Source organism: Pseudophryne corroboree, chromosome 10 (assembly GCF_028390025.1).
Source record: "Pseudophryne corroboree isolate aPseCor3 chromosome 10, aPseCor3.hap2, whole genome shotgun sequence".
Taxonomy (NCBI): Eukaryota; Metazoa; Chordata; class Amphibia; order Anura; family Myobatrachidae; genus Pseudophryne; species Pseudophryne corroboree.
The window spans coordinates 73,079,278-73,648,117 of NC_086453.1; the positions used below are offsets into that span (position 1 = coordinate 73,079,278).

General features: G+C 47.1%; 4 protein-coding genes across 5 annotated transcripts; 2 read left to right on the forward strand and 2 right to left on the reverse strand.

Moving 5' to 3' along the window:
* Positions 1-39,679: 39,679 nt before the first annotated feature.
* On the reverse strand, positions 39,680-40,882 carry LOC134965200 (interferon-inducible GTPase 5-like). The gene has a single exon (XM_063941711.1). It carries the CDS (start codon positions 40,880-40,882, stop codon positions 39,680-39,682), a length of 1,203 nt encoding a protein of 400 aa, XP_063797781.1.
* A 52,339-nt stretch (positions 40,883-93,221) lies between these two features.
* On the reverse strand, positions 93,222-360,605 carry LOC134966042 (interferon-inducible GTPase 5-like). Its single transcript, XM_063942505.1, has 3 exons — positions 360,439-360,605; positions 164,466-164,525; positions 93,222-96,143 (listed from the first exon to the last, which is right to left on the reverse strand). Exon 3 carries the CDS (start codon positions 96,125-96,127, stop codon positions 94,925-94,927), a length of 1,203 nt encoding a protein of 400 aa, XP_063798575.1. The 5' UTR covers positions 96,128-96,143; positions 164,466-164,525; positions 360,439-360,605; the 3' UTR covers positions 93,222-94,924.
* Positions 360,606-378,523: 17,918 nt separating this feature from the next.
* Positions 378,524-417,810, forward strand: LOC134966043 (heat shock cognate 71 kDa protein-like). Its single transcript, XM_063942506.1, has 9 exons — positions 378,524-378,628; positions 403,102-403,313; positions 403,466-403,671; positions 404,198-404,350; positions 404,455-405,010; positions 406,037-406,239; positions 412,779-412,977; positions 414,160-414,392; positions 415,425-417,810. Exons 2-9 carry the CDS (start codon positions 403,109-403,111, stop codon positions 415,614-415,616), a joined length of 1,947 nt encoding a protein of 648 aa, XP_063798576.1. The 5' UTR covers positions 378,524-378,628; positions 403,102-403,108; the 3' UTR covers positions 415,617-417,810.
* A 34,183-nt stretch (positions 417,811-451,993) lies between these two features.
* LOC134966044 (interferon-inducible GTPase 5-like) lies at positions 451,994-463,786 on the forward strand. 2 transcript variants are annotated; one of them, XM_063942507.1, is made up of 2 exons: positions 451,994-452,059; positions 461,329-463,786. In XM_063942507.1, the coding sequence occupies exon 2, from the start codon at positions 461,348-461,350 to the stop codon at positions 462,539-462,541; it is 1,194 nt and encodes a 397-aa protein (XP_063798577.1). In that variant the 5' UTR covers positions 451,994-452,059; positions 461,329-461,347; the 3' UTR covers positions 462,542-463,786. The 2 variants fall into 2 exon arrangements, with proteins under 2 accessions (XP_063798577.1, XP_063798578.1); XM_063942508.1 differs by lacking the exon at positions 451,994-452,059 and adding an exon at positions 452,066-452,171.
* Positions 463,787-568,840: the final 105,054 nt, after the last annotated feature.

Genomic DNA, 568,840 nt, shown 5'->3' on the forward strand with positions numbered 1-568,840 from the left:
TGTTACAATGTAGCGCCTATGCGCTCCATTATAACCAATGGTGGGAACTTTGTGGTCAGCGGTGAGGTTACTTTCGGTCAACCGCTGACCACAAAGTTCCCACCATTGGTTACAATGGAGCGCATAGGCGCTACATTGTAACACTGCCGTGTACCGCCTGTCAGACAGTACAGGAGCACACAGCCGATCAGGAGGGTGCCACAACGTGGCGCTCCCTGATTGGCTGAAGAAACCCACTTAGACATAAGTCAGAGGGGGTTTCTGGCATTCGGGGAAAGGGGTCCCATGTGAAAACATGGGGCCCCTTTCAGTTCGAGGTCAGGTGTCCGTTTTTTTATTTTGACAAGTACGTGGATTACAACTGGATTACAAGCAGAAGAGCCTTCTACCCTGGATTTTGTGAGTATAATTTTTTCAACAGGTACACCATGGATTCTACATGGAGAACAGGACCGACCCTCGTGCGAACATAAGGCAAGTATGTGTATATGGTGGTGTGGATGTATGTATTAAAGTTATACTTTCAAGGTGTGTGTCTTATGTTTTTATTGGGGTATTTTTTTAGTAGTAGTACTATAGGTACCAGCGGGCCCGGTTTTCCGCCACATGCTGGTACTTGTGGTTCTCCAAGTACCAGCTTGCGGGGGAGGCTTGCTGGGACTTGTAGTACTGCTACTAAAAACAATATTCATTTTTTTACACAATGGCTATCAGCCTCCCATCCGCAGCCCATGGATGGGGGGGACAGCCTCGGGCTTCACCCCTGGCCCTTGGGTGGCTGGAGGGGGGGGGACCCCTTGATTGAAGGGGTTCCCACTCCTCCAGGGTACCCCGGCCAGGGGTGACTAGTAGGGTATTTAATGCCATGGCCGCAGGGCGCTGTATAAAAGTGACCCCCGGCTGTGGCATTATCTGTCCAGCTAGTGGAGCCCGGTGCTGGTTTCAAAAATACGGGGGACCCCTACGCTTTTTGTCCCCCGTATTTTTGGAACCAGGACCAGGCGCAGAGCCCGGTGCTGCTTGTTTAAATATGGGGGAACCCCTGTCAATTTTTTTCCCATATTTTTGCAACCAGGACCGGCTCAAAGAGCCCGAGGCTGGTTTTGCTTAGGAGGGGGGACCCCACGCAATTTTTTTTCTAAAAATGAACACTTTCCCATCCCCTTCCCACTGATAAACATGCACGGATCTCGTGGATCCCTGCATGCCTATCCAAACACGATATAAAAAAGCTGGTCTGTTTTTTTTTTAGCACTTTTTTACGAATTGTATTTCTGCACGGCAGTGTTTGTGATTTGCACTTTTTAGTAAATTCCCGATTTCTACCAAATTGCAGGCGTATTTGACCGATGGTGTATTGATTCGTGATTTTTTCCTTGGACTTCCAAAATATTACGAATGCCCTCATCACTGCCGTGATTTTTGCTTAGTAAATTACTGAGATGACACTTTTAAGAAAAAACGGCATCTCGGTCAAAATCGGGACCTTAGTAAATATACCCCTGTCTATCTGTTATACCACACCTGATGATCATACATCAGAGGTTGAGTGTGATTAATGGCCCATACACACTGGGTGATTTTGAGATGAAAGCAGGTCACTCTTGGTGTGTTGAGCTGCTTTCAGCTTAAAACCACCCAGTGTGTATGCCCCAGCGATGAGTGATGAGCACTGATGGGCATGCGCGCTCCCGCTTCATCGCCAGCAGCCGCCATTCATCTGCTGGTATTACCAGCAGATGAACGGCGGGGTGGACGGCTTTCCATAGCATCCTGCTATGGAAAGCCGTTCCCCCCCGCTGACATCGCTGGGCAGGGGGGGAAATAGCTCAGTGTGTATGGACCTTAAGGATGTGCCTGATACAGCTACATGAATAGACCTAGAATATGTTACACATTCACTCATTAAGAGAAACAATATTATGGGAGAAGGTTACATTAGTATCCAGGAACGGTTACGGTATGTTAAGTCGACTCAACTTAGGTTGACACTCATTAGGTCGACCACTGAAGGTCGACGTTGCCCTTAGGTCGACATGTACTAGGCCGACAGGTGAAAAGGTCGACATAGGTTTTTTGACTGTTTTTGGTGTCGTTTTGTCTGTAAAGTGCCGGGGAACCCAAATTAGTGCACCGTGTCCCCTCGCATGGCGAGCGAGCTTCGGGCAAGGTGCCTCGCGACAGGTTACCATTCCAATCTTAGTCCACATGGAAAGTTAAGTATGAAAAAATCCCCAAAATTATTTAAAAAAAAACAACAAAAACTCATGTCGACCTTTTGACCTGTCGACCTAATGGTCATGTCGACCTGATGCATGTCGACCTAAGGGCAATGTCGATCTTCAGTGGTCAACCTAATAAGTGTCGACCTAAGTTGGGTCGACCTAACGTCCGTATCCCCCAGGAACAGCTGCAGACTGCAGCACATTATGTAGACTCTCATAGTAGTTTCAGAATGAAGCAATACACGGCTTAGATTGGTTTCCTGTGAGTTGATTGACTAATTGAGGAATATATTATGATGAACTAAGAGATAGTTATGGTTCTATTCATAGCTCTTTGTGGTGAGAATAAAGTTCTATGAAACAATCTAGGTGGCTACATCAATAGGACACTGTACATATAATAATAACAGAAACAGTTTAATCAACATAAATTTTTTGTATGACAATAATAAAACATTTGAGTAAAGAGAATAAAAATCAACATTCAACACATTATTTGGTCACTCATCTGATTTTGATGTGACTTATAGAATACTAGCTGTTCTACCCATTCTTCACACAAGAGTTTATGATTTTCACAGTTGTACATATAAATGAGTGTTAAAAATGTGGTAAATCTATAGAGATGTAAATCTGAAACGTCTTAATGTAAGTAAATATTAAGCCATGGTTCTTGACACTGCCCAAAGAGCACCTGTAGCAGATACGGAAAAAAGAGACAGGACCATTTTTGACATTTATTAAATTCTACCCACTGATCTGATTGTCCATTTGGATGTTATCGGTCACGCAATGCAAGCCACTCATCGGTAATGATGTCATCATGTCAACCCCCTTTTCGTCCCCTTAGGGGAGGTTTATTAAAATTCGAATTACATGGTTTTCCTATTTCCCACCTGCAGAATACCTATGTTATATTTCATCTTCCTAACACATCAGGAAGGAAGAGAGGTATACCCCTTTCACACACCGTCTGAGGTGGGTCGCACCCAGGATCCTGACACAGGAGCTCCCACCAGGGTACCCCGCCGCCACTGTCTGCAACCTGGCTTATTGTGGGGTTGGTGATGTCAGTGGTGATGCGGCGGTGCTTTGAGATCACATGATCTCCAAGCGCCACCCTGATAATGCCGATTGATTACCTTATAACCTTCACTATATACAGGTAAGAGACTCAGTACGCAATTGGCGTATGGGGTACCGTAAGGGTACGCACTTAGTGTAGCATACGCTCGGCCGTGATCGAGACGCACATGCGACACGCTCGCTCACAGCTTAATGCGTGGTGTTGAGCACGCTATAGGCGGCCGACTACCGTAATGCTACGCTACCAGCGTAGCGGACGCTCGAGACCACGAGGGGAACACGAGCGGCGCAGATGCTCACGGGATGACACTCAGTAAACCTTGAATGTAACACACAGAAAGGATACTCTTATACTGTAAACCTTGTACTGAAATACTGTAGCGATGTAACGCTGCTTAACTTTGTTAATGCTAAAGCTGCTTGAGCGATTGAGACGCTCCTATTACCCTCTGCAATGTAATAAACACACAATACCTTGCTAAGGTTCCAACACCTTTACTAACAATGTCTAGCTGATGTAAAAAGAATACAGTTAACAATTCATACACTACAGTCTTACATCAATATCTAAGCAGAATCACTACACAGAAATATACACAATAGTGAACGATCGCAAACACATATACGTAAACTAAGAATGAATGGCTAACATTACACGGGTAACAAAATGGCCACAGAGAAACATACCATACGGGGAACACTCGCAAGCGCAACCGGATCCAGCCCTCCAATTATCAGAGATAAATTTTGAAGAGAGAGAGTACTGGCCGGTCTGGGGACAGTGACCCTTATATACACAACATACAGTGTACTACAAAGGGCCCTACAATCTTATTGTTCATTGGACACACGAATGTCTCTCTGCACTGTAACAAAAGGTCATAGGTGGATTTGAACAGGTGGGCTGTGGCTATTACAAACTGCTCAGGTGGGAGGGAATCGCCGGATTCCCGCCGCATGGATAATGAACTGCAAATATGAGAAATGTCCAGAAACTACTAATGGGCATAACTATATGCAGGAGCGATTAATCTTTACCTAACCAACACCGGATTGTTGCTATTAAAATACTCTTCGGTTAGGTACCAGACACCACTGTTCAACCTTAATCAGACCCTTTGTACCACGTAAAGAGGGATTCCCAAGTCCATGAACAGGTTACATTAAACAAACTTACAGTTATCATTAAGGGGAACATTACCTATAAAACCTGCTATATGGATCTATTAAGCAACGATTGAGTCGCCCGCTAGACGCACACGAATATGCACGTGCAGGAGAGAATATGCACGTGCAGCGGGCAAGCGCATGGGGTGAATATATGGCAACGTGTAGCATGATATTTTTCTGACTTTGACAGCCCGTACACACACAGTGAATGGGAAATGGGTCGCATTAACCCGGCTCCCGTTCACACCAGAGGCGGATTTAGGGGTCAAGCCGCCCGGTATCCGTTCACATGGTCGACCATGTTATGGTCGACAGTCATTAGGTCGACCACTATTGGTCGACATGGACGCATGGTCGACACATGAAAATGGTCGACACATGAAAAGGTAGACATGATTTTTTTTTTACTTTTTTTTCTTTTGGGGAACTTTTCTATACCTTACGATCCACGTGGACTACGATTGGAACGGTAATCTGTGCGGAGCGAAGCGAAGGCACCATGCCCGAAGCATGGTGAGTGAAGCGAGCCATGCGAGGGGACGCGGTGCACTAATTGGGGTTCCCAGTCACTTTACGCAAAAAACGACACCAAAAAAGTAAAAAAATGCATGTCGACCTTTTCATGTGTCGACCATTTTCATGTGTCGATCATGTATCCATGTCGACCATGTCAATGTCGACCAATAGTGGTCGACCTAATCACTGTCGACCATAACATGGTCGATAATTCATACCGGAACCAAGCCGCCCCTAGGCACAATGATATCGGCCACTGACCATCCAACAACCCCCCGGCTTAATAACTCACCAGCTGTACCTTTGCTCGGTGCTCCCGACTCGCGTAACCGTCCGCCCTACATCCGCTGCTGCTCTGATGCGGCAGCAGGAGGGGAGAATGCCGTGCTGCGCCGCTGCTCTGATGTGGAGGGGGGGGACTGCTGTATACACATTACGCCAGGTTGAGCCCCTTATACACGTTGCGCCAGGTTGAGCCCCTTATACACGTTGCACTATGTAGCCCTTATACACGTTGCACTAGGTAGCCCCTTATACACGTTGCACTAGGTAGCCCCTTATACACGTTGCACTAGGTAGCCCCTTATACACGTTGCACTAGGTAGCCCCTTATACACGTTGCACTAGGTAGCCCCTTATACACGTTGCACTATGTAGCCCCTTATACACGTTGCACTAGGTAGCCCCTTATACACGTTGCACTAGGTAGCCCCTTATACACGTTGCACTATGTAGCCCCTTAAATACGTTGCGCCAGGTTGAGCCCCTTATACACGTTGCGCCATGTTGAGCCCCTTATACACGTTGCACTATGTAGCCCCTTATACACGTTGCACTAGGTAGCCCCTTATACACGTTGCAGGTGGGTGTGTATGTGTGTTGCATTCGTTCTGTGGACAGCTGAACACTACCAGAGGGCCGTATTTCCGTACAGAGGGGGACATAGAGCGCAGCCTGTGATCCTGATGGGCGACAAGGGCAAACACAGATTTACTGGGGGGGGGTTCCATATTGTACACATATGCACATTGCACACACATACACATTGCACATGCACATAATACTTACAGACTTTCTAGCTGTCCCCACACTCACACATACATAGTACACCTTACACACATACACATTAAACACACATATACATACACACTATACACATACATAGTACACCACACACACATACACACACACACACAGCACACATACAGTACATAACACACAATATATATTGCACACTCAAACAGATAGCATACCACACACAGATTACACATACATAGTACACCACACATACACATTGCACACAGCATATACATAGCACACCACACACATTATACACACACACACACACACACACACACACACACACACACACACACACCACACCACACACATACATTGCACACCATACATACATTGCACACAAATACAAATCATTCCACACACTCATACACAATGCACACACATATACATCCATCATGGATTGTGAGATCCAGTGGTGACAACCATTGATGGATGGGTGATGTAAATACAATGAGAAGTACTGTATGTGGTTAAGAAAACCAAGCGTAGTGAGAGGAGAGAAAAAAGTCTGCCTCAGTACATACTTTAAATTTACAACAGTGAGAAGATATACAGTATTTAAAATTGAATGTTCTGATGATAATGAAATTGTTGAATATATGGGATGCGGTTAGGTCACAACACCGATGCCGGGATCCCGAACGCTGAATAGCCCGCGAGTCGGTATGCCTTTGTTGCGGTCTAAGAGGGTTCCATCAGCCAATCAGGGAGCGCCACGTTGTGGCACCCTCCTGATTGGCTGTGTGCTCCTGTACTGTATTACAGGCAGCACCCGGCAGTGTTACAATGTAGCGCCTATGCGCTCCATTATAACCAATGGTGGGAACTTTGTGGTTAGCGGTGAGGTTACTTTCGGTCAACCGCTGTCCACAAAGTTCCCACTATTGGTTACAATGGAGCGCATAGGCGCTACATTGTAACACTGCCGGGTGCTGCCTGTCATACAGTACAGGAGCACACAGCCAATCAGGAGGGTGCCACAATGTGGCGCTCCCTGATTGGCTGATGGAACCCTCTTACACATAAGTCAGAGGGGGTTTCTGGCATTCGGGGGAAGGGGTCCCATGTGAAAACATGGGGCCCCTTTCAGTGCGAGGTCGGGGGTTCGTTTTGTTTTTTTGCAAAGTACCTGGATTACAAATGGATTAAAAGAGGAGCCATCTACACTGGATTTTGTGAGTATAATTTTTTCAACAGGTACACCATGGATTCTACATGGAGAAGAGGACCGACCCTCGTGTGAACATAGGTAAGTATGTATATATGGAGGTGTGGATGTATGCATTAAAGTTTTACTTTCAAGGTGTGTGTCTTATGTTTTTATTGGGGTATTTTTTTAGTAGTAGTACTACAGGTACCAGCGGGCCCGGTTTTCCTCCGCATGCTGGTACTTGTGGTTCTCCAAGTACCAGCTTGCGGGGGAGGCTTGCTGGGACTTGTAGTACTGCTACTAAAAACAATATTCATTTTTTGACAAAAAGGCTATCAGCCTCCCATCCGCAGCCCTTGGATGGGGGGGACAGCCTCGGGCTTCACCCCTGGTCCTTGGGTGGCTGGAGGGGGGGGACCCCTTGATTGAAGGGGTACCCACTCCTCCAGGGTACCCCGGCCAAGGGTGACTAGTTGGTTATGTAATGCCAGGGCCGCAGGGACCTAAATAAAAGTGTCCCCCGGCTGTGGCATTATGTATCTGGCTAGTGGAGCCCGGTGCTGGTTTCAGAAATACGGGGGACCCCTACGCTTTTTGTCCCCCGTATTTTTGGAACCAGGACCAGGTGCAGAGCCCGGTGCTGGTTGCTTAAATATGGGGGAACCTCTGACATTTTTTTCCCCATATTTTTTCAACCAGGACCGGCTCAAAGAGCCCGAGGCTGGTTTGGCTTAGGAGGGGGGACCCCACGCAATTTTTTATTTTATTTTAACACTGATTTTATTTTTTTTAAAGGTGCACAATGAAGCCCAGCACGGATCTCTCAGATCCGGCCGAGATTCATTGTATTAAAGTCGGCAGTGTTTTACAAGTCACTCACGTAAAACACTGCCTAAAAAAACGAATGACATCGACATCGGTAAATCCGAAAATGCAGAATACGACAGCTTAGTAAATTAGTCGTAATAAATTCAAAAAGTTGCAACTTTACACTTTTGATGTCATTCGTGATTGAACTTTGACCTCAAACGGGAAAATACGAATTTTAGTAAATATACCCCAATGAGTCTCAATACATTGAGAAGACCGGGGAGATGTGTCATGGTTTAACTGCATGCAGTATAAAGGAGGAAGTGTTTGAAGTTGGATTTCAAATCTCACAGGCAGCGAGAGTGCATCGGTGATGATCACGGTATCCAGATGATAGATGGACAGTGTCTAGTTAGACAGTCAATAGATAGACACCATATGTTAGACAGACATTAGGTCGACAGGGTCAAAAGGTCGATTGGGTTAAAAGGTCGACATGAAAAAGATAGTGCAAAATGTCGACAGGGTCAAAAGGTAGACATGAAAATGGTTGACATAAAAAAGGTAGACACAGGTTTTTGTTTTTTTTTCACATGTTAGAGTTGGTTATAAACCTTGTGGTAAGCGCAGCAAGTCATCAAGACCGAAGCGTGGCGAGAGAAGCGAGCCCTGTGAGGGGGTGCCTTTCTACAATTGGGGGTCCCAGATGACCAAACTATCTACACAAACCACAAAAATGCAAAATAATTGTTGTCTACTTTTTTTTATGTCGACCATTTTCATGTCGACCTTTTGACCCTGTCTACCTTTTGACCCTGTCGACCTTTTGTACTGTCTACATTTTTCATGTCTACCTTTTGACCCTTTCTACCTTTTGACTGTCTAACGTGTGGTGTCTATCTGCTCACTGTCTAACTAGACACTGTCTATCTGTTATACCACACCTAATGATCATAAATCAGAGGTTGAGTGTGATTAATGGCCCATACACACTGGGTGATTTTGAGATGAAAGCAGGTCACTCTTGGTGTGTTGAGCTGCTTTCAGCTGAAAACCACCCAGTGTGTATGCCCCAGCGATGAGTGATGAGCACTGATGGGCATGCGCGCTCCCGCTTCATCGCCAGCAGCCGCCATTCATCTGCTGGTATTACCAGCAGATGAACGGCGGGGTGGACGGCTTTCCATAGTATCCTGCTATGGAAAGCCGTCCCCCCCCGCTGACATCGCTGGGCAGGGGGGGAAATAGCTCAGTGTGTATGGACCTTAAGGATGTGCCTGATACAACTACATGAATAGACCTAGAATATGTTACACATTCACTCATTAAGAGATACAATATTATGGGAGAAGGTTACATTAGTATCCAGGAACGGTTACGGTACGTTGGGTTGACTCAACTTAGGTCGACACTCATTAGGTCGACCACTGAAGGTCGACATTGCCCTTAGGTCGACATGTACTGGGTCGACAGGTGAAAAGGTTGACATAAGTTTTTTGACTGTTTTTGGTGTCGTTTTGTCTGTAAAGTGCCGGGGAACCCAAATTAGTGCACCGTGTCCCCTCGCATGGCGAGCGAGCTTCGGGCAAGGTGCCTCGCAACAGGTTACCATTCCAATCTTAGTCCACATTGAAAGTTAAGTATGAAAAAATCCCCAAAATTATAAAAAAAACAAAAAACTCATGTCGACCGTTTGACATGTCGACCTAATGGTCATGTCGACCTGATGCATGTCGACCTAAGGGCAATGTCGATCTTCAGTGGTCAACCTAATAAGTGTCAACCTAAGTTGGGTCGACCTAACGTCCGTATCCCCCAGGAACAGCTGCAGACTGCAGCACATTATTTAGACTCTAATAGTAGTTTCAGAATGAAGCAATACACGGCTTAGATTGGTTTCCTGTGAGTTGATTGACTAATTGAGGAATATATTATGACGAACTAAGAGATAGTTATTGTTCTATTCATAGCTCTTAGTGGTGAGAATAAAGTTCTATGAAACAATCTAGGTGGCAACATCAATAGGACACTGTACATATAATAATAACAGAAACAGTTTAATCAACATAAATTTTTTGTATGACAATAATAAAACATTTGAGTAAAGAGAATAAAAATCAACATTCAACACATTATTTGGTCACTCATCTGATTTTGATGTGACTTATAGAATACTAGCTGTTCTACCCATTCTTCACACAAGAGTTTATGATTTTCACAGTTGTACATATAAATGACTGTTAAAAAGTTGGTAAATCTATAGAGATGTAAATCTGAAACGTCTTAATGTAAGTAAATATTAAGCCATGGTTCTTGACATTGCCCAAAGAGCACCTGTAGCAGATACGGAAAAAAGAGACAGGACCATTTTTGACATTTATTAAATTCTACCCACTGATCTGATTGTCCATTTGGATGTTATCGGTCACGCAATGCAAGCCACTCATCGGTAATGATGTCATCATGTCAACCCCTTTTCGTCCCCTTAGGGGAGGTTTATTAAAATTCTAATTACATGGTTTTCCTATTTCCCACCTGCAGAATACCTATGTTATATTTCATCTTTCTAACACATCGGGAAGGAAGAGAGTTATACCCCTTTCACACACTGCCTGAGGTGGGTCGCACCCAGGATCCTGACACAGGAGCTCCCACCAGGGTACCCCGCCGCCACTGTCTGCAACCTGGCTTATTGTGGGGTTGGTGATGTCAGTGGTGATACGGCGGTGCTTTGAGATCACATTTCCAAGCGCCGCCCGTACACACACAGTGAATGGGAAATGGGTCGCATTGACCCGGCTCCCGTTCACACCAGAGGCGGATTTAGGGGTCAAGCCGCCCGGTATCCGTTCACATGGTCGACCATGTTATGGTCGACAGTCATTAGGTCGACCACTATTTGTCGACATTGACATGGTCGACACGGACACATTGTCGGCACATGAAAATGGTTGACACATGAAAGGTCGACACATGAAAAGGTCGACATGAGTTTTTTTACTTTTTTTTCTTTTGGGGAACTTTTCCATACCTTACGATCCACGTGGACTACGATTGGAACGGTAATCTGTGCGGAGCGAAGCGAAGGCACCATGCCCGGTGCACTAATTAGGGTTCCCAGTCACTTTACGCAAAAAACGACACCAAAAAAGTAAAAAAACTCATGTCGACCTTTTCATGTGTCGACCATTTTCATGTGTCGATCATGTATCCATGTCGACCATGTCAATGTCGACCAATAGTGGTCGACCTAATCACTGTCGACCATAACATGGTCGATAATTCATACCGGAACCAAGCCGCCCCTAGGCACAATGATATCGGCCACTGACCATCCAACACCCCCCCGGCTTAATAACTCACCAGCTGTACCTTTGCTCGGTGCTCCCGACTCGCGTAACCGTCCGCCCTCCATCCGCTGCTGCTCTGATGCGGCAGCAGGAGGGGAGAATGCCGTGCTGCGCCGCTGCTCTGATGTGGAGGGGGGGGACTGCTGTATACACATTACGCCAGGTTGAGCCCCTTATACACGTTGCGCCAGGTTGAGCCCCTTATACACGTTGCACTATGTAGCCCTTATACACGTTGCACTAGGTAGCCCCTTATACACATTGCACTAGGTAGCCCCTTATACACATTGCACTAGGTAGCCCCTTATACACGTTGCACTAGGTAGCCCCTTATACACGTTGCACTAGGTAGCCCCTTATACACGTTGTACTAGGTAGCCCCCTATACACGTTGCACTAGGTAGCCCCTTATACACGTTGCACTAGGTAGCCCCTTATACACGTTGCACTAGGTAGCCCCTTATACACGTTGCACTAGGTAGCCCCTTATACACGTTGCACTAGGTAGCCCCTTATACACGTTGCACTAGGTAGCCCCTTATACACGTTGCACTAGGTAGCCCCTTATACACGTTGCACTATGTAGCCCCTTAAACACGTTGCGCCAGGTTGAGCCCCTTATACATGTTGCGCCATGTTGAGCCCCTTATACACGTTGCACTATGTAGCCCCTTATACACGTTGCACTAGGTAGCCCCTTATACACGTTGCAGGTGGGTGTGTATGTGTGTTGCATTCGTTCTGTGGACAGCTGAACACTACCAGAGGGCCGTATTTCCGTACAGAGGGGGACATAGAGCGCAGCCTGTGATCCTGATGGGCGACAAGGGCAAACACAGATTTACTGGGGGGGGTTTCCATATTGTACACATATGCACATTGCACACACATACACATTGCACATGCACATAATACTTACAGACTTTCTAGCTGTCCCCACACTCACACATACATAGTACACCATACACACATACACATTAAACACACATATACATACACACTATACACATACATAGTACACCACACACACATACACACACACAGCACACATACAGTACATAACACACAATATATATTGCACACTCAAACAGATAGCATACCACACACAGATTACACATACATAGTACACCACACATACACATTGCACACAGCATATACATAGCACACCACACACATTATACACACACACACACACACACACACACACACACACACACACACACACACACACACCACACACATACATTGCACACCATACATACATTGCACACAAATACAAATCATTCCACACACTCATACACAATGCACACACATATACATCCATCATGGATTGTGAGATCCAGTGGTGACAACCATTGATGGATGGGTGATGTAAATACAATGAGAAGTACTGTATGTGGTTAAGAAAACCAAGCGTAGTGAGAGGAGAGAAAAAAGTCTGCCTCAGTACATACTTTACATTTACAACAGTGAGAAGATATACAGTATTTAAAATTGAATGTTCTGATGATAATGAAATTGTTGAATATATGGGATGCGGTTAGGTCACAACACCGATGCCGGGATCCCGAACGCTGAATAGCCCGCGAGTCGGTATGCCTTTGTTGCGGTCTAAGAGGGTTCCATCAGCCAATCAGGGAGCGCCACGTTGTGGCACCCTCCTGATTGGCTGTGTGCTCCTGTACTGTATTACAGGCAGCACCCGGCAGTGTTACAATGTAGCGCCTATGCGCTCCATTATAACCAATGGTGGGAACTTTGTGGTTAGCGGTGAGGTTACTTTCGGTCAACCGCTGTCCACAAAGTTCCCACTATTGGTTACAATGGAGCGCATAGGCGCTACATTGTAACACTGCCGGGTGCTGCCTGTCATACAGTACAGGAGCACACAGCCAATCAGGAGGGTGCCACAATGTGGCGCTCCCTGATTGGCTGATGTTACCCTCTTACACATAAGTCAGAGGGGGTTTCTGGCATTCGGGGGAAGGGGTCCCATGTGAAAACATGGGGCCCCTTTCAGTGCGAGGTCGGGTGTTCGTTTTGTTTTTTTGCAAAGTACCTGGATTACAAATGGATTAAAAGAGGAGCCATCTACACTGGATTATGTGAGTATAATTTTTTCAACAGGTACACCGTGGATTCTACATGGAGAAGAGGACCGACCCTCGTGTGAACATAGGTAAGTATGTGTATATGGAGGTGTGGATGTATGCATTAAAGTTTTACTTTCAAGGTGTGTGTCTTATGTTTTTATTGGGGTATTTTTTTTAGTAGTAGTACTACAGGTACCAGTTGGCCCGGTTTTCCTCCGCATGCTGGTACTTGTGGTTCTCCAAGTACCAGCTTGCGGGGAGGCTTGCTGGGACTTGTAGTACTGCTACTAAAAACAATATTCATTTTTTGACAAAAAGGCTATCAGCCTCCCATCCGCAGCCCTTGGATGGGGGGACAGCCTCGGGCTTCACCCCTGGTCCTTGGGTGGCTGGAGGGGGGGGACCCCTTGATTGAAGGGGTCCCCACTCCTCCAGGGTACCCCGGCCAAGGGTGACTAGTTGGTTATGTAATGCCAGGGCCGCAGGGACCTAAATAAAAGTGTCCCCCGGCTGTGGCATTATGTATCTGGCTAGTGGAGCCCGGTGCTGGTTTCAGAAATACGGGGGACCCTTACGCTTTTTGTCCCCCGTATTTTTGGAACCAGGACCAGGCGCAGAGCCCGGTGCTGGTTGCTTAAATATGGGGGAACCTCTGACATTTTTTTCCCCATATTTTTTCAACCAGGACCGGCTCAAAGAGCCCGAGGCTGGTTTGGCTTAGGAGGGGGGACCCCACGCAAATTTTTTTTTTATTTTAACACTGATTTTATTTTTTTAAAAGGTGCACAATGAAGCCCAGCACGGATCTCTCAGATCCGGCCGAGATTCATTGTATTAAAGTCGGCAGTGTTTTACAAGTCACTCACGTAAAACACTGCCTAAAAAAACGAATGACATCGACATCGGTAAATCCGAAAATGCAGAATACGACAGCTTAGTAAATTAGTCGTAATAAATTCAAAAAGTTGCAACTTTACACTTTTGATGTCATTCGTGATTGAACTTTGACCTCAAACGGGAAAATACGAATTTTAGTAAATATACCCCAATGAGTCTCAATACATTGAGGAGACCGGGGAGATGTGTCATGGTTTAACTGCATGCAGTATAAAGTAGAGATGAGCGCCGGAAATTTTTCGGGTTTTGTGTTTTGGTTTTGGGTTCGGTTCCGCGGCCGTGTTTTGGGTTCGACCGCGTTTTGGCAAAACCTCACCGAATTTTTTTTGTCGGATTCGGGTGTGTTTTGGATTCGGGTGTTTTTTTCAAAAAACACTAAAAAACAGCTTAAATCATAGAATTTGGGGGTCATTTTGATCCCAAAGTATTATTAACCTCAAAAAACATAATTTACACTCATTTTCAGTCTATTCTGAATACCTCACACCTCACAATATTATTTTTAGTCCTAAAATTTGCACCTAGGTCGCTGGATGACTAAGCTAAGTGACCCTAGTGGCCGACACAAACACCGGGCCCATCTAGGAGTGTCACTGCAGTGTCACGCAGGATGTCCCTTCCAAAAAACCCTCCCCAAACAGCACATGACGCAAAGAAAAAAAGAGGCGCAATGAGGTAGCTGTGTGAGTAAGATAAGCGACCCTAGTGGCCGACACAAACACCGGGCCCATCTAGGAGTGTCACTGCAGTGTCACGCAGGATGTCCCTTCCAAAAAACCCTCCCCAAACAGCACATGACGCAAAGAAAAAAAGAGGCGCAATGAGGTAGCTGTGTGAGTAAGATAAGCGACCCTAGTGGCCGACACAAACACCGGGCCCATCTAGGAGTGTCACTGCAGTGTCACGCAGGATGTCCCTTCCAAAAAACCCTCCCCAAACAGCACATGACGCAAAGAAAAAAAGAGGCGCAATGAGGTAGCTGTGTGAGTAAGATAAGCGACCCTAGTGGCCGACACAAACACCGGGCCCATCTAGGAGTGTCACTGCAGTGTCACGCAGGATGTCCCTTCCAAAAAACCCTCCCCAAACAGCACATGACGCAAAGAAAAAAAGAGGCGCAATGAGGTAGCTGTGTGATTAAGATAAGCGACCCTAGTGGCCAACACAAACACCGGGCCCATCTAGGAGTGTCACTGCAGTGTCACGCAGGATGTCCCTTCCAAAAAACCCTCCCCAAACAGCCCATGACGCAAAGAAAAAAAGAGGCGCAATGAGGTAGCTGTGTGAGTAAGATAAGCGACCCTAGTGGTCGACACAAACACCGGGCCCATCTAGGAGTGTCACTGCAGTGTCACGCAGGATGTCCCTTCCAAAAAACCCTCCCCAAACAGCACATGATGCAAAGAAAAAAAGAGGCGCAATGAGGTAGCTGTGTGAGTAAGATAAGCGACCCTAGTGGCCGACACAAACACCGGGCCCATCTAGGAGTGTCACTGCAGTGTCACGCAGGATGTCCCTTCCAAAAAACCCTCCCCAAACAGCACATGACGCAAAGAAAAAAAGAGGCGCAATGAGGTAGCTGTGTGAGTAAGATCAGCGACCCTAGTGGCCGACACAAACACCGGGCCCATCTAGGAGTGGCACTGCAGTGTCACGCAGGATGTCCCTTCCAAAAAACCCTCCCCAAACAGCACATGATGCAAAGAAAAATTAAAGAAAAAAGAGGTGCAAGATGGAATTGTCCTTGGGCCCTCCCACCCACCCTTATGTTGTATAAACAGGACATGCACACTTTAACCAACCCATCATTTCAGTGACAGGGTCTGCCACACGACTGTGACTGAAATGACGGGTTGGTTTGGACCCCCACCAAAAAAGAAGCAATTAATCTCTCCTTGCACAAACTGGCTCTACAGAGGCAAGATGTCCACCTCATCATCATCCTCCGATATATCACCGTGTACATCCCCCTCCTCACAGATTATCAATTCGTCCCCACTGGAATCCACCATCTCAGCTCCCTGTGTACTTTGTGGAGGCAATTGCTGCTGGTCAATGTCTCCACGGAGGAATTGATTATAATTCATTTTAATGAACATCATCTTCTCCACATTTTCTGGATGTAACCTCGTACGCCGATTGCTGACAAGGTGAGCGGCGGCACTAAACACTCTTTCGGAGTACACACTTGTGGGAGGGCAACTTAGGTAGAATAAAGCCAGTTTGTGCAAGGGCCTCCAAATTGCCTCTTTTTCCTGCCAGTATAAGTACGGACTGTGTGACGTGCCTACTTGGATGCGGTCACTCATATAATCCTCCACCATTCTTTCAATGGTGAGAGAATCATATGCAGTGACAGTAGACGACATGTCCGTAATCGTTGTCAGGTCCTTCAGTCCGGACCAGATGTCAGCATCAGCAGTCGCTCCAGACTGCCCTGCATCACCGCCAGCGGGTGGGCTCGGAATTCTGAGCCTTTTCCTCGCACCCCCAGTTGCGGGAGAATGTGAAGGAGGAGATGTTGACAGGTCGCGTTCCGCTTGACTTGACAATTTTCTCACCAGCAGGTCTTTCAACCCCAGCAGACTTGTGTCTGCCGGAAAGAGAGATCCAAGGTAGGCTTTAAATCTAGGATCGAGCACGGTGGCCAAAATGTAGTGCTCTGATTTCAACAGATTGACCACCCGTGAATCCTTGTTAAGCGAATTAAGGGCTCCATCCACAAGTCCCACATGCCTAGCGGAATCGCTCCGTGTTAGCTCCTCCTTCAATGTCTCCAGCTTCTTCTGCAAAAGCCTGATGAGGGGAATGACCTGACTCAGGCTGGCAGTGTCTGAACTGACTTCACGTGTGGCAAGTTCAAAGGGCATCAGAACCTTGCACAACGTTGAAATCATTCTCCACTGCGCTTGAGACAGGTGCATTCCACCTCCTATATCGTGCTCAATTGTATAGGCTTGAATGGCCTTTTGCTGCTCCTCCAACCTCTGAAGCATATAGAGGGTTGAATTCCACCTCGTTACCACTTCTTGCTTCAGATGATGGCAGGGCAGGTTCAGTAGTTTTTGGTGGTGCTCCAGTCTTCTGTACGTGGTGCCTGTACGCCGAAAGTGTCCCGCAATTCTTCTGGCCACCGACAGCATCTCTTGCACGCCCCTGTCGTTTTTTAAAAAATTCTGCACCACCAAATTCAAGGTATGTGCAAAACATGGGACGTGCTGGAATTTTCCCATATTTAATGCACACACAATATTGCTGGCGTTGTCCGATGCCACAAATCCACAGGAGAGTCCAATTGGGGTAAGCCATTCCGCGATGATCTTCCTCAGTTGCCGTAAGAGGTTTTCAGCTGTGTGCGTATTCTGGAAAGCGGTGATACAAAGCGTAGCCTGCCTAGGAAAGAGTTGGCGTTTGCGAGATGCTGCTACTGGTGCCGCCGCTGCTGTTCTTGCGGCGGGAGTCCATACATCTACCCAGTGGGCTGTCACAGTCATATAGTCCTGACCCTGCCCTGCTCCACTTGTCCACATGTCCGTGGTTAAGTGGACATTGGGTACAACTGCATTTTTTAGGACACTGGTGAGTCTTTTTCTGACGTCCGTGTACATTCTCGGTATCGCCTGCCTAGAGAAGTGGAACCTAGATGGTATTTGGTAACGGGGGCACACTGCCTCAATAAATTGTCTAGTTCCCTGTGAACTAACGGCGGATACCGGACGCACGTCTAACACCAACATAGTTGTCAAGGCCTCAGTTATCCGCTTTGCAGCAGGATGACTGCTGTGATATTTCATCTTCCTCGCAAAGGACTGTTGGACAGTCAATTGCTTACTGGAAGTAGTACAAGTGGGCTTACGACTTCCCCTCTGGGATGACCATCGACTCCCAGCAGCAACAACAGCAGCGCCAGCAGCAGTAGGCGTTACACGCAAGGATGCATCGGAGGAATCCCAGGCAGGAGAGGAATCATCAGAATTGCCAGTGACATGGCCTGCAGGACTATTGGCATTCCTGGGGAAGGAGGAAATTGACACTGAGGGAGTTGGTGGGGTGGTTTGCGTGAGCTTGGTTACAAGAGGAAGGGATTTACTGGTCAGTGGACTGCTTCCGCTGTCGCCCAAAGTTTTTGAACTTGTCACTGACTTATTATGAATGCGCTGCAGGTGACGTATAAGGGAGGATGTTCCGAGGTGGTTAACGTCCTTACCCCTACTTATTACAGCTTGACAAAGGCAACACACGGCTTGACACCTGTTGTCCGCTTTTCTGTTGAAATACCTCCACACTGAAGAGCTGATTTTTTTTGTATTTTCACCAGGCATGTCAACGGCCATATTCCTCCCACGGACAACAGGTGTCTCCCCGGGTGCCTGACTTAAACAAACCACCTCACCATCAGAATCCTCCTGGTCAATTTCCTCCCCAGCGCCAGCAACACCCATATCCTCCTCATCCTGGTGTACTTCAACACTGACATCTTCAATCTGACTATCAGGAACTGGACTGCGGGTGCTCCTTCCAGCACTTGCAGGGGGCGTGCAAATGGTGGAAGGCGCATGCTCTTCACGTCCAGTGTTGGGAAGGTCAGGCATCGCAACCGACACAATTGGACTCTCCTTGTGGATTTGGGATTTCGAAGAACGCACAGTTCTTTGCGGTGCTTTTGCCAGCTTGAGTCTTTTCAGTTTTCTAGCGAGAGGCTGAGTGCTTCCATCCTCATGTGAAGCTGAACCACTAGCCATGAACATAGGCCAGGGCCTCAGCCATTCCTTGCCACTCCGTGTGGTAAATGGCATATTGGCAAGTTTACGCTTCTCCTCCGACAATTTTATTTTAGGTTTTGGAGTCCTTTTTTTACTGATATTTGGTGTTTTGGATTTGACATGCTCTGTACTATGACATTGGGCATCGGCCTTGGCAGACGACGTTGCTGGCATTTCATCGTCTCGGCCATGACTAGTGGCAGCAGCTTCAGCACTAGGTGGAAGTGGATCTTGATCTTTCCCTAATTTTGGAACCTCAACATTTTTGTTCTCCATATTTTAATAGGCACAACTAAAAGGCACCTCAGGTAAACAATGGAGATGGATGGATACTAGTATACTTATGGATGGACTGCCGAGTGCCGACACAGAGGTAGCTACAGCCGTGGACTAACGTACTGTGTCTGCTGCTAATATAGACTGGATGATTGATAATGAGATGAAATCAATATATATATGTATGTATATATAATATCACTAGTACTGCAGCCGGACAGGTAGATAATATATTTATTAGGTAATGATGACTGATGACGGACCTGCTGGACACTGTCAGCTCAGCAGCACCGCAGACTGCTACAGTAAGCTACTATACTATAGTAGTATGTACAAAGAAGAATGAAAAAAAAAAAACACGGGTAGGTGGTATACAATTATGGATGGACTGCCGAGTGCCGACACAGAGGTAGCTACAGCCGTGGACTAACGTACTGTGTCTGCTGCTAATATAGACTGGATGATTGATAATGAGATGAAATCAATATATATATGTATGTATATATAATATCACTAGTACTGCAGCCGGACAGGTAGATAATATATTTATTAGGTAATGATGACTGATGACGGACCTGCTGGACACTGTCAGCTCAGCAGCACCGCAGACTGCTACAGTAAGCTACTATACTATAGTAGTATGTACAAAGAAGAAAGAAAAAAAAAAACCACGGGTAGGTGGTATACAATTATGGATGGACTGCCGAGTGCCGACACAGAGGTAGCTACAGCCGTGGACTAACGTACTGTGTCTGCTGCTAATATAGACTGGATGATTGATAATTAGATGAAATCAATATATATATGTATGTATATATAATATCACTAGTACTGCAGCCGGACAGGTAGATAATATATTTATTAGGTAATGATGACTGATGACGGACCTGCTGGACACTGTCAGCTCAGCAGCACCGCAGACTGCTACAGTAAGCTACTATACTATAGTAGTATGTACAAAGAAGAAAGAAAAAAAAAAACCACGGGTAGGTGGTATACAATTATGGATGGACTGCTGAGTGCCGACACAGAGGTAGCTACAGCCGTGGACTAACGTACTGTGTCTGCTGCTAATATAGACTGGATGATTGATAATGAGATGAAATCAATATATATATGTATGTATATATAATATCACTAGTACTGCAGCCGGACAGGTAGATAATATATTTATTAGGTAATGATGACTGATGACGGACCTGCTGGACACTGTCAGCTCAGCAGCACCGCAGACTGCTACAGTAAGCTACTATACTCTATAGTAGTATGTACAAAGAAGAAAGAAAAGAAAAAAACCACGGGTAGGTGGTATACAATTATGGATGGACTGCTGAGTGCCGACACAGAGGTAGCTACAGCCGTGGACTAACGTACTGTGTCTGCTGCTAATATAGACTGGATGATTGATAATGAGATGAAATCAATATATATATGTATGTATATATAATATCACTAGTACTGCAGCCGGACAGGTAGATAATATATTTATTAGCTAATGATGACTGATGACGGACCTGCTGGACACTGTCAGCTCAGCAGCACCGCAGACTGCTACAGTAAGCTACTATACTATAGTAGTATGTACAAAGAAGAACGAAAAAAAAAAACCACGGGTAGGTGGTATACAATTATGGATGGACTGCTGAGTGCCGACACAGAGGTAGCTACAGCCGTGGACTAACGTACTGTGTCTGCTGCTAATATAGACTGGATGATTGATAATGAGATGAAATCAATATATATATATGTATGTATATATAATATCACTAGTACTGCAGCCGGACAGGTAGATAATATATTTATTAGGTAATGATGACTGATGACGGACCTGCTGGACACTGTCAGCTCAGCAGCACCGCAGACTGCTACAGTAAGCTACTATACTATAGTAGTATGTACAAAGAAGAAAGAAAAAAAAAAAACCACGGGTAGGTGGTATACAATTATGGATGGACTGCCGAGTGCCGACACAGAGGTAGCTACAGCCGTGGACTAACGTACTGTGTCTGCTGCTAATATAGAGTCTAGACTGGATGATAAATTATTGATAATGAGATGAAATCAATATAATATCACTAGTACTGCAGCCGGACAGGTACTATATATATTTATTATGTAATGACTGATGACGGACCTGCTGGACACTGTCAGGTCAGCACAGCACCGCAGACTGCTACAGTAAGCTACTATAGTAGTATGTATAAAGAAGAATGAAAAAAAAAAAAACCACGGGTAGGTGGTATACAATATTATATATATATATATATTATATACAATTATATATATATATATATATATATATATATATTAAACTGGTGGTGATTGATTATTAAACTGGTGGTCACTTCAGGACAGGTCACGTTGCAACTTGCAACTAGTACTCCGAGGCCTAAGCAGACAATCACAAAATATATTATTATACTGGTGGTCAGTGTGGTCACAACAATGGCAGTGTGGCACTGACTCTGGCAGCAAAAGTGTGCACTGTACGTTATATGTACTCCTGAGTCCTGCTCTCAGACTCTAACTGCTCCCCACTGTCAGTGACTCCCCCACAAGTCAGATAATACACTTACAGTCACACTATCTAATCTATAAATATCACTTCAGCAAGTAGTATAGTAGTATACAGTAGTACTCCTCCTAATAATGCTCTTCGAAAATACTGTGTCTCTCTCTTCTCTAAACGGAGAGGACGCCAGCCACGTCCTCTCCCTATGACTCTCAATGCACGTGTGAAAATGGCGGCGACGCGCGGCTCCTTATATAGAATCCGAGTCTCGCGATAGAATCCGAGCCTCGCGAGAATCCGACAGCGTGATGATGACGTTCGGGCGCGCTCGGGTTAGCCGAGCAAGGCGGGAAGATCCGAGCCTGCTCGGACCCGTGTAAAAAACCTGAAGTTCGGGCGGGTTCGGATTCAGAGGAACCGAACCCGCTCATCTCTAGTATAAAGGAGGAAGTGTTTGAAGTTGGATTTCAAATCTCACAGGCAGCGAGAGTGCATCGGTGATGATCACGGTATCCAGATGATAGATGGACAGTGTCTAGTTAGACAGTCAATAGATAGACACCATATGTTAGACAGACATTAGGTCGACAGGGTCAAAAGGTCGATTGGGTTAAAAGGTCGACATGAAAATGGTTGACATAAAAAAGGTAGACACAGGTTTTTTTTTTTCACATGTTAGAGTTGGTTATAAACCTTGTGGTGAGCGCAGCAAGTCATCAAGACCGAAGCGTGGCGAGAGAAGCGAGCCCTGTGAGGGGGTGCCTTTCTACAATTGGGGGTCCCAGATGACCAAACTATCTACACAAACCACAAAAATGCTAAATAATTGTTGTCTACTTTTTTTTATGTTGACCATTTTCATGTCGACCTTTTGACCCTGTCTACCTTTTGACCCTGTCGACCTTTTGTACTGTCTACATTTTTCATGTCTACCTTTTGACCCTTTCTACCTTTTGACTGTCTAACGTGTGGTGTCTATCTGCTCACTGTCTAACTAGACACTGTCTATCTGTTATACCACACCATAATGATCATAAATCAGAGGTTGAGTGTGATTAATGGCCCATACACACTGGGTGATTTTGAGATGAAAGCAGGTCACTCTTGGTGTGTTGAGCTGCTTTCAGCTTAAAACCACCCAGTGTGTATGCCCCAGCGATGAGTGATGAGCACTGATGGGCATGCGCGCTCCCGCTTCATCGCCAGCAGCCGCCATTCATCTGCTGGTATTACCAGCAGATGAACGGCGGGGTGGACGGCTTTCCATAGCATCCTGCTATGGAAAGCCGCCCCCCCCCGCTGACATCGCTGGGCAGGGAGGGAAATAGCTCAGTGTGTATGGACCTTAAGGATGTGCCTGATACAACTACATGAATAGACCTAGAATATGTTACACATTCACTCATTAAGAGATACAATATTATGGGAGAAGGTTACATTAGTATCCAGGAACGGTTACGGTACGTTGGGTTGACTCAACTTAGGTCGACACTCATTAGGTCGACCACTGAAGGTCGACATTGCCCTTAGGTCGACATGTACTGGGTCGACAGGTGAAAAGGTTGACATAAGTTTTTTGACTGTTTTTGGTGTCGTTTTGTCTGTAAAGTGCAGAGGAACCCAAATTAGTGCACCGTGTCCCCTCGCATGGCGAGCGAGCTTCGGGCAAGGTGCTTCGCAACAGGTTACCATTCCAATCTTAGTCCACATGGAAAGTTAAGTATGAAAAAATCCCCAAAATTATAAAAAAAAAAAAAAAACTCATGTCGACCGTTTGACCTGTCGACCTAATGGTCATGTCGACCTGATGCATGTCGACCTAAGGGCAATGTCGATCTTCAGTGGTCAACCTAATAAGTGTCAACCTAAGTTGGGTCGACCTAACGTCCGTATCCCCCAGGAACAGCTGCAGACTGCAGCACATTATTTAGACTCTAATAGTAGTTTCAGAATGAAGCAATACACGGCTTAGATTGGTTTCCTGTGAGTTGATTGACTAATTGAGGAATATATTATAACGAACTAAGAGATAGTTATTGTTCTATTCATAGCTCTTAGTGGTGAGAATAAAGTTCTATGAAACAATCTAGGTGGCAACATCAATAGGACACTGTACATATAATAATAACAGAAACAGTTTAATCAACATAAATTTTTTGTATGACAATAATAAAACATTTGAGTAAAGAGAATAAAAATCAACATTCAACACATTATTTGGTCACTCATCTGATTTTGATGTGACTTATAGAATACTAGCTGTTCTACCCATTCTTCACACAAGAGTTTATGATTTTCACAGTTGTACATATAAATGACTGTTAAAAATTTGGTAAATCTATAGAGATGTAAATCTGAAACGTCTTAATGTAAGTAAATATTAAGCCATGGTTCTTGACATTGCCCAAAGAGCACCTGTAGCAGATACGGAAAAAGAGACAGGACCATTTTTGACATTTATTAAATTCTACCCACTGATCTGATTGTCCATTTGGATGTTATCGGTCACGCAATGCTAGCCACTCATCGGTAATGATGTCATCATGTCAACCCCTTTTCGTCCCCTTAGGGGAGGTTTATTAAAATTCTAATTACATGGTTTTCCTATTTCCCACCTGCAGAATACCTATGTTATATTTCATCTTCCTAACACATCGGGAAGGAAGAGAGTTATACCCCTTTCACACACTGCCTGAGGTGGGTCGCACCCAGGATCCTGACACAGGAGCTCCCACCAGGGTACCCCGCCGCCACTGTCTGCAACCTGGCTTATTGTGGGGTTGGTGATGTCAGTGGTGATACGGCGGTGCTTTGAGATCACATGATCTCCAAGCGCCGCCCGTACACACACAGTGAATGGGAAATGGGTCGCATTGACCCGGCTCCCGTTCACACCAGAGGCGGATTTAGGGGTCAAGCCGCCCGGTATCCGTTCACATGGTCGACCATGTTATGGTCGACAGTCATTAGGTCGACCACTATTGGTCGACATTGACATGGTCGACACGGACACATGGTCGGCACATGAAAATGGTTGACACATGAAAGGTCGACACATGAAAAGGTCGACATGAGTTTTTTTACTTTTTTTTCTTTTGGGGAACTTTTCCATACCTTACGATCCACGTGGACTACGATTGGAACGGTAATCTGTGCCGAGCGAAGCGAAGGCACCATGCCCGAAGCATGGTGAGCGAAGCGAGCCATGCGAGGGGACGCGGTGCACTAATTAGGGTTCCCAGTCACTTTACGCAAAAAACGACACCAAAAAAGTAAAAAAACTCATGTCGACCTTTTCATGTGTCGACCATTTTCATGTGTCGATCATGTTTCCATGTCGACCATGTCAATGTCGACCAATAGTGGTCGACCTAATCACTGTCGACCATAACATGGTCGATAATTCATACCGGAACCAAGCCGCCCCTAGGCACAATGATATCGGCCACTGACCATCCAACACCCCCCCGGCTTAATAACTCACCAGCTGTACCTTTGCTCGGTGCTCCCGACTCGCGTAACCGTCCGCCCTCCATCCGCTGCTGCTCTGATGCGGCAGCAGGAGGGGAGAATGCCGTGCTGCGCCGCTGCTCTGATGTGGAGGGGGGGGACTGCTGTATACACATTACGCCAGGTTGAGCCCCTTATACACGTTGCGCCAGGTTGAGCCCCTTATACACGTTGCACTATGTAGCCCTTATACACGTTGCACTAGGTAGCCCCTTATACACATTGCACTAGGTAGCCCCTTATACACATTGCACTAGGTAGCCCCTTATACACGTTGCACTAGGTAGCCCCTTATACACGTTGCACTAGGTAGCCCCTTATACACGTTGCACTAGGTAGCCCCTTATACACGTTGCACTAGGTAGCCCCTTATACACGTTGCACTAGGTAGCCCCTTATACACGTTGCACTAGGTAGCCCCTTATACACGTTGCACTATGTAGCCCCTTATACACGTTGCACTAAGTAGCCCCTTATACACGTTGCACTAGGTAGCCCCTTATACACGTTGCACTATGTAGCCCCTTAAACACGTTGCGCCAGGTTGAGCCCCTTATACACGTTGCGCCATGTTGAGCCCCTTATACATGTTGCACTATGTAGCCCCTTATACACGTTGCACTAGGTAGCGCCTTATACACGTTGCAGGTGGGTGTGTATGTGTGTTGCATTCGTTCTGTGGACAGCTGAACACTACCAGAGGGCCGTATTTCCGTACAGAGGGGGACATAGAGCGCAGCCTGTGATCCTGATGGGCGACAAGGGCAAACACAGATTTACTGGGGGGGGTTTCCATATTGTACACATATGCACATTGCACACACATACACATTGCACATGCACATAATACTTACAGACTTTCTAGCTGTCCCCACACTCACACATACATAGTACACCATACACACATACACATTAAACACACATATACATACACACTATACACATACATAGTACACCACACACACATACACACACACAGCACACATACAGTACATAACACACAATATATATTGCACACTCAAACAGATAGCATACCACACACAGATTACACATACATAGTACACCACACATACACATTGCACACAGCATATACATAGCACACCACACACATTATACACACACACACACACACACACACACACACACACACACACACACCACACACATACATTGCACACCATACATACATTGCACACAAATACAAATCATTCCACACACTCATACACAATGCACACACATATACATCCATCATGGATTGTGAGATCCAGTGGTGACAACCATTGATGGATGGGTGATGTAAATACAATGAGAAGTACTGTATGTGGTTAAGAAAACCAGGCGTAGTGAGAGGAGAGAAAAAAGTCTGCCTCAGTACATACTTTAAATTTACAACAGTGAGAAGATATACAGTATTTAAAATTGAATGTTCTGATGATAATGAAATTGTTGAATATATGGGATGCGGTTAGGTCAGAACACCGATGCCGGGATCCCGAACGCTGAATAGCCCGCGAGTCGGTATGCCTTTGTTGCGGTCTAAGAGGGTTCCATCAGCCAATCAGGGAGCGCCACGTTGTGGCACCCTCCTGATTGGCTGTGTGCTCCTGTACTGTATTACAGGCAGCACCCGGCAGTGTTACAATGTAGCGCCTATGCGCTCCATTATAACCAATGGTGGGAACTTTGTGGTTAGCGGTGAGGTTACTTTCGGTCAACCGCTGTCCACAAAGTTCCCACTATTGGTTACAATGGAGCGCATAGGCGCTACATTGTAACACTGCCGGGTGCTGCCTGTCATACAGTACAGGAGCACACAGCCAATCAGGAGGGTGCCACAATGTGGCGCTCCCTGATTGGCTGATGGAACCCTCTTACACATAAGTCAGAGGGGGTTTCTGGCATTCGGGGAAGGGGTCCCATGTGAAAACATGGGGCCCCTTTCAGTGCGAGGTCGGGTGTTCGTTTTGTTTTTTTGCAAAGTACCTGGATTACAAATGGATTAAAAGAGGAGCCATCTACACTGGATTTTGTGAGTATAATTTTTTCAACAGGTACACCATGGATTCTACATGGAGAAGAGGACCGACCCTCGTGTGAACATAGGTAAGTATGTGTATATGGAGGTGTGGATGTATGCATTCAAGTTTTACTTTCAATGTGTGTGTCTTATGTTTTTATTGGGGTATTTTTTTAGTAGTAGTACTACAGGTACCAGTTGGCCCGGTTTTTCTCCGCATGCTGGTACTTGTGGTTCTCCAAGTACCAGCTTGCGGGGAGGCTTGCTGGGACTTGTAGTACTGCTACTAAAAACAATATTCATTTTTTGACAAAAAGGCTATCAGCCTCCCATCCGCAGCCCTTGGATGGGGGGGACAGCCTCGGGCTTCACCCCTGGTCCTTGGGTGGCTGGAGGGGGGGAACCCCTTGATTGAAGGGGTCCCCACTCCTCCAGGGTACCCCGGCCAAGGGTGACTAGTTGGTTATGTAATGCCAGGGCCGCAGGGACCTAAATAAAAGTGTCCCCCGGCTGTGGCATTATGTATCTGGCTAGTGGAGCCCGGTGCTGGTTTCAGAAATACGGGGGACCCCTACGCTTTTTGTCCCCCGTATTTTTGGAACCAGGACCAGGCGCAGAGCCCGGTGCTGGTTGCTTAAATATGGGGGAACCTCTGACATTTTTTTCCCCATATTTTTTCAACCAGGACCGGCTCAAAGTGCCCGAGGCTGGTTTGGCTTAGGAGGGGGGACCCCACGCAAAAATTTTTTTTATTTTAACACTGATTTTTTTTTTTTTTAAGGTGCACAATGAAGCCCAGCACGGATCTCTCAGATCCGGCCGAGATTCATTGTATTAAAGTCGGCAGTGTTTTACAAGTCACTCACGTAAAACACTGCCTAAAAAAACGAATGACATCGACATCGGTAAATCCGAAAATGCAGAATACGACAGCTTAGTAAATTAGTCGTAATAAATTCAAAAAGTTGCAACTTTACACTTTTGATGTCATTCGTGATTGAACTTTGACCTCAAACGGGAAAATACGAATTTTAGTAAATATACCCCAATGAGTCTCAATACATTGAGGAGACCGGGGAGATGTGTCATGGTTTAACTGCATGCAGTATAAAGGAGGAAGTGTTTGAAGTTGGATTTCAAATCTCACAGGCAGCGAGAGTGCATCGGTGATGATCACGGTATCCAGATGATAGATGGACAGTGTCTAGTTAGACAGTCAATAGATAGACACCATATGTTAGACAGACATTAGGTCGACAGGGTCAAAAGGTCGATTGGGTTAAAAGGTCGACATGAAAAAGATAGTGCAAAATGTCGACAGGGTCAAAAGGTAGACATGAAAATGGTTGACATAAAAAAGGTAGACACAGGTTTTTGGTTTTTTTCCACATGTTAGAGTTGGTTATAAACCTTGTGGTGAGCGCAGCAAGTCATCAAGACCGAAGCGTGGCGAGAGAAGCGAGCCCTGTGAGGGGGTGCCTTTCTACAATTGGGGGTCCCAGATGACCAAACTATCTACACAAACCACAAAAATGCAAAAAAAATGTTGTCTACGGTTTTTTATGTCGACCATTTTCATGTCGACCTTTTGACCCTGTCTACCTTTTGACCCTGTCGACCTTTTGTACTGTCTACATTTTTCATGTCTACCTTTTGACCCTGTCTACCTTTTGACTGTCTAACGTGTGGTGTCTATCTGCTCACTGTCTAACTAGACACTGTCTATCTGTTATACCACACCTAATGATCATAAATCAGAGGTTGAGTGTGATTAATGGCCCATACACACTGGGTGATTTTGAGATGAAAGCAGGTCACTCTTGGTGTGTTGAGCTGCTTTCAGCTTAAAACCACCCAGTGTGTATGCCCCAGCGATGAGTGATGAGCACTGATGGGCATGCGTGCTCCCGCTTCATCGCCAGCAGCCGCCATTCATCTGCTGGTATTACCAGCAGATGAACGGCGGGGTGGACGGCTTTCCATAGCATCCTGCTATGGAAAGCCGTTCCCCCCCGCTGACATCGCTGGGCAGGGGGGGAAATAGCTCAGTGTGTATGGACCTTAAGGATGTGCCTGATACAACTACATGAATAGACCTAGAATATGTTACACATTCACTCATTAAGAGATACAATATTATGGGAGAAGGTTACATTAGTATCCAGGAACGGTTACGGTACGTTGGGTTGACTCAACTTAGGTCGACACTCATTAGGTCGACCACTGAAGGTCGACATTGCCCTTAGGTCGACATGTACTGGGTCGACAGGTGAAAAGGTTGACATAAGTTTTTTGACTGTTTTTGGTGTCGTTTTGTCTGTAAAGTGCCGGGGAACCCAAATTAGTGCACCATGTCCCCTCGCATGGCGAGCGAGCTTCGGGCAAGGTGCCTCGCAACAGGTTACCATTCCAATCTTAGTCCACATGGAAAGTTAAGTATGAAAAAATCCCCAAAATTATAAAAAAACAAAAAACTCATGTCGACCGTTTGACCTGTCGACCTAATGGTCATGTCGACCTGATGCATGTCGACCTAAGGGCAATGTCGATCTTCAGTGGTCAACCTAATAAGTGTCAACCTAAGTTGGGTCGACCTAACGTCCGTATCCCCCAGGAATAGCTGCAGACTGCAGCACATTATTTAGACTCTAATAGTAGTTTCAGAATGAAGCAATACACGGCTTAGATTGGTTTCCTGTGAGTTGATTGACTAATTGAGGAATATATTATGACGAACTAAGAGATAGTTATTGTTCTATTCATAGCTCTTTGTGGTGAGAATAAAGTTCTATGAAACAATCTAGGTGGCAACATCAATAGGACACTGTACATATAATAATAACAGAAACAGTTTAATCAACATAAATTTTTTGTATGACAATAATAAAACATTTGAGTAAAGAGAATAAAAATCAACATTCAACACATTATTTGGTCACTCATCTGATTTTGATGTGACTTATAGAATACTAGCTGTTCTACCCATTCTTCACACAAGAGTTTATGATTTTCACAGTTGTACATATAAATGAGTGTTAAAAATGTGGTAAATCTATAGAGATGTAAATCTGAAACGTCTTAATGTAAGTAAATTTCTCTAACGTCCTAGTGGATGCTGGGGACTCCGTCAGGACCATGGGGAATAGCGGGCTCCGCAGGAGACAGGGCACATCTAAAAAGCTTTTTAGGTCACATGGTGTGTACTGGCTCCTCCCCCCATGACCCTCCTCCAAGCCTCAGTTAGGTTTTTGTGCCCGTCCGAGAAGGGTGCAAACTGGATGGCTCTCTTAAGGAGCTATTTAGTAAAGTTTTTTTTTAGGTTTCTAATCAGTGATTCCTGCTGGCGACAGGATCACTGCAACGAGGGACTTAGGGGAGAGACTGGCAACTCACCTGCGTGCAGGAGGTTTGAAGTCTTAGGCTACTGGACACTGAGCTCCAGAGGGAGTCGGAACACAGGTCAGCCTGGGGTTCGTCCCGGAGCCGCGCCGCCGATCCCCCTTACAGACGCTGAAGAAAGACGGCGGAACGGAGGTCCGGAAACAGGCGGCAGAAGACTTCACAGTCTTCAGAGAGGTAGCGCACAGCACTGCAGCTGTGCGCCATTGTTGTCACACGGCTCACTGACACGGTCACGGAGGGTGCAGGGCGCTGCTGGGGGCGCCCTGGGCAGCAATATAAATACCTATTTGGCAAATAAATACATCACATATAGCCATTAAGGCTATATGTATGTATTTTAACCCAGGCCAGTTATTAAAAAACCGGGAGGAAAAGCCCGCCGAAAAGGGGGCGGAGCTTATTCTCCTCAGCACTCAGCGCCATTTTCCTGATCAGCTCCGCTGGTGAGGAAGGCTCCCACTCTCCCCTGCACTGCACTACAGAAACAGGGTTAAAAGAGAAGGGGGGCATAAATTGGCGATATAATGATATATTAAGAGCGCATATATAGAAACAACACCTTCTAGGGTTGTTATATACATTATAGCGCTTTTGGTGTGTGCTGGCAAACTCTCCCTCTGTCTCCCCAAAGGGCTAGTTGGTCCTGTCCTCTATCAGAGCATTCCCTGTGTGTGTGCTGTATGTCGGTACGTGTGTGTCGACATGTATGAGGAAAATGTTGGTGAGGAGGCGGAGCAAATTGCCTGTAATGTTGATGTCACTCTCTAGGGAGTCGACACCGGAATGGATGGTCTACTTATGGAATTACGTGATAATGTCAACACGCTGCAAGACGGTTGACGACATGAGATGGCCGGCGGACAAATTAGTACCGGTCCAGGCGTCTCAGACACCGTCAGGGGCTTGTAAAAACGCCCATTTACCTCAGTCGGTCGACAGACACAGACATGGACACTGACCCCAGTGTCGACGGTGAAGAAACATACGTAATTTTCCTTTAGGGCCACGAGTTACATGTTAAGGGCAATGAAGGAGCTGTTACATATTTCTGATACTACAAGTACCACAAATAAGGGTATTTTGTAGGGTGTGAATAAACTACTTGTAGTTTTGCCTGAATCAGATAAATTAAATGAAGTGTGTGATGATACGTGGGGTTCCTCCGATAGAAAGTTATGGGCGGTATACCCTTTCCCGCCAGAAGTAAGGGCGAGTTGGGAAACACACCTTAGGGTGGATAAGGCGCTCACACGCTTATAAAAACATGGCGTTACCGTCTCTAGATACGGCCGCCCTCAAGAAGCCAGCTGATAGGAAGCTGAAAAATATCATGACAGTATATACACACATACTGGTGTTATACTACGACCAGCAATCGCCTCAGCCTGGATGTGCAGCGCTGAGGGGGCTTGGTCGGATTTCCTGACTGAAAATTTTGATACCCTTGACAGGGACAAGATTTTATTGACTATAGAGCATTTTAAGGATGCATTTCTATATATGCGTGATGCGCAGAGGGATATTTGCATTCTGGCATCAAGAGTAAATGTGATTTACATATCTGCCAGACGAAGACACGACAGTGGTCAGGTGAGGCAGATTCCAGACGGCATGTGGAAGTATTGCCGTATAAAGGGGCGGTCCATCGGACCTGGTGGCCATGGCAACAGCTGAAAAATCCACTTTTTGTTACCCCGAATCACATATCGGCAAAAAAGGACACAGTCTTTTCAGTCTCAGTCCTTTCGTCCCCATAGGGGCAGGCGGGCAAAGGCCAGTCATATCTGCCCAGGGGTAGAGGAAAGGGAAGAAGACTGCAGCAAGCAGCCCATTCCCAGGAACAGAAGCCCCTCACAGCTTCTGCCAAGTCCGCAGCATAACGCTGGGGCCGTACAAGCGGACTCAGGTGCGGTAGGGGGTCATCTCAAGAGTTTCAGTACGCAGGGGGCTCACTCGCAAGGGAACTCCGGGATCCTACATGTAGTATCCCAGGTGTACATTGGAAATTCGAGACATCTCCCCCTCACACAATTCACAGGCTGTATTCCCAGCAGGTGATAATCAAAGTACCCCTCTTACAACATGGAAGGGGGTAGTATCCCACACTATATTGTGGTACTGAAGCCAACCGGCTCGGTGAGATCTGAAATATTTGAACACTTACATACAAGCGTTCAAATCAAGATGGAGTCACTCAGAGCAGTGATAGCGAACCAGGAAGAAGGGGACGATATGGTGTCACTGGATATCAGGGACGCTTACCTACAGGTCCAAATTTGCCCTTCTCACCAAGGGTACTTCAGGTTCCTGGTACAGAACTGTCACTATCAGTTCAGACGCTGCCGTTTGGGTTGTCCACGGCGCCCCGGGTCTTTACCAAGGTAATGGCCGGAATGATGATTTTTCTTAAAAGGAAACATGGACGCTTTCCTGATAAGGGCAAGGTCCAGAGAACAGTTGGAGGTCGGAGTAGCACTATCTTAAGTAGTTCTACGTCAGCACGAGTGGATTCTAAATATTCCAAAATCGCAGCTTTTTCCGATGACACGTCTACTGTTCATAGGGATGATTCTGGACACAGTCCAGAAAAACGTGTTTCTCCCAGTGGAGAAAGCCAGGGAGTTCTCCGAGCTAATCGGGATCCTCCTAAAACCAGGAAAAGTGTCAGTGCATCATTACACAAGAGTCCTGGTAAAAATGGTGGCTTATTACGAAGCAATTCCATTCGGCAGATTTCCCGCAAGAACTCTTCGGTGGGATCTGCTGGACAAATGGTCCGGATCGCATCCTCAGATGCATCAGCGGATAACCCTATATCCAAGGACAAGGGTGTCTCTCCTGTGGTGATTACAGAGTGCTCATCTTCTAGAGGGCCGCAGATTTGGCATTCAGGATTGGATGCCGGTGACCACGGAGGCCAGCCTGAGAGGCTGGAGAACAGTCACACAGGGAAAAAATTTCCAGGGAAGTGTGATTAAGTCTGGAGAATTCTCTCTGCATAAATAAGCTTAGAGCAAATTTATAAGGCTCTAAACTTAGCAAGACCTCTGCTTCAAGGTCAGCCGGTATTGATCCAGTGGGATAACATCACGGCAGTCGCCCACGTAAACAGAAAGGGCGGCACAAGAAGCAGGAGGGCAGTGACAAAACTGCAAGGATTTTTCGCTAGGCGGAAAATCATGTGATAGCACTGTCAGCAGTGTTCTTTCCGGGAGTGGACGACTGGGAAGCAGACTTCCTCAGCAGGCATGACCTCCACCCGGGAGAGTGGAAACTTCATAGGGAAGTTTTTCAGCATGATTGTGGACCGTTGGCAAAGACCAAAGGTGGACATGATAGCGTCCCGCCCGAAAAACGGGACAGGTATTCCGCCAGGTCATGAGACCTTCAGGCGATAGCTGTGGATGTTCTGGTAACACCGTGGGTGTACCAGTCAGTGTATGGGTTCCCTCCTCTGTTTCTCATAACCAAGGTATTGAGAATTATAAGACATAGAGGAGTATGAACTATACTAGTGGCTCCGGATGGGCCAAGAGGGACTTGGTACCCGGAGCTTCAAGAGATGCTCACAGAGGACTAAGGGCCTGGGGAGCTAAGAAGGGACTTGCTTCAGCAAGTACCATGTCTTTTCCAAGAATTACCGCGGCTGCGTTTGACGGCATGGCGGTTGAATACCGGATTCTGAAGGGAAAAAGGCATTCCATAAGAGGTCATACCTACCTTGGTCAAAGCCAGGAAGGAGGTGACCGCACAACGTCATCACCACATGTGGTGAAAATATGTTGCGTGGGTAAGGCCAGGAAGGCTCCACGAAGGAAATTCAACTAGGTCGATTCTGCACTTCCTGAAAACAGGAGTGTTTTGAGTCTCAAATTGGGGTTCATTAAGATTTAAATTTCGGCCCTGTAGATTTTCTTCCAGAAAAAATTGACTTCAGTTCCTGAAGTCCAGATTGTAAAGGGTGTATTCCATATACAGTTCTTTTGTGCCTCTAGGGGCACCGTGAGATCTCAACATAGTGTTGGGATTCCTTAAAATCATATTGGTTTGAACCGCTCAAATCTGTGGATTTGAAATATCTCACATGGAAAGTGACCATGCTGTTGACCAATATCTCACATGGAAAGTGACCATGTTGTTAGTCCTGGCCTCGGCCAGGCGATTGTCAAAAAGAATGGGCGGTTTTGTTTTACAAAAGCCCATATTAGAATTTTCCATTTGAACAGGGCAGAACTGGGACTCGTCTCCAGTTTCTTCCTAAAGGGGTGTCAGCGTTGTCACCTGAAACAACCTATTGTGGTGCCTGCGGCTACTGGGGACTTGGAGGACTCCAAGTTACTAGACGTTGTCAGGGCCCTAAAAATATATATATATATATATATATATATATATATAGTTAGGACGGCTGGAGTCAGAAAGTCTGACTTGCTGTTTATATTGTATGCACCCAACAAGCTGGGTGCTCCTGCTTCTAAGCAGTCTATTGCACGCTAGATTTGTAGTACAATTCAGCTTGCACATTCTGTGGCAGGCCTGCCACAGCCGAAATATGTAGATGCCCATTCCACAAGGAAGGTGGCCTCATCCTGGGCGGCTGCCCGAGGAGTCTCGGCATTATAACTTTGCCGAGCAGCTACGTGGTCAGGGGAGAACACGTTTGTAAAATTTTACAAATTTGATACTCTGGCTAAAGAGGACCTGGAGTTCTCTCATTCGGTGCTGCAGAGTCATCCGCACTCTCCCGCCCGTTTGGGAGCTTTGGTATAATCCCCATGGTCCTGACGGAGTCCCCAGCATCCACTAGGACGTTAGAGAAAATAAGAATTTACTTACCGATAATTCTATTTCTCGTAGTCCGTAGTGGATGCTGGGCGCCCATCCCAAGTGCGGATTGTCTGCAATGCTTGTACATAGTTATTGTTACAAAAATCGGGTTATTACTATTGTTGTGAGCCATTTTTTCAGAGGCTACTTCGTTTTGTTATCATACTGTTAACTGGGTTCAGATCACAAGTTGTACGGTGTGATTGGTGTGGCTGGTATGAGTCTTACCCGGGATTCAAGATCCTTCCTTATTGTGTACGCTCGTCCGGGCACAGTACCTAACTGAGGCTTGGAGGAGGGTCATGGGGGGAGGAGCCAGTACACACCATGTGACCTAAAAAGCTTTTTAGATGTGCCCTGTCTCCTGCGGAGCCTGCTATTCCCCATGGTCCTGACGGAGTCCCCAGCATCCACTACGGACTACGAGAAATAGAATTATCGGTAAGTAAATTCTTATTATTAAGCCATGGTTCTTGACATTGCCCAAAGAGCACCTGTAGCAGATACGGAAAAAAGAGACAGGACCATTTTTGACATTTATTAAATTCTACCCACTGATCTGATTGTCCATTTGGATGTTATCGGTCACGCAATGCAAGCCACTCATCGGTAATGATGTCATCATGTCAACCCCCTTTTCGTCCCCTTAGGGGAGGTTTATTAAAATTCTAATTACATGGTTTTCCTATTTCCCACCTGCAGAATACCTATGTTATATTTCATCTTCCTAACACATCGGGAAGGAAGAGAGTTATACCCCTTTCACACACTGCCTGAGGTGGGTCGCACCCAGGATCCTGACACAGGAGCTCCCACCAGGGTACCCCGCCGCAACTGTCTGCAACCTGGCTTATTGTGGGGTTGGTGATGTCAGTGGTGATACGGCGGTGCTTTGAGATCACATGATCTCCAAGCGCCGCCCGTACACACACAGTGAATGGGAAATGGGTCGCATTGACCCGGCTCCCGTTCACACCAGAGGCGGATTTAGGGGTCAAGCCGCCCGGTATCCGTTCACATGGTCGACCATGTTATGGTCGACAGTCATTAGGTCGACCACTATTGGTCGACATTGACATGGTCGACACGGACACATGGTCGGCACATGAAAATGGTTGACACATGAAAGGTCGACACATGAAAAGGTCGACATGAGTTTTTTTACTTTTTTTTCTTTTGGGGAACTTTTCCATACCTTACGATCCACGTGGACTACGATTGGAATGGTAATCTGTGCCGAGCGAAGCGAAGGCACCATGCCCGAAGCATGGCGAGCGAACACGGTGCACTAATTGGGGTTCCCCAGTCACTTTACGCAAAAAACGACACCAAAAAAAGTAAAAAAACTCATGTTGACCTTTTAATGTGTCGACCTTTCATGTGTCGATCATGTGTCCATGTCGACCATGTCAATGTCGACCAATAGTGGTCGACCTAATCACTGTCGACCATAACATGGTCGACCATTCATACCGGAACCAAGCCGCCCCTAGGCACAATGATATCGGCCACTGACCATCCAACACCCCCCCGGCTTAATAACTCACCAGCTGTACCTTTGCTCGGTGCTCCCGACTCGCGTAACCGTCCGCCCTCCATCCGCTGCAGCTCTGATGCGGCAGCAGGAGGGGAGAATGCCGTGCTGCGCCGCTGCTCTGATGTGGAGGGGGGGGGCTGGTGTATACATATTACGCCAGGTTGAGCCCCTTATACACGTTGCGCCAGGTTGAGCCCCTTATACACGTTGCACTATGTAGCCCTTATACACGTTGCGCCAGGTTGAGCCCCTTATACACGTTGCACTATGTAGCCCCTTATACACGTTGCACTAGGTAGCCCCTTATACACGTTGCAGGTGGGTGTACATGTGTGTTGCATTCGTTCTGTGGACAGCTTAACACTACCAGAGGGCCGTATTTCCGTACAGAGTGGGACATAGAGCGCAGCCTGTGATCCTGATGGGCGACAGGGGCAAACACAGGATTTACTGGGGGGAGTTCCATATTGTACACATATGCACATTGCACACACATACACATTGCACATGCACATAATACAGGTTGAGTATCCCATATCCAAATATTCCGAAACACGGAATATTCCGAATTACAGACTTTTTTGAGTGAGAGTGAGATAGTGAAACCCTTGTTTTCTGATGGCTCAATGTACACAAACTTTGTTTTATACACAAAGTTATAAAAATATTGTATTAAATGACCTTTAGGCTGTGTATATAAGGTGTATATGAAACATAAATGAATTGTGTGAATGTAGACACACTTGGTTTAATGCACAAAGTTATAAAATATATTGTCTAAAATGACCTTCAGGCTGTGTGTATAAGGTGTATATGAAACATAAATGCATTCTGTGCTTAGATTTAGGTCCCATCACCATGATATCTCATTATGGTATGCAATTATTCCAAAATACGGAAAAATCCGATATCCAAAATACCCCTGGTCCCAAGCATTTTGGATAAGGGATACTCAACCTTTACAGACTTTCTAGCTGTCCCCACACTCACACATACATAGTACACCATACACACATACACATTAAACACACATATACATACACACTATACACATACATAGTACACCACACACACATACACACAGCACACATACAGTACATAACACACAATATATATTGCACACTCAAACAGATAGCATACCACACACACATTACACATACATAGTACACCACACATACACATTGCACACAGCATATACATAGCACACCACACACTTTATACACACACACACACACACACACACACACACACACACACACACACATTGCACACCACACATACCTTGCACACAAATACAAATCATTCCACACACTCATACACAATGCACACACATACATCGCGCAGTATACATACACACATTACACACACACATAGTACACCACATACATATTGCACACACAGCACACATACAAATTAAATATAGATGGCATCACTTATTAAAGATTCCCTCCCGCCAGGCCACCCCCCCCCCCCCCCTCCATCACCGACGCCACAAGACACACACCTGTCTCTGAGGAAGAGCGGCTCCAGGACAGTTTAGTCATCCGGCTGCAGGTCTCATGTCGTGATGCAATGCCTCATGGGAACTTTTTTCGAGGGGCTGCATTCTGACGCTGTGGCTCCCTCTACACTACAATCAGTCATCCTCCCTGTCAGTGTGGGGAGCAGGCAGCTACCGCGCTACTGATACAGCTGCCTGCGCTCTGCACCATCAAGCCCCCACTGTCAAAAGAAAGTATTAAAAAACCGTCGAGCTGCGCAAACGATCGGCGGGCAGGGGGGGGGGGGGCGTTTCCAGGTACTCAGAAACCCCTCCTGAGTGCGAGGATGGGCGGGAGTGCAGATTTTGGACAGTACGAGGCAGCCTCTCGCTGCTAGTCAGGCTGTAACTCAGTGTTCGCGCTGCAGAGCAGCCGCCTGCCGCACGTACAACGCGAAGGGAGGGGGGGGAATTCTGTGCCACCTTCAGCAGGTGCCGTCCGTAGGCACGTGCCTCACATGCCTAGTGGGAAATCTGGCACTGGTTCACACCGCACAGCGAGCCAGGTTGAACACGAGTTCAACCCTGCCCCCTACCAGGCTTGAAATACCCGGTTGCTCGACCGGGTATTTTCCCCCTGGCACTTTTCAGACCGCACATGATCACGGGTTATGCGCGCTCATGTGCCAATAACCCATGTTCATAGTTGGCGGTCTGAAAGGGGTATAAGCGATGAGTGAGTGAGTGAGTGAGTGCTTTCACATTTATATATATAGATCATATGATTAATCTGTGAGTGCCCCATTGAGGATTCTTCTGCTTGAATCCATATAAGATGCGTGTCAGCTGCAGTGTAGTGAATGGATTGGGGCACAAAATTACTTTGTAGTCTGTACAATTTCTATCTGACCTCACTGATTATAAATGACCTTTACAAAGAATTGTATAGGAATACTATTATCTGTAATGTATTGTATGTGTTTAAACAAAATCTTCTAAAGCTTTGGTAAGAACGTTGACTGCATCTTCTGCAATCTCGTCCAGACATTTATTCAGCATGGAGTATGTGATGCTAAATGAGAGGCCACCTGATGGCAGAATGCCAATTATTGGAACCCAACTGAGAATATACTGAGCTGTCATCTTTGCTTTCATTCCGTTTTCCTCTAGAAGATTAATGACGAACCCTGTATCTATTGTTTTATTGAAAAGCGGGGATTTAATTACAGATTTCAAATCTTTAACGTCTTTATTAAAGGTATTGGCCATTATTTGTACCCCACTCTCGGTAAGACCAAAATCTGTCAGAAATACTTTTAAAGCTAATTCCAGGATAGAGGTATCACTAACATATGGATATTGTGGGATCTGAACAACAGCAAGTACAGCTTGAACCAGTGAAAGCCGCCATATCAATTTCTTCAGAACATTCCTTTTATTTTCCAGCACCTGGAAGGACATATTGGGCAGGCAGCGTCTAAACATGTCTCTCTTGATATCTGGAAGATCATTTTCTAGAGCCCCTTGGAGCTGAGGAAAGTCATACAGGCGAGGGTTAAAGGAAGATATAAGGAATATGTACTTTTCTAGAACTCCTTTTCCTCTCAGGCTATTATTGCAGTGTTCCCGAAGTTTTTTCATTATGTTCTCTTCATTGTATGATTTTGGTCTTCTCACTTTAGATTCATTCAAATCTCTATCAATTTTTGATCGAACATAATAATAAAGTTTTTCCTTTGAATGAATGGCTTCTGCCAGAAGAACGTCATTTTCTGTAAATCGTTCATTGCCAATAAGAATAAAGGAATCATATTTTCCAAATTCAACTTTCTCCAGATATTCATTTGCCTTGAAATCAGGAGTCCCAATTCCCGGGAGATCCCAATAAATGACATTCTTATGCTGTGGGTGAGGATAAGGAGTTGGCTTCATTGTGGTCTCTGTCACTCCGGTTTCTGCAGCACCTTCATCTTCATCACCAAGACCACGTATGGCATTGATAAATGTGGACTTTCCAGATCCGGATTGTCCAGTTATAGCAATATTCAGTGGGACATTATCTGCTTTCTCCAGAGCTTCCTTTATCTGTTCAGCGGCTTCTGAAATATCAACGTCGTTTAAAGCATCTTTCATTTCTTGCATATCTTCTTCAGAAATTATTTGAGATATTTTCATCGACTCCATCTTTTATGATTTGTCTCTGTTATGTGGACATAAAATAGTTATTGATCATCTGGAACTTCTCTCATAGGGGGTCATTCCGAGTTGTTCGCTCGTTGAAGTTTTTCACAACGCAGCGATTAGGTGGAAAATGCGCATGTGCATGGTACGCAGGGTGCATGCGCTAAGTTATTTAACACAAAACTTTGTAGATTTGGTTGGTGTTCATGCGACGCTTTTCAGTTGCACTGCTGATCGGTGAATGAATGACAGGAAAGGGGCGTTTCTGGGAGGTAACTGAGCATTTTCCGGTAGTGTGCTAAAAAACGCAGGCGTGCCAGGGAAAAACGCGTCTGGAGAAACGGGGGAGTGGCTGGCCAAATGCAGGGCGTGTTTGTAACATCAAACCAGGAACTAAACGGACTGAGGTGATCGCAATCTAGGAGTAGGTCTGGAGCTACTCAGAAACTGCAAAGAATTATTTAGTAGCAGTTCTGCTAATCTTTCGTTCGCTATTCTGCTAAGCTAAGATACACTCCCAGAGGGCGGCGGCCTAGCGTGTGCAATGCTGCTAAAAGCAGCTAGCGAGCGAACAACTCAGAATGACCACCATAGTAAAGGCAACAGTTACAGTATAATATTACACATACACTTATTATACAACTGGAGCTAGCAGAGTCATAGTCTCATCCTGTCCCCTGCACCTTCATATAATTGTTTAAAATTGAGAATTAAATAAAATAAAATTGCAGTGGGCTCCCTCCCCAAATCTGTAACCATCCCCAGAGCTACACAGCAAGGATCTATTAATACCACACGATGGGCTGGTGACTATGCAGTGTTGCACAAGAAAAGCATGTCACCTCTCCAAGGGCGGTATTCTGTTAGTAGCAGTACTTTCCCGCTGCCGATAGGATTGCTAGGGGCTACCCTATTAGCCCGATGCCGGCACTTACCGGGATTCATGTTTCGGGTTCCTCGGGAGCCGCATCTCCCCAGTTACAATTGTAGCAAAGTGGATTAGTAGTTTAATATAAATAATTATGTATTGCAAATGACCCTTTTTCCATGTAATATCCTTTCCAAGTACAATATATAGAAGAAGTACTGTATATTCTGTGCAGTCCAAGAGGGCAACTGGCCATCACTCCTTTGTTATCACAGTTTAATATATTTGCCTCCCCTATTACCAGATAACAGACTTCAAGTCACATAACTGTTTTAGTCATTGGCGTATCTATGATGGGTGCAATGTGTGCAGTGCACACGAGCCCCTGGGTCCAGGGGGGCCACACTGCACCCATATTGTGACTTTCTGGAGTCCAGTGATGGGCGCTGCTGTCATGGTGAAAATCTCTGTCAAAATGGCTGCTGCCCATGCACAGTAGCAGGGCCGGTTCTCTGCCTTTTTGCGCCCTGGGTGGGTAGTATGGGCGTGGCTTCATACAGGGGGTGTGGTCAGTTAACCCCCTGTACAGTAGTAGCGCCGCTGAAATGTGCACCGCACAGTAAAGGTCATCGCGCACCGCACAGTAAAGGTCCACTCCAAGAAGGGAAACAAGACGCCACGCGTCTAGTTCCCTGACGCCCTTCACAGCGGGACGCAGCGGCAGCAGGACACAGCGGGGGGCACAGCACTGCAGTAGCGGATCTTGCCATGGTGCGGCGCCCTCCGGAAGGTGGCGCCCCGGGGAAAAGTCCTGCTTGCCCATGGCAAGATCCGCTACTGCACAGTAGCCAAATTGGTCTCTGGAACATGATGTGCGCCATGTTTCTGTAGACTTGCATATGCTCAGTAGACTCTGGCACAATGCCGGAGACTACTGCGCCGTGCAGAGGTGGGGGCCCACCTGGAGATACACACGGGCCCCCTCTTCTGTTAAAGCGCCCTTATCACCTGTAAGTCCATGGTCACTGATAATTATGAAATGCTCTACCAGGGGCAACTGGTGGATAGAGATGAGCGGGTTCGGTTCCTCGGAATCCGAACCCGCCCGAACTTCAGCTTTTTTTACACGGATCCGAGCGACTCGGATCTTCCCGCCTTGCTCGGTTAACCCGAGCGCGCCCGAACGTCATCATGACGCTGTCGGATTCTCGCGAGGCTCGGATTCTATCGCGAGACTCGGATTCTATAAAAGGAGCCGCGCGTCGCCGCCATTTTCACACGTGCATTGAGATTGATAGGGAGAGGACGTGGCTGGCGTCCTCTCCATTTAGATTAGAAGAGAGAGAGTGAGATTGAGACAGAGACACTTGATTTACTGGAGCTTAGGAGTACTAGAGAGTGCAGAGTTTACTAGTGACTGACCACTGACCAGTGACCACCAGTGCAGTTTTATTTAATATAATCCGTTCTCTGCCTGAAAAAAACGATACACAGTGACTCAGTCACATACCATATCTGTGCTCAGCCCAGTGTGCTGCATCATCTATGTATAATATCTGACTGTGCTCACACAGCTTAATTGTGGGGGAGACTGGGGAGCAGTTATAGGTTATAGCAGGAGCCAGGAGTACATATTATTAAAATTAAACAGTGCACACTTTTGCTGCAGGAGTGCCATTGCCAGTGTGACTGACCAGTGACCTGACCACACTGACCACCAGTATAGTATACTATATTGTGATTGCCTGAAAAAGTTAAACACTCGTCGTGTGACTTGTGTGGTGTTTTTTTATTCTATAAAAAACTCATTCTGCTGACAGACAGTGTCCAGCAGGTCCGTCATTATATAATATATACCTGTCCGGCTGCAGTAGTGATATATATATATATATTTTTTATATCATTATTTATCATCCAGTCGCAGCAGACACAGTACGGTAGTTCACGGCTGTAGCTACCTCTGTGTCGGCACTCGGCAGTACATCCATAATTGTATACCACCTACCCGTGGTTTTTTTTTTCTTTCTTCTTTATACATACTACATCTCATTATCATCCAGTCTATATTAGCAGCAGACACAGTACAGTACGGTAGTCCACGGCTGTAGCTACCTCTGTGTCGGCACTCGGCAGTCCATCCATAATTGTATACCACCTACCCGTGGTTTTTTTTTTCTTCTTTATACATACTACATCTCATTATCATCCAGTCTATATTAGCAGCAGACACAGTACAGTACGGTAGTCCACGGCTGTAGCTACCTCTGTGTCGGCACTCGGCAGTCCATCCATAATTGTATACCACCTACCCGTGGTTTTTTTTTCTTTCTTCTTTATACATACTACATCTCATTATCAACCAGTCTATATTAGCAGCAGACACAGTACAGTACGGTAGTCCACGGCTGTAGCTACCTCTGTGTCGGCACTCGGCAGTCCGACCATAATTGTATACCACCTACCCGTGGTTTTTTTTTCTTTCTTCTTTATACATACTACATCTCATTATCATCCAGTCTATATTAGCAGCAGACACAGTACAGTACGGTAGTCCACGGCTGTAGCTACCTCTGTGTCGGCACTCGGCAGTCCATCCATAATTGTATACCACCTACCCGTGTTTTTTTTTTTCTCTAACGTCCTAGTGGATGCTGGGGACTCCGTCAGGACCATGGGGAATAGCGGGCTCCGCAGGAGACAGGGCACATCTAAAAAGCTTTTTAGGTCACATGGTGTGTACTGGCTCCTCCCCCTATGACCCTCCTCCAAGCCTCAGTTAGGTTTTTGTGCCCGTCCGAGAAGGGTGCAAACTGGATGGCTCTCTTAAGGAGCTGTTTAGTAAAGTTTTTTTTTAGGTTTCTAATCAGTGATTCCTGCTGGCGACAGGATCACTGCAACGAGGGACTTAGGGGAGAGACTTGCAACTCACCTGCGTGCAGGAGGATTGAAGTTTTAGGCTACTGGACACTGAGCTCCAGAGGGAGTCGGAACACAGGTCAGCCTGGGGTTCGTCCCGGAGCCGCGCCGCCGATCCCCCTTACAGACGCTGAAGAAAGACGGCGGAACGGAGGTCCGGAAACAGGCGGCAGAAGACTTCACAGTCTTCAGAGAGGTAGCGCACAGCACTGCAGCTGTGCGCCATTGTTGCTACACGGCTCACTGACACGGTCACGGAGGGTGCAGGGCGCTGCTGGGGGCGCCCTGGGCAGCAATATAAATACCTATTTGGCAAATAAATACATCACATATAGCCATTAAGGCTATATGTATGTATTTAACCCAGGCCAGTTTTCCTAATAACCGGGAGAAAAGCCCGCCGTGAAAGGGGCGGAGCTTATTCTCCTCAGCACTCAGCGCCATTTTCCTGACCAGCTCCGCTGGTGAGGAAGGCTCCCACTCTCCCCTGCACTACAGAAACAGGGTTAAAGAGAAGGGGGGCATAAATTGGCGATATAATTATATATTAAGAGCCCATATATAGAAACAACACCTTCTAGGGTTGTTATATACATTATGGCGCTTTTGGTGTGTGCTGGCAAACTCTCCCTCTGTCTCCCCAAAGGGCTAGTGGGTCCTGTCCTCTATCAGAGCATTCCCTGTATGTGTGTGCTGTAGGTCGGTACGTGTGTGTCGACATGTATGAGGAAAATGTTGGTGAGGAGACGGAGAAAATTGCCTGTAATGGTGATGTCACTCTCTAGGGAGTCGACACCAGAATGGATGGCTTACTTATGGAATTACGTGATAATGTCAACACGCTGCAAGCCGGTTGACGACATGAGACAGCCGGCGGACAAATTAGTATCGGTCCAGGCGTCTCAGACACCGTCAGGGGCTTGTAAAAACGCCCATTTACCTCAGTCGGTCGACAGACATTGACACGGACACTGACCCCAGTGTCGACGGTGAAGAAACAAACGTATTTTTCCTTTAGGGCCACAAGTTACATGTTAAGGGCAATGAAGGAGGTGTTACGTATTTCTGATACCACAAGTACCACAAATAAGGGTATTTTGTAGGGTGGGAATAAACTACTTGTAGTTTTGCCTGAATCAGATAAATTAAATGAAGTGTGTGATGATACGTGGGGTTCCTCCGACAGAAAGTTATGGGCGGTATACCCTTTTTCCCGCCAGTAGTAAGGGCGAGTTGGAAAACACACCTTAGGGTGGACAAGGCGCTCACACGCATATAAAAAACATGGCGTTACCGTTTCCAGATACGGCCGCCCTCAAGGAGCCAGCTGATAGGAAGCTGAAAAATATCATAACAGTATATACACACATACTGGTGTTATACTACGACCAGCAATCGCCTCAGCCTGGATGTGCAGCGCTGAGGGGGCTTGGTCGGATTTCCTGACTGAAAATTTTGATACCCTTGACAGGGACAGGATTTTATTGTCTATAGAGCATTTTAGGGATGCATTTCTATATATGTGTGATGCGCAGAGGTATATTTGCATTCTGGCATCAAAGAGTAAATGTGATGTACATATCTGCCAGACGAAGACACGACAGTGGTCAGGTGAGGCAGATTCCAGACGGCATATGGAAGTATTGCCGTATAAAGGGGCGGTCCATTGGACCTGGTGGCCATGGCAACAGCTGAAAAATCCACCTTTTGTTACCCCGAGTCACATATTGGCAGAAAAGGACACAGTCTTTTCAGTCTCAGTCTTTTCGTCCCCATACGGGCAGGCGGGCGAAGGCCAGTCATATCTGCCCAGGGGGAGAGGAAAGGGAAGAAGACTGCAGCAAGCAGCTCATTCCCAGGAACAGAAGCTCCTCACGGCTTCTGCCAAGTCCGCAGCATAACGCTGGGGCCGTACAAGCGGACTCAGGTGCGGTAGGGGGTCATCTCAAGAGTTTCAGCAACACTTGCAAGGGAACTCCGGGATCCTACATGTAATATCCCAGGTGTACATTGGAAATTCGAGACGTCTCCCCCTCACACAATTCACAGGCTGTATTCCCAGCAGGTGATAATCAAAGTACCCTTCTTACAACAAGGAAGGGGGTAGTATTCCACACTATATTGTGGTACTGAAGCCAACCGGCTCGGTGAGATCTGAAATATTTGAACACTTACATACAAGCGTTCAAATCAAGATGGAGTCACTCGGAGCAGTGATAGCGAACCAGGAAGAAGGGGACGATATGATGTCACTGGATATCAGGGACGTTTACCTACAGGTCCAAATTTGCCCTTCTCACCAAGGGTACTTCAGGTTCCTGGTACAGAACTGTCACTGTCAGTTCAGACGCTGCCGTTTGGATGGTCCACGGCGCCCCGGGTCTTTACCAAGGTAATGGCCGGAATGATGATTTTTCTTAAAAGAAACATGGACGCTTTCCTGATAAGGGCAAGGTCCAGAGAACAGTTGGAGGTCGGAGTAGCACTATCTTAAGTAGTTCTACGACAGCACGAGTGGATTCTAAATATTCCAAAATCGCAGCTTTTTCCGACGACACGTCTACTGTTCCTAGGGAAGATTCTGGACACAGTCCAGAAAAACGTGTTTCTCCCAGTGGAGAAAACCAGGGAGTTATCCGAGCTAATCGGGATCCTCCGAAAACCAGGAAAAGTGTCAGTGCATCATTGCACAAGAGTCCTGGTAAAAATGGTGGCTTATTACGAAGCAATTCCATTCGGCAGATTTCCCGCAAGAACTCTTCAGTGGGATCTGCTGGACAAATGGTCCGGATCGCATCCTCAGATGCATCAGCGGATAACCCTATATCCAAGGAAAAGGGTGTCTCTCCTGTGGTGATTACAGAGTGCTCATCTTCTAGAGGGCCGCAGATTCGGCATTCAGGATTGGATGCCGGTGACCACGGAGGCCAGCCTGAGAGGCTGGGGAACAGTCACACAGGGAAAAAATTTCCAGGGAAGTGTGATTAAGTCTGGAGAATTCTCTCCGCATAAATAAGCTTAGAGCAAATTTATAATGCTCTAAACTTAGCTAGACCTCTGCTTCAAGGTCAGCCGGTATTGATCCAGTGGGATAACATCACGGCAGTCGCCCACGTAAACAGAAGGGCGGCACAAGAAGCAGGAGGGCAGTGAAAACTGCAAGGATTTTTCGCTAGGCGGAAAATCATGTGATAGCACTGTCAGCAGTGTTCTTTCCGGGAGTGGACGACTGGGAAGCAGACTTCCTCAGCAGGCATGACCTCCACCCGGGAGAGTGGAAACTTCATAGGGAAGTTTTTCAACATGATTGTGGACCGTTGGCAAAGACCAAAGGTGGACATGATGGCGTCCCGCCCGAACAAAAACGGGACAGGTATTCCGCCAGGTCATGAGACCTTCAGGCGATAGCTGTGGATGTTCTGGTAACACCGTGGGTGTACCAGTCTGTGTATGTGTTCCCTCCTCTGTTTCTCATAACCAGGGTATTGAGAATTATAAGACATAGAGGAGTACGAACTATACTAGTGGCTCCGGATTGGCCAAGAGGGACTTGGTACCCGGAACTTCAAGAAATGCTCACAGAGGACTAAGGGCCTGGGGAGCTAAGAAGGGACTTGATTCAGCAAGTACCATGTCTATTCCAAGACTTACCGCGGCTGCGTTTGACGGCATGGCGGTTGAATGCCGGATCCTGAGGGGAAAAGGCATTCCATAAGAGGTCATACCTACCCTGGTCAAAGCCAGGAAGGAGGTGACCGCACAACGTCATCACCACATGTGGTGAAAATATGTTGCGTGGGTGAGGCCAGGAAGGCTCCACGACGGAAATTCAACTAGGTCGATTTCTACACTTCCTGAAAACAGGAGTGTTTTGGACCTCAAATTGGGGTTCATTAACATTTAAATTTCGGCCCTGTAGATTTTCTTCCAGAAAGAATTGACTTCAGTTCCTGAAGTCCAGATTGTAAAGGATGTATTGCATATACAGCTTTTTTGTGCCCCTAGGGGCACCGTGAGATCTCAACATAGTGTTGGGATTTCTTAAAATCATATTGGTTTGAACCGCTCAAATCTGTGGATTTGAAATATCTCACATGGAAAGTGACCATGCTGTTGACAAATATCTCACATGGGAAGTGACCATGTTGTTAGCCCTGGCCTCGGCCAGGCGATTGTCAGAATGGGCGGCTTTGTCTTACAAAAGCCCATATTAAAATTTTCCATTTGAACAGGACAGAACTGGGACTCGTCTCCAGTTTCTTCATGAAGGGGTGTCAGCGTTTTCACCTGAAACAACCTATTGTGGTGCCTGCGGCTACTAGGGACTTGGAGGACTCCAAGTTACTAGACGTGGTCAGGGCCCTAAAAAAATATATATATATATATATAGTTAGGACGGCTGGAGTCAGAAAGTCTGACTTGCTGTTTATACTGTATACACCCAACAAGCTGGGTGCTCATGCTTCTAAGCAGTCTATTGCACGCTGGATTTGTAGTACAATTCAGCTTGCACATTCTGTGGCAGGCCTGCCACAGACGAAATATGTAGATGCCCATTCCACAAGGAAGGTGGGCTCATCCTGGGCGGCTGCCCGAGGAGTCTCGGCATTACAACTTTGCCGAGCAGCTACGTGGTCAGGGGAGAACACGTTTGTAAAATTTTACAAATTTTTATACTCTGGCTACGGAGGACCTGGAGTTCTCTCATTCGGTGCTGCAGAGTCATCCGCACTCTCCCGCCCGTTTGGGAGCTTTGGTATAATCCCCATGGTCCTGACGGAGTCCCCAGCATCCACTAGGACGTTAGAGAAAATAAGAATTTACTTACCGATAATTCTATTTCTCGTAGTCCGTAGTGGATGCTGGGCGCCCATCCCAAGTGCGGATTGTCTGCAATGCTGGTACATAGTTATTGTTACAAAAATCGGGTTATTACTATTGTTGTGAGCCATCTTTTCGGAGGCTACTTCGTTTTGTTATCATACTGTTAACTGGGTTCAGATCACAAGTTGTACGGTGTGATTGGTGTGGCTGGTATGAGTCTTACCCGGGATTCAAGATCCTTCCTTATTGTGTACGCTCGTCCGGGCACAGTACCTAACTGAGGCTTGGAGGAGGGTCATAGGGGGAGGAGCCAGTACACACCATGTGACCTAAAAAGCTTTTTAGATGTGCCCTGTCTCCTGCGGAGCCCGCTATTCCCCATGGTCCTGACGGAGTCCCCAGCATCCACTACGGACTACGAGAAATAGAATTATCGGTAAGTAAATTCTTATTTTTTTCTTTATACATACTACATCTCATTATCATCCAGTCTATATTAGCAGCAGACACAGTACAGTACGGTAGTCCACGGCTGTAGCTACCTCTGTGTCGGCACTCGGCAGTACATCCATAATTGTATACCACCTACCCGTGGTTTTTTTTTCTTTCTTCTTTATACATACTACATCTCATTATCATCCAGTCTATATTAGCAGCAGACACAGTACAGTACGGTAGTCCACGGCTGTAGCTACCTCTGTGTCGGCACTCGGCAGTCCGTCCATAATTGTATACCACCTACCCGTGGTTTTTTTTTCTTTCTTCTTTATACATACTACATCTCATTATCATCCAGTCTATATTAGCAGCAGACACAGTACAGTACGGTAGTCCACGGCTGTAGCTACCTCTGTGTCGGCACTCGGCAGTCCATCCATAATTGTATACCACCTACCCGTGGTTTTTTTTTTCTTCTTTATATATACTACATCTCATTATCATCCAGTCTATATTAGCAGCAGACACAGTACAGTACGGTAGTCCATGGCTGTAGCTACCTCTGTGTCGGCACTCGGCAGTCCATCCATAATTGTATACCACCTACCCGTGGTTTTTTTTTCTTTCTTCTTTATACATACTACATCTCATTATCATCCAGTCTATATTAGCAGCAGACACAGTACAGTACGGTAGTCCACGGCTGTAGCTACCTCTGTGTCGGCACTCGGCAGTCCATCCATAATTGTATACTAGTATCCATCCATCTCCATTGTTTACCTGAGGTGCCTTTTAGTTGTGCCTATTAAAATATGGAGAACAAAAATGTTGAGGTTCCAAAATTAGGGAAAGATCAAGATCCACTTCCACCTCGTGCTGAAGCTGCTGCCACTAGTCATGGCCGAGACGATGAAATGCCAGCAACGTCGTCTTCCAAGGCCGATGCCCAATGTCATAGTACAGAGCATGTCAAATCCAAAACACCAAATATCAGTAAAAAAAGGACTCCAAAACCTAAAATAAAATTGTCGGAGGAGAAGCGTAAACTTGCCAATATGCCATTTACCACACGGAGTGGCAAGGAACGGCTGAGGCCCTGGCCTATGTTCATGGCTAGTGGTTCAGCTTCACATGAGGATGGAAGCACTCAGCCTCTCGCTAGAAAAATGAAAAGACTCAAGCTGGAAAAAGCACAGCAAAGAACTGTGCGTTCTTCGAAATCCCAAATCCACAAGGAGAGTCCAATTGTGTCGGTTGCGATGCCTGACCTTCCCAACACTGGACGTGTAGAGCATGCGCCTTCCACCATTTGCACGCCCCCTGCAAGTGCTGGAAGGAGCACCCGCAGTCCAGTTCCTGATAGTCAGATTGAAGATGTCAGTGTTGAAGTACACCAGGATGAGGAGGATATGGGTGTTGCTGGCGCTGGGGAGGAAATTGACCAGGAGGATTCTGATGGTGAGGTGGTTTGTTTAAGTCAGGCACCCGGGGAGACACCTGTTGTCCGTGGGAGGAATATGGCCGTTGACATGCCTGGTGAAAATACCAAAAAAATCAGCTCTTCGGTGTGGAAGTATTTCACCAGAAATGCGGACAACATTTGTCAAGCCGTGTGTTCCCTTTGTCAAGCTGTAATAAGTAGGGGTAAGGACGTTAACCACCTCGGAACATCCTCCCTTATACGTCACCTGCAGCGCATTCATAATAAGTCAGTGACAAGTTCAAAAACTTTGGCCGACAGCGGAAGCAGTCCACTGACCAGTAAATCCCTTCCTCTTGTAACCAAGCTCACGCAAACCACCCCACCAACTCCCTCAGTGTCAATTTCCTCCTTCCCCAGGAATGCCAATAGTCCTGCAGGCCATGTCACTGGCAATTCTGATGATTCCTCTCCTGCCTGGGATTCCTCCGATGCATCCTTGCGTGTAACGCCTACTGCTGCTGGCGCTGCTGTTGTTGCTGCTGGGAGTCGATGGTCATCCCAGAGGGGAAGTCGTAAGCCCACTTGTACTACTTCCAGTAAGCAATTGACTGTTCAACAGTCCTTTGCAAGGAAGATGAAATATCACAGCAGTCATCCTGCTGCAAAGCGGATAACTGAGGCCTTGACAACTATGTTGGTGTTAGACGTGCGTCCGGTATCCGCCGTTAGTTCACAGGGAACTAGACAATTTATTGAGGCAGTGTGCCCCCGTTACCAAATACCATCTAGGTTCCACTTCTCTAGGCAGGCGATACCGAGAATGTACACGGACGTCAGAAAAAGACTCACCAGTGTCCTAAAAAATGCAGTTGTACCCAATGTCCACTTAACCACGGACATGTGGACAAGTGGAGCAGGGCAGGGTCAGGACTATATGACTGTGACAGCCCACTGGGTAGATGTATGGACTCCCGCCGCAAGAACAGCAGCGGCGGCACCAGTAGCAGCATCTCGCAAACGCCAACTCTTTCCTAGGCAGGCTACGCTTTGTATCACCGGTTTCCAGAATACGCACACAGCTGAAAACCTCTTACGGCAACTGAGGAAGATCATCGCGGAATGGCTTACCCCAATTGGACTCTCCTGTGGATTTGTGGCATCGGACAACGCCAGCAATATTGTGTGTGCATTAAATATGGGCAAATTCCAGCACGTCCCATGTTTTGCACATACCTTGAATTTGGTGGTGCAGAATTTTTTAAAAAACGACAGGGGCGTGCAAGAGATGCTGTCGGTGGCCAGAAGAATTGCGGGACACTTTCGGCGTACAGGCACCACGTACAGAAGACTGGAGCACCACCAAAAACTACTGAACCTGCCCTGCCATCATCTGAAGCAAGAAGTGGTAACGAGGTGGAATTCAACCCTCTATATGCTTCAGAGGTTGGAGGAGCAGCAAAAGGCCATTCAAGCCTATACAATTGAGCACGATATAGGAGGTGGAATGCACCTGTCTCAAGCGCAGTGGAGAATGATTTCAACGTTGTGCAAGGTTCTGATGCCCTTTGAACTTGCCACACGTGAAGTCAGTTCAGACACTGCCAGCCTGAGTCAGGTCATTCCCCTCATCAGGCTTTTGCAGAAGAAGCTGGAGACATTGAAGGAGGAGCTAACACGGAGCGATTCCGCTAGGCATGTGGGACTTGTGGATGGAGCCCTTAATTCGCTTAACAAGGATTCACGGGTGGTCAATCTGTTGAAATCAGAGCACTACATTTTGGCCACCGTGCTCGATCCTAGATTTAAAGCCTACCTTGGATCTCTCTTTCCGGCAGACACAAGTCTGCTGGGGTTGAAAGACCTGCTGGTGAGAAAATTGTCAAGTCAAGCGGAACGCGACCTGTCAACATCTCCTCCTTCACATTCTCCCGCAACTGGGGGTGCGAGGAAAAGGCTCAGAATTCCGAGCCCACCCGCTGGCGGTGATGCAGGGCAGTCTGGAGCGACTGCTGATGCTGACATCTGGTCCGGACTGAAGGACCTGACAACGATTACGGACATGTCGTCTACTGTCACTGCATATGATTCTCTCAACATTGAAAGAATGGTGGAGGATTATATGAGTGACCGCATCCAAGTAGACACGTCACACAGTCCGTACTTATACTGGCAGGAAAAAGAGGAAATTTGGAGGCCCTTGCACAAACTGGCTTTATTCTACCTAAGTTGCCCTCCCACAAGTGTGTACTCCGAAAGAGTGTTTAGTGCCGCCGCTCACCTTGTCAGCAATCGGCGTACGAGGTTACATCCAGAAAATGTGGAGAAGATGATGTTCATTAAAATGAATTATAATCAATTCCTCCGCGGAGACATTGACCAGCAGCAATTGCCTCCACAAAGTACACAGGGAGCTGAGATGGTGGATTCCAGTGGGGACGAATTGATAATCTGTGAGGAGGGGGATGTACACGGTGATATATCGGAGGATGATGATGAGGTGGACATCTTGCCTCTGTAGAGCCAGTTTGTGCAAGGAGAGATTAATTGCTTCTTTTTTGGGGGGGGTCCAAACCAACCCGTCATATCAGTCACAGTCGTGTGGCAGACCCTGTCACTGAAATGATGGGTTGGTTAAAGTGTGCATGTCCTGTTTTGTTTATACAACATAAGGGTGGGTGGGAGGGCCCAAGGACAATTCCATCTTGCACCTCTTTTTTCTTTTATTTTTCTTTGCATCATGTGCTGTTTGGGGAGGGTTTTTTGGAAGGGCCACTAGGGTCGCTTATCTTACTCACACAGTCAGCTACCTCATTGCGCCTCTTTTTTTCTTTGCATCATGTGCTGTTTGGGGAGGGTTTTTTGGAAGGGACATCCTGCGTGACACTGCAGTGCCACTCCTAGATGGGCCCGGTGTTTGTGTCGGCCTCTAGGGTCGCTTATCTTACTCACACAGTCAGCTACCTCATTGCGCCTCTTTTTTTCTTTGCGTCATGTGCTGTTTGGGGAGGGTTTTTTGGAAGGGACATCCTGCGTGACACTGCAGTGCCACTCCTAGATGGGCCCGGTGTTTGTGTCGGCCTCTAGGGTCGCTTATCTTACTCACACAGCTACCTCATTGCGCCTCTTTTTTTCTTTGCGTCATGTGCTGTTTGGGGAGGGTTTTTTGGAAGGGACATCCTGCGTGACACTGCAGTGCCACTCCTAGATGGGCTCGGTGTTTGTGTCGGCCACTAGGGCCGCTTATCTTACTCACACAGCGACCTCGGTGCAAATTTTAGGACTAAAAATAATATTGTGAGGTGTGAGGTATTCAGAATAGACTGAAAATGAGTGTAAATTATGGTTTTTGAGGTTAATAATACTTTGGGATCAAAATGACCCCCAAATTCTATGATTTAAGCTGTTTTTTAGGGTTTTTTGAAAAAAACACCCGAATCCAAAACACACCCGAATCCGACAAAAAAAATTCGGTGAGGTTTTGCCAAAACGCGGTCGAACCCAAAACACGGCCGCGGAACCGAACCCAAAACCAAAACACAAAACCCGAAAAATTTCCGGCGCTCATCTCTACGTGGTGGATCTATCACACCAGTACCGCATATTGCAGGAAGCCCACCTTTCCAAATTAACTGAAGCCCAACAGGATTTGATAGTGGGTGAGATTACAGAGAAAGAAATGTAAAATTGTACAAAGCTCCAGGTCCTAATGGAACGTTGGCTGACTATTATAAACTTCTTCATGACTGTCACGATCCATGCAGTTTCTCCTCCATGCCTGGGGTGGCGCTCTCTGCTCTGGTGCTCAGCACTCTGCTCTGTATTTGCAGCTGGGTAATTAGCTGTTACCACAGCTGTGAGCAGCACCTGAACTCACTATATAGGCCAGCCACGCAGGCTCCCAGTTGCCAGTTCATCGTGTCAAGGTTGTCTCAGTTCCTGTTCCTGGTTATGCTGGTCTCTACTGCTAAAACCATCCACAGTACTGCCAGGCTCCTACAGCTATCCTGTGTAGCTACTCTGCTACAGTGAAATCCTGTTATCCTGCTACGTTGCATAGTACAGTGGTGTCCTGTGATCCTACTACAGTGCAAACCTGTTGTCCTGGTACATTGCATACTCTAACACAGTGCTATCCTGTGATCCAGCTACAGTGCAATCCTGTTATCCTGCTATGTTGCATACTCTACCACAGTGCTATCCTGTGTTCCTGCTACAGTGCAATCCTGTTATCCTGCTACGTTGCATGCTCCACTACAGTGCTATCCTGTGATCCTGCTACAGTTCAATCCTGTTATCCTGCTATGTTGCATACTCTACCACAGTGCTATCCTGTGATCCTGCTACAGTGCAATCCTGTTATCCTGCTATGTTGCATGCTCCACTACAGTGCTATCCTGTGATCCTGCTACAGTGCAATCCCATTATCCTGCTACGTTGCATACTCTACTACAGTGCTAACCTGTGATCCTACTACAGTACAATCCTGTTATCCTACCACGCTGCATAACCTACTACAGTGCTATTCTATGAACATTCTACAGTGCTATCCTGCAATGCCGCATCTCCGCTAACATGCATCCAGCTATGGTGCTAACCTTCTACAGTGCAACCCTGCATTCTCTGCTCAAGTGCATCCAGCTACGATGCTAACCTTCTACAGTGCAACCCTGCATTCTCTACTCAAGTGCATCCTGCTACGGTGCTAACCTTCTACAGTGCAATCCTGCAACCCTGCATTCTCTGCTCAAGTGCATCCAGCTACGGTGCTAACCTTCTACAATGCAACTCTGCATTCTCTACTCAAGTGCATCCTGCTACGGTGCTAACCTTCTACAGTGCAACCCTGCATTCTCTGCTCAAGTGCATCCAGCTACGATGCTAACCTTCTACAGTGCAACCCTGCATTCTCTACTCAAGTGCATCCTGCTACGGTGCTAACCTTCTACAGTGCAATCCTGCAACCCTGCATTCTCTGCTCAAGTGCATCCTGCTACGGTGCTAACCTTCTACAGTGCAATGCTGCAACCCTGCATTCTCTGCTCAAGTGCATCCTGCTATAGTGCTAACCTTCTACAGTGCAATCCTGCAACCCTGCATTCTCTGCTCAAGTGCATCCTGCTATAGTGCTAATTCTGCTACAGAACAATCCTATTACAGTGTCTATACAGTCTACAGTGTTACAAGTGCCTTCACAGTCCACAGTGTCTCTGTGTTTCCTCAGTCCCCAGTATCACAAGTGAGTTTCCAATCCCAGCATCACAAGTGTGTTCTCTAGTATCCAATACTGCCAAGTACTTCCCAGACTCCCAGCACTGCAAATGCAATTCCAGTTCTCCCTTTCCTTTTGTGTTCTCCAATCATTCCTGGTTATTACTTATTGTTTACAGTTGTACACTGCTTTACCCTGTATAAATAAACCTGCAATTGTACCGAGAACATCAGTCCCTGTGAATATGTTCCTAAAGAGAGAATTCCAAACGGATTCTGACAATGACAACATTATCCTGACCTTGCAGGAGGTTTATTGGGCAATTTATGGTTATTTGTTATCCTTTGTTCACTGAATCCCATGCAATTTAACTGCCAGAACTGGATAAGGATCACCAACTGTTCCCTTAACACTCTGAAGTACAGATTTCCAACTATTGTAAAAATATAGAGCCTTTAGACTATGGGGGTAATTCCAAGTTGATCGCAGCAGGAAGTTTTTTAGCAGTTGGGCAAAACCATGTGCACTACAGGGGAAGCAGATATAACATGTGCAGAGAGAGAGATTTGGGTGTAGTGAGTTCAATCTGCAATCTAAATTGCAGTGTAAAAATAAAGCAGCCAGTATTTACCCTGCACAGAAACAAAATAACCCACCCAAATCTAACTCTCTCTGCAAATGTTATATCTGCCCCTTCCCCCCCCCCCCCTCCCCCCCGGAGTGCACATGGTTTTGCCCAACTGCTAAAAAATTTCCTGCTGCGATCAACTTGGAATTACCCCCAATGTTGCCTAGCTTGCTTACAGATTATCAATTAGGCTTTGAAACTGGTCTTCATTCCATAAAATGAATTGTTAAAGTGGCAGCAGTCTCGTCGGTTCAGTCTCCCGCTTCCACCAGTATGTTGCAAAGTTTGGGAACACATAAAGCACTCAATACAGTATTGCGACCTAATCTTTTAGTGCATCAGAATATGGCTTTTCATCCTGATTTCACTGGTATTCTTTGTTTCTTTTATCGAGCTAGACCGATACACCGCGTTAATAAAAAATGGTCTTAGGACAATAATGGTAAGAGGGTCAAGATAGGTCTGTCCATTATTGCTCATATTGTTTAATTTAGCTCTAGATCCTCTACTTTGTATTCTACAAGTGTGGCCAGCATTTTTAAGGTATATGAATTTGTTCTTGTGAAATCAAAATCTCTTCATTTGCAGATAACCACCTCCTCCTCCCTTACTAATCATCAGAATTCTTTGTCTTCCATTCTAGACCAAATCCATTCTTATGGCAACATGTCTAAACTAGTAGCTATAATTAACACAAAGATATCTGTGGGCATGCTTCTATGTCATGGGTGGTCAGTTTCCCCCATGGGCTCATGCAGTTCCACTCCAATGGACTTCTTCATACCTACCTTACCTTGGTATTCGCCTTCCTAAAATCCTGGCAGACATATATCACTTATGCAATCAGACACATGACTGCCAAGCTTAGGAGTTTGACCAAGGCTGCCATCTGGGGGAGTTGCCGGGAACCAGACAGAGAGAGGTCCCATCTCAGCAGCTGCAGACGAGGGTATAACTGTATAGAAATGTCCTCAGCAAAATGGCCACCACAATGATGAGAAAAATTAACTGACAATATGGCCTAACAAATATATAGGAATTAAAGGAAGAATCACATGTAACAGTCACAGATAAGGCAAAATGAAGTCTGCAGGACCACAGCAGACCAACTAGCAAACTGAGAAACTCTGGCTGACATCGGTGAGGCAGGGTTAGATGATATATATATCTGTGAGAGGTTTGTGGCTGGGGTACATGTGTGTGAGAGGTAGGCGGATGGGGCAGGGCTGGAGTATATGTGTTTGAGAGGGAGGTGGTTGGGGCATGTGTGCGCCTTGAGTCCTGTTGGAGAAAAAGTGCTATATAAAATTATTAATATTACATGTGTGTGTGAGTGTGTGTGTGTGTGTGTGTGTGTGTGTGTGTGTGTGTGTGTGAGGTTAAGCTGCCATGAGGGCATTTAAGGATCATACTAAGGTGGCTGAGGCAGGGCTAGGGTATAATATAATTTATATGATAAACTGACAAGTTATAATAACACCCGCCCCCACAGCTCAAAGTTTTGAAAAAAAAGCAAACTGATTTAAACACTAACTGATGCCCCAACCCTGCTGTAGCTTCACCCACATTATCCACAGCTTTGATTCCCCAGGGGAAGGGGTGGGGGGGTGGGGGGCTGCCTACTTTGCCAGTCTCAGGCCCCACAAATTCTGATGGCAGTCCTGAGTGAGACCATCTTACTCTCTCTTATCTTGACTACAGTAACCCTTTATATCACACAGCCTCCACTCCACTTTACCTCTCCGATTTCACTCAACTACACCATGACCGTCTTTTCTTCAACCACCTCCCTCACTCAGTGTCTACATAGTCCTTTACTCTACCCCCTGTTCCAACAAGTATCCTCACCTCTTGTATTCTCCAACTCCTCTTCCACCTCTCTCCCCTACTCTGTCTCCCTTCCACCCTCTGCTTCCCTCCCCCACCTCTCCTGTTCCTCCATTTTTAATCACTTCTCTCCAACCATGGCCCCACTACCCCATCACTAAGCCTGAACAGTATTAATTCAATACCCTTCTCTATTCCCAGTACTCCACCCCCATCATCTCTTTGCCACTTTCAACTCCCTACTCTGCCCCCTCCTTGTCTCCTCTCCTCACTCTCTGCCCTTGACTATGTCCACCACTTCACATCTAAAATTGAGTCCATACATCAAGACATTACCCAGCTTACCCCTTCCCATCTATTTTGCCAACTCCAACTTCTCTCTCCAGTATCTGGAGACAAAGTTATGGCCCCTATCTCCTCCCCTCCTTCCATCTCCCCATTCAACCCTATCCCCTCCCACTGCGTGCACCCATCTTGCCTTACTCTTCAATGTCTCTACCTCTCACCATGCACTGTCCCCTCTGCAATTGTGCATGCCCTTGCCCCATTTAAAAAAATCCACCCTTGATCCTGATTCTTTCTGTTGCTACCGCCCCATTTCCCTCCTCCCCTTTGCCTCCAAACTCCTTGAGCGTATTGTCTATAACTAGCTCACCACCCTTCTTTCCTCCCATTCACTACTGCACCCTATTCAATCTGGCTTTCATCCTCTCCCACTCCACAGAAACTGCATTCACTAAAGTACCCAATGACCTCCTTGCTGCCAAATTGAAAGGTTGCTATTCTCTTCTCATTTTCCCCAACCTCTCTGCTGCTTTTGACACTGCAGACCACCCTCTCCTCCTGCAAATTCTTCACTTCTTTGGTCTGCGTGACTTTTATCTGACCTTTCCCCCTCACTATCTCCAGCTGTCTCTATGATTTTTCCTCCTGGGTATCCCAGTGTTTTCTTAAACTTAACATGTCTAAGACTTTGCTGATCATCGTCCTTCACATCCCACAATTCCTTTATCTGTTGATGACACCACCATCTCCTCTAGCCCACAAGTCTTGGGGTTATCCTTGACTCCTGCCTCTTCTTCAAACCGCACATACAGTACCTCTCACAATGTTGCTATTTTCAACAAAAAAAATATATATCCAGGATCAGACACTTTCTCACCCTGGAGGCAACTAATACCCACATCCACTAACTCCTCATCTCCAGACTACTGTAACATCCTGGTATCTAGCTTCCCGGACTTCCACCTGTCTCTGCTAAAAATCTATCCCCAATGCTGCTGCCTGATTCATCTTCCACTTCAAATGCATTACCTTTGCCTCCCTTTTCCTACAAGCCCTACACTGGCTCCCCTTCCCCTTTAGAACTTAATTCAAATGTCTTACACTCACTTCCAAACCCTCACCCATTCCTCTCCCATTTATATCGCTGACCTAATCTCCCGTCACACTCCGGCATGCCCACTTTGCCTCATTCATGATCACTGACTCTCTTCCCAAGTGGTTACTACCTCCTACTCTCACCATTAAGACTTTGCCCTTGTTGTTCCCTACCTCTGGAACTTTCTTCGTCTCCCTATCAGATTCTCTGGGCTAAATTTACTAAGATTTGTGTTTGGTCCGAGTTTGCCTGAGATTTAACAGGCTGATGATCGATCTGACGCGGGAGAATTTTGCATAGTCAAAAATGGAAATTTACTATGATACGTTTTTTCTGGAATCATGTTTTTTAGTGACATATGAAATCATGTCTGTCAATCATGTTTTAGTCAAACACGCACATAAATTGCAGATTTGAGTTAGGTCCGTGTTTGCAAAATGTGGGAGACCACAGAAACACCTTACGATCATTTTTTAATTGGTAGAAAGTGCTGCATGTGCACGTGACATGCCAGAGCCTTATAAATATATCCTAAACCATCCAGACCTCTTGAGTTTAGTTAGAGGAGAGAAGAGTGCAGGTGAGTTGGTGTGTTGGTTGGAGTTTCTATTTTTGATTTCTGAGTGTTTATATTTGAGCGTAAGTAGTCTTGTGAACTTTGCTGTCTTGTTTCATAATAGTCTGTCTTATTTTTCAATCATTGTATTTTTTTTGTCTCTGGCCAGTGGTTCTGTGTGTGTATATCTGTGCTGTTAGTGTAGTGGTAGTGGAGGAGTGTATTTGTCTGTCTTTATTTTTCTGTGTTGTTAGTTGGAATTTAGGAGGATGTCAGGGACAGAGGTTAGACAGATGGAAAGTGAGGTGGAGGCGGTGTCAGACCAGGATACTCAGGTCAGTGATGGGGAAAGTGATGATCAACCGACGCAGTGCCCCAAGACAAGGATTGGCCACAATGTTAACTTTATGTTTGTGGAGAATGTGGCCCTGGTGCAGGAAGTGATGAAGCACCACCGTCATCTGTTTGGTCACGAAGCTGCCTGCATCTTTATAAAGTGCAAGAATGCTATCTGGCAGAAAGTGGTGGCAGTCATAAATTCAGATATACTTGTCCGCAGCAAAAGAAACCTGCAAGAAGTGCCTGTCAGACACCAAGCACTGGGTGAAGAGCAAGATTGCCAAGGAGGCAAAGGTGGCCTGGCAGAGAGTTTCTGGATCCCCATACCAGGTAGACTCATTGGAATACAAGGAACCACTGAAGAATCCTCATCCCTCCGGAGGTGATTCAGTGTGCTCATGTCGGCTACCCAGTTGGACCTGAGGAGTCTGTTACTTCAAAATTATTTTAATAAAAGTGGTGCAATATGGAATTGTCCTTGGGCCCTCCCACCCAGACATATGTTGCATGTAAAAATGGCATGCACAGTTTAACAAACCAAGCACTTCAGCAACAGGGACTTCCTTTTTTGTAGCTGAAGTGTCTGGTTTGTTTGACCCCACACAAAACAATTGTTTGAAAGGACTACCTCTGATCATTAATGAGGAGGTTGATGATGAGGGTATTGTCAGTGGAGATTGCATATGCTGGTCTAAACTGCTTGTAGCTGATACTGGACTGCTTGTTCTTATTTTAGAAATTATAATTTTAGAAAAGCCAAAATAAATGAGATCTGATGCTGGGAGGATGGGGTTTTGCCTCATTTTTGGATCTGGCCTGCTGGGAAATACCAAATACTCAGAAACCGGAAGTTCAGGTGGGATCGAGTTCCAAGGAAAAGTAACCGCATACAGTACCTCTAGTTTTTAGTAAAGTCTGGCCAGCTGAGATTTTAGCAATACTCTTACATTCTTCTACTTTGGATAGTAACTATTTAAAATAGTTGTGCAAGAACACACAATTACAGTATGTGTCTAATGGATGTTAAGAGCTTGTACACCTCAATACCGCATGAACAAGGAATAAGGGCTATGGAGTTGTTTCTGATGACCAGGGTGGATAAAATAGGATTTTGGGGTGCATATTAGTACCATGGGGTATAGACAGGTCCATCAGAAGTCATTGGCACTTTAAGAGTTTAATAGTGTGGGCTGGCTTCTCCTTCTATGCCCCTCCTACCAGACTCAGTCTAGAAACTGTGCCCAAGGAGACGACACACTTCGAGAGAAGGAAATACACAGATAGTGGCGAGATTCATACCAGCTCACACAACAAGGCAAATCCGGCAATAGGCCAGAAAACTCAGCAACAGCTGAAACAGTAAAGAACGCAGAACTTACCTAGGAACCAGGCAGTACTGAACTAAATAAGTACTGCAGAATAAAGAAGCACTGGGCAGGCGCCCAGCATCCTATACGGACTATGAGAAAAGGATTTACCGATAGGTATATAAAATCCTATTTTCTCTTACATCCTAGAGGATGCTGGGGTCCATATTTGTACCATGGGGATGTACCAAAGCACCCAGAATGGGCGGCAGAGCGCGCAGGCTCCTGCAGAACTGTTTGACCAAACTTGAGGTCATCAGAGGCCAAAGTATCGAACTTGTAAAACTTAGCAAACATGGTCGACCCAGACCAAGTAGCCGCTCGGCAAAGTTGCAAAGCCGAGACACCCCCCGGGCATCCGCCCAGGAAGAACCCACTTTACGAGTAGAGTGTGCCTTAACAGATTTTGGACACGGCAATCCTGCCGTAGAATATGCATGCTGGATGGTGAACCTGATCCAACGAGAAATCATCTGCTTAGAAGCAGGACACCCAATCTTCTTGGGATCATACAGGACAAACAGAGAGTCCGATTTTCTGTTAAGAGCAGTCCTCTTCACATAGATCTTCAAAGCCCTCACCACATCCAAGACCTTTGAAGCAATTGAGGAGACAGTAGCCACTGGCACCACAATCGGTTGATTGATATGAAAAGCCGACACAACCTTTGGAAGGAACCTGAGTTCTGTCCTATCTTCATGGAAGACCAAATAGGGACTTTTCCAGGACAAAGCCTTCAATTCCGACACACGTCGCGCAGAAGCTAAGGCCAACAAAGTGATAGCCTTCCATGTGAGAAACTTGACCTCAACCTCCTATAGAGGCTCAAACCAATCCGATTGCAGGAAATGCAACACCACGTCCAAATCCCAGGGTGCCTTCAGCACCACAAAGGGAGGCTGGATGTGCAGCACCCCTTTCAAAAAGGTCTGAACCTCAGGGAGGGCAGCCTGTGGTTTCTGGAAGAAAATAGATAAAGCCAAAATCTGGACCTTGAGGGATCCCAATCTCAGGCCCATATCCACACCTGCTTGCAGGAATAGGAGAAAACATCCCAGTTGAACCTCCACCACAGGAAACTTCTTGGACTCACACCAAGACACATATTTTTTCCAAATGCGATGGTAATGTATAGACGTTACCCCCTTCCTAGCCTGTATCAGGGTAGGAATAACAGCACTCGCGAACCGCCCCTGTATAAAGAGATCATTCCGAAGGGGCAGAGGCCTTGGATCATCCAGCAGTAGATCCAGCAGATCCGCGTACCAAGCCCTCCTTGGCCAGTCTGGAGCAATGAGGATTGCCAGAACCTTTGTTCTTCTTACAAGCTGTAGAACTCTTGGAATGATAGGAAGTGGAGGGAACACATACACTGACGGGAACACCCATGGTGTCACCAGTGCGTCCACTGCCACTGCTTGTGGGTCTCTCGACCTGAAACAGTACCTCCGCAGCTTCTTGTTGAGGCGGGAGGCCATCATGTCTATGTGATGAACCCCCCACCAACCGGTTACCTCCTCGAACACCTCCGGGTGGAGGCACCACTCTCCTGGATGGAGATCGTGTCTGCTGAGGAAGTCTGCTTCCCAGCTGTCCACTCCCGGAATGAAGATTGCCAACACCACCACTGCATATCTTTCTGCCCAGAGGGGGATTCTTGTCATCTCTGACATTGCAGCCCTACTCTTCGTTCCGCCTTGTCGGTTTATGTGGGCCATTGTGGTCACGTTGTCCGACTGCAACTAAACAGCCCGATCCTCAGAAGGTGTGCTGCTTGAAGAAGGCCGTTGTACATGGCTCTTAGCTCCAGGATGTTTATTGGAAGAAGGGATTCCTGACTTGACCACCCTCCTTGGAAGGTTTCCCCTTGAGTGACTGCTCCCCAACCTCTGAGACTTGCATCTGTGGTTAGAAGGATCCTGTCCTGGACCCCGAACCTTCAGCCCTCCAGAAGGTGAGGCAGTTGCAGCCACTAGAGGAGTGAAATCCTTGCTTTTGGCGACAGATGTATCCTCTGGTGCATGTGTAGATGAGATCCCGACCACTGGTCCAGGAGATCCAGTTGAAAGGACCAAGCATGAAACCTTCCATACTGCAGAGCCTCGTAGGAGGCAACCATCTTCCCCAGAAGGCGGATGCACTGATGAACCGATACCCGGGTAGGCTTCAAGACATCCCGGACCATTGTTTGTTTCACCGACGCTTTCTCCACCGGGAGAAACACCCTCTGCACCTCTGTGTCGAGGATTATCACCAGGAAAGACAACCTCCTTGTCACTTCCAGGCTGAGCGGCCCACCATCATGCTGCAGATTTTGAGGCACCAGAAGCAGGCTTCTGGTCCTGGGAACCTGCAGGTGCAGGTTTCTTGGATTTGGCTCGACCACCTCTAAAAAAGGTGTGAGTGGGTTTGTTCTTTCCAGTCCTAGTGGGCCGAAAGGACTGTGACTTGTTGGGAGTAAACGGTTTCTTCGTAGCCGGTGCAGCTGAGGGAAGAAAAGGAGACTTACCCGCGGTAGCCATGGAAATCCACGCATCCAGCGCCTCCCCTAAAAGAGCCTGACCTGTATAGGGTAGGTTCTCCACACTTTTCCTGGATTCTGCGTCCGCAGTCCACTGGAGCAGCAAGAGAACCCTGCAATCCGAGACAGACATGGCAGAGATCCCCGCAGCCATGGAACCCAGATCCTTCATAGATTCTACCAGGAACCCTGAAGAATCCTGTATGTTACGTAAAAACAGATCAACGTCACCTTTATCCATCGTAGTTAAGTCCTCCTGCAGCGTGATTGACCACTTCGCTATTGCTTTTCAAATCCATGCACAGGCAATAGTGGGCCGCAAGATCGCCCCCATAGACGTGTAAATGGATTTGAGCGTAGCATCAACCTTGCGATCCGCCGAGTCTTTCAAAGCGGTGGATCCCGGGACAGGTAAGACCACCTGCTTTGACAGTCTGGAGACAGATGCGTCAACTATTGGCGGGCTCTCCCATTTTTTTCTATCTTCCTCTGGGAAGGGTAAAGCAACCAGAACCCTTTAAGGGATCTGGAATTTTTTCTCCGGGTTTTCCCAGGATTTTTCAAATAAAACATTTAATTCCTTAGATGCAGGGAAAGTGAGCGGGGCTTTCTTACTATCCGTGAAAAAAGCCTCCTCAACTTGTTCAGGGGTTGTGTCAGCAATTTTCAACACATCCCGCATGGTCTCAATCATCAACTGCACCCCCTTGGCAAGTGATGCTGTCCCCCTCGACACATCCCCACCACCTTCTGCAGTGTCAGAATCGGTATCCGTGTCATCCTGCATAATGTGGGCAAGATCACATTTATGAGACTGTACCGCAGGGGACCCCGAGGGAACAGGACCGGGCCATACAGCCATGGGGGACTGTAATACCTGAGTGTCAGTTTCAGTCCTAGCAACCCTTTCAGAAATTTTAGAAACAGTCCTCCTAAGAGAGGCTAACCACTCCGATTCCCTAGCCAGGATCTGCGCTACAATAGTGCAATCCTGATTGCATGGGATGGGATCTTCCTGAGAAGATATATCCTCTGCAGCATATGAGACAGAGTCTCTAGACATGTTTACTTGTACACCCCACATACACACAGGGTACAGGGCAGACAGAGTTTCCCCCCCCAAGAATGGCAGAGAGACACAGAGATTGGAGCCAACCCACACATAGCGCTATATAGGTATAGGGAAAACCTTTAACCCGCACTGTGTCCCTTTAATAGGTGACACTGTCTGTATACAGCCTCCCCTCCCTTCTACAACCCCCTGGTACCAAAGAGATAGCTGGAGTTGCTCTGGAGAGACTGTCTTCCACTGGCAGCATGTCTGCAGGCAGGAAAATGGCGCTGAACGCTGCTTCTTCTGAAGATTTAATGCTGGCTTTGATCCTGAGACCCCAACAGGCTTCTGAACCAGTGTAGGGTGTAGCGCTGGCTCAGGGCGCCCCTCACAGCGCCGCACCATGTACAGCTGAGCCATCCCTGGAGCTCAGTGAATACTGCGGTCCTACCCTGTTGCCACCATCTTCACACTGACCCCCCACTTGCCAGGGGAGTCGGTGTCTCACTCGCCACCGATTCTTCAGCTCTGCAAGGGGGTGGCGGCATGCTGCTGGGGCGAGTGTTCCCCTGCGGCGGGGAGCAATCTGTCCCCTCTGGAGCTCAGTGTCCAGTTAGCGGAGACAGTGGCTCAGACCCCACAGGGCGGACACTGCTCCCCCACTCAGTCCCTTGATGCAGGGAGGCTGTTGCCAGCAGCCTCCCTGTAAAATAAAAACTCTAAAATAAACTTTTACCAGCTCTGTAGAGCTCCCCTAGCTGTGACCGCCTCCTCCGGGACATTTTCTAAACTGAGTCTGGTAGGAGGGGCATAGAGCGAGGAGCCAGCCCACACTATTAAACTCTTAAAGTGCCAATGGCTCCTGGTGGACCCGTCTATACCCCATGGTACTAATATGGACCCCAGCATCCTCTGTCTAGGACGTAAAAGAAACTGGAGATGGATAAAGACATTTCTTTCTTTATTGCGTCTGGTATTAATCCGCAATTATTTCCTATTCGATGGAACAGTGGCCCTCATTCCGAGTTGATCGTTCGCAAGGCGATTTTAGCAGAGTTGCTCACGCTAAGCCGCCGCCTACTGGGAGTGAATCTTAGCATCTTAAAATTGCGAATGATGTATTCGCAATATTGCGATTACAAACTACTTAGCAGTTTCAGAGTAGCTCCACACTTACTCGGCATCTGCGATCAGTTCAGTGCTTGTCGTTCCTGGTTTGACGTCACAAACACACCCAGCGTTCGCCCAGACACTCCTCCGTTTCCCCGGCCACTCCTGCGTTTTTTCCGGAAACGGTAGCGTTTTTTCCCGCACGCCCATAAAACGGCCTGTTTCCGCCCAGTAACACCCATTTCCTGTCAATCACACTACGATCGCCGGAGCGATGAAAAAGCAGTGAGTAAAAATACTATCTCCATTGTAAAATTACTTGGCGCAGTCGCAGTGCGAATATTGCGCATGCGTACTAAGCGGAATTTCACTGCGATGCGATGAAAAATACCGAGCGAACGACTCGGAATGAGGGCCAATATACAAGCAGGAGACCGGATTTGTCATGGGATCGGCCGTGGCACCAATATCTATATGTTCCGACAGGAACAATGCATGTTCTTTTAAGAAGCATATAGGAAAGATATTTTGCTGTTTACCAGATTTATAGACTACCTGTATTTATGCTGTGAAATGGGGGAGCAGAACTATTTGAAAATATGATGGATGTGATTAACCAACTACCATCACCAATCAAATTTACTTTTAAATGGAGCAAAGGAAGCATTGACTTCGTGGACATAAAGATTCACCTTCAAGATAGACAAATTACAACTTCAGTGTTCAGTAAAGACACTGACTGTAACATACTATTATTGTCTAGCAGCCATCATACTCCCCTTCTAAAACGAGGATTGCCGTACTCACAGATGCTACGAGTGGTATGCATTTGCAGTAATAAAAGTGAGTTGTCAAGTGAATTGGATAAAGTGGTAAACAGGTTCCATCAAAGGGGACACAATCTTAGAGCCCTGCGAGATTCCTAAATTAGAGTGAAGGCACTAGTTCGTGAAAAACTACTACAACCAAAAGAAAAAGAGAAGAACTCTAAGGTACTCACATGGACCACGACATACGATACGTCCAGTGCTGTAATCCCAAGGGCTAGTAGAGCACTATAGCCCATAATTGCTTCAGACAAAGACCTGCCCACATTTCAGGGCGTTAGATCTATGACCTGCTATAGACGGGGATGGAATCTAAGAGACTACCTAGTCCACTCAGATATAACTGGCTTCGACTTGGAACAAGGAAACACAATTACAAAGAAACCTGGATGTTATAGATGCCCCAAGTGCACAACCTGTAATTATTTAATCACTGGAAGTACCTTTAAACATCCTCATACAAATAAAATGCTCAACATACGACCTGTCCTATCGTGTGAGTCCAAATTTGTGGTTTATGCGATAATATGCCTGTGTGGACTATATTATATAGGCATGACCACGAGAAAATTTAAAGAACGAATGGCCCTCCACCGCTTGGCCATTAATGGCAGTGCACTTTAGGGACAAAGGACACAAATTTTCATCCATTAAATATACTATAATTGACCATGTTCCTGTCACGAATAGAGGGGGTGATTGTCAAAAAACTTTATTAAAATTGGAAGCCTCATGGATATATAGGCTAGATGCAGTGGCTACTAGTGGCTTAAACGAGAGAATAACCTGGAATTCCTTTTCGTAGATCCTTATAGAATCCTTTCAAAATTATTTTCTTTAAGATTCAAGAGATAGAGCGCTTAAGAGAATACTGGCTACACAGTATAAACTGACGCTTGGATTTTGCATTGTGGACTAATGTAACTATGTGTATATGTATCTATATTGCTAATATGCAAAAGCGAAATAATTGAAAATACATTGTTACACATTTATTGTATCCATTCCAGTATCCAGTATAATGTATGTGCAGTTCTAGAAAGCAAACACAGTATGTGTGTGTAGCAAGGGCCATGTACTCGTGCGGTCACCGGCCCTGCTACTAGCATGCGCGTCCCTCCTCACCTGGGACGGCCCGGCGCCGTCCCATGGGGCCGGAGGTAGCGCTGGCTTCGGGCGGCGCTGGGTACCTGGCCTGGTCCGGTCTCCACCTGCCCAGCTGAATGCAGAGTTCGGCAGCGGGCGTGGGGGCGGCGGTGCATATCCACCACCGCCCCACGCTGGTGATGGCGGCGGGCCTGCATCCTCCGGGACTCAGGCCCCGCCAATCACAGCGCAACTTTTTGAATTTGGCGCCAGCCGCGAGCCAATCATGGCTCGTGAACTGGCAGCCAATCAGGAGTGGCGTGGCGAGCCAATCCCGGCTCGCCGCGTCATGGCCCCGCCCCCTGGCACTGGCTTGTATTAGCCAGCGCCGGGCGCGAGAGTTCAGTTCGTCGGCCGGGAGGGAGCAGAGAAGAGCTCCTGAAGACTGCAGCAGGAAGACGGCGCCGGAAGTCCTGGAGGGCGGCGGCAGTTGTGAAAGAGCTGTTACACGCCACCGCCCGCCGGGTGAAGTACAAAGGGAGCCCTGGGCCAGCGGTGTGCAACTCAAAAGAGCTTGCACGGGCCACCGCTGCCCAGGCAAAGCCTCCAGGAAGCCTGGAGGTGGTGGGACCCATCCCGCCTCTGGCGAAGACAACGCGGTGGGTGCAGCCGGACCAGGCTTGGTCCAGCCGTGGCCCTTAGGACAAGTAAGTTCAGGTGGTGCCCCTCCCCCCACCCCTAGACCACCAGGGATTCGGGCACTAGGCCCTAGGGGCATGGCAGGCACTAGGCCTGAGGCGCGTTAGGCGGGCACAAGGCCCGGGGGGATCAAAAGGGCATTAGGCCCACCAGCCTGAGGCACCGTAGGCGGGCACTAGGCCCGTGGGGCAAAAACAGGCACTAGGCCTGAGCAGCAGAGGGCATTAGGCCCCCATTATCCCCCCACAGTTAGGCAGGCCCTCGGCCTGAGCAGCAAAGGGCGTTAGGCCCCCATTATCCCCCGGATAGACAGACATAGGCAGGGAGCATCCAGGGCAAGGAGGCCCAACGCTATGGTGTGTACAGTAAGTTGGCGCTAGACCGCAGGTTGCTGAAGTCGGCGCTAGGCCGCAGGTTGCTGAAGTCGGCGCTAGGCCGCAGGTGGCTGAAGTTGGCGCTAGGCCGCAGGTGGCTGAAGTTGGCGCTACGCCGCAGGTGGCTGAAGTCGGCACTACGCCGCAGGTCGCTGAAGTCGGTGCTAGGCCGCAGGTCGCTGAAGTCTGCGCTACGCCGCAGGTGTGGTAAGTCGTCGCTAGGCCATGGTATCTCTTGATCCGGCGCTAGGCCGCAGGGTGTTTAAGTCGGCGCTACGCCGCAGGTTGCTTAAGTCGGCGATAGGCCGCGGTTCGCATAAGTAGGCGCTACGCCGTATGTGTGATGAGTTCTCAGTGTTCCCCACAGCCAGGCCCCCATGAAAGGTAGGCTGTCGGAAGTACGCGTTGGTGAGTACCACAAGGTTATAACAGTATTACGGTGTCGTGCTATAACCTCTGTAGAAGTGTCTCTCTATCATAAAGCGTAAGCAGCACCACGTCCAGTGGGCTGTGTTGTGTGTTCTTTTACAGGAGCAAAGAAGAAGGGCCAGTCCTCTGGCGGAACCCGAGGATATAGCTGGTGAGCATAAAGGTGTTTCGTGTGTGTTTGTAGTGTATGTTGCCCCCTTTCCCCCACCTCCCCTTTGGGCGTTTTCGTTCAGGGTCGCCCCTGGTGCTTCGCACCACTACGGGGGCAACCGGTCTGAGGCCACAAGTGCCAATGATGACCCTTCACTGAGCCCAGGGTAGGCCACCCCTGCGTAGTGTGTCCCCCATTCTTTTCAGGTCACCCCAGGAAGTTCTTCTCCGTGTCTGGACGTGTGCCAGTATCGTCTGAGCTACCTCGACAGACTGAAGGTGGAGGACGGGAGGCCTGAGATACGTAGGCCTGGTAAGTGAGCGCTCTGTACCCTTTCCCCAGGGCCCCACCCCCGTGCCTCTTACATGTGTGTATATATCTCCTTCAGTATATATTAGCCCAAGTCTGTGACTCTGTGCTTGGCCGTAACGCTGGGTGGAGTCACAGATGTGGGCTGATCTACTCTATGCAGATCACTAACAGCAGCCACATACCATGCACCTTGGTGTAGAGGCTTCCAATCGTCCCCCCGGTCCCGCGCCGAAGATGTGAGGGCGGGAGGCGACTCTCTGACGCCGAGGGCCTCTCACCCCCGTCTGCCCCAGTGATTAGAGAGGCAACCCTGCACAGCACTCCTATTGCCGGCACAGCCCTTCGTCTGCTCCTCCAGATACAGCGGGTCCCCGGCTGCCTGGGGGGGGGGGGAGATGTGCCTGGCAGGGGGGAGGGGATGTGCCTGGCAGGGAGGGAGGGGAAGTGCCTGGCTGGGGGGGGGGGGAAGATGTGCCTGGCTGGGGGGGGGGGGAGATGTAAAACAAACAAAAATAGCAGCGCTACAATAAACAGAATGATTAGGACTAAAGTGAAACAATCCAAATTGGTTATGAACATATGGAGATGAATGGACTGAGAATGGATGGGTACCAAATTGTTTACTGGCATAAAAAATACATAAAACACTGATATAGGGAAAGAAAATTAAAAACAATAACCAAGATCACCAAGGGGCTACTGAGGTGGGTGTCCGTTCCTTATTTAGTGTGGACTTCAGATGAAAAAAAATGAACTGTAGAACTGGTAGCACAGTCCTGTTGGTGATAGTTACCACACTGATTACCGCTGGAGGAGAAAGGAAACCTTTGGATAGCGTCCCTTTTTTCTGGGTGGAATCTCTGGGATCCTAGGTCCTCACCAGATTGCGGAGTCCTCAATGCTGAGTTGAAAAAGTGGTATCACCGGTTGCATATGTTGTTTGCTTGATCATCTGTAAATTGTCGTCAAAGTCCACTAAAGGTCCGGATGTGGTCCCTGTAGCTCCAATATAAGGGTGATCTGGAATAAAACTGACGCGTGTCGCTGCAGACCTGCAGCTTTTTCAAAGGGGGAAAGATGTGCCTGGCTGGGGGGAGGGAGATGTGCCTGGCGGGGGGGGGGGGGGGGACATGGGCCTGGCTGGGGGGAGATGTGCCTAGCTGGGGGGACGATGACATGTGCCTGGTTGGGGGGGCATGTGCCTGGCTGGGGTGGATATGTGCCTGGCGGGGGGGGCATATGTGGCAGAGTGCCTCACGCGAGAGCAGGACACCCCACACTGGTGTGCTCCCTGGCTGGCCGCGACACAGTTACCCTGACACTGCTCCCAGGTAGGCTGGGGCCCTGCTGCTGCTGATGGACAACCAACCACAGCGCCTCCTGACCCCCTACCCCACCTGTGGCACCCCCGCACGCGCCCATCCACCACCTGCAGCCCCTTCCACCATCCACTGCACCACCACCCCTCCCCCACATGCCACGCCTCCAGACCCTATACACAATCCACGGACCCCACTCCTTTGACCCTCCCTCAACCACAGACCCTCCCAACCACAGCCCCCATACTCCCCCCCTCCACCCACAGCCCATCCCCTACCCGCAGCACCTCCTCACCCCATACCACACCTGCAGCACCCCCGCACCCGCCAATTCACCACCCGCAGTGCCTTCGTACCCTTCCATCATCCGCCGCACCTGTCACTCCACCACACGCCACTCTCCCACACGCGGAGCATCCAGACCCTCTACACCACGCGGGGCCCCCACTCTGCTGCCGCTCCCTCATCCACAGAACCTCCCAACCGCACACCCCCTCCCCCATCCGCCAGATCCTCACACCTGCCCCTCCCCTACTCGCCGCACCTGCCCATCCACCACTTGTAGCGCACCTTTGGACCCTTCCACCATCCGCCGCACCACCACCCGTCCCTCACATGCGGCCCCTCCAGACACCCTACACCAGCCACGGCCCCCACTCCCCTGCCCCTCCCTCAACCACAGACCCTCCCAACCACAGCCCCCCCATCCACCCCCTCCTCCACCCGCAGCCTCTACAGACACCCACCCCCATCCGTCATCAACCCCCGCAACCGCCCCTCCCTTACCCGCAGCACATCCTGACCCCCTGCCCCACCCGCTGCCCCACTGCACCCGCCCATCAACCATCCGCACCACCTCGGACCCCCTCCCCCATCTGCCGCACCCCCGCACCTGCCCCTCCCCCACACACATCTCTTCCGAACCCCCTACCCCACCCGCAGAGCACTCGCCCCTACCCCACCTGCACGGCCCCACTCGCACGGCCCCACTGCACCCGCTCCTCCACTATCCGCTGCTCCTCCCGACCCCATCTGCCACACCCCCCCACCTGCCCTCCCCCACGCGCATCGCTTCCGGACCCCTTACCCCACCAGCAGCGCACTCGCCCCTTCCCCACCTGCAGCGCCTCCGGAACGCCCTCACCCATCCCCCAGATCGCCGTGCCTGCCCCTCCCCTAGCCGCAGCACCCGCCGCCCTCCCCCTCCCATACCGTCTCTGGATCCCACTCCCCTGCACATCCCCATCCGCTTTCCCCCCCACACCCGCTGCATTCTGTACAGTGTGCCCTGCAGGCGCTGTTCACAGCGTTGCAAGGGCCTACGCCCCTTCACTACGCCCTTTCATCGTGCAATATTTAACCACTCACAAAACTAGGAATGCAGGTAATACTTCATATAATATATATATTGAACGGCGTACAGGGGTTAAGGGGGCGTAGCCCCTTACAATGGTGTGAAGAGTGCCCGTAGGGCGCTATGAAGCACCTAGTATATATATATATGTGTGTATATATATATATATATATATATATATATGCATAATCTTTGCAGATTTGAATTTAGTAATATATTTAACAATGCTCATTTATAATAAGGGTACTTGTATTGCAGAAATGTTGTTTTTAATTATGTACTGTATGTCACATTGTTTTCATTTTCACATAGATGCAGTGTATCCGGAAAGTATTCACAGCGCTTCACTTTTTCCACATTTTGTTATGTTACAGCCTTATTCCAAACTGGAATAAATCCATTTATTCCCTCAAAGTTCTACACACAATACCCCATAATGACAAGGTCAAAAACGTTTTCTTGTGATTTTTGCAAATTTCTTAAAAATAAAAAACTAAGAAATCACTTGTACATAAGTATTCACAGCCTTTGCCATGAAGCTCAAAATTGAGCTCAGGTACATTCTGTTTCCACTGATCATCCTTGAAATGTTCCTACAGCTTAATTGAAGTCCACCTGTGGTAAGTTCAGGTTATTGGACATGCTTTGGAAAGGGACACATCTGTCTATACAAGGTCCCACACTTGACAGTGCATGTCTGAGCACAAACCAAGCATGAAGTCAAAGGAATTATCTGTAGAGTTCCGAGACAGGATTGTCTTGAGGCACAAATCTTGGGAAGGGTACAGAAAAATATCTGCTACTTTAAAGGGCCCAATGAGCACAGTGGTCTCCATCATCTGTAAATGGAAGAAGTTCGGAAACACCAGGACTCTTCCTAGAGCTGGCTGGCTGTCTAAACTGAGCGATCGGGGGAGAAGGGCCCTAGTCAAGGAGGTGAGCAAGAACCCGATGGTCACTCTGTCAGATCTACAGCATTCCACTGTGGTTAGAGGAGAACCTTTCAAAAGGACAACCATCTCTGCAGCAATCCACCAATCAGGCCTGTATGGTAGAGTGGCCAGACGGAAGCCACTACTTAGTAAAAAGCACATGGCAGCCTGTCTGGAGTTTGCCAAGATACACCTAAAGGACTATCAGACCATGAGAAACCAAATTCTCTGGTCTGATGAGACAAAGATTGAACTCTTTGGAGTGAATGCCAGGCATCATGTTTGGAGGAAATCAGGCACCACTTATCACTAGGTCAATACCATCCCTACAGTGAAGCATGGTGGTGGCAGCATCATGTTGTGGGGTTGTATTTTAGGGGTGGTCTTCAGTATGCTGACTGACGGGATCCCGGCGCACAGTATACCGGCGCTGGAACCCCGACAGCCGGCATACTGACACTTATTCTCCCTTGTGGGGGTCCACGACACCCCTGCAAGGGGCTCATTTGCGCTCGCCACACCGCCGGTAAGCTGGCGGTCGGGCTCCCGGTGCCGGTATGCTGGTCGCCGGGAGCCCGACCGCCGGCATACCATACTGAACCCGTATTTTAGTGACAGGAACTGGGAGACTAGTCAGGATAGAGGGAAAAATGAATGCAGCAATGTACAGAGACATCCCGGATGAAAACCTGCTCCAGTGCGCTCTTGACCTCAGACTGGGGTAATGGTTCATCTTTCAGCAGGACAATGACTCTAAGCACACAGCCGAGATATCAAAGGAGTGGCTTCAGGACAACTCTGTGAATGTCCTTGAGTGGCCCAGCCAGAGCCCGGACTTGAATCCGATTGAACATCTCTGGAAAGATCTGAAAATGGCTGTGCACCGACACTTCCCATCCAACCCGATGGAGCTTGAGAGGTGCTGCAAAGAGGAATGGGCCAAACTGCTTAAAGATAGGTGTGCCAAGCTTGTGGCATCATATTCAAAAAGACTTGAAGCTGTAATTGCTGCCAAAGGTGCATCAATAAAGTTTTGAGCAAAGGCTGTGAATCCTTATTTACATGTGATTTCTTAATTTTTTATTTTTAATAAATTAGCAAAAATCTCAAAAACACTTTTTTCATGTTGTCATTATGGGGTATTGTGTGTAGCATTTTGGAGGGAAAAAAATAATTTATTGCATTTTGGAATAAGGCTGTAACATAACAAAATGTGGAAAATGTGAAGCGCTGTGAATACTTTCCGGATGCACTGTATAAAGCAAGCTGATGTGCTTCCCGGCTGAACACACTGACCTGGAGTGTGCATAAGTGTTGGCATGACAACCGCCGGTTATGCAAGGGGAGAACGTCATCAGGCGGCGACGCCCTAACTCGGTAGCTGAAACCGATCTCTGTTGTGGAAAGCGGGAGGAGACCAGTGGGTACCGGTGGGGATATAAGGTAAGAATTCACTAATACTCTTGCTGTCCTATTCTGAAGACAGTGCCTGTGAGCAGGCTTGGACTGGCCCACAGGGGTACAGGGGAAACCACCAGTGGGCCCCACTTCCTGGGGGGCCCACCTCCTCCTCTAAGGATCAGGTTCTAGACTGTGCATATATTTGTTACCTTATACTGGACTATGGTATATTTTCTGCAGTACATTGCTGTTATTAGTCTATTATTAATCTGGTACATTATCATGCATGCAGCAGCAGTATTTACTGTATATATTTATGAAGGGGCCCAAAAGTTGCACTCTCTAATTGTTAGTCAAACCAGTGAGGTGGCAGGCCACACCCCCTCTGCAGACTGGCCACACCCCTAACCTGGGCCCCTACCACTGCATTTCCCCAGTGGGCCCTACATGCCCCAGTCCGACACTGCCTGTGAGGTTCCAAAACATCAAATAAATATCTTTGCTATAAGTCCTGCAATGCCTTGCCGTGTAGACGCAACTTACACATGACAATGATCTTATCGTGGTAAGGGCACACAGGCCATTGATCATTAGCAGGGAGTGCCGAGCCATAAGGACAAGCGTATGTATGTATATTAAATAAATATATATATATATATATATTAGTGATGAGCAGGTTCGGTTTCCGAGAAACCGAACCCCCCCGAACTTCACTCTTTTTACACGGGTCCGAACCATACTCGGATATTCCCGTATGGCTCGGTTAACCCGAGCACGCCCGAACATCATCATCCCGCTGTCGAATTCTCGCGAGATTCGGATTCTATATAAGCAGCCGCGCGTCGCTGCCATTTTCACATGTGCATTGAGATTGATAGGGAGAGGACGTGGCTGGCGTCCTCTCCGTTTATATACGAGACAGTTGATCTGATTGCTTTGCTTGTTTATTTTACTATTGTGGGGAGGATTGGGGAGCAACTGTTAGGAGGAGTACAGTGCACAGTTTTGCTGATAGTGACCACCAGTTTTTATCCGTTCTCTGCCTGAAAAAAACGCTCCATACCATATCTGTGCTCAGTGTGCTGCATGATATATCTGTGCTGAGTGCTCCCACTGCTTAATTGTGGGGACTGGGGAGCAGCTATAGCAGGAGTACAGTGCAGAGTTTTGCTGACAGTGACCACCAGTATACATTTGTCTGCCTGAAAAACACTCCTGTGGCTTTTTTTTTTATACTAGTAGTTTAGCAGTTTGCTGACAGTGTCCACCAGGTCCATTATACTGTATATAGCAGTACAGTAGGCCACTGCTGTACCTACCTCTGTGTTGTCACTCGTCATCCATAAAGTATACTATCCATCCATCTACATTGTATACCTGTGGTGGCTTTTTTTTTATACTAGTAGTTTAGCAGTCTGCTGACAGTGTCCACCAGGTCCATTATACTGTATATAGCAGTACAGTATGCCACTGCTGTACCTACCCCTGTGTCGTCACTCGTCATCCATAAAGTATACTATCCATCCATCTACATTGTATACTTGTGGTGGCTTTTTTTTATACTAGTAGTTTAGCAGTCTGCTGACAGTGTCCACCAGGTCCATTATACTGTATATAGCTGTATGGTAGGCCACTGCTGTACCTACCTCTGTGTCGTCACTCGTCATCCATAAAGTATACTATCCATCCATCTACATTGTATACTTGTGGTGGCTTTTTTTTTATACTAGTAGTTTAGCAGTCTGCTGACAGTGTGCACCAGGTCCATTATACTGTATATAGCAGTACGGTAGGCCACTGCTGTACCTACCTCTGTGTCGTCACTCGTCATCCATTAAGTATACTATCCATCCATCTACATTGTATACCTGTGGTGCCTTTTAGTTGTGCGCATTAAAATATGGAGAACAAAAATGTGGAGGTTAAAAAAATAGGGAAAGATCAAGATCCACTTCCACCTCGTGCTGAAGCTGCTGCCACTAGTCATGGCCGAGACGATGAAATGCCATCAACGTCGTCTGCCAAGGCCGATGCCCAATGTCATAGTACAGAGCATGTAAAATCCAAAACACAAAAGATCAGTAAAATGACCCAAAAATCAAAATTAAAAGCGTCTGAGGAGAAGCGTAAACTTGCCAATATGCCATCTACGACACGGAGTGGCAAGGAACTGCTGAGGCCCTGGCCTATGTTCATGGCTAGTGGTTCAGCTTCACATGAGGATGGAAGCACTCATCCTCTCGCTAGAAAAAAGAAAAGACTTAAGCTGGCAAAAGCACAGCAAAGAACTGTGCTTTCTTCGAAATCACAAATCGCCAAGGAGAGTCCAATTGTGTCGGTTGCGATGCCTGACCTTCCCAACACTGGACGGGAAGAGCTTGCGCCTTCCACCATTTGCACGCCCCCTGCAAGTGCTGGAAGGAGCACCCGCAGTCCAGTTCCTGATAGTCAAATTGAAGATGTCAGTGTTGAAGTACACCAGGATGAGGATATGGGTGTTGCTGGCGCTGGGGAGGAAATTGACAAGGAGGATTCTGATGGTGAGGTGGTTTGTTTAAGTCAGGCACCCGGGGAGACACCTGTTGTCCGTGGGAGGAATATGGCCATTGACATGCCTGGTCAAAATACAAAAAAAATCAGCTCTTCGGTGTGGAATTATTTAAACACAAATGAGGGGAAGTCGGAAGACCACTTGTAGTACTTCCAGTAAGCAATTGACTGTCCAACAGTCCTTTGTGAGGAAGATGAAATATCACAGCAGTCATCCTGCTGCAAAGCGGATAACTGAGGCCTTGGCAGCCTGGGCGGTGAGAAGCGTGGTTCCGGTATCCATCGTTAATTCAGAGCCAACTATAGACTTGATTGAGGTACTGTGTCCCCGGTACCAAATACCAAATAGGTTCCATTTCTCTAGGCAGGCGATACCGAAAATGTACACAGACCTCAGAAAAAAACTCACCAGTGTCCTAAAAAATGCAGTTGTACCCAATGTCCACTTAACCACGGACATGTGGACAAGTGGAGCAGGGCAGACTCAGGACTACATGACTGTGACAGCCCACTGGGTAGATGTATTGCCTCCCGCTGCAAGAACAGCAGCGGCGGCACCAGTAGCAGCATCTCGCAAACGCCAACTCGTTCCTAGGCAGGCTACGATTTGTATCACCGATTTCCAGAATACGCACACAGCTGAAAACCTCTTACGGCAACTGAGGAAGATCATCGCAGAATGGCTTACCCCAATTGACTCTCCTGGGGATTTGTGACATCGGACAACGCCAGCAATATTGTGCGTGCATTACATCTGGGCAAATTCCTGCACGTCCCATGTTTTGCACATACGTTGAATTTGGTGGTGCAGAATTATTTAAAAAACGACAGGGGCGTGCAAGAGATGCTGTCGGTGGCCCGAAGAATTGCGGGCCACTTTCGACGTTCAGACACCGCGCACAGAAGACTGGAGCACCACCAAAAATACCTGAACCTGCCCTGCCATCATCTGAAGCAAGAGGTGGTAACGAGGTGGAATTCAACCCTCTATATGCTTCAGAGGATGGAGGAGCAGCAAAAGGCCATTCAAGCCTATACATCTGCCCACGATGTAGGCAAAGGAGGTTGAATGCACCTGTCTCAAGCGCAGTGGAGAATGATTTCAACGTTGTGCAAGGTTCTGCAACCCTTTGAACTTGCCACACATGAAGTCAGTTCAGACACTGCCAGCCTGAGTCAGGTCATTCCCCTCATCAGGCTTTTGAAGAAGAAGCTGGAGACATTGAAGGAGGAGCTAAAACAGAGCGATTCCGCTAGGCATGTGGGACTTGTGGATGGAGCCCTTAATTCGCTTGACCAGGATTTACGGGTGGTCAATCTGTTGAAATCAGAGCACTACATTTCCGGCAGACACAAGTCTGCAGGGGTTCAAAGACCTGCTGGTGAGAAAATTGTCAAGTCAAGCGGAACGTGACCCGTCAACAGCTCCTCCTTCACATTCTACCGCAACTGGGGGTGCGAGGAAAAGGCTAAGAATTCCGAGCCCACCCGCTGGCGGTGATGCAGGGCAGTCTGGAGCGAGTGCTGACATCTGGTCCGGACTGAAGGACCTGCCAACGATTACTGACATGTCGTCTACTGTCACTGCATATGATTCTGTCACCATTGAAAGAATGGTGGAGGATTATATGAGTGACCGCATCCAAGTAGGCACGTATACTGGCAGGAAAAAGAGGCAATTTGGAGGCCCTTGCAGAAACTGGCTTTATTCTACCTAAGTTGCCCTCCCTCCAGTGTGTACTCCGAAAGAGTGTTTAGTGCAGCCGCTCACCTTGTCAGCAATCGGCGTACGAGGTTACTTCCAGAAAATGTGGAGTAGATGATGTTCATTAAAATGAATTATAATCAATTCCTCCGTGGAGACATTCACCAGCAGCAATTGCCTCCACAAAGTACACGGGGACCTGAGATGGTGGATTCCAGTGGGGACGAATTAATAATCTGTGAGGAGGGGGATGTACAGTACACAGTGAAAGGGGTGATGAATCGGACAATGAGGAGGAGGTGGACATCTTGCCTCTGTAGAGCCAGTTTGTGCAAGGAGAGATTGATTGCTTCTTTTTTGGTGGGGGCCCAAACCAACCAGTCATTTCTGTTACAGTCGTGTGGCAGACCCTGTCAGTAAAATGATGGGTTCGTTAAAGTGTGCATGTCCTGTTTATACACTGCTCAAAAAAATAAAGGGAACACTAAAATAACACATCCTAGATCTGAATGAATGAAATATTCTTATGAAATACTTTGTTCTTTACATAGTTGAATGTGCTGACAACAAAATCACACAAAAATTATCAATGGAAATCAAATGTGTTAACCCATGGAGGTCTGGATTTGGAGTCACCCTCAAAATTAAAGTGGAAAAACACACTACAGGCTGATCCAACTTTGATGTAATTAAAACAAGTCAAAATTAGGCTGAGTAGTGTGTGTGGCCTCCACGTGCCTGTATGACCTCCCTACAATCCACACAAGTGGCTCAGGTAGTGCAGCTCATCCAGGATGGCACATCAATGCGAGCTGTGGCAAGAAGGTGTGCTGTGTCTGTCAGCGTAGCGTCCAGAGCATGGAGGCGCTACCATGAGACAGGCCAATACATCAGGAGATGTGGAGGAGGCCGTAGGAGGGCAACAACCCAGCATCAGGACCGCTACCTCCGCCTTTGTGCAAGGAGGAACAGGAGGAGTACTACCAGAGCCCTGCAGAATGACCTCCAGCAAGCCACAAATGTGCATGTGTCTACTCAAATGATCAGAAACAGACTCCATGAGGGTGGTATGAGAGCCTGACACCCACAGGTGGGGGTTGTGCTTACAGCCCAACACCGTGCAGGACGTTTGGCATTTGCCTGAGAACACCAAGTGTTAGGCGCCGGGATCCGCTTGTTTGCGCGACCCGGCGCCTAGCAACTAGGGACGCCATGCACGTACAGCCGCCGGCTCCCTAGCAACGCTAGACGCCGGGCGCGCTGAAGCCGCACGGACCCTAGCAACGGGGACGCCACTGGCGGACCGCGTTCCCCGTTGCTGGGTTTTAGGATTTAATGCGTTCACCTGTTCTCTGGCCGTGCAGCAAGGCAGCTGCACGGCATTTAGTCCAACAGCCTCTAAACAGCTGATTGGAGGACTCCCTGTTAAGTACACTCCCAGGGCTTCTCACAGATGCCGGTAATAGCTTCCTGCATGCTGCCTTTGTTTGCTGAGAGTCTGTTCCAGTCCTGCTGTATCCGGTCATTCCAGTCCTCTGAAGTCCTGTACTCGGGAGTTATCATCTCGTCCCTGGAGTCCTGACTGATCACCGTTTAACATCCAGTGGTGTTCGTGAGTCGCGGCTCTGCCGTGTGTAGCGGCTCGGCCGCTTTACCCTTTATATTTTGTGTTTGGAGCATTTGCGGAGGGTTCCGCTTCCACAGGTCCACTCTGGTATTCGGCGGTGCCGGGTAGGAGTATTGGACAAGTGGATTTTGGTTGTCCTTTTCCCTGGCGGTTTCTCCGCACATACTTTAGGTTTTTAGTTAGCTCATTGCCCCTGGCCTGTTTGTTTAGTTAGAGGGCCTCTTGTTATCATCCTGTCTCGGATTTCCCTTTGTCTCTCACTAAGACCGGGGGGCATCGGAGTTGGGCAGACATAATCCGCCCTTCAAACGCGGCTGCCAAGGGCTCAAGAAACCATAGTCTCACAAGGGATTTCTGACAGCACGGGTGAGACAACAGAGTTAGGGCGCCAGGGGCTATTGTTCTTTCCTGCTCCCTTCCCCAGCATTCCGTTCCAGTGCTCCGGTCCTTGCCATAAGATCTCCTCTGACCAGGAGTGCTGGAATCATAACATTATTACCGGCCATACCAAAAATTCAAATTAAACAGGGTTTAATTTTTTCATTTTTCATTCAGTTTTGTTAAGGTTTGTTGGCCTCATGAATCCGATTGGTTTAGGGCCGAATCCTGGCCAGCTCATAGTCAATCATATTCAAGAACTTACTCAGATGGTTCAGGATCTTTCTCTTCGGGTGAAGTCGCAGGAAGATCTTTTGCGAGCCTCCCCAAGGGTAGTCCCTGAACCAAAGATGCATTTGCCTGATCGTTTTTCTGGTGATAGAAAACAATTTTTTAATTTTAAAGAATCCTGTAAACTTTATTTTCAGTTAAGACCAACTGCCTCTGGTACTGAATCTCAGCGGGTTGGGATTATTATTTATTTGCTCCATGGGGATCCTCAGACCTGGGCATTTGGTTTAAAGGCAGAGGATCCTGGGTTGTTGTCAGTAGACGCTTTTTTTAAGTCTTTAGGGCTTTTGTATGATGACCCAGATAGAGAGGCGTCTGCTGAAAGTCAGGTGTGCGCTCTCAAACAAGGTAGAAGTCCTGCAGAGGTTTATTGTACTGAATTTCGCCGTTGGTCGAACGACTGTGGCTGGAATGACCCAGTCCTGCGCAGTCAGTTTTGCCTCTGCTTATCAGAGTCTATAAAAGACAGTCTCCTCCAGAACCCCGCTCCTGAGACACTCGATAAACTCATGGAGCTTTCTATTAAGATTGATCGTCGTCTCAGAGAGCGGAGGGCTGAAAGAGGAGCACCTGTAAGATCAAGTCCGTGTTTATATTCCATTCCTGAAGACGTAGAGGAGCCCATGCAGATGGGTCTCTCTCGGCTGTCTCCTGAGGAAAGAGCCAGAAGGCAAAATTCTGGTCTTTGTCTGTACTGTGGGGGTAAGGGACATTTTGCTCGTAACTGTCCGAACAAGTCGGGAAACGCGTTGACCAGGTGAATTGTGAGGGGGTTCACCTAGGTCTGCAGCTTATCTCCTCGAATAACTCCCTTTTAGTCCCAGTTAAGGTTTCCTTTGGCAGCCTTAGTTCTTTGGTGTCGGCTTTTGTCGACAGTGGAGCTGCAGGAAACTTTATGGATTTAACTTGGGCTAAGGCCTTAGGCATTCCTCAGTTACCTTTGGGTAGGTGTGTCACCATGCATGGCTTAGATGGGAGTCCACTGTCCAATGGGGTTATTTCTCTCCATACACCCCCTGTATTACTTACAGTAGGAGCTCTACATTCTGAAAAAAACGAGTTCTATCTTACTCACTGCCCAGCAGTTCCAGTTGTTCTGGGTCACCCTTGGCTGGCCTTTCATAATCCCACCATTGATTGGCGGTCAGGGGAGATTTCACAATGGGGTACTTTTTGTGCTAAGGAATGTATTACGTTTCCAGTCAGAGTAGCAGCTATCATTCCAGAACTCATTCCTGTGGAATACCAGGAGTTTGCTGATGTCTTTTCCAAAGGAAATGCGGACATTCTGCCTCCCCATCGGCCTTATGATTGTGCTATTGAGCTAATTCCTGTTGCCACTTTGCCAAAGGGAAGACTATATGCATTATCCGGGCCAGAAACTGCGGCTATGAATGATTATGTTAAGGAGAGCCTAGAGAAAGGATTTATTAGACCATCAAAATCTCTTTTAAGTGCAGGCTTCTTCTTTGTGGAGAAAAAGGGTGGCTCGCTTAGACCTTGCATTGACTTTAGAGCCCTGAATAAGATCTCAGTTAAAAACACTTATCCTTTGCCGTTGATTTCTGTACTCTTTGATCAGTTACGCTCGGCTGTGATTTTTTTCTAAAATTGACCTTAGAGGAGCGTACAACCTCATCCGAATTAAATCTGGAGATGAGTGGAAGACGGCCTTCAGTACTCAGTCGGGTCACTACGAGTACCTGGTGATGCCGTTCGGCTTGTCTAATGCTCCAGCAGTTTTTCAAGACCTCATTAACGTTGTGCTCCGTGACTTCCTAGGGAAATTCGTGGTCGTTTACTTAGACGACATCCTGATTTATTCTGAATCAATGGAACAACATGTTACCTAGGTGCGTATGGTTCTTCAAAAGTTACGTGAGAATCATTTATATGCCAAGCTGGAGAAGTGTGAGTTTCATGTCACGGAAGTATCTTTTTTAGGGTACATTATTTCCCCTCGGGGATTTTCCATGGAACCAAAGAAGCTTAGCTCCTTAGTTGGGCGCAACCCACCAATTTAAAAGCAATTCAGCGCTTTTTAGGGTTTGCGAATTACTATAGGAGGTTCATCCATTCTTTTTCTGAACTGGTTGCTCCCATTGTAGCTCTGACAAAGAAAGGAGCGGATCCTACCAATTGGTCGCGTGAAGCTGAGTTGTCCTTCCGGGCCTTGAAACAAGCCTTTGTCTCGGCTCCAGTCCTCAGACATCCCAATCCGGAATTGCCCTTTGTTGTGGAGGTTGATGCCTCGGAGGTTGGAGTGGGGGCTATCCTTTCTCAAAAGGATCCGGAGTCTCTGGAGTTACATCCTTGTGCCTTTATGTCCAGGAAATTCTCCTCCGCTGAATCCAACTATGACGTTGGTAATCGGGAGTTACTGGCAGTAAAGTGGGCTTTCGAGGAGTGGAGGCATTGGCTGGAGGGAGCAAAACATACTATTTCAGTATTGACTGACCATAAAAACCTGCAATACATCGAATCGGCCCAGCGGCTTAATGCCCGGCAGGCACGTTGGGCTTTATTTTTTACTCGTTTCAAATTTATAATCACTTTCAGGCCTGGTTCCAAGAATACTAAGGCTGATGCCCTGTCACGCAGCTTTCTTCCGGTTCACAATAACTGTCCTGTTACTCCCATACTTCCTTCTTCGGTCATCTGGGCAGGCCTCACACAAGATTTATTTACCTAGTTAAAACAGCTTCAGCACCAAGCTCCTGGAAATACTCCTGCTGGTCATCTTTACGTCCCTGAGTTTTTGAGAGCTACTGTTTTAACGGAATTCCATGATAACAAAGTTTCCGGGCATCCGGGAATCTCTAAGACTTTGGAGTTAGTCTCTCGCTCAGTATGGTGGCCTGGTCTTTCTAAAGACGTTAAGGAGTTTGTTTATTCATGTCAGGTTTGTGCACAGCATAAGGTTCCCCGTTCCTTGCCTATCGGGCAACTTATGCCCTTAAATGTTCCTCTCAGGCCATGGTCTCATATTTCCATGGATTTTGTGGTTGACCTTCCCCTTTCAGCCGGATTCCGAGTCATATGGGTGGTAGTGGACCGTTTTAGCAAGATGGCTCATTTTTTTGCACTTCCCCGATTGCCTTCTGCCCAAGGGTTGGCAGTTTTGTTTCTCCGCCATGTTTTCAGACTTCATGGGTTGCCTACTGATATTGTTTCTGATCTGGGTCCACAATTCATAGCACAATTCTGGAAATGTTTTTGTGCCTCATTAAAGATGAAATTTTCGTTAACATCCGGTTACCACCCACAATCCAACGGGCAAACCGAGCGAGTTAACCAATCATTGAAACAGTATTTGCGCTTGTATTCAGCCAAACTCCAGAATGATTCGTCCGAGTTTCTTCCGTTGGCGGAGTTTGCTTACAATAATTCTTGTCATTCCTCCACTAAAGAGTCTCCATTCTCTTCAGTTTTTGGTTTTCACCCCAGAGCTAATTCTTTTTTTCATCATTCCTCAGTCTCCTCGCTAACCTTAACCTCCCATCTCAGAGCCATTTGGAAAAAAGTGCACCTTGCTCTCAGAAAAGTGGCCTTTCGAGAGAAGAAATTTTCTGACAGGCTCCGACGTCCTTGCACTTTTAAGGTGGGAGATAGGGTATGGTTGTCGACTCGTAACATCAGGCTTCAACAATCCTCGGCTAGATTGGGACCCAAATTTATTGGGCCATTTCTTATTATTAAAAGAGTCAACCCAGTTGCCTTTCGGTTACGTTTACCAAGATCTCTCAGGATTGGAAATTCGTTTCATTGTTCCCTGTTGAAACAATATGTTTCTTCCAGTAGATTTCCTCGGAGGATCTCTCAGGGTAGATCTCCGGTGGATGTACAGGGACAACAGGAGTTCTTGGTGGAGAAGGTTCTCGATTCCAAATTGTCCCGGGGACGGCTTTATTTTCTGGTTCACTGGAGAGGCTATGGTCCGGAGGAAAGGTCTTGGGTCCTGGATAAGGATCTTCATGCCCCGAGGCTCAAGAGGGCATTGTTTCGGGAATTTCCTCGGAAACCTGGCTTTAGGGGTTCCTTGACCCCTCCTGAAGGGGGGGTACTGTTAGGCGCCGGGGTCTGCTTGTTCGCGCAACCCGGCGCCTAGCAACTAGGGAGGCCGTGCACGTACAGCCGCCGGCTCCCTAGCAATGCTAGACGCCGGGCGCGCTGAAGCCGCACGGACCCTAGCAACGGGGACGCCACTGGCGGACCGCGTTCCCCGTTGCTGGGTTTTAGGATTTAATGCGTTCACCTGTTCTCTGGCCGTGCAGCAAGGCAGCTGCACGGCATTTAGTCCAATCAGCCTCTAAACAGCTGATTGAAGGACTCCCTGTTAAGTACACTCCCAGGGCTTCTCACAGACGCCGGTAATAGCTTCCTGCATGCTGCCTTTGTTTGCTGAGAGTCTGTTCCTGTCCTGCTGTATCCGGTCATTCTAGTCCTCTGAAGTCCTGTACTCGGGAGTTATCATCTTGTCCCTGGAGTCCTGACTGATCACCGTTTAACATCCAGTGGTGTTCGTGAGTCGCGGCTCTACCATGTGTAGCGGCTCGGCCGCTTTACCCTTTATATTTTGTGTTTGGAGCATTTGCGGAGTGTTCCACTTCCACAGGTCCACTCTGGTATTCGGCGGTGCCGGGTAGGAGTATTGGACAAGTGGATTTTGGTTGTCCATTTCCCTGGCAATTTCTCCGCACATACTTTAGGTTTTTAGTTAGCTCGTAGCCCCTAGCCTGTTTGTTTAGTTAGAGGGCCTCTTGTTATCATCCTGTCTCGGATTTCCCTTTGTCTCTCACTAAGACCGGGGGGCATCGGAGTTGGGCAGACATAATCCGCCCTTCAAACGCGGCTGCCAAGGGCTCAAGAAACCATAGTCTCGCAAGGGATTTCTGACAGCACGGGTGAGACAACAGAGTTAGGGCGCCAGGGGCTATTGTTCTTTCCTGCTCCCTTCCCCAGCATTCCGTTCCAGTGCTCCGGTCCTTGCCATAAGATCTCCTCTGACCAGGAGTGCTGGAATCATAACACCAAGATTGGCAAATTCGCCACTGGCGCCCTGTGCTCTTAACAGATGAAAGCAAGTTCTCACTGAGCACATGTGACAGACGTGACAGAGTCTGGAGACGCCAAGGAGAACGTTCTGCTGCCTGCAACATCCTCCAGCATGACCGGTTTGGCAGTGGGTCAGTAATGGTGTGGGGTGGCGTTTCTTTGGGGGGCTGCACAGCCCTCCATGTGCTCGCCAGAGGTAGCCTGACTGCCATTAGGTACCGAGATGAGATCCTCAGACCCCTTGTGAGACCATATGCTGGTGCGGTTGGCCCTGGGTTGGCCCTGGGTTCCTCCTAATGCAAGACACTGCTAGACCTCATGTGGCTGGAGTGTGTCAGCAGTTCCTGCAAGACGAAGGCATTGATGCTATGGACTGGCCCACCCGTTCCCCAGACCTGAATCCAATTGAGCACATCTCGGACATCATGTCTTGCTCCATCCACCAATGCCACGTTGCACCACAGACTGTCCAGGAGTTGGCAGATGCTTTAGTCCAGGTCTGGGAGGAGATCCCTCAGGAGACCATCCGTCACCTCATCAGGAGCATACCCAGGCATTGTAGGGAGGTCATACAGGCACGAGGAGGCCACAGACACTACTGAGCCTCATTTTGACTTGTTTTAAGCACATTACATCAAAGTTGGATCAGCCTGTAGTGTGCTTTTCCACTTTAGTTTTGAGGGTGACTCCAAATCCAGACCTCCATGGGTTAATACATTTGATTTCCATTGATAATTTCTGTGTGATTTTGTTGTCAGCACATTCAACTATGTAAAGAACAAAGTATTTAATAAGAATATTTCATTCATTCATTGCATTCAAGGCAATTACAGTACAATATATGAGTACAATATATGAGCGTCCGAGTCCCCTACGGCATAAACCAACACTAATGGGAAGGAAGTGCCAACCTTTTTTTTTAATGTGTTCCGGTGACATTCACTTTAATATTTTTTTTTTTTCTCTCTAATACATCCAATGGAAAGATGCACACAAGTTTCACATAAATCAGAGTAGATCTGCAGGAGCGATTATTTACGCTAAATGCAACTACACAGCGGCAATGAGTAGAAATGAGTGTATTCTGACTGAGCAAAACAGTACTGTAGATCTTCAGCGTTTGTGTATTTCACATGACGAGAAATCCCTCCCTGTCTACTGCATGACCTGTGCAGGCTCCCAGGGGGGAAGGGCGATGGGCTAGCGGGAGGTGGTGGAAAATACTGTGCTTTACAAATGCGAGCGTCCGAGTCCCCTAAGGCACAAACCAACACCAATGGGGAGGGGGCCGGGCTCTGTTTGCTGTACTTTTACACATGACATTGTGAATCTCTCATGAGGCGTCATGGGCTAGCGATGAAGGCTCCCACCTCCCACGCTGGGGGTCCAGGGTTTGAGTCCTGATGTGCCTTTCTTTTTTTTTGTAATAATATACTGTATTATTTTATTTTCATTGTAAGACAGTCAATGGAAGTGTGCACACAAGTTTCATATAAATCAGAGTACATCTGCAGGAGCGATTCTTTACGCTAAATGCAACTACACAGCGGTAATGAGTAGAAATGAGTGTATTCTGACTGAGCAAAACAGTACTGTAGATCTTCAGCGTTTGTGTATTTCACATGACGTGAAATCCCTCCCTGACAGTGTGCTATGCGATCGAGTCCGGTGTACCGTTATGTACATAGACCTCGCTTATCCCTATCGCCCCTGTGTATTTTAGCGAGGGGATTGTGACGCTCCTTCAGCATTGCCCCGTAGTCTTCAAGACTTCTGCTATCTCTCACTCCATCTCCGAACGCTGCCTGCCACGTGGTGGGGGTTCAGGGGCGACGGCCATTTTGACAGTGTGCTATGCGATCGAGTATCGTAATGTGCATAGACCTCGCTTTTCCCTATCGCCCCTATGTATTTTAGCGAGGGGTTTGTGACGCTCCTTCAGCATTGCTCCGTAGCCTTTGACGCCCCTGTGTGTTGGTGAGGGGATTGTGACGCACCTTCAGCACTGCCCCGTTGTCTGCAAAATCTATGTCGCCACTCGCTCCATGGCTGGAGCAAGGACTCCATGGGGCAAGGAGTCACAGGCGGTAGCCATTTCGATTGAGTCTGCCCTGCTACAGAATTGTATGTGTACCGTATGGTGCATAGAACCTTAACAGCAGCTTTGCCCTGGTTTATGTGAATTAAAAAAATTAAAAAGTGTCTGGAAAAAACTAACATGCGTTCGTACTGTACAGTACTTTAGGAATCGAACACGGGACTCTGAGTATAGGAAGCGGAACACTTCACCACTTCGCCGCAGACAGATGAATAAATCCATTAGTTTTGATTAAGCCATAATGGCTACGGGATTAGGATGCTAACATACTGTACAATATTCCTAATATCATTAGGCAATAATGAACTTCTAACACGTCCATTTGCGTCAGTGTACACTACTGGTTTTATGTTGCTTTGTCTGCGGGATTCAGCGTAACGGGATGCACTAGTAAAGTAGTCCTTACTATACAGTATACAGTATTTCAGTATTGTATTTTACGGGAGCCCACACGCATGCGCAGTGGTGATTGTAAAAAACGACATCTGGTGGATGATCGCAGGTATTACATGTAAAAGGTAACGCCAAACGTCTGTCTCCGTGCGATTAGATAGCCTCTCTGTGACTAGGCGCGCCTCCCTACGCCCCAGTACGCTGTGTATGTTCGATCGGGACAAACGCCTCAGCCACTCAAGATAAAGGTGGCTACATCCGTATATACACAAACAATTATAGAAAACCACAGCACTCACCACCCCAGAAGCGGGGTGCAGCGTCCGCACTCGCCACTCATAGGGTGAGGTGCATGCAGCCCATGGCCACCTACCCAAATACATACAAACAGGAAATTCAGCACTCACCATAGCAAGCTCACTTGTCCTCACAACATCAATAAATAAATGATGGGGGTTTAGTTAGTGAATTGGCCAATGCACAGAAGGTGGGGTACCTTGGCGAGCGGTTTGCAGGCTTCCGTGCATTGGCCAATTCACTAACTAAACCCCCATCATTTACTTATTGATGTTGTGAGAACAAGTGAGCTTGCTATGATGAGTGCTGAACTTTCTGTTTGTATGTATTTCGGTAGGTGGCCATGGGCTGCATGCACCCCACCCTATGAGTGGTGAGTGCGGACGCTGCACCCCGCTTCTGGGGTGGCGAGTGCTGTGGTTTTCTATATTTGTTTGTATATTGTGGGGTTAATCTTTGGTTAACTCTTATTAACTGTGACCACAGGCCTTTTCATGCACCCCTGTGTAATCTCATTTGTTCTAAACCTGTGTCAGCTGCTCCTTAGTAATTTATCAGCCAGTGTCAGGTGACTAGTGTACCTTTAAAAGCCATAAGATATGTGGCAGGTATACCTTAAACCTAGTGGGCATATTTGCAGTTATATTATGTGTGATACAGTTGCCAGGTTTTAATTTTTGAGACTCTGTGATAGTGTAGGACCTGCAAGAAGGTGGGGTACCTTGGCGAGCGGTATGCAGGCTTCCGTGCATTGGCCAATTCACTAACTAAACCTCCATCATTTATTTATTGATGTTGTGAGGACAAGTGAGCTTGCTATGCTGAGTGCTGAATTTCCTGTTTGTATATATATATATATATATATATATATAAATACATCTGTATTCCCAGCGAGCGGGATGCCGGCTGTCACTGTCCCGACCTCAGCATCCTGGCCGTAAGAAAGCTTGCAGCGGGACGAGCCCTAAGAGTCCCATTGCGGGCTTGCTGCGCTCACCACAGGACCTATTCCCACTCTATGGGTGTCGTGGACACCAACAAGTGAGAATAGCCCCTGTGTGAGCCGGTATTCCGGCTGTCGGCTGTCGGGATTCTGGCATCAGTATCCTGACCGACGGGATCAATAGATTGACTCCCATGTACATATATATACCTAGATAAATAATCTTAGCATGCTTTTAGCACATTTTCATAATAAGAATTATTATGGAGGTCATTTGGAAATAATTATGTGTTCTAGCTCATGTATAATATATAATTATTAATATACCATTCAAAAAGTACAGACTTTTTTTTTTATATCTACAATAATAAACATGTTCTTGGGCTTTTCCTGCTTGCGGTCTCTTCTTCTTCTCTGTTGTGGATGGCAATATAATCTACAGAAGAAAGGACACAATTACCATCTTCAGCCTAACTACAGTGTTCCCCATATGTAGTATATATATATATATATATATATATACACACACACACACACATAGTATATAAAGAAATTCCCTTTTGGCCGCGCTAACATCAGGTCTCAGCTGCACCTTTCAGGTATCCCCCTGCTAGTAGAGTTCAAATAGACAGCGAATAAGAATAGATACCGCGGAGGCGCTAATATATTGTTATGACAGTATCATTTATTGGTAGTATACCTTTTGCAAAATATTACACAATATAATAAAATAATCAGGAAACTAATATCACATTAGATACCCGAAAATATATTCCTAGTATAAAAACAGTGGTACTAAAATTATTTTTTTAAAACATGGGCCCTCATTCCGAGTCGTTCGCTCGGTATTTTTCATCGCATCGCAATGAAAATCCGCTTAGTACGCATGCGCAATGTTCGCACTGCGACTGCGCCAAGTTATTTTGCTAAGAAGATAGTATTTTTACTCACGGCTTTTTCTTCGCACCGGCGATCATAGTGTGATTGACAGGAAATGGGTGTTACTGGGCGGAAACACAGCGTTTTATGGGCGTGTACTTGAAAACGCTACCGTTTCCGGAAAAAACGCAGGAGTGGCCGGAGAAACGGGGGAGTGTCTGGGCGAACGCTGGGAGTGTTTATGACGTCAAACCAGGAACGACAAGCACTGAACTGATCGCAGATGCCGAGTAAGTCTGAAGCTACTCTGAAACTGCTAAGTAGTTTGTAATCGCAATATTGCGAATATTTCGGTCGCAAGTTTAAGATGCTAAGATACACTCCCAGTAGGCGGCGGCTTAGCGTGAGCAACTCTGCTAAATTCGCCTTGCGACCGATCAACTCGGAATGACCCCCATGATACAGACAATAAATGTTAGTTTACATATATAGTAACATTTTAACCTGTCCAATTTCAAAAGGATGCGATGTCAGGCTGTCACATCACCCTTACGGGTGTGAGCTCTTTAGTTGAACTTCGCTTTTGAAGGTACAGGTAATTACACAATTGATCTGAGAATAACCCTAAGCATTTCGTCTTCACGGGACTTCATCAGGGGTATGGTTCAAAGTGATCAGTTAGATACACTCAACGAGGATTTGTTATCTCAGAAAAGGTTGAATCCACAAGTGTGCTTTAATAACCAGTTTGATCTTCCTGGGATAATAACCATATAAAAAGTTCCAACTGGTGTTAACCAGACCGACTTAATCACTGTGTTGTGTATTTCTCCCTCTGTTCAGCATATGGCGTGACTGAGCCACTGCGAGAAGTGTAGCACATCATCTAGTTCTTTCAATTTTACAGTAAGAGCAAAGCACATTTTGGTTAGAAGAGCAATGTAAAGAAAAAGTATGGCTGCTGATAATACAAGTATAATATAGCAATCTGTAATAATTAGTATTTAAAACACATACCGACAGAAGGTGCAGGTACTGACAGGCACTTACGTATTGATGGTACAGCTGTAGATATAAACAGAGACATAACTAGACAAAAAGGAGGTCCATAGTAAAATGTACATGACCCCACTCCTCTGCTGCTCACCTCCTGATCCCCATGGACAGCTTCTCCTTTGGACACATGAAGGTTTAATTGAACCTAAAAGTAATTAAACCCAGTGGAGTCACCATGGGTAGGGCAGCCGTGCAGTCCAAAATTCATATAGGGGAGCCACACCAACTGCCAGTCCATCCCGACGTTGAAGTTGGGGAACATTTGGGAGGGCAGGTTGGTGTGGCTTCCCTGTTTGAATTTTGAAATGTGCTGCTGCCCCACCTCTGAAGTCATCACTGATTAAACCCCATTGACCCATTAAGGGACATGGCCATGTTTTTTTTTTTTTACCACCTAGAGGTTAGGAAGGATTGTGAAGATTAGCTTCAGTGTGGTGTGATCATTTGTTGTCAGTGAGTGGTGATTGGTGTTCTAGTGAGGAGTGTGTTCATTCTTGTCCGCTTATCCTAGTTTAGAACTTCCTGACGAACCTTTGTCCTGAGGCTGGTTGGATAGTATTTTTTGCTTTCTTAGTGGGTGGTTTCCAGGTTTATCATTAATATTATTTTCGTGTTTAGTGGTATGAATGGCTGATTTGGTGTCTAGTTTAGTCATGGTAAATGCATGCCGTCTACTAGTTTAGTGGTTGCTGATGGCCCCTTATGTACTTAGCTACACCACTCATCCATCTGAGTCCACCATAAGTCATGTCTAAGGGAGGGTGGTTAACGAGCAAATGTTTTCTTGTTTGTCACCGATTGTCTATCACACGTTCTTTATTTGCCACCATACTCCCTTTACTCCTCCTTTCGCTTTAACTTTTACTGTCTCTGTCTATTTATAATTATTTGGTGATTTCTATGCTAATGTTAGAAAATAAATTCAGCATCATGGACATGTTCTACAGTGTGTCACAGGTCATGAGCAATATGCTCCTGAAGGCACATCTACTGTCCCAGCGGGCTCCTTATCTCCTCACTGACTGATGCAAAGAGGTGGCGTGGCTGTGGTCCACTGATGTCACAGCATGGCCATACCTCCTCCCAGTATCAGTAAGGAGAAACGTAGATGGCCACGTGAGCAGATGTGGCCACAGTGCAGCAGCAGTGGGGATCAGGAGGTAAGCAAGAGACTAGCAGCATGACTCGGAGCCCGGGGAGGGCTAGACCCGGGAGGCAGCGCAGGCCCCATAGTTGCTGCACACCCAACACCTACCGCAGCTACGCCTCTGGGTATATACATGTAAGATGCATGTCAGCTACAGCACAGTGAACATAATTACTTTATAATATGTAAGATTTAATATCTGTCCTCAATGATTATAAATGTCCTTTATGAAGAAATATATGGCTACTGTATATGTGGTATCTATAATGCACTGTATACTTTTAAACAAAATCCTCTAAAGCTTTGGTAAGAACTCTGACTGCATCATCTCCAATCTCTTCCAGAAAGTTATTCAGCATCCAGTACGTGGTTCCAAAAGATATGGCTCCTGCAGCCAGACTGCCAACCACTGGCACCAAACTGAGAAAATACTCAACTACCATCCCTGCTGCCACTATACTTGATGTTAGAAGTTTGATGACTAACTCCTTGTCAATTGTTTTATTGAACAGTGAGGATTTAATTACAGATTTCAAATCATTAACATCCTTATTAAAGGTCTTGGCCATTTGTTTTAGGCCACTCTTAGTAAGACCAAAATCTATCAGAAATGCATTTAAAGCTCCTATCAGGATAGTGACATCACAAGCAATTGAAAGACCTGGAGCTGGAAAAACGGCAACTCCTGCTGAAACCAGTGAAAGCTGCCATATCCGTTGTTTAAGAGCTTTCCTTTTCTTTTCCAGAACTTGGAAGGAGATACTGGGCAGGCAACGTAAAAACATGTCTCTCTTGATATCTGGAAGATCATTTTCTAGAGCCTCCATGAGCTTAGGAAAGTCATACAGGTGAGGTTTAAAGGAAGAGATAAGGAATATGCGCTTTTCTTGAACTCCTTTTCCTCTCAGGCCATTACTGCAGTCTTCCTGAAGTTTTTTCATTATGTCCTGTTCATTGTATGATTTTGATCTTCTCTCTTTTGATTCATTCAAATCTCTATCAATTTTTGAACGAGCAAAATAATAAAGTTTTTTCTGGGAATGAATGGCTTCTGCTAGAAGAACGTGATTTTCTATAAATCGCTCACAGGCAATTATGATAAAGGCGTCATATTTCCCAAATTCAACTTTCTCTAGATATTTATTTGCCTTGAAATCAGGAGTCCCAATTCCCGGGAGATCCCAATAAATGACATTCTTATGCTGTGGGTGAGGATAAGAAGTTGGCTTTATTGTGGTCTCTGTCACTCCGGTTTCTGCAGCACCTTCATCTTCATCACCAAGACCACGCATGGCATTGATAAATGTGGACTTTCCAGATCCTGATTGTCCAGTTATGGCAATATTCAGTTGGACGTTATCTGCTTTCTCCAGAGCTTCCTTTAACTGTGCAGCAGCTTCTGTAATATCATCGTCCTTTAAATAATCTTTCATTCTCTGCATATCTTCTTTAGGAATTATTTTAGATATTTTTTCTGACTCCATCTTTGAAGATAATTCTCTGTAATTTGGTCATAAAATATTGTTTGATCAACTTAAATGTCTTTCATAGTTACAGTAATTATTACAAATACACTTATAAAAATGGAGCTAGCAGAGTTATAGTCTGATCCTGTTCCATGCATCATGCATAAAAATAATAAGAAAATCATACAAAAGTTCAGTGCACTCCTTCTCCAAATTTGTAACCATCCCTGATGCTAGACAGCATGGGCCTGTTACTACTACAACAGGGAGATATGTAACCACAGTTCATTTTGAAGATATTTAGATCTAGTACTGGAACTGGTATAATGGATGCACAGTATATAATATAAGGATTTAAGGGACAGATAAAAATAATAAGTGATAACTCACTAAAGGAAGTGATGTAATTCCTTTGGGGAATAAACAGCTCAGGAAAACAGTGATTCATTTTCACTTGGACTACGGACCACACTAGATGGATGTTGAACACTATCAGTGATAAGTAAGTATTCTACAGTACACACTACAAGCACTTTGTTCAATTGAATGCATTTTCTTCACTGTACTTATTAATCAATAAAAAAAGGCACCTTCAAACATCTTAAAAGAATTTGATCTAGAGATTGGATGGTGTGTCTGGAATAATTTCTTTTAAGTAAGTGCTCACACTTATTATAATTCTGTATATTGTTTTTAATACACCAGCTGGGGCAAAAATAAACTTAATTATTAATATCATTCAGATTAAGGAGTCCCTTTGAGCCAGGATTGATCTGTTAAGATTTGCACGTTTTGAGGAATAGAGAAACCTCAATTAGTCACTTTTAAATAAGTACTAAACGCTATTGTTTATATAAGTACACTATGTAAGGAAGTATCTAACTTCCCATCAACCCACCAGTTTGACAACTAACAAATGAATAACACATTAATTAATCTATGTTATTTAGATATAAGAGTCCCAGTGACCCTAGATTGGTTCTTCAGATTATATATTTTTGAAGAAAAAGTTCTAACAATTACCTACTGTATAGTAAGTATCTAACACTAGTATTCATAAAAGTAGTCCAAATAAACACCATGTGTAGCTTTAAACACCAAAATAATAATACTGCATCAGTATCTTTAAGAGCTCAATAAATAAATATTTAAATATCTTGTTGTTCCTTATATTTTATCTTTATTCTTGTGTCCAATGTCACATATATGATTTTGTTTTTCAGGTGCTACCCTAATGTTTTAAGTTTGAGACCAATAATTAAATGAAGAAAGAAAAAACGGCGAAACAATTTTCTGGAGGCACTCTGGAACCAATTAATTTTTGAAATTTCTTATTTTTAATGGTATGCATTAAAATAATTTCAAACAAGAGTGGTGAAATATTAAAATATAGTGTGATAGAAAAAATGAATGTGAAATAAAGACTACTAATGTGAAATAAAGACTACTTAAGATGTCTGGTCAATGTTTCACTGTGAACTTTCTTTTTATATCCTTTTGTGGGCTAAATTGCCTATAGAATCTGTGTATGCTTTCGTCACAATTGTAACACCCTACATACTGTATGTAACCTCTCAAGTTATAATATATAATAAATGTCTATTATCTTGACAGTTTATTTGATATAATGTTGTTTATTATTGTACAACAACAGTATATTATTACCACAGCATCTTACCCTTTTATTCTCAACCAATTATCTATTATTCTGACATTATGTTTTCAGTGTAACGTTTATTTCACAACTGTGAAGCAGACATAATCATTGTTTCTTTTCTGATGGTAATTCTAGTGGGGAGAATCAGTTACAAGTTCCCACATCTGGGATTTATGTTCCCCTTTTTTTGGCTTCAATATCTTTTCAATACTGTATAGGGTGCATGTAGCAATGCCAATGAAATAGTGTATTTGTTTGTCAAATTTGTGGGGATTCACTGCTTCGTATATAGCTTTCTGCTTTTTTATATAGGGAATTACGTTTTATTTCTCCCTCACTCGTAACTACCAGATACTCTCATTGACATCTAGGGAGTGTTTCCCATTTTAGATGTTCAATTATGCTTTGATAATTATAGGGGTTGGTGTTTTTTTATTTTTTATTATTGATGACCTTTAGCTTTGAACTCACACTTATCTTCCACTATATTTTATACACTATGAACAAAAACACTACCGTTATTCGTGTAAAATTTCTTACAGTATATTGTGTAGTTCATATATTTATTAAGTCATTGCTGTCAGTGCAAGTCTCTAAACAATTGTCAGCGGCACACGCTACCCCGCAGTACAAACACACAGGGAAGCTATTGTGGATGCCTCAACGGCATTCAGCGGTACAGACTGCCCCGCCGTGTGCGCCCTGCCGCCAACCGCATTAAGGGCCAATTTCAGATCTGATCGCAGCAGCAAATTTGTTAGCTAATGGGCAAAATTATGGTGGTCATTCCGAGTTGTTCGCTCGTTGCCGATTTTCGCTATGGAGCGATTAAGGCAAAAATGTGCATGCGCATGGTTCGCAGTGCGCATGCGGTTAGTATTTTAACACAAAACTTAGTAGATTTACTCACGCCCAAACGAAGATTTTTCATCGTTGAAGTGATCGGAGTGTGATTGACAGGAAGTGGATGTTTCTGGGCGGAAACTGGACGTTTTCTGGGAGTGTGCGGAAAAACGCAGGTGTGTCAGGCAAAAATGCGGGAGTGTCTGGAGAAATGGGGGAGTGGCTGGCCGAACGCTGGGCGTGTGTGTGACGTCAAACCAGGAACGAAACGGCCTGAGCTGATCGCTATTTGTGAGTAGGTCTGGAGCTACTCAGAAACTGCTAAGAATTTTCTTTTCGCTATTCTGAGAATCTTTTGTTCGCTATTCTGCTAAGCTAAGATACACTCCCAGAGGGCGGCGGCTTAGCATGTGCAATGCTGCTAAAAGCAGCTAACGAGCGAACAACTCGGAATGAGGGCCTATGTGCACTGCAGGGGAGGCAGATATAACATGCGCAGAGAGAGATAGATGTGGGTGGGTTATAATGTTTCTGTGCAGGGTAAATACTGGCTGCTTTATTTTTACACTGCCCACCCAAATCTAACTCTCTCTCTGCACGTTACATCTGCCCCCCTTCCCCTGCAGAGCACATGGTTTTGCCCATTAGCTAACAAATTTGCTGCTGCAATCATATCTGAATTAGGCCCTAAGTTTATTCAGCGGGCATGGAGGCTGATGCAGCGTCTCCTGGGCTCTCCGTAATAGTGGCTTCTGTGGCAGTAGCCGCCGGCACCGGAGGTGACAGGGAGCAGCGCTCACAATTACAGAGTGCTATATTGCCGTGTAGTGTGCATATATCAATTAGTCGCACACAGATAGCTTCACAGTTTTTAAACAGTGCACAGCCCACAACACAGCCCACAACACTGCCCACAATCGTTTCACCGAAGGCTTCCTCAGGGCTCTCAACTATGTGTGGCTCTGTCAATTTAACATCAAATATTAACCAACCAATTAATATCTTCTACTGATTATGAGAAATCTGGTTACATAAAATATGAGTAAGTATCTCTACATTGGTAAATATATATCTAATGAATCCCTTCTACACTAGCCCAGAGTCTTTCAATAGACCACCATTAATCGACAACTGTACATATTGATCAACAGTTAATCATACGAGCTATATGTGAAAAATATTATCTTGCAGCAACATCGATCTATCATGATTGAACCATTAGAATATTTATTATGACATTGATCTACTGCAATTGTTATACAATGGTACTGTATTTATCAGATTGTGTTTTTTTGTATTCTGCAACATAATTCCTATAGATAGCAATCTTCCGCTAATTATGGTAATGATCTGGTAAAGAAATTGTTGTCTTGTTCTATCTATCTTATAATAAAGTACAAGAGTTACCAAATAAAAAAGATAAGAGTGCTAACTCAAATTAGCACATTATGGAAAACCCATATTATAACATAGTAACATAGTATCTGAGGTTGAAATAAGACAATTGTCCATAGAGTTCAACCTATTAGTGGTCTCCTATGCATGATGATTTGTCTAAAAATTTTGACTGATGATGATGTCAGCCGTTGCATTTTATCCCTTTTTATAGTAACTCTAGTGCGTGACTATGCACCATAACCCTGGATATCCTTATCCATTAGGAAGTTATCTAACCCATTCTTAAAGGTGTTGACAGAGTCCGCCATTACAACTCCCTCAGGCAGGGAATTCCAAACACGTATTGTCCTTACCGTGAAAAAGCCTTTACAACGTATTGTGCGGAATCGCCTCTCCTCTAACCTGAGCGAGTGTCCACGAGTCCTATGTGTTGATCTGGCCAAAAACAGGTCCCGCGCAAGCTCTGTATATTGTCCCCTCATATATTTGTAGATTTTGATCATATCCCCTCTTAGTCTCCTCTTTTCCAATGTAGACATGCCTAGACTTTCAAGCCTTTCCTTGTATTCCATCGTCTCCATGCCCTTAATTAGTTTGGTCGCCCTCCTCTGAACCTTTTCTAGCTCCAGGATATCCTTTTTGTAGTACGGTGCCCAGAATTGTACACAGTATTCAAGGTGTGGTCTCACTAGTGAATTATATAACGGGAGTATAACATCCTCGTCCCTTGCATCATTTCCCCATTTTATGCATGCTAGTATCTTATTAGTCTTCTTTGCTGCCATCCTACTTTGGGAACTGCTGCTTAGTTTGTTATCTATGAGAACACCTAAGTCTTTTTTCAGTACAGTATCCCCTAATGTTACCCCATTCAGTTTGTAGGTGTTATTTTTGTTCTTGCTACCACAGTGCATTACCTTACACTTGTCTGTGTTGAAGCTCATTCTCCATTTGGCTGCCCATGCTTCTAATTTAACTAAGTCGTTCTGAAGAGACTCAGCATCCTCCTCCGTATTTATAACCTTACACAATTTGGTATCATCTGCAAAAGTTGACACCATGCTCTCTAGACCTTCTGTTAGGTCGTTAATGAAAATGTTGAAAAATAGCGGTCCTAATACCGAGCCTTGTGGCACACCACTTAACACTTCAGTCCAATTTGAAAGAGATCCATTATATATATATATATATATATATATATATATATATACATATATATATATATATATATATATACATACATATATACATACATACACACACACACACACACACACACACAATTTTCTCCGGCGGCACTGAAATGAACACAGTAGTCGGCTGGATGTGACCGTTTCAATGTTTTATCTTAAGCATTTTCGTCAGGGTGCAGAACAAGTGAGTAACAAACAGTGTACTTACATAAATGCCCACGGATCGTCCATGCCGCCGCTCGCCGCCGGACCCAGCGCTGAGAGATGATGTCAACGGATTGCGCCGTGCGGGGGCACGGAGGAGGCTTGTAACCTAGGAGACCAATAGAAACAAAATAAAATACCGATAAGGCAATCCAAACAGCAGAAATAGTTGCAACTATTGCAGTCATTACCGGTGAACTAAGTGGATAGTTTAAACAAATAATGTTGCACTTGCATCGCTATAGCAGTACACACTGCGAAATAAGCTGTTATAAACGGCTAACCTCCGCGAGTATCACTAGATAAATAAATCATTACAAGATGTAATAGTTGTATAATAGGCAGAGGTATCCATCCAGGACAGCTAATGGTGGAATAAAAAGGAAAAGTTAGAGAGGACCCTAATAACTACTATCCGTGAGTGACAAAGCAAGATACATATTTCAATGAATGGGGCTGTAATGTAACATATACATAACATGGCAATACATTTAAGTATTGCTCTGTAAGGTAAAATGTCCATGACTAAATGAGTAGAACATTACTGTAAGGAATATATTAAAAAGAAAGAAAAAAAAAAAAAAAGATTTTCAGGAACATCACAGAAAGCAAGTAAGTCCCGAGTGTTCATTCAGGCCCCTCAGGGCCAATGTTTTGAGGTGGTGAATCCACCTGCTCTCTGCTTTATGTAAAAACAAGGGACAGTTCCCCCACGAGATGGCATAGGTATATGTTTAATAATGCAATAGCGCAAAGTAGCTAGGCTATGTCTAGCCTCCATAAAGTGACGCGCCACTGGCTGATCGCTGTTTTCCGGAGATATAGCATTTCTAATTGACCAACGGTGAGCTGCCATGCGTTCCTTGAACGCACACTCGGTTTATCCGACGTAGTGTCGTCCACATGGTCAGCTGATAAGATATACTACGAATTTGGTGGTACATGTCACTCTTTGGTATATTTTTAACTTTTTACCAGTGTAGGGGTGATGGAAAGAGTCACCTGGAATCATGTAACTACAGGTGGCACAACCAATGCATCTGTAACATCTTGGACGAGCAGTGCTAAGAAGCATATTACTTTGTTTGACTTTGGTGAAATCTGATATGTCAGTCTTCAAAAGTTAGTCCCTTAGAGTCCGACTTCTGTGGTAAGCTGTCATAATTTTTTTGTCTTGTAAAGACTTCAAGGCAGGGTCAGTTGACACAATGGGCCAGTGTGATGTGATGATTTTATTTCTGGCCGAGCTTAATGGAGAAAAATAATTAACCCAAAGTAGCTGTCATCAGGTATAGATTTATTCTTATTTTGAAATCTTCCTGTTAGATCTCGAGGCTGTTGAAGAACTTTGTTTTTTACTGTAGTAAGATGTCTGTGATCATATCCTCTGGATACGAATTTCTCAACCATATTAGATAAAGGCATTTCAAAAGTTAAAGGGTCGCTGGTGATTCTGCGTACACGCAACATTTAGGAAGATGGTAAGCCCTTTTTAAGTGCTACTGGGTGTTGACTGGAGGGAAGCAGTAGATTGTTTCTGAAAGTTGGCTTAACATAAATTGATGTAACAAACATATTGTCCTGAATTCTTATTAAAACATCCCAAAAATGCACAGAAGTAGGACTAACATTACAAATAAATTTCACAGGAGATGATGTGTTATTATGCTCCAATATGAGATTGTGAAATTAATTTGCAGAGTCAGACCATACCAGTAACAAATCATCTATATATCTTGTATATAGTACGATTTTATTGCTATTAACAGGATTTGAAAAGAAGACTTGTTTTTCCATTGAAAACATGAAGCAGTTTGCAAACGATAGGGCCACAGAGAACCCCATCGCACAACCCTGGAGTTGTAGATCGAACTTATTGTTAAACAAAAAAGAATGACGTTTAAGTGTCAACTGTAAAAAAAAACAGAAAAAAAATCTATATTGGGGCCCACATAGAGAGGATTTTGTGTAATAAACTTGCGTACAGTTGCTAATCCTGCATCATGGGGTATACATGTGTACAATGATGTTACATCAACTGTACGCATCAAGGTGCCAGTTGGGATATTGGTAATGTTGGCCAGTTTCAACAATAATGAGCTTGTATCTTTAAGGTAGCTAGGTCCCCCCACCTACAACGCATCCATGAAAACATTCAACCGCTTGGTGGATAGGGATACAAGGGAGGCTGATACCCAGCTGAAGAAGATGCATTCCAAATTCTCTAAACATGAATGGACAGTTTTGAAAGCACTGAGTAAGGATACCACCATCACCATACGTCCTGCAGATAAGGGCGGCGGTATAGATGTCCAGGACCTGATTGACTACATTGCCGAAATTAATCATCAAGTGAGTGATGGTTCTACCTACAAGCCATTGGACAGTGATCCTACTGCTGAGTACAAAGCAGAACTTGATATGTTATTACAAGCAGCGGTTAGAGATAAAACAATCTTCCAGGAGGTTATGGATGCCATGGTGGTGTCATATCTGATTATACCACTCATGTATACCCTTCCAAAAATTCATAAGAATAGCTCCAATCCCCCAGGTAGACCAATCCTCCCCGCTCATGGATCATTATATCAAACAGTTTCCATCTATCTGGACAGTCTGTTACATCCTTGTGTACAAGCGCAGCCTAGCTACCTTAAAGGTACAAGGTCATAATTGTTGAAACTGGCCAACATTACCAATATCCCAACTGGCACCTTGATGTGTACAGTTGATGTAACATCATTGTACACATGTATACCCCATGATGCAGGATTAGCAACTGTATGCAAGCATATTACACAAAATCCTCTCTATGTGGGCCCCGATATAGATTTTTTTTTCTGGTTCTTTTTCAGTTGACACTTAAACGTAATTATTTTTTTTGTTTAACAATAAGTTCTATATACAACTCCAGGGTTGTGCGATGCGGTCCTCTGTGTCCCCATCGTTTGCAAACTGCTTCATGTTTTCTGTGGAAAAACAAATCTTCTTTTCAAATACTGTTAATAGCAATAAAATCGTACTACAAGATATATAGATGATTTGTTACTGGTATGGTCTGACTCTGCAGATTAATTTCAGAATCTCATATTGGAACATAATAACACATCATCTCCTGTGAAATTTACTTGTAATGTTAGTCCTACTTCTGTCCATTTTTTTGGATGTTTTGATGAGAATTCTGGACAATATGTTTGTTACATCAATTTATGTTAAGCCAACTGACAGAAACAATCTACTGCTTGCCTCAAGTCACTACCCAGTAGCCCTTAAAAAGGGCTTACCATCTTCCTAAATGTTGCGTGTACGCAGAATCACCAGCGACCCTAACTCTTGAAATGCCTTTATTTAATATGGTTGAGAAATTCGCATCCAGTAAAAAACAAAGTACTTCAACAGCCTCGAGATCTAACAGGAGGATTTAAAAAGAAGAATAAATCTATACCTGATGACAGCTACTTTGGGTTACTTCTTTTTCTCCATTAAGCTCGGCCAGAAATAAAATCATCAAATCACACTGGCCCATTGTGTCAGCTGACCCTGCCTTGAAGTCTTTACAAGACAAAAAAATAATGACAGCTTACCACAGAGGACGGACTCTAAGGGACTATCTTGTCAAGACTGACATATCAGATTTCACCAAAGTCAAACAAAGTAATATGTTTCTTAGCACTGCTCGTCCAGGATGTTACAGATGCATTGGTTGTGACACCTGTAGTCACATGATTCCAGGTGACTCTTTCCATCACCCCTACTACACTGGTAAAAAATTCAAAATATACCAAAGAGTGACATGTACAACCAAATTCATAGTTTATCTTATCAGCTGCCCATGTGGACGACATTACATCAGAAAAACAGAGTGTAGGTTCCAGGAACGCATGGCAGCTCACCGTTGGTCGATAAGAAATGCTATATCTTCGGGAAATAGCGATCAGCCAGTGGCGCGTCACTTTATGGAGGCTAGACATAGCCTAGCTACTTTGTGCTATCGCATTATTGAACATATACCTATGCCATCTCGTGGGGGGAACCGTCCCTTGCTTTTAGTTAAAGCAGAGAGCAGGTGGATTCACCGCCTCAAAACATTGGCCCTGAATGAACACTCGGGACTTACTTGCTTTCTGTGATGTTCCTGAAAATCTTTTTTTTTTCTTTCTTCTTAATATATTCCTACAGTAATGTTCTACTCATTTAGTCATGGACATTTTACCTTACAGTGCAATACTTGAATGTATTGCCATGTTATGTATATGTTAAATTACAGCCCCATTCATTGAAATATGTATCTTTTTATGTCACTCACGGATAGTAGTTATTATTTGGTTCCTCTCTAACTTTTCCTTTTTATTCCACCATTGGCTGTTCTGGATGGACCCCTCTGCCTATTATACAACTATTATATCTTGTAATAATTTAATTATCTAGTGATACTGGCGGAGGTTAGCCGTTTATAACAGCTTATTGCGCAGTGTGTACTGCTATAGCGATGCAAGTGCAACATTATTTGTTTTAACTATCCATTTAGTTCACCCGTAATGACTGCAATAGTTGCAACTATTTCTACTGTTTGGATTGCCTTATCAGTACTTTATTATTTTGCTTCTGTTGGTCCCCTAGGTTACAAGCCTCCTCCGTGCCGCCGCACGGCACAGTCCGGTGACATCATCTTTCAGCGCTGGGTCCGTCGGGAGCGGCGGCATGGATGATCCGAGGGCATTTATGTAAGTACACTGTTTGTTACTCACTTGTTCTGCACCCTGACAAAAATGCTTACGATAAAGCATTGAAACGTTGGTCACATCCAGCCGACTACTGTGTTCATTTCAGTGCCGCCGGAGAAAATTGTATGTATACTGCAAGTTGCTTGTGGTATGCGGAGGGCACCTGGCTTAAACCCTGCTTACACCTGCTTTTCTTAATTTCAGGAGTGCCGCCTTATCCATTTTGTTATATATATATATATATATATATATATATATATATATATATGTATGTACACACACACACACACACACACACACACACACACACAATGTCAATATACTCGGCACTCTCTTACCAATATGTGCACAGGATGCCCGGTGCCTTCCAAAGCCGTGTAAGCATAAGGGAGAGAGGGTGGCCTGCTGTGTCCCTGCTAAACCAACCCCAATATCTCCTCTACTGAAATCATACTCGGAGACAAGATCTTGGATTTAATCATTGGCCACAGTTTTATTAAACATTACCTTATTTACATTTTACATTTTGCAGGGTAGGGACAGAGGCCCTCATTCCGAGTTGATCGGTCGCAAGGCGAATTTAGCAGAGTTACACACGCTAAGCCGCCGCCTACTGGGAGTGAATCTTAGCATCTTAAAATTGCGACCGATGTATTCGCAATATTGCGATCACAAACTACTTAGCAGTTTTAGAGTAGCTCCAGACTTACTCTGCCTGTGCGATCAGTTCAGTGCTTGTCGTTCCTGGTTTGACGTCACAAACACACCCAGCGTTCACCCAGACACTCCTCCGTTTCTCCGGCCACTCCTGCGTTTTTTCCGGAAACTGTAGCGTTTTCAGCCACACGCCCATAAAACGCCGTGTTTCCGCCCAGTAACACCCATTTCCTGTCAATCACATTACGATCGCCGGAGCGATGAAAAAGCCGTGAGTAAAAATACTTTCTTCATAGCAAAGATACTTGGCGCAGTCGCAGTGCGAATATTGCGCATGCGCACTAAGCGGAATTTCACTGCGATGCGATGAAAAATACCGAGCGAACGACTCGGAATGAGGGCCAGAGAACGGTGGGCAAGGCACAAAACCCTAAAAATGCCTCACTAACCCCCCGCTATGGAGCCATGCTCCTCCATGATTTATGACGGGGCGTGCCACATACCTACGCCGTAGGCCCTCATCAACGTCCCCGCTATGGAGCCAGCCCCAACAGATCACTCTGGCCTGGTGCGCAGCCGACGGCCCGCCGCCGACAGCTGGAGCCTGGGGTGCGGCACCTCGCCGACGGTGAATCTGCAACCTCAGCTGGCTCCCCTGCTCCACCTGCCTTGCGCACCGCTTCTTCCCGCCTGCCCTGCTACATATATCTCCGTACCAACTGTGACAAAAGACAAAATTCATAGACATTACACAACCTCTTTCCAACCCAGTTACCCAAACCGATTGTATCTTTACAAACCTTGTTACCCTACAAAATTCTTGACCACCAATGCATCCATAAACGTCCCATTTTTTTCTCAGTGTTTTTTATTTCTTTTATTTTTTTTTATTTTTTTTTATTTTGTATTTTTTTTTTTTTTAAAACACAAAATGCTGACAGGCGTAAAGTAGAAATTATACATTCACAAAAGGGGTGGGTGGGTGGGCAGGATCTGTTTGCAGCTCTAGCCTGGAATGCAGCCTCCCCCCTCTGCCTCAGCCTTTTAACCCCCTCATGGCTCTTTCCTCCCCCTGCTAGCCTACTGGCAGCCCTGCTCTCCTAGGTGTGACAGGGAGGACGGGTATACCTGCCCCCGTCCCTCCCTTTCCCCCATTTGGCCCGCGGCCGCGTGTGCCCCCCCTCTCCCCTATATCGCTACAGCGCCATTTTGGCACCTATGCTCCCTTAAGGGAGAGAGGGTGGCCTGCTGTGTCCCTGCTAAACCAACCCCAATATCTCCTCTACTGAAATCATACTCGGAGACAAGATCTGGGATTTAATCATTGGCCACAGTTTTATTAAACATTACCTTATTTACATTTTACATTTTGCAGGGTAGGGTCAGAGAACGGTGGGCAAGGCACAAACCCTATCAATGCCTATCATTGATTTATGACGGGGCGTGCCACATACCTACGCCGTAGGCCCTCAGCAACGCCCCCGCTATGGAGCCGGCCCCCACAGATCACTCTGGCCTGGTGCACAGCCGACGGCCCGCCGCCGACAGCTGGAGCCTGGCGTGCGGCACCTCGCCGACGGTGTATCTGCAACCTCAGCTGGCTCCCCTGCTCCACCTGCCTTGTGCACCGCTTCTTCCCGCCACTGAGGTTCTCGGGCCTGCCCAGGTACCAAAACCCCCCCACCCTGCAATTCGCCCTTCCCTAGACTTCCCCTGCCTTTTGCAATGCATCGTTGAACAAGTCACTGCTAACCTCCGACAGATGCCTCCGTCAGCCCCGAACGTGCCCTTGACCTTCTGACTGGGGACCTTTCCTCCCAGTGCCCTCACGCACTTACTGCCACATTGACCGTCTTCCTGATCCTCCCTATGGCTGCCCCCTTTCGCACGCCGCGTCAGGTCAGCCTGGAGATGATGCTAGACCACACGATGCTGGCTGCTTGCCACTGCCCCTTTGCCCATGCTAGGTCAATACCAATCCCAATCCTTCTTAACATATCAAGGGACTTCGTGTCCCCCACATCATTACCTCCCGAATGAATGACTGTTTGTGTTGGGCCGCTACTCTTGCACAGTGCCCCCCTCTGACCAGGTACCACCCACCTTGCCGGCTGGCACCTTTCACCTCTATTCCATCAGCGATCAAGAAGCTGCTGGTCCTCCTGGCATGCAGCCTAGCGCTTCCCACTACTTGGCACCGCAGCACTCCCCCCTGCGTGAGTCCCATTTCCTTCACCCAGGAAGGGGGGGGGGAAGCACACACCCCGACTGCCCCAGCCCCAAACCTGCCATTTCAAGTATTTGCTTCACACTAAACTTGATGTTGCTGCGCCGGCGCCCTGCCGCCCTGCTGCCAGCCCCCTCCTCGCTTGCTGGCACGTGGCTCCCTTGTTCCTCTGTCTGGCTTGGACATACAAACTGGCCAGCCTGTGGGCCCTTATGCCCCTTGCCCGCCTGTTGGCGGCCACCATCATGCCACCTTTCTCCTGGCCAGCTTCTTGGCCAGACAAACTGCTTTGGCCCCTGCTGGGCACTCCCTGATTCCTGCATCTCTGCCAGCCGCCTGTGCTTCACCTGTCACAAAACTGCCAAACCTGACCAGGTGCCCTGGCTGTTTCTGAACATGCCTTGCACTGTTCCTGACCATGCTGCCGCAGCTTATCTCCCTGCCCACGCCCGGGCCTAACTCACGAAAAATAGCTAGAAGAGGCAAACCGTTCTATCCTCCTAACATCTGATGCTAACATCAATGGTTGCCCCCTATTGGATCCTGCTGCATTTCCATTAACTTCTGCTAACAACACCAGTAGCACGCTAAATGCAAACCTCAATGGTTACGAACCTTCGGGAACCAGCTGCCTCTCTGCATCTCCGCTGCCGGCAGCCCGTGGGCCAACGCTTCAAAGCAGTTAGTTAGGAAAAACCTTCCTAACATCCTATTGTATGCCAACATCGATGCTTTGAACCCTCGGCTGCTAAAACTGTCTTGGGCCCTCAGTTTCTCTGGTGCGATAGGCACGCTGAATACCTCCAGCATGACCTGTAGTTCGCGCAGCAATTGGCTGTGCTACAGCTTGTGGCCCTGCCCCCAGGAGATCATCTAGGTGGTGTGCTGTGGCTCTTGACCCTGTGCGCCCCTGCCGGCACCACTGCAGGGAAGAGTTGCATGCTCCGCAGACAGCACCCGAAATGGCACAGCCCATCGGCAATACATTTTCCCCTGAAAAATTCTCCACCGCAGCTTTGTCCCATGAGACTGAAACTCTCCTGATGCAAAGGGATGCAGCCTAAAAGGCTGACTCTACGTCCAGCTTTGCCCTTAGGGCTCCCCATGTCAGGATCCATAACGTGATCGGATCCTGAAATATGATATTGTGTATATACTGTCTGACATGTAGTATCACATACCCTCCAACATTTTACACAGAAAAATCGGTACAAACCCGAAAAAGGGGCGTGGCCGCGGGTAAAGGGGGCGTGGCCACGACCCTTTTCCTATACATTCAATGGAAGTTAGGAGAGCCAAAAATCGGTACAGACCATGAAAAAAAAGGTACTGTACCTATTAAAAAGGTACAGTTGGAGGGTATGGTATCATGTTATTCCCTATTTTATAAATTACATTTCTTAAACTGCAGTGTAATTAACATAGAGGACAGTTGTAATTCCCCTTTGCTGGATTGTAAAAGAACAGGATGTTTATTTTTCACCACAGGGGGGGGGGGGGGACTGTAATGTGGGACAGCTCAGAAAGCCTGATACCTGGCTTCCAGACTCTGCCTCTTCCCAGGGGTCATCACACCTCACAAAAGGAGTATCTGATAAGGCTGCTTCCTGAATGACAGCCATAAATTGCTGTAGGATGGACAGGAAACCCAATCTCTGAGCTTCAAACACAAATGCTTTTGACTTTTTGAGTGTGTATAACTGGACAAACAGGCTCAACACACTGTGTCTTCAATTCCTCCTGCCTTTGAAAAAGGGTTAAAACCCCCACCAGTAAGGGGGGTTTCTTTCGAGTGGCTAACAGGGCTTAAGACTGACCTGCTCACCCTCCCTTGTGCTCGGACCGTCCTAATGGCCACCTCAACTGGCTGGTACTGCCCTGAGCATAGTTCCTTGCCTAATGCGTCGGTCACCAACGCCCCTTTGGGGTAGGACAGGTGCTGTATGTGCCTGACCTCCCTCCCCAAAGGTGAAATTATCCATCCTGGCAATGGCGGGGCTGCGAATGGCCCCACTGTCCTGCCTAACGCTAGTTCCTTAGCAATTTTCTCGCGTACCACCCCCAGCTGCCTCCTTATGGACCTTATGTCCCTGGAGCTACTGTTGGCGTGCCTCTCTGGTTATAGGTACCCTAAAACCATCCTTGAAGCCCCCCCGCAGAGAATTGGCTTCCTTTAAACCTGGGATACCTGGGCAGCCATGCCAGGCCCATGTCCAACTCAACAGGACTATTCACTTTTCCTAGGCCCAGCTGGTGTGGGCCCCTTTTGCGGGAGACTACCCCTCTCTCTGTTGCACTCCTTGACGGAGTGGTTCACGCTACAGAACGTGCATGCGTGCTTGTAGTTGCACTGGGTGCGGATGCACGCATAATGCAGAAAACCCAGCGTCTAATTTCTTGCTTTGCATGCCCTGCCCTGGATTTTTTGTGGCGCTGCGCCCCATTTAGCTACGGCCGCCGCCTGCGCTTTGAGCCAGATGTCTAAGTCTCTAGTGCCAAAGTCAATGGACTTTATGCCCCACGGCCTTTGCGCTGACAACCTCGTCATATTTTCACCACACCTTTCCCCTGTGTTCCTTGTAACAGGATACATGAAATTGGTGTATTTTAACATGCTCATGGCTGCCTCTGGGTAAAAACAGTGTCCCTCAGAGGAAAACCAGGCAAACACAGGTAGAACATACAAACTCCACACAGATATAGCTCTGGCAGTATTGCTAACATTCTGTACATTCCGCACATTTCCTGGAGTGAACGTATATCTATAAAAGCCCATTTTTCAATCTCCTTTCTAGTCAGCGCCGGCTACTGATCCGAAAGCGCATACCAGGCCTGCGGTTCATTGCACAAAGGCTGTCGCCTTATCATGCTGTACCAATCCCGTTTTTCCCCGGTTGCGTCCGCCCCGGGGATGCTGACACTGTACCTCCTGCGCGCTTCCTGGCATAACACACATTTTATGCAAACTGTTATTACTTAACCCCCCTGCTGCGTTGCACAACTCGCTGCATATAGTCTGCACATTCTGACAACTATTGGGGGTCATACAAACATTATGCAAATCATTATTGTCGACATTGTTCTTACCGATCCCGAGCGCCGCGTCATCGATCGTTTGTCCCTCCGGGTACTGCGTGTCCTGCGCCGACCCTGGCGCAAGGAGAAGACCCCGCCGCTGTCCCTCTGGGTGCTGCATGTCCTGTGCCGACCCTGGCGCAAGGAGATGACCCCGCCGCTGTCCCTTTGGGTGCTGCGTATCCTGCGCCGACCTTGGCGCAAAGAGATGACCTCGACACATGGGTGTGCTCCGTGTGAACCGTTGGAAGTGGTGGCGCAACACCGAACAAAGCGTAGCCCATGCTCTCGCCTCCTTGCCTCTGATCCCTGCTGCTCGGATGCCTCTCGCGATGCTCTCTCCGCGGCGTGCTAAACTGCTGCTCGCGATTAGGGTAGCTCCGTTGCGGTGTTGAGTCTGCGCTAATGAAAGCCCTTGCTCCCTGCTCCCGTTGCCTCATGCTCCCCAAACAAGATCTCTGCGGGCTGCGATGACGCCTGCCTGTGCCGCTGTATTCTTCCTGATGAACTCGTTCCCTGGCGCGGTAAGGTTATTCCAGTCGACCTGCTCGGCTCCCATTCGACCTTGAGTAATGGCGGCGGCTTCTTGTGGGTGAAAGGTAATGAGGTGGTTGATGACGGTGACCGTGATCCCTCGCCGCATGTCGTCTGCGTTGACTCTCTACCTCACTGCGATGGCTGCCGACACGTGCCGACGCTTCTGCTGTGCTGTTGGTCCAACACCCCTGTGGACTACGATGCTGCCTCCACGATACTCGGTCCGCTGCTCCCGCTCCTGATGCCGATACCGCTGCTCCTGCCTCTCCGCAGCTTGTTGTAGAGGGGATCGTGATTTGCGCTGCTCCACTGCGGTGTCCTGTTCAGCGTGATGAAAACTGCCAATGCGTGCTGCCGCTCCCGTTGCGCTGTGCTGTTGGTCCAACACCTCCTTGGACTACGATGCTGTCCGCTGCCTCCACAATGTTCGGACCGCTGCTCCTGATGCTGTTATCACTGCTCCTGCCTCTCCACATGCCTGAAACAGCTGCACCATCGATACCCAGCGTTGCCTGCTGTAAGCCCTTGTCGGTCAAAAGTGACGTCCGCTGCTTGCCGCTGGCGATGCTCTCCCATGGGACTGTGACCGATGCCGTCTGCACTGAGAGAAGGGCCTGCATGGTTACGCTGCTCCCGATGTACCTGGCTCCTCTATCCCAGCTTCTGGACCATCTGATTCTGTGACCGCGGGCAAGCCTTCATATCTGGCCGCTAAATCGACCACACCGTGCTGCTGCTCCGTGCTGTTGGGTGCCACTGCCTCCTTGCCACTGTAAATTTCCCCTTCCTCTTCTTTGTTCCAGCCGGGGTCTGGCCACCAGGGTCAACTCCCTCTGCCTGAAATCCACTCTGCTACTGCGGTTGCAGCCTCTTCTCCCTGTGGAAATCTTCGTTCGGTAGGACTTCCTCCCCCACCTCCTCCTGGACACTCTGTGGGATAATTTGCTTTCTGCTGGATCTCCCTGGCTCTTTGCACCCGTGAGACTGGGCTACTGTCGCTGCGAGGGAATGCTGCATCTTTCTGCTGGATCTCCATGCTTGCGTGCTCCTGCTGCAGCTGGAACCCCTTGCACAACCTGTAGTACGAGATCTGCTCTGCCTGCTGAGACTACAGGCTACACATGGCTCTGGGCCTGCTCTTTGTTCTCCAGAGACTGGGCTACTGGATGCTGCTATCTGTTTGCAGCTCTAGCCTGGAATGCAGCCTCCCCCCTCTGCCTCAGCCTTTTAACCCCCTCATGGCTCTTTCCTTCTACGTCTAAAAGTGCTATTGCCTACCAGCTCCCTTTAGGAGTGAAGACGAGAGCACAAAGAGAAAGTCCCATCGAAAAAGAACCCAACGCGGCAAACAGTGCCATAGGGAAAGGAGGAAAGTTCACAACTAAAGAACTAGAGATGTGCACCGGACATTTTTCGGGTTTTGTGTTTTGGTTTTGGATTCGGTTCCGCGGCCGTGTTTTGGATTCGGACGCGTATTGGCAAAACCTCCCTGAAATTTTTTTGTCGGATTCGGGTGTGTTTTGGATTCGGGTGTTTTTTTCAAAAAACTCTAAAAAACAGCTTAAATCATAGAATTTGGGGGTCATTTTGATCCCATAGTATTATTAACCTCAATAACCATAATTTCCACTCATTTCCAGTCTATTCTGAACACCTCACACCTCACAATATTATTTTTAGTCCTAAAATTTGCACCGAGGTCGCTGGATGGCTAAACTAAGCGACACAAGTGGCTGACACAAACACCTGGCCCATCTAGGAGTGGCACTGCAGTGTCAGACAGGATGGCACTTCAAAAAAATAGTCCCCAAACAGCACATGATGCAAAGAAAAAAAGAGGCGCACCAAGGTCGCTGTGTGACTAAGTTAAGCAACACAAGTGGTCGACACAAACACCTGGCCCATCTAGGAGTGGCACTGCAGTGTCAGACAGGATGGCACTTCAAAAAAATTGTCCCCAAACATCACATGATGCAAAGAAAAATGAAAGAAAAAAGAGGTGCAAGATGGAATTGTCCTTGGGCCCTCCCACCCACCCTTATGTTGTATAAACAGGACATGCACACTTTAATGAACCCATCATTTCAGCGACAGGGTCTGCCACACGACTGTGACTGAAATGACTGGTTTGTTTGGGCCCCACCAAAAAAGAAGCAATCAATCTCTACTTGCATGAACTGGCTCTACAGAGGCAAGATGTCCACCTCATCATCATCCTCCAATTCCTCACCCCTTTCACTGTGTACATCCCCCTCCTCACAGATTATTAATTCGTCCTCACTGGAATCCACCATCTCAGATCCCTGTGTACTCTCTGGAGGCAATTGCTGGTGAATGTCTCCACGGAGGAATTGATTATAATTAATTTTGATGAACATCATCTACTCCACATTTTCTGGAAGTAACCTCATACGCCGATTGCGGCTGCACTAAACAATCTTTCGGAGTACACACTGGAGGGAGGGCAACTTAGGTAGAATAAAGCCAGTTTGTGCAAGGGCCTCCAAATTGCCTCTTTTTCCTGCCAGTATACGTACGGACTGTGTGACGTGCCTACTTGGATGCGGTCACTCATATAATCCTCCACCATTCTTTCAATGGTGACAGAATCATATGCAGTGACAGTAGACGACACGTCAGTAATCGTTGGCAGGTCCTTCAGTCCGGACCAGATGTCAGCACTCACTCCAGACTGCCCTGCATCACCGCCAGCGGGTGGGCTCGGAATTCTTAGCCTTTTCCTCGCACCCCCAATTGCGGGAGAATGTGAAGGAGGAGATGTTGACGGGTCACGTTCCGCTTGACTTGACAATTTTCTCACCAGCAGGTCTTTGAACCTCTGCAGACTTGTGTCTGCCAGAAAGAGAGATACAACGTAGGTTTTAAATCTAGGATCGAGCACGGTGGCCAAAATGTAGTGCTCTGATTTCAACAGATTGACCACCCGTGAATCCTGGTTAAGCGAATTAAGGGCTCCACCCACAAGTCCCACATGCCTAGCGGAATCGCTCTGTTTTAGCTCCTCCTTCAATGTCTCCAGCTTCTTCTGCAAAAGCCTGATGAGGGGAATGACCTGACTCAGGCTGGCAGTGTCTGAACTGACTTCACGTGTGGCAAGTTCAAAGGGTTGCAGAAACTTGCACAACGTTGAAATCATTCTCCACTGCACTTGAGTCAGGTGCATTCCCCCTCCTTTGCCTATATCGTGTGCAGATGTATAGGCTTGAATGGCCTTTTGCTGCTCCTCCATCCTCTGAAGCATATAGAGGGTTGAATTCCACCTCGTTACCACCTCTTGCTTCAGATGATGGCAGGGCAGGTTCAGGATTGTTTAGTGGTGCTGCAGTCTTCTGTACGCGGTGGCTGAATGCCGAAAGTGGCCCGCAATTCTTTGGGCCACCGACAGCATCTCTTGCACGCCCCTGTCGTTTTTTAAATAATTCTCCACCACCAAATTCAATGTATGTGCAAAACATGGGACGTGCTGGAATTTGCCCAGATGTAATGCACGCACAATATTGCTGGCGTTGTCCGATGTCACAAATCCCCAGGAGAGTCCAATTGGGGTAAACCATTCTGCGATGATCTTTCTCAGTTTCCGTAAGAGGTTGTCAGCTGTGTGCCTCTTCTGGAAAGCGGTGATACAAAGCGTAGCCTGCCTAGGAACGAGTTGGCATTTGCGAGATGCTGCTACTGGTGCCGCCGCTGCTGTACTTGCTGCGGGAGGCCATACATTTACCCAGTGGGCTGTCAAAGTCATATAGTCCTGAGTCTGCCCTGCTCCACTTGTCCACATGTCCGTGGTTAAGTGGACATTGGGTACAGCTGCATTTTTTAGGACACTGGTGAGTCTTTTTCTGAGGTCTGTGTTCATTTTCGGTATCGCCTGCCTAGAGAAATGGAACCTAGATGGTATTTGGTACCGGGGACACAGTACCTCAATCAAGTCTCTAGTTGCCTCTGAATTAAGGGTGGAGACCGGAACCACGTTTCTCACCGCCCAGGCTCCCAAGGCCTGAGTTATCTGCTTTGCAGCAGGATGACTTCTGTGATATTTCATCAGTCAATTGCTTACTGGAAGTAGTACAAGTGGTCTTCCGACTTCCCCTCTGGGATGACGATCGACTCCCAGCAGCTACAGCAGCAGCGCCAGCAGCAGTAGGCGTTACACTCAAGGATGCATCGGAGGAATCCCAGGCAGGAGAGGACTCGTCAGACTTGACAGTGACATGGCCTGCAGGACTATTGGCTTTCCTGGGTAAGGAGGAAATTGACACTGAGGGAGTTGGTGGTGTGGTTTGCAGGAGCTTGGTTACAAGAGGAAGGGATTTAGTGGTCAGTGGACTGCTTCCGCTGTCACCCAAAGTTTTTGAACTTGTCACTGACTTATGATGAATGCGCTGCAGGTGACGTATAAGGGAGGATGTTCCGAGGTGGTTAACGTCCTTACCCTTACTTATTACAGCTTGACAAAGGCAACACACGGCTTGACACCTGTTGTCCGCATTTGTGTTGAAATAATTCCACACCGAAGAGCTGATTTTTTTGGTATTTTGATCAGGCATGTCAACGGCCATATTCGTCCCACGGACAACAGGTGTCTCCCCGGGTGCCTGACTTAAACAAACCACCTCACCATCAGAATCCTCTTTGTCAATTTCCTCCCCAGCACCAGCAACACATATATCCTCATCCTGGTGTACTTCAACACTGACATCTTCAATTTGACTATCAGGAACTGGACTGCGGGTGCTCCTTCCAGCACTTGCAGGGGGCGTGCAAATGGTGGAAGGCGCAAGCTCTTCACGTCCAGTGTTGGGAAGGTCAGGCATTGCAACCGACACAATTGGACTCTCCTCGGGGATTTGTGATTTCGAAGAATGCACAGTTCTTTGCTGTGCTTTTGCCAGCTTAAGTCTTTTCTATTTTCTAGCGAGAGGATGAGTGATTCCATCCTCATTTGAAGCTGAACCACTAGCCATGAACTCCGTGTCGTAAATGGCATATTGGCAAGTTTACGCTTCTCCTCAGATGCTTTTAATTTTGATTTTTGGGTCATTTTACTGAACTTTTGTGTTTTGGATTTTACATGCTCTCTACTATGACATTGGGCATCAGCCTTGGCTGACGACGTTGATGGCATTTCATCGTCTCGGCCATGACTAGTGGCAGCAGCTTCAGCACGAGGTGGAAGTGGATCTTGATCTTTCCCTATTTTTTTAACCTCCACATTTTTGTTCTCCATATTTTAATGAGTGGAATTATATGCCAGTATCAATAGCTATGGCCTACTACTATATATATACTGCGCACAACTAAAATGCACCACAGGTATACAATGTAGATGGATGGATAGTATACTTAATGGATGACGAGTGACGACACAGAGGTAGGTACAGCAGTGGCCTACCGTACTGCTATATACAGTATAATGGACCTGGTGGACACTGTCAGCAAACTGCTAAACTAGTCTAAAAAAAAGGCACCACAGGTATACAATGTAGATGGATGGATAGTATACTTAATGGATGACGAGTGACAACACAGAGGTAGGTACAGCAGTGGCCTACCGTACTGCTATATATAGTATACTGGACCTGGTGGACACTGTCAGCAAACTGCTAAACTAGTCTAAAAAAAAGGCACCGCAGGTATACAATGTAGATGGATGGATAGTATACTTAATGGATGACGAGTGACGACACAGAGGTAGGTACAGCAGTGGCCTACCGTACTGCTATATACAGTATAATGGACCTGGTGGACACTGTCAGCAAACTGCTAAACTAGTCTAAAAAAAAAGGCACCACAGGTATACAATGTAGATGGATGGATAGTATACTTAATGGATGACGAGTGACGACACAAAGGTAGGTACAGCAGTGGCCTAACGTACTGCTATATATAGTATACTGGACCTGGTGGACACTGTCAGCAAACTGCTAAACTAGTCTAAAAAAAAGGCACCACAGGTATACAATGTAGATGGATGGATAGTATACTTAATGGATGACGAGTGACGACACAGAGGTAGGTACAGCAGTGGCCTACCGTACTGCTATATACAGTATAATGGACCTGGTGGACACTGTCAGCAAACTGCTAAACTAGTCTAAAAAAAGGCACCACAGGTATACAATGTAGATGGATGGATAGTATACTTAATGGATGACGAGTGACAACACAGAGGTAGGTACAGCAGTGGCCTACCGTACTGCTATATATAGTATACTGGACCTGGTGGACACTGTCAGCAAACTGCTAAACTAGTCTAAAAAAAAGGCACCACAGGTATACAATGTAGATGGATGGATAGTATACTTAATGGATTATGAGTGACGACACAGAGGTAGGTACAGCAGTGGCCTACGGTACTGCTATATATAGTATACTGGACCTGGTGGACACTGTCAGCAAACTGCTAAACTAGTCTAAAAAAAAGGCACCGCAGGTATACAATGTAGATGGATGGATAGTATACTTAATGGATGACGAGTGACGACACAGAGGTAGGTATAGCAGTGGCCTACCGTACTGCTATATGTAGTATACTGGACCTGGTGGACACTGTCAGCAAACTGCTAAACTAGTCTAAAAAAAAAGGCACCACAGGTATACAATGTAGATGGATGGATAGTATACTTAATGGATGACGAGTGACGACACAGAGGTAGGTACAGCAGTGGCCTACCGTACGGCTATATACAGTATAATGGACCTGGTGGACACTGTCAGCAAACTGCTAAACTAGTCTAAAAAAGGCACCACAGGTATACAATGTAGATGGATGGATAGTATACTTAATGGATGACGAGTGACGACACAGAGGTAGGTACTGCAGTGCACTCTGCACTGTACTCCTCCTATATAATATTAATTATACTGGTGGTCCCCAGTCCCCACAATAAAGCAGCACACTGAGCACAGATATGGAGTGTTTTTCAGGCAGACAAACGTATACTGGTGGTCACTGTCAGCAAAACTCTGCACTGTACTCCTGCTATAGCTGCTCCCCAGTCCCCACAATTAAGCAGTGTGAGCACTCAGCACAGATATATCATGCAGCACACTGAGCACAGATATGGTATGGAGCGTTTTTTTCAGGCAGAGAACGGATAAAAACTGGTGGTCACTTATCAGCAAAACTGCACTGTACTCCTCCTAACAGCTGTTCCCTAATCCTCCCCACAATTATAGTAATAAACAAGCAATCAAATCAATTGTCTTCTACTAGTAGTATATAAACGGAGAGGACGCCAGCCACGTCCTCTCCCTATCATCTCCAATGCACGTGTGAAAATGCCGGCGACGCGCATCTGCTTATATAGAATCCGAATCTCGCGAGAATCCGACAGCGGGATGATGACGTTCGGGCGCGCTCGGGTTAACCGAGCCATACGGGAGAATCCGAGTATGGCTCGGACCCGTGTAAAAAGGGTAAAGTTCGGGGGGGTTCGGTTTCTCGGAAACTGAACCCGCTCATCACTAGTACTTAGTCAGGAGACTCAGTCCGCCCCGTGTAGAAGCCGTGCTTCTCCGTACCCTCTTGCCGCCATAATGGCCGGCAACCCGCTAACTGGGACGCCAACTTAGTACTCACCACTCTTCTGTCTTTTGGCTCTGTTAGGGGTGGCGGTGTGCTGCGGGAATGTACGCTCGCTTTGGTGGGGCTTGCGAATTGTTCCCTTAGGAGTTAGCGTCCTGTCAGTGGGGAACGGGACCATTAACCCTTAGTGAGGTTGGGCTGTCCCCCCCCCCCTAAGTCACACGAAGCAGGCAGGCTAGTGCCATCCAGTCCTGCCTGAAAATAACAAACTTTAAAAATAAAAGTAGAAGACTCTTGAGGAGCTTCCAGAGATCTGACCAGCTCCTCTGGGCACATATTCTAAACTGAGTCTGGTAGGAGGGGCACAAAGGGAGGACCCAGCACACACAATCAAACTTCTGTAGTGCCCATGGCTCCATCTATACCCCATGGTACTAAATGGATTCCCAGTATCCCCTAGGACGTAAGAGAAATAATGATTTAGGAGAAGGACTAGAAAGCACAGTGTAAATGTTTGCAGACGATACTATAATATGTAGGGTAATCAAGTCAGATGTGGATGTGGTGTCTCTTCAGAGCAATTTATTTAAACTGGAAGTTTGGGCAATGCAGTGCCGTAACTAGGCATTTTAGCGCTGTGTGCAAGAAACGGCATTGGTGCCCCCCCATGCAAGACAGGGGTAGTGCGCGCCGTGGGCGCGTGAAAAATATATAGGAGTGTGGCTTAATGGGGAAGGGGCGTGGCCACAAAATAATACCAATTCATACTACGGTGCACAGTAGTCTCCATTATTCAAATTATGCTGCACAGTAGCGCCACTACACCAGGTAGAGCCCCTTTTGCACATTACAGCAGACAGTACCACTTTTTACACATTACGGCAGACAGCGTCCCCCTTTTTACACATTATGGCAGACAGCGTCCCCCTTTTTACACATTACGGCAGACAGCGTACCCTTTTTACACATTGCGGCAGTCAGAATAGATAGAGAAATAGAGAGAGAGAGAGATACTTACAATCTCTCCCCGCTGGCAGTCAGGCTCCTCGTGCTGGCAGATGATCAGATCCCTCAGTGCAGGCAGCGGAGAAGGAGGAGGAGGGAGGAGGATACTGGGGTCCACATTAGTACCATGGGGATGTACCAAAGCTCCAAACCGGGTGGGAGAGTGCAGAGGTTCCTGCAGAACTGATTGACCAAATTGAAGGTCCTCAGTGGCCAAAGTATTGAACTTTTAGAACTTAGCAAACGTGTTCGAACCCGACCAAGTAGCTGCTCGGCAGAGCTGTAAAGCCGAGACACCCCGGGCAGCCGCCCAGGAAAAACCCACTGACCTAGTAGAGTGGGCCTGTACAGATCTTGGAATCGGCAAACCTGCCATAGAGTAAGCATGCTGGATAGTAAGCCTGATCCAGCGAGCAATAGACTGCTTTGAAGCAGGACACCCAATTTTATTGGGATCATAGAGAACAAACATCGAGTCCGATTTTCTGTGACGAGCTGTCCGCTTCACATAAATCTTCAAAGCCCTCACAACATCTAGGGAATTTGAGGTAGAGGAGGTGTCGGTAACCACCGGAACCACAACAGGTTAGTTTATATGAAACGCAGACACCACCTTTGGAAGAAATTGCTGACGAGTTCAGAGTTCAGCTCAATCCTCATGAAAAATCAAATAGGGGCTCTTGTTAGACAATGCTCCCAGTTCCAACACCCGCCTGGCTGAAGCCACGGCCATCAGTGTAACGGTCTTCCACGTAAGAAACTTCACGTCCACCTCTTGTAAGGGCTCAAACCATTCTGATTGGAGGAACTGCAACACCACGTTGAGATCCCAAGGTGCCGTGGGAGACAAAAACGGCGGTTGGATGTGCAGAACACCATTCAAGAACATCTGAACCTCAGGGAGGGAAGCCAATTGTTTTTGGAAGTAAATGGACAATGCTGAAATCAGGACTTTTATGGAGCCCAGGCATAGGCCCACACCTGACTGCAGAAAAAGCAGAAATTGTCCCAGTTGAAATTCCACCTTAAGAAATTTTCTGTTCCTATACCAAGAGATTTATTTCTTCCAAATACGGTGGTAATGCTTAGATGTTACCCCTTTTCTGGCTTGGATCAAAGAAGGAATAACCTTATCCAGGATTTCTTTCTGGGCTAGAATTTGATGCTCAACTTCCATGCCGTCAAACATAGCCACAGTAAATCTTTGTAGGAGATCCTCTCAAAGAGGTAGAGGCCAAGCCCTTCTTGGCCAGTCCGGAGCAATGAGAATTGCTTGAACCCTTTCCCTTTTTGTTCTTTTGAGAATCCTTGGGATCAATGGCAGTGGCGGAAACACATACACCATCTGGTAGATCCATGGGGATGCCAGAGCATCCACGGCCACTGTCTGTGGCCGTGGATTGTTCCCTTGAACTGGAACAATACCGCTGTAGCTTCTTGTTTAAACAAGAGGCCATCATGTCGATTTTTGGAATGCCCCACTGACGTTTCAAGCACCCGATCACCTCTGGGTGGAGGCCTCACTCTCCTGGGTGGAGGTTGTGTCTGCTGAGGAAGTCTGCTTCTCAGTTGTCTACTCCCAGAATGAAGATTGCCGACAACACCACAGCGTGCCTTTCTGCCCAGAGGAGAATCCTTGTCACCTCTGACATTGCTGCTCTGCTATTCGTTCCGCCTTGTCAGTTTATGTACGTTACCGCCGTCACATTGTCTGACTGAACTTGAATGGTTTGATCTTGAAGAAGATGTTATGCCTGTTTCTAAGCCCCATAGTTTGAAGCTCCACCAATATCACGTGGATAGATCCTTAGTATGTTTCAATATTTCCAATTCCCGAAAGCCGGGAAATTGGGAAGTGACATGGACTAACCAAACCCTGGCATTTTCTCACAGAGCTGACAGGACACCCATAGACACTGAACTTATACGCCAATTAGCCAACAGTGGAAGGTATTCCTGTTATAGATACACTCTAGGAAGTAAGACCATGTGAGTTGGAGAAGTATCACCAGGATACTGTGCGCATATCATACAGCCTGATACGTGTACTGAACAGATGAGAGAAAAAGGGATAGGATTTTTCAATTGGAAGGTTTGCACTATGGTAATGTCATATTCGGTCCCATATGTTCTCCCCGATGATGCTTATTTCATATGCGGGAGAAAGGCGTATAAGTGGCTTGCCCCAAACTCAGAGGGATTGTGTTACATTGGAAGAGTGTTGCCAGAGGTTATGACCATAACTCATGATAAAATGAAAGACGTTCACCGCAATGCTCAAGCTCCTTATACTCATACACACTACGAACACATCGTTAAGAGACACCTTATAAAGAGGACAGAGCATCCGGCCTCTGATTTGATCCATGAATCCACAGGGATTCAATTCCTACTCGCGATAGACATCACCCGCACCGCCAGTGGAATTATAAATTATAGGTATATTCATGCGCTAGCGAACCTGATAGATAATATCACCGAGATGTATGATGACACTTTCAGGTATACAGGAAGGGAATTGCAAGCTTATAAAACAGAACTGATACAGCACAGGATGGTCCTCAATTATATCACAGCGGTGACAGGCAGGTACTGTGTCACTTTGACAACTCAGTATGGTGTGAAGTGCTGTACGTATAATACTAACAGCACTGATGACCCAACCGAGGTCATAGATCAAAATATGGACGATATCTTGCAGTTGAAGTGGGAGTTCCGAAGAAGACACAACCTTACCCTTTCTGCTGTGGGTAATGAGATGACTGGCTGGGTCTCATGGCTGAACCCACGCAATTGGTTCCCAGGTTTAGGAGAGTGGGCTCAGAATGTTATCATGAGCATAGGAAAGTTCCTCCTGTGTATTCTGGGAATCATCGTAATCATTGGTTTGATATTTAGGTGTGTTCAAATTCTAACGTGGCGCAAGCACAGTACCAAAGTGATGAGTTTGAGGAGCGGGGGCATTGTTACAACAACTGATTTAATTTATGACCCATCAATAGAGACAATGTTGTGATAAGATATGATTCCACAATCCGTTTCTTTCACCCGTTTCTCCTTTGTTTTCCCTCAGCAAAAATACATCCATCCAGAAAAGACCTTTGATGAACACTTAAAACAAAGATATACCCATCGGGAAAAGACTTTAATGGACACTCTAAAAACTTTAATGGACACTCTAAAGATTTTTTTTTTTTATGGACACTCTAAAGACTTCAATGGACACTCACAGCAAATACACACCCACACGGACAAGACTTCAATCAACACCAAAGAACAATTGCACAAATGATTATGTGAATGTATTTGTGATACATGTCTTATCTTCATCTCTACAATCTTCAGGTAGTGTCACACATAGTCGAAAGGTAATATACACATATACTAGCATTCACATATGTTCCCCCTCCCTGTATCATCAACTAAATGTGCACCCCATTCGTTGTAAACAGAAGCCGAAAAGAGCCCAGTAGAGTTTGTTAGCCTATTTACAGACCCTTAATACGGGATAAGAAGGATTTAATGTATACTTCGCAATACCTCGAAGCTTATTTAGAACATATACGGCACAATGATACATGCCCCTCAGACATGGACTCATACATACATGCTTTTTACTATCCCACTAGGTCATCCATTTCCCACGTATATCTCTCCCCTTTCCATCCGATTATCTGTAGATAATTTGTATTGTATTGTATATTTTTCTGTTTTCCGTAGATAGTGGCAGTTATGGTTGACATGCCAAAGGGTGGACTGTGAAAGTCAAAAAATATCGTAATGCATATACTATGTACTAACACCAGGCGCATGGCCACTGTGCGCGCGCGCCCATTCTGCCGTGCGTGCACATACTCGCAATTTGCGTATGATCGCTCCCGCGTTCCTGCGCGTGGTGTGCGTATTTATGGCGGGGTTTGGGAGCGCATAGAGGGTTATTAGAACATTGCATATCTAACCCAAATACTGTACTTTATAGATATAGCTCTCTTGCATTACATCAGCAAGTTAGAACAGTTTAAATGATTCCATTGCGAGGGTATTCATCTTTACATGATAGGATGGGACAAACTAAGGTTAGAAGGTGATGTCTAGTATCCAGCTGTAGGGTATTTCAAGAGTAATATTCCGGTGTTGGTTAGAGAAAAATAAAATTTTCCTGCGTATAGTTATGTGCAGAAGTAGAATATAGATATAAATTGTATTTAAAATATATTATGAATGTGGAGGGAACGAGAATGGAACCCTGTCACACATAAATTAAATCTCCCACAGACTGAGATACAATGGCCTTATTTACACTAAGCTTTGAGATTCTATGAAGAGGGCCTACCCCTTTGTTTACTAAGATGGCCAGGTTTCTCTTCAGAATAATGAGTGCTGAGTTGTCATTGTCTCACCTGAAAGTTAGGGACAAACAAGGGTGAACAATGCCCAGGAGCCGAGAATACCAGATTTATGTTTAATGTGATGGGTTTAACTTATCATGGGGCGGGAACTTCTTGAACTAACCACTTCTTGAACTAACCAATGGTCCCCGGTGCAGGACATGTCCCACCCCCTAACCAATGGAAGAAGAGCACACAGTGTCTATTGTATTATGTATTGATCTACTGACTAAAGAGGGAGCTGCAGGCCAGGTCACTATCAAAGACTCTGAACGCTATGTGTATGACCAGCGGAGGACCGGATCTGGGTTGCGCTTGCGAACAATTCTCACATATGTACATTCTCTGTAGCCACTATTTTGTTTAGATTTCTTGTTAGCCTGTAGTGTATCAATTGTACGGTTTCTTTTCTTTTGTCTAATCAATCCGCAGTGGTCTTAGAACCCTGTGGTTTTACCCCATATCGGTGTTGTGTCCTCATTTCTCTGCTAGGGGTTAAAGGGTTATTATATTCACAAACTGCATAAGGCTTTAACGTGTATTTGGTAAAGTGTACGCACTGTGAGTACTTTGTACCGACAGCGCTGCACAAGGTTTAAAGTGTATTATCATTGCAGTACTTTGCTGCATAAGGTTTAAAGCATAAACGTAGCATTGTACTGTATCACTAATAAGGTTTAAAGTCTATCATCTGACTGTGTGCATGCGGTGTATACTTTGTACTACCGTCGCGGCGTCCTGTACGCCAAGTCCGTAAGCTATAGGACTCTGTACGCAAATAGCGTACACAGTACGTAGCGTGCGTATTCAATCTAGTGGCCGCAGCGGCTCCATAGTAGAAGTGTATTAGAAGGTATAGCTTTATGTTTAAAGATAATAATTAACATTATCACTGTAGAAGGGCATTGTATATGGCCCTTAGTTTCAGAATGTTGATCGGAAGAATGGCTTCCTGACTTGACCATTTTCTTGAAACTGTTCCCCCTGGGTGACTGCCCCCCAACCTCTGAGGCTTGCGCCTGTGACTAGCAGAATCCAATTTTGAATCCTGAACCTTCGGCCCTCGGTCAGGTGAGAAGTCTGAAGCCACCATAGAAGAGAAATCCTGGCTCTTGGCGACAGACGTATTCTCTGGTGCATGTGGAGATGTGATCTGGACCATTTGTCCAACAGATCCAGCTGGAAGCACCTTGCGTGAAACCTTCCATACTGTAAGGCCTCATAGGCGGATACCATCTTCCCCAGAAGGCGAATGCAGAGATGCACCGATATCTGGGTTGGCTTCAAGACATCCCGCACCATCGACTGGATTACCAATGCCTATTCCAATGGAAGGAATACCAGTATCATCCCCAGGATAACTCTGTATCCCCTCCGTGTTGGTTCCAGGTGAGATTTTGGTAGGTTCAGAATCCACCCGTGATGCCGGAGTAGTCGAGTTGAGAGTGCAATGTTGTCCAACAACCTCTCCCTGGATGGTACCTTGATCAGCAGGTCGTCCAGGTATGGAATTATGTTCACCCCTGTTTGCGGAGGAGAAACATCATCTCTGCCATTACCTTGGTGAACAGCCTAGGTGCCGTGGAAAGGCCAAATGGCAGTGCCTGGAACTGGTAGTGAGAGTCCTGTAATGCAAACTTCAGATAAGCCTGATGGGGCGGCCAGATCAGAATATGAAGGTACGCATCCTTGATATCCAGATACACCACGAATAACCCTTCCTCCAGACCTGAGATCACCGCTCTCAGACTCCATCTTGAATTTGAACACCCGTAAATATGAGTTCAATGACTTGAGGTTTAAAATGGGTCTCACCGAACCATCCGGCTTCGATACCACAAACAGGTTGGAATAACAACCTTTTTTCTGCAGCTGAGGTGGAACTGGAACAATGACCTGAGTCTGTACCAGTTTTTGGATTGCATCCTGTACAATTATACTTGCCTCTTGAGAAGCTGGTAAGCCTGATTTGAAGAATCTGTGAGGTGGGAGTTCCTAAAACTCTAGTCTGTAACACTGGGTGATAAGCTGTATGACCCAGGATCCTGGCATGATGTCGCACAGATGTGACTGAAATCTCTTAATTGGGCTCCCACCTGCCTGTCTTCCAGGCAGTGCGGTCCACCATCATGCTGAAGGCTTAGAGGAAGCAGAACCTGAGTGCTGTTCCTGTGAACCTGCAGTTGCTGGTTTCTTGGGTTCACCTCTACAACCTTTGAAGGTTGTAGAAGAACCTTTGGTCTTATTTTTAAATTTTGCCATCCGAAAGGACTGCAGAGCAGGAGCCGAGTAGGTCTTCCTAGGTGGAGGAGCTGCGGAAGGAAGGTATGTAGACTTACCCGCCATAGCCTTGGATATCCACGTATCCAGTTCATCTCCAAACAGGGCCTCACCTATGAATGGTAGGCTTTCCACACCTTTTCTGGAATCTGCAACCACAGTGCACTGATGTAGCCATAAGCCCCTGCATGCTGACACTGCCATGGCCATGGTGCATGCATTTAGCAAGCCTATCTCTTTTATAGCCTCAACCATAAAACTTGCAGAGTCATGTATATAGTGTAAGAGTAAAAGAGTAAAAGAATCTCCCCCTTGGGTAAGGAATTTAAACCCTCCAGTAGGTTACCAGACCATTTTGCAATGGCTCTTGTGATCCAAGCACAAGCTATAGTAGGTCTCTGGGCTACTCCCGCAGCTGTGTACATAGATTTGAGAATGGTCTCAATCTTGCGGTCAGCCGCATCTTTTATGGAGGACAGTCAAGACTATCTTGCGTGATAATCTAGATACCGATGCATCAACAATCGGTGGGTTTTCCCATTTTTTCCTATCATCCTGAGGATAAGGGAAGGATGTAGTTAACCTTTTAGGGATCCAAAACTTCTTGGCAGGATTAACCCAATTTAATTCCTGAGATGCAGGGAAAGTAGCAGAGGATTTCTTTTTCACATTAAAACAGAATTCCTCATCCTCTCCTGTCACTGTGTCATCTTTGAAGTGCAGGACCTCCCTTACAGCTTCTATCAGGGCCTGTATTCCTTGAGACAGGGCTGCATCCCTCACATCTAAGTCCACCTCACCATCCTCTGGGTCTGACACATCATCATCAGTGTCAGCCTGCAATATTTGGGCCAGTGTACGTTTTTGTGGACAAATGGCAGGGGTATGAGATGCTGGCATGGGACGTGAATCTCTATTCATCAGGTCATCTATAGACTGTCTTAACTGTTGCGTCTCTTTCTCAGTATGGGACAATTTATTAGAAATATCGGGAATCATCCCTTTTAGAGAATCCAACCATGCTGGTTCGGATCCACTAGTCAGAGAATGTGTACTACCCTGAGTACATTGTAGTGACCCCCCTGGAGAAGAAAAACACTCTGCAGTGCATGAAACACACTCCTTGCCTGCCATTGTAATGTGAAAGTATACACACACACACACACACACACACACACGAGAAAAGTTAAGCCCAGTTAACCCAAACAGAGCCCTTTTAGGGGGACACAGTGTATGATGGAGCCAGCCACACAACGCCCTTCTAGCTAAAGCTGAGCTTAGCCAGGTCACAGATTAAATACCCTTAATAGGGTACTAGTATTCTTAAACTGCTCCCCCCCTGCTATGACCCCCTGGTACAACTGAGGAAATCTGGAGTCCTTGTGGAGGAGCTGTGTCTCTGTCAGTCTGTTCAGCGAGAGCTGCAGAGGGAAAATGGCACTGGTGAGCCGCTGGATCCGCTCAAAGTTAAACCCCGCCCCCGTAATGGCGTGCGGTCTTCCCATTTTTTTAATACGGGCTGAGGTGCCAGTGTGGGTATTTAGTTGTGGCTTTAGCGCGCCCTCACAGCGGAACATGTATGTCTCTAAAGCCTGGAGCTGCAGCCTGCCTGTCAGCGCTGCACTCCTACCCTCATGCCGCCATTACCGGCGGCGACCCGCTAACTGGGACGCCGGCCATCTACCCACCACTCTTCTTACTTCTGGCTCTGCTAGGAGTGGCAGCGTTCTGCGGGACTGTACGGTCGCCGTGGTGGGACTTGCGAATAGGTCCCTCAGGAGCTAAGTCCTGTCAGCGGGGAACGGAACCATTAACCCTAAAGGAGGTTGGGCTATCTTTCCCCCCTACGTCCCATGAAGCAGTCAGTCTGGTGCTAACCAGACCTGTCTGAAAACAACAAACAGAAAATAAATACAGAAAACTCTTCAGGAGCTCCCTAAGTGTGACTGGCTCCTCCGGGCACATTTTCTAAAGTAAGTCTGGTAGGAAGGGCATAGAGGGAGGAGCCAGTGCACACTATTAATTTCTTAAAGTGCCCAAGGCTCCTAGTGGACCCGTCTATACCCCATGGAACTAATGTGGACCCCAGTATCCTCTAGGACGTAAGGAAAATAAATCAATAAACATTCTGCCTGGCACTTATATGTTGGCAGTCAGCAGCTTGTGTCTCTTTATGGTGACCTTCCTCCCCCATATTTTCCCCCAGTACACACATATGACAGATCCCCCTCCCAGTACACAAATGACTGACCCCCCCAGTACACATGACTGACCCCCCAGTACACACATATGACAGCCCCCCAGTACACACATGACTGATCCCCTCCAGTACACACGACTGATCCCCTCCAGTACACACATATGACAGCACTCCAGTACACACATGACTGACCCCCTCCAGTACACTCATGACTGACTCCCTCCAGTACACTCATGACTGACTCCCTCCAGTAAACATATATGACAACCCTCCACCAGTACACATATATGACAGACCCTCAGTACACACATGACAACCCCCAGTACATAAATGACTGACCCCTCCAGTACATACATATGACAGCCCCCAGTACACACATGACTGACCCCCCAGTACACACGACAGCCCCCAGTACACACATGACTGACCCCCTCCAGTACACACGACAGCCCCAGTACACACATGACTAACTCCCTCCAGTACACACATGACTGATCCCCTCCAATACACTCATGACTGACCCCCCATATATGACAACCCTCCCTCAGTATACATATGACAGACCCTCAGTACACACATGACAGACCCCCAGTACACACATGACTGATCCCCTCCAGTACACACGACTGACCCCCTCCAGTACACACGACTGACCCCCTCCAGTACACTCATGACTGACTCCCCAGTACATATATATGACAACCCTACCCCAGTACACATATATGACAGACCCTCAATACACACATGACAGCCCTCCAGTACACACGACAGCCCCCCAGTACACAAATGACTGACTCCAGTAAAACAAATGACTGACCCCCAGTCCACACATATGACAGCCCCCCAGTACACACATGACTGACCCCCCCCAGTACACACATATGACAGCCCCCCAGTACACACATGACTGATCCCCTCCAGTACACATATGACAGACCCCCAGTACACACGACTGACCCTCTCCAGTACACTCATGACTGACTCCCCAGTACATATATATGACAACCCTACCCCAGTACACATATATGACAGACCCTCAGTACACACGACTGAATCCCTCCAGTACACACATATGTCAGCCCCCAGTACACACATGACTGACCTCCCAGTACAAACATATGACAGCCCCCAGTACACACGACTGACCTCCACCCAGTACACACATATGAAAGCCCCCAGTACACACATGACTGACCATCTCCAGTACACATGACAGCCCTCCCCAGTACACATATATGACAGACCCTCAATACACACATATGAAAGCCCCCCAGTACACACATGACTGACCCCCCCAGTACACATATGACAACCCTCCCCCAATACACATATATGACAGCCCCCCAGTACACACATGACAGACCCCCCAGTACACATGAGACAGCTCTCCCCCATATTTCCCCCAAGTACACACATATGACAACCCCCTTCCCAGTACTCACATTTGACAGACCCCCTCCTCCCCAGTACACACAACTGACCCCCAGTACACACATATGACAACCCCCCCTCTCCCAGTACACACATATGACTGCCCCCTCCCCCAGTACACACATATGACTGCCCTTCTCAAGTAGACACATATTACAACCCCCCTACCATGGTACCTGGCTTGCCTTCTTCAGTTCTTCCTGCTGAAAGAGCAGCCAGCCAGGGCAGTCAAGTGGAATAAAAGGAGGCAGCTGTCAGGTCCGGGTTTTTTTGTGAATCCGTTAACCCGGGACCAACCACAGGTGTAGGTGCTGGGGTATGAAGAAAGCAGGGAGGATGAAGAAAGTTCCGTTTCATATATTTATTGAAATTAACAATTCCAGTAAAGAGTTAAATGACAAGTTGTTAATCATCATATTATGCTGAAGTATTGCAGTAATGGCAGAAATAATATGCAGGATAAAACTCAAAGACAAATAAAAGAAATGTTCATGGAAACGTATGCAAAACAAGCTGATGAATAAATGTTGAATTGTCCAAATATAAACAAGCTTTGATGCTGAACTGCAGAATGTGTTTAACTGGTTAATGCAGACATGAAGAAATAACTGTAAGGATTTGCAATGAAGTTTTGAGAGTTAACTGAGAAGCTGTGAAGAATTATCCTTGTTATGGTAACATAGAAAATAAAAGTACTGAATTGGGTTACTTGCGGGTTCCAGAGATCACTGTGAAAACTGTAGCAGATGACAAGGTGATGAACGGGTTAAATGCAGAGTAGAACAAACGAACAGCTGAGGGTAATGGAATCCTCCAAACTTTGTATGGTCGAAAGCAGACAGACAAGGTAACCTCATGCAGGACTCTGGGAATCCAACTATTTCCAGTAGGTGTGCAATTAACTGACAGCACAGCGGAGAGCCGGTGGATCTTTAGCAGTGAAGGCTGCAGACGGACCTCTGGGAACGTAGGCGATATCTGGACCACGGGAATCACACAGGAATGCACGGAGAGAGCTCAGAGCTAGTGCACAGCGTTGATACAACAAAGCACTGGCCCAGAGTAACATAATCCCAGCCTACTTAAAGGCAGCACACGCACGGTATTGGCTTACACCTGCCCACAGGTGTTTTCACAAGTGCTCTGTATTACCTATTTGGTCTCCAACATGGCCACCTCCTATACAGCAGACACACCGCAGTGCCTTAGGCCATTTGGTCCCCGCACTCCCAGTTCCCAGACTCTGCATTACCTGTGCCACTGATCACGCCGCGTCCCCACACGGGCGCACAGCACCGCGAGCAACCGCACTGGCAACGGATGAACCCCAGAACCTACAGAGGTGAGAGACCGGTTCGTGACAGTACCCCCTCTTCTAAGGGTGGTCTCCGAACACCTTCGAACCTTATCAGGATTTTTGGAGAAGTATTTTTGTACCAGTCTTGGAGCATGAACATCTTCAGAGAAAACCCAGGATCTCTCCTCCGGACCGTAACCCTTCCAGTTGACCAGAAACTGTAAACGTCCATATTGGGAACGTGAGTCCACAATCTCTTTAACTTCAAATTCCTCATTCTGCAAAGAGTGAACTTTAGGAGATTTGGACTGGGTAGTACGGAACTTATTGAGAATCAAAGGCTTCAGTAAAGATGTATGAAAGGCGTTAGGAATTCTCAAAGACGGTGGCAACTTGACTTTGTATGACACAGGGTTGAGTACTTTTACAATGGTAAATGGACCAATAAACTTGGGAGCAAATTTCTTAGAAGGAACTTTGAACCTGAGATTGCGCATAGAAATCCAAACTTGGTCTCCCACCTTGTAATTCGGTACAGCCTTACGTTTTCTATCTGCAAAAGATTTATAACGAGCGGAAGTTTTGACCAACGACTTACGCACACAACTCCAGATTCTAGATAGACGTTGAAGCTCTTGATCTGCTGCTGGAACCTCTAGGGCTGGCAATGGATGGAACTCTGGCACACGAGGATGAAAGCCGAAGTTAATATAAAAGGGCGTAGATTCTGAAGACGAATGGAAGAGATTATTATGAGCAAATTCTGCCAATGGAAGGTAGTCAACCCAGTTATCCTGTGAGGACGATATATATTGCCGGAGAAATGTTTCAAGGTCTTGGTTTACTCTCTCAGTTTGTCCATATGTCTGAGGATGATATACAGAAGAAAAATTCAACTTGACATTTAAAGATGAACAAAGCGACCTCCAAAACTTGGCCACAAACTGTGTTCCCCGATCAGAGATGATCTCTCGAGGAAGGCCATGCAACTCGAATATTTCAGAGATGAATAATCTGGCTAATAAAGGGGCTGATGGTAACCCAGTTAATGGAATGAAATGTGCCATTTTCGAAAATCGATCCACTATCACCCAAATGGTATTTTGCCCTTTTGATGGAGGTAGATCGGTCACGAAATCCATTGAGATATGAGTCCATGGTTGTTTGGGTATGGATAATGGATGTAATAAACCTGGTGGAGAACTTCTTGGACTCTTATGTTGGGCACATTTAGGACATGCTGCTATAAACTCTTGGACATCGGCTTTGAGACGTGGCCACCAATAAGACTGTTGAATAAATTTGAGAGTCTTTAGAACCCCAGGGTGACCCATGAAGGAGGAGGAGTGAGCCCAGGTAAGCAGCCGTTTTCGGAGATTTGTGGCGACAAAGGTCTTGCCAGGTGGAGGAACTGGAGAGGTTCGAGTCATTAAAAAGGACGTAGGATTTACAATGGCTTGATTCGTGGTAGCATCATTTGATTCAGAAGAAGCAAAGGACCGAGAAAGGGCATTTGCCTTTTTGTTCTGAGACCCTGGACGATAGGTGAGCTTGAAATTAAATCGTGTGAAGAAAAGCGCCCATCGAGCTTGTCGTGGATTCAAGCACTGAGCTGACTGCAGATATAGAAGATTCTTATGATCAGTATATACTGTAATGCGATGTTGTGCTCCTTCTAGAAGGTATCTCCACTCCTCAAATGCCAACTTGATGGCAAGTAATTCTTGCTCACGATTGCATAATTACACTCGGCCGGGTGGAACTTACGGGAGAAATATCTGCAGGGATGGACTTTTTTATCTTCAAAGACTTGTGACAACACAGCTCCTACTGCTTCTGTAGATGCATCCACCTCTAGTAGAAAGGGACGATTCAAATCAGGCTGTCGAAGAATGGGGGCTGACACAAAGGCTTGCTTTAAATCAGAGAAGGCTTTGATTGCTTCAGAAGACCAGTTCGTAGGATTTGCTCCCTTGCGAGTTAGGGCTGTGATGGGAGCAGCTAACGTAAAATAATTCCTAACGAATCTCCTATAGAAATTAGCAAAGCCATGAAATCGCTGAATCCCCTTGAGAGTTGTAGGAGTGGACCAATCTCGGATAGCTTGTACCTTACTGGGATCCATACATAGCTCTGATCCAGAAATGATGTAACCAAGGAACGGTATGGAAGATACTTCAAAAGTGCACTTCTCTAACTTACAATAAAGTTGATTTTTTCCTCAGACGTGTCAGTACCTCTTTAACTTGGTGACAGTGAGACTTTAGATCCTTAGAGAATATTAGGATATCATCCAGGTACACTACTAGACACTTGTAGAGAAGATCATGAAAAAGTTCATTCACATAGCTTTGAAAAACTGCAGGTGCATTACAAAGACCAAAAGGCATTACAAGGTATTCGTAATGCCCATCCCGGGTATTAAAAGCAGTCTTCCACTCGTCCCCTGCCCGGATGCGGATTAAATTGTAGGCCCCTCGGAGATCCAGTTTTGTAAACACAGTAGCTCCCTTTACCCGGTCAAATAATTCTGGAATTAAGGGTAATGGATACTTGTTTTTCACAGTGATCTCATTGAGTCCACGGTAATCTATGCATGGTCGTAACCCTTCTTAATGAAAAAGAATCCGTCTCCTGCAGGTGAAGAAGATGGTCTGATAAATCCTTTGGTTAGATTTTCCTGTATATAATCAGACATAGCTTGCGTCTCTGGGATGGATAGCGGATAAATTCGTCCCCTAGGAGGGGTTTTGCCCGGAACCAGGACAATTGGGCAGTCCCATTCGCGATGAGGAGGTAGAGAGTCTGCTGCTTGTTTACTGAAAACATCCGCAAAGGATTGATACACCAGAGGTAGGTCGGGAAGGCTAATTGACCGGAGAGGTACAATTGAGGCTAAACAGTCCTTGGTACAAGATTTACCCCATGAAAGGACTTCCATGGTTTGCCAATTAAGTTGAGGATTATGTTTCTGCAGCCAAGGTAAACCAAGTATCACATCTTGAGAGGCTTTGGGAATCACATAAAAGGAGAGGTATTCGGAATGGAGCACACCAACTTTCATCTTGAGACATACGGTTCGATGAGTAATTATACCATCTGGAATTCGACTTCCATCCACTGCTGTAACAGCAACTGCTGCTTCCAGAGGCATGGTTTGAACTTTGGACCGTAAGACAAAGGCTGAGGAGATGAAGTTCTCGGCTAAACCTTGACGTAGACGGAGAATCTCCAAAGATGCTGAGGTGGTCCTGCCTGGTTCGTCAAAGATTCTCCGGAAGGATGATACGAACTCTTTGTAATTAGAGAGGATAGGATCACCTCTCTCCCATAATGGTGATGCCCACTCCAGAGCCTGATCGGAGAGGAGGGCAATAATATATGCAACCTTAGAACGAGCTGATGGGAAACTGGCGACAACAGTTCGAACTGGATCTCGCATTGATTCAGGAATCCTCTGCAAAGTTTTGGAGTTCCGTCAAACTTACTCGGAGAGGGTAACTGCAAGCGGGACGTAGGCAGCGTCACAGGAGAAGCTGTAGTGGTAACTGGGACAACCGGAGTTGGAATCTGAACTTGAGACGTTTTAATAGCCGTGTGAAGAGTCTCTAAACGGTCTGCCATAGTTTGCATAAACTGCACTATTTGTGTCTGTATAGACTCCTGGTTTTCCAGACGGGAAAGGATATCTGACGTAGCACCGCCTCCTGAGAATTGGTCACTTGACGGATCCATGTGGCCAGTGCTTACTGTCAGGTCCGGGTGTTTTTGTGAATCCATTAACCCGGGACCAGCCACAGGAGCCACAGCACATACAGTCAGGGAGGAGCAGGCAGAGGAGGGAGCAGTCATTGTGAAGCATAAGAAGCACGTGTGGTGCCCTGGCTGCCGCCGACTCCGAGACCTCTGCTGTATTGTACGGTGGCACTGTTGTCAGCTGACTAGCTGCACCGCTGGTGATTTCCTTTCAATGAGCTTCTGCTCATGCCATGCGCAGAAGCTCTGAACACTGCCCGAACGGAGCTTAGCTCCTATCGCTGGCAGCTACCGTTCCTGTATGTATCGGCCAGCAGGGAGGGACGGGGGTCCAGCCCGCTCGCGTCCAACCTGGCACAGCCCGGCCAAGCAGGAACTGGTCCAGCATCTCGACGGACCAATCCGTCCCCGTCTGCTTCTCCCATCAACTAATTTTTGATCTGTCTCTCTGTAATATGGGGGTGATTCAGATCTGATCGTAGATGTGCTAAATCTATGATCAGTTACTCAGACATGGGGGGACACACCCAGCACAAGGCTAGTCCGCCCCTCATGTTTGACCCTGCCCCCCCACATGTGTGCAAAATCATTGCACGGTGGCAATACTTTTTCACCCGCCGAGTAGCTCCCTGCAGCCACTGCGGCCTGTCCCCGCATCGGTCCAGATGCGCCTGCATTGTCCGGACCATGCCCCACCAACGGCATTCTAATGCCATTGGCATGCCCTCTCCCACCCAGCGACCGCATATGCCTGTCAATCAGGCAGAGGTGATCTCATCTCACTGGGCCTCCCAGGGTGCATGTGCACACTCTCCAAAGGGTTTTAGACTGCGATTGCTGCAGCGATCCAGTCTGAATTAGGCCCTATGTCTCTCTGTAATATCTTTCTATCCATGCTCTCTGTATGTTATGTACTTCATTGTCCTTGAACTGTATTATGTCCATTCTATATGTTAAGCACCTTGAGTGTAATACTTCAATGCTAATACTGTAGTCTAAAGTAACCCCTAATACAACTCTAAATCCTAATAACCGCACCCTAAAAGGGCGGATTAGATGGGTCAAATGGTTAGTAGCTGCCATCAGATTGTATCTATGTAGCAGAAACCACTAAACCATACTTGCCTACCTGACCCTCTCCATGAGGGAGACAATGCTCTGTGCCTGGACTTTCCTGGTAATGTATGATTGCCATCACCTGTGGTGAAACGCCTTTCTTATCAATTAACTAGCTCACCACAGGTGATGGCAATCATACATTACCAGGAAAGTCCAGGAACAGAGCATTTTCTCCCTCATGGAGAGGGTCAGGTAGGCAAGTATGCACTAAACAAACCCTAATACCCTTTCCTTAATACTCTAATGGCTAAACATACCTCCCAACATGACCCTCTCCAGGAGGGACAGAATGCTCTGTTCCTGGACTTCCCTCCTAATTTATGATTGCCATCACCTGTGCTGAAACACCTTTCTTATCCACTAACCTGTTCAACACAGGTGCAGACTGTGAGGATACGGATTCTCTGATCACTCAGGTAAACAGTTTAGTAAAGTGGCAAATGCCCTTTATTGTAAATATACACACACAGTACACTAAAACAGTAACTATTACATGCCAGGATGCTGTCTCACTTACTAGGTCCCCACAATAGTATAGGATTACAGATGTATGCGGGAATATCTATATAGCAGAACGAACAAGTCTGCACTCCTAGGAAAAGCTTGTCATCCAGTGTCCCCAATGCGTCCAGATACAATCCTCACTCAGCACACTGGCAGCCTCGTCCTCAGTGCACATCCAGTAGCCTTTTGAAACGAGAGGATAACAACAATGCTTCTAGGCCTCAGCACACTGGAAGCGCTATCCTACCAGTAGCTTTCAGAAGCAATCCACCTCATTCCTCTCAGGTCAGGAACTCCACACTCTCTGTTCCAATAGCCCCTGTTTGTTATCCTCAAACCTTTGTCGGTCCTACCATAAGGCGACCCCTTCTGACTCTGTATTGGGTGGGTTACATTAAAGGGGCTGACTACAGAACACTTTCACATGTCCAGGCATGTCCTCTAGGCCACAATAGATGTTAACTAAATTAACCTTACTTAATTAATCTGATTGTGTAGCCTGCAATCCATTGTGTGGGGAAGAATGAGGGGGGTGTATGGACTGACATCTGAGACTGGCTGTATCTCCAACATCAAGCACACAGGTTATCATACCTCCCAACATGACCCTCTCCAGGAGGGACACAATGCTCTGCTTCTGGACTTTTTTCTTAATTTCTGATTGTCTGCACCTGTGTTGAACAGGTTAATGGATTAGAAAGGTGTTTCAGCACAGGTGATGGCAATCATAAAGTAAGAGGGAAGTCCAGGAGCAGAGCATTCTGTCCCTCTTGGAGAGGGTCATGTTGGGAGGTATGAGGTAACCCAGCAAGTGCACAGGTGTATTAATTACTCACAGACACATTTTAAAAGGTCCACAGGTGGAGCTAATTATTTCACTTGTGATTCTGTAAGGAGACCTGCAAAACATGCACTGTATGCGCCCCTGAGGACCGAGTTTGAGAACCACAGTGTAGGGGTTAGAGCATGGGTCTTCAACCTGCGACCCTCCAGCTGCTGTGGAACTACACATCCCAGCATGCCCTGCCTCAGTTTTAGCATACCTTAATAGCAAAACTGTGGCAGGGCATGCTGGGATGTATAGTTTCACAGCAGCTGGAGGGCCACAGGATGAAGACCCATGGGTTAGAGCAGTGGTTCTCAAACTCGGTCCTCAGGACCCCACACAGTGCATGTTTTGCAGGTAACCCAGCAAGTGCACAGGTGTATTCATTACTCACTGACACATTTTAAAAGGTCCACAGGTGGAGCTAATTATTTCACTTGCAATTCTGTGAGGAGACCTGCAAAACATGCACTGTGTGGGGTCCTGAGGACTGAGTTTGAGAACCTGTGGGTTAGAGCATACCTCCCAACATGACCCTCTCAAGGAGGGACACAATGCTCTGCTTCTTGTCTTTTCTCTTAATGTATGATTGTCTGTGTAACGGACGCAGCCCTAGCTGGCTCATGAGGAGTACTTTTTGCCAGCCTGTTTCTGGATTCAGTGCGTAAGTGTAAAGAGACAGGACAGAACTGTGTTATCACCTATACAGCATGCTGCCTGGATTCCCAATAGAACTGTATAAATGGACATCACATATTATTGTGAAACATTATCCCTCTGTTATATGTGTTTGTGGTTATCAGGGAATAATATCTCTAGCTCGATGTTTTGTACAGAATGCATATGAAGATTATATATATATATATATATATATATATATATATATATATATATTATAAGGGCACGGTCGTGCCCTTATATTAAGGCTGCATCGAACAAACGGAATTCTCCCATAGGGAACTTCTGAGATGGGGGCATGATGTTTGAGGGGCTACACCTCAAAACTGATTGGACATACCGAGCTGAAATTTGGCATGGACGCGTAGAATCGTCACCCGCTGCTGCATGCCAAATTTCAGGGCAAAATAATAAAAAATGAGGCATTGGGAGTAAGCTAAAGTTCCAACTGTCAGTTTTTTTCTGCCACTCCCTCTGTGGCTTTTTGACACCGTTTTCCTATAGAGTGAATAAGGATTTTTTTGGGAAGGCATAACTCAGGATAGAGGACAAATTAAGACTTGGGGTTTGTTTTATTAGACAGAGTATGTCCCAGTGTAGTGCCTTTTGGGGTTGTGGTTTTTCAGAAAGTTATAGTTTTTTTTTAATTAAGTAAAATATGCCCCATTTTAAAGATAGGGCTTTTCAATTTGTTGCGCCTGCGCAGTGGCCACCAGCAGGGGGTGAACATAGATGAGCTTGTCATTGGCATAATGGCTCTAGTAGTCTCACGCGCTGTGTACTGGCAGTTGTGCACAAGGAGAGCGCGGGAAGCAGTGTCTCGTGCATGACGAGGACAGCTGCAGGCGGCGGGAGGACGAGAAGGAGGGAGCGTCTACAAGATCCAGAGGAGATCGCGGGACGTGAGCGACGGAGGGAGCCTTACTGGGGGAGGAGAACGACGGAGCAGTCACACAGTCACACAGAGAGAACCGGAGGAAGCCGGGTCCCCTTCAGGAGTGTCAGCGGGAGGAAGCCGGGTCCATTTACCTCAGCGGGAGCGTCGGCAGGATGTAAGCTATAATTTCTTATTTCTCTATCGTCCTAAGTGGATGCTGGGGTTCCTGAAAGGACCATGGGGAATAGCGGCTCCGCAGGAGACAGGGCACAAAAGTAAAGCTTTTACAGGTCAGGTGGTGTGTACTGGCTCCTCCCCCTATGACCCTCCTCCAGACTCCAGTTAGATTTTTGTGCCCGGCCGAGAAGGGTGCAATTCTAGGTGGCTCTCATAAAGAGCTGCTTAGAGATTAGCTTAGGTTTTTTATTTTACAGTGATTCCTGCTGGCAACAGGATCACTGCAACGAGGGACAGAGGGGAGAAGAAGTGAACTCACCTGCGTGCAGGATGGATTGGCTTCTTGGCTACTGGACATGAAGCTCCAGAGGGACGATCACAGGTACAGCCTGGATGGTCACCGGAGCCACGCCGCCGGCCCCCTCACAGATGCTGAAGCAAGAAGAGGTCCAGAATCGGCGGCTGAAGACTCCTGCAGTCTTCTTAAGGTAGCGCACAGCACTGCAGCTGTGCGCCATTTTCCTCTCAGCACACTTCACACGGCAGTCACTGAGGGTGCAGGGCGCTGGGGGGGGGGGCGCCCTGGGAGGCAAATGAAAACCTTTAAAAAGGCTAAAAATACCTCACATATAGTCCCAGAGGCTATATGGAGATATTTACCCCTGCCTAAATGTACTAAATAGCGGGAGACGAGCCCGCCGAAAAAGGGGCGGGGCCTATCTCCTCAGCACACGGCGCCATTTTCTGTCACAGCTCCGCTGGTCAGGAAGGCTCCCAGGTCTCTCCCCTGCACTGCACTACAGAAACAGGGTATAACAGAGAGGGGGGGCAAAATAAATGGCAATATATTAATATAAAAGCAGCTATAAGGGAGCACTTAATCATAAGGCTATCCCTGTCATATATAGCGCTTTTTGGTGTGTGCTGGCAGACTCTCCCTCTGTCTCCCCAAAGGGCTAGTGGGTCCTGTCTTCGTATAGAGCATTCCCTGTGTGTCTGCTGTGTGTCGGTACGTATGTGTCGACATGTATGAGGACGTTATTGGTGTGGAGGCGGAGCAATTGCCAAATATGAGGATGTCACCTCCTAGGGGGTCGACACCAGAATGGATGCCTTTATTTGTGGAATTACGGGATAGCGTCAACTCGCTTAAGCAGTCGTTTGCCGACATGAGGCGGCCGGACACTCAATTAGTGCCTGTCCAGGCGCCTCAAACACCGTCAGGGGCTGTAAAACGCCCCTTGCCTCAGTCGGTCGACACAGACCCAGACACAGGCACTGATTCCGGTGGTGAAGGTGACGAATCAACCGTATTTTCCAGTAGGGCCACACGTTATATGATTTTGGCAATAAAGGAGATGTTACATTTAGCTGATACTACAGGTACCACTAAACAGGGTATTATGTGGGGTGTGAAAAAACTACCAGTAGTTTTTACCGAATCAGAAGAATTAAATGACGTGTGTGATGAAGCGTGGGGTGCCCCGATAAAAAAACTGCTAATTTCAAAGAAGTTATTGGCTTTATACCCTTTCCCGCCAGAGGTTAGGGAGCGCTGGGAAACACCTCCTAGGGTGGACAAAGCGCTAACACGCTTATCAAAACAAGTGGCGTTACCCTCTCCTGAGACGGCCGCACTTAAAGATCCATCAGATAGGAGGATGGAAAATATCCAAAAAGGTATATACACACATGCAGGTGTTATACTACGACCAGCTATTGCGACTGCCTGGATGTGCAGTGCTGGGGTAGTTTGGTCAGAGTCCCTGATCGAAAATATTGATACCCTGGACAGGGACAAATATTTACTGTCGTTAGAACAAATAAAGGATGCATTTCTTTATATGCGTGATGCACAGAGAGATATCTGCACACTGGCATCACGGATGAGTGCTATGTCCATTTCGGCCAGAAGAGCTTTATGGACACGACAGTGGACAGGCGATGCGTAGAGGAGTTATTTGGGGTCGGTCTATCGGATTTGGTGGCCACGGCTACGGCCGGGAAATCCACCTTTCTACCTCAAGTCGCTCCCCAACAGAAAAAGGCACCGACCTTTCAACCGCAGCCCTTTCGTTCCTTTAAAAATAAGAGAGCAAAGGGCTATTCATATCTGCCACGAGGCAGAGGACGAGGGAAGAGACAGCAACAGGCAGCTCCTTCCCAGGAACAGAAGCCCTCCCCGGCTTCTACAAAAGCCTCAGCATGACGCTGGGGCTTCGCAAGCGGACTCGGGGGCGGTAGGCGGTCGTCTCAAGAATTACAGCGCGCAGTGGGCTCACTCGCAGGTAAATCCCTGGATCCTGCAGATAATATCTCAGGGGTACAGGTTGAAATTAGAGACAGAGCCACCTCGCCGTTTCCTGAAGTCTGCTTTACCAACGTCCCCCTCAGAAAGGGAGACGGTTTTGGAAGCCATTCACAAGCTGTATTCTCAGCAGGTGATAGTCAAGGTACCTCTTCTACAACAAGGGAAGGGGTATTATTCCACTCTTTTTGTGGTACCGAAGCCGGATGGCTCGGTAAGGCCTATTCTAAATCTGAAGTCCTTGAACCTGTACATAAAGAAGTTCAAGTTCAAGATGGAGTCACTCAGAGCAGTGATAGCGAACCTGGAAGAAGGGGACTTTATGGTATCCTTGGACATCAAGGATGCGTATCTCCACGTTCCAATTACCCCTCACACCAGGGGTACCTCAGGTTCGTTGTACAAAACTGTCACTATCCGTTTCAGACGCTGCCGTTTGGTTTGTCCACGGCACCTCGGGTCTTTACAAAGGTAATGGCCGAGATAATATTTCTTCTTCGAAGAAAAGGCGTATTAATTATCCCATACTTGGACGATCTCCTAATAAGGGCAAGGTCCAGAGAACAGCTAGAGATGGGTTTAGCACTATCTCAAGAGGTGCTAAAGCAGCACGGATGGATTCTGAATATTCCAAAATCCCAATTAATGCCGACAACTCGTCTGCTGTTCCTGGGGATGATTCTGGACACAGTTCAGAAAAAGGTTTTTCTTCCCGAAGAAAAAGCCAAGGAGTTATCTGACCTGGTCAGGAACCTCCTAAAACCAGGAAAGGTGTCTGTACATCAATGCACAAGAGTCCTGGGAAAAAATGGTAGCTTCTTACGAAGCAATCCCTTTCGGCAGATTCCATGCAAAGGGATCTGTTGGACAAATGGTCAGGGTCGCATCTTCAGATGCACCTGCGGATAACCCTGTCGCCGAGGACAAGGGTATCCCTTCTGTGGTGGTTGCAGGAGGCTCATCTATTGGAGGGCCGCAGATTCGGCATGCAGGATTGGATCCTGGTGACCACGGATGCCAGCCTGAGAGGCTGGGGAGCAGTCACACAGGGAAGAAATTTCCAGGGAGTGTGGTCGAGCCTGAAAAAGTCTCTTCACATAAGCATTCTGGAACTAAGAGCAATCTACAATGCTCTAAGCCAGGCGGAACCTCTGCTTCAAGGAAGACCGGTGTTGATCCAGTCGGACAACATCACGGCAGTCGCCCATGTAAACAGACAGGGCGGCACAAGAAGCAGGAGTGCAATGGCAGAAGCTGCCAGGATCCTTCGCTGGGCGGAGAATCACGTGATAGCACTGTCAGCAGTATTCATCCCGGGCGTGGACAACTGGGAAGCAGACTTCCTCAGCAGACACGACCTTCACCCGGGAGAGTGGGGACTTCATCCAGAAGTTTTCCACATGCTATTAAACCGTTGGGTAAAACCAATGGTGGACATGATGGCGTCTCGCCTCAACAAAACACTGGACAGGTATTGCGCCAGGTCAAGAGATCCGCAGGCAATAGCTGTGGACGCGCTGGTAACACCTTGGGTGTACCAGTCGGTATATGTGTTCCTCCTCTGCCTCTCATACCAAAGGTATTGAGGATTATACGGCAAAGAGGAGTAAGACTAGTGGCTCCGGATTGGCCAAGAAGGACTTGGTACCCGGAACTTCAAGAGATGGTCACGGACGATCCGTGGCCTCTACTTCTGAGAAGGGACCTGCTTCAGCAGGGTCCTTGTCTTTTTCAAGACTTACCGCGGCTGCGTTTGACGGCATGGCGTTTGAATGCCAGATCCTAAAAGGAAAAGGCATTCCAGAAGAAGTCATTCCTACCTTGATAAAGGCAAGGAAGGAAGTCACCGCGAAGCATTATCGCCGTATTTGGCAAAAATATGTTGCGTGGTGCGAGCAGCGGAGTGCTCCGATGGCGGAATTTCAACTGGGTCGTTTTCCTACATTTCCTGCAATCAGGATTGTCTATGGGTCTCAAATTGGGATCTATTAAGGTTCAAATTTCGGCCCTATCAATATTCTTCCAAAAAGAATTGGCCTCAGTCCCTGAGGTCCAGATTTTTATCAAAGGAGTACTGCATATACAGCCTCCTGTGGTGCCTAAGGTGGCACCGTGGGATCTAAATGTAGTTTTAGATTTCCTCAAATCCAATTGGTTTGAACCACTAAAGAATGTGGATTTGAAATATCTCACATGGAAAGTGACTATGTTACTGGCCCTGGCTTCGGCCGGGAGAGTATCTGAACTGGCGGCTTTGTTTTATAAAAGCCCTTATTTAATTTTCCATTCGACATAGGGCAGAGCTGCGGACGCGTCCGCATTTTCTCCCTAAGGTGGTATCAGCGTTTCACCTGAACCAGCCTATTGTAGTGCCTGCGGCTACAGACGACTTGAAGGACTCCAAGTTGTTGGACGTTGTCAGAGCCTTAAAAATATACATTTAAAGGACGGCTGGAGTCAGAAAATCTGACTCGCTGTTTATACTGTATGCACCCAACAAGTTGGGTGCACCTGCTTCTAAGCAGTCGATTGCTCGTTGGATTTGTAACAAAATTCAACTTGTACATTCTGTTGCAGGCCTGCCACAGCCTAAATCTGTTAAGGCCCATTCCGCAAGGAAGGTGGGCTCATCTTGGGCGGCTGCCCGAGGGGTCTCGGCATTACAACTCTGCCGAGCAGCTACGTGGTCAGGGGAGAACACGTTTGTAAATTTTTACAAAATTGATACCCAGGCTGAGGAGGACCTGGAGTTCTCTCATTCGGTGCTGCAGAGTCATCCGCACTCTCCCGCCCGTTTGGGAGCTTTGGTATAATCCCCATGGTCCTTTCAGGAACCCCAGCATCCACTTAGGACGATAGAGAAAATAAGAATTTACTTACCGATAATTCTATTTCTCGGAGTCCGTAGTGGATGCTGGGCGCCCATCCCAAGTGCGGATTATCTGCAATACTTGTACATAGTTATTGTTAACTAATTCGGGTTATTGTTTAGGAAGCCATCTTTCAGAGGCTCCTCTGTTATCATACTGTTAACTGGGTTTAGATCACAAGTTGTACGGTGTGATTGGTGTGGCTGGTATGAGTCTTACCCGGGATTCAAGATCCTTCCTTATTGTGTACGCTCGTCCGGGCACAGTACCTAACTGGAGTCTGGAGGAGGGTCATAGGGGGAGGAGCCAGTACACACCACCTGACCTGTAAAAGCTTTACTTTTGTGCCCTGTCTCCTGCGGAGCCGCTATTCCCCATGGTCCTTTCAGGAACCCCAGCATCCACTACGGACTCCGAGAAATAGAATTATCGGTAAGTAAATTCTTATTTTTTCTACTACTTCTCCCTCCCGCCCGCCCGCACTGCTGTGTCCGTCGCCCGCCCGCCCGCACTGCTGTGTCCGTCGCCCGCCCGCACTGCTGTGTCCGTCGCCCGCCCGCACTGCTGTGTCCGTCGCCCGCCCGCACTGCTGTGTCTGTCCCGCGCCCTGTTGTGTCCGTCCTGCGCCCGTCCGCCCGCACTGTTGTGTCCGTCCTGCGCCCGTCCGCCCGCACTGTTGTGTCCGTCCTGCGCCCGTCCGCCCGCATTGTTGTGTCCGTCCTGCGCCCGCCCGCCCTGTTGAGTCCGCCCTGTTGAGTCCGTCCTGCGCCCGCCCGCCCTGTTGAGTCCGTCCTGCGCCCGCCGCCCTCCCTGCTGTGTCCCGCCGCCCGCCCTCCCTGCTGTGTCCCCCCTGCTGTGTCCCCCCTGCTGTGTCCCCCCCTCCCTCCCGCCCTCCCTGCTGTGTCCCCCCCTACCCCCCGCCCTCCCTGCTGTGTCCCCCCCTCCCCCCCGCCCTCCCTGCTGTGTCCCCCCCTCCCCCCGCCCTCCCTGCTGTGTCCCTCCCGCCCTCCCTGCTGTGTCCGTCCCCCCCGCCCTCCCTGCTGTGTCCGTCCATCCCCCCCCGCCCTCCCTGCTGTGTCCGTCCATCCCCCCCCGCCCTCCCTGCTGTGTCCGTCCATCCCCCCCCCGCCCTCCCTGCTGTGTCCGTCCATCCCCCCCGCCCTCCCTGCTGTGTCCGTCCATCCCCCCCGCCCTCCATGCTGTGTCCGTCCATCCCCCCCGCCCTCCCTGCTGTGTCCGTCCATCCCCCCCGCCCTCCCTGCTGTGTCCGTCCATCCCCCCCCGCCCTCCCTGCTGTGTCCGTCCATCCCCCCCGCCCTCCCTGCTGTGTCCGTCCATCCCCCCCCGCCCTCCCTGCTGTGTCCGTCCATCCCCCCCCGCCCTCCCTGCTGTGTCCGTCCATCCCCCCCCGCCCACCCTGCTGTGTCCGTCCACCCCCCCCGCCCTCCCTGCTGTGTCCGTCCATCCCCCCCCGCCCTCCCTGCTGTGTCCGTCCATCCCCCCCGCCCTCCCTGCTGTGTCCGTCCATCCCCCCTGCTGTGTCCGTCCATCCCCCGCCCTCCCTGCTGTGTCCGTCCATCCCCCCCGCCCTCCCTGCTGTGTCCGTCCATCCCCCCCTGCTGTGTCCGTCCATCCGCCCTCCCTCCCTGCTGTGTCCGTCCATACCCCCCCCGCCCTCCCTCCCTCCCTGCTGTGTCTGTCCATCCTCCCTGCCGTGTGTCCGTCCATCCACCCCCGCCCTCCCTGCCGTGTGTCCGTCCATCCCCTCCCCGCCGTGTGTCCGTCCATCCCCTCCCCGCCGTGTGTCCGTCCATCCCTCCCCGCCGTGTGTCCATCCATCCTCCCCGCCGTGTGTCCATCCATCCCCCCTCGCCCTCCCCGCCGTGTGTCCGTCCATCCCCCCCGCCCTGTGTCCATCCACCCCTCCCCGCCGTGTGTCCGTCCATCCCCCCGCCCTCCCCGCCGTGTGTCCGTCCATCCCTCCCCGCCGTCCCCAGACGCAGCACCTGACACTCACACGGACCTGACACACACGCACACACAGACGCGCAGCGCCTGACGCACACAGACGCGCAGCGCCTGACGCACACAGACGCGCAGCGCCTGACGCACACAGACGCGCAGCGCCTGACGCACACAGACGCGCAGCGCTTGACGAACACAGACGCGCAGCACCTGCAGCACCTGACATACTCACACGCAGCACCTGACACACACGCAGACACACAGCACCTGATGCAGACACGCATCACCTGACACACACACACACACACACACACACACACACATGCAGCACCTGACACACACGCAGCACCTGACACACACAGACACGCAGCACTTGACACGCAGCACCTGACACATACGCAGCACCTGACACACACACACAGCACCTGACATTCAGACATGCAGCGCCTGAATCACACACGCAGACATGCAGCGCTTGACACACACACGCAGACATGCAGCACCTGACAGACACACCCACACACACAGACATGCAGCACCTCACACACACACACACACACACACACACACACACACAAATATGCAGCACTTGACACACACACACACACAGGCAGCACCTGACACACACACATACAGGCAGCACCTGACACACACACACAGACGTAGCACCTGACACTCACACGGACCTGACACACGCACACACTCACACGCAGCACCTGACACACACACACACGCAGCACCTGACACACAGGCACGCAGCACCTGACACACACACACACAGACGCGCAGCACCTGACACACAGACACGCAGCACCTGACACACACACACAGACACACAGCACCTGACACACAGACACGCAGCACCTGACACACAGACACGCAGCACCTGACACACACAGACGCGCAGCGTCTGACACACACACACACAGATGCGCAGCGCCTGACAGACACACGCACTCGCACGCAGCGCCTGACAGACACGCGCACACGCACTCACACGCAGCGCCTGATAGACACGCGCACTCACACGCAGCGCCTGACAGACACGCGCACTCACACGCAGCGCCTGACAGACACACACACTCACACGCAGCGCCTGACACGCACACACACTCACACGCAGCGCCTGACACCCATCCCCCCCCGCCCTCCCTGCTGTGTCCGTCCATCCCCCCCCCCGCCCTCCCTGCTGTGTCCATCCATCCCCCCCCGCCCTCCCTGCTGTGTCCGTCCATCCCCCCCGCCCTCCCTGCTGTGTCCGTCCATCCCCCCCCGCCCTCCCTGCTGTGTCCGTCCATCCCCCCCCGCCCTCCCTGCTGTGTCCGTCCATCCCCCCCCCGCCCTCCCTGCTGTGTCCGTCCATCCCCCCCGCCCTCCCTGCTGTGTCCGTCCATCCCCCCCTGCTGTGTCCGTCCATCCCCCGCCCTCCCTGCTGTGTCCGTCCATCCGCCCTCCCTCCCTCCCTACTGTGTCCGTCCATCCCCCCCCGCCCTCCCTCCCTGCTGTGTCTGTCCATCCTCCCTGCCGTGTGTCCGTCCATCCCCCCCCGCCCTCCCTGCTGTGTGTCCGTCCATCCCCTCCCTGCCGTGTGTCCGTCCATCCCCTCCCTGCCGTGTGTCCGTCCATCCCCTCCCTGCCGTGTGTCCGTCCATCCCCTCCCCGCCGTGTGTCCGTCCATCCCTCCCCGCCGTGTGTCCATCCATCCCCCCCGCCCTCCCCGCCGTGTGTCCATCCATCCCCCCTCGCCCTCCCCGCCGTGTGTCCGTCCATCCCCCCCGCCCTGTGTCCATCCACCCCTCCCCGCCGTGTGTCCGTCCATACCCCCCGCCCTCCCTGCCGTGTGTCCGTCCATCCCTCCCCGCCGTCCCCAGACGCAGCACCTGACACTCACACGGACCTGACACACACGCACACACAGACGCGCAGCGCCTGACGCACACAGACGCGCAGCGCCTGACGCACACAGACGCGCAGCGCCTGACGCACACAGACGCGCAGCGCCTGACGCACACAGACGCGCAGCGCCTGACGCACACAGACGCGCAGCACCTGCAGCACCTGACATACTCACACGCAGCACCAGACACACACGCAGACACACAGCACCTGACGCAGACACGCAGCACCTGACACACACACACACACACACACATGCAGCACCTGACACACACACGCAGCACCTGACACACACAGACACGCAGCACTTGACACGCAGCACCTGACACATACGCAGCACCTGACACACACACACACACACACACACAGCACCTGACATTCATACATGCAGCGCCTGAAACACACACGCAGACATGCAGCGCTTGACACACACACGCAGACATGCAGCACCTGATAGACACACCCACACACACCTACACACACAGACATGCAGCACCTCACACACACACACACAAATATGCAGCACTTGACACACACACACACACACACACACAGGCAGCACCTGACACACACACACAGACGTAGCACCTGACACTCACACGGACCTGACACACGCACACACTCACACGCAGCACCTGACACACACACGCAGCACCTGACACACAGGCACGCAGCACCTGACACACACACACAGACGCGCAGCGCCTGACACACACAGACACGCAGCACCTCACACACACACACAGACACACAGCACCTGACACACACACACACAGACACGCAGCACCTGACACACAGACACGCAGCACCTGACACACACAGACGCGCAGCGTCTGACACACACACACAGATGCGCAGCGCCTGACAGACACAGACACGCAGCGCCTGACAGACACGCAGCGCGTGACAGACACACAGCGCCTGACAGACACACGCACTCGCACGCAGCGCCTGACAGACACGTGCACACGCACTCACACGCAGCGCCTGACAGACACGCGCACTCACACGCAGCGCCTGACAGACACACACACTCACACGCAGCGCCTGACACGCACACACACTCACACGCAGCGCCTGACACCCATCCCCCCCGCCCTCCCTGCTGTGTCCGTCCATCCCCCCCCCGCCCTCCCTGCTGTGTCCGTCCATCCCCCCCCCGCCCTCCCTGCTGTGTCCGTCCATCCCCCCCGCCCTCCCTGCTGTTTCCGTCCATCCCTCCCTGCTGTGTCCGTCCATCCCCCCCTGCTGTGTCCGTCCATCCCCCGCCCTCCCTGCTGTGTCCGTCCATGCGCCCTCCCTCCCTCCCTGCTGTGTCCGTCCATCCCCCCCCCGCCCTCCCTCCCTGCTGTGTCTGTCCATCCTCCCTGCCGTGTGTCCGTCCATCCCCCCCCCGCCCTCCCTGCCATGTGTCCGTCCATCCCCTCCCCGCCGTGTGTCCGTCCATCCCTCCCCGCCGTGTGTCCATCCATCCCCCCCGCCCTCCCAGCTGTGTGTCCATCCATCCCCCCTCGCCCTCCCCACCGTGTGTTCGTCCATCCCCCCCGCCCTGTGTCTGTTCACCCCTCCCCGCCGTGTGTCCGTCCATCCCCCCCGCCCTCCCCGCCGTGTGTCCGTCCATCCCTCCCCGCCGTCCCCAGACGCAGCACCTGACACTCACACGGACCTGACACACACGCACACACAGACGCGCAGCGCCTGACGCACACTGACGCACACGCACACGCAGCGCCTTACGCACACGCAGCACCTGACGCACACACTCACACGCACCTGACGCACACACTCACACGCACCTGACGCACACTCACACGCACCTGACGAACACTCACACGCACCTGACGCACACTCACACGCACCTGACAACCACACGCAGCACCTGACACACACACTGACACGCACCTGACACACACACACACACGCAGCACCTGACACACACACACACGCAGCACCTGACACACACACACGCAGCACCTGACACACACACACGCAGCACCTGACACACACACACACGCAGCACCTGACACACACACACACGCAGCACCTGACACACACACGCAGCACCTGACACACACACTCACGCACCTGACACATGCACTCACATGCAGCACCTGACATACTCACACGCAGCACCTGACACACACGCAGACACACAGCACCTGACGCAGACACGCAGCACCTGACACACACACACATACACCCACACATGAAGCACCTGACACACACACGCAGCACCTGACACACACAGACACGCAGCACCTGACACGCAGACACGCAGCACCTGACACACACACACATACGCAGCACCTGACACACACACACACACACACACACAGCACCTGACATTCAGACATGCAGCGCCTGAAACACACGCAGACATGCAGCGCTTGACACACACACGCAGACATGCAGCACCTGACAGACACACCCACACACACCCACACACACAGACATGCAGCACCTGACACACACACACACACACACACACACACACACACACAAATATGCAGCACTTGACACACAAACACACACACACACACAGGCAGCACCTGACACACACACACACACAGGCAGCACCTGACACACACACACAGACGTAGCACCTGACACTCACACGGACCTGACACACGCACACACTCACACGCAGCACCTGACACACACACACACACGCAGCACCTGACACACAGGCACGCAGCACCTGACACACACACACAGACGCGCAGCGCCTGACACACACACACAGACACGCAGCGCCTGACACACACACACAGACACGCAGCACCTGACACACACACACACAGACACACAGCACCTGACACACACACACACAGACACGCAGCACCTGACACACAGACACGCAGCACCTGACACACACAGACGCGCAGCGTCTGACACACACACACAGATGCGCAGCGCCTGACAGACACAGACACGCAGCGCCTGACAGACACGCAGCGCGTGACAGACACACAGCGCCTGACAGACACACGCACTCAGCGCCTGACAGACACGCGCACACGCACTCACACGCAGCGCTTGACAGACACGCGCACTCACACGCAGCGCCTGACAGACACGCGCACTCACACGCAGCGCCTGACAGACACACACACTCACACGCAGCGCCTGACACGCACACACACTCACACGCAGCGCCTGACACGCACACACACTCACACGCAGCGCCTGACACGCACACACACTCACACGCAGCGCCTGACACGCACATACTAGTGATGAGTGGGTTCGGTTCGTCGGAATCCGGACCCCCCCGAACTTCACCCCTTTTACACGAGGCAGGTTCGAACCTTCCCGCCTTGCTCGGCTAACCCAAGCGCGCCCAAACGTCATCATCCCGCTGTCGGATTCTCACGAGATTCGGATGTCTGCATTCGTGGAAAGGGGTCCCATGTGTAAACATGGGACCCCTTTCAGTCCGTCTGGTCCGGGTGTTCGGTTTGTTGTTTTGTCAAGTACGTGGATTTAATCTGGAACCTGGATCAGGTGAGTATAATTATCTTTTATTTTCAGTTACCCGTGGATTCTACTTGGAGAAGAGGACCGACTGCTTCGTGTCAACATAGGTAAGTATGTGTGTGTCGGCAGGTGTGAAATAAAGTTATACTTTCACGGTGTCTGTGTCCTGTTTTTATTTGGGTATTTTTTTTCCAGTAGAACTACAGGTACCAGCGGGCCCGTTTTTCTCCCGCATGCTGGTACTTGTGGTTCTCAAAGTACCAGCTTGCGGGGGAGGCTTGCTGGGACTTGTAGTACTACTGGAAAAAACAATATTCTTTCAATTTTCTCAAGGCTATCAGCCTCCCATCCGCAGCCCTTGGATGGGGGGGACAGCCTCGGGCTTCACCCTTGGCCCTTGGGTGGCTGGGGGGGGGACCCCTTGATTGAAGGGGTCCCCACTCCCCCAGGGTACCCCGGCCAGGGGTGACTAGTTGGATATTTAATGCCACGGCCGCAGGGCACTGTATAAAAGTGACCCCCAGCTGTGGCATTATCTGTCCAGCTAGTGGAGCCCGATGCTGGTGTAAAAAATACGGGGGTCCCCAACTCTATTTGTCCCCCGTATTTTTTGCACCAGCACCAGGCGCAGAGCCCGGTGCTGGTTTTAAAAATACGGGGGATCCCCTGTCCGTTTTCCCCCCGGATTTTTAGAACCAGGACCGGCTCGAAGAGCCCGAGGCTGGTTATGCTTTGGAGGGGGGACCCCACGCAATTTTTTTTTCCGGGTTTTTTACATTCCATTTAAAAAAATAATAATAATCTTTTAAAAAATATATAAATAATACTTGTGCCTCCAAAAAAGACAAACCAAGTACCTAATCCCTTCTAATATAGATATGCTATTACCAAAAAAACAACAACTTTTATTTATTAGATTCCGCCTGCAAAGTGTGACGGATTGAAAATGACGAATTTACTGTTTAAAAGCACTGTTGTCGAATTTACAAACTTCAATTGAATATACTTTTGTCGAATTGCTGCATTTGTACCATTGCAGAAAAGTTGAATTTGTCAAATGACGAATTTTAAAAAATGTCGAATTTTGAAAGCCTGTAAGAATAGGCCCCGCCCCCTTCTTCACATCAGCCGTCCCCTTCTACCCCTGTACCTTGCTCTCTCCTGTCTGTGTTCTCTCCCGTCTGTAGGACTAGGCCTCGCCCCCTTCTTACCCTCCAGTGACTGCTCTCTCCTGACAAGTGGACCAGGCCTGCCCCCTACACGCTGCTGGTGTCTTCATTGTTACTTGGTCTGGAGCTCCGTTGGGGAGAGAACTCACGTGAGCTCATTAAGAATGAGGAACTGGGATGTGCACCTGACACACACGCACACACGCAGCACCTGACACACACGCACACACGCAGCACCTGACACACACGCAGCACCTGACACACACGCAGACACACAGCACCTGACACACACACACACACGCAGCACCTGACACACACACACGCAGCACCTGACACACACACACACACGCATCACCTGACACACAGACACGCAGCACCTGACACACACACACACGCAGACATGCAGCGCCTGACACACACATGCAGCACCTGACAGACACACGCACACACAAAGACACGCAGCACCTGACACACACACGCAGCATTTGACACACACACGCAGACACGCAGCACCTGACACACGCAGACATGCAGCACCTGACACACATGCAGCACCTGAAAGACACACACACACAGACATGCAGCACCTGACACACCCACACACACAGACATGCAGCACCTGACACACCCACACACATACAGACATGCAGCACCTGACACACACACACACAGGCAGCACCTGACACATATATACATGTGGCATTTAACGCACGCACGCACAGCACCTGACACACAATCATATACACACGCAGCACCTGCTACTCACACATATATACACATGCAGCACCTGCCACTCCCACATACATGAACAGCACCTAACACACACATACACGCGCAGCACCTGACAGTCGCACACATGCAGATGCGACACCTGACACAAACACATACACTCTCAACACCTGACACCCACGTGGCAGCTGACGCATACAAATGAAGCCCCTGAGATACACACATATACACGTGCAGCACCTGAGACACACACACACACACACACACACACACACGTATGTACACACGCGGCTCCAGGCACACACATACGTACGTACACGCGCGGCACCTGACACACACACACACACACGTACATACACGTGTGGCACCTGACACACACACAGGTATGCACACGCGTGGCTCCTGACACACATACACACATGTACGTACACGCGCGGCTCCTGACACACACACACACACACATACACATATATGTACGTACACGCGCGGCTCCTGACACCCACACACATGTACATGCGCGGCTCCTGGCACACACACACACACACACACACACGTACACGTGCGGCACCTGACACATACACGCGTGTACGTACACACATGCACAGCACCTGACATACACATGTAGGTACGCGCCACCTGACACACACACACACACGTACACGCACGACACCTGACACACACGTACGTACACGCACAGCACCTGACACACACGTACGTGCACGCACGGCACCTGACGCAAACGTACATACTAGTGATGAGTGGGTTCGGTTCGTCGGAATCCGAACCCCCCGAACTTCACCCATTTTACAGGGGTCCGAGGCAGGTTCGAACCTTCCCGCCTCGCTCGGCTAACCCGAGCGCGCCCGAACGTTGTCATCCCGCTGTCGGATTCTCGCGAGATTCGGATGTCTGCATTCGTGGACATGGGACCCCTTTCAGTCCGTCTGGTCCGTGTGTTCGGTTTGTTGTTTTGCCAAGTACGTGGATTTAATCTGGAACCTGGATCAGGTGAGTATAATTATCTTTTATTTTCAGTTACCCGTGGATTCTACTTGGAGAAGAGGACCGACTGCTTCGTGTCAACATAGGTAAGTATGTGTGTGTCGGCAGGTGTGAAATAAAGTTATACTTTCACGGTGTCTGTGTCCTGTTTTTATTTGGGTATTTTTTTCCCAGTAGAACTACAGGTACCAGCGGGCCCGTTTTTCTCCAGCATGCTGGTACTTGTGGTTCTCAAAGTACCAGCTTGCGGGGGAGGCTTGCTGGGACTTGAAGTACTACTGGAAAAAACAATATTCTTTCAATTTTCTCAAGGCTATCAGCCTCCCATCCGCAGCCCTTTTATGGGGGGGACAGCCTCGGGCTTCACCCCTGGCCCTTGGGTGGCTGGGGGGGGGGGACCCCTTGATTGAAGGGGTCCCCACTCCCCCAGGGTACCCCGGCCAGGGGTGACTAGTTGGATATTTAATGCCACGGCCGCAGGGCACTGTATAAAAGTGACCCCCGGCTGTGGCATTATCTGTCCAGCTAGTGGAGCCCGATGCTGGTGTAAAAAATAAGGAGGACCCCTACTCTTTTTGTCCCCCGTATTTTTTGCACCAGGCGCAGAGCCTGGTGCTGGTTTTAAAAATACGTGGGATCCCCTGTCCGTTTTCCCCCCGGATTTTTAGAACCAGGACCGGCTCGAAGAGCCCGAGGCTGGTTATGCTTTAAGGGGGGACCCCATGCAATTTTTTTTACGGGTTTTTCACATTCCATTTAAAAAATATATAAATAATACTTGTGCCTCCAAAAAAGACAAACCAAGTACCTAATCCCTTCTAATATAAATAGATATGATATTACCAAAAAAGAAAACTGCAAAAAAAACATGTTTTTACATTTTTTTATTAGATTCCGCCAGCAAAGTGTGGCGGATTGAAAATGACGAATTTACTGTTTAAAAGCACTGTTGTCGAATTTACAAACTTCAATTGAATATACTTTTGTCGAATTGCCGCATTTGTACCATTGCAGAAAAGTTGAATTTGTCAAATGTCGAATTTTTAAAAAAATCGAATTTTGAAAGCCTGTAAGAATAGGCCCCGCCCCCTTCTTCACATCAGCCGTCCCCTTGTACCCCTGTACCTTGCTCTCTCGTGTCTGTGCTCTCTCCCGTCTGTAGGACTAGGCCCCGCCCCCTTCTTACCCTCCAGTGACTGCTCTCTCTTGACAAGTGGACCAGGCCTGCCCCCTACACGCTGCTGGTGTCTTCATTGTTACTTGGTCTGGAGCTCCGTTGGGAAGAGAACTCACGTGAGCTCATTAAGAATGTGGAACTGGGATGTTTTAATTTTATTGTGAGTAGTGTAGTGTGGTGATGTAGTATGTTGTATGGGGGGTATAGTGTAATTATGAAGTGCAGCATATGGGAGGGCTATGGCATAGTGATGTAGTGTGGCATATGGGGGGTGGTAGCGCATAGGCGTGCGTACAGGGGGTGCCTGGTGCGCACAGGCACTCCCTAATGTCCAGCACCGCTGCACGCCACGCTTGCTGTAGCACAGTGATCACTGAGTGTGTGATCGGTGGAGCCTAGCCTGCAGCTCATTTCCGTACCTCCCACCACCGATGCGCCCGCCCCCCCTCTGCCTGCTGCTAATACTATGCTGAGTGCATTAGTTGGCGGCCTCACTGGGGGGACTGGCGTCACCTTGCAATGTGACTTGGTGATGTCCGCCCATGCTCTCCTCCCGCCCACCTGTGTTTTCCTCCCGCTGCGGTCTCTCAGTCCTAGTGTGCCGCGGCCGCCACACCACTGGGGACTGGGAGCCGCCGGCAGACACATTCTGCTGAGACTTACTTGTCAGTGCGGGTTCCGGACGGCAGGCGGCGGGTGGGAGGGCAGACGGGGAGCAGGTGTCACAAGGAGTGTGTGGGTAACTAATTCACAATACTTCCGCTCAACGTGGCACTGCTGGTCCTTCATCTCCCATGTCTCTTCACCAGGTGGCGGGCGGCCCGGAAATTAAGTGATGTGTTGTGCAGCAGTCAGTGTGAAGTGACTGTGAGTAACACTGGTGGTGCTGATGATGCTGCTGCAGAATCGGGAAGCAATTAATTCATAAATATAATGTACTCTATCAATGTATTATACATACATAAACATGGACATACGTGTATTTGTGTATACATGTATATACATGAGTGTGTGTGTGTGTGTGTGTGTGTGTGTGTGTGTGTGTGTATATATATATATATATATATGACTTGGGGTTTGTTTTATTAGATTGAGCATGTCCCAGTGAAGTGCCTTTTGGGGTTGTGGTTTTTCAGAAAGTTACAGGTTTTTTTTAATTAAGAGAAATATGTCCCATTAGATATCGGGCATTTCAATTTGTTGCGCCTGCACAGTGGCCGCCAGCAGGGGGTGTATTAGAGTGCCTTCACTTGAGAGCCGCAATATGGCCGCCTTCTCCCCGGTTATTCTGTAAATAGGAAAATAACCTCACAGGTTCACATAGGGCAGAGTTGCCACCGCTAGTGCAGGGCTGTAACGTACAGTACTAAGGAAAAGCCATATACTAAAGCGGCACGGTGACCCCTCTCAGAGACACCAGGGCGCAGCACACTGTACGGGGTACACTTGGTACACACACCTGTTAGCTCAGGGCAGCACTATAGGACCCTTCTGTAATGCTGTGCTGGAGGCGTGTAGTGATCAGGGCACTGGGAGACTGGCTGGCTGGTCTCCGTCTCTGCTGCCTATAGAACTTCCACCTCTGTTATATATCAGGGCTGCTCTCCTGTGTGTTCTCTTCCTCTCCTACTTCACACTGGAACTAGCCGCCCAGAGAACGAGAGGGCAGCGGCTGACATCAGAGAGGGTGCAGCAATCTGTGTGGGCAGAGCCCCTCACAGCAAGGTGTCCTTTTGCTGTGCCCCATGTAATCACTGTGATCCATACAGACTCTCACCCTGGTAAGCTCTCTATTTATTATTTATTTTTGTACACTGCAGCATGCTCGAGGGAAGGGAGCAGGTACCCCCCCACCCCCACCCCACCGCCACTACTCCTCCGCCAGCATCACTGCCGAGCCGGTCAGTGTTCCGGTGGCAATGAGCAGTGGGCAGCCACCAGCAACAACAGCCAGGAAGCTGTTACTCCCGGCAGCAGTAGCGTCAAGCTGCAATTCAGCCAGCGGCACGATGATCCGGGAGACAGTGGCAGCACAGGGAAGCAGTACCCCTTCCAATCGCAGCACCAACCTGGAGACTGAGGCAGCAACCCACCCCCAGCAGCAGCACCACCCTGATGATAGGTAAGATGCATTTTGGTGTCACAAGAAGGTGGCCGGAGTAGTGGCTGGCTGTGGTCACACCCCGGGCAAAAGTGATAGTGATTTCAGTGTTCCCTTGCGCGGGGATTGGATGTGTAGATGTATGGAGGCTATGTTTGTATAGATGTGAGCGGCAGTGTGCGGATGTATGAGAGCGGCAATGTACGGCTGTAAGAGTGCGATGGTGTGCGGCTGTAAGAGTGCGATGGTGTGCGGCTGTAAGAGTGCGATGGTGTGCGGCTGTAAGAGTGCAATGGTGTGCGGCTGTAAGAGTGCAATGGTGTGCGGCTGTAAGAGTGCGGCAGTGTGCGGCTGTAAGAGTGCGGCAGTGTGCGGATGTATGAGAGCGGGGTTGTACGGATGTATGAGAGCTGCAGTGTATGGATGTATGAGAGCAGCAGTGTACAGTTGTGTGAGAGCGGCAGTGTGCGGATGTATGAGAGCGGCAGTGTATGGATGGCAGCATCATGGGGAGGGATGTCAGAATGCTGTTATAGGGTTCCTAATACAAAATGGAATCCGTATAGTGTGCGGGGCTGCACCATGGCACCACGTTGGGCTTGATGGGCAGGTAGTGCGGCAAGCACACCCAAATTGGCGTCTGACGTCGCCCGCAGTCCACACTGTTGTGAGGAGTCAGAGTTAATTTTGACTGTGTAGTGTACTCACAGAGGACCTACCGCCCGTCCCCTCCTCGCATCTGAGCAGCAGGTCAGTCTCTTATTTTCTTTTTAATCAGGAGAGGCCGAGTGAACTCTGAGCAGGGGGGCAGAGCTACATGGGACCCAGAGGGGCTGCTGTGCTGTCAGAGAGGAAGAGAGAGATGAAGCTACTGCAGATCCCCAGCTGATTGTGAGGTGCCGGGTTGAAGGGTGATGTGATCACCCTTCTCCCTCACTGCAGCTGGGGACCGCATCTAGGCTTCCTCCATCGAGTGCATGCGGCGCAGCAGTGGGCGGCTTGTAATGAGTTTGTCTGACTCATTATACTGCTGCCTGTTGTGGACACCTCCGTCCGTACGGACTGGTGTACATGCCCAGCACAGAGGTGACAGTGTTGGTAGAAGTGCTGCCCAGCTCTGACCCTGCAGGCCTCCCTGATCTGGCTGCGGCCGCTGCTGCTGTGGCCTGAAATCCCTGCCGGTCCCCTCCATAGACTTCCGCCTGGCCAGCGCTGAGGTACTAGGGGTAGCCCAGCTGCGGGAAGGGTATGTCTCTGGCTTTCTCTCCGGCAGGGGAAGGTGACAGCGGCGGAGGAAGTGCTGCCCACCTCAGACACTACAGGCCTCCCCGATCCAGCTGCGGCCACAGCTGATGCTGCCAGAACCCCCTGCTGGTCTCCTTTGTTGACTGCCGCATGGCCAGTGCTGAAGTACTGGGGGTAAGCCAGCTACGGGAAGAGTGTCTCTGCCTCTGGCTCTCTCTCTCTGGCAGGGGAAGGAAGGGCTGATTCTCTGGCACAACAGGAAGGGCTGGGCTGCAGGAACACAGCACTGGAAGAAACAGGAGGCCGAACTCATGACCAAAAAGTGAGCAGTGCAGTGATCAGCCCCCTAGTCTTTCCCTCTCTCTGGGTGCAGAGCTGTATTCTACAGAGAGAGCTGGGATGGGAAGAAGGGGAACGGCACTTGACATACACATACACGCGCAACACCTGACACACACATACAGGTGCGGCACCTGACACACACACACGTAGCATCAAACACAATAAAATAAACATGCAGCACCTGACCCACACATACACGCGCAACACCTTACACACACACATATACACGTGCGGCACCTGACACACACACGTAGCATCAGACACAATTAAATAAACATGCAGCACCTGACACATGCATATACACGCAGCACCTGACACATACATATACACGCACACCATCAGACACACACATACACATGCAGCACCTTACTCACACACACATAGACACGTGTAGTACCTGACGCACACACATGTACACGCGCAGCACCTGACGCACACTCATGTACACACACAGCACCTGACGCACACTCATGTACACGCGCAGCACCTAATGCACACATGTACACACGCAGCACCCGACGCACACTCATGTACATGCGCAGCACCTAATGCACACTCATGTACACGCGCAGCACCTGATGCACACATGTACACGCGCAGCACCTGACACAGACATACGTATTCATGCACAGCACCAGACCTACCCTTGTACACACGCGGAGCACCTGATACTCACACACATATACACCCGCAACACCTGACACACATACACGTGCGGCAGCTGACGCATACACACGCACCATCAGACACACTCGTATATACACGCAGCACCTGACACACATACACACACACACACACAGGAGCTGATACACAGGCAGCACCTGACACACACACACACACACACACATATACACGCGCAGCACCTGACACCACGCACTCACACGTACAAGCAATGCATTTCACGCCTACCTCCAGCCTCAGTCACAGGCTGCTGCCGCCTACCCCCCTCCCTGCATCAGCTGCAAAGGCAGCAAAATATTTTGACCAAAGTCTAAAGGCCCATACACATTAAACGATGTCGCTCTGTGAGCGACATCATCTAATGTTTCCCCCGGCCGGCCGGCGGCCAACTACACGCTGAGCGATATGACCGCTCATATCGCTCAGTGACGTCACGCCCCCGCCAGCCCTGCATGATGGTCGTGGACGACAGTCCACATCCTTCATGCATGACCTACCGACAGCGACAATTGTTGCCGACCCGCGGGGCCGCGCATCGTTCGTCGCTGGCGGCATACACACTTAACGATAAAACGAGCGACATCGCTCAAGGAGGGGGAAAATGAGCGACGTTGCTCATTAAATCGTTAAGTGTGTATGGACCTTAAACAATTCGGTTTGGTTAATAAAATAATTTTGCACAGAACAGTGATGTTATACGAACATTTTCATTAAACATTTAAAAAATCAAATGTTTATTCTTACAGTGAAATTTTACATTTCTGAATAAAAAGAATAAATTTAAAAAAAGCGATGAAATTCCATAGACAAAAAACCTTACGGTTTCACATGTCCCATTAAGGCTTCTTAGACATGATCGAAATTTCAGAAACCTGTTGTAACTCTTCCACTCAAACTCCAAAAAGCAATGAAATTCCGATCATTAAGGCTGACGCCTTAATGGACGTGTTCCTTGCGCAATACAGATATGGTATGCCATCACAGCCTGTGGGTAAGTGCAGATTCAGCACTCTCACAGAGTGAGATTGCTGTCACTCACACAATGGTGGAGCTGCTAATTCACAAATTTGTGTGCTCATTGGAATACACACATGCAGTCTATGCAACTGAAGGTCTGAGCGGAAGACAAAGCTGCTCAGATGAGGTAAGAGTGTTGTTGATTGGAGGGAGGAGAGCGGTGTGGATGGGGGAACAGAAGTGTGTGGATAGAGTTGAACACTAAGCAGCACTGATGGGGGGGACAAAGAAACACAGGGGGTAATTCAGACCGCAGCAGCAGCAATCGCAGTCTGAATTAGTTTGTGAGGTGCGCACGTGCAATGGCCGCACTGCGCGTGCGTACCCCAGGAGCCCAGTGAGATGCTATCAGCATCTCACTGGCTGCGATCACCCTGCCTGATTGATAGGCAGAGGTGGTTGCGGGGAAGGAGGGGGGCGTGCAAACAGCGTTAGCATGCCATTGGCAGGGCATGGTCTGCACAACGGAGGCGTTTCCGGACCACTGGGGGGTGGGCTGTAGCGGTTATCCCCCTGCCAAGAGCACATGATCCACGAAATTTACCTTCAGGATGTCAGCTACATGAATGGGGTAAGAGTGGTGTGGATAGGGGGTAGATTAAGCAGCAAGTATGGGAAGGGAGACAGAGCGGTGCAGATGGGTTGAAAACACTGGCATGGATGGGTATAAAACTGGTGCAGATGGGAGAGAAGACAGTGTGCCATGTACTGAAGGAGGCAGAGTGACGTTGAAGAAGGAAACACTGAGCAGCACAGAGAGAAGGAAACGGTGGTACAGACAAGGCACAGGTGGGGAAAGACAGATGGTGCAGATAAGTTAGTACAGACTAGCACAGATGGGAGAACACAGCAGTAGGGATTGGGGAAGACAGGGCAGCATGGGGGTGTATAGGGGAAGTAAGTGTAGATGCATAGACCGTAGATAGGGTATTATAGTTTTAGCAATTAACCAAGATGTTTGAGGGAGCTAAATGTGTATACTATGTGAGATGGATGTATGGAGTCAGAAGGATGTTGTAACAAGGTGGGATGGTTTGTGGTGACCGAATGGGATGGTTGTGGGCACTGTGTGGGATGGGAGCACCACAAAACTGCTCAGACCTTCAGTTGCATAGACTGCATGTGTGTATTCCAATGAGCACACAAATCTGTGAATTAGCAGCTCCACCATTGTGTGAGTGACAGCAATCTCACTCTGTGAGAGTGCTGAATCTGCACTTACCCACAGGCTGTGATGGCATACCATATCTGTATTGCGCAAGGAACACGTCCATTAAGGCGTCAGCCTTAATGATCGGAATTTCATTGCTTTTTGGAGTTTGAGTGGAAGAGTTACAACAGGTTTCTGAAATTTCGATCATGTCTAAGAAGCCTTAATGGGACATGTGAAACCGTAAGGTTTTTTGTCTATGGAATATATATATATATATATATATATATATATATGTATTGGTTATTGTGTTATAGTTTGTAAAATAATGTCGTCCCCCCCATGTGACTGCTCTGATAACCCATACCTCCCAACATGACCCTCTCCAGGAGGGACACAATGCTCTGCTTCTGGACTTTTCTTTAATGTGTGATTGCCGGCATCTGTTTTGAACAGGTGAATGGATAAGAAAGGTGTTTCCTCACAGGTGATGGCAATCATACATTAAGAGGGAAGTCCAGGAGCAGAGCATTCTGTCCCTCCTGGAGAGAGTCATGTTGGAACTCGGGAGGTATGGCTATCAGGAGGTTTTACCACTTATTATTACATTTTTTCAGAATAACTTTACCTTTCAGGATTTTACCGTCCAGCTGTCTTCATGTGTCTGTGTCTTTTTGAAGGTTTCTTTCTTTTATAAAGGAAGAAATAAGTTTGGTTTCACTCAAAGAGAAAGGACAATGTTTTCAGTTAATGATTATAAATACATAATTGCTATCACTGCATGTCACCTGCATTAACCAGCTCCTGGCTGGCTGCATGTTCCTGCATTAACCCTGTGTTGATATCCTGCATTCAACCTGGTTAATACACCAATGCCTTTCTAAGCTATTTATCATGTGGAATGACCTCGATCACACACTGCTGACACCTATCAACATAGGTTCTGCCTAGATATGTGCACTGGACACTTTTTCTATTTTTCTCTGTTTCGGTTTTGGATCTGGATCTCCCTTCGTGTTTTGGATCTGGATTTTTTTGAAAGGACAAACAAACACAAAAACAGCTAACATCACAGAATTTGGGGGTGGGGGGGTTGTTCCTACAGTATTATTAACCTCAATTACATTTATTTCCACTCATTTCCAGTCTATTCTGAACACCTCACACCTCATAATGGCATTCATTCCGAATTGATCGTAGCTGTGCTAAATTTAGCACAGCTATGATCATCTTCCTTGACATGCTGGGAGATGCTTTTGTACTTGTTGAGTAACTCCCAGCCAGCGCAGCTCCTGCAGCTGGCTGGGAGTTACTTGTCGCTGCCCAGGTCACAGCGGCTGCATGTGACCTCACGCAGCGGCTGCGGCCCGACCCCCGCGCCCCAAAAATGGCAGCCAAATGCCACCATGCTGCCCAGCGACAGCCTCTACCTGTTAATCAGCCAGAGGCAATCGCTAGGCAACGACGGCCGTCTGGCCTGTGCCTGTGAGCGATCAGGTCAGAATGACCCCCAATATTGTTTTTAGGCCAAAAGGTTGCACCGAGGTAGCTGCATGACTTAGCTAAGTGACACAAGTGGGCAGCAGTGCCGTAACTAGACATTTTAGCGCTGTGTGCAAGAAACCGCATCGTGCCCCCCCCCCCCTATTTAAAAAGTCCCCTTTTTACACATTACGCAGGTAGAGCACCTTACATCCCTCTCCCTACTCTCTTAGGCGGTAGTGTACTGTAGGGTAGTGTAGAGTACTGAAGTGTAGTGTAGTATAGTGTAGATTAGTGTAGTGTGTAGGCACATTCTGCCTTCCCTCCAGGTGATACTTGTTGAGGGGGTTAAACAGAAAGAGACCTTCGGCTATTCATAATATGCAGCTTATGCTGCTGCCCTTGGCTGCGAGACATTGGTATCCGTGTGAGAAAAGCCAGCGCTGAGGTGACCTGTTGAAAGAAAGAGCCACGCTGCGAGTTACTGCAGCGCTGACAGGCTCCAGTAACTTGCGTCTCCCCAGTGTTTACCTGACGAGGCGGATCCAGCGGGGAAGCGGCAGCCGCGGCGGAGAAGGTCCGTGATGATAGGTGCATCCCACCCTTAGAGGAGGTCCCGGGCAGTACTTGGAGTGCAGTGACAGGCCTCCCCCTGTGCCTGTTCGGAGTGGAGACCAGGAGCTTGCGGCTGCGGGCACCAGGCAAGCGGGCGGAGCGTAAGTCAGTTGGACGGGAATATGCGGCCACTTGGAGTCGAGGTGTATGTAGAAGGTGCAGCCACAGGGCAAATGCACTGTGGACAATGCACCTTCTGCACACACCTAGTTACGGCACTGGTACACACATACCCCCCAGTGCCAGGTACACATATACCCCCAGTGCCAGTTACACATATGTACTCAGTGCCAGGTACACATGTGATGCCCCCCTGGTTATTTGCCCTCTAAACAGCCCCATATACCCCTGCCCTAAGATGGGGGAAAAGCTGAACAGAGGGACTGTTGGTGTCTGCTAATTGCAGCTTATCCTGCTGCCCTAGGCTGCAAGAAATTGGTACAGGTTGAGTATCCCTTGTCCAAAATGCTTGGGACCAGAGGTATTTTGGATAACTGATTTTTCCGTTATTTGGAATAATTAGATACCAAAATGAGATATCATGGTGATGGGACCTAAATCTAAGCACAGAATGCATTTATGTTTCATATACACCTTATACACACAGCCTGAAGGTAATTTTCGCCAATATTTTTTATAACTTTGTGCATTAAACAAAGTGTGTGTACATACACACAATTCATTTATGTTAAATATACACCTTGTATACACAGCCTGAAGGTCATTTAATACAATATTATTAATAACTTTGTGTATTAAACAAAGTTTGTGTACATTGAGCCATCAAAAAACAAAGATTTCACTATCTCACTCTCACTCAAAAAAGTCTGTATTTCGGAATATTCCGTATTTTGGAATATATGGATATGGGATACTCAACCTGTAGCAGTGTGAGCACAGCATACACGTGGGGATGATCTAGGACACTCTCCCACGCGCCCACTTTACAACTGCTCGTGGCCCCGGCGGGAAGCATCTGGGGACCCAAGACTGAGCTGATATATAGAGGGGCTGCTGAGGACCGTTAGAGCACTGAGGAGATGACTGGCGGGACAGAGTTGCGCCCTGTGTGGCCGCACCGTCAGGCTGGGGAGTATAGCTAGCCGCAGTACTGACCTGTTCCAGACTAGACCTAGCAGCGGCTGGGAATCCAAACCATGGAAGCAACATCCTGCCGAGGTGATGGTGGTGACAGGTGGAGCTGCTCCGAGGGGCGGACCTGAGGCGGGACCTAGCAAGCAGTTAACCGGCCTCCTCCCGGGTGACTGGATCAGAGGCGGAGAGTGGGAGGTGTATTGGCCAGTGAGATTCACCCATTTTACCACTTATGGCAAGTGGGAGGAGCAGGGAGGGAGCAATCGCAGCCAGCCAATGTGAAGGAGTGGGACAGCTGCAGCGGCGCTGCCACCAATTACCTAGCGCTGCTGCGGCTCCCAAGTCCCCCTCCCTCCTCCTCCTCCTCCCCTGCCCCCGGAGCTGCTCCTCTCCGGTGGCAACACACAAACACACGCGTGGCTTGTAATGAGTCAGTTTGACTCATTACAATGCTGCTGACTTTACACTGAGGATGCGGGCAGTTGCGCCCTCAGGGTAACTGCGCTGTGTGCCAGGCACCGCCGGCACACACGTAGTTACGGCCCTGGTGGGCAGCACTAACACGTGGCCCATCTAGGAGTGGCACTGCAGTGTTAGACAGGATGGCAGTTTTCAAAACTAGGCCCCAAAGAGCACATAATGCAAAGAAAAAAAAGAGGTGCAAGATGGAATTGTCCTTGGGCCCTCCCACCCACCCTTATGTTGTATAAACAGGACATGCACAGTTTAACAAACCAATAATTTCAGCAACAGGGTCAGCCACACGACTGAAATTGCTGAATGGCCTATTGTGCCACCAGGTGGGTAACCAGTGCTGTGGGGGAGTGACTAGTGCTGTGGGGGTGTGACTTGTGATGTGGGGTGTGACCTGTGCTATGTTGGTGTGACTAGTGATGTGGGGTGTGTGACCTGTGCTGTGGTGGTGTGACTAGTGATGTGGGTGTGTGACCTGTGCTGTAGGGGTATGACTAGTGATGTGGGGGTGATACCTGTGCTCTGGTGGTGTGACTAGTGATGTGGGGGTGTGACCTGTGCTGTAGGGGTATGACTAGTGATGTGGGGGTATGACCTGTGCTGTGGTGGTGTGACTAGTGATGTGGGGGTGTGACCTGTGCTGTTGGGGTATGACTAGTGAGGTGGGGGTGTGACCTGTGCTGTGTGGGTGTGACCTGTGCTGTGTGGGTGTGACTAGTGATTGGGGGTATGACCTGTGCTGTGGGACAGCATCCAGGGGTGTAAAAGTCATTCCAGTGGCAAGTTAGAATTTGGAGCTCATGTGGTCCACTATGTCTGTATGTGCTCCTCTATGTCCATATGTGTCTATGTCTGTATGTGCTCCTCTATGTCCATATGTGTCTATGTCTGTATGTGCTCCTCTATGTCTGAATGTGCCCCACTGTTTGTACATGCCTATATCCGTATGTGCTCCTGTATGTCTGTATGTGCTCCTGTATGTCCGTGTGCCTGTAGTATGCCTATACATGCTCCGTGATGTCTTTATGTGCCTATGTCTGAATGTGCTCCTGTATGTCCGTATGTGCTTCACTATGTCCGTATGTGCCCATGTCTATATGTGCCCCTCTATTGGTTGGGTATGGGATCCCAACAGTGAGGATGCCAGCAGTCAGAATACTGACACTGCTTGGTAAGTAAACTAACCCTACACTTTACATTCTCCCTAACCCTCTACTCATGCAGTCTAGCCCTAACCGTCCCCTTCCACAGCCTAATTGTAACCTCTCCCTCCCACAGCCTAACACTAACCTTCACCCTAGTGCCTAACCCTAATCTCCCCTCCTGCAGCCTAACCCTAACCCTCCTGCCATACTTATATTAGTGAAAGGGGAGAGAGAGAGAAGGGGGAGAGAGAAGGGGAAACAGTGAGAGCGAGAAGGGGGGAGACAAAGAGAGAGCAGGGAGGTAGACAAAGAGAGAGAGAGGGGGAGAAGTGGGAGAGAGAGAAAGGGGAGAAAGTGGGGTGATGAGGGGAAGAGAGAGGAGGGAAAAATAGAAGAGAGAAGGGTAGACACACAGAGAAGTAGGTAGACACAGATAGAGAGAAGTGGAAGACACAGAGAGGGAAGGGTCTAGACACAGACAGAGAGAAAAGGGAAACAGAGAGAGAAGAGAGAAAGAAGGGGGAGACAGAGAGAGAAGGGAGAGAAGAAAGAGATAAGTGGGAGACACAGAGAGAGAGAAGGGGGAGACACAGAGAGAGAGAAGGGAGACACACAGAGAGAGAGAAGGATGAGACACAGAGGTGAGAGAGTAGGGGGAGAAGTGGGAGAGAAGGGGAAAAGAAGGGTGATGAAAAAGGGGGAGAGAGAGAGAGGGGAGATACACAAAGGAGAAGGGGGATACAGAGAGAGAGAGAAGGGGGAGGAACACAGAGAGAACAGGAGAAGGTGGGAGGCAGAGAGAGAGAAGAAGGAGACAAACAGAGAGAAGGGGAGAGACAGAGTGAAAGAAGGGAGAGACAGAGAGAGAGAAGGGGAGACAGAGAGAGGGGGTGGACACAGGGAGAGAAGGGAAGGGAGAGAAGGGGAGAGAGAGTGAAATGGGGAGACATGGAGAGAGAATGGGGATAAAGAAAGAGAGAAGGGGCAGACAGACAGAGAGAAGGAATGAGACACACAGAGAGAGAAGGGGGAGACACAGAGAAAAAAAAAGGGGAAACGCACAGAAAGAGAAGGGGGGTACACAGAGGAGGGAGAGAGAGGGAGAAGTGGGAGAGAGAGGGGGAGAAGTGGGAGAGAGAAGGGGATACAGAGAGAGAGAGAGAAGGGGGAGACACACAGAGAGAGAAGGGGGAGACAGAGAGAGAAGGGGAGAAGGTGGGAGACACAGAGAGAAGGTGGGAGACACAGAGAGAGGGAGAAGGGGGAGACAGAGAGAGAGGGGGGAGAGAATGGGTGAACAGAGAAGGGGGGAGACAGAGAGAGTTAAGTGGGGTGACACGGAGAGAGAAGGGGGATACAGAGAAAGAGAGAGCAAGAAGGGGGAGACAGAGAGAGAGAAGGGGATACACAGAGAGTGAAAGAGATGGGGAGAGAGAGGGAGACACAGAGGAAAGAGAGAGAGAAGGGGGAAACAGAGAGACAGAGAGAGAGTGAAGTGGGGAAGCACAGAGAGAAAGAGAAGGGGTGAGACACAGAAAGAAGGGGGGAGAGAGAGAGAGAGAGCGTGAAGTGGGGATGCACAGAGAGAAGGGGGAGAGAGAGACAGAGAGAGAGTGAAGTGGGGATGCACAAAAGGAAGAGGGAGACCAAGAGAGAGACAGAGAGAGAGTGAAGTGGGGATGCGCAGAGAGAAAGAGAATGGGTGAGACACAGAGAGAAGGGGGGAGTCACAGAGAGAAGGGGGAGACAGAGAGAGAGTGAAGTGGGGATGCAAAGAGAGAAAGAGAAGGGGTGAGACACAGAGAAGGGGGGAAACAGAGAGAGAGACAGAGATAGTGAAGTGGGGATGCACAAAGAGAAGGGGGGAGACAGAGAGAGCATACCTCCCAACTGTCCCAATTTTCGCGGGACAGTCCCGTTTTTTGGGGACTGTCCCACCCGCGGGCCGCAGTGCCGCGTTAGGGGGGCAGTTGGGAGGCTTTGTCTCTCGCTGCCCTGCTTAGCAGAGCAGCGTTGAATAGACGCTGTGCGCATGCGCACAGCGTCTATTCACTGGTGTCAAAGGAAGAGAGGGCATGCCAGCGGCTCACAGAGCGCTGGGCATGCCCCCTCAGTGCTGAAAATGGGGCGTGGCTCACGATCGCGGGTCCTCCCACGAAGTAACGCCCCCTTTTCTTAGGTCACGCCCTTTTCGCTGCTCATGTGTCCCTCTTCAGTTAAAAACGAAAAGTTGGGAGGTATGGAGAAAGTGAAGTGGGGATGCACAGAGCGAAGGGGAGAGAGCGACAGAGAGAGTGAAGTGGGGTTGCACAAAGAGAAAGAGAAGGGATGAGACACAGAGAGAAGGGCGAGACAGAGAGAGAGTGAAGTGGGGATGCACAGAGAGAAGGGGGGAGACAGAGAGAGAGAGAGAGGGAGTGAAGTGGGGATGTACAGAGAGAAAGAGAAGGGGTGAGACACAGAGAGAGAAGGGAGAGAAGAAAGAGATAAGTGGGAGACACAGAGAGAGAAGGGGGAGACACAGAGAGGGAAGGGTCTAGACACAGACAGAGAGAAAAGGGAAACACAGAGAGAGAAGAGAGAAAGAAGGGGGAGACAGAGAGAGAGAAGGGAGAGAAGAAAGAGATAAGTGGGAGACACAGAGAGAGAGAAGGGGGAGACACAGAGAAAGAAAAGGGAGACACACAGAGAGAGAGAAGGATGAGACACAGAGGTGAGAGAGTAGGGGGAGAAGTGGGAGAGAAGGGGAAAAGAAGGGTGATGAAAAAGGGGGAGAGAGAGAGAGAGGGGAGATACACAAAGGAGAAGGGGGATACAGAGAGAGAGAGAAGGGGGAGGAACACAGAGAGAACAGGAGAAGGTGGGAGGCAGAGAGAGAGAGAGAAGAAGGAGACAAACAGAGAGAAGGGGAGAGACAGAGTGAAAGAAGGGAGAGACAGAGAGAGATGGGGAGACAGAGAGAGGGGGTGGACACAGGGAGAGAAGGGAAGGGAGAGAAGGGGAGAGAGAGTGAAATGGGGAGACATGGAGAGAGAAGGGGGATACAGAAAGAGAGAAGGGGCAGACAGAGAGAGAGAAGGAATGAGACACACAGAGAGAGAAGGGGGAGACACAGAGAGAAAAAAAGGGGAAACGCACAGAGAGAGAAGGGGAGACAGAGAGAAGGGGGATACACAGAGGAGGGAGAGAGAGGGAGAAGTGGGAGAGAGAGAGGGGGAGAAGTGGGAGAGAGAAGGGGATACAGAGAGAGGGAAGGGGGAGACACACAGAGAGAGAAGGGGGAGACAGAGAGAGAAGGGGAGAAGGTGGGAGACACATAGAGAGAAGGTGGGAGACACAGAGAGAGGGAGAAGGGGGAGACAGAGAGAGAGAGGGGGGAGAGAATGGGTGAGACAGAGAAGGGGGGAGACAGAGAGAGTTAAGTGGGGTGACACGGAGAGAGAAGGGGGATACAGAGAAAGAGAGAGCAAGAAGGGGGAGACAGAGAGAGAGAAGGGGATACACAGAGAGTGAAAGAGATGGGGAGAGAGAGAGGGAGACACAGAGGAAAGAGAGAGAGAAGGGGGAAACAGAGAGAGACAGAGAGAGAGTGAAGTGGGGAAGCACAGAGAGAAAGAGAAGGGGTGAGACACAGAAAGAAGGGGGGTGACAGAGAGAGAGAGAGCGTGAAGTGGGGATGCACAGAGAGAAGGGGGGAGAGAGAGACAGAGAGAGAGTGAAGTGAAGATGCACAAAAGGAAGAGAGGAGACCAAGAGAGAGACAGAGAGAGAGTGAAGTGGGGATGCAAAGAGAGAAAGAGAAGAGGCGAGACACAGAGAGAAGGTGGGAAACAGAGAGAGAGACAGAGAGATAGTGAAGTGGGGATGCACAAAGAGAAGGGGGGAGACAGAGAGAGCATACCTCCCAACTGTCCCAATTTTCGCGGGACAGTCCCGTTTTTTGGGGACTGTCCCGCTGTCCCTCCCGCGGGCCGCAGTGCCGCGTTAGGGGGGCAGTTGGAAGGCTTTGTCTCTCGCTGCCCTGCTTAGCAGAGCAGCGTTGAATAGATGCTGTGCGCATGCGCACAGCGTCGATTCACTGGTGTCAAAGGAAGAGAGGGCATGCCAGCGGCTCACAGAGCACTGGGCATGCCCCCTCAGTGCTGAAAATGGGGCGTGGCTCACGATCGCGGGTCCTCCCACGAAGTAACGCCCCCTTTTCTTAGGTCACGCCCTTTTCGCTGCTCATGTGTCCCTCTTCAGTTAAAAACGAAAAGTTGGGAGGTATGGAGAGAGTGAAGTGGGGATGCACAGAGCGAAGGGGAGAGAGCGACAGAGAGAGAGTGAAGTGGGGATGCACAGAGAGAAAGAGAAGGGATGAGACACAGAGAGAAGGGCGAGACAGAGAGAGAGTGAAGTGGGGATGCACAGAGAGAAGGGGGGAGACAGAGAGAGAGAGAGAGGGAGTGAAGTGGGGATGCACAGAGAGAAAGAGAAGGGGTGAGACACAGAGAGAGAAGGGAGAGAAGAAAGAGATAAGTGGGAGACACAGAGAGAGAAGGGGGAGACACACAGAGAGAGAAGGGGGAGACACAGAGAAAGAATAGGGAGACACACAGAGAGAGAGAAGGATGAGACACAGAGGTGAGAGAGTAGGGGGAGAAGTGGGAGAGAAGGGGAAAAGAAGGGTGATGAAAAAGGGGGAGAGAGAGAGAGGGGAGATACACAAAGGAGAAGGGGGATACAGAGAGAGAGAGAAGGGGGAGGAACACAGAGAGAACAGGAGAAGGTGGGAGGCAGAGAGAGAGAGAGAAGAAGGAGACAAACAGAGAGAAGGGGAGTGACAGAGTGAAAGAAGGGAGAGACAGAGAGAGAGAAGGGGAGACAGAGAGAGGGGGTGGACTCAGGGAGAGAAGGGAAGGGAGAGAAGGGGAGAGAGTGTGAAATGGGGAGACATGGAGAGAGAAGGGGGATACAGAAAGAGAGAAGGGGCAGACAGACAGAGAGAAGGAATGAGACACACAGAGAGAGAAGGGGGAGACACAGAGAGAAAAAAAGGGGAAACGCACAGAGAGAGAAGGGGAGACAGAGAGAAGGGGGATACACAGAGGAGAGAGAGAGGGGGAGAAGTGGGAGAGAGAAGGGGATACAGAGAGAGAGAGAGAAGGGGGTGACACACAGAGAGAGAAGGGGGAGACAGAGAGAGAAGGGGAGAAGGTGGGAGACACATAGAGAGAAGGTGGGAGACACAGAGAGAGGGAGAAGGGGGAGACAGAGAGAGAGGGGGAAGAGAATGGGTGAGACAGAGAAGGGGGGAGACAGAGAGAGTTAAGTGGGGTGACACGGAGAGAGAAGGGGGATACAGAGAAAGAGAGAGCAAGAAGGGGGAGACAGAGAGAGAGAAGGGGATACACAGAGAGTGAAAGAGATGGGGAGAGAGAGAGGGAGACACAGAGGAAAGAGAGAGAGAAGGGGGAAACAGAGAGAGACAGAGAGAGAGTGAAGTGGGGAAGCACAGACAGAAAGAGAAGGGGTGAGACACAGAAAGAAGGGGGGAGACAGAGAGAGAGAGAGAGAGAGAGAGAGAGCGTGAAGTGGGGATGCACAGAGAGAAGGGGGGAGAGAGAGACAGAGAGAGAGTGAAGTGGGGATGCACAAAAGGAAGAGGGGAGACCAAGAGAGAGACAGAGAGAGAGTGAAGTGGGGATGCACAGAGAGAAAGAGAATGGGTGAGACACAGAGAGAAGGGGGAGTCACAGAGAGAAGGGGGAGACAAAGCGAGAGACAGAGAGAGAGTGAAGTGGGGATGCAAAGAGAGAAAGAGAAGGGGTGAGACACAGAGAGAAGGGGGGAAACAGAGAGAGAGACAGAGAGATAGTGAAGTGGGGATGCACAAAGAGAAGGGGGGAGACAGAGAGAGCATACCTCCCAACTGTCCCAATTTTCGTGGGACAGTCCCGTTTTTTGGGGACTGTCCCACTGTCCCTCCCGCGGGCCGCAGTGCGGCGTTAGGGGGGCAGTTGGGAGGCTTTGTCTCTCGCTGCCCTGCTTAGCAGAGCAGCGTTGAATAGACGCTGTGCGCATGCGCACAGCGTCTATTCACTGGTGTCAAAGGAAGAGAGGGCATGCCAGCGGCTCACAGAGCACTGGGCATGCCCCCTCAGTGCTGAAAATGGGGCGTGGCTCATGATCGCGGGTCCTCCCACGAAGTAACGCCCCCTTTTCTTAGGTCACGCCCTTTTCGCTGCTCATGTGTCCCTCTTCAGTTAAAAACGAAAAGTTGGGAGGTATGGAGAGAGTGAAGTGGAGATGCACAGAGCGAAGGGGAGAGAGCGACAGAGAGAGAGTGAAGTGGGGTTGCACAAAGAGAAAGAGAAGGGATGAGACACAGAGAGAAGGGCGAGACAGAGAGAGAGTGAAGTGGGGATGCACAGAGAGAAGGGGGGAGACAGAGAGAGAGAGAGAGAGAGAGAGAGAGAGAGAGAGAGAGAGAGGGAGTGAAGTGGGGATGCACAGAGAGAAAGAGAAGGGGTGAGACACAGAGAGAAGGGGAGACAGAGAGAGAGAGAGGGAGTGAAGTGGGGATGCACAGAGAGAAAGAGAAGGGATGAGACACAGAGAGAAGGGCGAGACAGAGAGAGAGTGAAGTGGGGATGCACAGAGAGAAGGGGGGAGACAGAGAGAGAGCAGAAAGACAGAGAGAGAGAGAGAGAAGTGGGGATGCACAGAGAGAAAGAGAAGGGGGGAGACAGAGAGAGAGAAGGGGTACAGAGAGTGGGGAGGAGACACAGAGAGAGAAGGGTGGTAGAGAAAGAATGGGTTGAGACAGGTATCTCCTACCCGCCCTTACAGATGCACTTTGGCATAGTGTGACCAGGCATCCACTAACCCCCTCCTCTCCCCGTACAGGCGGCACTATTTACCTCCTAGCAGTGGATCACAGTCTTTAGTGCAGGGAGCAGCGGATCCACGTCTTTAGAGCCGGCAGCAGCGGTTTCCCTTTATTAGCGCCTGCAGTAGCGGGTCCCCATGGCAACAGCACATGGCAGCGTCCGAGAGGAGGAGAGGGAGGAAACATGAGTGGAGGAGAGCTGCCTCGGCCCGCGGCCAGCCTCTTAGCACTGTATCCGCGCACAGAGGCGCAGGCAGGGAGTGTATTCAACTGCGCTGCACTATTGGAGTACATACATGTGAGCACTAAGTGGGGTGGACAGGGTGAGGGAGGGAGTGGGCGGTACTTCAGACGGCCACTGAATATGGTGATAGAATTTGTTTTTTTCTTGTCACCAATGTCTACCAGTACTGTCTGGGCCTATTTTCATGGGGTGCCTGGAGCTGCAGGACTGTCTGACATGCCTACTTGGATGCTGTCACCAATTTAATCCTCCACCAATCTCTCAACGGTGACAGCATCATATGTAGTGAAAGTAGACATGTCAGTAATTGCTGGCAGCTCCTTCAGTATGGACCAGATGTCAACATTTGCTCCTGACTGCCCTGCATCACCGCCAGCGGGTCGGCTAGGAAATTTTATTATTTTCCTTGCAGCACCTGTTGCGGGAGAAAATGAAGGAGGAGCTGTTGACGTGTCACGTTCCGCTTGAGCTGACGATTTTCTCACCAGCAGGTCTTTGCACGTCTGCAGACTTGTGTTCGCTGGAAACAGAGATACATCGTAGGCTTTAAACCTAGGATCGAGCACAGTGGCCAAAATGTAGTGATCTGATTTCAACAGATTGACCACCTTGAATCCTGGCAAAGCGAATGAAGGGCACTACCCACAAGTCCCACATACTGTACTTAGCGGTATTGCTCCATTTTAGGTCCTCCTTCAATTTCTCCAGCTACTTGTGCAAAAGCCTGATGAGGGGAATGACCTGACTCAAGCTGGCAGTATCTGAACAAGTCGCTGAATGTCAAAAGTGGTTCGCAATTTTTTGGGCCACCGACAGCATCTCCTGCACGTCCCTGTCATTTAAGAAAAATTCTGCACTGCCAAATTAATTGTGTGAGCAAAACATGGGACGTGCTGGAATTTGCCCAGATGTAATGATCGCACAATATTGGTGGCATTGTCAGATTTCACAAATCCCCAGGAGAGTCTAAGTGGGGTAAGCCATTGTGCGATGATGTCCCTAAGTTTCTCTAAGAGGTTGTCAGCAGTGTTCCTCTTAGAGAAATCCGTGATACACAGCATAGCCTGCCCAGGAACGAGCTGTCATTTGTGAGATGCTGCTGCTGCTGTTATTGCTGTGGAAGGAAATACATCTACCCAGTGGGCTGTCACAGTCATGTAGTCCTTAGTTTGCCCTGCTCTACTTGTCCATATGTCCATGGTTAAGTGGACAGTGGGTACAATCGCATTTTTGAGGACACTTTTATTAATGTCCCTGTACAGTCCGGGAATCGCTTTCCTAGTGAAGTGGAATCTAGATCGGATTTGATACCGGGGACACAGTATGTCCATCAACTGTCTAAATCCCACTGCTCTAATGGCGGATACCAACATAGCTGTCAAGGCCTCGGTTATCCATTTTGCAACAGGGTGACTGCTGTCATATTTCATTTTCCTCGTAAATGACTATTGGATGGACAGTCAATAGGTTAGTTAAAGTAGTACATGTTCCTTCCTACTTCCTCTCTGGGATGATGATCAACTCCCAGCAGCAACAACAGCAGCAGCAGCAGTAGGCATACCACTCAAGGATCCTCCAGAGGAATCCCGGATAGGAGAGGACTCATCAGTCATGCCAGTGACATGGCCTGCAGGACTACTTCCAATCCTATCTGACGAGGAAATTGAAGATGAGGGAGTTGTTGGTGTGGATTTCAGGAGCTTTGATACAACAGGAAAAAGGGATTTAGGTGTCACTGGACTGCTTACTCTCTTACCCAAAGTTTTTGAACTTGACAATGACTTTTGATGAATGTGCTGCAGGTGATGTATAAGGGAGAATGAACCTAGGTGGTTAACGTCCTTAACCCTAATTATTACGGATTGACAAAGGCAACACATGGGTTGACACTTGTTGTCCGGATTTGTGGAGAAATAATTCCACACCGAAGAGGTTGATTTTTTGGTATTTTGAGTAGGCATGACAATGGGCTCCACTGGTGCCTTATTCAAATAAATCACATCCCCATCAAAATCCTCATCGTCAACTTCCTACTCAGCTCCAGTTACGCCAATATCCTCCTCATCCTGGTGTACTTCTATAGTGACATCCTCAATCTCAATATCAGCAACTGGACTGGTAGTGCTCCTTCCAGCACTTGCAGAGGGTGTGCAAATGGTGTTTGGAGCCTCCTCTTCCCATACAGTCTTGGGAAGGTCAGGCCTAGACATCGCAACCGCGGACACACTTGGGGGTATATTTACTAAGCTCCCGATTTTGACCGATTTGTTGTTTTTTCTTCAAAGTGTCATCTCGGTAATTAGCTAAACTGAAATCACGGCAGTGTTGAGGTAATTTGTATTTTTTTGGAAGTCAAATAAAAAAATACGAATGAATACACCATCGGTCAAACTCGGCTGTTTAGGTATACAACTCGGTAATTTACTATGCATTCGTATTTGAAATCTCTACCGTGAAAGTGCATTTGCGGCCGTGAAAAAAAACGAATCATAAAAAAAGGCTGTGAAAAAATAGACCTGCTTTTGAGAAGCGTGTTTACATGTGTTCCCATTTCTACATTAATCACACCTGCATTTTTGGCCCTTTAAAAGGGACACAAGCACATTTTTCAAATCTCTCACTCTGAAATGGCTGCTGCCGTGTGTAGTACTGATTTTTTGTTTGCTGTGAGATACCTGAGACTGCTCCATGAGGATACAATAAACCAAGGCCAGTAAACTGAGCATGGTCAGCAGGTTGTCCAGGTGGCGCGGAGGCTGTGCAGGCCTCGTGTTTTTAGGGGGCGTTTAAACTTAAACGCATTGGCCGATGACAAGGTTATACAGATGTTCCGGCTAAATAGAAACAACATTTTCCATCTGTATGACCTTGTCAAACTGGACCTAGACCCTGAGACAGCACGCTCTCGCTCTGTCTCAGTCCTGCACAAACTCCTGGCTGTGTTGCACTTTATGGCTACTGGCAGCTTTCAGGCTGTGACTGGTGATGTAATTGGTATCTCACAGCCCACCTTTTCTAAATTTTTAAATCAGGTGAGTTAAAACACACATACTCCTCTATGTCTAAGTGGTGCTTCAGTTATGTAATATAACACTGTATTGTATTTATTACAGGTCATGACACTCACCTTATATTTTGTAATGTTCACTCAGGTTTTGGATGCTTTGGATACCCACATAGATGCCTCTATCTGCTTCCCTACCCAGAAGTCGCAGTGGCATGCAGTCAGGGTAGCTTTCTATGAGCTTGCTGGCATGCCCAATGTGCTGGGTGCCATAGATTGCACACACATTGAGCTGAGACCAACTAGGGGCAGGCAATACATTTATACCAATAGACATCTGGGCCACTCCACTAATGTCCAGATGATTTGTGATGCAAATCTAAAAATTATGAGTGTTGTTGCGGGTTACCCTGGCAGCTGCCATGACTCCTTCATCCTCAGTCAGTCATCCCTCTTTGATAAATTTGAGGCCGGACAAATGCCTGATGGATGGCTGCTGGGTATGTTCCAAGTTTGTTGTGTGTATGTGTGTTAACCTCAACATCGTCATTATGTAATTTTTGGGTTAGACTAAACCACATGTCCTAATGTTGGCTATATCTGTCTTTCAGGTGATGAGGGATATGGCTGCTTATCTTGGCTTCTTACTCCATTGTCCCAACCTGATTCCCCTGCTGAACACAATTACAATAATGCAGTTAAGTCCACGCGGAATGCGATAGAAAGATGTTTTGGGGTGCTGAAATCTAGGTTTCGGTGTCTGGATAAGTCTGCAGGGCTTTTGTTGTATAGTCCCTCAAAGGTGACTAGGATTGTGTTCTGCTGCTGTTTTCTTCATAACATGTGTTTGTGCCAACATCTGCCACATGTTGAGGAGGAGGAGGCTGATGTTGGTGATAAATAAAACAGTCAGCAAGTAGAGGAGTTAGAAACATCTGGCGACAGTGTGAGTACAGATGTAGGGAGGCAGGTAAGGCAAGAACTGATTCTGTGTCATTTTACCGGTAAGTCTTAATTGTTCAGAATCAACATTTGCATAACCTAAAATATATGTGGTTATGAATTGTGTTTGTGATGTGTTATTGTTTGATATTAGTCATGTTGTTTACAGTTAGTCAATAACATTTTCGTCTTACACTGTCTTTCAATAACAAATTAAACATTACACATATTGTGTTTGAGTAATTTATTACCTTAAACACTTGAATTTGGTTTGTCACAATTCGATAATCTTTAAATATATCTGTAAATAGTGTATATTTTGATGCAGGCTTGATCATTTCCTAGGTGTTTTTTTGCTGGGTGCAGAGGATTGTGATGGCACATTGGGCCGGGTTCTGCTGGATCATCTAACTGGGGAGGTAACTGGGGTCTGGCTAGGTGTGGTTGTCCCAGACCTTGAGCTTTGTTGCTGGGATGCCAACACATTTATGTTTTGGCTCAGGTTGTTGAGGCTTGCTGTGAGTTGGGTGGTTGCGGCAGTGTTGTTGGCGATGATTCGGGATAGGCTCTCTGTAATTAATTGATTTATTTTGGATAATTTGAATGAGGGCTTGTTGCTGGCGGTGTTGTTCATCCATTATTCTCTGAAAACTTGATATCATTTGGCTGTTGTCGGCTCTCATCTGCTCCTTGGTAGTGGCCACTCTGCCAAGTTGCACAATCAGTCTGCCTGAGTTTCTACTAGAGATGAGCGGATTCGGTTTTACTCGGTTTTACTCGGTTCTCAAAACCGAATCTTATTGGCTATCCAAAACACGTGACATCCGTGAGCCAATTAGATGCCGTTTTGAGAACCGAGTAAAACCGAGTAAAACCGAACCCGCTCATCTCTAGTTTCTACTGAGTCTAGGTAGATGATGTGGCAGACTGGCAAGATATTGGCTGTGTGTGTTGAGACAGGCGTAGTTTTGTGCCTGTTGTGTGGCCCAACTGGACCAAAACTCTGGTTCCATTTGTGGCTGGGGTGGTGTTGGGCTCAATTGGGGGGTGGGGGTTGTTTGGGGTGGTTGAGTTATGTCAGCCGGCGTGGTTGGCTGGTTAGTATCAATCGCTTGCAGGTGGAGTGTGAACATTTGCTGCAAGTCAGTTTCCTGCTGGGTATCCTGGGGCATGATGTCTGGATCTGTATGGGTTTGAGGACAGCCACAATTTAGTTACTGTTGTGCTTCTGGTTGGTTTCAGCTTTACGTCAACATGCATTACTTCTTATTATGCATGTTGTAAATTATAGAGTGTGGGCTAAACTTTAAAAAATTATTGTACATTATTTTATAAACATGTGGCTTCTTAGGTACCCTACTCATTTCATCAATTATTTAGGTAAATGTTGGACTATGAGCCATACTTAATGTTCTAACACTTAGAAATATAACAAATTTAAAAACCACCATTTGCATATTCTGTTTGAAGCTTCCTTTTAGCAAACAAACGCAATACATTAAATGTGTTGAACAATACACTCATACATTGTTAAAGGCTGTCAGTCTTGCCCAGGAAACTTTTTTAAATATATTTGAAAGAAATTATTAACAATATCTGGGGGTAAATTTCCTAAGGTGGTAGATTTTTTGAACTGGTGATGTTGGCCATGGCAACCAATCTGATTCTACCTACCAGTTATGTTGCTGCTTCTACCAAATAATAGATGTAATCAGATTGTTTGGTATGGCCAACATCACCAGTTCTAAAATTATACCACCGTAGTTGTTTTTCACCATGGTTGGCAGGAGTGGACACACCTATTTTGCGCATATTGGGGGTAATTCCAAGTTGATCGCAGCAGAAATTTAGTTAGCAATTGGGCAAAACCATGTGCACTGCAGGGGAGGCAGATATAACATGTGCAGAGAGAGTTAGATTTGGGTGGGGTGTGTTCAATCTGCAATCTAATTTGCATTGTAAAAATAAAGCAGCCAGTATTTACCCTGCACAGAAATAAAATAACCCACCCAAATCTAACTCTCTCTGCACATGTTACATCTGCCTCCCCTGCAGTGCACATGTTTTTTCCCAATTGCTAACTAAATTCCTGCTGCGATCAACTTGGAATTACCCCCATTGTTAATTTGAGATGTGAACAATGAAATAATGCTAACCATGGGGTCAAATTACTAAAATGGAAGTTAGATTGAAGATGGGATGTTGGCCATAGCAACCAATCACATTGCAAGGATTATATTCAAGAAGGTGCTGTATTAATGTAACGTAGAATAAGATTGGTTGCTATGGTCAACATCACATCTTTAAAAAAAACAAACATTTAATAACGTTACCCCCATGTGTTTGGTGGTGGGGATTAATACAAGGATGAGTGTGCTTTTTTGTTTATGTTTTGTTGTTGTGCAAAAACACTGTGTAATGTTTTAATTTTGTAATTTTATGTTTACTCACCAGACAGCTGAGGGGATTGTGGTTCCTCGCTTTGTGGACTGACCAAAATGGCTTCTGGTGGCTGAGCCAACACAGTGGAGATGCGCCGTTGTGGTGGTGAAGATGCGGGTGTAGTTACGGCCTCAAGACGGCATCTCTTACTACCCATCTTCTGGAGACTGCCAGACCCCTGCGAATGTCGTCTTTGTGGAGTGCGGTGTGATGATGAAGTTCCTATGGGACAATATAAACATTATAATTATTTTTTTCGATGTGGTATATTCATGAAGAAGTGAAAAGTGTGGAGAAGTGAGCCAGTGGAGAATTTGTCCATGGCAACTAATCAGCATTAACGTTACATAGATAATTTGCATACTTTAAATTTATACGGAGCCACTGATTGGTTGCCATGGCCAACTTCGCCACTGACTCACTGGTCCACTCTTTTCACTGCTTCATGAATAGACACCTACGGCCCTCATTCCGAGTTGTTCGCTCGCTAGCTGCTTTTAGCAGCATTGCACACGCTAAGCCGCCGCCCTCTGGGAGTGTATGTTAGCTTAGCAGAATTGCGAACGAAAGATTAGCAGAATTGCGAATAGAAATTTCTTAGCAGTTTCTGAGTAGCTCCACACTGCGATCAGTTCAGTCATTTTCGTTCCTGGTTTGACATCACAAACACATCCAGCGGTCGCCCAGACACTCCCCCGTTTCTCCAGCCACTCCCGCATTTTCCCAAAAACGCCAGCGTTTTTCCGCACACACCCATAAAACGTCCAGTTTCCGCCCAGAAACACCCACTTCCTGTCAATCACACTCCGATCACCAGAACGTTGAAAAATCTTTGTTAGGCCGTGAGTAAAATAACAAACTTTTGTGCTAATTTACTTGGCGCAGGCGCACTGCGAACATTGCGCATGCGCAGTTTGCGACTAATCGCTCCGTTGTGAAAAAATCTGAAGAGCGAACAACTCGGAATGACCCCCTATGTGTTTACAGAATATGCGTACCCACAACATTCTTACCTGCATCGCCAGCATCCGCATGTCTTGCCAGTGTGATTTGTGTCCTGGCTGTGCTGGCTTGCTTTCGTACAGTTGAAATATGAATTTACAGCTTCTTATCATTATATTGTGAAAACATATTTACTCCTAAACATTATTGTGATGTGGACATATGAAGAACATTGAGAAAATTAAACTAAACTTGGATTATGCTTTTCTGACTCACTTCATTGGGTGTGTATACTTTAATCATAATCCAGTTACAACAAACAAACCATATCCTAAGGCAGCCATGTGCAAACTGCGGCCCTCCAGCTGTTGTGAAACTACAGATCCCAGCATGCCCTGACACAGTTTTGTTGTCAGAGAATGCTAAAGCTGTGTCAGGGCATGCTGGGATGTGTAGTTTCACAACAGCTGGAGGGCCGCAGTTTGGACATGCCTGCCCTAAGATGCAGAAATAACAATATTATACAACTACCAAACCTACCGTGGATCTTTAACACAGCAAGAATATTAGTCTGTTATAAACATACAAATGTGAAAGACAAATAACTGACAACAACCAAATATATTATTTACATTAAAAATGCAAATAAAATATTGTGCACCATCTTGCACAAAAATGCCTAACCACAACAACATACATTATCCATAAAAACATTTACAAACAAGGAATCAACATTCATAACAACACCAGTCACACTTAATTTAAAGTGAAAACCCAAGATAAATATAAATATATATATATATATATATATATATATATATATATCTATATATCTATCTATCTATCTATCTATATATATATATATATATATATATATATATATAAAAAAAACAAAAAAATGTTTTTAAAAAAATTTGAGGCTGCAAAAGGGACCGGACAACTGCTAACTTCACAAGACAAAGGGAAATAACACAACTAATTATGCTCAAAAATACATCACCAACACATTGTAAAAATTAAGAGACTTACAAACAGAATCAGCTACAATATATTTCAGACAACTAAGGACAAAGCACATATGTTAAAAAATAAAAAATATTGTACCACAAACTCACCATCCTGCCTTGGACGATCCGAATCCCTGACATGAGCCGCACCAACCACTTCTTGCGGAATAAGGGACCGCACAGGCTCCTCCCAATCGCGATATGACGCTCTGAAGGGATGGCAACCCCCTGTTTGCCTGGCAGACTTTGCCTCCTTGACCATCTTTGCCTTGACACGGCGCTTGATATCGTAGAAACGCTTACGACGCGTGTCCTCGGTCCTCCTCACCACACCCTCACTATTAACTGCCGCTACTACCTTCCCCCACAGAACACTCTTCCTGCGTGAAGGTACCTCGGCAGCATCATGGCCAAACAACTGATGATGATGTTTTATCAGCTCCTGCACCAATGCCACATTCTCTGCATAGCTGAACTTAACATTGCGCCCAGTCTTTGTAGTGGTGCGTGGCTGCGGAGCCACAGCACCCTCACTGTCACTATCACTCGAGGCCGCAGCAGCAACCTCCCGCTCCTCCTCACTAACCTCCTCCACCTCACTCACCTCCTCCCTATCACTCACCTCCTCCACCTCACTCACCTCCTCCAACTCACTCACCTCCTTCACCTCACTCACCTTCTCCCTCTCACTCACCTCTGACTGGGACATATTCAGGACAAACAACAAATAACAATTATAAAAATAAAACACAGAACACACTTCTCCACTACCACTACACATCACACACCAAACACACACACACACACACACACACACACACACACACACACACACACACACACTCACAAACAATGCCAATAGACTGACTTTTTTTTTTTTACAAAGACAAAAAAGTAAACAGACTTTTAAATAACTACACAAGTATGACAAGACTACTTACACACACAGTACAGCACTCAGCAATCGCAAAAAAACACCTCCAGTCCAAACCACAAAATACTCCAAACTACTCACCAACACCAAACACCACTTCCTCTCACCTCTCCACTAGCTAAACCCACGAGGTTTGGATGGTTTGGGGCGGTTTTATAGTAATGAGCACAGACACTCCATGAGGAAACAAACCAATCACGGACGAGTGCCAAATTCGAAAGTCAGAAGAAAAACGCGGCCGGGAACGGAAAAACACTGCCGTAACATTCAAATGACGCATTCGTTAAAAAACAAACAAACACGGCCGCAAAAACACAAAATCGGCCGCATTCTACCTAGAGATGAGCGCCTGAAATTTTTCGGGTTTTGTGTTTTGGTTTTGGGTTCGGTTCCGCGGCCGTGTTTTGGGTTCGAACGCGTTTTGGCAAAACCTCACCGAATTTTTTTTGTCGGATTCGGGTGTGTTTTGGATTCGGGTGTTTTTTTCAAAAAACACTAAAAAACAGCTTAAATCATAGAATTTGGGGGTCATTTTGATCCCAAAGTATTATTAACCTCAAAAACCATAATTTACACTCATTTTCAGTCTATTCTGAATACCTCACACCTCACAATATTATTTTTAGTCCTAAAATTTGCACCGAGGTCGCTGTGTGAGTAAGATAAGCGACCCTAGTGGCCGACACAAACACCGGGCCCATCTAGGAGTGGCACTGCAGTGTCACGCAGGATGTCCCTTCCAAAAAACCCTCCCCAATCAGCACATGATGCAAAGAAAAAGAAAAGAAAAAAGAGGTGCAAGATGGAATTGTCCTTGGGCCCTCCCACCCACCCTTATGTTGTATAAACAAAACAGGACATGCACACTTTAACCAACCCATCATTTCAGTGACAGGGTCTGCCACACGACTGTGACTGATATGACGGGTTGGTTTGGACCCCCCCCAAAAAAGAAGCAATTAATCTCTCCTTGCACAAACTGGCTCTACAGAGGCAAGATGTCCACCTCATCTTCACCCTCCGATATATCACCGTGTACATCCCCCTCCTCACAGATTATCAATTCGTCCCCACTGGAATCCACCATCTCAGCTCCCTGTGTACTTTGTGGAGGCAATTGCTGCTGGTCAATGTCTCCGCGGAGGAATTGATTATAATTCATTTTAATGAACATCATCTTCTCCACATTTTCTGGATGTAACCTCGTACGCCGATTGCTGACAAGGTGAGCGGCGGCACTAAACACTCTTTCGGAGTACACACTTGTGGGAGGGCAACTTAGGTAGAATAAAGCCAGTTTGTGCAAGGGCCTCCAAATTGCCTCTTTTTCCTGCCAGTATAAGTACGGACTGTGTGACGTGCCTACTTGGATGCGGTCACTCATATAATCCTCCACCATTCTATCAATGTTGAGAGAATCATATGCAGTGACAGTAGACGACATGTCCGTAATCGTTGTCAGGTCCTTCAGTCCGGACCAGATGTCAGCATCAGCAGTCGCTCCAGACTGCCCTGCATCACCGCCAGCGGGTGGGCTCGGAATTCTGAGCCTTTTCCTCGCACCCCCAGTTGCGGGAGAATGTGAAGGAGGAGATGTTGACAGGTTGCGTTCCGCTTGACTTGACAATTTTGTCACCAGCAGGTCTTTCAACCCCAGCAGACCTGTGTCTGCCGGAAAGAGAGATCCAAGGAAGGCTTTAAATCTAGGATCGAGCACGGTGGCCAAAATGTAGTGCTCTGATTTCAACAGATTGACCACCCGTGAATCCTTGTTAAGCGAATTAAGGGCTGCATCCACAAGTCCCACATGCCTAGCGGAATCGCTCCCTTTTAGCTCCTTCTTCAATGCCTCCAGCTTCTTCTGCAAAAGCCTGATGAGGGGAATGACCTGACTCAGGCTGGCAGTGTCTGAACTGACTTCACGTGTGGCAAGTTCAAAGGGCATCAGAACCTTGCACAACGTTGAAATCATTCTCCACTGCACTTGAGACAGGTGCATTCCACCTACTATATCGTGCTCAATTGTATAGGCTTGAATGGCCTTTTGCTGCTCCTCCAACCTCTGAAGCATATAGAGGGTTGAATTCCACCTCGTTACCACTTCTTGCTTCAGATGATGGCAGGGCAGGTTCAGTAGTTTTTGGTGGTGCTCCAGTCTTCTGTACGTGGTGCCTGTACGCCGAAAGTGTCCCGCAATTTTTCTGGCCACCGACAGCATCTCTTGCACGCCCCTGTCGTTTTTTAAAAAATTCTGCACCACCAAATTCAAGGTATGTGCAAAACATGGGACGTGCTGGAATTTGCCCATATTTAATGCACACACAATATTGCTGGCGTTGTCCGATGCCACAAATCCACAGGAGAGTCCAATTGGGGTAAGCCATTCCGCGATGATCTTCCTCAGTTGCCGTAAGAGGTTTTCAGCTGTGTGCGTATTCTGGAAAGCGGTGATACAAAGCGTAGCCTGCCTAGGAAAGAGTTGGCGTTTGCGAGATGCTGCTACTGGTGCCGCCGCTGCTGTTCTTGCGGCGGGAGTCCATACATCTACCCAGTGGGCTGTCACAGTCATATAGTCCTGACCCTGCCCTGCTCCACTTGTCCACATGTCCGTGGTTAAGTGGACATTGGGTACAACTGCATTTTTTAGGACACTGGTGAGTCTTTTTCTGACGTCCGTGTACATTCTCGGTATCGCCTGCCTAGAGAAGTGGAACCTAGATGGTATTTGGTAACGGGGGCACACTGCCTCAATAAATTGTCTAGTTCCCTGTGAACTAACGGCGGATACCGGACGCACGTCTAACACCAACATAGTTGTCAAGGACTCAGTTATCCGCTTTGCAGTAGGATGACTGCTGTGATATTTCATCTTCCTCGCAAAGGACTGTTGAACAGTCAATTGCTTACTGGAAGTAGTACAAGTGGGCTTACGACTTCCCCTCTGGGATGACCATCGACTCCCAGCGGCAACAACAGCAGCGCCAGCAGCAGTAGGCGTTACACGCAAGGATGCATCGGAGGAATCCCAGGCAGGAGAGGACTCGTCAGAATTGCCAGTGACATGGCCTGCAGGACTATTGGCATTCCTGGGGAAGGAGGAAATTGACACTGAGGGAGTTGGTGGGGTGGTTTGCGTGAGCTTGGTTACAAGAGGAAGGGATTTACTGGTCAGTGGACTGCTTCCGCTGTCACCCAAAGTTTTTGAACTTGTCACTGACTTATTATGAATGCGCTGCAGGTGACGTATAAGGGAGGATGTTCCGAGGTGGTTAACGTCCTTACCCCTACTTATTACAGCTTGACAAAGGGAACACACGGCTTGACACCTGTTGTCCGCATTTCTGGTGAAATACCTCCACACCGAAGAGCTGATTTTTTTGGTATTTTCACCTGGCATGTCAACGGCCATATTCCTCCCACGGACAACAGGTGTCTCCCCGGGTGCCTGACTTAAACAAACCACCTCACCATCAGAATCCTCCTGGTCAATTTCCTCCCCAGCGCCAGCAACACCCATATCCTCCTCATCCTGGTGTACTTCAACACTGACATCTTCAATCTGACTATCAGGAACTGGACTGCGGGTGCTCCTTCCAGCACTTGCAGGGGGCGTGCAAATGGTGGAAGGCGCATGCTCTTCACGTCCAGTGTTGGGAAGGTCAGGCATCGCAACCGACACAATTGGACTCTCCTTGTGGATTTGGGATTTCGAAGAATGCACAGTTCTTTGCTGTGCTGCTTTTGCCAGCTTGAGTCTTTTCATTTTTCTAGCGAGAGGCTGAGTGCTTCCATCCTCATGTGAAGCTGAACCACTAGCCATGAACATAGGCCAGGGCCTCAGCCGTTCCTTGCCACTCCGTGTGGTAAATGGCATATTGGCAAGTTTACGCTTCTCCTCCGACAATTTTATTTTAGGTTTTGGAGTCCTTTTTTTACTGATATTTGGTGTTTTGGATTTGACATGCTCTGTACTATGACATTGGGCATCGGCCTTGGCAGACGACGTTGCTGGCATTTCATCGTCTCGGCCATGACTAGTGGCAGCAGCTTCAGCACGAGGTGGAAGTGGATCTTGATCTTTCCCTAATTTTGGAACCTCAACATTTTTGTTCTCCATATTTTAATAGGCACAACTAAAAGGCACCTCAGGTAAACAATGGAGATGGATGGATTGGATACTAGTATACAATTATGGACGGGCTGCCGAGTGCCGACACAGAGGTAGCCACAGCCGTGAACTACCGCACTGTACTGTGTCTGCTGCTAATATATAGACTGGTTGATAAAGAGATAGTATACTCGTAACTAGTATGTATGTATAAAGAAAGAAAAAAAAACCACGGTTAGGTGGTATATACAATTATGGACGGGCTGCCGAGTGCCGACACAGAGGTAGCCACAGCCGTGAACTACCGCACTGTACTGTGTCTGCTGCTAATATATAGACTGGTTGATAAAGAGATAGTATACTCGTAACTAGTATGTATGTATAAAGAAAGAAAAAAAAACCACGGTTAGGTGGTATATACAATTATGGACGGGCTGCCGAGTGCCGACACAGAGGTAGCCACAGCCGTGAACTACCGCACTGTACTGTGTCTGCTGCTAATATATAGACTGGTTGATAAAGAGATAGTATACTCGTAACTAGTATGTATGTATAAAGAAAGAAAAAAAAAACACGGTTAGGTGGTATATACAATTATGGACGGGCTGCCGAGTGCCGACACAGAGGTAGCCACAGCCGTGAACTACCGCACTGTACTGTGTCTGCTGCTAATATATAGACTGGTTGATAAAGAGATAGTATACTCGTAACTAGTATGTATGTATAAAGAAAGGAAAAAAAACCACGGTTAGGTGGTATATACAATTATGGACGGGCTGCCGAGTGCCGACACAGAGGTAGCCACAGCCGTGAACTACCGCACTGTACTGTGTCTGCTGCTAATATATAGACTGGTTGATAAAGAGATAGTATACTCGTAACTAGTATGTATGTATAAAGAAAGAAAAAAAAACCACGGTTAGGTGGTATATACAATTATGGACGGGCTGCCGAGTGCCGACACAGAGGTAGCCACAGCCGTGAACTACCGCACTGTACTGTGTCTGCTGCTAATATATAGACTGGTTGATAAAGAGATAGTATACTCGTAACTAGTATGTATGTATAAAGAAAGAAAAAAAAACCACGGTTAGGTGGTATATACAATTATGGACGGGCTGCCGAGTGCCGACACAGAGGTAGCCACAGCCGTGAACTACCGCACTGTACTGTGTCTGCTGCTAATATAGACTGGTTGATAAAGAGATAGTATACTACTAATATTATATATACTGGTGGTCAGGTCACTGGTCACTAGTCACACTGGCAGTGGCACTCCTGCAGCAAAAGTGTGCACTGTTTAATTTTAATATAATATTATGTACTCCTGGCTCCTGCTATAACCTATAACTGGCACTGCAGTAGTGCTCCCCAGTCTCCCCCACAATTATAAGCTGTGTGAGCTGAGCAGTCAGACAGATATATAATATATATAGATGATGCAGCACACTGGCCTGAGCCTGAGCAGTGCACACAGATATGGTATGTGACTGACTGAGTCACTGTGTGTATCGCTTTTTTCAGGCAGAGAACGGATATATTAAATAAACTGCACTGTGTGTCTGGTGGTCACTCACTATATAATATATTATGTACTCCTGGCTCCTGCTATAACCTATAACTGGCACTGCAGTAGTGCTCCCCAGTCTCCCCCACAATTATAAGCTGTGTGAGCTGAGCAGTCAGACAGATATATATAATATTATATATAGATAATAGATGATGCAGCACACTGGCCTGAGCCTGAGCAGTGCACACAGATATGGTATGTGACTGAGTCACTGTGTGCTGTGTATCGCTTTTTTCAGGCAGAGAACGGATTATAAATAAAACTGGTGGTCACTGGTCACTATCAGCAAAACTCTGCACTGTACTGAGTACTCCTAATGCTCCCCAAAATTAGTAAATCAAGTGTCTCTCTAATCTATTCTAAACGGAGAGGACGCCAGCCACGTCCTCTCCCTATCAATCTCAATGCACGTGTGAAAATGGCGGCGACGCGCGGCTCCTTATATAGAATCCGAGTCTCGCGATAGAATCCGAGCCTCGCGAGAATCCGACAGCGTCATGATGACGTTCGGTGCGCGCTCGGGTTAACCGAGCAAGGCGGGAAGATCCGAGTCGCTCGGACCCGTGAAAAAAAACATGAAGTTCTGGCGGGTTCGGATTCAGAGAAACCGAACCCGCTCATCTCTAATTCTACCTTTAAAAAACACGAATGACATCGACATTGAAAACTGGAAATAATCAAAATACGACAGCTTAGTAAATGAGGCGTAAAAAAAACAAAAAGTTGCACATTCACACATTCGATGCCATTCATGTTTAATTACCCTAAAAATCGACCCTAATACGAATTTTAGTAAATATTAGAGATGAGCGGGTTCGGTTTCTCTGAATCCGAACCCGCCCGAACTTCATGTTTTTTTTCACGGGTCCGAGCGACTCGGATCTTCCCGCCTTGCTCGGTTAACCCGAGCGCGCCCGAACGTCATCATGACGCTGTCGGATTCTCGCGAGGCTCGGATTCTATCGCGAGACTCAGATTCTATATAAGGAGCCGCGCGTCGCCGCCATTTTCACACGTGCATTGAGATTGATAGGGAGAGGACGTGGCTGGCGTCCTCTCCATTTAGATTAGGGTTGAGAGAGAGAGAGAGAGATTGACCTGAGGCTGTGATACTGTAGAAGAGAGTGCAGAGTTTAGTGAATGACGACCACAGTGACCACCAGACAGTGCAGTTGTTTGTTTTATTTAATATATCCGTTCTCTGCCTGAAAAAAACGATACACACAGTGACTCAGTCACATACCATATCTGTGTGCACTGCTCAGCCCAGTGTGCTGCATCAATGTATATATATATCTGACTGTGCTCAGCTCACACAGCTTATAATTGTGGGGGAGACTGGGGAGCACTGCAGTGCCAGTTATAGGTTATAGCAGGAGCCAGGAGTACATAATATTATATTAAAATTAAACAGTGCACACTTTTGCTGCAGGAGTGCCACTGCCAGTGTGACTAGTGACCAGTGACCTGACCACCAGTATATATAATATTAGTAGTATACTATCTCTTTATCAACCAGTCTATATTAGCAGCAGACACAGTACAGTGCGGTAGTTCACGGCTGTGGCTACCTCTGTGTCGGCACTCGGCAGCCCGTCCATAATTGTATATACCACCTAACCGTGGTTTTTTTTTCTTTCTTTATAGTCATACTAGTTACGAGTATACTATCTCTTTATCAACCAGTCTATATTAGCAGCAGACACAGTACAGTGCGGTAGTTCACGGCTGTGGCTACCTCTGTGTCGGCACTCGGCAGCCCGTCCATAATTGTATATACCACCTAACCGTGGTTTTTTTTTCTTTCTTTATACATACATACTAGTTACGAGTATACTATCTCTTTATCAACCAGTCTATATATTAGCAGCAGACACAGTACAGTGCGGTAGTTCACGGCTGTGGCTACCTCTGTGTCGGCACTCGGCAGCCCGTCCATAATTGTATATACCACCTAACCGTGGTTTTTTTTTCTTTCTTTATAGTCATACTAGTTACGAGTATACTATCTCTTTATCAACCAGTCTATATTAGCAGCAGACACAGTACAGTGCGGTAGTTCACGGCTGTGGCTACCTCTGTGTCGGCACTCGGCAGCCCGTCCATAATTGTATATACCACCTAACCGTGGTTTTTTTTTCTTTCTTTATACATACATACTAGTTACGAGTATACTATCTCTTTATCAACCAGTCTATATTAGCAGCAGACACAGTACAGTGCGGTAGTTCACGGCTGTGGCTACCTCTGTGTCGGCACTCGGCAGCCCGTCCATAATTGTATATACCACCTAACCGTGGTTTTTTTTTCTTTCTTTATACATACATACTAGTTACGAGTATACTATCTCTTTATCAACCAGTCTATATATTAGCAGCAGACACAGTACAGTGCGGTAGTTCACGGCTGTGGCTACCTCTGTGTCGGCACTCGGCAGCCCGTCCATAATTGTATATACCACCTAACCGTGGTTTTTTTTTCTTTCTTTATAGTCATACTAGTTACGAGTATACTATCTCTTTATCAACCAGTCTATATTAGCAGCAGACACAGTACAGTGCGGTAGTTCACGGCTGTGGCTACCTCTGTGTCGGCACTCGGCAGCCCGTCCATAATTGTATATACCACCTAACCGTGGTTTTTTTTTCTTTCTTTATACATACATACTAGTTACGAGTATACTATCTCTTTATCAACCAGTCTATATATTAGCAGCAGACACAGTACAGTGCGGTAGTTCACGGCTGTGGCTACCTCTGTGTCGGCACTCGGCAGCCCGTCCATAATTGTATATACCACCTAACCGTGGTTTTTTTTTCTTTCTTTATAGTCATACTAGTTACGAGTATACTATCTCTTTATCAACCAGTCTATATTAGCAGCAGACACAGTACAGTGCGGTAGTTCACGGCTGTGGCTACCTCTGTGTCGGCACTCGGCAGCCCGTCCATAATTGTATATACCACCTAACCGTGGTTTTTTTTTTCTTTCTTTATACATACATACTAGTTACGAGTATACTATCTCTTTATCAACCAGTCTATATATTAGCAGCAGACACAGTACAGTGCGGTAGTTCACGGCTGTGGCTACCTCTGTGTCGGCACTCGGCAGCCCGTCCATAATTGTATATACCACCTAACCGTGGTTTTTTTTTCTTTCTTTATACATACATACTAGTTACGAGTATACTATCTCTTTATCAACCAGTCTATATATTAGCAGCAGACACAGTACAGTGCGGTAGTTCACGGCTGTGGCTACCTCTGTGTCGGCACTCGGCAGCCCGTCCATAATTGTATACTAGTATCCAATCCATCCATCTCCATTGTTTACCTGAGGTGCCTTTTAGTTGTGCCTATTAAAATATGGAGAACAAAAATGTTGAGGTTCCAAAATTAGGGAAAGATCAAGATCCACTTCCACCTCGTGCTGAAGCTGCTGCCACTAGTCATGGCCGAGACGATGAAATGCCAGCAACGTCGTCTGCCAAGGCCGATGCCCAATGTCATAGTACAGAGCATGTCAAATCCAAAACACCAAATATCAGTAAAAAAAGGACTCCAAAACCTAAAATAAAATTGTCGGAGGAGAAGCGTAAACTTGCCAATATGCCATTTACCACACGGAGTGGCAAGGAACGGCTGAGGCCCTGGCCTATGTTCATGGCTAGTGGTTCAGCTTCACATGAGGATGGAAGCACTCAGCCTCTCGCTAGAAAAATGAAAAGACTAAAGCTGGCAAAAGCAGTAGCACCGCAAAGAACTGTGCGTTCTTCGAAATCCCAAATCCACAAGGAGAGTCCGACTCCAATTGTGTCGGTTGCGATGCCTGACCTTCCCAACACTGGACGTGAAGAGCATGCGCCTTCCACCATTTGCACGCCCCCTGCAAGTGATGGAAGGAGCACCCGCAGTCCAGTTCCTGATAGTCAGATTGAAGATGTCAGTGTTGAAGTACACCAGGATGAGGAGGATATGGGTGTTGCTGGCGCTGGGGAGGAAATTGACCAGGAGGATTCTGATGGTGAGGTGGTTTGTTTAAGTCAGGCACCCGGGGAGACACCTGTTGTCCGTGGTAGGAATATGGCCGTTGACATGCCTGGTGAAAATACCCAAAAAATCAGCTCTTCGGTGTGGAAGTATTTCACAAGAAATGCGGACAACAGGTGTCAAGCCGTGTGTTCCCTTTGTCAAGCTGTAATAAGTAGGGGTAAGGACGTTAACCACCTCGGAACATCCTCCCTTATACGTCACCTGCAGCGCATTCATAATAAGTCAGTGACAAGTTCAAAAACTTAGGCCGACAGCGGAAGCAGTCCACTGACCAGTAAATCCTTCCTCTTGTAACCAAGCTCACGCAAACCACCCCACCAACTCCCTCAGTGTCAATTTCCTCCTTCCCCAGGAATGCCAATAGTCCTGCAGGCCATGTCACTGGCAATTCTGACGAGTCCTCTTCCTGTCTGGGATTCCTCCGATGCATCCTTGCGTGTAACGCCTACTGCTGCTGGCGCTGCTGTTGTTGCTGCTGGGAGTCGATGGTCATCCCAGAGGGGAAGTCCGTAAGACCACTTTTACTACTTCCACCAAGCAATTGACTGTCCAACAGTCCTTTGCGAGGAAGATGAAATATCACAGCAGTCATCCTACTGCAAAGCGGATAACTGAGGCCTTGACATCCTGGGTGGTGAGAAACGTGGTTCCGGTATCCATCATTACTGCAGAGCCAACTAGAGACTTGTTGGAGGTACTGTGTCCCCGGTACCAAATACCATCTAGGTTCCATTTCTCTACGCAGGCGATACCGAAAATGTACACAGACCTCAGAAAAAGAGTCACCAGTGTCCTAAAAAATGCAGCTGTACCCAATGTCCACTTAACCACGGACATGTGGACAAGTGGAGCAGGGGCAGGTCAGGACTATATGACTGTGACAGCCCACTGGGTAGATGTATGGACTCCCCGCCGCAAGAACAGCAGCGGCGGCACCAGTAGCAGCATCTCGCAAACGCCAACTCTTTCCTAGGCAGGCTACGCTTTGTATCACCGGTTTCCAGAATACGCACAAAGCTGAAAACCTCTTACGGCAACTGAGGAAGATCATCGCGGAATGGCTTACCCCAATTGGACTCTCCTGTGGATTTGTGGCATCGGACAACGCCAGCAATATTGTGTGTGCATTAAATATGGGCAAATTCCAGCACGTCCCATGTTTTGCACATACCTTGAATTTGGTGGTGCAGCATTTTTTAAAAAACGACAGGGGCGTGCAAGAGATGCTGTCGGTGGCCAGAAGAATTGCGGGACACTTTCGGCGTACAGGCACCACGTACAGAAGACTGGAGCACCACCAAAAACTACTGAACCTGCCCTGCCATCATCTGAAGCAAGAAGTGGTAACGAGGTGGAATTCAACCCTCTATATGCTTCAGAGGTTGGAGGAGCAGCAAAAGGCCATTCAAGCCTATACAATTGAGCACGATATAGTAGGTGGAATGCACCTGTCTCAGGCGCAGTGGAGAATGATTTCAACGTTGTGCAAGGTTCTGATGCCCTTTGAACTTGCCACACGTGAAGTCAGTTCAGACACTGCCAGCCTGAGTCAGGTCATTCCCTCATCAGGCTTTTGCAGAAGAAGCTGGAGACATTGAAGGAGGAGCTAACACGGAGCGATTCGCTAGGCATGTGGGACTTGTGGATGGAGCCCTTAATTCGCTTAACAAGGATTCACGGGTGGTCAATCTGTTGAAATCAGAGCACTACATTTTGGCCACCGTGCTCGATCCTAGATTTAAAGCCTACCTTGGATCTCTCTTTCCGGCAGACACAAGTCTGCTGGGGTTGAAAGACCTGCTGGTGACAAAATTGTCAAGTCAAGCGGAACGCGACCTGTCAACATCTCCTCCTTCACATTCTCCCGCAACTGGGGGTGCGAGGAAAAGGCTCAGAATTCCGAGCCCACCCGCTGGCGGTGATGCAGGGCAGTCTGGAGCGACTGCTGATGCTGACATCTGGTCCGGACTGAAGGACCTGACAACGATTACGGACATGTCGTCTACTGTCACTGCATATGATTCTCTCAACATTGATAGAATGGTGGAGGATTATATGAGTGACCGCATCCAAGTAGGCACGTCACACAGTCCGTACTTATACTGGCAGGAAAAAGAGGCAATTTGGAGGCCCTTGCACAAACTGGCTTTATTCTACCTAAGTTGCCCTCCCACAAGTGTGTACTCCGAAAGAGTGTTTAGTGCCGCCGCTCACCTTGTCAGCAATCGGCGTACGAGGTTACATCCAGAAAATGTGGAGAAGATGATGTTCATTAAAATGAATTATAATCAATTCCTCCGCGGAGACATTGACCAGCAGCAATTGCCTCCACAAAGTACACAGGGAGCTGAGATGGTGGATTCCAGTGGGGACGAATTGATAATCTGTGAGGAGGGGGATGTACACGGTGATATATCGGAGGGTGATGATGAGGTGGACATCTTGCCTCTGTAGAGCCAGTTTGTGCAAGGAGAGATTAATTGCTTCTTTTTTGGGGGGGGTCCAAACCAACCCGTCATATCAGTCACAGTCGTGTGGCAGACCCTGTCACTGAAATGATGGGTTGGTTAAAGTGTGCATGTCCTGTTTTGTTTATACAACATAAGGGTGGGTGGGAGGGCCCAAGGACAATTCCATCTTGCACCTCTTTTTTCTTTTCTTTTTCTTTGCATCATGTGCTGATTGGGGAGGGTTTTTTGGAAGGGACATCCTGCGTGACACTGCAGTGCCACTCCTAAATGGGCCCGGTGTTTGTGTCGGCCACTAGGGTCGCTAATCTTACTCACACAGTCAGCTACCTCATTGCGCCTCTTTTTTTCTTTGCGTCATGTGCTGTTTGGGGAGGGTTTTTTGGAAGGGACATCCTGCGTGACACTGCAGTGCCACTCCTAGATGGGCCCGGTGTTTGTGTCGGCCACTAGGGTCGCTAATCTTACTCACACAGCTACCTCATTGCGCCTCTTTTTTTCTTTGCGTCATGTGCTGTTTGGGGAGGGTTTTTTGGAAGGGACATCCTGCGTGACACTGCAGTGCCACTCCTAGATGGGCCCGGTGTTTGTGTCGGCCACTAGGGTCGCTAATCTTACTCACACAGCTACCTCATTGCGCCTCTTTTTTTCTTTGCGTCATGTGCTGTTTGGGGAGGTTTTTTTGGAAGGGCCATCCTGCGTGACACTGCAGTGCCACTCCGAAATGGGCCCGGTGTTTGTGTCGGCCACTAGGGTCGCTAATCTTACTCACACAGCTACCTCATTGCGCCTCTTTTTTTCTTTGCGTCATGTGCTGTTTGGGGAGGGTTTTTTGGAAGGGACATCCTGCGTGACACTGCAGTGCCACTCCTAGATGGGCCCGGTGTTTGTGTCGGCCACTAGGGTCGCTTATCTTACTCACACAGCGACCTCGGTGCAAATTTTAGGACTAAAAATAATATTGTGAGGTGTGAGGTATTCAGAATAGACTGAAAATGAGTGTAAATTATGGTTTTTGAGGTTAATAATACTTTGGGATCAAAATGACCCCCAAATTCTATGATTTAAGCTGTTTTTTAGTGTTTTTTGAAAAAAACACCCGAATCCAAAACACACCCGAATCCGACAAAAAAAATTCGGTGAGGTTTTGCCAAAACGCGTTCGAACCCAAAACACGGCCGCGGAACCGAACCCAAAACCAAAACACAAAACCCGAAAAATTTCAGGCGCTCATCTCTAGTAAATATACCTCCTGGACTCTCCTTGAGGATTTGTGATATCTCTGAGTCTGAACACACAGTTGTTTTTTCCTCTGCGTTAACAAGCTTTATTTTTTACATTTTTCGAGAGGGAGGAGGACTTCCATCTTCAAGCTGAACCACCAGTCATGAACATAGGCCAAGGCCTTAGCCTTTCCTTGCCACTTCGTGTCATGAATAGCATATTGCCAATTTTACATTTCTCATCAGATAATTTTTTTTTGGGTTATTAATAATAATTTTTGCTTCTTGGATTTTACATGCCCTCTGTGACATTGGGCATCGGCCTTAGCAGACGATGTTGATGGAATTGCATTGTCAATGTCATGACTGGTGGCAGCAGCTTCAGTACTAGTACAAGGAAGTGGTTCCTGATCTTTCACTATTTTTTCCTCCAATTTTTTGTTCTCCATTTCACAGGACAGTGCCCCTTTATTTTTACACACAGAGCAGAGCCACAGTGCCCCTATATAGTTACAGCACACAGGACAGTGCCACAGTGTTCCTTTATTTTTACACCAACCGGCAGGGCCACAGCATTCCTTTATTTTTACACCACCCGGCAGGGCCACAGCGTTCCTTTATTTTTACAGCACCCGACAGGGCCACAGTGTTCCTTTATTTTTCAAGCACCCGACAGGGCCACAGTGTTCCTTTATTTTTACAGCATTCAGGACAGGGCCACAGCGTTCCTTTATTTTTACAGCACCCGACAGGTCCACAGCATTCCTTTATTTTTACAGCACCCCTGTATTTTGACAGCATACAGGACAGGGCCCCAGCATTACTTTATTTTTACAGCACCCTACAGGGCCACAGCGATCATTTATTATTACAGCACCTGACAGGGGCATAGCGTTCCTTTATTTTTACAGCACCCCTGTATTTTTACAGCATTCAGGAAAGGGCCACAGCGTTCCTTTATATTTACAGCACCCGACAGGGTCACAGCGTTCCTTTATTTTTACAGCAACCGACAGGGCCATAGCGTTCCTTTATTTTTACGGCACCCGACAGGGCCACAGTGTTTCTTTATTTTACAGCACCCCTGTATTTTTACAGCATACAGGACAGGGTCACGGCATTCCTTTATTTTTACAGCACCCAAATGGGCCACAGCGTTCCTTTATTTTTACAGCACCCCTGTTTTTTTACATCACACAGGACAGTGCCCCTTTATTTTTACAGCACACAGAACAGCACTCTTCTACAGCAAAGGACAGCAACATCGCTGTACAGAACCCCAAACAGCACAGGACACCCCAGTATAGCACCCCTGTACAGCACCCAAAGCAGCATAGGACACCCCAGTATAGCACCCCTGTACAGCACCCCAAACAGCACAGGACACCACAAGACTGCACCCCTATACAGAACAGGACAACAACACCCCTGTGCAGCTCCCCAAACAGCACAGAATACTACAGGACCACACCCATGTATGCACCCCAGGACAGCACACAGGACACCAACAGCGAGACAGAGGTCTACATGTGGTGCAGTTATTATTGGTAACAAATTTATGCATCCATATACAGGAAAGGAATATGTTATCAGGGTTCCCCTAACATGCTCTTCCAGATTTGTGGTGTACCTCCTGTCTTGCCCATGTGGTTTACACTATGTTGGCAAGACAAAGAGGCAATTTAAAGAGAGGATTGCCCAACATAGAACAGCCATCAGAGCGGCTCTCATCTCGAGTACCAGCGACCAGGCTGTTGCACGGCATTTTGCACAGGCTCGGCACAGCATGGCTATGTTCCGGTACAGAATGATTGCACAGGTACCTAAAACATTGAGAGGAGGCGATAGAGCCAAGAAGCTTTTGCAACTGGAGGCTAGGTGGATTTTTACCTTTGATACAGTCAGTCCTAAGGGTTTAAATTAATCACTTAGCCTGGCATCCTTTCAATGATGGTTTCTTTTGTTGCTACGCAGTTATGATTGATTTTTATACGATGTTCATGTTTTGTTATTTAGAGTGGGCATTCTATATATATCTGTGGAGCAAGATGGTGTACGGGTTGCTAAATGTACTAGTGAGATTGTAGTATTGTAAATTATGTTTACCTATACTTTTTATGTTTGGTGTTGTTATACACAGCAATGCTTTTAGATTATTTCTATTGCTTTTATCTTTGATACTGCACCATATCGTGTTCCATTGCTGATGATTAATGTATTCTAGTGATGTGCACCGGAAATTTTTCGGGATTTGTGTTTTGGTTTTGGGTTCGGTTCCGCGGCCGTGTTTTGGATTCGGACGCGTATTGGCAAAACCTCACCGAAAATTTTTTGTCGGATTCGGGTGTGTTTTGGATTCGGCTGTTTTTTTCAAAAAACCCTAAAAAAACAGCTTAAATCATAGAATTTGGGGGTCATTTTGATCCCAAAGTATTATTAACCTCAATAACCATAATTTCCACTCATTTTCAGTCTATTCTGAACACCTCACAATATTATTTTTAGTCCTAAAATTTGCACCGAGGTAGCTGTGTGACTACGCTAAGCGACCCAAGTGGCCGACACAAACACCTGCCCCATCTAGGAGTGGCACTGCAGTGTCAGACAGGATGGCACTTGAAAAAAATACTCCCCAAACAGCACATGACGCAAAGAAAAAAAGAGGCGCAATGAGGTAGCTGTGTGACTAAGATAAGCGACCCAAGTGGCCAACACAAACACCTGGCCCATCTAGGAGTGGCACTGCAGTGTCACGCAGGATGGCCCTTCAAAAAAATACTCCCCAAACAGCACATGACGCAAAGAAAAAAAGAGGCACAATGAGGTAGCTGTGTGACTAAGATAAGCGACCCAAGTGGCCGACACAAACACCTGGCCCATCTAGGAGTGGCACTGCAGTGTCACGCAGGATGGCCCTTCAAAAAAATACTACCCAAACAGCACATAACGCAAAGAAAAAAAGAGGCGCAATGAGGTAGCTGTGTGACTAAGATAAGCGACCCAAGTGGCCGACACAAACACCTGGCCCATCTAGGAGTGGCACTGCAGTGTCACGCAGGATGGCCCTTCAAAAAAATACTACCCAAACAGCACATGACGCAAAGAAAAAAAGAGGCGCAATGAGGTAGCTGTGTGACTAAGATAAGCGACCCAAGTGGCCGACACAAACACCTGGCCCATCTAGGAGTGGCACTGCAGTGTCACGCAGGATGGCCCTTCAAAAAAATACTCCCCAAACAGCACATGACGCAAAGAAAAAAAGAGGCGCAATGAGGTAGCTGTGTGACTAAGATAAGCGACCCAAGTGGCCGACACAAACACCTGGCCCATCTAGGAGTGGCACTGCAGTGTCACGCAGGATGGCCCTTCAAAAAAATACTACCCAAACAGCACATGACGCAAAGAAAAAAAGAGGCGCAATGAGGTAGCTGTGTGACTAAGATAAGCGACCCAAGTGGCCGACACAAACACCTGGCCCATCTAGGAGTGGCACTGCAGTGTCACGCAGGATGGCCCTTCAAAAAAATACTCCCCAAACAGCACATGACGCAAAGAAAAAAAGAGGCGCAATGAGGTAGCTGTGTGACTAAGATAAGCGACCCAAAAGGCCGACACAAACACCTGGCCCATCTAGGAGTGGCACTGCAGTGTCACGCAGGATGGCCCTTCAAAAAAATACTCCCCAAACAGCCCATGACGCAAAGAAAAAAAGAGGCACAATGAGGTAGCTGTGTGACTAAGATAAGCGACCCAAGTGGCCGACACAAACACCTGGCCCATCTAGGAGTGGCACTGCAGTGTCACGCAGGATGGCTCTTCAAAAAAATACTCCCCAAACAGCACATGACGCAAAGAAAAATGAAAGAAAAAAGAGGTGCAAGATGGAATTGTCCTTGGGCCCTCCCACCCACCCTTATGTTGTGTAAACAGGACATGCGCACTTTAACAAAGCCATCATTTCAGCGACAGGGTCTGCCACACGACTGTGACTGAAATGACTGGTTTGTTTGGGCCCCCACCAAAAAAGAAGCAATCAATCTCTCCTTGCACAAACTGGCTCTACAGAGGCAAGATGTCCACCTCATCATCATCGTCCGATTCATCACCCCTTTCACTGTGTACATCCCCCTCCTCACAGATTATTAATTCGTCCCCACTGGAATCCACCATCTCAGATCCCCGTGTACTTTCTGGAGGCAATTGCTGCTGGTGAATGTCTCCACGGAGGAATTGATTATAATTCATTTTAATGAACATCATCTTCTCCACATTTTCTGGAAGTAACCTCGTACGCCGATTGCTGACAAGGTGAGCGGCAGCACTAAACACTCTTTCGGAGTACACACTGGAGGGAGGGCAACTTAGGTAGAATAAAGCCAGTTTCTGCAAGGGCCTCCAAATTGCCTCTTTTTCCTGCCAGTATACGTACGGACTGTCTGACGTGCCTACTTGGATGCGGTCACTCATATAATCCTCCACCATTCTTTCAATGGTGACAGAATCATATGCAGTGACAGTAGACGACATGTCAGTAATCGTTGGCAGGTCCTTCAGTCCGGACCAGATGTCAGAACTCGCTCCAGACTGCCCTGCATCACCGCCAGCGGGTGGGCTCGGAATTCTTAGCCTTTTCCTCGCACCCCCAGTTGCGGGAGAATGTGAAGGAGGAGATGTTGACGGGTCACGTTCCGCTTGACTTGACAATTTTCTCACCAGCAGGTCTTTGAACCTCTGCAGACTTGTGTATGCCAGAAAGAGATATACAACGTAGGTTTTAAATCTAGTATCGAGCACGGTGGCCAAAATGTAGTGCTCTGATTTCAAATTGACCACCCATGAATCCTGGTTAAGCGAATGAAGGGCTCCATCCACACGTCCCACATGCCTAGCGGAATCGCTCTGTTTTAGCTCCTCCTTCAATGTCTCCAGCTTCTTCTGCAAAAGCCTGATGAGGGGAATGACCTGACTCAGGCTGGCAGTGTCTGAACTGACTTCACGTGTGGCAAGTTCAAAAGGTTGCAGAACCTTGCACAACGTTGAAATCATTCTCCACTGCGCTTGAGACAGGTGCATTCCACCTCCTTTGCCTATATCGTGGCCAGATGTATAGGCTTGAATGGCCTTTTGCTGCTCCTCCATCCTCTGAAGCATATAGAGGGTTGAATTCCACCTCGTTACCACCTCTTGCTTCAGATGATGGCAGGGCAGGTTCAGGTGTTTTTGGTGGTGCTCCAGTCTTCTGTACGCGCTGCCTGTATGCCGAAAGTGGCCCGCAATTCTTCTGGCCACCGACAGCATCTCTTGCACGCCCCTGTCGTTTTTTAAATAATTCTGCACCACCAAATTCAAGGTATGTGCAAAACATGGGACGTGCTGGAATTTGCCCAGATGTAATGCACGCACAATATTGCTGGCGTTGTCCGATGCCACAAATCCCCAGGAGAGTCCAATTGGGGTAAGCCATTCTGCGATGATCTTCCTCAGTTGCCGTGAGAGGTTTTCAGCTGTGTGCGTATTCTGGGAAGCGGTGATACAAAGCGTAGCCTGCCTAGGAACGAGTTGGCGTTTGCGAGATGCTGCTACTGGTGCCGCCGCTGCTGTTCTTGCAGCGGGAGGCAATACATCTACCCAGTGGGCTGTCACAGTCATGTAGTCCTGAGTCTGCCCTGCTCCACTTGTCCACATGTCCGTGGTTAAGTGGACATTGGGTACAACTGCATTTTTTAGGACACTGGTGACTCTTTTTCTGAGGTCTGTGCACATTTTCGGTATCTCCTGCCTAGAGAAATGGAACCTAGATGGTATTTGGTACCGGGGACACAGTACCTCAATCAAGTCTATAGTTGGCTCTGAAGTAACGATGTTTCTCACCGCCCAGGCTGCCAAGGCCTCAGTTATCCGCTTTGCAGCAGGATGACTGCTGTGATATTTCATCTTCCTCGCAAAGGACTGTTGGACAGTCAATTGCTTACTGGAAGTAGTACAAGTGGTCTTCCGACTTCCCCTCTGGGATGCCGATCGACTCCCAGCAGCAACAGCAGCAGCGCCAGCAGCAGTAGGCGTTACACTCAAGGATGCATCGGAGGAATACCAGGCAGGAGAGGACTCGTCAGACTTGCCAGTGACATGGCCTGCAGGACTATTGGCTTTCCTGGGTAAGGAGGAAATTGACACTGAGGGAGTTGGTGGTGTGGTTTGTGGGAGCTTGGTTACAAGAGAAAGGGATTTACTGGTCAGTAGACTGCTTCCTCTGTCGCCCAAAGTTTTTGAACTTGTCACTGACTTATGATGAATGCGCTGCAGGTGACGTATAAGGGAAGATGTTCCGAGGTGGTTAACGTCCTTACCCCTACTTATTACAGCTTGACAAAGGCAACACATGGCTTGACACCTGTTGTCCGCATTTGTGTTGAAATAATTCCACACCGAAGAGCTGATTTTTTTTGTATTTTGACCAGGCATGTCAATGGCCATATTCCTCCCACGGACAACAGGTGTCTCCCCGGGTGCCTGACTTAAACAAACCACCTCACCATCAGAATCCTCCTTGTCAATTTCCTCCCCAGCGCCAGCAACACCCATATCCTCATCCTGGTGTACTTCAACACTGACATCTTCAATTTGACTATCAGGAACTGGACTGCGGGTGCTCCTTCCTGCACTTGCAGGGGGCGTGCAAATGGTGGAAGGCGCAAGCTCTTCCCGTCCAGTGTTAGGAAGGTCAGGCATCGCAACCGACACAATTGGACTCTCCTTGGGGATTTGTGATTTCGAAGAACGCACAGTTCTTTGCTGTGCTATTGCCAGCTTAAGTCTTTTCTTTTTTCTAGCGAGAGGATGAGTACTTCCATCCTCATGTGAAGCTGAATCACTAGCCATGAACATAGGCCAGGGCCTCAGCCATTCCTTGCCACTCCGTGTCGTAAATGACATATTGGCAAGTTTACGCTTCTCCTCTGACGCTTTTAATTTTTGGGTCATTTTACTGATCTTTTGTGTTTTGGATTTTACATGCTCTGTACTATGACATTGGACATCGGCCTTGGCAGATGACATTGATGGCATTTCATCGACTCGGCCATGACTAGTGGCAGCAGCTTCAGCACGAGGTGGAAGTGGATCTTGATCTTTCCCTATTTTTTTAACCTCCACATTTTTGTTCTCCATATTTTAATGCGCACAACTAAAAGGCACCACAGGTATACAATGTAGATGGATGGATAGTATACTTATGGACGACGAGTGACGACACAGAGGTAGGTACAGCAGTGGCCTACTGTACTGCTATATACAGTATAATGGACCTGGTGGACACTGTCAGCAGACTGTGTTTATAGTATAAAAAAAAGACACCACAGGTATACAATGTAGATGGATGGATACTATAGTATACTTATGGACGACGAGTGACGACACAGAGGTAGGTACAGCAGTGGCCTACCGTACTGCTATATACAGTATAATGGACCTGGTGGACACTGTCAGCAGACTGCGTTTATAGTATAAAAAAAAAGACACCACAGGTATACAATGTAGATGGATGGATATTATAGTATACTTATGGACGACAAGTGACGACACAGAGGTAGGTACAGCAGTGGCCTACCGTACTGCTATATACAGTATAATGGACCTGGTGGACACTGTCAGCAGACTGCGTTTATAGTATAAAAAAAAAAGACACCACAGGTATACAATGTAGATGGATGGATACTATAGTATACTTATGGATGACGAGTGACGACACAGAGGTAGGTACAGCAGTGGCCTACCGTACTGCTATATACAGTATAATGGACCTGGTGGACACTGTCAGCAGACTGCGTTTATAGTATAAAAAAAAAGACACCACAGGTATACAATGTAGATGGATGGATACTATAGTATACTTATGGACGACGAGTGACGACACAGAGGTAGGTACAGCAGTGGCCTACCGTACTGCTATATACAGTATAATGGACCTGGTGGACACTGTCAGCAGACTGCGTTTATAGTATTAAAAAAAAGACACCACAGGTATACAATGTAGATGGATGGATACTATAGTATACTTATGGACGACGAGTGACGACACAGAGGTAGGTACAGCAGTGGCCTACCGTACTGCTATATACAGTATAATGGACCTGGTGGACACTGTCAGCAGACTGCGTTTATAGTATAAAAAAAAAGACACCACAGGTATACAATGTAGATGGATGGATACTATAGTATACTTATGGATGACGAGTGACGACACAGAGGTAGGTACAACAGTGGCCTACCGTACTGCTATATACAGTATAATGGACCTGGTGGACACTGTCAGCATACTGCGTTTATAGTATAAAAAAAAAAGACACCACAGGTATACAATGTAGATGGATGGATACTATAGTATACTTATGGACGACGAGTGACGACACAGAGGTAGGTACAGCAGTGGCCTATCGTACTGCTCTATACAGTATAATGGACCTGGTGGACACTGTCAGCAGACTGCGTTTATAGTATAAAAAAAAAAGACACCACAGGTATACAATGTAGATGGATGGATACTATAGTATACTTATGGACGACGAGTGACAACACAGAGGTAGGTACAGCAGTGGCCTACCATACTGCTATATACAGTATAATGGACCTGGTGGACACTGTCAGCAGACTGCGTTTATAGTATAAAAAAAAAGACACCACAGGTATACAATGTAGATGGATGGATACTATAGTATACTTATGGACGACGAGTGACGACACAGAGGTAGGTACAGCAGTGGCCTACCGTACTGCTATATACAGTATAATGGACCTGGTGGACACTGTCAGCAGACTGCGTTTATAGTATAAAAAAAAAAAGACACCACAGGTATACAATGTAGATGGATGGATACTATAGTATACTTATGGACGACGAGTGACGACACAGAGGTAGGTACAGCAGTGGCCTACCGTACTGCTATATACAGTATAATGGACCTGGTGGACACTGTCAGCAGACTGCGTTTATAGTATAAAAAAAAAGACACCACAGGTATACAATGTAGATGGATGGATACTATAGTATATTTATGGACGACGAGTGACGACACAGAGGTAGGTACAGCAGTGGCCTACCGTACTGCTATATTCAGTATAATGGACCTGGTGGACACTGTTAGCAGACTGCGTTTATAGTATAAAAAAAAAAGACACCACAGGTATACAATGCAGATGGATGGATACTATAGTATACTTATGGACGACGAGTGACGACACAGAGGTAGGTACAGCAGTGGCCTACCGTACTGCTATATACATTATAATGGACCTGGTGGACACTGTCAGCAGACTGCGTTTATAGTTATATAGTATTAAAAAAAAAAAGACACCACAGGTATACAATGTAGATGGATGGATAGTATACTTATGGACGACGAGTGACGACACAGAGGTAGGTACAGCAGTGGCCTACCATACTGCTATATACAGTATAATGGACCTGGTGGACACTGTCAGCAGACTGCTAAACTAGTTTAAAAAAAAGCCACCACAGGAGTGTTTTTCAGGCAGACAAACGTATACTAGTGGTCACTGTCAGCAAAACTGTGCACTGTACTCCTGCTATAACTGCTACCCAGTCCCCACAATTAGGCAGTGTGAGCACTCAGCACAGATATATATCATGCAGCACACTGAGCACAGATATGGTATGGAGCGTTTTTTTCAGGCAGAGAACGGATAAAAAACTAGCAAAACTCTGCACTGTACTCCTCCTAACAGCTGCTCCCCAATCCTCCCCACAATAAGCTAAGCAATCAGATCAACTTTGTAGTATTAATAACTATATAAACGGAGAGGACGCCAGCCACGTCCTCTCCCTATCAATCTCAATGCACGTGTGAAAATGGCGGCGACGCGCGGCTGCTTATATAGAATCCGAATCTCGCAAGAATCCGACAGCGGGATGATGATGTTCGGGCGCGCTCGGGTTAACCGAGCCATACGGGAGAATCCGAGTATGGCTCGGACCCGTGTAAAAAGGCTGAAGTTCGGGGGGGTGCGGTTTCTCGGAAACCGAACCCGCTCATCACTAATGTATTCATGCTTTGTTTACATGCACGTGTCAGGAATGCTTCCTGACACCGTATTCTTTCACTTGTTGTATTGGTTACTAAGGTAACAGATTGTGCCTTCCCCTAGTTCAGGGATGGGGAACCTTCGGCCCTCTAGCTGTTGTTGAACTACACATCCCAGTATGCCCTGCAACAGTTTTAGCATTGCCAAATAGCAAAACTGTAGCAAGGTATGCTGGTATATGTAGATCAACAACAGCTGGAGTGCCGAAGGTTCCCCATCCCTGCCCTAGTTCCTCATCCGACGCTGGTCTCGCAGCAACGTCACTTCCGGTGACGTCATGGACCAAAAGCCGGAAGTAAGCTACGATGTCCCGGGAGGGCGGCGGCTGTGGAACAGGAATGGAGGCTCCTGTAAGTATAAATGTTTGTTTCTCGCACTGCACTTGTTATCCTGATGATGGGTTGCTATTCCCCGAAACGTTGACTTTTGACCACTAAAGTTTTTGTCACTTGTTAAAAGCCTTGGAGTGCGCCTCTTTCTTTCTACGAATGTGTGTGTATCTATATATATATATATATATATATATATATATATATATATACATACACACACACACAAACAGAAAACCCTGCACTCTCCTAAGCAGCTTCATTAACCTTAATGCCTTAATATACATCTGAATAAACAATGGGGTTTTGGTTTATGAATTGTACAATGCATGTAAGCTTGCGGCCCACTCCACGGGACCCCATTTCACCACAAGTCCTACTCTATCACATAAACTTTCACATAGCTTTTATAGAAATCTGGCAACTGCTGTCTCATAGGGGAAAATGTGCTTATCTGGTTTAAAGCTTACCTGCCACACTTATGGCTTTTAAAAGTTAAGACAGTCACCAACACAAATAACAACTACACACATATATATATATATATATATATATATATATATATATATATGTACAGCAGCAGCCGGCACTCCTCAAAAGGAACAACTTGCTCAGGTGCCAGAACAGTAAATGTGTAGAAGTTCAATGCAGGAACGGCACTCAGAGACAACAGCAGGTCAAAAGCGTGTATTGGCAGTCTACGATCGTTTCGGAGCACAGAGCTCCGTCGTCAGAACAAATAGCCACAGTGTAACACTATTTGTCCTGACGACGGAGCTCTGACGACGGAGCTCTGTGCTCCGAAACGATCGTAGACTGCCAATACACGCTTTTGACCTGCTGTTGTCTCTGAGTGCCGTTCCTGCATTGAACTTCTATATATATATATATATATCTATATGGCATCATAGGCGGATCTAGGGGGGGCACTCGGGCCAGTGCCCTCCCGTCATTTCTGACTTATTTTTTTCAAAGGGAGAACAGCAGCAGCACTACTGCTATTTCTGTCAGTTAGATTTGATAAAAGAGCCGGCAGGTACTAGGACCCGCCGCGACTCTAAAAGCAAGTCTGTGTGGTAAACAATGGGGAGGCTGGAGCTGCAGCTCCAGCCTCCCGCTGCTTACACCGCAACCTACCTCCCCCACTGCCAGACGGCCAGAGTCCAGCCCAGGCGCGGGGTTCAAATGCCAGCATTGAGTAAGACTGTTACTTATGAAGGCGCAGAAGGCTTCATTAGCCCTCATTGCACCGCACGGTATCCCAGCGCTTCCTCCTCCACTTCCTTTACCACCATGCTATGTGCAGTCAAACTCAGCCTTAGCTTTGAGAAGGCATCCCGTGTGATTGTAACAGGGCTGTCCTGCAGATGTCTTATGCTGCTTGTTGGAGATCCAGCTGGCTGCTTCTGCTAATCAAAGATGGGCAGTTCGTGTCCTGCAGTCTGAGGCTCAGTGCAGTGCCCAAAACAAGGTATGCTGCGTCTGGGCTAATGTTAACTAGCATATTTTTGTGTGGAGGTGTAGTGTGTGAATATGTGTTTACATGTTTTTCTAAACAATAACCTCCTAACTGACATAATTTATTTGTTTGTAAATAATAAGATTAATAATCGTAAGTTTGATGTGTGTTTTTTGTAAGGTAACCAATTTCTGTTTGCCAATATGCTGTCCCTTTATAGCATTAAAAAACACAACAACCGCTAAACTGTAAACATTTTTATTTTATTTTGGAACCTAATTTTTTTTTTTTTAACAAATAAAAAATATTTTTAAAATTAAAGAATTGTTCCAGGCGGTCAACATCCGCCAGCATGGCCTGCAAATTGGACTTTAGCCTTGCAAGGATGCCAAGCAGGCTTGTGGGATCTCCAACTGCACCATCTGAAATGAAGAGCAAAAATAAAATTAAAAAACTAACTCACATTACCTATTACACAAGCAAGCCACAAAGCACACTTTAATGGCAAACTGACTACATCATGGATGTTTGAATGTTAAAACAGTAGCATACCAACACACAAGCATGCTCAGCAATGTTTGTTATTGTAAAATTAAAATTTTAAAAAGTGTCCCACACCATGATGTACATTTACTAAGATGGGAGTTCTATTTAAGATGGGACGTTGCCCATAGCAACCAATCAGATCCCACATATCTTCTAGAAGGTGCTAAATAAATGTTGAATCTGATTGGTTGATATGGGCAACATCCCATCTTGATTAAAACTCCCATCTTAGTAAATGTAACCCCATGCTGGGATTCATTCACATCTGGAGTGAAGCAGACTTGTCTTTTTTAGTGTTTGAACTGCATCATCACACTGCATATCAACATCTTCAGAAGGTCAACATATCCTAGCATGCCCACACTCCCTGAAAGCCTGCCTTACTACATAAGGTCAAACAGGTTGTTTTTATTAAAATAATTCATTTTTTGAGTGTAACTTTCACAACACAAATCATTGTATCCCTAGCCAGGCTAACAAATAGACTCCTGTGACTTTAATGTGCAATTATTGCATTAACCAGGCACTATTCTAAAATTTGAACCACACAAAAAATTCCACTCAGGTCTAAATTTTTGCCATATAATGATTCACATACAAACCATGCTGTGCATGCAAACCTGACCACATAAGCATTGAACCTTGTCAAAAGATTGGTCACCGTACAACAATGCAATTATTTTAATGTGTCTTTCAATACTATTTAACAATTTCTAAAAATGTGTTTGAACTTACTTTCCTCTGCCACTTCACCAAGTTGGTCCGGGGCCTCTGTTGCCCATTCAGATGGGGGCGAAGGGGTTTGGCTGGGGGATGGCAACTGGATGGGGGTGGTTGGCTGCATGGGGGATGGTGGCTGGATGGTGGAAGGAGTCAGGATGGGGGAAGGAGGGTACATTTGGGAAAGAGGATGGAAGTGGGAGTTGGTGACAGAGGGTGTTTCAGAAAGATAGGGTGAGGGTGGTGGAGAGATGGTTTGGTACACAGAGGGGGGCAGAGAGGGCAATTGGGAATAGGAGGGGGATTGGTTCGGAGAGGGGGAGAAGGCTGGAGAGGGGGAGTGGGCTGGAGAGGGGGAGTGGGCTGAAGAGGGGGATTGGTCCAGAGAGGGGGAGAAGGCTGGAGAGGGGGAGTGGGCTGAAGAGGCGGATTGGGCCGGAGAGGGGGAGAAGGCTGGAGAGGGAGAGTGGGCGGGAGAGGGGGAGTGGGCTGAAGAGGGGGGTTGGGCTGGAGAGGGGGAGAAGGCTGGAGAGGTGGAGTGGGCTGTAGAGGGGGATTGGGCCAGAGAGGGGGAGGTGGCCAGAGAGGGGGAGTGGTCTGGAGAGGGGGAGGTGGCCAGAGAGGGGGAGTAGGCTGAAGAGGGGGACGTTGCCGGAGAGGGGGAGTGGGCCGGAGAGGGGGAGTGTGCTGGAGAATGGTGTGGCCCTCTTCTGCCAGCCACTGCTCGCCATTGGCTTGCCCTAGAATGACATATGTCATAATTAGTTGATTAGGTTGTATTGTTTTCAAAACATAATGTTTAACAAACATTGTTAGTGAGCATGTTAAATAGACATATAAAGTGATTAGGTGCAGCCGCTAGCATGTGTACCAACTCAGTACACCGACATCAGTTTTACAAGCACTTTGCTATACAGTCAGTACTGCTTCCCATAATCACACACACTGTTATGTTTGCTTTACAATAGTACATAGACAGTCTGCTAATTTACACACTATATAACTTATTAGTGAAAATATGCAGTCTTTACATTAAAAGATTCTGCTAACAGTCTCTGTGTTATTTAAAGTAATATGAAACTTACTGCGTCTTCGTCTATTTCGTAATTGTTGGCGTATCTCCGCCAACAGGTCCGGCGTGCACCTGTGGAGGTCGCTCCAGCGCCTCTCAAGCTGGATGATGCTCCTCCTGCTCCGTGCGCGGGTTCGCAATAAGCAGCGGACCTCCGCGTAGGCATCGCGCTTTACCCTATTTGGGATAGAGGGCCCTACGCGGCCTACGCGGCGGCCCATTACCGCAACCAGCAGGCGCAGCTCTTGCCGGGTAAAGGCAGCTGCAGGCATGGTGCCAATGGCGTTTTCCATACATGGGCATATATTTATAGTGTATGCTGCCATTTCATTGGTTGACAATTGATGGTGTCATCTATAATAAACTTTATTGATATGTGTGCATTAATGTGACATACAGTGGGTACAGTTCGCATTAGCGGTAATTCGCACCAGCGGAAGGGAAAAAACACAATCACACTCACACACACATACACACACACACTTATTGAAAACTAATTGTTTCAATCTGTGTACTCACCACATTTTGCAATAACAATCAGCTGCACAAAGTCACCAAGTTTTCAACATTTAGGATCATATGTTGTATAATTTGTAATGTAAACAGATGCACAAGGTAAAACAAAACAAAAAAAAAAAGTTATTAACACAATTATACAAAAACCAATTAATTAGACATTTATAAAATTTAAAATACATTGTAAACAACAAGATTAAATCAAAATACATGATAAGGAGAATATTTCTGATTTTGCACAGAAACAAAGAATAATATAGACTCACACACACAAAAACATACACTATGAACTTTAGCAAGCTACCAAAATGACATCAGAACAAAATTACAATAAAACTACAGAGACTTTTGGAAAATAATAATAAATAAGGTAAAAAACAAAATACCTGAAATAATCACGGACAATTCGTGCCCTTATTTCATTCCCACACTGGGACACACTCCCCCCACCGATTGTCCGGCCAACCCCTGACTCCTCATCAGGCAATTCCTCCGTTTGAGGAAGCTCTACGCGACTCCTTACAGCGATGTTATGTAGGATCGCGCACAGGACCACAATTTTACTTACCATCTCCGGCAAATACATTATGTCGCCACCAGTGCGGTGGAGCACACGAAAGCGCCCTTTAAGGACACCAATCGTGCGCTCCACCAGCTGTCTAGTGGCAGTAAGCGCGGAGTTAAATTCCGTCTGTGGTACTGGCCTAGGTTTACTGTAAGGAGTCATGAGCCAGGGGGTGCAAGAATATCCACGGTCTCCTGTTTGATAAGATGGGGTAAAAAAGTAAAATTGTAAATAACAAAAAAAATAATAATCACCCAATAACCACATTTCTTGGCCTTCCATCGATCTTAATCTCTGCCATATCCCTGATTGTCTAATGACATGTGCATCATGGGAGTTCCCCGGGAACTTAGCATTCAGGGACAGGATCTGGAGGGATGGCCCACAAACAACCATTACATTCAGAGAATGAAACAGTTTCCTGTTTCTAGAAATTTCTTCATTATGTCTTGGTGCTACAATAGTTACATGTGTGCCATCCACAACCCCAATAATGTGTGGGAAGCGACTACCACCTTCCTGAAATTTGCGCTTCACCACATCCAGGGCACCAACATCCAAAGGCATTGATATAAATTGCTTGACTCTTTTGATGAAAGCCTGGCTGACATGCCGCAGGACCTTACTGAACTTGCCCTGCGACATGCCAACCAGATCTCCCACCACATGCTGATACGACCCAGTGGTAACACAGCAAGGAATTGTGTCAATGCTGGTATTGCTGTAGGATACCTAATGGATTGTTCTAGATCACTCTCTATTATGGAGAGAGTGTCTAGGATTAGATGAGGTGGCAGTCTGTATCTGCGCAACACAACATCATCAGGCATCCCAAAAAGAAGGACACGGGTACGGAAAATTGGTGGCCTAGCACGCCTCTGTTGCCTTGGATGATGAGGAGCCGGTTGGGGTTGGAGGGCTTGTGCTGGTTGGGGTGGGAGTGGTTCCGTGGGTTGGGGTGGGAGTGCTTCCGCTGCCACATGAATAGACATCATCAACTTAAAAAGAAGGTAAGAATCATGATAATTTTTTTTTTTTTTTTAAAGACACACATTGTCATCCATATTCAAACTAAAAGTGTATGGGTGTTAACTTACTGCTTGTGCGTACTCCATTTCTTCTATATTTAAATAGGGTCTGAAAACACATAATTGGATTAAAAATAAAAAAAATCTAATTAGCTAATTAGCACCAACATAGGTTAACATCACAAATCAAAAATATTTAGAGATATCAACCCTACCCATTTAATTAATGCAACAATATATAGTTTTCAAAATAAGTATGACTCATTTTAATAAAAATAACAACAAAAAAATAAAAAAACACAGAAAACACATATTCAAAATAAAAACGGGGGTCCTTTATTAGCAAATACTGCAAAAATCAGCCCTACTTTGTCAAAAGTAAATGCTTTGTAAACAAACAAATAAGACACCTACAAGAGAGAAAAGGACTATAAGAAATCAGAAACACACTTGCAACAAACACACAGCAGGACACACAGAGATAGGCAATTTACCTGCTCAATAAATGAAGCTTTAAATGTAGCTGAAAAAAACCTTAAAAAAAAGGCCCACTTGGCCTGAAAAAAAATTGTGCGGCCAAACACCACTAATGACACACCTACAAGAGAGAGAAATGGACTATAAGAAATAAAGTATCCACTCTCAACAATAGAACGGACACACTGTAAATTACAGCTCACAAAAATATTACATAGTACATAAGAATACATTTATATGGCAAAAAATTATCTACCAAAATAGTAATACCCTGTTTAAAACACTACAAACGACCATTGCACACCCATACATACTTGGTTTGTTAATAGCCTAATTTAGCAATACAAACAAAAGTAAACTCGCATATAATAAGCACTACGCAACACAACATTAAAACATTTGCTAGTAAACAAATGCACATTTGTCTGCAATATACTGAAACAAAAACTCACTATGCAAAGTTTGACCAAACACGACCTCCTTCTCTGAAAATCCACAAACCTCCATCTGCCATCATACACCCACTCACACAGGCTGCAATCCAGACTCTTAAATAGGCTGTACAATTACTTGAAGAATTAGCATAATTGACACCAGTGTGAATTACCGCACTGGACACGCAGCTATAAATAGCTACACACCTGTGCGAACACACATGCCACCAGCAACATGGCTACTCGTGAGCAGTTGGCAGCAGAGATGGACCACGTGCAGCAGCAGATGTCTGCTTTGACACATAGGCGCGTTGAGGAGGCAGATGATGGAATCCGCAAGTGCGGATTCTGAAGTAGCGGGACCCAGTACTAGAGACATTCCATCTTCTGATACCCAGCAGTTAGGAGTGGATACCCTGCCAGACATACATACTGGGGGAACTGATGGAGATTCTGCAATAGCCTCACAAACACAAACTACACAAGCAGCTAGTGAAGAGAAAGATGGTGAGGAGGAACAGGATGAAAACTCACAGGCTACTTCTAAGGAAAAAAAAGGCAGCCCTCCTTCACTAAGAGGGAGTTGCGTGTTTTTGTCACACAGGCCATGGCAAAAATACATTGAGGACCAAAAAACATGGGTGCTGCAACCAAAGATAGAATCTGGAGGGACATCACTGATTCTGTTAATGAAGTCGGCTCAATAGTCCGAACATCACAGGAAGTTCGAAGACGGTAAGTGTATATTGCCAGTCCATTTTCTGTGCCAAGTATTCTTAAAAAGTTAGTTAGATGTGATGTTGCCTATAGCAACCAAATGCATAACATGTGTACTATATATTAAAGTAGGTATTCATAATTTTTCTCTACCTTGCCCCTATTTTTCCCCACATATGTAGTTGGGCCGACTTCAAATCCCGCCTGAAGGGCAAGAGGTCTGCAGAGTGGAATGCCTCGAGGGCAACTGGGGGAGGTCCAGCTGCCACTGTGGAGTACACAGAACTTGAGGAGATGGAGTGTGTCAGTTATGAGGAGGGGGTAGGGGTGTCTGATATGGACACGGACCTGCCTGAAATACTGATGGCACATGACTTGCCAGGTAAGTTTACACACATATTCCTAAACAACTAATTAAGTGGTTCCAAAAGTCTCATGTTTAATTGTAAAACTCTTTTTCCACTCATTCTTCTATTTCCTTTGAACATAACACAGCACAGGTGGGTGAGCAGCTAGAGTCAGAGGAGGGTTATGTGGCTGAGGCTGAGGTGGAGGGACCTAGTGTCTCTGGTACTGTGGGACCACAAATCCCACCCATCCAGATTCCAACTGGGCCCCCCCACCCAAACCTCTGCTATCCCGGCCATCCTGTCTGAAATCGTAAGGTATGGAGAGAGCCTCAATGCTTTTCAAGACAGGATGATCTGGGAGGTTAGCCAGATACCTGTCCGGCTCACTGAGCACAGAACCAGTGTGGAGCAAGGTGTAGCTCAACTCTGCCAAGGTCTGGCAGAGATCAGGCAGGGCCAAGAGCAAGTCGCCTCCTCCTTCAAAGACGTAGCAAAATCCATCTTGCAAGGGCTCCAGGACATCGCTGTCTCCCTTGCCCACAGTGGCAGAGAGCCAGCCACATCTGCTCCCTCCCCTCCCTCTGCCCAGGAAGAACATCCCACTGGGCAGGGCCCTCGAAGGTCGCTTCGCAGACCGAGCCATGAAGAACTTCATCAGGCGGGAATAAAGAAGAGAAAGTGATGTCTCTCCAGATGGGCAGCACCCATGTTTTTCATGTTGCCTCAATGTATTTTTTGTGTTGGCTTGTGTGGCCAGAATGGCAAACTCCCTCAAAGTGAAAGGATCTATTTCTGTTTCTGTATATTGTAGCCTGTGAGTTCTTTTCCTGTACACCAGAGCCAACTTCCTCTTCCTAGCGTGCTGTGTATTGTTGTGTTTGTGTGTTGGTTCCAGAATCTAACTCAGTTCCCCTAAAAATTATGTCTGGCTGGGTGTTCACAACATATATATTTTTTTCATTAAAAATCATATTTTGTCAGAAGATGGTGTTTCCCTAGTACTGGGTTCTGCTATGTGATTTGTGTCAGTGGCATCTGCTTGCTGCTATGTCCATCTTTGTCTGTGATGCTCACCTGTAGCCATGTTGTTTTGCCCAATGAATATATTTATTGAGTAAAAAAATATTGAATTCAATTTTGTTTGTGTACTTTATTAAAGTTAATGCATTATGTAAAACTTAGCCCAGTAAAGTTTAGCATGGCATATAGACATTTGTGGAACAAGGGAACAATCCGAATATTCATACAAACATTGCATCTTACAAAATGCAACAGGTATGCCTTGCACAACACTTTACTGGCCATATAAAAATAGTATTTACAAATAGGTTCTTGGGTTACTAGGGGCAACATGACATCATATTAAACATTGAAAGATATTCGCACCAAAGTTAAACATTTATAAAAAAACAAAAAAAAACAAAAAAAGTGTAGGCTGCATTATGTTGCTCATGATATTTGTTATGTACAAAGGAATATTTTTATGTTTAGATTTTGCTGATGTAGTTTTTAAGTTTGGTTATTTCCACTTGTTTGCATTTGGTAGTATTTATGACAAAATTAAAACATGCATTTAACATCAATGTTTAGTTAATAACTAAAACAAATCATGCCTTATTTGGCAGCGTGTCAGATTTATAGGTGCTTGCAATAAACATGTAATGTGTCCACACAATTGCTGTTTGCAGTATTTCAGAAGAGCAGTGTTTGGAAAGTAATTGGACAACAGATGAATGGAATTTCTAATTAACTGCTAATTATTGCAGACACACTTGTAACAGTACTTCGCAAATGCAGAGTAACTGCAGACCTACTCCTATGCTGCGTCAAGATAGCGAACATTTGTTGTGTTCATTTTACCATCGGGAACGCATTTCTGCTCAAAACACGCCTACTGCTGGTTTCATACTCCCACACTAGCCGCCCACTTTCACGCCCATTTCGTTAGATAGCGAAGCCAAGCCTCTGTCACGCCTTCGTCACTCCCTGTTTTCGGTGGTGTAGTACGAGGAAAAATTCTGTTAGTAATTTTGCACAAGCGTCGTATCGCTGCCTTAGCGCACGCGCAGTTCAGCAGTCGCGCATGCGCAGTTTGTGGATTTCCGCCGTATGCGATGAACTGCTGCGAACAACTCGGAATGAGGGCCATGGTTTTGCCCATCTGCTAACAAAGTTGCTACTGCGATCAGGACTGAATCAGGCCCAATGTTAGATATGGTGATTCTGTTGAATATTTAAAATTAAGTTTTCTTTACAATTTCATAATTAACAACACTAGTTCTTCTCATAGGAGACACACCTGTGATACTACATTGTAGAGACTGTTGTCCCTGTATTTATACTCTGAGTCTGATGAACTCCTACTTTAGATATACCCACATTGAGATAGACTCAATGCACCATATTTTTCTAACATGGTTATCTTGTGTAAAAGTTTTATCTACTATACTAAAAAGTACATTCTTTAATTTACGATTGGTCTATTTATGACTCAATGCACCTTTGTCCCTGTAAGTACAGGTTGAGTATCACATATCCAAATATTCCGAAATACGGAATATTCCGAAATACGGACTTTTTTGAGTGAGTCTGAGATAGTGAAACCTTTGTTTTTTGATGGCTCAATGTACACAAACTCTGTTTAATACTCAAAGTTTTTAAAAATATTGTATTAAATGACCTTCAGGCTGTGTTTAGAAGGTGTATATGAAACATAAATGAATTGTGTGAATGTACACACACTTTGTTTAATGCACAAAGTTATAAAAAATATTGGCTAAAATTACATTCAGGCTGTGTGTGTATAAGGTGGTATATGTAACATAAATGCATTCTGTGCTTAGATTTAGGTCCCATCACCATGATATCTCATTATGGTAAGCAATTATTCCAAAATACGGAAAAATCCGATATCCAAAATTCCTCTGGTCCCAAGCATTTTGGATAAGGGATACTTAACCTGTATCATCTCTTATCTGTACTATTCACATACATAAAGTAACGTCAGTACATACCATAAAACTCACACTGGGACACAGAGCCAGAATAAAATCCCATCTTTCCCTAGGCCAGATATCAGTCCAGGGGCCCCTTCCTATGGTGGCGGCCAAGACCGGCAATAGAACTCTTGAGGCCCGGTACACACTTCCCCCCCCCACCCCCCCAGGTATAGACCAGTTAGCTTAGACCCTCGGGCACCTGCCTGTACCCCCTTGTTGGTAACCATAACTCCAAAAAGGATCTGTTACTGCAAAGGGTCTACAGTAAAGTGATAGCTTTTACTATCTCTTTACTTCTGGGTTTTCACCTGCCTATATCTCTTTGTTAAAAAAAATAATGACAGGAAGGGGTGGAGCATAGAGTTTATCACATCCTAGTTATATTTGTATAATACAAAGAACATCCCTGTGACCAATATTTAATACAAAGAACATCCTGTTGTCCACCATACACTATAGAGAGCATCCTAGTGACTGTTATACAATACAGAGATCATCCTAGTGACTGTCATGTAATACAGAGAACATGCCATTGAGCGCCATTCAATACAAACAGCGGGGGTAATTCCAAGTTGATCGCAGCAGGAAATTTTTTAGCAGTTGGGCAAAACCATGTGCACTGCAGGGGGGGCAGATATAACATGTGCAGAGAGAGATAGATTTGGGTGTGATGAGTTCAATCTGCAATCTAAATTGCAGTGTAAAAATAAAGCAGCCAGTATTTACCCTGCACAGAAACAAAATAACCCACCCAAATCTAACTCTCTCTGCACATGTTATATCTGCCCCCCCTGCAGTGCACATGGTTTTGCCTAACTGCTAAAGAATTTCCTGCTGCGATCAACTTGGAATTACTTCCAGCATTCTAGGGACCAACATCCTACAGGATGTTATGTCAAAGAATGATAATTGTTGATCATCTAAGCTTGTCCAGCATCACCCCAACTGCAGAATTTGAGAGAATGTTTTTTTGAGAACAAACGTAATAGACAAATGTAAGCGTTTATCAGTAATGACTCGAGTAACTTCATTAAATAAATACAGCTGTACTATTACGCTGCTTCTCTTAAATGTTCACCAGAGGTATAATAGTCACCTTACCACATGCTACAAATAGTATTGATCAAATATGAAAGTGTCAGTCTTTCCCCACACCTCCACTGCTCTCAAATCTATGCTTACAGTATGAGTCTCTATCCCAGCCCACCGTCAAACTGACAGCATTGCAGAGCCATATCCATCAAGTGTGCCCCAACATAGAGTTTTTCTTTTTTCTTTGTACACTAACATTGCAGAGCCATTAGTTTTTTGTATGTGAGCCTGAATGGTGCAGGGACCTAGTCACATCTGAAAGACTTATGGTGCCCCTACACTTGTGAGATTATCGGTACTAGCCTTCGATTTCGACCACATCTGTGAGAGAAATTGGGGGATTATATGCACATTTAAGGTACCTTTCGACGCGATGCGCAGGCACGCCGGTCGAATCTCGCGTCTCAAGATATTATGTGCTACACTTAATATTTATCGAATCAGGGCGTGATCGCATACTGTTTTTTACCACTTTCAATTTATCACACCGCGATGTGCGATATGTGAAGAAATGAGAGGACTTCCTGGACACTCCTCTTCCCCTCACTGCGCACATGACTGGAGAGGAGGCTGCAAGCACGCTGCTGAGCTCCGCACAAACACCGCACAAGGTAGGCAGGCTATACCACTTGAGGACAAGGAAAAAACACAGGCTAGAATGCAGTGTGAGCTGAGGACTGAGATAGAGGGCACAGGCTAAGTGTCCAGGAGAAATGCAGTCTGGGGACGGTGGAACAAGCATGGTACTCCACAGTCCCTGGCATTATGGAGAGAAGAGCAGCGTGTGGGTGTTGCTATGAAGAGAGGGAGAGCCCATATTTGCAGTATAACAGGAGAGCCAGCAGCTTCAGTGAGAGATGGAGAGTGCAGTGTGAAAGCCACAGTATGCAGAGTACAGTGGAAGGAACCAGGAACAAAGGGGATCCCCACCTTCAGGGGTACCCAAGAAGCAGGACGGGTGGTGTGATTCTTCGGGAGAGGACTATCTGGGTGAGTGGTAGGAAACCACGTTTGGCGGAAGGCCCCCAGTAACTTGTCCATGAGATATCCCGTTTAGATAGAGCCCCTAGCGAATAGGGGAGAGCACAATGAAACGAATCTCAGTTTGCGGACGCCGCACTGCTAAATCCCAGAGACTGCGCTGGAATGTACTGTACTGTAATGCTGTCCCATCATTGTTTATGCTGTTATCGCCAGTGAAGCGAATGGAAGGAAATGCTAACCTGATGTAACCCATATGAATATTGTTCGGGAGAGGAGAACAAGGAGTTGAATGTTATTGTCATAATAACCCTGTCTGAACTGTGAATAAATAAGATTTTACTTACCGATAAATCTATTTCTCATAGTCCGTAGTGGATGCTGGGGACTCCGTCAGGACCATGGGGAATAGCGGCTCCGCAGGAGACAGGGCACAAAAGCAAGCTTTTAGGATCACATGGTGTGTACTGGCTCCTCCCCCTATGACCCTCCTCCAAGCCTCAGTTAGGTACTGTGCCCGGACGAGCGTACACAATAAGGAAGGATCTTGAATCCCGGGTAAGACTCATACCAGCCACACCAATCACACCGTACAACTTGTGATTTGAACCCAGTTAACAGTATGATAACAATGAAGTAGCCTCTAAAAAAGATGGCTCACAACAATAATAACCCGATTTTTTGTAACAATAACTATGTACAAGTAATGCAGACAATCCGCACTTGGGATGGGCGCCCAGCATCCACTACGGACTATGAGAAATAGATTTATCGGTAAGTAAAATCTTATTTTCTCTAACGTCCTAGTGGATGCTGGGGACTCCGTCAGGACCATGGGGATTATACCAAAGCTCCCAAACGGGCGGGAGAGTGCGGATGACTCTGCAGCACCGAATGAGAGAACTCCAGGTCCTCCTCAGCCAGGGTATCAAATTTGTAGAATTTTGCAAACGTGTTTGCCCCTGACCAAGTAGCTGCTCGGCAAAGTTGTAAAGCCGAGACCCCTCGGGCAGCCGCCCAAGATGAGCCCACCTTCCTTGTGGAATGGGCATTTACAGATTTTGGCTGTGGCAGGCCTGCCACAGAATGTGCAAGCTGAATTGTACTACAAATCCAACGAGCAATAGTCTGCTTAGAAGCAGGAGCACCCAGCTTTTTTGGGTGCCTACAATATAAACAGCAAGTCAGACTTTCTGACTCCAGCCGTCCTGGAATTATATATATATATATATATATATATATATATATATATTTTAGGGCCCTGACAACGTCTAGCAACTTGGAGTCCTCCAAGTCCCTAGTAGCCGCAGGCACCACAATAGGTTGTTTCAGGTGAAACGCTGACACCACCTTAGGAAGAAACTGGGGACGAGTCCGCAGTTCTGCCCTGTCCGAATGGAAAATCAAATATGGGCTTTTGTAAGACAAAGCCGCCAATTTTGACAATCGCCTGGCCGAGGCCAGGGCCAACAGCATGGTCACTTTCCATGTGAGATATTTCAAATCCACAGATTTGAGTGGTTCAAACCAATATGATTTGAGGAATCCCAACACTACGTTGAGATCCCACGGTGCCACTGGAGGCACACAAGGGCTGTATATGCAATACTCCCTTGACAACCGTCTGGACTTCAGGAACTGAAGCCAATTCTTTCTGGAAGAAAATCTATAGGGCCGAAACTTGAACCTTAATGGTCCCCAATTTGAGGCTCATAGACACTCCTGTTTGCAGGAAGTGCAGAAATCGACCTAGTTGAAATTTTTTCGTGGGGCCTTCCTGGCCTCACCCACGCAACATATTTTTTCCACATGTGGTGATAACGTTGTGCGGTCACCTCCTTCCTGGCTTTGACCAGGGTAGGTATGACCTCTTCCGGAATGCCTTTTCCCTTAGGATCCGGCGTTCAAACCGCCATGCCGTCAAACGCAGTCGCGGTAAGTCTTGGAACAGACAAGGTCCCTGCTGGAGCAGGTCCTTTCTTAAAGGCCGATGCCACAGTTCCTCTTGGAACAGACATGGTACTTGCTGAAAGCAAATCCCTTCTTAGCTCCCGAGGCCATTAGTCCTCTGTGAGCATCTCTTGAAGTTCCGGTTACCAAGTCCCTCTTGGCCAATCCGGAGCCACGAGTATAGTTCTTACTCCTCTATGTCTTATAATTCTCAATACCTTGGTTATGAGAAGCAGAGGAGGGAACACATACACCGACTGTTACACCCACGGTGTTACTAGGACGTCCACAGCTATCGCCTGAAGGTCTCGTGACCTGGCGCAATACCTGTCCCATTTTTTGTTCGGGCGGGACGCCATCATGTCCACCTTTGGTCTTTCCCAACGGTTCACAATCATGCGGAAAACTTCCCGATGAAGTTCCCACTCTCCCGGGTGGAGGTCGTGCCTGCTGAGGAAGTCTGCTTCCCAGTCGTCCACTCCCGGAATGAACACTGCTGACAGTGCTATCACATGATTTTCCGCCTAGCGAAAAATCCTTGCAGTTTTGCCACTGCCCTCCTGCTTCTTGTGCCGCCCTTTCTGTTTACGTGGGCGACTGCCGTGATGTTATCCCACTGGATCAATACCGGCTGACCTTGAAGCAGAGGTCTTGCTAAGCTTAGAGCATTATAAATTTGCTCTTAGCTCCAGTATATTTATGTGGAGAGAATTCTCCAGACTTGATCACACTCCTTGTGTGACTGCTCCCCAGCCTCTCAGGCTGGCCTCCGTGGTCACCAGCATCCAATCCTGAATGCCGAATCTGCGGCCCTCTAGAAGATGAGCACTCTGTAATCACCACAGGAGAGACACCCTTGTCCTTGGATATAGGGTTATCCGCTGATGCATCTGAAGATGCGATCCGGACCATTTGTCCAGCAGATCCCACTGAAGAGTTCTTGCGTGAAATCTGCCGAATGGAAGCGCTTCGTAATAAGCCACCATTTTTACCAGGACTCTTGTGCAATGATGCACTGACACTTTTCCTGGTTTTAGGAGGATCCCGATTAGCTCGGATAACTCCCTGGCTTTCTCCTCTGGGAGAAACACCTTTTCCTGGACTGTGTCCAGAATCATCCCTAGGACCAGCAGACGTGTCGTCGGAACAACTGCGGTTTTGGAATATTTAGAATCCACCCGTGCTGTCGTAGAACTACTTGAGATAGTGCTACTCTGACCTCCAACTGTTCTCTGGACCTTGTTCTTATCAGGAGGTCGTCCATTTTCTTTGAAGACGAATCCTCCTTTCGGTCATTACCTTGGTAAGGACCCGGGGTGCCTTGGACAATCCAACGGCATCGTCTTGAAACTGATAGTGACAGTTCTGTACCACGAACCTGAGGTACCCTTGGTGAGAAAAGGCAAATTTTGGGACATGGAGGTAAGCATCCCCGATGTCCCGGGGCACCATATAGTCCCCTTGTTCTTTGCTATCACTGCTCTGAGTGACTCCATCTGGATTTGAACCCTTGCAAGTGTTCAAATTTTTCAGATTTAGAATAGGTCTCACCTAGCCTTCAGTACCACCATATAGTGTGGAGTAATACCCCTTTCCTTGTTGTCGGAGGGGTAATTTTATTATCACCTGCTGGGAATACAGCTTGTGAATTGTTTTCAATACTGCCTCCCTGTCGGAGGGAGACATTGGTACAGCAGACTACAGGAACCTGCGAGGGGGGAAACCTCTCGACATTCCAGGCTGTACCCCTTGGATACTACTTGTAGGATCCAGGGGTCCTGTACGGTCCCAGCGTCATGCTGAGAACTTGGTAGAAGCGGTGGAGGGCTTCTGTTCCTGGGAATGGGCTGCCTGCTGCAGTCTTCTTCCCTTTCCTCTATCCCTGGGCAGATATGACTCTTATAGGGACGAAAGGACTGAGGCTGAAAAGACGGTGTCTTTTTCTGCAGAGATGTGACTTAGGGTAAAAAACGGTGGATTTTCCAGCAGTTGCCCTGGCCACCAGGTCCCATGGACCGACCCCAAATAACTCCTCCCCTTTATACGGCAATACATCTTTGTGCCGTTTGGAATCTGCATCACCTGACCACTGTCGTGTCCATAAACATCTTCTTGCAGATATGGACATCGCATTTACTCTTGATGCCAGAGTGCAAATATCCCTCTGCGCATCTCGCATATATAGAAATGCATCCTTTAAATGCTCTATAGTCAATAAAATACTGTCCCTGTCAAAGGTATCAATATTTTTAGTCAGGGAATCCGACCAAGCCACCTCAGCTCTGCACATCCAGGCTGAGGCGATCGCTGGTCGCAGTATAACACCAGCATGTGTGTGTATACTTTTTAGGATATTTTTCAGCCTCCTATCAGCTGGCTCCTTAAGTACGGCCCTATCCGTAGATGGTACCGCCACTTGTTCTGATAAGCGTGTGAGCGCCTTATCCACCCTGAGGGGTGTTTCCCACTGCGCCTTAACTTCTGGCGGGAAAGGGTATACCGCCAATAATTTTCTATCGGGGGAAACCCACGCATCATCACACACTTCATTTAATTTATCTGATTCAGGAAAAACTACAGGTAGTTTTTTCACCTCACACATAATACCCTTTTTTGTGGTACTTGGAGTATCAGAAATATGTAACACCTCCTTCATTGCCCTTAACGTGTGGCCCTAAAAGAAAATACGTTTGTTTCTTCACCGTCGACACTGAAATCAGTGTCCGTGTCTGGGTCTGTGTCGACCGACTGAGGTAAATGGGCATTTTACAGCCCCTGACGGTGTTTGAGACGCCTGGACAGATACTAATTTGTTCGCCGGCCCTCTCATGTCGTCAACCGGCTTGCAGCGTGTTGACATTGTCACGTAATTTCCATAAATAAGCCATCCATTCCGGTGTCGACTCCCTAGAGAGTGACATCACCATTACAGGCAATTTGCTCCGCCTCCTCACCAATATTTTCCTCATACATGTCGACACACACGTACCGACATACAGCACACATATAGGGAATGCTCTGATAGAGGACAGGACCCACTAGCCCTTTGGGGAGACAGAGGGAGAGTTTGCCAGCACACACCAAAACGCTATAATTATCCAGGGACAACCTTTATATAAGTGTTCCTTTTATAGCATTTTAATATATATACATATCGCCAAATCAGTGCCCCCCCTCTCTGTTTTAACCCTGTTTCTGTAGTGCAGTGCAGGGGAGAGCCTGGGAGCCTTCCCACCAGCCTTTCTGTGAGGGAAAATGGCGCTGTGTGCTGAGGAGAATAGGCCCCGCCCCCTTTTCGGCGGGCTTCTTCTCCGGAGTTTTAGATATCTGGCAGGGGTTAAATACATCCATATAGCCTCAAGGGCTATATGTGATGTATTTTTCGCCATACAGGTATTATACATTGCTGCCCAGGGCGCCCCCCCCCAGCGCCCTGCACCCTCCGTGACCGCTGTGTGAAGTGTGCTGACAACAATGGCGCACAGCTGCAGTGCTGTGCGCTACCTGATGAAGACTGAGAGTCTTCTGCCGCCTGGTTCCGGACCTCTTCATCTTCAGCATCTGCAAGGGGGGTCGGCGGCGCGGCTCCGGGACGAACCCCAGGGCGAGCCCTGTGTTCCGACTCCCTCTGGAGCTATGTCCAGTAGCCTAAGAATCCAATCCATCCTGCACGCAGGTGAGTTGAAAATCTCTCCCCTAAGTCCCTCGATGCAGTGAGCCTGTTGCCAGCAGGACTCACTGAAAATAAAGAACCTAAAAACTTTTTCTAAGCAACTCTTTAAGAGAGCCACCTAGATTGCACCCTTCTCGGCCGGGCACAAAAACCTAACTGAGGCTTGGAGGAGGGTCATAGGGGGAGGAGCCAGTACACACCATGTGATCCTAAAAGCTTGCTTTTGTGCCCTGTCTCCTGCGGAGCCGCTATTCCCCATGGTCCTGACGGAGTCCCCAGCATCCACTAGGACGTTAGAGAAAATTGCTTGCTTATGTGATGAGACGCCTGGTGTGCAATGCTTTTAAAATCACTGATGGACCTGCCGCTGCCCAGCTATTATATATATATATATCACCCCAATCCAGTGGGACTGATCTCTTCCGCCTGTTACCAGTCCTGTTAATGTCCATCAATCATTCACAGGCAGTGGACAGCAGCTAGTCCTCCTCAAGACCCAAAGTCCATCCCAGGTTGAAATTTCTGTTAATATAAGAAGAGGCAGCGCTCCATAGTACATTAAAAGATTTATTCAAAAGGTATAGGAAAACCTCCACTTATGGTATATAGTTTCCCGTAACATTTAAAATCACTCTGTGGGCTGATTACCACATGGCATTAAAATATACTGCACCAAACAGCACACCAGGGTCCCCACTTCTCTGCTCCCGGATACCTGCACCATGCTGCCGGTTTTCCCACCTCCGGCGGCCTCCCCGCGTCAGGTTCACGGCAGTAGTTACACTGGGTGTGGGTGCCGCTGCAGAGATGTCAGAAGACCACGTCTAACGCATTTCGTAAACACTTCGTCAGAAGGCTCGCTCGTTTTTATGAAACGCCTATTTAAGTTTATTAAACATATTGCTGAAGTTTTCCTATCATTGGGTGGACATTATGAAAATGACACATTTTTGTAAGATGGTTAACTGATACATGAATTGTAATACAGTCAAGGATTCAAGATAGGAACTTGTGGGGATTATCTAATTTATTGTGGTAAATGAAATAATTTTGGGGGAATAAACAACATACAGTATAACAGAGTTATTTACATGGGGATTTAAAAGAATAAGGGAGGAATTCAATTACCTGTGATCTGTTTTTTTTGTGGTAAATAATCCCATTTTTACATAATTTTATTGGCGGGTAATTCAATTTCCCCCATTTTTTCACATCCATGTTTGCATGAAAACACACAGGTTCCGGAATAAATTTCTGGATCCATATTTTTTTTGCAATTGTGGCCCCGAAAACGCATCAGTTATTGGGGATATTGTTTCGACTGCCACAGGGCAGGTGAAACAAAATCCCAGATAATGCCAGTTTATCGGGGTTAATTGAATTACCCCTGGTGATCAATTAGCCGCGGTAATTTACCATGGCTAATTGAATCCCCCCCTAAGTATGAACTATGGAAACTTAAAGAATAAATATATATGATATACCTGTAAAATATGGGGAAGGAAGAGAACAATATACTGTAGATTAAAAGATGACCTGTTAAAATATAAAAACAACTGTTGGGAACACCTTTTTTTTTATAATAATGGGCCTAATTCAGACCTGATCGTAGCAACAAATTTGTTAGCAGATGGGTAAAACCATGGGGGTCATTCCGAGTTGATCGCTAGCTGCTGTTGTTCGCAGCGCAGCGATCAGGCTAAAAATCGGCACTTCTGTGCATGCATATGGGACGCAATGCGCACACGCGAAGTACTTTCACAACAAACGATGCAGTTTCACACAAGGTCTAGCAATGCTTTTCAATCGCATTGCTGACCGCTGAGTGATTGACAGAAATGGGGCATTTCTGGGAGGTAACTGACCATTTTCAGGGAGTGTGCTGAAAAACGCAGGCGTGTCAGATACAAACGCAGGCGTGCCTGGGGAAACGCGGGTGTGGCTGGCCGAACGAAGGGTGTATTTATGACGTCAAAACAGGAACCAAACAGTCTGAAGTGATCGCAAGCTAGGAGTTGGTTTGGAGCTACTCAGAAACTGCTCGAAAACTTTTTTGTAGCAGAGCTGCGATCCTTTCATTCGCACCTCTGCTAAACTAAGATACAATCCCAGAGGGCGGCGGCTTAGCGTTTGCACGGCTGCTAAAAGCAGCTAGCGAGCGATCAACTAGGAATGACCCCCCCATGTGCACTGCAGGGGGGGGGGGTGCAGATATAACATGCAGAGAGAGTTAGATTTGGGTGGGGTGTGTTCAAACTGAAATCTAAATTGCAGAGTAAAAATAAAGCAGCCAGTATTTACCCTGCACAGAAACAATATAACCCACCCAAATCTAACTCTCTCTGCACATGTTATATCTGCCCCCCCTGCAGTGCACATGGGCCCTCATTCCGAGTTGTTCGCTCGCAAGCTGCTTTTAGCAGCTTTGCACACGCTAAGCCGCCGCCTACTGGGAGTGAATCTTAGCTTATCAAAATTGCGAACTAAAGATTAGCAGATTTGCGAATAGACACTTCTTAGCAGTATCTGAGTAGCTCCAGACTTACTCGGCATCTGCGATCAGTTCAGTGCTTGTCGTTCCTGGTTTGACGTCACAAACACACCCAGCGTTCGTCCAGACACTCCTCCGTTTCTTCAGCCACTCCCGCGTTTTTCCCAGAAACGGTAGCGTTTTTCGCTCACACCCATAAAACGGCCAGTTTCCGCCCAGAAACACCCACTTCCTGTCAATCACATTACGATCACCAGAACGAAGAAAAAACCTCGTAATGCCGTGAGTAAAATACCTAACTGCATAGCAAATTTACTTGGCGCAGTCGCACTGCGGACATTGCGCATGCGCACTAGCGACTAATCGCTCCGTTGCGAGAAAAAAATAACGAGCGAACAACTCGGAATGACCCCCATGGTTTTTCCCATCTGCTAACAAAGTTGCTGCTGCGATCAGGACTGAATTAGGCCCAATGGGGGTAATTCTGAGTTGATCGCAGCAGGAACTTTGTTAGCAGTTGGGCAAAACCATGTGCACTGCAGGGGGGGCAGATATAACATGTGCAGAGAGAGTTAGATTTGGGTGGGGTGAGTTCAATCTGCAATCTAATTTGCAGTGTAAAAATAAAGCAGCCAGTATTTACCCTGCACAGAAATAAAATAACCCACCCAAATCTAACTCTCTCTGCACATGTTATATCTGCCTCCCCTGCAGTGCACATGGTTTTGCCCAATTGCTAACTAAATTCCTGCTGCGATCAACTTGGAATTACCCCCAATGTTAGATATGGTGATTCTGTTCAATATTTAATATTAAGTTTTCTTTACAATTTCATAATTAACAACCCTAGTTCTTCTCATAGGAGACACACCTGTGATACTACATTGTAGAGACTGTTGTCCCTGTATTTATACTCTGAGTCTGATAAACTCCTACTTTAGATATACCCACATTGAGATAGACTCAATGCACCATATTTTTCTAACATGGTTATCTTGTGTAAAAGTTTTATCTACTATACTAAAAAGTACATTCTTTAATTTACGATTGGTCTATGTATGACTCAATGCACCTTTGTCCCTGTAAGTATCATCTCTTATCTGTACTATTCACATACATAAAGTAACGTCAGTACATACCATAAAACTCACACTGGGACACAGAGCCAGAATAAAATCCAATCTGGCCCTAGGCAAGATATCAGTCCAGGGGCCCCTTCCTATGGTGGCGGCCAGGACCGGCAATAGAACTCTTGAGGCCCGGTACACATCCCCCCCCCCCCCCAGGTATAGACCAATTAGCTTAGACCCTCGGACACCTGCCTGTATCCCCTTGTTGGTAATCATAACTCCAAAAAGGATCACTTCACTGCGAAGGGTCTACAGTAAAGAGATAGCTTTTACTATCTCTTTACTTCAGGGTTTTCACCTGCCAATATCTCTTTGTTAAAAAAAAAAATGTCAGGAAGGGGTGGAGCATAGAGTTTATCACATCCTAGTTATAGTTCTATAATACAAAGAACATCCTTGTGACCAATGTTTAATACAAAGAACATCCTATTGTCCACCATACGCTATAGAGAGCATCCTAGGGACTGTTTGATACAATACAGAGACCATCCTAGTGACTGTCATGTAATACAGAGAACATGCCATTGAGCGCCATTCAATACAAACAGCATTCTATAGACCAACATAGAATGGCTTTTTGAGAACAGACGTAATAGACAAATGTAAGCGTTTATCAGTAATGACTCGAGTAACTTCATTAAATATATACAGCTGTACTATTACGCTGCTTCTCTTAAATGTTCACCAGAGGTATAATAGTCACCTTACCACATGCTACAAATAGTATTGATCAAATATAAATGGGTCAGTCTTTCCCCACACCTCCACTGCTCTCAGATCTAAGCTTACAGTATGAGTCTCTCTCCCAGCCCCCCGTCAAACTGACAACATTGTAGTGCCATTAGTTTTTGTACGTGAGCCTGAATGGTGCAGGGACCTAGTCACCTCTGAAAGACTAAGAGGTTGATGTATTGTATAATCCAGTAAAAAGAGCAGGGAGGTGAACGATTGGATAGGTTGCCCATAGCAACCAATATTTTTTATAATGTTCTTGATAAATAGTACCTCAAAGCTGACTGATCTGGGCAACTTCGCCCTAGATACATCATCCCCTAAGACATACTTGCCTACCTGACCCTTTCCATGAGGGAGAAAATGCTCTGTTCCTGGACTTTCCTGGTAATGTATGATTGCCATCACCTGTGGTGAGCTAAATAATTGATAAGAAAGGTGTTTCACCACAGGTGATGGCAATCATACATTACCAGCAAAGTCCAGGAACAGAGCATTTTCTCCCTCATGGAGAGCGTCAGGTAGGCAAGTATGCCCTAAGACACAGGTTCTCAAACTCGGTCCTCAGAACCCCCACACAGTGCATGTTTTGCAGGTCTCCTCGCAGAACCACAAGTAAATAATTAGCTCCACATGTGGACCTTTTAAAATGTGTCAGTGAGAAATTAATACACCTGTGCACCTGCTGAGTTACCTGCAAAACATGCACTGTGTAGGGTCCTGAGTAGAGATGAGCGGGTTCGGTTTCTCTGAATCCGAACCCGCCAGAACTTCATGTTTTTTTTCACGAGTCCGAGCGACTCGGATCTTCCCGCCTTGCTCGGTTAACCCGAGCGCGCCCGAACGTCATCATGACGCTGTCGGATTCTCGCGAGGCTCGGATTCTATCGCGAGACTCGGATTCTATATAAGGAGCCGCGCGTCGCCGCCATTTTCACACGTGCATTGAGATTGATAGGGAGAGGACGTGGCTGGCGTCCTCTCCGTTTAGACACTTGATTTACTAATTTTGGGGAGCATTAGGAGTACTCAGTAGTGTACAGTGCAGAGTTTTGCTGATAGTGACCAGTGACCACCACTTTTATTTATAATCCGTTCTCTGCCTGAAAAAAGCGATACACAGCACACAGTGACTCAGTCACATACATACCATATCTGTGTGCACTGCTCAGGCTCAGGCCAGTGTGCTGCATCATCTATATATATTATATATCTGTCTGACTGCTCAGCTCACACAGCTTATAATTGTGGGGGAGACTGGGGAGCACTACTGCAGTGCCAGTTATAGGTTATAGCAGGAGCCAGGAGTACATAATATTATATTAAAATTAAACAGTGCACACTTTTGCTGCAGGAGTGCCACTGCCAGTGTGACTAGTGACCAGTGACCTGACCACCAGTATATAATATTAGTAGTATACTATCTCTTTATCAACCAGTCTATATTAGCAGCAGACACAGTACAGTGCGGTAGTTCACGGCTGTGGCTACCTCTGTGTCGGCACTCGGCAGCCCGTCCATAATTGTATATACCAGTGACCTAACCGTGGTTTTTTTTTCTTTCTTTATACATACATACTAGTTACGAGTATACTATCTCTTTATCAACCAGTCTATATATTAGCAGCAGACACAGTACAGTGCGGTAGTTCACGGCTGTGGCTACCTCTGTGTCGGCACTCGGCAGCCCGTCCATAATTGTATATACCAGTGACCTAACCGTGGTTTTTTTTTCTTTCTTTATACATACATACTAGTTACGAGTATACTATCTCTTTATCAACCAGTCTATATATTAGCCGCAGACACAGTACAGTGCGGTAGTTCACGGCTGTGGCTACCTCTGTGTCGGCACTCGGCAGCCCGTCCATAATTGTATATACCAGTGACCTAACCGTGGTTTTTTTTTCTTTCTTTATACATACATACTAGTTACGAGTATACTATCTCTTTATCAACCAGTCTATATATTAGCAGCAGACACAGTACAGTGCGGTAGTTCACGGCTGTGGCTACCTCTGTGTCGGCACTCGGCAGCCCGTCCATAATTGTATATACCACCTAACCGTGGTTTTTTTTTCTTTCTTTATACATACATACTAGTTACGAGTATACTATCTCTTTATCAACCAGTCTATATATTAGCAGCAGACACAGTACAGTGCGGTAGTTCACGGCTGTGGCTACCTCTGTGTCGGCACTCCGCAGCCCGTCCATAATTGTATATACCAGTGACCTAACCGTGGTTTTTTTTTCTTTCTTTATACATACATACTAGTTACGAGTATACTATCTCTTTATCAACCAGTCTATATATTAGCAGCAGACACAGTACAGTGCGGTAGTTCACGGCTGTGGCTACCTCTGTGTCGGCACTCGGCAGCCCGTCCATAATTGTATATACCACCTAACCGTGGTTTTTTTTTCTTTCTTTATACATACATACTAGTTACGAGTATACTATCTCTTTATCAACCAGTCTATATATTAGCAGCAGACACAGTACAGTGCGGTAGTTCACGGCTGTGGCTACCTCTGTGTCGGCACTCGGCAGCCCGTCCATAATTGTATATACCACCTAACCGTGGTTTTTTTTTCTTTCTTTATACATACATACTAGTTACGAGTATACTATCTCTTTATCAACCAGTCTATATATTAGCAGCAGACACAGTACAGTGCGGTAGTTCACGGCTGTGGCTACCTCTGTGTCGGCACTCGGCAGCCCGTCCATAATTGTATATACCACCTAACCGTGGTTTTTTTTTCTTTCTTTATACATACATACTAGTTACGAGTATACTATCTCTTTTTCTTTGCGTCATGTGCTGTTTGGGGAGGGTTTTTTGGAAGGGACATCCTACGTGACACTGCAGTGCCACTCCTAAATGGGCCCGGTGTTTGTGTCGGCCACTACGGTCGCTAATCTTACTCACACAGCTACCTCATTGCGCCTCTTTTTTTCTTTGCGTCATGTGCTGTTTGGGGAGGGTTTTTTGGAAGGGACATCCTACGTGACACTGCAGTGCCACTCCTAGATGGGCCCGGTGTTTGTGTCGGCCACTAGGGTCGCTAATCTTACTCACACAGCTACCTCATTGCGCCTCTTTTTTTCTTTGCGTCATGTGCTGTTTGGGGAGGGTTTTTTGGAAGGGACATCCTGCGTGACACTGCAGTGCCACTCCTAGATGGGCCCGGTGTTTGTGTCGGCCACTAGGGTCGCTTATCTTACTCACACAGCGACCTCGGTGCAAATTTTAGGACTAAAAATAATATTGTGAGGTGTGAGGTATTCAGAATAGACTGAAAATGAGTGTAAATTATGGTTTTTGAGGTTAATAATACTTTGGGATCAAAATGACCCCCAAATTCTATGATTTAAGCTGTTTTTTAGTGTTTTTGGAAAAAAACACCCGAATCCAAAACACACCCGAATCCGACAAAAATAATTCGGTGAGGTTTTGCCAAAACGCGTTCGAACCCAAAACACGGCCGCGGAACCGAACCCAAAACCAAAACACAAAACCCGAAAAATTTCAGGCGCTCATCTCTAGTCCTGAGTACAGAGTTTGAGAACCTATGGAGTAAAGGGTAGGGGTAAGCCACTGGCACTTCTATCTTTATGCCCTAAGATGCAGCTTGATCAGTTAATCGGTTAATCAGGCGTTTTTTCAGGAAATATGTCTCCTACCTAAATGATGTCGCCTGTCTTAGGCTTCTATTAGGCAACTGCAATACAAAAAGATACCAAAGTCATGTAGAAAGAGATATTTCCCCATGGATTAAAGACTGATAAATAGGCCCCTAAGTGATTATTATTAACACTGTATTGGTTTCTGTGTAAAGTATTCCACGCTTGACAATATCTGCACAATGGCCAAACTTGTGTTATGCATACTGGATGTACACCCCACACCATTATCTGTTCTTATTCTGAATTCTAAATGGACGACTATACAGCAACACCTCTTGATTGTGGCTTTCAAATGCTGTTGAACTACAAGTGCCAGCATGCAATTTCAAAAGACATTTTGGTTTGTACAGTTTAACATAGCTATACAGTAGGACACTTTCTGTAATGTTTGCTATAATATTTGTTCTCTGGTGGTGGTTCACTTAGTTTGATAGTTGCTGATAGCAGTAACTAAAAGTGCATACACATAGTGAGATCCTTGCTGTGCCCGATTTTGACTATGCCTTGAATACTCCCAGAGCCCAGATAGCAGAGCTTTTGACTATCTGTACTTTTGATTTTGACTATGTACGATTTTGACTAAGTCATACTTGCCTACTCTCCCGGAATGGCCGGGAGGCACCCGAAAATCGGATGTCCCTCCCAGCCCCCCGGAAGAGCAAGCAAGTCTCCCAATTTCAGGGGTCCCCCTGCCCGTCCGCCCACTTAATGTGTAAAGTGGGCGGTCCGGGCAGTCGATGACGTGATTCTTGCTGAATCGCGTCATCATTGCCACGCCCCCTGCAGTGTAATGCCGGTGATCGAAACAAAGGTGTGGCTTAAAGGAGGTGCCACTGTAACCCCACCCTTGCCCTGCCCCCATCCCGCCTCCGGTCCACCCCCTCCTCACGTCACAGTACTCCCCTGCCCCCCTGCTGAGCCGACCTTGCTGCTCTCTCCCGCAGAGAGCAGCCAGAATGTCAGTAAGTATGGACTAAGTGCCAATTTTGACTATACTTTGTACTAGATAGTACACTAGATAGTCAAGCACGCCCGGCGCTACCCGCTCAGCAAAGGGATGCAGTGCAGGTAGGCACCAGGCTGGGAGCGGCGCTGTCCCTGCTCTGCATCCCTGTGCTGCACCTGGGCCCCCTGCTGCTGCTGCCAGCTGCTGTGCCTGTCACACCGTTTTACAGGCAGCAGCACCGGCAGCTTGAAGCCTCCCCTTACCTCCCTGCAGTATCCTCCGTAGCCTGGCCGGAAAGGGGGCGGGGCTACACTGCACCAAGGGGCGGAGCTACACAGGACCAGGCTGCAGAGCCTGAGGAGGACAGAAACTGCGGCCAGCCAGATGGTATGTGGAGGGAAAGTGTTTGTGTGTGTGTCTGTGTGTACTGTGTGTGTGTGTGTGTGTGTGTGTGTGTGTGTGTGTGTGTGTATGTGTATCTGTGTGTATGTATATCTGTCTATGTCTATGTGTGTGTGGGTGGGGGGGCATAATTTGTATAAATGGCAATTCTGATGGCATTACAGTGGTTGAAGTGGGCCGGTATGCAACGGTATGGCATACCGCCACTTCGCCACTGACCCTGAAGTTTTTGTTTGATTTTACTAATAGCAGTATGCAGTGCAGACTATAGGTGTGTGCACCCCCCACTCACACGCTTGGTGCCGATTAATATCCCCACCCTGCTGCCGATTAATGTGCCCCCCTCGATGCGCCGGGTCAGGTATCGTTCATGTGCCGTGCAGTGTGGATATGGAGGTGCGGAACACGGTGCAATGGCTCCTGTGTGAGGCTGCTGCCACCGTCCACGGAGGGAGCGACGGCGTATGGGAGCTATGGGGAGCAGTGTCCATGGAGGGAATGACGGCGGCCGGGACCCAGAATCTACGGGAAGCAGGTGACATTCTTGTTTAACTTAGCACCTTTCACTACCATACTGCTCCCCCCTGCTCAGCAGCACTGCTGCAGTACTGCCCCCCCTGCCCCTCATCACTGTTCCCATACTGCCCCCTCTGCTCCACACCACTGCTTCCATACTGCCCCCCTGCTCCGCATCACTGCTCCCATACTGCCCCCCCTGCTCCGCACAACTGCTCCCATACTGCCCCCTCTGCTCCACACCACTGCTTCCATACTGCCCCCCTGCTCCACACCACTGCTTCCATACTGCCCCCTCTGCTCCACACCACTGCTTCCATACTGCCCCCCTGCTCCGCATCACTGCTCCCATCCTGCCCCCCTGCTCCGCACAACTGCTCCCATACTGCCCCCCCACTCCGCACTACTAGTCCCATACTGCCTCCCCCTGCTCCGCACCACTGCTCCCATACTGCCCCCCCTGCTCCGCACCAATGCTCCCATACTGACCCCCTGCTCTGCACCACTGCTCCCATCCTGCCGCCCTGCTCCGCACCACTGCTCCCATACTGCCCCTGTGTTCCGCACCACTGCTCCCATCCTGTGCTATAATGCTATACCTATACCATGTGGGATAATGTGAATTTCAGCTCATTCTAGGTGCTATAATGTGAATTTCAGCTCATTCCATGTGCTATAATGTGAATTTCGGATCATTCTGTGTGCTATAATGTGAATTTCAGCTCATTCAGTGTGCTAGAATGTCAATTTCGGCTCATTCTGTGTGGTATAATGTGAATTTCGGCTCATACTTTGAAGTATAATGTGATTTTGGCTCATACTGTGTGGTATAATGTCAATTTCGGCTCATTCTTTGTGGTTTAATGTGATTTTTGGCTCATACCGCGTGCTATAATGTGATAGGGGCACCAGTACTAGATAGTATAAGGGGTCCTACTATTGTGGTACATATTGTGTATAAGGGGTATATGGTGTGGTACATTACTCTTATGGACACAACCCCTTTTGAGTGTCCATGCCCCCTTTTCCGCAGCGCGCAGAATTGCAACCTTCATTTTTCCATACTCCCACTTCAAAATGTCCACTTTGACCACTGGGGCATTATATGTAACCGGCGCTACTACAGGGGCTATAATGTATATAACCGGCGCTACTACAGGGGCTATTATGTATATAACCGGCGCTACTACAGGGTCTATTATGTGTGTACAGTAAGGATGGCGTGGTGGTTAGCATTACGTCCTCACAGACACTGAGGTCATAGGTTCGACTCCCACCATGACCCTAACTGTGCAGAGTTTGTATTTTCTCCCCGTACTTGCATGGGTTTCCTATGGGTGCTCCAGTTTCCTCCCACATTCCAAAAATATGTACTGGTAGGTTAATTGGCTCCCAACAAAATTAACCTTTGTGTGAATGTGTCTGTGTGTACATGTGATATGGAATATAGATTGTAAGCTCCACTGGGACTGATGTGAATGGGCAAATATTCTCTGGAAAGCGCTGCGGAATATGTGTGCGCTATATAAATAGCTGGTAATAATAATAATAATATAAGCAGCTCTACTACAGGGGCTATCAGGGCCAGCTCCAGGCCTACTAGCACCCTGAGCGAGAAAATGTAAAAGCGCCCCCCCTCCTATGCACGCGCCAAAGGCGTGCGCGCTCCTGGAAAAGTGGGTGTGGCCTCCTGGAAAAGTGGGTGTGGCCTCCTGGAAAAGTAGGCTGGGCCTCATAACTTCATATTATTAAACTATAAATAAATATATTTTCACACCCCTTCTACGCACACAATTAGCAGCCTTATACATAACAGCCACAGTAGTGTTCCTTACACACAATGGGGGTAATTCCAAGTTGATCGCAGCAGAATTTTTTTTAGCAGTTGGGCAAAACCATGGCCCTCATTCCGAGTCGTTCGCTCTGTAATTTTCATCGCATCGCAGTGAAATTCCGCTTAGTACGCATGCGCAATATTCGCACTGCGACTGCGCCAAGTAATTTTACAATGAAGATAGTATTTTTACTCACGGCTTTTTCTTCGCTCCGGCGAACGTAGTGTGATTGACAGGAAATGGGTGTTACTGGGCGGAAACACGGCGTTTTCGGGGCGTGTGGATAAAAACGCTACCGTTTCCGGAAAAAACGCAGGAGTGGCCGGAGAAACGGGGGAGTGTCTGGGCGAACGCTGGGTGTGTTTATGACGTCAAACCAGGAACGACAAGCACTGAACTGATCGCAGATGCCGAGTAAGTCTGAAGCTACTCTGAAACTGCTAAGTAGTTTGTAATCGCAATATTGCGAATACATCAGTCGCAATTTTAAGAAGCTAAGATACACTCCCAGTAGGCGTAGGCTTAGCGTGAGCAACTCTGCTAAATTCGCCTTGCGAGCGATCAACTCGGAATGAGGGCCCATGTGCACTGCAAGAGAGGCAGATTTAACATGTGCAGAGAGCGTTAGATTTGGATGGGGTCTGTTCAATCTGCAATCTAATTTGCAGTGTAAAAATAAAGCAGCCAGTATTTACCCTGCACAGAAACAAAATAACCAACCCAAATCTTGCTTTCTCTGCAAATGTTATATCTGCCCCCCCCCCCCCCCCCTGCAGTGCACATGGTTTTGCCCAACTGCTAACAGAATTCCTGCTACGATCAACTTGGAATTACCCCCAATGTCTCCAGTATAGTGCCAGCTACACATAATGTCTACAGTAGTGCAGTGCCAGATAGACATGATATATACCCCAGCAGTGCCAGATAGTCATGATATACACCCCAGCAGTGCCAGATAGTCATGATATACACCCCAGCAGTGCCGGATAGTCATGATATACACCCCAGCAGTGCCAGATAGTCATGATATACACCCCAGCAGTGCCAGACAGACATGACATGCCCCGCAGCAGTGCTAGCTACACATGACATGCCCCCCAGCAGTGCCAGCTACACATGACTTGTCCCGCAGCAGTGCCAGCTACACATGACATGCCCCGCAGCAGTGCCAGTTACACATGACATGCCCCCCAGCAGTGCCAGCCATGATAGTGTTCACTTTTCAGGGCAGGGTACTGATCACAGGGAGGGCACATTTTTAAGTTAGGAGGGCAAAATGATGTACATACTGTAATGCTTGGTGCTCTCCTACCTACATGCCAAAACACGGACAGTGCGCGCAGCAAATATTTAAGGGCATTGCTTCATGGGGAAGGGGCGTTGCCACATAATAGTGGCAATTTGCATTACACCTCACAGTAGTGCAGCTAATACACACTGCACCAGGTAGAACCTCCTATACACACTGCGACAGGTAGAGCACTTATACACTTTGCGCCAGGCAGGGCACGTTAGACACTTTGCGCCAGGCAGAGCACGTTAGACACTTTGCGCCAGGCAGAGCACGTTAGACACTTTGCGCCAGGTAGAGCACTGAGACACATTGCCTAGCCACAGACGCCTAGCGGGAACACTACATGATATGCTCCCCAGCCGTGCCAGCTACACATGACATGCCCCCCAGCAGTGCCATCTACACATGACATACCCCCCAGCTGTGCCAGCTACACATGACATGCCCCCCAGCCATGCCAGCTACACATGACATGCCCCTTAACAGTGCCAGCTACACATGGCATGCCCCCCATCAGTGCCAGCTACACATGGCATGCCCCCCAGCAGTGCCAGATACACATGACATGCCCCCCAGCAGTTCCAGATATAATTGACATGCCCTCCCAGCAGTGGCAGATACATAAATGGCCACAGTTCCCAAAATATAAATGGCCACACAGTGCCAGATATGTCCCCACAGTTCCAGATACATAAATGCCCCTACAGTTCCAGATACATAAATGCCCCTACAGTGCCAGATACATAAATGCCCCCACAGTGCCCGATATATAAATACCCCCAGTGCCAGATATATAAATGCCCCCAGTGCCAGATACATAAATGCCCCCAGTGCCAGATACATAAATGCCCCCACAGTGCAGATATGCCCCATGGTGCCAGATACATAAATACCCCCACAGTGCCAGATGCATAAATTCCCCAGGGCCAGATACATAAATGCCCCCCAGTGCCAGATACATAAATGCCCCCACAGTGCAGATATGCCCCCACATTGCCAGATACATAAATGCCCCCACAGTGCAGATATGCCCCCACAGTGCCAGATACATAAATGCCCCCACAGTGCCAGATACATAAATTCCCCCAGTGCCAGATACATAAATGCCCCCACAGTGCAGATATGCCCCCACTTTGCCAGATACATAAATGCCCCCACAGTGCAGATATGACCCCACAGTGCCAGATATGACCCCCAGTGCCCGATCCATAAATGTGCCCACGATACCTGCGGTGCTGGGAAGGGAAGTGCTGCTGAGGGCGTGGGCGGACTCTTCAAAACTCTTGTGTGCACACTATGCGCGCTGCGTGGTGCCGGCGTCTGATATCAGCTCTATTCGAACATGCCTGGAGCTGGCCCTTGGGGCTATTATGTGTATAAGCAGCGCTACTACAGGGGCTATTGTGTGTGTAAGCAGCACTGCTACAGGGGGTATTATGTGTATAAGCAGCGCTACTACAGGGGCTATTGTGTGTGTAAGCAGCATTTCTACAGGGGGTATTATGTGTATAAGCGGCGCTACTAAAGAGGCTATTATGTGTATAAGCAGCGCTACTACAGTGGGTATTATGTGTATAACTGGCGCCACTACTGGGGACATTGGGGGTCATTCTGACCCGATTGCAGCATGCTTTCTGGTTCACACAGCTGCGGCCGGGTCACTACTGTGCACGCGCGGGGGCCGTAATGCGCACGCGCGTTGTCCTTCGCCAGGTAACAATGAAGGGAAAGAAGAAAGCGATCCCAGCGGCGAGAGCTTGAAGATTGACGGGTGATGGGCGTGCCTAGTTTGCAACACAGCGTCCGGAGCCGGTTTCAGGGAGTGGTAAGAAAATCGCAGGCGTGTTTGAAGAAACGCAGGCGTGTCCAGGGCGGGCATTTGACATCAGGACCGAACAGGCTGAAATCGTTGCAGCTAGTAAGTAAGTCTAGCCCTACTTACAAACTGCACAAATTTATTCCCCATAGCAGGTATGCACAAGCGAACGCAGCCTTGCTATGGGGAAAAACCCACCCCCATAAGCAGAGTATAGTTGATCGCACGGGTTGCAAAAAGCAGCTTCGGCATGAGGGCCATTATGTGTATGAACAGCACTACTATGCGCGGGGTAATGTGAATACGATTGTGCTACTGTGTGGTGTAATTTGAAATGGGGGTACTATTGTGTGGCCATGTCTCCTCCTTGTGAAATCACACCCCTTTTTGCCGCACACTATCCCTTTGTAAAATATGGGAGGGTGCAAATTTATAGTTTGCAGAGGGGCGCAGAACACCCTAGCACCGGCCCTGTAGTCAAGATTGATTTGCCTGCACAGTCTATCTATCCTTGCAATACCGACCCCGCGGTACCACGCATCGGGATTGAATTGGTATCACAAGCAGAGGCGTAACTAGCATGGGGCGAGCAGGGCTCGTGCCCTGGGCGCCGTGGCAGACCCAGCAGAGGGGGGCGCCACCGCCACCTGCACGGCCCGCTCCGCTCGCCCCATGCGACATGGTTTCCGCCGGCGGTCTCTCCCTGGCTCCCTAGCTCCGGCTGCTGTGCCTGTCACACTGTACAGGCAGCAGCAGCTAGGACGGAGCCTCCCCCTACTCCCCCCCCAAGCAGTGTCTAATTGTTGAGGCGTGCGTGCGCGACCTCGGAGGTGCGCGCGTACGCGACCTCGGAGGTGCGCGCGTACGCGCGTACGCGACCTCGGTGGTGCGCGCGTACGCGCATGCGCGACCTCGGAGGTGCGCCCGCGTAGGGCATCGGAGGCGGCAGGTGAGCAGGCAGGCGGCGGCGGCAACAGTAGTAATTTATTGGCGGGGGGGGGGTACAGTGTGTGTGTGGGTTAAGTGTGTGTGTGTGTGTGGGACAGTGTGAGTGTAAGTGAATATTGTAGTCCTGTGTGTGGGGTGGGAGGGGGGGAAAGTATGAGAATGTGTGTGTAGTCTGAGTGGGTGTGTGTGGGGTTTGGGGGGTGGCCAGTCTGTGTGTGTGTGTGTAATCTGTAGATTACACACACACACAGACTGGCCACCCCCAAACTCCACATACACCCACTCAGACTACACACACATTCTCATACTTTCCCCTCCCCCACCAGAGACGTAACTAGCATGGGGTGAGCAGGGCACGTGCACTGGGCGCTGTGGCAGCCCCAGCAGAGGGGGGCGCCACCGCCACCTGCACGGCCCGCTCCGCTCGCCCCATGCGACATGGTTTCCGCCGGCGGGCTCTCCCTGGCTCCCCAGACCCGGCTGCTGTGACTGCCACACAGGCAGCAGCAGCTAGGACGGAGCCTCCCCCTACTCCCCTCCCCCCCCTCCCCCCAAGCAGTGTCTAATCGTGGAGGCGCGCGTGCGCGGGTCTGCGGAGGCAACAGGTGAGTAGGCAGGCGGCGGCAGCAGTAGTTTATTGTCGGGAGGGGAGGGGGGGTGGTACAGTGTGTGTGTGGGTTAAGTGTGTGTGTGTGTGGGACAGTGGGAGTGTAAGTGAATATTGTAGTCCTGTGTGTGGGGGGGAGGGAGGCGAAAGTATGAGAATGTGTGTGTAGTCTGAGTGGGTGTGTGTGGGGTTTGGGGGGTGGCCAGTCTGTGTGTGTGTAATCTGTAGATTACACACACACACACACACACACACACACACACACACACACACACACAGACTGGCCACCCACAAACTAACCCTAGTTACTAACCCTAGGATTTCCCAACTGATGGTGTGCTGAGTGACGACGCAGGTTGAGGTGATGGTGTGCTGAGTGAGTGACGACGCAGGGGAGGTGATGGTGTGCTGAGTGACGACGCAGGGGGAGGTGATGGTGTGCTGAGTGACGACGCAGGAGGAGGTGATGGTGTGCTGAGTGACGACGCAGGGGGAGGTGATGGTGTGCTGAGTGACGACGCAGGGGGAGGTGATGGTGTGCTGAGTGACGACGCAGGGGGAGGTGATGGTGTGCTGAGTGACGACGCAGGGGGAAGTGATCGTGTGCTGAGTGACGACGCAGAGGTAGGTTATGGTGTGCTGAGTGACGACGCAGGGGAGGTGATGGTGTGCTGAGTGACGACGCAGGGGGAGGTGATGGTGTGCTGAGTGACGACGCAGAGGTAGGTTATGGTGTGCTGAGTGACGTCGCAGAGGTAGGTTATAGTGTGCTGAGTGACGACGCAGGGGAGGTGATGGTGTGCTGAGTGACGACGCAGGGGGAGGTGATGGTGTGCTGAGTGACGACGCAGAGGTAGGTTATGGTGTGCTGAGTGACGTCGCAGAGGTAGGTTATAGTGTGCTGAGTGACGACGCAGGGGAGGTGATGGTGTGCTGAGTGACGACGCAGGGGGAGGTGATGGTGTGCTGAGTGACGACGCAGAGGTAGGTTATGGTGTGCTGAGTGACGACGCAGGGGAGGTGATGGTGTGCTGAGTGACGACGCAGGGGGAGGTGATGGTGTGCTGAGTGACGACGCAGGGGGAGGTGATGGTGTGCTGAGTGAGAGACGACCAGAGGCGTAACTTACTTATTTTTTAATTAGCAGACAGCAGCAGCACGTAGGAAGTAGGCCCTGGAGGATTCACGCCTGCACCTGTCACCGTAGCGACCAGAGCCGTCCGCGCTGAGTGGAGAAGATGCCGCAGAAGAGGAGTCCAGCCAGACGCAGGACTGGGGAAGGACATCCAACCTTCGGTGGACCGGGACACTGCAGCAAGGGAGGAGACTGACCAGCAATGGGAGCACCGGCAGAAGACCCTGGCTGGCTTAAAGAAGACGGCACGGAACAGCGGGGAGGATGGCGCAGATCGGAATCCTGCAGCAGGAGAGAATATTCCCCTTTGGAGCGCAGCAGACCACACTGAAAAGGGTGCATCCCCGGTGCGGTGCGGTGCTCTGCATCCCGGGTGGCGCCGAAGATGTGGAGTGTCGGAGGTGGCAGAAGCGCCGCAGCTTGGGGTGAGAAACCGCTGCAACCCTTCCACTGCTAAACTCTGCAATTAGTCGATTAAGGGGGTAGGCTCCCCTCACCACAGTGCCCCACAGGCCTTGTTAATTAAGAGGGTTGAATCCCCTCTCTCTATAATGTGAATTTCGGCTCCTACCGTGTGTTATAATATGAAAGGGGCACCAGTACTAGATAGTATAATGGGTCCTACTACACTGAAGGACACGCCCCCTCCTGAGTGGCCACGCCCCCTTTTCCAGGGAGCGCGCGCACCTTCGGCGCGCGCATAATGCATACCTCCACTTTTTCATATCCCCCTTCAAAAATTAAACTTCGACCACTTTATACACAGTGACACCTATTTGTGTAGGAGATGATGATGTTAAGGTGCATGTGGAATTGAAAAGAATGTTCCCAGTATGACCTGTAACAGCTGGTGTGTCATGTTGGCACATCGCCATTAGCGTGCGCACATACTTTCCTTTTGTATTTTATTTATTATTATTTATTTATTTATTTATTTGGGGGGGGGGCGCCATTTTTGATCTTGCCCTGGGCTCCAAAACCCCTAGTTACGCCTCTGATCACAAGCTGCCTAACACCTTGCAATTTCCACTATCTTTACACCTTGACTATGGAGCTGAGGAAGAATCAATTGCACCTTGAAAGCTGGAGAGTGTAATACCAATTTTTTCCGAAACGTCACAGCATAGTCATAGACCTACTTCAGCAGTCGATACTTAGCGTTCTTGCGTATATAGGGGGTCATTCTGACCCGTTCGCTTGCTGCGTTTTAACGTAGCAGAGCGAACGGGTCCCTGCTGCGCATGCGCCGGCACCGTAGTGGGCCGCACATGCCAGACGGCCGAAGGCCGTAGCAGGTATTCGATCGCCTCTGCCTGATTGACAGGCAGAGGCAATCGCTGGGCGGGAGGGGGTGGCGTGGCCAGACCGAACGGGGAGCAGGCCGCAGTGGCTGCGTGACGTCACACGCAGCCGCTGCGGGCTGGGAGCGATGAGTAGCTCTTGGCCAGCACGCTAAAGCTGCGCTGGTCGGGAGCTACTCTTGAAGTGCAAAGGCATCGCCGCTGTGTGATGTCTTTGTACTTCTGTGGGGGGAGAGGGCGGGGGGGGGGGGGCACTGACATGCGGGGTGGGCTAACTGTATGCTGGGCGTCCCCCCGCGTGTCAGGGAAGAAGATCGTAACTGTGCTAAATTTAGCACAGCTACGATCAACTCAGAATGACCCCCATAAGCTGCATATGTGTGCGCAAATTGTGAATGAGTCGCATTTGCTCTGGTAGGCTTCTATTTGAATTTTCGGCGCGGCAGCTTTATTTGCTAACATTAGCAGTTGCGTAGCATAGAAAGTAGCAGTTTCAATTGCAGAAGCTGAGACAATTATCAGGACAAACCCAGAACACTGTACAGCTCTCTTTATAGGAGAGTAAGAGTCAGTATACTAACCAGCCCTGTGAAACGCACATGTTTTTTTCAGGTTAGAAGCAGCGGCGGCTGCAGCGCTGACAACATAGTGCAGGGAGGGGGGTGCTTAGCACATATGAACATACATGTTAAGGTGTATGTAAAGTGCTGGTTGGTTACCATGGGGATAGAAAGTGCTGTATGTATTACATCCGCTTTGCAGGCCACGGGACTCAGCATCAGGCATCACCCTGTCGGAGGGCGGGCTTTGAAGGACAGTGAAGCTGAATGCTACATCCTCGGGGGCAGTGGCAGCATTCCCGGGGACCCGCAGTCAGCATATACTGTATAGCAATTACATATCTGCAGATATATTTATACTGTATGTGCCAACACTCCCACCTGCAGTATGTGGTGTGAACTGCAGCCACCACTGGTTATAACCAAGATTATTGCTAAACTGTCTTCCAGTGCTGATAATATTCCTCTATAGTAAACAAGCAAATTCCACAGAGTAATACAATCAGAAAGACTGTTATTGTATCCAGGGCTGCCATCAGAAATTGTGGGGCCCGGGACTGACAAAATAGACAGGCCCCCCCCATACCACCACCACCAAAAAAATAAGATTCTGCCACTCTGCTCCACCCCGATGTGAATCACACATCATGACCTTACATACAGGTGGAGCATTGCAGACCTACTGGAACAATTAACAGAGCTGATGCACAGGGAAGGCTTGTTTTAAGTCCTCCCTGCACTAGAGATGAGCGGGTTCGGTTTCTCTGAATCCGAACCCGCACGAACTTCATGTTTTTTTCACGGGTCCGAGCAGACTCGGATCCTCCCGCCTTGCTCGGTTAACCCGAGCGCGCCCGAACGTCATCATGACGCTGTCGGATTCTCGCGAGACTCGGATTCTATATAAGGAGCCGCGCGTCGCCGCCATTTTCACACGTGCATTGAGATTGATAGGGAGAGGACGTGGCTGGCGTCCTCTCCATTTAGATTAGGGTTGAGAGAGAGAGAGAGAGATTGACCTGAGGCTGTGATACTGTAGAAGAGAGTGCAGAGTTTAGTGACTGACGACCACAGTGACCACCAGACAGTGCAGTTGTTTGTTTTATTTAATATATCCGTTCTCTGCCTGAAAAAAAACGATACACACAGTGACTCAGTCACATACCATATCTGTGTGCACTGCTCAGCCCAGTGTGCTGCATCAATGTATATATATATCTGACTGTGCTCAGCTCACACAGCTTATAATTGTGGGGGAGACTGGGGAGCACTGCAGTGCCAGTTATAGGTTATAGCAGGAGCCAGGAGTACATAATATTATATTAAAATTAAACAGTGCACACTTTTGCTGCAGGAGTGCCACTGCCAGTGTGACTAGTGACCAGTGACCTGACCACCAGTATATATAATATTAGTAGTATACTATCTCTTTATCAACCAGTCTATATTAGCAGCAGACACAGTACAGTGCGGTAGTTCACGGCTGTGGCTACCTCTGTGTCGGCACTCGGCAGCCCGTCCATAATTGTATATACCACCTAACCGTGGTTTTTTTTTCTTTCTTTATAGTCATACTAGTTACGAGTATACTATCTCTTTATCAACCAGTCTATATTAGCAGCAGACACAGTACAGTGCGGTAGTTCACGGCTGTGGCTACCTCTGTGTCGGCACTCGGCAGCCCGTCCATAATTGTATATACCACCTAACCGTGGTTTTTTTTTCTTTCTTTATACATACATACTAGTTACGAGTATACTATCTCTTTATCAACCAGTCTATATTAGCAGCAGACACAGTACAGTGCGGTAGTTCACGGCTGTGGCTACCTCTGTGTCGGCACTCGGCAGCCCGTCCATAATTGTATATACCACCTAACCGTGGTTTTTTTTTCTTTCTTTATACATACATACTAGTTACGAGTATACTATCTCTTTATCAACCAGTCTATATATTAGCAGCAGACACAGTACAGTGCGGTAGTTCACGGCTGTGGCTACCTCTGTGTCGGCACTCGGCAGCCCGTCCATAATTGTATATACCACCTAACCGTGGTTTTTTTTTCTTTCTTTATACATACATACTAGTTACGAGTATACTATCTCTTTATCAACCAGTCTATATATTAGCAGCAGACACAGTACAGTGCGGTAGTTCACGGCTGTGGCTACCTCTGTGTCGGCACTCGGCAGCCCGTCCATAATTGTATATACCACCTAACCGTGGTTTTTTTTTCTTTCTTTATACATACATACTAGTTACGAGTATACTATCTCTTTATCAACCAGTCTATATTAGCAGCAGACACAGTACAGTGCGGTAGTTCACGGCTGTGGCTACCTCTGTGTCGGCACTCGGCAGCCCGTCCATAATTGTATATACCACCTAACCGTGGTTTTTTTTTCTTTCTTTATACATACATACTAGTTACGAGTATACTATCTCTTTATCAACCAGTCTATATATTAGCAGCAGACACAGTACAGTGCGGTAGTTCACGGCTGTGGCTACCTCTGTGTCGGCACTCGGCAGCCCGTCCATAATTGTATATACCACCTAACCGTGGTTTTTTTTTCTTTCTTTATACATACATACTAGTTACGAGTATACTATCTCTTTATCAACCAGTCTATATATTAGCAGCAGACACAGTACAGTGCGGTAGTTCACGGCTGTGGCTACCTCTGTGTCGGCACTCGGCAGCCCGTCCATAATTGTATATACCACCTAACCGTGGTTTTTTTTTCTTTCTTTATACATACATACTAGTTACGAGTATACTATCTCTTTATCAACCAGTCTATATTAGCAGCAGACACAGTACAGTGCGGTAGTTCACGGCTGTGGCTACCTCTGTGTCGGCACTCGGCAGCCCGTCCATAATTGTATATACCACCTAACCGTGGTTTTTTTTTCTTTCTTTATACATACATACTAGTTACGAGTATACTATCTCTTTATCAACCAGTCTATATATTAGCAGCAGACACAGTACAGTGCGGTAGTTCACGGCTGTGGCTACCTCTGTGTCTGCACTCGGCAGCCCGTACATAATTGTATATACCACCTAACCGTGGTTTTTTTTTCTTTCTTCTTTATACATACATAGTTACATAGACATCTCTTTATCAACCAGTCTATATTAGCAGCAGACACAGTACAGTACGGTAGTTCACGGCTGTGGCTACCTCTGTGTCTGCACTCGGCAGGCAGTCCGTCCATAATTGTATACCACCTAACCGTGGTTTTTTTTTCTTTCTTCTTTATACATACATAGTTACATAGACATCTCTTTATCAACCAGTCTATATTAGCAGCAGACACAGTACAGTACGGTAGTTCACGGCTGTGGCTACCTCTGTGTCTGCACTCGGCAGGCAGTCCATAATTGTATACTAGTATCCATCTCCATTGTTTACCTGAGGTGCCTTTTAGTTGTGCCTATTAAAATATGGAGAACAAAAATGTTGAGGTTCCAAAATTAGGGAAAGATCAAGATCCACTTCCACCTCGTGCTGAAGCTGCTGCCACTAGTCATGGCCGAGACGATGAAATGCCAGCAACGTCGTCTGCCAAGGCCGATGCCCAATGTCATAGTACAGAGCATGTCAAATCCAAAACACCAAATATCAGAAAAAAAAGGACTCCAAAACCTAAAATAAAATTGTCGGAGGAGAAGCGTAAACTTGCCAATATGCCATTTACGACACGGAGTGGCAAGGAACGGCTGAGGCCCTGGCCTATGTTCATGGCTAGTGGTTCAGCTTCACATGAGGATGGAAGCACTCAGCCTCTCGCTAGAAAAATGAAAAGACTCAAGCTGGCAAAAGCAGCACAGCAAAGAACTGTGCATTCTTCGAAATCCCAAATCCACAAGGAGAGTCCAATTGTGTCGGTTGCAATGCCTGACCTTCCCAACACTGGACGTGAAGAGCATGCGCCTTCCACCATTTGCACGCCCCCTGCAAGTGCTGGAAGGAGCACCCGCAGTCCAGTTCCTGATAGTCAGATTGAAGATGTCAGTGTTGAAGTACACCAGGATGAGGAGGATATGGGTGTTGCTGGCGCTGGGGAGGAAATTGACCAGGAGGATTCTGATGGTGAGGTGGTTTGTTTAAGTCAGGCACCCGGGGAGACACCTGTTGTCCGTGGGAGGAATATGGCCGTTGACATGCCAGGTGAAAATACCAAAAAAATCAGCTCTTCTGTGTGGAGGTATTTCACCAGAAATGCGGACAACAGGTGTCAAGCCGTGTGTTCCCTTTGTCAAGCTGTAATAAGTAGGGGTAAGGACGTTAACCACCTCGGAACATCCTCCCTTATACGTCACCTGCAGCGCATTCATAATAAGTCAGTGACAAGTTCAAAAACTTTGGGTGACAGCGGAAGCAGTCCACTGACCAGTAAATCCCTTCCTCTTGTAACCAAGCTCACGCAAACCACCCCACCAACTCCCTCAGTGTCAATTTCCTCCTTCCCCAGGAATGCCAATAGTCCTGCAGGCCATGTCACTGGCAATTCTGACGATTCCTCTCCTGCCTGGGATTCCTCCGATGCATCCTTGCGTGTAACGCCTACTGCTGCTGGCGCTGCTGTTGTTGCTGCTGGGAGTCGATGGTCATCCCAGAGGGGAAGTCGTAAGCCCACTTGTACTACTTCCAGTAAGCAATTGACTGTTCAACAGTCCTTTGCGAGGAAGATGAAATATCACAGCAGTCATCCTGCTGCAAAGCGGATAACTGAGGCCTTGACAACTATGTTGGTGTTAGACGTGCGTCCGGTATCCGCCGTTAGTTCACAGGGAACTAGACAATTTATTGAGGCAGTGTGCCCCCGTTACCAAATACCATCTAGGTTCCACTTCTCTAGGCAGGCGATACCGAGAATGTACACGGACGTCAGAAAAAGACTCACCAGTGTCCTAAAAAATGCAGTTGTACCCAATGTCCACTTAACCACGGACATGTGGACAAGTGGAGCAGGGCAGGGTCAGGACTATATGACTGTGACAGCCCACTGGGTAGATGTATGGACTCCCGCCGCAAGAACAGCAGCGGCGGCACCAGTAGCAGCATCTCGCAAACGCCAAATCTTTCCTAGGCAGGCTACGCTTTGTATCACCGCTTTCCAGAATACGCACACAGCTGAAAACCTCTTACGGCAACTGAGGAAGATCATCGCGGAATGGCTTACCCCAATTGGACTCTCCTGTGGATTTGTGGCATCGGACAACGCCAGCAATATTGTGTGTGCATTAAATATGGGCAAATTCCAGCACGTCCCATGTTTTGCACATACCTTGAATTTGGTGGTGCAGAATTTTTAAAAAAACGACAGGGGCGTGCAAGAGATGCTGTCGGTGGCCAGAAGAATTGCGGGACACTTTCGGCGTACAGGCACCACGTACAGAAGACTGGAGCACCACCAAAAACTACTGAACCTGCCCTGCCATCATCTGAAGCAAGAAGTGGTAACGAGGTGGAATTCAACCCTCTATATGCTTCAGAGGTTGGAGGAGCAGCAAAAGGCCATTCAAGCCTATACAATTGAGCACGATATAGTAGGTGGAATGCACCTGTCTCAGGCGCAGTGGAGAATGATTTCAACGTTGTGCAAGGTTCTGATGCCCTTTGAACTTGCCACACGTGAAGTCAGTTCAGACACTGCCAGCCTGAGTCAGGTCATTCCCCTCATCAGGCTTTTGCAGAAGAAGCTGGAGACATTGAAGGAGGAGCTAACACGGAGCGATTCCGCTAGGCATGTGGGACTTGTGGATGGAGCCCTTAATTCGCTTAACAAGGATTCACGGGTGGTCAATCTGTTGAAATCAGAGCACTACATTTTGGCCACCGTGCTCGATCCTAGATTTAAAGCCTACCTTGGATCTCTCTTTCCGGCAGACACAAGTCTGCTGGGGTTGAAAGACCTGCTGGTGACAAAATTGTCAAGTCAAGCGGAACGCGACCTGTCAACATCTCCTCCTTCACATTCTCCCGCAACTGGGGGTGCGAGGAAAAGGCTCAGAATTCCGAGCCCACCCGCTGGCGGTGATGCAGGGCAGTCTGGAGCGACTGCTGATGCTGACATCTGGTCCGGACTGAAGGACCTGACAACGATTACGGACATGTCGTCTACTGTCACTGCATATGATTCTCTCAACATTGATAGAATGGTGGAGGATTATATGAGTGACCGCATCCAAGTAGGCACGTCACACAGTCCGTACTTATACTGGCAGGAAAAAGAGGCAATTTGGAGGCCCTTGCACAAACTGGCTTTATTCTACCTAAGTTGCCCTCCCACAAGTGTGTACTCCGAAAGAGTGTTTAGTGCCGCCGCTCACCTTGTCAGCAATCGGCGTACGAGGTTACATCCAGAAAATGTGGAGAAGATGATGTTCATTAAAATGAATTATAATCAATTCCTCCGCGGAGACATTGACCAGCAGCAATTGCCTCCACAAAGTACACAGGGAGCTGAGATGGTGGATTCCAGTGGGGACGAATTGATAATCTGTGAGGAGGGGGATGTACACGGTGATATATCGGAGGGTGATGATGAGGTGGACATCTTGCCTCTGTAGAGCCAGTTTGTGCAAGGAGAGATTAATTGCTTCTTTTTTGGGGGGGGTCCAAACCAACCCGTCATATCAGTCACAGTCGTGTGGCAGACCCTGTCACTGAAATGATGGGTTGGTTAAAGTGTGCATGTCCTGTTTTGTTTATACAACATAAGGGTGGGTGGGAGGGCCCAAGGACAATTCCATCTTGCACCTCTTTTTTCTTTTCTTTTTCTTTGCATCATGTGCTGATTGGGGAGGGTTTTTTGGAAGGGACATCCTGCGTGACACTGCAGTGCCACTCCTAAATGGGCCCGGTGTTTGTGTCGGCCACTAGGGTCGCTAATCTTACTCACACAGTCAGCTACCTCATTGCGCCTCTTTTTTTCTTTGCGTCATGTGCTGTTTGGGGAGGGTTTTTTGGAAGGGACATCCTGCGTGACACTGCAGTGCCACTCCTAGATGGGCCCGGTGTTTGTTTCGGCCACTAGGGTCGCTAATCTTACTCACACAGCTACCTCATTGCGCCTCTTTTTTTCTTTGCGTCGTGTGCTGTTTGGGGAGGGTTTTTTGGAAGGGACATCCTGCGTGACACTGCAGTGCCACTCCTAGATGGGCCCGGTGTTTGTGTCGGCCACTAGGGTCGCTAATCTTACTCACACAGCTACCTCATTGCGCCTCTTTTTTTCTTTGCGTCATGTGCTGTTTGGGGAGGGTTTTTTGGAAGGGCCATCCTGCGTGACACTGCAGTGCCACTCCTAGATGGGCCCGGTGTTTGTGTCGGCCACTAGGGTCGCTAATCTTACTCACACAGCTACCTCATTGCGCCTCTTTTTTTCTTTGCGTCATGTGCTGTTTGGGGAGGGTTTTTTGGAAGGGACATCCTGCGTGACACTGCAGTGCCACTCCTAGATGGGCCCGGTGTTTGTGTCGGCCACTAGGGTCGCTTATCTTACTCACACAGCGACCTCGGTGCAAATTTTAGGACTAAAAATAATATTGTGAGGTGTGAGGTATTCAGAATAGACTGAAAATGAGTGTAAATTATGGTTTTTGAGGTTAATAATACTTTGGGATCAAAATGACCCCCAAATTCTATGATTTAAGCTGTTTTTTAGTGTTTTTTGAAAAAAACACCCGAATCCAAAACACACCCGAATCCGACAAAAAAAATTCGGTGAGGTTTTACCAAAACGCGTTCGAACCCAAAACACGGCCGCGGAACCGAACCCCAAACCAAAACACAAAACCCGAAAAATTTCAGGCGCTCATCTCTACCCTGCACATCAGTCCACTGTTGTTGTGCTGCCTGAACAGCTCTCCAGGAATTGCCAGTAGGAGCCAGGGGTGAGTCCCCCTCTCTGTAAGGGCCCGGGACTCAGGTCCCCACAGTCCCCCCCTGTTGGCTGTCCTGATTGTATCTTTACTTCTTAATAATCATATCTGTGAAAGTGTGTGTCTAGTTAAAATGCATAAGCAATAATTGTTTATTCAAAATTCTATTACATTATATCACTACTCTAAAAATATTGAGCTTAATCTGTTAATGTACTGTATTTATTTAAAGGTGGGTACACACTTAGCGAAATTGTAAATCTACAATATATCGCTCATTTTGCCCCTCCTGAGTGATATAGTTTATTACATCAGCCAGTACATATGCCGCCACTGCCAAGCGATGCGCGGCTCCGCGGGTCATTAACGATCCTCGTTCTCGGGCGTGCATGTAGCTCAATTTGGACTCATTATCCAAAGCTGCATGCTCCGGCCGGCGGCAGCATGATGTCACTGTGCGATATCACACAGTGTGTATGCCCGCCATTGGGCGGCCCGGGAGGTGAAATACTAGGTAACGTCGCTCACCGAGCACATCGCCTAGTGTGTACCCACTTTAAGATACTCATGTTCTCAATGGTATTTATAATCATTTCAAGTTTGGAAGCATCACATGAATGCCATATGTACAAAAATATATTTATTTTTGGTTCATATTGGAAACTCGGCTAATTTCTATAACTCACTAAATGAACATAAAAGTTATTTATTTTATCGATTATCAGGATGGATTAAGCATCTTTACATGTCAGAAGACCAGCGGCGGGATCCCGATTCCCAGAGTTGGGGTTAGGGTTAGGCACTAGGGGAAAAAGTTGGGATAGGCTGCGGGGGTGGGAGGGGATGGGATTAGATTTCTGGTGGGGGGGGGGGTTAGGGTTAGATTGCAGTTGGTGGAGGTTAGGGTTAGGGGTATCGGGATGTGTCTGCATTCTGGCCACCAGGGTTCTACTGTCGGTCTCCGGACAGTAGGGATCCTGACTTCTGGTATTTTGTACCCAACCCACGTGAATTCATTCAATTCTTACGTCATGATTGGTCTATATGTCCATATCTTAAGGTTATTGGTTACATTATCTTAATAACTTCAGAAAAAGGTCATGACAATGAAACTAGCTATAGATTCCACCATTTTGACTCCAAGACATCTATCCACAACCTCTTCACCCTATAAGTTATATGTCATGTTTCCTTTCTCATAGTATCCCAAAGACTGTTGCTTACAGTATCCCACTCATTATAACAAGCCTGAATTCTACTCCAGAAAATAATTATATTGAATTATTACTCTTGTTAAACTTTAGGAAAACATATGTAATTAAACACAAAAGCAGTGAAAATGTCACATCTTATTAGAAGGAAAGGAAGTTTAAAATAATGTATTGATAAAGCACTGTACATTCTAAAACATTTTCATTTCTAAGCATAAATACAAGTTTTACTTTGGCAGACCTTTCACCCTGACACAAACTCAAGAAACCCATAGAAACTTAAGGGGATATGTACTAAGCAGTGATAAAAGTGGAGAAGTGAGCCAGTAAAGAGGTTGCCTATGGCAACCAATCAGCATTGACATAACATTTATAATTTGCATACTATAAAAGTATACAGAACAGCTGACTGGTTGCCATGGGCAACTTCTCCACTGGCTCACCACTTTTATCACTGCTTAGTACATGTCCCCCTATGGGGGTCAGTACGAGTTGTTCGCTCGCTAGCTACTTTTAGCAGCACTGCAAACTAGAGATGAGCGGGTTCGGTTCCTCGGAATCCGAACCCGCCCGAACTTCAGTTTTTTTTTACACGGGTCCGAGCGACTCGGATCTTCCCGCCTTGCTCGGTTAACCCGAGCGCGCCCGAACGTCATCATCACGCTGTCGGATTCTCGCGAGGCTCGGATTCTATCGCGAGACTCGGATTCTATATAAGGAGCCGCGCGTCGCCGCCATTTTCACACGTGCATTGAGATTCATAGGGAGAGGACGTGGCTGGCGTCCTCTCCGTTTATAGAGATTCGAGAAGAGAGTGAGACAGTAGAGAGAGACACAGTAGTAATTTTGGGGAGCATTAGGAGGAGTACTACTACTACTAGTACTTGCTGAAGTGATAGATAGTGTGACTGTATTATCTGACTTGTGGGGGAGACACTGACAGTGGGGAGCAGTTAGAGTCTGAGAGCAGGACTCAGGACTCAGGAGTACATATAACGTACAGTGCACACTTTTGCTGCCAGAGTGCCACACTGCCATTGTTTGTGACCACACTGACCACCAGTATAATATATATTGTGATTGTCTGCTTAGGAGTACTACTTGCAAGTTGCTGATAGTGTGACCAGTGACCTGACCACCAGTTTAATAATCACCACCAGTTTATGAGTTTAATATATATATATATATATATATATATATATATATATAATTGTATATAATATATATATAATATTGTATACCACCTACCCGTGGTTTTTTTTTTTTTCTTTCTTCTTTATACATACTACTATAGTAGCTTACTGTAGCAGTCTGCGGTGCTGCTGAGCTGACAGTGTCCAGCAGGTCCGTCATCAGTCATTACATAATAAATATATATACCTGTCCGGCTGCAGTACTAGTGATATTATATATACATATATATTGATTTCATCTCATTATCATCCAGTCTATATTATCAGCAGACACAGTACGTTAGTCCACGGCTGTAGCTACTTCTGTGTCGGCACTCGGCAGTCCATCCATAATTGTATACCACCTACCCGTGGTTTTTTTTTTTCTTTCTTCTTTATACATACTACTATAGTAGCTTACTGTAGCAGTCTGCAGTGCTGCTGAGCTGACAGTGTCCAGCAGGTCCGTCATCAGTCATTACATAATAAATATATATACCTGTCCGGCTGCAGTACTAGTGATATTATATATACATATATATTGATTTCATCTCATTATCATCCAGTCTATATTAGCAGCAGACACAGTACGGTAGTCCACGGCTGTAGCTACCTCTGTGTCGGCACTCGGCAGTCCATCCATAATTGTATACCACCTATCCGTGGTTTTTTTTTTCTTTCTTCTTTATACATACTACTATAGTAGCTTACTGTAGCAGTCTGCGGTGCTGCTGAGCTGACAGTGTCCAGCAGGTCCGTCATCAGTCATTACATAATAAATATATATACCTGTCCGGCTGCAGTACTAGTGATATTATATATACATATATATTGATTTCATCTCATTATCATCCAGTCTATATTATAAGCAGACACAGTACGTTAGTCCACGGCTGTAGCTACCTCTGTGTCGGCACTCGGCAGTCCATCCATAATTGTATACCACCTACCCGTGGTTTTTTTTTTTTCTTTCTTCTTTATACATACTACTATAGTAGCTTACTGTAGCAGTCTGCGGTGCTGCTGAGCTGACAGTGTCCAGCAGGTCCGTCATCAGTCATTACATAATAAATATATATACCTGTCCGGCTGCAGTACTAGTGATATTATATATACATATATATTGATTTCATCTCATTATCATCCAGTCTATATTAGCAGCAGACACAGTACGGTAGTCCACGGCTGTAGCTACCTCTGTGTCGGCACTCGGCAGTCCATCCATAATTGTATACCACCTACCCGTGGTTTTTTTTTTTCTTTCTTCTTTATACATACTACTATAGTAGCTTACTGTAGCAGTCTGCGGTGCTGCTGAGCTGACAGTGTCCAGCAGGTCCGTCATCAGTCATTACATAATAAATATATATACCTGTCCGGCTGCAGTACTAGTGATATTATATATACATATATATTGATTTCATCTCATTATCATCCAGTCTATATTATCAGCAGACACAGTACGTTAGTCCACGGCTGTAGCTACCTCTGTGTCGGCACTCGGCAGTCCATCCATAATTGTATACCACCTACCCGTGGTTTTTTTTTTTCTTTCTTCTTTATACATACTACTATAGTAGCTTACTGTAGCAGTCTGCGGTGCTGCTGAGCTGACAGTGTCCAGCAGGTCCGTCATCAGTCATTACATAATAAATATATATACCTGTCCGGCTGCAGTACTAGTGATATTATATATACATATATATTGATTTCATCTCATTATCATCCAGTCTATATTAGCAGCAGACACAGTACGGTAGTCCACGGCTGTAGCTACCTCTGTGTCGGCACTCGGCAGTCCATCCATAATTGTATACCACCTACCCGTGGTTTTTTTTTCTTTCTTCTTTATACATACTACTATAGTAGCTTACTGTAGCAGTCTGCGGTGCTGCTGAGCTGACAGTGTCCAGCAGGTCCGTCATCAGTCATTACATAATAAATATATATACCTGTCCGGCTGCAGTACTAGTGATATTATATATACATATATATTGATTTCATCTCATTATCATCCAGTCTATATTATCAGCAGACACAGTACGGTAGTCCACGGCTGTAGCTACCTCTGTGTCGGCACTCGGCAGTCCATCCATAATTGTATACCACCTATCCGTGGTTTTTTTTTTCTTTCTTCTTTATACATACTACTATAGTAGCTTACTGTAGCAGTCTGCGGTGCTGCTGAGCTGACAGTGTCCAGCAGGTCCGTCATCAGTCATTACATAATAAATATATATACCTGTCCGGCTGCAGTACTAGTGATATTATATATACATATATATTGATTTCATCTCATTATCATCCAGTCTATATTATCAGCAGACACAGTACGTTAGTCCACGGCTGTAGCTACCTCTGTGTCGGCACTCGGCAGTCCATCCATAATTGTATACCACCTACCCGTGGTTTTTTTTTTTCTTTCTTCTTTATACATACTACTATAGTAGCTTACTGTAGCAGTCTGCGGTGCTGCTGAGCTGACAGTGTCCAGCAGGTCCGTCATCAGTCATTACATAATAAATATATATACCTGTCCGGCTGCAGTACTAGTGATATTATATATACATATATATTGATTTCATCTCATTATCATCCAGTCTATATTAGCAGCAGACACAGTACGGTAGTCCACGGCTGTAGCTACCTCTGTGTCGGCACTCGGCAGTCCATCCATAATTGTATACCACCTACCCGTGGTTTTTTTTTTTCTTTCTTCTTTATACATACTACTATAGTAGCTTACTGTAGCAGTCTGCGGTGCTGCTGAGCTGACAGTGTCCAGCAGGTCCGTCATCAGTCATTACATAATAAATATATATACCTGTCCGGCTGCAGTACTAGTGATATTATATATACATATATATTGATTTCATCTCATTATCATCCAGTCTATATTATCAGCAGACACAGTACGTTAGTCCACGGCTGTAGCTACCTCTGTGTCGGCACTCGGCAGTCCATCCATAATTGTATACCACCTACCCGTGGTTTTTTTTTTCTTTCTTCTTTATACATACTACTATAGTAGCTTACTGTAGCAGTCTGCGGTGCTGCTGAGCTGACAGTGTCCAGCAGGTCCGTCATCAGTCATTACATAATAAATATATATACCTGTCCGGCTGCAGTACTAGTGATATTATATATACATATATATTGATTTCATCTCATTATCATCCAGTCTATATTAGCAGCAGACACAGTACGGTAGTCCACGGCTGTAGCTACCTCTGTGTCGGCACTCGGCAGTCCATCCATAATTGTATACCACCTACCCGTGGTTTTTTTTTTTCTTTCTTCTTTATACATACTACTATAGTAGCTTACTGTAGCAGTCTGCGGTGCTGCTGAGCTGACAGTGTCCAGCAGGTCCGTCATCAGTCATTACATAATAAATATATATACCTGTCCGGCTGCAGTACTAGTGATATTATATATACATATATATTGATTTCATCTCATTATCATCCAGTCTATATTAGCAGCAGACACAGTACGGTAGTCCACGGCTGTAGCTACCTCTGTGTCGGCACTCGGCAGTCCATCCATAAGTATACTAGTATCCATCCATCTCCATTGTTTACCTGAGGTGCCTTTTAGTTGTGCCTATTAAAATATGGAGAACAAAAATGTTGAGGTTCCAAAATTAGGGAAAGATCAAGATCCACTTCCACCTCGTGCTGAAGCTGCTGCCACTAGTCATGGCCGAGACGATGAAATGCCAGCAACGTCGTCTGCCAAGGCCGATGCCCAATGTCATAGTACAGAGCATGTAAAATCCAAAACACCAAATATCAGTAAAAAAAGGACTCCAAAACCTAAAATAAAATTGTCGGAGGAGAAGCGTAAACTTGCCAATATGCCATTTACCACACGGAGTGGCAAGGAACGGCTGAGGCCCTGGCCTATGTTCATGGCTAGTGGTTCAGCTTCACATGAGGATGGAAACTCTCAGCCTCTCGCTAGAAAAATGAAAAGACTCAAGATGGCAAAAGCAGTAGCACCGCAAAGAACTGTGCGTTCTTCGAAATCCCAAATCCACAAGGAGAGTCCGACTCCAATTGTGTCGGTTGCGATGCCTGACCTTCCCAACACTGGACGTGAAGAGCATGCGTCTTCCACCATTTGCACGCCCCCTGCAAGTGCTGGAAGGAGCACCCGCAGTCCAGTTCCTGATAGTCAGATTGAAGATGTCAGTGTTGAAGTACACCAGGATGAGGAGGATATGGGTGTTGCTGGCGCTGGGGAGGAAATTGACCAGGAGGATTCTGATGGTGAGGTGGTTTGTTTAAGTCAGGCACCCGGGGAGACACCTGTTGTCCGTGTGAGGAATATGGCCATTGACATGCCTGGTGAAAATACCAAAGAAATCAGCTCTTCGGTGTGGAAGTATTTCAACAGAAATGCGGACAACAGGTGTCAAGCCGTGTGTTGCCTTTGTCAAGCTGTAATAAGTAGGGGTAAGGACGTTAACCACCTCGGAACATCCTCCCTTATACGTCACCTGCAGCGCATTCATAATAAGTCAGTGACAAGTTCAAAAACTTTGGGTGACAGCGGAAGCAGTCCACTGACCAGTAAATCCCTTCCTCTTGTAACCAAGCTCACGCAAACCACCCCACCAACTCCCTCAGTGTCAATTTCCTCCTTACCCAGGAATGCCAATAGTCCTGCAGGCCATGTCACTGGCAATTCTGACGAGTCCTCTCCTGCCTGGGATTCCTCCGATGCATCCTTGAGTGTAATGCCTACTGCTGCTGGCGCTGCTGTTGTTGCTGCTGGGAGTCGATGGTCATCCCAGAGGGGAAGTCGAAAGACCACTTGTACTACTTCCAGTAAGCAATTGACTGTCCAACAGTCCTTTGCGAGGAAGATGAAATATCACAGCAGTCATCCTGCTGCAAAGCGGATAACTGAGGCCTTGACAACTATGTTGGTGTTAGACGTGCGTCCGGTATCCGCCGTTAGTTCACAGGGAACTAGACAATTTCTTGAGGTAGTGTGCCCCCGTTACCAAATACCATCTAGGTTCCACTTCTCTAGGCAGGCGATACCGAGAATGTACACGGACGTCAGAAAAAGACTCACCAGTGTCCTAAAAAATGCAGTTGTACCCAATGTCCACTTAACCACGGACATGTGGACAAGTGGAGCAGGGCAGGGTCAGGACTATATGACTGTGACAGCCCACTGGGTAGATGTATGGACTCCCGCCGCAAGAACAGCAGCGGCGGGACCAGTAGCAGCATCTCGCAAACGCCAACTCTTTCCTAGGCAGGCTACGCTTTGTATCACCGCTTTCCAGAACACGCACACAGCTGAAAACCTCTTACGGCAACTGAGGAAGATCATCGCGGAATGGCTTACCCCAATTGGACTCTCCTGTGGATTTGTGGCATCGGACAACGCCAGCAATATTGTGTGTGCATTAAATCTGGGCAAATTCCAGCACGTCCCATGTTTTGCACATACCTTGAATTTGGTGGTGCAGAATTTTTAAAAAAACGACAGGGGCGTGCAAGAGATGCTGTCCGTGGCCAGAAGAATTGCGGGACACTTTTGGCGTACAGGCACCACGTACAGAAGACTGGAGCACCACCAAAAACAACTGAACCTGCCCTGCCATCATCTGAAGCATGAAGTGGTAACGAGGTGGAATTCAACCCTCTATATGCTTCAGAGGTTGGAGGAGCAGCAAAAGGCCATTCAAGCCTATACAATTGAGCACGATATAGGAGGTGGAATGCACCTGTCTCAAGCGCAGTGGAGAATGATTTCAACATTGTGCAAGGTTCTGATGCCCTTTGAACTTGCCACACGTGAAGTCAGTTTAGACACTGCCAGCCTGAGTCAGGTCATTCCCCTCATCAGGCTTTTGCAGAAGAAGCTGGAGACATTGAAGGAGGAGCTAACACGGAGCGATTCCGCTAGGCATGTGGGACTTGTGGATGGAGCCCTTAATTCGCTTAACAAGGATTCACGGGTGGTCAATCTGTTGAAATCAGAGCACTACATTTTGGTCACCATGCTAGATCCTAGATTTAAAGCCTACCTTGGATCTCTCTTTCCGGCAGACACAAGTCTGCTGGGGTTCAAAGACCTGCTGGTGAGAAAATTGTCAAGTCAAGCGGAACGCGACCTGTCAACATCTCCTCCTTCACATTCTCCCGCAACTGGGGGTGCGAGGAAAAGGCTCAGAATTCCGAGCCCACACACTGGCGGTGATGCAGGGCAGTCTGGAGCGACTGCTGATGCTGACATCTGGTCCGGACTGAAGGACCTGACAACGATTACGGACATGTCGTCTACTGTCACTGCATATGATTCTCTCACCATTGAAAGAATGGTGGAGGATTATATGAGTGACCGCATCCAAGTAGGCACGTCACATAGTCCGTACTTATACTGGCAGGAAAAAGAGGCAATTTGGAGGCCCTTGCACAAACTGGCTTTATTCTACCTAAGTTGCCCTCCCACAAGTGTGTACTCCGAAAGAGTGTTTAGTGCCGCCGCTCACCTTGTCAGCAATCGGCGTACGAGGTTACATCCAGAAAATATGGAGAAGATGATGTTCATTAAAATGAATTATAATCAATTCCTCCGTGGAGACATTCACCAGCAGCAATTGCCTCCACAAAGTACACAGGGAGCTGAGATGGTGGATTCCAGTGGGGACGAATTGATAATCTGTGAGGAGGGGGATGTACACGGTGATATATCGGAGGATGATGATGAGGTGGACATCTTGCCTCTGTAGAGCCAGTTTGTGCAAGGAGAGATTAATTGCTTCTTTTTTGGTGGGGGTCCAAACCAACCCGTCATTTCAGTCAGAGTCGTGTGGCAGACCCTGTCACTGAAATTATGGGTTGGTTAAAGTGTGCATGTCCTGTTTATACAACATAAGGGTGGGTGGGAGGGCCCAAGGGCAATTCCATCTTGCACCTCTTTTTTCTTTAATTTTTCTTTGCGTCATGTGCTGTTTGGGGAGGGTTTTTTGGAAGGGCCATCCTGCGTGACACTGCAGTGCCACTCCTAGATGGGCCCGGTGTTTGTGTCGGCCACTAGGGTCGCTTATCTTACTCACACAGCTACCTCATTGCGCCTCTTTTTTTCTTTGCGTCATGTGCTGCTTGGGGAGTGTTTTTTGGAAGGGCCATCCTGCGTGACACTGCAGTGCCACTCCTAGATGGGCCCGGTGTTTGTGTCGGCCACTAGGGTCGCTTATCTTACTCACACAGCTACCTCATTGCGCCTCTTTTTTTTTTTGCGTCATGTGCTGTTTGGGGAGTGTTTTTTGGAAGGGCCATCCTGCGTGACACTGCAGTGCCACTCCTAGATGGGCCCGGTGTTTGTGTCGGCCACTAGGGTCGCTTATCTTACTCACACAGCTACCTCATTGCGCCTCTTTATTTCTTTGCGTCATGTGCTGTTTGGGGAGTGTTTTTTGGAAGGGCCATCCTGCGTGACACTGCAGTGCCACTCCTAGATGGGCCAGGTGTTTGTGTCGGCCACTAGGGTCGCTTATCTTACTCACACAGCTACCTCATTGCGCCTCTTTTTTTCTTTGCGTCATGTGCTGTTTGGGGACGGTTTTGTGGAAGGGCCATCCTGCGTGACACTGCAGTGCCACTCCTAGATGGGCCAGGTGTTTGTGTCGGCCACTAGGGTCGCTTATCTTACTCACACAGCTACCTCATTGCGCCTCTTTTTTTCTTTGCGTCATGTGCTGTTTGGGGAGGGTTTTTTGGAAGGGCCATCCTGCGTGACACTGCAGTGCCACTCCTAGATGGGCCAGGTGTTGTGTCGGCCACTAGGGTCGCTTATCTTACTCACACAGCTACCTCATTGCGCCTCTTTTTTTCTTTGCGTCATGTGCTGTTTGGGGAGGGTTTTTTGGAAGGGCCATCCTGCGTGACACTGCAGTGCCACTCCTAGATGGGCCCGGTGTTTGTGTCGGCCACTAGGGTCGCTTATCTTACTCACACAGCTACCTCATTGCGCCTCTTTTTTTCTTTGCGTCATGTGCTGTTTGGGAAGTGTTTTTTGGAAGGGCCATCCTGCGTGACACTGCAGTGCCACTCCTAGATGGGCCAGGTGTTTGTGTCGGCCACTAGGGTCGCTTATCTTACTCACACAGCTACCTCATTGCGCCTCTTTTTTTCTTTGCGTCATATGCTGTTTGGGGAGGGTTTTTTGGAAGGGCCATCCTGCGTGACACTGCAGTGCCACTCCTAGATGGGCCAGGTGTTTGTGTCGGCCACTAGGGTCGCTTATCTTACTCACACAGCTACCTCATTGCGCCTCTTTTTTTCTTTGCGTCATGTGCTGTTTGGGGAGGGTTTTTTGGAAGCGCCATCCTGCGTGACACTGCAGTGCCACTCATAGATGGGCCAGGTGTTTGTGTCGGCCACTAGGGTCGCTTATCTTACTCACACAGCTACCTCATTGCGCCTCTTTTTTTCTTTGCGTCATGTGCTGTTTGGGGAGTTTTTTTTGGAAGGGCCATCCTGCGTGACACTGCAGTGCCACTCCTAGATGGGCCAGGTGTTTGTGTCGGCCACTAGGGTCGCTTATCTTACTCACACAGCTACCTCATTGCGCCTCTTTTTTTCTTTGCGTCATGTGCTGTTTGGGGAGGGTTTTTTGGAAGGGCCATCCTGCGTGACACTGCAGTGCCACTCCTAGATGGGCCCGGTGTTTGTGTCGGCCACTAGGGTCGCTTATCTAACTCACACAGCTACCTCATTGCGCCTCTTTTTTTCTTTGCGTCATGTGCTGTTTGGGGAGTGTTTTTTGGAAGGGCCATCCTGCGTGACACTGCAGTGCCACTCCTAGATGGGCCCGGTGTTTGTGTCGGCCACTAGGGTCGCTTATCTTACTCACACAGCTACCTCATTGCGCCTCTTTTTTTCTTTGCGTCATGTGCTGTTTGGGGAGGGTTTTTTGTAAGGGCCATCCTGCGTGACACTGCAGTGCCACTCCTAGATGGGCCCGGTGTTTGTGTCGGCCACTAGGGTCGCTTATCTTACTCCTGGCATGTCCAAACTGCGGCCCTCCAGCTGTTTAGAAACTACACATCCCAGCATGCCCTGACACAGCTTTAGCATTCTCTGACAGCAAAACTGTGTCAGAGCATGCTGGAATATGTAGTTTCACAACAGCTGGAGGGCCGCAGTTTGGACATGGCTGTCTTACTCACACAGCTACCTCATTGCGCCTCTTTTTTTCTTTGCGTCATGTGCTGTTTGGGGAGGGTTTTTTGGAAGGGCCATCCTGCGTGACACTGCAGTGCCACTCCTAGATGGGCCCGCTGTTTGTGTCGGCCACTAGGGTCGCTTATCTTACTCACACAGCTACCTCATTGCGCCTCTTTTTTTCTTTGCGTCATGTGCTGTTTGGGGAGTGTTTTTTGGAAGGGCCATCCTGCGTGACACTGCAGTGCCACTCCTAGATGGGCCAGGTGTTTGTGTCGGCCACTAGGGTCGCTTATCTTACTCACACAGCTACCTCATTGCGCCTCTTTTTTTCTTTGCGTCATGTGCTGTTTGGGGAGTGTTTTTTGGAAGGGCCATCCTGCGTGACACTGCAGTGCCACTCCTAGATGGGCCAGGAGTTTGTGTCGGCCACTAGGGTCGCTTATCTTACTCACACAGCTACCTCATTGCGCCTCTTTTTTTCTTTGCGTCATGTGCTGTTTGGGGAGTATTTTTTGGAAGGGCCATCCTGCGTGACACTGCAGTGACACTCCTAGATGGGCCAGGTGTTTGTGTCGGCCACTAGGGTCGCTTAGCTTAGTCATCCAGCGACCTCGGTGCAAATTTTAGGACTAAAAATAATATTGTGAGGTGTGAGGTATTCAGAATAGACTGAAAATGAGTGGAAATTATGGTTTTTGAGGTTAATAATACTTTGGGATCAAAATGACCCCCAAATTCTATGATTTAAGCTGTTTTTTAGTGTTTTTTGAAAAAAACACCCGAATCCAAAACACACCCGAATCCGACAAAAAAAATTCGGTGAGGTTTTGCCAAAACGCGGTCGAACCCAAAACACGGCCGCGGAACCGAACCCAAAACCAAAACACAAAACCCGAAAAATTTCAAGTGCACATCTCTACTGCAAACGCATTTCCCCCGCCCACCGGGGAGTGTATTTTTGCTTAGCAGAAGTGCACATGCTTGTGCAGCAGAGAGCCTGCAAAATCTTTTTGTGCAAAACAAGACCTACCCTGTAGTTACTCTCCCTGTGCGTTGGATCTAACGTTGGAGGGTTGACTTTTGACATCACACACCCACCCAGCGTTCGCCCAGTCACGCCTGCATTTTCCTTGGCATGCCTGCGTTTTTCTAAGCAGTCCCTGTAAACGCTCAGTTGACACCCAGAAACGCCCCTTTCCCGTCAATCATCTTGCGGCCGCCAGTGCAAAGGAAAATGTTGCGAGAACCTGTGCAAAACCACAATGGACGTTGTACTCGTACGTCGCGTGTGCGCATTGCGGGGCATGCGCATGCGCAGCGAACAACGGCAACTAGCGATCCACTCGGAATGACCCCCTAAGTTATTTGAATATGTGCATTAAATACATTTTATCTACACTAACTCAGGTACAGTACATAGATTTAACAAAGTTAAAATGCATATGCATTAAGTATTAAAGGGTATAGTTACTAGTGATGAGCACCGGAAATTTTTCGGGTTTAGTGTTTTGGTTTTGGGTTCGGTTCCGCGGCCGTGTTTTGGGTTCGAACGCGTTTTGGCAAAACCTCACCGAATTTTTTTTGTCGGATTCGGGTGTGTTTTGGATTCGGGTGTTTTTTTCAAAAAAACCTAAAAAACAGCTTAAATCATTGAATTTGGGGGTCATTTTGATCCCATAGTATTATTAACCTCAATAACCATAATTTCCACTCATTTTCAGTCTATTCTGAACACCTCACACCTCACAATATTATTTTTAGTCCTAAAATTTGCACCGAGGTCGCTGGATGACTAAGCTCAGCGACCCAAGTGGCCGACACAAACACCTGGCCCATCTAGGAGTGGCACTGCAGTGTCAGGCAGGATGTCCCTTCCAAAAAATACTCCCCAAACAGCACATGACGCAAAGAAAAAAAAAAGGCGCAATGAGGTAGCTGTGTGACTAAGATAAGCGACCCAAGTGGCCGACACAAACACCTGGCCCATCTAGGAGTGGCACTGCAGTGTCACGCAGGCTGGCCCTTCAAAAAACTACTCCCCAAACAGCACATGACGCAAAGAAAAAAAGAGGCGCAATGAGGGAGCTGTTTGACTAAGCTAAGCGACCCAAGTGGCCGACACAAACACCTGGCCCATCTAGGAGTGGCACTGCAGTGTCAGGCTGGATGTCCCTTCCAAAAAATACTCCCCAAACAGCACATGACGCAAAGAAAAAAAAAAGGCGCAATGAGGTAGCTGTGTGACTAAGGTAAGCGACCCAAGTGGCCGACACAAACACCTGGACCATCTAGGAGTGGCACTGCAGTGTCACGCAGGATGGCCCTTCAAAAAACGACTCCCCAAACAGCACATGACGCAAAGAAAAAAAGAGGCGCAATGAGGTAGCTGTGTGACTAAGATAAGCGACCCAAGTGGCCGACACAAACACCTGGCCCATCTAGGAGTGGCACTGCAGTGTCACGCAGGATGGCCCTTCCAAAAAACACTCCCCAAACAGCACATGACGCAAAGAAAAATAAGAGGCGCAATGAGGTAGCTGTGTGACTAAGATAAGCGACCCAAGTGCCGACACAAACACCTGGCCCATCTAGGAGTGGCACTGCAGTGTCACGCAGGTTGGCCCTTCCAAAAAACACTCCCCAAACAGCACATGATGCAAAGAATAAAAGAGGCGCAATGAGGTAGCTGTGTGACTAAGATAAGCGACCCAAGTGGCCGACACAAACACCTGGCCCATCTAGGAGTGGCACTGCAGTGTCACGCAGGATGGCCCTTCCAAAAAACACTCCCCAAACAGCACATGACGCAAAGAAAAAAAGAGGCGCAATGAGGTAGCTGTGTGAGTAAGCTAAGCGACCCTAGTGGCCGACACAAACACCTGGCCCATCTAGGAGTGGCACTGCAGTGTCACGCAGGCTGGCCCTTCAAAAAACTACTTCCCAAACAGCACATGAAGCAAAGAAAAAAAGAGGCGCAATGAGGTAGCTGTGTGACTAAGATAAGCGACCCAAGTGGCCGACACAAACACCTGGCCCATCTGCCCATCTAGGAGTGGCACTGCAGTATCACGCAGGTTGGCCCTTCCAAAAAACACTCCCCAAACAGCACATGACGCAAGGAAAAAAAGAGGCGCAACGAGGTAGCTGTGTGACTAAGATAAGCGACCCAAGTGGCCGACACAAACACCTGGCCCATCTAGGAGTGGCACTGCAGTGTCACGCAGGATGGCCCTTCCAAAAAACACTCCCCAAACAGCACATGACGCAAAGAAAAATGAAAGAAAAAAGAGGTGCAAGATGGAATTGTCCTTGGGCCCTCCCACCCACCCTTATGTTGTATAAACAGGACATGCACACTTTAAGCAACCCATCATTTCAGTGACAGGGTCTGCCACACGACTGTGACTGAAATGACGGGTTGGTTTGGACCCCCACCAAAAAAGAAGCAATTAATCTCTCCTTGCACAAACTGGCTCTACAGAGGCAAGATGTCCACCTCATCATCATCCTCCGATATATCACCATGTTCATCCCCCTCCTCACAGATTATCAATTCTTCCCCACTGGCATCCACCATCTCAGCTCCCTGTGTACTTTGTGGAGGCAATTGCTGCTGGTCAATGTCTCCACGGAGGAATTGATTATAATTCATTTTAATGAACATCATCTTCTCCACATTTTCTGGATGTAACCTCGTACGCCGATTGCTGACAAGGTGAGCGGCGGCACTAAACACTCTTTCGGAGTACACACTTGTGGGAGGGCAACTTAGGTAGAATAAAGCCAGTTTGTGCAAGGGCCTCCAAATTGCCTCTTTTTCCTGCCAGTATAAGTACGGACTGTCTGACGTGCCTACTTGGATGCGGTCACTCATATAATCCTCCACCATTCTTTCAATGAGGAGAGAATCATATGCAGTGACAGTAGACGACATGTCCGTATCGTTGTCAGGTCCTTCAGTCCGGACCAGATGTCAGCATCAGCAGTCGCTCCAGACTGCCCTGCATCACCGCCAGCGGGTGGGCTCGGAATTCTGAGCCATTTCCTCGCACCCCCAGTTGCGGGAGAATGTGAAGGAGGAGATGTTGACAGGTCGCGTTCCGCTTGACTTGACAATTTTCTCACCAGCAGTTCTTTGAACCCCAGCAAACTTGTGTCTGCCGGAAAGAGAGATCCAAGGTAGGTTTTAAATCTAGGATCGAGCACGGTGGCCAAAATGTAGTGCTCTGATTTCAACAGATTGACCACCCGTGAATCCTTGTTAAGCGAATTAAGGGCTCCATCCACAAGTCCCACATGCCTAGCGGAATCGCTCTGTCTTAGCTCCTCCTTCAATGTCTCCAGCTTCTTTTGCAAAAGCCTGATGAGGGGAATGACCTGACTCAGGCTGGCAGTGTCTGAACTGACTTCACGTGTGGCAAGTTCAAAGGGCAGCAGAACCTTGCACAACGTTGAAATAATTCTCCACTGCGCTTGAGACAGGTGCATTCCACCTCCTATATCGTGCTCAGTTGTATAGGCTTGAATGGCCTTTTGCTACTCCTCCAACCTCTGAAGCATATAGAGGGTTGAATTCCACCTCGTTACCACTTCTTGCTTCAGATGATGGCAGGGCAGGTTCAGGCGTTTTTGGTGGTGCTACAGTCTTCTGTACGTGGTGCCTGTACGCCGAAAGTGTCCCGCAATTCTTCTGGCCACCGACAGCATCTCTTGCACGCCCCTGTCGTTTTTTAAATAATTCTGCACCACCAAATTCAAGGTATGTGCAAAACATGGGACATGCTGGAATTTGCCCAGATTTAATGCACACACAATATTGCTGGCGTTGTCCGATGCCACAAATCCACAGGAGAGTCCAATTGGGGTAAGCCATTCCACGATGATCTTCCTCAGTTGCCGTAAGAGGTTTTCAGCTGTGTGCGTATTCTGGAAAGCGGTGATACAAAGCGTAGCCTGCCTAGGAAAGAGTTGGCGTTTGCGAGATGCTGCTACTGGTGCCGCCGCTGCTGTTCTTGCGGCGGGAGTCCATACATCTACCCAGTGGGCTGTCACAGTCATATAGTCCTGAGCCTGCCCTGCTCCACTTGTCCACATGTCCGTGGTTAAGTGGACATTGGGTACAACTGCATTTTTTAGGACACTGGTGAGTCTTTTTCTGAGGTCTGTGTACATTTTCGGTATCGCCTGCCTAGAGAAATGGAACCTAGATGGTATTTGGCACCGGGGACACAGTACCTCCAACAAGTCTCTAGTTGGCTCTGCAGTAATGATGGATACCGGAACCACGTTTCTCACCGCCCAGGATGCCAAGGCCTCAGTTATCCGCTTTGCAGCAGGATGACTGCTGTGATATTTCATCTTCCTCGCAAAGGACTGTTGGACAGTCAATTGCTTGGTGGAAGTAGTAAAAGTGGTCTTACGACTTCCCCTCTGGGATGACCATCGACTCCCAGCAGCAACAACAGCAGCGCCAGCAGCAGTAGGCATTACACGCAAGGATGCATCGGAGGAATCCCAGGCAGGAGAGGACTCGTCAGACTTGCCAGTGTCATGGCCTGCAGGACTATTGGCATTCCTGGGGAAGGAGGAAATTGACACTGAGGGAGTTGGTGTGGTGGTTTGCGTGAGCTTGGTTACAAGAGGAAGGGATTTACTGGTCAGTGGACTGCTTCCGCTGTCGGCCAAAGTTTTTGAACTTGTCACTGACTTATGATGAATGCGCTGCAGGTGACGTATAAGGGAGGATGTTCCGAGCTGGTTAACGTCCTTACCCCTACTAATTACAGCTTGACAAAGGCAACACACGGCTTGACACCTGTTGTCCGCATTTCTGTTGAAATACTTCCACACCGAAGAGCTGATTTTTTTGGTATTTTCACCAGGCATGTCAATGGCCATATTCCTCCCACGGACAACAGGTGTCTCCCCGGGTGCCTGACTTAAACAAACCACCTCACCATCAGAATACTCCTTGTCAATTTCCTCTCCAGCGCCAGCAACACCCATATCCTCCTCATCCTGGTGTACTTCAACACTGACATCTTCAATCTGACTATCAGGAACTGGACTGCGGGTGCTCCTTCCAGCACTTGCAGGGGGCGTGCAAATGGTGGAAGGTGCATGCTCTTCACGTCCAGTGTTGGGAAGGTCAGGCATCGCAACCGACACAATTGGACTCTCCTTGTGGATTTGGGATTTCGAAGAACGCACAGTTCTTTGCTGTGCTTTTGCCAGCTTGAGTCTTTTCATTTTTCTAGCGAGAGGCTGAGTGCTTCCATCTTCATGTGAAGCTGAACCACTAGCCATGAACATAGGCCAGGGCCTCAGCCGTTCCTTGCCACTCCGTGTGGTAAATGGCATATTGGCAAGTTTACGCTTCTCCTCCGACAATTTTATTTTAGATTTCTGAGTCCTTTTTTTACTGATATTTTGTGTTTTGGATTTTACATGCTCTGTACTATGACATTGGGCATCGGCCTTGGCAGACGACGTTGATGGCATTTCATCGTCTCGGCCATGACTAGTGGCAGCAGCTTCAGCACGAGGTGGAAGTCGATCTTGATCTTTCCCTATTTTTGGAACCTCAACATTTTTGTTCTCCATATTTTAATAGGCACAACTAAAAGGCACCTCAGGTAAACAATGGAGATGGATGGATACTAGTATACTTATGGATGACGAGCGACTGCCGACACAGGTAGCTACAGCCGTCGACTACCGTACTGCGTCTTCTGCTAATATAGACTGGATGATAATGATGTAAAATATATATATATATCACTACTGCAGCCGGACAGGTATATATTATATAATGACGGACCTGCTGGACACTGTCAGCTCAGCACTGCAGACTCCTAAAGTAAGCTACTAGTATCAAGAAGATAGAAAGAAAAAAAAACACCACGGGTAGGTGGTATACAATTATGGATGGACGAGCGACTGCCGACACAGAGGTAGCTACAGCCGTGGACTACCGTACTGCGTCTGCTGCTAATATAGACTGGATGATAATGATATAAAAAATATATATATATCACTACTGCAGCCGGACAGGTATATATTATATAATAAGATTTTACTTACCGATAAATCTATTTCTCGGAGTCCGTAGTGGATGCTGGGGTTCCTGAAAGGACCATGGGGAATAGCGGCTCCGCAGGAGACAGGGCACAAAAAGTAAAGCTTTTTCCGATCAGGTGGTGTGCACTGGCTCCTCCCCCTATGACCCTCCTCCAGACTCCAGTTAGGTACTGTGCCCGGACGAGCGTACACAATAAGGGAGGATTTTGAATCCCGGGTAAGACTCATACCAGCCACACCAATCACACCGTACAACTTGTGATCTAAACCCAGTTAACAGTATGATAACAGCGGAGCCTCTGAAAGATGGCTTCCTACAACAATAACCCGAATAAGTTAACAATAACTATGTACAATTTATGCAGATAATCCGCACTTGGGATGGGCGCCCAGCATCCACTACGGACTCCGAGAAATAGATTTATCGGTAAGTAAAATCTTATTTTCTCTATCGTCCTAGTGGATGCTGGGGTTCCTGAAAGGACCATGGGGATTATACCAAAGCTCCCAAACGGGCGGGAGAGTGCGGATGACTCTGCAGCACCGAATGAGAGAACTCCAGGTCCTCCTTAGCCAGAGTATCAAATTTGTAAAATTTTACAAACGTGTTCTCCCCTGACCACGTAGCTGCTCGGCAAAGTTGTAATGCCGAGACCCCTCGGGCAGCCGCCCAAGATGAGCCCACCTTCCTTGTGGAGTGGGCCTTTACAGATTTAGGCTGTGGCAGGCCTGCCACAGAATGTGCCAGTTGGATTGTGCTACAGATCCAACGAGCAATCGTCTGCTTAGACGCAGGAGCACCCATCTTGTTGGGTGCATACAATATAAACAACGAGTCAGATTTTCTGACTCCAGCTGTTCTTGCAATATATATTTTTAATGCTCTGACAACGTCCAGTAACTTGGAGTCCTCCAAGTCACTTGTAGCCGCAGGCACTACAATAGGCTGGTTCAGATGAAATGCTGACACCACCTTAGGGAGAAAATGCGGACGAGTCCGCAGTTCTGCCCTGTCCGAATGGAAAATCAGATATGGGCTTTTGTAAGATAAAGCTGCCAATTCTGACACTCTCCTGGCAGAAGCCAGGGCTAGAAGCATGGTCACTTTCCAAGTGAGATATTTCAAATCCACCTTATTTAGTGGTTCAAACCAATGAGATTTTAGAAAATCCAAAACTACATTGAGATCCCACGGTGCCACTGGAGGCACCACAGGAGGCTGTATATGCAGCACTCCCTTCACAAAGGTCTGGACTTCAGGGACTGAAGCCAATTCTTTTTGAAAGAAAATCGACAGGGCCGAAATTTGAACCTTAATAGATCCCAATTTGAGACCCATAGACAATCCTGATTGCAGGAAATGTAGGAATCGACCCAGTTGAAATTCCTCCGTCGGAGCACTCCGATCTTCGCACCACGCAACATATTTTCGCCAAATTCGGTGATAATGTTGCACGGTTACTTCTTTCCTTGCTTTAATCAAAGTAGGAATGACTTCTTCCGGCATGCCTTTTTCCATTAGGATCCGGCGTTCAACCGCCATGCCGTCAAACGCAGCCGCGGTAAGTCTTGAAACAGACAGGGACCCTGCTGAAGCAAGTCCCTCCTTAGAGGTAGAGGCCACGGATCTTCCGTGATCATCTCTTGAAGTTCCGGGTACCAAGTCCTTCTTGGCCAATCCGGAACCACTAGTATCGTTCTTACGCCTCTTTGCCGTATAATTCTCAATACTTTTGGTATGAGAGGCAGAGGAGGAAACACATACACCGACTGGTACACCCAAGGCGTTACCAGCGCGTCCACAGCTATTGCCTGCGGATCTCTTGACCTGGCGCAATACCTGTCCAGTTTTTTGTTGAGGCGAGACGCCATCATGTCCACCATTGGTCTTTCCCAACGGGTTACCAGCATGTGGAAGACTTCTGGATGAAGTCCCCACTCTCCCGGGTGAAGATCGTGTCTGCTGAGGAAGTCTGCTTCCCAGTTGTCCACTCCCGGGATGAACACTGCTGATAGCGCTATCACATGATTCTCTGCCCAGCGAAGAATCCTTGCAGCTTCTGCCATTGCACTCCTGCTTCTTGTGCCGCCCTGTCTGTTCACATGGGCGACTGCCGTGATGTTGTCCGACTGGATCAACACCGGTTTTCCCTGAAGCAGAGGTTCTGCCTGGCTTAGAGCATTGTATATTGCTCTTAGTTCCAGAATGTTTATGTGAAGAGACGTTTCCAGGCTCGTCCATACTCCCTGGAAGTTTCTTCCTTGTGTGACTGCTCCCCAGCCTCTCAGGCTGGCGTCCGTGGTCACCAGGATCCAATCCTGTATGCCGAATCTGCGGCCCTCCAATAGATGAGGACTCTGCAACCACCACAGAAGAGACACCCTTGTCTTTGGAGACAGGGTTATCCGTAGGTGCATCTGAAGATGCGACCCTGACCATTTGTCCAACAGATCCCTTTGGAAAATTCTTGCGTGGAATCTGCCGAATGGAATTGCTTCGTAAGAAGCTACCATTTTTCCCAGGACTCTTGTGCATTGATGTACAGACACCTTTCCTGGTTTTAGGAGGTTCCTGACAAGCTCGGATAACTCCTTGGCTTTTTCCTCCGGGAGAAAAACCTTTTTCTGAACCGTGTCCAGAATCATCCCTAGGAACAGCAGACGAGTTGTCGGCATTAACTGGGATTTTGGAATATTCAGAATCCACCCGTGCTGTTTTAGCACTTCTTGAGACAGTGCTAATCCCATCTCTAGCTGTTCTCTGGACCTCGCCCTTATTAGGAGATCGTCCAAGTATGGGATAATTAATACGCCTTTTCTTCGAAGAAGAATCATCATCTCGGCCATTACCTTTGTAAAGATCCGAGGTGCCGTGGACAATTCGAACGGCAGCGTCTGAAACTGATAGTGACAGTTTTGTACAACGAACCTGAGGTACCCCTGGTGTGAGGGGTAAATTGGAACGTGGAGATACGCATCCTTGATGTCCAAAGATACCATAAAGTCCCCCTCTTCCAGGTTCGCTATCACTGCTCTGAGTGACTCCATTTTGAACTTGAACTTCTTTATGTACAGGTTCAAGGACTTCAGATTTAGAATAGGCCTTACCGAGCCATCCGGCTTCGGTACCACAAAAAGAGTGGAATAATACCCCTTCCCTTGTTGTAGAAGAGGTACCTTGACTATCACCTGCTGAGAGTACAGCTTGTGAATGGCTTCCAAAACCGTCTCCCTTTCGGAGGGGGACGTTGGTAAAGCAGACTTCAGGAAACGGCGAGGTGGATCCGTCTCTAATTCCAACCTGTACCCTTGAGATATTATCTGCAGGATCCAGGGATCTACCTGCGAGTGAGCCCACTGCGCGCTGTAATTTTTGAGACGACCGCCCACCATCCCCGAGTCCGCTTGAGGAGCCCCAGCGTCATGCTGAGGCTTTTGTAGAAGCCGGGGAGGGCTTCTGTTCCTGGGAAGGAGCTGCGTGTTGCTGTCTCTTCCCTCGACCTTTGCCTCGTGGCAGATATGAATAGCCCTTTGCTCTCTTATTTTTAAAGGAACGAAAGGGCTGCGGTTGAAAAGTCGGTGCCTTTTTCTGTGGGGGAGTGACTTGAGGTAGAAAGGTGGATTTCCCGGCTGTAGCCGTGGCCACCAAATCTGATAGACCGACTCCAAATAACTCCTCCCCTTTATACGGCAAAACTTCCATATGCCGTTTTGAATCCGCATCACCTGACCACTGTCGCGTCCATAAAGCTCTTCTGGCCGAAATGGACATAGCACTTACCCGTGATGCCAGTGTGCAGATATCCCTCTGTGCATCACGCATATAAAGAAATGCATCCTTTATTTGTTCTAACGACAGTAAAATATTGTCCCTGTCCAGGGTATCAATATTTTCAATCAGGGACTCTGACCAAACTACCCCAGCACTGCCCATCCAGGCAGTCGCTACAGCTGGTCGTAGTATAACACCTGCATGTGTGTATATACTTTTTTGGATATTTTCCATCCTCCTATCTGATGGATCTTTAAGTGCGGCCGTCTCAGGAGAGGGTAACGCCACTTGTTTAGATAAGCGTGTTAGCGCCTTGTCCACCCTAGGAGGTGTTTCCCAGCGCTCCCTAACCTCTGGCGGGAAAGGGTATAATGCCAATAATTTCTTTGAAATTATCAGTTTTTTATCAGGGGCAACCCACGCTTCATTACACACGTCATTTAATTCTTCTGATTCAGGAAAAACTATAGGTAGTTTTTTCATACCCCACATAATACCCTGTTTAGTGGTACCTGTAGTATCAGCTAAATGTAACGCCTCCTTCATTGCCAAAATCATATAACGTGTGGCCCTACTGGAAAATACGGTTGATTCGTCACCGTCACCACTGGAGTCATCGCCTGTGTCTGGGTCTGTGTCGACCGACTGAGGCAAAGGGCGTTTCACAGCCCCTGACGGTGTTTGAGTCGCCTGGACAGGCACTAATTGATTGTCCGGCCGCCTCATGTCGTCAACGACTGCTTTAGCGTGTTGACACTATCCCGTAGTTCCATAAATAAAGGCATCCATTCCGGTGTCGACTCCCTAGGGGGTGACATCCTCATATTTGGCAATTGCTCCGCCTCCACACCAATATCGTCCTCATACATGTCGACACACACGTACCGACACACAGCAGACACACAGGGAATGCTCCTAACGAAGACAGGACCCACTAGCCCTTTGGGGAGACAGAGGGAGAGTTTGCCAGCACACACCAAAAGCGCTATATATATATCAGGGATAGCCTTATAATAAGTGCTCCCTTATAGCTGCTTTGTTATATCAAATTATCGCCATAAATGTGCCCCCCCCCTCTCTGTTTTACCCTGTTTCTGTAGTGCAGTGCAGGGGAGAGACTTGGGAGGCCTCCTGACCAGCGGAACTGTGAGAGGAAATGGCGCCGTGTGCTGAGGAGATAGGCCCCGCCCCTTTTCTGGCGGGCTCGTCTCCCGCTATTTAGAGAAATTAGGCAGGGGTTAAATATCTCCATATAGCCTCTAGGGCTATATGTGAGGTATTTTTAGCCTTTATAGGTAATCATTTTGCCTCCCAGGGCGCCCCCCTCCCAGCGCCCTGCACCCTCAGTGACTGCCGTGTGAAGTGTGCTGAGAGGAAAATGGCGCACAGCTGCAGTGCTGTGCGCTACCTTTTGAAGACTGCAGGAGTCTTCAGCCGCCGATTCTGGACCTCTTCTGTCTTCAGCATCTGCAAGGGGGCCGGCGGCGTGGCTCCGGTGACCATCCAGGCTGTACCCGTGATCGTCCCTCTGGAGCTTGATGTCCAGTAGCCAAGAAGCCAATCCATCCTGCACGCAGGTGAGTTGACTCCTTCTCCCCTCAGTCCCTCGCTGCAGTGATCCTGTTGCCAGCAGGAATCACTGTAAAATAAAAAACCTAGCTAAACTTTTTCTAAGCAGCTCTTTAGGAGAGCCACCTAGATTGCACCCTTCTCGGCCGGGCACAAAAATCTAACTGGAGTCTGGAGGAGGGTCATAGGGGGAGGAGCCAGTGCACACCACCTGATCGGAAAAAGCTTTACTTTTTGTGCCCTGTCTCCTGCGGAGCCGCTATTCCCCATGGTCCTTTCAGGAACCCCAGCATCCACTAGGACGATAGAGAAAATGACGGACCTGCTGGACACTGTCAGCTCAGCACTGCAGACTCCTAAAGTAAACTACTAGTATCAAGAAGATAGAAAAAAAAAAAAACACCACGGGTAGGTGGTATACAATTATGGATGGACGAGCGACTGCCGACACAGAAGTAGCTACAGCCGTGGACTACCATACTGCGTCTGCTGCTAATATAGACTGGATGATAATGATATAAAATATATATATATATATCACTACTGCAGCCGGACAGGTATATATTATATAATGACGGACCTGCTGGACACTGTCAGCTCAGCACTGCAGACTCCTAAAGTAAGCTACTAGTATCAAGAAGATAGAAGAAAAAAAAACACCACGGTTAGGTGGTATACAATTATGGATGGACGAGCGACTGCCGACACAGAGGTAGCTACAGCCGTGGACTACCGTACTGCGTCTGCTGCTAATATAGACTGGAGGATAATGATATAAAAATATATATATATATATATCACTACTGCAGCCGGACAGGTATATATTATATAATGACGGACCTGCTGGACACTGTCAGCTCTGCACTGCAGACTCCTAAAGTAAGCTACTAGTATCAAGAAGATAGAAAAAAAACACACCACGGGTATGTGGTATAAAATTATGGATGGACGAGCGACTGCCGACACAGAGGTAGCTACAGCCGTGGACTACCGTACTGCGTCTGCTGCTAATATAGACTGGATGATAATGATATAAAACATATATATATATCACTACTGCAGCCGGACAGGTATATATTATATAATGACGGACCTGCTGGACACTGTCAGCTCAGCACTGCAGACTCCTAAAGTAAGCTACTAGTATCAAGAAGATAGAAAAAAAAAAAACACCACGGGTAGGTGGTATACAATTATGGATGGACGAGCGACTGCCGACACAGAGGTAGCTACAGCCGTGGACTACCGTACTGCGTCTGCTGCTAATATAGACTGGAGGATAATGATATAAAAAATATATATATATCACTACTTCAGCCGGACAGGTATATATTATTTAATGACGGACCTGCTGGACACTGTCAGCAGAATGCGTTTATAGAATAAAAACACCACACGACGAGTGTTTAACTTTTTCAGGCAGACAATCACAATATACTGGTGGTCAGTGGTCACTCGTCAGTCACACTGGCAGTGGCACTCTGGCAGCAAAAGTGTGCACTGTTAAAATATGTACTCCTGCTATAACTGCTCCCCAGTCTCCCCCACAATTAAGCTGTGTGAGCAGTGAGCACTCAGCACAGTCAGATATACAGTATTACATAGATGATGCAGCACACTGAGGCTGAGCACAGATATGGTATGTGACTGTGTCACACTGTGTATCGTTTTTTTTCAGGCAGAGAACGGATTATATTAAATAATAATAAAACTGCACTGGTGGTCAGTGGTCACTGGTCAGTCACTAGTAAACTCTGCACTCTGAGTACTCCTAACTTCCTAAGCTCCAGTAAATCAAGTGTCTCACTCTCACTCTCTTTTTCTATTTTCTAAACGGAGAGGATGCCAGCCACGTCCTCTCCCTATCAATCTCAATGCACGTGTGAAAATGGCGGCGACGCGCGGCTCCTTATATAGAATCCGAGTCTCGCGATAGAATCCGAGCCTCGCGAGAATCCGACAGCGGGATGATGACGTTCGGGCGCGCTCGGGTTAACCGAGCAAGGCGGGAGGATCCGAGCCTGCTCGGCCCCGTGTAAAAAAAGCTGAAGTTCGGGCGGGTTCGGATTCCGAGGAACCGAACCCGCTCATCACTAATAGTTACTATAGGTAATGTTATAGTAAATCGATTTTTGCCAATTTAAATAGTTGGAAATGTAATTAAATTGATGTTATGTTTCAGGGATTAAAACACATTTACTAACAGTCAATTTTTGATAATTCATTTTTAAATGTTACAAATGTTAGGAAACGTGCATATTAGTTCCTGAAACACAGTTTGATTTAGATTAGTTTCCATCGATTTAAAATAAATAACAATCTATGGAAATTGGTCCCTAAGTGTAAATTTGAACAAGTCATGGGCTAAATATAATAGGGTGCAAGCTGTTATGCGAGTTCAAATTCACACCTACAGTAGAGTACTCACACATTTTGTAGGTGCGAAATTGTCCCATAACTCACAAATGTAATAGGGTGCAAGATTTCCACGGTCCCACATAACTCATATGCGACTTCTATCAAAAATTCACTCTGGGGAGCATTCGAAATACTGAACAACTGGAATGCAAGTTTCAAAATGTGAGTTTCGCAGTTTTAAAGAATGCCGCCCATTGGCATCCAAAAGTCTGTTGAGTTGTACCTCACGCATCCTATATAAATCCCAGCCTTGCCATTTTGACCATTGGTAGTTTTTCCAAGGAGATGTGGAAGGAGGGGAGGTTGTGATACTGACAGAGAGAGTGTTTGGAGTTTTTTTATGGTTTAATCATGTAATTCAGGCAGTGAGTTGTTGGAGAGCAGAGGCAGAAGGAGGATGAGTTGGTGATGATCCAGCCTGAGAGTGATGAGGAGGGAGGTAGTGAGAAGCAGGAGACACGGGAAGAGGAGCAGGACACACAGAAGGAGAATGATGAAGTGTCTGCAGCTCCATTACCTGGCAAGACAGTCACTGGCAGGAATGCGCTCTTCACATACCACAAAAACTGTACACTGGTACATGTGATGGTGCCAGTGTTTCCGAGCTTCCTTGGAGACCAGGAACAACGTACTCCTGTGGCCTGGAAGAAGGAAATGCGGTGGTCAGCATCCTAGCAACAACCACCATTGCAGCCAAAAGCCATCCATTGGCTGCAATGGTGGTCGTTGCTAGGATGCTGAGTCTAGAACAGTCATGATATGACCGAACTCGACAGAAGGAGGCGGATAAGTTATGACTCTTTATGTACATTGCATTTGATATTATTTGTGATGGGAGTTAGAGGCATTTACAGTGTCTAACAGTGTTAGATGGATGATTTTTTGCATTGGAGCCATCATAATGGATTTTTAAAGTATTTCTATTGGAATTCAATAAATTGAATAATGTTTGAACTATGGATTGAGTGCTCCTTTCCTGGAATATATTATTTCTGGACCCAGGGAGTAACAGATTAAAGGGAGCACCGCATATCAAGTTTCAAATAGTGTGCATCTGTTTCTGAATTTATATATATATATATATATATATATATATATATAACAGGTTCAATTGGTGAGAATGTGGTTGCAGGTGTAGGTGGTCGTACCTGGATTCTTCACCCGGGATCACGTCTTAGACTGGATCAGCTGCTGGAAACCTAGGAACAAGGAACCCCAAACACAGGTCACCCAACGTTTGGACGGTGACAAAGAATTTATTATTCTGGATCAGGAAGAGTGGTCACCGCTATTACTTTCGACTTAGGATATAAAGGGGTAACAACGTTCACGATTTCAGTATAAGGAATAAATTCAGCACATAGGTAACATTAGCCAGAGAAATTTACATTTAAATGACATTTACTGACATTTATCACATGTGGCACTATAAGGTCTCCGATACTCAGGTTTTGCTCTGACTAAGGCTATTGCGATATGAAAGATAGTTCCCTCGGTACGGGTTATATCATATAACAGTTAGGCTTGAAATTTCAATTGGTTGGTTAAATAATTAGCTTTAGCATAGACTGTATATAAACTTTGAGTGTCTCTCAAGCAAAGTCAATTGTAGGTAATAAGAAAAGGTTATGGTTCAGAGCAAGCGGATTAGTGGGAGTAGAATAAAACAGGGGAATGCAGAAATGGTTGACATGAATCCCTTGGCATGCAGGTAGCAGACGTTAGTTACAGTGCACACAATTAATTATTAAAAGCCAATATCTTCGCAAAGCAAGCAGATGGAAATAGAAGGATGACAGGAGACATACAGCCCCTCTTGAGCCCTGCCAGCCCTTTATCCTATTTGTCTGTCAGTGCTATCTAAGGAAAAGCTTACTCCTGGTTCACTGTCTTTCCCTTTATAAAGGCTGAGGACACAGAATCATTAGCAACTTTCAGTGGCGTAAGTTCGTCCCAGTCGCCCGGAGGCATGATACATTTTGGTGCCCCCCTACACATACACACACATACCATATGTAGCTATCCCGCACCCAGGGTGAACAGTAGAAGGGTGCTCAGGTACCTTTCCCAATAGTAATATAGATACACATAGAAAGTGGACGCATTCCAAGTCAGTCATTACAATAAAACAGACACCAGCATACCATTATAGTACACCTACAGTGCTCCCTCACCCACCAGGTCTCCATGGAGATGCTTTGGCGCAGCGGTGTGCCAATATAATTAGTGTTCACTGTAGTATTTTTTTTTTAGGGCAGGGTGCTGATCACGGGGAGGGCACATTTTTCATTCGTGAGGGTAAATTTTTAAGTTAAATGGGCAAACTTAGGTACATACTATAATGCTTGGTGCTCCCATTCCTATGGGCAAAACATGGACAGTGCGCACCGAAGGTGCGCAGCAAAAATCTAGGGGCGTTGTTTCGTGGGGAAGGGGCGTGGCCACATAATAGTGTCAATTCACATTACACCACACGGTAGTGCCCCTAATACACATTGCACCAGTTAGAACCTCCTATACACACTGCGCCAGGTAGAGGCTAGAGCACGTTATACATATTGCGCCAGATAGAGCACATTATACACATTGCGCCAGATAGAGCACATTATACACATTGCGCCAGATAAAGCACATTATACACATTGCGTCAGGTAGGGAGCACTGAGGCACATTGCACCAGGTAGAGAGCACTGAGGCACACTGCACCAGGTAGAGAGCACTGAGGCACACTGCACCAGGTAGAGAGCACTGAGGCACACTGCACCAGGTAGAGAGCACTGAGGCACACTGCACCAGGTAGAGAGCACTGAGGCACACTGCACCAGGTAGAGAGCACTGAGGCACACTGCACCAGGTAGAGAGCACTGAGGCACACTGCACCAGGTAGAGAGCACTGAGGCACACTGCACCAGGTAGAGAGCACTGAGGCACACTGCACCAGGTAGAGAGCACTCAGGCACACTGCACCAGGTAGGGAGCACTCAGGCACACTGCACCAGGTAGGGAGCACTCAGGCACACTGCACCAGGTAGGGAGCACTAATGGCACACTGCACCAGGTAGGGAGCACTAATGGCACACTGCACCAGGTAGGGAGCACTAATGGCACACTGCACCAGGTAGGGAGCACTGAGGCACACTGCACCAGGTAGAGCACTGAGGCACACTGCACCAGGTAGAGAGCACTGAGGCACACTGCACCAGGTAGAAAGCACTGAGATTAATGTTTACAGCTGCAAAATACTTACAAGGTTAATTTAGCCCAGGGGGACTCTCATGTACGTACCGGGTCCGGCGGCGCACGGCTGGATCCGGCGACGTGGCGGGGTCCGGCAGGCAGCAAACGGCGGGGCGGCAGGGCGCACAAAAATGGGCAGGGCGGGATTCAGCTGTCTAAAAAAGGGGCAGACACCTAGCGTGAACACTAGATATATATTAAAAAAAAGACAAACGCCTCATTCACTTAAACACACGTCTCACTTAAACACACACGCCTCTCACTTACATACACCTCTCACTTACACACACCTCTCACACACGTGCCTCTCACTTACACACACCTCTCACATACACATGCCTCTCACATACACATGCCTCTCACATACACATGCCTCTCACTTACATACACATGCCTCTCACTTATAGGCCCTACACACATAGCGATTTCACTGCACGATATGAACGATCTTGTTCATTAATGAACGAGATATCGTTCATATCGTGCAGTGTGGAGTCCCCAGCGATGAACGATGCGCGACCCCGCGCTCGTTCATCGCTGGGGCCATGTCGGCTGTGCATGCCGGCCAATATGGACGAGATCGTCCATATTTGCCTGCAAGTCTACGGAGCCGGGTGACGGGGGGAGTGAAGAAACTTCACTCCCCCCGTCACTGCCCCCCCGCCGCTGGGTCGCTCGTCGGCCACCTCGGCGGCGCATCGCCGAGTGTGTAGGGCCCCTTACATACACATGCCTCTCACACACACACACATGCCTCTCACTTACATACACATGCCTCCCACTTACATACACATGCCTCTCACACACACACACACACACACACACATGCCTCTCACTTACATACACATGCCTCCCACTTACATACACATACATGCCTCTCACACACATGCCACTCACACACATCACACACACACATGCCTCTTTTACTTGAATGTACAACTTTCCTTAAAAACACACACACCTCACTTAAAAACAAGCACACACAAAACACAGTACTTCCCCCCCAAATACACCTCTCCCCCACCCCCCACACAGTGCCTACCTTTGGCTATCATCCAGAGCATGGAGGAGCAGAGAGTTCTGAGCTTCCCTCGGCTGGCTTACTAAGGGCCCGGGAGGAGCTGTGCTCTGGAGCTCCCCCTAGCTGCAGCCAGTGCCATCTCTCTCTACAGGAGGCAGCTTCCGTGTCATTGACACAGCTCCTCCATCTGCAATAGCAGCGCAGTCCTCAGGCTGCGGGAGACAGTGGAGGAGATGCGCCCCCTTGTGGCCAGGAGCCCGGTGGCAGCCGACTCCACTGCCTCCCACAGTTCCGCCCCTGGCAACTTTCCCTCTCTCATTCCTTTGGAGCTGCGATATACTGTATTTGCAACGAGAGGTATAAACAAACTGAAGGCTGACAATCCCTGACAGGAAAGGTGATGAGGATTGGGGTAAAGAGGTACCTGAATGCTGTCCTTCTCTAAATCTCAGGATGACCCCACTGTACTTTACTTCCCACTTACTCCCTCCGACCAGCGTGCTGCTGTACTGAAGTGACTGGTTACTATGTGCGGGCGGCAGCTTAGGGCTCCCCTGCCAATGGCTGTTGTACAGTTTCCTCACAGCGGCTTTCCACCTCAGCAAGTCTCACCTCAGCAGCTTTGTCTCCACAGCGCCCAACAGCTTCCTTCTTCGTGGTGCTGTCAGTGTTTCTGCTCCCACTTCTCCCTCACATCAGCGGCAGCCGGCGAGTCTCTTCAGCGGTGGCTGTCAGTCTCTGCTCCCGGTGCCCCGATCTCCTCTGCAGCGTGGCGGTGGCCGGCAAGTCTCTTCAGAGGCAGCTGGCGGGTCACGGCTCCCGGCGCCCCGACCTCCTCTTGCAGCATCAGCGGCGGCTGGCGAGTCTCTTCAGCGGCAGCTGGTGGGTCCCGGCTGTAAGTCACGGCTCCCGGTTCCCCCGTTCGCCTCTGCAGCGCGGCTGTACTCAGCGGGTCTCCACACACCACTCAGCGGCAGCTCGAACTCCTCACAGCAGCAACTCCTTTTTCTCTTAGCGCAGCTCCGTCCAGTTCAGAGGTCTCCACAGCACAGCACTAACGGCTCCCCGCGGCCACCCTTAAAACAATTTTTTTCAAATTCCCGGATGCTTCCCGCTCTGGGCAGCGGCGATCGGGAAACCCCAGGTCCTTGTGCCCCCCGTGTTTTGGGGGCTGCTGCTCACATAATCCGGGGGACTAGGAGGAAGGTCTATTAACCCCTTCAGTGTTGCTGGGCTCATTAAGGGCCAATTGGGGTGTATATAAATATAAGGTCATCAAGGGCAAAAGTTCTGAGCAACAGTTCCACAACAAGTCTATGACGTGGCAGAACAATAATGAGCATAAGCAGCATACTCTAAGCAACTGTTCATACATTACATACATTTCCAATGGTAATTATTTACAGGTAAATATAAAAACATCAGATATGGAAACATGTTGTGTTAACACATTTCAATCGCGGTACCAAAGAGGTAGCGTACCTCTGGTACTACGTTCGGGCCTTTTAGGAATTGGGGAATGCACCCCTTCGGCTGGTTCAGGTACAATACAAATTGTGTTATCATTTTTGATAAATTTCTCTTCCCTGAGTCTTGGGGCAATTTGGTTCACAGAACTCGGGATTGAGCTATCCATGAATACTAAGAGCTCAATGGGGTCATGGAATGGAATGCCCCCTGGGGTTCCCCATCCCTCTGCCAAAGGTGAGTCTCCCTCTGCTGTCAGGACTTCAACAGTGCAAAGCTTCAATTGGTCACGAGGGACGGTAGTCAGATGTCCATCAGGCCTTTGGATCTGGTAGGTATAAAGTCCATCTGCTGGAATTTGAACAATTTCATAAGGAATATCCTCCCACATGGCATCGAGTTTGCTTGTCCGTTGGTTTTTCTTTTTTCATACCTTATCTTCAACCTTCAGGGGTGTTGGCTGGGCATTTAAATTATAATTTTTCTCCTGGCGGCGGTGTGTCAATTCCCTCCGTTGCTCCACCAGTTGTCGGGCAGCTTCAATCCGATGCTGATGCTCCTGCACCCAGTCGTTCTACAGGAGGTTAGGCTCATGCGGCATTATCAACAATTCTAGGTCTTTTGGAAGTTTGCCTGGTCTCCCAAACATTAAATAAAATGGGGTGAATCCTGTAGAGCATTGTTCAGTGTTATTATAGAGGTATGTCAGTGCGGATAAAAGAGTTGGCCACTGCGTCCGTCTCCGGAGCATGCAAATCACGGTTTGGTTGGCTCTCTCATATAAGCCATTTCCCTGCCGGTGGTAGGCAGTAGTATGGAGCTTCTTACATCCATAAAGAGAACAGAGTTCCTGGAATAACTGAGACTCGAATGCAGGGCTTTGGTCAGTCAAAACTTGGTTAGGATAACCGTAAGGGTGGACAAAATGCTTTAAGAATAGCTCAGCCGTTGTTTTCGCTGTTAAGTCATGGGCCGGTACCACCACCAAGAACTTGCTATAGTGATCCGTGATAGTCAGGGCATACTGGTACCCAGAGGAGCTATGCTCGAGTTTAACATGGTCCAGAGCTACAAGTTCGAGCGGTCGAGAACTTTGAATGGGATGCAGACATCAGCTCTCATGCCAATCCAGAAGAATCTCTAAGCACTGCTTCCATCTTCTGGGTGCCAAAGTGTCCCGAATGGTCATGATTAGCAGATAACAACAGATTATCCTGCTGTCTGGGCATTATAATCTGAGAGATGGGCTGGTGCAAATGACAAGGTCCTCTCGGAGGCTAATTCGGTCTCGATGGCGTAATAGTTTGACCAATTCAGGGTCAGCATTGGTTCTTTGTGACTTGGTTAGCTGTTTCTTTTGACGAATAAGGTCAATCAGGTGCTGTATCATGGGGCTGCCTCTTTGTACCTGCGCCCAGTCAACTTCAGTGGAAATGCTCACAGTATTATCAGTCCCCCAGTTTCTAGTGACAGCAACAGGATCTGAATTAATGACTTGTTTCCGTGTACTCGGAGGTCTGAACACGGGCGTCTCGATGTCTTCAGTCCAGTCTCGCTCCTCTTCCGCAAGGTCTGTAGTTGGGAGGCGAGACAAAGCATAAGCATTTCCATTCGCCTTACCGCTCCAATAAGACACTGTATATCTAAAATATGCCAACCGTGCCATCCATCTTTGCTCCAGGGCTCCAAGGCGGGCAGATGATAGATGTGCCAGCGGACTGTTGTCTGTAACTATCACGAAAGGTGTGGCGGTCATGTAATTTTTTAATTTTTTGGTGACAGCCCATATGAGGGCAAGGAGCTCCAATTTGATGGTGCTGTAATTCTCATTGTTCCTTTTGGTCTTCCTTAGACCTCTACTGGCATGCTATAATCCTCTCCCGACCATCCTGCAGCTGGGAGAGTACAGCTCCTAATCCCCGATAAGACCAAAATCTGAACCTTAATAGATCCTAATTTTAGGACCAAATTCACTCCAGTTTGTAGGAAGTGAAGAAAACGGCCCAGATGGAATTCTTCAGTAAGAGCATTCCTGGCCTCACACCAAGAAACATATTTTTGCCATATTCGAGGATAATCTTTTGATGTCACGTCCTTCCTAGCCTTTATTAGTGTAGGAATTACCTCATCCGGAATACCTTGTTCCGCTAGGATCCGGCGTTCAACCTCCATGCCGTCAAACGCAGCCGCGGTAAGTCTTGGAACAGACAGGGCCCCTGTTGCAACAGGTCCTGTCTTAGAGGAAGAGGCCACGGGTCTTCTGTGAGTATCTTCTGTAGATCCGGAAACCAGGTCCTTCGTGGCCAATCTGGAACAATGAGGATTGTTCTCACTCCTCTTTTTCTTATTATTCTCAACACCATGGGTATGAGAGGAAGAGGAGGATATACATAGACCGACCGGTACATCCACGGTGTCACTAGGGCGTCCACAGCTACCGCCTGAGGATCTCTTGACCTTGCGCAATACCTTTTTAGCTTTTTGTTGAGACGGGACGCCATCATGTCTATTTGGGGCAGTCCCCACCGACTTGCAATCTGCTCGAAGACTTCCTGATGAAGTCCCCACTCTCCTGGATGTAGGTCGTGTCTGCTGAGGAAGTTGTCCACTCCCGGAATGAACACTGCTGACAGTGCGCTTACATGATTTTCCGCCCAGCAAAGAATTCTGGTGGCTTCCGCCATCGCCACTCTGCTCCTTGTGCCACCTTAGCAGTTTACATTAGCTACTGCGGTGACATTGTCTGACTGGATCAGAACTGGTTGGTCGCGAAGTAATGCCTCCGCTTGACGTAGGGCGTTGTATTTGACCCACAGTTCCAGGATGTTGATGTGGAGACAAGTCTCTAGACTTGACCAAAGACCTTGGAAATGTCTTCCCTGTGTGACTGCTCCCCAACCTCGGAGGCTCGCGTCCGTGGTCACCAGGATCCAGTCCAGAATGCTCAACCTGTGGCCCTCTAGGAGGTGAGCACTCTGCAGCCACCACAGGAGAGATAACCTGGCTCTGGGGGACAGGGTGATCCACTGATGAATTTGTAGATGTGACCCGGACCACTTGTCCAGTAAGTCCCATTGGAAAGTCCTTGCATGGAACCTGCCAAAGGGAATGGCTTTGTATGATGCCACCATCTTTCCCAGGACTCGAGTGCAGTGATGCCCTGACACCTGTTTTGGCTTCAATAGGTTCTTGACCAGAGTCATGAGTTCTTGAACTTTTTTCTGTCGGAAGAAAAACCCTTTTCTGGTCTGTGTCCAGAATCATGCCCAAGAAGGTCAGACGAGTCGTAGGAACCAGCTGTGACTTTGGGATATTGAGAATCCAGCCGTGTTGCTGAAACACCTTCAATGAAAGCGACACGCTGTTCAGTAATTTCTCTCGTGATCTCGCTTTTATGAGGAGATCGTCCAAGTATGGGATGATTGTGCACCATAATTTCCGCCATTACCTTGGTGAAAATCCTTGGGGCCGTGGAATTCCCAAATGGCAACGTCTGAAATTGGTAATGACAATCCTGTACCGCAAATCTCAGGTACGCCTGATGAGGAGGATATATGGGAACATGCATGTATGCATCCTTTATGTCCAGAAATACCATAAAATCTCCCCCTTCCAGGCTGGCGATGACCGCTGTGAGCAATTCCATTTTGAACTTGAACCATTTTAAGTAAAGGTACAGGGATTTTAAATTCAAAATGGGTCTGACCGAACCATCCGGTTTCGGGACCACAAACAGAGTTGAGTAGTATCCCTTCCCTCTTTGAAGCAGGAGAACCTCGACCACCACTTGTTGAAGACACAATTTGTGAATCGCATGTAACACTATCTCCCTTTCTAGGGGAGAAGTCGGTAGTGCCAATTTGAAAAACCGGCGAGGGGGCACCTCTTCGAATTCCAGCTTCTATACCTGAGAAACAATTTCTATTGCCCAGGGATCCACCTGTGAGTGAACCCAGATGTGGCTGAAAAGTCGAAGACGTGCCCCCACTGGAGCGGACTGCGTCATGCAGTGGATTTTGCAGAGGCCGTGGAGGACTTCTGTTCCTGGGAACTAGCTATGTTGTGTAGCTTTTTCCCTCTGCCCTTACCTCTGGCAAGAAAGGATGATCCACGTACTCTTTTGCTTTTATTTGAACGAAAGGACTGCATTTGATAATGAGACGCTTTCTTAGGTTGTGAGGGAACATAAGGCAAAAAAATCGATTTACCTGCCGTAGCTCTGGAGACGAGGTCCGAGAGGCCTTCTCCAAATAATTCCTCACCCTTGTAAGGTAAAAATTCCATATGCCTCTTTGAGTCGGCATCACCTATCCACTGGCGGGTCCATAAGACTCGCCTAGCAGAAATAGACATAGCGTTTATTCTGGAACCCAGTAAACGAATGTCTCTTTGAGCATCCCTCATATATAACACAGCATCTTTTATATGCCCTAGGGTCATTAAAATGGTATACTTATCTAGGGTCTCAATTTCCGCTGATAAGGAATCTGTCCATGCTGCTACAGCACTACAAACCCAGGCCGACGTAATTGCCGGTCTGAGTATCGTACCAGAATGTGTGTAAATGGACTTCAAGGTAACCTCCTGTTTGCGGTCAGCAGGATCCTTGAGGGCAGCCGTATCTTGGGATGGCAGCGCTATCTTTTTTGATAAGCGTGTCAATGCTTTGTCCTCCTTAGGGGAGGATTCCCACCGTATTCTGTCCTTTGGCGGGAAAGGATACGCCATAAGAATCCTTTTGGGAATATGCAGTTTTTTGTCTGGAGTTTCCCAAGCTTTTTCGCATAATTCGTTCAGCTCATGTGAGGATGGAAAGGTGATCTCAGGCTTCTTTCCTTTATACATGTGTACCCTCGTGTCAGGGACAGGGGGTTCCTCAGTGATATGCAAAACATCTTTTATTGCAATAATCATATATCGAATACATTTAGCCACTTTTGGCTGTAATTTTGCATCATCGTAGTCGACACTGGAGTCTGAATCCATGTCGGTATCTGTGTCAACTATTTGGGAAAGTGTGCGCTTCTGAGACCCCGAAGGTCCCAGCGACATTGGGACAGACATGGTTTGACTCCCTGACTGTTCCCTAGCCTCAGCTTTGTCTAATCTTTTGTGCAATAAATTTACATTAGCACTTAAGACATTCCACATATCCATCCAGTCAGGTGTCGGCGCTGCCGATGGAGACTTTACATTCATACACTCCCCCTCCTCCTTAGGTGAGCCTTCAACCTCACAAGCATACCGACACACCCTACACACACAGGGAAGCTCTTTTCTGAAGATAGGTTCCCCACCAGGCCCTTTGGAGAGACAGAGAGAGAGTATGCCAGCACACACCCCAGCGCTATATGACCCAGGAAAAACACAGAATGTTTACCCAGTAGCGCCTTTATGTATGTATATGCGCCAATTATGTGCCCCCCCTCTTGAAAACCCTCTGTCACCGTGAGTAAGCAGGGGAGAGTCCGGGTAGCTTCCTCTCAGCGCTGTGCTGTGGAGAAAATGGCGCTGGTGAGTGCTGAGGGAGAAGCCCCGCCCCTTCGGCGGCAGGCTTCTGTACCTCTTAAAATTCTTAAAAACATGGCGGGGGCTCTTTATATACATGTACAGTGCCCAGCTGTACATATATATATGTACTTTTGCCACAGGAGAGGTTTATATTGCTGACCAGGGTGCCCCCCCTGCACCCTGCACCGTTACAGTGACAGATGTGTGTGAGGTGAATGGGAGCAATGGCGCACAGCTTCACTGCTGCGCGTTACCTCTATGAAGATCAAGATGTCTTCTGCTGCCTCTGAAGTCTTCTTTTCTTCTCATACTCACCCGGCTTCTATCTTCTGGCTCTGCGAGGAGGACGGCGGCGCGGCTCTGGGACGGACGGCGAGGGTGAGACCTGCGTACCAATCCCTCTGGAGCTAATCGTGTCCAGTAGCCTAAGAAACAGAGCCTTGAAACTCAGAGAAGTAGGTATGTTTCTCTCTCCTCAGTCCCTCGATGCAGGGAGTCTGTTGCCAGCAGGCTCCCTGAAAATAAAAAACCTAACTAAAATACTTTCTTGACAGGAAACTCAGGATAGCTCCCTGAAAGCACCCAGTCTCCAGTGGGCACCGTATCAAACTGTGGTCTGGAGTAGGGGCATAGAGGGAGGAGCCAGTGCACACCCAGATCCAAAGTGTTTCTTAAAGTGCCCATGTCTCCTACGGAGCCCGTCTATCCCATGGTCCTTACGGAGTCCCCAGCATCCTCTAGGACGTTAGAGAAATACAGCGCTGTCTTTAATGCTGTCAGTGATTCTTCTATTCGAGGTAGAGGATAGTCATTTTGTGTGTGGCAGCATTCAATTTTCTATAATCGATGCAGAGTATGAGACTGCCGTCCTTCTTCCGCACAATTACCAACGGGGCGGCCCATGGACTATGGCTCTCCCTGATTACACCGGCTTCCTTCATTTCATTAACAACGCTGGTGAGAGCTCCAATTTGGTCTTGACCAGCCTGTGATTGCTGACTGACAGTCCCTTTATAGATAAAGGATTCAGCCATTGGGCTTAGTTGAGACTCCCCAGGCACTCTACCCTCAGATGGTCCCACCACCGCCACGTATTCTCCATCTGTATTTTGGTTTAGACCCAAGATGTCCATCATAGCCTCCTTAAATTCAGAGAAAGTGCAGAGAGGGTTCTGACGCCTCCACATTCGCAACTGTGCTTTTGTCGCTTCCCCTCTTGCTCCTTCAGTGAATAAATTAATCATAGTTTCCTCTGTTTGTTCAGCTTCACGAAGGTCTGTGGCCTGTATTGCCCACCTGGCTTCTTGTAGGCTCAGGACAAACTCCCGGAGATTCTCATTTGGTTGCTGCTTCCGAGCGTATAGGCGCCCCTTTAATTCCGCAATGGTCTGTAAATTAAAGATACCAGCCAACTTTTCCAAGATACCTTCAGCTGTTTTCCGTTCTTTGTCCGACCAAGATCTGACTTCACGTAATGCTTCACCTTTTAGTTGTCCGATAACTACCTCCACTTTTTGCTCCTCCTTCAGGGGATAAAGCTTGAACATCAATCTTATTTTGTCCCGGAATTCTTTAAATAGACTCATGTCCATGGTCTTCGAATTTCCCGAGTATATGAGAAGACATGGGGCTCCAAAATAATAGGGCACCGTAATTGGTGCAGCCGGTGATGACGCAGCTGGTGACAACTGACCGGGCGAGGCGGGTAACTTCCTTCTAACTGCAGTTGATGTGGGCATCTGAAGTTCCTGTGCTTCAGACATCCTGTATCTGTTCGTGGATGCCAAGTTGTAACAGGTTAAATTGGTGAGAATGTGGTTGCAGGTATAGGTGTCGGTGGTCGTACCTGGTTTCTTCACCCGGGATCGCGTCTTAGACTGGATCAGCTGCTGGAAACCTAGGCAGAGGAACAAGAAACCCCAACCCTAAACAAAGGTCACCACACGTTTGGACGGTGACAAAGAATTTATTATTCCGGATCAGGAAGAGTGGTCACCGCTATTACTTTCGACTTAGGATATAAAGGGGTAACAATGTTCACAATTTCAGTATAAGGAATTGTTATGCACACCAGTGCCTGCAGGTATGTACTGGTTTCTGAACGGAGAGGGATGCAAAACAAATGAACTCACAGACAGACTGGAGAATATGACATTACGTACACAGAAGGTGATATGGTAACAAAATAAACACAAAGTGAACAGAGAAGCCCAGAGGCTAAGAAACTGGGTGTCTCCCTAGTATTAGGAATGCTCAGATGGAAAGAAGCAAGATGTTGTGTTTTAATGCGTAGAGAACCCGAAATGCTGTTGCTAAGGGCAACAACAAAACCCTAAAGGGTTACCAACGGGTGTGGCAGTAAACTCCTTGGTCAGAGATGGAATAATAGACACAAGGAGAGTCTCCACAATCCTAGTCCTCACTTGCAGGGCACAGGTTCAGCTTACTGCCACTAAACTGACACCTGAACACCTTGCACAGTGAGAAAGGATATTGGCAGGCAAGTCTGAGAATACAGCCGCAAACTTGCTAAGTTCACAGAGTAGCAAAAGAACCCCAGCAAGTTAAACGACTGACTCCAGTCTTACTGCTAGGTCTGGATTGGCAGAGTGTAGTACCAAATCCCAAGGCCTATTTGCAGTAAGCAACAAACAAATACAAAGTTACACAGTACTGGCTAACTTTCAGAAACTGACTAACCAACAAAGATTCAGCAGCATCTGCTTAACCTGAGAAGAGGGTTTATAAAGCAGGTGCTGTCCACACCCCACTCAAACCTCACAGACTGTGAGCACAAAAACCAGCACCGGATCCCCTGCCGTGCACAGAGCCTGTAACCACTGCACAGAAAAAGACCCGAACCGGAGTATCAGCTGCGCTCAGGTTACTCTGCTAGCACTTGTCTCCCGGTTGCCATGACAACGTGGCAGCACAGGGCAGGAGACCTGACTAAGGCTATTGCAATATGAAATATAGTTCCCTCAGTACGGGTTATACCATATAACAGGCTTGAAATGGCAATCGGTTAGTTAAATAATCAGCTTTAGCATAGACTGTATATAAACTTTGAGTGTCTCTCAAGCAAAGTCAATTGTAGGTAATAAGAAAAGGTTACGAATCAGAGCAAGCGGATTAGTGGGAGTAGAATAAAACAGGGGAATGCAGAAATGGTTGACAGGAAGCCCCTGGCATGCAGGTAGCAGACGTTAGTTACAGTGCCGCACAGAGATAGTATACTTGTCACAGAGCTGCAAGATACTGCAATGGCCTACTGTACTGTACTATATGTATACTGCTGGTCACCAAAATGCTGCACTGTCCTACTATATACTGCTCACAATAATGCAGCACAGAGATAGTATACTTGACACAGAACTGCAAGATACAGCAATGGCCTACTGTACTGTACTATATGTATACTGCTGGTCACCAAAATGCTGCACTGTCCTACTATATACTGTTCACAATAAAGCAGCACAGAGATAGTATACTTGACACAGAGCTGCAACATACAGCAATGGCCTACTGTACTGTGCTATATGTATACTGCTGGTCACCAAAATGCTGCACTGTCCTACTATATACTGCTCACAATAATGCGGCACAGAGATAGTATACTTGACATAGAGCTGCAAGATACAGCAATGGCCTACTGTACTGTACTACTATAATTATATACTGGTGGTCCCCACAATGCAGCGCACTGAGCACAGATATTTGCAGCACACTGAGCACAGATATGGAGCGTATTCAGGCAGAGAATGAAGATATTTTCAGCACACTGAGCACAGATATTTGCAGCACACTGAGCACAGATATTTGCAGCACACTAAGCACAGATACAGAGCTTTTCAGGGAGAGAATGCAGCCACATCCTCTCCGTGCAATCTCCAACGCACGAGTGAAAATGGCGGCGACGCACGGCTCTTTATATAGAATACGAATCTCGCGAGAATCCGACAGCGGGATGATGATGTTCGGGCGCGTTCAGGTTAACCGAGCAAGGCAAGAAGATCCGAGGCTGCCTCGGAACCGTGTAAAATAGGTGAAGTTCGGGGGGGGTTCGGATCTCGGAGAACCGAACCCGCTCATCTCTATTAATTACAGTGATCTTGCCAATTATTTCCAGTGATTTGGACATATAATTTCAGTGTGAATTGCTTGTGTCGCTTGGCTTAGTCATACAGCTACCTCATTGCACATCTTCGACATCTTTGCATGAGGTGCTGTTTGGGGCCTAGTTTTTGAAAAGTGCCATCCTGTGTGACACTGCCATATGAGTCATGGAGTACTGCTGTATTAGTCCTAGGGTACTGCTGTATAAATCCACCAATTGCAGATTTTTTTAAAGTGACTGGAGCGTGCTGGAGATGCTGTCAGTGGACTGAACAATTGTGGCCCACTCTCACACTCTGCTATTTTTCACTGACATTACCCTTTCTCGTTAATATTTATGTTTTTTCATATTACAATTGGCAATTACTACTGTCAGTTTTTCTTTTTTTACCATATATGTGATTAACACATTATTCTTAATTAAAAGCAATTTATTTCACATTATTATAGCTTTTGTTTTACTACAATAAATTGCATTATTCAGATCTAACCCATATCTCAGGCACAATGTCTTTTTACCTCACTCTCAACATTCAGCCACTGCTAGATGGGCCACGTGGTTGTGTCGCTTAGCTTAGTCATGCAGCAACCTCGGTGCACCTTTTTTTCTTCTTTACATCATGTGCTGTTTAGGGGCCTTTTTTTCATATCTGCCCTCCTGTCTGCCACTGTAGTGCCACTACTAGATGGGCCAATTGTTTGTGTAGCTTGGCTTAGTCATGCAACTACCTCATTGAAATTCTTTTTCTTCTTTGCATGATGTGCTGTTTGGGGTCTTTTTTTTATATATCTGCCCTCCTGTCTGCCACTGCAGTGCCACGCCTACATGGACCAATTGTTTGTGTCGCTTGGCTTAGTCATACAACTACCTCATTGCACCTCTTTTTCTTCTTTGCATCATGTGCTGTTTGGTGCCTTTTTTTATATCTGCCATCCTGTCTGACACTGCAGTGCACTCCTATATGGGCCAGGTGTTTGCGCCACACACTTGTGTCACTTAGCTTAGTCATACAGCCACCTTGGTGCAACCTTTTGGCCTAAAAACAATATTGTGAGGTGTTCAGAATAGACTGGAAATGATTGTTATTGAGGTTATTAATACCGTAGGAGTAAAGTTACCCCCAAATTCTGTGATTTTAGCTGTTTTTAGGTTTTTTTTCAAAAATCATCCAGATGCAAAACACGAAAGGGTGGTTTTGGCAAAACCAAAACACGAAAGCGGAATTAGAACCAAAACACAAAACATGAAAAGTGCCAGCCGCACATCTCTAATTTTTATATACATGCATGATGTTGCTACTGACTGAAGGAGTTCTTGGATGTTCTGTTATGGAGGATGCTCTAGTTGGAGCTTTGGTTTTGGACATTTTTAGACAGTAAATAAATAAACCTAAATTACATTTTCCATTCATTAGCATCCATTTTTTATTTTGTGTTGGATGAAAAAAAAATTAATAACAGTACAATGCTATAGCCACCTGTTGTGACGTTCTTAGCTCCTAGATTCTCAATAAATGGTAACCAATCACATGACTAATGTCAGGAATCGGCGCTCTGCTACGTCTCACCTACCAGCGCGCTGGTGTGCGGGCCTCCGGAGGTCATGGCCCCAGTTGCGGCTGCATGTGTGTATGGACCGCAAGCGTCATCTTCCGCCTAGCTGAGTACCTCTGAATCTGGTCCTATGTGCATTCTGCTGTGTGCCGGCGTCCTGCCTGTGAGGTCGTTGCCATGACTCCTGCACTCAGCTGATCCGGGTGTGCAATCCAGCACTGTGTCTCCACCCAGAGTTCAGTGACCAATCACTGCAGAGCCACGGGTATAACTCCCAGTCCGTGGCTCACTCACATTGCCTCAGACAACGAGTCACATTCAGTGTGCCTTGTTCTCCGGACTCCTGTGTTCCTGTTTCCAGCGATTCCCCGTGGTTACCTCTTGTCATCTCATCTCACTACAGCTCTCCTGTTTTCTTCAGACTTCATCCACAGCCGGTTACCAGCTCATCAAGCCGTAAGAGACTCTCCTCAGGTGTTGCATTCATTATTACCTGTGCACTGCTAATTGCATACCATCTGTGCATCTCTGCAAGTATACCATCTCATTGCATAGAGACTGTCTCCTGCTTGGGCCTAGTGTGGCCATAAAGACTTTGTTATACAGAGACTGTGTGTTTTTCAAGTTTTACCGGAGTTCTGTTTATTTCATTCACATTCAGCATCAAGTCACTTTATATTTCTGTTGCAAGAGACTTTTCAGTTGTTTTGGATTCAATTACCAATCACAGTTACTTTATTGCCTGGATTCAGTTTGTCATTCACTGCTATGCCATTTACTCTGTGATTCCTGTATAATAAACGTCAGCGCTTATGCGCCGGACTTTCATATTGCCTCCCCGCTTTGTACATTGCACCAACACTGACCCACTAGCACCCCCGCCGGGGACAGACAAACCAAGAGACCTGACAGTTTGTCTGAGGCCAATGGACCCGGACGGCGGTCAGAGTGTGGGGTCAGGGACACTCCAAGGCTTAGTGTCACGACTAGATGGTCAAGAGGCTGCGCAGCAGCAGATTATACAATTTCTGCAAGAAATGTCTTCTCGCTTAGATACTCTGCAACAGTCATTTCCAACCTCAGTCTCTTCAGTGTCCTCATCTGTTTCTGCTCCTGTTCCTAGTTCCACAGTTTCCAGCTCTCCAGTTGCTCCTGTTCCAATGTCTCGCATCCATCTACCTACTCCAAGTAAATTTGATGGTAATGCTAAGATGTGTCGTGGATTTTTGAATCAATGCGAGGTTCATTTTGAATTGCAACCACAGAACTTTCCAACACCTAGAACAAAGGTTGCTTATATTGTTTCTCTTTTAGCCGGCTCTGCCCTGAACTGGGTCTCTCCGCTGTGGGAGCGAGCAGATGCTTTGTTGAATAACTATACAGAGTTTGTTGCCGCATTCCGACGCATCTTTGACGAACCTGGGCGTACGACCTCTGCTTCTTCAGACCTCCTTCAGATCCGCCAGGGAACACGTACTGTGGGTCAGTACGTTATCCAGTTCCAGACATTGGCATCAGAGGTGAAGTGGAACAACCAGGCATTGGTTGCCGCCTTCTGGCATGGTCTCTCTGACCGCATAAAGGATGAGTTGACTACCCGAGACTTACCAGAGCAACTGGAAGCCCTGATTTCCCTATGCGTCAAGTTGGATCTACGTTTACGCGAGCGAGCCTGTGAACGCTCTCGAGGTGATCTTCGCAAGCACCGAGCTATGCCTCCTGTACAGTCTCTACCTATTATTGCTGATGAACCCATGCAGGTAAACAAGTTTCGTTTAACACCTGAGGAGCGGTCCAGAAGATTAAAGGAAAGACTGTGTCTCTATTGTGCTGTTGCTGGTCATCTGATTGCTTCCTGTCCTGCTCGGTCGGGAAAACGCCAGTTCCTAACTTGTAGAGGAGGAGTCAAGTTAGGGACCTTGAATAAAACTCCTTCTTTTCAAGACCTTACATTACCTGTCACTTTGGAAATGCCAGATGGACTCCAGTCTCTGTCCGCCTTAGTGGATTGTGGTGCTGCTGGGAATTTTATCACACAAGCTGCAGTGGATAGACTTCATCTCCCAGTGTCTTAACTGTGTCGTCCAGTATATCTCACTGCCGTGGACGGAAGCCGTATTCCTGAAGGTTCCATCATTCAGCAAACCAAGCCAGTGGTTCTGGGAGTAGGTTTCCTGCATTCCGAGCTTATTGAGTTCCTGGTTATACCTAAAGCTGGCTATGAGATCGTACTGGGTATGCCTTGGCTTCAATTGCACAATCCACAATTTGACTGGGCTACGTTACAGTTAACAGCATGGAGTTCCTCTTGTCATCAGTCATGTCTGGCTCAAGTATTTCCAATCAAGTCTTCAAGTATAAAGTCTCAGTCTGGCCTTCCGGAGGCCTATCAGGAATTCACTGACGTCTTCAGTGAGAAAGCAGCCGATGTCTTGCCTCCCCATCGAGAGTGGGATTGTCCCATTGATTTGGTTCCAGGGAGCAAGCCGCCTAGAGGGCGTACATACCCTCTTTCAGTTCCAGAGACCCAAGCAATGAGTGTATACATTAAAGAAAATTTACAGAAAGGATTCATCCGTCCATCCTCTTCCCCAGCTGGTGCTGGATTCTTCTTCGTCAAGAAGAAAGATGGAGGACTTCGTCCCTGTATCGATTATCGGGGTTTAAATGACATCACGATTAAAAATAGCTACCCGTTACCTCTCATCACGGAGTTGTTCGACAGAGTTAGAGGTGCGTCCATCTTCACGAAACTGGATCTTCGCGGGGCTTATAATCTTATCAGGATTCGAAGTGGTGATGAGTGGAAAACCGCCTTCAATACTCGTGACGGCCACTATGAATATCTAGTGATGCCCTTCGGCTTGAGTAACGCCCCGGCCGTGTTTCAAAACTTTGTCAACGAAATATTCAGAGATCTCCTGTATAAATGTGTGGTAGTTTACCTCGATGACATCTTGATATTCTCTCGTGATTTAGTTTCTCATCGCCAACAAGTAAAAGAGGTTCTTCGACGTCTTCGACAGAATCATCTGTATGGCAAGCTGTCCAAATGCATATTTGAAGCTTCTTCAATACCTTTCTTGGGATACATTATTTCCGGAACAGATCTTCAAATGGACCCAGCTAAACTGGAAGCTATAGAGAGCTGGGCTCTTCCAACAACACTCAAGTCAGTTCAACGTTTCATAGGCTTTGCTAATTACTACAGAAAGTTTATTAAAGGCTTCTCTACGTTAATAGCTCCAATCACCTGCCTTACCCGGAAAGGGGGAAATCCTTCCCAATGGTCTGACGCTGCACTGTCTGCTTTTCATAAAATAAAACAAGCTTTTATTTCAGCTCCTGTGTTACAACAGCCGGATGTCAATAAGGCCTTCATCCTGGAAGTAGATGCCTCAACGGTTGGCGTGGGCGCAGTCCTGTCCCAGGTGGGCGCTGATGGTAAGACTCACCCCTGTGGGTTTTTCTCTCGTAGGTTCTCACCCGCTGAAATTAACTATGCCATCGGTGACCAGGAGCTGTTGGCAATCAAATTGGCCCTTGAAGAATGGAGGTATTTGCTGGAGGGTACGAGATTTCCTATTACCATCTACACGGATCACAAGAACCTTCTTTACCTGAAAGCTGCGCAGTGCCTGAATCCTCGGCAAGCAAGGTGGGCCCTATTCTTTTCCCGTTTTGACTTTAAGTTAATGTTTAGGCCTGGCTCACAAAACGTTAAAGCAGATGCTTTGTCTCGCTCTATGAGCTCAAATGAGGAATCTTCCGAACAGGCTGCTCGACCAGTATTAAATCCTGTGGTTTTCGCAGCTACAGGGGTGTCGCAAGTTCCACCTCCAGGCAAGATGTTTGTCTCTCCAGAGCTTCGTTCAAATCTCCTGTCCTGTGCTCATACGTCCAAATTTAATGGTCACCCTGGGGTTCTCAAGACTTTCAAGTTCCTGTCCCAAACGTATTGGTGGCCTCAAATGAAAATAGATATCCAAGAATTTATAGCTTCATGTCCCAAATGTGCTCAGCATAAAGTTTCTCGTCAAGCTCCCGCAGGCCAATTGTTACCCAATTCCATTCCCAAGCGCCCTTGGTCTCACCTATCGATGGATTTTATTTCAGATCTCCCTCCATCTAAAGGGTATGACACCATCTGGGTAGTAGTCGATAGATTTTCAAAAATGGCGCACTTCATTCCACTCATGGGGTTACCCTCTGCTCCAAAATTGGCACAGTTGTTTTGTCACGAAATATTTAGGTTACATGGTCTTCCAACAGAAATTATATCTGACCGAGGTGTTCAATTTGTGGCCAAGTTCTGGAGGGCTCTGTGTTCTGCGCTACAAGTAAAACTAAAATTCTCTACGGCCTATCACCCTCAAACAAATGGGCAGACAGAGAGGGTAAATCAAGAGCTTGAGACCTATTTGAGACTGTATATCTCCTCTTCACAGGATGACTGGGTAGAATTATTGCCCTGGGCAGAGTTTGCTCATAATTTTCGTTATCATACTTCTACAGATACAACTCCTTTTTTCGCAGTTTATGGACAGCATCCTAGAGTACCTGATTTCCAAAAGTTACCCGTCATAGACGTACCTGCGGCTGCTTCTGCTCTTCAGCGGTTCGCTCAAATTTGGAAGAAGATTCATGTATCTCTTAAAAAAGTTTCTCAACTATATAAAATGTTTGCTGATCGAAAGAGACGAGCAGTTCCTAGTTTAAAACCGGGCGACAAAGTCTGGTTATCTACCCGAAATCTCCGTCTCAGAGTTCCATCAATGAAATTTGCTCCTCGGTTTATTGGGCCCTTCCCGGTGGAAAGTGTTATTAACCCAGTGGCTTATAAGTTAAAACTGCCTGCTTTTTTGAAAGTTCCCAACTCATTCCATATTTCTCTCCTCAGACCACTAATTCTCAATCGTTTCCAGAGAACGCTTCCAGCAGCTCCAAAAGTACAAACTCATCGGGGCGTGGAATACGAGGTGGAAAAGATCTTAGACTCTCGACATCGTTATGGTCATCTGCAATACCTGATTGACTGGTCTGGATATGGTCCTGAAGAGAGAAGTTGGGTTAACGCCACGGATGTCCATGCTCCACGGTTGGTCCAAGCCTTCCACAGACTCTTCCCTGCCAAGCCTCGTGGGTGTTCGGTGCCCACCCATAAAGGAGGGGGTACTGTCAGGAATCGGCGCTCTGCTACGTCTCACCTACCAGCGCGCTGGTGTGCGGGCCTCCGGAGGTCATGGCCCCAGTTGCGGCTGCATGTGTGTATGGACCGCAAGCGTCATCTTCCGCCTTGCTGAGTACCTCTGAATCTGGTCCTATGTGCATTCTGCTGTGTGCCGGCGTCCTGCCTGTGAGGTCGTTGCCATGACTCCTGCACTCAGCTGATCCGGGTGTGCAATCCAGCACTGTGTCTCCACCCAGAGTTCAGTGACCAATCACTGCAGAGCCACGGGTATAACTCCCAGTCCGTGGCTCACTCACATTGCCTCAGACAACGAGTCACATTCAGTGTGCCTTGTTCTCCGGACTCCTGTGTTCCTGTTTCCAGCGATTCCCCGTGGTTACCTCTTGTCATCTCATCTCACTACAGCTCTCCTGTTTTCTTCAGACTTCATCCACAGCCGGTTACCAGCTCATCAAGCCGTAAGAGACTCTCCTCAGGTGTTGCATTCATTATTACCTGTGCACTGCTAATTGCATACCATCTGTGCATCTCTGCAAGTATACCATCTCATTGCATAGAGACTGTCTCCTGCTGGGGCCTAGTGTGGCCATAAAGACTTTGTTATACAGAGACTGTGTGTTTTTCAAGTTTTACCAGAGTTCTGTTTATTTCATTCACATTCAGCATCAAGTCACTTTATATTTCTGTTGCAAGAGACTTTTCAGTTGTTTTGGATTCAATTACCAATCACAGTTACTTTATTGCCTGGATTCAGTTTGTCATTCACTGCTATGCCATTTACTCTGTGATTCCTGTATAATAAACGTCAGCGCTTATGCGCCGGACTTTCATATTGCCTCCCCGCTTTGTACATTGCACCAACACTGACCCACTAGCACCCCCGCCGGGGACAGACAAACCCAGAGACCTGACAACTAATAGGGTCCAATTAGAGCTTCTTATTGCTTTACCAGCTGGCCATGTGTCACAGCCACATAACAGCACGTCCGCCTATCATATTATATTGAGGACACTCCCCTTAGAAACTCAGGCATAGGGATGGCCATCAGTAGGTTATCCATCGATGGTCACCATCAATGGTAGCATTGATAGATTACAGATATTTTTACACCATCAAGATTAAGGAACCATCAATGGTTTTACCCATCGATATTCACCCCCTGCATTGCTGTTAATTGTAATGCGGGCCAATCAGAGCCTAGGGGCATGGCTTCATGGGTGTCAGGGGTGGGGCTAAGCTCTGTGCCCTGACACTATGAGGAAAATAAAAAAAATTGGTAGCACTAAACCATCGATGATGGGAAACCATCTGGTTCTCCCTTATCAATGGTAAAAGAATTCGACATCGGTCATATACCATCAATGATTTCGGATCATCGATGGACGATGGCCATCCTTACTCAGGCATTAGAACAGAGACCGGACGTGCATCACGAATCACGTGACCACGTGTCCATCTCATATGACCGGTAAAACCGCATTTCAATTACAGTATATAAAAATTGTTAATAAATGATTTTACTCTGAAAATTTGTTCATATGTGGGAATAATAAGGGAATCTTTCTATTAGAAATATCAATATTAGAGATGTGCACCGGAAATTTTTCGGGTTTTGTGTTTTAGTTTTGGATTCGGTTCTGCGACTGTGTTTTGGATTCGGATGCGTTTTGGCAAAACCTCCCTGAAATTTTTTTGGCGGATTCGGGTGTGTTTCTAATCAATAGTATTATTGGTCCAAATCACTGGAAGAAAATGACAATCACAGGAATTATTCATTCTAATCAATGGCATTATTGGTCCAAATCACTGGAAGAAAATTACAAAATTACTGGAATTAAATGGCAGTAATGTCGGGAATTATATCAAATGGCAGTACCACTGGACATATACGGAAGTGTCAGACAGGATGGCACTTCAAAATATAGTCCCCAAACAGCACATGATGCAAAGAAAAGAGAAAAAGAGAGGCACTGTGGTCGCTGGACGGCTAAGCTAAGCGACACAAACACCTCAATATCACAGGAATTATTTGTTCTAATCAATGGTATTATTGGTCCAAATCACTGGAAAAAAATGACAAAATCACAGGAATTATTTGTTCTAATCAATGGTATTATTGGTCCAAATCACTGGAAGAAAATGACAAAATCACTGGGATTATTCGTTCTAATCAATGGTATTATTGGTCCAAATCACTGGAAGAAAATGACAAAATCACTGGGATTATTCGTTCTAATCAATGGTATTATTGGTCTAAATCACTGGAAGAAAATGACAAAATCACTGGAATTAAATGGCAGTAATGTCGGGAATTATATCAAATGGCAGTACCACTGGACATATACAGAAGTGTCAGACAGGATGGCACTTCAAAATATAGTCCCCAAACAGCACATGATGCAAAGAAAAGAGAAAAAGAGGGGCACTGTGGTCGCTGGACGGCTAAGCTAAGCGACACAAACACCTCAATATCACAGGAATTATTTGTTCTAATCAATGGTATTATTGGTCCAAATCACTGGAAGAAAATGACAAAATCACTGGAATTATTCGTTCTAATCAATGGTATTATTGGTCCAAATCACTGGAAGAAAATGACAAAATCACTGGAATTATTTGTTCTAATCAATGGTATTATTGGTCCAAATCACTGGAAGAAAATGACAAAATCACTGGAATTATTCATTCTAATCAATGGTATTATTGGTCCAAATCACTGGAAGAAAATGACAAAATCACTGGAATTATTCGTTCTAATTAATGGTATTATTGGTCCAAATCACTGGAAGAAAATGACAAAATCACTGGAATTATTCGTTCTAATTAATGGTATTATTGATCCAAATCACTGGAAGAAAATGACAAAATCACTGGAATTAAATGGTATTATTGGTCCAAATCACTGGAAGAAAATGACAAAATCACTGGAATTATTCTTAAACATGTAACCTACCTTAGGTCTCGTGTAGGTAGGTTAAGTGAAATAATTTGTGCCTCCACCCAAACTACGTTGTTAGAGGTATCTCATGGGGCTTGCTTGGGTAAGCCCTATGCATTAACAGTTAATCCCAAACTAAATGGATCATTACAACCAAAATATGCAAATATTATCATTAAGATTTCTATTTATTAATGAAAACATTTCGGTAATAAGATAACAGTTCTTTATTTTGCAGGAACTCTTCACAGGATGGTTTTCCAATAAGGTGATAAGCAATAGGTTATCAACACACAATATAACTTTCCTCCCCCCAGTGCGCACACTAATTATGTCAGTGTCTCTGTAGGCTAAATATAAATCCTTATAAGATTTATGAAGTTACACACATCTATACCTTATGTATATTTCCTTTTAATCTACTTTCGCAAGTGAATTTTATCCTAGCGAATTATAACATGCTCTAAATCTCCATTTCTTAAAAAGACATTCTGTGTATAGAACAATGACATTCAGCGTTTTGATTACAAGCTACTGAGTAACTTCTTATACTGCAGTATAAGGCCCTTGAAATTTGCATATGCTTTTAGTGTCACAAAGTTGCTTCTACAATGGCGGTGCACATTAGCTGTAATCCTCCTCTAGTTTGCTTTTACTGTGAGTGATGCAATTGCATACGTATACAGCTTCTTTATTGAGACTTATGACTGAACAGTCAGGATTAAGGACCAGCAAGTCCGAAACGCGTGGCAAAGAGTCTGTGAGTGAAGCCCTGACGTCATCCCACCTGCGCCAAACGGGTGTGAAGACGGGAGCGCGTGTACCAGCATTGGGACCAGCCGGCAGGACGCGATCCGCAAGAAAGAAGTACAGTCTGGACGTGACTGAAAGGTAGGCAGCACTAGGGATAGTTAGCTAGACTTCCCAACTGCAGCCGCAGTACGGACCAAAGTGCCGGCATTTACAAAAAGGACTCCCGCACAGGACTACTCACACTAGCACGAAAGTGCTGTAAACATTGCTCACTAACCATTTTTTCTTTTCACAGGTGTTTGCAAAAAAATATTTTTAATTTCAAATTTAAATTTTATTATTTTTTTAATTCATTTATACATTTTAAGCGCTCCTGTCATTCTGTTTTATTGAACAGTTTTTGTGCAGATATTGTATAGTTTGCGTATTACTGCAATATGGTTATGCTTTGGCGTACTGCACAGTAGAGTTCATATGATCCCATGGAATATAACATCCAGAGAGGCTGCAAACGCAACTAAATACTGTATATAGTAATTCAGTGGACTTCTTGCTGGAAACTCTGCCGCTCTGCTTTACAATAAGACGTCTGCTCAGTATTACTTCTCTATTTTGCAGCTGCTTGGAATACTATATGTTATGTGCTCATCCCTCCTGTCATGCAGTCTGCAGTGTTACTAGGTGCAGCTGGAGGTGAGCTGGTACCTGGCAGTGTCTCCCTGTCTCCTAGCAGATTACAGTAGATGTTACAAGAATGGCTTTAGTGTGAGAAACTGCAATAGATCTGCATTAATGACATGCTGAAGAGACTCTCTGTTTATGATGTTATCCAAGCACAATAGCATATGCTAATACAATGAAATGCTTTTTATCAATACTTTGTTGTTTGCTAGTACCTATGACAGGTCACTGTTCTGCTGTGCATTAGAAGTGCTTTTGTATTACCTCTATGGTCCCACACTGTCTCTGGCAGGCTCTCTCAGGGAGATACAGCTGATCAGGCACACATACCCTTATATGGTCACACTGGGCGGCACCTTCCTCTCCTCATGAACTGGCCCCTTCTTATTAGTAAGATGCACAGTAATGCCGGTGCTCCCCTCTGTCAGCAGTGAATCAGAGAACAGGGTCCTGGCAGAGAGGGTCTGACAGTCGGGCTACACTCCTTCCATGGTTGAGGCTAGATCCAAGTGGACTACCGGACCTTTTCCATCAGGGGAAGGAGCCACGACACAAGGGGGAGGAGCTAGGCCAGCGGGATAGTTGCTCTACTGTCCACGCCACGCTTTATTTGATGACAGTTGATGTCGTAGCTCCAACCCTGATTTGGCGATTAGTAGCCTATACAGTGCCATCTATTTAGCACTAAGTGTGTAGGTATGCTTTGAACAGAGTCCCCCTTCTTAATACTGCTATATGTCTGGATTGAGGAATCCAAGTTTGAATAATTAAGTTAACATCTGTATTGGTTTGATGATGTAAACATATTCCTGCAGTAGCTCGCGCTATTCAGTATAGACATTGATCTGTGATACATTGTTTATGTTTTACTTTCAATGTTTCACATTTACTATGATTTTATGGTCATTCCGCAACACGGTTATTATGTTTTGACGGTTTATTATTTGATATTTGAGGTATGATGAGCACAATGCACTTTATGTATGTTTGTTGTTGTTTGTAACTCGTTCCTATGGTTACTTGTTCCCTAGCCCCAGTGCGCTAGCCGCACGGACCGGAGCCGCGTCACTTCCGGTGGGCGTAGTGACGTCAGGACCGGGACCCAGGCAGCGTGGCTGGAGGTGGCGGTGAGTACCTCCTTCTCTATATGATATTTAAACACTTATTTGTACACTTTGTGGTTATCCTGACGAAGGGGCTGCGTCCCCGAAATGTAGATGCAATAAAGACATGGTTTTTCTTCAATTCTATTACAAGACTCCCAGTGCCGCACTTACTTCTATCGAAATATATATATATACTAGGTGCTTCATCGCGCCCTACGAGCGCTCTTCACACCGTCGAAAGGGGCTACGCCCCCTTAACCCCTGCACGCCTTGCTGCGGTTCAATATTTGTATGAGTGGATAGAGGGGATAGAGAGACGCGGGCCGGTAGGGAGGGGATAGATTGAAGGGGGGCAGTAGGGAGGGGATAGAGAGACGCAGGGCGGCAGGGAGGGGATAGAGAGATGCAGGGCGGTAGGGAGGGGATAGAGAGACGCAGGGCGGTAGGGAGGGGATAGAGAGACGCGGGGCGGTAGGGAGGGGATAGAAAGACGCGGGGCGGTATGGAGGGGATAGAGAAATGCGGGCGGCAGGGAGGGGATACAGAGATGCAGGGTGGTAGGGAGGGGATAGAGAGACGCGGGGCGGTAGGGAGGGGATAGAGAGACGCAGGGTGGCAGGGAGGAGATAGAGAGACGTGGGCGGTAGGGAGGGGATAGACAGACGCGGGCGGTAGGGAGGAGATACAGAGACGCGGGGCGGTAGGGAGGGGATAGAGAGACGTGGGGCAGTAGGGAGGGGATACAGAGATGCAGGGTGTTAGGGAGGGGATGCAGAGAGGCGGGGCGGCTGGGAGGGGATAGAGAGACGCGGGGCGGCTGGGAGGGGATAGAGAGACGCAGGGCGGTAGGGAGGGGATATATAGTGACGCGGGGCGGTAGGGAGGGGATAGAAAGACGCAGGGCGGTATGGAGGGGATAGAGAGACGCGGGTCGGCAGGGAGGGGATAGAGAGACGCGGGGCGGTAGGGAGGGGATAGAGAGACCCGGGGCGATAGGGAGGGGATACAGAGAGGCGGGGCGGCTGGGAGGGGATAGAGAGACGCGGGGCGGTAGGGAGGTGATACAGAGAGATGCGGGGCGGTAGGGAGGTGATATAGAGACACGGGGTGGTAGGGAGGTGATACAGAGACGCAGAGCGGTAGGGAGGGGATACTGAGATGCGGGCGGTAGGGAGGGGATACAGAGGCATAGGGAGGAGGGGATAGAGAGAGGCGGGGCGGTAGGGAGAGGATATAGAGACGCGGGGCGGCTGGGAGGGGATATAGAGACGCGGGGCGGTAGGGAGGGGATAGAGAGACGCGGGGCGGCTGGGAGGGGATATAGAGACGCGTGGTGGTAGGGAGGGGATAGAGAGACGCGGGGCGGTAGGGAGGGGATAGAGAGACGCGGGGCAGCTGGGAGGGGATATAGAGACGCGGGGCGGCAGGGAGGGGATAGAGAGACGCGAGGCGGTAGGGAGGTGATAGAGAGACGCGAGGCGGTAGGGAGGGGATAGAGAGACGCGGGGCGGTAGGGAGGGGATATAGAGATGCGGGGCGGTATGGAGGGGATAGAGAGACGCGGGGCGGTAGGGAGGGGATAGAGAGACGCGGGGCGGCTGGGAGAGGATATAGAGACGCGGGGCGGTAGGGAGGGGATAGAGAGACGCGGGGCGGCTGGGAGGGGATATAGAGACGCGGGGCGGTAGGGAGGAAATAGAGAGACGCGGGGCGGTAGGGAGGGAATATAGAGACGCGGGGCGGTAGGGAGGGAATAGAGAGACGCGGGGCGGTAGGGAGGGGATAGAGAGACGCGGGGTGGTAGGGAGGGGATATAGAGACGCGGGTCGACAGGGAGGGTCCCCAGTGAGGAAGCTGATGAAGAGAGAGGGGAAAGTAGTGGAGGGGGAGGGCACCAGAAGAGGAGACTTGTGTAAAGTGGCGAGCAGACATAGAATCAGTGGGTAGGATGGCCGGAGGGACTCACCGTTGGGGCTGTGGGCGGCTGCAGCAGGCTGGTAAACAGTACAGTGTCCAGAGGCGTCACTGGGTCAGCATTTTAGCATTACTGTTACACACATCTCTCCCCCCACCCCCACGTCCGAAAAGGGGGCGTGGCCTGCTGTGAAAGGGGCGTAACCTCGCGGATATGTTCTCTCTCGCTCCGGGGGTGTTTCCAGCTTGCCTGTAGAATCTGGCAGCCCCCGGAGACTGGAGAGTGTGTGCCGTCTGTGTGACAGGAGGAGAGTGCTGCAGGAGATCACGTCACTGCAGCACTCGCCTCCTGTCACAGCAGGAGAGCTGACAGCGGGATTTGTGCGGAGGAGGTGGCGGGTGTGTGTACGCGGGGCAGGGAGGGCTATGAGAGACTTCTCCTGCACCTCCCGTCCCTCCTAATGTGTATGCCGGGGGCGGCATCAGCCGTTGTTGTTGGGCCGGCGCCGCGGCCGGGGAATCAGAGCTGCTGATGGGTGGGGGGAGGGGAGAGAGAGAGATGGACAGGCAGCAGGAGCAGAGACTTGCTGACTCCGCCCACTGCTGTGACTCCACCCAGCATTACGGGCACAGAGTCACAGATTTAGACAAATATATAGGAGATATATATATATATATATATATATATATATATATATGTAAAAAAATATATTTTTTATTTTTTGCTCCTGCAAAGCAAGCCTGCCAATTTTAACTACATGAAGCTACTTCAAAACCGTTGCAATTAGGCAGATCTATGTAGGGGTCCAGCCAGACCCTACATAGATCTGCTCAGTCACTCACAATGCTGATTATTTCTCTGAAAATTAATTTGCAAGTGTCATACCCAGGATTAGAACCCACAACCTTTTACACTGGAAGCATGCACCTTACTGATAGAGATATTTACTCTTGCATAAGAACTTAGGAAGTAGGAGAATTCTAACTATATGAAGTTACTTGTAATTGTCAGAGAAATAACTGCACATTGGTGGTCATTCCGAGTTGATCGCTCGCTAGCAGTTTTTAGCAGCCGTGCAAACGCTAAGCTGCCGCCCACTGGGAGTGTATTTTAGCTTAGCAGAAGTGCGAAATAAAGGATCGCAGAGCAGCTACAAAGTTTTTTTGTGCAGTTTTAGAGTAGCTTAAAACCTACTCAGCGCTTGCGATGACTTCAGACTGTTCAGTTCCTGTTCAGTTCGCCCAGCCACGCCTGCGTTTTTCCTGGCACGCCTGCGTTTTTTCGAACACTCCCTGAAAACGATCAGTTGACACCCAGAAACGCCCACTTCAATCACTCTGCGGCCAACAGTGCGACTGAAAAGCTTTGCTAGACCCTGTGTGAAACTAAATAATTTGTTGTAATAGTACGTCGCGCGTGCGCATTGCGCCACATACGCATGTGCAGAAGTGACTTTTTTTGCCTCATCGCTGCACAGCGAACGAATGCAGCTAGCGATCAACTCGGAATGACCACCATAGTTAGACTTGTCATGCTTCCTTTATAGGAGCAAATAGCTCCATCAGTAAGGTGTCTGCTTCCAGTGTATCTATAATAAAGAGGGTGTGATTTGTAAGGTGCAGTGACTAGTGGGAAGTCGGCTTCGGAAGAGATACCGGCTGCTGTCAATTAACTTTTTTTTTTTTAATAACTTTTTATTGAGTCATCATGAAGGTCACAAGGAACACATAAATCATAAGGTAATAATACACAAACGTTAAAATCAAGTAGTATACATCAACAGTGTCTACATTTTATTTCCCTCTAGATTGTAAGCTTGCGAGCAGGGCCTTCCTACCGCTATGTCTGTCTTTGCCCTGTTTTGTTCTATAACTGTTTTTCTAATTGTAAAGCGCAACGGAATATGCTGCGCAATATAAGAAACTGCTATTAAACAAATAATAATAAATAAATTAATCATCGGTTAAGACATTATTCTTCCAAAAAGAAAGATTTACAGTAATCATGCTAGTGTTATTGTACATGGTATAAGCAACCCAGAGGGAGGCCGCCACAGCCATCCACACCTAGACCAGGGATACCGGTTGTTCCTGTGTGGCCAGTCTAGTTAGGTACCACGTGGTGTTTTTGAGGCTGTTATGAATGTTTAGACGTGTGGTAAGGGGCAGGGTGGGGATGTAGGATTCCCACAGGTGAAAGAATCGTTCCACTTGTTTACCCCTGTCTACAATGGCCTCCACCCAGTCCATCCTAAATATATGATGCAACTTGTTTAAAAATAGTGGTATCTGTGGCGGTGTACTATCTATCCAACCCTGTAGTATAGTCTTTTTCCCCGCAGTGCTTAGGGCTGTCAGTAGTTTTTTACATTTCGATGGCATGCAGAGGGCAGGATCAATAATGCCCAGGACTGCCCATTCAGGGGTGAAGGGCAGGTGGGTAATTAGATTTGCCTCCGCATATTTCCTAACCAGGTGCCAGAAGTATTGCACAATCGGGCATGTCCACAAACAGTGAAAAGTGTCTGCTTCACTCTGATTACATTTTGGACAAGAATGCAAGTCGGTCGTTCCCATGTGGAAGCGCCGTAGTGGGGATAAGTAGGTGTTATGATATACATTAAGAAATAACTCAGTGTACATGCTTGCCAGGAGGACCTTTCTGGAGTAAAGTAGCGATTTTTCCATAGTTGGTATGGTCAGATAAGGAAAGTGAGCCAACCAAGAGGACATGCCACCCCTCACAGTAGCGTGATCTAATATTTTTCTCAAGAAAGTATAGTGGATAGAAATGGCCTTATGTCTCGGTACCGGATGTGTTAAGAGGCTATCCAGGAAGTTGGTCCAGTCCCCATCCGCAAAATGTGCGAGGACATGTCTGACATAGAATTGTGTCTGTAGATATGGTAGGGAAGATGAGACAATCACCTCATGCCTCGCTGAGACCTCTGAGAGGGTGAGCGGGCGGCGGTCTCCCACTGCCACTAGTGAGCTAATTGATGTTATGCCCTCCTCCCTCCAAGTCTGGAAGGGGTGAGCAGCCATGCCGTCTAAGAAGTCTGGTTTTTTAATTAGGGGTAGATGTAAGGAGTAATACGGGTTTAGTTTTGCATTGTGTCGCAGTATGTGCCACATCTTCCTGGTAGACCATAGAAGAGGGTTAGACCGAATGTGTTCAGGTATTTCCCAGTCATGCTGATTGAGGAAACATGTCAAGGCTACAGTCGGAAGGAAGCTTTGTTCGAGGGATGTATTTGTGTAAATAGAGCTGTTTTGCAACCAGTCCCTCAAGTGTCTCAGAAGAGCAGCGTGGTTATAAACCACTGCATCTGGGAAATTAATACCCCCATTGGATTTAGGCTGAGTAAGCTTACGTAGCACGATACGAGCTCGGCCCCCCTTCCATATGAAGGTTCTAATAAGTTTATTAATTTGCTGCGAGTCCTGCTTCGTCAACAGTATGGGAAGTGTTTGCAAGGGGTATAGTAGGCGAGGTATTGCCACCATTTTCAGAAGATTGTCCCTACCAAGGTATGATAGTTGAAGGCGTTCCCATCTCTTGACATCATCGGTCAAGGTGTGTAATACCTTATGTATGTTGATTTTATAGAGTTCTGAAATATAACGTGGGACATTAATACCCAAGTATGTGATATATGATGACACCCAATGAAAGGGGAAACGTGTGGTACAAGTTGGACACGTCACAGCGCCGCACAACAACAGGGCCTTCGATTTGTCCATATTAATACTAAAACCCGATATGCGGCCAAATGAAGTAATCCTGTCCATGATTTGAGCTAGGGAATGTTCGGGGTCCAAAATATAAAGGAGGATGTCGTCAGCGAAGGCTGAGAGTTTAATTTGCTGACTACCCACTTTTATCCCTTTAAAAACAGACCAATCCTGCAATGTTCTAAGCAGTGGGTCAAGGGCCAAGTTAAATAGGAGGGGCGATAAAGGGCATCTCTGACGGGTTCCCCTTTCCAAGAAAAACCGTTGACCTCTGATCCCGTTAATTAGGAGCGAGGCAGATGGAGTGCTGTAGATATATCGTATATAGTTAATAAAACTCACATCAAACCCCCTTTTCTCCAACACAGTAAATAAGTGTGGCCATAGTACCATGTCGAAAGCCTTATTGGCGTCGAGGCTAAGAAGCATGTTAGAGTCTGTGCAGGGAGACTGGGATGCCGCCACCGCCGCCAGTGCCATGCGGATCGCCTTAACCGCATGTCTGCCAGTCACAAAACTCATTTGTGTCGTGGTGAGAATATCAGGAAGGATGGATTGGAGTCTCGTTGCCATAATCTTAGCTAGAAGTTTGTAATCTACATTTAGGAGACTAATTGGTCTGTAGGAGGAGAGGAAATTAGAGTCCCTGCCAGGTTTAGGGATAAGTATAATAAAAGCTTCATTAAAAAGCGGGGACGGGGAACTCCGTTCGTGTATTGCATGAAACAGTTCCAGTAAAGAGGGGACAATTTGCGCCTGTAACATGCGGTAATAATCACCCGACAAACCATCTGGGCCCGGGGACTTACCATGGGGCAAATTAGAGATGGCGGCGTTAATTTCCTCCACCGTTATTGGACCTATACGGGCTTTTCTCTGGTCTCTGGTTAGAGGGGGCACCACATCATCCGTGAGCAACTGTGTTTGTGTTTCAGTGTCTATTTGTGTCGATTGGAACAAGGACTGAGAGTAGGAATGGAATTGTTCTACTATTTCCTGCGACTTTGTGATAACCCGACCGGTCCTGGGGTGATGTATGGTAGTTATAACATGACGTTTTTGGGGGGGTCTAGAGATGACCGCCAATAATCTACAAGCTTTGTTGCCCCATCTGTAGAATTTATTTTTGGTGTAGTCTAAGGAATGTTTCGCTTGGGTGGCTAAGTAGGTTTCAAGTAGGCGCCTGGCCTGTTTGTATTCGTCAAGAGTAGTCGCTGTAGGGTTAGCAGTATATGTTCGGAAGGTCCTGGACATAGTGGCTTTTAACGTTGTGTATTCCAATTTAGAGTCTCTTTTCTTCCGAGAGACATAAACTAATAATGTGACCCCTCATCACTGCCTTTGAGGCATTCCAGAAAATCTCGGGCTTGTCCCAATATTCTATGTTGTCATCAACGTAACTGGTCCAATGATAGGTTAGGTATGATTTAAAATCCTCTGAATTTGCCAAATATTGCGGGAACCGCCAAATACGATCTGTCGGGTGCATATGGGGGTGGGCCAGTGCTAGCGTGACAGGGGCATGATCAGAGATCAATATATCGAGTATGTCTACCCCCACGATCTGGGATACTAAGTCATCAGCTATTAAAAACCTGTCAAATCGAGACAAGGTTCCATGTGCTAGCGACAAATGGGTATGTGTCCTGTGATAATGCTGATATTGATTACCTTATAACCTTCACTATATGGGTAAGAGACTAATACGCAATTGGCGTATGATATACCGTAAGGGTACGCACTCAGCGTAGCAGACGCTTAGCTGTGGACGAGACGCACGAGCGGCACGTTCGCTCACGGCTTAATGCGTAGAGTCAAGCACGCTATGGGCTGCCGACTACCGTAATGATACGCTACCAGCGTAGCGGACGCTCGAGACCACGAGCGGCGCAGACGCTCACAAGATGACAATTAATAACCCTTGGATGTAACACACAGAAAGGATACTCTTATGCTGTAAACTTTGTACTGAAACACTGTAGCGATATAACGCTGCTTCACCTTGTTAATACTAAAGCTGTTTGAGCGATCGAGACGCTCCTATTACCCACTGCAAAGTAATGAACACACAATACCGTGCTAAGGATCCAACACCTTTACTAACGTGCTTTTAGTCATACCGAAAAAGATAAACAGATCACAAGTCATACACTACAAACTAACATATAATTCTAACAGATTATCTAGACAGAAATATACAATAACGTTACAGTCTTATACTATATCAGAGAGAGATAGAGAGAGAGAGAGAGAGAATGGCCAATACAAAACATAGAGCGAGATGATTGCAGAGAATTACTTACGCACACTGGGAATGATCGCTGCGCAGTCCTGGTACCAAGCTCCCAGTTAATCAAGTTGAAAACCGTTTGTGGAGTGTGAGAGACTGAGCTGCCCAGGATGGCTGATCTTATATACCCTGCATACAGTATACTACAAAGGGACCTATAATATCATTGTTCATTGGACACAGGAATGTCTCCTCGCATCATAACAAAAGGTCATAGGTTAGTTTGAACAGGTGGGCTGTGGCTATTACAATCAGCTCAGGTGGGAGGGAATCTCCGGATTCCCGCCACATGGATAATGAAATGCAAATATATGAAATGTCCAGAAACTACTAATGGCCATAACTATATGCAGGAGCGTTTAATCTGTACCAAACCAACACCGGATTATTGCTATTAAAATACTCTTCGGTTAGGTACCAGACACAACTGTTCTACCTTAATCAGACCCTTTGTACCACGTAAAGAGGGATTCCCAAGTCCGTGAACAAGTTACATTAACCAAACTTATAGTTATTACTAAAGGGAACATTACTAATAAAACCTGCTATATGAATTTATTAAAGAGCGATTGAGTCGCTCGCTAGGCGCACACAAACTCTACCGTAAGTGCACATACCATGCGCTCGAGCGCACGCCCGTTCAGGCGCCGTCACGCATCTGCGAGTATGTGCACGCACGCCAGTGAAAGTGCATGTGCAGCAGGCAAGCGCATGAGGTGCATATATGGCAATGTGCAGCGTGATATTTTTCTGACTTTGACAATCCACCCTTTGGCAGTCACCAATAACTGCCACTTCCTAAAACAGTTCAAAAAGAAAAAAATATATGTCATATGTAAATACATTTCTATGATTGGGTAAGGGAGGAGAGAAGAAGGTAGGAAAAGGGTATGACCTAGTGAAATAGTAAAAGTATGTATGTATGAGTCCATGTTTGAGGGGTCATGTATCATCGTGCCGTACGTGTTTTAGATCAAGCTTCGAGGTATTGCGAAGAATACATTTGAATTCCTTCTTATCCCGTATTAAGGGTCTGTGGATGGGCTGTCAAACTTTACTGAGCTCTCTTCGGCTTTTGGTTGTAACAAAATGGGGGAGCACATTTTAGTTGATGATACATGAATGGGGGGGGTATATGTGATTGCTGATATCTGTGCCTATATTCCCTATCGACTATGTGTGTCATTACCTGAAGGTTGTAGAGATGAAGATAAGAAACAATTATGGTAAATGCAGTGATAAACTATGTGAGTTTAATATACATTTGCCGATTGAGGTCTTGTCTTGTGTCTTATCTTGTTTTGTCTCGATGTACATGTTGACTGTAGTCTCCCGATGCTTTTGCTATAAACGGTGTGCAAAAAGTTTTTTTTCAATGTCCATAGACTTACAATCTTTAAAGTGTTGGGCTATCGTAAAGTTTAAAAGTCACTAGAGATATTGGGGGGTCTATGGCATTGTCCATCAGTGGTCTGTATAAAAGGTTGTCAAATTCTTCTTCCAAGCGGATGTCTTTGTACCTTGGAGGAAAACAAAGGAGAAACGGGTGAAAGAAACGGACCGTGGAATCACATTTTCATCACAACATTGTCTCTATCGTTGGGTCATAAATCACATTAGTCGTTGTTATTACAGTATCCTCACTTCTTAAACTCATTATTCGGGCACTACGTTTACACTTCGTTAAAACCCAAACGCATCTAAATATCAGGCCGACCAATATGATGACACCCAGAATACACAAAAGAAATTTCCCTACATCCATGATAATACCTTGGGCCCATTCTCCTAAACCAGAGAACCAATTTCGTGGGTTCAACCATGACACCCAACCGGTCAGCTCATTACCCACAGCGGCGAGGGTGAGATTGTGTTTCCTTCGGAACTCCCACTTTAATTGCAAAATGTCATCCGTCTTTTGGTCTATGACCTCGGCCGGGTCCTCAGTGCTGTTTGTAATATACGTGAAACACTTTATTCCATATTGAGTCACTAGGGTAACACAATACCCGCCCGTCACAGCTGTGAGATAATTGAGAATCATCCTATGCTGAACCAGTTCTGTTTTGTAGGGTTGTAACTCTCTCCCAGTATACCTGAACGTGTCATCATACATTTCAGCGATATTGTCTAATAAATTTGCAAGCGCAGATATATATCTCTAATTTAACACTCCTCTGGCGATACGAGTGATATCTAACGCAAGTAGGACTTGAATCCCGGTGGATTCATGGATCAGGTCAGAGGCCGGATGCTCTGTTTTCTCTATCAGTTGCCTTTTAACGATGTGCTCGTAATGAGTGTGAGTGCAAGGAGCTGGGGCACCACGGTGAATATCTTTCATTTTAGTGTGGGATACAGTCATTACCTCAGGCAGTACTTTTCCAATATAACAAAACCCTTCTGAGTTTGGGGCAAGCCACTTATACGCCTTCCTCCAGCATATGAAATATGCATCATCGGGGAGAACATATGGGACGGAGTGTGACATAACCATATTACAAATTTTCCATATGAAATCTCCTAACCCTAATTCTCCCGTCTGTTTAGTACACGTATCAGTTTGTACGACGTGTGCACAGTATCCTGGTGATACTTCTCCAACTCGCATGGTCTTACTTCCTAAAGTGTACCTATACCGGAAGAATCTTCCATGGTCGGCTATCTGGCGTATAAGTTCTGTGTCTATGGGCAATCTGTCGGCTCTATGTGAGAATGTCATGGTTTGATTACTCCATGACACTTCCCAATTTCCCGGCTTTCGGGGATTGGAAATGTTAAAGCATACTAGGGATCTATCCACATGATATTGGTGGAGCTTCAAACTAGGAGGACTGGAGATATTAAAGCGCCTGTCCACCGGCCTCCCACCACTTAGCTCAAGTACCTCTCCTACCGTTAAAGGGAATGGTACTAGCCCTGATTTGCTATGGCCTTGAGGTACTTGAGAGCATACCCAACAGTCTCTCTGATTTAGTACTTTACCCACTAAGGAGTGATAGTCACTCAATGGGTGCCGATCCATATGGATATTAAAACTAGATTGACATTTCTTAATGCACCCATCCTCAACTACGTTATTACAATGCCTACAGATGCAGTTTTCTTCAGCTAACAATCCTTCACAATGTTTACAATTAACATGGCTGCTAGATCGTTTCTGGTACTCGCCTTTGCCCGGTGATTGTGTTGCTATTGGAAATTTACGCCTCCGTCTCAGTCATCAGAAACCCATTCCGGATCCTTTCTCGACCTCACTGGTACTCTCACCGAAACAGACTGCTCTGGTCAACATCATGGTTAACAGGAAAATCCGTATCACAGTCTCTTGGGGCAAGTCCATCTTACAGGAGGAGAAAGAAATTTGTAATGGGGGTACAAAAAAATACTTTGAGGGGAAAGAAAAATGTTACGATGTCTTATGTCCTCTAGTCTTGTTGTTCTTCTTGTTCTGCTGTCATCTCAAAGGTGCTGTCTCTCAGTCTTCCAAACGAACACTCCGGTGATACAATATTCCTTCCAAATCAGCGATCTCTCTGTAAGGAGCAAAAATCTTGCATTACCATTTGTCTAACTGATGCGTGACATACCATCTTTAAAACATGAGAAAGAAGAGAAGAGAGAAAAACAAACGAGAGAGAACAATTCATCACATTTTTCATTAAGCAACAAACAAAAAAAACATTATCAGATCTTCCGTTCACCATCAGGTTGTCACACCAACACATCCATTGGTATCTTTGCGCAGTCCCTCCCACCAGCATTTCCATACTCCACCCTTTGTATCTGGCCAGGATACATCGATGCTGGTAGGTCATGCTGGGGTTAGGTAGACTTCTGCAAAGACCAAGTAGCTATGTAATGTTTGAGTCCTGCCGATGACCGTCGGAGATGGGGAAAAAAAATATTTATAGATAAATTTACAACGTTTACCCGGCCGTTCCAGTGTCTACAAGGAACTGACCTCCCAATCTTATTAACTGTAATCTCAGGCTTACTATCAGTCCTAATGTTCACCTTTCCTGATTGCAACTTATAGGTGTAACTCAAAATTTTACATATGTGGTACCTGATTACAATTTTATTTTTCATGTCGTGGTCTAGGGGGTCTGGCTTTATGTGGGCTGTTACAGTTACTGGCATAATGCCCTTCTCTTTTACAAAGATAACAAACCCTGGGCTTCCTCCAAGTGTCAGTGACCTGAGGTCTTGGTTGATTTGATGCCTCTTCAAATGCTTGGATGCTCATCACCATCAACCGCTTTCCCTGTACTTCCCTGATTCCTTGGATATCATGGTTATGTTGTTGTCTAGGGGGTTGATATGACTTTTGTATTTTTCTTGATCTACAATCTTTTGCAAAGTGTCCCTCTTTATGACAATTGTAACAGACTTCCACATTTGAATTTCTCGCAGGGGTTTGGGGCTTATGCTGGAGTGGTCTTGTGGTTAGGGCCTGTATACTTACGGCCATTAACTTATCACTTTGTGACTCCCTGTATCTGGTGATATTCCGATCATGATCAATAGCGGCCTCTCTTAATGCGGCCACCGAGATATTTCTCCAGTTTGGGTTGGTGGTCTGTACCCTTGTTCTCAATACCTCCTTTAAACCATTCATTAATACCTTAACCGCTATTTCTCTATGCTGTGCATTAGTTTTGATGTCCGTGATCCCAGTGTTTCTAGCCATTACTTGCAGTGCTCGATTGAAATAATTAGAAATACGTTCTCCTTCGTTTTGTCTTATGGAGAAAATTTAATTCCACTTGACAACGGCAGGGAAATATACTCCCAACTGTCGGTTGATCTGCTTAATACATTCCTGATTGTGTTCCTCCGTTTGAGGTACTTCTGTGTCTAATTGACAATCAGTAATAAATTTTGCAGAGTCAACACTGGAGGGCAAACATGCCCTCAGCACTGTCCGCCAATCTTTGTTGGTGGGTTCTGTGGCGTTTCCTAGTTCTTTAATAAACCTTTGACATGCGACTAGATTTTTCCTAGGATCAGGAAATTCAGACATAATTGTCCTTAATTCTGTCTGGGACCAGGGACAGGGCATTACACAGCTCCTGGCGGGAATGATTCCCTGAGCATCAATCTTCCCATCTGGGACTGCGATCACCCTGACAGGATTAAATTCAACTACATCATATTGTGTTGGTTCTACAATATGAGGTACATTTGTTTGTGCGTGATGTATAACACCGTACGTACCTGTGGACACGACCTCACCTGACCCTCCGTTAGGGGGTTTGATTATTGCCTTTACCGAATTGGTCACGTCCACCTGGATGTCTTGTATGATGGCTGCTGGAAAAGGTGCCGACATCGTGCTGGGTTCACTTTCTTGCTGGTAATCCTGAGGGAAGTTTAACATGGGGTGCAACTTGCACAGGTTAACAGTTGTACATTTAACAGTATTACAATTATCATTGTTACATTTATTACAATTATTCTTATCATCTATAATACAGTTGCTAAGTGCATTTTTATCAAACACCAGTGTGCCATTCTCTGTAACCACCTTCTCTCTTGTTGCCATATTTTTCTTACCACAGTGAGAGTCAGCTGTATAAGCTAATTCTCTGGTGTTTCACTTTCCCGTTGCCATAACTGTAAACAATCATAATATTTGATCCGTCTCTTTGCAGATTTAATGAGACATATCCTTCTCCTTAGATTTTGTAACACATCTGGGCTAAAACTGCCTACCCGTGGGAACTTTTCCCCATCATGCACAGTCATTCTTTCCCATTCATCGCACAAAACCTCTGTGTGTGAACCGTATTTCTCACACATTACATACCTTGCCGACCCGATTGGTCGGTCTACTAAGTCAACCCGAACCGAGGCTGATCGCCCCCTACCTGAACAACTGGCCCCCATCTTTGCAGGTGTTGCTTTCACTACCTCTGACCTTCAAATCAGGGTCTTCAGTGAACCCTTACAAAAACCAAGATGTCCGGGGTAAGCCGGCGGCGAAGTTTACCGAGTACTCCACTCACTCCTCGCCCACGTTGGCCAGTACTGCAATCACTGACTCAGAGCTGCTGTACCCAACCTAGGGCCCCTATGAACCTTGATTTACTGGGGCGTGTTGGACCTACCAGTCCCCAGCAAGTATCGATTGTTAGAGAATTCCCGAGTGACCAGCGAACCTCCCTTAAAATAAATTTTTTTTACACAAATCACGTTAAAATGTACAAATAGCGTTTATGACCCCTCTAGCGTACGCAAATGGTACTGGGTCAGGTTACTAACTAATGCACACAATTATGTGCGGTACAATCGTTCTGAACATAAGCAACTAATCTTATGTGCGGAGCGACCAGTGGAATCGAAAATTGCGGCTGCGAATTCCTTCAGCCTGAGCTTTAATGGCCTATATGGGTTCCGCACCAACCCTTTCTGGTGTTGTGCTGTTTTTATCTATAGCAGACTTCTTAGTCTGCTGTACCTAGAACTCCTGGTCTGTCTGGAAATCCTGGTCTGTTCTACAGTAGACCTCCTGGTCTGCTATACTCTAATGCTCTTTGTATGTTTAACAAGGGATGCCTCCCAAGCCACCATGCAGTCACTTACACGTATGTACCTCACGAGAACTCGATGATTTCCTGTGGTTCAACCCAAAAATTGTAGAAACTTATATATATACACACACTCTCACCACATGTACACTTTACTTTTATTTCTGCGCAGAAATCCCTTTCATTCAGTAACACAGTCTAGACCAGATGAGTCTCAAATTAGAGAAGGATCTATTAGCTTAAAATTTTGGACACTAAAATTGACTTGCGCTATTCTCGCGTTACCTCCTTTTCGCCTATTTAAAATAATACTATCGTGTGATTTGTATTATGTGGGCGTACCCAGACGCTCCGTTGCGTAATATACGCACCGTGCGTCGGCCCTTGTGTTGCGTACACTAGTCTCACCCTTTTGTTAGAGACACGTGTATGCCAGCCGGATATGTCCACAGAAATACAATTAAGACGTTTATATCAATGTAGATGATCTTTAACTGTAATCATCTACCGAGCACCACACAGGTCTTTCCTTATGTCTTTAGGCAAAGCTGTGTGCGTGTTTTACAAATTGCCCCTTAATGTATTATTTTTACTCTTTAACTACCAATAGCAACAAATCTTTCTTAGCACGTTATCAATTGTGAAATGGCAAACAGGAGAGTGATATGTGAAAATACACGAATGAAAAGAAATGCAGATGTATGCGTGCGTGCGTGCGTACGCAAGACAGAAATAAAACAGGTTTAAAAAGACAATAGCGTATTGTTCTTACCTCCGGTTCCGGATTCCACCAGCACTCCTACGACGTAGCGAAACAGACGCTTATCTAGCCAGCACTACTGCCTTCCAGCCCTTGCTGGCAGATCACGTCTGCTTTCGTACGTGTGGATATGTGGAGGACGGACGAGCTCCCAATTGATAATGCTGATATTGATTACCTTATAACCTTCACTATATGGGTAAGAGACTAATACGCAATTGGCGTATGATATACCGTAAGGGTACGCACTTAGCGTAGCAGACGCTTAGCCGTGGACGAGACGCACGAGCGGCACGTTCGCTCACGGCTTAATGCGTAGAGTCAAGCACGCTATGGGCTGCCGACTACCGTAATGATACGCTACCAGCGTAGCGGATGCTCGAGACCACGAAGAGATCACGAGCGGCGCAGACGCTCACAAGATGACAATTAATAACCCTTGGATGTAACACACAGAAAGGATACTCTTATGCTGTAAACTTTGTACTGAAACACTGTAGCGATATAACGCTGCTTCACCTTGTTAATACTAAAGCTGTTTGAGCGATCGAGACGCTCCTATTACCCACTGCAAAGTAATGAACACACAATACCGTGCTAAGGATCCAACACCTTTACAAACATGCTTTTAGTCATAACGATAAAGATAAACAGATCACAAGTCATACACTACAAACTAACATATAATTCTAACAGATTATCTAGACAGAAATATACAATAACGTTACAGTCTTATACTATATCAGAGAGAGATAGAGAGATAGAGAGAGAGAGAATGGCCAATACAAAACATAGAGCGAGATGATTGCAGAGAATTACTTACGCACACTGGGAATGATCGCTGCGCAGTCCTGGTACCAAGCTCCCAGTTAATCAAGTTGAAAACCGTTTGTGGAGTGTGAGAGACTGAGCTGCCCAGGATGGCTGATCTTATATACCCTGCATACAGTATACTACAAAGGGACCTATAATCTCATTGTTCACTGGACACAGGAATGTCTCCTCGCATCATAACAAAAGGTCATAGGTTAGTTTGAACAGGTGGGCTGTGGCTATTACAATCAGCTCAGGTGGGAGGGAATCTCCGGATTCCCGCCGCATGGATAATGAACTGCAAATATATGAAATGTCCAGAAACTACTAATGGCCATAGCTATATGCAGGAGCGTTTAATCTGTACCTAACCAACACCGGATTATTGCTATTAAAATACTCTTCGGTTAGGTACCAGACACAACTGTTCTACCTTAATCAGACCCTTTGTACCACGTAAAGAGGGATTCCCAAGTCCGTGAACAAGTTACATTAACCAAACTTATAGTTATTACTAAAGGGAACATTACTAATAAAACCTGCTATATGAATTTATTAAAGAGCGATTGAGTCGCTCGCAAGACGCACACAAACTCTTCCGTAAGTGCACATACCATGCGCTCGAGCGCACGCCCATTCAGGCGCCGTCACGCATATGCGAGTATGTGCACGCACGCCAGTGAAAGTGCATGTGCAGCGGGCAAGCGCATGAGGTGCATATATGGCAATGTGCAGCGTGATATTTTTCTGACTTTGACACCTGTCAGTCGGGTGCAGCAATCTCCATGGGTCAGAGAGGTCCAGTGAGACAGGATAGTAACAGGTAGGTTTTTCTGAAAAAGTATCGCTACCCCTCTGGCCTTCGAAAGGGGGCAGCTATACAGGGGCCAAGCCATGGTGCCTTCAGGACATTTTCCTCCCCCACCAGCCAGTGGGTCTCCTGTAAGAAAATAACATCTGGGTGGAAACGTTTGAGGTGTGCAGTCACACGTTGTCGCTTGATTGGGGAGTTAAGTCCCCCTACATTCCAGGAAATAAATTGTATCGGCTTCGGGGGGGTAGTACCTCATCTGAGGAAGGAACTACAGACGGCATGGCTACCCAATCCCCTCAGGGCAATGTGAAACTTGACTAGTAATCAATAAATTCAGGCAGACAGCGGCGGCCCCCCTTCCACACCAAGGTCGCCAGGACATCAGCAATTTCAACCATACAAACACCAGCATGACATAAAATCTATATCACAGTCCTATTGTGTGAAACAACAATAATGAACCATAATGACTCGTAACTCATTTTTCCAACATTTTCTCAACTTCCAAAACCATAGTGGGCACCAACTGGGTCCAGTGGTGCGCGCACAAAAATCCAACAAAATAGGTATTAAATTATTAAGGTGAACACTTATAGTATAGTACTATATTATCTATAAACTGAAGACTACGCCAATCAATGACTAGCACATATCCGCCCGAGGTGGGAGTTCCCGATACAATCAACCCGTTGTTCCCTCCCGACCAACACCCTATCCATCAGGTGAGTTTGATGGGGATTTATGAGCCAGAAAACTAGATCTCGCCACTTCCGGGTCCGTGTAAAACACCTGATTACCGTTCTCTGTGACCCGTAATTTAGCTGGGTACAACAGAGCAAACCTGATGTTTTTACTATGTAAATAGGAGCAAACTTCAGAGAATTCCTTTAGTTTCTGAGCCACTGCAACTGAGAAGTCTTGGAATATCAAGATTTTGTGACCTTTGACCAACAGTTCTCTAGTTTTACGGTAGGCTGAGAGGACCTGTTCTTTGGCTCATTAATCAAGGTAGCGAGTAATGACCGGGCGCGAGCGCTGCCACGCTCCGTCCTGCATCGCACCCAACCTATGGACTCTTTCGAGATGTGGGATTTCCATATCGTCTATAATTCCCAACGAGTTTGGGAGGTCTACAGAAAGATATGAGGAGAGGGCCTGGCCCATCAAGGACTCCGGAACGCCTATAAATCGAAGGTTATTCCTATGAGATCTATTCTCCAGGTCCTCGACTTTATCCTGCAGTTGTTGTATATAGGTATGCTGGGAAGTTATCCCCACCTGACAGGATTGGACCAGGTCCTCAGTGTCTCCCAGTCTCATTTCCAACGCGGTAAGATGCGTTGCATAAGAGTCTATGCGAGCCAGGCCCGATTCTAAGCGGGCCTGAAGGTCGTCAAATCGCCTATCAAGTAAGGGCATGAGAAAATCAGAAATCTCTTTAGCCGTAAGAGGAGGGGTTTTGTCACTGGGCAAATTAGGTGGTTCCGACCTGTGTCCAACCGGGGAGGGTGGACCTGATTTAGGGAGGGGCTCTTTCCCCTTTCCCCCCTTATAGGAAGTGTTGGACTGTTTCGGGGGCATGGTCTTGACGAGGTATTTGTCCATACCCCAGAGGGTGAAAAATGGGGCAATTAACATCACCTCTAAGTACTGTTTCCCCTAATATGGACAGTGGCAAAGATAAAGAAGCAGTTACATACAAAGCTCGGGCGGAGGTGCTAGGCCAAGCCTATTATCTAGAGCATACCGCAACCCGCATGGGAGAACCCGACTTAGGTGCAAACCTATATCTTGAAAACAATTTGAGATGTCAAGCTATACAGAATGGAAATATAGAATAAAAATAACAAACGTCATATTTAGGCCACAGCGGGCGAAGAGGAGAAGAAAATGATCTCACACAGAATACTTTGAAGCAGAAAAATAACAAACGTCATATAGAAGTTGTGAGGATACTGGGTTCCAAATCACTCAGTCATGGTGGTAGATGAAAAACCAACAGTGGTTTATTGAACAGAATGGGTTATAAACAGCTCAGCACACTTCTGTGATCCAATTCTACACGACAATCCCTCCTGGAACTCCTGACAGAACATTACTTCTTAGTCAGTCTCCTGCCACTCTCTGACCTTCTCTCCCAGATCTCTCTCACCTCCCCTGTTTGCTATTATCAAAACCTTTGTCTTTCCTACAATCAGGCGACACCCCCAGAACAGTTTCAGAACAAACCTACTTTCATATGTCCAGGCATGTCCCCTAGGCCACAATAGATGTTAACTAAATTAACTTTACTTAATCTGATTGTGTGGCCTGGAATCCATTGTGTGGGGAAGAATGAGGGGGGTGTATGGCCTGACATCTGATACTGGCTGTATCTACCCAACAGCATACACACAGGTTATCTGATCAGTCACACGGGGGAAACATTATTTTACAAACTATAACAGAATAACCCATACATCTCCTATATAATAGCCCTATTCTGTGACTTTGTGACTCATTTGCTAATGCTGGTCACAACACTGGGCGGAGTTATTCAAATGAGTCACAGATCTGGCCAAATCTATAGGAGACTAGGAGCAGAAGCAGATAGTATGTGCATGGCACAGGCAGGGATGCATACCTCCAAGCTTTCTTCCTGTAGACAGGGGTGCATACCTCCCAGCTTTCTTCAGGAGCTTTCTTCAGGCAGAAGGAGGGACACACACTCGGCGAAAAGGGGGCGTGGCTTCACGGGGGGGGGCACAGGGCACTTGAGACAGGGGAGCCCTATCTCATTGCTGTGCCTGCTGTGGGGTTGGGGGCGTGGCCTAATTGCATGATGCGAGACCACGCCCCCTTATGCAAATTCCAGGATTTATTTATTTTTTATGGCATTTTGGCCCCTCAGCTAGGGCTAAATCCAGAGGAGGTGGTCGCTCCCCCCTACACACCTGCACAGGCAGAAGAAAGCAGGGAGACTGCTGCCTCCCTGCAACACCACAGACCTGCCAATACGCAGCAGCGTGTGCTGACTGTAGCACAATGCTGCCATTGTTGCTGGCAGGACGGGGGAGCTTCTGAGCTGGGACAGAATTACTCGAGCCGGGGGGCCCCCTAAAACTGTGGGGCCAGCGGTACGTACCCCCTGCCCCCCCATTAATCTGGCTCTGCTGCTGGAACCCCCCATTAATCCGTACCCCCTGATGCCCCCTCTCCCTCTGTCTCCACTATTCACCGCTGTTCTGGAGCTTTCCAACTGCCCCCCCCCCCACCCCCCCACCACCGCGGGACACTGCGACCTGCAGGTGGGACAGCGAGACACCCCCCCAAAAATGGGACTGTCCCACGAAAATCAGGACATTTCGGAGGTATGGGGTGTGTGAGGGGGTATGCCGTACAGACAGACGGGCACCGGCTCACTGTGTGCTTGACCCCCCACATCAGCATACTCAGCAGGGTCTCTGTGGCGCGGAGGAGCGTAACTTTCTGGCACACTCCACGCTTCTTAGCTGCAGTTTTGTGGGGCACTTTCCGCTGTGCAGGTTCCGTACTGCCTCTGTTATCTCCAGCCCCAGCAACCCCACCGCTAGCTGCAGAACTGCCACCCGCAGTGAGGTGCACCCAGCTCCTTCACACACTTTAGCCGGCGGGTAGCGCTGCAGAAGTCCGAACTGCTTGCAGGCTCCGACCCCCTCCTCCCTCCTGCCGCAGCGTCTCCTGGCAGCTAACCAGTCACTCCCAGTCTCCCCTTACCACAGTGCCCAGCAGCCGCGAGGTCCATGCCACGTGCATGCTATGACCCCCTCCTCCCTCCAGCCGCAGCATCTCCTGGGGGCTAACCAGTCACTCCCAGTCTCCTCTTACCACAGTGCCCGGCAGCTGCACGAGGTCTGCGGTGTCTGACTGAGGAGGGGGGAGGGATGCGGACGGGCAGAGGAAGCAGGACTCCAGCCTGAGAGAGTCAGCCATGCCAAGTCTCCACCAGCAGCAGATCCCAACAGGTTGGAGTGGAACAGCAGCAGTCAGCAGCAGTGACTCCGGTAAGACACATCTGTCTGTCACCACTGTTTTGTCCCTAATACCAATCTCTCCTGTGCCCTGTGTTCTGTCATGTCCCTGTCACCCCTGGCCTTGCCCTGCCACCCTTATCCTGGCCCTTTCACCCTTATCCTGGACCTTTCACCCTTATCCTGGCCCTGTCACCCTTATGCTGGCCCTGTTACCCCTATCCTGGCCCTGTCACCCCTGTGCTTGCCATGTCAACCCTATACTGGCCCTGTCTACCCTGTCCTGGTCCTGCCGCCCCTACCCTGGCCCTGTTACCCCTATCCTGTCCCTGTCATTTCTGTCCTGGCCCCGTCACCCCTGTCCTGGCCCGTCACCCCTGTCCTGGCCCCATCACCACTGTTCTGACCCTGTCACCCCTGTCCTGGCCCTGCTACTACATACCCTCCAACTACCTTTTTGGCAGGTACAGTACCCGCAGCGCCTCCAGACCTCTCCCCAATACACCACACCTCCGCACCTTCTCCTCCACCACATGCGGCACTCCACCCCTCCCCCACATGCTGTGCCTCCAGACCCCCTACACCACCCGCGGCTCCCACTCCTCCGCCCCTTCACCACCGACAGCACCTCCAGGCCTCCTCCACCATCCACCCCCCTTATATGTCTCCCCCCACACCTGCCCCCCTCCACCCGCAGCATCTGCGGACACCCTCCTCCATCCGCGGTCCCCCCCTCCCCCACCAATGGCACCCCCGCACCTGCCCCTCCACCACCTGCAGCACCTTCCCCATCCGGGCCCCACCCCCACTTTCGCCGCCCCTCCACCCGCAGCATCTACAGACACCATCCGCAGTCCCCCCCGCACCCGCTACATTCTGTACATCATGCCCTGCAGGTGCTGTTCACGGCGTCGCAAGGGGCTGCGCCTCCTTCACCATCGCACGCCCTTTCATTATGCAATATTTAACCACTAACAAAGGAATGCAGGTAATACTCCATATAATACAAATATTGAACCCCAGAAAAGCATGCAAGGGTTAAGGGGGCGTAGCCCCTTACGACGGTGTGAAGAGCACCCGTAGGGCGCGATGAAGCACGTAGTTCATATATATACATTGAAAACATAACTGTACTCTTGTAACAATAACATAATACAATATAATACAATATTGCCTAACATATAACTAATAACATATTGGCAATTGGTGAAGTCCATGTGTAGGACCAGGGCTAGGAAAGTAACCACGTGTCTTTTACCACTGAGCGACACGACGCGCCAGCTGTGTCATCACATGTCGTCACAGAAGTTCCCATATGAGAAGAACAGAGAAATATTGCATATAATTCCTGGTATGTGCAAAATAACAAACATCACATTAAGCTCTCCGCAGGGGGAGGAAGGAGAATATATCACACAGAATCCTCAGTGTGAGAAAAAAACAATAAACATTACATAAAAATTCCCAGGAGAAAAACAAAAAATATCACAGTCAATAGTGTGAGAAATTCAACTAAAGAACCACTAGATGGCACTACTGCGTTAGGTTCAACCCCATACAATCAGTAACAGTAAGGCAACCAACTTAACTTGCAAGTGTAATAAAACTAGAGATGAGCGGGTTCGGTTCCTCGGAATCCGAACCCCCCCGAACTTCAGCCTTTTTTGCACGGGTCCAAACAGACTCGGATCCTCCCGCCTTGGTCGGTTAACCCGAACGCGCCCGAACGTCATCATCCCGCTTTTCGGATTCTCGCAAGACTCGGATTCTATATAAGGAGCCGCGCGTCGCCGCCATTTTCACACGTGCATTGAGATTGATATGGAGAGGACGTGGCTGGGGTCCTCTCCGTTTAGTTAGTTAGTTGATCTGATTGCTATTTGCTACTGCTTAGCTTATTGTGGGGAGGATTGGGGAGCAGCTGTTAGGACTCCTACAGTCAGTGCAGAGTTTTGCTAGTTTTTTTTTATCCGTTCTCTGCCTGAAAAAAACGCTCCATACCATATCTGACTGTGCTCAGCCTCAGTGTGCTGCATGATATATCTATCTATCTATCTATCTATATCTGACTGTGCTGAGTGCTCACTGCTCACACAGCTTAATTGTGGGGGAGACTGGGGAGCAGTTATAGCAGGAGTACAGTGCACACTTTTGCTGCCAGTGTGACCACCAGTATATTGTCTGCCTGAAAAAGTTAAACACTCCTGTGGATTTTTTTTTATATTCTATAAACGCATTCTGATGACAGTGTCCAGCAGGTCCGTCATTCATTATATTATATAAATATTTACCTACAGCAGACACAGTACGGTAGTCCACGGCTGTAGCTACCTCTGTGTCGTTAGTGCTCGTCCATAATTGTATACCTACCTATGGTGGGGGTTTTTTTTCTATCTTCTTCATACTAGTAGTTTAGCAGTCTGCTGACAGTGTCCACCAGGTCCGTCATTATATTATATACCTACAGTAGTAATATATTTATTATATTATCTATACTAGCAGACGCAGTACGGTAGGCCACGGCTGTACCTACCTCTGTGTCGTCACTCGTCACTCGTCCATAATTGTATACCTACCTGTGGTGGGGTTTTTTTTTTATCTTCTTCATACTAGTAGTTTAGCAGTCTGCTGACAGTGTCCACCAGGTCCGTCATTATATTATATACCTACAGTAGTAATATATTTATTATATTATCTATACTAGCAGACGCAGTACGGTAGTCCACGGCTGTAGCTACCTCTGTGTCGTCACTTGTCAATCGTCCATAATTGTATACCTACCTGTGGTGGGTTTTTTTTTCTATCTTCTTCATACTAGTAGTTTAGCAGTCTGCTGACAGTGTCCACCAGGTCCGTCATTATATTATATACCTACAGTAGTAATATATTTATTATCTATACTAGCAGACGCAGTACGGTAGTCCACGGCTGTAGCTACCTCTGTGTCGTCACTCGTCACTCGTCCATAATTGTATACCTACCTGTGGTGGGGTTTTTTTTTCTATCTTCTTCATACTAGTAGTTTAGCAGTCTGCTGACAGTGTCCACCAGGTCCGTCATTATATTATATATACCTACAGTAGTTATATATATATTTCTCTGACGTCCTAGTGGATGCTGGGAACTCCGTAAGGACCAAGGGGGATAGCGGCTCCGCAGGAGACTGGGCACAAAAGTAAAGCTTTAGGACTACCTGGTGTGCACTGGCTCCTCCCCCTATGACCCTCCTCCAAGCCTCAGTTAGATTTTTGTGCCCGGCCGAGAAGGGTGCACACTAGGGGCTCTCCTGAGCTTCTTAGTGAAAGTTTAGTTTTAGGTTTTTTATTTTCAGTGAGACCTGCTGGCAACAGGCTCACTGCATCGAGGGACTAAGGGGAGAAGAAGCGAACTCACCTGCTTGCAGAGTGGATTGGGCTTCTTAGGCTACTGGACACCATTAGCTCCAGAGGGACCGAACACAGGCCCAGCCTCGGAGTCCGGTCCCAGAGCCGCGCCGCCGGCCCCCTTACAGAGCCAGAAGCAAGAAGAGGTCCGGAAAATCGGCGGCAGAAGACATCCTGTCTTCACCAAGGTAGCGCACAGCACTGCAGCTGTGCGCCATTGCTCCTCAGCACACTTCACACTTCGGTCACTGAGGGTGCAGGGCGCTAGGGGGGGGCGCCCTGAGCAGCAATAAAAACACCTTGGCTGGCGAAAATACATCACATATAGCCCCCAGGGCTATATGGATGAATTTTAACCCCTGCCAGAATCCATAAAAAAGCAGGAGAAAAGTCCGCAAAAAAGGGGCGGAGCCTATCTCCTCAGCACACTGGCGCCATTTTCTCTCACAGCTCCGTTGGAGGGAAGCTCCCTGGCTCTCCCCTGCAGTTACTACACTACAGAAAGGGGTTAACAAAGAGAGGGGGGCACTAATTAGGCACAGTATTAACAATACAGCAGCTATAAGGGGAAAAACACTTATATAAGGTTATCCCTGTATATATATAGCGCTCTGGTGTGTGCTGGCATACTCTCCCTCTGTCTCCCCAAAGGGCTAGTGGGGTCCTGTCCTCTATCAGAGCATTCCCTGTGTGTGTGCTGTGTGTCGGTACGTTGTGTCGACATGTATGAGGAGGAAAATGATGTGGAGGCGGAGCAATTGCCTGTAACAGAGATGTCACCCCCTAGGGAGTCGACACCTGAGTGGCTGAGCTTATGGAAGGAATTACGTGACAGTGTCAGCTCTTTACAAAAGATTGATGACATGAGACAGCTGGCGACTCAGCCTGTGCCTGTCCAGGTGTCTCAAAAGCCATCAGGGGCCCTAAAACGCCCGTTACCGCAGATGGCAGATACAGACGCCGACACGGATACTGACTCCAGTGTCGACGATTAAGAGACGAATGTGACTTCCAGTAGGGCCACACGTTACATGATTGAGGCTATGGAAAATGTTTTTACACATTTCTGATAATACCAGTACCACTTAAAAGGGTATTATGTTGGGTGAGAAAAAACTGCCTGTAGTTTTTCCTGCATCTGAGGAATTAAATGAAGTGTGTGATGATGCGTGGGTTTCCCCCGATAAAAACTGTTAATTCCTAAAAAGTTATTAGCATCATACCCCTTCCCGCCAGAGGATAGGGCACGTTGGGAAACACCCCCTAGGGTGGATAAAGCGCTCACACGCTTGTCTAAACAGGTGGCACTACCGTCCCCGGATACGGCCGCCCTTATGGAACCTGCTGACAGAAAGCAGGAAAATATCCTAAAATGTATATACACTCACACGGGTGTGATACTGCGACCAGCAATCGCCACAGCCTGGATGTGCAGTGCTGGGGTGGCTTGGTCGGATTCCCTGACTGACAATATTGATACCCTAGATAGGGACAGTATATTACTGACTATAGAGCATTTAAAAGATGCATTTCTATATATGCGTGATGCACAGAAGGATATTTGCCGACTGGCATCAAGAGTAAGTGCGCTGTCCATTTCTGCCAGAAGAGGGTTATGGACAAGACAGTGGTCAGGTGATGCTGATTCCAAAAGGCATATGGAAGTATCGCCTTATAAAAGGGAGGAGTTATTTGGGGTAGGTCTAACAGACCTGGTGGCCACGGCAACGGCTGGGAAATCCACATTTTTACCCCAGGTAGCCTCTCAACATAAGAAGACGCCGTATTATCAGGCGCAGTCCTTTCGGCCCCATAAGGGCAAGCGGGCAAAAGGCTCCTCATTTCTGCCCCGTGGCAGAGGGAGAGGAAAAAGGCTGCAGCAAACAGCCAGTTCCCAGGAACAGAAGCCCCCTCCCGTTTTCTGCCATGTCCTCAGCATGACGCTGGGGCTTTACAAGCGGACTCAGGCACGGTGGGGGCCCGTCTCAAAAATTTCAGCGTGCAGTGGGCTCACTCACAGGTGGACCCCTGGATCCTTCAGGTGGTATCTCAGGGGTACAAATTGGAATTCGAGACGTCTCCCCTTCGCCGTTTCCTAAAGTCTGCTTTACCGACGTCTCCCTCCGACAGTGAGGCGGTATGGGAAGCCATTCACAAGCTGTATTCCCAGCAGGTGATAATCAAGGTACCCCTCCTACAACAGGGAAAGGGGTATTATTCCACGCTGTTTGTGGTACCGAAGCCGGACGGCTCGGTGAGACCTAATTTAAATCTGAAATCCTTGAACACTTACATACAAAGGTTCAAATTCGAGATGGAGTCACTCAGAGCGGTGATTGCAAACCAGGAAGAAGGGGATTATATGGTGTCTCTGGACATCAAGGATGCTTATCTCCATGTCCCAATTTACCCTTCTCACCAAGGGTACCTCAGGTTTGTGGTACAGAACTGTCACTATCAGTTTCGGACGTTGCCGTTTGGTTTGTCCACGGCACCCCGGGTCTTTACCAAAGTAATGGCCGAAATGATGATACTCCTTCGAAGGAAGGGAGTTTTAATTATCCCTTACTTGGACGATCTCCGGATAAGGGCAAGATCCAGGGAACAGTTGGTAGTCAGGGTAGCACTATCTCGAGTAGTGTTGCGGCAGCACGGTTGGATTCTTAATATTCCAAAATCGCAGCTGATCCCGACGACACGTCTTCTATTCCTATGGATGATCCTGGACACAGTCCAGAAAAAGGTGTTTCTCCAGGAGGAGAAAGCCAGGGAGTTATCCGAACTAGTCAGAAACCTCCTAAAACCAGGCCAAGTGTCAGTGCATCAGTGCACAAGGGTCCTGGGAAAAAAGGTGGCTTCCTACGAAGCAATTCCATTCGGCAGATTCCACGCAAGAACTTTTCAGTGGGACCTGCTGGAAAAATGGTCCGGATCGCATCTTCAGATGCATCAGCGGATAACCCTGTCACCAAAGACAAGGGTGTCTCTCCTGTGGTAGTTGCAGAGTGCTCATCTTCTAGAGGGCGCAGATTCGGCATTCAGGACTGGGTCCTGGTGACCACGGATGCCAGCCTGCGAGGCTGGGGAGCAGTCACACAGGGAAGAAATTTCCAGGGCTTGTGGTCAAGCCTGGAGACATCACTTCACATAAATATCTTGGAGCTAAGGGCCATTTACAATGCCCTAAGCCAAGCAAGACCTCTGCTTCAGGGTCAGCCGGTGCTGATCCAGTCGGACAACATCACGGCAGTCGCCCACGTAGACAGACAGGGCGGCACAAGAAGCAGGAGGGCAATGGCAGAAGCTGCAAGGATTTTTCGCTGGGCGGAAAATCATGTGATAGCATTGTCAGCAGTGTTCATTCCGGGAGTGGACAACTGGGAAACAGACTTCCTCAGCAGAAGTCTTCCACATGATTGTAAACCGTTGGGAAAAACCAAAGGTGGACATGATGGCGTCCCGCCTAAACAAAAAATTGGACAGGTATTGCGCCAGGTCAAGGGACCCTCAGGCAATAGCTGTGGACGCTCTGGTAACACTGTGGGTGTACCAGTCAGTGTATGTGTTCCCTCCTCTTCCTCTCTTACAAAAAGTACTGAGAATTATAAGACGGAGGGGAGTAAGAACTATACTCGTGGCTCCGGATTGGCCAAGAAGGACTTGGTACCCGGAACTTCAAGAGATGCTCACGGAGGACCCGTGGCCTCTACCTCTAAGAAGGGACCTGCTCCATCAAGGACCCTGTCTATTCCAAGACTTACCGCGGCAGCGTTTGACGGCAGGGCGGTTGAACGCCGGATCCTGAAGGAAAAAGGCATTCCGGATGAAATCATCCCTACCCTGATCAAAGCCAGGAAGGATGTAACCGCAAAGCATTATCACCGCATTTGGCGAAAATATGTTGCGTGGTGCGAGGCCAGTAAGGCCCCGATGGAGGAATTTCAACTAGGTCGATTCCTGCATTTCCTGCAAACAGGAGTGTCTATGGGCCTAAAATTGGGGTCCATTAAGGTTCAAATTTCGGCCCTGTCAATTTTCTTCCAGAAAGAACTAACTTCAGTTCCTGAAGTTCAGACGTTTGTAAAAGGGGTACTGCATATACAGCCTCCTTTTGTGCCTCCAGTGGCACCTTGGGATCTCAATGTAGTTTTGGGGTTCCTAAAGTCACAATGGTTTGAACCACTTGAATCTGTGGAGTTAAAATATCTCACATGGAAAGTGGTCATGCTGTTGGCCCTGGCCTCGGCCAGGCGCGTGTCAGAATTGGCGGCTTTATCCTGTAAAAGCCCTTATCTGATCTTCCATTCAGACAGGGCGGAATTGAGGACTCGTCCTCATTCTCTCCCTAAGGTGGTTTCAGCGTTTCATCTGAACCAAACTATTGTGGTACCTGCGGCTGCTGGTGACTTGGAGGACTCCAAGTTGTTGGACATAGTCAGGGCCCTGAAAATATATGTTTCCAGGACGGCTGGAGTCAGAAAGTCTGACTCGCTGTTTATCCTGTATGCACCCAACAAGCTGGGTGCTCCTGCTTCTAAGCAGACTATTGCTCGTTGGATTTGTAATACAATTCAGCTTGCACATTCTGTGGCAGGCGTGCCACAGCCAAAATCTGTAAAAGCCCATTCCACAAGGAAGGTGGGCTCATCTTGGGCGGCTGCCCGAGGGGTCTCGGCTTTACAACTTTGCCGAGCTGCTACTTGGTCAGGGGCAAACACGTTTGCTAAATTCTACAAATTTGATACCCTGGCTGAGGAGGACCTGGAGTTCTCTCATTCGGTGCTGCAGAGTCATCCGCACTCTCCCGCCCGTTTGGGAGCTTTGGTATAATCCCCATGGTCCTTACGGAGTTCCCAGCATCCACTAGGACGTCAGAGAAAATAAGAATTTACTTACCGATAATTCTATTTCTCGTAGTCCCTAGTGGATGCTGGGCGCCCATCCCAAGTGCGGATTGTCTGCAATACTTGTACATAGTTATTGTTAACTAAATCGGGTTATTGTTGTTGTGAGCCATCTATCCAGAGGCTCCTCTGTTATCATGCTGTTAACTGGGTTCAGATCACAGTTTGTACGGTGTGATTGGTGTGGCTGGTATGAGTCTTACCCGGGATTCATATATCCTTCCTTATTGTGTACGCTCGTCCGGGCACAGTATCCTAACTGAGGCTTGGAGGAGGGTCATAGGGGGAGGAGCCAGTGCACACCAGGTAGTCCTAAAGCTTTACTTTTGTGCCCAGTCTCCTGCGGAGCTGCTATCCCCCTTGGTCCTTACGGAGTTCCCAGCATCCACTACGGACTACGAGAAATAGAATTATCGGTAAGTAAATTCTTATTTTTTTTAATATCATTAATTATCATCTCTATACTAGCAGACACAGTACGGTAGTCCACGGCTGTAGCTACCTCTGTATCGTCAGTCACTTGTCATCCATAAATATACTAGTATCCATCCATCTCCATTGTTTACCTGAGGTGCCTTTTAGGTGTGCCTATTAAAATATGGAGAACAAAAATGTTGAGGTTCCAAAAACAGGGAAAGATCAAGATCCACTTCCACCTCGTGCTGAAGCTGCTGCCACTAGTCATGGCCGAGACGATGAAATTCCATCAACGTCGTCTGCCAAGGCTGATGCCCAATGTCATAGTACAGAGCATGTAAAATCCAAAACACAAAAGATCAGTAAAAAAAGGACTCAAAAATCTAAATTAAAATCGTCGGAGGAGAAGCGTAAACTTGCCAATATGCCATTTACCACACGGAGTGGCAAGGAACGGCTGAGGCCCTGGCCTATGTTCATGGCTAGTGGTTCAGCTTCACATGAGGATGGAAGCACTCAGCCTCTCGCTAGAAAAATGAAAAGACTTAAGCTGGCAAAAGCACAGCAAAGAACTGTGCGTTCTTCGAAATCACAAATCCACAAGGAGAGTCCAATTGTGTCGTTTGCGATGCCTGACCTTCTCAACACTGGACGTGAAGAGCATGCGCCTTCCACCATTTGCACGCCCCCTGCAAGTGCTGGAAGGAGCACCTGCAGTCCAGTTCCTGATATTCAGATTGAAGATGTCAGTGTTGAAGTACACCAGGATGAGGAGGATATGGGTGTTGCTGGCGGTGGGGTGGAAATTGACAAGGAGGATTCTGATGGTGAGGTGGTTTGTTTAAGTCAGGCACCCGGGGAGACACCTGTTGTCCGTGGGAGGAATATGGCTATTGACATGCCTGGTGAAAATATCAAAAAAATCAGCTCTTCGGTGTGGAAGTATTTCAACAGAAATGCGGACAACAGGTGTCAAGCCGTGTGTTGCCTTTGTCAAGCTGTAATAAGTAGGGGTAAGGACGTTAACCACCTCAGAACATCCTCCCTTATACGTCACCTGCAGCGCATTCATCATAAGTTAGTGACAAGTTCAAAAACTTTGGGCGACAGCGGAAGCTGTCCACTGACCAGTAAATCCCTTCCTCTTGTAACCAAGCTCACGCAAACCACCCCACCAACTCCCTCTGTGTCAATTTCCTCCTTACACAGGAATGCCAATAGTCCTGCAGGCCATGTCACTGGCACTTCTGACGAGTCCTCTCCTGCCTGGGATTCCTCCGATGCATCCTTGAGTGTAGCGCCTACTGCAGCTGGCGCTGCTGTTGTTGCTGCTGGGAGTCGATGGTCATCCCAGAGGGGAAGTCGGAAGACCACTTTTACTACTTCCACCAAACAATTGACTGTCCAACAGTCCTTTGCGAGGAAGATGAAATATCACAGCAGTCATCCTGCTGCAAAGCGGATAACTGAGGCCTTGGCATCCTGGGCCGTGAGAAACCTGGTTCCGGTATCCATCATTACTTCAGAGCCAACTATAGACTTGATTGAGGTACTGTGTCCCCGGTACCAAATACTATCTAGGTTCCATTTCTCTAGGCAGGCAATACCGAAAATGTACACAGACCTCAGAAAAAGACTCACCAGTGTCCTAAAAAATGCAGTTGTACCCAATGTCCACTTAACCACGGACATGTGGACAAGTGGAGCAGGGCAGACTCAGGACTATATGACTGTGACAGCCCACTGGGTAGATGTATTGACTCCCGCCGCAAGAACAGCAGCGGCGGCACCAGTAGCAGCATCTCGCAAACGCCAACTCTTTCCTAGGCAGGCTACGCTTTGTATCACCGCTTTCCAGAATACGCACACAGGTGACAACCTCTTACGGCAACTGAGGAAGATCATCGCAGAATGGCTTACCCCAATTGGACTCTCCTGTGGATTTGTGGCAGGGCCATAACTAGGTGGTAAGTATCTCTGTCTCTTCTCTCTCTCTCTCTCTCTCTCTCTCTCTCTCTTCTCTCTCTCTCTCTTCTCTCTCTATCTATTCTATCTGCCACAATGTGTAAAAATGGGGACCCTGTCTGCCACAATGTGTAAAAAGGGGTCGCTGTCTGCCACAATGTGTAAAAAGGGGTCGCTGTCTGCCACAATGTGTAAAAAGGGGGACGCTGTCTGCCGTACTGTGTAAAAAGGGGCCACTGTCTGCCGTACTGTGTAAAAAGGGGCCACTGTGTGCCGTACTGTGTAAAAAGGGGCCACTGTCTGCCATACAAAGGGGTCGCTGTCTGCCGTACTGTGTAAAAAGGTGTCGCTGTCTGCCGTACTGTGTAAAAAGGGGTCGCTGTCTGCCGTACTGTGTAAAAAGGGGTCGCTGTCTGCCGTACTGTGTAAAAAGGGGTCACTGTCTGCCGTACTGTGTAAAAAGGGGTCGCTGTCTGCCGTACTGTCAAAAAAGGGGTCGCTGTCTGCCATACTGTGCAAAAAGGGGTCGCTGTCTGCCGTACTGTGTAAAAAGGGGTCGCTGTCTGCCGTACTGTGTAAAAAGGGGTCGCTGTCTGCTGTAATGTATAAAAGGGGCTCTGCAGCGTAATTTAAATAATGGAGACTACTGTGCACCGTAGTATGAATTGGAATTATTTTGTGGCCACGCCCCTTCCCATGAAGCCACGCCCCTATATATTTTTTGCGCACCTGCGGCGCGCACTGCCCCTGTCTTGCATGGGGGGGCGCTAATGCTGTTTTTGCACACAGTGCTAAAATACCTAGTTACGGCACTGATTTGTGGCATCGGACAACGCCAGCAATATTGTGCGTGCATTACATCTGGGCAAATTCCAACACGTCCCATGTTTTTGCACATACCTTGAATTTGGTGGTGCAGAATTATTTAAAAAACGACAGGGGCGTGCAAGAGATGCTGTCGGTGGCCAGAAGAATTGCGGGACACTTTCGGCGTACAGGCACCACGTACAGAAGACTGGAGCAACACCAAAAACGCCTGAACCTGCCCTCCCATCATCTGAAGCAAGAATAGGTAACGAGGTGGAATTCAACCCTCTATATGCTTCAGAGGATGGAGGAGCAGCAAAAGGCCATTCAAGCCTATACATCTGACCACGATATAGGCAAAGGAGGTGGAATGCACCTGTCTCAAGCGCAGTGGAGAATGATTTCAACGTTGTGCAAGGTTCTGCAACCTTTTGAACTTGCCACACGTGAAGTCAGTTCAGACACTGCCAGCCTGAGTCAGGTCATTCCCCTCATCAGGCTTTTGCAGAAGAAGCTGGAGACATTGAAGGAGGAGCTAAGACAGAGCGATTCCGCTAGGCATGTGGGACTTGTGGATGGAGCCCTTCATTCGCTTAACCAGGATTCACGGGTGGTCAATATGTTGAAATCAGAGCACTACATTTTGGCCACCGTGCTCGATCCTAGATTTAAAACCTACGTTGTATCTCTCTTTCCAGCAGACACAAGTCTGCAGGGGTTCAAAGACCTGCTGGTGAGAAAATTATCAAGTCAAGTGGAACTTGATCGGTCAACAGCTCCTCCTTCACATTCTCCCACAATTGGGGGTGCGAGGAAAAGGCTCAGAATTCCGAGCCCACCCGCTGGCGGTGATGCAGGGCAGTATGGGGCGAGTGCTGACATCTGGTCCGGACTGAAGGACCTGCCAACGATTACGGACATGTCGTCTACTGTCACTGCATATGATTCTCTCACCATTGAAAGAATGGTGGAGGATTATATGAGTGACCGCATCCAAGTAGGCACGTCAGACAGTCCGTACGTATACTGGCAGGAAAAAGAGGCAATTTGGAGGCCCTTGCACAAACTGGCTTTATTCTACCTAAGTTGCCCTCCCACAAGTGTGTACTCCGAAAGAGTGTTTAGTGCCGCCGCTCACCTTGTCAGCAATCGGCGTACGAGGTTACTTCCAGAAAATATGGAGAAGATGATGTTCATTAAAATGAATTATAATCAATTCCTCCGTGGAGACATTCACCAGCAGCAATTGCCTCCAGAAAGTACACAGGGAGCTGAGATGGTGGATTCCAGTGGGGACGAATTGATAATCTGTGAGGAGGGAGATGTACACGGTGATGAATCGGAGGATGATGATGAGGTGGACATCTTGCCTCTGTAGAGCCAGTTTGTGCAAGGAGAGATTAATTGCTTCTTTTTTGGTGGGGGTCCAAACCAACCCGTCATTTCAGTCACAGTCGTGTGGCAGACCCTGTCACTGAAATGATGGGTTGGTTAAAGTGTGCATGTCCTGTTTATACAACATAAGGGTGGGTGGGAGGGCCCAAGGACAATTCCATCTTGCACCTCTTTTTTCTTTAATTTTTCTTTGCGTCATGTGCTGTTTGGGGAGTATTTTTTGGAAGGGCCATCCTGCGTAACACTGCAGTGCCACTCCTAGATGGGCCAGGTGTTTGTGTCGGCCACTTGGGTCGCTGAGCTTAGTCACACAGCTACCTCATTGCGCCTCTTTTTTCTTTGTGTCATGTGCTGTTTGGGGAGTGTTTTTTGGAAGGGCCATCCTGCGTGACACTGCAGTGACACTCCTAGATGGGCCAGGTGTTTGTGTCAGCCACTTGGGTCGCTGAGCTTAGTCATCCAGCGACCTCGGTGCAAATTTTAGGACTAAAAATAATATTGTGAGGTGTTCAGAATAGACTGAAAATGAGTGGAAATTATGGTTATTGAGGTTAATAATACTTTGGGATCAAAAGGACCCCCAAATTCTATGATTTAAGCTGTTTTTTAGGGTTTTTTGAAAAAAACACCCGAATCCAAAACACACCCGAATCCGACAAAAAAAATTCGGTGAGGTTTTGCCAAAACGCGTTCGAACCCAAAACACGGCCGCGGAACCGAACCCAAAACCAAAACACAAAACCCGAAAAATTTCCAGTGCACATCTCTAAATAAAACATATGACTAGAAGTAATATACAGGTTGAGTATCCCTTATCCAAAAACGCTTGGGACCAAAGGTATTTTGGATATCGGATTTTTCCGTATTTTGGAATAATTGCATCCCATAATGAGATATCATGGTGATGGGACCTAAGTCTAAGCACAGAATGCATTTATGTTTCATATACACCTTATACACCCAGCCTGAAGGTCATTTTAGCCAATATTTTTAATAACTTTGTGCATTAAACAAAGTGTGTATACGTTCACATAATTCATTTATGTTTCATATACACCTTATACACACATCCTGAAGGTCATTTAATATAATAATTTTAATAACTTTGTGTTTCAAACAAAGTTTGAGTACATTGAGCCACAGAAAACAAAGGTTTCACTATGTCACTCTCACTCAAAAAAGTCCGTATTTCGGAATATTCCGTATTTCGGAATATTCCGTATTTCGGAATATTTGGATATGGGATACTCAACCTGTACTATATATCCATAAACCATATGTTATGTCAAGCAATATAGAATAGAGTATCTGGCAAAATAACAAACGTCACAGAAGATTCTCCGCAGGGAAAAAATAAAAAAAATACAAATAAAATACGACATTCAATAAAATATGAAAAATAACAAACGGCACAAATAAATTCCAAAAGGAACCAGTGGATAGCGGGATAAAATTAGGATGCGTAATGAGTCAAATACGCCAAATGGAAAGTTCTCTTCTGAGCATAGGCGTGCGCACGGGGGTGCCTGGTGCGCACAGGCACCCCCTAATGTCCGGCACCCCCCTCAAGCACGCCTGCTGTAGTGATCGCCAGCACTCACAGGGGGAGGAGGGGGTGCAGCATCAGGCGTTCATTGCCTGTCCTCCCTGATCCCCAGTCTAGCAGGTGACGTACTCCGGTGCTGGCGTGTGGGGAAGGGATGGGGGGCGGGTGCTTTCTGTAGATTGGCTCTTTCCCCTGCTTGCTTAGCAGCAGCGTGGTTGGGGGAGAGCTGTAAGGCGGCAGAGTGTACCTGCCATGCGGAGACTTCTGCTCGCGGCCGTGAAGGGAGGGGGGGTCGCGGGTGCCTCCCGCTGTCAGGGCAGGCTATGCTGCTGTGCCTGAGTCTGTTCAGTGCTGGTCTCCCCTTTGATCTACTGGCTGCTGCTGTGAATGGACACTTTGGCTTCTGGCCCCTGCGCAGGAACCATTTCTTATGACTTCTTCCTGCTGCTGTGGAATGCTCCTGTTGCTGCAGGCAGACCCTTATGTTATCTACACCACGTCAAAGGTATTGTTTTATCCCACTTCTAACCACTCTCCTATTGTGCACCAGTCCTCCTGCACCTTGAAACTGCATTGCCTGCAAATGACACCCCTGCATCTTACATCCCTGTACCCTACATGTACCCACCAACAATATGCACCTTCAACCAGCACCCTACACCTTCCCTCCCTGCACCCTGTACCTGCCCACCTCTGCACCATACGCCTTCCCTCCCTGCACCCTGTACCTGCCCACCTCTGCACCATACGCCTTACCTCCCTGCACCCTGTACCTGCCCACCTCTGCACCCTACGCCTTCGATCCCTGCACCCTGTAATTGCCCTCCTCTGCACCCTATGCCTTCCCTACCTGCACCCTGTACCTGCCCACCTCTGCACCATACGCCTTCCTTTCCTGCACCCTGTACCTGCCCACCTCTGCACCCTACGCCTTCGATCCCTGCACCCTGTAATTGCCCTCCTCTGCACCCTATGCCTTTCCTACCTGCACCCTGTAACTGCCCACCTCTGCACCCTATGCCTTCCCTCCCTGCACCCTATTCCTTCCCTCCCTGCACCTTGTACCTGCCCACCTCTGTACCCTATTCCTTCCCTCCCTGCACCCTGTAACTGCCCTCCTTTGCACCCTATACCTTCCCTCCCTGCACACTATTCCTTCCCTCCCTGCACCTTTTACCTGCCCTCCTCTGCACCCTATTCCTTCCCTCCCTGCACCCTGTAACTGCCCTCCTCTGCACCCTATGCCTTCCCTCCCTGCACCCTATTCCTTCCCTCCCTGCACCTTGTACCTGCCCACCTCTGCACCCTATTCCTTCCCTCTCTGCACCCTGTAACTGCCCTCCTTTGCACCCTATGCCTTCCCTCCCTGCACCCTATTCCTTCCCTCCCTGCACCCTGTAACTGCCCTCCTCTGCACCCTATGCCTTCCCTCCCTGCACCCTGTAACTGCCCACCTCTGCACCATACGCCTTCCTTTCCTGCACCCTGTACCTGCCCACCTCTGCACCCTACGCCTTCGATCCCTGCACCCTGTAATTGCCCTCCTCTGCACCCTATGCCTTCCCTACCTGCACCCTGTAACTGCCCACCTCTGCACCCTATGCCTTCCCTCCCTGCACCCTATTCCTTCCCTCCCTGCACCTTGTACCTGCCCACCTCTGCACCCTATTCCTTCCCTCCCTGCACCCTGTAACTGCCCTCCTTTGCACTCTATACCTTCCCTCCCTGCACCCTATTCCTTCCCTCCCTGCACCTTGTACCTGCCCTCCTCTGCACCCTATTCCTTCCCTCCCTGCACCCTGTAACTGCCCTCCTTTGCACCCTATACCTTCCCTCCCTGCACCCTATTCCTTCCCTCCCTGCACCCTGTAACTGCCCTCCTCTGCACCCTATACCTTCCCTCCCTGCACCCTATTCCTTCCCTCCCTGCACCTTGTACCTGCCCACCTCTGCACCCTATTCCTTCCCTCCCTGCACCCTGTAACTGCCCTCCTTTGCACCCTATGCCTTCCCTCCCTGCACCCTATTCCTTCCCTCCCTGCACCCTGTAACTGCCCTCCTCTGCACCCTATGCCTTCCCTCCCTGCACCCTGTAACTGCCCACCTCTGCACCCTATGCCTTCTCTCCCTGCACCCTATTCCTTCCCTCCCTGCACCTTGTACCTGCCCACCTCTGCACCCTATTCCTTCCCTCCCTGCACCCTGTAACTGCCCTCCCTGCACCTTGTACCTGCCCACCTCTGTACCCTATTCCTTCCCTCCCTGCACCCTGTAACTGCCCTCCTCTGCACCCTATGCCTTCCCTCCCTGCACCCTATTCCTTCCCTCCCTGCACCTTGTACCTGCCCACCTCTGCACCCTATTCCTTCCCTCCCTGCACCCTGTAACTGCCCTCCTTTGCACCCTATGCCTTCCCTCCCTGCACCCTATTCCTTCCCTCCCTGCACCCTGTAACTGCCCTCCTCTGCACCCTATGCCTTCCCTCCCTGCACCCTGTAACTGCCCACCTCTGCACCCTATGCCTTCCCTCCCTGCACCCTATTCCTTCCCTCCCTGCACCTTGTACCTACCCACCTCTGCACCCTATTCCTTCCCTCCCTGCACCCTGTAACTGCCCTCCTGTGCACCCTATACCTTCCCTCTCTGCACCCTATTCCTTCCCTCCCTGCACCCTGTGACTGCCCACCTCTGCACCCTACACCTTCCCAAATATGTTTTATAACAGTTCATTGTCCATACCTATTGCAAGTGCGGCTAGTAAGAAGGGATTTGGCAAGGGGTAACATGTATAAGGGACGCTACTGTGCGGTGTAATGTGAACAATGGACACTACTGTGCAGTTTAATTTAAGTAAGGGTCACTAATATGTGGTGTTACGTGTGAATTGAAGGGGGATTGTGAGAGATGCAGACGGGAGATGATGGCGTGACTGAGAAACAATGCAGGGATGAGATGATGGTGTGGTTGAGAGATGCAGGCAGGAGATGATGGTGTGGCTGAGAAACGATGCAGGGAAGAGATGATGCTATGGCTGAGAGATACAGGGAGCAGGAGGTGACACAAGTCTGCTTGAATCTCTGTTGCATGATGATGACATTGGTCATATATCTACACAAACAGGCATCTTCCGTTTCATGTGATATCCTACATGAATAGTGAATACCAACTGAAGACGCCGTCTTCCCAGGGAGGACATTTCTTCAGAGGTTCCCCGTTGTGAGAAGCCACCATATAGGTAAGGTGCATATGGAATGAAAAGGAATGTCAATAGGCGGTGCTAGATACGCCCGACAGGCGTTGTGAGACACGCCCAATAGGTGATGCTAGACACGTCCCTCCGACAGTGCATCCCCTAATAAAATGTGCTGCGCACGCCTATGCTTCTGAGAGTAGGATTTGCCTGAGCAGCACCAGCCGGTACCACGTAGTATCCGATGATACGGGAGGCCTTCTAGCAGGAGTAAATAGGGGGCAGCTGGGGCAGATTTTGACACAGAAAAGTAATGGAAAAAAAAAAGGAAAAATGAAATAACAGTCACAAATGTACGACCAACAGTAGGTCAGTCCCACTTTGAATAAGGGTCTCAGTGTGCCCTTCACAGCTGCAAACTAGATTAAAGGTAAGCAGCCTATGCAAAGTTCCCAGGTGGATACAGTTATTGTAGTCACCAGCAGTCTCTGTTTCCTGCACACACAGCAATTAGACAGGAAGTAGGGAGTACAGATGAGGTAAATTGAAACATATGATGATGGTAAGGAAGGAGGGGGGTAAGGGTGACACAAGAGGTGGGGAGGTTCAGAGATTCGGGGTGTGCAAAAAGTGAAAATGGGGAAATTAGTAAAAGAAGCAGTTGGGGTAGACAGACCAAGTTACCTGGGGAGGGAATGTATAGCACAGCGTCCACTCAGGCAATATGCAGCCGGAGACGGAGTGCCAGCCGTGCCAATCCAATCCGGTATGTGCGTCGTGCAGTAGCAGTGACAGGCTCCAGCACCCTCCTCCAAGACCGCAGCTCACCCGGGCGGCAGCATTCAGCGCGCTGAAGTGTCTCGCAACAGCCGCCACATGTAGAGCAATGGGGGGGTGTCCCAGCTCCCAGCACCGCCACGCAAGAGTGGCAGAGGGAGCTGATGGGTCGTAGGTCAGAGTCTGTCAGGGAAGATCCGGGCCACCGATCAGCAGGGAGAGTACCCGCCGGGCTCCCCCGGTGTACAAGAGGCAGGACGATCGCGCCTCGGTAGGTCTCCACACGTCCCGCAGCAGGAGCCGATAAAGGAGCTCAGCAGAGCATCAGAGATCCCGCATCGCAGCGCAGCCGCAGGGTATGGGGTCGCCCTCCAGGGATACACTTTGGCCTCGGGAGCGATCCGGCAGCCCCGTGCAGCAGACACCAGCGGATCCGCTCGGGGGCACAACACCTCAGGTCGGGCACTCCAAGGTTAGTTGGGAAGCAGGATCGGGAACTGAGGGGGAAGATTCTGTCAGCTCTCGGGTAGGCAGGGAGATCCGTAGCCACACGGAACAGCACGACACGCACTCCAGCAGCCAAGCCGATTTTCGAGCCAAAGTAAGGCAACCAGAGGGTTTACCACTATCCGTGGCCAGATTTCCATGGAGGAATAGCATCCCGACCTGGAAAAGACATCACAGACATCACCCCCACTTAAGCTTTTCAAAGATGTAATTAAATGTTATAGAAAATCATGGTGGGGGGGGGTAGATGGAGGCAGATGATTAAAGCCTCTGCCGGAAGAGCTGTTAAAAAGCGGCCATGCAAGATGCCCCGCCCAGTCGACATGGGTGTTTTTAACGTAGTGTATTCCAATTTGGAATCTATTTTTTTCCGGGTGACATAACTAATGTGACCCCTCATCACTGCCTTTGAGGCATTCCAAAAGATTTCAGGTTTGTCCCAATATTCTATGTTGTCATTAACGTAATTGGTCCAATGAGTTATTAGGTATAGTTTAAAGTCCTCCGAGTCTGCCAGGTATTGTGGGAATCCCCAAATGCGATCTGTCGAATGCATATGGGGATGGGTCAGCGCTAACGTGACGGGGGCATGATCAGAGATCAATATATCGAGTATATCCACCCCAGCAATTCGGGGCATTAGGTCATTGGCAATGAAGAACCTGTCAATACGAGACAAAGTTCCATGTGCCAATGATAAATGGGTGTGCGTCCTGTCAGTTGGGTGCAGCAATCTCCATGGGTCAGGTGTCTGCTCTGAGAGTCAGTGGTTCTCGACATAGTCGGTGATCTGTCAACTGTAGGATCGTCCACCATGTTATAATCCCCACCCACTATTAGGGAGTAGTTAGTTCTGCTAAGGAGAATGTGGGCAAAGTCCCGAATAAATGTATGTGTATTAACATTCGGGGCGTATAAGTTGACAAGGGTATATTTGGTATGAAAAAGCTCTTTGTCCATAATGATATATCTGCCTTCGGGATCAATGATTTCTGTCAAGACAGTAACAGGGAGTTTTTTTTGAAAAAGTATGGCTACCCCTCTGGCTTTTGTGCGAAAAGGGGCAGCGACACAAGAACCAAGCCATGGTGGTTTCAATTAGTGATGAGCGGGTTCGGTTCCTCGGAAACCGAACCGCCCCGAACTTCACCCTTTTTACACGGGTCCGAGCCATATTCGGATTCTCCCGTATGGCTCGGTTAACCGGAGCGTGCCCGAACGTCATCATCCCGCTGTCGGATTCTCGCGAGATTCGGATTCTATATAAGCAGCCGCGCGTCGCCGCCATTTTCACTCGTGCATTGGAAATGTTAGGGAGAGGACGTAGCTGGCGTCCTCTCCGTTTATGTTGAAGCATTGCAAATATTTTGGGCTTGCTTATTACTTAATTGTGGGGACTGGGGAGCAGCTGTATATAGGAGGATTACAGTGCAGAGTTTTGCTGACAGTGACCACCAGTATACGTTGTCTGCCTGAAAAACACTCCATATCTGTGCTCAGTGTGCTACATATATCTGTGCTCACACTGCTTAATTGTGGGGACTGGGGAGCAGTTGTATTATATAGAAGGAGTACAGTGCAGAGTTTTGCTGACAGTGACCACCAGTATACGCTGTCTGCCTGAAAAACACTCCAAATCTGTGCTCAGTGTGCTGCATATATCTGTGCTCACACTGCTTTATTGTGGGAACTGGGGAGCAGCTGTATTATATAGGAGGAGTACAGTGCAGAGTTTTGCTGACAGTGACCACCAGTATATAATAGCAGTACGGTACGGAAGGCCACTGCTGTACCTACCTCTGTGTCAGTCAAGTATACTATCCATCTACATTCTATACCTGTGGTGCATTTTAGTTTTACAGTTTGCTGACACAGTGACCACCAGTATACAGCAGTACGGTACGGAAGGCCACTGCTGTACCTACCTCTGTGTCGTCAAGTATACTATCCATCTACATTCTATACCTGTGGTGCATTTCAGTTGTGCAGTTTGCTGACAGTGAACACCAGTATATATAGCAGTACGGTACGCAAGGCCACTGCTGTACCTACCTCTGTGTCGTCAAGTATACTATCCATCTATATTCTAAACCTGTGGTGCATTTTAGTTTTGCAGTTTTGCTGACACAGTGACCACCAGTATATATAGCAGTACGGTACAGAAGGCCACTGCTGTACCTACCTCTGTGTCGTCAAGTATACTATCCATCTACATTCTATACCTGTGGTGCATTTCAGTTGTGCGCAGTATTTATAGTAGTAGGCCATTGCTATTGATACTGGCATATAATTCCACATTTTAGTTGTGCAGTTTTGCTGACAGTGACCACCAGTATATATAGCAGTACGGTACGGAAAGTCACTGCTGTACCTACCTCTGTGTCGTCAAGTATACTATCTATCTACATTCTATACCTGTGGTGCGTTTCAGTTTTGCAGTTTGCTGACACAGTGACCACCAGTATATATAGCAGTACGGTACGGAAGGCCACTGCTGTACCTACCTCTGTGTCATCAAGTATACTATCTTTCTACATTCTATACCTGTGGTGCATTTTAGTTTTGCAGTTTGCTGACACAGTGACCATCAGTATATATAGCAGTACGGTACAGAAGGCCACTGCTGTACCTACCTCTGTGTCGTCAAGTATACTATCCATCTACATTCTATACCTGTGGTGCATTTCAGTTGTGCGCAGTATTTATAGTAGTAGGCCATTGCTATTGATACTGGCATATAATTCCACACATTAAAAAATGGAGAAAAAGAATGTGGAGGGTAAAATAGGGAAAGATCAAGATCCACTTCCACCTCTTGCTGAAGCTGCTGCCACTAGCCATGGCCGAGACGATGAAATGCCATCAACGTCGTCTGCCAAGGCCGATGCCCAATGTCATAGTAGAGAGAATGTAAAATCCAAAAAACAAAAGTTCAGTAAAATGACCCAAAAATCTAAATTGAAAGCGTCTGATGAGAAGCGTAAACTTGCCAATATGCCATTTACGACACGGAGTGGCAAGGAACTGCTGAGGCCCTGGCCTATGTTCATGGCTAGTGGTTCAGATTCACATGAGGATAAAAGCACTCATCCTCTCGCTAGAAAAATGAAAAGACTTAAGCTGGCAAAAGCACAGCAAAGAACTGTGCGTTCTTCTAAATCACAAATCCCCAAGGAGAGTCCAATTGTGTCGGTTGCGATGCCTGACCTTCCCAACACTGGTCGGGAAGAGCTTGCGCCTTCCACCATTTGCACGCCCCCTGCAAGTGCTGGAAGGAGCACCCGCAGTCCAGTTCCTGATAGTCAAATTGAAGATGTCAGTGTTGAAGTACACCAAGATGAGGATATGGGTGTTGCTGACGCTGGGGAGGAAATTGACAAGGAGGATTCTGATGGTGAGGTGGTTTGTTTAAGTCAGGCACCCGGGGAGACACCTGTTGTCCGTGGGAGGAATATGGCCATCGACATGCCTGGTGAAAATACCAAAAAAATCAGCTCTTCGGTGTGGAATTATTTCAACACAAATGCGGACAAAAGGTGTCAAGCCGTGTGTTGCCTTTGTCAAGCTGTAATAAGTAGGGGTAAGGACGTTAACCACCTCGGAACATCCTTCCTTATACGTCACCTGCAGCGCATTCATCATAAGTCAGTGACAAGTTCAAAAACTTTGGGTGACAGCGAAAGCAGTCCACTGACCACTAAATCCCTTCCTCTTGTAACCAAGCTCCTGCAAACCACACCACCAACTCCCTCAGTGTCAATTTCCTCCTTACACAGGATAGCCAATAGTCCTGCAGGCCATGTCACTGGCAAGTCTGATGAGTCCTCTCCTGCCTGGGATTCCTCCGATGCATCCTTGAGTGTAACGCCTACTGCTGCTGGCGCTGCTGTTGTTGCTGCTGGGAGTCGATCGTCATCCCAGAGGGGAAGTCGGAAGACCACTTGTACTACTTCCAGTAAGCAATTGACTGTCCAACAGTCCTTTGCGAGGAAGATGAAATATCACAGCAGTCATCCTGCTACAAAGCGGATAACTCAGGTCTTGTCAACCTGGGTGGTGAGAAATGTGGTTCCGGTCTCCATCTTTAATTCAGAGGCAACTAGAGACTTGATTGAGGTACTGTGTCCCCGGTACCAAATACCATCTAGGTTCCATTTCTCTAGGCAGGCGATACCGAAAATGTACACAGACGTCAGAAAAAGAGTCACCAGTGTCCTAAAAAATGCAGTTGTACCCAATGTCCACTTAACCACGGACATGTGGACAAGTGGAGCAGGGCAGACTCAGGACTATATGACTGTGACAGCCCACTGGGTAGATGTATTGCCTCCCGCAGCAAGAACAGCAGCGGCGGCACCAGTAGCAGCATCTCGCAAACGCCAACTCGTTCCTAGGCAGGCTACACTTTGTATCACCGCTTTCCATAAGAGGCACACAGCTGACAACCTCTTACGGAAACTGAGGAACATCATCACAGATTGGCTTACCCAAATTGGACTCTCCTGGGGATTTGTGACATCGGACAACGCCACCAATATTGTGCGTGCATTACATCTGGGCAAATTCCAGCACGTCCCATGTTTTGCACATACATTGAATTTGGTAGTGCAGAATTATTTAAAAAACGACAGGGGCGTGCAAGAGATGCTGTCGGTGGCCCGAAGAATTGCGGGCCACTTTCGGCATTCAGCCACTGCGTGCCGAAGACTGGAGCACCACCAAACATTCCTGAACCTGCCCTGCCATCATCTGAAGCAAGAGGTGGTAACGAGGTGGAATTCAACCCTCTATATGCTTCAGAGGATGGAGGAGCAGCAAAAGGCCAATCAAACCTATACATCTGCCCACGATATAGGCAAAGGAGGGGGAATGCACCTGACTCAAGCGCATTGGAAAATGATTTCAACGTTGTGCAAGGTTCTGCAACCCTTTGAACTTGCCACACGTGAAGTCAGTTCAGACACTGCCAGCCTGAGTCAGGTCATTCCCTTAATCAGGCTTTTGCAGAAGCAGCTGGAGAGATTGAAGGAGGAGCTAAAATTGAGCGATTCTGCTAGGTATGTGGGACTGGTGATTGGAGCCTTTATTCGCTTAACCAGTATTTACGGGTGGTCAATCTGTTGAAATCGGAGCACTGCATTTTGGCCACCGTGCTCGATCCTAGATTTAAAACCTGCATTGTATTTCTCTTTCCGGCAGACACAAGTCTACAGATGTTCAAAGACCTGCTGGTGAGAAAATTGTCAAGTAAAGCGGAACGTGACCCGTCAACAGCTCCTACTTCACATTCTCCCACAACTGGGGGTGCGAGGAAAAGGCTAAGAATTCCGAGCCCACCCGCTGGCGGTGATGCAGGGCAGTCTGGAGCGAGTGCTGACATCTGGTCCGGACTGAAGGACCTGCCAAAGATTACTGACATGTCGTCTACTGTCACTACATATGATTCTGTCACCATTGAAAGAATGGTGGAGGATTATATGAGTGACTGCATCCAAGTAGGCATGTAAGACAGTCCGTACGTATACTGGCAGGAAAAAGAGGCAATTTGGAGGCCCTTGCACAAACTGGCTTTATTCTACCTAAGTTGCCCTCCCTCCAGTGTGTACTCCGAAAGAGTGTTTAGTGCAGCCGCTCACCTTATCAGCAATCGACGTACAAAGTTACTTCCAGAAAATGTGGAGAAGATGATGTTCATCAAAAATAAATTATAATCAATTCCTCCGTGGAGACATTCACCAGCAATTGCCTCCAGAAAGTACACAGGGATCTGAGATGGTGGATTCCAGTGGGGATGAATTAATAATCTGTGAGGAGGGGGATGTACACAGTGAAAGGGGTGAGGAATCGGAGGATGATGATGAGGTGGACATCTTGCCTCTGTAAAGCCAGTTTGTGCAAGGAGAGATTGATTGATTGATTCTTTTTTGATGGGGGCCCAAACCAACCAGTCATTTCAGTCACAGTCGTGTGGCAGACCCTGTCGCTGAAATGATGGGTTCGTTAAAGTGTGTATGTCCTGTTTATACAACATAAGGGTGGGTGGGAGGGCCCAAGGACAATTCCATCTTGCACCTCTTTTTTCTTTCATTTTTCTTTGCATCATGTGCTGTTTGGGGACAATTTTTTTGAAGTGCTATCCTGTCTGACACTGTAGTGCCACTCCTAGATGGGCAAGGTGTTTGTGTCGGCCACTTGTGTCGCTTAGCTTAGTCACATAGCGACCTTGGTGCGCCTCTTTTTTTCTTTGCATCATATGCTGTTTGGGGACGATTTTTTTGAAGTGCCATCCTGCCTGACACTGCAGTGCCACTCCTAGATGGGCAAGGTATTTGTGTCGGCCACTTGTGTCGCTTAGCTTAGTCACACAGCGACCTTGGTGCGCCTCTTTTTTTCTTTGCATCATGTGCTGTTTGGGGACAATTTTTTTGAAGTGCCATCCTGCCTGACACTGCAGTGCCACTCCTAGATGGGCCAGGTGTTTGTGTCGGCCACTTGTGTCGCTTAGCTTAGTCACACAGCGACCTTGGTGCGCCTCTTTTTTTCTTTGCATAATGTGCTATTTGGGGACAATTTTTTTGAAGTGCCATCCTGCCTGACACTGCAGTGCCACTCCTAGATGGGCCAGGTGTTTGTGTCGGCCACTTGTGTCGCTTAGCATAGTCACACAGCGACCTTGGTGCGCCTCTTTTTTTCTTTGCATCATGTGCTGTTTGGGGACTATTTTTTGAGAGTGCCATGCTGTCTGACACTGCAGTGCCACTCCTAGATCGGCAAGGTGTTTGTGTCGGCCACTTGTGTCGCTTAGCTTAGTCACACAGCGACCTTGGTGCGCCTCTTTTTTTCTTTGCATCATGTGCTGTTTGGGGACAATTTTTTTGAAGTGCCATCCTGCCTGACACTGCAGTGCCACTCCTAGATGGGCCAGGTGTTTGTGTCGGCCACTTGTGTCGTTTAGCTTAGCCATCCAGCGACCTCGGTGCAAATTGTAGGACTAAATATAATATTGTGAGGTGTGAGGTGTTCAGGATAGACTGGAAATGAGTGGAAATTATGGTAATTGAGATTAATAATACCAGACCCTCCAACATGACCTGCCCCACTAGGTACAAAATGCTCTGTTTCTGGACTTCCCTCTTAATTTATGATTTCCATCACCTGTGTTGAACTAGTTGAATGATAAGAAAGCTGTTTCTTCACAGGTGATGGCAATAATAAATTAAGAGGGAAGTCCAGAAACAGAGCATTTTGTACCTAGTGGGGCGGGTCATGTTGGAGGGTATGTAAAATACTATGGGATCAAAATGACCCCCAAATTCTATGATTGAAGCTGTTGTTGAGGGTTTTTTGAAAAAAACACCCGAATCCAAAACACATCCGAATCCAACAAAAAAATTTCGGTGAGGTTTTGCCAAAACGCGTCCGAATCCAAAACACGGCCGCGGAACCAAATCCAAAACCAAAACACAAAACCCGAAAAATGTCCGGTGCACATCACTATGTATTATATCTCCCTATAGTAGAGGTATTGTGCATCCTGAAGCCCCTGGGTATTTGTGTATTGCGAAAATAATCCGAGAGGCTCATCCCATGATATAAAAAGTCTGTCTCACGTTTTTTCAATTTAAAAAGTTCTTTGAATATATCATCACTGGAGCTGTTAGCTGTCGTGTCAAAAGCAGATTCAGCATATAAGATGTTAGACTAGGGGTGGGCAAAATACGGCCCGCGGGCCAGATGCGGCCCGCAAACCGATCCTGCCCGGCCCACTGCCTCTCACCAGCAAGTAATGACAAGCAGCCTGACCGGCTGAGCTGCTTGTCATTGCTCTGCACTGCAGTACCTCCTAGCTGCCGGCGGCGCCTCTCTCCCCTGCTGCATTGTAGCAGCCTCCTCCTACCGTCCACAGTGACAACGGCTGTGTTCAGCCTAAAAGGGGACGGAGCTATGTGCCGATGAGGGGGCGGGGCTACACGGGACCTCAGGGGGCGGGGCTACACGGGACAAGAGGCAGACTGCTACAGATCCATCCTTCCTGCCACTGCCAGCCAGATCAGTAAGTAAATGAGAAAAAAGTGAAAGAAAGTGTGTGTGTGTGTGTGTGTGTGTGTGTGTGTGTGTGTGTGTGTGTGTGTGTGTGTGTGTGTAAGAGAGTGTGTGTGTGTGTGTGTGATAGTGTGTGTATATTTGTGTGTGCGGGCAGTGGCGTCAGACTCTTTTTAGGTTGCGGGGAGAGAACTTTAGCTCTTGCTATACCATCCCCTCCTGTGTTCTGTCACCATGTCACCCCCGTGTTCTGTCACGTGTCACCCCCTTATGTTCTGTCACCGTGTCACCCCCGTGTTCTGTCACCGTGTCACCCCCGTGTTCTGTCACTGTGTCACACCCCCCGTGTTCTGTCACTGTCACCCCCCCCGTGTTCTGTCACTGTCACACCCCCCGTGTTCTGTCACTGTCACCCCCCCCCGTGTTCTGTCACTGTGTCACACACCTTGTGTTCTGTAACTGTCACCCCCCCCCCCGTGTTCTGTCACTGTGTCACACACCTTGTGTTCTGTAACTGTCACCCCCCGCCGTGTTCTGTCACTGTGTCACACACCTTGTGTTCTGTAACTGTCACCCCCCGCCGTGTTCTGTCACTGTCACCCCCCGCCGTGTTCTGTCACTGTGTCACACACCTTGTGTTCTGTAACTGTCACCCCCCGCCGTGTTCTGTCACTGTGTCACACACCTTGTGTTCTGTAACTGTCACCCCCCGCCGTGTTCTGTCACTGTGTCACACACCTTGTGTTCTGTAACTGTCACCCCCCGCCGTGTTCTGTCACTGTGTCACACACCTTGTGTTCTGTAACTGTCACCCCCCGCCGTGTTCTGTCACTGTCAACCCCACCAGGTTCTGTCACCGTGTCGCCCAGAGGCATCACCCGGTGCGCACTCTGTACTATTACACCCCCCCACACACACACAATTTTGAAGGGGCGTGGCCTGGCGGGTCTTTTCTCTTTCGCTCCGGGGGCATGTCCAGCTTCCCCAAAGATGCTGGCTGACCCCGGAGACTGGACTGTGTGTGTGCCGGCTCTTACCTGTGACAGGAGCCGAGTGCTGCAGGATATTATCTCACTGCAGCACTCGGCTCCTGTCACAGCAGAAGAGCTTGCACTTTGGTGTCACCCCGTCCGAGGGGGACACCCGATTGCCGGTCGCACCCGCCTTTTGACACCACTGGTGTCACACCTCCATGTTCTGTCACTGTGTCACCCCCACCGTGTTCTGTCACTGTGTCACACCCCCCGTGTTCTGTCACTGTGTCACCTCCACCATGTTCTGTCACTGTGTCACACCCCCCGTGCTCTATCACTGTGTCACCTCCACCATGTTCTGTCACTGTGTCACACCCCCCGTGCTCTATCACTGTGTCACACCTTTCCCCAGGGGCTATAAGACACTGGATAATTTGCTTGCTGCGCAATAATTATCCTAAATAAAATGTTAATGTATGAAAGGGGGCTCTACCTGCTGTAATGTGTAAAAGGGGCTCTACCTGCCGTAATGTGTGTAAAAGGGGGCTCTACCTGGTGTAATGTGTGTAAGTGGCACTGTGTGGCGCAATTTGAATAATGGAGACTATTGTGCCGCCTTATATGAATCTGTATTATTTTTTGCCCACACCTCTTCCACATGAAGCCATGTCCCTATATTTTTGTCAAGTGGGGGGAGATGCTATTTTGTTTGTTGCCCACGGATACTGACAGGAAATGTGAAATGGCCCCTCAGCTGAAATAATTGCCCACCCCTGTGTTAGACGCAGGGCCGGCCCTAGCCAATATGATGCCCTAGGCAAGATTTTGGCTGATGCTCCCTAGCACCACCGCTGGTTCCGCCTTTGACCTTGCACCTCTTTCCCAGCACCATCACCCCTCACCCATAACAGTCCTTATTTTAGTGTTTGTACCCCCTATATTTTAAATAGAAACAGTTCACACATTTGGCGCACAGTCAAAAAAGGGGTGTGTTTTTGCTGACAAGGGACATGGCCACACAATAGTACCCCCAATTCAAATTATGCCACACAGTACTGCAACTTTATTCACATTTGATCATGCGATAGTGTCCATAATTCGCATTACATCCCACAGTAGTATCACTTTACCTTATAAACGTTACTCCTCACAGTAGAGCTCCTTATTCACATTACATCACACTGAATTGCTCCTTATTCACATTACACCACACCCTATTGCTCTTTATTCACATTAGACGACACAGTAGTGCTCTTTCTATACACAATGCCACATAGTAGAGCACCTTATATACATAATGCCACACATTAGTAATGCATTTATACACATAATTCCACACAGTAATGCCCCTTACACATGAGATGCATTATTGATATCCTTATAAACATAATGCGCCTTACACATTATGACAACCTTTATTAATGCCCTTTTACACATAATGTCCCTTACACATATGCCGCACATTATTAATGCCCTTATACATGTGACACACACAGTGCCCCCTACACATTTGCTGCACATTATTAGTGCACCTATACACATAATGACACACATACAGTAGTACCCTGTTACATAATGTCCCTTACACATATGCCGCACATTATTAATGCCCTTAAACATATGACACACACAGTGCCCCCTACACATTTGCTGCACATTATTAATGCACTTATACACATAATGACACACATAGTGCCCCCTACACATTTGCTGCACATTATTAGTGCCCCCATACACATAATGACACACATACAGTAGTACCCTGTTACACATATGCCACACATTATTAATGACTTTATACACATAATGACACACTCAGTGCCCCTTACACATATGTTGCACATTATTAATGCATTTTTACATGACACACATAATGCTCCTTACACATATTCCGAACACTACTGTACAACCAACCCACTCACATGCACACAGCACTCACACTGCCACTAACACTGTGACCTCTGCCTCTGCTTGAATACAGATGTGTCCTCATAAATCTTGCCTCAATGCTAACGTCAGGCACCTTTTTTTTTTATTTATTAAAATGCATCTTATTTGCATTGCTATGTGGCTAGGATGCACAAGCAGCTTCTGCTGATTAAAATGATATGCATCATGCATATATACTGTGTGAGAATGTGGCTGCATCTTCATATGAAATGCTACACACAGAATATAGTCATGCTGCATGTCATTTTAATCAACAGAAGCTGCTGATGCCCCTAGGCATATCAAATGCCCTAGGCAATTGCCTAGTTTGCCTATGCCTATGGCTGGCTCTGGTTAGACGCTTCTATGTCAGAAAAACTGAAACAATCCTGTGTGTCACATTGCAGCATTTGTCCTAGCATTTCAGGTGATTCCTCATTGGCCCCTGCCATCGTACTGAAATGTATACACACCACAGTCCTCTGTGTGTGTGAAGTCAGCCAATTCTGAAGTGTAAATGTAAACACACTTAGGAAGAGTTATACCAGCAACTAAGGTGCAAAGTCCTGTTTCCACAAAAGTGCAATGTGCCTATATCATAAAGTGCTTGCAAATGGTGCAAATTGTGCAAAAAAATGGATAAACAAGTGCTGATAAATACGTGATATAAAATCATCTGGAGGGTTCTGAAGTAAATCGTTTCCTTGGTGCCTTGCTGGGTCCCGGTGTCACTGCAACGGACGCTCCGGTTCCAATATACCAAATTCCAAAAGCCGTCACTCCATGGAAAACTTTATGATAACCTGCCAGGGTGCTCTCAAGAGGCCTGCCAACCCCCTCAATACTCTCCAAGAAATAGAGTCACTCCCAGACTTCAAGCTTAGTGAAAAATCGTGGTGATTTATTCAAAGTTTCGGGGTACTGCCCCCCGTCATCAGGACACACACATAACACACAGTGCATAACAAACAGTGCTTAAATACATTAACTTACAGGTCCCCAGGTCACGTTTGCCGCTTCTCATCGTGTGTCCCCGGCATTCGTCCACCTACTTCCGGTCCCGACACTGACGTCACGCCGGAAGTGACGTCCGCCGTCTCACAGCGACGGAGCTGCTTTGGTTTCCATAGCGATGCAGCAACAAGCGCCCCATCACTATGTAACCTGAAGAATGCAGATTGAATAGATTAACACACACAGATAATAGACATAATGCAATACACTCTTATTATATAATCAACAGTGGGCATAAATCGTAATAAAACAAACTAATGTATTTCAGTGTATAAACAATACAAGGCTACTTATCGCCATCTTGTGGCTAAAAACCATATTATTAAGTGGATTTCATGAAACACAAAAATTAAAACAAATAATACAGTTTGATTGCAAAAATATAAAGTGCTAAGTGCTAAAAGGACAACCAATTGTGATGATCTCCTTCTACGTGCAACTAAACTTAAAATGCATCGCTGGTATATACTTAAATTAATACTATTCCTAACCAATGTTAAACAAATCTAAATTATATCTACTCTCTCATAGACTTTTGCCACCAGAGGTTCTCCAATATCTTAACGCATTAAGGTATAAATTTATAAATGTAATCATATGTCTCACATAGGCAAACTAGAGACTATAAGAAAACTATTGGCTTAATCAATATCAAATCCTTGTCTAATCTTGCCAATTCATTATAGGACCTATCATTGTAATATAAGGACCCTACGTCCAGTGCAACTTTTAAGAAACAACTGAGATTTATTGTCTCATTGAGACCATTTGGATTAACTGTATTTAAATGATTTATCCATCTGCACTCCAGCTGTAATAGCTGTTTGTCCCTGTCTCCCCCTCTCAGGTAGCACATCCGCTACACCGATAACATCCTGGTGCTTTATAATATACATTAGGGATTTTGGGAGCTCCCGTGCCCGTGATGTCCATTCTAACAACTCTGTCCCTAATATTCCTCCCCCGTCTGAAGGCCATCATGGGTGCAGATTGATTTAACCCCTTAAGGTCCAGGTCAGTGGCTACTATTGGCCAAAGTGCCCGGGTGGCACGTATCATAATTGGGTTAGAGGTCGAAAAATCACAGGGAAATGGGATCCTAGAGTTACGTTTCTTACTGACAGGGTCAAGTAACAGTTGCCTAGACATCGACAGAACCGTGCTAGACGCATCATCTGTGAGCGTGGTAGGCCCTTCTTGAGGGCTTCTGGGTGATGACTAGAAGCCATCAGAAGAGTATTCCGGTCGGTGGGTTTATGGAACACATCAGAGGTTAGTGTACCATTATTAACCTTAATGGCAACATCCAGAAAGTGTGCTTCACTGGCGCTGCAAGAAAAGGTAAATTTGATGGAAGAATCTAGCACGGATTATCAATGATCCCCTTGTACTAAATAGAGAAGTTGATGTATTGATTTCTAAGTTCTTGGCTCGCCGTTATGACAGAGGGCCTTTATTGGCCCAAAACGAGGAAGTTCTGTCGATGTCTAGGCAACTGTTACTTGACTCTGTCAGTAAGAAACGTAACTCTAATATCCCATTTCCCTGTGATTTTTCGACCTCTAACCCAATTATAAGACGTGCCACCCGGGCTCTTTGGCCAATAGTAGCCACTGACCCGGACCCTAAGGGGTTAAATCAATCTGCACCCATGATGGCCTTCAGACGGGGGAGGAATATTAGGGACAGAGTTGTTAGAATGGACATCACGGGCATGGGAGCTCCCAAAATCTTTAATGTATATTATAAAGCACCAGGATGTTATCGGTGTAGCGGATGTGCTACCTGACAGTTTATGTTTAATTGTAAAGCTTTCCAACACCCTCACTGTCAGAAGAAGTATGACATCAGGTTTGTTTTAACCTGTTCCACCACCCATGTCGTATACATTATTATTCGTCCTTGTGGATTGTTTTACGTTGGGCAAACCATTCGGAAATTCTCGGAACGGATGGCTGCACACAGGTTGGCAATCAAGTTGACCCTTGAGGGTAGACTGGTTGACCAACCTGTGGCCAAACATTTTAAGAAGGCAGGCCACTCTTTAGATTCTCTCCGCTATTTTATGATTGACCACGTCCCCCTGACACTTCGGGGTGGCGATAGAGCCAAAACATTGTTGATTAAGGAACCTTGGTGGATCACCAGGTTGGGTACTACCTCCCCTGGTGGACTTAATGAGAAAATTAATTGGAATACACTTGTGTAATTATTTCTACCCCTGGATGTCTTATATTGTATTTTTTCCTTAACATGGGCAAATCTAACTATAGGTATGTTATGTTTACAGTCTGTGATCTAACATGTTAATTTTGGGGTTTACCTATTTACTCTTCTAGGTTATGTACTTGGCGCACTTATACTTGTTTTGTTTTATGTCATGTTTTCATATTTTTGTTTTAATTATTGTGCCCTTTATTTCTTTCCCCTCCGGCAGATACCTCCCTTATTGAGTGATGCACGCCCATCAGCGGTGGTCCGCAGCGCAAGCCAGTGCTGGAACGCAAGCGGCTGTTCCCTTGGCAACCGCTGAACTGGCGCCCGGACATGACGTGGTAATTGCAGCCTGGGGAAACGGGATGCGGTGGCGGAAGTTATGGACGGTGACACTGGCGGTGTGGGTCTCTATTTAATGGGGTAAGTGTGTTCACTTTTTTTATTCTGGTGTTTATTCTGAGGACAGAGCTTGCTGCTCCGAAACGTCAATGATTTGTAATACACCTTGAACCTTCTATATGGTCTCTGAGTGCTGTTATTGCTGAAATCCTATTACTGACTTCGACATGCACCGGAGCAAGCTGATGCTGTGTATGTGAGTGCCGGTGATCACTGGATTGATATAATTAATTATATATATATATATATATATATATATATATATATATAATTCTCATATATATTTTAAATAAATCTAATACAGGTTGAGTATCCCTTGTCCAAAATGCTTGGGACCAGAAGTATTTTAGATATCGGATTTTTCCGTATTTTGGAATAATTGCATACCATAATGAGATATCATGGTGATGGGACCCAAGTCTAAGCACAGAATGCATTTATGTTACATATACACATTATACACACAGCCTGAAGGTAATTTTAGCCAATATTTTTTATAACTTTGTGCATTAAACAAAGTGGGGTATATTTACTAACATTCGTAATTCTCCCGATTTGGTGGGAGATTAATCACGAATGACATCGAAAGTTTAAAACTGCAACTTTTTGAATTTATTACGACTAATTTACTAAGCTGTCGTATTCTGCATTTTCATTTTTTCCGATGTCTATGTCATTCGTTTTTCCCCCCAGTTTTTTACGGTAGTGATTAGCAAAACACTGCCGACTTTATCACAATGAATCACGACCGGATCTGTGTGATCCGTGCTGGGGTTCATTGTGCATTTTTTAAAAAAAATAAGTACTGTAAAATTAAAAAAAAAATTGCGTGGGGTCCCCCCTCCTAAGCATAACCAGCCTCGGGCTCTTTGAGCCGGTCCTGGTTGCAGAAATATGGGGAAAAATTGGACAGGGGTTCCCCATATTTAAACAACCAGCATCGGGCTCTGCGCCTGGTCCTGGTTCCAAAAATACGGGGGACAAAAAGAGTAGGGGTCCCCCGTATTTTTGAAACCAGCACCGGGCTCCACTAGCTGGACAGATAATGCCACAGCCGGGGGTCACTTTTATACAGTGCCCTGCAGCCGTGGCATCAAATATCCAACTAGTCACCCCTGGCCGGGGTACCCTGGGGGAGTGGGGACCCCTACAATCAAGGGGTGTCCCCCCCAGCCACCCAAGGGCCAGGGGTGAAGCCCGAGGCTGTCCCCCCCATCCAATGGGCTGCGGATGGGGGGCTGATAGCCTTTAAAGAAAAGTGAAAGATATTGTTTTTAGTAGCAGTACTACAAGGCCCAGCAAGCCTCCCCCGCAAGCTGGTACTTGGAGAACCACAAGTACCAGCATGCGGCGAAAAAACGGGCCCGCTGGTACCTGTAGTACTACTACTAAAAAAATACCCCAAAAAAGACATTACACACACATCTTGATAGTATAACTTTAATACATCCACCCACACCACCATATACACATACTTACCTATGTCCCCACGCAGGTCGGTCCTCTTCTCCTGTAGTATCCATGGTGTATCTGTTGATGAAATTATACTCACCAAATCCAGTGTAGATGGCTCCTCGGTAAATCCATTTGTAATCCACGTACTTGAAAAAATAAAAAAACGGATACCCGATCCTCGCACTGAAAGGGGCCCCATGTTTTCACATGGGACCCCTTTCCCCGAATGCCAGAAACCCCCTCTGACTTATGTCTAAGTGGGTTTCTTCAGCCAATCAGGGAGCGCCACGTTGTGGCACCCTCCTGATCGGCTGTGTGCTCCTGTACTGACTGACAGGCGGCACACGGCAGTGTTACTATGTAGCGCCTATGCGCTCCATTGTAACCAATGTGGGAACTTTTTGCTCAGCGGTGAGGTCACTTTCGGTCAACCGCTGAGCTAAAAGTTCCCACCATTGGTTACAATGGAGCACACAGAAGCTACATTGTAACACTGCCGTGTGCCGCCTGTCAGTCAGTACAGGAGCACACAGCCGATCAGGAGGGTGCCACAACGTGGCGCTCCCTGATTGGCTGAAGAAACCCACTTAGACATAAGTCAGAGGGGGTTTCTGGCATTCGGGGAAAGGGGTCCCATGTGAAAACATGGGGCCCCTTTCAGTGCGAGGATCGGGTATCCGTTTTTTTATTTTTTCAAGTACGTGGATTACAAATGGATTTACCGAGGAGCCATCTACACTGGATTTGGTGAGTATAATTTCGTCAACAGGTACACCATGGATACTACAGGAGAAGACGACCGACCTGCGTGGGGACATAGGTAAACTAAGTATGTGTATATGGTGGTGTGGATGGATGTATTAAAGTTATACTATCAAGGTGTGTGTGTAATGTCTTTTTTTGGGTATTTTTTTAGTAGTAGTACTACAGGTACCAGCGGCCCCGTTTTTCCGCCGCATGTTGGTACTTGTGGTTCTCCAAGTACCAGCTTGCGGGGGAGGCTTGCTGGGCCTTGTAGTACTGCTACTAAAAACAATATCTTTCACTTTTCATCAAAGGCTATCAGCCCCCTATCTGCAGCCCATTGGATGGGGGGGACAGCCTCGGGCTTCACCCCTGGCCCTTGGGTGGCTGGGGGGGGACCCCTTGATTATAGGGGTCCCCACTCCCCTAGGGTACCCCGGCCAGGGGTGACTAGTTGGGTTTTTAATGCCATGGCCGCAGGGCACTGTATAAAAGTGACCCCCGGCTGTGGCATTATCTGTCCAGCTAGTGGAGCCCGGTGCTGGTTTCAAAAATACGGGGGACCCCTACTCTTTTTGTCCCCCGTATTTTTGGAACCAGGACCAGGCGCAGAGCCCGATGCTGGTTGTTTAAATATGGGGGAACCCCTGTCCATTTTTCCCCCATATTTCTGCAACCAGGATCGGCTCAAAGAGCCCGAGGCTGGTTATGCTTAGGAGGGGGGACCCCACGCAATTTTTTTTGGGTAAATTAACACTTTCCCACCCCTTCCCACAGATATACATGGATCCATGCATGCCTATCCAATCACGGCTCAAAAAAGCAGGTCTGTTTTTTTTTAGCACTTTTTTACGAATTGTAATTTATCACGGCAGTGTTTGTATTTTTTTTGCTTTGCACTTCTTAGTAAATGACCGAGATTCATACTTAAACAGCCGCGTTTTGACCGATGGTGTATTCATTCGTAATTTGACACATGACCTTCCAAAAAAATGCGAATGCCCTCATCACTGCCGTGATTTGAGTTTAGTAAATTCCCGAGATGACACTTTGAAGAAAAAACGGCATCTCGGTCAAAATCGGGAGCTTAGTAAATATACCCCAGTGTGTCTACATTCACACAATTCATTTATGTTTCACATACACCTTATACACACAGCCTGAAGGTCATTTAATACAGTATTATTAATAACTTTGTGTATTAAACAAAGTTTGTGTACATTGAGCCATCAAAAAACAAAGGTTTCACTTTCTCACTCTCCTTCAAAAAAGTCCGTATTTTGGAATATTCCGTATTTCGGAATATTTGGATATGGGATACTCAACCTGTATACTCAATTCCTGTGCTCTGTAATATTGTCTTGTTTTGTTCTCTCGTATATATTCATAGGATTGAGTAACTCTTATTTTTGCTAGCAGCATAGGAATTGTTTTTGATAAGTGCTTGGTAAACTTGTATATGTGTTGTTTTTATATATAAAAAAGGATTGCCAGCTGAGATAAAACACAATACACCAAAATAATTTGTATATAAAACACACCTAATTACACGGATGGTGTAATGGTTAGCATTACTGCCTCACATCACTGAGGTCATGGGTTTAATTCTTGCCATGGCCCTAATTGTGTGGCGTTTGTATATTGTCCAGGTGCCCAAAGGAGTGGAGGCAATCGTTACAGGGCATTTAACATTCAGTGACTAGTATATTTATGGGACATTATAACTTGGAGTATTTAAGAGTCACTAAGGGGTCTGCTCATGAAGTGAAAAGCGTGGAGAAGTTGCACATGGCAACCAATCAGCTGCTCTGTATTATTTTATAGTATGCAAATTATAAATGTTATTCCAATGCTGATTGGTTGACAATGGCAACTTCTCCACTGGCTCACTTCTCCACACTTTTCACTGCTTCATGAATAGACCGCTAAGAGACTTTGTATTAAGCTTGGAGAAGTGATAAAGCAGTGATAAAAAAGTGATAAGTGGAAGGTGATAACGCACCAGCCAATCATTACGGGTTTGAAAAATGACAGTTAGGAGCTGATTGGCTGCTGCGTTATCACCTTCCTCTTATCAATTCTGTATCACTGCTTTATCACTTCTCCACGCTTAATACATCTGCCCCACAGGGGTCTATTTACTAAGCCTTGGATGGAGATAAAGTGGGTGGAGATAAAGTACCAGCCAATCAGCTCCTAACTGCCATGTCACGGGGGGCAGATGTATTGAGCCCGGAGAAGGGATAAAGAAGTAATAAAGCAGTGATTAGCGCAAGATGATAACGCACCAGCCAATCATTACAGATTTTTAAAAATTACATTTAGGAGCTGATTGGCTGGTTCATTATCACCTTCCACTTATCACTGCTTTATCACTTCTCCAGGCTTAATACATCTGCCCCAGGGTTTGAAAAATGACAGTTAGGAGCTGATTGCCTGGTGCGTTATCACCTTCAACTTATCACTGCTTTATCACTTCTTTATCACTTCTCCAGGCTTAATACATCTGCCCCAGGGTTTGAAAAATGACAGTTAAGAGCTGGTTCACTGGTACTTTAGCTCCGTCCACTTTATCTCCATCCGAGTCTTTGTAAATAGACCCCTAACTGCCAAACAGGTCGGTGGTCCTTGTTCCTCACTCATTTTCTTTTTGCAGTTGCCTACTGACTTGGGTCAAAGAATGTAAGGACTGACGCTTTATCGTGGTGATTTGAGAAAATATCTAACCAAGTTCAACAGACAACGTTATTCTTGAATAAAAGATTCTTGCCTCTATTTGCCCTTTAGCTTTAACAAAAAAAAATCTTTATGACCACTTCTCATCAGAAAAAGTCAGTTCGAGATAATTAATAACAAAAGGAGCTCAACTGTTCCAAATCAAATCCCACATCTAAGTACCAACTTCCCAATTTCAAAGACAAGTCTTGAAGCTTTAACACAATTCACCATGGCTCAGCATCCAGATGTTAATGAGTCTATTAAGTTCCAAAGGATTCACCACTATAATCTCTCCAAAATGGTCCATTTTATACCATTATCTACATTAACTACAGCATCACAAACAGCTCATTTGTTTACCAACAGAATCTGTAGGCTACACGGGTGGTTCTAATTTCATTACTTCTGAAAATTGTCCCCAGTTCATGCTCAGCTTCTGGGTGTCTTTTTGTGAACCTTTGGAAACTAAGCCTACATTATCATCTGGCTATTATCCACAAAAAATAGGCAAACAGAGAAGGTAAAGCAATATTTAGAAGAATTTCTACGCCTCTTCAATAAGGAACAACAGGATCAGTGCCTATAACTTGATAGCAGAGTGCCTATAACTGGATAGCAGTTTGCCTATAACTGGATAGCAGTTTCCTATAACTGGATAGCAGAGTTTACCTATAACTGGATAGCAGAGATTGTCTATAATGGGATAGCAGATTGCCTATAACTGGAAAGCAGAGATTTCTTATAACTGGATAGCAGAGTTTGCCTATAACTGGATAGCAGAGTTTACCTATAACTGGATAGCAGAGATTGTCTATAATGGGATAGCAGATTGCCTATAACTGGAAAGCAGAGTTTGCCTATAACTGGATAGCAGAGTTTGCCTATAACTGGATAGCAGTTTGCCTATAACTGGATAGCAGTTTCCAATAACTGGATAGCAGAGTTTACCTATAACTGGTTAGCAGAGATTGTCTATAATGGGATAGCAGATTGCCTATAACTGGATAGCAGAGATTTCTTATAACTGGATAGCAGAGTTTGCCTATAACTGGATAGCAGAGTTTACCTATAACTGGATAGCAGTTTGCCTATAACTGGATAGCAGAGTTTGCCTATAACTGGATAGCAGAGTTTCTCTATAACTGGATAGCAGTTTCCTATAACTGGATAGCAGAGTTTGCCTATAACTGGATAGCAGAGTTTGCCTATAACTGGATAGCAGAGTTTGCCTATAATTGGATAGCAGTTTGCCTATAACTGGATCGCAGAGTTTGCCTATAAGTGGATAGCAGAGTTTGTCTATAACTGGATAGCAGTTTCCTATAACTGGATAGCAGAGTTTGCCTATAACTGGATAGCAGAGTTTGCCTATAACTGGATAGCAGAGTTTGCCTATAACTGGATAGCAGTTTCCTATAACTGGATAGCAGAGTTTGCCTATAACTGGATAGCAGAGTTTGCCTATAACTGGATAGCAGAGTTTGCCTATAACTGGATAGCAGAGTTTGCCTATAACTGGATAGCAGAGTTTGCCTATATCTGGATAGCAGACTTTACCTATAACTGGATAGCAGTTTGCCTATAACTGGATAGCAGAGTTTGCCTATAACTGGATAGCAGAGTTTGCCTATAACTGGATAGCAGAGTTTGCCTATAACCAGATACCAGATTTCCTATAACTGGATAGCAGAGATTGTCTATAACTGGTGTAACAGGAGACTTGCTAGAATGTGCTCTGCTACAAAAATCCACCAACGACCGACTCCAGCCTTGTGCAAAAACAACAAATAACTTTTATTCAAGTAGCTCAAAAACATAAAACAAAGATCACTGTCTTTAGTATAAACTAACAGGGAGGTTGGGCCCTGCCTCACTCCCTCTTACTTAATAAGGAACCCTTCAGGTCCCGGCATCCTGACAGCCCTCCAGATCCCACTGTCCCTAGCAGACCTATCACCTGGACACTAACTGCCGTCAGGAGCCCTAACTCATGGGAGAGACTCTGCTTTAAAACCAGCACCCAGGTGCTGGCTGATGAAGCAGCTTCTTGGGCTAAGAAGCCTATAAGACCTGGTCTGGATGGGAACCCGGTCCATCCACATGGATGGGAACCCGGTCCATCCACACTTCCCATCCACCACCAGGACCCTGTATGTAGCTTACAGGTGGCACATACCCTTTCACTCAGCTTTTCCTGGCTCAGAAAAGCGGCATGTGACATTGGCAAGGTTTCACATTTGCCAATTACTTTGGGCTGACAAATCTTTGGGATATAACTTGGGCCCATACACCTGGGTCCCAATTTCCTCTACCAAGTACACGTCTGAGGCCCTTTTAACTGGCCTTGGAATCTATTTCCATTAAAGGTTGGTGGCACTGACTCCACTGTGCCACCTTACCTTTCCCTCCACTTTGGCAAAGTGGCTAAAGTGGTCGTTTTAATGGACAACTTCCCGTTGCCCACTAAATTTCCCCTTCTCTTCACCTTACACTATGTGTCCCTAACATAAACATAGAAAAATGTGATGATTTTGTGAGAAAACTACAAAACAGTTGTAATACTTATGATTTATGAGTGTTTGGCCAGCTGTCATCATCCTGCTGCCAGCAAGATGGGCCTATTTTTATGTGGAGGCCTGGAGCTGTAGCTCCATCTGCCCCATTGTTAATCTGGCCCTGTCTGGTACTGATGCCCACGAGTTCAGCTTGGTCTGGAGTTCGCTGGTACCTTGCAGCTGCTGGGTCCTCTGCCACGTGTGACACGACTAGCAGAAGGGTCCTTGTTCAGGCGCCATTTGTAACAGGTGACTTGCTAGAATGTGCTCTGCTACAAAAATCCACCAACGACCAACTCCAGGCTTGTGCAAAAACAACAAATACCTTTTATTCAGGTAGCTCAAAAACATAAAACAAAGATCACTGTATTAATTATAAACTACCAGGGAGGTTAGGCCCTGCCTCACTCCCTCTTACTTAATAAGGAACCAGTGGCGTAACTACTGCCTCCGCAGTCCTCGCAGTGGCTTGGGGGCGAGGGGCTGCGGGGGCGCCACTGACTTTGCACAGATTGACATGCGGACGAGCGTCCGCATGTCAATCTGCAGTCTCCTCTCCCTCCCTGCTGTGTTGGAGGGACACGGAGCGCACATCGCGCACCTCTACTGTGTCCCTCCCTGGCTCTCCCCCAGCCGGTCTAAGGAAGTGCCGTTCGTGAGCTCTAATTGGCTCATGAACTGGCACTTCCTTTCTTAGACCAGCCGGAGAGCCAGGAGGGACACTGGAGAGGCGCGCTATGCGCTCCGTGTCCCTCCAACACATAGGAGCGGGGGGGGGGGAGCAGGCACTGGGGGCATATACCTGGCACTGTGGGGGCATATCCCTGGCCCTGTGGGGGCAGATCTGGCACTGGGGGCATATACCTGGCACTGTGGGGGCAGATCTGGCACTGGGGGCATATATCTGGCACTGTGGGGAAAGATCTGGCACTGGGGGCATATACCTGGCACTGTGGGGGAATATCTGGCACTGGGGGCATATACCTGGCACTGTGGGGGAAGATCTGGCACTGGGGGCATATACCTGGCACTGTGGGGGAAGATCTAGCACTAGGGGCATATACCTGGCACTGTGGGGGAATATCTGGCACTGGGGGGAGCAGGCGCTTAGGGGGCATATGTGGCATTGGGGGGGTATATGTGGCACTGGGGTCATGTACCTGGCAATGTGTGGGAATATCTGGCACTGGGGGCATATACCTGGCACTGTGGTGGCAGATCTGGCACTGGGGGCATACCTGGCACTGTGGGGGCAGATCTGGCACTGGGGCATATCCCTGGCCCTGTGGGGGCAGATTTGGCACTGGGGGCAAATACCTGGCACTGTGGGGGCAGATCTGGCACTGGGGGCATATATCTGGCACTGTGGGGGAAGATCTGGCACTGGGGGCATATACCTGGCACTGTGGGGGAATATCTGGCACTGGGGGCATATACCTGGCACTGTGGGGGAAGATCTGGCACTGGGGGCATATACCTGGCACTGTGGGGGAAGATCTGGCACTGGGGGCATATACCTGGCACTGTGGGGGAATATCTGGCACTGGGGGGAGCAGGCGCTTAGGGGGCATATGTGGCACTGGGGGGGGCGGGTATATGTGGCACGGGGGGGGCATGTACCTGGCAATGTGTGGGAATATCTGGCACTGGGGGCATATACCTGGCACTGTGGGGGAATATCTGGCACTGGGGGCATATGTGGCACTGGGAGCATGGCCCTAGCAACAAGCACTACCCCCTAGCAACGAGCATGACACCCAGTGCATGAAGCCCCTGGCAACAAGCATGACACCCAGTGCATGAAACCCCTGGCAACGAGCATGACACCCAGTGCATGAAACCCCTGGCAACGAGCATGACACCCTGAGCATGAAAACCCCTGGCACCGTGCATGGAACCAAGAGCATGAAACCGCTGGCAACGGGCATGACACCCAGTGCATGAAACCCCTGGTAACGAGCATGACACCCTGAGCATGAAAACTCCTGGCACCATGCATGGAACCAAGAGCATGAAACCCCTGGCAACGAGCAGGTAATTTAAAAGTAATTAGAAGCCTTACTGTAGAACTTAATGTGTAATGGGCATTACGGTGTGTGGCATAATGTATCACGGACATTGCGGTGTGTGTCATAATGTGTCAGGCATTACGGTGTGTTGTATACTATATCACGGGCATTGTGGTATGTGGTATAATGTCTCAGGATCATTGTGGTGTGTGTCATACTGTGTCACAGACATTGTATGTGCTATAATGTATCAGGGGCATTGCAGTGTGTAGCATAATGTATAACGGGCATTGCGATTCCTGTCATAATGTGTCACAGGCATTACGGTGTGTGGCATAATGTGTTGGGGGCATTACAGTGTGTGCATATTGTGTCATGTGCATTATTGTGTGTGGAATAATGTCTAAGGGCCATTGCCGTATGTGGAATAATGTATACTGGGCATTACTATAAGGAGGAAAAATGACAAATAATGTAAGGGGCATGAATCAGGATTATTTTTCTTTCCTGTGGTGGCTAACGTCTGGGCGTGCAGGTTGCAAAACTGGGGTATAAGGTAGTCTTTTCCTGCAATGCCACGGCCCTTTACGCGAAGCCACGCCCATTTCAACAAAGCCACACTCCCTTTACTCGTGCCAATTATGGGGGGTATGGGGGGAGGCGCCAAAGGATGTTTTGGCTTGGGGGAGAAAAATTTCTAGTTACGCCACTGTAACGAACCCTTCAGGTCCCAGCATCCTGACACTAGTGGCCCAGCCCTCCAGATTCCACTGTCCCTAGCAGGCCTATCACCTGGACACTAATTGCCTTCAGGAGCCCTAACTCATGGGAGATACTCTGCTTTAAAACCAGCACCCAGGTGCTGGCTGATGAAGCAGCTTCTTGGGCTAAGAAGCCTAGAAGAGCTGGTCTGGGCCAAATGGATGGAAACCCGGTCCATCCACACTTCCCATCCCCCAGGACCCTGTGTGTGGCTTACATGTGGCAAAGTACCTCTCCTGCCACACTGGATAGCAGATTGCCTATAACTGGATAGCAGAGATTTCTTATAACTGGATAGCATAGTTTTCCTATAACTTGATAGCAGATTGCCTATAACTGGATAGCAGAGTTTGCCTATAACCAAATAGCAGATTGCCTATAACTGGATTGCCTATAACTGGATAGCAGAGATATCTTATAACTGGATAGCATAGTTTTCCTATAACTTGATAGCAGATTGCCTATAACCAAATAGCAGAGTTTGCCTATAACCAAATAGCAGATTGCCTATAACTGGATAGCAGATTGCCTATAACTGGATAGCAGCGTTTTCCTATAACTGGATAGCAGTGTTTGCCTATAACTGGATAGCAGCGTTTTCCTATAACTGGATAACAGAGTTTTCCTATAACTGGATAACAGAGTTTTCCTATAACTGGATACCAGAGATTTCTTATAACTGGATAGCAGAGTTTGCCTATAACCAGATAGCAGATTGCCTATAACGGGATAGCAGAGTTTGCCTATAACCAAATAGCAGATTGCCTATAACGGGATAGCAGAGTTTGCCTATAACCGGATAACTGTTTACCTATAAAAGTGCCCAATATTCCTCAACATTATTCAGCCCATTCTTCATTAATTATGGTTACCATCTTTAAGCTTTTCCCATTTCCAATATGACGGAAAAGGGTCCACTAGTTCAAGAGCTACACATTATTTTAAAAGAGACTACGAATAAGGTGAATACTAATTTGATTCAAGCACAAGATAAGTATAAAAAGCAAGCAGATAGAAGACGCATCGGCTCCAAAGTTTTCCGTAGGAGACAAAGGGCCCGATCAAGTGGTGGACAGATTTAGAAAATCAGGCACAAACGTCCAATTTTTTAAATCTGCTCATGCATCCGAGACACACTGCACATGTGTTGTGTTGGTTACCACTGGTGGACGCATCTTGGAATTGCCCAGAGATCTATGCAATTTAGGTAGATGTTCCTGGACCATGACTGGCGGTGGGGATGTCTTTCGATGGTGGGCATGCCAGTGTCTGGAACTGAAAGCTCCAACAAGAAGGATACAGACTTGCTAGCGCAGTTAGTAGAACCAATGGTAGAATCCTCAGCCATCCTTTCACAGGAAGCAGAGTGTAGGGTAGTGGCCAGACCGGTCTTCCCATGCTGCTGGGATGATATCGTCATCTGGACTTGGTATCAGCATATATGCAGATAATGATAAGTCACACTTTCAAGAAATTAATCCATCGTTAGTACTGGTTAGTGCAGCAGCCTGATATTAGAACCCAGTGTAGTAAGAGTCCATATAGAATCATTCTAATGCATTTCTCCAACCAATATCATCACCTAAAGAAGAAAGGATGCCTGGGGATTGTACCACTGTCTGCTGCTAACAAAACTACGGTAACAAAAATATACACAAAAAATTATCTGAAACAGGCTAATTTTACTGTACGTCTCATTTATTGCTAAAAGTGGCGCATTATCCCGTCAATTCATGGATGAATCTGTCTGTGGTATAATGATAAATGGCTCACACCTCTCTCCAGACAGCTACTTGTCTGTAATACCATGTGCTCTCGTGTGGGATTTTATACTACTCTGTAATACCTTGCAGATAGGGGGTCATTCCGAGTTGATCGCTCGCTAGCTACTTTTAGCAGCTGTGCAAATGCATAGTCGCCGCCCATGGGGAGTGTATTTTCGCTTTGCAAGGGTGCGATCGCCTGTGCAGCCGCGCGGCAGCAAACGCATTTTGTGCAGAACAAACCAGCCCTGTAGTTACTTATTCTGTGCGATGATTGCTGCGACGAGTGACACGGTAATGACGTCAGATACCCACCCAACAAACGCCCGTCCACGCCTGCGGTTTTCCAAACACTCCCAGAAAACGGTCAGTTGCCACCCAGAAACTCCCACTTCCTGTCAATCTCCCTGCGTTCGTCAGTGCGACTGAAAGCGTTGCTAGAACTTGTGCAAAACCACGAAGCTCTTTGTACCCGTACGCCACGTGGGCTCATTGAGGTGCATGCGCATGCGCAGTTTTACAGTTTTTTTTAAAATGATCGCTATGCAGCGAACAACGGCAGCTAGCGATCAACTCGGAATGAGGGCCAGGAACTCTTCACTGAGTAAGAAAGTGCTGCAGTATCTTTAGATCTTGGCTAAGCCAGAGGAGTTAATGGAATTATTAGGAAGGAGCAGGGGAGCCCCCTCCTGTCTCACCATCTGTGCATGTGAACTCTGACATTAAACACTGCTATAGCAAGTGAATATCCCAGCATTGTCACCCTCTTAAAATAAACACACACATTATACGTGACTCTGCCGGAGCTGATTTATTAGATTTACAGTAGGTGGCAGCAAACTCACTACTGATACCTGACAAAATACTGGGCTCTGCCGTCTGAGGGCCTGATTGTGAGTCAGGTCTAGATGCTGTAAAACTACTCTACCTGTGTAAAAGGGTGTCTGACTGTGCATCATAGTTGCCTACCCTCCCTCATTCTGCAGGAGACTCCCTGAAATAGTAGCAATCTCCCTCACTCACTGAATGGTCCCTCAATCTCCCTGAAAAAAAAAAAAAGAAATCATAGATACATACATTTAAATGGTATCATCAGTGCCATTTCCCTGTATTGGTTATAAGGCACAATGATCCCTATGGCTACGTGCATTGTAAAGGTTTCTTGTGGCTACTTACAGTATATGGAACCTCTTGTAAAACACAATACACAAAAAAATCCTGCAAAATATAAGAGTCTTTTCTTCAACAAGTAGATCTTAATAACTTTGGGGCTCATTTAAATTTTGATGTAAGTCATTTTTATGACACGCCTCTCAGATGTAGCAGTACATGCCCGCACTGATAGGTATTACTTTCACAATCTCCCTGAAATGCTTTTTCAAAAGTAGGCAAGTATGCTGTGCATGGACTGAGAGAACCTCTATCTACAGACCATCTGGTGAGTCTTTCCATGCACCATTGTCAGAACATAGGGGCCTGATTCAAACCTGATCGCTGCTGTGCATTTTCGCAGAGCGGGCGATCAGGTCATAACTGCGCATGCGTATGCACCACAATGCGCACGCACTTCGGACAACAACAATGGGCGTCGCCGGCCAGCGACAAGATCGTGCGGAAATTTCATTCGCACGGGCGTTTGTAAGGTGAGTGACAGGAAGAGGCCATTTGTGGGTGGCAACTCACTGTTTACTGGGAGTGTTCGGAAAAATGCAACCATGTCCAAGTGTTTTCAGGGAAGGTGTCTGACGTCAGCTCTGGCCCTGATCAGCCCGTTCTCATCGCACTGTAGGAGTAAGTCCTGGGCTGCGCAGAGACTGCACACAGTGGATTTTTGCAGCTCTGCGTACACATGCGATCGCACACTTGCACTGGCAAATATACACTTCCCCTGAGAGGGGGGACAGCAAAGTTAGCAGCCCAGAGTTCAGGTCTGAATCAAACCCATAGCTGCTATCATTGAAGCTTGCACGAGGCCTATGGCAGCTTGCATCTGTATTTCACCCGCATGTTACCTCCTAGTAACATTCAGTAAAATTCCCACGCCGTGAATCCAAATCTGTACTGAGTCTTTGTACGCAGAGAACCGGGACGCACGTGCTCAGATGCATTAGTAGTAAGACACATTGGCTTTCATATCGGCAGCCAGAATCAATACCTGAGACTCAAATCTAAACACAGTGATTCAAATCTAGTTGATGGCTGCAAGTTGCCAACATTCGGTCAGTTTGCAGAGGAACACCTGCAATATTAGTGTGCTGTAATTCTTGGCAACGTGCGAAATCACCTAGGATACAATCAGTCGCTTCTGCAGAGCATTGAATAGCTTACTGTAGCTAGCAGACCTCATCATGTTCTTAGGTGGCACTGCTGCAAACTGAAAGGGTTCTCCAAGGCCGGTTACACACTGGTCAGTATAGCGTTCCTTAAGAGGCGGTGTAAGAGAGGAGGGGGTCAGTGTGCAATCTCCAATCGCCCCCCCCACCTCCTCTTCAGGGGTACAGTAGACTCTGGCATTGTGTCAGAGTCTACAGCGCATGCGCAGCTCTCCGGGAACATGGCGTCCGCACCTCGGTCCCAGGGACATCTCTTCATGAATCACCGGGAAAATGCACAGACTCAACTGCAGAAAAAGATGCAAGGAAGACCGCAACTGCGTCCAACTCAGATTCAGACCCTATGAGGAGGAATCCTGCCCCCTCGATAGACCCCAACTGCTCAACAGACCCCTCCCCCATTAGGGCTGCTTCCATAAATTTCCCAGGCTGGTTTTCCATCCCAATCCGCCCCTGTGTGGCTATAAGGTGTGTGGTGTCTGGGTTCCTATGGACCCAGGGGCCTGTGGGCACTGCACACCTTGCATCCATTAGAGATAAACCAGTGCATCCGTTCTATCGAACAGACGATATGGATCGTAGGGGGGGGGCAACCAATATGTCTGTGAATGATGTCATTCTTGCAGATATTTACCTTTATATAATATGCATGTACAGTATAATGTGTATATAGCAGACAGTTATCAGTGAGCAGTATCAGATTTACACGGTGTGGCTGCATAGAGAGAGACTTTCTATTTGCAATGTACGCCCAAACCTTGGACAGCTTTCAAGGCAGGCACAGAAAGACATTTGCAACAGCCTAGGCCAAAGAAACATGCGGCTTTCCCTATAAGGTTCTTGCATTTGATCCTTGTAGTTTCTTTTTCTTTTTTTAACTCGTAATACTTAATCGTTGTAGATCAAAAGTTTCTCTTCAACTCTGTCCCTGCAGAGCATTGCCATCCTCAGCCACTGCAGAAAGAGAGACGGCAGGGCAGCCCTCCTATGAATCTATGCCAAGCCTGAGCCTCCACCCTCCCTCTATCTGTACTCTGTAACTGCGTGACTGCCAGGCATGTAGGGGGGGGGAGTAAGGGGAGGGTGGAGAGAAATACAGGGACATCTAGAAGCTTCTGAATCCAGCTACAGCTGTGCAGGGATAGGAGACAGACAGTGTATTTAGAGAGAGACCACAGACAGAGAGCCAGCACAGTCTAAGGGAGCAATCGCAGGTGAGGGGACCTACACCTTAGACAAACAGACAGCTGCGCATTGGACATGGGTGTGCTAGGAGAAAGTAACAGGCATTTAGGCTGACTGCTTCTTTTTATTGTCTGTGTTATGTCAACACTATAAAATCAGCTTTCCAGACCTGCTCTGTTTTTAGTAAGCTGCAATATAAACTTCTGCTTCTTTCTGCTTGCTCTGCCCAAAGGCTTACAGTCATTTATTAAACACCTTGGTTTGGGTCAGTTCTTTGGGGCAGCCAGGCAGGTGATGTTTCTAGTTATTCTGCTACCTTATCTGTTGTACCCCACACCTCTTTGATTGTAAGCTCCTATGGGGAGGGCTACCTTTACCTTCTGTTTCACGTCACTGTATGTAAATTTGTATTCTGACCCCCTCCTGCGTAATATGTTACTGCTATATAAATAAATCATTTTGTAGGGGTTATTATTATGCGGTGTTGACACAACAACACGGATCATTCTTCTAAAATGATTTCCACATTTAACACTAAGGTGACGTGACCCGATATATTGTTGTGATTTAAACCTGGCTATTGGTTACTGCCTTGAGTAGGTGGCAAGAGGTACATTTATCTATTGATGAGATCTGACATTTATCCCAGACCACACTATGAGCTAAGTTTAAGTGTTTACGCTACAGATAAGTGAATCCTCTCTCTTTCTGTTTGCTGAGATCTTTGTGACATTGGGACAGCATTCTAATTGCATTTAATTAACCTGCCCATATTACAAATCTGGTTTAAGTTGGAAAAGGTGTTTTGCATTATGACTGGCTATTTAAATAAACTCAATTTAAAAAGAAAAAAAAAAACTTTTTAAAACTGAAATGAGAGTACAGGTTGAGTATCCCTTATCCAAAATGCTTGGGACCAGAGGTATTTTGGATATCGGATTTTTCCGTATTTTGGAATAATTGCATACCATAACGAGATATCATGGTTATGGGACCTAAATCTAAGCACAGAATGCATTTATGTTACATATACACCTTATACACACAGCCTAAAGGTCATTTTAGCCAATATTTTTTATAACTTTGTGCATTAAACAAAGTGTGTCTACAGTCACACAATTCATTTATGTTTCATATACACCTTATACACACAGCCTGAAGGTCATTTAATACAATATTTTTAATAACTTTGTGTATTAAACAAAGTTTGTGTACATTGAACCATCAAAAAACAAAGGTTTCACTATCTCACTCTCACTCAAAAAAGTCCGTATTTCGGAATATTCCGTATCTTGGAATATTTAGATATGGGATACTCAACCTGTACTTTGTTCAGCAATTTATTTGTGACACCAGCAGACGTCCAAATACGACCCCCTGTTGTCTAATATGTGTTTCTTCTCTCCAGAACTTAACACTTGTTGCGGGGCGTTTATAAATATATAAACATAAGCAGTGGCGTGCGGTGAGGTCAGTGGCAGGTGAGGCACTGCAGCCATAATGTACGCTGAGGCCCACCGATGACCCCTACCACCGCTGAGCTGATGTCTTCTATTGCCCCACAAGCCAATACCCACTGCTGCTGTTGCTAATGGCTGCTGCCTATGCCAATCTACTACAAAATTGCCGCCATCAACCATCCTGGCCCCCCTGCCACTAATTTGCATCTCAGTCCGATGCAGCCACTGCCAAACTTGTGATGAGCAGGCTGCTAATATATTGTAAATTTGGTAATATAAAAAATAAATATTAAGGGGGGAGGGTGATGCCAGGGAGAGGGTGACAGAAGTGGGTGCCAGAGAGAAGGTGACACTGACAGCATTGGGAGACAGAGAGGGTGACACCAGGGAAAGGATGACAGCATTGGGTGACAGAGAGAAGGTGATGCTGACAGCATTGGGTGACAGAGTGGGTGACACCAGGGAGAGGGTGACAGAAGTGGGTGCCAGAGAGAAGGTGACACTGACAGCATTGGGAGACAGGGAGAGGGTGATGCCAGGGAGAGGGTGACAGCAGTGGGTGCCAGAGAGAAGGTGACACTGACAGCATTGGGAGACAGGGAGAGGGTGACAGAAGTGGGTGCCAGAGAGAAGGTGACACTGACAGCATTGGGAGACAGGGAGAGGGTGACACCAGGGAGAGGGTGACAGAAGTGGGTGCCAGAGAGAAGGTGACACTGACAGCATTGGGAGACAGGGAGAGGGTGACACCAGGGAGAGGGTGAGAGAAGTGGATGCCAGAGAGAAGGTGACACTGACAGCATTGGGAGACAGGGAGAGGGTGACACCAGGGAGAGGGTGACAGAAGTGGGTGCCAGAGAGAAGGTGACACTGACAGCATTGGGAGACAGGGAGAAGGTGACACCAGGGAGAGGTTATCAGAAGTGGGTGCCAGAGAGAAGGTGACACTGACAGCATTGGGAGACAGGGAGAGGGTGACACCAGGGAGAGGGTGACAGAAGTGGATGCCAGAGAGAAGGTGACACTGACAGCATTGGGAGACAGGGAGAGGGTGACACCAGGGAGAGGGTGACAGAAGTGGGTGCCAGAGAGAAGGTGACACTGACAGCATTGGGAGACAGGGAGAGGGTGACACCAGGGAGAGGGTGACAAAAGTGGGTGCCAGGGAGAGGGTGATGCTGTGGAGAGGATGAAAGCAGTGGGTTACACGGAGAGGGTGACACTAGGTATAGCACAATATAAAATACAACATAAACAATACATCCCGGGGTCCGTGGAACAGCACGGGTGAGCTCACACAATGTCACACTGAAAATACACTTTTTGGGGGGCACGCTTGAAAATGTCCACAGGGATGTAAATGCACACATTTTTTTCAGGTCCTGCTCTTATCAGCGATCGTGAAAGGCACACGGAAAAGCTTTTTAGTATCAGGGTGACCTGTTCCCCCTAACGCAGACAGCAGAAGGGACCCTCTATCACTATATACTGTACTACACTCTCGGTAATTTACCTCACATATTAGCTCAATATTTTTTCCTATTTTTCAGCACTCTTTCATTGGCGAATTTGTTGTAGTCTCCCTGCACTGTCCTTTGGCATCAGGGTTACGATCAGCATCTAACACCAACAGCAGAAGTGTTCTGTCTGTCTTATTTTTTTTATTTACAGTACATTATACAGTGCAGGTACACAATTATGTATTCCTGTTTTAACTGGAAATACCTATGCAAATAACTATGTTACTGCACAATCTGCTGAATCAAATTGTATCAATCGCTTTCTTCAACAAAAAATTCTAACAATGTGGCAATCATAAAATTACAGTGTTGCTACCACTTACATAAGCAACAAACGTTTTAGCAATTAGAACACATCAGCGTTTCTGTTATCTTTATCACAAGCTTACAGTATATTGGCCCTCATTCCGAGTTGTTCGCTCGCTAGCTGCTTTTAGCAGCATTGCACACGCTAAGCTGCCGCCCTCTAGGAGTGAATCTTAGTATAGCAAAATTGCGAACGAAAGATTCGCAAAATTGCGAGTAGAAATTTCTTAGCAGTTTCTGAGTAGCTCGGGACTTACTCTGCCAGTGTGATCAGTTCAGTCAGTTTCGTTCCTGGTTTGACGTCACAAACACACCCAGCGTTCGCCCAGACACTCCCCCGTTTCTCCAGCCACTCCCGCGTTTTTCCCAGAAACGGCAGCGTTTTTTCACACACACCCTTAAAACGGCCAGTTTCCGCCCAGAAACACCCACTTCCTGTCAATCACATTACAATCACCAGAACAAAGAAAAGACCTCGTACTTGGCGCAGTCGCACTGCGGACATTGCGCATGCGCAGTAAGCGGAAAATCGCAATATAGCGAAAATCGGCAACGAGCGATCAACTCGGAATGACCACCATTGTTGCTCCTGGGACGCTCATGCTTGATCAATTGAGGTGAATACTGTTCTCTCTAATACAAGCCTATACTGTTATTCTAAAGGACCTCGATACTTTATTAATTGAGGTGACAATTGTGTCTTTTCCATATTGGGTTACTCTAACTTTACATTATTTTATATTTATGTGATCTTTTTCAAATATCACAATAATTGGCGGTTAGGGAGCAATATGATTAAGGATCATTAATGCCAATTAACTTGTTTTTTGTATTTATGCTTTTGACCGAGTGTTATGCGGATAATGAATGAGGTCCCAGTTGGAATTGCTCCTATATTACATGTGCAGTTTCAGTCATTTGTAAACATTTCAGATCTTTTTGGTGTAAAACATTAATTGGTATTGTCATTTATGACTAGAGTAGTTATTATCGGATTATGTGATCAACAAACTGTGTATACATTAAAGGTCACTTTTACGTTTGATTTAATTCAATGTTTGGTATATCTAAGTATTTTGGGGAACTGTACTCTTTTGAAGATGGAATAATAAAAGTTATGTTTTAATTTTTTCTAAGTGTGCATTTACAACCCTGCGGACATTTTCAAGCGTGCCCCCCAAAAAAGAGCATTCTTTTTCTAAGTGTATTTTCTCTGTTTATTTGGCTCTGGGGAGCACCACCAACCCGTATTATACTCTCTGTTGGGCTTATAAATTATAAGCTCTGTTGGGCTTATAAATTAGGTAGTTGGCTTTATATCAGTACTTCATGATATAATCATCCATTTGCATCTGTTTGAGATATTTTCAGAGGCTCAGGGTGGGGATCCTGTTGCAGACATTCAATTTATGCTTTTCTGTCCACAAAGTCACACTGACAAGCACTCACACTGTACTGAGGCACACACACTCACACTGAGGCACACACACTCATACTGAGACACGCACACTGACACTCACACTGAGGCACACACACTCATACTGAGACACACACACTGACACTCACACTGAGGCACACACACTCATACTGAGACATGCACACTGTCACTCACACTGAGGCACACACACTGACATACACTGAGGTGCACACACTCATACTGAGACACGCACACTGACACTCATACTGAGACACGCACACTGACACTCACACTGAGGAGCACACACTCATACTGAGACACGCACACTGACACTCATACTGAGACACGCACACTGACACTCACACTGAGGTGCACACACTCATACTGAGACACGCACACTGACACTCATACTGAGACACGCACACTGTCACTCACACTGAGGCGCACACACTCATACTGAGACACGCACACTGTCACTCACACTGAGGCACAGACACTCATACTGAGACATGCACACTGTCACTCACACTGAGGCACACACACTGACACTCACACTGAGGTGCACACACTCATACTGAGACACGCACACTGACACTCATACTGAGACACGCACACTGACACTCACACTGAGGTGCACACACTCATACTGAGACACGCACACTGTCACTCACACTGATGCACAGACACTCATACTGAGACATGCACACTGTCACTCACACTGAGGCACACACACTCATACTGAGACACACACTCATATTGAGACATGCACACTGACACTCACACTGAGGCGCACACACTCATACTGAGACACACTCATACTGAGACACGCACACTGACACTCACACTGAGGCGCACACACTCATACTGAGACACGCACACTGACACTCACAATGAGGCACACACACTCATACTGAGACACGCACACTGACACTCACACTGAGGCGCACACACTCATACTGAGACACGCACACTGACACTCACACTGAGGCACACACACTCATACTGAAACACGCACACTGACACTCACACTGAGGCACACACACTCATACTGAGACACGCACACTGACACTCACACTGAGGCGCACACACTCATACTGAGACACGCACACTGACACTCACAATGAGGCACACACACTCATACTGAGACACGCACACTGACACTCACAATGAGGCACACACACTCATACTGAGACACGCACACTGACACTCACACTGAGGCACACACTCATACTGAGACACATACACTGACACTCACACTGAGGCGCACACACTCATACTGAGACACGCACACTGTCACTCACACTGAGGCATTTGGACTTTTACTGAGACACACAGACACACTGAGGCACACACACACTGACACACACTACCAAAGTAGTTACCTCCAGGCTGGAGGTGCCAGCTCACACTGCAGGAGACAGTGTCAGTAAAGTAGGCAAAGCAGCAGTCAGATCGCAGAAGACTTGGCACAGTCGGGGGCGTGGCTTAATCACGGATATGTGACCACGCCCCTTTTTATAAAAATAACCCCCTCACCATCAAGCAGCAGGCTCCAAAGCCAGCCCGACACTAGCTGGTGTACACAGTGCCCCCCCCCCCCCCCCCTTCCACTACTACTCCCTGCAGCCCTGTCACGGGGGGAGGGGGGGGGGAGTCTCTGGTGATCTGTGGGTGTCAGCCAGTGGCGTGCGGTGAGGTCAGTGGCTGGTGAGGCACTGCAGCCATAATGTACGCTGAGGCCCACCGATGACCCCTACCACCGCTGAGCTGATGTCTTCTATTGCCCCACAAGCCAATACCCACTGCTGCTGTTGCTAATGGCTGCTGCCTATGCCAATCTACTACAAAATTGCCGCCATCAACCATCCTGGCCCCCCTGCCACTAATTTGTATCTCAGTCCGATGCAGCCACTGCCAAACTTGTGATGAGCAGGCTGCTAATATATTGTAAATTTGGTAATATAAAAAATAAATATTAAGGGGGGAGGGTGATGCCAGGGAGAGGGTGACAGCAGTGGGTGACAGAGAGTGTGACGCTGACAGCATTGGGAGACAGGGAGAGGGTGACAGAAGTGGGTGCCAGAGAGAAGGTGACACTGACAGCATTGGGAGACAGAGAGGGTGACACCAGGGAAAGGATGACAGCATTGGGTGACAGAGAGAAGGTGATGCTGACAGCATTGGGTGACAGAGTGGGTGACACCAGGGAGAGGGTGACAGAAGTGGGTGCCAGAGAGAAGGTGACACTGACAGCATTGGGAGACAGGGAGAGGGTGATGCCAGGGAGAGGGTGACAGCAGTGGGTGCCAGAGAGAAGGTGACACTGACAGCATTGGGAGACAGGGAGAGGGTGACAGAAGTGGGTGCCAGAGAGAAGGTGACACTGACTGCATTGGGAGACAGGGAGATGGTGACACCAGGGAGAGGGTGACAGAAGTGGGTGCCAGAGAGAAGGTGACACTGACAGCATTGGGAGACAGGGAGAGGGTGACACCAGGGAGAGGGTGACAGAAGTGGGTGCCAGAGAGAAGGTGACACTGACAGCATTGGGAGACAGGGAGAGGGTGATACCAGGGAGAGGGTGAGAGAAGTGGATGCCAGAGAGAAGGTGACACTGACAGCATTGGGAGACAGGGAGAGGGTGACACCAGGGAGAGGGTGACAGAAGTGGGTGCCAGAGAGAAGGTGACACTGACAGCATTGGGAGACAGGGAGAGGGTGACACCAGGGAGAGGCTGACAGAAGTGGGTGCCAGAGAGAAGGTGACACTGACAGCATTGGGAGACAGGGAGAGGGTGACACCAGGGAGAGGGTGACAGAAGTGGATGCCAGAGAGAAGGTGACACTGACAGCATTGGGAGACAGGGAGAGGGTGACACCAGGGAGAGGGTGACAGAAGTGTGTGCCAGAGAGAAGGTGACACTGACAGCATTGGGAGACAGGGAGAGGGTGACACCAGGGAGAGGGTGACAGAAGTGGGTGCCAGGGAGAGGGTGATGCTGTGGAGAGGATGAAAGCAGTGGGTTACACGGAGAGGGTGACACTAGGTATAGCACAATATAAAATACAACATAAACAATACATCCCGGGGTCCGTGGAACAGCACGGGTGAGCTCACACAATGTCACACTGAAAATACACTTTTTGGGGGGCACGCTTGAAAATGTCCACAGGGATGTAAATGCACACATTTTTTTCTGGTCCTGCTCTTATCAGCGATCGTGAAAGGCACACGGAAAAGCTTTTTAGTATCAGGGTGACCCGTTCCCCCTAACGCAGACAGCAGAAGGGACCCTCTATCACTATATACTGTACTACACTCTCGGTAATTTACCTCACATATTAGCTCAATATTTTTTCCTATTTTTCAGCACTCTCTCATTGGCGAATTTGTTGTAGTCTCCCTGCACTGTCCTTTGGCATCAGGGTTACGATCAGCATCTAACACCAACAGCAGAAGTGTTCTGTCTGTCTTATTTTTTTTTTATTTACAGTACATTATACAGTGCAGGTACACAATTATGTATTCCTGTTTTAACTGGAAATACCTATGCAAATAACTATGTTACTGCACAATCTGCTGAATCAAATTGTATCAATCGCTTTCTTCAACAAAAAATTCTAACAATGTGGCAATCATAAAATTACAGTGTTGCTACCACTTACATAAGCAACAAACGTTTTAGCAATTAGAACACATCAGCGTTTCTGTTATCTTTATCACAAGCTTACAGTATATTGGCCCTCATTCCGAGTTGTTCGCTCGCTAGCTGCTTTTAGCAGCATTGCACACGCTAAGCTGCCGCCCTCTAGGAGTGAATCTTAGTATAGCAAAATTGCGAACGAAAGATTCGCAAAATTGCGAGTAGAAATTTCTTAGCAGTTTCTGAGTAGCTCGGGACTTACTCTGCCAGTGTGATCAGTTCAGTCAGTTTCGTTCCTGGTTTGACGTCACAAACACACCCAGCGTTCGCCCAGACACTCCCCCGTTTCTCCAGCCACTCCCGCGTTTTTCCCAGAAACGGCAGCGTTTTTTCACACACACCCTTAAAACGGCCAGTTTCCGCCCAGAAACACCCACTTCCTGTCAATCACATTACAATCACCAGAACAAAGAAAAGACCTCGTACTTGGCGCAGTCGCACTGCGGACATTGCGCATGCGCAGTAAGCGGAAAATCGCAATATAGCGAAAATCGGCAACGAGCGATCAACTCGGAATGACCACCATTGTTGCTCCTGGGACGCTCATGCTTGATCAATTGAGGTGAATACTGTTCTCTCTAATACAAGCCTATACTGTTATTCTAAAGGACCTCGATACTTTACTAATTGAGGTGACAATTGTGTCTTTTCCATATTGGGTTACTCTAACTTTACATTATTTTATATTTATGTGATCTTTTTCAAATATCACAATAATTGGCGGTTAGGGAGCAATATGATTAAGGATCATTAATGCCAATTAACTTGTTTTTTGTATTTATGCTTTTGACCGAGTGTTATGCGGATAATGAATGAGGTCCCAGTTGGAATTGCTCCTATATTACATGTGCAGTTTCAGTCATTTGTAAACATTTCAGATCTTTTTGGTGTAAAACATTAATTGGTATTGTCATTTATGACTAGAGTAGTTATTATCGGATTATGTGATCAACAAACTGTGTATACATTAAAGGTCACTTTTACGTTTGATTTAATTCAATGTTTGGTATATCTAAGTATTTTGGGGAACTGTACTCTTTTGAAGATGGAATAATAAAAGTTATGTTTTAATTTTTTCTAAGTGTGCATTTACAACCCTGCGGACATTTTCAAGCGTGCCCCCCAAAAAAGAGCATTCTTTTTCTAAGTGTATTTTCTCTGTTTATTTGGCTCTGGGGAGCACCACCAACCCGTATTATACTCTCTGTTGGGCTTATAAATTATAAGCTCTGTTGGGCTTATAAATTAGGTAGTTGGCTTTATATCAGTACTTCATGATATAATCATCCATTTGCATCTGTTTGAGATATTTTCAGAGGCTCAGGGTGGGGATCCTGTTGCAGACATTCAATTTATGCTTTTCTGTCCACAAAGTCACACTGACAAGCACTCACACTGTACTGAGGCACACACACTCACACTGAGGCACACACACTCATACTGAGACACGCACACTGACACTCACACTGAGGCACACACACTCATACTGAGACACACACACTGACACTCACACTGAGGCACACACACTCATACTGAGACATGCACACTGTCACTCACACTGAGGCACACACACTGACATACACTGAGGTGCACACACTCATACTGAGACACGCACACTGACACTCATACTGAGACACGCACACTGACACTCACACTGAGGTGCACACACTCATACTGAGACACGCACACTGACACTCATACTGAGACACGCACACTGACACTCACACTGAGGTGCACACACTCATACTGAGACACGCACACTGACACTCATACTGAGACACGCACACTCATACTGAGACACGCACACTGACACTCACACTGAGGCGCACACACTCATACTGAGACACACACACTGACACTCATACTGAGACACGCACACTGACACTCACACTGAGGCGCACACACTCATACTGAGACACGCACACTGACACTCATACTGAGACACGCACACTGACACTCACAATGAGGCACACACAGTCATACTGAGACACGCACACTGACACTCACACTGAGGCGCACACACTCATACTGAGACACGCACACTGTCACTCACACTGAGGCACACACACTCATACTGAGACACACACTCATACTGAGACACGCACACTGACACTCACACTGAGGCGCGCACACTCATACTGAGATGCGCACACTGACACTCATACTGAGACACGCACACTGACACTCACACTGAGGTGCACACACTCATACTGAGACACGCACACTGACACTCACACTGAGGCACACACACTCATACTGAGACACGCACACTGACACTCACACTGAGGCGCACACACTCATACTGAGACACACACACTGACACTCATACTGAGACACGCACACTGACACTCACACTGAGGCGCACACACTCATACTGAGACACGCACACTGACACTCATACTGAGACACGCACACTGACACTCACAATGAGGCACACACAGTCATACTGAGACACGCACACTGACACTCACACTGAGGCGCACACACTCATACTGAGACACGCACACTGTCACTCACACTGAGGCACACACACTCATACTGAGACACACACTCATACTGAGACACGCACACTGACACTCACACTGAGGCGCGCACACTCATACTGAGATGCGCACACTGACACTCATACTGAGACACGCACACTGACACTCACACTGAGGTGCACACACTCATACTGAGACACGCACACTGACACTCACACTGAGGCGCACACACTCATACTGAGACACGCACACTGTCACTCACACTGAGGCACAGACACTCATACTGAGACATGCACACTGTCACTCACACTGAGGCACACACACTGACACTCACACTGAGGTGCACACACTCATACTGAGACACGCACACTGACACTCATACTGAGACACGCACACTGACACTCACACTGAGGCGCACACACTCATACTGAGACATGCACACTGTCACTCACACTGAGGCACAGACACTCATACTGAGACACGCACACTGACAATCATACTGAGACACGCACACTGACACTCACACTGAGGTGCACACACTCATACTGAGACACGCACACTGTCACTCACACTGATGCACAGACACTCATACTGAGACATGCACACTGTCACTCACACTGAGGCACACACACATACTGAGACACACACTCATATTGAGACATGCACACTGACACTCACACTGAGGCGCACACACTCATACTGAGACACACACTCATACTGAGACACGCACACTGACACTCACACTGAGGCGCACACACTCATACTGAGACACGCACACTGACACTTACAATGAGGCACACACACTCATACTGAGACACGCACACTGACACTCACAATGAGGCACACACACTCATACTGAGACACGCACACTGACACTCACACTGAGGCGCACACACTCATACTGAGACACGCACACTGACACTCACACTGAGGCACACACACTCATACTGAAACACGCACACTGACACTCACACTGAGGCACACACACTCATACTGAGACACGCACACTGACACTCAAACTGAGGCGCACACACTCATACTGAGACACACACTCATACTGAGACACGCACACTGACACTCACACTGAGGCGCACACACTCATACTGAGACACGCACACTGACACTCACACTGAGGCACACACACTCATACTGAGACACGCACACTGACACTCACACTGAGGCACACACTCATACTGAGACACATACACTGACACTCACACTGAGGCGCACACACTCATACTGAGACACGCACACTGACACTCACACTAAGGCATTTGGACTTTTACTGAGACACACAGACACACTGAGGCACACACACACTGACACACACTACCAAAGTAGTTACCTCCAGGCTGGAGGTGCCAGCTCACACTGCAGGAGACAGTGTCAGTAAAGTAGGCAAAGCAGCAGTCAGATCACAGAAGACTTGGCACAGTCGGGGGCGTGGCTTAATCACGGATATGTGACCACGACCCTTTTTATAAAAATAACCCCCTCACCATCAAGCAGCAGGCTCCAGTCCAAAGCCAGCCCGACACTAGCTGGTGTACACAGTGCCCCCCCCCCCCCTTCCACTACTACTCCCTGCAGCCCTGTCACGGGGGGAGGACATAAGATAAAGGGTTGAGTTTAAGGCAAATAGTAAAATAAGTAAAAAAGATGGGAGCAAATTCTGACATATTTGAAAACATGCAGAATTGATGAGTTTTGCTGTAGTTTTGTCTGTATCGGAAGGAAAAAGTGTGGGTGGGGTGTGGGGGGACTGGGATGTGGGAGGGGCTGTGACATGGTGTGTGTGTGTGTGTGTGTTGAAAACACTGTGCTTGGTGAACTGAAATCCATGAGAGTCTACAATAGCTAAACTTGGTTCCATTGTGAGTTTGTCCAAATAGACATAGGTTTGTGAGGTTAATACTTTTACAAATACTGTACATATACTGTGAATTTAATCTTGGACTAATATTTTAGACATACGCCTCAAAAAGTACAATACAGGGAAGTGTCCAGCTGGTGGCACTGGTGCTATTGCTGTCAATTTGACAGAACTGTTTACAAGTTATTTAGTTCCTTATTTTTGCTACTAATCATCCTGCGCAAACACATATAAATATAGATCTGCAGAAGGAAGACGTGTTCTCTGAAAACTTTAAGCATTTGTATTCGACCATCCCTGTAATTGAGTGTAAACTGTTTTTGGTGACAGCTTCCTATTAGTCGTATTTGCAGAGTGTCTCTGTCCTGTATTATGGCTGCCATCCCCTAGCTGTCACTGTCTCTCTCTCTGCTGGGTTGCTGCATGCATCCTGTTGCAGCAGTGAAAACAGGGGCGAAGGGGGCAGCAATGGCGCCGCAGCAGGATAAGGAGGAGGGGTGCCGGGCGGCCCGAAGGCGTGAACGCCGGGGGAGGGGGGGTTGGCTGCAGGGAGGCAGGACCCCCTCCCCTTTGCATCACCTGCAGGGAGCCCTGGGCCAGTAAAAGGTGAGGCCCAGAGGCGGGGGGGGGGGAGGAGGGAGAGGCAGATAAAGCAGCAGCCGGGGGGGAGGGAGTTAATAGCTCCATTTTCCCCACACAGGAAAGGAAGTACCTGTGTCTGTCCGGTGGCTGCTGCAATTCCAGGGATCCAGGCATGGCTTCCACAGTGACCGGTGGCAGGTCACCATCACAGCAGGGAGCAAGGGTCGGGCAGCGCTTGGCAGAGCGGCCAGAGAGGAGAAGGGAGCTTCCAGCACGATACAGAGGCCGGGAGGTCAGCATTTCTGGCCAGCAGCTGCAGGGCCCATCCGTTCGTTCCTCTTCAGAAAGGCAGCACAGGAGCAGTGAAAATGGTGCTGTGGCGCCATCTGGTGGCCGGAGGACACATAAGAAGAAACAACCAGGGGAAAAAAGAAAGAAAGTAGGAAAAGCAACTGCTAGATCCGGAAGGCAGCAGCGACCAGCAGCCCTGCGAAAGGAGCAAGGGCAAGAGGGGGGTGAGTACCAGCCGGGGCAAGAAGGCATAGGAGAAAGGGGGAATGGGGCAGCCATTTTAGGCCCAAGGGGGGAGGGGCAGAGCGGCTATGGCCTACTACAGTCCAGGGGAACCCCTATTAACGTTGCAGCACAACGGTTGCAGAATACCCCAACACAGGCTAGGAACGTAGGAGCAGCATGCCAGGAAGGGGGAGTTATTCTCAACGACACAGCTAGCGGGGCAGGGTCACCCGAAGTGAGGGGGAGATGGGTATTCCTGGCAGAGACACAGCAATATAATAGCCCGGCTAGGCAGCCAGAGGGCACTCCTAGGCAAGGGGGTAACTGGGGACAGGGCGCAGGGAGCGCACAGGACAGGGACATTACGCTAGGGTTGCGAAACCAGCTTGCCTGCTCCCCTGCGTTTATATCCCCGCCCAGGAGAATGTACCAGCAGACACCAACGCCAGTCACAGGACAGAGCAGGGGCCACGAAACGCTGCAAGCAAGCAATCGGGAGCAAGGAGCCACATCGCAAGATTTCACATCACAATCGCAAAATTTCACATCACAAGCGCAAAATTTTACATCACAAGCACAAGATTTCGCATCACAATCGCAAGATTTCACATCACAACCACAAGCGAGAATCCAAGACAATTACAGCAGTTACAGAGACAGTGCGGTCCTCGCCATGCCCAGCGGCCCGTCAGGGCAGCATCTTGCCGCTGCAAGAGCGGCGGAGAAGAATACAGCGGAGGCCGGTGCCGTGACCAGCCCGGCCAGAGAAGACGTCTCCACAGCATCACTCAGGAACGGTGAGATGAACCATGTGTTTAATATGCAGAATGTGAATGTTATGCCGTTGTTTAATAGCAATACACAAAGTGTGAGGGGTGGTACTGAAAAGGGGCAGAGGCAGGGGTTGCACCAAAACAGCGCAAATGGCAGGGGGGCCACCTTAAACGATGTAGCGAACACGCAATGGGAGGGTAACAGCGCCGCAGATAATCAGACGGGCAAGCGGGGCAATAGCAGCGCGTCCGAGTCAGACGACGACGAGTCATGCAAGGTATTGAAAGAGCAACTGCGGTTGGCCAGGGCCAATCACAAGAAGAAGAAGTTGTCAGCCCCAGGGGCAGATACAGCGTGGAGTAAGCTAGGTCAGACCGGAGCAGCTAAGCCAGTTTTCTTACAGCAGGGAGGCGCATTGGATCACGAGCTAGGCGCATTGGCAGGGCATTTGCCTAAAGAAATCAGGAAGGAAATTGTGAAGGGGGATTGCATCGACATATGGTCCCTTACAGAGGAGGGTCTCAGGGACAAGGAGAGGGGCAGCGAGAAGGGAGTAGGGCGAGGGGAATCCTACAAGACAATTGACAATTGGATGACCGGGATGTTCGCATACTCTGGTTGCTACATAGAAGCTTACCCAAATATGGCAATGAACATGATGAAATACATCAATCTTGTTTATTCAGTGTACAAGGATTATGGGGGAACTGCGTGGCACAGATACGACGAGTCCTTTAGGTTAAGAGCGCAAGGGCAGCAACCCATCAAGTTTGGGACAAAGGATATCGAGCTGTGGCTCAAGGCGCAGGCAAGAGGGGCTAGCGATAAAGAAGCGACAGCGCAAAGGCAGGGGACAGGGAGGCCTGGCACGCATAGACAAGATATGCTCAAATGCTACGCCTTCAATGACACCCGGTGCACACGGGCGTTCTGCAAATTCAAGCACGCATGCACGCACTGCAGCGGAAGTCACCCGGCAAAAGACTGCTTTAGGAAAAAAGGCCGCCAGGGAGAGAGAGGGGAGAAGGTATCCGGAGCGCTTGTGCCTGTCAAAGGCAAGTAGCCCAGTGAGGCGGGAGGGTATGCAGGCATGGCTAGCCAGGTACCCCAAGCGTTTAGAAGCCCAGCGGTTGCAGGAGGGTTTTAGAGTAGGGTTCAAGATCCCAGTAAGACGGGAAGTCCTTCCGGGCGACCGCAATAGGAACCTTCATTCCATCAGGGAGCAGCCGCAGGTGGCGCGTCAGAAAATTGGAAAAGAATTGGAGTTGGGCAGGATAGCCGGGCCATTCGCGGCCCCCCCAATTGAAAATTTGGTAGTGTCACCGCTGGGGTTAGTTCCCAAGAAAGCACCGGGAAAGTTCAGACTTATTCAACACCTATCTTTCCCGGAGGGGGCATCGGTTAATGATGCCCTGGACATGGAACAGTGCTCGGTGCAATATCAGTCGTTTGACCATGCAATAAAAATGGTTAGGAGGCAAGGGAAAGGGGCCTTGTTGGCGAAGCTGGACATCGAGTCAGCGTTCAGGCTACTCCCCCTGCATCCGGACAGTTTTTACCTTATGGGTTTCCAGTTTGAGGGCCAATATTTCGTGGACAAATGTTTGCCTATGGGATGCGCAATATCTTGCGCGTTATTCGAAATTTTCAGCTCCTTCTTGCACTGGTGCTTGGAAGCACGGACAGGCTGTAGGGCAGTAGTGCACTACCTGGACGATTTCTTGCTGGCAGGCCCAGCTCAGTCTGGGCAGTGCGCGCAGTTGCTGCAAGAGCTCACAAAGATGCTGAACGAGTTCGGAGTCCCCATTGCGGGGGAGAAAACTGAGGGCCCAAAACAGGTTATCTCTTACCTAGGTATAGAGATCGACACAGAGAAGATGGAGTGCCGGTTGCCAACAGAAAAAATCGAAAAGTTGGAGCGAGAAATCAGTGCATGCGCCCAAGCGAAGTCAGTTACCTTGGGCCAGTTGCAGTCATTGCTAGGGTCGCTGAATTTTGCTTGTCGCGTAATCCCTATGGGGCGGATTTTCAAGCGACGTATGGAAAGGGCAACAGCGGGAGTGAGGAAGAAACATCACTTCATCCGCATCAGCGGGGAATTGAAGGAAGATTTGTTAGTATGGCAGGATTTCTTGAAACAGTTTAACGGGATACGCATGTGGCCGAGCAAGATATCGCCAAACCATGCACTGCAGCTGTTCACAGACGCAGCAGGAGCCATAGGCTTCGGAGCGTACTTGCAGGGAGAGTGGTGCGCAGAAGAATGGCCGCAAAGGTGGAAGGACAGCGGTTTGACTAAGAACTTGGCAGCTTTGGAGTTGTTTCCTATAGTGGTAGCCGTAGAGGTTTGGGGCCGCAGGCTAGAGAATAAGTTCATACAGTTTTGGTGCGACAATATGGGTGTGGTACAGGCCATAAACAGCCAATCTGCCTCGTCCGCACCGGTGATTAGGTTGCTGAGGTGGTTGGTAGCGGCATGCTTGAGGCACAACATCACATTCAGGGCAAAGCATGTGCCAGGAGTCGAGAACGTTATCGCGGACGCGCTGTCACGTCAGAAATGGGAGGTGTTTAGGGCGGCAGCGCCGTTCGCGCGGGGCCAAGGTTTAACATGCCCTTCTCATCTTTGGCAGATAGCCGAGCCTGTTTGAACGAGCTGGTGGAAAGGTCCCTGGCGCCCAAGACCTGGAAAGCGTACGTGGCAGCATGGGAGAAATGGCAGCAGTTCCAGGGGAACGTAAGCTCAGAGGGCCAGGCGCCCCTGCAACAATTGTTGGAATTCTTAGGCAAGAGTAGGGAGGAGGGAGCATCAAGGGCAGTGGCAAACACCAGGCTGGCAGGGGTATCTTTCTTTTCAAAGTTGCTAGGGAAAGAGGACCTAACTAAGGCATTCGTAGTGCGCACAGTGATGAAGGGATGGGCCAGAGCGGAGATACGGAGACCGGACTCCCGGGAGCCAGTAACCATAGAGAGGCTTAAGAGCATTATTCACATAGTGGCGAAAGTATGTAGCGGAGAGTACGAGGAAACACTGTTTAAAGCAGCGTTTATCATGGCGTTTAGCGGAGCATTTAGGGTCGGGGAGCTGGTAGCGCAGTCAAAAACGGCCACAGGAACAGGCCTGTTGGTAAAAAACGTAGCGGCCTCGCAGGGCGCGGTCTTGTGCAAAATTCACAAGTCAAAAACGGACCAGATAGGGAAGGGAAGATGGGTCCAGTTGGGCAGGCACCAGGACACAACAGTCTGACCAATCGAGGCGGTACAAAATTTTTTGGAGGTCAGCGGTGTTGGATCTTCGGCCATTCATACATATTCTGGGCAGCGGCACGGGCCGCAAAAAGACCATACGGGCGCCAGCTGGGGATGAGGCGAGAAGAGGCAGCAGTTTTTTGGCTGGGCAACAGGGGCATGGTATGGGAGCAGGCCAGGGAGGCCTGGCTCAAAGCCGAGCGGGCATTGGGAAAGCCCGACGTGTTGGTGTTGCACCTTGGGGGAAACGATATCGGGAAAACAAAGTCGCTAGACCTGATCAGGCAGGCCAGGGAGGACATTGCCTGGATAAAAGGGCGGTGGAGCAACGTGCGCATAGTCTGGTCAAAAATTATCCCGCGACTAGCCTGGAGGGGGGCTAGGTCAGGGCACGGAATAGACAGAGCTAGGAAGAAAGTCAATGCGGCCATCGGTAAAGTGGTCACAGCCAACGGGGGAAGCGTTATACACCACAATGACCTTGCAGGGAGGTGTGAGGGTTTTTACAGGCACGATGGGGTGCACCTGTCGGACATAGGCCTTGATATCTTCAACAATGCGTTGCAGGATGCGTTGGAGGGTTTGCGGTGGTAGCGCAGGGTGGGGCTTCGGTCCGCAGGTCGCTGGGACCTCGTGTGGCGGGGAAGGAGCGGTGCACAAGGCATGGTAAGGGGGGATTGTCAGAATGCCTCGCATAAGTCACCAATTAGTAGGCCGTACGCCTGGTTCCAGCTAAATGCGGCAGGGGCCATACGGGTTGCGCGCCGTGGTAGGGTGTTATGCGCATGGTAGCTGGTCCCCCCAGCGCAGGGGGCGTGGTCCGTCGGCCTGCAAGGGCGGGCCGGGTACGCCTCAGGCGGGGAGGGGGCGTGGCCGTTGCCGGTAAGGCACGCCCCAGGCGTTTCTCTAAACAGCGGGAGAGCCGTGCACCGCTTCCTCTCCTTTTTACCCTGCAATGGTGTGTTTTTGGTATTAGGTGGAAATAAAGCTGTGACCATTTATTCTTTGCACAAAATTACAAGTCTCGTCTCCAGTTATTTGATTAGAGCAAGCCGGCGGGGCACCAGAAGGTCACCCTCTCCATCCTTACAGGGGCGAAGGGGGCAGCAAAGGCGCCGCAGCAGGATAAGGAGGAGGGGTGCCGGGCGGCCCGAAGGCGTGAACGCCGGGGGAGGGGGGGGTTGGCTGCAGGGAGGCAGGACCCCCTCCCCTTTGCATCACCTGCAGGGAGCCCTGGGCCAGTAAAAGGTGCGGCCCAGAGGCGGGGGGGGGGGGGGGGGAGGAGGGAGAGGCAGATAAAGCAGCAGCCGGGGGGGAGGGAGTTAATAGCTCCATTTTCCCCACACAGGAAAGGAAGCCCACCCACCCGCCCTGAGTTGGCAAGGAACAGGGTTGGTAGTAGCTAGGACAGGGGTATGGGCCAAGGGAGCGCAGGACTTAGGCAGTTTTTTTTATTTTTTTTCATCACTTGCTTACAAATGACACGTTGTGAAAAGTTATTACGGTGTTTTGTTTTATCGCAATAAACATGGTTTGGTGTAAATCGTTTGTATTTTCTTGTCACAGCGGGTTGCGGGGAAGGAGCGGTGCACAAGGCATGGTAAGGGGGGATTGTCAGAATGCCTCGCATAAGTCACCAATTAGTAGGCCGTACGCCTGGTTCCAGCTAAATGCGGCAGGGGCCATACGGGTTGCGCGCCGTGGTAGGGTGTTATGCGCATGGTAGCTGGTCCCCCAGCGCAGGGGGCGTGGTCCGTCGGCCCGCAAGGGCGGGCCGGGTACGCCTCAGGTGGGGAGGGGGCGTGGCCGTTGCCGGTAAGGCACGCCCCAGGCGTTTCTCTAAACAGCGGGAGAGCCGTGCACCGCTTCCTCTCCTTTTTACCCTGCAATGGTGTGTTTTTGGTATTAGGTGGAAATAAAGCTGTGACCATTTATTCTTTGCACAAAATTACAAGTCTCGTCTCCAGTTATTTGATTAGAGCAAGCCGGCGGGGCACCAGAAGGTCACCCTCTCCATCCTTACTGTTATGGGGAATAAGCCTGTGCTTCTCTCCCTCACTGTCAGATGGGCAGGACTCCCAGCCCGGCCTCTTGAACAGCAGCCAGGGTATCGTTCATTCTAGAACGTCCCAGCTCTCTGTCTGTTTGCCATAGTCAGTCAGAACCGACACTTCAGGCCAGATCTGCCGGCAGCTGGTGCCTGCGAACAGTACAAACGTTTTCAAAATATAAGAAAGGGAACAGCTTGTTTGCATCACGTTGCTGTAGTACTGCTGTGACACTGAGACACGTGCTGTGGATCTGGAAGTGCATTAATGCATATCTCAAGCTCAGTGGACCCCAGTTTGGAAGAATGAGTGAAAAAGCTGCTCTAAGTTTATTCAAATCCACCAATAACATAGTAAAGCAAAAAAGAGGAAGTAACTCTATGCACCCGGACAAACCATGCTGCAATGAAAGGGGCACAACTGCAAAATGTGCAAATCATACTTGCCTACTCATCTGGAATGGCCGGGAGGCTCCCAAAATTCGAGTGGCACTCCCGGCCACCTGGAAAAGAAGGCAAGTTTCCCAGAGCTGGTCATCCGCCCGCACACACCCCACTCCCTCCCCTCCCGTTCATCCGCTCGATTGTAGAGCAAAAGTGGGTGTGGTGATGATGCAATTCGTGCTGAATCATGTCACCATAGCCCCGCCCTCTGCTTTACAATGCCGCTAATCTTGGCATTGTATTGCGGGGAATGATCATGGCTCCACGTCCCCACACTGCCCACCTACACCATTGCCCTGCCCCCTGTAGAGCCAACCCCATAAAAAGTGGTCAGCTGCTTCTTGTGGTGTCATAGACTCACAATTCTCTGCAACAGTAACCCCTTTTCCATTGGTAGAATGCGTCCGCTGAGACACTAGGGTAAATTTACTAAGGTGGGAGGTTTTTTTTTAGAACTGGTGATGTTGCCTTTAGCAACCAATCAGATTCTACCTATTACTGTATCTTCTAGAAGCAGCTAGATAAATGTTAAGTAGAACTGATTGGTTGCTATGAGCAACATTAACAGTTCTAAAAAAAAACTCCTAATATGGCAGGAACGGCTGATTCAGGGAAGCACAGTAACAATTATTGTTCACCAACCAGCCCAGGGGCAAGCACAGCGATACTAAAAGGGGACTTCCAACTTTGCCGTTCCCCAGAATATTTATTCTGTGCAGAAACATTAGCGATGTGCTTGGCGCCCGGGGTTTTGGATCTAATTCATTATCATGCTTTGGTTTTGGCAAATGTACCCTCAAGTGTTTTGGTTTGGTTAAAAATAAACAAAAAAAATTGATAATCATTGATAAAAATCGAAAAAACAGCTAAAAAAAAAGCATGTAAATTTTGCAGTCCAAAACCCGAAATTCTGTTTTAAAATCCAAATTCCAAACTGCAGGAAGATCCAAATGGGGACTCAGGGGGTAATTCAAACATGATCGCTAGGGTGCGTTTTTTGCATCCCTGCGATATGCATGCGCAGTTCAGACCTGATCGCCCGCTGTGCGAAAATGCACAGCAGTGATCAGGTCTGAAATACCCCCTCTGTTTAGATCGAATCTCCTCGGGCGATCTGGTCTAGGTTTGGTTCGAATCGGATACACAAAATTTGGGTGGAATCAGATTTCTGGAGAACCATTCTACACATCTCTAATAAACATGCTCAGCAATACTATATATTTGGTATATGCATGCTCATAGGCGTGTGCAGCACATTTTATTAGGGGGTGCACTGTCGGAGGGGTGTGTCTAGCATCGCCTTTTGGTGTATCTAGCACCATCTATTGACGTTCAACGCAATATAAAATATCCACCCTTGTACTAATCCTAATAATGCAGATGCATTGTCAGATGTTGTGGTGTGCACAGCGGCGTTTCTAGAGAGGAGGGGACCCGTGCGCAGACTCCATGTGTGGGCCCCTCCTCTCCTGTAGCCGTTACCGCAGCTGCTAGTGCTCTCAGCACTGAGACTCTGGAACAGTGCCAGAGTCTACAGCTCATGCGCAGGACTCCAAAAAATTGCCGATGCGCCATTTTTCCGGAGTCCTGCGCATGCGCTGTAGACTCTGGCACTGTGCCAGAGACTCTAGCGCTCAGTGCGCTGGCTGTGGCGGTGATGGCTACGGGAGAGGAGGGGGCCCACACACGGTCAGCGATGGATGCCGGAAAGGTAAGTATAGGAGCAATGGGTGCAGTATGTGCGGTGTGGGCCCCCTCTGGACCCAGGGGTCCGTGTGCACCGCACACACTGCACCCATTAGAGATACGCCAGTGGGTGTGCACCAAATAAACACCCCTGATGGCACTCACTGCAATTACAGTGCTCTTCCTCAGCCTGGTCTGGCTCCACCTCTCTTTCCCCTGCAAGCTGCAGTAACTCACTGACACTAACAGTCGCTGCTGCTGGAAAAACGAGTGACATGTCAATGCTGCTGTCGACCGCCTGCCAGTATTGAACTCTGGCTACATGCTGCTCCTCATCAGTGGCTAGCGTTGGCATAGAATAGAAGGAGAGAGGTGGGTGTGTGATGGGTGGGCATGTGAGCAGCATGACGTCATCACGTCACGTCACATAATGCTGTTTTTGTACATGGAGGTGGAGCCGAGAGTTTGAAAGCCCGTGGCAGTGGCACCCTTAATTAACCCAGATGTCCGGTCAGTAATGCAGTCCTCAGAGGGTGCAGCGCAGAGGGGACAGTAATCAGCCTGCTCGGCGATCGCTGCATCAGGCATGTGAGATCGGGGTGCCTGACATTAGGGGGTGCCTGTGCGTACCAGGCACCTCCCCTGCGCACGCCTGCTATGTACTAAACATTATGGAGGAGATTTATGAAAGAGCAGTTTTGCAAGTGAAAGTGCATGCTGGTACTTGTAGCACCACAAGTGAGCACTAGAAATGGTGGCCCCGTTATGAAATAAGAGTTACGCTGTCATAAATAAATAAAATAAAATATTATTACTCCTATGGGTGTGGTATAGTGGACTGACTTTTATAAGATCTACTTCCCTCTGGTCGACATGAGAACATCAACATGCTTAGCAGTTACCATGTTGGCATTCATCATGTTTTAATGGATGACATGTCGACATATTAGAATGTCGACCTAATGACCCTGGTGGCTAAATGGTCATTTACCTATTCCCGGTGGAAAATCGTGTCTCCAGCGATCATGTGACATGGAGTTCCGGTGCAGACGGCTGACGAGCGGCACTCTGTTAACTATTGGCCCCCTAGCCTTAATACCTACCCCTTACCCTAACCCTCCCCCTAGTGTCCAAAGCTACGCCCCCTCCCCTGCAGCCTACCCCTTACTGCAGCGCATAAACCTAACCATCAGTATTCTGGCGACGTATCAAATATCGACTTTGTGATCATTTCGACATTCTGAGGATATTGACGAGTTGCCTGTTGATATCTTGAACCATATTAATATTCTAGTGTCAACATTGAGTGCTTAGAAAATTTCCCAGCAAAAAAGAGTTAGTGCAATGGTGAGTATGGCCCATTATCAGTGTAGGATGATACGCGGTAGACTGAGAAGTGTTACTCTCCACCTCCAGCTACAATACTGTATATTGGTGATCATTCTATCAGGATAATTCAGTGCAGTTACAGATTACAATGTTCTCACCACCTTCCTGCCCCTCAGGTGCGTGCATGAGTTCATCATTAATTGGTTTCCTCTTTTCAGGGAATTTGCTGTACTGTAATTACGTGGAAAAGAAACCAAGATTCTAATATAATTTAATAGATAAATATTTCTTTAATAAAAATACTTTTACAATTTGAATACTTTTCATGCTTGGGGCAGATGTAAAAAGAGGAGACGGGTATGACTTGATATAATCAGTGCCATTAATCTCACAAGGCAAATATGAACAATTATACTAGTTGTGTCATCATGTGTACATGTAGCAAGTGGTAAAAACAAAAGGCAGTTTTTCAGTGGATTTGTCAAAAAAATTGGTTATTTATTACCACTTCTCTAGGATCTATTAAAAGGCTGAGCATGGATTTCTCCAGTGGTGTCTTCGGCTCGTGATAATAACATCGCAACAATAGTCAGCTGTGGTGGCCAAGCATTATGGAACCCTTTAGCACATGTGTAGCAAAGCTTGGAGAGAGAGAAATTGGATAAAGATAAAGTACCAACCAATGAGCTCTTGTCATTTTCTTAACAACATATGCATCAAACTTTATTGGGTTTGTAGCTGTAAAGTTACTACATAGACTATTGTCTACTCTGCTTGTATGTCAAGCCAAAAACAGTCCTTACTAAGGACACATTTATAGGCTTTACTGCATGCCAAGTTGTAGTACCAGGGTCCATGTGTACAACACCCAATGGTTGAAGCATAGACCTATTTTATTCAAAGTAGGGCCATGAGGCTTACCATGGTAACAAAAGTCTGGTAGCCCAGACCAGGGTGCTAGTAGTCTCGTCCATACCTCCATGCAAGTCTCTCTGGTGAAAGCCATAGTTGACAGATTGCCAGTTTGGGTCTTGTATATGTAATTAGAAATGTAGCAAAAATGGCCCATTGAATAATTTTCAATTTGTTACGGTTTTCTTTTGACTTCACAGAGGCAAGATGTCTAAGGGGCCGGCAATTGGCATTGACCTGGGCACCACCTACTCATGTGTGGGTGTTTTTCAGCATGGAAAAGTAGAGATCATTGCTAATGACCAGGGTAATCGGACCACCCCCAGTTATGTGGCTTTCACGGACAGTGAGAGACTCATTGGGGATGCGGCAAAGAACCAAGTGGCTATGAACCCAACGAACACTGTGTTTGGTGAGTATGAGTAATGTGGGATTCCATCAAGTGGGAATAAAGTGACAGCAATCAGAACGTTACTCATTATTGTCATACTTACTTTGCTTACATTTTATGTTGAATATCACAAGTTAAAATGCCATCAATTGAAACTGTGCTTGTTATTGCAGACGCAAAGCGACTGATTGGTCGCCGCTTCGATGATACAGTTGTGCAGTCCGACATGAAGCATTGGCCTTTTACAGTTATAAATGACGGGGGAAGACCCAAGGTTCAGGTTGAATACAAAGGGGAGTGTAAGTCATTCTATCCTGAAGAAATATCATCAATGGTCCTCACCAAAATGAAAGAGATCTCAGAAGCCTACCTCGGAAAGGTGAGATTTATGTGACCTTTGTCATCAGAGGGAGAAGAGATTTTGAAAGGCAAAAGCCCACAGAGGAACTGATTATGTATTGTATGCTGCTGTGACCTCTTTACCTTCTTTTGCTCTAGCACATCTGTGACTTTAATGCTAATGGTGATAAAGCCCTTCCCCTGGTGTACAAGTGTGTGTCTGAATGTACAAGGACAGGGATGTCCACTTTGAGCATCTTTAGATGGAACAGTCCCACTTGGCCAGTCTTTAGACACAACCATCAGTTTCCCCCATTTTTGTTGGGCTTGCCTTAAAATTTAAATTTTGAGGTCAAATCTTCCTAGAAGTGGCAGCTTGCAAGAGTTTCCTAAAAAGTATCTGTCAAAGATGACCCATTTTTGGAATATATGACCACAATAATATACAGCATTTATTATCATAATCATGTTATATAAAAAAACACAAATTACAATTTTATTTTTATTTTTCTCTGAAACACACAAAGAAATGTGTAAATTTTTAAAAACCCATTGTTTCTTCCAAGATAATCAATAATGCCGTGGTTACCGTCCCAGCATACTTCAATGATTCCCAGAGACAGGCAACTAAAGATGCTGGAACCATTTCAGGACTAAATGTTCTGCGTATCATCAATGAGCCGACTGCAGCGGCCATAGCTTATGGCCTGGACAAAAAGGTAATATTAATAGAAAAAAAATATGATATTTCATATGTGAATATGGATACTTAAAACATTGGTTGAATCCAACATTCACTCCTCTTTGTGGTGGTCACACCTAGGTGGGTAGTGAGAGGAATGTCCTGATTTTTGATCTGGGTGGAGGCACCTTTGACGTATCTATTCTTACCATTGAAGATGGAATATTTGAGGTCAAATCCACAGCTGGTGACACTCACTTGGGTGGAGAAGACTTTGATAACCGTATGGTTAACCATTTTGTAGGAGAATTCAAACGCAAGCACAAGAAAGATATTACAGAGAACAAGCGTGCAATTCGCAGACTGCGGACAGCCTGCGAACGTGCCAAGCGCACATTGTCTTCTAGCACCCAAGCCAGCATTGAGATAGACTCCCTCTATGAGGGCATTGACTTTTACACATCCCTCACTCGTGCCCGATTTGAGGAACTCAATGCCGACCTCTTCCGTGGCACTTTGGAACCAGTTGAGAAATCTCTGAGGGACGCGAAAATGGACAAAGCACAGATTCATGATATTGTCCTGGTTGGAGGGTCTACACGCATTCCAAAAATACAAAAACTTCTGCAGGACTTCTTCAATGGAAGAGAACTTAATAAAAGTATTAACCCAGATGAGGCTGTGGCCTACGGAGCTGGTAAGAATGTGTTTGCACTTTCAGGTATTTCCTGTTACAATAAATCCCATGACAGTTCTTCGGTTGCTAATTGACGATCATTTTATGATTGCAATTTTATAGTAAATGTCAGATTATTGCTATATAGGGGTTACATCATAGAAACTTTGACAGTCAGTAAAGTGATGGTATTTTTAGATGTAGCCTGACTCTTTTTAATAGGGATATAATAAGTATGTGCAGCTAATTCCTACTCGTAATATTTACTGAAGTATTAGGATGTCCTTACAGTAGATGTTCAAAGATGCTAGAGTACTGATAAGACTATACGGGGAAATATGTACCTGGTGGAAGAGGTGGCTTATGCTTTAGGCACAGATGTTTTGTTATAGGGGCACAGCACTTAGTATCTGTTTAACGTGTATCATTTAAAGTGGCCATATACACAAACACTTGACAACTCACATATAGAATGAGGCCATACATGGATGGAGACACTTCAATGATGGTTCAAGTTTAAATGGGGCGACACATTGTGGTGTCTACATCTAGTAATAATTACTTTAAACATTATTAGCAAGCTGACCCTCTCTTGCATAGCCCCCCCATGTTATTCTTGATCAAGCGCACACAGAATTGTTATTCAGCTCAAAAAGAATATATTTCTTGATCTACCAGCTTCAGCAGGGCAAGAATTTATGCTTCATATTGTTAGAACCGCAATTCTAAATTTTACATTTGCTTTCATAAGATCGTGACCTACCTAAATTTAATGCTAGAGTTCCCATTCCTGTTAATAATTTCACACACGGAACCATATTAATCTTTGGTGCTAACAGTAGGATAGCATTTCAGATGTTGAGATTGTATGAAGGGCACAATAAAAATTTCCTTTACTGTATGATTTTGAACATTTAGGTTGTATTATTTTTGTGAACATGTTATGGAAGCTATGTGTCTACTTAGGCTTAGATTGACTTTTGTCACTAAATCATTGCTTCTGAAAGCTCCATTGACCCGACATCCTGTCCTATACTCTTTCTTCAGCTGTGCAGGCCGCTATCCTGTCCGGTGACACATCTGAAAATGTTCAAGATCTTCTGTTGCTGGACGTGACCCCTCTATCTCTTGGTATTGAGACGGCTGGCGGGGTCATGACTGTGCTCATCAAACGCAACACCACTATACCCACCAAGCAGACCCAGACCTTCACGACCTACTCTGACAACCAACCAGGAGTTCTCATCCAGGTAATGAGTGCAGAAGAACCTGTTGCTTCAACTGAGAGCCATCTGTGTGTTATAACTACTGTACATGCCAAGTGTTTAAAACATGATATTCTCTTATAGACTATGGGTGCCACAAGAATTCCACTGACAGCCAATGGGCCACCAATTAGTTTTGAACAAATCTTCTATTGAACGTCAATATGTAAATATGCTGGGTTTTATTGGGAATTAGGATCTTAACCAACTAACAGATGTAAATTTGTAGCTAAACCAACCATGGTGTGATGCAAATTTTGCAAAGACAAGTTGATTCAGCACCAGGGATGTATTACTGTCCGAGGGGGCCCGTGTGCAGTGGACCCCAGCCACACATCTTACCTGACCTTGCATGCTGGCAAGCAGGACCCTACTCCTCTGCGAAGCCGACTTCTCAGCAATATTCAGGAATATGAGGCATGCTCACAAGAGAGCAAAGACTTCGCCATGGATCCAGAACCTTTGCTTTTACTGGGAAGATGGCACCACAGAGGAGGAGGGACCTGCTTGCCGGCACACAAGGTAAGTATAATCTGGGTGCAGGGAGTGCAGTGCGGGGCTCCTCCTGGGCCCAGGGACCCATGTGCTTTGCACACCCTGTACTATTATAAATGTTCTGTACATAGAGAAATGTTGGCTGGTTTATCAAGGAGCAGAAAAACGGAGCAAGTGTGTGGTGGTAACACCATCGTGCCCTTAACAACTCTATAGCTTCTCTTCCTTGTAGCACAATATGGTTTTCCCAAACTACAATAAGGCATCTTTTACCTTTCTATATTCCTAAAACTAAATCAGACCCAGGATATTTATTGAGACATTTTTAGCAACTGCGTTGTTTTTCATCTGCACATGCATCCGAGTTGCATCGCACATATGTTTGCACTGAGTCGCAGAACAAATTTAGATGCACACTATCAGGAATGTAAGGGGCATTCCTGGATGATGACAGGGAGGTAAGAGGGGGTGGCTAAAGAGATACATAGAGATGTTAGGTGTTATGTAAGTGTTACATGTGTGTCGCTGATAGCGGTTGCGTATAGAGACTCACAGCCACTCACATAGGAAGTCAAACTAAGACGGAGAAACTGTACCTGCCATAGGGCTGTAGCAGGGATGGTGCAAGCAGACGGTAATGCAGCGCTTACAGATGCTGATAGTAGGCTTCTCAGACCTGTCACATTCAGGCATACGGATGTACCAGGGAAGGGCTTTGTAGCCGCATTAGCACAGAGTTACAGATGCAAGACTGGCAATTAAAGAACATGTTCAGCAAAGTCTGCACCTTTGTCATACACAAGGAAAACTGAATATACATTGACCTGATCTGTTGAACTCATAGGCGTGCACAGGGGCGGTTCCTGGTGCGCACAGGCACCCCCTAATGTCTGTAAACCCCCTCACACACAACTGCTGCTGCTGCAGTATCGGCGATCGCCGAGTGTGCTCATTTCTGTCCTCCGCCCATTGTGCCCGCCACCCCCTCCGCTCAGTATGGCTGTCAATCATTTTTATGGTGCAGCATCACTGACGTAATCCTACTCCCAGTTCCTCTAACCTGTGGGATGTGTCGGGATGATGTCATGCCGCGTGCATGCCCGCTCATGCTCCCACCCATGCTCTCTCTCTCCTCATCATGTGCCAACGCCACAGAATACAACTTTCCTCTTGGAGGAGGAGAAGTTCAAATTCAATATCAATATATATTTTTCGAGAGATTAGGATATAATCTATGGTAATAAAATGTACAAATATGAACATATATTAAACAGATTTTATATATCTGTATATACCCATATCTATACATATCTATATCTATCTATATATATATATATATATATATATATATATATATCTGTGCATCAATTCTCTATATTATTTAGTTTGCATTGAGTGCTAATAAGTGGTGGTAGACACGCCCATTAGGTGGTGTTAGACATGCCCAATAGGTGGTGCTAAACACGCCCTTCTAATCGTGCACCCCCTAATAAAATGTCCTGCGCACGCCTATGGTTGAACTTCCAGCCAAGACCTCTTACATAAACTAATTGTATATGTATTGATTATAATTATCGTAGATTAAAATAGGAAAGTTCAAAATAGGAACAAGCAAAGTTCTTTGGTAACAAAGCACACGAGAATTGAGAAAGGCCCAAAGTGTTCTTTTGCTCCTTACACATTTCTTAGCATGACAAACATACACAAATACTGTTGTACGTAGTAATTTGCACTTTCATTCCAGACAAGTATACAAGCCGACATTTATGGTATCCGGTCTCTAGGTCGACAATACTTAGGTCGACACTGTATAGGTCAACCACTATTGGTCGACAGTAAGTAGGTCGACATGGTTTTATATCGACAGGGACTCTAGGTCAACCATGACAAAAGGTCGACATGAGTTTGGGTTTTTTGAAATTTAATTTTTTAAACTTTTTCATAGTTTACGATCCATTTGGACTACGATTGGTAACGGTAAGCTACTAATCTAACTCTCTCTGCACATGTTACATCTGCCACTCCTGCACTGCACATGGAGGCAGATATAACATGTGCAGAAAGAGTTAGATTTGGGTGGGTTATTTTATTTCTGTGCAGGGTAAATACTGCTTGATTTATTTTTACACTGCAAATTAGATTGCAGATTGAACACACCACACCCAAATCTAACTCTCTCTGCACATGTTATATCTGCCCCCCCCCCCCCCTTCCCTGCAGTGCACATGGTTTTGCCCAATTGCTAACAAACTTGCTGCTGCGATCAACTCAGAATTACCCCCAAGGTGTAATCTAGCCACAGTGTCAGACTGGGGCATGATGGGCCCACCGGGGGAAAGCAGTGATAGGGGCCCATACTTAGGGGTGTGGCCATCCTATCATGGGGGTGTGGCCAGACTCCACTGAGGCTTGAAATACACAATAGTTTAGTGCAGTATAATGCAACATATCTACCATGTACAATACAAGTGCACAGTCTGGAACCTGATCCCTAGAGGAACGATTGGGTCCTCAGTCAGTGGGGCCTACCGGTGGTTTCCCTGGTACCTCTGTGGGCCAGTCCGACCCTGTCTAGCCAGTTAGGCTCAAACAAGATTTAATGGCTCAAATATGGTTTAAACTGCCCACCTTGCTCAAATGTGTCCCCCCCCCTCTTCCCCCTTATACTATATATCGCTAAGCAGTAGATCAGAGTGCTTTTACAGTAGGTTGTAACCACCAAGATAAACAACCTCATATTTGAAAGCAGTATAACTAAATACAGGAAATTTGGCTTCTTAATTTAACAATTTCAATTTTCCCTAATATAATTTCTTCATTGGTTGTGTATCGTTAAATACACAACCCAATTTAAAGCCAAGTTTTTAAAGGGGGACTCTACCCTCAGGGAAATCTATTTCTGTAACCAACAAAAACAACAACAGATCTGTTGTATAAATTACAGCTGTATCCAAAGCTCAACAATTAACGTGTTTGTTCCAATGTGATTGAAAGAAAGACATCCAATTGTATTGTAGTTTTCTATGAAGATGAAGATCAACTTTAATTTTCTACGATTAGGTATTCCCTTACTTCACCACTAACTGTGATGTGGCAATTAGTACAGATGAGAGAATAGTTTTTTTTTTTAATATAAATTAGATTTCACTATGGGCCTAATTGAGACCTGATCGTAGCAGCAATGTTGTTAGCAGATGGGCAAAACCATTTGCACTGCAGGGGGCAGGCTTGGACTGGCCCACAGGGGTACAGGGGAAACCATCGGCAGGCCCCACTGCCTGGGGGCCCACCTCCTGCTCTAAGGATCCGGTTCCAGACTGTGCACTTGAATTATACATTATACATATGTTACCTTATACTGGACTATGGTGTATTCTCTACAGTGCATTGCTGTTATTAATCTGTTATTAATGTGGTACATTATCATGCATGCAGCAGCTGAATTTACTGTATATATGTATGAAGGGGCCCAATCCTTGCACTCTCTAATGGATAGTCAAACCAATAAGGTGGCAGGCCACACCCCCTCTGCAGACTGGCCACACCCCTAACAAAGGCCCCTACCACTGCATTCCCCAGGTAGGCCCTACATGCCCCAGGCCGACACTGGCAGGGAGGCAAATTAACATGTACAGAGAGAGTTAGATTTGGGTGGGTTATATTGTTTCTGTGCAGGGTATATATTGGCTGCTTTATTTTTACACTGCAATTTAGATTTTAGATTTAACACACCCCACCCAAATCTAACTCTCACTGCACATGTTACATCTGCCACACCTGCAGTGCACATGGGCCCTCATTCCGAGTCGTTCGCTCGGCAAATTTCTTCGCATCGCAGTGAATTTCCGCTTAGTGCGCATGCGCAATATCCGCACTGCGACTGCGCCAAGTAATTTTGCTATGAAGAAAGTATTTTTACTCACGGCTTTTTCTTCGCTCCGGCGATCGTAGTGTGATTGACAGGAAATGGGTGTTACTGGGCGGAAACAGGCCGTTTTAAGGGCGTGTGGGAAAAACCGCTACCGTTTCTGGGAAAAACGCGGGAGTGGCTGGAGAAACAGGGGAGTGTCTGGACGAACGCTGGGTGTGTTTGTGACGTCAAACCAGGAACGACAAGCACTGAACTTATCGCAGATGCCGAGTAAGTCTGAAGCTACTCTGAAACTGCTAAGAAGTTTGTAATCGCAATATTGCGAATACATCGTTCGCAATTTTACTATGCTAAGATTCACTCCCAGTAGGCGGCGGCTTAGCGTGTGCAATACTGCTAAAATCGCCTTGCGAGCGAACGACTCGGAATGAGGGCCCAGGTTTTGTCCATCTGCTAACAAAGTTGCTGCTAAGATCAGGTCTGAATTAGGCCCAATATGTTTTACTTATGATGTAAGTCAGAGAATGTGTTCAGTGATCCACAGACCTCTTTAAACTACCCACAACATATAAAAGTTTAATTTGATGATACTTCAATACTTGACATGAGTTAAAACTACATTACCTTACTTCTATAGCCGCGGTTTTTCCAATCTGGAGTCCTGGCAATCCTTTGTTCAGGATCCTGGCATTTGTATTTCTGGCACCGGCATTTTGATTCATGTCAGGATCCCAGCATCGGTATTCCGAGCAGTGTTGGGATTCCAAGTGTCAGGATCCCAAACGCCCTAATCCTGACTGGATCCCTTATAGAGCATTGAAATATGTATACGCATTGGAAGATAATTTGATAGCTGACTATTATATACGTAAGTACTTATGAAAAACCTTTGATTATATGCTAGTCGCACTGATAAAAATGAAGGTACTCTTGCCATGTGCAGCACCACAAAAAGGTTATGGACAAATTTAATAGAAATTAGAAATTTCATTGTTGCCACTGTTGAATACGGAGAACTTTAGCCATCAGCTGTTTTCTTTATTTATACAGATGGCAATTGCAACAGTGACCTCTCAATACCAAAGGGAGTACTGCACTAGGTCAAAAATAGGATAGGTGAACAAAAAAAATACAATCAGTCAGCATGTACAGTATACATGTTATTTAATGAAATAAAACTGCAGAAGTAAGACATACTGTATCTCACAAATACCAGATTTGGCTAACATTGCTGTGGGTTTAAGGACAAATGGACTTGTGAAGTTACAACATGGGCCCTCATTCCGAGTTGTTCGCTGGCAAGCTGCTTTTAACAGCTTTGCACACGCTAAGCCGTCGTCTACTGGGAGTGAATCTTAGCTTATCAAAATTGCGAACGAAAGATTAGCAAAATTGCGAATAGACACTTCTTAGCAGTTTCTGAGTAGCTCCACACTTACTCGGCATCTGCGATCAGTTCAGTGCTTGTCGTTCCTGGTTTGACGTCACAAACACACCCAGCGTTCGCCCAGACACTCCTCCATTTCTCCGGCCACTCCCGCGTTTTTCCCAGAAACGGTAGCGTTTTTTCACACACACCCATAAAACGGCCTGTTTCCGCCCAGAAACACCCACTTCCTGTCAATCACATTGCGATCACCAGAACGAAGTAAAAACCTTGTAATGCCGTGAGTAAAATACCTAACTGCATAGCAAATTTACTTGGTGCAGTCGCACTGCGGACATTGCACATGCGCATTAGCGACTAATCACTCCGTTGCGAGAAAAAAATAACGAGCGAACAACTCGGAATGACCACCATAGTTAGCTTATTTAATATACTGTAGGTTTCACCAGGATCCTTACTGGACCCCAGTTTAAACCAATTTCATTATTTAATTAGTTACATTGTCGTATTTGTATGAGAGATTTCTGAGATACCTCTTATATGTTTCATATATTGTATCTTACAATGCGCTTTAATAGTTGAAAATGAAAAGAGTTACAAAAATAAACAAGAGTTCAAAGTTCTTGTACATATAACATCCCCGGAGATTGAAACATTTTGACCTTTTGACAAAACAAATGGTACAACCAATACAGTTCAAAACTACCTTGACTTGTCTCCAGATCACCTAAGCTTTCTGTATGTTATATATAATTATGTTTTTGTTGGTAGGTGTTTGAGGGTGAAAGAGCAATGACTAAAGACAACAACCTTCTGGGGAAGTTTGAGTTGACGGGAATCCCACCCGCTCCTCGAGGTGTTCCCCAAATCGAGGTGACCTTTGACATTGATGCTAATGGAATCATGAATGTGTCTGCTGCCGACAAGAGCACCGGGAAGGAAAATAAAATCACCATAACCAATGACAAGGGTGAGTTGATTGCCTAAGGCAATAAACAAGAGTTAAGTAGCTCAAGATTAAAAGATTACAATTACGTGTTCATCAATCAAAACTTTGTATCCCTAATATCTAGAGGTTTGGTATGTTGGCCTATTAACAAACACTCTGGTTGGTAGATTTTCTCATCAAGGTGGTCCTTACTATGTGACTTCAGTTTCAGTAAACAAGAAATTCTTATTAAATCTGAAAATGTCAGCAGTTTCTTTACTGGACATCTTTTACAGAACTGTGTTACCAAATTATCTCAGGTTGCAATAATATCCCTTCAATCTAGGGCACCCATGATTTACACAGATTTTGTGGATTTATCCAGCCAAAGAACCTTTAAAAAACGGGTGTGAAATGGTTTACTGATGGTCAGGATGCCAGCAGTCAGAAGACTGACAGTGGCATCCTGATGGAGAGAATCCTGACAGGGACCAGGAAAGTATGCTTACCCTCCCCTAATACCTTCCTAACCAAAACCCTCCCTCCTAACAGCCTAACCCCCCCTCCCCCGCAGCCTAACTGTAACCCCACCCAGATGTGCACCTAACACTCCTCCACACAGCCTAAACCTAACACTCCCTCCTGGCACCCTCAATGGGTGTGCCTAAAACTACCCGCCTCCCTGCAGCCTAACCCTCCCTGCAGGTGCCTAAACCTAACCTGGTGGCCAGGATGCCAGCAGTCAGAAGACAGACCTTGGCTTACCATAACCTACCTCGCTTCCCCGCAGCCTAAACCTAACCCTTCCTCCCCAGCAGCCTAAACCTAACCCTCCCTGGGGGTGCCTAAAACTGCCCCTCCCCCTAACAGCAGCCCAACCCTAACCCTCCCCGGGGGTGCCTAAATCTAACATCCCCCCCAGGCTAACACTAACTGTGGGTGGCATACTTATTATCTAGATGCCCGGTGTCCGGATTCCTTCATCTGCATTTTGTCCGCTGTCAGAGTTTCGGTGTCGGCACTGTGGCCGCATGTCAGGATTCTGGGGCTGGGATTCCGAATGCCGACATCCTGACCACATCCCGTGTAAATCATTTGTGTGCCAGTTTAAAGGGATATTATGGTAAGCCTACAGTGGCTATAGTCTCAGTCATTTTCCTCTGGTTCTGTTGGTAAAATTGATTTCCATTTCCGCAAGGGTACATTTTTTTTTTTTTTTTGCAGGCCGTTTGAGCAAGGAAGACATTGAGCGTATGGTGCAAGAGGCTGACAGATATAAGGCGGAAGACGAAGCTCAGAGAGAAAAGGTTTCAGCCAAAAACTCTCTGGAGTCATTGGCCTTCAATATGAAGAGCACAGCTGAAGATGAGAAGTTAAAGGACAAAATTAGTCCTGAGGACAAACAGAAGATCTTAGATAAGTGCAATGAGGTCATCAATTGGCTGGACAAAAACCAAGTAAGCAACCCAAGTCATTTTAGTATAAATGCTTTATTTTATGGGACACAGCAGGACTGTAGTACATACTGTAAGACAAACGGTCATAAGGAGAACAGTATGATGACATTTCAGGAACACTAATGGGCATTAATTACTAAATTCATGTTGTGATCTCCATTATTCCCCTGTACATATTATAGTCTCATCCCTACTGTAAATCTCTAGGACCTACAATAAAGCAAATTCAGAGACTTTATCCTGAGGAATAAATTTCCAGACTTCTCAAGCATAATGATTTTCTCATAGGTGTCTGACGGTTCAGTTCTTATCCTACCAGTAGTGTCTTTAAAGGGGGTTTCTACCTTCATATAATGTGTATTGTGCCGATGCAAGGTTGATTGTGAGGCCCATAAGTTATATGTGTATGAACTCTGACACTTTTTATGCAATAGGGCTGAGTGATACAATTCAACATAAAGGAACAACACCTCTTCCAGTTAATATTAAAACATGTCTGAAGAGCACAGATCCCAGAAAAGTTGTAGGTATACACAATTAAATAATCTTAAAATGGAAGTACAGTTGGGTTGTGCCCCCATACCTCCCAACTTAGCTGATCCTGGAACTGGGACCCTGCATGCACCTTCAGCGTGCTCACCCGAAAAAATGGTCGGAGCCTCACAAAAAGGGGATGGGATCTCATAGTACCATTGTTGGTATCACTGTGGGGGGCTGTCCAGCACTCTATGAGATGCTGGGCTGCCCCCAGGCTCCCCCTGCACTATGTACAGATGACAGTGTTTCCACTCAACTTTTCCCCCTGCAGGACACTGCAGCCCACTGGTGGGACTGTCCAAGAAAAGGAGACCATCTCACCAAAAGTAGGACAGTTGGGAGGCTAATTGTAATCTGACTCAACAAATTTTTCACTGTTTATTTCACTGTTTTGCCTGCACGAATGTATTTACTGCTGTTTCTGTAATTCTTCTGTGTTGTCTCATGTCCACTACATCACTAATTCGTCCACGTTTTTCTGCTTTGTCTTATAAGATGGCTGAGAAAGAAGAATATGAGCATCAGCAGAAGGAGCTGCAAAACCTTTGCAACCCCATCATCACCAAGTTATACCAAGGTGCAGGCGGTGCTGGGATGCCCGGTGGAATGCCGGGAGGATTTCCCGGAGCAGGAGGCAGTGCAGCAGGTGGTTCTTCTTCAGGACCCACCATTGAAGAAGTTGATTAAAAAAAACTCCACCGACACTGCAAGTTTCTCACCACAGTTCTGCTTTGCCACACTCAAGAGTATTCATAAGCCATCAGTTAGCGTCAGCTTGAGCTTGATTCTTTTAAAAAGAGATTGTTAATTACTTAGTAGCCTTGAATAGCCTGCACTCACTGTCTAGGACAGTGCGTGTTATTTTAGCAGTATATGTTCTCCTTGTGTGCTCTACTTGGTTATATTCTGTATCTTTCACTGTGTATGAGCAGTAAGACCCTTTTACCCTTGTTATACTGTATTAGCTGATGGTGCCAAATTTATCCGTTCTGTTCTGTATTACAGTATATTTTACTGTAAAAGGTAAAATGGGTTGGGTAGAATATCCCGGCACACTGGATGCCGGCACTCAGAATACCGACGCCAGCATTCCGATGATGAAGGTCCCAATGGGGGTGAGTTATGTATTGCAACTCACCCCCCTAACCCTGTAACCCTAACTCTCCATTACTACATCCTAACCTTAACCTCCCGCACGAGTGCATAACCCTAACCTTCCTGGTAAGTGCCTAATCCTAACCCTACACACCCCACTGCCTACACTTACACCCCCTCCGGTGATGCCTAACCTTAACCCCCCTGTCTGCAGCCTAACCTCCCTACCCCACAGCCTAAACCTAATGGCTGGTAATGTTCCCTCCTCCCCCCTGCAGCCTAATCCCAGCATCCCCTGAATACTTACCTTCGGCATCCCGGCTGTCGGAATTCCAGTGCCGGTATTTTGACTGCTTAGATCCCGACAGCCGGCATATTGAACGTATCCCAGTAAAATATGCCGATATTTCTGGGATCATTAGTATATGACTCTTGCTTCCTTCTAAATGATGGTATTTTAAAGTTATATCTCAAATGCGTGATCCCTTAATTATTGGTTCATTAGATCACGCTGCCCATCATGTGTTGTACTTAAGATCCACTGTAGGTTTCAAATTTAGGGGGAGATGTAGCAAAACTTCTAAAGAGGGCAGGTGATGAAGTTGCGCATATCAGCATCTACCTATCATTTTATAGAAGCACTTAATGATAGCTACTGCACAAACTGGTTGCTATGGGCAAGATCTCCACTTTTCCTCTTTAGAAGATTTGATATATCTGCCCCGTATTTTTTTAATGATGCGCCTGCCTTTTGATGGGATCTTAATATTCAAAAAAGTCTTATGACGGCACACCTGTTAGCAATCTTTTTGATGACTGCCGTATAAAACCTCAAGTATCCTTTTGACAAATAAGCATTTAAAAACAGTTTATTGCCCATTTGATAACGAGGCAAAAATATAACAAATGTCCATTTACCCATGGAAGATGTGGCACCAAAATTTGATCAGACTTATTGATCAGACTTATTACATACTGTAATCAAATCTTTAACACCATCAACCAAAAACTCACAAACCAACCATACAGGGAACAAAAAGACCAACCTCTGCCTTACAGCTTCTTAGAAAACTTGCTGCACTCTACCCCCATGGGCATTTCCAGCCCTATTGGTCAAACCTTATGTCATTCAATTCCAATAGTCCAAATGAACTACTGTAACTGATGCCTGCACCACAATGTGTGACTGCCTCGGAGGATTTAATACTCATGTGACTGGTTCTCTCAAACCTCTGCATTATTCAACAATTCTCTTTGATTTAAACTTCCAAACTATTCCATTACCCAGCTTTACGCTCCATTAGTGCTGATAATTAATGCTCCAGTAGTCCTATATCTGTCATGGTGGTTTTGACAAACAGTATGGCTGGAATGTTTAAGGCAGAGAAACCCTGACCCTTGTTTTGTGAATCACAATAACTTCCGACAGTAAATATGGATCCCTAGATCTTTAGAGATACTGTAAGTGCCTTTCGGATGTCTTCCAAGATTTTGAATCAACCAATGAATGAGACTATTCTCTCAAGAAAAAAAAAAATCTTGTCTTGGCATGTAGCCCTCACATTTATTGCTTTCCTTCATTTTTGCGGGTTCCCATAATTAGCAAAACAAAATGTTTGAATAGATGAAAACATATTGAATAACCTGGTGCCACCAGACCAATTGTGCTGTAACCCATAGCAACTCGAATATTTGACTAGATCATTATCTTGCAACATGGATTAATTAAAAAAAAGCAAAAGTTGAATTATTGACTATGGAATAAAGCCAACTTGTGATAAGTAAATTAAGTAAATATTTTTTTTTTTTACTAGTATACAGAATTTATAAATGAGTGCAATGCTATCATTTTCTAATTTTACTTATCTTCAGTTGTTACAATGGAATGTAGACTGACAGTTTCTACTACAAGTTTAAAAATGAGGAAGTAATGGTACTTTCCTCACTCAAATGGTACGATGTTTTATTCGGCGTACCCCCACTCACGCTGATATTAGAGATGAGCGGATTCGGTTTTACTCGGTTTCACTCGGTTCTCAAAACGGCATCTTATTGGCTATCCAAAACACGTGACATCCGTGAGCCAATAAGATGTCGTTTTGAGAACTGAGTAAAACCGAGTAAAACCGAATCCACTCATCTCTAGCTAGCCAACTGTGCTTCTGCAGACACGTTATTGTCTGTTACAGATGACACAGGAGCAATTCCGGAGACTGTGCCAGGATTAAAAGATCGTCGAGGTATGGAAAAATTCTTATCCCCTGCTGGCGGAGAGAAGCTGCCATTACCGCCATAATTTTGATAAATACTCTGGGGGCTGTGGCTAACCCAAAAGGTAGGGCCTGGAACTGAAAATGCTGTTGGAGAATAGTGAACCTGAGATAGCACTGATGGGACAGAGGTATAGGAACATGTAGGTAAGCATCCTGGATATCCAGGGATACCATATAATCCCCTGGCTCCATGGCCAAAATGATGAAACGTAAAAAGTCTCCATATGAAACCAAGGTACTGTACTTGTTCAGCACTTTGAGATTGAGTATGGGCCGGAATGACCCATTTGGCTTCTGAACTAGAAACAGCTTGGAGTATAAACCCTGTCCTCGTTGTGCAGGAGGAACTGGAATGATTACCCCTGACTGAAACAATTTCTGAACTGCCTTTTGCAAAGCCCTGGCCTTTGTCTATACCCGAGATGGGCTGGTACAAAAAAACCTTTGAGGAGGGTGCTTCTTGAAGGCAAATGCATAACCGAGAGATACTGCTTCCTGCACCCATGCATCTGTTGTAGACTGCTGTCAGATCTGAGCAAACTGAAGAAGTTGGCCCCCTATCCTGGAATCCCCCCAGGGGGATGCCCGAACCATCAGGCTGATGGCTTATTTTCTGTTTTACCAACCGGTCCTCTGGTAGCCCTAGATGCTGAATCAGCTTTCCATGTACGTAGCCAAACTGCTCTGCGAGCGGCTACTGCTGAAGCTGATGCCCACAATCCTCAATTTGACTGGGTCTCTGGGGAGATTCTTAGTTGGGGTACTGATTGTTTCAGGAGTTGCTTGAGCCTTCCAGTCAGGCTCTCGCAGCTAAGTTTGCCAGGATTGCCAGGGTGTTATGCAGATTTTGCGGACGTGTTCTCCAAAAAAGTTGCAGAGGTACTACCTCCCCATCGCCCCTATGACTGTGCCATTGATTTGTTGCCAAATGCTAAGCTTCCCAAGAGCAGGTTGTACTCCCTGTCACGTCCTGAGACTCAGGCTATGGCAGAGTACATTCAGGAGAACTTGGCTAAGGGATTTATCAGACCTTCACAGTCTCCAGTTGGGTCGGGGTTCTTCTTCGTGGGTAAAAAGGACGGTTCGTTGCGACCCTGCATCGACTTCAGGGAATTGAACCGTATCACGATTAAAAACTCATACCCACTGCCTCTCATTTCAGTCTTGTTTGACCAGCTTCGTACTGCCACCATTTTTTCTAAGATTGACCTACGCGGGGCGTACAATCTAATCCGAATAAGAGAGGGGGATGAATGGAAGACTGCCTTTAATACCCACTCAGGGCATTATGAATATTTGGTGATGCCTTTTGGGCTCTGTAATGCCCCGGCAGTCTTCCAGGATTTCATGAACGATGTACTCAGGGAATATTTGGATAGATTCTTAGTTGTATACTTAGATGACATCCTAATCTTCTCCCATTCCCTGACGGAACATCGGAAGCATGTACGCTTAGTCCTCCAGAAACTCAGAGACCACCGGCTTGGGGCGAAGCTGGAGAAGTGCGAATTTGAAGTTCAGCAAATCGCATTTCTAGGATATATTATCTCCTCAGAAGGTTTCCAAATGGAGGGTTCCAAGGTACAGGCAGTCCTGGACTGGGTGCAGCCCACTAGTTTGAAGGCGCTTCAGCGTTTCCTGGGCTTTGCGAATTTTTATAGACGATTTATCGCTGGATTTTCGTCTATAGTGGCGCCCTTGGTGGCACTCACTAAGAAAGGGGCGGATGTTGCTCACTGGTCTTGTGAGGCTAAAGCGGCTTTTGCCCGTCTCAAAAGGGCATTTGTCTCGGCCAAGGTGCTGCGACACCCAGATCCAGAGCGTCCTTTTGTGGTGGAGGTGGATGCCTCTGAGATGGGTATTGGGGCAGTGCTCTCTCAGATGGGAGTGTCTGATAATCGCCTTCATCCCTGTGCTTACTTTTCCCGTAAATTTTCGCCTGCCGAGATGAATTATGACGTGGGTAACCGGGAATTGTTGGCTATTAAGGATGCACTCGAGGAGTGGAGACACTGGCTTGAGGGGGCTAAGTTTGTGGTCTCAATTCTCACCGACCATAAGAATCTGGCATATTTAGAGTCAGCGAAGCGTCCCAATGCCAGGCAGGCACGATGGGCTTTGTTTTTTGCTCGCTTTAATTTTTTGATAACATATCGCCCTGGGTCAAAAAACATCAAGGCTGATGCGCTCTCGCGGAGTTTTGCTCCAATCCAGGAGACCACCGAGGAGCCGTTGCCCATTGTGTCCCCATCATGTATTAAAGTGGGCATTACCCAGGACCTCTTGTCATTAGTCCTTAGAGCACAGGAGCAGGCTCCTCCAGACCTTCCGGTAGGTCTTTTGTTTGTGCCTCCTAGGTTAAGACAGCGAGTGTTCCTGGAATTCCATGCCAAGAAGTCGGCAGGTCACCCGGGTATTGCCAGAACTCGGGAGTTGCTATCTAGGGCAGTGTGGTGGCCCTCGGTGGCTAAGGATGTGGATCAGTGGGTTCGGGCATGTGACATCTGTGCCCGAAATAAGACTCCTAGAGGGGTTCCTGTTGGCCCATTACATCCACTCTCTATCCCATCTAAGCCATGGACCCACATTTCAATGGATTTTGTGGTGGACTTGCCCAAATCCTCGGGGATGACAGCCATCTGGGTTGTCGTTGACAGGTTTTCAAAGATGGCGCACTTCGTTCCACTGGTTGGGCTGCCATCGGCCAGACGCCTGTCTGAATTATTTATGCTGCATGTTGTGCGTTTCCACGGGTTGCCACTTGATGTGGTCTCTGACCGCGGATCCCAGTTTGTGGCCAAATTCTGGAGGGCATTTTGTTCCGATCTCCAGATTTCTGTCAGCTTGTCGTCAGGCTACCATCCGCAGTCTAATGGGCAGACTGAAAGGGTGAACCAGTCCTTGGAGCAGTTCCTCAGGTGTTATGTCTCCAAGTGTCAGACTGACTGGGTTGCTCATCTGTCCATGGCGGAGTTTGCCTATAACAACGCGGCTCACTCTGCTACAGGGATCTCTCCCTTCCTTTGTGTGTATGGGCATCATCCTAAGGCCAATTCTTTTGACCCCCTGGACTCCACGCCTGGTGGTTCCTCTGTGGTTTCGGTCCTTAGAGGTATTTGGAGGAAAGTGAAGAAAGCCCTTGTGTCTGTGTCATTAGTGACCAAAAGGGTTTTTGATAAGCGGAAAAGACCCTGCAGCTTCAAATTAGGAGACTTCGTCTGGTTGTCTACCAAGAATTTGAAGTTGAGACAGCCATCTCATAAGTTAGGCCCCCGGTTCATCGGCCCTTATAAGATCACCAGGGTTATCAATCCGGTGGCATTTCAGTTAGATCTGCCCCGTTCTTTGGGTATCAATAAAACATTTCATTGTTCCCTTTTAAAACGGGCGATTAGTAATCCTTCTTCCAGTGGAAGACCTTCCCCTCTTCTGATAAGTGGCCAGAGGGAGTTTGTTGTTGAAAGGATTCTTGACTCCAAGATGGTTCGGGGTCGGCTGTCATTTTTGGTGCACTGGAAGGGGTATGGCCCGGAGGAGCGGCATGGGTGCGCAGATGTGATCTTCATGCCCCCAGACTGATACGCTCTTTCTTCTCGCAGTTCCCCGATAAACCCGGTGGTAGGGGTTCTTTGACCCCTCCTCAGAGGGGGGGTACTGTTAGGGTCTCCTGCCCTGTGCTGCCACGTCGTTATGGCAACCGGGAGACAAGTGCTAGCGGAGTAACCTGAGCGCATCTGATACTCCGGTTCGGGTCTTTTGCTGTGCAGTGGTTACAGGCTCTGTGCACGGCAGGGGATCCGGTGCTGGTTTTTGTGCTCACAGTCTGTGAGGTCTGAGTGGGGCGTGGACAGCACCTGCTTTATAAACCCTCTTCTCAGGTTAAGCAGATGCTGCTGAATCTTTGTTGGTTAGTCAGTTCCTGAAAGTTAGCCAGTACTGTGTAGCTTTGTATTTGTTTGTTGCTTACTGCAAATAGGCCTTGGGATTTGGTACTACACTCTGCCAATCCAGACCTAGCAGTAAGACTGGAGTCAGTCGTTTAACTTGCTGGGTTTCTTTTGCTACTCTGTGAACTTAGCAAGTTTGCGGCTGTATTCTCAGACTTGCCTGCCTAAATCCTGTCTCACTGTGCAAGGTGTTCAGGTGTCAGTTTAGTGGCAGTAAGCTGAACCTGTGCACTGCAAGTGAGGATTAGGATTGTGGAGACTCTCCTTGTGTCTATCATTCCATCTCTGACCAAGGAGTTTACTGCCACACCCGTTGGTAACCATTTAGGGTTTTGCTGTTGCCCTTAGCAACAGCATTTCGGGTTCTCTACGTATTAAAACCCAACATCTTGCTTTTTCCATCTGAGCATTCCTAATAATAGGGAGACACCCAGTTTCTTAGCCTCTGGGCTTCTCTGTTCACTTTGTGTTTATTTTGTTACCCTATCACCTTCTGTGTACGTAATGTCATATTCCCCAGTCTGTCTGTGAGTTCATTTGTTTTGCATCCCTATCCGTTCAGACACCAGTACATTCCTGCAGGCACTGGTGTGCATAACAGTTCAGACACCAGTACTTTCCTGCAGGCACTGGTGTGCATAACAGTTCAGACACCAGTACATTCCTGCAGGCACTGGTGTGCATAACAATCCATTAGTGCCAACTTCAACCGTTCAAAAGCATTCTGTTGCTCCTCTGCCCATGCTACCAGGGCAGTAAGCCGCCTCTCCCAACCTGACTTGCATCGTAGTAACTCATGAAGTGGTACAGCCACATTGGTGAAATGTTGGATAAAGCATTGATAATATCCCACAAAGCCAAGAAAGCTGCAGACGTTTTTCACTGTCTTGGGTACAGGCCAGTCCCGCACCACCCGTATCTTTTTGGGATCAGGCTTCACCCCATCAGAGCTAACTATGTGGCGCAGATATTGCACACTTGGTTTCAGAAGATGGCACTTGGACGGCTTTAACTTTAGACCACATTTAGTCAATTGGATGAAGACTTCCTCTAGATGTTTCAAGTGCTCGTCGTAGGATTTTGAGAATATGATGACATCGTCCAGATACAACAGAGCCATCTCGAAATTTCTGTGCCCCATACAGTGCTCCATAACTTGTTGGAAGGTGGCAGGAGCATCACAAAGCCTGAATGGAATGCGGTCAAACTCAAAAAGACCCATGGGTGCCATGAACGTGGTCTTTTCCCTGTCTTCTGGGATCATTGGAATCTGCCAGTATCTGCTCGTCAGGTCAAGAGTTGAGAAGTACTGAGCTGTCTTTAGCGCTGTTAACGATTCCTCTATTCGGGGCAATGGATAAGCATCTTTGTGCATCACCCCATTCAGTTTACGATAGTCGACGCAGAATCGGAGGCTGCCATCTTTCTTTCGTACAATCACTAATGGTGCTGTCCATGGACTATGGCTTTCACATATCACACCGGCTTCTTTCATCTCATGTATCATGTTTCTCACTGGTTGGTACATGGCCGGTGGTAGAGGCCTGTGTCTCTCCTTAACTGGTGGGTTAGTTCCAGTAGGGATGTGATGCTGGACTCCCTCAGCCTTTCTGAAGTCTGATGGGTGCGGACTAAAAAATTCAGCATTACAGCACACAGCCCGGAGTACGCCCTCACGCTGACTCTCTGGGCTGCCGCTCTTTATTTCACTACACCATGGAGCTTCACCAGTTGTAATACTGGTCTGTCCAGCCACAGCTCCCTCGGGTATCTTGGGTAGAGCCACACCAAGGATGTCTTGAAAGTCTTCCAGAATTACTCTAGCCACCGGACAGTGTGGAAACAATCGGACTGGATAGCTATGTGGGTTTAATATCCGGATAGGTACTCTCCCACATGTCACTTTAGCCACCGTTCGTGCCACCGCAAATGGTTGCTGTCCATTGAAGTTGCAGGGTACCAGGATTGCCTCATAATCTCACCGCCCAGGGCCAATCCGGGTTTTACACAACACTACATGCTCAGAATTTGGTTGCAGGATGACGTGTTGGCAATCAGTGATTCTCGCCTTTCCAACTTCTCCCCTTGTATTGGTGAATCTCTTTTGCCCCTTCAGCAACCATCAGGGCCGCAGACCGCATTTCCACTTTAAGAGCCTCCACCAATTCATTCGGACAGTACTTCAACACGTTCATCCCTAAGATGACCGAATGTAAATATTTATTGTACATAGTGGTGACCAGAAACCCTTGTTGCTCCATGTTAGCCTTGCCGATAGTAAGGTCAGCCTCCCAATAGATGCGGAACTTAATTTGCTGCCCATTACGGGCCTATAGGTGTAACCAGGTATTCGGTGGGCTTACTATTTCAGATACGTCCCAGTGTCTCTGAAACTTTGCAAGTTGGATCATCATCACCTGCGAGCCTGTGTCCTGAAGAGCAGCTACCTCCACTCTGTTAACTTGAATTTTGAGGTGGGGACACTCTCCGACATATCTAGGCCACCACCCCGGCTATGATGGACCTACTGATGCATCTCCTCCCGAGGGTCGGTCCCATGCCTCGGGGTCGAGTCGTTTAAAGGATCATTGGGACACTGTCTCTCAATGTGCCCAATCTGTTTGCACCGCCTGCATATAGGTCTTCCTTGGGCATCAAATTGATCCGTGGGACGTCGCCCCATTCCACATGGCACATCCCACCGCTGCCATCCTTTTCCACCTTGATACCGCCGTCATTCCTTGCATTTAGCTTCAGCCTGTTCCAGACGTATTTCTTTTAGCTCTTTCATCATATCGTGGACAACACTGGTAAGCGCTCCCAGTTCGTCTTGACCAACTTGTAACTGTTCCATGGTGGTTCCTCTTGAGACGAAGGGTTCCGCCATTGGACTTAGTTGTGAGTCTCCGGACAACCCACTCTCAATTAGCTCCAACATAGTACCATACTCAAAACATCTATATTTTGATTAAGGCCTAAAATGTCCATCATCGCCTCCTTGAACTCTGAAAAAGTGCAAACAGGGTTTTGCCGCCTCCACATCCACAACTGGGTGGACGTACCTGGATTTTTACCTGGGATCACCTCTTGGATTGGATCTTGCTACTGGAACCCTGAGCAGTAGGACGAGGAACCCCAACCCCAGAGGACCCAATACAATAGTCACCACCCGTTAGGACGGTGACATATATTTTATTATACAGGAACAACTGGTAAAGAGGCTGGTCACCACTGTGGATATAACTGTGTTAAGATGTTAAAATTAAATGTTATTTGCACTTCAGGAGTTCTTTGGTTAGATTCTCACTTGTAGAGTTAGCAAAGGTAGTAGCAAGTGATGCAATCTAGTCTCAAGCTAGTTCTTAAAATTACAACTACACAGTTAAATTTCTACAGAGTTCAGACATAAATGCAGTAAGGAAGGTTTGCAGTTAATAAGCTTGTAGTAGCCAAAGATCAAGTCCTCAGTCATGTAGGCAAAGAATAGTATGCAAGTTACTCCTACTATAAGTCTGCAAGCATAAACCACCAGGTACAATAATCCTCCACTGTAATTTTCGGCTGGAGAGGTGCCCTGAACAGTCAGCCAGGTTGGAAGTTAGTTAAGCAGCTAGTAGAATAAAGGGAAAAGCACAGTCTTCCTCTCTGAGGTAACTTACGCAAGTTTAGTGTCTCTCTCTCTCTTTCTCTCTATTACTCAGTTCCTCATCCCCTTTGAATGGACTGGGTTGCTAGGACAGATTAGAGGGTTAACAGTCTCCTTGACTTGGGTATACAGAGCAACCCTGGTTTGTAACACTCTCAATGTAGATGCGCCAGTTAGTTCAATGAACTCCCTCCTCGATATGGGGTAACTGCCCTCTGGCTGACTTTTACTATGCTGGATGATTACCTATGACGCTGGTCGGCTAGTATGTGGGCAAACACTGAGGTAACTGATTGATCTGGATAGCAGGATGGGGAATATGTACCTGTTATTAGCGGCCTCACCCACTCCCCTCTATCACCTGAGACCTTTCCCAGCAGTGTCTCTCATTACTGGGTAGGCTGGTGTCACTGCAGCGGCTGGCGGCTCTCACAGCAGTCTCCTCAGTGCCGGCTCCGCTCTCCACAGCTTGTCTCCTCAGCATCACCTCAGCACAGCATCTCTCTCCATGCTGTTACCTCAGAACACCACTCCTCACAGCGTCTCTCTCCCAGTCACCTCAGGAGACTCCTCAGCAATCACCTCAGAAGGTAACACTGTCTCCTACTCTTCCTGCTCTGCACCACCCAATCAGTAGCTTCAATTCCTCCTGCTCTGCTGGTCTACACCTGGGTCCTAGTGCTCCACAAGTTGCTGTCCTTTGGTTGCTGGTGTTGCCTAGCAACCTCACAAATGGGAAGCTATTAACCCTTTCAGCTGCACTGTGCCGGCTAGTGAGAAGTGAGGGTTCCTTTTAGGGAAAATTTAGGTGTCTCACCCAGGTTGTCTCCAGTATATGGGTGATGGCACCTTTATAGCCACATTTATCCCTATAAATCCAAGTTAATAGGATATCCATGTCAGAGTGTCACATACACATTTTGTATAACAAATTAATCAGTGCATCTCATGAAGTAGTTTGCAATTAAGACACATTTTCAGGTGAAATAGATGCTCAGTGTAAGTCAAATTGCATAGGACCTGGCAGCTCAATTGCACCAGGTGCCTCGCGCCACATGGAGTATTGAGGCTTGGCGTGTGAGGATACATGTGTATACGGAATTCCTGGACATGATTATGCATAATGGCTGAACTGCAGAATTAAACATAAAAGGATAGGGGAATGGGATGCGCTCTGCACCAGCTAGAATATTAGTAATATTAAATTGAGAAGGAAAGCCCCGATTAATATCCGTCAGTTTTTTTGAATCAATCACTTATTACTGGATATTTGGGGGTGCAACCAGAGACAATTATATTATACAAAAGAAGAAGAGAGGAAAGAATGTCTCTTTGTTGGCGTACATGAGAAATTTTAACATTTAACTTTTAATAGATCCATTAAGATTGTCCAATCTCCAAAGATTGGACAATCTTAATGGATCTATTAAAAGTAAAATTTTAAATTATCTCATGTGTGCCAACAAAGAGACATTCTTTCCTCTCTTCTTCTTTTGAACTGCAGAATACTTTACCAAGATACACAATCCTTACAAAATCATCAGATTCATGTTTATATACTAGTAGTAACCTGCCGCCACTGCTTACCAGTACTCATACCCTCAGAACTTCAGCAAAGGCAGTTTAAGCATATCAGGGATGCTATACTGTCATTGATACCTGAACAACTAATTAGAAAAGCTACAGTATAACAATAAGCACCTATTGTATCTTTTTCCATTACTGAGCTTTACACAGAATGTAGATAAACAGCAAATGCCCAGCACCAGATGTTCACCTGTAAATCAATACCAGATGTAATAAGCTGGTTATATACATTTTAAATAACAAACAGTAACATATAAGAGACGCAGTCATAGACAATAGCAACATGACAACAAAACAAGGAAAAACGAAAAATCCAATGGAAAGTCGAGGTCAAAAGATAATAGTGGGGGGGGGGGGGGGGGGGAATACCAGAGCAGGGAAAAATCGCCACAGCTTCTTCTATCACCAGCAAATAACTGAGTAGAGTAGGCCATCGACAATCAATTAACCATCAATGGGTAATCAGCAATGGTAGACAGTTTTGCCATTGATGGTTATCCTTCAGTGGTACCATTGATAGTGACCATTGATGGCTATCCCACCGATGGACATCCCTAGAACTAAGACACTTCCTGCCTTTTGAAATAGAGCAACGCAATGAAAGGTTCCTCATACCCAGAGGCGTCGAAACTGGGGGGGCAAGGGGGCATTGCCCCCCCCCCCCCCAAACATAGAGAGGCGCCGATCATGTCCAGGAGGAGCGGAGGAGTGATGTGCGGTCAGGTGAAAGACCGCACATTACATCCTTCGCTCCGTGCAGTGATTGTCCGGAGCTACCCACTGTGGAAGGTATGCAAAGCAGGGAGGCACTCTCCCTGCCCTGCTACCTTGCTGATTGCCCGAGTTGCTGCTGGATGCCGCTGCACCTGTCACACCGTGACAATCAGCGGCGCCGGCAGTATGAACAGATGCTCTTCTGTTCTGTCACAGTGATGTTGATTTCCTCCTGTCTGTGTGTCAAGCCCCCCCCTCTCCTCCTTGCTCCTCCCTGCTGCCCATGTCAGCTGGCAGACAGGCAGCAGCGTCGCCTCCCCCAACTCCTCCCCCACCTCTGTCACTGAAGATTCAGCAGTCTTCAGCACCGCCCCCTCTCTCTACTCCCGTCAGATAGAGGACTCAGGACACAGGAAGTCACATGATGTACATGTGACTATGCACTGTCTGGAGGAGGAGTGAGCTGTAGTGAGAAGAGGAGCAGCCAGCCAGTGTATCAGCCTGCAGCCCTAGCAACCAGCCACAGAGGAGCTGAGACAGGTAACTTCCGCTGCAGATAAACAGAGGGGGGTAATATCTTATCCATGTATATGCGGGGGGGGTATCCTGTTCATGTGTCTGGGGAGGGGGGGGTAGTATCCTATTCGTGTGTCTGGGGAGGGGGGGGTAGTATCCTATTCGTGTGTCTGGGGAGGGGGGGTAGTATCCTATTCGTGTGTCTGGGGAGGGGGGGTAGTATCCTATTCGTGTGTCTGGGGAGGGGGGGGCTAGTATTCTATTTGTGTGTCTGGGGAGGGGGTAGCATCCTATTTGTGTGTCTTGCGAGGGGAGGGGGGTAGTATCCTATTCATGTGTCTGGGGAGGGGATGTAGTATCATGTTTGTGTGTGATGGGGGCGTAGTATCATATCCGTGTGTGCCGGGGAGGGGGCGTGGTATCATATCCGTGTGTGCCGGGGAGGGGGCGTGGTATCATATCCGTGTGTGCCGGGGAGGGGGCGGGGTATCATATCCGTGTGTGTAGGGGAGGGGGGGGGGGTCATATTAATGTGTGCTGCAGGGGGGGGGGGGGGGGCAGAAGTGGCATATTAACGGTGTGTGCTGCATCCTGGGTTTTCTGCTGTGAAAGCCCAGCGGTGGGAGGAAAGAAAAAGGGAAATGTTCACTTGCTTTGGCGCTCCGCTGTCATCTGTTCCCCGCTGCTGCTTTCTTTGACCGCTGCGCCAGCTCCAGCATGAAGAAAGAAGCCAGTCAGAGAGGGATGCAGGATAGCAGTAGTAGTGTAGTGTGTGGGGAGGGGGATGCAGGGTAGCAGCGATAGTGTAGTGTGTGCGGACAAAGAGGGTGCAGGGTAGTGGCAGTGTCGTGTGTGGGGTTTAGGGTAGCGGCGGTAGTGTGTGTGGGGAGAGGGGGTGCAGGGTAGCGGCAGTAGTGTAATGTAGTGTGCGGGGAGAGGGGGGCCAGGGTAGCAGCGGTAGGGTAATGTAGTTTGTCTGGGGAGAGGGAAGCAGGGGTAGTAGCAGTAGTGTAATGTAGTGTGTGAGGGGGTGCAGGGTAGCATCAGAAGTGTAATGTAGTGTGAGAGGGGAGCCGTGGTAGCAGCGGTAGTGTAATGTAGTGTGTGTGGGGAGAGGGGGTGCATTGTAGCAGAGGTAGTGTGTGCGGGGAGACGGTGCAGCAGCGGTAGTGTAGTGTAGTGTAGTGTGTGGGGGGAAGAGGGAGCTGGGTAGCAGCGGTAGTGTAATGTAGTGTGTGCGGGGAGAGGGGAGCCAGGGTAGCAGCGGTAGGGTAATGTAGTTTGTCTGGGGAGAGGGAAGCCGGGGTAGTAGCAGTAGTGTAATGTAGTGTGTGTGTGTGTGTGTGTGTGTGTGTGTGTGTGTGTGTGTGTGGGGTGAGGGGTGCAGGGTAGCAGCAGAAGTGTAATGTAGTGTGAGAGGGGAGCCGTGGTAGCAGCGGTAGTGTAATGTAGTGTGTGTGGGGAGAGGGGGTGCATTGTAGCAGAGGTAGTGTGTGCGGGGAGACGGTGTAGCAGCGGTAGTGTAGTGTAGTGTGTGGGGGAGAGAGGGTGCAAGGTAGCAGCGGTAGTGTAATGTAGTGTGTACGGGGAGAGGGGATCCGGGATAGCAGCGGTAGTGTAATGTAGTGTGAGAGGGGAGCCAGGGTAGCAGCGGTAGGTAATGTAGTTTGTCTGGGGAGAGGGAATCCGGGGTAGCAGCAGTAGTGTAATGTATTGTGTGTGTGTGTGTGTGTGTGTGTGTGTGTGTGTGTGTGTGTGTGTGTGTGTGGGGTGAGGGGGTGCAGGGTAGCAGCAGAAGAGTAATGTAGTGTGTGAGGGGAGCCAGGGTAGCAGAGGTAGTGTAATGTAGTGTATGTGGGGAGAGGGGGTGCATTGTAGCAGAGGTAGTGTGTGCGGGGAGAGGGGAGCCGGTGTAGCAGCGGTAGTGTAATGTAGTGTGTGGGGGAGAGAGGGTGCAAGGTAGCAGCGGTAGTGTAATGTAGTGTGTGCGGGGAGAGGGGATCCGGGATAGCAGCGGTAGTGTAATGTAGTGTGTGTGGGCAGAGAGGGTGCAAGGTAGCAGCGGTAGTGTAATGTAGTGTTTGGGGGAGAGAGGGTGCAAGGTAGCAGCGGTAGTGTAATGTAGTGTGTACGGGGAGAGGGGATCCGGGGTAGCAGCGGTAGTGTAATGTAGTGTGTGTGGGCAGAGAGGGTGCAAGGTAGCAGCGGTAGTGTAATGTAGTGTGTACAGGGAAAGGGGTTGCAGGGTAGCTACGGTAGTTTAATGTAGTGTGTATGGGGAAAGGGGAGTCGGGGGTACCAGCGGAAGTGTAATGTAGTGTGTGTGGGGAGAGGTGTGCAGGGTAGCAGCAGTAGTGCAATGTGTGTGTGTGTGTGTGTGTGTGTGTGTGTGTGTGTGTGTGTGTGTGTGTGTGTGTGTGTGTGTGTGTGGGGGGAAAGGGAGCGCAGGGTAGTGGTGGTGATGCAATGTAGTGTGTGGGGAGAAGTGGTGCAGAGTAGCAGTGGTAATGTAATGTAGTGTGTGTAGGGAGAGGGGGTTCACTGTAGCATCGGTAGTGTAATGTGTGTGGGGAGAGGGGGTGCATTGTAGCAGCAGTAGTGTAATGTGTGTGTGGGGAAAGTGGGTGCAGGATAGTGGCGGTAGTGTGTGTGGGGAGAGGGGTGCAGGGTAGCAGTGATAGTGTAGCGTGTTGGGAGGGAGGTTCAGGGTAGTGGCTGCAGTGTAGTGTGCGTGGAGGAGGTGCAGGGGTAGTACGTACCTGTCCTGTGCCTGGCAGGTCCCTGGACGATCGCTTTGTGAGAAGAAGAGGAGATCTGCAGGAGAGGCAGTGCTGCGGAAGGTGAGTAATTAAAGACTAATTAAGGTATTTGGAAAATTCCAATTTCTTAATTAGTCATTGGGGGGGTTGCCACAGCAGTTCAGCATCCCTGCCCTCGCCCTCCCTGTAACTCTCCCTCAGCACCCCTGCCCCCGCCCTCCCTGTAACTCTCCCTCAGCACCCCTGCCCTCGCCCTCCCTGTAACTCTCCCTCAGCACCCCTGCCCTCGCCCTCCCTGTAACTCTCCCTCAGCACCCCTGCCCTCGCCCTCCCTGTAACTCTCCCTCAGCACCCCTGCCCTCGCCCTCCCTGTAACTCTCCCTCAGCACCCCTGCCCTCGCCCTCCCTGTAACTCTCCCTCAGCACCCCTGCCCTCGCCCTCCCTGTAACTCTCCCTCAGCACGCCTGCCCTCGCCCTCCCCGTAACTCTCCCTCAGCACCTCTGCCCTCGCCCTCCCCGTAACTCTCCCTCAGCACCCCTGCCCTCGCCCTCCTGTAACTCTCCCTCAGCATCCCTGCCCTCGCCCTCCCTGTAACTCTCCCTCAGCACCCCTGCCCTCGCCCTCCCCGTAACTCTCCCTCAGCACCCCTGCCCTCGCCCTCCCTGTAACTCCCACGACCACCACTATCAGTCATATCATCGCCAGCACTGCACTGGTCACTGCTAGTGCTTGATATACTCTCCCTGCTACATTGGGCACGTGGTAGAAAACTAGAGTGACATGGGAGAGCTGAAGTGACATCATACAATCAGACATTCTGGTCACTAATTACGGTTATAGCCATACTCATCGTTGCCGCGATGCATATGCATGGATATACGCATCGCCGCAAGCTGCAGTATACGCCGTGCTGCAACTAGTCGCAGCCGGCGATTGCACCATTGAAGCCTATGGAGTGCACGCCATAGATGCGGGCACACTAGGCACGCCATTCATGTCGTGATGATGAGTGTGACTACATCTGTACATGAGGAAGCCAAAACAATAGTATGCTTTTCTGGTTGTGGGAATTTAGTGTTGATCTGGCCCTTAGCGATTCAGCAATTTAGGGACGCCAAATTGAGATTATATCTTGCCCCCCCCAACCTAAAAACGTTCTGACGCCCCTGCTCATACCCTTAATGCCTCAGTAACCTGTTCCTTTGAACTCTGTTTGAATAATGAAGCCTCAATAGTAACTTCTTCCAGGGTTTGTCTGAATATATCAAAGGCAAATTGGCCTCCTGTGAGTTGCCATTAACTTCCGATGGCTTAGTGCCCTTATATACAGTAGTAAGGTTGGTCTTTGGTTTACCAATCCTGTGAACTTCACCAGTGTTGATGAGATTCTGTTGGGGTCAGCTCAGTTTGACACTGCTTATCGGTCTATTTGCTAACTGGAGTTAAGGTGTAAATGTGCTAAAGGCTGTGAAAAGCCAAGTACATACTCTTCCTCAATATGTACTAAAGGATTGTCTGATATGTTGCACTATCTTACCTGGGCTAAAGTAAAAAAGAGAATCTATGGGGCATTGCCAAGAGAAAGATGAGAGACATGAGACCGAACAATGCAGAAGAGTTGAAGGCCGCTATTGAAGCATCCGGGTCTTCTATAATACCTCAGCAGTGCCACAGGCTGATAGAATCCATGCCACGCCACACTGAGGCAGTAATTCATGCAAAAGAGGCCCAAACCAAGTACTGAGTACATATGCTCGATTATACTTTTCAGAGGGCCGACATTTGTGTATTTAAAATCCTTTTTTATTGATTTTATGTAATATTGTAATTTTCTGAGATTTTGGATTTGGAGTTTTCTTAAGCTATAACCCACAATCATCAAAATTATAACAAATAAAGGCCTGAAATATCTCACTTTGCAAGTAATGAGTCTATATAATATATTAGTTTCACCTTTAAGTTGAATTACTGAAATAAATGAACTTTTGCCAGATATTCTAATTTTCTTAGTTCCACCTGTATTCACACAATAAAATAATATATTCAGTCTATAATTCTCAGTGATCCTGGATTCCCTCATTTTATATTCTACAAAAGTAGTCCTTAAATCTGAGTCATATTATTTATTCTCCTCACTTTGTATTTCTCTCCATTTTATGCATGCTGAAAGGGGAAGGTAATGGGGATTGCTATACATTACAATTGAAAAAGTAATTGGAACCTGTGTGTATGCATGAAAAATTATTTCTGCAACCTGAGGTTTTCTGTCAACTAATTATTAAAACAGAAAGTTTTACAATATACAGATCACAAGAGCTACAGAAATGTAGCTGGCCCTACACCTAAATATTTATTGTTCAATCTGGCTGGCTAAAATTAAAACCTGGTAATGTATGGGAGCAAATGACAAATGACCCAGTGGTGGAACTTGTGAGTGGTAAGCCCAGGTGCAAAAATATAATTTGGGTTCGTGGTCCTGGAACAATTCTAATTATTTATGAGCAATATAATAGACAAAAAAAAGTGCTTGTGGATTCCAATCATGAAATATGTGGACAAACACAATTGAATCATGTCCCTTACCTCATAACTGAAGCTATGGATGACATATTAACACAATTTACTTAATTTTATATTTTTTTCTGAATTTTTTAATAAGAAACTTTTGGCATTGGGGTGCCATGAAAAAAATTCTGACACTCTAGGGTGCCGTGACTCAAAAATGTTTGGGAACCTCTGCCTTATACACAGTATGTCAGGTAGAGCCCCTTAGACACGTTATGTCAGGTAGTACCCCTACACACATTACACACATTACGCCAGGTAGAGCCTTTTATACACATTATGCCAGACAAAATCCGCTTGTACAAATTATGCCAGGCAGAGCCCCTCATACACATTAACATTAAGCCAATGTAGTACCCCTTATACACATTACGCCAGGTAGAGCACCTGTACATTATGCCAGGTAGAGCCTGTATACATTACACCAGGTAGAGCACCTATACATTATGCCAGGTAGAGCCTATATACATTATGCCAGGTAGAGCCTATATACATTATGCCAGGCAGAACCTATATACATTATGCCAGATAGAGCCTATACACACTATGGACTTAATTCAGACCTAATCGTAGATGCACTAAATTTAGCCCATCTACGATCAGTCTTCAGACATGCGGGGGGACACCCAGCACAGGGTTAGTCCACCCAGCATGTCAGGGCCGACCCCCCCCCCTTCCCCGCACGAGTACAAAAGCATTGCACTGTGGCGATGCTTTTGTACTGGAAGAGTAGCTCCCTACCAGCACACCTCCTGCGCACTGGCAGAGAGCTTATCATCGCAGCCCGGGTCGCGGTGGTTGCGTGTGATATCACACAGCCACAGCAACCCACCCCCCAGAGGTCCGGGCACGCCTGCGTTGCTCGGATCACGCCCCCTAAATGGCGGGCAAACGCTGCCGGCTCATCATCAGGCAGAGGTGATCGTAGGGCTAAGACAGCTGTTGGTTGTCTGGCATGCGCTGGCGCACTGCGGCGACTGTGCATGCGCAGTTCAGACCGGATCGCTACAGCGTGAAAACGCACAGCACCGATCAGGTCTGAATTAGCCCCTATGCCAGGTAAAGCCTGTATACATTATGGGCCTAATTCAGATCTGATCGCTGCTGTGCGTTTTCACACTGCGTTGGCAGGGCAGCAAACAATTTAGCACATCTACGATCAGGTCTGAATTACCCCCTATGTCTGATGGAGCCCATTACACCCCCCTGCACTCCCTCTCCTCCCTTTGGGTGTAGTGTCCGCGTGAGAAAAGAATAAGGGAGAGACTTATACTGTTTCATAATAAAGGCTGGTGGAAGAATCACTAACCCAAAAACCTTGGTGCTGGTCTTAATTCTGAATTGATAAATGTCTATGGATAATTTAGCAGGTAGTGGTAGCCAACTTCTACTAGAGGAACAAACAAATCGAAAAATATTCCACTACGCTTAAATACTGTCAGTTGTAATCAGGTGCTCTAATCTTTCAACAATATAAACAACACAGGATTTGTTATATAAAAATATTCCTTTTACTTGCTATATTCAAACATACATACAGTATATAAAAATAACACACACAAAAATATATAAAAAAAAACCCAAATCACTCACATAGGCACAGACTGTATATGGTATTAAAATGCTTTTGAAGATATCTTTCTTACAGTTGTGACATAGAGGGTGGAACTCAATTGTTTGAAAAGTCGGTTGGTTGTCTGTTTTTTTCTGTCTATTAGATAGGAAAAAAACAGACACCCAACTGACTTTTCAAACAATTGTATACTCCCCATAATATCTTTGTAAAGTGGCTTACTAATAAGTGCAGCATACCTGATTTTTAACATATGACACAGTCCCAGGTATTTCTGTTTAACTCCTTCATTGGCGAGTTTCCCGGAAGACTTCTGTGCATACCAATGAAGCAGTTAAATGTTCCTTTTATTTTTCACTGGCATCCCAGTGTAATGATATAACTTTTAAACAGTCACATGGGCTCTCATAAAAAGATAAATGCTTTCACTCCGGGTACTTTTATGAAAAGTTAACTTGTATATGATCGCCTTTTTAATATGGCCCCACAATCACACCATGGATGATCTCACCCCTTTGCATGCGGCAGTCCAGTTTCCCAGACAGAGACAGATTACTGTCTGGGCTCCTGGCTTGATGTGTCCAGGTGTCTGCTCGTAGCTCGGTGTCACCACAGTCTGAAGCTGGTTGTTTATCCGGCGTGACGCACGTGAAACACCGAAGCTCTGTACCTGAAGTTAGGACATTACATATCAACGCGTTTATCTTCTAGCAATGGGAGACTTTCTCAAGTCTTGAGCTGGCACCCTCCACAGCCAGGGACTGCTCTGTCCCTGCTGTGGATATAGGATATCGCCACTTGCAGCTGTCGAAATCAATATCCGCAGGTCTCGGAACTGCTGCTGACCATTCTTACATTGCCCTCACATATCGGCGTGCAATCTTAATGAAAGCAGCGCTGATAATGACAGGGTCACTGTCACTGGGCACACACTGCGGCTGTCATACATGGGGGGAGTGCAGGGGCGGATCTAGCGCCGGTGCAAGCAGTGCATTGCACTGAGGCCAAACGCTGTGAAGGGGCCCACAGCTGCCAGCATTACAATGAGTCACACTGACTCATTATATGCCGCAGCTAGCCAGCCAGCCAACCACCGCCGCCGCCAGTCCGTGTCTCCCACTGTATTAACTTTTGCTGCTGCAGTTACGACCCGGCAAGAGGAGGAGAGGCCGCTCTCCCCTCTCCTCCTGTCCTCTCAGCTCCTCCTCTTTTCTCCGACCCCGTCTTCTGCCGTATGAATGAACAGTGTGGCGATTGGTGTCCACGACTCCCCGCTGCGTGTGATCAGGCTTCCCGTCCGTTCCTCCATCCACCCTAATACATGTGGCGGCAGGAGCAGGGAATTGTTAAGCGATGGTGACATCAGATCCCCAGCGCACAACGACTGAGGTAGTCCTTGTGCGCTGGGGATCTGATGTCACCATCTCTTAACCATCCCCGGCGCCGCAGCCACATGTATTAGGGTGGACGAAGGAACCGGACGGGGAGCCTGATCACACGCAGAGGGTACATCAATCGCCACACCGGCACCTACAATCGCTCTGCAGACAGCGGCATGGGCACCACAGGGGGCTCCATGGTGTACGTAGCTCAATGCACGGCAGCTTCCCCAGTGCTGACTCTGTGCCCAGCCAGCCTGCCCACCAGCCCGCCACAGTACTTTGCAGGAATTGGACAGCAGCATAAGCCCATGGGTGATGGGACAGCAGTGGTAGTGCCTCTGGGTGCTGTTGGGCAGCCCATGTATGTCCCCTCCTAGCTGTTGCACCAAATGCCCAGGGCTACACAGTGTACCTGTTGATGGTGAGGATGACAGGTATGAAGCGTTTCACATTTGTCTAAATGCTAGAAGTGCACCTTGTTTCCAAGAACATGAGCAAAGTTTCTGTTTACTGTATGACACACTTGAACAGCAGGTTTTATAGTGTTGAAAGTAGAGTTGTTAAAAATTGTGATATTATCTACAGTTCCATTTTAATATTATCTACCTGTTCCCATCTATTTAATGTACTCATTAATACATATCGGGGTATTCAATTACCCGACTTGCTATTTAGCCTCGATAAGCCTGCACGTGCCGCGGCTTATCAGGAATTTTGCTTTACCTACCGCCGGCAGGCGAAGCAAAATCCCATATAACAGCCCCATTTTCATTAAAAAACGGGGCTATTTCACCTGGAAACACACAGGTTTCACAGAACTTGTGTGTTTACGGGTGTAACTGCAACTTTTACTGGCTGAGCTAATCAAATAGCCCGACCGCAACACCCGAAGAAACATCAGGGTTTTTTACTCCCGATGTCTCTTTGGGGGATTTTGAATATCCCTCATAGTGTCTTGAGCAATAACACATGAAAGTAGTGAATATGTATACATGTTTCTGTTCTTTGCTTAATGCTTACTGTAAAATATATTGCTGATTTTATATATGTTTGTCCAGGGCCGGCTCCAGGCATGTTCCAATAGAGCGGCCGCGCAGGGCGCCACCCTTAATGGGCGCCGCATGCTTGCGCCGCCATATTGGAACCTGGCTGGAGCAGTGGAGCCTGGAGAGCATCTGTGACCGGCTGCAGCACACAGCGATCCGTCAATGATTAATCCATTCCCGCCCCGGCCCGCCCGCCCGCCTGCTAATAGTGGTAGTAGGTAGCCTGCCTAGCGACAACAGCAGTGGACGGCCGCGGCTGACTGTTTGTGGTGTGCCTGCTGCCCCGTACCGATGATGAGTCATCGAGGGGGAGTGCTGTGGGCGGGCCGCGGACTAAATCTAAACTACCCAGGCTGTGCGCGCTGACGCTGTACGGTGGCAGCGGCTCCGGCATCCTACGTCAGCGGCGCCGCACAGCGCACATTTCGCGCAGAGCCGATCAGAGTCAGACCTTAGCTTAGTCTGCGCCACACCGTGGACCTTACTGCCTCCGGGACTCTGCAGATTGTGTGGCCATTGGACGAGATCCAGCACAAGGAGTGCAGCCTGACATCAGGTAAACAGCTGCGGACGCTACCGGCCAGGCCTGAATATATAGCAAACTCTTCCATACCTTCCAGCAAGCACTGGCCTGAAGTTAAAGGCTACGTTTCTAGAAGCACAATTATTAATATAATTATATAATATCAGGAGGCAAATATTCAACATAACAGTTCTGAAAGCTTTGCGTAGCTTTAGAATTATATCAGCGTACAAAGCCCCCCCAGACGCCTCTGCACAATGAGAGCGTGCAGCTTCTCGCACTAATTTCCACCTGAAGTCATTATTTGGAGTTAAAAGCATTTAACAAATTTACAAGTCAGGGCCAGGGTATTGCATCCGGGAAATGAGTGAGAGAAGTAATGGCACACCTCCCAACATGACCCTCTCCAGGAGGGACAGAATACTCTGCTCCTGGACTTTTCTCTTCATGTATGATTGCCATCACCTGTGCAGAAACACATTTCTTATCCATTTACCTGTTCAACACAGGTGCCAGCAATCATACACTAAGAGAAGAGTCCAGAAGCAGAGCATTGTGTCCCTCCTGGAGAGGGTCATGTTGGGAGGTATGTAAAGGTAAGAATATGATCTTACTGAAAAAGCATTTACACATTGGACCAGGCCACACAGAAGACAGGGGCCGATAGCCTGGATACTTTTACGGGTCTTCAGCGAGCGTTTAAGGTATCTGGCACTGTGGGGGCATATCTGGCACTGGGGGCATTAATGTATCTATCACTGTGGGGGCATATCTGGCACTGGGGGCATTAATGTATCTGGCACTGTGGGGGAATATCTGGCACTGGGGGAATTAATGTATCTGGCACTGTGGGGGCATATCTGGCACTGTGTGGGCATTTTTATATCTGGCACTGTGGGGGCATTTATGTATCTGGCACTGTGGGGGGCATATCTGCACTGTGGGGGCATTTATGTATCTGGCACTTTGGGGACATTTATGTATCTGAACTGTGGGTGCATATCTGGCACTGTGTGGCCATTTATGTAGCTGGCACTGCTGGGGGGCATGTCACGTGTAGCTGGCACTGCTGGGGGGGCATGTCATGTCTATCTGGCACTGCACATTATGTGCATCTGGCACTATACTGGAGACATTGTGTGTAAGGAACACTAGTGTGGCTATGTGTAAGGCTGCTAATTGTGTGAAAATATATTTATAGTTTGATGATATGAAGTTATGAGGCCACGCCCACTTTTCCAGAGGCCACACCCACCTTTCTGGGAGTGCGCCTTCGGCGCGCACATGGGGGGAGGGGGGCGCTTTTACATTTTATCGCTCTGGGTGCTAGTAGGCCTGGAGCCGGCCCTGTGTTTGTCCTATGTCACCGTGTATCTGCCAAGAAGCTTACACCACAATGTTAGCCTTTGTTGGCATTAACTATATTCCTCCTTGTTTTTGTCACAGGCAATATTGTCTGTTAGTGGGTAATCAGTTTGTACTGTGAATCATAATTTCTCAGAATTTGTCACCCTGTCGCTCACCCCATCATCCTGTGCCTTTTCCTGTCACCCACAGCCTCCTTCCATCACTCCTGATCACCCTGTGCTTCTCCCTGTCACTCTGTCTATCCCTGCATCTCACAGCCACCCTCTCTTTCCCCGGCGCCCTCTACCTCACCCATCCACTCCCTGTCACCATCTGCCTCTCGATCTCCCACAGTACAGCCTCTCCCCATCACTCTCTCGGTCACCCTCTTCCTTTCCCTGTCACCCACAGCCTATCTCCATCACTCGTCATCACTGTCTGCCTCTCCCTGTCACCATCTCCCCATCACCCTCTGAACACAGCCTCTCCCCGTCACCTTTTCCCCACTCAGCATCACTCTCTGTCTCTCCCCGTCACCCTCAACCTCTCCCTGTCACTCATCCTTTGCCTCTCCCTTTCACCTTCTCCCTGTCACCCTCTTCCTCTCCCTTTCACCCTCTCTCCATCACCCTCTGACCACAGCCTCTCCCCATCACCTTTTACACACTCCCCGTCACCCTCTGCCTTTCCCTGTCACCCTCTGTCTCTCCCCATGACCCACTGCACGCCACCCACTTCCTCCCTGTGTGACCCTCTCCATGTCACCCACTGCCTCTCACGATCACAATCTCTCTCTCACTGTCGCCCACTGCCTCTCATTGCCATGTGGCATTTTATTAACTTGGAGTGGGTGGCGGAGGGGGGCCCAAAGCATATTTTTGCACATGGGCCCACCACTCACAAGTTCCGCCACTGGGGGAGTGTATAATGCACATTATATGCACTGATACTGCTTCTCTCCATATCACTTGTTCTTACATTTACCTTATAAACCCCAAAGCCACACAGTACAGTAACACACATATACCCATGGCACGCAGTGTGTGGATAGAGCAGGGCTGTCAGTGACCCTTGTCTCACACCCAGCACATACTACCCAGCCACCACCCCCCCCCCCCCGCACTAGTGATCACCTGCACCAATCTGTCCTCGCTTGCCGCCACTCTAGTCCCAATGTCATCACGGAAAGGTTGCCGGTTGGGGATGACGGGCTCAGCGGCCGATGGCTAGTGTCTGGCTCTAACTTTGTCCTGTAGGTGGGCTGACACACCGATAGCACCAGGTATCAGCCCACCTACAGGACAGAGTTACAGGATTGACCTGTCTATATTACAGTATGCGCATAAAGCTGCATGAAAACTACTGTACATTGATATATACAATTCTCCACCTCCCAGTGTTATATGACATTCACAAGGACTATATATTATATAGCTTAACAGATTTTCCAGCTCCATAGTGAAATTTAGCGTACACTGTATGTGCATTGAGATTTATGTGTGGTATTTTTATTATTATTATATATATTTATACAGATTTTAATATAATAAAAACTGTTGATTGTTATCTAATACCATCTCTCTAAGATTAATTGAATATACACCTATTGCACTGTTCAATAGTCTGCCCGTGTATCCTCTGATATTGGAAATAAATAATATAAATTAAGTGCATAAACTGACCATAGTGTAATTGTTCAGCTAGGAAGCGGGCGAGATGCAGGGCTGCGCGGGACTACCCTAAAAATCATGAGTTTCCCACAGCTTCCCTGAGGGTAGGTAAGTATGCTTCAGATAGAATAAGTTACTAGATCTGATATGGGGTCTGGGATCCATCCTGGATGACCATCACTTACCTCTGATGAAGCTCATTCCTAATTGGAGTTTCAGTGGGGCAAGTAGACATTTTTTCTTAGTGGTGCTGATAGTAAAAATGGGCGTGGTTACGTGTCATGAGGGGCCATGGTCACATGAAACTAGGGGAGTGGCTACATGACAATAGGGACAGGTCCACATTATGCCACACACCGTAATGCCCCTTACACATTATGCCAGACCCCATAATGCCCATTACACATTATGGTACACACCGTAATGCCTATTACATAATTTACCACACACCATAATGTCTATTACATATTATGCCACACAGAGTTATGCCACTGGCACCATTTTACAAAAATGCCCCTTTTAAATTATGCGGTGGGCTGGTGGTATTGTGTACCACTACCATATTTCTTAATGGTACTCCATACCACCCCATACCACCATACTTTCAGCACTGTGAGTTTCTATACTCTCCTGGGACCCACTAGTTCCTACCAGTTGTTGTTTTTTTATGGAATTACAGTGCTCTTTATATAATGTACAAACATTATAATGGGATCTAACAACAATGGGATATAATAACAATGACATTTGTAACAAATTGACACATACAGTATGTAACTCACAAGGGCATAAGCTAATGAACCATTCATTTCAGTCTCAGAAAATTGGCAGCAGGATAATCCTTCAATTTAGATAAATAGAATAAGATATAACACAAATAAATAAATAAATAAATAAATAAATAAATAAATAAATGTGTTTCCTGCAGTACAAACGCAGATTATTTTTTAAATTGAATAACAGATGTAATAGGCCCTACACACTGGGCGATAATACTCAAAGATATGAACGATCTCGTTCATTAATGAACGAGATACCGTTCATATCTTTGAGTGTGGAGGCTCCAGCGATGAACGATGTGCGGCCCCGCTCATGATCACATCCGGTTCAAAGCCTCCAGTCAATGCCACAGCAGCCATAGCGATCTCGCCACTACGGTGACTCAATGGCTACGGTCGACCACTATTGGTCGACAGTGACTAAGTCGACACCTAAAATAGGTTGACAGAAGTATTAGGTCGACATGAGCAAGGCCGTCATGACAAAAGGGCGACATGAGTTTATTTTAAAAAAAATTGGTGTCGTTTTCTTCTAAGAGTGACCGGGAACCCCAATTAGTGCTTCGCTCGCCATGCTTTGGGTAGGTTACCGTTCCCAATCGTAGTCCACGTGGATCGGAAAGTATGAAAAAGTTCAAAAAACAAATAAAATTGTCAAAAACTCATGTCGACCTTTTGCCATGTCGACCTAGTACATGTTGACCTAGTGACCATGTCGACCTATAAACCATGTTAATCTAATGACTGTCGACCTAAGTGTGGTCGACCTAGAGACTGGATACCAATAGGCCACTGTTGGCAAAACATTGGCAGCTGATCCCCGACCATACACTTGTTCTGAAACCAACTGTGGTTTATTACCAATGGTACAAAAACAAAATACATCGAACGTTGGTCATCACTAGGGGGAGGTGATCTTTTTTATGCATGAATTGCATGAACGATTACAATGTTTTCTGTTAAACATTTCACGTGAAGTCGCAGCGCAGAACTCGCTCCTAATTGTACAGTAGCGCGCCCTAGGATTCATATTGTGAGTTCATCTTTCTATGTTCTATTTCTTTTCTTTCTAAAAAGAGCTACATAATTGCCATAGACTACAAACTAGAGATGAGCGCCGGAAATTTTTCGGGTTTTGTGTTTTGGTTTTGGGTTCGGTTCCGCGGCCGTGTTTTGGGTTCGACCGCGTTTTGGCAAAACCTCACCGAATTTTTTTTGTCGGATTCGGGTGTGTTTTGGATTCGGGTGTTTTTTTCAAAAAACCCTAAAAAACAGCTTAAATCATAGAATTTGGGGGTAATTTTGATCCCAAAGTATTATTAACCTCAAAAACCATAATTTACACTCATTTTCAGCCTATTCTGAACACATCACACCTCACAATATTATTTTTAGTCCTAAAATTTGCACCGAGGTCGCTGTGTGAGTAAGATAAGCGACCCTAGTGGCCGACACAAACACCGGGCCCATCTAGGAGTGGCACTGCAGTGTCACGCAGGATGTCCCTTCCAAAAAACCCTCCCCAAACAGCACATGACGCAAAGAAAAAAAGAGGCGCAATGAGGTAGCTGTGTGAGTAAGATTAGCGACCCTAGTGGCCGACACAAACACCGGGCCCATCTAGGAGTGGCACTGCAGTGTCACGCAGGATGTCCCTTCCAAAAAACCCTCCCCAAACAGCACATGACGCAAAGAAAAAAAGAGGCGCAATGAGGTAGCTGACTGTGTGAGAAAGATAAGCGACCCTAGTGGCCGACACAAACACCGGGCCCATCTAGGAGTGGCACTGCAGTGTCACGCAGGATGTCCCTTCCAAAAAACCCTCCCCAAACAGCACATGACGCAAAGAAAAAAAGAGGCGCAATGAGGTAGCTGACTGTGTGAGAAAGATAAGCGACCCTAGTGGCCGACACAAACACCGGGCCCATCTAGGAGTGGCACTGCAGTGTCACGCAGGATGTCCCTTCCAAAAAACCCTCCCCAAACAGCACATGACGCAAAGAAAAAAAGAGGCGCAATGAGGTAGCTGACTGTGTGAGAAAGATAAGCGACCCTAGTGGCCGACACAAACACCGGGCCCATCTAGGAGTGGCACTGCAGTGTCACGCAGGATGTCCCTTCCAAAAAACCCTCCCCAAACAGCACATGACGCAAAGAAAAAAAGAGGCGCAATGAGGTAGCTGTGTGAGTAAGATTAGCGACCCTAGTGGCCGACACAAACACCGGGCCCATCTAGGAGTGGCACTGCAGTGTCACGCAGGATGTCCCTTCCAAAAAACCCTCCCCAAACAGCACATGACGCAAAGAAAAAAAGAGGCGCAATGAGGTAGCTGACTGTGTGAGTAAGATTAGCGACCCTAGTGGCCGACACAAACACCGGGCCCATCTAGGAGTGGCACTGCAGTGTCACGCAGGATGTCCCTTCCAAAAAACCCTCCCCAATCAGCACATGATGCAAAGAAAAAGAAAAGAAAAAAGAGGTGCAAGATGGAATTGTCCTTGGGCCCTCCCACCCACCCTTATGTTGTATAAACAAAACAGGACATGCACACTTTAACCAACCCATCATTTCAGTGACAGGGTCTGCCACACGACTGTGACTGATATGACGGGTTGGTTTGGACCCCCCCCAAAAAAGAAGCAATTAATCTCTCCTTGCACAAACTGGCTCTACAGAGGCAAGATGTCCACCTCATCTTCACCCTCCGATATATCACCGTGTACATCCCCCTCCTCACAGATTATCAATTCGTCCCCACTGGAATCCACCATCTCAGCTCCCTGTGTACTTTGTGGAGGCAATTGCTGCTGGTCAATGTCTCCGCGGAGGAATTGATTATAATTCATTTTAATGAACATCATCTTCTCCACATTTTCTGGATGTAACCTCGTACGCCGATTGCTGACAAGGTGAGCGGCGGCACTAAACACTCTTTCGGAGTACACACTTGTGGGAGGGCAACTTAGGTAGAATAAAGCCAGTTTGTGCAAGGGCCTCCAAATTGCCTCTTTTTCCTGCCAGTATAAGTACGGACTGTGTGACGTGCCTACTTGGATGCGGTCACTCATATAATCCTCCACCATTCTATCAATGTTGAGAGAATCATATGCAGTGACAGTAGACGACATGTCCGTAATCGTTGTCAGGTCCTTCAGTCCGGACCAGATGTCAGCATCAGCAGTCGCTCCAGACTGCCCTGCATCACCGCCAGCGGGTGGGCTCGGAATTCTGAGCCTTTTCCTCGCACCCCCAGTTGCGGGAGAATGTGAAGGAGGAGATGTTGACAGGTCGCGTTCCGCTTGACTTGACAATTTTGTCACCAGCAGGTCTTTCAACCCCAGCAGACCTGTGTCTGCCGGAAAGAGAGATCCAAGGTAGGCTTTAAATCTAGGATCGAGCACGGTGGCCAAAATGTAGTGCTCTGATTTCAACAGATTGACCACCCGTGAATCCTTGTTAAGCGAATTAAGGGCTGCATCCACAAGTCCCACATGCCTAGCGGAATCGCTCCCTTTTAGCTCCTTCTTCAATGCCTCCAGCTTCTTCTGCAAAAGCCTGATGAGGGGAATGACCTGACTCTGGCTGGCAGTGTCTGAACTGACTTCACGTGTGGCAAGTTCAAAGGGCATCAGAACCTTGCACAACGTTGAAATAATTCTCCACTGCACTTGAGACAGGTGCATTCCACCTACTATATCGTGCTCAATTGTATAGGCTTGAATGGCCTTTTGCTGCTCCTCCAACCTCTGAAGCATATAGAGGGTTGAATTCCACCTCGTTACCACTTCTTGCTTCAGATGATGGCAGGGCAGGTTCAGTAGTTTTTGGTGGTGCTCCAGTCTTCTGTACGTGGTGCCTGTACGCCGAAAGTGTCCCGCAATTTTTCTGGCCACCGACAGCATCTCTTGCACGCCCCTGTCGTTTTTTAAAAAATTCTGCACCACCAAATTCAAGGTATGTGCAAAACATGGGACGTGCTGGAATTTGCCCATATTTAATGCACACACAATATTGCTGGCGTTGTCCGATGCCACAAATCCACAGGAGAGTCCAATTGGGGTAAGCCATTCCGCGATGATCTTCCTCAGTTGCCGTAAGAGGTTTTCAGCTGTGTGCGTATTCTGGAAAGCGGTGATACAAAGCGTAGCCTGCCTAGGAAAGAGTTGGCGTTTGCGAGATGCTGCTACTGGTGCCGCCGCTGCTGTTCTTGCGGCGGGAGTCCATACATCTACCCAGTGGGCTGTCACAGTCATATAGTCCTGACCCTGCCCTGCTCCACTTGTCCACATGTCTGTGGTTAAGTGGACATTGGGTACAACTGCATTTTTTAGGACACTGGTGAGTCTTTTTCTGACGTCCGTGTACATTCTCGGTATCGCCTGCCTAGAGAAGTGGAACCTAGATGGTATTTGGTAACGGGGGCACACTGCCTCAATAAATTGTCTAGTTCCCTGTGAACTAACGGCGGATACCGGACGCACGTCTAACACCAACATAGTTGTCAAGGACTCAGTTATCCGCTTTGCAGTAGGATGACTGCTGTGATATTTCATCTTCCTCGCAAAGGACTGTTGAACAGTCAATTGCTTACTGGAAGTAGTACAAGTGGGCTTACGACTTCCCCTCTGGGATGACCATCGACTCCCAGCGGCAACAACAGCAGCGCCAGCAGCAGTAGGCGTTACACGCAAGGATGCATCGGAGGAATCCCAGGCAGGAGAGGACTCGTCAGAATTGCCAGTGACATGGCCTGCAGGACTATTGGCATTCCTGGGGAAGGAGGAAATTGACACTGAGGGAGTTGGTGGGGTGGTTTGCGTGAGCTTGGTTACAAGAGGAAGGGATTTACTGGTCAGTGGACTGCTTCCGCTGTCACCCAACGTTTTTGAACTTGTCACTGACTTATTATGAATGCGCTGCAGGTGACGTATAAGGGAGGATGTTCCGAGGTGGTTAACGTCCTTACCCCTACTTATTACAGCTTGACAAAGGGAACACACGGCTTGACACCTGTTGTCCGCATTTCTGGTGAAATACCTCCACACCGAAGAGCTGATTTTTTTGGTATTTTCACCTGGCATGTCAACGGCCATATTCCTCCCACGGACAACAGGTGTCTCCCCGGGTGCCTGACTTAAACAAACCACCTCACCATCAGAATCCTCCTGGTCAATTTCCTCCCCAGCGCCAGCAACACCCATATCCTCCTCATCCTGGTGTACTTCAACACTGACATCTTCAATCTGACTATCAGGAACTGGACTGCGGGTGCTCCTTCCAGCACTTGCAGGGGGCGTGCAAATGGTGGAAGGCGCATGCTCTTCACGTCCAGTGTTGGGAAGGTCAGGCATCGCAACCGACACAATTGGACTCTCCTTGTGGATTTGGGATTTCGAAGAATGCACAGTTCTTTGCTGTGCTGCTTTTGCCAGCTTGAGTCTTTTCATTTTTCTAGCGAGAGGCTGAGTGCTTCCATCCTCATGTGAAGCTGAACCACTAGCCATGAACATAGGCCAGGGCCTCAGCCGTTCCTTGCCACTCCGTGTGGTAAATGGCATATTGGCAAGTTTACGCTTCTCCTCCGACAATTTTATTTTAGGTTTTGGAGTCCTTTTTTTTTCTGATATTTGGTGTTTTGGATTTGACATGCTCTGTACTATGACATTGGGCATTGGCCTTGGCAGACGACGTTGCTGGCATTTCATCGTCTCGGCCATGACTAGTGGCAGCAGCTTCAGCACGAGGTGGAAGTGGATCTTGATCTTTCCCTAATTTTGGAACCTCAACTTTTTTGTTCTCCATATTTTATAGGCAGAACTAAAAGGCACCTCAGGTAAACAATGGAGATGGATGGATTGGATACTAGTATACAATTATGGACGGACTGCCACGGTTAGGTGGTATAAAAAAACCACGGTTAGGTGGTATATATTATAATAATAATACAATTATGGATGGACGGACTGCCTGCCGACTGCCGACACAGAGGTAGCCACAGCCGTGAACTACCGCACTGTACACTGGTTGATAAAGAGATAGTAGTATACTCGTAACAACTAGTATGACACTATGACGACGGTATAAAGAATGAAAAAAAAACCACGGTTAGGTGGTATATATTATAATAATAATACAATTATGGATGGACGGACTGCCTGCCGACACAGAGGTAGCCACAGCCGTGAACTACCGCACTGTACACTGGTTGATAAAGAGATAGTAGTATACTCGTAACAACTAGTATGACACTATGACGACGGTATAAAGAATGAAAAAAAAACCACGGTTAGGTGGTATATATTATAATAATAATACAATTATGGATGGACGGACTGCCTGCCGACTGCCGACACAGAGGTAGCCACAGCCGTGAACTACCGCACTGTACACTGGTTGATAAAGAGATAGTAGTATACTCGTAACAACTAGTATGACACTATGACGACGGTATAAAGAATGAAAAAAAAACCACGGTTAGGTGGTATATATTATAATAATAATACAATTATGGATGGACGGACTGCCTGCCGACTGCCGACACAGAGGTAGCCACAGCCGTGAACTACCGCACTGTACACTGGTTGATAAAGAGATAGTAGTATACTCGTAACAACTAGTATGACACTATGACGACGGTATAAAGAAAGAAAAAAAAATACCACAGTTAGGTGGTATATATTATAATAATAATACAATTATGGATGGACGGACTGCCTGCCGACTGCCGACACAGAGGTAGCCACAGCCGTGAACTACCGCACTGTACACTGGTTGATAAAGAGATAGTAGTATACTCGTAACAACTAGTATGACACTATGACGACGGTATAAAGAATGAAAAAAAAACCACGGTTAGGTGGTATATATTATAATAATAATACAATTATGGATGGACGGACTGCCTGCCGACTGCCGACACAGAGGTAGCCACAGCCGTGAACTACCGCACTGTACACTGGTTGATAAAGAGATAGTAGTATACTCGTAACAACTAGTATGACACTATGACGACGGTATAAAGAATGAAAAAAAAACCACGGTTAGGTGGTATATATTATAATAATAATACAATTATGGATGGACGGACTGCCTGCCGACTGCCGACACAGAGGTAGCCACAGCCGTGAACTACCGCACTGTACACTGGTTGATAAAGAGATAGTAGTATACTCGTAACAACTAGTATGACACTATGACGACGGTATAAAGAATGAAAAAAAAACCACGGTTAGGTGGTATATATTATAATAATAATACAATTATGGATGGACGGACTGCCTGCCGACTGCCGACACAGAGGTAGCCACAGCCGTGAACTACCGCACTGTACACTGGTTGATAAAGAGATAGTAGTATACTCGTAACAACTAGTATGACACTATGACGGTATAAAGAATGAAAAAAAAACCACGGTTAGGTGGTATATATTATAATAATAATACAATTATGGATGGACGGACTGCCTGCCGACTGCCGACACAGAGGTAGCCACAGCCGTGAACTACCGCACTGTACACTGGTTGATAAAGAGATAGTAGTATACTCGTAACAACTAGTATGACACTATGACGACGGTATAAAGAATGAAAAAAAAACCACGGTTAGGTGGTATATATTATAATAATAATACAATTATGGATGGACGGACTGCCTGCCGACTGCCGACACAGAGGTAGCCACAGCCGTGAACTACCGCACTGTACACTGGTTGATAAAGAGATAGTAGTATACTCGTAACAACTAGTATGACACTATGACGACGGTATAAAGAAAGAAAAAAAAATACCACAGTTAGGTGGTATATATTATAATAATAATACAATTATGGATGGACGGACTGCCTGCCGACTGCCGACACAGAGGTAGCCACAGCCGTGAACTACCGCACTGTACACTGGTTGATAAAGAGATAGTAGTATACTCGTAACAACTAGTATGACACTATGACGACGGTATAAAGAATGAAAAAAAAACCACGGTTAGGTGGTATATATTATAATAATAATACAATTATGGATGGACGGACTGCCTGCCGACTGCCGACACAGAGGTAGCCACAGCCGTGAACTACCGCACTGTACACTGGTTGATAAAGAGATAGTAGTATACTCGTAACAACTAGTATGACACTATGACGACGGTATAAAGAATGAAAAAAAAACCACGGTTAGGTGGTATATATTATAATAATAATACAATTATGGATGGACGGACTGCCTGCCGACTGCCGACACAGAGGTAGCCACAGCCGTGAACTACCGCACTGTACACTGGTTGATAAAGAGATAGTAGTATACTCGTAACAACTAGTATGACACTATGACGACGGTATAAAGAATGAAAAAAAAACCACGGTTAGGTGGTATATATTATAATAATAATACAATTATGGATGGACGGACTGCCTGCCGACTGCCGACACAGAGGTAGCCACAGCCGTGAACTACCGCACTGTACACTGGTTGATAAAGAGATAGTAGTATACTCGTAACAACTAGTATGACACTATGACGGTATAAAGAATGAAAAAAAAACCACGGTTAGGTGGTATATATTATAATAATAATACAATTATGGATGGACGGACTGCCTGCCGACTGCCGACACAGAGGTAGCCACAGCCGTGAACTACCGCACTGTACACTGGTTGATAAAGAGATAGTAGTATACTCGTAACAACTAGTATGACACTATGACGACGGTATAAAGAAAGAAAAAAAAATACCACGGTTAGGTGGTATATATTGTAATACAATTATGGATGGACGGACTGCCTGCCGAGTTCCGACTGCCGACACAGAGGTAGCCACAGCCGTGAACTACCGCACTGTACTGTGTCTGCTGCTAATATAGACTGGTTGATAAAGAGATAGTATACAATACATACAACAATATACTACTATACTGGTGGTCAGGCACTGGTCACCACTAGTCACACTGGCAGTGGCACTTCTGCAGCAAAAGTGTGCACTGTTTAATTTTAAATTAATATAATATTATGTACTCCTGGGGGCTCCTGCTATAACAACCTGCAGTGCTCCCCAGTCTCCCCCACAATTATTATAAGCTTTGCCTTTTATACATTGATGTGCAGCACACTGGGCTGAGCTGAGTGCACACAGACTGAGTCACACTGTGTGACTGGCTGCTGCTGTGTATCGTTTTTTTTCAGGCAGAGAACGGATATAGCAGAGAACGGATATATTATATTAAAATAAATAAAAGTTAACTAACAACAACTGCACTGGTCACTGTGGTAAACTCTGTCTGACTCTGCACAATCTCTCTCTCTCTTCTAATCTAATTTCTAATGGAGAGGACGCCAGCCACGTCCTCTCCCTATCAATCTCAATGCACGTGTGAAAATGGTGGCGACGCGCGGCTCCTTATATAGAATCCGAGTCTCGCGAGAATCCGACAGCGTCATGATGACGTTCGGGCGCGCTCGGGTTAACCGAGCAAGGCGGGAGGATCCGAGTCTGCTCGGACCCGTGAAAAAAACATGAAGTTCGTGCGGGTTCGGTTTCAGAGAAACCGAACCCGCTCATCTCTACTACAAACTACATGCACTGGATGCTACAGCAATGTGAATGGAGGGCAGAGTCCAGTGTCCTCCCCACTCTCAGCTTACAGTACATCTCCTCCTCCTGTGAGGTCACATCCACCAGTGGGTGTGCAGGAAGAGAGTGGGGAGCAGGAACAAAGGTGAGCTGGAGATGGGAGTCATGTATGAATATAGGGAGAGGAGGACGCCCAAAAACAGAATCTAATTTGGGAAAAGTGAAAGGATAATAGGATTACAGAGGACGTGAGACAAGTATGTGGAATAAGGAGCCGGCTACTTTCACTTTCATTTTCTGCTACAGAAATGCATTTACGTTATTGGGTCAGAAGTTATCACTGCAGAATGCCAAAGGCTGCCTGACAGGGTATGCTGGGACTTGTAGTTCAACTTGGGGTTATCGGCTCTTGTAAATATTTTCGCTGACAACCTTCTATTTACTGACAGAGAACATGTTGTACAAACATGGAGGCTCATTGTGGTGAGGATGCAGCAGAGCGGCTATTGGGGGTCATTCCGAGTTGATCGTAGCTGTGCTAAATTTAGCACAGCTACGATCATCTTCCCAGACATGCGGGGGGACGCCCAGCAATGCTTTTGTACTTGTGGAGTAACTCCCGGCCAGCGCAGCTCCTGCGGCTGGCTGGGAGTTGGTCGTTGCTGCCCCTGGTCGCAGCGGCCGCGTGTGACGTCACGCAGCCGTTGCGGCCCGCCCCCCGCACGGTCCAGCTACGCCTGCGTTGGCCGGACCGCACCCCTATAACGGCAGCCAAACGCCGCCGTGTCGCCCCCTTCCACCCAGCGACTGCCTCTGCCTGTCAATCAGGCAGAGGCGATCGCTAGGGATTAGGCCGTCCAGTATGCGCAGTTCCGACCCGTTCGCTGCGCTGCGATAAACCGCAGCGAGCGATCGGTTCGGAATGATGCCCATTGTACGCACATTGGTCAATGTTTCCTTACTGCATATGTCTCTGAGCCACAGTGCGCAAACGCAGCGAGTGAATTGTGATTGCGGTCGCACCGAGGAATGAGTCGCAAAGTGAGTGACAGGAAGACAGCGTTTGGGGGTGGTAACTGGGAGTGGTCATGTAAACACAGGTGCGTCATGGCCATTTAGACGCTGTTTTCACGGCATACTTAAATTAGCAAGTGCGATCTAAATTGCTACTGGAGAGCAGCTCAGCCTGCCCGTCTACAGAGGCACGCAAGACTGCGTCATGGCTGGATTTGCGACAATGGTATCGATGTATCAGCAATTATACAGCGTTGGGCGGAAATTACATGATAGCAGCGGGCGTCCCTATGCTCAGGTTAGCTTATGCCCATATTAGCATTTAACTGCAATTGCAACTGCAAGAATATTATATACTGACATCTTTCACACTTGCAAAATATATTACCATAATAGCAGCTACTGTATCTACTGTATCTCCTCACAGCAGTATTACTGTAATGCACGGTCTGTCCTGGTGTGTGTTTTTATATAAAAATGGCAAAAATAGACAGCAAAACACGGTGACATCTGCTGATAATTTTAAACAATTGGCCAATTTTTTAAACTAAACAGAGACATACAGTCTGCTACAGTGAAAGTAATAACAGCAGCTGTAATAGGCCCTACTCACCCGGCGGGAGTGACGGGGGTAATGAAGTTTCTTCACTCCCCCCCCCCGTCACCCGGCCTCATAGCCCTGAATGCTAATATGGGCGAGATTGTCCATATTGGCCTGCGTGTATAAGTGACCCGGCACCAACGATGATGCGCATCATTCATCGCTGGTGCCTACACACTGAAAGATATGAACGATATCTCATTCGTTAATGAACGAGATCGTTCATATCTTTCAGTGTTATCGCTTAGAGGCCCTACACACTGGGCGATATCACTCAAAGATATGAACGATCTCATTCATTAATGAACGAGATACCGTTCATATCTTTGAGTGTGGAGGCACCAGCGATGAACGATGCGCTGCCCCGCCCTCGTTCATCGCTGGTGCCCCATCCATATTTGCCTGCACTGCTGTGGAGCCGGGTAACGGGGGGGGAGTGAAGAAACTTCACTTCCTTCGTCACTGCCCCCCCCCGCTGGGTCACCCGTCGCCCGTATCCGCCATCGGGCAGCTCGGCGACGGAACGCCAAATGTGTAGGGCCCTTTAGTGTGTAGGGCCCATAAAACAGGAATGGGGTTATACATTTGCAGTGTTGCTACAGTACATCATAGGCTTGCTGTTTATTTTTGTCATTTAGTAATGTCAGGAAGGTGTCTGATAGAGGCCTATTTATCAAGCTTATCTTTCATATTATGCAGAAACAGCAGTTTCTACATAATTATATGCAGCATTCTCATTATGTACTAACAGCAGTGGCGGATACAGGGGGGGGGGGGGGGGGGGGGGGGGGACACCAAGGCACGTGCCCCCCCTGTCATTTAGAGATTTTTTATTTGTTATACTGCGGACAGCTTCATTACTTTAGGCTGCTGTCAGCCCTCCGTTTTCAGCAGCTCTGCCTCCAGCATTCTGCTTGCTGGGCTAGGCTTGATCTAGATTGGCTCCCTGCACAGTGCACACGTGATGTGCAGTGCAGTGCAGAGGAGCTCAGCAGCCACAACGCGGATGCCATTCTGCAAGTGACTGCTCAGCCCAGTCATCACATGGGGCCCGGAGGAGGTGGACCAAGTGCTGCTGAGGGACAGCGCAGCGCTGCTGCAGGGACTTCCAGCCAGGTCAGCCACCACCATGACCACGACAATGCCGGTGCCGCGATCCGTATGCCCAGCAGGCCACGAGGTGAGCACTCAGCAGGCCACCAGGTGAGCACTGACCTGAATCAGAAGATGACGCCCTGGCCTTGCTTTAATTAGTCTGGGATTGGGGAGTATCAGCGCTTCTGTGTGCAGGGAGAAGGGCCAAGAGGTGAAAGTTAAGAGGCTGCTGAGGAGGAGAGGGGATGAGGACGGAGGTCTGCTGCTGCTGAGGGCTGGGGAGGAGGTGCTGTGAGGAGCAGAGTCGCAGTGCTGGATGAGCTGGGTGTGGAGCGGGTGGGGTTGAACTTAGAGACAGCAGAAAGGTCAGTACAGAGGTGGAAGTAAGGAGACTGCTGCTGCTGCCAGTCACCCACTTACTCCCTGTCACCCTCAGTCTCTCTGTCACCCACTTACTCCCTGTCACCCTCAGTCTCTCTCTCTCTCTGTCACCACTTACTCCCTGTCACCATCAGTCTCTCTCTCTGTCACCCACTTTCTCCCTGTCACCCTCAGTCTCTGTCTGTCACCCACTTACTCCCTGTCACCCTCAGTCTCTCTCTCTGTCACCCACTTACTCCTTGTCACCCTCAGTCTCTCTCTCTGTTACCACTTACTCCCTGTCACCTTCAGTCTCTCTCTCTGTCACCCACTTACTCCCTGTCACCCTCAGTCTCTCTCTCTCTGTCACCACTTACTCCCTGTCACCCTCAGTCTCTCTCTCTGTCACCCACTTTCTCCCTGTCACCCTCAGTCTCTCTCTCTGTCACCACTTACTCCCTGTCACCCTCAGTCTCTCTCTCTGTCACCACTTACTCCCTGTCACACTCAGTCTCTCTCTCTGTCACCCACTTACTCCCTGTCACCCTCAGTCTCTCTCTCTGTCACCCACTTTCTCCCTGTCACCCTCAGTCTCCCTCTCTCTGTCACCCACTTTCTCCCTATCACCCTCAGTCTCTCTGTCACCCACTTACTCCCTGTCACCCTCAGTCTCTCTCTCTGTCACCCACTTTCTCCCTATCACCCTCAGTCTCTCTGTCACCCTCAGTCTCTCTCTCTGTCACCCACTTACTCCCTGTCACCCTCAGTCTCTCTCTCTGTCACCCACTTACTCCCTGTCACCCTCAGTCTCTCTCTCTCTGTCATCCACTGTCTCCCTATCACCCTCAGTCTCTCTCTCACCCACTTACTCCCTGTCACCCTCAGTCTCTCTCTCTCTGTTACCCACTTTCTCCCTATCACCCTCAGTCTCTCTGTCACCCACTTACTCCTTGTCACCCTCAGTCTCTCTCTGTCACCCACTTACTCCCTGTCACCCTCAGTCTCTCTCTCTGTCACCCACTTACTCCCTGTCACCCTCAGTCTCTCTATCTGTCACCGACTTACTCCCTGTCACCCTCAGTCTCTCTCTCTATCACCCACTTACTCCATGTCACCCTCAGTCTCTAAATTACCACCAAAAAAAGATCACGCAGTGTAATATTGAATTATAATAGTATTAAAAAGTAGAAATGTCAGTGGTTTTCAATAGAATAATTTATGCTTTATCACAGTTTAAAAAACACATACAAATACATTACAATAAATTATAAAAGGAATTGATTATATCTGAATATATTCATCACTTCAATATATCCAATTCATAGTTTTAGCACAAATGTTAGCACATAGTTTTAGCACAAACTTGTTGCCAAATTGTAACTATGGGGGTCATTCCGAGTTGTTCGCTCGGTAAATTTCTTCGCATCGCAGCGATTTTCCGCTTAGTGCGCATGCGCAATGTCCGCACTGCGACTGCGCCAAGTAAATTTGCTATGCAGGTAGGTATTTTACTCACGGCTTTTTCTTCATTCAGGCGATCGGAGTGTGATTGACAGGAAGTGGGTGTTTCTGGGCGGAAACTGGCCGTTTTATGGGAGTGTGTGAAAAAACGCTACAGTTTGTGGGAAAAACGCGGGAGTGGCTGGAGAAACGGAGGAGTGTCTGGGCGAACGCTGGGTGTGTTTGTGACGTCAAACCAGGAATGACAAGCACTGAACTGATCGCACTGGCAGAGTAAGTCTCGAGCTACTCAGAAACTGCACAGAGAAGTCTTTTCGCAATATTGCGAATCTTTCGTTCGCAATTTTAAGAAGCTAAGATTCACTCCCAGTAGGCGGCGGCTTAGCGTGTGCAATGCTGCTAAAATCGCCTTGCGAGCGAACAACTCGGAATGACCCCCTATATTACAGAGTGTCAGTCTTACGAATGTAACAACTGTGTGGATGTCCAGACACTTTGTATCTTATCACAACGGCTCTCCGGCTTGGTGGGATGAGCTGTAAATCAGTGAATATGGGCTATAAATATACTTTGTATTACCAGCTGATCAACATACAGAACCGGTTAGCAGTCCCTCTATTATCACATATATGAATGAGTTGCCGCTCTGCCCGTATGGAGCCCCAGTTGGAATTGCTGCTTGTTCCGCTTGTGTGTTCGGTCACCACTTAGCCCTCACACGGAATGGGCTACCTTAATTAGGTCAGAGACTCCCCCTGCAGTGAGCAGTGTCTTGATGTTGTGCATAGTTCTGAGATCCGGGCGTCCCCGGCTGTCTCAACTACCGCTATCCTTACTGCTCAGGCCACGGGAATTGTCGTCAGTTTCTCTCTGTCACCCACTATCTCCCTGTCACCATCAGTATCTCTCTCTGTCACCCTCAGTCTCTCTCTGTCACCCACTATCTCCCTGTCACCATCAGTATCTCTCTCTGTCACCCTCAGTCTCTGTCACCCACTATCGCCTTGTCAGCCTCAGTCTCTCTGTCACCCACTATCTCCCTGTAACCCTCAGTCTCTCTCGCTTTCTCTCTTTGTCACCCACTATCTCCCTGTCATCCACTCCCTCCACGTCACCCAGTACCTCCCCAGTCACCCACTATCTCACTCTCATCCTCTGCATCTCTGTCACCCTTGCTTCTCTATCACCCACTGCCTCCATGTTACCCACTATCTCCCTGTCACCCTCTTTCTTTCACTATCACCTCTGCCACTCACGTAACCAGCTGGCTCCCCAGTCATCCACTATCTGCCTGTCACCCCTGCCTCTTCCTGTCACCCACTATCTCCTTGTCACTCTCTGCCTTTCTCTGTCACCGTATACCATCACTCACTGTCACCTTCAGCCGCCATGTCACTCTCTGCCTCCCTTTCACTATCTTCCTTTCCCTTTCACCCCTGCCTCACTCTGCCACCCACTGCTTCCATGTCACCTCTGCCTCTCTGTCACCCACTACCTACCCAGTCAACCACAATCTCCCTGTCACTCACTGCCTCTCCCTGTCACTCCCTACCCTCACCCATTGCCTCTCACTGTCACCCTCTGCCTCTCTCTGTCTCCTACTTCCTTTCCCCATCCCCCTTTCCTGACACTCACTGCCTCTCCCCCTCACCTACTGCTTCTCCGTTTCCCACTATCTTTCCCTGTCACCCACTGCCTCTCACCATCATCCTCTACATCACCCACTGGTTCCCCCTGGCATCATCCACTGCCTCCCCTTGTCACCGATTCCATGGTTTACCCACTGCCTCTTACTATTACCCACTGCCTTTCCATCTCCCACTATCTATCCCCATCATCCACTGCCTCTCCCCTGCGTCACTATCTCCCAATCACTCTCTCTGTCCTATCATCCTCTGCAACTTCATGGCATCACACTCTTCCACGTTATATGGATACTGCATTCCCTTTGAGGCCACAACCTTTCTTGAGAGGTTATACCCTTGTTGCAAGGCCAGGACCACTTTCCCAGGGGTGTTCTTACTTTATGTGCGGAAAAAATAATACCCACACTTTTTCGCCTGTCATGGTGCCCCCCCTGTCATTTTGTCCTGGATCCGCCCCTGACTAACAGCCTAATGCAGAAGATTTCACAGAAATTATCAATGGGGACTAAGGTCTGACCCCTACAGTATGTGCCAAATTCCGAAAAAAGTGATGCAGGGCCGGCACTATTAGCTACTGATGTTCACCATCAGTAGTGAAAACACACCATCAGAACATCGATGGTTGCTAACTATCAATGGTTGATGGCCAACCCTCACACCAAGCTCGGTCCCGGCTGAGCGCAGCACTGCATCAGGGGGATAGTAATGTTTCATGACTCCTCTCCTCCTATAGCACGCTGTACGCTGTAGGTGGGCTCAGAGAGAGAAGTTTATGAGCCTCGGTGGTATCAGTGATACATAATCCAAATCAATCGCATGAACAGACTTGTGATGAAAAATGACAACTAAATAATGTTTACCAAAGGAATATGGTTAAACCCTCACTTATTAATAGTATTAATAGTAGTCCTACTGCTGCCTAATGCTGCACATCGGTGCAGTGAGATGCAGGGCCATGATTACAAGATCCGCCAGGAATCAGGTAAATTTTTTACTAACAAAAATCATCTGTTAGTAAATGTGTGATTTAGACCCTAAAACACAAAATCGATCAAAAATCGACCAAATTAACTTTTAGTAAATATGCCCCTAGGTATGTTGATATTTTCCCATAATATTTACATTATCTAGACTGTCACTTTTGGGTAATTGGTAGAGATTATAATTTTTAACCTAAACCAAATCTCATAACATACCCACATGCAGAATGGGAAATATTTAGGGCGCCCACTATCTGCTCATTTCATGCTCTGTCACCAATGCCTGCACCATATTTAATCAGGCTTTATGGGAAATATTAACACTGCGTCTGACACCAGCCCTTATAGCCGCTGCAGCTCCCTGGGGAGAACATTATAATTTGCAGATTGACTCAGTTTATGTAGACTGTGGGCCCAGTCTTGCGCTGAGTTCACAACTTGAGCAAAAATCAGGAATTTCAGTTGCACTGATATCTGCAGAGACGCAAGTTAACCCTTACAGCTCTGGTCAGTGACGCCAAACCCAACGCAGCCAGGTATTGCACTACAGTGGCAAACGCAGGATTTCAAGAGGGGGGTTTCCAAATGCAATATGCAAATATCGCACTCTGCAAAACATGGAATACAGTATAGATGATTTGTAGTACAGGCTGTATCAAACATACTTGAATAATATAAATGCGATAAGTGGTCAGGAAAAGGTTAAACATTATAGAACCAGTACTGCACTTTCTAAGCACACATTCTCCTGCCTCATAATAAGACTCCTGTCTCTTTTTTCTGATAGCTACTCTTTTGTCCAGTGCACTAAACGAGGTCTCAGAACCACACACACAGCAAACTTGATAGAAAATGCTGTTACCACTGGGCATGTGCAGCAGCACTGCATGATGCGGCGGCAGCTCTAGTAATCGTATTATATACCATTGGAATTGTTGTCATAATTTGCCACTTGCCAAGAGGAGGGGGGTTTCTGAGCAACCGGAAACCCCCACTGCGTTTGCCTATGCACTAAGGAACATTTATCTAATTTTTTTATCTCTGTGATATACGAATATAAAGGTGAGGGAAGATTTACTTCACATCATCTAGACAACATGTAATGGCCATTATACTTGCTTCCATTTGCTGCCTTTAATCTGCTTCCCTGCCTAGTAAGCACACTGGGGGCCTGATTCAGAGGTGGCCGCTCTAGTGCCAGTTGCCGGAGTTGCAGGTGTGGTAATATGCAAATGCTAGTTTCAGATACCCCTTGTGTACTAGCATTCACCTCAATGTGCAGCCCCAAGACACCCATTGTCTGTACACCTGTATGCTGTAGCACCGCTGGTGGTTCTAGACAGGTCACCATCAGTGCACCATCGTGTCCACTATCAACACTTGCACCTGCCTATGGGGGTAATTCCAAGTTGATCGCAGCAGGAATTTTTTTTAGCAGTTGGGCAAAACCATGTGCACTGCAGGGGGGGGCAGATATAACATGTGCAAAGAGAGTTAGATTTGGGTGGGGTGTGTTCAAACTGAAATCTAAATTGCAGTGTAAAAGTAAAGCAGCCAGTATTTACCATGCATAGGAACAATATAACCCACCCAAATCTAACTCTCTCTGCACATGTTACATCTGCCCCCCCACCCCCACCCCCTGCAGTGCAACATGGTTTTGCCCAATTGCTAACTTTTTTGCTTTGCTAACAGACCTGAATAACCCCCTATGGCATATGCAGTGTCTCTGTCTGAACATGGCCTCTGTGGAAGGTGCTCTGCAGCTGAGAATGCAGCCCCTTGCAATGATAAGCCCCCGACACTTAGGTCGACAGTGTCTAGGTCGACCACTATTGGTCGACAGTAAGTAGGTCGACAGGGTTTCTGGGTCGACAGGGACTCTAGGTCGACATGCACTAGGTCGACAAGACAGAAGGTCGACATTATATATATTTTTTTGGTGTTGTTTTCTCCGTAGGGTGACCGGGAACCCCAATTAGTGCACCATTCCCAATTATAGTCCATGTGGATAGTAAAGTATAAAAAGTCAAACTTAAAGTCGACCTTCTGTCATGTCAACCTAGTATCCATGTCGACCTAGTAACCATGTCGACCTGCTTACTGTCAACCAATAGTGGTCGATCTAGACATTGTCGACCTAAGTGTGGTCGACCTAGAGACCGGATACCAGTTATCACATATGTACTATACTGTATATAACAGTTTAGCTGTGTTGCGTTTGCTTTAATATTTTCCATTACACTTTTTTTTACAGTAATTATATCAAGATAAAAATGGATTCCAAGCAAACTATGCCTATAATTACAGAAAACGAATTGCAGGAGATGAGAGCCGTCTTCAAGAATGAAGATTTTGTAGAAGCTGCCAGAAGTATTAGACAATCTCTTGTTGACATTGAAGATGTCATTCTGAATATTGCTGTAACCGGAGAATCGGGATCTGGAAAGTCCACTTTTATCAATGTCATCCGTGGGGTGGAAGATGAGGATAAGGATGCTGCTAAGACAGGAGTGGTGGAGACCACAGTGGAGCCAACACCTTATTCACACCCTCAGCATAAAAATGTCCACTACTGGGACCTCCCTGGGATAGGAACTCCAAGCTTTAATGCAAGGGATTATATGAAATTAGTTAACTTCAGCCAATATGACTTTTTCTTCATTATTGCATCTGAGCGATTCAAAGATTGCCACATCCAACTGGCACAAGCCATCCACACCATGGGGAAAAAGTTTTACTTTTTGAGGTCAAAAATTGACTCAGACTTGAATGCGTCCAGAACACGGAGGAGAAACAGCTACAATGAGGAGAACATCTTGAAAGACATTCGCAATAGATGTATCCAAGGACTTCATGAAGGAGGCATCAAACAGCCGCAAGTGTTTCTACTCTCCTGCCTGGAACTAGACAAATATGACTTCTACAACATGCAGAAGACTCTGGAGAGTGAGCTTCCAAGCCAAAAGAGACACGTGTTTTTGCTCTCCCTACCCAATATTTATAAGCAGGCTCTGGAGAAGAAAAAGGATGCACTTAGGAATCAAATCTGGAAATGGGCCTCAGGCTATGCTATTTCCAGCCTGTGTGCTAGGGGTGATATCGCCACCTTGGTAAATACTATGACCGAATTCAAGGAAGCTTTTGGATTGGATGAAAGATCCCTTGAAAAATTAGCAAAGACGTTTGGCAAAGAGCTCAGTGATTTGAAGTCTGTGATCAGATCCCCGCTGGTCCATCAGCAAATGATTTGTGAGCATGACATTAACCGAGAGTTGTTGTCACAGGACAAGGCAGCCATAATACTAATGCTGAAGAAATATGTGGCTAGTTTAGTGCCAGTGATAGCCAGCATGGCAGATGTGGGCATTGCCTTTGGGACTGCTTATTGGATGCTCTGCAGCTTCCTGACAGATGTCGCAGATGATGCAGCAAGGGTGCTCTCAAAGGCTTTAGAGAGTTCTGCCTAAACCAGAAATAGACTTTTTACTCTGGTCACAATTTATAGGGCATCCATGATGATCTCAAGAAGCATATTACTGGGTGACTGTGCACAGGGGCAAACACAGGATTTATTGCGGGGGTTCATATAAATAGATAGATAGATAGATAGATAGATAGATAGATAGATAGATAGATAGATAGATATTGCCAGGGTGCTCTCACCGGGCCAATGGACCCCTTGATATATATTCCAAAGCACAGAGGCACTCCCGGACTTCAAAGTAAGTGAAACAATGCAGTGATTTAATTCAAAGTTTCGGGGTACTGCCCCCCGTCATCAGGACACACACACATCAACCAGTGTAAAACATAAAGTGCTTAAATACACACACTTACAGGTCTCCAGATCGTTCTGCAGCCTCTGCCAAAGTCAAAAATATTACATAAAGAGAACATACAAACTACACATACATAAGTCACTATACTTGCAAATATGCGCAGCGAGCACAGCAATATATGGTAACACACGCATTTACACGGACATGCCACAGAGATGGATTCGACACTTATTTCATACAGTACATAATTATAATAATATCAAGCGCCAGACATCATGATAATTTAAAATTATCTAATGAATTAATGTCATGAATGTGTATTATTTGAACAGAGCAAGATAGACCTGTCATATTTACTATTAAAACAACCAGCTAAATGTGTAGATTAATTTGATACTTGTTATGAAGTTGTGGGACATTGGAGCGAATAGTTATGATTACATGTATAAAAGCTAAAATCACTTTTATTAGAACAATAGATGTTCCAGGCTGGTAGAGGACAGGAAACTCAGGCCAGCCCTTTGGATGTCTTCAAGGCTGAACCTGATCAGCATATGCAAAGAAACTGGTGACTCATCGTGAACCCCTCCCCCAGAAACTAGATAACATATTGATTACACTGGAGCTCACTTGCTTTTTGGTCTCAGAGGATGATGGAGGAGTTGCTGGCAGTTCAGTTCCTGTATTTATTTACAGAGAGAGGGAGACATAAGCTGGATTGGAGGGAATGGTAATTGTATGGCTGGCATGTAACTGAAATTGTATGTAATTTATGTAACTGTATGTTTTTAACTGCTTACTGTGTGAGTGTAACCATGTAACTATAGGTATACTGTACTTTGTAATATATATTGAATCCATATCCTTTTTAATAACAAATATATACATCAATGAGCTTTGGAACTCAGATAATGTGTGGGTGTATTGTTTAATCTTATGGGATACAGTGTTTTGCGATGTATAGCGCACTTTTAGTGTATATGGTAATAAGATGTGCCTGGCGTCTGCAATATATATTAGAGCGGGCATTTAAAATATTTGTGAGAAATCAATTTGGCATTCTTAGATGGGGGCTCTCACGGGATATCACGTTCTTAATGATGCACTGTACATTACAAACGCGGCTGTAATTGACCGGCTCCAATGGACGCATTGAGAAGCTGATGAAAATAACATCCACGTTAATGTATTGTTGTGGTATTAGTAAGACGCTGATATGAAATTCAAGGGACAAGGCATTTCTCATAATATTTAAGATGCTAAAATGTATTTTTATTGTTGCAAAACAAGGTTCAAATAAGTTATATTGTGTTTGATTCAGATTGGATTGTTTATCTGTTTAAGTAGGTTTAAAAGTATATTTAAAAGTTGCTGCATAACTTTGATATAGTTTTTATTTTTAACTCAGGCCTAAAATAACTTCAGGTGCTTGCATGGTGTGTGATTTCTTTGTGACAAAGGAAACCGCATGGTCTGTCCTCCATTTTGGACTAACCACATGGCCTGTCCACCATTTTATGTAACCCTCATGGATGTGGAAGGGGGAGGAGCAGCGGCTATTTTGGGAAGGTAATTTTTCTAAATGGCTGATTTTCAGTCTGCTCAGAATAATCAGCTTTCCTTGGTCACATGAAACACGATTTATGAGTTACCGATGCATTTATTTAACCAATGCCATAGTCAATTACAAATAGTTTCAATGGGGCCTAGTGAAAGTTAATAGTGAGATGAATACTTGATGTAAGAACTACACACAGATATAAACAAAGTTTTTTTTACTTTTACCTCTAGGATTCAGTTAATTCTGCTTGCTAGTTTAGGATAGCCATTGAAATGTTAATTAACCTGTGTAACTGCTTTTTCTTAGCAGTGAAAAAAACACTTTTACAGACAGACAAAAGCACACAGCATTGATATGCAAATTATAAGCACTGAATGGGTAAATGAGTCTCAGAGGAGACCAGTGAATGGTACATATATATAATATTATTATACTTATGTGTGTGTTTATATCAGTATATGTTCTGCAAGATGGCTATCCAATCTGAATCATATCATTTAAATTATTGATCATTGCTAGATTCATACAGACCTATGTGAAACCGGAGATATTTTGTTGCTATATAGTTAAAACTAAAATAAGTATTTAAGGAAGTAAGAGTAAAATCACAAAACGCAGTTCTGGCCCAGTAGAAGAGGGTTTATACAAAAAGAATGTGTGTTGTGTTAAGTGAGCAATTATAGTTGGTATTGCTCACATTTATAGAAATTGTATGATTTGTGCTATTGCGGACGTACGGTTTTGTACACGCCACGTAAGAGACACGCACGGTCGCGTGTTTGCGCAAAATTGCGTAAGAGTGCGGTCGCTAAGTACAAATTACACAATAGTTCGTTTAGTGTAAAGTCGGGACAGTAGCCACGCTACAATAGCACCAAACTACCCGGTTTCTAAAAAAAATTTTTAGTATAAAAACAAAATTTAGTATAAATAATTTTTTTTTAAATTGCCTCTGGGGGTAAAGCTGCCAACTTGAATGAATCCAAATTTTCTGTACAGAAAAAACAAAGTATACCTGAGTGAGCGAACGTAGGAGTGAGTGAAATTCGAACCCAGTAGTTCGGGATCCCGTCGTTTGGTACATCAAGTGAGTGGAGACTTGGTGGCGTGAGGCGGCTGACTCACATTAATATAAGATTGAAATACGCAAATCGTGAGGTGATTTGTAGAGGAGCGTGATAGTGCATTGTATTGCGAAGTATTGAAGTAAAAAGGTTTTTTTGGTATTACCCTCCGGACTGAGGGTCCCAGTTTGTACAACGACCCGTGGTCGTACGGCGGATAGGTAACAAGTACCTATACGCTGTGCGATTGGACCGCGCGTTTGTGGGTGCGATAGATAGCGCAAAGTGATATCCTTTTACGAGCTTTTGCGTAAAATCGCGGTATCATTAGCGCTATATAGAGCATACGCAAGCGTGATTTGTGTATAATAAAGTGCATAGGGAGTTTTCGCTGGTCTCTCTCAGGAAAATCTCCAGCGGTGTATATTCATTGGAATAGGTAAGTCACTCCTAAACACTTCCAGTGAATAGAAATCAGATAGGGACCTCACTGGGTACGCGGTGGTCACTATTGGAGTGAGTCGTGGTACTCAGCGGAGAAGGAGTGGGTGAAAGCGCTCTAAGAACTTTCACCGTCTATTCGTATTGTGCATTGGGGATTGCGTAAAAGAAAAAAGCCCGTGATGGGATCCAATTGCACAAGCGGTGGATGTTTTGTAGCCAGGGTTCAGGTTGTAGAGCCACGGCCCATGGGGTCAGCGATGTTTATTATGTGTGGGAAATATGGTCCACACATGGAAGGCTATTTGTCTGAATGGGAATGTATGACTGACAAAGATAGGGAACCATTCCCTAGGGTGGGCAGCTTTGAACCAGAGGTATTGCAGAACTTAAGGATAAGAATATGTCTGATAAAATCCCGAAAACAAATGGTCAGACATACAAATTGTTTAAACCTGTGACAGCAAGAGGGTTTGGTGAGTTTGATCCTAAGGTATTGCAGGTGGTATGTTTAACCAAAGTCATATAAGACAAGAATGGAAATATAAGAACTGTTTGAACTTGTAGCAACAATAAAAAAGTAGAAAAAAAAAATCAAAGGCCTAGTAGTTATGGAGTTCAGAGGTAATCAGGAACAGTCAGACAATGGCTATTCACACACTGCAGATAAAGAGCTCACTAACTCCGAAGGTTTATGTTATTTAGGAAGGACACTACTTATAACCCTTGTTCAATGATTAAACAGAAGTAGCATACGTTCCAGAAATGGAAGCAATGTTCAGAAAATGATAGGAATATGTAGATCATGAAAATTTTATATGTCACTGTCACAATTTGTTTGTGTCTTTTTCATCTACACAGCAGAACCTCAATCGAACCCAAACATCAGTGTACAAAGACGTAGGTACATGTATGTGTGAAATGTTCGTCGCAAATCAGACATTATAGGCCAAAGCACTGTCCCAGCATACTCTATAGGTTGAATGTTGTCCCACACCCAACCAGTGGTCCCGTGACCGCCGACTGCATATAGAGGATGTCTCGTCCTCCTCCCTGTCTTCCCCAAATATAGTCAAGTGTCTGATTTGCGAAATGCATACATACTTGTGTCTAGGTCACCGATTATGGTATGAAATATTTTTTTCTTAGGTTAATAATTGATGGCAGTTATTGTTTACTGCCAAAGGGTGGACTGTCAAAGTCAAAAATATTACATAAAGAGAACATATAAACTACACACACATAAGTCGCTATACTTGCAAATACGCGCAGCGAGCTCAGCAATATATGGTAACACACGCATTTACACGGACATGCCACAGAGATGGATTCGACACTTATTTCATACAGTACATAATTATAATAATATCAAGCGCCAGACATCATGATGATTTAAAATTATCTAATGAATTAATGTCATGAATGTGTATTATTTGAACAAAGCAAGATAGACCTGTCATATTTACTGTTAAAACAACCAGCTTAATGTGTAGATTAATTTGATACTTGTTATGAAGTTGTGGGACATTGCAGCGAATAGTTATGATTACATGTATAAAAGCTAAAATCACTTTTATTAGAACAATAGATGTTCCAGGCTGGTAGAGGACAGGAAACTCAGGCCAGCCCTTTGGATGTCTTCAAGGCTGAACCTGATCAGCATATGCAAAGAAACTGGTGACTCATCGTGAACCCCTCCCCCAGAAACTAGATAACATATTGATTACACTGGAGCCCACTTGCTTTTTGGTCTCAGAGGATGATGGAGGAGTTGCTGGCAGTTCAGTTCCTGTATTTATTTACAGAGAGAGGGAGACATAAGCTGGATTGGAGGGAATGGTAATTGTATCGCTGGCATGTAACTTAAATTGAATGTAATTGTAGTAACTGTATGTTTTTAACTGCTTACTGTGTGAGTGTCTCCATGTAACTATAGGTATACTGTACTTTGTAATATATATTGAATCCATATCCTTTTTAATAACATATATATACATCAATGAGCTTTGGAACTCAGATAATGTGTGGGTGTATTGTTTTCTCTTATGGGATACAGTGTTTTGCGATGTACAGCACACTTTTAGCGTATATGGTAATAAGATGTGCCTGGCGTCTGCAATATATATTAGAGTGGGCATTTTAAATATTTGTGAGAAATCAATTTGGCATTCTTACCTCCCAGCGTGCGTCCCCGGCGTCCGCGCTTCACTTCCGGTCCCGAGTGTGATGTCAGCCCGGAAGTGACGTCCGCCGAGTCACAACACTAGTGCTGCCCAGGTTACCATGGTGATGCCGCTGGAGCCGCCGCATCACCATGTGACCTGAAAATACCTAACATCACAATAATAACACAATGGTAATGATACAGTGCAGTGTTAATCAATCTTAATATAGAAAATGTGCAAATACATTTATATTAAAAGATAAGGTAATGCATGACACCATGGGGGTAATTCCAAGTTGATCGCAGCAGGATTTTTGTTAGCAGTTGGGCAAAACCATGGGGGTCATTCCGAGTCGTTCGTTCGGTAATTTTCTTCGCATCGCAGCATTTTTCTGCTTAGTACGCATGCGCAATGTTCGCACTGCGACTGCGCCAAGTATTTTTGCTATGAAGATAGTATTTTTACTCACGGCTTTTTCTTCGCTCCGGCGAACGTAATGTGATTGACAGGAAATGGGTGTTACTGGGCGGAAACACGGCGTTTTATGGGCGTGTGGATGAAACCGCTACCGTTTCCGGAAAAAACGCAGGAGTGGCTGGAGAAACGGGGGAGTGTCTGGGCGAACGCTGGGTGTGTTTGTGACGTCAAACCAGGAACGACAAGCACTGAACTGATCGCAGATGCCGAGTAAGTCTGAAGCTACTCTGAAACTGCTAAGTAGTTTGTAATCGCAATATTGCGAATACATCGTTCGCAATTTTAAGAAGCTAAGATTCACTCCCAGTAGGCGGCGGCTTAGCGTGTGTAACTCTGCTAAAATCGCCTTGCGAGCGATCAACTCGGAATGAGGGCCCATGTGCACTGCAGGGGAGGCAGATATAACATGTGCAGAGAGAGTTAGATTTGGGTGTGGTGTGTTCAATCTGCAATCTAATTTGCAGTGTAAAAATAAAGCAGCCAGTATTTACCCTGCACAGAAACAAAATAACCCACCCAAATCTAACTCTTTCTGCACATGTTATATCTGCATGTTTTGCCCAACTGCTAACAAAATTCCTGCTGCGATCAACTTGGAATTACCCCCAATGTAAACAATTGACTCAGAGGCTATTTGTCGCCATCTAGTGACTGTGTTTGAAACATTAAAAAATTGAAAAGAAAATTAAGAAAAAACAAGCATGTTGCCACACTATATAATGGTATCCATTATATAATGGTATCTCACAGTGCACAATGATTAATACATAGAAAATAAAAATTTTGCTGTGAAATATCGTTTTTAAAAAAAGGTGCTAACTCTCTGAGCCAGTGCTTTTGTGTGCTTCTACTAAATATCTATAATCCTCCTCCAATAATTGATAAAACCTATATTTCTAATACCACATACTAATCAGAGGAGTCCCTGTGTGAGCAATTATTTAAACATTGCTGAAAACATAGGCTCTCTCAAGACCTCCCTTCCATGGGGTCAGGTCTAGACATGGGGTATTATAATAACTCATAGAGAGCAATATAAAAAAATGGAACCTAGTATAAAGCCTAGCTTCCATACCCTTGTGTAGTCAACGCCATTGTATTTATATATACACGGTGGAGCACCAGATCCGTACATATGTTTTATAAAAAACAGCTGAAATTTAGGGCTTCATTGAGCCCATGTGGGCTAACTGTGTTCAAGCAGTGTATCCATTTACATTCCAATTGCAACAGCTGTTTATCTCTATCTCCCCCTCTCAAACTAGGGGGGATTTGATCTATTATTCTATATCTTAGGGTTGCCATGGAATGTTTAGCCCTGAGGAAGTGACGAGCCACCGCCTGGTCGCTTTTGCCTTCATTGATGGCTGCTTTTATGGCTCCTCTATGTTGGGCCATTCTCTCTTTGAATTGCCTTTTCGTTTTCCCAACATAGTGTGGCCCATATGGACAGGTAAGTAAGTAAATTACATATTTAGAAGTACATGTACAGTAACTGGGTACTTGATGTAAAGTGTTTTGCCAGTATGAGGGTGTGTGAACCTACTGCCAGCAATCATGTAGCTGCAGGTGACACAGCCTGTGCATTTGTAACACCCTCCTTGTTTTGTCAGAAAATGGGTTTTGGGGGGTTCTAAGCCTGTGATGTCTGTTTTCACCAAAAGATCCCTTAGGTTAAGGCATCTCGCATAGCTGGGCATCAGTTTGGTATTTTTCAAAACGGTTAACTGAGGATCTTTGGTAATTACCGGCCATAAGGATTTGGCATATTTGGTAGTATATTTACTTTTGGTGTCAAACTGATTGACCCAAGGCATAACCTCCCTCTGACTAAGGGCAGGTCCTGCGTCCTTTTCTTGTAAAAGAACGGATCTATCCATTCGGCTTGCCTTCTGTCTGGCCACTAACAGGTCGTGAAGGGGGTAGCCCCGTTCCACAAATTTGTTGACCATGTCATCCAACTGTTTGTCCCTCTCTAGCTCATTGTTGTTAATCCTACATACTCTGATAAACTGAGAGTATGGTAACCCTCTGATGGTTGCTTTAGGGTGGAAGCTGTTATACTTAAGTATCGTGTTGCGGTCAGTATGTTTAGAAAATAATTTGGTCTGCAGTTTCTGATCTATACATCCAATGTTGACATCTAGAAAATGAATCTCCTCCTTGCTCATGGTAAGAGATAATTTTGCTGGGCAGGACGATTCATTATCTTCTTTAATTAAATCGTCCAATGCCCCTTCCGTACCCGTCCATAATACCAAGATGTCATCTATATAGCGATGGTAATGCAAAATTTGCCATCTAGTGTTAACCTCTGAAAAAAATAATACCTATTCCACCATATACATGTACTGTATGCATTTGCATACACAGGTGCGACACATGATCCCATGGCGCAACCTGACATTTGAATAAAGAATTTACCATTGTAAATGAAATAATTATGTATCAAGATAAATCTTAACAGTGCAATAAAAGGCGTCCCTGACAGGGGCAATCCGGTAATTCTAGTACCTCAGCCAGTGACACAGAGGGCACCACTGTGGAAGGAGCAATGCCCACCTCTCGTGCGGTCCCTTTAGACGTAGACACCCGTAGGACGCAGGCAGAGATGGCGCATAAATGCACGCGATGGGGGGGACAATCACAGAGGGAGAAAAGGAAACAGACCCCCAAGGGGGAGGCGAGTTTAGTCTTCAATCTCTTCAATCTGCCCCCCCCCCCCCCCCCCCCCACCATGGGACACTGCAGCCCACTGGTGGGACAGCAGGACAGTCCACAAAAAAGGGAAAGTAGGGAGGTATGCAGAAGGTGTGGCAAATTCAAAAGTGCTGTGAGTCTGAGATACAGTAGTTCCCTCTGTGCAAGTGCTGGTACCTTGTCACCATCAGACTCACCCGGTACACTAGTGTGCTCACAGTTCCATCCAGGTCTGCCCCAAAATTCTGCAGGGCAGAGGCGTAGCCAGTAGTTTTTGGGCCCCATAGCAACATTTTGAAGGGGCCCTGTCCCAATACTGTACGTCTAGAGAGACACCTCTCTGCAGCAGTTGTTAATTTTATGCCCCACAGTGGTGTCCTAATTTATTTTAAGAACCATAGTAGTACCTTAGTTAACGTTATGCCCACGGCTGTTTCTACCCAATTTGGCTCCCAGTGCGAGATTTAAAAAATGCCCCCCATGACATAAAAAAAATGTGCCCCCTAGAGTAAAAAAAAATGCTTCCGGCAAGGGGCGTGGCCACTATTAAGTGGGCACGGCCTCGTTAAAATAGTCATGGCTTCGTCTGAAAAGACTACCTCACACCCCAGTTTTTGACCCTGCACCAATAGATCATGGCCACCATAGGGATAAAAAAAATTCTACCCTATTAAGCCCCACACAGTAATGCCCCTTGCACCATATTATGCCACACACCGCAATGCCCTTGATACATTAAATCCCCACATTACGGCAGGCAGAGTCCCCATTTTCCACATTACGGCAGGCAAGTGTCCCCATTTTCCACAATATGGCTGGCAAGAGTCCCCATTTTTACACATTACACAAGTGTCCCCATTTTACACATAATGGCAGTCAGAGTCCCCATCAAGAGAGATTGAGAGACAGAGAGAGAGAGAGAGAAAGTTACTATACTTACAGAGGCGATTCCCGCTCTTCGGCCCGCGAAATTCCGCCCCCCAAGCGGGGTACTCTGGAAGAGGGAGGAGGAGGAAGCAGGGAACCACAGTCAGTGCCGCAGCGGGCGCCCCGTGCGATTGCACGGTTCTCCCGCCCCAAGAAACGGCCCTGGTTATGCCCCATAGCAGTGTTCTAATTCACATTATGTCACATTGTAGGCTTCCAGTACACATTATGCAACACAGGACATCCAATTCATATTATGGCATACAGTGTCTCCTGTTCATATTATACGACAATATACTGCCCCCAGTAGCTATTATGCCACATTACAGTGCCCCCAGTTCATATTATGTATCAGCATAGTGCCCTCCTGTCCATTTTTATCACTCCCTGCACCTATGGTAGCTACACTCTTGTATATAACACATGTAACTGTGACAGGGAAGGTGGCCCCTCTCAGCTCTGGCCCCATAGCAGCTGCACTCCCTGTACCTATGGTAGCTACACCCTTGTATATAACACATGTAACTGTGACAGGGAAGGTGGCCCCTCTCATCTCTGGGCCCCATAGCAGCAGTACTCCCAGCACCTATGGTAGCTACACCTTGTATATAACACATGTAACTGTGACAGGAAGGTGGCCTCTCTCATCTCTGGGCCCCATAGCAGCTGCACTCCCTGTACCTATGGTAGCTATGCCCTTGTATATAACACATGTAACTGTGACAGGGAAGATGGCTCCTCTCAGCTCTGGGCCCCATAGCAGCTGCACTCCCTGCACCTATGGTAGCTACACCCTTGTATATAACACAAGTAACTGTGGCAGGGAAGGTGGCCCCTCTCAGCTCTGCACCCCATAGCAGCTGCACTCCCTGTACCTATGGTAACCACACCCCTGTATATAACACATGTAACTGTGACAGGGAAGGTGGCCCCTTTCAGCTCTGGCCCCATAGCAGCTGCACTCCCTGCACCTATTGTAGCTACACCCTTGTATATAACACCTGTAACTGTGACAGGAAAGGTGGCCCCTCTCAGCACTGGGCCCCATAGCAGCTGCACTCCCTGCACCTATGGTAGCTGCGCCCCTGTATATATAACACATGTAACTGTGACAGGGAAGGTGGCTCCTCTCAGCTCTGGGCCCCATAGCAGCTGCACTACCTGCACCTATGATAGCTACGCCCCTGTATATAACACATGTAACTGTGACAGGGAAGGTGGCCTCTCTCAGCTCTGGGCCCCATAGCAGCTGCACTCCCTGCACCTAAGGTAACTACACCCCTGTACATACACATATAACTGTGACAGGGAAGGTGGCCCCTTTCAGCTGTGGGCCCCATAGCAGCTGCACTCCCTGCACATATGGTATCTACGCCATTGCTGTAGGGGGAATGTATCTGTGTACTGCAAACCAATTACCAATTTGAGGGGGAGTGGGCTGCAAATAAGTCTCAGCACCCTCCCAGTTTGCTAATGGATGAGCTGCCAGCATTTACCCCTGAGTACTGGTTCAAACCCTCGGGGAGATCGGCAATGCTGCAGGAAGCCCCTCCAACTGGTGGGATGTAGGGTCTGGCTGGATAGACTTGCAGAACCCCATATGCAGAGCATTGCTGCACCCAGGCACCCTGCAGAGCTCCCTGCTCAGCAGATATGGCTCTGACTACATAGCCGTCGGCTTTCTCATTTTGCCGGCAGAGGAGCCAGGGTGGTAGCGGTGGAGTTGGAGGGACCGCTCTGGGACATGATACTAAGCCCAGCAGGGCAGCACCTGATGGATGGAATTATGCCGCTTTAAGAGCTGTAAGCTATCCTGACCCGTACTACTCATGTCCTCCCACCCCTGTCTCCCAACTCTGTGCTAGCTCCAGTTGGCCCATTAGGGGCCTCTCCCTGATCAACTGTATCATGCAGCTACCCTAATCACCACCCTGCTTCACACAATCACTGCCTGCATCCCCCTGGTGACCCAAAAATCCCTCACCCAACTGTGTTGCCCTTATCAGCTATTCCACCCCATAGGTGTTCCGAAGAGTGAGAGGGGGACAGGTAATTCTCGGTGTAGTGAGCACACCGTGAAACCCCCCTCTATGGTAGGTAGCAGCTTAAGCGAAGCTGAAAGAGGACTGTGGCAATAAAGTACCGGAAAGAGGACAGCAGCAATAATGGATCTGCAATCCTCTTTCCTATCCGCAGATGCTGCAGCCCTCGTTCAGGTCCCCTATAGTAAATATACAAGCGTGGACCTCTACATACATTGGCAGACCAGAAAGAAGACTGTGCTGGGTGGTATTCAGGGTGGCTGCTTGATGTATTGTGGGGAAGATCCTTTGGTCCGTCCATCGATGAGCAGAACTATCACTAAAGCTAGCCGGAGAGATTCTGAGAGCAAAGGCAGGGGGGTACCCAGCCCTACAGGTACCTGAACCATTGACTCTACTGCTGTCCCAAAGATCACAGCCCAGTGGCGTGGCCAGAACTTTGTGGGCCCCATAGCAACATTTTGAAGGGGCACCCACCCGAATGCTTCTAGAGAGAAACATCTCTGCAGTAGTTGTGAATTGTGTGCTCCATAATAGTGCCCTAGTTCATTTTCTGAACCAAAGTAGTACCTTAGTTAATATTATACCCCATAGTAGCACCCTAGTTCACATTATTTCTCTATCGTCCTAGTGGATGCTGGGGTTCCTGAAAGGACCATGGGGAATAGCGGCTCCGCAGGAGACAGGGCACAAAAAGTAAAGCTTTAGGATCAGGTGGTGTGCACTGGCTCCTCCCCCTATGACCCTCCTCCAAGCCTCAGTTAGATTTTTGTGCCCGGCCGAGAAGGGTGCAATCTAGGTGGCTCTCCTAAAGAGCTGCTTAGAAAAGTTTAGCTTAGGTTTTTTATTTTACAGTGAGTCCTGCTGGCAACAGGATCACTGCAACGAGGGACTTAGGGGAGAAGAAGTGAACTCACCTGCGTGCAGGATGGATTGGCTTCTTGGCTACTGGACATTAGCTCCAGAGGGACGATCACAGGTACAGCCTGGATGGTCACCGGAGCCTCGCCGCCGGCCCCCTTGCAGATGCTGAAACGAGAAGAGGTCCAGAATCGGCGGCAGAAGACTCCTCAGTCTTCTTAAGGTAGCGCACAGCACTGCAGCTGTGCGCCATTTTCCTCTCAGCACACTTCACACGGCAGTCACTGAGGGTGCAGGGCGCTGGGAGGGGGGCGCCCTGGGAGGCAAATGAAAACCTTTTTTGGCTAAAAATACCTCACATATAGCCTCCGGGGGCTATATGGAGATATTTAACCCCTGCCAGAATCCGTTAAGAGCGGGAGACGAGGCCGCCGAAAAAGGGGCGGGGCCTATCTCCTCAGCACACAGCGCCATTTTCCCTCACAGAAAGGCTGGAGGGAAGGCTCCCAGGCTCTCCCCTGCACTGCACTACAGAAACAGGGTTAAAACAGAGAGGGGGGGCACTAATTTGGCGTTAGAAATATATAAAAAAGATGCTATAAGGGAAAACACTTATATAAGGTTGTCCCTATATAATTATAGCGTTTTTGGTGTGTGCTGGCAAACTCTCCCTCTGTCTCTCCAAAGGGCTAGTAGGTCCTGTCCTCTATCAGAGCATTCCCTGTGTGTGTGCTGTGTGTCGGTACGTGTGTGTCGACATGTATGAGGACGATGTTGGTGAGGAGGCGGAGCAATTGCCTGTAATGGTGATGTCACTCTCTAGGGAGTCGACACCGGAATGGATTTAGGGAATTACGTGATAATGTCAACACGCGCCAAGGTCGGTTGACGACATGAGACGGCCGACAAACAATTAGTACCGGTCCAGACGTCTCAAAAACACCGTCAGGGGTTTTAAAACGCCCGTTTACTTTAGTCGGTCGACACAGACACAGACAGGGACACTGAATCCAGTGTCGACGGTGAATAAACAAAACGTATTCCTTATTAGGGCCACACGTTAAGGGCAATGAAGGAGGTGTTACATATTTCTGATACTACAAGTACCACAAAAGAGGGTATTATGTGGGATGTGAAAAAACTACCGTAGTTTTTCCTGAATCAGATAAATTAAATGAAGTGTGTGATGATGCGTGGGTTCCCCCCGATAGAAAATATGGGCGGTATACCCTTTCCCGCCAGAAGTTAGGGCGCGTTGGGAAACACCCCTTAGGGTGGATAAGGCGCTCACACGCTTATCAGAACAAGTGGCGGTACCGTCTATAGATAGGGCCGTCCTCAAGGAGCCAGCTGACAGGAGGCTGGAAAAATATCATAAAAAGTATATACACACATACTGGTGTTATACTGCGACCAGCGATCGCCTCAGCCTGGATGTGCAGAGCTGGGGTGGCTTGGTCGGATTCCCTGACTAAAAATATTGATACCCTTGACAGGGACAGTATTTTATTGACTATAGAGCATTTAAAGGATGTATTTCTATATATGCGAGATGCACAGAGGGATATTTGCACTCTGGCATCAAGAGTAAGTGCGATGTCCATATCTGCCAGAAGATGTTTATGGACACGACAGTGGTCAGGTGATGCAGATTCCAAACGGCACAAAGGTGTATTGCCGTATAAAGGAAGAGGAGTTATTTGGGGTCGGTCCATCGGACCTGGTGGCCACGGCAACTGCTGGAAAATCCACCGTTTTTACCCTAAGTCACATCTCTGCAGAAAAAGACACCGTCTTTTCAGCTTCAGTCCTTTCGTCCCTATAAGAGTCATATCTGCCCAGGGATAGAGGAAAGGGAAGAAGACTGCAGCAGGCAGCCCATTCCCAGGAACAGAAGCGTTCCACCGCTTCTGACAAGCTCTCAGCATGACGCTGAGACCGTACAGGACCCCTGGATCCTACAAGTAGTATCCCAGGGGTACAGTTTGGAATGTCGAGACGTTTCCCCTGCGCAGGCTCCTGAAGTCTGCTTTACCAAGGTCTCCCTCCGACAAGGAGGCAGTATGGGAAAAAATTCACGAGCTGTATTCCCAGCAGGTGATAATTAAATTACCCCTCCTACAACAAGAAAAGGGGGTATTATTCCACACTATATTGTGGTACTGAAGCCAGAAGGCTAGGTGAGACCTATTCTAAATCTAAAAAAATTTGAACACTTACAAAGGTTCAAATCAAGATGGAGTCACTCAGAGCAGTGATAACGAACCGGGAAGAAGGGGACTATCTGGTGTCCCGAGACATCAGGGATGCTTACCTCCATGTCCCAAATTTGCCCTTATCACTAAGGGTACCTCAGGTTCGTGGTACAGAACTGTCACTATCAGTTTCAGACGCTGCCGTTTGGATTGTCTACGGCACCCCGGGTCTTTACCAAGGTAATGGCCGAAATGATGGTTCTTCTTCGAAGAAAAGGCGTCTTAATTATCCCTTACTTGGACGATCTCCTGATAAGGGCAAAGTCCAGGGAACAGTTGGAGGTCGGAGTAGCACTATCTCGGATACTGTTACAACAGCAGGGGTGGATTCTAAATATTCCAAAATCGCAGCTGATCCCGACAACAAGTCTCCTGTGCTTAGGGATGATTCTGGACACAGTCCAGAAAAAGGTGTTTCTCCCGGAAGAGAAAGCCAGGGAGTTATCCGAGCTAGTCAGGAACCTCCTAAAATCAGTGCATCATTGCACAAGGGCCATGGTAAAAAAATGGTGACTTCCTTCGAAGCAATTCCAGTCGGCAGATTTCATGCAAGAACTTTTCAGTGGGATCTGCTGGACAAATGGTCCGGATCGCATCTTCAGATGCATCAGCGGATAACCCTATATCCAAGGACAAGGGTGTCTCTCCTGTGGTGGTTACAGAGTGCTCATCTTCTAGAGGGCCGCAGATTCGGCATTCAGTTTTGGATGTTGGTGACCACGGAGGCCAGCCCGAGAGGCTGGGGAGCAGTCACACAAGGAAAAAATTTCCAGGGAGTGTGATCAAGTCTGGAGATTTTTCTCCACATAAATATAGCTAAGGGTAAATTTATAATGCTCTAAGCTTAGCAAGACCTCTGCTTCAAGGTCAGCCGGTATTGATCCAGTGGGATAAAACATCACGGCAGTCGCCCACGTAAATAGACAGGGCGGCACAAGAAGCAGGAGGGCAGTGGCAAAAACTGCAAGGACTTTTCGCTGGGCGGAAAATCATGTGATAGCACTGTCAGCAGTGTTTCATTCCGGGAATGGAAACTGGGAAGCAGACTTCCTCAGTAGGCACGACCTCCACCCGGCAGAGTGGGAACTTCATGGGGAAGTTTTCCACATTATTGTAAACCGTTGGGAATTACCAAAGGTGGACATGATGGCGTCCCGTCTGAACAAAAAACGGGACAGGTATTGCGCCAGGTTAAGAGACCCTCAGGCAATAGCTGTGGACGTTCTGGTAACACCGTGGGTGTACCAGTCGGTGTATGTGTTCCATCCTCTGCTTTTCATACCTAAGGTACTGAGAATTATAAGACGTAGAGGAGTAAGAACTATACTCATGGCTCCGGATTGGCCAAGAAGGACTTGGTACCCGGAACTTCAAGAGATGCTCACAGAGGACTTATGGCCTCTGCCGCTAAGAAGGGACTTGTTTCAGCAAGTACCATGTCTGTTCCAAGACTTACCGCAGCTGCGTTTGACGGCATGGCGGTGGAACGCCGGATCCTATGGGAAAAGGCATTCAGGAAGAGGTCATTCCTACCCTGGTCAAAGCCAGAAAGGAGGTGACCGCACAACATTATCACCACATGTGGCGAAAATATGTTGCGTGGGGTGAGGCCAGGAAGGCCCCACGAAGAAATTTCAACTCGGTCGATTCCTGCATTTCTTGCAAACAGGAGTGTCTATGGGCCTCAAATTGGGGTCCATTAAGGTTCAAATTTCGGCCCTGTCGATTTTTCTTCCAGAAAGAATTGGCTTCAGTTCCTGAAGTCCAGAAGTTTGTCAAGGGAGTATTGCATATACAACCCCCTTTTGTGCCTCCAGTGGCACTGTGGGATCTCAACGTAGTTCTGGGATTCCTCAAAACACATTGGTTTAAAACCAGTCAAATCTGTGGATTTGAAGCATCTCACATGAAAAGTGAACATGCTCTTGGACCTGGCCTGGACCAGGCGAGTGTCAAATTGGTGGTTTTTTTCTCAAAAAAGCCCATATCTGTTTGTCCATTCGGACAGGGCAGAGCTGCGGACTCGTCCCCAGTTCTCTCCCTAAGGTGGTGTCAGTGTTTCACCTGAACCAGCTTATTGTGGTGTCTTGCGCCTACTAGGGACTTGGAGGACTCCAAGTTGCTAGATGTGGTCAGGGCCCTGAAAATATAGGTTCCAGGACGGCTGGAGTCAGGAAAACTGACTTGCTGTTATCCTGTATGCACCCAACAAACTGGGTGCTCTTGCTTTTAAGCAGACTTTTGCTAGTTGGATGTGTAATACAATTCAGCTTGCACATTCTGTGGCAGGCCTGCCACAGCCAAAATATGTAAATGCCCATTCCACAAGGAAGGTGGGCTCATCTTGGGCGGCTGCCCGAGGGGTCTCGGCTTTACAACTTTGCCGAGCGGCTATTTAGTCAGGGGCAAACACGTTTGTAAAATCCTACAAATTTGATACCCTGGCTAAGGAGGACCTGGAGTTCTCTCATTCGGTGCTGCAGAGTCATCCGCACTCTCCCGCCCGTTTGGGAGCTTTGGTATAATCCCCATGGTCCTTTCAGGAACCCCAGCATCCACTAGGACGATAGAGAAAATAAGAATTTACTTACCGATAATTCTATTTCTCGGAGTCCGTAGTGGATGCTGGGCGCCCATCCCAAGTGCGGATTATCTGCATTACTTGTACATAGTTACAAAAATCGGGTTATTATTGTTGTGAGCCATCTTTTCAGAGGCTCCGCTGTTATCATACTGTTAACTGGGTTCAGATCACAGGTTGTACAGTGTGATTGGTGTGGCTGGTATGAGTCTTACCCGGGATTCATAAATCCTTCCTTATTGTGTACGCTCGTCCGGGCACAGTACCTAACTGAGGCTTGGAGGAGGGTCATAGGGGGAGGAGCCAGTGCACACCACCTGATCCTAAAGCTTTACTTTTTGTGCCCTGTCTCCTGCGGAGCCGCTATTCCCCATGGTCCTTTCAGGAACCCCAGCATCCACTACGGACTCCGAGAAATAGAATTATCGGTAAGTAAATTCTTATTTTCATATTGTACGGCTGCCAGTACACATTATGCAACACAGTACCCCCACCTCACATTATGACACACAGTGTCCCCAGCTCATATTAAGCTACACTATACTGCTTCCACTTCATATTGTGCCACATTACAGTGCCAGACTTTGTATTACTGTATGTAACATTATAATGCCCCCCCAGTGCATTTTGATTCCGGTATGAATGGTCGACCATGTTATTGTCGACAGTCATTAGGTCGACCACTATTGGTCTACATTGGCATGATCGACGTGGATAAATGGTCGACACATGAAAGGTTGAAGCATGAAAAGCTCGACATGAGTTTTTTTACTTTTTTTGGTGTCGTTTTCTGCGTAAAGTGACGAGGAACCCCAATTATTGCACCGTGTCCCCTCGCACAGATTCCCAATCATAGTCCACGTGGATCATAAAGTATGGAAAAGTTCCCCAAAAGAAAAAAATGGGAAAAACTCATGTCGACCTTTTCATGTGTCGACCATTTTCATGTGGCGACCATGTGTCCATGTCAACCATGTTAATGTCGACCAATAGTGGTCGACCTAATGACTGTCGACCATAACATGGTCGACCATCCATACGGATACCGGGCATTTTATACCACATTTCATAGAGCAGGTCCACGGACATAATTAGATATATTGTAGGCCCCAAGGCAAAGTTTGTAACGGCCCCTACGTACCACCCAATGGTGAAAAATTTATACAACACATGCAAGGAAGGTGTACAAGGAAGGTGGGTCCTCTCAGTTCTGGGCCCCATAGCAGCTGCACTGCCTGCTCCTATGATAGTTATACCCTTACTCCACCCCTGGTGTTCCAGTCAGCTATCTCTAGTTCCCCAATTGTCTCCCCTGGTACTGGGTACATCCCTAAGCCCTAGTGCTGGTTACCCCATCTGCCCTGGTGCTAGGCACTCCCAACACCCCCCCCCCCCCCGCCCCTTCCCCTTTATACCATACTGCCAGGGAAGGGGGGTCGGGGGTTGCTTCCAAAAATCCATAACAGGTGTTTCCAGAAACCCATACCAGTGTCACAGGCAGCTGCAATCTCCAGCACTTGTACCAGCCCTTGCTGATAGCCAAGCCTGGGGCTTCTAGGAGATTCAACCATTCCGTATCTGTAGACCATTTCAAGCAGGCAGGACCATACTACAATTGGGCAGCACTGGTCTGTATCCAGCTCCCCAGCAGGAAAGCTTGTCTCCATGACTACAGGTGCAGTGTAGTTTATTATCCATCCGCTGGATTTGTCCCACTACACTGAGTTGTTTCTGCGGGCCAGCTCTAAATCTCCGGATATCTGCCCCTCTCCCCAGCAACAACTTGTCTCCACTTACTGCTACCTGGTTATTTCAGTAAGATTGGACAGGCACTATATCACGGTGTTCTCCTCTGTCCCTCACTGCAACAGGGTCTTCACCACCGACCCAAATTAGTGGATCACTACATTGGATTTGATCACTACCTTTATGCTATAGCTCCCCTGTCAAAGGTAGAGCTCACGATTACACGCTTCTCAATACAGGGCTATTATTTCCAATATTCTTTTTTCTGTTTTTATCTACAGTGGCCACTGTGGCTATTTTTATGTAGAGACTTTGGGCCTCGTTTATGTTTGTTTGGCCGATGTTCACGCAAGTGTGTGATTATCGACAGACTGAACATGTGCTGTAGTCATAATGTGCATGCGTCAATGTGCCGCTGCAATCCCAGTCGCAATGAGGATTTCATTGGAAAGTGATTGAGAGGAAGGGACCATTTGGAGGTGGTAATGTGGAGTGGTTGCAAAAACTCAGGTGTGTCATTGCCGTTTTCTGGGCATGTGTCTGCCATCAGCTGCGGACTTGTATGTGTTAGGCACGGCGGTCTTCGGCCGTGCCCTGACTGAGCAGCGGTCACGGCCGCCGCGCCTCTCTCCTTCCCTGTCCCCCGCACGGCGCCTAGCAACGCCAGGACGCCGCGCGCACGATAGCCACCGGGTCCCTTGCAACGCAGGACGCCGTGCGTGCAGGGCCGCCGGGTGCATAGCAACGGGGAAGCCACAGGTGGACCGCGTTCCCCGTTGCTAAGAATAGTTAATTAGGTTGCTCGTGCAGCAGGGCAGCTGCACGGCAACTAGTAATTAGGGTCTGGGGGCTGGTCCTGCTGGCCCTCCTGTTATTGGCCAGCAGGGCCTTTTTATGTGAGCCAGCACACTGCAGCCCCGCCGGTGATAGCTTCTTGCATGCTGTTCCTGCCTTGCAGAACTCTGTTCCTGTCAGCCGTGTTTGGTGGATCTTGTTCCCTGCCCTTTGGAACTTTGGAGGTCCGAAGCCGGTCCTGGGAATCCTTCTAGTCCTTGCGAACCTGTTTGTCATCTGGGGTTCTCGCCCGGTTTCGTGAGTAGCGGCTTCTGCCGCGTGTTGCGGCCTATGCCGCTTAGTGTTTACTTTACTGTGAATTGGTGCATTTGCGGAGGTTTCCGCTTTCACTGTCCTCCCCGGAACTCGGCGGTGCCGTGTAGGGGAGTGGACAGTGGTTTCTTTGTAGTTCTTTTTCCTTTGGCGGCGGCCGCACATACGTTTAGTTTTTAGGTAGTTTATAGCCCCTAGCGTGGTTGTTTCAGTTAGAGGTCCCCTTGTTATTACCCTGTCTCAGTTCACGCCTTGTCTCTCTTTAAGACCTGAGGGGGCATCGGAGTTGGGCAGACCTAATCCGCCCTTCAAACGCGGCTGCCATGGGCCCAAGAAACCATAGTCGTTCAGGCGTGAATTGATAACACGGGTAAGACAACGGAGGTAGGGTGCTAGGGGCTATTTCCTTCCCATTTCCCAATCCCAGCATTCCGTCTTGGTGCTCAGGACTCACTACATAAGATCTCCCCTGTCCTGAGCATCAGGATCGTAACATTATCACCGGCCAACATAAAAAAAAAAAGGGGTTTAATTTTTTCTGTTGTATTGGTGGGCCTAGAAATTCGGCCTCATGAATCCGGCAGGTTTAGGGCCAAACCCCAGTCAGCTTTTGGTTAACCAAATACAGGAATTAACTCAGATGGTTCAGGACCTTACTCTTCAGGTAAGATCGCAGGAAGATCTTTTGCGAGCCTCCCCGAGTATGGTTCCAGAACCAAAGATGCATTTACCTGACCGTTTTTCGGGTAAACGAAAGGATTTTTTTAATTTTAAGGAAGCTTGTAAGCTTTATTTTCGTTTAAGGCCCCGTTCCTCTGGTACTGAGTCTCAGCGGGTCGGGATTGTGATGTCTCTACTTCAGGGTGATCCACAGACCTGGGCGTTTGGGCTAAGAGCGGATGATGCTGCTTTGTTATCAGTAGACGCCTTTTTTAAATCCTTAGGCCTCTTATATGACGACCCAGATAGAGAAGTATCAGCTGAGAGTCACCTGCGTGCCCTTAAGCAAGGCAAAAATCCAGCAGAGGTGTATTGTACCGAATTTCGCCGTTGGTCGAACGACTGTGGCTGGAATGACCCGGCCCTGCGCAGTCAGTTTCGCCTTGGACTGTCGGAAGTGATTAAAGACAGTCTCCTTCAGTACCCCGCTCCTGAGACTCTAGACAAACTCATGGAGCTCGCTGTTAAAATTGATCGTTGTCTCCGAGAGCGGAGGGCTGAAAGAGGAACAACTTTTAGGCCTAATCCATGTGTATATACTTTTCCTGAGGACGTCGAGGAGCCCATGCAAATGGGTCTCTCTTGGCTGTCCCCAGAGGAAAGAACCAGAAGGTTAAGTTCTGGTCTTTGTTTGTATTGTGGTGGTAAGGGACATATCGCACGTAACTGCCCGAACAAGCCGGGAAACGCTCTGACCAAATGAATTGTGAGGGGGTTCACTTGGGTCTGCAGTTAATCTCCTCTAATAATTCTCAAAGATTTCCTTTGGCAGCCTCAGTTCGTTTGGTGTCGGCCTTCGTCGACAGTGGAGCTGCAGGACATTTTATGGATTTAGTTTGGGCTAAGGCTTTAGGCGTTCCACTTATACCCTTAGACGTATCACCATGCACGGCTTGGATGGGGGTCCGCTTTCCAATGGGGTTATTACTCACCACACACCTCCAGTATTGCTGACAGTGGGGGCCCTACATTCAGAAGAAATAGAATTTTTCCTTACACATTGTCCGGCAGTTCCAGTAGTTTTGGGTCACCCCTGGCTTGCCTTTCATAATCCCACCATAGATTGGCGGTCTGGGGAGATTTCCCAATGGGGTCCTTTTTGTGTTAAGGAGTGTATTTCCCATCCTGTCCGGGTTGCGGCAGTTACCCCAGAACTTATTCCTCTGGAATATCAGGATTTTGCTGATGTGTTCTCCAAGGGTAATGCGGACGTTCTGCCTCCCCATCGGTCCTATTACTGCGCTATAGATTTAGTTCCCGGGGCCACTTTACCTAAAGGGAGATTATATGCCCTCTCCGGGCCAGAAACCACGGCTATGCATAATTATATCCAGGAAAGCCTGAAAAAATGCTTCATTAGGCCTTCGAAATCTCCTTTGAGTGCAGGATTCTTTTTTGTTGAGAAAAAAGATGGGTCGCTCAGACCATGTATTGATTTTCGGGCTCTGAATAAAATTTCTGTTAAAAACACCTACCCTTTGCCTTTGATTTCAGTACTTTTTGATCAGTTACGCTCTGCCGTTATCTTCTCAAAAATCGATCTTAGAGGAGCTTACAATCTCATCCGAATAAGATCTGGGGATGAGTGGAAGACGGCTTTCAGCACACAGTTGGGTCATTATGAATACCTGGTGATGCCCTTTGGGCTGTCAAATGCTCCTGCGGTATTTCAAGACCTCATCAATGATGTTCTTCGTGACTTTCTTGGAAAGTTCGTTGTCGTTTATTTAGACGACATTTTGATTTATTCTGAGTCTATGGAACAACATATTACCCATGTGCGTCTGGTTCTTCAAAAACTACGGGAGAATCATTTATACACAAACCAAAGAAATGTGATTTTCACATCACGGAAGTGTCCTTCTTGGGGTATATTATTTCTCCCCAGGGATTTTTCATGGAACCGAAAAAACTCCAGGCCATCCTTAATTGGGCGCAACCCACAAATTTAAAAGCAATTCAGCGCTTTTTAGGGTTTGCAAACTATTATAGGCGGTTCATTCATACCTTTTCTGATTTGGTCGCTCCTATAATAGCATTGACTAAAAAAGGAGCGGACCCTTCCAATTGGTCGCCTGCAGCCGAGTCTGCCTTTCGGGCCTTAAAACAGGCCTTTGTCTCGGCTCCTGTTCTCAGGCACCCTAACCCGGAGCTCCCCTTTATAGTCGAGGTAGATGCCTCAGAGGTTGGAGTGGGGGCTATCCTATCTCAGGAAGATCCGGAGTCTCAGGAATTACACCCTTGTGCCTTCATGTCCAGGAAATTCTCCTCCGCAGAATCCAACTATGACGTTGGTAATTGAGAATTGCTGGCAGTTGAATGGGCTTTCGAGGAGTGGAGGCATTGGCTGGAGGGAGCTAGGCATACTATTACAGTGTTTACTGACCATAAGAACCTGCAGTATATTAAGTCAGCTAAACGGCTTAATGCTCGGCAGGCACGTTGGGCATTGTTTTTTACTCGTTTCAGGTTTATTATCACCTTCAGGCCCGGTTCCAAAAAATACTAAAGCTGATGCCCTGTCACGTTGTTTTCTTCCGGTTCACAATAACCATCCTGCTACTACCCCCATAGTTCCATCATCTGTCATCCGGGCAGGCCTCACACAGGATTTATTTACTCAGTTAGTCCAGCTTCAACAGCAGGCTCCTAAACCGACTCCTGCTGATCGTCTCTTTGTCCCTGAATTTCTGAGAGGCACTGTTTTAGCTGAGTTTCATGACAACAAAGTCTCTGGTCATCCTGGTATCACTAAGACCTTGGAGTTAGTCTCTCGCTCTGTGTGGTGGCCTAGTCTTTCTAAAGATGTAAGGGAATTTGTCCATTCCTGTCAGGTTTGTGCACGGCATAAGGTTCCTCGTTCATTGCCGATCGGGCAACTCGTACCTTTAGCCGTTCCTCTCAGGCCATGGTCACATATATCCATGGATTTCGTGGTGGACCTTCCTCTTTCAGCCGGATTTCGAGTTATTTGGGTGGTAGTAGATCGTTTTAGTAAGATGGCTCATTTCATTGCTCTTCCTCGATTACCCTCTGCTCAAGGGTTGGCAGTCTTGTTTCTCCGTCATGTATTCAGGCTCCATGGGTTGCCCAGGGATATTGTCTCTGATCGGGGTCCGCAATTCATTGCTCGTTTCTGGAAACGTTTTTGTGCCTCATTAAATATGAAACTCTCTTTAACATCTGGGTACCATCCACAATCTAACGGACAAACCGAACGAGTTAACCAGTCATTAAAACAGTATTTACGGTTGTATTCGGCCAAACTCCAGAATGATTGGTCTGAATTTCTTCCGTTAGCCGAATTTGCTTATAATAACTCTTGTCATTCTTCCACCAAGGAGTCCCCATTCTTTTCAGTCTTTGGCTTTCATCCTAGAGCCAACTCTTTTTTTCCTCATTCTCCAGTCTCCTCGTTGACCTTAACCTCCCATCTCAGAACAATTTGGAGAAAGGTGCACCTTGCCTTGAGAAAAGCTGCCTTCCGAGAAAATACATTTTCTGATAGGCTCCGACGTCCTTGCACTTTTAAGGTGGGAGATAAGGTATGGTTGTCAACTCGCAACATCAAGCTCCGACAACCTTCGGCTAGATTGGGACCCAAATTTATTGGACCATTCCTTATCATTAAGAAGGTCAACCCAGTTGCTTTTCGGCTACGCTTGCCGAGATCTCTCAAAATGGCAATACTTTTCACTGTTCTCTTTTGAAACAGTATTTTTCTTCCAGGAGATTTCCTCGGAGGACTTCCCAGGGTAGATCTCCGGTGGATGTTCAGGGGCAACAAGAGTTCTTGGTGGAGAAGGTTTTAGATTCTAAGCTTTCTCGGGGTCGGCTCTATTTTTTGGTCCACTGGAAAGGTTATGGCCCTGAAGAAAGATCTTGGGTGTTGGATAAAGATTTACATGCTCCCAAGCTGAAGAGGATTTTCTTTCAGGAGTTTCCTCAGAAACCTGGCTCTAGGGGTTCTTTAACCCCTCCTCAAGGGGGGGGGGTACTGTTAGGCGCGGCGGTCTTCGGCCGTGCCCTGACTGAGCAGCGGTCACGGCCGCCGCGCCTCTCTCCTTCCCTGTCCCCCGCACAGCGCCTAGCAACGCCAGGACGCCGTGCGCACGATAGCCGCCGGGTCCCTGGCAACGCAGGACGCCGTGCGTGCAGGGCCGCTGGGTGCATAGCAACGGGACGCCACAGGTGGACCGCGTTCTCCGTTGCTAAGAATAGTTAATTAGGTTGCTCGTGCAGCAGGGCAGCTGCACGGCAACTAGTAATTAGGGTCTGGGGGCTGGTCCTGCTGGCCCTCCTGTTATTGGCCAGCAGGGCCTTTTTATGTGAGCCAGCACACTGCAGCCCCGCCGGTGATAGCTTCTTGTATGCTGTTCCTGCCTTGCAGAACTCTGTTCCTGTCAGCCGTGTTTGGTGGATCTTGCTCCCTGCCCTTTGGTACTTTGGAGGTCCGAAGCCGGTCCTGGGAATCCTTCTAGTCCTTGCGAACCTGTTTGTCATCTGGGGTTCTCGCCCGGTTTTCGTGAGTAGCGGCTTCTGCCGCGTGTTGCGGCCTATGCCGCTTAGTGTTTACTTTACTGTGAATTGGTGCATTTGCGGAGGTTTCCGCTTTCACTGTCCTCCCCGGAACTCGGCGGTGCCGTGTAGGGGAGTGGACAGTGGTTTCTTTGTAGTTCTTTTTCCTTTGGCGGTGTGCCGCACATACGTTTAGTTTTTAGGTAGTTTATAGCCCCTAGCGTGGTTGTTTCAGTTAGAGGTCCCCTTGTTATTACCCTGTCTCCGTTCACGCCTTGTCTCTCTTTAAGACCTGAGGGGGCATCGGAGTTGGGCAGACCTAATCCGCCCTTCAAACGCGGCTGCCATGGGCCCAAGAAACCATAGTCGTTCAGGCGTGAATTGATAACACGGGTAAGACACCGGAGGTAGGGTGCTAGGGGCTATTTCCTTCCCATTTCCCAATCCCAGCATTCCGTCTTGGTGCTCAGGACTCACTACATAAGATCTCCCCTGTCCTGAGCATCAGGATCGTAACATTATGTACAAAAATGCTGAGTCGCTACTGAAGTGTACGATCTGTGTAGCCATAGGACAACCCTTACATCCGGTGATCCCTGTTTTTCTGTATAAGCCAAGAATGTGGGCCTAATTCAACGTTGACTGAAAAACAACATTTTCCTCTAATGGGCAAAATCATGTGCACTGCAGGTGGGGCAGATATAACATGTGCAGAGAGAGTTAGATTTGGGTGGGTTATTTTGTTTCTGTGCAGGGTAAATACTGGCTGCTTTATTTTTACACTGCAATTTAGATTTCAGTTTGAACACACCCCACCCAAATCTAACTCTCTCTGCACATGTTATATCTGCCCCACCTGCACTGCACTTGGTTTTGCCCATTAGAGGAAAATGTTGTTTTGCAGTCAACCTTGGATTAGGCCCTGTGTACGCAATTGTGATTGAGTTGGTGATGTCTCCGGTGGGCGTCTCATTTCATGCGTGCGCAGCAGCTTCACTTGCTAATATCAGCAGTTAATAAAGCATGTGCATCCAAACATGAATTACAGTAGGCCTTTTGTTACCATTATTGTCTACTTTTTCTTGGACTGATACAGGTCAGCTAACAGTATCTTAATTTTATGTGTTTATTTGATTGTACAGTCTGTATATGCATTTGTTTTATCAATTTATTAAAAACAACTTACGGCAGTGTTTTTTAACTCATTTGTGTATTTGTTTGTTACCTAATATAACAACATTAGGTTTGATACCAGCACATTTTATCTTTTTATTATAATACTAGGTGATCCATCGCGCCCTACGGGCGCTCTTCACACCGTCGCAAGGGGCTACACCCCTTTAACCGTTACACGCCCTTGGGGCGTGCAATATTTGTATTATATGGAGTATTACCTCCAATCATAATTTTGTGTGTGGTTAAATATTGCAGGGACAAAGGGTGTGGGATGGTTAAGGGGCCGTAGCCCCTTGTGACGGCATGAACATTTCACGCAAGGCCTGATGAATCACCTAGTAGGTGCTGTGGTTGGGGAAGTGGCGGGTGCGTGGGAGATGCGGAGGGGCGATTGCGGGGTTGCCGCGGGTGGGGGAGGGTGTTGGTAGTCACCGAAGGTGGGGGAGGGGCGGGGGTGCTGTGGGTGGGGGAGGGGTGCTTGCAGAGGGGGCGCGGATGGGGTCAAGAGGTGCTGCAGGTGGGGGAGGGGATATGTAGATGCTGTTGGTGGGGGAAGGGGTGCTTGCAGAGGGGGCGCGGATGGGGTCAAGAGGTGCTGCAGGTGGGGGAGGGGATATGTAGATGCTGTTGGTGGGGGAAGGGCGGGGGCGGCAGTTGAAGGAGGGGGTCTGGAGGAGCTGTCTGTGGGGGAGGGGCGTGTGCAGGGGGGTGCATTTTGGGGAGGGGTTGCAGAGGTGCTGCGGGTGGGGGAGGAGTGGTTGTGGGGTGCCGCGGAAGGGGTCTGTAGATGATGTGGGTGGTGGAGGGGTGGCTGCGGGTGGGTGGCAAATGGGGGAGGGGGGCAGGAGGTGCTGTGGGTTGGGGAGGGGTGGGTAGTGGGGGCAGACGGGGTGCTGCGGATGGGGGAGGTGGTCGGGACGTGTTGCGGATGGGGGAGGGGCGAAAAAGTGGGGGCCATAGATGGGGGATGGGTTCCGGAGGTGCTGCGGGTGATGGAGGGATGGGGGTGGCGCAGGTGGGGGAGAGGCAGATGCGGGGCTGTTGCAGATGGGGGAGGGGTTATGGAGGCAGTGCAGGGGGATAGGGGTGGGTGTGGGGGTGCTGCGAGTTATTTAGGGGGTCGCGAGGCGCAGCGGGTGGGGGAGAAGCGGGGGTGAAGCGGCCGGGGGAGTGGGGGATGCGGCGGATGGGGTTAAGAGGTGCTGTGGGTAGTGGAGTGGTAGGTGCGAAGGTGGTGTGGTTTGTGTAGGGGGGCGGGGGTGCCGTGGATGGGGGTCCGGTGGTGCTGGGGTGGGGTGGGTGCTGGGGTGGGGTGGGTGGGGGAGGGGTGGGTGCAGGGGTTCCGTGTGTGTGGGAGGGTGCTGCGGGTGGGGAAGGTGCGGGTGCTGGTGGTGCTACGAGTATGGTAGCGGGTCGGGAGGCACGGAGTTGATGCGGGTGGGGGAGTGGCAGGTGCGGGGGTGCCGCAGATGGGGTCCATAGTTTCTGTGGGTGGTGGAGTGCCGGGTGCCGCGGTTTGGGTAGGGGTCTGGAGGCGGCACGGGTGGGGGAGGGGCGGTTGCGGGAATGCTGTGGATGGGGTCCGGTGGTGCTGGTGCTCCGGGGGTGGGGGAGGAGCGGGGCTGCCGGGGGTGGGGGAGGGGCGGGTTCGGGGGTGCTGCGGGTGGGGAAGGGGCTGATGTGCTGTGAGTGGGGTAGGTGGTCGGGAGGCGTAGCGGGTGGGAGAGGAGCAGGGTTAACATGGGTGGGGGAGTGGCAGGTGCGTGGGTTCTGCGGATGGGGTCTGGTGTCCATAGGTGCAGCGGATGGTGCAGTGGCGGGTGCGAGGGTGCCACGGTTTGGGTAGGGGGTGTGGAGGCGCCACGGGTGGGGGAGGGGGAGGTGCGTGGGTGCCACGGATGGTGGTGGGGTCTGGTGGCGATGCGGGTGGTGGGGGGCTGTGGATGGAGGAGGGGTGGGTGTGGGAGAGGGGTGGGGGTGCTGAGGGTGGGGGAGGGGCAGGTGCGTGGGTGCTGCGGGTGGGGAAGGGGCAGGTGCGGTGGAGGGGGGACCCAGGGTGCTGCGAGTGGGGAAGGGGGGCAGGGGGCGAGGGCGGAGTGGAGTTGACGCAGGTGCGGGGGTGTCGCGGTTGGGGGATGGGGTCCATTGGTGCTGTGGGTGGTGGAGTGCCGGGTGCCTCGGTTTGGGTAGGGGTCTGGAGGCGGCACGGGTGGGGGCGGGTGCGGGGATGCCATGGATGGGTCCGGTGGTGGGGGAGGAGCGGGGCTGCCGGGGGTGGGGGAGGGGCGGATGTGCTGTGAGTGGGGTAGGTGGTCGGGAGGCGTAGTGGGTGGGAGAGGAGCAGGGTTAACATTGGTGGGGGAGTGGCAAGTTCGTGGGTTCTGCGGATGGGGCGTGGTGTCCATAGGTGCAGCGGATGGTGCAGTGGCAGGTGCGAGGGTGCCACGGTTTGGGTAGGGGGTGTGGAGGCGCCACGGGTGGGGGAGGGGGAGGTGCGTGGGTGCCACGGATGGTGGTGGGGTCTGGTGGCGATGCGGGTGGTGGGGGGCTGTGGGTGGAGGAGGGGTGGGTGTGGGAGAGGGGTGGGGGAGGGGCAGGTGCATGGGTGCTGCGGGTGGGGAAGGGGCAGCTGCGGTGGAGGGGGGACCCAGGGTGCTGCGAGTGGGGTAGGGGGGCAGGGGGTGAGGGCGGAGTGGAGTTGACGCAGGTGGGGGAGTGGCAGGTGCGGGGGTGTCGCAGTTGGGGGATGGGGTCCATAGGTGCTGCGGGTGGTGGAGCAGCGGGTGCGGGGTGCTGTGGTTTGGATAGGGGGTCTGGACGCGCCACGGGTGGGGGAGGGGCGGGTGCGGTGGTGCCATGGTTGGGAGTCTGGTGGCGTTGCGGGTGGGGATAGTGCAGATGTGGGGGGACTCAGGGGTTGGGATGTACTAACCTCTGCCACTGCGGTATCTGGCTTATTGCGTGTCTTCTCCTCGCTAATAGGATCGCCGTCCGCTGGGTGGGAGGTATGTGCCTAGTTCGGTTGTGGGATGGGCTTGTGGGTGTGGTGGGTGTTGCACGTGGGGCGAGAGGTTTGTTTGGAGGAGTTGTGGGTGTGTGTGGGTTGTGTGTGTTGTAGTGGTGTGAGGGTTAGGGGTTCATGAGGTGTTGGGGTGGGGTGTAGGATGTGCAGGGATGGGGAAGGGTGTGTGTGTGTGGGGGGGAGGGAGTGTTCGTGTGTGTGAAGGAGAAGAGGGTGGGTTGGTGTGTGGAAAAAAGGAGGTGTGCCTCTGGGGTGTATGGCTGTAGCAGATGTGGGTAGTGGGGACTCCCTGCCTGTGCAGTGACCTAGTCGTTTGGCTGCTGCGGGAGGGAGCTCCCGCTCAGCAGCACAGTGGCTGGAGCAGTGTCCCGTCCTGGCTCCGGGCGGGTGCACTTGGTCTGGCCTCCACAGTGTATGCCTGGCGCCGGGGATGTGAATGGGGCTGGTGGCACGCGTGTTCCCGGAGTTGCGGGCTGGCTGTGAGGGGGGCGGCATAGTGGTGTGGCCGGAGCGGTGCGAGGCGGCATGTGCAGCGCTATGTATGTGCGGCGCTGTGGATTGGTGAGTGTGGTGCTCCGTCCCGCTGTACCTGCTCGTCCCCTGCTGCCGTCCTGCGCGAACCCCCACTGGCTAGATGCGGTAGGGAAAGTGTTGGGGGATGCATAAGGGAGGGATTCCTCAGTGTGGGGTGTGGGTGTAAGGGGGCCAGGAAGTTGCGTCCAGCGGTGCTTGGAAGTCCCCTCCGCATAGCCTGTGTTACCCTCCCTGCTGCTGGCTGGAGCTGTGTGTGGTGCTACTGGTGGCCATGGCCACCCCTCTATACTGTGTCAGGGGGCATTTTTTACTTGCCTCTGGTGCTGGCACAGGCCATGGTGTCTCCCCCCGCAGATGCTGCTGACTCCGCCCAGCTCTGTGACTCCGCCCAGCGTTAGAGGCCCAGGCACAGAGTCTGGGCTATTATATAGGAGATAAGCTAAAGTACTATAGATCTTATTTGATTTTTGCCCATTATTGCGCTGCTATACTCTTGCTATTTGGTTTATTTCCCCCATGCCCAGGTGCTGGGTACCCTCCTGAACCCAGGTGTTGGCTACTTCCTCCTGTGATGTACAAGTGTCTGTAGTAGTGGCTGGGTGCCCAGTGTAACCCACAGCGGGCAGGGCAGTGTGTGCGGGTGCTGGAGTCTCCTGTGCATGTCACATGTGCCTTGTTGCTGCCAGATGATTATGATACATACCTTACAGTCAAATATGGGAACCTTTTAGTTTATAAGTGTTACATGTGTTTGTTCTGTTCTGACATGTTTTCTTGTAGTATGTCTCTTTGCCACTAGGGGTCATCAGGCTTCCTTTTTTGACTGTAGTATTATGCTGGGTACACACCTATAGATATATCTGCAGATCAATTGATCTGCAGATATAGCTATGGACGGACTGGGCAGTGTGTTGAGCATATGCACTGCCCGATCCGTCGAGACTGACGTCACGAACTGGGTGGGCATTTACATGCGCCCCCCCCAGTTCAGCTGTCAGTCATCGCCGGCTGCCGCGGCTTGTGTACGGGCGGTCGCCTGACCGCCCGTACACACTCATTGGCTGTGCTGTAGGGCTGACTCGATATGTCTGTGAATGATGGCATTCACAGACATATCGTTCGTACACACTGGCCGACAGACCGGCAATATATCGGCCAGTATGTACACACCATTAGTCTTAGCTGATGTGCTGCCCTCCTGTTATGTGGTCAGGAGTTGGTTAATGAATCAATAATTACCAACCTGGACAGCACATGACATTTAGGGGTCTATTCATGAAGCAGTGAAAAGAGTGGTGAAGTGAGGCTGTGGAGAAGTTGCCCATGGCATCCAATCAGCTGCTCCGTACAATTGTAAAGTATGCAAATTAAAAATGTTACTTCAATGCTGATTGGTTGACATGGGCAACTTCTCCACTGGCTCACTTCTCCACACTCTTCCCTGCTTCATGAATAGACCCCTTAGCCTGTTGGGTTCCAGAACTCAGGGCTGGTTGTTTCTGGTCTTAGAGCAGGCCTGGCCAACCTGTGGCTCTCCAGATGTTGTGAAACTACACACCCCAGCATGCCCTGCCACAGTTTTAGTATTCCTTAATAGCAAAACTGTGGCAAGGCATGATGGGAGGTTGCTGCTCTTGTCTGCTATTTGGGTTCTGTTCATGTATCCTGCTATATCCTGTACTACAGCAAGGATTACCACAAGAAAGTGAGTTTCTTATCAGCTCTATGTCTCCATGCCTGGATCCTGTCATTATTTATTTTATACTTTTCTGATATCTGTATTTTGTCTTTGCATTATTCCTTGTTCTGGACTTTATTTTATAACCACCATCCATTACCTGCCATTATCTGCCATTCATTCTGGTTCATTGTGCCATTACATATGCAGTAGTTCAGTCTGTTGCTGGCTGCCTGGTAATATCTTGTTTGCCAATCACCGTGCTGCATCTGTGAATACCTGCCTTGTCTATATAAATCAGCATCACTAGCTATCGGCACCCCAAGTATACCTGCATTTCCTGCCACCTGTGTTCTTCCAAAATAAACGTATTTTTTTTGTATTCACTACAATCATCTGGACTTTGTGATTTCGCTGTACTCCTGGGGAAAATCCTAACATTGGGCCTAATTCTGAGTTGATCGCAGCAACAACTTTGTTAGCAGTTGGGCAAAACCATGCGCACTGCAGGAGGGGCAGACATAACATGTGCAGAGAGAGTTAGATTTGGGTGGGGTGTATTCAAACTGAAATCTAAATTGCAGTGTAAAAATAAAGCAGCCAGTAATTACCCTACACAGAAACAATATACCCCACCCAAATCTAACTCTCTCTGCACATGTTATATCTGCCCCCCCTCCCCTACAGTTCACATGGTTTTGCCCAATTGCTAACAATCTTGCTGCTGTGATCAACTCAGAATTACCCCCATTAAGCCATCTACTAGATCATGCATTAAAAGGGATCTATTCATGAAGCAGTGAAAAGAATGGAGAAGTTGCCCATGGCAACCAATTAGCATAACATGCACTTGATAAATGTTACTTCAAAGCTGATTGGTTGCCATGGGCAACTTCTCCACTGGCTCACGTCTCCACTCTTTTCACTGCTTCATGAATAGACAAATTAGAGTTAGGCCCAATATTGATCACTGTTCTACATTATATCACTAGTAACTTTACCCCAGTGTAATATGTTCTGTTCCCAGGTATCATCTGTGCTCTGTAGGGAAAATGGAAGGAAAAAACAGGCAATAATAATCAGGGTAATCTATCCTGATGCTGCTGCTTAACTGTGTGTGTGTGTGTGTGTGTGTGTGTGTGTGTGTGTGTGTGTGTGTGTGTGTGTGTGTGTGTGTGTGTGTGTGTGTGTGTGTGTGTGTGTGTGTGGAGGGGGGGGAGGGTTAGGTTTAGGCTCACTGGGGAAGGTTAGTTTTAAGGGGGGTACACACGGAGCGATAATCTAAGCAATCTGACTAGATTGCTTAGATTTTCAGCAACATCGCTCCGTGTGTAGCCCCCTCAGCGATAGCGATGCGCGGCCCGCACATCGCTATCGCTGCTGCTAGATTGGCCTGCATGCAGGCCAATCTAGCGGGTCGCTCCGCACGCTCAGCACAGATCGCACTGTGCTGAGCGCCGGGAGAGATGTGTGCTGAGCGGTTCGCTCAGCACACATCTCTCCAGCATCGGGCCGTGAGTACTGGCCTTTAGACTGTGGGTGGGGGGGGGGGAGTGAGGTTAGGGTTGGCCTGCAGGAGGGGAGGGTTAGGGTAAGGGGGTAGGTGGGGAGGGTAAACATACTTAGCCAACCCCTGTTGGGATTCTCTACTTCTGGATGTCGGGGTCGGTCAAATGAAAATGACCGTCTGTCGGGATATTTTATGTATCCCCCACATGCAGCTGGTAAAGCCGGGATTCAAATGACTCACATCATGCAGAGGTGTAACCAGACTTTCTGGTGCTCTGTACCAGAAAGATAATTGGTGATCCCCCTCCCCATTTTTCCAATAGGAACATAAGGCGCATGCCCTTGTGGTGAAGGGGCATGACAAAATCTGGACACAAATCCTCTTTATACCACATTCATGCACTTAACTTGAAAACACGTTGTTATTCAGTTACAATACCCTTAATTAAATAACACATTTCAATATACTGCCATACCCGGGATTCAAACCCATAACTTGTTGCATTCCAGTCAAACACACCACTATTTGAGTTGTTTGATCCTGCGTAAAAACTATGATATTGCAGCCGCACAATACTATTACAATGGGGGTAAATGTGACATACATTTAATGTGATGCAAACGATAATATGTGCTCTAATTTTGAGAGGATATTATAATTTAGCAAATACAGGTCTCGATCCCGAGAGGGAGTAGAAACTCACTGTGGGGCAGATGCATTAACCTGGAGAAGGCATAAGGAAGTGATAAACCAGTGATATGTGCAAGGTAATAAAGGCACCAGCCAATCAGCTCCAATATGTAAATTAACAGTAGGGATCTGATTGGCTGGTGTGTTTATCACCTTGCAAATAGCACTGGTTTATCATTTCCTTATGCCTTCTCCAGGTTAATACATCTGCCCCTGGTGTGTGTTATTAGAACAGGGCAGGAGACACTGACCAATGTATTAGCACCGCTGTACTCATAGGGGTAAATTTACTAAGATTCGTATTTTCCCGTTTCAGGTCAAAGTTCAATCACGAATGACATCGAAAGTGTAAAACTGCAACTTTTTGAATTGATTACGACTAATTTACTAAGCTGTCGTATTCGGGTTTTTCTTTTGTTCCGATGTCGATGTCATTCGTGGTTTTTTTTCTATTTTTACGGCAGTGATTAGCAAAACACTGCCGACTTTTTTACAATGAATCTCGGCCGGATCTGTGTGATCCGTGCTGGGGTTCATTTTTTTTGTTTTTTTTAAATTAAACACTGTCAAATATTTAAAAAAAAATTGCGTGGGGTCCCCCCTCCTAAGCATAACCAGCCTCGGGCTCTTTGAGCCGATCCTGGTTGCAGAAATATGGGGAAAAAATTGACAGGGGTTCCCCCATATTTAAGCAACCAGCATCAGGCTCTGCGCCTGGTCCTGGTTCCAAAAATACGGGGGACAAAAAGAGTAGGGGTCCCCCGTATTTTTAAAACCAGCACCGGGCTCCACTAGCTGGACAGATAATGCCACAGCCGGGGGTCACTTTTATATAGTGCCCTGCGGCCGTGGCATCAAAAATCCAACTAGTCACCCCTGGCCGGGGTACCCTGGGGGAGTGGGGACCCCTTCAATCAAGGGGTCCCCCCCCCCAGCCACCCAAGGGCCAGGGGTGAAGCCCGAGGCTGTCCCCCCCATCCAATGGGCTGCGGATGGGGGGGCTGATAGCCTTTGTTGTAAAAGAAAAGATATTGTTTTTAGTAGCAGTACTACAAGTCCCAGCAAGCCTCCCCCGCATGCTGGTACTTGGAGAACCACAAGTACCAGCATGCGGCGGAAAAACGGGCCCGCTGGTACCTGTAGTACTACTACTAAAAAAATACCCAAAAAAACACAAGACACACACACCGTGAAAGTATAATTTTATTACATACATACACACATACATACATACTTACCTTATGTTCCCACGCAGGTCGGTCCTCTTCTCCAGTAGAATCCAAGGGGTACCTGTTGAAGAAATTATACTCACGAGATCCAGGGGTCCAGGGTCCTCGGGGAATCCAGGTGTAATCCACGTACTTGAAAAAAATAACAAAACGGACACCCGAGCCACGCACTAAAAGGGGACCCATGTTTGCACATGGATCCCCTTTTCCCGACTGCCAGAAACCCACTCTGACTGATGTCTAAGTGGGTTTCTTCAGCCAATCAGGGAGTGCCACGTTGTAGCACTCTCCTGATCGGCTGTGTGCTCCTGTACTGAGTGACAGGCGGCACACGGCAGTGTTACAATGTAGCGCCTATGCGCTCCATTGTAACCAATGCTGGGAACTTTCTGCTCAGCGGTGACGTCACTTTAGGTCAACCGCAGGGCAGAAAGTTCCCAGCATTGGTTACAATGGAGCGCATAGGCGCTACATTGTAACACTGCCGTGTGCCGCCTGTCACTCAGTACAGGAGCACACAGCCGATCAGGAGAGTGCTACAACGTGGCACTCCCTGATTGGCTGAAGAAACCCACTTAGACATCAGTCAGAGTGGGTTTCTGGCAGTCGGGAAAAGGGGATCCATGTGCAAACATGGGTCCCCTTTTAGTGCGTGGCTCGGGTGTCCGTTTTGTTATTTTTTTCAAGTACGTGGATTACACCTGGATTCCCCGAGGACCCTGGACCCCTGGATCTCGTGAGTATAATTTCTTCAACAGGTACCCCTTGGATTCTACTGGAGAAGAGGACCGACCTGCGTGGGAACATAAGGTAAGTATGTATGTATGTGTGTATGTATGTAATAAAATTATACTTTCACGGTGTGTGTGTCTTGTGTTTTTTTGGGTATTTTTTTAGTAGTAGTACTACAGGTACCAGCGGGCCCGTTTTTCCGCCGCATGCTGGTACTTGTGGTTCTCCAAGTACCAGCATGCGGGGGAGGCTTGCTGGGACTTGTAGTACTGCTACTAAAAACAATATCTTTTCTTTTACAACAAAGGCTATCAGCCCCCCCATCCGCAGCCCATTGGATGGGGGGGGACAGCCTCGGGCTTCACCCCTGGCCCTTGGGTGGCTGGGGGGGGGACCCCTTGATTGAAGGGGTCCCCACTCCCCCAGGGTACCCCGGCCAGGGGTGACTAGTTGGATTTTTGATGCCACGGCCGCAGGGCACTATATAAAAGTGACCCCCGGCTGTGGCATTATCTGTCCAGCTAGTGGAGCCCGGTGCTGGTTTTAAAAATACGGGGGACCCCTACTCTTTTTGTCCCCCGTATTTTTGGAACCAGGACCAGGCGCAGAGCCCGATGCTGGTTGCTTAAATATGGGGGAACCCCTGTCAATTTTTTCCCCATATTTCTGCAACCAGGATCGGCTCAAAGAGCCCGAGGCTGGTTATGCTTAGGAGGGGGGACCCCCTGCAATTTTTTTTAAAAAAATAAGCACTTTCCCACCCCTTCCCACTGATATACATGCACGGATCTCATGGATCCGTGCATGCCTATCCAATCACGAATAAAAAATAAAGGTCTGTTTTTTTTAGCACTTTTTTACGAGTTGTGATTTTTCACGGCAGTGTTTGTTTTTTTTTTGCTTTGCACTTCTTAGTAAATGACCGAGATTCATACTTAAACAGCCGCGTTTTGACCGATGGTGTATTCATTCGTGATTTTTTTCCTAGGACTTCAAAATATTACGAATGCCCTCATCACTGCCGTGATTTGAGTTTAGTAAATTACCGAGATGACACTTTGATGAAAAAACGGCATCTCGGTCAAAATCGGGAGCTTAGTAAATTTCCCCCATAGTGTGTGACTCATTCCATCGGCTCATAGGGGTAGATTTATTAACCTGGAGAAGGCATAAGGAAGTGATAAACCAGTGATAAAGCAGTGTTAAGTGCAAGGTGATAATGCACCAGCCAATCAGCTCCTAACTGTTCATTTACATATGGGAGCCAATTGGCTGGTGTGTTTATCACCTTGCACATATCACTGGTTTATCACTTCCCTATGCCTTCTCCAGGTTAATACATCTGCCCCATACTGTGAAGCTCTGAATTTGCATTTTCATGTTCTGGAACCTTCCATCATAATCACTGTGAATGTGATATACACATAATGTGATACAAACATTAATACACGCTCCATTTGCGATAGGACATACAATTCTCCATGTGTCATCTAAATATTGCAGCATCACCATATGTATGTGTTTATGTTCTTGATCCTCTATTACAATGGGGTAAATGTGATATATATTTAATGTGATATCAACAATAACGTGCTCTCATTTTTAGAGGATATGCAATCCCCTATGTATTAAATATTAAAGGAGATACTGACATACAGACTGGTGCCGCTGTGCTATGTCGATTAGTAACACCATTAACTCATATGGTGGACTGTACAATGCACGTCTGACAATTTGGATAAGATGCTGTCCGACGTACCAATAATATTAAACTCTGCATCATCTAATATAATCTAACGCAGTGTATAAGTATTTATTAGTGAGAGGCAGATTTACGACACTCACAAATTTTAAGATATGGAATAGTGAGACTAATATAAATACTGACTTATGTAGGAGTGACATGATGCTGTGAACCTCCTATTATAAATAGTACGAGTGCGGATCATATATCCCACAGATCAATACACAAAGCCATATCCAAACAATACATTTAGGAACATATATGAACAGAGACATACTGGCCACGGCTAAAGGAACGTATTTATATGCGGAAATAACTGCGCAGACTAATTTAATCCTTTATTACTGCACAAGGCTGAAGTTAGCTTCTTATTCGGCCAGCTTCTTATTCACTTCTTATTCAAGCTCCAGCTTCTTATTCTGATCATTCAGTTTTGCAAGGGTTAATGAGTCTTGGGCAACAAATTTGACACCTGAAATTCACAGAGTAGGGTCCCTTTCATATGACCCACATGTATTTTGGCTTGCCCAACGCTGGTTTGGGCATGAAATACGCTGGCAAAATGGGCACATACACTATAATTTACCATTTTGAATAAGTAGCTGTAGTTTTGCAAGGGTTAACGAGTCTCGGGCAACAAATTTGACACCTGTAATCAGCAGAATGGGGTCACTTGCAGATGACCCACATGGATTTTGCCTTGCCCAACACTGGTTTGGGCATGAAATACGCTGGCAAAGTGGGCACATACACAGTAGGGATCCGATCTCAAGGTCGACACTGTCTACGTTGACAATGTTTAGGTCGACCACTATAGGTTGACAGTCACTAGGTCAACAGGAAAGGAAGGTCGACAGGGTTTCTATGTCGACATGTGCTAGGTCGACAGGTCAAAATGTCAACATAAGTTTTTCAAATTTTTTGTCTTTCTTTGAACTTTTTCACGTGGACTATGATTGGAACGGTAATCTGTACCGAGCGAAGCGGTAGCGGAGCGAGGTTCCTTGCCCAAAGCTCGCTCGCCATGCGAGGGGACACGGTGCACTAATTGGGGTTCCCTGTCACTCTACGAAGAAAACAACACACACAAAAAACCTCATGTCGACCTTTTGACCTGTCGACCTACCACATGTCGACCTAGAAACCCTGTCAACCTTCCATTCCTGTCAACCTAGTGACTGTCGACCAATAGTGGTCGACCTAAACATTGTCGACCTAGATACTGTCGATCTCATGATCCACACCCACACAGTATAAAGAATTACTATTTTGAATAAGTAGCTGTAGTTTTGCAAGGGTTAACGAGTCGCTAACTTCAGCCTCGTTATTACTGCTGCATTTGCATTGACAGTGTGGGATGATATGATAGATACAATTATGATACAATGTTTCTAGAAAGAGAAACTGTTTAGAATTACTGTTAAATTGAAACTAACGTAGCAAATTGGTACACACACGGTGCTGCTAATTCTACAGTGAAATATATGAGTGGATCTATTTGAGCTGAACAGCTAAAAATATCAGATAATTATAAACACATTTCACAAATGAGACACAAACAATGACTCAAATTTATTCTGACAACTGAATAACACGGAGACCTATAGTGTACAGCATTTCATTTTAATCAGATGTCTTTTTCTTTACACTTATCTCTTTGATTTTAATCTATATTTCTCTAACGTCCTAGAGGCTGCTGGGGACTCCGTAAGGACCATGGGGATAGACGGGCTCCGCAGGAGACATGGGCACTTTAAGAAAGAATTTAGTTCCTGGTGTGCACTGGCTCCTCCCTCTATGCCCCTCCTCCAGACCTCAGTTTGATACTGTGCCCAGAGGAGCTAGGTGCTTTTCAGTGAGCTCTCCTGAGTTTACTGATAGAAAGTATTTTGTTAGGTTTTTTATTTTCACGGAGCTCTGCTGGCAACAGACTCCCTGCATCGTGGGACTGAGGGGAGAGAAGCAGCCCTACTCTCTGAAGCTAGGTCCTGCTTCTTAGGCTACTGGACACCATTAGCTCCAGAGGGATTGGTACGCAGGATCTCACCCTCGCCGTCCGTCCCAGAGCCGCGCCGCCGTCCCCCTCGCAGAGCCGGAAGAAAGAAGCCGGGTGAGTATGAGAAGAAAAGAAGACTTCAGAGGCGGCAGAAGACTTCATGATCTTCACTGAGGTAATGCACAGCACTGCAGCTGTGCGCCATTGCTCCCACACACCTCACATACTCCGGTCACTGTAAGGGTGCAGGGCGCAGGGGAAGGGGGGGCGCCCTGGGCAGCAATATAAACCTCTTATTTGGCAAAAGGAGCATATATACAGCTGGACACTGTATATATGCAGGAGCCCCCGCCAATTTTACACTTTTAGCGGGACAGAAGCCCGCCGTCGAGGGGGCGGGGCTTCTCCCTCAGCACTCACCAGCGCCATGTTTTTCTCCACAGCATTGCTGAAAGGAAGCTCCCCGGACTCTCCCCTGCTTATACCATGATAGAAGAGAGGGTTTTAAAGAAGAAGGGGGGCACATAATTCGGCGCAGATAATAACAGCGCTACTGGGTAAAAATTAAATTGCTGTGTTTTTTCCTGGATCATATAGCGCTGGGGTGTGTGCTGGCATACTCTCTCTCTGTCTTTCCAAAGGGCCTTGTGGGGAAATTATCTTCAGATGAGCATTCCCTGAGTGTGTGGTGTGTCCGTACGTGTGTGTCGACATGTCTGAGGTAAAAGGCTCTCCTAAGGAGGAGATGGAGCAAATGTGTGTCTGAGTGGTGTCTCCGTCGACAACGCCGACATCTGATTGGATAGGTGAAATTAAGTGCTAAGGTAAATTTATTGCACCAAAGATTAGAGAACAGACAGTGAATCTACACATGTCTGTCCCTATGTCGCAGAGACCTTCAGAGTCTCACAACGCTCCCTATCCAAAATAATAGACACTGATATCGACACGGAGTCTGACTCCAGTGTCGACTACGATAATGCAAAGTTACAGCCAAAACTGGCAGAAAAGTATTCAATATATGATTATTGTAATAAAATATGTTTTGCATATCACTGATGACTCATCTGTCCCTGACACGAGGGTACACATGTTTCAGGGGAAGAAAGCTGAGGTAAATTTCCCTCCTCTCATGAAGAAAAAGAGCGGGAATCTCCAGACAAGAGATTGCAAATTCCCACAAAGAATTCTCAGGGAGTATCCTTTCCCTACTAGGGCCAGGATCCGATGAGAATCTTCCCCTAGGGTGGACAAAGCTTTGTCACGTTTACCCAAAAGGTAGCGCTGACTTAACAGTTATCCTCAGGGATCCTGCAGATAGCATGCAGTAAAAGTACTATGAAGTACATTTACACACATTTTGGTACACTACTCAGACCGGCGATTGTGTAGGCATGGGTTTATGACCCTAGTATGTGTATATATATATATATATATATATATATATAAAAGATGCTGTCGATTTCTGCTAGACGTGTCCTGTGGAACATGCAATGGACAGGTGATGCCGACTAAAAAAGGCTGAGGAATTGTGTGGAGAAGGGCTCTCGGACCTGGTCTCCACAGCTATAGCTGGTAATTCGGATCTTTTGCCTTATATTCCCTCACAGCCTAAGAAAGCACTACATTTTCAAATGCAGTCCTTTCGGTCGCAGAATAACAAGAAAGTACAAGGAGCGTCCTTTCTTACCAGAGGTAAGGGCACTGGGCACAGCTAGTTCCCAGGAACAGAAGTCCTCCCCGGCCTCTACTACATCCACCGCATGACGCTGGAGCTCCACTAAGGGAGTTTGTCCCAGTGGGAGCACGTCTTCGACTCTTCAGCCACATCTGAGTTCACTCACAGGTGGATTCCGGGGCAATAAAAATTGTTTCTCAGGGTTACAAGCTGGAATTCGAAAGGTGCTTCCTCGACGGTTTTTCCTTATCGGACCTACCGGCTTCTCCCCCAGAAAGGGAGATAATATTAAATACAATTCACACATTGTATCTCCAACAGGTGGTGCTCAAGGTTCCCCACCTGCAACAAGGAAGGCGATATGACTCAACCTTGGCTGTAGTCCCGAAACCGTACGGTTCGGTCAGACCTATTTAAAATTATAATCTCTAAACCTATATGGGAAAAGGTTCAAATTTAAAGTGGAATCGCCCAGAGTGATCATCGCCAGCCTGGAAGGGGGGGGGGGATTTGATGGTGTATCTAGACATAAAGGCTGCATACCTTCATGTTCCCATTTATCCACCCCATCAGGCGTACCTGACAATTTCGGTACAGGATTGTCATTACCAGTTTCAGGGTAATTGGCGGATATAATGGTGCTCCTACGCAAGCAAGGAGTCACAGTTATCCCATACTTGAACGATGTCCTAATAAGGGCGAGATCAAAGGAGCAGTTGTTGAGCAGCATGTCACTTTCTCTGAAGGTGTCACAGCAACACGGCTGGATTCTCAATTTCCCGAGGCCACAGTTGGTTCCTATAACTCGTCTGCCCTTCTTGGGGATGATTCTGGATACAGACCAGAAATGGGTTTACCTTCAGATAGAGAAGGCCCAGGAACTCATGTCAGGGACCTATTGAAACCAAGACAGGTGTCAGTGCATCACTGCACTCGAGTCCTGGGAAAAACATTCCCTTCGGCAGGTTCCATGCGAGGACTTCAAATGGGACCTACTGGACAAGTGGTCCGGGACACATCTACAGATGCATTGGTTGATAACCCTGTCCCCCAGGGCCAGGGTGTCACTTCTGTGGTGGCTGCAGAGTGCTCACCTTCTCGAGGGCCGTAGATTCGGCATTCAGGACTGGATACTGGTGACCACGGACGAAAGCCTCCGAGGGTGAGTCACACAGGGAAGAAATTTCTAGGGTCTTTGGTCAAGTCAAGAGACTTGTCTTCACATCAACATCCTGGAGCTAAGGGCCATATACAATGCCCTACGTCAAGCGGAGACCTTACTTCGCGACCAACCAGTTTTGATCCAGTCAGACAACATCACCGCAGTGGCTCATGTAAACAGCCAAGGCGGCACAACGAGCAGAGTGGCAATGGCGGAAGCCACCAGAATTCTTAGCTGGGCGGAGAATCATGTAAGCGCACTGTCAGCAGTGTTCATTCCGGGAGTGGACAACTGGGAAGCAGACTTCCTCAGCAGACACGACCTACACCCGGGGGAGTGGGAACTTCATCACGAAGTCTTCGCACAGATTGCAAGTCGGTGGGAACTGCCACAGGTGGACATGATGGCATCCCACCTCAATAAAAAGCTACAGAGGTACTGCGCCAGGTCAAGAGACCCTCAGGCAGTAGCTGTAGACGCCCTGGTGACACCGTGGGTGTTCCAGTCAGTCTATGTGTTTCCTCCTCTTCCTCTCATACCCAAGGTGTTGAGGATTATAAGAAAAAGAGGCGTGAGAACAATCCTCATTGTTCCAGATTGGCCACGAAGGACCTGGTACCCAGATCTGCAAGAAATGCTCACAGAAGATCCGTGGCCTCTTCCTCTGAGACAGGACCTGTTACAACAGGAGCCCTGTCTGTTCCAAGACTTACCGCGGCTGCGTTTGACGGCATGGCGGTTGAACGCCGGATCCTAGCAGAGAAAGGCATTCCAGAGGAGGTCATTCCTACGCTGATAAAGGCTAGGAAGGAAGTAACATCTAAACATTATCACCGAATATGGCGAAAATATGTTTCTTGGTGTGAGGCCAGGAAGGCTCCTACGGAAGAGTTCCAGCTGGGCCGTTTCCTTCACTTCCTACAGTCAGGAGTGAATTTGGGCCTAAAATTAGGCTCCACTAGGGTCCAGATTTCGGCCCTATCCATTTTCTTTCAAAAAGAGTTGGCTTCTCTACCGGAAGTTCAGACTTTTGTAAAGGGAGTGCTACATATTCAGCCTCCTTTTGTGCCTCCGGTGGTACCTTGGGATCTTAACGTGGTGTTAAGTTTCCTAAAGTCACACTGGTTTGAACCACTAAAAACGGTGGACTTGAAATATCTCACGTGGAAGGTGGTCATGTTATTAGCCTTGGCTTCGGCTAGGCGAGTGTCTGAATTAGCGGCTTTGTCACATAAAAGCCCCTATCTGGTTTTCCATATGGATAGAGCAGAATTGCGGACCCGTTCGCAATTTCTGCCGAAAGTGGCATCATCTTTTCATATGAACCAACCTATTGTGTTGCCTGTGGCTGCTCGTGACTTGGAGGATTCCGAGTTACTTGATGTGGTCAGGGCTTTGAAAATTTACGTGGCCAGAACGGCTAGAGTCAGGAAAACTGAAGCGCTGTTTGTCCTGTATGCATCCAACAAAATTGATGCCCCTGCTTCAAAGCAAACTATTGCTCGCTGGATTTGTAACACGATTCAGCAAGCGCATTCTACGGTTGGATTGTCGTTACCAAAATCGGTCAAGGCCCATTCCACTAGGAAGGTGGGCTCTTCTTGGGCGGCTGCCCGGGGGGTCTCGGCACTACAGCTGTGTCGAGCTGCTACTTGGTCGGGTTCAAACACTTTTGCAAAATCTACAAGTTTGATACCCTGGCTGAGGAGGACCTCATGTTTGCTCAATCGGTGCTGCAGAGTCATCCGCACTCTCCCACCCGTTTGGGAGCTTTGGTATAATCCCCATGGTCCTTAAGGAGTCCCCATCATCCCTATAGGACGTTAGAGAAAATAAGATTTTACTTACCGGTAAATCTATTTCTCGTAGTCTGTAAAGGATGCTGGGCGCCCGTCCCAAGTGCGGACTTCTTCTGCAATACTTGTATATAGTTATTGCTTCAATAAGGGTTACGTTATAGTTGCATCGGTCTTGAACTGATGATATGTTGTTTTCATACTGTTGTTAACTGGGTAGTTATCACAAGTTATACGGTATGATTGGTGTGGCTGGTATGAATCTTGCCCTTGGATTAACAAAATCCTTTCCTCGTACTGGCCATCTCCTCTGGGCACAGTTTCTCTAACTGAGGTCTGGAGGAGGGGCATAGAGGGAAGAGCCAGTGCACACCAGGAACTAAATTCTTTCTTAAAGTGCCCATGTCTCCTGCGGAGCCCGTCTATCCCCATGGTCCTTACGGAGTCCCCAGCATCCTCTACGGACTACGAGAAATAGATTTACCGGTAAGTAAAATCTTATTTTTGCTAGCTTTTAAAATATACAGCATATAATAAAAGTTACGTTTTATTTGATGTTCATTACTGTGCACCACTTTAGGGCAATCAATCTTTTCCCCATACCCTTTCCCGAGTGTTTATAATTGATACCTTTTTGTTTGTGGTAGCACCCCCCTGATATAAATATAGAATGTTTACAGTCATTATTAAAATGGGGGTCTAGTTCTTAATATATATGAACCAGTCAGTAGCGAATACTGCTATGGGCACACATGATTTTTGCCCAGGGTGCCACCTTCCTGAGGGCGCCGCCGCTGTAGGTAGATCCGCTACTGGTGGTGCCCCGGTGCTGTGCTGTCACCGCACAGCATTGTGGGAGCGGCACATAGACACTAGGGGTCATAATTGACCTCTAGTGTCTATGCTGTGCTATGGGAGAGACGTCATGACATCTCTCCCATAGATCTGAGGAGCGGAGGCGGCGGCCAGAGATGGAGATGGAGGTAAGCAGCGGTCGGGAATCAGGAGCGGGGATGGCGAGTATTAATTAATTATTATTATTATTTTTTGTAAGCAGCACAACTCTACAGGGGGCACAAACGGGGGCACAAGTCTACAGGGGGCACAAACAGGGGCACAACTCTACAGTGGGCATACCTGACCATGCCTCCTTATGACGCCACACCCCTATTTTTGCCTGGGGCGCCACAAGGGCTAGAACCAGCCCTGGAACCAGTGCGACCAATAATTTACATAACCATAGATCTGCTCAGCTGCAATGCTGATAATTTTTTAACAAAGTACAAGGTAAGCTTCAAATAGTTAGAATTCTCTAGCTTTCTACGCAAGGGCAGATACCTCAATGAATAGCGTGTCTGACTGCAATGCCACAGGCGATGGGTTCGATTTCCAGGTATGTCAGAATCTTGAAATGTAATAAATTAAAGTGTGACTGAATAACAAAGAGCTCTCAAGTTAAGTTGCTGAATGTTGTATAGGTATTAGCGATGGACGGGGTGGGGGAAAGGAGACAGGGGTGGTCAGGAGAAGCTGCAAGTGAAAGTAATAAAACAGATAATTGACAAGTGCTACCAACAGCGCCCCCTACCCTGCAACGCTATGTGCATTGGCACACTCCGCACACACCTAGTTATGGACCTGACATCATGTGTAACAATGCTGAGAAGACTCAGGCGCCGGTAATCTCATAGACCTGCCAGTTTGTGTTGGAATGCTGATGTGCACAGGACGGGACCCGCGCACAGGAGTAAATGTATGAATTGTCATTATGGGGGAGAAGTTGCACAGCAGATGTGACGAGACAACATTCACTCTGGCCATCAATGTGTATTAACTTTACCTCCTAAACTATCTATATGACACAGTAAGTTTTAGTTTTAACTCAATCCAGACTCAAAGTATAATACTGTGTGATCAGAATATGTCATAGCAGCATGTAAAGATTTATTCTGACCCAAACTGTACCCAAGTAATTGTTAATATTTTGTGAATTCAATATATTGTAACAGTATAAGCTTTTATAATTATTGAATATTGATGTGAACAGTGCTTAAAGTGGTCTTAGAGAGGTGGTGGAACTCACCCCCCTCCCTTAGGAGAAAAATAAGTAAAGTTATTGCCTATGCCGCATGCTGCCAGAAAAGGGACGTGGCCTAAAAAGAAAGGGGTGTGGTCTCAAAAAGGGACGTGACCTCAAAGAAGAAAGGGGCGTGGTCACACAATAGTCATAATGCCCACAGTAGTAGCACCCCATAATACACATAATGCCCACAGCAGTAGCGCCCCATAATACACATAATGCCCACAGCAGTAGCGCCCCTTATACAATGCCCACAGTAGTAGTGCTCCTTATGCAATGTCCACTGTACTGGTAGTGCCCCTTATATAGTACCCATAGTAGTGGTGCCCCTTATGCAATGCCTGCGATAGTAGTGCCCTTTATGTCCCCAGGAGTGATGCCCCTTATGAAGTGCCCCCTTTACAATGCCCTCATTAGTAGTGCCCCCAGTAATAATGCACTTAATGGTAATGCCCCCTGTAGTAATGTTGCCTGTAGTAATGCCCCCAGTCATTTAGCCCCAGTAGTTATGCCCCCAGTGGTAATGCCCCTGCAGTTATGACCCCAGTAGTTTAGCCCCCAGTTGTTTAGCCCCCATGTAGTTTGCCCGTTAGTAATGCCCCCAGTAGTTTGACCACTTGTAGTTTGCCTCCTTGTAGTTCAGCCCCTGTAGTTATGCCCCCTTTTAGTTTGCCCCCTTGTAGTTTAGCCCCCAGTAGTTTAACCCTTCTAGTTATGCCCCCTGTAGTTTGTCCCAAGTAGTAATACCACTGTAGTTATACCCCCAGTAGTAATGCCCTCCTGTAGTTTGCCCCCAAGTAGTAATGTCCCCAATAGTTTAACCCCTGTAGTAATGCCCCCAAGTAGTTTAGCCACCCTGTAGTAATGCCCCCAAGTAGGAGGGCTGCCCCCAAGTAGTAATGCCCTCCTGTAGATTGCCCCCAGTAGTAATGTCCTCCTGCAGTTTGCCCCCAGTAGTAATGCCCCCAGTAGTAATGCCCCAGTAGCAATGCCTTCAGTAGTTAGCCCCCATGTAGTTTGCCCCCAGTAGTAATGCCCCCGTTAGTAATGCCCCCAGTAGTAATGCCCCCGTTTGTAATGCCCCCAGTAGTAAACCCCCGTTAGTAATGCCCCCAGTAGTAATGCCCCCATTTGTAATTCCCCCATTTGTAATGCCCCCGTCTGTAGTGCCCCCAGTAGTAATGCCCCCGTTAGTAATGCCTTCAGTAGTTAGCCCCCGTGTAGTTTAGCCCCCAGTAGTAATGCCCCACTGTAGTTTGCCCCCCAGTAGTAATGCCCTCCTGTAGTTTGCCCCCAGTGGTAATGCCCCCAGTAGTTTGCCCACAATAGTAATGCCCCTCCCCAGTAGTAATGCCCCTAGTAGTTTGCCCACAGTGGTAATGCCCTTCCCCCCAGTAGTTTGCCCCCAGCAGTTAGCCCCCGTTGGTAATGCCCCCAGTAGCTTGCCCATAGTAGTAAAGCCCCCAGTGGTAATGCCCCCCAATAGAAGCGCCGCTACACATAGGTAAACATTTTTTATAAAAATCACCATACTCACCGCTCCCAGACCACTGCAGTCCTTCCTTCGGGCACCCGCTCCTCAGCACTATGAGAGAGACGTCATGACGTCTCTCTCATAGCGCACTCTGACAGAGCCGGAAGCCGGAGCTCAGTACTGAGCTCCTGCCTCCGGCTGCCGCCGGGCGTCCGCTGGTAACGCAATCTCAGTGGGCGCCCGGCATGTTCCAGCAGCGGCAGCGGCGGCACACAGCGGGTTAGGTGAGCTGGAGGAGGCGGAACTGTATTCCGTCTCCAAATGGAACTGACGGAACGCAGTTCCGCCCCGTTCCGGCTCACTTTAACCCCTGGATGTGAAGCACTTTTTGATGTAACTGCAAATGTATATTTATGTTGGCAATACCTGTGCCTTGCAGTTTTGAGAATTGGAGCTGTACCCGTCTACTTCAGAAGAGAGTCATTCTTTTTTTATCCCACTTAATTTATGCTATGAGATAAGAGGATCAAATTTACTCTTATAGGGAAAGTGAACATTTTGCTGAAGAAATATTATTTACATTGTTATTATTACCATTAAGGAATTATTTTAAATTATTGAAGGAACCAATTTCCCATATAGTGTAAAAGAAAGAACGGAGGACATTTTATATGTCCATAATAGAGATGTACGGCGGATACTTTTCGTGTTTTGGTTTTGGATCTGGATCTCTGTTTGTGTTTTAGATCTGGGCCCTCATTCCGAGTTGTTCGCTCGTTATTTTTTTTTCGCTACGGAGCGATTAGTCGCAAACTGCGGATGCCCAATGTTCGCAGTGCGCCTGCGCCAAGTAAATTTGCACAAAAGTTTGGTATTTTACTCACAGCCTAATGAGGTTTTTTCATCGTTCTGCTGATCGTAGTGTGATTGACAGCAAGTGGGTGTTTCTGGGTGGAAACTGGACGTTTTATGGGAGTGTGCGGAAAAACGCAGGCGTGTCAGGGAAAAACGCGGGAGTGTCTGGAGAAACGGGGGAGTGGCTGGGCGAACGCTGGGTGTGTTTGTGACGTCAAACCAGGAACGACAAGCACTGAACTGATCGCACTGTAGGAGTAAGTCTCGAGCTACTCAGAAACTGCTAAGAAATTTCTATTCGCAATTCTGCTAATCTTTCGTTCGCAATTCTGCTATGCTAAGATACACTCCCAGAGGGCGGCAGCTTAGCGTGTGCAATGCTGCTAAAAGCAACTAGCGAGCGAACAACTCGGAATCACCCCCCTGGATTGGTTTTGCCAAAACCACCCTTTCGGGTTTTGGTTTTGGATCTGGATGATTTTTTAAAAAAAAACTAAAAACAGCTAAAATCACAGAATTTGGGGGTAATTTTGATCCTATAGTATTATTAACCTCAATAACATTCATTTCCACTCATTTCCAGTCTATTTTGAACACCTCACACCTCGCAATATTGTTTTTAGGCCAAAAGGTTGCATCGAGGTCGCTGGTTGACTAAGCTAAGTGACACAAGTGGGCGGCACAAACACCTGGCCCATCTAGGAGTGGCACTGCAGTGTCAGACAGGATGGCAGCTTTAAAAACTAGGCCCCAAACAGCACATAATGCAAAGATAAAAAGAGGTGCAAGATGGAATTGTCCTTGGGCCCTCTCACCAACCCTTATGTTGTATAAACAGGACATGCACACTTTAACAAACCAATCATTTCAGTGACAGGGTCTGCCACACGACTGTGGCTGAAATGATTGGTTTGTTTGGGCCCCCACCAAAAAAAAAAAGCAATAAATCTCTCCTTGCACAAACTGGCTCTACAGTGGCAAGATGTCGACCTCATCATCATCCTCAGGTTCCCCCGCCACCCCCCTTCAGTGTTTACATCCTCATCCTCACAGAGAAATAATATTCAAACAAACCACATCATTTAGGTGTCAGTGGACTGCTTACACTATTATCCAAAGTTTCTAAACTTGACAATGACTTATGATGAATGCACTGCAGGTGACGTATAAGGGAGGATGTTCCTAGAAACGTCAAGCAGGGTCCTCTTCCCTCATGTGCTTTTACGTCTCTTTCTCTAGCTTTTTTTCAATACTTCCTTTGATGGCACCAAATCCTTCGGTTTTCTACCACCCTGAAACTCATTTCAGTGCTGTTTACTGACACAGCTATGTTTATATACCCTGCACTTGTCCTATATTGTTTTGAACTGTAAGTCACCGTCTTCATGTTTTGCTTATTTGTTTACTCTGCAATTGGGTGCTGCAGATCCCATGTGGCACCAAATAATACCTGCTTGACACCTGTTGTCCAGATTTGTGGAGAAATAATTCCACACTGAAGAGGTGGCTTTTTTGGTATATATTTTTTTTGGTATTTTGCCCGGGCACGACAATGGGCTTTTTCATCCCATGGACAACTGTCTTCACTCGTGACTTATTCAAACAAACCACATCACCATCAGAATCCTCATCGTCAACTACCTCTGCAGCGCCAGCCACATCCATATCATCCTCATCCTGGTGTACTTCTACAGTGATATCCTCAATCTCAATATCAGCAACTGGACTGGCGGTGCTCCTCCCAGCACTTGCAGCGGGCATGCAAATGGTGGTAGGAGTCTCCTCTTCCCATACAGTGTTGTGAAGGTCAGGCCTAGACATCGCAACCACTGACAGTCCCAGCACCCCTGTATTTTTACAACATCCTTGTAATGTTACAGCATACAAGACAGGGCCAGTGTACATTGATTTTCACTGCACCCCTGTATTTTACAGCATACAGGAGTGCTTTTCTTTTAACAACTGCACACCTGAATTTTTACAGCATACAGGACCAGAGTGCTTTTCTTTTAACAACTGCACCCCTGATTTTTTTGCAGCATACAGGAGGACAGTGCCCCTGCCCCCTGTACAACACAGTGAAAGCCAGGACAGCAACAACACCCATGTGCAGCTGCAGCACCCCCAACAGCACATGAAACACCAGTGACAGCCAGGACAGCACCCCTAACAGCACAGTGACAGGACAGCCCCCCTAACAGCACCCCTAGAGAGCACACACTGACCCCACCCGACGCCACCACCCACAGAGACAGAGGTCTGTCTCCCTCACTCTCCAAGTCTGGAGTGAAAATGGCGGCGATGTGCGGCTGTTTATATGGGATCCAAAACCCGCGAGAATCCGACAGTGGGATGATGACGTTTTGCCTCGTTCTGGTTTCCGAGTCTAGTGGGAAGTCCCAAGCCAGACTCGGAACCGAGCTCCAAGCGTGAAATTCGGGGGGGTTCGGTTCTTTGTGAACCGAACTCGCTCATCTCTAGTCCATAGTGACACACAATTATGAATAGTATGCTGCATGATACAGCAGCAGCAGGTGTAGGTATTACCATGGTTACAGGTTGGCCTATAAGTAGGCTGGTAAATCAGGTGATGGGCAGGGTTTAGTGTTTGAGGTGAGGATTGATTAGATTCTCCCTCTTTTCTTCAGGAAAATTGAACAGTGAAGTGCTCAATGTTTGTGCTGTGACTTAATTTATTTACAGTTGTGGAATTTATTGTACTTTTCCTTTTCAATTCCTTTTCATACTTTACTCGTTTCTATATTTTCCTACTTTTTCTCAAACCTTTCCTTCATTTAATCTATTCTTTGCTTAACATGCCATGGCCCAGCCGCGCCGCGGGTCCCCCTCTCCGGTTTATTGAGGACGGAGGAGTGGGATCCGCGGAGCCAGTTATGCAGGGTAGAACTGGGCAAGGAAAAAGGCAGAATGTATCTAATAAGGGTGGCAGTACCACCGCCAGGGGTCAGGCTCATCCTCTAAACGGAGCTTTGGTTAAGGGTGGCTCTGCGTCACACAGAGGTCGGGAGACCAGTACGTCTGTGACACGCTCAGGTGCTAGACATAGCAAAGAGAGTGCTACTGCTATAGAAGTACAAATTGACAGACATGTCCCGTAGTGTGGGTGCTTTGGCGGGGTGGAGTGAAGTCATGCTAGGTGCATTTGCCACAAGAGGGGTCACCTCAGGATTGTATGTCCTGGAGGTTCACTGTGGTCTCCCTGAGGGCTCGCAAGGGACTGTGTCAGATAAAGGAGGACACGGCCTGTCTGGAATTTTTAGAGGTGAGCAGTCTCGAAGGGAGGTCCATGGGGCATGTGAACAAATAGCGGTGAATGGATCGGGAGCATCGCATGTAGTCGGTATTAGAGAAAGAGCCAGTCTAAGGGGCCACAATGAGGGTACACGGCTCATGTTGATCAGCGTGTGGGTAACTCGGGCCGAGCTAATGCCGGTGTACCGCTGAGAGCTCAGCCTTTCAACCCGGGTGTGAGGGGCAGAAGTGATATCTCTGAGGGGACACCAGGCAGACTGACAGTCCCTGGGCAGTCATATGTAGATATTGTCAGGGCTGTTTCTAGAAAATTTGGCTCCCAGTCCGAGATTTATAATTGCGCCCCCCCATGACATAAAAAAATGCACCCCCAGAGATAAAAAAAACCCTTGCGCGTGCACTCCCAGCAAGCAGCCGTGGCCTCATTTTGATGGGCGTGGCTTCATTTTAATGCACCTCAGTGATATCAGCGCTTGTCCCTGTTCTCACAGCGGGCCGTGCAGGAGGGAAAGATATGAGCAGGCATGTGAATATGGGGTCTAACGTGAATAGTATGCGGTATGCAACAGCTTCTGGGTCAGACGCAGGAGCACGTAGAGAAAGGGGTGGTCAGGAGGTTCATGATGACTTTCTAGTGAATGTGTCCCCTTGCATTTCTCTTACAGAGTCTATGATCATTCCCAATCTACAGGATGATTCCGGTGAGTCGGCGGCAGCTGTCGAGTCTGCTAAGGATGATGGAGTAAGATTGGATGATGAGTATGAATCTGGTTTTATTGAGGAGCTACAAGAAGGTGCTGAAGGTAGCTCTCGTAATAAGTTATCAGTTGCAGAAAAATCAAGCAGAAAGCTATTGATAAACGTAAGCGTAGGCGCAGAAAGGAGGGTGGTTCATCCACATCGTCTTCTGAATCCTCAGATTCAGATGATAGTGATAGCAGTGGTCACAAAAAGAAGTATAAAAGGAAGCGCAAGCACAGCAGTTCTAGCATGTCGCCTGAGAAGGGTCCAGAGGATTTTCTACAATGTGCTAACATGGCTGTTTTAAGGGGCGTTTGGTCCAGAATTAAGGATCACATATGTGAGGGCAGGTATTTTAACATGTTTGCATTAACAAGCAAAGCTAAGAAGGCATTCGCTGCTGCTAAAAAGAAATCAGGGATAGGGGAGGAGGCGTATAAGTCATATTCGAATTGGCAGAAAGGGATGTTGGTTTTTGCAGAATGCTATTTGGAGTCAAGGCCACAGGAGCATTTGAATGTAATTAAGTATATGTATTTGTTACATGAGTTAGCGAGATCAGGGCGTGGGTTAGCTTGGAGGATTTATGACGAGGAGTTCCGCATGAAGCAGCACGGTAGAGCTGTTATGGATTTTGGCAAAAAGGATGTTGAGATTTTCATAGATGTTACACAACCACAAAAAGGTGGCTCAGAAGCGGTTACTGAAAACAGTTTTGGGTCCAGCGGTAGGTGGCCAACAGGAAAAGGTAGTAAGGGAAGGTGTTATGCTTTTATAATGGGCAATGCACCCTAGTGACTGTCCAGGTGTCATTTTTGGCATGTTTTTATCCGCTGTGGAGGGTCACATCCTATTAAGGACTGCACACGGTCTGCAGGAGGTAGAGGAATTTTCAGCAGACAGCAGAACCGCACCCCCGCGGTTGCCGGTGCTAAATAGGGCTCCTATGCCAGTGAGGATAAACAAATTGTCATATTGGTTAGATTGTTATCCAAATAGGGAGGACGCTGATCTATTAAGGATTGGTTTTTATAAGGGCTTCCCTTTGCCTATTATGGGTCAGGTTAGTTCAGGTGTTTTACTAAATTTACGCTTGGCCGAGCAGTTTCCAGAGATTTTAAAGGAAAAAGTGGACAAGGACATTTCTCTTGGTAGAATGGTAGGGCTATTTCTTTCACCCCTAATTTCAAATCTGATCCTGTCCCCTGTGAGTGTTGTTCCTAAAAAGACTCCGGCAAAGTTTAGATTAATTCAGCATTTGTCATGTCCGTTTGCGTTTTCAATTAATGATGCTATTCCGAAAGCTCTGGATATGGTATTTTATCAGTCTTTTGAAGAGGCCTTGGTCAAGGTTAGGTCGATGTAAAGGAGCCTTGATGAGAAAGATTGATATACTGTAGAGTCGGTTTTCCGTTTGTTGCACATTGATCCAGCTTTTTTCCGGTATTTAGGATTTCGCCTGGCAGATGTTTTTTTTTTGTGGACAAATGACTCCACGTGGGATGATCTATATCTTGTTCATATTTTGAAAAGTTTAGTCGTTTTGTGCACTCGTGCTTTTCTGAATATTCAGACGAGTCTGGAGTGGTGCACTATTTGGATGATTTTTTGTTCATGGATCCGGCAGAGTCTGATATTTGTGGAAGGATTTTAGCAAGTGCCATGTCATTGTTTGCTGAATTCTGGGATCCGCTGGCGGATGACGAGACAGTTGGCCCGGTATCGGTGTTGACCTTTTTAGGTATCGAGATAGATACAGTTGTGGGCTGCTGTCGATTGCCCATGGAAAAAGTAGGGCATTTGAGAGAGGATATAGTGGTGGCATTGGCCAATTGTAAAGTGACTTTCAAGCAGGCTCAATCATTATTGGGTTTGCTTAACTTTGCTTTTCCAATGGGGAAAGTTTTTTGCAGGAAATTAGAAAGAGCCACAACTGGTATAAAGAGGCCGGGCAACTTTATTCGCTTATCAAAAGAAATTCGTAGGGATTTTCATATTTGGGAAGAGCTTTTGGCAGATTTCAATGGTATTCTCATTTGGCAGTCCGAACCCAGATCTATTCTAGAGTTGCAGTTGTTTACTGATGCAACTTGTTCGCTGGGTTTTGGAGCTTACTTGGATGGCAGATGGTGTGCGTCCCCCTGGCCCAAGGAATGGTTTGATGAAGGTTTAACAGGGAATTTGTTGTTGTTAGAGTTATTACCGATTATGGTTGCTTTGGAGTTATGGTATGAGGTTCTGGCAAATTTGTCAGTGTTTCTTTGGTGTGATAATCTGGGTGTGGTTCAGGCAATTAACAAGCAAAAAGCATCTGGTTTACCTGTTTTGCGTTTGCTGTCTCAGATTGTTTTGTGATGTTTGCAGGAGAATATTAATTTTTGTGCCAGGCGTGTTCCAGGTGTACAAAATGGCGTGTCAGATACTCTATCAAGTTTCGAGTGGCACAGGCTTAGGGTATTAGCGCTGTATGCAAATGTATCTGGTGACCCATGCCCGTCTTATGCCTGGCAGGTGATACGGCCGGATTGGAGGGGTTAGCTCTAAGATCTTTGGCACCTTCCAATCTTATAGAGCAGCAGTGAGGGAGTGGGAGAGATATGCCTGGATGCGTCGAGAGCAAGGTAAGAGTGATTATGCCATGATGTTGGACTATGTTTGGAAATGCTTTAATGAAGGGAGGTCTAGAGAGTCAGTGGCGCGTTTACTGTCTGCACTATCATATTTCTTGGATAGTGCAGGGTCGGCATGATTTCACTACAGTAAGTCCTTCTTTTAGCTAGAGCATTGAAAGGGTGGGCACGAGCGATGCCCCTGTACAAAACTCACACAGACCGATAAGCATTTTGATGTTGCGGCATATGGCGGATGTATTACAAGAGGTCTGCGTCTCAGATTACAAAGCACTCTTATTTAAATTGTGTTTTGTTATGGCTTGGGGCTTTCAGAGTCGGAGAATTGGTGGCAACATCAAAAGGAGCGAGGTCACCCATGCTTCTTGAGCATGTGTTGCTGAAGGATGGCACGTTATGGTGCAAAGTGCAGTGTTCCAAAATTGATCAGTTAGGTAAAGAGAGTTGGGTGGTTTTGAGAAGCTTTGATGATATCGAGATTTGCCCAGTAGCCCTGGCAGAGGAGTATTTGAGGGTACGGACTGATGTTCCAGGTGGGTGGCACTCGAGATACCGGCTGTCGGGATCCTGGCACTCGGCATACTGGATTTGGGATCCCAACCGCTGGTATACCAACAACTATTCTCCCACTTGGGGTGTCCACGACACCCCTGGAGGGAGAATAAATATCATGGTTCACATAGCGCTGTATTTACATTATGGGTTTGCCCGTGTTGGAATAAGGTACCAAATTGATTTGAATAGGTGTGGCGACATGAGTTGCTGCAGGGGGCCGTTCGAGCGAGCAAATTAAAGTTCTTGGTAGGTGGAAGTCTGATGTATTCCACAAATATATCAGGTTTTGACCATTGGTATTCAAACCAGACTTGAGGTATTAGCCACTCACCATATTTGGGGGTCTTGAGGAATTTTTTTATCTTGTCAAGTGCCTTAAGCCCAGGGGTTTGTACCCGCTTGGCAGGTGTGTGGTTCGCCTCTCGTCAAGTCTGTTTCTTCAAATCCCCCCCTCCCCCCCTTACTTGTTTAAACATGTAATTTTAGAGTCCACTTTAAAAATAGTTTAACTATTAAAAATCACCATATTAGAAAGTTAATAGTAGGTTTAGGCGGGGTTTGGGATGTTGCTTTTGGAGTTATACTGTTCAGTTTGAATAGTGTGAATGTTGGTTTGAACATTGATCATTATATTTTTCAGATTTGCATTTGGATGAGTGCCCAATCTGGATTGTGAGGCACTCGTATGTTTTTCACAGTGAAAGATCAAGGTTGGAGTGTCTGAAGTCCCCTGAAGCAGAGCTAATTAGGTGGATCGGTGTGAGGGGCCTGCGTTGGGAGCAAGTCATGCCCCTATTTTGGCAGCAGCTTCAGAGGTCGAGATGCCCGCTGAGAGTGGTGTTTCATGCCGGAGGAAATGACTTGACCAAGAGGTCGGGTCTAGACCTCAGGAAAACTATGGTTAGGGACCTAGTTAGCTTGCAAAATAGGATACCTTTCCTAATTGTGGGATGGTCGGATATCGTCCCACGTTTAGTATGGAGAGGTGCGGATAGGCTGGCCTCCATCGAGTTGGTCCGGCACATGATCAATTCGGTGGTTGGTCAGGCTGCGAGTGAGAACTGGGGGTTTGTGGTCCCGCATCCCTCCATTTCTGTCTCTATTCCTCAGATTTACATGCCGATGGAGTCCATTTGAATCTGAGCATATGGATTTTTTTCTAGGAGACCTGAGGGCCTCTGTCTATAATTGGGAGGTTAGCAGGTAGAAAGTAGGAGTTTGAGGGGTAGTAAGTTTAGTGTTAGTGTAGTGTTAGTCTGAAAATTGTGGCTGTGGTTAAAAAAGGTTTATAGAACTTCCGGGGGTGGAGCCAGCTAGCATGGCCGCTTTTTAATGCAGCTCCTCCACATTGCACAAACCATCACGAGCAATCCTTCCTCTTTAAGGACTCAACAATGAGAAAAATTGTCCCCCCCTGCTGCAGAGACTGTGCTGAATACAGATACCCCTGTATAGTGGTGAATAGTGGAGAATTGCCCTGGAGTCAGGCCATCGGCAGAGACGGCCCGCATGACCGCCAACACTGTGTTGGCGCGGACCTATATTCCCGTGCAATAATTGATTTATTTTGCTGGCGGTGGCTGGGTGCTCCCTTTTACTAACTTGTGAGCTAACTATCCCTGGTACTGCCCCCGATTCGACCCGTGCGGCGTTGCGGGTGCCTGCTGTGGATCCAGCCTGGGGAGCTGTGGCTGATTCGACCCGTGCGGCGTTGCCGATGCCTGCTGTGGATCCAGCCTGGGGAGCTGTGGCTGGTGCGTGCTGTACAGTGAGGAGCCCAGTGACTGGGACGGATACCTTGCGGGTGCCGAGCGGGGAGGCTCCCGACCTCCTCCTGCTGCTGGTTTCCGCGGTCTGCACGGGGGGGAGATCCCTACTTCGGGGAGGCGCGCAGTGTCTCATATGCTGAGATAGCGCGGCCACTCATTACCCGGCCCTATCCTTCAAGGACCACCGCTGAAGACCCTGGGGATGTGGCGGCGAGTTTCAGTGTGCAGACCATCGACAACAGGGATCACGCTGGGTGGTGTTGTGTGCCGCTCGTGGCAGGGACGCCGTCATAGCCGCTTAAACGGACCTGCTGGCTGGGGCACCTGACTGTAATTACCCACGGAGCTGCTGCAGAGGTGAATGATCCTGGCCGGAGGTCTCCTGGAGTGTCACCGGCTGTGGGGCGCCTGGACCCCTCTGACGGACCCAGCTGTCTCGGCTTTCCTTACTTCACATCCCAGTCCTGTGGTTCCTGGACTCATTCCCCCCCCCAGGTACTAACATTGTGTGTATACACCTCTCTTAACACCCTCCAAAATACCTGCATTCACTTTGTTCCGTCCCCCCTTCTGTGTGATCCGCATCCCCCCGCTTGCACCCCCTCCCTCTCTATTCCACTTTCCCTACTGATAACCCGTTTTCATTGCTCCCGCACAGACTCCTGAACACTTGTGCCTCTGCCTGCTTGTGCGCTCATATTCCCCTAAATCTGGGTTTTCCGGGAACAGTTTGATGTTGCACCCTGAAAGGAAATATATACTGTAACTACACCGAATGCAGACATTGCTCCAAGTGTGCCTTAATCTCATTATTGTTACGCCCTTCTAATACTCTGACCTGGTCTGCATGGTATCTTTTTGGAAGGCTGCTGCAAACACTCCCTATTGAGGCTTCTGACTAATGACAAACGGAACCTATTTTCTACTTCACTGACATATTTATTATTTGCTTTTCTACAAGTATATTCCCTCTCTTCAGGAGTCTAGGGATTTCCTAATATGTAACTACACTGCCACCTTGTGGTTAGATTGAATTTTTTTTTCTCTTTCTTTTGTTTGTTTTATCAGCACCTCATTTAGGTATTAACTAACCTTATTTTGCCACGAATGCTTATCACATGCATTACCTCCCCATTGACCACAGCTGCATATCAAATATTGATATCGAACACCTTTTTCCTGTTTAAGGTTAACTTTTTAATTGTATTTTGTTTTTAACGAATCGATTGTTCATATCATCGTTAATGTGTTTATAGCGTACTGTGTTTCAGTGAGACACATTTGATGGTGTGTTGAGTTATATACGACCCTTGCTGTGCTCTGAAGAGCTGGGGGTTGCCCCCCTCCCACTTCACTTTTTCAACAAGGTACCGCTTATTGACAACTTGATATTTGATGTGAGATGTAAGTGTTAAGATAATCTAGAAAGCAGTAAGCGATTTCTCTTCTATTATGCTATTCTGAGAGATACTGCTCACTGTTTATTTATTTCTTTATGTGACATGTAGATATTAGAGTGAAACAACAAGGTCTATTCTGCACATTTTAGTAAGACTATAACGCATTCCTTAGGGCTCTTCCACCTACCCGTGAGCGTGGGCCTGCCCTACGACTCTTTTTTTTTTTTTTTTTGGGTCCATAGTGTTATGGACAAATTTCTAGAAAAACATCAAAACTCAGCAGACATGCCTACGTCTAATGCGAAATCAACCTATAAACGCCAAACCACCCAAAAAGGAAATGCATCTCATCTGCTTGCTCCTCCCTCTCCAGTATCCGGAGGGGAGGACTCTAATTCTCAGTCATATCCTCGCAATATTACCTTCCCATCGCCGGCTGAGAATGCTAAAGAGGTTATTAACATGCTAATGCCCCTTATAGATAAGATATTTGAGGACTTACATGCTAGACTGGACACTTCTTTGGCTAAGATAGAAACAAACACAGCTAGACTTGACACTCTGGAACAGAGGACCAGCAACACAGAGGACTCGATGCATGCTTTGCAACAGGAACTTGCCACTAAGTCTCAAACTATCCACGTTATGATGGAGAAACTTGATGATTTAGAAAATAGAAATATAAGATGTAATTTACGCTTTATAGGCATTCCTGAGTCGGTATCGGATACACAGTTGCAGGCATACATCAGCACTCTTGTTCCGGTGGCGCTGGGGTTTCCAGATACGGACCCTCCGGTGCCGGTGGAAAGAGCACATAGATTGGGTGCGCAACGCAGGGACAGGGGTGCACAACCCAGGCCGACTATTGCCAAATTCCTTGACTATAGGGACAAAGAGCGACTGTTGCAGGCATATCGCGCTACCTCTGAACTTAGGGTGGAGGGCAAAAAAATCTTAGTGTTCCAAGACTTTTCTGTCCTGGTCTCTCAAAAACGCAAGGCCTTCTCGGAGGTTTGTAAGTTCTTGGTAAACAAAAAGATTAAATTCGCACTGCTATACCCAGCCAAACTGAGGGTTGATGAGAATGGCCGTACTCAGTTATTCACTGACCCCCAGCAAGCGAAATCACACTTCTTAAGGGACGGCCCGCCTTCACCGGTTTGTTCTGATGTTAGTGCTGATAACTGATTACATGGGTTTTCCCTAACATATGGGAATGTTACTAATTGAAGGGGGTCTGGGTGTACTAAGGCCTACTACTCGGGGAGAGTTACCCTTATCGCAGCTACTAGCTCTGATCTACCAGGTCCTCCAAAGGGTTCCCTGAGAGGTTTCCGAATGAATCCTCAGACCCCTGTTCTTGAATCTTATTATACACAATAAAAATGAAACATGATGTCAGTACTAAAAAAGCCAATGATAAAATTATCTTTGTCAACCAATTTTCCACAGCAAGTAAACAGTTAACTAAATGTGCTAAGAGATATTGGCCTGTAGTACAGTCTGACCAAGCTCTGACCTCTCTTGCGTCCAAAGGTTTAACACCTTGTTATCGTAGAGGACGTAATCTATTTGATCTATTAGTGCACTCTGACATCTCGGATTTTAAATCCACTAAACCAGCTCATTTTCTTAGCAGGAAACCAGGTAATTTTCGCTGCCTTGGTTGTACTACTTGCTTGTACATGGAGACGGGAGACACTTTTTATCATCCCCAGTCTGGTAAAGCTATTAAGATCACTCACAGTTTAACCTGTAGTTCTAGATTTGTTGTATATTACATCAGATGCCCTTGTGGGCTTTTTTATGTTGGCAAGACTTCCTGCACGTTTAAAGAACGCATGACACAACATCGTAGTGCTATTAAACAAATCCTTGAAGGTAAATCAATAGACCAGCCTGTTGCCAAACATTTTAAACAATTTAATCACTCTTTATCCAGTTTACGTTATAAAATGATTGACCACATCCCAGCAAATAAAAGAGGTGGAGATAGAAATAAAAAATTATTACAACGTGAGACACATTGGATTTATCAGCTGAATACTCTTACTCCTAACGGATTGAATGAGTCATTATCTTTCAGCAGCTTTTTATGAATTTATAAAACTGTTTTTCTTTCTATATATATCTATAATTGATATCATTGTTTCATTAATTGCTCTGATGTATTTTTGCAAGTCTCCTCGTATCTACTGGATTCACTGACATTCATATAGATTTTATGTCTGTTTTTTTCTCTCCAGTGTTCCGTTTATCTCACGGTGAAGGGTTAAGTGTTAATTGATGTTTATTGATGTTAATTGGTGAGGTCAACTCTGACGGACGTCAGAGGAAGTCCAGGGCTCTGGGCATCCTGTGGCCAGTTCACGTGTTTTCTGTGTGTTATTTAAAGGTAAGAATGTCTGCTTATATGTTATTATGCCTGACGACGGTTGAAATAAAATTACCGAAACGTTGCAAACTTATGATGGGCTGAGGACCCGTTCTTTGTTAAAGTCCTGAGAGTGCCGCTCAATTCTATTTGTTTATATATATATATATATATATATATATATATGCAAACAGAATAGTATAGCGCCACTTGTAAGGTAAAACTCTCAGTAAAGCTATGTAATTAGATAGTGCACTACAAGTGCAGTAAAAACACCAAAAAAGCCCACTTAACCTTAACAATTTGTGTCAGCCAACCCCTAAAAATGCAACACTGGTATAGTATTGTTAGAAAAGTATGCAAAGAGGAGGGATAGGGGTACCTGCGACAAGTGTAGCTGAAACAATATTTTAAATGCTAAAAATTTAAGAGCCAAAAGGATATAAAATTATTAAAACGTTTTTAATGTATATGAGCGTAAGAAAAGAAGGAGTTTAAAATACAGGTAAAAAATACTTTTTTTCATATAAAAGACCATATGAAAAACATATTAAAAGGATAAGAAATCAAACTTAGCTTAAAATTAGTAGGGGGCCAGTACAGGAAAACCAACGCGTTTCGTCTCATCAGACTTCCTTTTAATACGTTTTAATAATTTTATATCTTTTTGGCTCTTAAATTTTTAGCATTTAAAATATTGTTTCAGCTACACTTGTCGCCGGTACCCCTATCCCTCCTCTGTATATATATATATATATATATATATATATATACAGTTTATATATATATATATATATATATATATATACACAGTATATATATATATATATATATATATATATATATATATATTTGTGCACACACAAACATACATACATACATACATACATATATATGTACGGAGGCAGGACGGCACTCATAGAGACTGGTAAACCATAGAAAATTAGCACAGGACTAAAAAAAGTCTAACTCTGAAACGTTGACAAACAGCTACAGCGTCCTGTGCTGATTTTCTATGGTTTACCAGTCTCTGAGTGCCGTCCTGCCTCCGAATATATTGTCTAATTCTGACGGGCACCGGAGCATGTTGTGCAGTACTAGTAAGGAATGCCATTCATCATTTACAGATATATATATGTAGATTGATATATATATATATATATATATATATATCAATCTATCAATCAAACAAATACTCTCCCTCTGCGCTAGTTTGTTAAAACTGTCACCCTGAATAAAACATAAAATATTTAGTACAGGCAGCCTGATTCAACTAAGTCTCCTGTTAGAAGGGACTGGAGATAAGGAATGTACAACAATAGAAGAATTGGCGCCAAGGGGTCGCATCAACTCCCAATTTTTTAACCCTTAAATGGTTAACACTTTTTAACATAAGATAATGACATGTTCCATCATAAAACATTTATTAAAAACACATTCAAATTAATACAGAGGAGATGTATTATTCCACACTTTAAGTTGTATGACTCTTAGCGCTGAATACAAATGTTGAAGGATCACAACAATCTCCTACTTCTCCTTAAAGTTGGTTCGGAGATAACTTCACAACACAGACAACCCAACGCGTTTCGTCTTATACAAAAAACGTCATCAGGGGTATCTCTATAATTGTAAAAGATCTTATCAGAACTAAACACAAACATTCCTTAATAAAGAATACATAATATATTCAGTTAAAACATATGAGGAACATATCATTACAATAGAACATGGATATATCCGAGCAGACAGAGTAAAAAGGAAGAGAAGGATATTACAATTGTATCTTGGGTCCTACCTCAAGCGACTGAGACGTATAGTTGTTTATACAAAAAGTATAATACGAAAAAACTTGTTCATACGTGCATGATGGAAACTCCTATATAACACGAGGCTCTCTGATGAACAATCAGTGTGGCCTAATTGGACAAATATTGATCTCATCAAATATACTGAATGTTCATACTATGTATATAGTGAAAAAATGTCAAACTGTCCCCTCACATACCTTATGGTGAGATAACTTGTACAAAAATTCGGAAACCCAGGTACTGAAAGGTCACTTAGATAGGAAACCTAGTAAATTCATATTTAGGGCAAATTAATGAATGATCATCATTAGATATTTAATTAATCAATGATACCAATTCTAGCTAGAGATGATTAATATATCTTACAATGGGACCTCATTTAATAAACAACCTCCCCTTTTGGGCATGACATATATTGGAGGTTTTTAAGGCAAGAAACTATGTTGCTGATCATAACTACCATTTTAACCCATAGCAATTAAATACTCTAATGGGTCAAGCTGCTTCATTGATTGACATAATAAAAGTGCAGATCTCTAAACCCAGACACTAAAGGTGCTGGAATAAATGATCAGAAATAAGCATTTATTACATAAACTCCACACTATCACAATATTAAAGAAAGGTGTGAAGGCGAATGTATCCCAATATTGAAAGCACTAGAATACAATGTTGCAAATGTACATAAATAGAATATACATAGTAACATTTACGCATTTAAACAGCGCTTTGTTCAGAATAGTGCCATATTATCTCACCTTCTATGTATCTGCAATGGACGCTTAGTACCTGTGCACTGAAGCACCAGACTAGGTGCTGCCCCTTATGGGAAAAGGTGATGATGTCGTCACATGTCCTATTTTGATTGGTGCACAAATAAGGACTTATAACAGCCAGGTTATTAATGGTACACACTAACGACCTATAGATTTTATCATCTCTTTATTAGGATTAATTTACTTTAATAATAACCACTCTTATCTCCACCGAATATAAGTAAAACTTTAATTATTATATCACCCACAATGCATTGCGGTATTAGTCTCAACTAGAAACTGCTTCTGTTAATGACTGACAGTATAAGAAACCAATCATTTTGTAATAGGGGCAGGTACTTTGGCCTCCGATACTTGAAATAGATATATATACGTATTATCAGCTCTAAAGGGACAATGCTGTGGGGAATGTGCTTCCCGTCAGCGCCACCCGCCACCTCCGATCGTTAAAACGAACGGTCCTGATCGCTGCATGCGCCCGCTGTAGCGGGACCTTATGCGTTCCAGCACCATCTTTGTTATGCGTTCCACCTACCCCGTCCGGCGCTTCCCGTCACCTGACCGGATCACATGTTAAAGGGGGCCAATTAGGAGGCTCTCAACAAGTTAAGGGAGTCAGAATACCGAACGGCTGTTCAATAGATAGCCACTTGTACATAATTCGACACCCACTCGAATCAATCACAAGCGGCGCATCTACCAATTAATACCATACCCATGGAGCATACTCGCTTCCACTCTATATATTAGAGGAGAAATAAGAATATCTTATAGGTGATCAGGACCTACCATATTCCATACAGTGTAACTGTATGAACTATATGGATAGTAGCCTCAAGCCCTATTTAGAAACAGGACTAGGACCCTCATATAGTTTACTACTCATATGGGCCAGTATTGTGGGAAATCTTTATTAGAAGTCATATTCATTATATTATTCATTTGTGCTGCATGTGATTGAATATTGCCAATACTCGTACTTAGAAGTGAACCTGAATCTGATTATTACTATACCTATGTGATTTCATCTTTACCTAATATAGATTAGTAAATTATTATTACAACCTTCTATACTACCTTTACAATGCTATAAATAATACATTTGATATAGTTTGCTGCGCTGTGAAGGAAAAGCTGCTCAGGTTGTTTATTGGTAATTGTTAGAATTTTTGTTGAACCGAGCGCTTGTGTGTGCTAATGTATAGTGTTCTGTAAAAATACTTAGTGAAAATAAAGATATGAAAATAAAAAAATAAAATATAAATAAAAATAAAAATAAAATAAAGTAAAAATTGATAAAAAATAAATAAATAATAAAGTAAAATAAAATGGGGGGATAAAAGGGGGGGTGCGGGTAAAGTGCAATGTTTACAGCTCCTTTAATGATAATTAGTTTGGAGCTTTAGGACACTTAATCAGAAGGGCACAGTCTCTTGGGGTATAACTATCCCTGACTTACCCTATTCTTCTGATGCAAGCGTGACTGGAGGTTCCGGTATTGGTGGCAGCAATTAGGCTGATGGGCAGGCTGGCCTTTCCTGCCAGTCAGTTGAGATGTACCCCTGATGAAGTCTTGGTATAAGACGAAATGCGTTGGGTTATCTTTATTGTGATGTAATCTCCGAACCAACATTAAGGAGAAGGAGACTATTGTGAATCACCATTTTCCAGCAGCAGTCAAAGTATGCAGCCAAGAGAGGTAGCCCAGTGTATGTGCTAACAGTATCTAGCTATGCATGACTGAAATTCCATCACAAGGGTCCACGGCAGTAATGTTGTTAATGCGGGAGAAGCGGCTTTATATTCCCTTGTCTCTCTCGGAACATGAGCTCCGTGCTCCGTGTGCCTGATGATAGACAAAGACAAAGTGACAGAGGCCAGAGCGACCATGAATGTGTGACACTCTTAACCCCCTGCTTGGTGGGCTCATGTTCCCAGAGAGACAAGGGAATATAATGCCGCTCCGTGCTCCGTGAGCCTGATGATAGACAAAGACAAAGTGACAGAGGCCAGAGCGACCATGAATGTGTGACACTCTTAACCCCCTGCTTGGTGGGCTCGTGTTCCCAGAGAGACAAGGGAATATAAAGCCGCTTCTCCCGCATTAACAACATTACTGCCGTGGACCCTTGTGATGGAATTCCAGTCATGCATAGCTAGATACTGTTAGCACATACACTGGGCTACCTCTCTTGGCTGCATACTTTGACTGCTGCTGGAAAATGGTGATTCACAATAGTCTCCTTCTCCTTAATGTTGGTTCGGAGATGACATCACAATAAAGATAACCCAACGCGTTTCATCTTTTACCAAGACTTCATCAGGGGTACATCTCAACTGACTGGCAGGAAAGGCCAGCCTGCCCATCAGCCTAATTGCTGCCACCAATACCGGAACCTCCAGTCACGCTTGCATCAGAAGAATAGGGTAAGTCAAGGATAGTTATACCCCAAGAGACTGTGCCCTTCTCATAAAGTGTCCTAAAGCTCCAAACTAATTATCCGTAAAGGAGCTGTAAACATTGCACTTTACCTGCATCCCCTCCCTTTTTCCCCATTTTATTTTACTTTATTATTTATTTATGCTATAAATAATAAGTTAATACTTTTCTGTATGTGAATCAACTCATATAGACTAATAGCTGATTAGATATTTTTTTTTTACATTTTAAATATGGAACCTAAGGTTCTCTATATACTATACTACCACCTAATGTGCTATATGTGTTACTTGAATCCATATTGACTCTATACAATTATCAATTCTCCCTACCTCCCTACATCTTAGAGTGATATATAGTACGCTGGCACCCCTATGAACAAAGCTCCATTTTTACAATAATATCGCCATATAAACATAAGTACACATGACTGACAATTTGCTTAATTATATCTTACCCCTATGGCCTAACTACCCTCTTTGTTTGAACAGGGAGAAGGTATGTATTATGAAATATTAACCGGACCTATCACTGGGCAAGCATAATATATGTGTCATAGGAGGATTTATCTCCCTCAAAGGAAGACTGCCATGTCTATACTCTCGTTCAATCCATTCGGAATGAGGGTGTTCAGGGTATAGATCCAAAAAGATTCCTTTTTGGTTAACTGCTTATCTCTATCTCCTCCTCTCTTATCTTCCTGTATGTGTTCAATCACTTTAAATGTCAGGCTCTGAACATCTGAATCATGTTTTTCCTGAAAATGGCGGGGGAGGCTATGATTCTGAACTTTATTTTTGATATTCCGCAGGTGTTCCTGTATCCTTATTTTAAGGCTTCTCTTGGTTTTGCCTATATAGGATAACTTGCAAGTACATTCGATCTTATACACCACAGAATTAGTATTGCAGGTAACCACTGACTTTAAGCTGTGTGTTTTATTACCCTCATCTTTCCAGCAGAAGCCCTTCTTATCAACAAAATGGCAGCAGTTACATTTATTACAAGGAAAAAGGCCCCTTCACTTCATGAGAGGGTGTCCATTAATATTCTCGACATTTTGTTGGGTGGCTTGAAGTTGACTAGGCGCCAATAGGTTCTTAAGATTTTTGGATTTTCTAAAGATGATGTTGGGTCTGTTAGGTAGGTGCGGTCCCAATACAGGGTCTTTAAGGAGGAGGTGCCAATGCCGGTGTAGAATATGCTTGATCTTAACGTTTTCTTGGTTGTATTGTGTAATGAAGGGTCTCTCCAACTGACGTTTACTATTGGTGTGACCTTGACCATTCAGAAGCCTCTTTCTATCGATCTCAGAGGCTTGGACCTGATCTTTGCGTAGTTCTACCTCCTTGTATCCCCTTTCAATAAATTGTTCCTCTAGAATAGATGATTGTTCCCAATAACTGTCCATGTTGTTACAGTTTTTCCTCATTCGCAAGAACTGGGAGTACGGAACAGTTGTCTTCCATCTGGTCAAATGGCAACTATCTGATAAAGCTAAATATTTATCTTATATAAAACCCTTTATGAGGTCTAAGAACACTGTACGCTATTCACGTATGGAGTACCGTAAGGGTACGCTCGTTGCGTAGCAATCGCTTAGCCGTAGTCGAGACGCTCAAGCGTCACGTTCGCTCACGGCCAAGAGATCACAGGCAGGCACGCTATTGGCTGCTGACTAACGTAATGGTTTACTATAGCGTAACGGACGCTGTATCGGGAGCGGGCTGCTCGAGCGATACAGACGCTCACGAGAATACGCTGTTGGTATCGGCCACACTTATAGGTGAGCGACTACCGTAATGCTACGCTATCAGCGTAGCGGACGCTCGAGACCACGAGGAGATCACGAGCGGCGCAGACGCTCACAATGTTAAACCTTTATATCTAAACCATAAACAGTATATTATGCAGTAAAACCTTAGTGTAGAAATAGGGTGTAGATGCAACCTAGTGTAACCTTATTAACTCAAATGCTGTTCGAGCGTCACCGACGCTCCGAGAATACTAAACACTATAAGAAATACACAGATACCTGGGCTTAGGGTCCAACGCCTAATAAATATATATTATGAATGATGTACTTGCAAAAGAATTAACACAATACAAGTCATACACTACAATATAACATAGACTACCTAACCAGATAACTACACAGGAAATACAATACAATACAATTATGTTTTAAGGGAAAATAAGAGAGAAAGAGGAGAAGAGAGAGAGAGAGAAATGGCTCACAATAACAGTAAGAACAATATGGTTGCGGAGAAACACTTACGCACAAGGGGGAACGATCGCATGCGCCTCTGGACATCCAGCTCCCGATTTTCAGCAATGATAACCGTTGAAGAGTGAGCTGGATGTGATCGGCTTGTCTATTTATGCCCCACACACAATACAATTCAATGGTCCCTACAATCTCATTGTTCATTGGACACAGGAATTTGGCTTCGCATTATAACAAAAGGTCATAGGTTGATTCATACAGGTGGGCTGTGACGATTTCCAACAGCTCAGGTGGGAGGGAAACTGGGTTTCCCGCCGCATGGCTAAGTAAGAGCAAATAATAGTAAATGGACATAAACTTCTTATGTCCATAACTATTCGCACGAGCGATTAATCCGCTCCAAACCAACACCAGAATATTGCTATTTAACTACTCTTCCGATGGGTACCAAACACCACTGTATTACTCCTGTCTGACCCTTCGTATCAAACAAAGGGGGATTTCTCTGTTCATGAACATTCTACATTAACCAAACTTTCAGAATCTATCAAAGGGACCATGATCTACAAAATACATTATATAGTGAAAATGTGTAACGATTGAGTCGCACGCTACGAACACATGAACCCTACCGTAAATGCACATACCGCGCGCCCGCGGGTGCCCGCAACAGCGAGTATGCGCACGCACGGGAGAGCGCACGCATGCGCAGCGCAGACCTGTGTGAGGTGCAAATATGGCAGTGTGCATAGAGATATTTTTCTGACTTTGACAGTCCATCCTTTGGCAGTCAACAATAACTGCCACTTCCTAAAACATTTCAAAAAGAGAAAAATATATGTCAGGGGTTAATACATTTCCATGGTTGGGTAAGGGAGGAGAGAGGAGAAGGTAGGAAAAGGGTATGACCTAGTGAGATAGCAGAAGCATGTGTGTATGAATCCGTGCTTGGGGGTCATGTATCATCGTGCCGTACGTGTTTTAAATCAAGCTTCGAGGTATTGCGAAGTATACATTTGAATTCCTTCTTATCCCGTGGTACGGGTCAGTGGATGGGCTGTCAAACTTTACCGAGCTCTTTTCGGCTGTGGTTGTAACAAAATGGGGAGCACATTTTAGTTGATGATACATGAATGGGGGAATATGTGATTGCTGATATCTGTGCCTGTATTCCCTATCGACTATGTGTGTCATTACCTGAGGGTTGTAGAAATGAAGAAAAGACATAATTACGGTAAATGTGGTGGTATTCTATGTCAGGTAAATGTACATTCGTCGATTGAGGTCTTGTTTGGTGTCTGTTGAATGCAGTCTTCTTTGTGCTTTTGCCCATAAGGTGCGAGCAAAAGCTTTGTCAATGTCCATAGATTTACAAAAGTGTTGGGCTAGCGTAATTTTAAAATTTCTAGGGAAACTGGGGATCTATGGCAAAGTTCATCAAAAATCTGTGTATCAGGTTGTCAAAACTTCTTCTTTAATCCATCTGTTGTCTGTATATCGGCTCATCAAATTCCTCGTCCAAGTGGGTCTTTTTACCTTGGAGGAAACGGAAAAACAGGTGAAAGAAACGGACCGTAGAAATCGCATTTTCATCACATCATTGTTTCTACATTTGGGTCATAAATCAAATCCATTGGAATTACAGTTTCCTCACTCCTTAAACTCATTACCCTAGTACGATGATTGCACTTCATTAAAGCCTGACCGCATCTAAATATCAAACCAATTGATATGACAACACCTAAGATACATAGGAGAAACTTCCCAACATCCATTATGACTCCTTGAGCCCATTCTCCTAAACCAGAAAACCAATTTCGCGGGTTCAACCATGACACCCAACCAGTCAGCTCATTACCTACAGCAGCAAGAGTGAGATTGTGTCTCCTGCGAAATTCCCACTTCAGTTGGAGAATATCGTCCATCTTTTGGTCTATGACCTCGACCGGGTCCTCGGTGCTATTCGTAATATATGTGCAACATTTCACGCCGTATTGTGTTGCCAGTGTGACACAATATCCGCCTGTCACTGCTGTGAGGTAATTAAGAACCATTCTATGCTGTACCAGTTCTGTTTTATAAGCTTGAAGTTCTCTTCCAGTATACCTAAACGTGTCATCATACATTTCAGTGATATTGTCTAACAAATTTGCGAGTGCCGATATGTATTTATAATTCAGCACTCCTCTAGCGGTGCGGGTGAAATCTAACGCGATTAGAAACTGAATCCCGGTGGATTCATGGATCATGTCAGAGGCCGGATGCTCTGTTCTTTCTATCAGGTGCCGTTTAACTACGTGCTCGTAATGGGTGTGAGTATAAGGAGCTTGGGCAACACGGTGTATATCTTTCATTTTAGCATGTGATACAGTCATTACTTCAGGCAATACTTTTCCAATATAACACAATCCTTCAGAGTTTGGGGCAAGCCACTTATACGCCTTCCTCCCGCATATGAAATATGCATCATCGGGGAGAACATATGGGACGGAGTAGGACATAACCATATTACACACCTTCCATGTGAAATCTCCTAACCCTAATTCTTCCATCTGCTTAGTACACGTATCAGGTTGTACGATATGTGCACAGTATCCTGGTGATACCTCTCCAACTCTCGTAATCCTATTTCCTAAGGTATACCTATACCGGAAAGATTTTCCTCTACTGGCTATGTGGCGTATAAGCTCTGTGTCTGTAGGCATTCTATCTGCTCTATGCGAAAAGGTCATGGTTTGGTTACTCCATGACACTTCCCAATTTCCCGGCTTTCGGGGATTGGAGATGTTAAAACATAATAGGGACCTATCCACATGGTATTGGTGGAGCTTCAAACTAGGAGGGCTGGAGATATTAAACCTCCTGTCCACCGGTCTCCCACCACTTAACTCAAGTACCTCCCCTAACGTTAAAGGAAATGGTACTAGCCCTGATTTGCTATGACCTTGAGGTACTTGAGAGCATACCCAACAATCTGTTTTATTTAACACACTACCCACTAAGGAGTGATAGTCACTCAATGGATGCCGGTCCATATGGATATTAAAACTGGATTGGCATTTCTTTATGCACCCATCCTCAAGGACATTGTTACAGAGCCGACAGATACAGTTTTCTTCAGCTAACAATCCTTCACAATTCCTTCTATGGTCAATGCTATCGGATCGTTTTCTGATACTCGCCTTTGCTTGTTGATTATGTTGTTCTCGGAAAACTACGCCTCCATCTCTGTCATCAGAACCCATTCCAGAACCTCTCTCGACCTCCATGGTACTCTCGCCGGAACAGACTGCTCTGGTCAACATCATGGTCAACAGGAAAATCCGGATCACAGTCTCTTGGGGCAAGTCCATCTTACAGGAGGAAACGAAGAAGAATGAGAAGGGGAAAAATAATTTGAGGGAGAGGGGATGGGAAGTGGAGAAAAACAATAAAAGGGAACAGGGGATCGACAACTGCTTTTGGTCTTGTGATTTTCAATGCTCAGGTGCCGCCTCAATCCTCCTGGAACAGACACTCCAGTGATACAACCTCTACCGTCTGTTCCTTATCACGGGACTTCTCTGGATCAACGACCTTCTTACAGTGGGACGAATGAACCCAAGTCTCTCTCTCAGCAACCTTCAATGCTGTAGTGCTAGTCAATAAGACCTGGTATGGTCCTTCCCATCTGTCAATAAGGCAACCTGAGCGTAGAAAATTCCGTATCATTACATAATCCCCAGGTTCAATGTCATGACAATTACTATCTGGTAAATCAGGAATCACTAACTTCAGATTATCATTTTGATTCCTTAACTGTTTACTCATGTTAATCAAGTATTTTACAGTCACTTCATTGTTACACTTCAAATCATCCTGAGGGTTAATCATGACATGCGGTTGTCGACCAAACAAGATTTCAAAGGGAGACAGATTAAGAGGGGACCTGGGAGTGGTTCTGATGCTGTACAGTACAATGGGTAAAGCTTCTGGCCATGTCAATCCTGTCTCTGCCATCACTTTACTCAGTTTATTTTTAATAGTGCTGTTCACTCTTTCCACTTTCGCACTCGCCTGTGGACGGTATGGAGTGTGCAGCTTGCTATCAATTCCCATCAACTTACACATTCCTTGAAAGACATCACCTGTAAAATGGGTACCCCTATCACTTTCGATAATTCTAGGGATACCATATCTACATACAAATTCCTGCACAATTTTCTTAGCAGTAAACATAGCGGTATTTGTGGCCGCAGGAAATGCTTCGACCCAATTTGAGAAAACATTTATACAAACAAGTACATATTTCAAATTTCGACAAGGGGGTAATTGTATAAAGTCAATCTGTATTACCTGGAAAGGGCCGCCGGCAGGTGGGATATGAGATGGTTCTGTAGGTATTGCCTTTCCGATGTTCTTTCTCAAACAGGTAAGGCATGACATTGCTCTTTTACTCGCATGAGATGAAAATCCTGGGGCGCACCAATATGCTCTTACCAATTTGCACATTCCTTCCTTGCCCAGATGAGTCAGCCCGTGAGCTGCCTCAGCCAAACACGGGAGATATGCTCTGGGGGCCACTGGTTTACCATGTCCATCCGTCCAGAGTCCTGAGGACTCCTGGCCATATCCCTTTGCCTTCCAGACTGCCTTTTCCTGTGTGGAACACAAATTTTGCATTTCACACAACTTCTGTGTGTTGATGGTATTAAATACCATCAATTGTGTGGTGTCTGTCTGTCTGGGGGTACCGGCTGCTAACTTAGCCGCTTCGTCTGCTCGGCTGTTACCAAGCGATACTGGGTCTTGGCTATATGTGTGTGCTTTACATTTGATAACAGCCACTCTGTCGGGTTCCTGTATCGCTGTTAGAAGCCTTTTTATGTGAGCTGCATGCGCTACCGGTGTACCAGCTGCCGTCATGAAATTTCTGAGGCGCCATAGGGCTCCGAAATCATGGACTACCCCGAATGCGTATCTAGAATCGGTGTAGATATTGGCTGATTTGCCCTTAGCCAATTCACATGCTCTGGTTAGGGCGACCAGTTCAGCAACCTGGGCTGAGTGAGGTGGGCCTAGCGGTTCTGCTTCTATGGTGCCTTGGTCATCTACGACTGCGTATCCAGTACACAAGTCTCCCGAGTCTGACTGTCTATGACAACTACCGTCCGTGTAGAACGTAAGTTCTACATCTTCCAGTGGGTTGTCACTGATGTCAGGCCTTGCGGTAAAATTTTGGGTCAAATATTCCATACAATCATGTGTGTCTTCCTTTGTGTTAAATTCTCCTTCCCCACCACTCTCATCCTCCACCCTTTGTGCCTGTCCAGGCACACCTGGGAGATATGTTGCAGGATTTAATGCACTGCATCTCCTTATGGTGATGTTTACGGGGGCCATTAGTGCCAATTCCCATCTTGTAAACCGCGCTGATGAGACGTGCCTGGTTTGGGCAGAATTTAGCAAGGCTGACACTGCATGAGGTGTATGAATTGTGAGGTTGTGACCTAGTACTACGTCTTCGCTTTTCGTTACTAGCAATGCTATCGCAGCAATGCTTCGCAAGCATGTGGGGAGGGATCGCGCTACCGTGTCTAGCTGAGCGCTGTAATATGCTACTGGCCTGCTGGCATCACCGTGCTTTTGGGTTAGTACGCCTGCCGCGCAACCAGCACTTTCTGTTCCGTATAGTTCAAAGGGTTTCCCATAGTCCGGCATACCTAATGCTGGTGCCTGCGTTAGGCACTGTTTAAGTCTCTCAAATGCTGCCTCAGACTCGTCTGTATGCGAAATCCGATCAGGTTTGTTTGAGGAGACCATCTCCTGCAAGGGTAACGCTAGAATGGAAAACCCTGGGATCCAATTACGGCAATACCCACACATTCCTAAAAATGTTCTGATCTGTTGCTGGGTTTGTGGCAGAGTCATGTCTCTAATTGCTTGGATTCTATCAGCGGTCAGGTGTCTCAGTCCTTGTGTTAGACAGTGTCCCAAATATTTTACCTTAGTTTGGCATAATTGCAACTTGTCTTTGGAAACCTTGTGTCCTGTGTCTGAAAGATGAAACAGGAGCTGTTTCGTATCCTTCAGGGATGCCTCCAATGAATCAGAACACAGTAGTAGATCATCCACGTACTGTATTAATACTGATCCACTCACTGGTTGGAAAGACTGTAAACAATCATGCAAAGCCTGAGAAAATATACTTGGACTATCTATGAATCCTTGTGGTAATCGAGTCCATGTGTATTGGACTCCTCTGTATGTGAATGCAAACAAATATTGGCTGTCAGGGTGCAGAGGTACCGAAAAGAAAGCGGAGCAGAGGTCAATAACAGTGAAAAATTTCGCAGTGGGCGGGATTTGCATTAGGATGACAGCTGGATTTGGCACTACGGGGAACTGACTCTCAACTATTTTGTTAATCCCCCTTAGATCCTGCACTAGCCTGTAACCCCTCCCCCCACTCTTTTTCACAGGGAAGATGGGACTATTGGCAGTGCTGGACGTTCTTACCAGAATGCCCTGTTGTAGCAAGCGCTCTATTATGGGATAAACTCCTAACTCCACCTCTGGCTTCAGAGGGTACTGTGGGATTTTTGGAGCTATCCTACCATCTTTTACTTGTACAACTACCGGAGCTACGTTTGCCATTAATCCAGTGTCCTGTCCGTCTTTTGTCCAAAGTGACTCTGGTATCTGAGATGTCATTTCTTCTACTTGGGAGGGAGTCCTATTTGTCATAGTGGTATGTGACATTAATTTTGACGGGGAGTCTAACATGTCTCGTACTTCCTGAGCGTGATTCTCAGGTATGTCCAAGAATACACCTTCAGGAGTACAATAAATGACGCACCCCATTTTACACAGTAAGTCTCTTCCCAGGAGATTAGTCGGTGCCGATGCAGCCAGCAAAAAGGAATGCTTGGTATGTAACGGCCCTACTGTAATCTCGGCTGGTTTGCTAACAGGGTAGTGCTGGACTACTCCCGTTACCCCTATGGCTGGAATTGTCTTACCAGTGGTTCTCATGCCCACTGTCGAATTTATCACTGATTTGGCCGCCCCTGTGTCTACAAGAAAGTTTAATGATTTACCAGCTACATTGATTGCAATTTCTGGTTCACTTCCAAGGCTTGCAATCAATTTTACTGGCTGCAGATTACAGGTATGGCCACACCCCTATTGGGTATGGTGACCTACCTGAATTCCGCTGGCAGCAACTACCTGTGAAGGAGTTAGCTGGGAACTACCAGAGGCTTGCCAATCTCTGTTTGGGGGGTATCTTTTTGTTTCCCCTGCATGTGGCTCATAACTCCGTTTCTGCGGACCCTGCTCCCAATGTCGTGTGTCGTGTCGTTGTCTAGGGGGTTGATAAGATTTTTGTACATTTCTCGATCTACAGTCTCGTGCAAAGTGTCCCTGTTTGTGACAAAAATAACATGTTACCACATTTGACTTACCCACAGGGTTTGGTGATATTAACACAGGCTGTTTTGTGGTCAAGGCCTGTATACTTACTGACATTAACTTATCACCTTGTGACTCCCTGTGTCTGGTGATGTTCCTGTCGTGATCAATAGCAGCCTCTCTCAAAGTAGCCACAGACAGACCTCGCCAACATGGTTGTGTGGTCTGTACCCTAGTCTTTAATGATTCTTTTAAACCATCCATCAGTACCGATACTGCTACTTCTCGATGGTTTATGTTTGTTTTAATGTCCTCTATGCCTGTGTATTTTGCCATTTCTGATAATGCTCTGTGAAAATACTCTGCAGCTGTCTCTGACTCCTTCTGTTTAATGGAGAATATCTTGTTCCATCTGACTACCGCTGGGAAATACTCTTTTAGCTGTAAGTTTATTCTTTTTACATTATCTTTGTTGTACACATCTGTAAGAGGTACATCCTGATCTAATCCGCAATCAGCTAAAAATTGAGTTGCGTCAACATTGGAGGGTAAACATGCTCTCAGCAATATCTGCCAGTCTTTATTGTTGGGCTCTACAGTGTTACCTAAGTCTCTGATGTATTTTTGACTGGCAACTAAGTCTTTTCTAGGGTCAGGGAATTCAGACACTATGGTCCTTAATTCCATTCTGGAAAATGGGCTATACATGGCAATGTTCCTCACAGGGGTGACTCCTGATGTGTCAGTTTTCCCATTTGGAACAGCTATTACCCTAACAGGAGTAACTGTAACAACATCACTCTGTGTGGGTTCTACAGCCTGTGGTGAAATGGTTTCAGCATAGTGTATGGTGCCGTACTTACCCGTTGATACGACCTCACCTATCCCTCCGCTAGGGGCCTTTGTTACTAATCTCGTGGGTGGAGCTGTGCCTACTGTGGTCTCTGCTATGGTGGCTGCTAGAGAGAGCGCTGAAATTGTTGCCGATTCGTCCTCTTGATCACACTCCTGAGGAAAGTTCAAAACAGGGTACAACTTGCACGGGTTAATACTTGCATTGGTTAATTGGTTAACATTATCTTTAACATTTACACAGTTGCTAAGTGTTTGTTTGTTACACCTTAGTGCGTCATTCTCCGCAACCAATTCCTCTCCCGGTATGTATGGTGGCGATGGGGCCGTGGCTATCAGTTTCCTAAACGAGCCAGATCCCGCCGCCTGAGCCAATCCTCTCTGTATGTCACCCTCCTGTTGCCACAACTGCAAATAATCATAATGCTTGATTCGTCTCTTTGCTGATTTAATGAGACATATCCTTCTCCTTAAATTCGTTAACACTTCTGTGCTGAAGCTACCTACTCTTGGGAATTTCTCCCCGTCATGTACTGTCATTCTCTCCCATTCATCACATAAAGCTTCTGTGTGACTTCCGTACTTTTCACACATTACGTACCTTGCCGACCCAATTGGTCGGTTCACTGAATCAACCCGAACCGAGGTTGATCGCCCCCTACCTGAACAAGTGGCCCCCATAGTTCGAAGGTGTTGCTTTATCCAGCCAACCCTTACGCAAACCAAATGCCCAAAATAGGCTGACGGTGGCGGTTTACCGAGTACCCCACTCACTCGCCCACGCCGACCAATACGACCTGATCACACCGATATGGTGCTGGCGTACTCGACCTAGGGCCCCTGCGACCTGAACCTCTATTTACTGGAACCTGTGAGGGTGATCCGAAGAACACTTACTCTTTCCAGTAACTATTGGTTGCTGGATAGTTCCTGAGTGAGCAGCGAACTTCCCTTAAAATAAAAAAAATTACACAAATCACGTTAGAATGTACAAATAGTGTTTATGACCTTCGTACACAAATAGTACCGGTCAGTAGAGATGAGCGCCTGAAATTTTTCGGGTTTTGGTTTTGGGTTCGGTTCCGCGGCCGTGTTTTGGGTTCGAACGCGTTTTGGCAAAACCTCACCGAATTTTTTTTGTCGGATTCGGGTGTGTTTTGGATTCGGGTGTTTTTTTCAAAAAACACTAAAAAACAGCTTAAATCATAGAATTTGGGGGTCATTTTGATCCCAAAGTATTATTAACCTCAAAAACCATAATTTACACTCATTTTCAGTCTATTCTGAATACCTCACACCTCACAATATTATTTTTAGTCCTAAAATTTGCACCGAGGTCGCTGTGTGAGTAAGATAAGCGACCCTAGTGGCCGACACAAACACCGGGCCCATCTAGGAGTGGCACTGCAGTGTCACGCAGGATGTCCCTTCCAAAAAACCCTCCCCAAACAGCACATGACGCAAAGAAAAAAAGAGGCGCAATGAGGTAGCTGTGTGAGTAAGATTAGCGACCCTAGTGGCCGACACAAACACCGGGCCCATCTAGGAGTGGCACTGCAGTGTCACGCAGGATGTCCCTTCCAAAAAACCCTCCCCAAACAGCACATGACGCAAAGAAAAAAAGAGGCGCAATGAGGTAGCTGTGTGAGTAAGATTAGCGACCCTAGTGGCCGACACAAACACCGGGCCCATCTAGGAGTGGCACTGCAGTGTCACGCAGGATGTCCCTTCCAAAAAACCCTCCCCAAACAGCACATGACGCAAAGAAAAAAAGAGGCGCAATGAGGTAGCTGTGTGAGTAAGATTAGCGACCCTAGTGGCCGACACAAACACCGGGCCCATCTAGGAGTGGCACTGCAGTGTCACGCAGGATGTCCCTTCCAAAAAACCCTCCCAAAACAGCACATGATGCAAAGAAAAAAAGAGGCGCAATGAGGTAGCTGACTGTGTGAGTAAGATTAGCGACCCTAGTGGCCGACACAAACACCGGGCCCATCTAGGAGTGGCACTGCAGTGTCACGCAGGATGTCCCTTCCAAAAAACCCTCCCCAATCAGCACATGATGCAAAGAAAAAGAAAAGAAAAAAGAGGTGCAAGATGGAATTGTCCTTGGGCCCTCCCACCCACCCTTATGTTGTATAAACAAAACAGGACATGCACACTTTAACCAACCCATCATTTCAGTGACAGGGTCTGCAACACGACTGTGACTGATATGACGGGTTGGTTTGGACCCCCCCCAAAAAAGAAGCAATTAATCTCTCCTTGCACAAACTGGCTCTACAGAGGCAAGATGTCCACCTCATCTTCACCCTCCGATATATCACCGTGTACATCCCCCTCCTCACAGATTATCAATTCGTCCCCATTGGAATCCACCATCTCAGCTCCCTGTGTACTTTGTGGAGGCAATTGCTGCTGGTCAATGTCTCCGCGGAGGAATTGATTATAATTCATTTTAATGAACATCATCTTCTCCACATTTTCTGGATGTAACCTCGTACGCCGATTGCTGACAAGGTGAGCGGCGGCACTAAACACTCTTTCGGAGTACACACTTGTGGGAGGGCAACTTAGGTAGAATACAGCCAGTTTGTGCAAGGGCCTCCAAATTGCCTCTTTTTCCTGCCAGTATAAGTACGGACTGTGTGACGTGCCTACTTGGATGCGGTCACTCATATAATCCTCCACCATTCTATCAATGTTGAGAGAATCATATGCAGTGACAGTAGACGACATGTCCGTAATCGTTGTCAGGTCCTTCAGTCCGGACCAGATGTCAGCATCAGCAGTCGCTCCAGACTGCCCTGCATCACCGCCAGCGGGTGGGCTCGGAATTCTGAGCCTTTTCCTCGCACCCCCAGTTGCGGGAGAATGTGAAGGAGGAGATGTTGACAGGTCGCGTTCCGCTTGACTTGACAATTTTGTCACCAGCAGGTCTTTCAACCCCAGCAGACTTGTGTCTGCCGGAAAGAGAGATCCAAGGTAGGCTTTAAATCTAGGATCGAGCACGGTGGCCAAAATGTAGTGCTCTGATTTCAACAGATTGACCACCCGTGAATCCTTGTTAAGCGAATTAAGGGCTGCATCCACAAGTCCCACATGCCTAGCGGAATCGCTCCCTTTTAGCTCCTTCTTCAATGCCTCCAGCTTCTTCTGCAAAAGCCTGATGAGGGGAATGACCTGACTCAGGCTGGCAGTGTCTGAACTGACTTCACGTGTGGCAAGTTCAAAGGGCATCAGAACCTTGCACAACGTTGAAATCATTCTCCACTGCACTTGAGACAGGTGCATTCCACCTCCTATATCGTGCTCAATTGTATAGGCTTGAATGGCCTTTTGCTGCTCCTCCAACCTCTGAAGCATATAGAGGGTTGAATTCCACCTCGTTACCACTTCTTGCTTCAGATGATGGCAGGGCAGGTTCAGTAGTTTTTGGTGGTGCTCCAGTCTTCTGTACGTGGTGCCTGTACGCCGAAAGTGTCCCGCAATTCTTCTGGCCACCGACAGCATCTCTTGCACGCCCCTGTCGTTTTTTAAAAAATTCTGCACCACCAAATTCAAGGTATGTGCAAAACATGGGACGTGCTGGAATTTGCCCATATTTAATGCACACACAATATTGCTGGCGTTGTCCGATGCCACAAATCCACAGGAGAGTCCAATTGGGGTAAGCCATTCCGCGATGATCTTCCTCAGTTGCCGTAAGAGGTTTTCAGCTGTGTGCGTATTCTGGAAAGCGGTGATACAAAGCGTAGCCTGCCTAGGAAAGAGTTGGCGTTTGCGAGATGCTGCTACTGGTGCCGCCGCTGCTGTTCTTGCAGCGGGAGTCCATACATCTACCCAGTGGGCTGTCACAGTCATATAGTCCTGACCCTGCCCTGCTCCACTTGTCCACATGTCCGTGGTTAAGTGGACATTGGGTACAACTGCATTTTTTAGGACACTGGTGAGTCTTTTTCTGACGTCCGTGTACATTCTCGGTATCGCCTGCCTAGAGAAGTGGAACCTAGATGGTATTTGGTAACGGGGGCACACTGCCTCAATAAATTGTCTAGTTCCCTGTGAACTAACGGCGGATACCGGACGCACGTCTAACACCAACATAGTTGTCAAGGCCTCAGTTATCCGCTTTGCAGTAGGATGACTGCTGTGATATTTCATCTTCCTCGCAAAGGACTGTTGAACAGTCAATTGCTTACTGGAAGTAGTACAAGTGGGCTTACGACTTCCCCTCTGGGATGACCATCGACTCCCAGCGGCAACAACAGCAGCGCCAGCAGCAGTAGGCGTTACACGCAAGGATGCATCGGAGGAATCCCAGGCAGGAGAGGACTCGTCAGAATTGCCAGTGACATGGCCTGCAGGACTATTGGCATTCCTGGGGAAGGAGGAAATTGACACTGAGGGAGTTGGTGGGGTGGTTTGCGTGAGCTTGGTTACAAGAGGAAGGGATTTACTGGTCAGTGGACTGCTTCCGCTGTCACCCAAAGTTTTTGAACTTGTCACTGACTTATTATGAATGCGCTGCAGGTGACGTATAAGGGAGGATGTTCCGAGGTGGTTAACGTCCTTACCCCTACTTATTACAGCTTGACAAAGGGAACACACGGCTTGACACCTGTTGTCCGCATTTCTGGTGAAATACCTCCACACCGAAGAGCTGATTTTTTTGGTATTTTCACCTGGCATGTCAACGGCCATATTCCTCCCACGGACAACAGGTGTCTCCCCGGGTGCCTGACTTAAACAAACCACCTCACCATCAGAATCCTCCTGGTCAATTTCCTCCCCAGCGCCAGCAACACCCATATCCTCCTCATCCTGGTGTACTTCAACACTGACATCTTCAATCTGACTATCAGGAACTGGACTGCGGGTGCTCCTCCCAGCACTTGCAGGGGGCGTGCAAATGGTGGAAGGCGCATGCTCTTCACGTCCAGTGTTGGGAAGGTCAGGCATCGCAACCGACACAATTGGACTCTCCTTGTGGATTTGGGATTTCGAAGAATGCACAGTTCTTTGCTGTGCTGCTTTTGCCAGCTTGAGTCTTTTCATTTTTCTAGCGAGAGGCTGAGTGCTTCCATCCTCATGTGAAGCTGAACCACTAGCCATGAACATAGGCCAGGGCCTCAGCCGTTCCTTGCCACTCCGTGTGGTAAATGGCATATTGGCAAGTTTACGCTTCTCCTCCGACAATTTTATTTTAGGTTTTGGAGTCCTTTTTTTTCTGATATTTGGTGTTTTGGATTTGACATGCTCTGTACTATGACATTGGGCATCGGCCTTGGCAGACGACGTTGCTGGCATTTCATCGTCTCGGCCATGACTAGTGGCAGCAGCTTCAGCACGAGGTGGAAGTGGATCTTGATCTTTCCCTAATTTTGGAACCTCAACATTTTTGTTCTCCATATTTTAATAGGCACAACTAAAAGGCACCTCAGGTAAACAATGGAGATGGATACTAGTATACAATTATGGACTGCCTGCCGACTGCAGACACAGAGGTAGCCACAGCCGTGAACTACCGTACTGTACTGTGTCTGCAGCTAATATAGACTGGTTGATAAAGAGAAGATGTCTATGTAACTATGTATGTATAAAGAAGACTGAAAAAAAATCCACGGTTAGGTGGTATACAATTATGGACGGACTGCCTGCCGAGTGCAGACACAGAGGTAGCCACAGCCGTGAACTACCGTACTGTACTGTGTCTGCAGCTAATATAGACTGGTTGATAAAGAGAAGATGTCTATGTAACTATGTATGTATAAAGAAGAATGAAAAAAAACCACGGTTAGGTGGTATACAATTATGGACGGACTGCCTGCCGAGTGCAGACACAGAGGTAGCCACAGCCGTGAACTACCGTACTGTACTGTGTCTGCAGCTAATATAGACTGGTTGATAAAGAGAAGATGTCTATGTAACTATGTATGTATAAAGAAGAATGAAAAAAATCCACGGTTAGGTGGTATTACAATTATGGACGGACTGCCTGCCGAGTGCAGAGACACAGAGGTAGCCACAGCCGTGAACTACCGTACTGTGTCTGCTGCGACTGGATGATAAATGATATAAAAAATATATATATATCACTACTGCAGCCGGACAGGTATATATTATATATTATATAATGACGGACCTGCTGGACACTGTCTGTCAGCAGAATGAGTTTTATTTTTATAGAATAAAAAAAAAAAAACACACAAGTGAAGTCACACGACGAGTGTTTAACTTTTTCAGGCAATCACAATATAAGTATACTACTAACTATACTGGTGGTCAGTGTGGTCAGGTCACTGGTCAGTCACACTGGCAGTGGCACTCCTGCAGCAAAAGTGTGCACTGTTTAATTTTAATATAATATGTACTCCTGGCTCCTGCTATAACCTATAAGTGGCACTGCAGTAGTGCTCCCCAGTCTCCCCCACAATTATAAGCTGTGTGAGCTGAGCAGTCAGACAGATATATAATATATATAGATGATGCAGCACACTGGCCTGAGCCTGAGCAGTGCACACAGATATGGTATGTGACTGACTGAGTCACTGTGTGTATCGCTTTTTTCAGGCAGAGAACGTATATATTAAATAAACTGCACTGTGTGTCTGGTGGTCACTCACTATATAATATATTATGTACTCCTGGCTCCTGCTATAACCTATAACTGGCACTGCAGTAGTGCTCCCCAGTCTCCCCCACAATTATAAGCTGTGTGAGCTGAGCAGTCAGACAGATATATAATATATATAGATGATGCAGCACACTGGCCTGAGCCTGAGCAGTGCACACAGATATGGTATGTGACTGACTGAGTCACTGTGTGTATCGCTTTTTTCAGGCAGAGAACGGATATATTAAATAAACTGCACTGTGTGTCTGGTGGTCACTCACTATATAATATATTATGTACTTCTGGCTCCTGCTATAACCTATAACTGGCACTGCAGTAGTGCTCCCCAGTCTCCCCCACAATTATAAGCTGTGTGAGCTGAGCAGTCAGACAGATATATATAATATTATATATAGATAATAGATGATGCAGCACACTGGCCTGAGCCTGAGCAGTGCACACAGATATGGTATGTGACTGACTGAGTCACTGTGTGTATCGCTTTTTTCAGGCAGAGAACGGATATATTAAATAAACTGCACTGTGTGTCTGGTGGTCACTCACTATATAATATATTATGTACTCCTGGCTCCTGCTACAACCTATAACTGGCACTGCAGTAGTGCTCCCCAGTCTCCCCCACAATTATAAGCTGTGTGAGCTGAGCAGTCAGACAGATATATATAATATTATATATAGATAATAGATGATGCAGCACACTGGCCTGAGCCTGAGCAGTGCACACAGATATGGTATGTGACTGAGTCACTGTGTGCTGTGAATCGCTTTTTTCAGGCAGAGAACGGATTATAAAGTAAACTGCACTGTCCTCACTAGTAAACTCTCTCCACTCAGTCTCTACACTTCTACAGTAACAGTACTCCTCCTAGTCAGCTCCAGTAAATCTCTCTCAGTCTCTTATAATCTAAATGGAGAGGACGCCAGCCACGTCCTCTCCCTATCAATCTCAATGCACGTGTGAAAATGGCGGCGACGCGCGGCTCCTTATATAGAATCCGAGTCTCGCGATAGAATCCGAGCCTCGCGAGAATCCGACAGCGTCATGATGACGTTCGGGCGCGCTCGGGTTAACCGAGCAAGGCGGGAAGATCCGAGTCGCTCGGACCCGTGAAAAAAAACATGAAGTTCTGGCGGGTTCGGATTCAGAGAAACCGAACCCGCTCATCTCTACCGGTCAGGTTTACTAATGTACACAATTACGTGCGGTACAATCGTTCAGCACATAAGCAACTAATCTTATGTACGGAGCGACCAGTGGAATCGAAAATTGCGGCTGCGAATTCCTTCAGCAAGAGCTTGTATGGCCTATATGGGTGTTGCACCAACCCTTTCTTGGTGTTGTGCCTGTGGACTGTATAGCGGACTTCCTTGTCTGCTGTACCTGAACCTGTTGGTCTGCTATGACCTCCTGGTCTGTTACAGTATGACCTCCTGGTCTGCTACACTCTAATGCTCAAATTGTATGTTTTAACCAGGGATGCCTCCCTAGCCACCATGTACGTCACTTACACGCATGTACCTCACGAGAACTCGACTTTTCTTGTGGTTCAACCTGTAAAATTGTATACACCACACTCACTCACCACATGTACACTTTTGTTTCTATTTCTATTTCTGCGCAGAAATTTCTCTTTAGACCAGATGTGTTACAAATTAGGAGAAGGATCTATTAATTTAAATTTCGAATTTTAAAAAAATAGATTTGCGCGATTTATCGCCTGGCATTATTTACCGCGTGGCGCTACTTATCGCGTTGAGAGGAGAGAAAAAAAAACTTGTGATTTGAGTTACGTGGGCTTACCCGTACGCTCCGTTGCGTAATATATGCTGCGTGCGTCGGCCCTTGGATTGCGTACGCAAGTCTCAGTCTTTTGTTAGAGACACGTGTACGCAAAGCAAAGATCCACCGTAACACAATTTATACGTTTATCAATGTAGATGATCCTTGATCATCTACCTCACACCACACTGACTTCGCCTTATCTCCCAGGCAAAACTGTGTGTTTGTCTATACTTTAACTATGTTACCTTTACTCTTAAACTATAAAATAGTGACAAATCTTTCTTAGCACGTTTATCAACTATAAAACTGGCAAACAGAAGAGTGATATACGAAAATACACAAATGAAAAAGAAATGCAGATATATATGTGCGTGCGTGTGTACGCAAGACAGAAAAAAAAATAAACAGTTTAAAAAAAAACACTATTGTTTTGTTCTTACCTCCAGTTCCCGGATTCCTTCAGCACCCTTTACTAAGAGAAGCAGACGCTTATCCAAACAGCACTACGAGGAATATGATCTCCCGCCCTTTGCTGCTGGATAATGTCTGCTGAAATTACCTAGTGTAGATATGTGAAGGACAGGACGAGCCCCCAATTGATAAAGCTAAATATTTATCGTATATAATACCCTTTATGAGGTCTAAGAACACTGTACGCTAACTACGTATGAAGTACCGCAAGGGTACGCACGTTGCGTAACGATCGCTTAGCCGTGGTCGAGACGCTCAAGCGTTACGTTCGCTCACGGCCAAGGGATCACTGGCAGGCACGCTATTGGCTGCCGACTACCGTAATGATTCGCTATAGCGATGCGATTGCTCGAGACCACGAAGAGATCACCAGCGGCGCATACGCTCACAATGTAAAACCTTTATATCTAAACCATAAACAGTGTATATCTTGTGCTGATATATACATCCTATAATATCAGCACGAGATTCTGTTTATTATAAGGTCTCACAGTATTTAGATTATTTTTTTCAGCCGGTGATACAATCACAGTCCACATACTTGAAGGACACGACAGCATTAATTAATAAACTGTCGGAATTACCGATTTTACCGACTAATTGTTTGTTGTGCACTTTAGACGTGGTAAGCCTCTACACCAACATCCCCCATGATAGGGGTGTGGAGGCTGCCAGACGTCTATTGTCCACAAGTGCTTTGTACAAGGGGCCAGATCTGATGTTTTTCTTGGAACTGCTCAGACTCACACTTATTCTGAACTATTTCTTGTTTGACGGCAAGTGGTTCGAACAGAGGCAGGGATGTGCGATGGGTAGTTGTGCATCCCCAGCCTTTGCGAACAGCTTCATGTTCGAAGTTGAGAGAGATTTGTTTTTTACAGATCCGAATATTGCGAGCAAGATTAAATTCTTTGTTCGCTATATTGACGATCTGTTTTTGATTTGGTTGGGCTCTCAAAGTGAGTTTGAGGCCATGTTGTTGGATGTTAACCAAAAGGATGTGAATATCAAGTTTACGGCTAGCAGTAGCACACAACAGGTTAATTATTTGGATGTAAACATCTCCATTAGTGAGGGTTGGATACATACTAATTTGTTTAAAAAAACCACGGATCGAAACACACTACTGCATGCTGCAAGTTTTCACCCACCATCTACCAAATTCAGTCTGCCATATTCTCAATTCCTTAGGGTCCATAGGATCTCTGATAATTTGGAAAATACTGAGAAGGAGATACAGGAAATGGCTCAGAGATTTAGTGCTAGAGGCTATGATTGGGGGGAATTGATGCGAACAAAGTTAAAGGTGCTTGGGATGGATAGGAATAAATTATTACAGACATCCGAGAAAGATTTGCCTACTATGCAAAATAAAATTCCCTTTGTACAGAGATGGTCAACAGTAAGTAAAGAGGTGAAGAAACATGTCAGGGATAGTTGGCCGGTGGTTACCACGGATAAGGAGTTGGCCACCTTGAGGGACAAGTCTTTGTTACCTAGTTACACTAGGAACAGGAACCTAAAAGATCTCTTAGTGCATAATGATATCTCAGTGCATAATGATATCTCTAATTTCAAAGAGGCACCAACCAAAACGTTTCTTAGTAAGAAGCCAGGGTGCTACCGGTGCATGGGCTGCACCACATGCAGCTTCATGGAGACAGGACCAGGCTTTGCACACCCTCATACAGGCAAATTCATAAAAATTAATAAGGTTCTGACTTGTACCAACACTCATGTAATATATTTTATCTGCTGTCCCTGCGGACTGTTTTACGTGGGGAAGACAGTGAGACAGTTCCGTGAAAGAATGGCCAAGCATAGGTCGGCAATCAGATCTGCTATAGGGGGAGAGAGTCAGTCACAACCTGTAGCACGCCATTTTGCTAGATTCAGACACAATCTTTCTAGTTTAAAATATAAGATCATAGATCAACAACCAGAAAATGTTAGGGGTGGTAATCGACAGAAGCTATTATTACAACGGGAGACTAAGTGGATACATTTCCTTAATACACAAGCATCGGCGGGTCTTAATGAGCAGATGACCATGAACTGTTTTTTGTAGATTGGGGTTAGTCTTGTAGTTGGAATAGTAGGTTTTTGTTTTTAATATTAATAAGTTGTCAATATTAATACGATATGATGAATAGCTGGTTTTATTATGATGACAGATATTCTGGGCAATGATTAAGGAACTAGCATAGCTGAGTAAATAGAGCTGTTTTTGCAGATATTGTCCATTGCCGATCATGTTTATATATGTCAATCCAGCTTTGAGGTGTATTCATTGTATTATTGTTTATGTTGGTTCCATAGGCAACCGATTCAGGAGAGGGGAGTAGAGCGCGTCTGGTCATCTGGGACTTGGTGACGTCATCAGCCCTAGCCGGCGCACTGGGCCAGGGAGGATACGGAGTGGAACGCAGAGGTAACCGGCGTGCGGCAGGTGCTACAGCTGATCAGTGATGACATCATCGACCCCCGCCGGCGCATCGGACGAGGGAGCGGGTAACACGAGGTTTGGGGTAAGGTATAAATGTTTGTAATGTTTTCTTATTCTGTATGGTCTGACGAAAGCTATAATACAGCTGAAACGTTACCGGAGTACTGTCTCTGTCATTTTTTGATGCTAGTTAAAGCCCCTTAAGAGTGCTGCCACCCGTTGTACAAAGGATATTGTGGCTTGCAAGCCAGGGAAGGCACCGGGGTAGGTGGATTTGAATACTGAGTGCCGGTAGTTTGGAGATTTATATACATATACATATATATATATACATATATTTATATATATATATATATATATATATACACACATATATATATATACATATATATATATAAATATATATATATACCCCCATAAGTACACTGGCAGCAATAATTACAAGTCAGACACACAGTATGTATCTAAACTGTATACGCACACCCCTTCCTTCATGCTTCACTTACCACTGAGGTCAGCAGCAGGAGCAGAACAGCGGAAAGCTTAGCACAGTAGTTCACTTCACTGACTGGAGAACAGGAGCCGGCCGGGTGCCTAACTCAATGAAGCCCTGCCCCCTTGCAGTGTGTCCTGGTCTGTAGAAAGGGGGTGGAGCCAAATGGGATGGGCGGGGCTTAAATAGCGGGGCTGAGCTGGCGACTTCATTGCATAAAAAACAATGCTAGCCTGAAGGGGATGGGCGGGGGGGGGGGGGGAGTAGGAAGGGAGGGTTGATAAGTCCAGCGTCCTGCGGCTGCTGCCTGCATTATCTAAATGGAATCTAAAAATGTCTTGATCTTAATGTCTTGATGGAATCTAAATGTCTTCATAAATGCATTATCTATGGGGGTCATTCCGAGTTGTTCGCTCGTTATTTTTTTTTCGCTACGGAGCGATTAGTCGCAAACTGCGCATGTGCAATGTTCGCAGTGCGCCTGCGCCAAGTAAATCTGCACAAAAGTTTGGTATTTTACTCACGGCCTAACAAAGTTTTTTAATCGTTCTGGTGATCGTAGTGTGATTGACAGGAAGTGGGTGTTTCTGGGCGGAAACTGGACGTTTTATGGGAGTGTGCGGAAAAACGCTGGCGTTTCTGGGAAAAACGTGGGAGTGGCTGGAGAAACGGAGGAGTGTCTGGGCGAACGCTGGGTGTGTTTGTGACGTCAAACCAGGAACGAAACTGACTGAACTGATCGCAGTGTAGGAGTAAGTCTCGAGCTACTCAGAAACGGCTATGAAATTTCTATTCGCTATTCTGCTATGCTAAGATACACTCCCAAAGGGCGGCGCACTAGCGTGTGCAATGCTGCTAAAAGCACCTAGCGAGCGAACAACTCGGAATGAGGGACTAAATGTCTTGATGTTTCCCCGACAAGAGACATCTTTCTGTGTTTTTTGTTAAGTGGATCAGTGCGGCCCTCCAGTGGCTGCCACTCTAGGCAGCTGCCTAAAACTGCCTAGTGGTAGCGCCGGCCCTGACTGCAGGTGATAACATTTGCAGAGAGAGTTAGATTTGGGGTGGGGTTTGTTCAAACTGAAATCTAAATTGCAGGGTAAAAATAAAGCAGCCAGTATTTACCCTGCACAGAAACAAAATAACCCCCCCAAATCTAACTCTCTCTGCAAATGTTATATCTGCCCCCCCCCCCCCCCCTGCAGTGCACATGGTTTTACCCAACTGCTAACAAATTTGATGCTGCGATCAACTCGGAATTACCCCCTATATGTGAGAGGTATTTCCCTGAAAATTACTAATTAAACCCTCCCCTGATACGGCACCTTATATGGTGCTTTCATCATGTACTGTACAATATATCAAATGTTACACCTGCCATTGTGAATGGGATCATGGTAATAGGAGCCATAACAATTACTACCTGCTAAACTACGTTCCATTTGAGAAACTCAATATAATCTCCATTAATTAATTAATTGGTTCCCCTATATACAGTAGCAAAACCAGCTACAGCATATCCCACAATACACATGATAGTTATACTTGCGATTATTGTGTTACATAGTCTTATTGAAACATAAACGTTTCTCCGGGCAATGGGGGTCATTCCGAGTTGTTCGCTAGCTGCTTTCGGTGGCAGCGCAGCAATCATGCAAAAAATCGGCACTTCTGCGCATGCGTATGGGGCGCACTGCGCACGCGCGTCGTACTTTCACAAAAGCCGATGCAGTTTTACACAAGCTCTGACGACGCTTTTCAGTCGCACTGCTGACCGCAGAGTGATTGACAGGAAGTGGGTGTTTCTGGGTGGTAAGTGACCGTTTTCAGGGAGTGTGTGAAAAACGCAGGCGTGCCAGATAAAAACGCAGGAGTGGCTGGGAAAACGTAGACGTGGCTGGCCGAACGCAGGGCGTGTTTGTGACGTCAAAACAGGAACTAAATAGTCTGAAGTGATCGCAAGCTAGGAGTAGGTCTCGAGCTGCTCTGAAACTGCACAATCTTTTTATGTAGCCGCGCTGCAATCCTTTCGTTCGCACTTCTGCTAAGCTAAGATACACTCCCAGTAGGCGGCGGCTTAGCGTTTGCACTGCTGCTAAAAGCAGCTAGCGAGCGAACAACTCGGAATGAGGGCCAATATGCCAAGTTTCTAATGAGAGCACAATAGCAACAACTTTGCTACATCTCAATATATCCACAGATATTAATCTAAAGTGGATACATGATATTACTACTCATATATAGACATTTATTATAGAGGACAGACACACACAAAAGACGCTCAGTTTAAAAAAAAATTATTTGTGTTTATTTTTCTTTTTTCTTCTTTTTTCGTAATTCACAGCGTTGTTATATTCTCACACTACTGTCATACATGTTTTTTAATATTTCGCATAGGTCTTTTTGGCAGACATGAGACAACAAAACATGTCACCGACTTTTAAAGCATGAATTAAAGGTTATATTTTATACATAAAAGAAAAAAATATTTTTGTGCACCACGAAACAGATACTTTTCTTCTTTCCTTTCTATGCACAACTACATGATCTGTGGTAGCGCCTCCTGTACCTGATTGATTAATGGATATTTGATTAATATTAGGGGTATTACCAAATCTATACAATATGGATATACACACAGACATCTTTTTTCCTGTGCAACAGATTCCCCCTCTCTCCCTATACCCCTCATTACCACTTCTGGCAAATGCCAGAAGGGCCGATGGGCTGGTGGGCCGGTCCTGTCATTCATTTTTTTTTTTTTTTCATATGCGCGCATGCCACCCCAGTCCATCCCTGAACTCAGTCCAGAAAGAGAACTCCAACAAGAGCATTCACCATCAACAAAACATCCAAGAACTCCAAAAGTCTGTAGCAATGTGATGTTGTATAAAAAGCTCAAACCTCGTAAAGAGATAAACTGGCGAAAGATAAAGGACCAACCAATCAGCTCCTAACTGACATTTTACAGGTTGTGTCTGAAATACGACTGGAGGCCAAAGGCTGGACAATATGACATCATCTTCTTGGAGGAGGTGCCTCCGCGATTGCCATGATTTCTCTACTGCGCATCTTCAGGTCTCCGGGAAAATGTATTAATTGCAAGGACAGTTGATAAATGCAATTATCTTAAGGCAGAGTTTCCATGTGCAGCACATGTTCTCTGGGGTGGGAGTACCTCTATTACCACTGCGGTTGCTTCCAGGGTCATTTCTAGACACGTTTCAAGACAACGTGGCTCTCGGTGCGAACATTAAAAAATGTGCCCCCTCTCACCATAAGCATTGTAAACATAAAATATTTGGGTGTGCCTAAAAGGAGTGTGGACTTGCTGCAGGGGGTGTGGCCTTACTGCACTGGGCATGGCCTTGAAGGAAAAGACTAACATATTGCACATGATTATGCCCCACACAATTATGCCCCTTACACCATATTTTGCCACACACAGTAATGCCCCTTGAGGCATATTATGCCCCACCCAATATTGCCCCTGATGCCATGTTATTCCCCACACAAGTATGACCCTGACACCATATTGTGCATCAAATAGAAATGTCCCTCACAATTATGCCACACCTGCTCATTGTCAGGGGCTTCATGATGCCACCACCTCAACATCTGACTCCAAGTCCTAACATCCCTCCCCTGTGGGTCAGCAATCCTGGCACTATTGCACTGTTCGCACCTGTCTCCTTTAGCCTACAATAAATGTCCATTCTGTAATGGTGTCCGCCACCTCTAACACCCTTCAGAAGTGTCTCCTCTGCGGCAGCAGCCATTTTGGGCTGGACATTTTCAACAGTATTCCATGCGGATGGCCAGACCGCATGGAGTACTGTCTGCAGCAGACAGTGGCCATGGCCACAGGTGCCCCATTCAAATGCATGGCTTGCCCTGCCCTAGAAATGACTTTGTTTCTTCTTATATATACCGCTTACTCTGTGTTTTTCCGCTGTTACTGTTGTTATCCTTAGCCACATTAGAAACATAGAATTTGATGGAGATAAGAACCACTCAGTCCATCTTGTCTGCCCAGGGCCGGCTCTAGGCATGTTCGAATAGAGCGGCCGCGCAGGGCCCCATCCTTAATGGGTGCCACGCGCTGGCTCCGCCATATTCGAACATGGAGCCGGCCCTGTGCACTGCAGCATCGTCCTTGACTTCTGTGCGCTATATGCGCTGAGCGGCGCCGGTGTCTAACGTCAGACGCCGGCGCCGCGCAGCGCGCACACAAGCGCCTTGGACTTGGAGGCCTCCTGGCCGCCCGCCCACACCCGGACCTGCACTGCACCCGCCTGCCCGCACCCGGACCTGCACCACACCCGGACCTGCACCCGCCCGCCGCACCCGGACAGCAGTACTCCTCCCCCTCCAACGCCGCAGGTAAGGGGGGGGTGAATTATTTATCTGGCACTGTGGGGACATTTATCTGGCACTGGGGGCATTTATCTGGCACTGGGGGGGGCATATCTGGCACTGGGGGGGCATATCTGGCACTGTGGGGGCATTTATCTGGCACTGGGGGGTGCACCGTAGGAGGGGTGTGTCTAGCATCGCCTTTTGGGCATGTCTAGCACCATCTATCGATGGTCAACACATATAAAATATCCACCTTTGTACCAATCCTAATAAAGCAGGTACATTGTCAGATGTTGTGGTGTGCACCAAACAAACACCCCTAATGGCACTCACTGCAATTACACTGCTCCTCCTCAGCCTCGTCTGGCTCCCCCTCTCTTTCCCCTGCAAGCTGCAGCAGCTTACTTACAAGTCGGTAACTAAACTGACACTGACAGTCGCAGACTAGTACTGCTGCTGCTGGAAAAACGAGTGACGTGTCAATGCTGCTGGCGACCGCCTGCCAGTATTGAATTTGTCTTCCTTAGAGGAACGCTGGCTGCATGCTGTTCCTCATCAGTGGCTGGCGTTGGCATAGCATAGAAGGAGAGAGGTGTGTATGTGGCGGGTGTGACGGGTGTGCATGCAAGCAGCATGACGTAATCACGTCACATCACAGTTTTTGTACATGGAGGTGGAGCTGGGAATTTGAAAGCGATGTCAGTGTCACCCTTGATTAACCCAGGCGTCCGGTCAGTAATGCAGTCCTGACAGGGTGCAACGCAGAGGGAACAGTAATCAGCCTGCTCGGCGATCGCTGCATCAGGCATGTGAGATCGGGGTGCCAGACATTAGGGGGTGCTTGTGCGCACCAGGAACCCCCCCTGCGCACACCTATGACTGGGGGCATTTATCTGGCACTGTGGGGGCATATCTGACACTGTGGGGCATTTATCTGGCACTGTGGGGACATTTATCTGGCACTGGGGGCATTTATCTGGCACTGTGGGGGCATATGTGGCACTGTGGGGGCATTTATCTGGCACTGTGGGGGCATTTATCTGGCACTGCGGGGACATTTATCTGGCACTGGGGGCATTTATCTGGCACTATGGGGGCATATCTGGCACTGTGGGGTCATAGCTGGCACTGTGGGGGCATTTATGTAGCACTGTGGGGTCATATCTGGCACTGTGGGGTCATATCTGGCACTGTCGGGTCATTTATCTGGCACTGTGGGGTCATGTATCTGGCATTGTGGGGGCATTTATCTGGCACTGTGGGGGCATTTCTGTATCTGGCACTGTAGGGGCATTTATGTAGGGACATATCTGGCACTGTGTGGCCATTTATGTATCTGGCATTGCTGGGGGGCATGTCATGTGTTGCTGGCACTGCTGGGGGCATATCTGGCACTGTGGGGGCATTTATCTGGCACTGTGGGGTCATATCGGACACTGTGGGGGCATTTATGTAGCACTGCGGGGTCATATCTGGCACTGTGGGGTCATATCTGGGACTGTGGGGGCATTTATCTGGCACTGTGGGGGCATTTATCTAGCACTGTGGGGGCTTTTCTGTATCTGGCACTGTGGGGGCATTTCTGTATCTGGCACTGTAGGGGCATTTATGTAGGGACATATCTGGCACTGTGTGGCCATTTATGTATCTGGCATTGCTGGGGGGGGGAATGTCATGTGTTGCTGGCACTGCTGGGGGGCATGTCATGTGTAGCTGGCACGGCTGGGGAGCATATCATGTAGTGTTCCCGCTAGGCGTCTGTGGCTAGGCAATGTGTCTAACGTGCTCTGCCTGGCGCAAAGTGTCTAACGTGCTCTGCCTGGCGCAAAATGTCTAACGTGCTCTGCCCGGCACAAAGTGTCTAATGTGCTCTGCCTGGCGCAAAGTGTCTAACGTGCTCTGCCTGGCGCAAAGTGTCTAACGTGTTCTGCCTGGCGCAAAGTGTCTAGGAGGTTCTACCTGGTGCAGTGTGTATTAACTGCACTACTGTGTGGTGTAATGCGAATTGCCACTATTATGTGGCCACGCACCTTCCCCATGAAGCAACGCCCCTAAATTTGCTTTACCATGTAGGTAGATGAGCACCAAGCATTACGGTATGTACATCATTTTGCCCTCCTAACTTAAAAATGTGCCCTCCCTGCCCTAAAAAGTGAACACTATCGTGTAGCTGGCACTGCTGGGGGGCATATTGTGTGTAGCTGGCACAGCTGGGGGGCATATCATGTCTATCTGGCACTGCACATTATGTGTATCTGGCACTATACTGGAGACATTATGTGTATCTGACACTATACTGGAGACATTGTGTGTAAGGAACACTACTGTGGCTGTTATGTGTAAGGCTGCTAATTGTGTGCGTAGAGGTGGTGTGAAAACATATTTATTTAAAGTCTAATAATATGAAGTTATGAGGCCACGCCCACTTTCCCTGGAGCGCGGTGATACAGGGTTGGGAGGGCGCTTTTACATGTTTTCACTCAGGGTTCTAGTAGGCCTGGAGCCGGCCCTGTGTCTGCCCATGTACATTCAAATATGCACACTAAGGTAAATTTTTTTGTTGGGAGTCAATTAACCTACCAAATTTGGGAATGGTGTAGGAAACCGGAGTACCCGGAGGAAACCCACATAAGCATGGTGAGAATGTACAAACTCCACACAGTTAGGACACTGGCCCTCATTCCGAGTTGTTCGCTCGCTAGCTGCTTTTAGCAGCTTTGCACACGCTAAGCCGCCGCCTACTGGGAGTGAATCTTAGCTTTGCAGAATAGCGAACGAAAGATTCGCAGAATTGCGAATAGAATAGCGATCAGAAATTTATTTGCAGTTTCCGAGTAGCTCGATACTTACTCTGCCACTGCGATCAGTTCAGTCCTTTTCGTTCCTGGTTTGACGTCACAAACACACCCAGCGTTCGCCCAGACACTCCCCCGTTTCTCCAGCCACTCCGGTTTTACCAGAAATGGCAGCGTTTTTTCACACACACCCATAAAACGGTCAGTTTCCGCCCAAAAACACCCACTTCCTGTCAATCACACTACGATCACCAGAAACTAAGAAAAATCTTCGCTAAGTTGTGAGTAAAATACCAAACTTCTTTGCAAATTTACTTGGCGCAGCCGCGGTGCAAACATTGCGCATGCGCAGTTTGCGGAAAATCGCTGCGATGCGAAGAAAAATAACGAGTGAACAACTCGGAATGAGGGCCTATGGTGGGAATCAGACCCATGACCTCAGTGCTGTGAGGCAGTAATGCTAACCTTACACGATCCGTACTGCCAAATACTGATTTTTTTACTCACAAAATCGCTAAGAAATTGTCATTTTTTTAAATTTAATAAAGTCTTAAAAGTATTTTTAATAATATATTTAGATATTTTATAAAAAAAAATCTAGGGTGTGTTTTGCATCCTCCTCCCATCTCCCCATATCCATAGCCCTCATTATAAAATAACTTCCCACCTCCCCATTGGCAATGTACCCCCAGTGATCATAAATTCTAACAAAACCCCCACCCCCCATTAACAGTTAAATTTTCCCTATTTTATAAACAACCCCACCATTCGTAAACTGAGCTACACCTAGCTGGATGTGGTCCAGGGATGTCGAAGCTGGATCAGCATCACCCCACTAACACTTCAGTGACTGGCGTGGAGTCCATTCACATACCTCACTTGCCCATTGTCAGGTGTCTGAATCCTGGATCTCTTCCTCACCTTAACGTTCTTCGGCTCTGGGTTGTCATGTTATCATGTGGGGACTTGAGTCCAGACTCCCACAGCCCCCAGTAACACCATATGCCATGGGCGTCCCCATCACCAGATATAGAAAGAGCATGCTCATTGGTCAGAGTGACTGGACAGCACAACCAGTGGGACTGCAAGCTGTCAGAGAAATACTGCCCTCTGATTGGCTGAGACTCCCAGTCACATGGAGCTTAGTCCCATGCATATAAACATGGCCATACTACCTCCCAGCATCAATGAGGAGAGAGTGAGATGCAGTTACCCAGGACAGCAGATATATTTTCCTGTAACAGCAGCACTGTTAAAAAATGGAGATGGCTCCTGGTTGTCTCTTCACTGATGCCCTGTTCCTGCCATCTCCAGGCTCTGCTCCATGCTAACGGTCATCTTGCCCACCATTCCTGTATCAGGAGCATCCACACTGACCACCTGGTCTCTCCACATAGAGGAAGTATGCCAGACCATTGCCCTTAACCACAAATTTGACCTGCAACCCCCTGAAGTCTCACCCACCCTGCCTGCAATGGGGGCCTCCAACGATAACTCCCTGAACCTCTCTTCACACTGATAGACTCCGGACCCTGATGTGGTTTCAGTGCCCTCACACTCCGTGGTCTTGTCACTGTTTTGACCATGTGTTTTTGGATTTTTTAATATACTATGTACTTCCGCCCCACCGTATGCAATCCTGTATGTTATAACTCCACCAGCTGCACACCCTGCCAGCAGCAACCTACACAGTGCTACCCATATGGCTGCGTTCAATGTTTCTTCTGTGGGCAGGATGTACTTCACTTGGATCTTTCCATACAGGGTACACCATACTACTACACACGTCAGATTTCCTATATATGTTTCGGGTCCTTGTATGGCTTATCTCCCATAGTGTAACTTTTGTAGTGTGCCCAACATGGCTGCCTCGTCTGGTATGCTCATGGAATGAATGAAAAATCCATGGACCTGATGGTTATGTTGGGACCCTACTCCCAACTTTGCTGTTTTCCTCTGTGGGGGAAGTCCAGAGAGGAGATGCAGGTGAGTGGCGATTGGGGAGGGGCCGGGCTAGTTGCGTCATTCAGCTCCACCACTTTATTGGAGAATTGTGGCGATTGTTTAATATTTGCACAGAGGCGGATCTAAAGGATGCGTTTAGATCAAAAATGTCACTAGGCCCCTCTCATTCCTGTGGACCCCGTTATTCCCTATAGTAAACTCTCCATCGTTTCCATTTCCCTAGCAAGTGGACAGGATGTTGGATGGGTGCCCATTCTTCCGGGGCTGTGGGGAATTATCCCAAAAATAAATTGTTTCCAGCAGGATCTGGGAGAGTAGGCAAGTATGCTCCTAACAGGACGCTGCAACAACCCATTTTGTACTATTCCACCAATGGTAATCCTACTTAGTGTGCCAAAGATGGCTGCCTCGCCTGGTCCCTTTTGTGGGTGGAATATACTGCACAGTGCACAACCCATGAAATGTATTACCCAATGTTTTTATTATTTCTGTGTGGATTTATACTTGCTGATCTAAATCCTGTGTACAATGCATCATATTTGTGATGTCTGTAAAACTATTTTGAGTCCTGATGGAGAAAAGTGGTATATAAATAAAATTATTATTATTATTATTATTATTATTATTATAATTATCATTAGCATTATTATTAAATGAGTGCTGAGAAGGTGTGAGCCCACTTTCTGGCAGCATAACTGTATACAGGGAGAGGGTCAGGCCCTGGAGGCTGCCTGGGCCCGGTAGCTGTCACACTCCCTGGGGTATATTTACTAACATTCGTAATTTTCCGTTTGAGGTCAAAGTTCAATCACGAATGACATCGAAAGTGTAAAATTGCAACTTTTTGAATTTATTACGACTAATTTACTAAGCTGTCGTATTCTGCATTTTCGTTTGTTCCGATGTCGATGTCATTCGTTTTTTTTCCCAATGTTTTACGGCAGTGATTAGCAAAACACTGCCGACTTTAACACAATGAATCACGGCCGGATCTGTGAGATCCGTGCTGGGGTTCATTGTGCATTTTTATTTATAAATTAAATTGTGTAAAAGTAAAAAAAAATTTCCGTGGGGTCCCCCCTCCTAAGCATAACCAGCCTCGGGCTCTTTGAGCCGGTCCTGGTTGCAGAAATATGGGGAAAAAATGGACAGGGGTTCCCCCATATTTAAGCAACCAGCACCGGGCTCTGCGCCTGGTCCTGGTTCCAAAAATACGGGGGACAAAAAGCGTAGGGGTCCCCCGTATTTTTGAAACCAGCACCGGGCTCCACTAGCTGGACAGATAATGCCACAGCTGGGGGTCACTTTTATACAGTGCCCTGCGGCCGTGGCATCAAATATCCAACTAGTTACCCCTGGCCGGGGTACCCTGGGGGAGTGGGGACCCCTTCAATCAAGGGGTCCCCCCCCAGCCACCCAAGGGCCAGGGGTGAAGCCCGAGGCTGTCCCCCCCATCCAATGGGCTGCGGATGGGGGGCTGATAGCCTTTTTTGATAGTTATGAATATTGTTTTTAGTAGCAGTACTACAAGTCCCAGCAAGCCTCCCCCGCAAGCTGGTACTTGGAGAACCACAAGTACCAGCATGCGGCGGAAAAACTGGGCCGCTGGTACCTGTAGAACTACTACTAAAAAAATACCCAAAAAAAGACAACACACACACACCTTGAAAGTAAAGTTTTAATACATCCATCCACACCTCCATATACACATACTTACCTTATGTTCACATGCAGGTCGGTCCTCTTCTCCAGTAGAATCCATGGTGTACCTGTTGAAAAAATTATACTCACCAAATCCTGTGTAGAAGGCTCCTCGGATAATCCTTTTGTAATCCACGTACTTGAAAAAAATAAAAAAACGGATACCCGACCTCGCACTGAAAGGGGCCCCATGTTTTCACATGGGACCCCTTTCCCCGAATGCCAGAAACCCCCTCTGACTTATGTCATAGTGGGTTTCTTCACCCAATCAGGGAGCGCCACGTTGTGGCACCCTCATGATTGGCTGTGTGCTCCTGTACTGACTGACAGGCGGCACACGGCAGTGTTACAATGTAGCGCCTATGCGCTCCATTGTAACCAATGGTGGGAACTTTCTGCTCAGCAGTTGACCGAGAGTAACCTCACCGCTGAGCAGAAAGTTCCCACCATTGGTTACAATGGAGCGCATAGGCGCTACATTGTAACACTGCCGTGTGCCGCCTGTCAGTCAGTACAGGAGCACACAGCCAATCAGGAGGGTGCCACAACGTGGCGCTCCCTGATTGGGTGAATAAATCCACTATGACATAAGTCAGAGGGGGTTTCTGGCATTCGGGGAAAGGGGTCCCATGTGAAAACATGGGGCCCCTTTCAGTGCGAGGTCGGGTATCCGTTTTTTTATTTTTTTCAAGTACGTGGATTACAAAAGGATTATCCGAGGAGCCTTCTACACAGGATTTGGTGAGTATAATTTTTTCAACAGGTACACCATGGATTCTACTGGAGAAGAGGACCGACCTGCGTGTGAACATAAGGTAAGTATGGTATATGGAGGTGTGGATGGATGTATTAAAACTTTACTTTCAAGGTGTGTGTGTGTGTGTTGTCTTTTTTGGGGTATTTTTTTAGTAGTAGTTCTACAGGTACCAGCGGCCCAGTTTTTCCGCCGCATGCTGGTACTTGTGGTTCTCCAAGTACCAGCTTGCGGGGGAGGCTTGCTGGGACTTGTAGTACTGCTACTAAAAACAATATTCATAACTATCAAAAAAGGCTATCAGCCCCCCATCCGCAGCCCATTGGATGGGGGGGACAGCCTCGGGCTTCACCCCTGGCCCTTGGGTGGCTGGGGGGGGGACCCCTTGATTGAAGGGGTCCCCACTCCCCCAGGGTACCCTGGCCAGGAGTGACTAGTTGGATATTTGATGCCACGGCCGCAGGGCACTGTATAAAAGTGACCCCCAGCTGTGGCATTATCTGTCCAGCTAGTGGAGCCCGGTGCTGGTTTCAAAAATACGGGGGACCCCTACGCTTTTTGTCCCCCGTATTTTTGGAACCAGGACCAGGCGCAGAGCCCGGTGCTGGTTGCTTAAATATGGGGGAACCCCTGTCCATTTTTCCCCCATATTTCTGCAACCAGGACCGGCTCAAAGAGCCCGAGGCTGGTTATGCTTAGGAGGGGGGACCCCACGCAATTTTTTTTGGGAAAAATAACACTTTCCCACCCATTCCCACTGATATACATGCACGGATCTCATGGATCCGTGCATGCCTATCCAATCACGGCTCAAAAAAGCAGGTCTGTTTTTTTTTAGCACTTTTTTACGATTTGTAATTTTTCACGGCAGTGTTTGGCTCTTTTGAGATTTGCACTTTTTAGTAAATGACCGAGTTCTACTATTTTGCTGGTGTATTTGACCGATGGTGTATTCATTCGTATTTTTTTTCCTGGACTTCCAAAAAAATACGAATGCCCTCATCACTGCCGTGATTTGAGTTTAGTAAATTACCGAGATGACACTTGGAAGAAAAAACGGCATCTCGGTCAAAATCGGGACCTTAGTAAATATACCCCCCTGTACCTATTGTACTATACGGTATATACGCCATTGAGTTGTTCTTTTTATCAATTGAGTAAAATGTTAGTCGGGAGTAGATGCTGAAGTGGTTAACTTTTTAAAGAGTCGCCTTTTAGTAAACAAGGTCATGGTTGGGGAATGTCATAGGTTGCTCTATCAGTTATGTACTTTGGCTTTTCACAACCTTTTTTCAGAAACGAAACTTAATTCACTCTAGATACGATATATTTAAATATATCTTCATTCAGGAGTTTAATGCAAACATAAATAAAAAAATAATTTAAAAAATCGTATTTTGGGTGATCAATCTCTTGCATTTAAAAAAACACTTTAATAAGCTTCGGGTTGGAAGGAGTAAGTAAAATATATTTATTAATAACTCTTTAATGTGAATTATCAAATAATAAACTGAAGATAGCCTCGGTCAGAGGCGGATTTAGACCTCATGGGGCCCTAAGCAAGACACCGATTTGGGGCCCCCCTTCCTCAAACAATCCTCACTTTCTACCCCATTATCCCCCACTCACGCCTGATTGGAATTTAAAGTAGGTGGTAGATATTATCTAAATTGTAAAAAATACTGTAATAAAGGACGCTGAAAGACCTCATATTTTTTTCTATGCACAACCCGGCTCCCTTCTCTAAGCATCTGACTTCATACACACGTGCAGGGTTGGACTGGCCCACAGGGAAACAGGGGAAACCACCGGTAGGCCCCACCTCCTCTAGGGAATCAGGTTCCAGACTGTGCACTTGAATTATAGATTATACATATATTACCTTATACTGCACTGGACTATGGTGTATTCTATACAGTGCATTTCTGTTATTAATCTGGTAAATTATAATGTAGTTTATGCACTCTTTAATGGTTAGCCAAGACTTGGCCACATCCCTAAACATGGGCCCCAAAAAATGCATCCCCCAGACTTAACGCCAAGAGCCCGGATCTGAGTCAGGCTCGGGTTTTCCCGCCTGACTCGGAAACCAGAACAAGGCAAAACGTCATCATCCAGCTGTCGGATCCTCACAGGGCTTGGATTCAGTATAAGGACCCGCGCGTCTCGGCCATTTTCACTCCAGTCTCCGAGAGTGTAGTGAGAGGACGTGTCTCCATCCTCAGTGTCTGTGTGGGCGGGAAAGTGGGGTGGCGATTCTGGTGCAGTCTTATGCTGCATCAGTCCAGCTAGTCACAGTGGTGGTGTCCTCTGCTGCTATATGTCCCCAGTGCTGCTGTATAAGTCCCTTGCAGTTTTGCTGTGTTATCATGCATTAGACCAGGGGTAGTGTCTTGTGCAGCATTAGTCCAGTGACCAGTCACAGTGGTGGTGTCCTCTGCTGCCATATATGATATATCCAGTGTTACTTGCGTATAATACCAGTGATATTGCCGTATAATTCCCGTGATATTGCTGTATAATTCCCGTGATACTGGCGTATAATTACAGTGATATTGCCGTATTATTACAGTGATATTGCTATATAATTCCCGTAATACTGGCGTATAATTACAGTGATATTGTCATATAATTCTTGGGATACTGGCGTATAATTCCTGTGATAATGCCGTATAATTACAGTGATATTGCCATATAATTCACGTGATACTGGCGAATAATTACAGTGATATTGCCGTATAATTCTCGTGATACTGGCATATAATTCCTGTGATATTGCCGTATAATTCTCGTGATAATGGGGGTAATTCCAAGTTGATCGCTGCAGGACATTTTTTAGCAGTTGGGCAAAACCATGTGCACTGCAGGGGAGGCAGATTTAACATGTGTTACATTTGAGTGTGGTGTGTTTAATCTGCAATCTAAATTGCAGTGTAAAAATAAAGCAGCCAGTATTTACCCTGCACAGAAACAAAATAACCCATCCAAATCTAACTCTCTCTGCAAATGTTATATCTGCTCCCCCTGCAGTGCACATGGTTTTGCCCAACTGCTAAAAAATTTCCTGCTGTGATCAACTTGGAATTACCCCCAATGGCAGATAATTCCTGTAATATTGCCGTATAATTACAGTGATATTAGCGTAATTGTCCATGGGATGAAGAAGCCCATTGTGATGCCTGGATAAAATACCAAAAAAGCCACCTCTTCAGTGTGGAATTATTTCTCCACAAATCCGGACAACAGGTGTCAAGCCGTGAGTTGCCTGTGTCAAACTGTAATAAGTAGGGGTAAGGACTTTAACCACCTAGGAACAGCCTCCCTTATACGTCACCTGCTGCGCATTGCGATAATGACAAGGGATAACCTGGATATTGTCGCAATTACTGAGTCATGGTGCACTGAGAATCATGACTGGGAAATAGCTATACCAGTATACAATTTATTTAGGAAGGATAGAATGGGAAGAATAGGAGGAGGGGTAGCAATGTATGTGAAAAAAAGCATAAATGCTACTTTAATACAAAATGTTTAGGACAAAACTGAGGCCCCTTGGGTCACCACGGAAACTGGGGAGAAGGACACTATTCGCTTTGGGGTGATCTATAGACCGCTAGGGCAGGGTCAGGATTTGGACAGGAACCTATTGTTGGACATCTCTAAAATGGCTTTAAAGAGAGAAGTCATAATCATGGAAGACTTTAATTTACCTGATGTAAATTGGGAGGGGTCCTTTGCAAGTTCAGCTACAAGTGGCAAATTTCTAAATTCCTTACAGGGAGCATGTCTCAAGCAATTGGTGAGGGAGCCCACTCGCAAAGACTCAATATTAGATTTAATTCTTACAAATGGTGACAGGATATAAGACATATATGTGGGTGAGCACCTGGGATCCAGTGATCATCAAGCAGTATGGTTTAGTATAAAGACAGGATCCAACTCCTGTCACACAAAAACAAAGGTGTTGGATTTTAGAAATGCTGACTTTGCAAAATGGGGAGATGTTTAAGTGATTCACTGGCAGACTGGAAGAACTTGAAAGGGGTGCTGGAGAGAAGGAAAAAACTGAAAAGTGCAATACTAAGGGCAACAGACCTTTGTATCAAAAGGGTTAGGAAAAGCACCAGGAAAAGGAAACCAGTGTGGTTCACAAAAGAAGTATCAACTAGTGTGAAAGCAAAAAAGATGGCTTTTAGGAAATACAAACAGACTCAAAATAATAATGACAAAGAGGTGTATCTTGACAGACGGAAGGATGCTAAGAAAGTGATCAGACGTGCAAAGGCAGAAGCTGAGGAGAAAATGGCCCAGTCAGTAGATAAAGGGGAAAAACTTTTTTTAAGTATATAAATGAAAGGAGAAAATCAAATGGAGGAATAATAAGACTTAAGACAGAGAGTGACTATTTGGTGGAGGGAGACAAGGCAATAGCAGATCACCTAAATAATTATTTTTGCTCAGTATTTACTACAGAAGGAGAAGGGAAGGGGCCACAGTTATGTTGCAAGGACATTCATAAAAATAAGGTAGATGAAAGTACATTTACAGAGGAGAATGTCCTAACTGAACTTTCAAAACTAAAAGTGGATAAATCAATGGGGTCAGATGAGATACACCCAAGGATACTAAAAGATGTGCTGGTGGCACCATTAACAGAATTATTTAACCAGTCACTAAATACAGGTGCCATTCCAGAGGACTGGAAAAGAGCAAATGTAGTTCCACTGTACAAAAGTGGAAGCAAGGAAAAAGCAAGTAACTACAGACCAGTAAGCCTTACATCAGTAGTAGGGAAAGTAATGGAAAAACTAGTAAAAGAAAGAGTTGTGGAATATCTTAAATAAAACAACTTACAGGATCCAAAACAGCATGGATTTACTGGTGGGAGATCATGCCAAACAAATCTTATTGACTTTTTTGACTCTGTGATGAAAATAATAGATCAAGGGGGAGCTGTAGATGTAGCATATCTAGACTTTAGTAAGGCATTTGACACTGTCCCACATCGCAGACTGCTAAATAAACTTGAAAGTGTGGGGGTGGATTATAAAATAGTTAAATGGATAAGAACCTGGTTGCAGGATAGGAAACAGACCGTTGTAGTCAATGGAGTGCAATCTACGGAGGGAAATGTTACCAGTGGAGTACCCCAGGGTTCTGTACTCGGACCAGTTCTCTTTAATATCTTTGTTGGTGACATGGCAAATGGTATTGAAGGGAAGGTATGCCTTTTTGCAGATGATACAAAGATATGCAACAGGGTAGACACACCAGGAGGGGTAAAACAAATGATTGATGACCTAGCTAGGCTTGAAAAATGGTCAAGAACATGGCAACTAAAGTTTAATGCTAAAAAATGCAAAATCATGCACTTGGGTCTCAAAAACCCAAAGGCTAAATATAGTATCAAGGGTACTATAATGGAAACTACTGAGGAGGAAAGGGATTTAGGAGTCACTATTTCAAGTGACTTAAAGGCAGGAAAGCAATGCAACAAAGCAATGAGAAAGGCAAGTCAGATGCTTGGTTGCATAGGGAGAGGAATCAGTAGCAGGAAAAGAGAAGTAATAATGCCACTGTATAGGTCATTGGTGCGGCCTCATCTGGAATACTGTGTCCAGTTCTGGAGACCATACCTCCAGAAGGATATAAATACGTTAGAGAGTGTACAAAGAAGGGCAACTAAAATGGTGCATGGCCTACATCACAAAACCTACCCGGAAAGGCTAAAAGTTCTTAACATGTATAGTATGGAGGAGAGAAGGGAAAGGGGAGACATGATAGAAACTTTCAAATATACCAAAGGTTTTAACAAAGTT

Excerpts from the sequence above, each read along its gene's own strand:
- LOC134966042 (XM_063942505.1), bottom strand. The coding sequence starts at position 96,127 with ATGGAGTCAGAAAAAATATCTAAAATAATTCCTAAAGAAGATATGCAG.
- LOC134966044 (XM_063942507.1), top strand. The coding sequence starts at position 461,348 with ATGGATTCCAAGCAAACTATGCCTATAATTACAGAAAACGAATTGCAG.
- LOC134966043 (XM_063942506.1), top strand. The coding sequence starts at position 403,109 with ATGTCTAAGGGGCCGGCAATTGGCATTGACCTGGGCACCACCTACTCA. Across the intron at positions 406,240-412,778 it reads AACCAGGAGTTCTCATCCAG|GTGTTTGAGGGTGAAAGAGC; the intron begins GTAATGAGTGCA and ends TTTTGTTGGTAG. Across the intron at positions 414,393-415,424 it reads ATTGGCTGGACAAAAACCAA|ATGGCTGAGAAAGAAGAATA; the intron begins GTAAGCAACCCA and ends TTGTCTTATAAG.
- LOC134965200 (XM_063941711.1), bottom strand. The coding sequence starts at position 40,882 with ATGGAGTCGATGAAAATATCTCAAATAATTTCTGAAGAAGATATGCAA.